Raw genomic sequence first — 576716 nt, 5'->3', positions numbered from 1 at the left:
CCATCTTTCCTTTTCCTAGGACTATGCAAAAGCAGCTGCGCTTTTGCACCTCTGTTTTGCAGCTTTAGACAGTAGCCTGCCTGGAATTTGGGACCTTGTCTGCTACTTGAGCTCATCTAAATCTTGAAGCAGAGCTAAAATATCTAATTTAAGAATATCAGTTTCCTATCCAGGTAATAGTGGGTTTCCTAATCTGAAATTAAAACCATAACTTTGAAATAGCTTTGGTTTCAAAAGAAGAAACTTCTTTTGGAATCAGAGTAATAATAATGTTGATTATTGTATAACACAGAAGATCAGAAGTTTAGGATTTCTATCTTAACGATGCAGAAGCAGCAGAGCCAATTACAACAGGATTCTAACCTTAAAAGAATGAGATGAAACAGTAATATTTTTCTTGGATGACATTGCATATACAGAACTGACTTCCAGATTTTGTGATGTGTCAGTTAAAATTGAATGTAGCATTTTAGTCTCTTGCTATGTTTTTGCCGGTTCCCAGCTGTCCTAGGGTCTTACTTATTTGGATAGACTTAACTGTGAAAAAAATCTATTAAAAGCATTCCCAGCTTGAATATGCCCTACTTTTAGCAATGACTCTGTCACCATGTCCATCTGAACCACAGCTCCTATTTGTTTTCTGTTAAGCATAGCTTTCTGGGCAATTATCTAATAATGTGAATTCCAGAACTGTAGTTTGCTGGCTAAGGAACAGCGTGGGCTAGTGAAATGAGTCAGGATTCTCTTAAAGTCATTCTGGATAGTCATGGGAGCTCAGGAGTTATTTCCCTTCCAAGTTTTCCAAGTTTGAAAAAGAACAGCAGAAATTAGATTTGAGAAAAACACGGGCTGCTGGGCTTGATTGCTGAGGTTTCCTTAATAACAAGATCAAAAATAAATGAATAAGCAGATTGGACCACTTAGGCAAATGGAAGCCAGCCTTTTTGGGGAGTTGACCAGCCTTCTCTGTAATCTTTGTTAATGAATTGAGTTATAAACCCTTGAAAAGTATAATCAATCTCTTTCTTAATCAAAAACGCTTAGTTAGAGGAAGTAGTCCAGGAAACAAAACTCCTGAAACTGAGTAAGCAAAGACACATTAGCAGTATGTGTAAATCTTGCTGTGTCAGTCCTGTAGTGGGGACTTTCTTAATATTTTGTAAACCATTTTGATCTAGAAACTCTCATCCACATAAAATCTTCATCGTCTTCATTAGTGGTTTATTCCCTCACTGCAGATGGTTACATTTTTGTTATAGGAAATTACTTCTATCGAGTACTCTGTAGAGTATACATGATACAGTGAATGTGTGGCATACAAGGATAAATTCCCTTCATAAAGCTTTAATTTACTGACTGTCAAAAAGTTGTTACATCTTGAAACTCATTTTACAAGTGAAAAAATGATATTTTTGCAGTGTGTTTGGTGCTATATTTCATTGTAACTCACAGGCAAGTGCTGACTTGTTAAGGGCAATGAAACAAGACATTGAAAATTTGTGTCATTTGTTTTTTCATCACCTGATTTATTTTGGGGAATTACCATCTAAGCAAAAAATTTTTCAGTTACAGTAAAAAATATATCCTGGCCGTGGAGAAGATTTCTGCCAGTTGTGCAAAGGAGCTTCAGTGTGAATGATGTTTAATAGCATGTTAAATATTGAAGTAATTAATTTTGGGGAAACATAGGCATGTATTGAAGCCTATCAATCTCTAGAACATGGGCCATTTATCATTGGTTTCCTATAGCTGTTTTTGGCTTTTAGCCTACTAACTTGGGCTGTATAGCCAGATTTCATAAGCCGTCCACTTAGGCCAGGCCAAAGCTTACAGGAGACATGAAAGTTTACCCAGCATTGTTCAGCCAGCTGTGAGGAACAACTCAGCCTTGACACAAACAGAACTGGAGTTTGACAGTGGTGTAAAGGGAGATAGGTTGTCTGCCGGTAGCGTTAAAATGGTAAATACTTCTTTCTTAACCTGATAGATGGTTAGGGAGCTTTCTGGGCTTTAAACAGTCTTTCTTTCCTCATGTGGCCACCCATGGTGCTGTCAAAGGCTGTCAACAAAGTAAAACAGATGAGACAAAGGATAAGGACAGATTGGAAATTAATTGTGGTTAATTGGCATTATTCAGAAACCTGCTTCTGAAAGTGATTGGAAGATATCTCTCTTGATGAAGAGCTATAATCTCATTTGCTTTGTAAGAATTTTTGTAGTGTTTTGTGATTCACAGGCTAGAAAATATCCATTTATTGTCATCAGAATAACAGGAACTTTATATATTGTATGCACACAAGCAAGCTACCGAGCTACTCTGTGCCTTCATTCCTTACCACCTATCATTTTGCTGTCTTGGTTTCATCTGTGAAACCTGGGGGAACGGATCCCTGATCCGTTCTGGAAGGAATGGCTCAGGTTGTGTTGTATCCAAGTTTTGTGACTTGCTGGGAGCTGTAGCAGTGGGATTGCATTAGTCCACATCTGGACAGGAGGAAACACCTCACTTCCAGTCTTGCACTGGTAGAGCAAGCAGCAGCTATGCAGTGTGGTACCATTTGCAAGCACAAGAGGAACTTCTGACTATTTGAGCTGCATTTGCTGTTCAAACATCATGAAAAGAACCCCACAGACTGGGTGAAAGCATCCCACAGGCTGAGCTGTGCTCTGTGGCATGGTACAAATAGCTTAGCAGAGCCCTGGTCTCACTGGGCTCTCTGTCACCTCACATAATATACATAAGGATCAGGAAGGCTCTCATAGTGTTTCCCTAACAATCCTAGTCTCATTTTACATTACATGGGCCCATTTATATCCCTGAGAGATTATATTGCTTTTCATCCCTGTCAGGTGAGGTCATTCAAAATCCTAAAATTCAGCGCTTCATTTATTTTTTGCCAATGGAGAAATCTGTTTATTACAAGTCACAGAAATGCAAACCAGGTGATCAGATCTTCAGCCCAGTGAGCCTTCCACATTTACAGACCTATATTATGCTTCTATGAGTTAATCATGCTTCTTACATTGTCATCCCTCGCGTTCCCCTCCAGTTTGGGGAAATTGTAAAGGCCATGAGCTCTACAGAAAAAGAAAAGGTTCCTTCTGATTTCCATCTATATCCGCTAAAACATCACCTTACATTGAGGTAGGCAGGTCTAAAGGTGTTTAGTGCTATCTAGTTTATCAAGGGGCACGGGTCAGTCTCTTCAGCAGAGAATTATGCTAGATCTTATGTTTTTATTACAAAGCTAATCATAAATCCACATCTATATGCCATAACTTTAAGATACATATTTTGGTGCTTTTAATGTCTTGCTTCAGAAGGGAAATGACTCCCTGTAGCATAACACACCTTCTAATGGATCCAAGAAATCAGAGTACTGTGTAGGTCTGATCTGGCTGCATGCCTAATATATGGATTGGTTTCTTACAACTTTCACGTTTTAAGCCCAGGAGGGAGCCTTAATAGAAAAACAAGGAGATGGACTGTTAAGGATGCTGTGGTAATCAGAGTTAGAATTTTCTGGATCTAGAATGGCAATTGTGCCAGCCCATGTGAAATGATGTGTACTGGTTTTACAGAGGAGACTTTGGTTCACTAGGCATCAAGATAAAATCATTATCCATTCGACATGGAATATGAGCTGGTATCTTAGAAATTTGTCAGTAACGAAAGACAGGATGTGTTTGTTACTCATGACATTTAGACTTAAAAGCAATATTCTCTGTTTTGTGTCTCTTTTACCATCAGGATTTGGAAGGGCAGTTTGATCACAGAGTGTAATGGAACATCCAGCGTGTAATGGAACAGAAGTGGTTTTAATTTTAATTCAGATTGAATCCAGCCAGGTGATCAGTATCTTACCAAACTGAATATCTGACAGTTAGAGATGGTAATTCATGTGGCAGGAATTGATGATTTAGTTAATTTTGCAATGAACTAATTTTACATAAAATAAAAGTTTAAATAATTCATTTCAGAGAAGTGAAAAAAACATGGTAAATTTGTTTTATTAACCCAAGAGAAGCTGATTTACCCTGGCTATATATATGTATGTGGGATTTAAATCAGCATGGCAAAGAAAGCCCATACCATGCTAAAGGTTTCTAGTTTTCCAGACAAATATTTAATGAAAAAAAAAATCCCGCATACTGTTTAGTGTGTTCTTAAGGAAATGAGACTTAGGCCATGGTACTGTGTGCTTACCAGGGTTTCTGTGGTAGCTTTCGAACCTATTGTGCAGTTTCTGATTCAAACTTGATGAAGGGCTGGAATTTTCCAAAATGACTGCAACACGCCACAGTAAGGAGGAGGGTTCCCTTGGTGGTTTCCTGTTGTGTTGGGAGAGCACACCTGGCTACACCTTGTCAAGTTCTCAAGCAAGGTATATGGCAGGATACAGGGACAGTCTAAGTGAAGGGTGATTTACAGAACATCAAGATCAGTTGTAGGTGCTGTGGGATGGTGTATGATCCTGTAGGGCAGGCGAAGGAGCTGGACTGAGGCAGTGCAAGCAGATGAAATTGTAGGACATGTATGTAAGGCTTCTTACGTTGTCTACTCATGCAGCAACTTATGTTGCTGTATAGGCATTTAAAAAAAATGCAAAGAAAAATCTGTCAAGTATCTTTTGCTTTATTATGCAGTTGAGTTGTTAAACAATGTGGAAACGCAAGTCAGATATAAAAAGGATATTTACTAGAAGTACACATTTTTTCCTGTCCTTTTTTTACAGGTACTTTTTCTTAATAAAGATGATAAATGTCTTAACAGTATTTCACAAATAAAAATGAAGTGCCTTTAATTTATCATGCTTTTGGAGGTTCTGTTCAGTGCCATGCACCATAAATAAAGACTAATACCCAAATAATTTATTTTTAAAATTATTTTATTGCGTACCATTTAAATAGTAGGACATTTACTCCTGAGGCTTGATACTTGTGGTAGTGGTATTTTGAATACCCTATCTGATGTTGTCAAAGAAGTAAGATAGTACCTTGAGGACTGCAGAATTATTAGTGATTTTTCTTTTCATCTTCCAGTTTGAGTTCTCAGACTGAGTTTTTTATCATCCTGTTACCTGGCAGAAAGTTTAAGGGAATTCTACTCCATTTATATCAAAATTGCTTGGTTGTTCCCAAGGAATGGGCACAATGTGCTTTCGCTTTCTTGTTTCATGAGTATAGCTAAATCTGGATCTCTTTTTAGTTCTTGAGCATACTCTGACTAGCTGAAAATCCCATCATGAAGAAGCACATCATTTGTTTAATTGTTGTTCTGCATGATAGAAACAAGAGCAGATGCAGCTCCTTGCTCTCCCCAGTAAATCCAGGCCTGTGGAACTTACCTTGAAGTTGCGACAGTTTTATGTTCTCAGGAGTATAAATGAATTACTCTTTCTAGACCAGATAAATTAAAGTTTAGAAGGTAACGCAGACTGACTCTGAAGCCCAGAAGTCAGCAATCAGTAAACTTAAATGATGTAGAAGTCATAATTTTCTGCAATTTTTCTTTCTGTTGATTCCACTGATAATTAAATCTGAACCTTTTGGCAGTTCTTGGAACATTATTATGAAATTCTGCGGTGACGGATTGAAGGTCTCCATGTCCAGAGGTGGATGAGTTTTTTATCATAACTCCACCTGAGCAGGTTGAATGTGCTTTGCTAACATTATTTGCGAGGGTAAAAGGTGATTTCTTTCTTTTACGAGCAGAAATATTTTACAGGTCTTTGACAAACCTAAACTCAGAGGCTCTTGATAAATTGTTTGAGCTTGGTCCACTCCAGCAAACCTTTTTGATTTGATGCTTTTCATTTTGGAAAATGCTTCTATTGCAGCCATTTATTTCAAACTGTCAAATTATCTTTTTGAGTAAATATAGTGCTACAATACATGAGAAGGAAAGAATCAGTAAACTTTTTTTTTCCCTACTTCCTGGTGTGTTTTGTCTGAAATGGGGAAAACACTTTTCATATCTAGCCTTAACTGAGCTAGCAATTGCTCTGCTCAGTGGTGAAAAAAATCCTTTGTAATGAATACTGGAAATACTGCCCTGACCTGCAATACTGGTACCTCACTGAAATACCACCTAATTCTTTACTGATGTACTCTTGTGATAATCTAGTATACAAGGTCTTCTCGCTTGTCTGGCTTTAAATTCATCCACGTAACCCTGAGTCATTTGGGGGTTGGGACCAAACCCAGATACAGGTAGAGTAGGGACACCCCACAAAATCCGCTGCATCTAGTGCCCAAAGTATAAGAAGAGTCAATGTGCTTTCCAAACATACTCCCTGGATCACTGAAATCCAGTAACTACTGACCTAGTTTTGTCCTTCAGTGAACAGGCAGTTTAAAGATGCTTAAGTGCCAGAAAAGTCAGGATCGAAGAAAATCACTTAGAAATGAAAGGCATAGAGGGGACTTCTTGATGTTGATTTTACTAATTCCTTCAAAATATTGGTTGCCATTTAAAAATCCCTGTCTTTTTAGAAGAGCTTATTTAATTGCCTGCCAATATGTGGGTGATGAGGGTAGCTATGAAATAGAAGATTTCCTTGGTTTTCTGGTGTTAGGTCAGTATTAAAGGAATGCAGAAATGAGGGGATTGCAGTTCTGAGTGCTGCTAACCTGTGAAGTTGCACCAGGGGAGGGTTAAACTGGATATGAAGAAAAATTTCTTCACTGAAAGGCATTGGAACAGGCTGCCCAGGGAAATGGTTAAATCACCATCCGTGCAGGTATTTAGAAGACATGTAGATGAGGCACTTAGGGATGTGGTTTAGTGGCGGACTTGGCAGTGGTAGATTAATGGTTAGACTTCATGAGTTTAAAGGTCTTTTCCAACCTGAATGATTCTATGCCATTTACTGGAATACACAGGCATTTACAAAAGACTTTTTAGTGTTTTATAGTGCTATAGAGTGTGGTAGGATGGCAAGTTATACAGGTAAAGCTTACGTTTGTTATGCAAAATGTTCAGTACAGTCCCGCAGGACATCCTTGTCTCCAAACTGGAGAGGCATAAATTTGAGGGATGTACCACTTGGTGGATAAAGAACTGGCTGGACGGCCGCACACAAAAGGTTGTGGACAATGGCTCAATGTCCAGCTGGAGACCAGTAACGAGTGGTGTCCCCCAGGGATCAGTGTTGGGACCGGTCTTGTTCAACATCTTTGTTGCTGACATGGACAGTGGGATTGAGTGTGCCCTCAGCAAGTTTGCCAATTAAACCAAGCTGTGTGGTTCAGTTGATATGCTGGAGGGAAGGGATGCCATCCAGAGGGACCTTGACGCGCTTGTGAGGTGGGCTGATGCCAACCTTATGAAGTTCAACCATGACAAGTGCAAGGTCCTACACCTGGGTCGGAGCAATCCCAGGCACAGCTACAGGTTGGGCAAATAAGAAATTCAGAGCAGCCCTGTGGAGAAGGACTTGGGGGTGCTGGTCGATGAGAAAATGAACATGAGCCGGCTTCAGTGTGCGCTCGCAGCCCAGAAAGCCAACCGTATCCTGGGCTGCATCAAAAGGAGCGTGACCAACAGGTTGAAGGAGGTGATCCTGCCCCTCTACTCTGCTCTCCTGAGACCTCACCTGCAGTATTGTGTGCAGTTCTGATGTTCTCAACATAAAAAGGACCTGGAACTGTTGGAACAAGTCCAGAGGAGGGCCACGAGGATGATCAGGGGACTGGAGCACCTCCCGTATGAAGACAGGCTGAGGAAGTTGGGGCTGTTCAGCCTGGAGAAGAGAAGGCTGCGTGGGGACCTCATAGCAGCCTTCCAGTACCTGAAGGGGACCTATAAGGTTGCTGGGGAGGGACTCTTCACTAGGGACTGTAGTGACAGGACAAGGGGTAATGGGTTATAACTTAAAGAGGGGAAGTTTAGATTGGATATAAGGAAGAAATTCTTTCCTGTTAGGGTTGTGAGGCATTGGAATGGGTTGTCCGAGGAAGTTATGAATGCTCCATCCCTGGCAGTGTTCAAGGCCAGGTTGGACATAGCCTTTGGTGAGATGTCCTAGTGTGTCACTAGTGTGAGGTGTCCCTGCCCGTGGCATGGGGGTTGGAACTAAATGATATTAAGGTCCTTTCCAGCCCTAACCATTCTATGATTCTATGTTATCACATGGTTTCTGGAATAGCACTAACAAAACCAATTTGAAAATCCTCTAGAACAAGGGGTAGTTTAATCAAAAAGAAGAAAGTTTCTGTTTGTGTCTTTGTCAAATAGCAGGCATTTTTGTTATCCCTTTTTTAAAACTTTTTTAAAAATGTATTTATATCCAGAGAATGTTATGCATACACTTATCTTGCCTCAGGCAGATCATTTTGGCCATGCTAGAATCCATTTCTCTCTCATTTAATGAATGGCTTATGAAGGATGTTTTGAACAGAATATCATCCTCTCTGATGGGTGACATCATTGCCTGATAGTGGTAAGATAGAGACTTCCTAATATATGGAAAGGATCTCCTGTTTTATTTTTTGAGTAGACAATACGATGTTCAAATGCAAATTGTGCATATTTTTTCGATAGTATTTTGATATATTGGAATTCCTCTTAGCAACGCTACAGCTAAATTAGTGATGGAACAATGATATGAATTGAATGACTTGAGGCATTATCTATGTGCTCTTCTTACAGGCTCAGTTTCTGAAGAAGGACTAAGTAAGATCCCAGTCCTGCAGGATTACTTGAATGAATAGATCCTGAAATGCATGAATAGGTCCTGATATGTAAATCTTTTCAGGATAAGAGCCTTTGTAATTTCTAAGGCAGGAACCATATCTGCCTCACTGCTTTGTGATGCACCTTCAGTATGAATGCATAAGTAATACTGCTTCATTTTAATTCCTCTTGAAAGCAGTGACTCCAGCTCTGGCCATGAGTTAAATCCAGAATAAATGTGGAGCAAGCACTGCAGAGGCTCTTAACACATTGACAGCATTCTCTTTTGCGCTGTGAAGTTGCCTTTTTTACAGCCCATGTTGGTAAAGCCTATGGAAAAGCAAGAGCTTGGATCTTGCCTTTAGATGCAAGAGGAAAGGCTTGGATCTTGCAGCTCAAATCTGCTCAAGAGATCTAGTTTCCCCTGTTTGCAGACCTCAATATCTAATCAAGCAGCCTGCAGCTAGTAGTAGATGATGATATGTTGACATGATTAACCAAAGCAATTTTAGAAATTGCTTAACCTCATAACTCAGTGGTGGCAGCTGGAAGAGGAGTTATTTCTGAGTTGCAGTAGCTCTGGTCAAGCCTGGGCTGCAGGAGGTCTGCTTCTGTTACAGGGAGAGTGGGAGCAGTGAGTGATATGTGGAGCTTAGAGTTTATTTTTAGCCTAACTAAAGTCTTCACTTTCTAATTAAAGTACAGCTGTTACATTAGTCCAGCTCCATTTTAGATAGTAATACAGTTAAGACATGCATTTGCTAGTACCTGTCCCCTTCTCTGGGTCTGCTGGCTGGTGGTGCCTGTGTTTTTCAAGGAGAATTGATGGGGCAGACTAGTGAGGTTACAATGAACCATTAGCATGCTGGTGATAGAACGAGTTTCATACTAACGGTGGGGGTCCCTTACTGCCTCCTCATAAATCCACTTGGAGCTATTTTCACAAGTTTTCTAGCACAGTTGGCCTACCTGCAGTTTCTTCATTGATTCCTAGTTCCACATTATACTTATTTTTCTGTTTGCTCTTGCTGAAACTGGTTTTACCTGACTCTCCTTTACACTGTGATTTATACTTGCAGGCCGATGCCTCTGGTGTTTTTCTATGCCTATGCTATGCTATGCTTCGGTTTTATTCTAGGGTTGTAGGCAGTTCTTTTTCCATAATCCTTGAAAATGAGAAGGAAATTTGGAATGAGAGAGTTTTATGAATATTAAGCTTACATCTGATTAACTGCTGATTTTTTTTTAATACCAGTGCAGACTTTCTTGTGAATGTGCCTGTTTTTTAAATGAATCTAAGGCTGGATTCCAGCAATTGAGCCTAGTTAGGTTAACATCACAGCTAAAGGAAAGCTGGTGTGACTTTTACAATCACCCCAGAAGGAGCTAAGCTGCATAATCTTTTTTGCAGTTTTCAAGTGGGTTTTCTTAGTGAAGGACTGGTGGGAAAGGCCATATGCACTGGAATATGAAAACAGAGACATGAAAGGTTTAGTTGAAAATACAGAGAAAGGTGTTAAGAAAAGGAGGCAAATCATCACTTACAGCTTTGACAAAAGCTACTAGAAAAATGTCAGAAGTCCTTACTGTTCTGAGTCAGAACTGAAATCTGAATGCAGTTTATGCTTTTGGAAGAGCTTGGTGTAATGGTTGGTACTCAGTTCTGTTTTAGTGTGACAAACTAGCATATTGATTTTCAATTGAACCTTAATATCTCTAGATAGGTAACAGCTTTGTATCTCTTTGGAGACTGGAAAATCTAAGTTCCTTGTCATGAACAAAAACCATTGTCTTTTTTATTTAAGCAGGACTCTGCATGCTGTATTGTCTTCCAGAAGCAATTCCCTAAAGCTTATATCCTTCATGTTAGATATACAAATGTCTTTCAGTTTGGTAAAGTTCTTACTTTCCCCATGTTTCTTTTCCATGGGTGATGTTTTGCATGACATACTCCTCCTAGAGTATCCTCTGCAATGGGTTGATATATAACAAGTATTGCAAAATAGCTTTTTCTCAGAGTGGAGGTTAATTTAGAATGACCCTTTTTTTGCCATTGCTGAGCACGTCCAGTGCCTGATGCTGAACTGATGGGTCCTTTTGATTAGCAGAGACTGAAAGTGTTTTTTTCAAGAGCTACTCATGATGGGTTAGGCATTATTGAGTTCAGCAGTAATCTTTCTACATTGCAGCACTCTCACTGTGATTGAGGCTGAAGAAGTGAATTTAGATCTGCAAAGATGATCTAAAATTCTGTAGGGTTTTCTATAAATTTTCATGTATGGAGATTCAACAAATTACTTCATTATCCTTACAGCCCACTGGGAATAGGAAAAGTGGGATAAATTTTTATATATATAACATATAAAATTTATATATATAAAAAAACTTCTGCCTATCTTCTTTATGTTATGAGCTGGAATAATCAAATCACGTTTTCATAACACCTGATGCAATATTGTCTGTTCTTACCCATGTAAAACGAATAAGTCAGGTAGCAATTCTGCCACTTTCCCAGCTGACTTCAGTAGCTTGATTCAGATACCAGTAGATATAAATAATGATGCTGCCAGTGCCATTGCTTACATATGAAGCAGGAGTATACTGTGGAGATTCCCAGGTTTGTCTGTGGAAGATGGCTTATTCTGTCACTAGGAGTGAATTCTGCTGGAGCATCTTCCTCCATCCGCTGTGCCCATGGCAAGCAGGGAGATGCTGAGCCGTGAGTCATCTGAGCAGCAGGACTTGCCACCAAGGAGCAAGGCTGGACACCCTGCAGGATGTCACTGAACTCTGGGCCTGGGTATTGCCTGGGCACATTCAGACTGCCAGTACTTGTATGGCTTGTTAAAAGGGTTTTTTTTCGTAGGTGTCAACAAATTCTCTTTCTAGAGGATAAAAGAGAGAAAAATACTCCATTTTAAAAGCCTGACTCTTTTATTTGTGGACTACAGGTCTACAGAGCTCTTTCACTTTTAGACCACTCTTCATCTGCGTCTGGTTTTACTGGTGTGTTGTTTTCTCTTTTGTTTATGTCATCTAAAGTACAGCATAGCAAGAATCCTTCATCCCAATTCCCGTTTTCTGTTCATAGGCTTCTAGTGCTCACTGCTGTGGGGGTCAATATGCTGAGCTAGAAGGAGTCCTCCTCTCACACTCTGCCTGTGTGTACTGCATTCTTCAGCAGATCAGTTTGAAAATTATTTTGGTCCTATGCTAAATGTAAAACCAAGAAAGTTTATATTCTGTTTTAAACTTGCAAGGATAAATGTATTTAATTTGTAGTTTCCTAGACTATTCTTGGTTATTTCCTCTTTTCCCCTGATTACGGCACCTTTCTAAGTACTCTAGATGTTTTAAGTCAAAACAGCACTGTTCTGTGCTTGTAGTTTTTCTGTAGTCGCTCTCTGCATTTCACACTTGGAAAATGCATTTCTAATTCCCTGATGTCTATAGTCTATCTTTTTATTTTAGCAACTGTCTCAGTTTGACAGGCCTTTCCATAATGCATAGGTTCTTAAAGGTAAAGTTAAAAGTTACAGAGGTGAAAGACGAATGATGGAATAGTAATACGCAGGGTTACTGATAAAAGGGAAGGAAGGTCTTAACAGCTAACCAAGTGTTGCCCTGTTGAGGATGAAATTAATGTCTGTTGATTTCTTTAACCTTATTTTTCTTCCTTCATTGCACAGCGGGTTGTAAGCTTTGGTTGAAAGAAATTAATGTAAAGCTATTAATAACAAGCACAGTTTGGTGTAACACAAATGGATCTTGGAAAATAATATAGAGAGAGTTATAGAAAGACTACTGTATATTAACTGTTACAGTGTTTCTGAATATAGTAGGGAATAGTTCTCAAGACTTTACTTTGAAAAATGACTGAGAGAACTTAATGAGAAATTTGCATTCTTTAAATGCTTGCCATTTCAGAAAACCATACAGAACCCTGAAACTGGTTTTTTCTGTGTTCTAGTTTATTTTCCGCCCCAACTAATAAATCATGAAGCAAACATGTAAACCTTCATATTAAGTAAGTGTTGGAAAAATGACAGAATATTTTGCATTATCCTGATGATGTAATATGCAGGTTATTACTCCAAGAACTTCCTTCTTGAGATAGATGTGTTTCTTGAAAGCAAATTTGCAGAGTTAAGACGTATGACCATGCAAATGCGTATACAGCAAGGGAGTGAAAGACTAAAATTTAGACATGACAAAATAAGTCCTTTTGTGTATGTGGCTCTATAAGATTAGTTCCAATTATTTTTGTCCACAGACTCTCAAGAGTAGTTTACAAGTAGCTAGAAATAATGGAAATGCTCTTTATAGATAGGGAATATTCTGATATTCTGTCCAGGTCAGCAGCAGCAGAATGATTAAACCCCAGTGTCTTAACATAAACATTTACTTTATAAGAGGGAGAAGGGATAAGGCTGGGAGTACAGTCATCTTTCTTCACCTCTCAGCACAGTGAAAAGACTGACATTAAACTTCTGGAGACAAGAAAGTTGTATCTCTTTACATAGAAATGCAACATGTGGAAAAAAGTAGAATTAACGTGACTTAATGAAGCCTTATGAGAAATCATTAAATTTCCAATCTTGTAAATAATCATTAAATCACTGAAGGGCAGATCTGATTTTGCACTGCAGTTAATCAGAGCAGAAGCAAAACAGAATAGTAAGCACACCTCGATTAAGCTACCTACAAAGTAGTATAGCTCTGGAGCGTGAGTGCTTGGGTCTTTCATGTCACCGATGGAATTGGCAATGGACCTTACATATCTAAAAAGTTCCTTGCCTTATATTCACATACTTAAATCATTGCCCATTTGGCTATTAATACAACTTAAAAATCCTTCGTGCAATAGCAATCAACTACAGTTGCAGAAGGAAATACAGGTATGAGATGGAAATCTGTTAGTTTATGTAGCCAACTTCTGAAGTGAGTACTGTGCATTATATGATGTGTTTGGGTTGCACTACATCTTGGAAGCATTTGAAAAATTGCAAGTACTGCCAGTGTAGCGTAGTTCCTTCCTTGGATCCACTGATCCAGACATATAGTGGATATTACACTGAAACTGCTAAGAGAGAAAATGGAGATATGGAGGTAGCTTGACAGTATCTACAGTAGTGAGTCAGAGAAGGCTTGGGAAGAAGAAATGAAAGCTGAAGTTGACTAAAGACTTTTTGAATCTTTCTGGAAGGACATGCCATGATTTGCTGGATGGAGACAAATATAAGGAGGGATCAGAAGAGAGACGATAAAGGGAATAATGTAATGTGCTAGAAAAAATAGATTTATGATGGTTAACCAGCATGTATCTGAGCAGGCATCTCAGTGTAATTTACTGCAGGAGAGAGTTCTAGGATCAAGTTTTTCTCATATGGTGTTAATGACTTTAAAAATAGCTAAATGTGCACCCAAGTGTATTTTTTTAAGGCAGTCTCTAATAGCTTGCAGATCAAATAATCAGGGAAAATAAACCCACACAAGCTCACTCTGCTTTTAAAGTTTAATTTTGGTAACATTTTATTAATAATATGTCTTTATGCAAGAAAGTGACTAACTGGAAACCCACATTTAGGAAACATCTGGGAAAAGCTGACTTGAAGAGAATGTTATGAAAGTGTACATAACAAATTCTAACAGAACTGGTAATTGAAAAACTGGGAGTTGAGCAAACAACTGAACCCTGTCTTTCTTTGATTCTAGATTCTGCCTCTGGATCTGCATTGAAACGGAGTCCACCTTATTAGAGGTTCGTGACTTTTCTCAGTTCTTACATACAGTTTTAAAATTATTACTTATTGCCATGTTTAAGTAATGAAGTGAAAAATATGAGCTTCTTAGTAGCTAATAATTAGTCCCAGTGCAATGGAAAAAGTGGTAAAAACATTGTTAAGTCAGAAATTTATGCTGAACTAATGCACAGAAACAGTGCAGTGCTTTTGGCCTCAGCAGTGCCGGTAGTTTGTAAATGTTAGCTATATCAGAATACAGCATTTTAGCATTAGGTCTACTGGCAAGGTTTTTTGATTCAAATAATTCTCTGGTTTGAGTTGATCTTTGGTATGTGTATCTATCTGTTCCTGTTCGAAGCCTGGAGTAGTCAGTACTTCTGAGACTGTATCTGCCATGACAGCCACATCAAATAAGCTTTTTATATATATAATACAGAAGCACAGGACTTGATCTGTGTTTTCTTTGACTATTCAGAAATGACTGCGGGGTTCTAAAATGTATGCATGTTTAAAGCATGGAAGGGGTACCCAGTGATCAGTTTAGAGCAGGCTAAAGCCCTTCCAGGCTTGGCTCTGTATATATGTATTGTTGGGCAATTGGAAGCCCATAGCTCAGGGATGACTGTATTCAGTATGTGAAGGTGGACTAATTTGGGGCTCCCTATAAAATCATGTTAAACTGCAATAAGCAACATCACATTACTCTGATGAGCTAGTCTGGTGAGATGGACAGTTGAAATAACAGTAGCAGCTCTGTGGGCATAATGATTTTGAATCCATCTCCTTGCCTATAGGAGTAGCCTTAGATTTTCATCAGGGGAATGCAGACTGATTTCCCCCCTCTGCCCCCCTGAATATCACTTAAAGATTGCATTAAATTCATGTATATCCCTAAGACTATTATTCAAGTAAGAACATAAACAAGAGGTGTATTAATACAATTTTGGAAGCAGTTCTCAGTATATGGTTTTAAATGCATGAAGCGAAATATATTATTCTGGTGTGTTGTAGAACAGGACCAGAGGAATTCATGGCTTCTAATAGCAAACCATGGTTCCTTGGCTTAGAGTTATTTAGTACTGACATGTTTTACTTCTGCATCTTTTATCTTCTATAACTTCATTAATTTTCTGCTTCTAAACAAGGAAAGCACCAGCTCAGAGTAGTGCTAGTTAATCCTGTAGGTACCAACCTGTAGCCAGAATCCTTCTGGGAGTTTGAACATTGTTGTCTTTGACTGATATATTGATGAACTGTTTTGTTCGATATTTGTGTAGTACTGAACCCAAGGGAGCTGTGCAATATAGGCAAATAAGAGTGATACTTCTTATACACTGTTGGGGGCTTTTGGGAGATACCTCCTTGCATTTCTATTTTATATACTGCTTCAGCTAATTTAGTGAACAAATTAATGTAGATCAGACTTCATTTTGTAGTCATCGTTAGCTGACCTGTCTGAAAATAGCTCAAAATCTCTGGTTTTGCTGTTTAATTCATTCTTATACAGTCAAATATTTATCTGTTTTGTCTGTTTCCAAATGACATTGACATGAGGTTTTGTATACTATATTGCTTAATTCTGGTGAAATGGCGTAGGTTGTAGGCATGTTTTCAGTCTTTGGACCTTGATTCATCACATAATCACTGGAGGGAGCAAACTTTTGTGTTCACCTGGTTTTATTTATGTTCTAGAAAGCTGATCTCTACAGTAATGAAGACGAAAGTGCAGCTTAGTTATCTGAAATTCCAGTTGCCTGGAAGTCAGTAGGTGTTTCTCCATTTGGATGATGAGTATGGCATAAAGCTCATTTACACCTTGCTGAGTACAGGATCCTATTGCACAGTGCTTATTAGCATTATGCCAGACTGTAATAGTTCTGGTCCTTACAGAAACTGTGCTTAGGCTCTTACTTTGATTTACTTGTATAAGCGAAGCTTCTTATCAGCCAGGTATGATGGAGTTAGCATCTGGCCTTGTGTAGCGATGCGGGAGGACAGTGTGTTTCTCAAACCTGTAGTAGTGCATGCTGCCCAAGCCAACTTTCAGGGTGGTTCTGTCCTCTGTGCTTATAAATGCATCTTAGGATATTATATCCATGGGACAAGCATTTCTTCCTGACACCTGTTTTGTACCTGAGATAAGGTCCACCAAGTCACTGTCATGCACCTTTTCTGTTTGAGAAAGATTTTATCCACCTTTGTTGCACTGCTCCTCACTCAATTTTCCATGTACCTGTCATCATACATTCCTTACCATCAAGCCTGGAATTGGCATGGCACATGCTGTTAGTCTCTTATTAAAGAACAACCTTTCCTGTGCTTATTGTACTGTACAAACAAGCTCGTGGTCCCAGGAGCAGCTTGATATACCTGGTGCTTTTTGTCTTCGTTCAAAATGGTCAGTTTCCTGCTGTTTCTAATTTATAACTGCCATCAGTAAAGATGAATATTCCATTTATTCTTTGGCTGGAAAAAAACAAAACGAAGAACAAAAGCCCTTATAGAGGAGTGGGAGGTGGAAGCACAGGAGCCAGTGCTTCCCTGCAGTGGCAAATAGCATTGCTTACTTATTCTCCTACTGGGACAGGGCACCTGCCTGTGAACCATCAGGTAGTGCTGTGGGTCTATGCAGCTGCAGCAAGCCCACAGGTCAGGAACAATGCCTTATGTGTAATTTTCCCCAGGGAAGGAAGCAGTGGGGAGCGAGCTGTCTATCTCCTGCGCGGCTCTCTCCTGAGCTCCTGGGATGTGGAAAGGGAGCAGGTCATATGCTAAGTGTAGAGCTCTGATCACCATCTTTAGACAGTGCCTGTCATGTGGAATGACAGAGAGGCTGGGAGGAGGGCAGTGCAGCTGTAATGCAACATTGCAGCCTCCCTTTTACTCTCTGACCTTATGGGATTAGACAGCTTTGTATAGGATCTGCCAGTTGTTCATGTCTCTTTCAGGACTGGAAGAGATGCTGAGCCACACTGAGCTGCAGCAGAGGAGTGCTCTCCGATAGGACTCAGCACTTAGAAGGACACAGTTTGGCTGCAGGCAAGAGACACAAGGTGCCTGTTGAGTGCCTCTCCCATGGTCTGACTCAGAAACATGATTCTGTGATATGACCAAGTACGATGCCTCTCATCTATATGAAGAGAAAGTTGAGAGGCAAGAATATAATTTGATGGGTATTCAGAAGGAGGAATAGTGTTGTGTTAATTATTGCATAAGCTGTAGCATCTCATCTAGCAAAGCTCTTTGAAGTATGCCATAAACTAATTAAATATCCAGACATCCAAAAATAATTATTTCCGTATATAATTGGTTTTCTATGATGCGATGCAGTTCCTTCCCATTAAAATTAAGCTTTTCAGTGTCCCAAAGTATGAAAGAGTTAGATCTGTGTTTGGATGTAACTGTGGTTGAGACTAAATACTTCTCAACAATCGTGCAGAATTCAATTTGAATATGTTAAAATGAGCAGAAACAGTTCAAATCGACATTGTCCTGGAAAGGCCTTCGTAGGATATATTCTTCTTCTTATACATTAATTTCTATAACTATGCAGCTGCCTTTTATATTGGAGGCATTACTTTCGAATTACTGAAGTATTTTAAGAGCAATGCTCTTGGTAAAGGCATAAACAAAGTACAAAGGCCAGTCTGTTTTCCACACAGTAGATTGTTGTGAAGAGTTTGTGCCAGCCAGTACGGAGAGTGCAATCGTGTCTTATTCCTCTCAAGAGAGATGAATTACTCAACTGCTTCAGCTCCTGCTGCTCCACATTCTTCTCCTTAAGCTGTATTGTTGGAGTGGTCTGCTCCTCTTCACAGAGCAGCCAGCCTAACTGGCAGAAATGCAAATGTATAGCACTGTCTTCTTCATGAAAGGTCTTCACCTGCGAGCTCTTTCAGATAAGCACTCTTTGGATAAGCTTTCCCAACCGTGTAGTTGTGCTGTAGATTATTATTCCTAAAAGAAAACCAACAGATTCTTTTTCAAACAACCGCATTATGCTCAGCAGTATCTATTAAAGCTGCACATCTGCAGAGGTGGTGTTATTGATTGATACACTGACATATGCTGACAGTCCAGGTGATTTGTCTTGCCTTTTCTCTGATCAGAAAATTTTGCTCAGGGTTGTATTTGCTCCGGTGGTTGACACAGTAGGGACTGTGAACAGACAAGGTGTGCCCAACTAAGATCACCAGATTCAAGTGTACTTCTGTCTTCAACTCATTTTACTGTGAATTGGGTAGCACTGTGAGCCTTCAGCAATCGGTCATTTTTTTAAAGGTTTTTGTTGGCAGCTACATACATGTTTTAATGTGGTTACCACTGCAGCTTCTTAACATGCCTCAGTACTATTACACCCCACTTGGGGTTAAAATGTGCCTGGCATACTACTGAAAAGCACCTTTGAGTGCTGCTGCCCCTTTGGCCTTGCTAGGATAATACTGAAGCATATATGTAGCTGTTAAGAAACATTAAATAGAATTATTTAAAAAATCAGCAGCAAATACTGAGGATCAAGCACAGACCTTCACTAATTGGGGGTGTGCAGAGAAGTCTTTTCTGGGTTGGCTCATGAAAGCCAGAAGCCTTGGAGCAAGTACAGAAACTGAAGTGACAGAGACTGTGTATACAAGTCCCCAGAATAACCCATAGCCTTACGTTATGCAAGGAAGTTAAGCTGGCATTTTGCTTGGAAGAAGTACTTGTTGCATACAGTGTGATTTATTGTAGATTAGGAGTGGAATCCTTGAAGATGCTCGGATTATTTCCCATGTTCATGTGTCAATGCTCTGCCCTCCCTAGGCAGGGCTAGTGGGACAAAGATGGTCCAGATGTTTTGCCAGCTACTGGTATTGATGCTGGGGTTGAGTAACCAATATCACCAATTTTTCTTGATGAAGAAAGTGTCTATGGCTGGCACTTATCACAGGTGTGTTAAAAGCTATTTAAATCAAGGTGAGATATTAAGGCACTTATTTTTATATGTTGCCAGCTTTCTTAAGTAAGAAGAGATTCATATGGATGTTGAAAGCAGTGCACCAAATGGCCTTCCAAGACTCTGACATCTTGCACGTGTGACTTGACTTTGCATCAAGAATAGTGTATGTTTTTCATTAAGAAGAGACTAACTTTGCAAAAATCTTCTTACTGGAGCTTCCAAGAATTATGCAAAGCAGTAATTTTTCACAGATCTTAAGACACAAAAGCAATCCCTAGACAATGCAAACCACAGAATCTTTCCCTGATACAGACATTAATTCGAACTGCTTGGGGTTTTTTTAAAGATGTTCCAGTAAGATGTTCCAGTTGTTGATACTTGCGCTATTAGAAGTGTTCATTAACTATAAAGGGATTAAAGTTTACACTACATTTTTACTTTAAAAATGATAGGCTGAATGAATCCCACCCTGTGTTAAAATAGATTTAAGAATAAAAAAAATTAAACATTAAACCATTATGATAGTATGAAATATGTTATTGTGTGCTGATATATGTGGAATGTGATATTTCATCTTGGCTTTCTTTTGAATAACCCAGATGGGCTGAAGTTCCTTAGGTCTTGACTGAAGCAAGTTTCGTGAATGTGGCTGTGTAACTTCTCTAGAAAATTTTCTTCAGTCTTAAACATGCTTTTGAGGTTTTGTTTCAATGACTAAATGCAGAATACCAGTATGACTTTGCTAACATCATGTGCTGTCCTAACTATACCAAATACAAAAGCATAACTTACATATTAAATCTAAGGAAAATGATGTATTCGTGTCCTAGAGGTGGTTGTTTTTTTGACTAGCAGCTGGCACAATGCTGTGTTTTGGCTTTAGTCTGAGAATAATATTCATAACACAATAGTTAGAAACTAATACATGGTTGACGGCTGGGCTTTAACAATGACAAGTAGTATGTAATTCTCCTGCTTAGCTCTTCAGGGATGGCTAAATCTTCACACTAGAAGCACACATTAGCTGGTTTCCTGGTCCTTGCTGAATTTACTTCAGAGCTCTTCGGGATACAGCTTTCCATTTTATAAATAAGGCTTCCTGCTAATTCTTTAAAATAATACCATTCTAAAATTGAAAAAGGATAATGGAAACACATTACTTTGTAACTGAGAGATGGATAAAAATTTGATCCAAATATGAATTATAAAAAATTCACAAGAGCCTACCCAATTTTGCAGATGGGGTATAACAAATCGCTGAGTTACATGTACTCTGCTAATCCTGAATCACAGTAATTTAAATAGCAGTGTTACAAACTGTTCCTTATCTCTTTTTTTCTGTCATCTGCACAGGGGTTCATGTCTATACACAAATATATTCATGCATATACATGAGTAAGGTAATTGTATTGGTCTCTTCTGGATGATGCCCATTTTAGTTAGTCTAGTGGATACAACAGGTTTGGTCCAGCATAAGCTTCTCAGAATAAGTCTCTGTAATCTCCCGTAAAGTATTTGGCTAATATGCAGAGTATGCTGGTTACTGTTCACAGAATCACAGAATTGTTAGGGTTGAAAGGGCCCTCTGGAGATCTGCCTAGACCAACCCCCCCTGTTCCAACCTTTGAAAGTTTCTCAAAACTTACTAGGATCTTACAGATGCTTATTAGCATCTCCCTTTAAGTGCAGAGCATTGCAAATGCCAGAACAACATGAGGAGTTCAGTGATTACTTCTGTAAATTAGATTAGAAAGCACTCTGCTGCTGCTGAAGTAAAACAGAAAAATCTAATATTAGGCTGAATAATGGCGTTAATGAGTTCAGCTTCTGGATGCACATCAGGTGTGGACTGCAGAGAAGCCATCTGCTGTCTGCTCTGCACTGTTCTGGTGAGAACTGTTGTGTGCAGCTGATGGGAAAGCAGAGAGTCTGTTTTCGCAGCAGCTGAGTCGGTTGTTTGTTCCACCAGGAGATCAGATTTAGGGTATTTAATGATTCAGAAAGGTGGCTTCCACAGCTGTGGGTGGGACATATACTCTTAGACTTGCCTAAAGAAAGCAATGACAACTGAAGGTATGAACTCTTCCACCACATTTGCCTCTTACACTTCTTATGGGTTTTAAGCTTTACACAAGCATGAAGCACTGATGGTGACAAGCCCATCAGCTACCCCACCTTCCTACCAGATCAGCACTGGGAAAAGGAAAAATGGCAGCAGATGCCAGCACACTGCTTTATGACCACAGATCAGGTTGCATCTTGAAAATCTTCCTTCTTCTGTTTCATGACAGAGCCTGAAAATGAAAATAGTCTTCTAAGTTAAAATATTTTTCTATAGCCACAACATGCATTGGAGTTAATAAAGAATTTAGTCTTAATTAAACAGTAATAAAAAAACAGAACAATGCTGTATGTTTTGTTTTACAGTGATTAAAGAGATTCAGCTTTATTTGTCTTTCAAATTTATTTTGAAGTTTAAACTAAGGTGGAAGCTGTGGCCTATAACTAAAGTCTGCCTCTTGCCTAGGGTATTGAACCCTACTCCATTTTATTGCTGTGTGCAGGTCTTACATGTGTTCATGTAACACATGCACTTAGGTGCTTTAGTAGACCATGTGTGACTTGTTTATGAGTATGTAACTGAGCTGCATGAGCTTGCTGTCAGTGACTTCCCTCCTGATAATCAATTCCCACAAAAATTGTTTTGAGGATCATATTTAAGGTGGGGGATGCAATCTGTGTATTTCTGAACTCTCTTCCTTGTGTTTTACAGAACAATGGAAAACTATACTTTTCAAAGTGAGTCATGTGTGTGTGGGCTGGGAATATGTCTGTGTAATTCAGTGTTGGTTCTCTGAGCAGCGTCTTTATCATGACCTCTGTTTTGACAAGAAGCTTTCATTTATCTTTGTATATCCTTTTCAGAGGAGGCATTTGTGTGTAATAGCCAAACTGCATCTGGGAAATGGTGACAGCAGCAATCACACTGTGGATGACTTTTTGGGTAAACCAAGCAGCTGGTTGCCAGCAACACTGCTCGGCTCTGAATGATGCCTCTCAGAGCAGGGCTGGGAAGGGGAATGTGGGAATTCCCCACAAGGAGCACAGAGACAAGAAGGGTGTCAGAAGGATTCTCAGTGGTTTTCCCTGACTGGAAGCCAAATGAAGAGAACAAGGAGAGTTGTGTGTCCAAAGTGCTCAAACCAAGCCCTGGACTAGTTATTCATTGGGGGTAATAAACAGTCATGTGAGTTTTAGGAAGAAAATATTTAAGCAACTCTGGGTCTTAAAGATCAGGATTACAAAGTCTTGTGATTTGGGTCAAAGCCAGTCCATCCTTGGGAAAGGCATAGAAGAACCGGCAGGAGGATGGGGGAGACACAAATCCTGTTTGGCCTTTGCTTGAAAGTAAAGAGTAAAACTGAAGCTTGTTTATAATCATGAAAAAAATTAAGAAAGAAGTCAAAGGTGTGAAGAAACTCATGGCAGAGCAGCTCTTGAGGCTGGCTTGTGGACCATACCAGCTCCTTGCTCTGCCTGGTTTAGGCAGAGTCCTGGGGCTGTGGTCAGATGAGCTGTGGTAGCACCGCTGTCAGTGGTTATTAAAACTGCCAAGCCTTGGAGGTGTGTGAGGATTGGAAGTGTCTCATCACCCATTTAAGTTGGTTTCTACTTAGATGAGGGCCTACAGTTCAACAAAAAAAATCATCAATACAATTCAAAGACTTTGGGGTTATATTCCATGCTTTATAGATAGTTACATACACATCTACACATTAAATAGAGTGGTCAGGGTACATATAAAATTCAAAATGTACATTTAAAAATATACTTTTAATGTATATTTAAGTATATTGTGCCAGTTGTTTATGTCACATACTTACTAAACTGCTGAAATTTTCACAGAGCTTGTGTTGCCACCACCACCGATGTAATGGAACTTTAATTTGATGCGACATTTTACTGTTTGCTAAGGAAACGAGGTCTGTGCAATAATTTTCTGTCAGCCCTCTGCATCAGGTTTTGAACTGCTGATCTTGCTCCTGCAACATGGAAGGAAATCTTCTGCAAGTCTTGAAGATAGAATCATAGAATAGTTAGGGCTGGAAATAATTGACTTCTTACATGTTTCACAGTATCAGTGGCTCAGTAAAGACGAAAAACCCAAATCAGTGCCCTACTGAGTGGAAAGCTGTTACATATTCTCCTTGGCAGCAATCAACGTATACATAGCTCCTGGCTAAGCACAGCAGTTGCTGTCTCCTGACCAGAAGAGATGTCAGGAAATGCATTTTGTGGAAGAGAAACTGAAATTATTTTGGTTAAGGGGTATGAGAGAAGTAGGACTCAAGTCTGTAGGAAATCTTGTTTCACAGAACAACTCATTACATATTTTTTATAATTTACCATTCATACTTCTGTTTTTCAGCAATTCACCAAATATGCAGTTTTAGAGATAAGATGACTCTGAGAGGAGAATGAGTGGGAAATTCAGAGGTTTTTTACATTATGCTTAATGCAAAAGCTATTTTTTGCTTCATGCGTTATCTTTAGAATTATTAGCTATGAAACTTTTCTTGGTTTTGTTCTCTGACACCAGTCTGACTTGCAGCTTCAGAAATCTTTTTCTCTGGTCATTGAACAGATTAGCATCAGTGCTCACTGAAATACAGTGTGCATGTCACTCCAGAAGACCATTTTAAAAAAAATGAGATTTCCATCACACTGAGTTCAAATATTTATCTATTAGTATTATTCTGAGAGCTAGTGATTTATGTTCTTATTTTCATTAACATCAATATGTTTAATTGCTGTATTGTGACAAAAGGGTTTGAGTACTATAAATAATTTCTGAAAACAAAATTATAAAATTAGTTTAGAATTCTTGCTTTTATAAAGCCTGGGATGGCCTTTGGCATCAAACTAACAGTATTCTAAAGAGCAAAGAAGAGTGGAAAACAAAAATCAAATAATGCAATAATGCACCTTCTGCAGCCTGAGTGAGTGCATAAATAATGCACCTTCCCCAGCCTTTCAGGATGCTGTAAAGTTGTTAAATGTAGCTTCTGAAAGGCAGTCAGAGATGCAGGTTCCCAGCGTGGGTAGACCTGACTGCCACTGGCCTGCTCTTGTCCTCCTTGCGTCACCGATGTGCCAGACAGCTCACAGCAAATGGCTTGTGGTAGGGCATGGGACAGAGAAAAACTGATATTACACTAAATAAGAATTACGTTTTATAAAAATAGGAGTACTTTGAAGCCAGAAGAAATAGAGCAAAGAAGATGACCTAGGAGCAAAACCAAAGGTAAATGATTTGGCAGGATAAAGGCAGTCAAACTTGAGCATTACCAAGCGGAAGGAAAGATACACTGGGACGATTACTTTTCGTAGTAGCATGTGTTGCTTTCCCTCAGTAACAATCACTGCAGAGAGCTGGGGATATGTTAGACAACTCAGGAAAGCATTTATTCAGTATAAAATAAGAAATGCTTCAGAGGTATAAAGTGTGGAACAGGTTAGACAATAGCTTCAAAAATATGAATAGGTAAATATGAATATGTAGACATTTTAGAGAAATGTTTTGACACACAGGCTAGATATTTTACAAAGTAATTAGTTGATTAAGTCAGTCCATTTTGCAGATGGAATACTTCCAAGGAAGGTATAACTGGAGAACTACAATATGGTCAACAAAAGTTGACCATCTGTGTATAAAGTTCCACTTAATCTTTCAAACACTACTAAAAAAGAAGTTGCATGGTAATAGAATTATTAAAAATAATTTAAAATTAATAAAAGGAAACATATTTTGCTTCAATTATTATTGAAGTCATCATCACAGTATATTTAAAGAGGTCAATAAAATTCCAAAGAACAGTCAACGAATATTTCCTAAGGCTAAGAGGGATACATTTTTTGTGTTTAAGGGCATAAGCTTAAAAAATGTTGAGGACAAAGCTGTTCACTAAGAAAATCCAAATATTTTTTTCTTCAGTCTCCTACTTGCTGCTCTTAGACAAGATATTGGAGTAGGTAAATAGGCAGTATGCATGCCACCTGTGGTACACCGCAAAATCCTGATCTTGGGACGTGTGCATATGCCAACAGCCCTCATCTGCTAGCCTTTTATGTTAGTGGATCGCTGTAAGTACAACACAGATTTTTTCCAACCTTAATTTGAAAGGAAACTGGTGTGCCTTGACAGGAGAGCCAGATAAGAAAAGGAAGTAAAGAGGAGTTATCATTCAGGTCTCATCTCAAATCAGGACATAGCTGGAGCACGGCATATAATGTCAGTGTAGTCATAAAATATGGAAATTCCTACATCTGATCTAGTTGCTGCAACACTTGTCTTCATAACATCTGTTACACGCTCAGTTCTTGCTAGCCCTCTCTCTATAGTTATGGTTTAAACTGTACAAGCAAGCCTTTGCAATGTCATGGCATGGAGAGGTGTGTGATATGCTCATGCCACCTGTGCAGAGGTGGGAAGCACTATTACATGAAATTGTGGTGCAGCAGCCACACCAAGTACTGCTCTTTTCCAGAAGGCTGGGCACAGCTCTACTGCTGCTTCCAGAGCGGGCTGAGCATCTCCGCACAATCCTGCACCTCGTGGCATGCAGATGAACTTTCTGATCTAGCCTGCCAGCTTATTTTTTGTCATGAAATGTTTTACCCAAATTTACCTATGTAGAAGTGAATATAATTAACAGAATGTTCTTGAGTTCTGTTGTGGGGCTTTTGCTTTTTATTCCATTTGGTTTCTGAAGCCTCTAGGATTAACCTTCAGTCTGAATGAGTCAGGCAATCCGTTTACGTTCCACTAGCAGTGCACTGTCTTTTCAGTAACTCAAATATAACTCGTTTTAATACAGTTAATGATACTTGTAATCATATTTTCTGGGGCTGAGCTACATTTAATAGAGTTGAAACGTCATGCAACATGTAATGATAAAACACCCTTTATATCTTTTCCTAGTTTCTTGACTCCTGATGACTATGTTCTTTTTTTTCTGGCTGTTTTGCATGCTTCATGTAAGCAGAGGGAGGTGGTATGACTTGATATTAAAGGTTATAAGTATGTAATGTTGAAACCCATCAACATTACTTTACGAACACTAATAATCTAAGCATAATTAGATGTTTAATAATAATAATAATTAATAATAATAATAATTAATAATAATCTAAGCATAATTAGAGGCTGAGGAAGTTGGGGCTGTTCAGCCTGGAGAAGAGAAGGCTGCGTGGGGACCTAATAGCAGCCTTCCAGTGTCTGAAGGGGGCCTATAGGGATGCTGGGGAGGGTCTCTTCATCAGGGACTGTAGTGACAGGACAAGGGGTAACCGGTTAAAACTTAAACAGGGGAAGTTTAGATTGGATATAAGGAGGAAATTCTTTCCTGTTAGGGTGACACGGGAATGGGTTGCCCAGGGAGGTTGTGAATGCTCCATCCCTGGCAGTGTTCAAGGCCAGGTTGGATGAAGCCTTGGGTGGGATGGTTTAGTGTGAGGTGTCCCTGTCCATGGCAGGGGGGTTGGAACTAGATGGTCTTGAGGTCCTTTCCAACCCTAACTATTCTATGATTCTATGATTCTATGATAAAGGTAGTTGTGAAGTCTAATTAAAAATGTGTGTTGTGTTAATGGGCAGTGGATGGAGAGATGGGAAGGAAATGGGTGTGTCTCTGAATGCTACGTTCACTGGGGTAGAACTGTAGTGTTCACTGGCTGCACAGAGAAGAGAGAAAGGAACCAATACTGAGAATTTGGTAGGCTACATTATAAAAGTATCTGGAATATGGACAGAGCATCTGAAATGCGGTTTTGTGTGAAACTCCTCCTCTTATGTTTTATTCCTCCTTGTGCTTCATTCGTTTAGAAGCAGCATAGGGCAAGTGACAGCCAAGAGCTTTTGTTATCATAGGTTTTATTATCAGATAGTGGTAATGAATTTATTGGACTCTATGCATAAAACAAAATACTTCAAATATATACATAGAGAATAATACTGGTCTGAAATACGAGCAAAAAAAAAAAAAGTAAAAGGAGAGCATGATCAGATGTTGTAGATGTTTGAGATCTCACCTGGAGTATTGTGTGCAGTTCTGGTGTCCTCAACATAAAAAGGACATGGAACTGTTGGAACAAGTCCAGAGGAAGATAGGCTGAGAAAGTTGGGTCTGTTCAGCCTGGAGAAGAGAAGGCTGCGTGGAGACCTCAGAGCAGCCTTCCAGTATCTGAAGGGGGCCTATAGGGATGCTGGGGAGGGACTCTTCGTCAGGGATTGTAGTGACAGGACAAGGGGTAATGGGTTAAAACTTAAACAGGGGAAGTTTAAATTGGATATAAGGAGGAAGTTCTTTCCTGTTAGGGTGGTGAGGCACTGGAATTGGTTGCCCAGGGAGGTTGTGAATGCTCCATCGGTGCCAGTGCTCAAGGCCAGGTTGCACATAGCCTTGGGTGACATGGTTTAGTGTGAGGTGTCCCTGCCCATGGCAGGAGGGTTGGAACTAGATGATCTTAAGGTTCTTTCCAACTCTTAACTATTCTATGATTCTATGATTCTAAAAAAGGCAGCAAATCATACTGATTGGTCTCAGAAACTTCTGAAGATGAATTTATTTGGGCTCTTCAGAATTCATTATGCTGGAGTGGAATCCAGTTTAAATTATATCACAGAAATTCAAAGGCGCTGTTCCTTGACCACTACTCTTTCCATGGTCAGTACAAAAACCAAAGGATGATACATGCTTTCAGAAAGCCCTGTCTACATTTTAGGCTGAATACCGTGATTTTTTTTTTTCTTTAAAGTTTAGTGTTCTTAAGAAAGTCTTTGGTCAAAAGAGAACAAATTTCCATAGGGGTCTCTGAAGAGGTGCACTGCTTCTTTTAAGCAGCTGAGTAGATAGTTTTGGGAAGTCTTGACAGGCTGTGACAAGCTCACAGCCTTAGAGCAGTCTCTCTGCATCAGGTTAGATAAAAAAGACTGAAGCTGGATGCAGCAGGATCCCTTCTAGAAAGATTACAGAGGTTTGGCAGTTTGTTCGTACATAACTACTGTGATTGGCTCCCACCCTCTCCAGAGGCAAACATCGCCAAGATGTTTAAAGTGTGTTCTTCCTTTTCTTCTACAAATTGAAACTGAACTCGCAGATAACCTAGTCCAAGTCTTTGTTTCTGAAGGAGCTCATGCAACTGCTCATTGAAGAATGTGACTAAAGAAGAAAACGTGTTTCAAAATCAGATGTGGAAGACCTGGTTCAAGATTTAGGTTCAGGTCAGACACTCGAATCTTTGCCTTACATACCAGATACGTATTTTGTGATCATCCAGCTATTTTATATTGGTTTTAAGTGTGCTTGTGTGCTTAACGGACTTTTCCCCCAAAATTATTTCCTATCAAAGTTCTTTATTTTACTTCATTCCTTCCCAGAAGAAAGCAGCCCCTTGGAGAATGTATGATAATGGTGTAATGATGAGGCAAAGTTCTGGCAGGATTTCATGGATTACTTTTATAATGCTTCTACTTGATTTTCCCATTATAGGCTTAACAAAGCCAAGATTATCTTAACCTAAGTGTGTCAGTCCTGTTCAAATCCAGTTGGTTATTTTCATGATGAAAATTAACATTTTTAAGTGCTTTGCTGGATCAGGGCCCAGATGATTGTTACCTCTTTCAAATGAGCATTTTAAAGCTTCCTTGATCATTATAATAAGGGAATTATACCAATAATTATTAATGAATAGTATTACTCTGTAAATTCCCCTCTGAATCTAACCGCAGACAGGAATTAGAACCTCTGTTCCAGTATTTCAGAAATGTGCCTTAAAAATCTTAATGCAATTTATTTACTTACTTGCCTACTGATACTGCATTTATTACTATTTTTGGTAGAGAGACTTCCTTTGGGATTTGGAGGTGGACTGTGATTAGATAATGAATCTTCAAAACAGCCATCATTGAGGATAACAAGACAGTCTGACTTGAGTTTTAAAAATTAGCCTTTAAAAGGCAAAAATTCTTCCTTTTCAAATCTAGGAAAAGACGGAGAAGCTAGGAACCTAACTAAGGATCTTGGAGTTTGGTCTTTGTGTCATTAAAAAGAAGAATTTGAGAATGACTTCAGTAAGTGCCAGAGTCAAGGCTGGGTCATTCTAACAAGCTTTTCCTACTTTTGTGTGAGCATTTCTACAGCTCTTAGAGGTGAATATTAAAGTGTAGCCTAACCGCATTGATCCTTCCTAGTGACTTATGCATTGTTGATTCTTACATCTCCATTGTGATGAACATGCGGGGAAGGATCTCAGTGAAGATAACGTAGGTGTCCATTTCTGTCAGTGGCAATTTAGAATGCTGAAGCAGTCCAGGACAGGTCTTACCCTGCTTGTATGAAATGCTACTTGGTAGTCTTTTGTGAGTTTGGTAGTCTTTTGTGAGTTTTAACACACTCAGGAGCATTTCTGTGAAACTGCTGGATGTCAGCACATGTCTTTTCCTCATCCAGTTGGGTGACATGGAGCTGAAGGCCTTTTTCCTAGCAGCAGCTTCCAATAAAACCCAAGTCTTGGGTGACTCAGATCTGATCACAAGCAAAGTGATGCTGTGGCTGAAAGAAAGTTGGAAAGGATGTGGAGAATGTGACTGGAGTCAGATGTGAAGTAAATGGTGTGTGTTGTAGCAACATGCAAAGGCCAAAATAAGCAATTAACTTTTCATTTCCATGAAAGTTGGAAATGCAGTGAGATCCTATCTGTTTGTCTGTCTATCTATTTTTAGTTTGTTTTGGGTTTTGTTTTGTTTTGTTTTGGGTTTTGTTGCTTGTGTTTTTTTTTTTTTTTTAAGAATGATAGGAGTCTGTTTTTTTAAAGGAGAACCCAGGAAAGTGAGCTGGTTTGGTGGAAGACCAAAGGCTGCCACAGAGTAGTGACCCAACCATTTGTACTGCTATGTTTCTACACAGGTTTTTAAAGTAGTCTTTTAAAATGAATAGTGTAGGTACTTTCCAGACACCTTGTAGCACTACAGAGAGAATCATAGAAACCATGTATTTTCTCCAGTTCTGTGGTTTTGTTCTCTAGACTTCCTGTCACTACAACTCCAGCAACAAACCCATCACTGCATGGCAGGCTACTTCTGAGTGGGTGACATCCTGGAACAGACACTCCCCTGGGAATGCAGAAGGCACAGTATGGGCCTGCTCAGCTTCGGGATCAAAGCCTGCGGAGAAGTCACGCTATTTCCCTCCCTCTGAAGGTTTTCAGTCCCAGATTCCATATGCCAGGGTGGCACAGGCAGCTGGCCCAGCTACCTCCTGCTCTCTTGTCCAAAATATACCATGCACATTGTTTTTACTGGAAACAGAATTCCTGAAGGTACACATACATTGCTGAGGAACTAGAGGTGGAGACAGAGGAGACAATAAAACCTCAGTTGTCAGAGAGTTACATAGGGTTTGTTTTTGACAAGCTGTGTCATCCTTCATGGAGGGTGTCCCTTGCACAGATTTTTGTCAGAACAGCATAGTCACTGCCCATGATGCAGGACAGCAGTCACTGCTTACTGGTGCAAACCCACCTCCTCCATCCAGCTTTAGACAGGTGTCAGTGACAAGTATTTCTGTGTCCCCTGCGGTAGCCCCAGTTAAAAGTCATGCAGTGTCTTTTCAAGCAACAGCAGTATTCACTGGTATCTCAGCTTGTTTTTATAGAGAGAGCAGATGTCTTTGTATGCTTTTGTGATAAACATCACTAATTAATAAGAAACAAACATTTCCCACACTTGAACAACCTTGCTGCTGAAGTTAATAGAAACTGCCTGTAGCCCTGTAGCAGAATTGGAGCCTATAGGTTAACCCCCCCCCCCCTTTTTAAAATCCTGTCCACAGTTCAGAAACTCACATAGGTCATTTAAATGTCACTAATTTGTGCTCCGTATTTTGTGCAGCACAGCAGCAGTTTTGTTTTTTATGCAGAAATGAGAAGAAGATTCTGGTAAGAGACATCTAGCAAGTTCAGTGCTCCTATCGCAAAAGATTGCTAGCTTTTTAAGAGGTGATAACATATCATATACCTTGGTAAGATTATAATTCAATTGTCCAGAATATTCCTGTACTCTTTTGTTGTCAGGTTATCTTAGGACATTAATCAGTCTGATAGGGATGAAACCTTTTACATGCTTTTTGGCAGAAAGCACACTGAAAACAGGGCGAAGCGATGGAATATGGCCAATTCCACTCTCAAGTTCAAGACTAACTTAATTCTTTCCTCTTTAGAGAGCACTAAATAAATTTATATTTAATTCTCTAATAGATAGATTCTGTTCTTATTTTAAAAGTTGTATGCCTGCAGTTGTCTTGTTTTAGATCACCCTGATGCTTGAACAGACTTATACTTTCTGTGTGAAATTTGGTGAAACTTCTGGTTAGTGAAACTGCTACAGAACAGGTGGGCTCTATCAATCACAATTAGTCAGATCTTAAATGCCAAATGGTGTTATTTGCAATTGTATTTTAGGATCTGATCACTGATTCATTATTTGTCAGTACCCTTAGCTTCTGCTGCTGTTGTAAGCAAAAGCTTTGTGTAAAGAATAGAATCATAGAATGGTTTGGGTTTGAGAAGGGAACATCTAGTACCAATCCCCCTGCCATGGGCAGGGACACCTCACACTAAACCATCTCACCCAAGGCTATGTCCAAGCTGGCCTTGAGCACTGCCATTGATGGAGCATTCACAACCTCCCTGGGCAACCGATTCCAGTGTCTCACCACCCTAACAGGAAAGAATTTCCTCCTTATAACCAATCTAAACTTCCCCTGTTTACGTTTTAACCCATTACCCCTTGTCCTGTCACTACAGTCCCTAGTGAAGAGTCCCTCCCCAGCATCCCTATAGGCCCCCTTCAGATACTGGAAGGCTGCTATGAGGTCTCCACGCAGCCTTCTCTTCTCCAGGCTGAACAGCCCCAACTTCCTCAGCCTGTCTTCATACGGGAGGTGCTCCAGTCCCCTGATCATCCTTGTGGCCTCCTCTGGACTTGTTCCAGCAGTTCCATGTCCTTTTTATGTTGAGGACACCAGAACTGCACACAATACTCCAGGTGAGGTCTCAGGAGAGCAGAGTAGAGGGGCAGGATCACCTCCTTCAACCTGCTCTATTGCTTTTTGTAAACCCCAAAATTATAGCCCCCAAGCACGCAATTAAGCTAGCACATAAGAACAGTATCTTCTCACATTCCTCACAAGTGAAAATCCTCACCTGAGATAACTAGAAGGCTTGGATATTTGGTATTTTGATACAGATGTACTTTTTAATAATGTTGCTGCTTTATCTTCGCGGACACATTATGGTGTATTGCTGTAGATACCCATTAAGCTATTCACCACGGATTACTTTCATTTGAAATATGCTGAGCATTTTTCTGTCAAAGAACTAGTCTCTGTTGCCTGTTAATACTTCAACTGTGAAATATATAAATAAAGAGAAAACGAACATGAGCCGGCTTCAGTGTGCGCTCGCAACCCAGAAAGCCAACCATATCCTGGGCTGCATCAAAAGGAGCGTGACCAGCACGTTGAAAGAGGTGATCCTGCCCCTCTACTCTGCTCTTGTGAGACCTCACCTGGAGTATTGTGTGCAGTTCTGGTGTCCTCAACATAAAAAGGACATGGAACTGTTGGAACTCTTCGTCAGGGACTATAGCGACAGGAGAAGGGGTAATAAGTTAAAACTTAAACAGGGGAAGTTTAGATTGGTTATAATGAGGAAGTTCTTTACTGTGAGGGTTGTGAGGCACTGGAATGGGTTGCCCAGGGAGGCTGTGAATGCTCCATTGGTGGCTGTGTTCAAAGCCAGGTTGCACATAGCCTTGGGTGACATGGTTTAGTGTGAGGTGTCCCTGCTCATGGCAGGGGTGTTGGAACTGGATGATCTTGAGGTCCTTTCCAACCCTAACTATTCTGTGATTCTAAAGAGTAACTTCTATAAACTCAGAGGCCCAAACAGTTCTTTTTCAGTTACTTGCCTGACTAGTTAGATGGGTTGCTATAAAAAGGCACTGTTGCAGCTGCTTTTCTTTTTTTGCTTTCAGTTGCTTTATCCCATAAAGCCCAGTATTTAGTCTCATATGGTGGTACTGCTCATATGGAACATTTCCTGGTTTTGTCGAGGGACTGTTGTTAGTTTGTGCAGACCTCAGTAGCTGAAAGAAGAGCTTTCTAGAAGCTTTCTTGAATTGGTCTACACAGGACCATACGCACTGCAGTGAAGTTCTGCGAGTGTCTCTGTAAGCAGTGGGAGAATGCTGCAGTCCTTCAGCCACCCCACCATCTGCCTGAAAAAGGAAAAGCTTGGTCCTGGAACTGTGGAAGAAAAAAGAATTAGCCAATGACTGGAAATACTTAATTTGCATAAAATTTCATTTTAAAAAACAACAACAAAAAATCTGTGAGATGGTTACCTTAATCCTTGTGTGTTAAAAAGTTGGTGAACGTTTACATTTGTGTACATAAGATGGCTATGTGATACTGTGTTATTCAGAACTTTTTCTGTTCGTACTATTAAAATCAAGTAATCTGTGCAACTTTAGTCATTTGTTTGGTCAGAAATAGACCTCACCCATTCAGAAGTTTCCTTCATTTTTTATTTACATAGTGTTTATTCATTTGAAAACAATATTCCTGCCTTATATCCTGTACATGACACGTTTCACTTTGGGTCTTGAAATTGAGCTCATACTTCCTCAAAAGATGACTGGGTTTTGTCCCAGTTGGGAATTTGGTTTTAGTTATATTGCTTTTATTTCTTTTAAAACAAGCTAAACAGCTGGGATTAACCTATGTAGTGTTCCCAACCTTCGTGTTTTGTAGTTCATATCATATGTTGCGTTTCTCATAAAGCACTGCCTACTATGCAGAGGTTTTAGACATTAGTCTGTTCGTTCAGGTTCCAGTGTGACTCAGTGATCTGCCTTTTGCTGAGAAAAAGAACACATAAAGCCCCCAAAGTCTGTGCAGGATTGCCATTTGGGGAGGAGGTAGTAATTCTAAAAGTCATGTAAACCGATCATTGGCATAGGCTAGAAAGTAAGAGTTAAAGGAAAAAGTTCTTCTCGTTCCCAGTTTTGAGGAACTGACAATCCTGCTTTGTTTTAGTTTTGGGTTTTCCCTCAGAGTGGTGAAATTGAGAGGTTTAATTGATTTCCCACGAATTCTCACTGATAAGCGAGAGTTTTTGACTTCCATTAGTTGCTAAGATCTTGCCCCTACAATGTGTGATGCATATTTAGAACTGCTCATTTTTATATTGTCTGTGTGTTTGCAGTTAGTAATTTCTCACTGTGAGTTAAGGAGAAGGTGGAGGATTAAAAGCGTGATAGGTCTTGGACCTGGGAATGCATGTTACTGAAAGGGAAGAGCCTTCCTAGGAGAACCTGAATGTCTGATTTGGTTTTTATTTGGAGGAACACAGTTGTTCGCAAGCTAAAAATCACTGCTTTTGCCATCTGTATTTGTAGGTTTATTTTCTCTCTGGTAAGGTGGGACTAATGGGGCGTGAGTGTGTGTGTGTGTGTGTGATGGAGCATCAGTTGATTCAGAGAGCTGTGAACACATGAAGATGACAAAGTCAAAAGCTATGCCCTGGCAAGGAGGAGAGAGGGCTGTGTGCTGGTGGTGAGTCGCAGAGGATGATTGTCACTGACAGTGCAGGCTGTTGATGGCAGGGAAGCAGGAGTCTTTCTGTTTATTTCATGTCACTTTTGCTTCTTGACTGGCAGGCTACTGATCTGAGTTGACCTGCATTTGAAAACACTGGGTGGTACTGACTGGCAAGTACGTTTGACATGAAGATGAAGATTAAATACTGGCCTCCCACCTCAGTTTTCCTGTGATTTGCATGCAGCCAAATGCTATCCCATGCATATATCCCATATATCAGGGAACATTTTCTTCATTCAAAAGTGTAGTGTGGCATGCAGAGCTAGGAGGGAATGGAGTAAAAACAAGCAAGCAAATGAATGGCGTAAAAACAAGCAAGCAAATAATGTATTTCTTCTAGCATTCAGTGTGTCGTTATGGGAGAAGGTACCCTCATTTCCTCCATTGGTACAACAGGAAGGGCAGCAGTCCACTCTGAGAAGTAGCTATGCAATATGCCCTCTCTGAGCAGTTTGCGGACCGAATAGAAAACAGATAAAAATCCAAATATGCAGATTAAAAAGTGAGCAGGAGAAAAACCCCTCTGAATATTGGGTACTTTGTTACTGGTGTTAATTTGCTGCAGGCAATGTAAGGTGGTATCTTTGTGGTTTGGCATCTAAAATACTTTTTTTCCAGGTCACCAGGTTATTTATCACCTGTGGACATATAATGTTGCAGAATTGGGACCAGGGTCTCTGGAGCTGGCTGGGTAGACTTCAGCAGAGTGGCCCTCTGTGGCAGGCAGAGAGGGACAGCAGGCTCTGCCAGTCTCTCCCTTCTGACACACGCTATGCGCCAGAGCATTTTACAGATAGAAAAAGTCACCACCACAGTCGTATGAAAACAGGAGGCAAAGAAGATAACGGTGTGTCATGCAGCACTGCTGCCTCAAATCCTTGCTCCTCACTTTAGCCTCAACCACTCTGTTCGCTCTCAGTCCATTGAGCTGCATCCAGGCTGCCATTGAGTGCCTCCCATTTTTCACCTCCACTCAGTTTTACTGCACCTGCTTCCCCATGTTTGTGTGCCCTGGCTTGTCCTTGCCTGCTCATTGGCCTTCCTCTTGCTGTTCTGCTGATGTCCTTGACGTTTTTGGTTGGTGTTCCAATTCTGCACTCTTTCCATAGCTTCTGTTCCCATAGCTCTAGACCATGCCACACGCTTGTGTATTTCTTTTTATTGCTCCCCATCTCCTGCCAGTCTTCCTGGAAAATCTCATTTTTTTTCATTCCTGCTCACAGTAGATGTCAGGCTCCTGAGAGCACCAGCAGGCTGGCAGGCTGTGTGGATCCTTCCCCTTCCATGGAGTTACCTTCCAGTGTTCAGCTCCAAATGGTGGAGCTGTATAGGCTGGGGTTAGATTTGTAGGGAAGCTGTGAGAAGCCTTCTCCCCCTTTCCGGGATCTGTTTTAGGCTGGCTTGCCTGGGACCTTGCCTGTGCTGTGTTTCAACTGCAGTTGTGTCTGGCCAAGCACGCTGCTGTCTCTATCCCTGCCCTGCCCCCTTCCCATCTTGGCAGGACCTCAGACCTGCCCCGTCACAATAACTTTGTCCAGTGCTCCCGATCCATGGCTGCCGTGGTTGCAATCAGCCCAGGCCCACACTGTGTGTTCAGGAGCCACGAGCTTGTGCTCTGGGGCGAGGGGCTGTCTGTGGCCCCCAGCTGCCTGTGCCCCTGCCCTCAACCAACAATACCCTCCCGCCCAACCCTTTTCAGAGCAACCCCATCAGCATCTTTGAATGCAGCAGTTTGTCTCTAGTTTGTATGGTAAACAGCTTGTAGTTAAAGCATTTCAGTCAACTGGAAACATTCATTGGCTTGAACTGCACACTTAAAGAGCTGGCAGCCCTGAACTTGTTGCTATGCTCTGCACAGGCACTGACCTTGAATTTCTGATCACAGTAATGGATATTCGGCTTTTTCTACTTTTCACCAAAACACATAACTCAGTTGACTCCTGTGGTGTTCCCTGAATTTTTGGATCCCTCTTTGGATGAGGATATCAGAAAGGGCAACCCAACAGGGTGTTGCTACTGGGTCAAGTATAAGAGCTTGCTTTGTTTATCCAGTGGTGTAAGTTGTTAGTGTGATGAATGAGGACCAATAAACTGAATGAAGAGAGTTCTGAACTAATGGTGGATAGAAAAATCAATTCAGAGGTCAGAAACATCATAGAGGAAGCATGCACGCTAAAGTGCAAAAACAGCGGTAATGAAGATGCAGAAAAATATAATATAAAAGAGGTTTTGCTGAGCACAAGAGCTCAAAATGCATGCAGAAATTCAGTCTGTAGTGGGCTCGGGCTTTTGGCCTGAGGAGAATGATGTGACCAGAAAACCAGGTGAAGAAAAGACCTGTAGAACAGCATTTTCCCATCAGTATTACAGACAGTCTGTAGAGGGATATACTGGAGCAAGTCATGCTGCACTTCATGCTGGTTTTGGAGCAGCAGTGATTTGAAATAAATCACTCTGGAAGTGTGGGAAAGTGTTTGGAAGGAAGTTTTGTCTGTTATCTTGAATATAGCCTTTGTTGCTGTTTGAAACCAAAGGCCTAGGAGAGCATAAACATAGTACTGTCTCCAGCTCTGTGTGTGTGGCTAGCTCTTAAAAGTCAAGTGATGTTTTGAGTAACAACTGCCTCATATTGAGGACCTGCATGGAAGGAGAAGAAAGTCTTAGATTTCATATAAAACAGTGAACATGAAAAGTGGGATTTTTCTCAGTATATACAGAATCTCTTTTACACCTGAAATATGGCAGATATATATAGTAGTCTGTAGTCTATCATAACTACTCGTTTTATATTATTTTTTATAACTATATAATATGTAGAATGATATTTAAGCCTGTGCTATATAATAAGATGCAGTATAATATACGTAGTAGGGACAACTATATTGGCATACAATCTATATAATTGTATTAAATATTTGGATTGTTTCAGAACAATTATTAAAGCATTTTCATATAATGAATTGGTATATTTGATATTTCAGAACACTGACTTAAACAGTAAAGCAAAACAAGCATTTGTTTGGTTGGGGAACATGTTTAAGTGGTCCATAGAACCACAAAGTCACATTTTCAGCTTAAACAACTGAACTGGAACCCCTGATTTCATTCAGCCTCATAAGACTCCTCAGTAGGAACTTTGGCCTGCCACAGGCTCTATTTCTGAAACGCTGGGTTCTATTAGATGACTGCTATAAGATTCCCAGTCTCCTATACTCTCTGGTACTGTTGATTAATGTTGTACTGAATAGCCACAGTCATCAACCAGTGACCCCTTTGAACAAACAAACTAAAAGGTTTGTCCCTGTCCTAGTGAGAATCACTTGTAAGTACTTATGAGTGGAAGTATAGCATAAAAGGCAAAGACAGGTGGGGAATTGCAAAGAAACAGTGAAAGAAAATCGGCCATGAGGATAGATGGTGGTCCCAGTTTTCCTGAGCAGCCTACGTGCTGTCAATTTTTTTGTAATTATGGTAGCAAAGAGTATTTAAGAAAGGATTTGGAGGAGGGCAATGCAGTGAGTTTGCAGGTGTTGCAGAGAGTTCTTCCAAAGCTTGAAGTGTAATGGGAGGAAGCACTGAAGTGCTTGACTGAAAATTGAACAAGGGGCTAATGAAAAATAAGTTAAAGACTAATTGTAAGTTGGCTGTTCAGAACCAAGTGAGAATACTAATGAGAGCAGTCCATGGAAGGGAACATGAAGTTGCTTGTATTTGAGATGCCAAGGAAGGGAGCAGAGGGATGCGAGGGGAGAGGTCACACAGTTGGAGTGATGCACCAGAAGAACAGTGCTTGCAGTAGCACTCAGATTAGATGCTGTGTTTGTCCAGGCAGGGGGCAGAATTTTGTATTAATCTATTTCTGGGATAATGAGGATCCAGACAAGGGTTTTAATTAAGCGCATATTGTGTATGAGCAATATTGTGCAGAAAGATTCCGCAAAACTTGGCCTGGATTTGATGACCTAAGGATGATGTGGGGTGGAGATAACATTCAGACAAGTATCTTAAATTTGAGGCTAGATGGTGTCACTGTACACAGTGATTTAGGAAGTTTCTGGCAGGATGGGGAGGGTTAATACAATCCCCAATTTGGCTATGTTGAGTTTAAGCTGATGCCTGAATTAACAGTATCAGAAATACCAGCTGAGATACCAATTTGAAAAGAGGTGGTCTTACTGGAGTAGAGGTGTAGCATACAAAGAGGAGATGGCAGCTGACATTGTGTTTGTAGGTGAGATTGTAGCAACGTGTTAAGAGGAAAGAAGACCAAGTAATACTCTGCAGAGCGTAGAAAAAAGCATGAAGTTTTTTCTTTGAATGACATCCAGAGCAAAGCTGGAGAGGGAGCAGAAAGTTCAGAGGTAAAAACTAACCATGAAAAACTGTTGGCATCTCAGGAAGAATGAAAAATGAGCCCTGCTCCTGAGGTCTGGATAACGACAAATGCTAAGAGATTTCAAGAGCTTCTGTTAGAGTGCAAAAGGCAAAAGCCAGGAGGAAAGGAAGAGAGGAACTTCATGTGGTAGTTTTAAAGGTCTGTAGTGTTGAAAGGCAGCAGGAAGATGTAATGGTGGCTGCAAAAGCAAGTGAGGCTAAGAGAAACACTAAGGAGGTTTTTTCTTTGTGAAAGGATAAAAACAGTGAGAATGGGAAGAGAATTAAAGCAGGCAGGGAGGGGGAAATGAGTTTCTGAAGGAAATAAGGAAACTATGTAAGACAGCTGTGGCTCTGTGGAAGGTGGAACATATAGCAGTACTGAGCACAAGCATTTTCTGTGCCTCGAGGATGGAGTATGGAAAGTGAAGGAAATAAAAATCAAGTTGTGTTGTCAGATTTCTGTTGGAGAAATAGACATGGAAAGAAAAGTAGGGATAGGAGGATTTGGGAACTGCAGTCAAGAAAGTGACAGTCATTGTGGATGTGATAAATGGTAGAATAAGATTTTTCTACCTAGAAAATGTGAAGAACAGAATTAATTTATTGTGGAATAATGGAGCTTTTGCTCAGTGTAGGAAGAGGAGCAGAAGAGAAAGGTGCTGTTGATGAGAAGTGGTGCTTCGGAACATGGTTTAGTGGTGAACTTGGTAGTGTTATTAAAGATGATCTTAAATGTCTTTTCCAACCTAAATGATTTTATGATTCTGTGAACCAAGGACAGGGTTGGACTACAGTGAGGGAGAGTAACAAAAGAATAATAGAAAGAGGTGCATGAAACAGTGGTCTTGGGTCAACCAGTTAGAGAAATAAAATGAAGATTTGTAAGACATCTACAAGAAATGGCTGCATTAAACAGCTTTGTGCTCTTGGAACGTAGAGAATATCTGCTCTATATTGATCTTGTGATTGAGACTGCCTGACAGTCTACTGTGTAGCCTATATTAAAATCTTCTAGACCCGTGAGCACTTTTGCATTTCAAATTGGGTAAAAGGTTCCCAAGCCTGGAGTTTCTGCTTTGAAGGGGTGATGTGCCAGGAGGGCTGGGAAGCTATGTATATTGTACTGAAACAGGTATTCATGATGAAGCGTAAATCTTAGTGCTTAAGCCTGTGAGGTTCCAATTTCTTACCTAGACATAGTAAGAATGCGAATGTCTGGTATGATAATTTATATTGGAATTGTGGAACCGGAGTAATAAAGCAAGGAGAGCAGGGCATTTTCATTACATGTTTTTCATCACTGGCAAATCAGTGAATGCTAAAAAATATAAATATATACACAAAGAAGGCTGATGTTCTATCAACATGGATTGTCAGATTTCTTTGGGATGTGTCTAACACAGTGAAATACATCAGCAGTACTTCAATGTGATGAAATGCACCTGTAACAAACACCCATATTTGTGTTTGCTGACACCAGTAACTTCAACAAAACACTAATTTTTCCCAGTTTCTAGACTTTACCCATACAAAGAGTAAAACCCTTCTTATCTTTGTCTTCTTCCAAAGAAAGTGGCACTAGTTTCTTTTTATTGTCTATGCTTCTTATGAAGTTCTGTAGTGGAAGGAAGACTTACTTTATTCCTCAGTGCTTCTAGTCTTCCTTTGACTAGTTGACATAGTCAATGGAGATGGGAATGATTCAACTCACCCTTAAATACATTGCAAGAGTTGGACAGCCACACAGGTTCTAGCAGTCTTCTGACAGATGATGAGCACCTTCCTTGTGTGCAAGCATGCACTGTGAGCCATCCAAATTTAGACATCTTTATCTGGAGCTTAATCCCAGCAAAGCAAGAAGTGGCAGATGTCCACTGTAGTGATAAGCATAGGATAAACTAGTCTGCAGTGCCTACATGAGCATATTTTCCCCAGTAAACTTGCTCCTTATAACTGATTAAAGACCAGAGCAAGCTCATGGGGATTGCATGACCTGGGGCACAAATCTCATCTCTGTGAGGTTTCTTTCCATTCTAATCTGATTAATTAATCAGACAGCTTTGTAACGTCATGTTTGCTGATATGATTTGTAACTTCTAGCTTAATGCTTGCCAGAGATGATTGTGACCCAGCACTCAGGGTATAATAATGGGTGAAGAATGTGATAACCTGAACTGCTGTTTCTGACGTATCACAAAGTAGAGATTAACTGCTGTTGTATTATGGCCTTGGTAACTGTTGAGAAAGGACATACCAACAACCTATATGGTAATTTCTTGGAGACACTCTTGCCAGATCACTAACTGTATCAGTGTGCCTTAGTATGAGGGAAACCCATTAGATACAGCGTATGCTGAAAAGGGATTGCTTTGGTAAGAGGCAAACCAAGCAAAATGTCTTCCTGATTTTCCTCTGAAAAAAGCCTCTATTCATTCTAGTTTCCAGACCGTATGCCAAATCCTGTCTGCTTCAGACAATTTTCCATTAACTTACTCAGGAGGTACTGGATGCATACAATTGCAGGAGAGTTGACAGTTTACCCCAGATTCAGATTTTCATCAGTATGTGGCATGTCTCTGTTCATGCTGCAGTCCCATCAAGGTTTTCTGTTTTGCCAATTGTACAGTCTTTGATCCCAGGAAGAAATAATTATTATAAGTCTTACTGGCCTCTTGAATTGATTTTCAAACAAAACCCAGTGACAGTTCTGTATTTTAGTGATGATGAGGTATTTTAGTGATAAAACCTCATACTCAAATTCCATCAAGAGTAAGGAATAATTCCATAGATTTCAGGAAACTACAGGTCTGTGCGGTTCCCATGCTGGTGACTATGCTGTTTGTCCACACCAGGGTAACTAAAGATTCTTGTTACTTTATCTTTAAATATTGCTTTGGAGTTTCATCTCAGTCATGGCTCTAGCGTTTTCCTTTTGTCTGCCTTCCCTCTCTCACGTTTTTCCTTTGAAATTGGCAGTCATGATTTTCCTGTGTGTGGAGGGAGAAGCATGTGGCAGTCAGAGGGTGGGACTGCCCAAAGGCTGCTGGAGGCTGGTTGGTAACCTGTGATGAGGCTTGTTTAAATGACAGGGGTGCAAGAAAAGGGAGTGTACTGAAAAGATGCACAGATCTGTGGGAAGAAGTAGAAGCTTTGGGACCTATTCTAATTGATCTGGCAGATACAAGTTATGTGAGTTGTGCTAGACAAAAATGATGTATACGTGCATCTCTTCAGATAGGATATAATGTATGCATTGTAATGAAAGGATTCAAGTGAGAGTGGTCTAGTTTGCTGCTACGAACAAGGTGCAGGTGTATATGGGGCAAGGACTGTCTCGTGGGGTAGAAGGGGTAGAAGATACTTATATCTGCTCTTTGCTTCTGGTGGTTCACTGTGCTGTAAATGTGAGGTTAGGAAAGCATATTTGCTTCTCATGCTGCGTAGAGTTAAAAGGAGAAACAGGCTGCAGGGAATACTGACTTCAGATAAAAGGCTCAGATAATGCAGCATTTTTAGAAGGTCAGAGAAATCCAGAGTCCAGATTAAACACTCTGCAATATGTAAATGCCACACCACATATGTTAGAGTTATGCTTGAGTGCTGCAGGGGGGATGCCTGCGCCTGCATCCCCTTTTGGATGGAATATTATGTGTTGCAGTAAAGCAATTGCCCAGCCCTGATTGTTTTAGTGATGAGCTGATCAATATCCCATTACTGGATGTAACAGTTGCTGCAGGAAGTGCACAGAAGATTTTAATGCATGAATTATGCATGCTGTGCTCATTCTTTAGTCTCAGAGCAGAGTGACAGAGATTGTAAAGATGACTGGGGTAGTTTCTTGCATAAAGTGACTGCAGTGAAATGCTTCATATTTTCATGCACACAAGCAGCATTGAGTGGGACGGCCTATTTAAGAAGATATAAATCCCCGAGCTTACAGCACGGAATGCCTGATTTGAAAGCATTGCAGCCATGTACAGAGCCGGTTTTCCTGCTGCCTAAACTGCTTTCCACTGAAGGCTGGCTGAGGGATGCTAACGGCTGTGCTTTGCTCTGAGGTCACAGTTTGAAGCCTTTTTTCTAATTTGCTTTCTGCCGCAGGAGAGGATCTGTGAAGTTTATTGCTGTAACCATCCCTGTAACATACAAACTTGGAATAGTTATTATGAACAAAAGGACAAGCTGGAATTCTCCGTCTAAGGTAAAAAAAGGGGGCATTTTTTATTTGTGGATTTGAGCGCAGAAGAGGCAGTATGCTGAGGCAGGATTATGATGATGCAGTGTGGTTGACTCAGATATCTGTGCTGGAATGCAGAGTCAGGATTCTCGGGTGGATACGGCTGCATGGATCCTACTAGTCTGATTGTTTTTAAATGGTTGTTTAAATGTTGCTGAGACCAAATTCTGTTATACTTCCTGAATCCTGCAGTTTGTTCTGGAGTCTGCATTTCTGATCAATTTTTATCTGCTATAGATGACTGCATTGTGGGGAGGGGCAGAACAGTCACCGAGATGATCAATATAATAACATGATCTATTTCATTAGCGGTCCTAACTGAATAATGACAATGAAATTCCATTAACTTTCTCCCCCCCCCCCCCCCCTCCTTCCCTCTATCTGCACATTTTCTGTAACATTTGCAGGCTACAGTAAAATGTGTGTCAGGAAAACAACTCCCAGAATCTATTGCTTGGCTGTTCTGTAAATAACTAAGATGATCAAACTGTTACATTTTGGATAGAAGTCTGGGCTGTCATTCAGGGAATAGAGAAGCCTGCCCTTATTGTCCTTCACAAAAGTATGTACTGTCAGAGATTTTACATGCAAAGGTAATTATGGAATTTGCTGGAAGAAAAGAATAAAAAATTTAAAAGCATTCTACATTCTTTTTATTTGCACATTTGACAGTTTAGGGTATACTGAATTGTCTAGCCACTGTCGGTGTACAGTGAAAATATAATCTTTTAAAAGAAGATAAGTAAAATTACATTTTTCTTGCCTGTTAAATTATTTACCACAATAAATGCTTAAAAATGTCTGTATCATTAATATTTTATGCATTTGTAGATTTTCATATTTTGGAAAACACCGTACAAATGCTTAGTTTCTGTGTTCAGTAACTTGAAGATGTACCCATACTTTTCGAGATATACTGTCACAGAGTACTGAGAAATAGCTGCTTTAATAAACCTGAAAGCTGTTTGCTGTGTGAAGGAGCAAGGTGTTGCCAGTCCATATTGCAGGCAACAGAATGCTACCATTCCTTAGGTAAATGCCTTTTTATTTTGAGTTTTCATCATTATTTTCCATTCGCATCTAGTAACCCCTGATTTGGCCAGTTTGGGATCCCTGAGTCCTTATGCCACACTGCACAGAAACGCATACAGACCCCTGCCTCAATGAGCAGTGTGTGTTTGGCTGTTAATTACCTAATAATCAGCTGGAAAATTGCTGTCCCAGAAATCAGGCTACGTTAGTATTGTTCGACTGAAAACGTGACATTTTTGAGCTCACTGTTCTGTGTGGAAGCACGTGCCTTGTTGTACAGGTTAGCCCTGGCAGGCTGCATCCTACCTGCTGTGTGAAGGTGGGCATACGCAGGGGTTTGTCCTTCCTTCCCACACTGGGGAAAGCTGACTGTCTCCGGGATAAAGACTACATTCAGCTGGTGGGGAGAGGCAGTGCTGGTTCCTGGGATCCTGCAGGCCTGCTGGGTGCTGAGTCACAGAGCAGGTCTGGGAGGAGCTCACTGGCCCCTGGCTGTAGCCACAACAGTTTTTGCAGCGAGATGAAGCCTATGCATGTATAGCGAAGAGGGGCATCTAGAGAGGAAGGAGAGAGGGAGACAGGGAAAAATCCTCCCTGGTAAACACCGCATCTCGCGCGTGGTGGTGCAAACACGCTTCTGGGCATGTGAACTCCAGGCTGGGAACCTGGGGGGCTGGCAGTGACATCAGTGAAGAGCTCACACAGTAGTAACGGGAAAGATGTGTACGATAGCTGGCTGCTTGCAAATGTGCTAGTCATTCTGCATTTGCCATGGAGGTCTGATTGTATTTTCTCGGCTTCTGACATGAAATATCACCTGAAATGCAGATTTTGCAGATTGAGCAGGCTTTCAACCATGAAAGCAGATATAAAAAAAGAGAATAGCTAACAGCAGAAAAAAAATAATCCTGAACTCCTCTCATTTGGTTAATTAGGGAATACCTAACATTGTGAATAACAGGAACTAAGTAAAATAGTGGCAACCTGTTTCTGTGAGAGAGAATGACAATGTATACAGGGAAGGGTTGCACACTCAAATACTGATTTCAGAGCATATGTGGTTTATTGAAATATGGCTCAGCTGTTTCAGTGCTTTGCCACTAAGCGTATCAGTGAATAAATACTACTTACGTTCTTTTACTGTCACAAATAAAAAGCATCACAACTACACTCACAGTGTTAATCTTATAACAACGTCCTCATTTCCCCCCCATTGAAACTGAGGTATTTAAATTACCTGTGTTAAATGAGGAAACAGATATAGTAATAAATAGTAAAGAGGTGGAAATACTAATTTTCTCCAGCAAATAACTGCTAGGATTTTCCAAGGTATTTGAGAAAGGTATCCAGGGTCCATTGAAATTCACTAGGGACTGTGATCTTTAGTCTTTTTGGCTGAGATTTTCAAAGGAGTGTATATAAATATTTCAGTCACTACAGAGAAAACAGCTTGAATAAAAGCTATTAAAACAAAGGAAGCCCAGCAACTATGTGCTGTTAACATAGGTAATTAGAGGAAGAGCAGAATTCTTTGTTGTTCTTCTCCCCAATTTCCTCAGTAATTACAGAATTTAAAATACCAAGAAATATTTCAGGATACTATACAGAGAAAAGGCGTAAGAAGGGAAGGTCTTGCAAGTATCTGATTAGTAAGGGATATTGTTCAAAAAAAAGCAGCTTATTGTGGACAGAAGTCTTCATTAATAACCTGTTGGAATATTCTCTCGTTCTGATTGTAACATCAAAGATTAAATTACAGCTCTTGGTTTTCTCAAATTGCAACTTTGCAAATTGTAATCAGCCTGGGCTTAATTCTGGGGAATTATCCTGTAATAAATACATTTGCAATCAGGGAATTGATGCCTTGTACCAGATCTTATTGATTTTGCTCTTGCTTTAGGCTGCAGAGCAGATCCATTCAGTACAGTTAATAACTGAAGGGGTGACTATTTAGGAAAATAAGAAACTTCAGGAGCTGATACTTTGGGCATTGTGTGAACTCGAATGACCACAAATCAGTTCTCACTCCCTGTTGCAGTAAAGTGACATTGTCGGACTTTTGAGTTATGCCTCTGGTAAATAAAAGGAAAGGTTTCTTCTGGTCTGTATTGGTTTTCATTTGTTACTGGAAAAGAGAGCAGAAATCATGCGTATTAATGAGAGGAATTAATAACAGGAATTAATGTGTAATAAATGATCATGCAGTTGGGATTGTACCAAAAGCAAAATAGTAGGTTAGCAATAAAGAAATATCTTTGTGTATATCTTTGCTAACAGGAGCATGCTTCTAAATTATTAATAACACAATAAAAAGTATTTCTTCCCATACATCACTGTGTTATACACTATTACTAGCCATTTATTTGTTTTTGCTTTTCCTACTGTATTGGTAAAGTGATCACTGAGAATAATCAAATTACTTTTACAAATTACAATTACTGATTGAATACATCTTCAGACAGTTAAAATTGATAATTGAATAGAATCATTTTAAGCAAGTAACCTATGAATACTTCTATGCTTATTACCAAAAAATATGTCAATATGTGTTTGTCTGTATCTAATACCTGCTTACTCAACAAATGTGTTCCCTGGGTGCTAGCTTTTCAGCAGTAACTGAGAATAGCCATGTTTTCTTTCTCTTTGCATTGCCCTGTAAATAACAGTGAAGGGACGACGGAGGTGAGTTTGGTTAAACTCATTGCTCATTGATAGCACCAAAAGCTCATTTGACTTAGCTGAGCAGCAAGAGAACTGAAACTCCTTTATCTCATTTGCTGAAGACATTATTCACAGCGCAGTGATATTTCAGTATGTTGGAAACAAGGTCTTTAATCTTTTAGGAGACATTGGTAAGAGGAGCTCATGTTTTAGGATTTCTACTGGTAGCATTTTTACTAAAGAAGAAAAAAGAAAGGCTGGCACACTAAGGATTACTTTGTAAAAACAATTATTCACCTGCCTCTTGAGCTGGAAGCTCTAAATTCATTGATTAATGTAGGTCAGTGAAACTAGAGTTTTTCAGCTGAGCTTTTTGAGCTACATCTCATTCCTTATTTTACAAATGGGTTTAGTGTCTTAAAGCCTGGATCTGGTACAGGTATTCCTGCTGCCTCCTACAGCAGTAATGCACAGGGGGCTTGTTAACTGATGGAACAGTGTGGCAGAATATAAAACGGTTGTAGACAACAAAGTGTACCCCTCAAGGTTTGTTTGAAGCAGGTAGACTACATTAAGATAATAGCACAGAAATCTGCAAACCTTTCACAGTGGAGAGGTCAAACACAGAGTTTTCCTCCGGGTGCTAGAATCTGACCTGACCACAGTGTTTGTCTGTCTTCATCCCAGCAACTGATCTCCTACCCTGAATCCTTCTTCAAAGGGAATGGGAATGATGGTCTTATTCATAAGATGCAAGTCTCTTCCCACTGCACCCTGTTGCAGGATGTAATTATCCTCAGGCTGTTTGTTTATTTCCATGTGGAGAAGCCCAGCAGACTCAAAAAGTCTCACTGGTGCTCTTGGCATCAGATGAATGCCAGCAGTTTGACATTTTTGTGTCATGAGGCTGACCGGAAAATGGTGTTAGACATGAAATACAAAATTGGACTGGATTAACTGATCGAAATGAAGAACTGTATTAATAAGTGTCCATATGTGGCTACAGTAATGATGATCGCTTTTATATCCCAGCAGACACTTTGGGAGAGCACAGGCTGTATTTCCTTATAGGAAAACACTGCCATCTGAATAAATGGAATCTTTTAACTCATCAGACCAGCAAAATAATGAGCTTACATGTTAGGGACCATAACCACAAAGTGCTTTACTGAGTGTTTCAACTTGTAGCCAGTCTGTGCCAAATTCCGGTTTACATTCTGTAAGGGAGTTTCAACTGGTTTTAGGGACCAAAGTACATAGCATTTCATGGTGGGGCTGAAAGTGGACTCTTCCTAAACATGTTCCTTATTTAAGGTCTGGAAAACTAGGCCCCTTTGAAAATGTTCTTACTGGGAAATGAGTGGGATTTCATATCTGCAGGGAGTGACTGCAGAGCGCTCACAAATTTGGCCAGGCTTTGTCCTCCTTCTGGGACAGAGCATGCTGTTCCCTTGCGCTTTTTGATAGGAAATGAGAGATGGCTCTAGGGAGAAGTCTCAGCCAAGGGCTGTGAGCTGGGAACTGGCAGACTTTCCAAATGGGACAGAGGTATCAGAAAGTTTTCTACTTGGTTTTACTTTTTTTTTTTTTTCACTTTTTTAGGAAACCTGTTTCTTAAAGTAACATAAAGTGAGTCTTCTCTACTACATTCACATGTAGTTTAATAGGAATGAAACCAGTACGGGCTTCCATTAATGTAATTTCTGCAGTGTTTTTAAGAGGGATGCAGGAGGAAGAGGGTTTATGATGGAGAAGAGGAACCCTTGTGACAAAAAGCAATAGGTTCTCCAGGATGCCTCACATCTTACCAGGGGGTGGTCTGTTTGGAGTGACTGGGGGATTATTTAGGTTGACCTAGGATTTGAAGCTCTCATAAAGAGCCTTTTTGTCATGCAATATGTGAATAGAGTAAGGCCTGTTTAGTCACAGCTTTGCCAGCTTTTTGTATTAGATTAAGATAAGGTCTTTTCCAACATAAATGATTCTGTGATTCTAAAATCACAAATGAGGTGTACATGAATTTACTGATAGCACTGATTGGGATTTGATGCTATTGATCAGGTATTTGATTATGTGGAATCACATTTATACAAATCTTGACTTCACCAAGCAGCTCAATTACATCTTACATGTTTATTATACCTCACATAAATCAGACACTTCTAAAAGGAAGCTCAATATGAATAGAAATAGTAGCATAGAAATGTAAACTCCTCTGTTTCACTGCACCGGAATTCATGGGGCTCAGTATAAACTGGCAAAGGCATCCTCAACACATCATGCTGGTTGTTTCGTCCTACAGCTAGGGTTTCAGATAACCCATCAACTACACGCCTGTAGAGGCTGGAAGCCGTGCACAGGACAGCTGTACCTGAACTGCTTATAAATTACACACAGCTCAAGATCTTCTCACTGGCTGCTACTGCCAACACTATAGCTGATAATCTCTTTTCTTGCCTGCAGTAACACCATATATTGGGAGTTACGCACTTTTTTCATGGAAGGCAAGAGAATTTCTGATGTTAACCTACGTTTTTTTTTTTTCTTAAGACCCCAAGAAATCCCCAGCTGTCTTTTTATGACATTTTGAACTACTTCATGGCAAAAAAAAAAAAAAAAGAAGGACAAATGATCCGGACTTGCAAGCCGTTATAGTGACAAATGTACTTAAGGTTTCATCTTTCTACCATTTCTGCATTTGTTGGCAGTGTCACAGAATCATGTCCACAGAAAAGCTGTTCCAAATTTGTGTTTCAGATTCCTCAATAATTTTTTTCACAATAAAAGATGTCAGGAATTCCTATTACCACATTTGTGGTGGTAACATAGCATTGTCTTAATCACAGCTGCATTTGGAGAATCCCTTCTGCACTTTGTTTTATTACTGGTTTTATAATCTGCTTGAAGCAATGAAAACCCTCCTTCCTGCCATCTTCTGCAGTGATTTAGTGGCTAACTTCAGCCCCAGTGCACCTCAAGCATTAGTGCTGGGGCATTTTTCCCTGCTTTTGCTGGGAAATGTCAACCCTTGAGCTTGGGCACTTCATCCTCTTATTAGGCAGTTTCAACACACTGAGCAAGTGTTACCCCTCCTGTCCTCTTACTGGCAGAGCTGCTCTGAAACCTATGGGAAGCTTTCCCATTGGAATAGTTAGACTTAGCTAATTAATAACTTGACACCAATGATGTATGATACTCTCCAGTGTATTTTCCCTTCTTGATTTTAATGATAAGAAGCATGAAAAAATCCAGGAAACAAAATTTATCATTCAATATATTTTTAGCCTCCCAAGGGTTTCACATTTACTCTGTGAAATTGTAGTTTATTGATTAATTCACTAAATAGGGGAGAATAGAACAGGTTCTCATCCTGATGAAAGATGCTGAAAGTATAACATTGCATATTATTGTCAGTAAAGGCAGGACTGCAGCACTTCAGAGCAAACTGCTAAAAATGCACGGTATCTTCAACCTGATAGCAGTGGCACAGGTGGCTGCAGCTCATAGTGCAGCTTCAAAATGAAGACAGATTAATTTATAAGGAAATCCATGTAAATAAAGTTTTTCTATGGAGTCTCAGATGTCCGAAAGCAAGAAAATGTAACAATTTTCTGCTCTGGGAATACTCCATTGCTAGATATTTCTGCCGGTCATGAGAACAGTACTTTTCCTTTCATGCGCAGGTCTTGTCATAGAATGTTTAGAGTTAGAAGGGACCTTCAGATCACCTAGTTCTGACTTGCCATAGTTCTGTGAGCAGGGTATCAGCTGTACCTGCAGAGGCAGGGGCAGGATCTGTCTCAAAAAATAGCAGCTCACTGCTAAATAGCAGGCACTGAGTTCAGCCTTTTCCAGCTGTGCTTCTCTTAAGTCCTTCAGATTTGCTCGGTTCCCCAACTCAGAGTGATAGCAGCAGAGCCTGGGTACATGTACATTCTGAAGTACATTTCTGGCTCTTGTGCACTGTAGCATTTTACTCCTGAATTTTACCCATATAGAGCAAATAATTCTCATTTTGTTTTTAGAATATTCTAGTGGCCATCAGCTTCCATATAGCGAGCACCAAGAAGTATGTGCTTGATTCATGGTGTATCATTTTCTGTATTCCAGTTGTTCATACCCAGTCTGATTAGTTCTTTGGTATTGATGAGAGGAGGAAGCCTGATGTGACATTGCAAGACATATGAAACAGGAATGATTTTGTTGTGAAGTGTAATACCAAGATTCTTCAAAACATATGAAATAGCATAGATGTACAGTAAGTCTTTTGCTTTGGAAAGGGATGTCTAAGCAGAGTAAGGGGAGCTCTTGTAATATTACAAAGGGTGTGCAGAATGTGAATAGGAATGACTGTGACTGTTGCTTGTAATATTTTCATTCAGACCTCCCTTGTTCTGTAATGAGAAACTATTCATGTCATAGCTGCAGAGTGTATATGTGCAAAATGTTCTTATATGGGCTGAGAAAGCGATGAGGCAAATTCGCAGAGGAGCAATCTGTCAAAGGCAGAAAGGTGCTACCTTCAATGCGGGAAGTCCCCCACATCATAGAATCGTTTAGGTTGGAAAAGATCTTTAAGATCATCAAGTCTAGCTATTGATGCTATAACCATATAGCTATATATAGCTATAACCAGCACAGCATTAGATAAGTCAGCATGTGGACAGAACCATCAACAGTGTCACATTCCCACATGGATTTTAACTACATTTCAAAGGAAAAGAGAGAAAAAGCACACTGTTCAGGACTTTGAGTGGTAAGAAGCGTGCTGTGAGTCAAAGCCACAGCACTTTCTACCTATCCCAGTTAAAAGGAATGACTCTGCCTTTAAAGGTCTTCTGCATACCACCAGGTGCAAGCAGGTAAATGCAGAATACCTGCAGTAATTGCTGGATCCCACCCAGGAGTTAATTACTGGCTTTGCAGTAGGATTTGAAGAGTTTAATTCTGGGGAGGTTGCAGAGTTACAGCATCCCATCTGGATTCTCTGGGGCACTGTCAGGGTCAGAACTGCCAGGTCCGATGTACCATGGTTGTAACCTGCATGGCTGTTCTCAGAGTTTCAGGTGAGGGTTGTGCCAGCGTTGTAGCTGGCAGCTGAGCAAGCTGCCATGTGTGGTGCTGTGGAGGCGCTGGGCAATATAGCTGTCCATATGCAGGTGATCACAGGCTGCTGGGATGCTGCCAGACCCCTCAGGACTTTTTGGGTTAAGCTATGAGCCAAGAGTGCAGCCCAAAATCAGGAGGTTACTATCTCTGGCATTGGTGATCATTTCTTCAGAGGATTCGTACCTTCTGTTGCTTATTAGTAAACTCACAATGCAGGTTCATCAACATCATTTGGGGTTTGCCTTTTGGGAATTTTTTTTTTGTTTATGTTGTTTGCTATAATTTTATAGCATAATTGATGAAAAATCCTTTTAGACATTGTGTGTTCTGCGAAATAAATGGACATGTGCTCGCATATGGAGTCAGATGAAATAAACTAGTACAAATTGGAACAGACGGAAACACACGCATGGAAATATAATGCTTACCATATACTAGAGGAGCTATAATGAAACTGTATCTAGCATTGCATGCTAAGAAGAAGGAAACACCCTCCTCCCCTTCCCCCAACATTAATTTGCACCTGAAATGCAATCAGTAATGAGCTAGCACATTAAAGCAGGAGATGACAGACAGCTGAGTACCATCCGGCAGAAAATATAAATCCCCTTTACCTGTTGTTTGTGTTGGAAAGATTTGTGTGGGCTGCAGCAAGCAGAAGTCCTGGTGGCCTTGTAACCATCCAGACCAGTGAGATCTTTTTCTTAAAGGGCTTTTGTTGAGAAAAGAAGAGAGCCTTAATTTTCCAGAGCTGGCAAAGAACCTTTTCCAAGGACTGGGTCTACGTAAGCATTTAGTAATGTTCAGAGAACTGATAACATTGGGTTATTTTGCTGCTGTGCTCCCTATAGAGCATCTGTACCTTTGTGAGAGGTCCAGGACTGGCCCATCATGTGTGATGGGTTCAGTGAAAGTGAATGCAGAGCAGAGCTGCTGGGTGACATAGTGCAAGGCCATAGGGAAGGCCGTATTGCACCAAACCTGGTCCAGCATCCTGCCTGGAGCAGCCACTAACAGCAAATACCATCCCTGCTCTACCTGTCTTTCACCCTTCAGCCGCTCGGAGAATCCCTCATCTGGAGCCAGCTGGTGGGTGTTTAATAGCCACTGATCAACCTGTCCTCCAGGAATTTGTTTAATCTCTTTTTGAACGTTTATCTCTTCAGATGCTTATAAAGGCATTTTGATGACACTCCTCTCTGTGCTTGTAATATGTTCCTGTTTTCAGCCTGATGGGAGTTTAGACAATTGTGTCAAAACTTCCTCAAACAGGGAAAGTATGAAGATAAAAGAATTTAAAACCAGCAAAATGTGTTTTCCCAGGGAAACTTCATTCACTGAACTACCACAGCACGTCTTGGATGCTGTAATGTGCTTCCTCTTTGTTCCCTACAGTGAAGATGAACACTGTCTCTCAGTACTTTTCAAGGTGACTCTTAAAAGAGTTTTTCTCTTTCACTGTATCTCTGCTGTGCCTGCAGAGGCTTTGCAGGTGACTTTGTTTTCCTGGTTCTGCTGTGCATCTTCTGCCTGCTATTTGTATTAGAGTCCAGAGAAAAAGAAAAATAAATGTGTGCTGTTCATTTCTATACCTGTCATGTTTATTTTCTCTCTTAGGCTGAAAGAAGTATGTGCAATTGAGGCCTATGTAAATATTACTATTTTGCACTAATTATTCATTTGTTAAGTTTTGTTAAACTGTGAAAGGTGAGACCTAGAAAAAGCACTAGAGTTTGTGTTTTCAGGGAAAAAAAAGGAAAATTAAATGCAGTAGCTTCCATTTGTAGTGCCCTTTTATTTTTAGCATGCTTTTTGTGTGCATCCAAAACCTTTCACTTACATTTGAATGACACTTACATTGTCCCTGCTCATTGCAAGAGATAGGACTAGATGGCATTTAAAGGTCTTCCAGCCGAAACCCTTCTGTGATTCTATGATTAAATGAAATTTCAGCCAAAACTTCTGATGGTGGAGGTACCATGAGTAATTAACAGCAGTGGTGCTTGGACTACTGGCAAAATGAGACTGCAACAGTAAGGTTGCAAAAGGTTATCTGCTGTGAAAGTAGACCCGTTGCCTGCCAGTGTCCTGATGCTGTGAATCAAGTAATTTGCTGTAGGTGCCATGTGGCTGTGCAGTGCAATGGCTCTTTCTTGAGCGAGGCTTCATCATGGGGAGGAAATACAAGGAATTAGCTCTTCTGTCAGTTGCAGTGAAGCACAAATCAAACAGGCCAAGTGTCTTGTTTTACCTCAGTTCATTATGTTTAATGTAGGAATAACAATGCTTCCTTCTTCCCATGTTTATTTGGAATAAAAATGCTCAGGGAATTTGATTATATTTTGTACCCAGAACAGCAGCTTTTGAGCCTTCACTGGGAACATGAATACTTTCTTGTAGCACAGATAACTGTGTCCTTGATTTTAATGACTTTCTCCGGCACTGGAAGTTGTCAGAAGTCTTTCTGTGAATATTCTGTGCATCTTTGTCAGTATTTCTTGCTGTGTGGAGCTCAGCAGGCAATGGCTGCATATAACCCACTCACTGTACCTAATTATTCCGAGAGATTTCTGCAGTAATGCCTGTGCTGGAACATACCTGATGGAGTATATAAACTACAGGCTAAGGTGCAGTTGTTCATGGAAACCAAAAGAACAAGAAATAAGGAAATAATTTATTTTTCCAACAGTAACTTGTAAATAAGTAAGTAGAGGGAAATTTGTGCTGTCTTTGGGGCAGCAGAGATAAGGCATTTCTAAGCTGAACTGAAAGCTTGAAAATGAAGTTTAAATTTATGGATGCGAACATTTTTGCTGTCCTCTCAGAAATAAACAGTGAGTAGTTGGATTTGAAAGAAATTCTATGGAGTCACTTCATTTTCGTCCAGTAGCCAAAGGCAAGTTTTGCAGGTTGGACACTCAGTTTGATGTCCCATGGAGTTGTAGCTGGAAAACAACTGTGCCCAGTGGTGCGTTCCATCTCAAGGGACCCTGGGAATGCCACCATTCCGGTGTTCGGAATGGCTAGAGGATCTGCAATGTAGTGGGGTTAACATTTTCTTTGTCATCAAGCCATATAACATGCTTGTGTATGACTCCTGAGAGAACAAAACCACGATCAGTCTTCAAGTTGTGTTTGTTTGATCTATGTTCCCCTGAAAATGTATCTAGAAATTCTGAAGAGTTGAGAGTGGTGTGTTGTAGAGTCCCTATCATTTTAGCAATAAATACCTTATAGGCTATTTATTACTCTGTAGGAAAGTGTGAGGCAAACTGGTTCATCTAAGACCTTCCCTTACATTCCAGTCAGAGTTTTCTGTTGGTTCATATGTATGTATAAGAGGTAAAATGCAGCCTAAGAAATACATATTTATAGATGTTTTTTCTTTGTCAATTAAAAATGGTTGAAGTCAGATAATAATTGTTTATTTTTAAACTTATCAACACTTCGATAGTTTGACATAGATTCAGAAATTTAAGAGTAGTTTTAAGGTGTTCCCTGCTAATTTCTGTAGAAAATACTCTTCCTATATGCAGCATCCATGCAATGTCGATCAGTCTCTTGATTTTTATAAGTTGTTTATGATGAGGCTGAGAACAAAATGGTGAGCATCTTTAAGGCTTTATACCATGAGAATCACAATTTGTGCTCTGTTAATTTCTTTTGATGTATAGTTAATAAAATATTAGCTAATTTCACATTCAGAAAGCTATTCACTTCCTTCTCTCCCAAAGAAGCGTGAAGGATGTGATTTATGCACTATGCTTAGACTTCCTATTCTCCAGCACTTAATTTTAAAATGATGTTTAGGTTGTAAATTTAGCTGTTTTAATTAATTTCAACATCTTAACTTTTCTTAATGAAATGTTTTGTCGGGTCCAGAAAAAAACCTCAAACAAACCAAAACTCAACACACCACCCCACAAAAAAAAACACACTGAAAAATTTCTTTAATGGTTTTGTCTAAGAAGTGGTTAACTACAAATACTATTATTTTTCTCAGCCCTCAATGTACTTTATGGAAGAGGAATAGCTGTAGATCAATTAATTAACAAATCCTGTTCATGAACCACCACTTAATTACCTTGCAGTAGTCTAGAATCCCACCTAGATAAACATTTCTGACATTATGTTAGGTTGTCCTGCACAGTTGCTATAATTAACATAATAGTTCCTTAGAAGATGTTGCAATCAATTTGCTGCGTTGATGTACTTTATACTGCACCAGCATATTGAGAAAGTAACCCAAAATATTCAGCTGAAATTAAGAATGCTTGTACCACTCTTGTATTTTAATCAGCAGGTAATCTTGATTAAGCTAAATCTTGGGGGCTTTTTTTCCAAGATATTCTTTATGCCTGCCCCTTATTAGCATACGTCAAAAGTGTGTCCTGTGGCTCCATGTGGGCTGTGCAGTCAGGATAGAGAAGCAGGAGAACAGCCACAGGAAGGACTTAAAGGAGAAATCCATGTTGATGCATAACTTTGAAATGCAGAAGAGCATTTCTGTGCCTATTTGGTTGCTCCCTGGGCCGATTCTCCCCTCCGCGATTCTCTATTAAAAGACCCAGAGGTGAACCCTGCAGACTTGCCCATGTCCTCTATTTCCCATCTTCCAGTTCCACCGCGGGAAGGCACAGTCAGATTCTCATGGTTAATCTTTCATTATGATTATTTGAAGAATGATGGCATTACATTTCATTATGGCATTAATAATTTCCTTAGGCCTCTCAAACCTTTGATGCATGGCAAGCTGATCTTAATCTAAAGCTGAACACCTCCATATAATTTTTCAAATGGCAGTAAGGATGGAATTTGATGCAGCGATCTGAAAAACAGACGGTGCCTTTCTAAGGGCTTAAGGCAGTCAAAGCCCAGAAACATAAAATGCTGCTGTATAAAAATTGTTACTTGTTTACTTTTGAATTAACTTTTTTGAACATGATATTTTCTAGTGCTTTACTAGAAATAGATTTATTTACAAATAGAGGATTGTAGACTAAGAAAAGTTTTCCTCCTGCCAGAAAGCATTGTGTTCTTTAACTTCTTCAAAAAGATGTCAACAGTTGTTGGCTCCCACTCCTTCCTTGGAAGGCTGTTCCACAATCCTCCTCCTTTGATGGCTATAAATGTCACTGTAGGCAAAACTAATTTATTTTTCTAATACTAATTCCTGAATCAAATACTTTTCTGAAGAGTTAATCTGTGAAGTCTGGTTTCTAGCAGCTGTCCCTGATCTCATCAGGTGCTTGTGCACATTTAATTGCCTTTTGTCATATGCTCAGGAGTGCAGATTTTACCACTCTACATTTTTCTTTTTGCTGCCACGATCAGAGACATGAAAAGGCAGCATACTTAGGCACCAAACCAGGTCTTTACTTCTGCCTCCTCTCTCAGACATAGTATCATTATCCTCAGGCTGTTCTGTGGCTTTGCTGTACACACATGCGGTACACACACAGTTTGAATGTGCTCTTTCTACAGTGTTGGGTTTAGTGCAATTTAGTGCAGCATGGCAAATCTGGTGACTCAGCCTTTCCTTATGTTCTTTCATTGCCCTTCTATCCTTGCTGTTTTATAAGTGCTTGGTAGCATACAGGAGAATTTATAAAGGATATTACATCTTTAAAGTTTTCAGTTAGGGGAATTCATAAGTAACCTTTCTGTCCTGCCTTTATTTGTCCAGAACTGAATTAACTTTGCTGAAGTCCTTAGCTTTATATCGGTATGAAAATAGCACCTCTTCTTGCCCTTGCATTTCATTCTCTCAGCACTTAAGCTTCATGGAGTCAGTCATTCTAAAGTGGAAGCAGGGACCACTCTGGTATTCTTTTTTGTTCTTTCTTAGTACAAGGTTGATGGGAGAGCATGTGGTGTAATGTGTCATGGTAATCCCATATCAACAAAATGTCCTCAGAACAGTGACATCAACTAGAGTATTTGTCAGATTTAATCTGAGTAAAAGTCAGTAAACCATCAAAGTTGAGGTTGCTGACTATTGTTACTATTTGTTACTGTTGAGGTTCACTTGACTGGTGATGTTAGGCATGCATCAGTGAAGAGGCTTGTGTGAACCTACCTGATGTAGGCTCTGAAAACTCATCATGCATGTATAGTGATGAATGGAAAAAACAGTCTAGTGGAGTCCTCTCTGTGGTATTTTGCTTTGACAGTTCTGGAATCCAGAACAGAAGGCACCAGAAAATGCCCCCTGGTCTCTGAGCCAGAGAAGAATTCAGTTCCTGTGGGCTACAGATTCCTCTGGAGGCTTTAAGTCTAGGACAATCTTCTTGCTCCAAGTGGCTCTGGTTTCATTCTGTCAGAACTGAGCAAGTTAGGCCATCTTTTGTAAAATGGCTCAGTTCTTTTTTTTTTTTCTATTTCAATGTGCTGACCTCAGCCTTGTGAAGATTTCTGTCTGATGTGAATGCAGTGGTGTCCTGTCCTGGTGCCCAGCTTATACAAACACCACTGTAGTTCAGTCATTAAACTAAAGAAAGTCATCATTTGATTGAACTGTTTGTTCAGTGAGGCTAACCAGTTCTTCTAAATACCTGGATTTTGCTCTTCAGCCCTCTTTAGCAAAAAAACAGTTCCAGATTTATATAGGCTCAACTCAGGCCTGGGCTTAGTGGCCTCTTTAGCTGGGCGGGTGTAAAAAGAGAGTGGGGCAAGAAAGCTGACAGCAGGAAACCTCTTGATTGCTTTTCTGTGAGATGCAGAATGATCTTCATCTGAGCCCCTTGGCAACGAGACAGGCATGATCCTTCAATAGGATTTCTCTGGTTATCAGGACTGCCAGTGTAGTCAAGATCAGCAGTAATGACTGTGTCATGGCTGCAGTGGCAAACATCATGTTTGGTACAAGCAGATGTAGCCTGTAAAAACCTAAGGAGAAAGACATGGAATTCTGCTTCAGCTTTGAGCTGCATCTTATTAGCATTTACTTAGAATAAGAGATTAGGAATATGAGAAGAAAGTGATTCAACTTCATTTTTTCTTCAATCAGGAAAGAAACAGCTGTGCAGGGACAACTCGAAGGGGTTGTAAGGAACATTGGGGAGTAAATCACAGCATGTAAGTGGAACTCATTCTGCATCTCATTTTTTTTTTTTTAATGCAGGAAAAAAGTTTAAAATTTACTTTAATACCTTTTATGGCATGCTTTTGTCATTGAAACATTTCCTTTTTGATCCTATTTCTAGCAATCCCAAATTGCAGTGGTCAGAAAGGCTTTTTGCAATAACATCCATGCCTAAGTAAACATTAATGAAATATTCATTTATGATAGTGAATTAAACTAATATACTTAACAGGCTTCAAATAAGGAGTAAGAGATGAATCAGAGAATAGGTGAAGCACTGTTGGGTTTATATTCATCTTCTAGATTTGTGGTACTGAAGTGTTTCTATGCGTATATGTGTACACACACATGGATACATGAGTTATTTAGGGGCTTTGCCTTCATTTTGCATCTTACTTCTTAACAAAGTGTTCTCAGATAGATTAGACTTCTAAAATGAACTTCCTAGAGCTATAAAATTGCCTTGCGATGTAGAATACAATAATTAGGGATTGAATTATTTGTTACACAAATCAGAGCAGTTTGCAGAAGTGCTTTTAACTACATCAGCTAAACTTAGAGGCCAAATTAAAAGAAAACAAACCCCTCCTTTGTTATGTTTTAAATCATGGGTAAAAAAAAAAAAATTAAAGACCTTTAAGAGGATTTCAGTAGGAAGCCCTACTATAGAACAAAATAACAAAGATTAATCTAGCGTTGAAAATGCTGCTTAAAATAAATCACCCTAGAATCATTGGTAAATACTGTGGTAGGCCAAATGCAGGTTGCTTCACTCAACCAGATTTATTAGTGAGGGCTTATTGTTACAAGTCACTACACACATGCAGAGTCACAAACAGTATGAAAAAAGAAATGGGTAGGGCAGGAGCAAGGAGAAGTTTCATTCAAAACAAATAAAAACACTAGAGTACAGCTGCCAGATACTTCATGCAGGAGCAGGATAAGGCCAAGGAAGAGCTTCAGGCACTTGGAACCTCCTCCAACCCATCTGTTTTCTACAAATGTTAGTTGGTGCTTAGACATTAAGTATTTAGGGCATGTCTACACCACGCATCACAAAATGGCATAGCAGTACATCCAAGTAAGCTGGCAATGCACTGTGGGCAGACTCTGTTCCTGTCTTAGGGTGCATGGTGCACTTCAGGCTCTCAACAGTCATCCATGCTCTGGCCTGCATAGTTTTCCCTAGGCTCAAGTTCAGCAGTGCCATGTCCCAGAACTGAGGAGCCTCAAATCATTGTATGCAAATAGATGTTCAGATGAGGGTGTTTTCCCTCTGATCTCAAGTTGCAAAGTGCATCAATTCCCAAAATTGCAGCATGGTTGGGCTATAAATTGCTCTAAGAGTAATTTGTGCAGATTCTTGATACTAAAACCGTGGGGAATTAAAAAAACTTATAGAACTTAAATAAAATATCCCTATTTTAAAATTGTAAGTTAGAGATTAATTTTCTATTACACACGAATCTAACAACATTGCCAAAACCACATAGTAGAGACTAGTAATTATTAAATTGCTAGACTGGAAGTGTTAAATGTAAAATGCAAGCCTTGCACTGATGGGTGTCTCTGAGATAAATGTGGGTGGATTTGCTGTGTCACCTTCAGACCTTTAGAGGTTGGGGCATTGTCTCTAAGATCGTGTTTGTATCATTTGCAGTTCAAATAAGCAAGAAACACTCCTGGGCCTCTAAAGTTAGCTTCTGAACCCCATAAATTAAATAAATGTCATCAAGCTTTCAAAAATGCTGACAAGCTAATTCCAATCAACTCCAAATACAGTAGGATGTGTAGATGCATGACATGTTTAAATGCAAACCATGTTTATTTAAAAGACCGTATTTGAATTTTAAACCCACCTTTAAGAACCCAAGTTTACAAAAACATGAGCTACAAGTCACAGCTGAGACTGGATCACATATGAGTTCTGTTCTGGCGTTGCAGGCATTCCCTCTTTGCCAGCCCCCGCTGTTTCCTCATGTTAATTATCTTCTTAAAAAATCCTTCTTAACACAAATGTTTTTGTATCTGTTCTTTGTTCAAAACTGAAACAAGTTTGTCATTATTTGATAATCAGGAGACTGAAAAAAATGTGTTTTTCTTCTTAGAAAAGTGTGAGTGATGAAACCACTGACTATAGGTGGACTGATAGATTTGAAATTCGGAAGGTATGGGCTTTTAGCAGATGAAATGACTTTCGCTGTCCTGATAAAAAAAGGTTTCATTTGATTGACATTCTAGCTTTAAAAATCACTCAAGTGAACAGTGTCATTTTTTCTCTCTCTTCCAAAAGACAAAATACGTGTCTTAGAAAGATGTTGTCAATAGAGGTCTAAGTTCATTTTAAAATGTGTACCAAAAGCCTGTCATTCATCAAGGGCTTATGTGCACCTTCATATAAACCTCACGCAGCCAAAGAGTCATTGCAGTTGCTTTAAAGTACATGGTGCTATTTGAGACACCATATGTAGCCATTATAATTCTCGTGTTGCTGCAGAAGTGATCAGAGTTCCCTGATGGAGATGTGTCCTTGTTGTCCCCAGCTTTTCTCCCTTTGCCGGAAAGCCTGTGTAATCACAGGTGTTTTAACAGGACTGAGCTCTTGAGAGCTAACTGTAGGCCACACAACTAAAGTCTGGTCACAATGCTAGCGGTTTAAGCCTATGGTGAATACTCAAGAGTGAGCTGAATTCAGTTGGCTTTGTCATTTTGGCACAAAGTGACGAGGGGGAGAGTATAAATATACTGTGTTGAAAGAAAATTGTGTCTGGAAGACAGCCTTTGAGTTGGCAGGAAGATAAGATGTATTCCAGTATGATTGTGGCTAAACCAAGAGGTCTGGTTATCCTCCCTTTGCCTGACACTGACATTTATGTGGTTTACTGTGTATAAACAGTTTTTATAGCATTTATATAATGGTACCTAACTTCTATGCAGTACTTGAGCAGTTATCTCTCCAGCTAAGGCAGCAGTGTGATATGGCAAGCAAAGTAAAATCAAAGAAGCCACCTCCAAAAAGGCGTATGTTTTGCAAGAGGAAGATGAAGGAGATGGTAACAAAAAAATACTGCTTATTTCTTCTGTATGCAAAGGGACATGCATGTAAGATTTACCAGTTCATGAAAAGTGAGAATACACATAAGCAAAACTTTGCATGCAAACAGAAATAACATAAAATTGTAAAAGTGGTCTATATGGTCTAGTATTTTCTCTCCATGAGTTTCAAATAACATATAGTAAATAAAGAGTATAAAAAGAGGGAAAAGATTGCATAATATACTCCTACAATATTCTGTCTATTCCAAGCAATTTGTTATTCAGGATTTCCCAAATCACAGCTGCCATCTTGGGCTTATCGCGTTTTAGAGATTTCTGTATTGCACGGTTGTGTAATTGCTTTTGAATTAATTAAAATAAAATATAAATCCTTACATAATTATCAGGGAGATCCACAGTGCACATGTTGTACTCACATGGAGTGATCTTTTGATGCAAATAGCCAAATTTTCCTCTTTCACTATAAAGCTTCAGGGAGGGCATGAACTGAATTTCTTCTGGTGAAACTAAAGTGGAACTTACTCTCTACATGCATGTCTGTTTTAAATGGCACCTCTCTCTTGGACACACCACATAAGCAACCTGTTCTTCAAGAGCCTTTGTAAGCTTAGGAATACAAGGTGTAATTTCTTGCTTAATACATACAATAGATAGGACTTAAAGCCACCATGTGCCACTCTCAGATTTCCATGTGACCCTGTTCCACAGCAGGCATCAGCCGCATGGGGAAACGATGAGCCTCCAATGTGGCTTGTATCATATTCAATGTTGCCAAGTTGCCATCTCCACATTCCTGTTTTTCTGGCTTTGATTTTGTTTTCTTGGGGCTTTAAACCTATAAAACCTAATGGTTTTAAATCATTACTTTCCCTCTTGAACCACCGAGCTGCTGTCTTTTACCTTCTCAACAATTACATTGCTGTCTGTACTTTTCCTTCTCTTATTTAGCGTAATTTAAGGTCACACAGTGTTACACTTTCCTAACATTTGTCATGAATAAACATACCGGAGGTTGCACAGCTTGGCTAAGCTGCAGTTTGCCCCATGGACAGCAGAGTCCCTGGGCTGCAGAGCCACTGCCAGCAAGGAGGGTTCAGTCCCAGCAACACACTAGAGCTAGGCAGAAGTGGAACACCCAAAGAGCACATCACATTGGGTATTAGGTCCACTGTGCTGGTTCTTCCTCACTGCTTCTTGTGTTGACCCAGCATCCATCACTCACTTCTGCTTACAGCGTTTTGGAGAGAAGAATGAAAATACCTGAATTGTTTTCAGTGTGTAAGCTGGGGAAATCAGGCATGTGTAAGATGGCATCCTGATGTTTTCTGGTGTGTTCTGTGTTTCTTTTGTAGTAACACTTCACAAATGTTTTTTTCACTGCTAATGAGCGATTTCACTGTTAATGAGTTGTCTTTCTTGTTGGCTCTCTCAAAGGACTCCAGCAGAGCTGGGAGGTACAGTTTCCTGCTAAAAAAAGCATACTAATCTTCACTGATATATCACACTTAACAAATTGCAAGAATATAGATGCAGTTTTGAGTTACCATTAAAAAAAAAAAAAAAGAATAATTACTGCTTTTTCTCATACATAAGTGTCTTATTTTCGTTAGAATTTTTAACAAATAAATGATACTATTACACACTGTTCAACTCCTAATAATTGATTTACTGTTACTAAAGATGTAGCATCAATGATTTCAAAAGAATATAGAATACATATGATGTATAAAAAAATGCTGTAGTTAATCTGTGCACAAAGAAATGTTACATAGAAGTATCTCTTACTATGTCTCAGCTGTCCTGAGTACCAAACGTATTACTGTGTAAATGAATATGGTTTAATGCATTTGTATTATTTTTATGGTAAATTTATTAGATAGAATGCATGCAAATGAAATACGGCGTATCAAATCAATTAGTATTCTTAATCATGACTCTCAAGTTATTTATTCTAAGCCTGCAAGCAATGCAGTAGATTCTGAGGAGTTTTTACAAAGCTACAGTGTTTTGTGGCCAAAGTTTACAAAATACTGGAGAAAGTGTCGTGGTTTAAACAAAGTCAGCCATAAACCACACAGCCCGTCCACTCACTCCCCCCCCTTCTTTCCCTCCCTCTACTCCTGGAGGGACGGAGAGGAGAATCAAAAAGAATGCAACTCCACGGGTTGATATAAGAACGGTTTAGTAACTAAGGTATAACACAAATCACTACTGCTACCACCAATGGTAATAATGATAAAGGAAATAACAAGAGGAAAGAATATAACACCTCAGCACCAGCCGACCAATAACTCGCCCCACTCCCCCCAGCCGAGCACTGACCGATACCTCCTCCAGCCCTGCAGTCCCCCAGCCCTTCCAGGGTTACTCTCTGTTACATCCTGGGCATCACGTGCTGTGGTATGGAATGCCTCTTTGGTCAGTTTGGGTCAGGTGTCCTGTCTCTGCTTCCTCCTGGCCTCCCCTCCTCCCTGGCAGAGCATGAGGCTCAGAAAGTCCTTGGTCAGACTAAAACATTTGAGCAGTAACTGAAATCATCAGTGTTATCAGTGCTGTTCCCAGGCCAAAAGTCAAAACACAGCACTGCACCAGCTACTAAGAAGAAGAAAAATAACTGCTACTGCTGAACCCAGGACAGAAAGTGATTAAAAAGTTTTAAATTAGTAATTGTAACATTATTGTAATTTAAAGAATAAAGCTTTAGTGAAAAACAATAAAACCAAATTATTATAATTTATTTTTCTTCCCCTTCTTCCTTCTGGGGCATCAGAGCAGCTGTAATTACTGTATACAAGCATTTATGTTTGCAAGGGAAAAGCTAAATACATGTAATTGATAACAACAGCTCAGTTTCTCAAGTGAGGAGAGTGCGTGCTTGTGCTTAAATCCAGTCACTGCAGCGAAGTTCCCAGTCTGCAGCAAGTGACCTTGCTGTGTCTGCAATGGAAGGTAGCTGTTCCCTTGGGAGAGCAGTAAACAGATAAATCCAAAAGAATGTGGAGTTTACAGAAATTGGAGTGACCATCTTTACATTAGGAAGCAGAAGCTAATGTTGCTATAGTCTCAATAAGAACTATCTGTTGCATGCTGGGGTTGTAGGCTCTTGTCTATATGAAAAATGGACACTCGGAAGAGTGTGAACTGGATGTAGGGAGAGGATGCCTGCATTTGTTGTCTGGCACATTCTTTCCAGTTCCTGGGAATAGCAAGACCATAGTGTATGTCTTCTGTGAAATCTCTTTTTCAGATTGCAGGCTAGCAAGAACAGATCTTGTGTTAGTTCCACTGGTTTGAGAAGGGAAGTTCAGGAAAGAGAGCCAGAGACAGGGTGCATACCCAGCATGGATCATCCTTGCACATATTTACGCAGCAGTTTTAAGGCTTTGTGGGCTGGCGGTTGCATCTGAACCATGAATTGCCATAACCACCAAGTCTAAATATCTGTTTATACCTTTGGCTTCTTCAACATTCAATGCCAACAAGCTCCCTTATTATCTATTTCTTTAAATTTCAATGTCTGATGGTGTCACTGGTTATAATGCATGTTACAGTAAATAATAGCTCTCTTCATTTTCTCTACCTCATTCACAAGATTATAGACCTCCTAATGTTATCAGTCACCACTTTCATGAAACAAGGAGAGTAGGTTTATGCAGCTCTTGTGTGGAAGATACACCATACCCCCAGTCCTCTTTCTTCTCCATCTCTGTAACAACAGAGAAAAAGACAACATAACAACATAAAAAGGACATGGAACTGTTGGAACAAGTCCAGAGGAGGGCTACAAGGATGATCAAGGGGACTGGAGCACCTCCTGTATGAAGACAGGCTGAGAAAATTGGGGCTGTTCAGCCTGGAGAAGGCTGTGTGGAGACCTCATAGCAGCCTTCCAGTATCTGAAGGGGGGGTATAGGGATGCTGGTGGGGGGGGGGACTCTTCATCAGGGACTGTAGTGACAGGAGAAGGGGTAATGGGTTAAAACTTAAACAGGGGAAGCTTAGATTGGGTATAAGGAAGAAGTTCTTTCCTGTGAGGGTGGTGAGGCACTGGAATGGGTTGCCCAGGGAGGTTGTGAGTGCTCCATCCCTGGTGGTATTCAAAGCTAGGTTGGACAGAGCCTTGGGTGAGATGGTTTAGTGTGAGGTGTCCCTGCCCATGGCAGGGGGCTTGGAACTAAATGATCTTAAGGTCCTTTCCAACCCTAACTGTTCTATGATTCTGTAATTTCTCAAATTCTACATTTTTCCTTTTGAGTAGGAGCGGCCACAGTGGTAGCTGGAGCAATAAGGTGGGCACAGGGCAGACTGTTTTTGTTTGCTGTTTGTGGAGGTGGGCACCAAGCCTTGTGTTTGCTGCCCTGCTGCGAGCTGGTTCCAGTGGCAGCTTATGTTTACGTGACGAGAGCGTGCTCCTAACGAGGAGCTTAACGAAGCTGAGGGATTGCTTGAGCAGTAGGAGCAGATGTTCGGGAAAAAAAATACATGAGGTAGGATGGCTTTTCCATGTGGGTTATCATTCTTAAATGATTTTTCTGTATAGCTTCCCTGGGAAGACTGTATGTGGCTTCTGTGGATGTGTGACAGTGTGAGGCTTCGTTTTCTATCAAAGCAAGTTTGCACATGGCATTTGGAAAGCTCATTTAAAGCTGCCCATTAAAGCTAGCAACTTTATCTGCTCAACATGGTGTAGCTGCATGACATAGTTAAGTTGCACTCAAAATTATTGTTCTCAGCTTGTAGTAAGCTCTGAAGGCTGCTTCTACTGCTAAGAGCCAAAGAAGAGTTGGAAAGTCTGAATGCTTATTAGTTTTTTCCACCCATACGAGATACCACTGGTTATGAAGTGCTAGTGGGGCTTACTGAGCAATTTCAACTTCTGAAGTACGTTGGAGAGATGCTAAAAGTGAAAAGCAAGATAAAGGGAAGTGTTAGCATGAGAGTATTTCTTAACTACTGATAATGCCATTTCCAAGCTGTGCAGCCTGATAAATGCTTGGGCAGTAGCTTTTCTTGGAAACACCAGTGACATACAGTGGTGGCATCAAGTCAGACAACCCCCAGTCTGTCAACTCAGAGATTATCAAAAGGTTTTTAAAACTCAGCCATTTGAAGTTGGCAACTCAGGATTGTTTTACTTCCTGACCCAATTCAGTTTATCTTTGTTTTATTGTTTTCATTTTGGTAGAACAGGATTTCTTTTATCGCTGCATTGACAATGAGGTTCAACGAATGCCTCCAGCTGGCGTTGCCTTTTTTGTTGCTCTGCGTGATATCCTAATAGACATAGTATTCTAGAGTCTGCTTGAGATTATGAACTGTATCCTTTAGCAAAATACTCTAGGATCATTAAGACTGCATAGTTGACTTCCTGCAATGCTTATTGGGGATGAATTCATGTTTATTTGTAGTGTTGACAACAGAAGCTGAAACCACGTATGCTTCTACTTCACGTAATAGAAATCTTAAATCTCAGCTGGTTGCAAACTGTTATTCCTATATTAAATTTCTTTTCAGGTTTGTAATGGGTTGAGCTCAATTTTGTCTCTTGGTGCTCAACATTAGCACAAGAAAAATGCCGTTAGGATGTTAATTGTCACACTTATTAGAAGATAATTCCATGGCAATAACACCTGTCTGGCATTCAGCTGCCCTCTAGATGTATTGTATCAATTAGAAGGACTGATTTGGTTTTAAATGCATGCATTTGCAAAAAATAATTTCAGCAGGTTTTGAGGTTGATATTTCCTATTAGAGAGTTAAACGAGAACAGAATTTGTTTCAGTTAAGTGCTAGATTCTTCTCTCAGTAATTTACTGTTGGGTCTGTGTAATTTCTGCAGAACTGGGAATGCTGGGTTTTTAGTAGGGATTTTCATATTAAAAAAGGCAAAAGTAGCAGCTCAAACAGAAATTACTTTTCCCCTGAGATAAAATCTAAGATATTCACGAAGAAGCCAGTTCTGGAAAGTGAGAAATCATGTCTTTATTCCCGTTTGTCAGCACTGTTGTTTTGTTGAATGCCATCTTCTTTTCCCGGAGGGAACTTAATTTAAGACTGTGTAGAGAGGTGCTAAGTGTTACAGAAGATGAAATTGAAAACCAGACCCAGTCACTAAATCAAAAATAGTTTGAACACTACACTTTTTATATGCTCTTTGGTTTACTCTTCACAGGTTTGCTTCTAAAAGGAATAGAGGATACCTGTCATTTTTAATATGGCAAGATGTTAAAAGCTGGGGAACCGGGTTCATCACATCTAACTTTATACATGTAAATGCAGCGTGTGAGCTAGGCATATGGTCTGCTTTGCCCTTCTAGGAGGGGGCAAGGGAAAGAATGCAATCAGTTATTTACTACAATTTAGTTCTTAGGTATGCTGACCTGTATTCTAGATGGGCAGATCTCTGTCGTCTGGCTATAGACAGTGTTTTGAATGACTCTGAAGTTCGTCATATCAGGACTTCAAGATGTCCTTCAGAATATTGGCCTTTGCTTCTAGATTATGCAATCATAAGAAATAATGTATTTGAAAAATCACCAATTAAAATACTATTTCCCGTTCCCAAGCATTAAATTGATTAGTTTGAAAAGAAAAAAAAAATGTTTAAAACCATTAGTTGCTTTTAATTGCATTTTCAAACCATATTTTTTTTTTTTAATAAATACTTTAATGCTTTCCACTGAGTCCATGGAGCATAAAAATAGCCACTAGAAACTACAGGACATTGCAGCTTCTATAGCAAATCTTGGGGTTTGTGCTGATAGTTTCTAGCACAATTGTAGTGTCCAGTGTCCTATATATTTTCTAGCATTTACTGTATATTTTCATTCATTCATCAAAAACTCACATTATGGTCAAACACACGTTAAAATTAAAGCAATCAAATAATGTACAGTGGCAAAGGACAATTTTAAAAGGTGCTGAGCATCTGTAATTACATCAGGTTATGAACATCTCTGGGAGTTGCTGTTTGGGAGGAATAGCAAGAGCTTAGCACTTCTCTGGTAGCTTAGTGTTAGTGAACATATCATTCTATATTGCATTATAAAAATTCAGGCTGTCTTTATGAGTAAGGAATGCAAATCTTCGCAGAGTTTTAGGGAGAAGACGTAGATTTGCAATTTGTCCCTCTTCACATTCATGCTTCTTCATCAAGAAGTGAAAGACAGCCTTATGGCACTTAAGTAATGTTCAGTGCACTACAGTTGTATAGCTTAAGTTTTTTCCACATAGATCCTTAAGGGATTTTTTATTTTGTAATAGTTAATTATTGAAATAACTTTTGCTAATCTTCATTCTCATCTTTCTTTAACATTTTCACATACTTCTCTTTAAAGAGTTACTTGCCCAACAGTTACACTGTACTGACATTACTGTTTGCACCAAAATTATTTACAAGAGCACATGAATAAGTTACTGGATGATGCTGAGTAATGGCACTAGTAGAGTCACTGAAAATCAAAGTGAACAAAGAAATGGATTCTATGCTCCATTCCTGGAACCTTTCATCCTTCAGCTTAAATGAACAAAGCTCTATTAAATTCAATTTAGCCATGACTGTGACTCAGTGTCCAAATTCAGTCTATATGATTATGCATAAGGATAACTGTAAGATGCCAATTTTGTGTAACTGTGCCAATGATAGAATAAAAGTCCAAATGTAAATAGCTATAAATAATTGAAAGGGATAAATTTGAGGCATGGAAAAATTGGCAGTGCTTTCAGTTATTTACCTAGCGAAATTTGATACCACTTACAGCAGTACATTAATCTATACCATGTAATTGGAAGAGTCCCATCTCAGAAAATACCACCGCAGTTATCTGATGTTCTTGACCACAGTGGATGGCCCGCTTTGCCGATGGTCGCTTCTTCAGGAGGTGATTTGGGCAGAATTGCCATCAGTGTTCCTGCTACTATGTATAACCCACTCAGGACTTCAGTTTCTAGTGCTGTCTAACACATTTCATAAGTGTCCTCTTCATACTTACAGTGTGTTTAAAAGCAAAATCTGCTTGTAATTTGCTTTACCAAGGTGGCATGCAGATCCACCAGATTGTAGTAGGCAGACATGGACAGACTTTCACCATTGCCTAACAACTCAGCAGAGAGTTATGGAGAAGTACGAACTTTGTGAGAGTGTTTGATTATCTTACCTTTAAGGTCCTGGAAAAAGACCATCACTATCATGTGCTATTCCTGTTTTAAAATATCCTAGGTCGCAAATAAATTCTAGAAGAAACTAAAAGCTAGGTTCTTGGAAGAATTGTGCATCTATTGCATTAGCCATGCATTCTTGTCAGACATACAAGAAGGAAATTAATTTTAAAAATGCTATTAAAGAAAAGTGATCTTTCAGGAAATACGTTGGGGGAAAGACAAAACCTTCAACTTTGCAGGATGAGTGATGAGTTGCATTGAAGTACTAAGCAATTTTCAGAGTACAGATGTTGGAAATGTGTTCCCAACACAGCCAATAGGTTTCAAGGGGAGCTGGAAGTAGATGATCTGTAAGGTCCCTTCCAACCCAAACCATTCTATGATTCTGTGATTCTATGTCTGATGTACTATCACAGCAAAGAAGTTTGCTGCAAAGGCATCATAACTGTCCTCCTCTTGAGAAGAGGTAGGTTATACTGCAACAGGGATATAAGGGACTTTTTGTTGCCTCTTCGATGGTCAGCCTCCTGGGTTTTCCTATAGAAAATGCCCTTTCATGACAACATCCTATATTGGCTTGTGACTGCCACAGTCTATTCCTGGCAGAACAGTGAGAACTGGTCTTCTGGAAGTTAAGTATTTGAGGCAGGCACAGGCCAGTCAGGGCTTGGCAGCTACAACAGGTAAGCATGGTTACTTCATTCTGGAGCTTGTTCTGGCGGTGGGCTAAGGAAATATTTCTTCTCTCTTATTGCCAGAGACCAGAACAAAACAGACAGTAGAATCTAGCTTCCATCACTAGTGTCTTTTTTGTCTTATTTGTTTGGGGTTTGTTTTGGCATCTCTAATACAGTGATCATCCTGAGCAGAATGTTAATTTATCCCTGCAAAAATTACAGCTTGCTGTTGTGAGACAATTTGTGGGTTTATGTGAATCTTTCCTTGCATTGAAGAAAGATATACATGTCCTAAGGCAATTTATCTTTGAGGAATTACACTTCATGAAACGGATAGAGTGCTGATTTAATCCTGTGATGGCCTTTTATTTTAAGTTGTAGAGATGGGCCTTTTTATTGTGCTTTTGCAAAATAAGCAGTTTCTCTTCTGAGCCATTTAAAAGGAAGTGTGTGAGGAAAACCTTCACTACAGGCTGAATGACAAAAAAACCCTAGAGGCTCAAGAGGGAACTAAAAGGCCTTGTACCGGTTTTCTATATAGAATAGGTTTCTTTTTTTTTTTTTCCTGCCTTACCACTAAATAAAGGTTCATGTTACTGTGGTTACTTTCCTAGTGAAGCAGTTGGCCAGGTATTCAGGCTTAACCTGACTGATTTGTTGTCAAAGAATGGACATAATGTTATTGGTGACACATAGGATGAGAATACAAAGAACCTTGAGATACAGAATTGTGGCTGCTGAATTTCTAGTTATTCCTAAAAAGACAGGGATGGTCATTGCTTTTCCTTATTTTTTTTCTTTTAACCTGTAAAAAACGAATAATTCTGCTGTTAGCATGAGTAAAGATAGAAAGTTTTGAACTTTTTCACTGTCAAATACAGTGACAATTTTTATAAGCAAGACTGACATGAAATAAGCATAGCACAAATATTTTTGTACCTGTTTTATTGTATATATAGCTTTGTCTCTTTTACAATAGATATACTTTTATAGTCTATTCAACTGTAGAGGTATAATACAGTGTCTTATACACTAGCAGCAGAAAACATTAAGTAATGGGCATCTCGAAAATTAACTTTTGAACAACTACCTTAGTGATGAAAATTGTCTTTACTTGGAAATGGTTGGTAGGTCAACAGAGGCTGTTAAAGATGAACCCACTGCAGAAAGCTAAGCTAGGAAATAAAGTGTGCGTGTCAGCTTTGTTTTGCTGTAACTTACTGAAACTAGGACAAACAAGCTTGGCATTAAGGCATTGGAACTGAGCAGTCCCCAACTGCTTTCATGATGTAGGAAAATTGCCACCCAACTACAAAAGCATGGATAATGCCTCAGTGATTGTCCTGGAGCTCTTCTCTGGCTCTGCAAATGGAGCTTTAAGTTTGGCTAGCAATGAACGGTAATAATCCTCTGGCTGGACAGTTACACAGAGCACAGCAAAGTTTTAAACTCTTCATTTCATTTTATTTCCTGAAGACATACTCAAAATGCAAGTGTCTCCTTGATGTGAGAAGTGGCCAGTTTTCTTCAGAAAAACGTAATTAAAAACTTAAATTAAACATACTAAACTGTTGGATACAGTAAATTCAGAGTGGTTCTCCATGACTTCATCATATCCAATACAAATCATTATGATCTATAAAAAAATGCCTATTCTGAGTCTTTTCCCTATTGTGTAGTAACTCAGCTCTTTGTTTGCCTTTAGAAGGAGATCATGCAATCTCCAGGGCCTGGAGGAGCAGGCTGCTTGGCACGGGAGGGCATGCCATGAGCCAAGGCAGGGGCAGCTTCCTCAACAACAACCCCTCCCTGCTTTGTTCTGACCACTTCCCCAGCTTGGACACACACACATGCAAACATAAGAATCCTTTTGTTTCTTATCACTTAAACCATGCTTATACTCAGATGTAGATGTACATAGACATATACCTCTCTAACTGAAGAAGAAGAGCAGAGGAGGTCCAGTGATGGATACCAGAAATCAGGCAAGAGTCCAGATTGCCAGACAGGCTGACAGTTATGAGGCAAGTCCAAGGGCAAGTCATCAAGGCAAGGTCAGTGCTGGGCATAGGTGCCTGCAGCATTGCTTTGGGAAGAGCTCAAAGTAGCCTCAGACCCAAGGAGCAATGCATGCATGAGTGGAAGCCCCAGGGGCAGCTTCTCACAGCCCTTTCCCATTACTGTGTTATGAACCCTATGAACTGTGCTTAAATATATGTGTGAAATACAGGTTAAGCACAGCAAAAAATTACTTTTACGAGGGACATTCCCACTCTCTGTGGTAAGCATCGATTTTTAGTGTGTCAGGAATTGGACTAACTCTGTGTGCCTCTGAGCAATTCTCCCTAAGCTTCTTAACAGCAAACTTGACCCAGTAGTCATCTACTGATGCTTGCATTTCATGAGGTCAGTTGAGTCCTCAACCTCCCAAATATATACTTTATAAATATAAACTTTATCACCCAAATCAGTTTTGAGGTATAACAGTGGGTATGGTTCTAGTTTTCTTCTTTTTGAACTTTTGAGATACATTGATAAAACAAGATCTTGTACCCTAATATTATAGCTGAAATCAGGTGAATTTTGGAGTGCCAAAGATATTATATTTATACAAATAATAGATGGTTGACTTTTTTCCTAGTAATCTGCAGCCATATATTTTATATTACTTATTTTTAAGTAAATACTTTGTTGTTGTTTAGTTGTACTAGACTTAGTTCCTCCTAGGATTTCCTGCAGTATAGTTATTTGTTTCTTCTTCAAAATATATACATATAATACCATGAAAGTAACACATTTAAAAATCTTTACTATTCCTCTTCTGTAATGCAGCTTATTACTGAATATCTAAAACAGTGGAAGAAATGTAATTTTGTTTAGATGGTAATTGAATTTTTTGGAAAGAGAGAATTTCTGCTGAAAACCCACGTGGCCGATGTTGTTCTACATCTAAATAATTAATTAGGATTTAAATAAAAATTAATTGATTAATGGAGAGCAAAAAAAAAAAATGAATATGTAATAAATATTGATGATAAACTAAAGTGGAGGTTTTGAGAGTAGTAAATGCAAAACAATTTCTTCTGCATAAATTTCTTGAAATTGGAGTTCTCCTAACCATCTCATCATACTAAGCAGAAAACTTCTGTAGTCTTAACTGTGGAGGGACTTCTTATATCTGGTAGTTCTCAACTATGTAATTTTTCCCAAAGCATTGGTTGCATGGTTTTACAGTGCATGGGTATGAACCTAAGGTGGGATAGGGTCCAGTACAGCAGCATGGGCAACATTTCATCATCAGATCTGTTACCCTGTGAAGCAGAATGGAGATTAGAAAACAAGTAGTTCTGTAAGCAGCGGAATTTCTGAAGCATGGTTTGCTGTGGCTTTGGGTGCTGTGTTTGCACTGTCTGATCCATACATAAGGCAGCATTTGCTGTGGGCTGAGAACAGATGTGAAACAGGGCAAAAAAAGGAAACCTGACCAAGAACCTCTGTATGTCTGTTGTGCGAAGGGCACAAGAGAGCAGGGCTTTATGTTAAATGTACCTGACATGGCAAGCAGAGGAAGTACCAAGCATACACAAAGGAAGCATTGCCATGGTACCTGGCAGGCAGAAGTCTGCTAACAATCTAATAATTTCTCTCTCTCCCCCGTTCTTTTTTGACTTGCTCTTCTGCCAGGAGGTCTTGTACAATTGGGTCTGCTTGCTTTCATTACTTACACTTTTTGGTGAGCTTGTTCAGTGCCTGCTCTTGTTGTTTATCTTTAATAATTTCCTGTGTAACCCTTCTGGAGGGCAGACAGAGCGGATATTGTTATTTCCCCCCCTGTTTTGTGACAATAACTGAGTCCCTGCCCTATGTTTCCTGTACTAATGAGTAAGGATAATGATGTAACCTTCTCGTCTTACCTGAAATTGAGGTTTAGCAGAAGCTTTTAAAATGTGCTTTGAGGTCTGATAGGGAGCAGTTTATTTTACTTCTAATGGAATATTTTGAGAAAGGACAGGTTTCTGTGTGGTGGGAAGCAGTATGCCAGGGTCAGAGCAATCCCAGGCACAGCTACAGGTTGGGCAAAGAAGAGATTCAGAGCAGCCCTGCGGAGGACTTGGGGGTGCTGGTCGATGAGAAAATGAACATGAGCCGGCTGCAGTGTGCGCTCGCAGCCCAGAAAGCCAACCGTATCCTGGGCTTCATCAAAAGGAGCGTGACCAGCAGGTCGAAGGAGGTGATCCTGCCCCCTCTACTCTGCTCTTGTGAGACCTCACCTGCAGTATTGTGTGCAGTTCTGGTGTCCTCAGCATAAAAAGGACATGGAACTGCTGGAACAAGTCCAGAGGAGGGCCACGAGGATGATCAGGGGACTGGAGCACCTCCCGTATGAAGACAAGCTGAGGAAGTTGGGGCTGTTCAGCCTGGAGAAGAGAAGGCTGTGTGGAAACCTCATAGCAGCCTTCTAGTACTTGAAGGGGGCCTATAGGGATTCTGGGGAGGGACTCTTCATCAGGGACTGTAGTGACAGGACAAGGGGTAACGGGTTCAAACTTAAACAGGGGAAGTTTAGATTGGATATAAGGAGGAAATTCTTTCCTGTTAGGGTGGTGAGGCACTGGAATGGGTTGCCCAGGGAGGTTGTGAGTGCTCCATCCCTGGCGGTGTTCAAGGCCAGGTTGGATGAAGCCTTGTGTGGGATGGTTTAGTGTGAGGTGTCCCTGCCCATGGCAGGGGGGTTGGAACTAGATGATCTTGAGGTCCTTTCCAACCCTAACTATTCTATGATTCTATGGTTCTATTCTATATGCTGGAAGCTGTGAACATTTAAAGTTGCCTGAGGATCTGGGTAGTATGAGGCAGTCTTTTCAGGTAGAAGTGTTTATGTTATGAATCCCTGGATCTGTTATTATTTACTGTCAGCTGCAAAAGCAGGAAAATCTGTGAGATATTTGAAGAGCAGGATTCAGAGGAGCTGATGAATACGTTGTCTGAGCTGCCTGTCGTTCCTTCAAGCCTTCCACAGGCCAGCCTCCAGTTGCTCCACTCTTCCCTTCCCCAAAGGACTCTGATTTTATACCCATTCCAACAAGAAGATAAGCAGCTGACAGAAAATTGATGATTTTCAGTTATGTTTCTCTCATTTTTACATATAGATCAAATCAAACGCCTTATGCTGTGAATTACAAAACCAGCAACACCATATGTATTGGCATGTTTTCTGAAGGAAATAAACATGTAGGCATTGTGTTAGGACTGCGACTCATTGCCTAGTCTGTAAGTTGTTTTGCTCTAAGCTGTTACACGAAGCAAAATTGCACCCATGGGAGAGATCTTTGTCATGTGCCCGTCATTGTTCACCCAGCTGAGGTACTTGGGGGCAATTTATGAGCAAGCTCCAGGGTAAGAGATGCCACATGCTGAGGGTCACTGTCAGGACCATGCAATAGTCAGCTTTGTACTAAAGCCATATCCTTCTACTAAAACCACGTTTATGGGATAGCAGGAAACAACTCTCTTGTTTGGCACAAGGCAGTGTAAAGCAAAGCTTGGGAAACCTTTGCAGGAAATGAACTGTGTCTAATCCAGTTTGATATAGTAGGTAGCATATTATTAAGCCAAATAACCATGTTTATCCCTTTTTTCTTTGTACCCTTGTCCCTGAGGCCAGTACCCTTTCCTCCGCCAGGCAAGTGGTGGAAGGTTTTATAATTGGAGGGATCAGTAAACCTTCCCTCTGTCCCCTTCCCTCTTCCACCCATGCTGCCTCCGAGGTCCATGCCAGTACTTACTGCTGAATAAGATGCAGCACTCCATTAAAACCCAAATCACTGAAATAATGAACTGGAATAACTTGCCAGGGGCAAAGTGTGTTTTGTTAAGATACCAGAAAAGAGACATAGACCAAGTCCACAGGGGCCTGGTCTTTACATTTACTACCATCAAATGCAAAGAAAAGAAGCAAAACCATCACAACTAAATAGGAGGCTATCTTAATTTTATTGGGGCATCTCTTACTTTCAGCATTGAATTTACTTTTCCTTTTCAACCAGTTTTGCTTTTTTTCTGTCATTTTTCTGTCATCTTCTGTCACGTTTCTACTTCCTTTCTCTTTTATTTTCTTTATTTTCTTTTCTCTTTTCTTTTCTTTTTTCTTTCTTTTCTTTCTTTTCTTTTCTTTTTCTTTTTTTTTCTTTTCTTTTTCTTTTTTTTCCTTTTATTTCTTTTCTCCTTTCCTTTCCTTTCCTTTCCTTTCCTTTCCTTTCCTTTCCTTTCCTTTCCTTTCCTTTCCTTTCCTTTCCTTTCCTTTCCTTTCCTTTCCTTTCCTTTCCTTTCCTTTCCTTTCCTTTCCCCTCCCTTTCCCTTCCCTTCCCTTCCCTTCCCTTCCCTTCCCTTCCCTTCCCTTCCCTTCCCTTCCCTTCCCTTCCTTTCCTTTCTGTTCCCCTTTCCCTTTTACCTTTTTTTGCCATTTGCCCTTTGCCCTTTCTTTCCCTTTTTCCTTTCCTTTCAAGTGGTGCTGATCAGCTGAAATGGCAATTGGCTCCCTGTCAGGCCAGCTCAAGGATTTGCAATTTATTTTTGCCTGTCACCTGTTGAAAAAGGACTGGAGATTCCTTTTCTGCCTACAGAGGAATCCATTAGTAACACAAAAGCAGCATCTGCGTCACGGCAGAGATGCACAACAGTTATATACATCCTTGCTCTTTATCTGCTTCAAGACATTAGGACAGGTTGTTGCCTTTAATTCTCTACCTGGGAAAAAAACAATTGAGTGCATATAGTGCTTAAAATCAGCTGCTCTCCGTTGTAGCTCCTGAAATGACATTTCTTATCCCACAAAACCTTCTTCAAAAATGATTTAATAACAAACAGAAGCTTGTACAGCTAGGAAATCACCCTAGCTCAGTGCAGCAGTGCTCCAGTTTTTAGGTTGTACAACCTTATCCAGAAGGTGTGGCAACACAGTGGCAAATCTGGCTGCTTTTCCAGACACTTTCAAAATACCAGATTCAGTTAGGCTGGCTGGGCTGAGAATTCAGGTTCTAATCTAGAGCCGTATGGGTCTTACTGATGCAGAAAAAGCAGCAGCAGCCAACATACTGGTCATTTCTTTCCTTACCCTTCACTTGTTACACTGCAGCCAGAAACATTGCAAGTATAAATGGTTGTGTTTCAGCTTTCATTAAAATGAAGGAAAGCTAGTAAAAATAAAAGCTGTAAGACTTAGAAGTTCATTACAGCCAAGAAATCTGAAGAATGCTGCTCTCATTTTTTTAAGCTTTTTTCCTATTATGTTCTTTTTATGCAGCATCATACTGACCTTTGGCAGGATACTCCCTATTGAGATTGTGTTTTCACGATCTGCTAGCCTTTAGTCTTTGCCAAGTTCTGATAGTGATGGGTTTTCAAACAACCTTTCCAGTGATGGAATTTCATATACCCTTTTCTTTGGTTTTACTTCTTTCAGAGAAAGTACTTTCTGTCCTGGTAACCTGGTAACATCAGCAGTGCATGCAATGCGGTATGTTGAACTAATTGCCAATTAAATAATAGGGAAGGCCGAGATCTAACAGAAAATCATTGTGCACAGTTCATTAACTGCATTTCACAGAACCAAAATTATGCCATGCCATTTTTTATAACAGGCTTAAGGAATGAAGTTTCTTCCTTAATACCGAATAGCTGCAATGCAAAGCAGAATGGAAAGGTATTCAGAGTAGCAGTTCCTGGGGTTTTCTGTTCTTCTCCTCCCCCAGACAGATATCTGTACAAATCAGTAATTTCTGTGGATTAGTTTATTTTTTCTGTGAGATGGATAGAAAAAGATATGGCAAGTCCTGGAGATAATCACTATCTTATTGTTAATATGTAAATATGCTTTCTCTGATATTCAGTTACAATAAACTAACAAATACTAAATGAGATTAAGGAAAACACTGAGAATGCCTTTCAGGAAGATTTTAAAATATCTGAGTAGCTTCACAGAAAAATCATGAGACTAATGAAAGTATCAGAAAGCCTGTCTTATGGTAAGGGGTGCATACCATAGAGTGCTTAACTTACAAGTGCTCAGCTAATACCTATACATAATGGTAATGTGCTGTAGTGCTATAAGAGAAAACTTCTGTTTAATAAAGGTATAACCAGGCTGGTTCTTGATACTGCTGGCTCCTGGTGCTAGACAGAATGGAGACAAGAAATGGAATGGATGTGTATGTGTTCATCCGAATGTGCTTGAATATAGGAAAAAGCGGCCAAAAATAAAACATAAGCCATAAGAAGTGAGCTCTGTTTGGGGAAGCGAGGGAAGTGTAGAGGGTCTGAGAGTGAGCAGCATTTCATCGAGAGCTATGGGGTTTGCAGTTGCAGTGCTGAATGCATTGCTGGGAATGGGTAAATACTTAGAAAAAGGAAAAAAGGGAGCTCCGAAAATAAGCTTTTAAAATGATATTTTTTATTATACATCAAAAAGCCAATCTTGAAAATCTTCACCTTTACTATTTGGAGTATCAAGATGAAAATGACTCAAAATAAGCTGCTTGACATATGGTCTATTGCATAAACTTAAAATTTACAATGAAGGTTGTTATTTAGAAGACAAGCAGTGACATCTAACCATAATACATTGAGATCTATTTCTAATCTTGCTGCTGATGGAATGCTGAGTGTCTGATGGTTATAAAGATATTTCTCATGCAGGTAGGGTATAGTATATTTCTGTGTGAATGTAATGTCTTTCAAGATGATTCATTACCCAGTATCATCTCAAGACCTTTTGTTATTGATGTAGCTATTATCAAGAAGATTTTTTACAATCAGTTCTTTCTGTATTCTTGATCTCTTGGTCACGGCTGTATTTGCAGTTTCCACAGCTGTTTGTAGTATTTGAACATGAAGAAGGTTGGTGGTTTTTTGCTTGATAGGAGTAATAAAAATTGCTGCTCAGTAAAAACTTATCAACTTTGATCCTCACTGCAGCCTAGCAATATAATCTGTAGTCTAACAGTGGCCTTTCCTGAAAGCACTAAATGGAGGTGCCATTAAATTGAGTAGAACTGAAGGTTCTGGCTTTGGGAATAGGTAGCAAGGCTTGCCAGTCTGAAAACAAAGGATACCACTCTGGGGAAGCACTGTGCCAGAACATTGTTGCCTGTATTCTTTCTGCAGCTCCAGTTCTTAAAAGACTGTAAGAGCTCAGAGGTAGGTCAGTAAGTTTCAACTAGCTTCCCCAGTGCTGAGTCCAGTGATTTATTGCCTTGCAAAAAAGTATTTAATAGTTACTGAAGACCTCAAGGACTGGGAATCTCCCTGGATTCTTTGCTAAAATTTCAACATACATCCTATCTAAATCACTTCAGAATCAATTTACATCTTTTCGGGTTTATTATGCCTTTTCCTAATAGACTAAATGACCCTTCTGTCTCTAGCATTTTTAGCCTATACTTATGTCATGTATCCAGGATATTCCTAAGTTGTCTCCTTGGTATGTCAGACAGGTTGAATAAGGAAAGTTCTTGCCCTAAAGCATTTTCTTACCTCCTGTTTGTATATATATATATATATATATATTAAATCTCTCTACACTCTTTTTTATTCACCCTTTATTATTTTAATAAATATAATTCAGTATCATGATTATTTAGTGTTTCAATTAGAGTCACGCTAGTTCCAAGCAAATTTGCTTATTTTCAATAACGTGATAACTGTGCTTCCTAAGTTATTTAATCTCTAAGGGTCACACAGTTCTTTTAGACACAGCATTGTCCTGGAAACCTCAGTTGAATTGCTGTCCACTGTATCCCTGAGATGCTTTTCAGAGTTGCTGGTGTCCAGAGTGCACCCATTCTGGTTTATGACCTCTGTAATTTATTCCTCTCTGCACTGAATGCTGTGGTTTTCTAAGCATTGAAGAGCACTGTGGCTGCTTTGTTCTTATTGTTAATTATGTTTTTTTTCTAAAAAAGCCCCGACTTTTTTTCATTTGCCAGTGTGTCCGGAGTGATTTTACATTTACTTCCAAAACCCAAATATTATCAAGCTGAACAGGTCAAAATCCTTCTATAAAATGTAATTTCCTTTTCCATGTCCTTCCTTTGGTGTTATTAGATGGGAAAGACCCGAGACTTCAGAGCTTTGGTTGTGGCATGCAGTTTAGTGCCTGCCTGGTAGCACAAACATCAATAAAGTTCTGAAAGGGAAGACATCAGAAAGGGAGTTTTCTGTCTCAGAATAACCCTAAAATATAATCTAAAAAAGAGACTCTTTAAAATATCTCCTTGAATTGAAGGAAATTTTTACAATGCATGCTGTAAAAGGCTTCCACCTGAGTGTGCTTTTAAGATCTGTCTTGAGTCTGCTGGTAATTAGGAAGAGCAGCGGGTTATATACCACACAGAAAATGAAAAAAGAAATCTGCAAAATTGGTAATGAAGTTTGTGATTTAAGTATTGAATCACCCTTTAGAACCATCTTCAAGATACATAATTTTTGAATACAAAGTTATAAAAAAGATCTTTAAAATATATGCAGATTTTAGTCAAATCCATTATTTTATTAATTTTTTTCTCAAGAACAGGCAGTCACTTCCACAGAGCCCTTCTTAGCATTTAAAAGAGTTGATTATTTGATGTGATGCCAATGTGAAGACTGAACTGATTTAATATTTTAAGTCTATTTTTGACACTACCTTGTTTCTGTAGCTTTGATTTGTAAATACCTTGCTTTGCTTAGTATTTTGTTTAGTATTAGTACCTGTGGATTGTTACGGTTTTTACATTTTATTTTAACTAAACGGGTTAAATTACATTTATGAGATGTAGGGTGAGTTGCATTTATTTCAGAACATAATGGAGACCCAGACCTCTTGATATCGGTCACTTAAGACTATCCCCTGAGCATTTATCTCATTTAATTCAAATGCATTTTGTTTTCATCATAGATTCACACTATGCAGGACAAATACACATTGCTAAATGCAAGCATTTTTATTAAAAATGCTAATGACATGTCAGCATATATCTTTAAATGTGCCACGAAGCATAGAATAGCGGAGGTAAAAAAGTATGAGCAATTAATAAAATCGTCTGACCCATTGTATATTATACACATAGCACTATATTATTTTGTGAATACTAATCTTGTGCATTAGTAACTGTTTTCTTCAATCTGTATACTGCAACACACGCATCAAGGCAGAGGAAGATCAAGGAAAAAACATCTGCTTACTCTGTTTTTTCTCCTCAGCCTAATCACCTTTCTTCTGATAAAACATGTGGGCAAGTATAAAGTGTATTCTCTACATAATTTACTGGAAGACTATAGCAGTGTGCCTTAATCTCCTCAACTGTAAACTCAGGTGTCAAATATGACAGCATAGATAATTTTTTGTTTTGTCTGTATCCATAAACCCATCTTGACCATGTTACAGCAGTTACAGGCAAAGGTGGTTTTGCCTATGTCAAATGGGAGAAATTGAGTATTTGTTCAATTCTTATGTACAATAAAGAGGTAAATTAATATGTATTTTTTATCATTTTATTGCTGATGCTTTGGGCTGTCATTTGATCTTTTCTGTCCACAATAAATGTCCATAGAATTTATCTTATAAATGATTGAGTAGTGTGCTCACACCAAGCAAATATGCACTGTAGTACTATAATACAGGAAAAGGGAGGAAGGAAGCCTCATTGTTAGGGTAGGTCTGAAAGCTGTCTCTGATACACGCTGTATTAGGGGAGGTGGTGCCTCCTGGAGTGAAGGTTGCTGCATGTCTTCTGAAACTCCTAACACTTTATTTCCATAGAAAACCTAACACACCTCTCAAACATTTAGCTTTCAATACTTTTTAATGTCTCGGTATCTGATCTCAATTAATTTCCACTTTAAGAATATGTAAAGCCAGAGTTAAATTTGAAAAGTAACAGCTTGGAAAAGCACACGTCAAAATGATTGCACTGAAGTTATTCCTGATTTCCCTGTGCTGAGGTCCTAAACCTAAGCCATCATATTATTTCTTTTGTTCCACTGTGCTTCTACTTAAATCCTTCAGTCCCAATACACCATACGACAGAGGACAGTATGCTCCTGTCATTCCCTATATTGTTTCTGCTTAAGAGTCCAAACAATGATCTACAAAAGTTTGGATTTCAGATTCTCTGACAGCTCATAAATACTGAAATGTTAGCTCTTCAAAATTCCCAATACATTTCTGTGATTACTATTAAAGAAGAGCCAGATTGCAGCATTAAAATAAACTACGAAATTGAGCAGTGATGTAAGAACCCATCTCTCAGTTAAGATAATACTGACTTATTGTCAAATTTCTGTACCTTAGAAAAGGAATTTTCAGTTACACAATCATCACAGAAGCTGTGTATGTGTTCTAAGGCTGCGTGGAGACCTCATAGCAGCCTTCCAGTACCTGAAGGGGGCCTGTAGGGATGCTGGGGAGGGTCTCTTCTTCAGGGACTGCAGTGACAGGACAAGGGGTAACAGGTTCAAACTTAAACAGGGGAAGTTTAGATTGGATATAAGGAGGAAATTCTTTCCTGTTAGGGTGGTGAGGCCCTGGAATGGGTTGCCCAGGGAGGTTGTGAGTGCTCCTTCGGTGGCAGTGTTCAAGGCCAGGTTGGATGAAGCCTTGGGTGGGATGGTTTAGTGTGAGGTGTCCCTGCCCATGGCAGGGGGGTTGGAACTGGATGATCTTGAGGTCCTTTCCAACCCTAACTATTCTATGATTCTATGATTCTATATATATACCAAATATTTTGCAGGCATTGCCCCCATTAGAAGATTTTTTCATATTGTCGGTACTGTAATAAGAATTAGAAAATTTTCTTATCAAAAGGAGGCCCCCCAAAGTTCTCAGAATGTTTCAGAACATAATACTACAGTGCAAGTGTTGTGCGTTTAAAAACACGTTTTACTACAATATTTTGAGAAATAGAGCAAATGACCAAATTTGTGTTGCCAGAATGATTCATTTGACAGATGCATTAGCAGACCACATATCAGTGGTCAGCATGTTTTGGAAGGTATAAATTACAGCATCTTTCACACTGCCTTTTTAAATGTAGTAATAAAGCATGCTGGACTATGTTCTCATCTCTGTCAGTATAAAAGCGCTGAGATGCCAATGAAAATAAGGATGATATTTCAATTTCTGATATTGATTACTGTGAGTAACATTTTGTCAGTTCTTCTCTTGTCATTTCAGAGGTTCTTTAGGGAGGTAGTTTAATCTTCTGGTTTCCCCCGCCCCAGGTATATTGAATGTGAAAGGTGCTCTACATGCCTCTCTAGTTAAATTAGTTCAGTTGAATATTTGAGGAACCCAAGGAAAGTTGAGCACTTTGGGAAGAGGTCAGGAAAGAAGGATGAAGGCAAGCATGGTAGAAAGTGTTTGTAAAAGTTTTCGTTAAAAACATTAATATGTGGATGTTCCAGATTTGCAGCACCTAAGATATCAGAATCATAGAATCGTAGAATATATACTGATTATTTGTCTTTTAATGGGTACAACAGTGTCTGCAGGTGATGATGTGCTTTCCCTTTCCTTACATAATGCATATATTACCCTTCAATTGTGGGGCCAGGCTATGAAAAATTGGAACAGCTAATGTTCCATGAATACTTAACAGTGCAATGTAAATGACCGACCTTGTTAGTTGAGTATTTTTGGTCATAAAAATCCCCAAATAAATCTAAATTAATTGGAAAATTAAAATATAATAATTACTCTTTTATCCAACAGCTGGCCATCAAGAATTAAGAAGCATTACTCTTTGGCCAAAGTATGATACATTTAGGACATAATAGGCGAGAATAGTAATATTTCAGTAGATTTCACAAAGTCTGATCAAGTTTTAGTAAGCAAAGACAATGGACATTGTACCATTTGAACTCTCTTTAGTACTGAAAACAGGAGTAGGAACCCGATGCTACTAGATCCTACATCTGATACTTCTGAATTAGAGATTGAATCAAAACAATTGAATCAATGCTTTACTGAGTTTCCTTATACCTGTTTTGTCAAGAGCTCCTAAACAGGGAAAGCCCCTGTGATGGAGACTGTAGGTTCCTTGGTGTGAATGTTTCGAGGTCCGTATCAAAAATGCAGTCAATATAGAATAGCTGTGTAGGACCTGCAAGCAGTTGTGAAACAGAGCCTGTAGGGACTCTTGTTTTATTGCTTGGAAGAACATGAAGTTGCTGCAAGATATTATGGCATTACTTCGCAGTCAACACCTTCTAAATGAGGTTATTTTGATTTGTTGGCTTATCACTATACTAAAATAGCATCTGTTAAAGAATATACTTGGATGTTATGTTCAAAAGAATAGTTATCAACTGAAATATTTGTAATTATTTGAAATTATTTTGTTGGAATGGAGTTACTTACTGATGTAACTTTGATAACCAAAAAGAAATGTCTTTATGGCTGACTTGTCTAAGCGGTATTTATTTACATATGAAAATGTATTTTTTGTCACAACAGTATGAAACTTGGAACAAGATAGCCAAAACACCTTTTTCTAGGCTTCAATCCTGCAAAGTGATGAGTGTTTCCTGTGATTTTTCTTTATGTGTTCATCCTGTACTTATTTGCAGACACTTCAGTAGATCAGGCCTCTAGCTGAGCATTTTTCTGTCAAAAGAACTAGTCTGTTGCCTGTTAATACTTCAACTGTGAAATATATAAATAAAGAGAAAATTAACATGAGCTGGCTTCAGTGTGCGCTCGCAGCCCAGAAAGCCAGCTGTATCCTGGGCTGCATCAAAAGGAGCGTGACCAGCAGGTCGAAGGAGGTGATCCTGCCCCTCTACTCTGCTCTTGTGAGACCTCACCTGGAGTATTGTGTGCAGTTCTGGTGTCCTCAACATAAAAAGGACATGGAACTGCTGGAACAAGTCCAGAGGAGGGCCACGAGGATGATCAGGGGACTGGAGCACCTCCCATATGAAGATAGGCTGAGGAAGTTGGGGCTGTTCAGCCTGGAGAAGAGAAGGCTGCGTGGAGACCTCATAGCAGCCTTCCAGTACCTGAAGGGGGCCTATAGGGATGCTGGGGAGGGACTCTTCGTCAGGGACTGTAGTGACGGGACAAGGGGTAACGGGTTAAAACTTAAACAGGGGAAGTTTAGATTGGATATAAGGAGGAAGTTTTTTCCTGTGAGGGTGGTGAGACACTGGAATGGGTTGCCCAGGGAGGCTGTGAGTGCTCCATCCCTGGCAGTGTTCAAGGCCAGGTTGGATGAAGCCTTAGTTTAGTGTGAGGTGTCCCTGCCCATGGCAGGGGGGTTGGAACTAGATGATCTTGAGGTCCTTTCCAACCCTAATTATTCTATGATTCTATGATTCTATATACCTTTTGGAGGTTTTCTGTAACTTTTTTCTCCTTGATATTTATGAATGAAAAGCAAAGCAGGATGATTTGGATGTATAAACTCAAGTGATTCTTTCTTTTGTCTTTATTTACAGACTTACTAATTCATAGAATCATAGAATGGTTTGGGTTGGAAGAGACCTTAAAGATCATCCAATTCCAACCTCCTGCCATGGGCAGGGACACCTTCCGCTAGACCAGGTTCCTCAAAGCTCCACGCAACCTGGCCTTGAACACTGCCAGGGATGGGTGCAGCCACAGCTTCTGTGGGCAGCCTGTGCCAGCGCCTCAGCACCCTCACAGGGAACAATTTTCTCCTAATGTCTAATCTGAAACTATCCTCTGTCAGCTTGAAGCCATAGGTGCTGTGTCCCTCTGAGGCTGTACTGGGGTTGATAGAGAATACGAGGTGAAAAGTATCAACTGATAACTAGCAGGCAATAAACTATTGCTGTAAAAAAAAAGGTTTTGTTTTTTTTTTTGTTTATTTAGCTTGGTTTGTTTTGGGTTTGTTTGGGGTTTTTTTACATTGGAAGACTACAGAAACAATGCTTTAGTTATAGCTAATGAACGCAAGAGTAATCATCATTTGTTTTTTGCAATCTTAAGAATAAAAGTAAGTCTACTTCTTAGGTATCCTTTAAAACCAGTCTTTAAAACACAGAGGCTTTTTGAAATGGTAGATGGCAGCTCAAACCTGTAAGAAATGCCCATGGATCTGACCAATATCTATTCTGAAATGTGTAAGCCTAAAACCAAAAGGCACAAATAATGTATTATTCCAAAATTCACCAGCAAATTCTAGTAAACATTGAATTGATTTTCCTTTTTTTCTTCTTTTTGCAGCTGCTAGTCTGATTCGAGCTGTTTATTCACAGGATGAAAGAGATGTTTTTAAGCATTCTCAACAGTTCCAAGTGATTGATGTAAATTTAAAAAAAGCTACTCTGATTTAAGGAGAGTTGCTAGGAAACGTGCAGTTTGAAGATGAAATCTCCCACTGAGCTTGTCTTTGGCTGTACAATAGGAAGTATGTTTTAGGGTATACTGAGTTACAGATATAATGGACAAACTGTTAAATTTTTATGTATATAAATACATCTGCTATGAACTTATTGAATACACCATTCATTCCCATACCTTCATTGATTGATGAATACCAAGGGATTACTAAATTCAAGAATATGTGAAAACCAGGTACAGAATGCCAAAAGTGTGATAAAGATTTTCATATATTTATTTTTAATTTTTCAAATTATCTTTTTTTTTCAGAAATCAATCTATTTAAGATTTAATTTCAATATTATGTACTGAATAGTCTGTTCTTTTCCTTTATAAACTCTAACAAAATTGAAACTCAACAAGATAACAGCAATTATACACGTAATTTTACTGGAGATGTTAATGGGTTTTGTCCCTTGAAATCTGTTGGCCAAAGTAACAAAAAAACCCTCTTTATCATATGAAAGAATGCCCAGTTTTAATTATGGATATTTATTTGTATTCATGTCTGATTATTTTTTTTTTTTTTCATGCTGGTCTTAGGCCCTTGGGTGTGTTTGGTTATCTTGGAGTCAAACTGATTCGGCTTTAAGACACAAATGGAGGCCACTTGTAAGTTTAGGAACAGGGCAGTGGGCTGTTGTGTGTGATGCTCAGTGCTTGGCAGGAGGCTTATTGATTTTTTTTGCTGATTTTTTTTTACTGGGCAGTCTTTAAGCAGCAAAGCAGCATGCTTTCAGAAAAGTGTGAGTAATGAGTGTGAGTTATGGCATCAGTGAGTGAGCTTTTTCTTATTTATTACCTTAGAAGAAAGAACATCCAGTTGCTGATAGAGCAAATGGTGTGAATAGGGACTTGCAGGACTGGCTGCCTGACCCTTTGCTGCTGACATGATGATTAAAAACAGTGTTTAAATACCACTAAGCAACACTTCATTATCTGAAGGTATTTCAAAACAAAATCTTTTTGCAGCTCAGTGACTCAAGGAAAGTAACAAAACTGTATTGGGCTTTTGGGAGTTGTTGGGCTTACCACATATTAGAAGATGCCTAATTTTCCTAATAAAATATGTTTATAATAGCAATACTAAATGACCCTTCATTATAGAGCTGTTGATTAACTTCAAGATGAGATAGATGTGTGACTGCTGTAAAATCCTTGTAGGGAAAAGAATTAATGTTGATTAATAATGAATCTATGGGTGAAAATAACAGAACTAAGCCATCTCATTAGTTACATGAACTATCTGAGAGGACAGAATAACAGAAAGACAAAACAAAGAGTGAAAAAAATGAAAATAGGAAGGATGATGTAGCAGGCAAGCAAGGAAAAGTCCCATAGGGCTTCTTAATTGCCTACAAAAAAAGCGAAGGTGCCTACTGAGCAACTGACTGAAGAAATAACTGACTCCTGAGGTCTGAATTTTTTGATGTGTAACTATAAAGGAAGCAGGAGAATTAAATTCACATTGTGATTAACTGTGTGTTGTCCTACTTGAAAAAATGGTGCATTTGAAAATGGCCACAGAAAGCAAACATCTTGTAATAGTAAGGTTCCCATTCAGATCCCTGGTACCTTCTGTATCTTACAGCAATCTTTTGCAAATTTTTTGATGTTTTTCTTTTCTGATACAGGTGCTATGCTTTCTTGCTTTGTAGAATATGTGCTATTGCTTTCAAGTGGAAAAAGCATGGCTCAAAACTCATCTAGAGAAGGAACTTGTTGACTTGATGCTTGATTCTTGGAAAGAAGTCACAGTTTCCAAAGAAAAGGGACAGGCAGGGGTCAAATAGGTAACTCTGGGCCATAGTATATTGCAGATCATCAGTATGCCAGGATATTAGTTCTTTAAAGCATATTGACGTGAGAGTTTAAGTGGAAAAGAAGGCACAAAAAGTGTATTTATAAATATTTGTAAAAGAACAGAAGTTTTGTATTGCACTCCAAAGCTAAGGTTTCCCATTGAAACTGGGCCAAGCCCTGTAACAACCCTAGCATCCTTATCACATCTGAGACATTGGTTCTTCATGTTTCCAAGTCAGTGTTTATTAAGCATAAATACAGAAATACAGAGCTGGTTGAATTGTCCATTAGTGGTGGAATCACTTATTAATTTAGCCTAAATTTATTGATGATCTGATTCTGGATTTTAGTTATTTGTTTATTATCACCTGTAAGCAATGGAAAAAAAGGAAAACAGTAATTGGGGTGAGGGGTGGGGCGGAATTAGACTGCTCCTTGCTCCAAGTTCAGGGTTGTTATGTTACTGCATGTTGTCCCTGAAGGGGTGAATTCTGTTCAAGAATAGTATCCTATTTATGAGCCATCAAGTTGATGGGCTTCTTAGTTGGCTTTCATTCATGTGAAATGGAGAGAGTAGCTATATTCTTCAAATATGATCATGTGGAAAATACTAGAAGCATGACTGTTGGTGAGGGACTCTTTGGACCAGTGAGCAATATTGGGATTTGAATTTTCATTTCCACTTGAACAGATCTGGCAAAAACAGAGTATAATTACAAAACCCAAAGATGATCAAAAGGAAATGAAGAGTTTTCACAAGACTTTGTGAAGGAAACTGAAGCCACTTTTGGACTCTAAATGCTAGCCAGTTAGCATCTAAAATTTTCTGTAGATGCAGCAGTGCTATACAATCAGGCCTGGCTTGAAACTTCACTTACAGTCATCCAGACCACTGCAATGAGATAAATCTGTGCAGTGGCAATGGACTTGACTGTCTTACACCTTGCCGGTAATAGGGAAGAGTAGTAAATGCTAGTGGCTAAGGTACTAGTTTTGGAAGCAAATAAGGGGGTTGTGAGTAATAGTTGAGAAGCTGGACTTTCGAATAAGATGTAGTGCCCTTTCTGATGGCATAGTCTGACACGAATTAAATATAGAAAAGGACCATGAATAATACGCAATACACATCATTATTTTTGCTACATTCAAAAGTTTCTTGGTAATTCTAAATACTGAGCAACTAATAAGATTTGTGAGAAGTTAGTTGTCATACCAAAAAACGCCAACTCTTTTAAGAAAACCAAGATGACAAGCAATTAGATGTGTACTAAAATCACTAAAAGAGCCTGAAGTAGAAACAAATACAAAACACTGATTAGGTTGAAGTATTGTGTGGCTCCTAAAAGGCTTTGATTATAACTTGCCACTCTGTTAATTATGTGAATTATTGCAATTATATATATTCATGTTTTGAGAAAGGGTGGAGAACCAGAGATTTCTTCTAGATTGTTGTATCTATTTATAGGCTAATCTGGACAGAATCTCTACCAATTCTAAAGCTTGAATGTATGTAATTATCATAATATACCAGGAAGTGAGAATCATAACAAGCATCTCGATTTACCTCTCCTAGCTAAGTGTACCAAACCAGAGCTCTTAAACTTTTTCCTTTGCCCTCTTTCTGCCCATTAAGCATATGGGGGTCCTGAGAGGAGCCCTGAGATGTCAGGGGCTGATTCAGTGATCACGCTGCTCCCACAATGAAAGCCTTGGCAAGGGTGGTTCCGGGAAGATCTTTCTGTGGAAAATGCTGATATTTATTGGCTAATCCTCATGCACCTTCATCTATCTACAGCTCCATCTCCGTCACTTTCCCTTACTCCTTGTCTTTCTAAGTGCCTTTTTGGGTTGGTTTATAGCTTCCCTTCTCCCTGCACATCACTTCCGTGTCCCAGATGACATTGCTGTCTTCTGTAATGCCAATTCTGCTTCTTTGCTTACTCTTCACCCTTTTAATATCCCCCACTGCTGCTCTGCTTTCCCTTGTCTATTCTTACCCCTTCTTGATTTCAAATTTAGTGGATTATGTAGTCTATGTAGTCTATTTGCATTGTTATTTTATCTGGTCTTTATATGATCTTTATTCAGCTGACTTCCATTACCTGCTGTTTCTGATTTCTTTTTGTGTCTACATTATGAATGCTTGATGTCCTTCCAAGATGATGATGTCATCTACATGTTTCGATTAAGTGATGGAAAACACTGGCTATTTTCATAGCTGTAAAACAAGTGGCTTTTTCTCTTCAATGAAGGCCAAAGTGTGTAGTGAAAACCTGAAGAAAGCCACATAGAATATGGAAGAAAATGTAGACATTTTCCTAAAGTGCATCTTAAGAGATTAGCAATTGGGTAGTATAGAGAGGCAGATCTACCCTTGTATCCTGGGAACATCTTTCATCCTAATGAAGCGTCATGAGACACTGAAAGCCTCTGGAAGTGTTCTGGGAGGTCCTTGTGTTCAAAATTGAACGTGCTTCCTATTCAGCAGCTGATGTCCCAGTTTTCCCCCACCTCCTTTGGGAGGATTGCACTCCAGACACCAGGAGGAGCTGTCTTGAATCTAGCTAAGGCAAAGGCCCTGTAGCAGTGACTGGCTCTTTTCGGAAACTGAACAGTCGAAAGGAACCTAAATGTGCTAATGAGCATTAGGTAGTAATTAAACTTGACACAGTTGCAGTTAAATGCCTGCTCATTTTATTACATATTTTAAAAAGGTCTTACTCATGTGCTAAATTATGGTGCTTTGTTGTGAGGGTAGTGTACTGTGCAGACTAAAAGGAGTGTGCCCAGGCTTGCAGTCACACTCTGCTTTTACAGGGGAGAAAAGCACGTCGTACTAATGACTATTCTTTTGTTCAGGAATTATTTTTACTTAGGCAGCAATATCCTCACTCTGTGAAGAAAAAAGCTTGAGAGCTGTAAAAGCAAAAGAGGCAGCAGATAATGCCACATGAGATCTGTGGCTCACAATGCCGCCTTCGGCGTGAGTGCTGCTGCCTCAAATACGCCGAGACTCCTTCTTGGGCAGCTGGGTAGTAACATCATGTACAGCCATACCACTTCAGACACACAGGCAATAACCTGCATGCTGTCTCATCTCATAGCAGGCAGTTCTGCCAAAATTCAATAGAGCAATGTGAAACAGCCTCACTTCCCATCCACAAGCTGAGATAAATCAGGAGGGATGGGTGTGCTATATATACACAGAGCCCACTCAGCCGAAACCAGTGAGAGCAAGGGCAGGATTTTAATCCTGGCAGTGTAGATATTTTTGTATCTGAATAAAAGGAGGTATTTATAGAATTTACTGACACAAATTTTATTTACTGTAATTTGAACTGGTGTTAAAACCATTTTTTTTGTCTGAGCCACCAGAAGGGGATATTTGGAGAGCTAGAGGACATTATCACTTTTCAAAACCGAACCTGAATTCTGCAAAAGAGAGGGAGGAGGGATCCTCTGTCTGTGCCTGTAATGTTGGAGGGAGACTGCAGGTTTACTCTGAACAGTTTCCTCTGTCAATTCACTTGAGCGCACTTATTATCACCATGAGTTACTGTGTAATTACTGCTGTTCCCAACAGAGTTCCTGTTTCATTGCTGTTTAATTATGTGCATTATTTCAGCCTAACTATGCAATTCAACTCATGTCACTTGGAAATAAATGTTCCAGGCAAGGCATTGTCAGAATACAAGAAGTTTCATAGCCAGGGTATGGCTGCTGGAAAAGTACACGAAGTAATTTGTTGTTGTAACGTACCACAGTCTTTTGGAGGAATTGTATAGACACAGTAGTTCATACCTTTGTTCTTTAAGGTGGATGCCTGGAATAGTTGTGAATATCCTTCGTGTGACAGAGTCTGATAAAACTTTAGTGCCAGCAGAAACAGGAGGGTAAAGCTGTTTAGGAAAATCATCCCTTGGATCCAGCCACAATAAGCATATGCACTCATTGCCAGCTTAAGAACCTTTTTTTTTCTGGGGAATATTTCTAAATAAATCTCAGTTCTGGATATCACTGTTTAGTTCTTGTCTGTGTTTTGCTGAGCACTGTTTTCTTAGAACAGCTGTGATTTTAGGGTCATGGCAACTAATGCAGTTTTGACCTTTTTGTTAAAGATCATATGTGCTAAAGAAAGGAAAAATGTGAAGAGCAACACCTGTAATTTCTGAGCTGAAATACTCTTGTGATATTTCTTGATATCTTGTGATATCTTGTGATATTTCTTGCCATTTTCCTACAATGTGAATTTTAAAAAAGACCCCATGAAGCATTCTTCTGAAGAAAGCTCACTCTTTGAGGCATGCTCAAATCAACATCTTCTTAGCATTGTTCTGAGAAAGAGGGGACAAGTGTAAACCCTGATGGCCAAGGCATTTTCTTAGCTGCCTCAAGGAGATACGAGACTTGCACTAGGACGGGCCTGTCCAGCAGGAGCTCAAACCAAAGGCTCACTGTTAATCAGAGCATCATTTATCATGAGCATACTTAGGGAGTCAGGTATGTACATGTGCTTTGAAATTCAAAACTGCCTTCGCCTTGGTGTTGGAAGTGGAAAACAAGGCTGTTTGAAAACAAGATCTTATATATTTGGGGGGAAAAAAAAAAGAAAAAAAAAATCAATCTGTTAAAAATTCTTACTTGGAAAGAGCAAGAGTCTCGATAAGTGGTAGAAGCCATGATGAGAATAATTGGTGCTTGGCATGGGAAGCCGGACAATGGTAGCATCATGACTACACACTGCAAAAAGCAACAATGCAATATTAGCATGCAACGTCCTAAAATGCATGTTACTGAAGGCTATTCAAGTATGTATAAGCATATTTTACAATGAAATACTAACAAACTGAATGAATATACTGAGAGGAATGGATGATATCAGCATGTGCCTGAGATACAACTATATTCTGTCAGTGATTAGCTGAAAGCCTTGCTTTGTGTGAAGACTGTAACTTAACCAGTACTACAGCAGAACTAATCAAGAGAACATGTATGAACAAGATATGATGGATGTAAAGGATGCACTTATATATTCATGGCAAGAAATCCATTACACAAAAAAGAGAATTGCACACTGCAAACATGATTGATGCATTGCCCTAAAGAAAAAGAAAACAGGTACCAGACAGAACAAAGAGCTAAGAAAATATTCTGATTGAAAGAAGTTGTGAATGCTCCATCCCTGGCAGTGTTCAAGGCCAGGTTGAACAGAGCCTTGGATGACATGGTGTAGTGTGAGGTGTCCCTGCCATGGCAGGGGGGTTTGGAACTAGATGGTCCTTTCCAACCCAAGCCATTCTATGATTCTATGATTCTGTGAAGTAAAAACTCTTACAAAAGTGAATTGTCCTAAAATCTTAGAATATTCACAAGAAGCTGCATGTTTCTTTAGCTTGGTTTTAAGATATATAGAGGCAGAATTTCTCGTGTAGGGAAAAGAGAAAACTTCAAATATGAGATGGCAAAAATGATTATATTCAACATTTAAAAGAAAACTCATCAAATTTAATGCTTTCTTTCCAAAGGATCAAGAATTGTATGTTGAAAGTTTAAAAGGAACTATATACTAGACAGAATACATGAATCCTGAAAGAGATTAATGTACTCCAGCTTCACTATAATTTTCTTTTTAGAGACTTCAAAATCATTAATTGCAATATAATATTTAGTGAAATGAAGTAGGATAGGATCTGGACTTTCCTTATTTTACTGCAAACTATGTAATATTTTAACATTTGTAATAATAGGAAATACACATAGAGAGAGGATCCGGTTTAGGAAGTTTGGGTTTAGAAAGATGAGTCTAAAAGAGGATGTTCAGTATTAACATTTACCCTATTAATTACTATCACTGGAAAATCAGAGTACTCTTTAAGGAGTGTGCTCTCTGAATGAATGAGATCATTAATTTGATCCAGCAAATTTGAAAATGCATTTATTATTCAAAAGACTCTATCCTATATTAACTCTTAAGTATTCAGTTTAGACAGATAATCCTGCAAGTGAAATGTGATAGGAGATAAAGCCTTGTGCCAGAATTATTCACTCCTTTTCCTTTCTCTGTAATCAGGTATTTTTAGCTGTCTGAATGATGGTATTGCAAGGCACAATTCCTTTTGAGGTAATCGCTTTACAGAAGATAACCATGTGGTTCTTCATCTATCATCTTATTACACCCGGTTTTGTCTTCTGCCTGACAGGTAAGATGACCTCCCGTGTTAATTCATTTAACTAACTGTTGTCAGTTTTATGCATTTCAAGGTAAATTATGCTGTTTGTATGGCTTTCATTTATTTGTGCCAATACAATGAATTACTAAATGTGATTGATGAAACTATAAGGAAGCGTACTTACTAGAATCGACACCATAATTAAAAGATTGCAAAAAGACAGATCTGGGCTTTAAATTTGTTTTTGTCTATTCTAATTTGGTATATGGAATTAATTCTTCCTCTATATTATAAAAACTGTATCAACCATTATTTATGTACAGATGATCAACATGACCAGAAGAATGGAAATATGCCCATTATACACTAAACATAAAATTCTATAATAGAGACACTACCTAAAATTCACAAACCCCATAAAATTCCACCAGCAGAACATAGTGGTGGTTTTCACAGTACAGTGGGCCACTGCTGAATATACTGACTTTAAATTAGAAATTGTAAACTCTTTCATAAATTGGGATGGGGCCATAAATATTAAAACATTCAGGAGTCATATTTATAATGTGAAAGTACAGAGATGTTTGCGGCTGAAATTTTGGTTCAGTCCTAAGAAAGAGAATGAGCTCTTTCTAAAGTCAAAATTCAGGGTTAAAATCTGGTTTCTATTCCAGCTGTTCCGAACAACTTTGAGATTTATAAAGCTTCTTTCAGACTTCCATGTCAATTTAAATGAATGCTGAGTGTTAGATGCTGTGATGAATTGGATTGCCATCGTAAGCAGAGCTCTCCTCAAGAAAGAAAACATTTTGCTTATGTATAGACTACATGAACTGAGATCAGAAAATTTAAAAAGCAGAATAATTAAATTGTGCATATACTGAATATTGACTGAGGTTTGAAAAGCACAGATATTGTTTACTAATATTTTGGTTATTTTCAAGGTAGGCCTTAGATCTTTCCTTACTCTGAGGGGGAAGTTACTCGCAAAACTAGTTCTACTGTGTTTCATAAAGCATTATTGTGTTCTGGGGGGTTCGTTGTGTAATTGATGAATTCCTATCTGAAGTGAGCGATTCATACTCTTGCTTAATCTAGCCTACCATTTCAGGCATTGCCTCAGTTTCACTATGATGAGCCTATATTGTTTGTGTTATTGAGTCAAAAAAATTAACATGTTAGTCCATAGCTCACTCGAGTCAAAAAAATTAACATGTTAGTCCATAGCTCACAGGAGTGTTTTCTGTATTAGTGAGAATGCTACTTTGCTTTATAAAGGGTTTTTACCCTGCTCTTTACTCCATGTCTGAGTTTGCTGAAGGATATACCAGTGCCTAGTAAAACCCGAGACCTTTAAAATGTTGTGATCTCATGCTTGTAATGTATTTATTACGTGTTTCAGGGGCATTTTCTTTGTTGACACTTGAGGGTTGCTGATAGCACCAATATTAAAACTTACTACTTTAATTCAACACTGTGCTTTTCCTGGGGGAATAAAAAAAGGGCTGTCAAGTACCATCAGTAATGTTACACATGTGATTTTGCACTGGCCATGTTGACATAAAAAAAAAAAAATCATCAGCTGCAGTAGCCAAAAAAGTGCTGGACATTGGTGGATAAAAAAGTTGAGTAGATCACTGAGAGCAAATGTTCATTTAATATCTTCATGGGCAGGACCAGATGATTAATGCTATTATTTGTGCATTATGCACATTGAAGTTGTGCCCAGAAACCAGAAATCTTGGCACCAGGATGCACCTCCTAGCAGTGCCTTAGAATGACATGGGAAGATTGTGTTGTGTGAGGGTCACAAGTGACATAGGAAGAATGAAGATGACTATGATGATATGGCATGTGGTTTGAGTGTGCATTGATGTGTTCATAGCAATGTTCATTTGATCTCTCACTTGACTGTACTTGACTGTGTTACATTTGTGCAAGAAGAATAGAAGCCATTGGTGTGAAGAGTTTTGAACAGGGGCAGGTTCTAATAGTACTGTTGCCCATTCAAAGAAAATTGCTATCTTGCCTTGTGGTGTAAAATACATACTTGCTTGCATTTTTCATCAAAAGTCAAAGATAACACCTAACACTACTTCTGAAGATATGGCACCATCCTCCAATACAGAAGAGTGGAAGTGGTATACAGTCAGATCAAGTTTGTTATTTTCAGTGTATTAGTGCAAGACTGAGTAGCGCCAACACTCTTTGCTCTTGGACCTGCTCTGCTTTGTATAAATAATTAAATATCCATTTTAGTTTAGCGAAAGCCTGTTTCTGTTTATGGCACCCATCTGGATTATATAAATCTGATTCTGCAGTTTTTGTTCTGCCCCAGCACTTGAATCTTGCTGGAGGGTTTCTCATTTCAAGTGAGTGCTAGAGCTGCTGGCAGTTAAGTCTTAGCAAATTTTCCTTTTGAATGTATTTCTTGGCAATTAAAATGTCATGGGATCCAGATAAATACATAGCTGCAGTAACCAAGATGAAATGCAAGGGGGTTGCTTGGGAGTATTCACAGTATGGTTAAAAAGTGACAGATACTGTAGAGAAGGAAGGAGCACAATTAGAGTGATCATGTCAAGTTCTAGGATGTGTTCTTTCACACATGATACTATCAAGAGAAATGCTGGCGGTGTCAACAGTAGAGAATGTGGGAATCGGGGATAGATCATGAGTTCTCATTTCAGTAACAAAACACACCAAGGCCCAGAGTGAAAAGTCAAGGTCGCTGGGAGCAGATGTTGAAACCAGAATGTTAAAAAAGTTGCTTTAGCACTTTTTGACAAAAAATGGGATTTTTTTGGAAGTATGTTTGCCTCACCTTGCCTCCTGTAGTGCTTGACCCACAGTTCTAGGTGGTTCTACCCCGTAAGTTGCCTTTGGCCAAAGTGATCTGTGACTCTGAAGCCACCAGTCAAGATTTTTTGCAATTCATGGCTCCTAAACAGACTTCCTATATTAACTGCCCTGGAGCCAAGAAACTGATAGCTTCCGGGGTCAATGTCCTTTGAGATGTATCAACATATAGACCGTCCCAAGTTCAAAGATATCAGCCAAAAGCCCTGAAAGTATCCAGAATTCATGTATTTGAGCATCAAGAGCTTTCAGACTTACTGGCTAGAAGCATTTGGGAAACAAGGAGCTAGAAAGCTGGAAAACTGAAGCTACGCTCACTGGAGATGTGCAGAATATGGCCCAAAAGGCTGACAGGTATACTGACCCTCCCTAAGGGATTTTACCTGTCTTCAAACTGATCTCTTTTCCTGCTGCAGGAAATTTAAAAAGATTTTTTCTTTCCCAAACTGAAATACACACTTTTAATTTTGTTTTGCAATTTGGAGTTGGCTTGGAATAGGCCCCCTGACTTTGAGCCAGTCTGTGGTAATCGAAGGCAGAAGTTGAGAACTGTTGCAATGATCAGCCATTTCTCATCAGTGGGGAATGTGCACATACTTGACTGAAGGGAAGCAAATAATTCATGAATCATTGCATCAGTGGTTTATAATCTGCAATGAGACAGGAGCAATGTTTTGTTTCCAGGTAAATTAGTGCTTGAAATGTAGTCTTGCAGTATAAATTGATGAAAAAGCCATAAGTAATTTGGCCTTTTGCTTACTGATAGAACAGACAGTTATAATAAGGGTTGGTTTTTGGAGTGCACTCTGAGTAGTGCAAGGCAAATGAGAGCAGTAAATCACTCCTAAGGGAGCACTGTGGTGATTTCAGTCCACTGCCAAAAAAGCTATTTCATGCCTATTACTGGTAATATTTGACTCTTCTCTTTCCCCTTACATATGGGCTCTCTCCAACATACTTTTAAATTGCCTTTGACTTCCCGTTAAATTCATATCCTGTTGCTAATTCTGAATTTTAAACTTTTCCTTTATCTAGTACATCTGAAGTGAACCAAAGAATATCTTCACCTGGTATAATAACATTGCACCAAAAGAATTAGGAGTCTTTTCCAGCAATAGGCTTGTTTTGTTTTTTCCCCCTAAAGAGCAATTAAAAGCTGCAAAGGCCCTATATTTTATGTGCTTAGTGAATACTTGATAACATTTGGCTGTAAGAGGAATCAGTAGCAAAAAATGTTACTGTATTCCTCACACATTTTTTCTGATCAAACTGTTCTACTTCTTGGGATTTCATAGTGCAGAGCCAGGCAGTACCTGAGTTTGGGTCAGATCAGACCTCAAAAAGCAGCTTGTCACTGTAGTGACAATAGTCACAGTATTCTGGGTTGGGCATATGAGGTAATGGGTAAGAACGTCAAAAGCACTTCTGCTTTTAAGTGGACCTAATGCTGTGTTTTCAAAAATCACTAGAATCCCAAGCTTCTGTGAAAGCTGGAAAAGCAAGAAAACCAGTAAGACAGAGGGCCCCTTAATGCAGGGCAGTTATTTTGATGTGTCCATGAGGATGCTATTATTCAGCATGCTGAATTGCTGGTATTCCATATGCACTTGGAAGGCTGGTGTGGGGAGATTGTTTACAATTACACTTTCACCTTCATGCCTAATATGATGAGCATTGGCTTTCCCATGAGATCAAAAAGTTAGACTTTTAAGTCACTTTTGAAGTTAACACTGAAGTTTTTAAGGAAAAATAATCTAAATGGTTTAAGTATCTAAAAGGCAAATATGAATATGTTTAAAAGTACTATAATTGGTATTGGCTGGCATTGCTTTGGCAGTCTGAGAAGACAAGCAAACTGTACTCTGCCGTTCTTAGTCATAAGTGGAGAAACTAATTTTGCCAGGGGTTGGAGCTTTTTTTACTTGATACTTGCTGTAAAAGAGAAACTAAGTAATTAACAACATGGCTCTTTGAGGACTTCACTGGCACGTATGGGATAGGAGTACTTCTGCTCTTTTTAGTCCAGAAAAGTAGATGCAGCCTTCCCAAATACAATCTAACCCTTTCATATAATATGAAGTGAGACTGCTGGAGTGTTTACTTTTTCTGTTTAAGTGCTGAATGGTTCTTAGAAACTGATGTCCCTTTAGCATCTTGATGGCTAAATCAGTGCCTCTTCTACAGCAGGATGATGGTCTCTTCTTTATAGACCATGATATGCTACATCATGAGTTTTGTGGACATCAACATGTTACTACTTCAGCACATAAGCTTCCCAGGAATGCCAACTGAAACTTTTCCCTCTTGATTATAAAAGGAGTAAAAAAAATGCAACCCTCAAACCTTAAATTATATATAGTTTGGATTTTCCCTGGAACAGTAGGTTCAAAAATACATTTTATGAACGGTGGGCCAGAATCTACACTATTTAAAGCTTTTTACCGCAACATATGCATTAGTCACAATTGCTAAAGAGAGATGCACATTTTCTTCTAAAATACAAAGTGGATGAATATACTTAATACCTGTTTGCCTTGTCTGCCATGTCTGTCCTTAGGTGTCAGAAGACCATTTCATACTACTGCAGTGTCTGACATTTGTAAATAAATAATTGTAATGTGTTTTGCCATCATAGTGCTCAGAAACATGAAGTGTCATGTTTACCTTCCTGTGAGCCCAGTAGAGATATTTTGGTTTATTCCCAGACCATCTTGTTTCCGAGCATGAGCTTCTCATGTGCTAGTAGGTCATAATTTCTGTGACATACTGAAAACAGTGCAAGAGCTACTTCTAAATATCAAATGATTTCTAGCCTTGAGATGCTGATATGGAACCTGACAAGTTGGTCGTAGTTAAGATAATGAATGAGTCCATGGCTCTCTTGTTCAGCATCTATTAGCATTCAAGGTTAATCTAGCCATGTGCTGTGTCAACAGAACTTTGTCCCTCTCTCATGTAAAAAATTGCAACAGGATACAACACCGTCAGGCAGATCAATACTGAGAAGAGTGATACCAAATGACTGTCTCTCACAGACACTTTCAGAAGTGTTAAATGCCAGGGAAACAGAGAAGTGTACAGGAAGCAGCAACAGAAAGGGAAGGCTCATTACAAAAAGAAAGATGCTAGCTGAAATATTTGTATATCAGTGCACAGTGGGAATGACAGCATCTTGAGGTTTTCCACCTGTTTTAGCTTCTTACTGACAATTGACCTTTGGAAAACCTTCCACTGTGATTTTTTATCAATATTCATGCCACAGTTTGTGGTGTTTTGAGAGTCAAGTTGATTCCTATTCAGCAGAGGGCTTGGACATGTGATTAACATCTCACTTATAGGTGGCGTGTTGATTTGGATCAATTTACATGCGTAAATTTTGTGATGGATCAGGTTCCTGAAAAAATATGAGAGGTCCTTAATGCATGTCTCAGGGATGATAGAGTGCAGGTCCACCAGTCAATCTTCTCCTCAGATTCCCAGTCTTCTCCTCAGATAGAAAATTGTTGAACTCGTGAGCTGTCTTCCACTTCACACATACCCATTTATCATATCTGATGTCATATTAAATCAGAGAACTAAATTCTGCTTCATAAATGGATTTAGGAAAGCTCTCCAGACTTTACAGTCCCATGACGTCAGATATCCAAAGAGACGTTAGTTTTACCCCCAGGATCTTCACAGATTAAACCTACACTAAGAGATATATTATATATAGAAACTACAGAATCATAGAACAGTTAGGGTTGGAAAGGACCTCAAGATCATCTAGTTCCAACTCCCCTGCCATGAGCAGGGACACCTCACACTAAACCATCTCACCCAAGGTTCTGTCCAACCTGGCCTTGAACACCGCCAGGGATGGAGCATTCACAGCTTCCCTGGGCAACCCATTCCAGTGCCTCACCTAACGCTAACAGGAAAGAATTTCTTCCTTATATCCAATCTAAACTTCCCCTCTTTAAGTTTGAACCCATTACCCCTTGTCCTATCACTACAGTCCCTGATGAAGAGTCTGTCCCCAGCATCCCTACACCACCCCTTCAGATACTGGAAGGCTGCTACGAGGTCTCAATACCTTCCTGCATAAGGTTCATGGAGAAAAAGGTATATTGCTATGACATCCACTAGAGGATATTAAAATTTGGCTAAGGAACAGGTACAATGTTACCTTTGACATATGAGGGTGTAAGGACTATATTATCTCTTCATGCCTGACCTTCTCCTTGTTCTTTGAGTGTTTGAGCCCTGCAGACCAAGTCAGAAGCAGAAAGTGCAGCTATACTTCTGGTGATTCCCTAGAGTGGAATAATTAGGGCAAAGACTGTTTTCTTAGTAGTGCCTGACCATGTGCTCCCTGGCCTTTCGCAGAGGTTTCTAGATGCTGCTGCAAAATAAGTAAAACCAAGCCTTATAATAATAGGTCCCTCATCAGGTGTAGGAGTAGGCTGTGCTCTCCCCCCTGAAACTTAGCAGTTGAGGAAATTGGGACGTAAATTGCAGTTAGTGTTCCTGTTGTTGCTAGCAGGCTCAGCTGAGAGACTACAGGTCATGTTGCACAGGTACGGGCAAGTAAATCCATACTCTCTTATGGGAAGATTTGTCACACTCTATTTTAACCATCTAGATGGTATGTGATGCAGCTGTCTTCGTGGTTGATGAAGAGAGAATGGGATATCCAAATTACTTGGTGGAAATGCTTGTCTGATCCCTCAAAAGAAAGCCATATAAGTAGTTTGGACAAAATCCCTAAGTTTTAAAATTACGTGGGATAAATCCTGCACTTTATGTCAAGAGTCTTACTTCAAATTTATTACAGTAGACTAGAAAGTAGTCATAGTAGAAAGAAAGAAGAAAGGAGTTACTATTTTTGTCACAAATTCATTTATTGAACTCTGTCATTTCATTAAGGTTTGAGATACTGCAGTACTGCAAAATCTAATTATTTATAAGACAAACCTTTAAGAGCATTTTGTGTTCCGTGATTTGCCACACACAAAACAACCCCTAAAAACATCCACAGTATGTTTGCACATCTCTGTAGCTGAGAATGAGAAAGAAAAAAATAAACAATTAGGTTTTATTTAACTTTCTATATTGGAAAAATAACCCCAAGAACTGATGCTTTTTTCCTATGTACTAAAAACAATAAATCACAGTAGTCTTTAATAATCTACATACTTTTAACTTCCCTTTCTGGTTCTAATCACACACAGAGCAGTGCCCACAATTATAAGCAGCTTCACTTCATGACATTATCCTTCATCTATGAGTAAAATCGATTTTCAAAATTAATTAGATGCATGTAAAGTCTGAATTAGATAATAGTAGAATAAATTGACTTGTCTGAAAGTGATTTGGATGACTGGTATTAAAAGAAGCAAACCAACCCTGCTGTCTCTCAACAGAGGAATTTTTTTGCTCAGCACTATAACCCACTGAAATTGATGTTTTGAGTTCAGTATTTTATGCTGTCTGTGGTAGTAACAGGTTGGCATGGCTGCTTAATACTATGTAGGATGTAAATATTATATTTATGTTTATGACTTCCATTGCATATGAAGACCAAGATGAGTGGTTGTGTGCAAATGCCCTTGGTGCAGTTTTCTCCTCATTATTTCTTGCTAAGACAAGGAAAGAACCAAGAGGCCAGTAAACTCAGATCTAATGTGAGACCTTTTCTTAAAATTAGAAAGTTCAATAAAAAGGTCTGAATGCTGAAGATCTTTAGATATTAAAATTTAGATATTAAAAAGTAAACTCTTGTAATGGGAATCATTGTTAGACATTGGAAAGGATTTGCTAAAATGAATTATGAAGTTTTACTTATTGGAGGGGTTTTAGAATCAGTTAGGAAGACACCTTTTGGGATGATTCAATGTGGTAGATCTAGTAGGATCTACCAAGATTAGGTAGGGAGAATTACCAGGTAGTCAGTCAGTCACTCTTCTTTAGTGATTTTTACTAATAAGAAACTTAACAGGTCATTTGCTGTACTTAAAATGAATTAAATCAAAAGGAATTTAAATCAGAACTGAAAAAATGGCAGGCCCATTGCCCTGAATATTAGAAGCACAGGTCTTGGACAGGCTGGGACCTGGACATGAAGTCTAGATAATTAGCAATCTGACAAAAATGCGTTGTCACAATGGGGATAATGCCAAAACAAGGAAAAGCAGTGGGTAAGGAGTTTTCTGAGCAACTAATAAAATTAGGTAGATACTAAAAAACACAGAGTGTGTGCTCAGAACAGGGTTTTTCAAGCATTGTTTAACTGGGCTGGATAGGAAAGAAGTTGGGAACACTGAAGAAGCTGAGGTCTGCTTCGTATGTTTGTGTGCAGGTGAGCCCGGTTCACCCTTTCCTAGATAGTGAATTCCTAGAATTTCCTTCACTTTTTCCCTAAGACTGTCCACATTTCTACCCAAAAATCATACCTGTGTGATGATGTCTACATTGGATTGTATTTTCCTGGCATCATGTGAATTTTCCATTGTTTCAGTTCCTGTGGTTCCCTGACCAGTTGAATCCCAAGCAGTTTTCTAGTTATGCCATCTGCTTTCTGTAGATATATCTGTTTCTTTTTGTCATGATAATGTTGAAGCAGCCCAAGATCACTCTGCCATTCCCACAGGATAGCCATAGACCTAGCACCTGCATCCTCTCTTTTTCATAGTGTCCCAAGGTTCATCCCTGGGATGTTCTTGCCACATATTTTCTTCTGATCCTCAAAGCCCAAACTGACCAAGTGACAGTACTCTTCCTCTTCCCACCCTTACTCAGCCTTCTTCCTGTCTGCAGCGAGCCAATGCAAAGGACATGTAAGGAGATCTCCTAATACTATGAACCGAATGAATCATTTTCCTAAATGTGTTTTTAATGAAGACCTGTAAGCTAATCTGGAAGGTTACAAAGTTAATGTAGGGCATTTTTAATTACAATAACTGCATTTGACAAATCAGTCCCTTCCCTTCTTTCTGCCAATGTTATGGTGACTTATAACCAGGGCAGCTATGCTCAAGTCATTCAGTTTTTAAAAATCAAGTCAGAATTTGTCTGCTATGTTGTCAAATGTATGCCAGATTTGTACCTGATATGAATAATTTAGTATCAGTGTCGTTAGAACAATACATAGAATTAACAAATGTATATAGAATTATATTATGGAAATAAATACTGAACTAAAGATATATGCTCTCTAACAACAACAGACAGTGATTAGGCTTTTGGAAGTAAGATACTAGAAGTGGACCTGTGTGGTGGCTATGTTGAAAATTGCATTACCTTTATAGATAAGCATAATTTCCTTATCAAAGAAGAGAAGGATGTGATAGGGAGAACCAGGAGCAGGGTGCATAGAGGATGCAAGGCCATTTGAATGGCCAATAGTTTGGACATGGAAGGATATGAGGTGAAGGGAGATCTACTGATTGATACAAAGGCGACTGGCTACTGATTTGTTTTTAGTTGCAGGGGGTGGGGGGATTAAAACATAAGTAATACAACAGGACTGTATATGGGCTGGAAAACCTCTGTCTCTGTTCTACATTAGTGTATACCATGTAAAATTAAGTAGTTTGAAAGCTAGTTAGTTTTTCAAAAATACATTTAAATAGAAAATTTCACATTTCCTGAATTAAATACATACAGAATCAAGATGCACTGATTAAGCCTTTTTATTGTGCCTTCCTTTTTCCTCTTCTGCTGGAGTGTGTTGAGATGCCTTGAAAAGAACTGCCTCAGATGGTTTCTGACATCCTTTAGTATCTTTTCTCTGAATGCGTTGGGTATTTTACATTATGATCTCTCATAGGCTTGTGCAGGGACATAAAGGTGTGTTAATATAATTTTGTAGCTCATCTGTAAGTAGTAGTAAGGCTTTCAGACATATGTCTTACTTAGGCAGTAGTTCTTTCAGATGGTTCAGTTAATAAGGCAACATTTTTCCACACTAAAGGTGGAAGCCTATAGCCCTGCCTCTATTCCACCCTTTGCACTGGCACAGCTCTTCATCAGTGAACGAATTAACTTCACTAAACTGGCAGAAAACTAACCCAGAAAAATGGAATTGAATAAATTTCCACTCTCTTTAGCTTTATCAGCTACCTAAGAAGTCAGACAAGCAAGAGAGGTGTTGCAGGAATGTCTAGAGGGAAAATGACACTGCCCGTCTGGAAAGTGTTGCCTGGAGAAGGGATGACAGGGCCACCTTCCAGCAGAAACGGTTCTTATACAGGATCCATGATCTCGTCAGCTGTGTAGAGATTTTCTTAACCTTTGTGAAGACTTCCTAATACATTTTGACACTGCCACGAAGTCTGAGCCTTGCTTGCAGAATTTACTGAAGAATGCCTTGAATACTCAGAATTAGGTGAGAGCCTTTAGTCCAATTCAAAATGTAAATCACAATAAATGTACACAGAAAATAGGTCAGGAACAGTATTTGAAAGGTCAGGTAGTCCATCCTCTTCCCTAACGCATGACCAGAACAGATGAAACGTGCTTTTCTTCTCATCCTTACTTTCCCTAATGCATTCATTTCCTTCTTTCTTGTCCAACTTATTTCTCCCCTTTTTCTTGTAGGCACAAATACAATAAGCTGATCTTTTTCCTTGCAGTCTTAGTCTGCACTTTTCTGTCTCTAATCTTCCTCACATAGACATGGTACTTCGCTTAAAGTGCGAACTTTCTTGCTGATCCTTTCAAAAACCCTTTCTTTTCACGTTTCTCCTCCTTACTGTTTCATATCACTGGTCCACACTCACCTTACAACTGAGAATGAAAGATTTATCAGTCGCCACACCTGACATTCAGTCTGTGTATCTTTTTCTGCTCTGCCAGGCATCTGAAACCAGATTCATGATAGATTGCAGCAGAAGTGCCATTCTAAAGTGTATTTGATACGTATGAGAAACAGACATTCACTAAGTATAATTAATAGTGCTGGCAGCATTAAAAATTTATGCCATTAAATGACTTAGTGGTCTATAATATCTATAATATTTGAGTCCTAAGGTGGAAAGAGTCAGCTGTACAGGGTACGGTTATTTGCTGCTAGGGGCCGTTGTTACTCTGTATTCATACTTAAAAATTGCACAGAAAGTGCTGTCAGGTTTGTGGCCCAGTCATTCCAGGCTTCAAGCAAATATGTGATTCTTGCCTTTTCAGGCTGAAGGTACTTCTTTTGATCTAGCAATATGTAGATTTTTACATCATATTGTGCTTTAATACATGAAAGAAAGAAGACCATTTTTCAAAACCTCTTCCTTTCTAGTGGCCTTCTTTTGCTTCTTTGAAAGACTTCTCATTACGTGAGTTGGTTCTTTAAAATGAAGTTGCCTGACCATACCTGCAGCAGCATAACACTGTCTTCTCGATCTGCTCCTGCCCTCAAGTCACAAGGTGATTTTTTTCCCCAAACTTGAACTGGAAAGGGAACTTACTTTTTATCTGTAAACAGTCTTCTGCTGGTGCTGTAATCCAGTGTCTATCTATGAATATGGAATTAAGGAACAATAAAAATGATAGCTGTGGAAAGACTGTTTTCTGTATATATGATATGTTACCATTGACAATTTGCATTCTTTAGTTATATAGATAGATCCTTTCTTCTCTTTTAGGTTTTCTAAAAACTGTTTGATTTAGAGTGTTTTATGACCAAAGGCAAGACTTTTAATGGGATAGTAAAAAATCATAATTAGGTTTAAGGACATGAATATGTTGCATTGCCATTTTATCTCTTGATCTGTGAAGGTTTTTTAAATGTAGTATTAGAAGGCGTAGTGGATTTTATAGGCAGCACAGATACTATTGCAAAATGTTAGGATTTTTCTGTCTTAAACTGTTGCTTTGGGAATTTTTTTAGATAAAATGATTCAGCCATCTCTGAAGAGATTGGGAAAGTTGTTTGGGTTTTTTTCCATTGTATTGTAAGGTCATTTTCCAGACTTCTGGCATCTCTAGGATTTGGAGCAAGGCTCTGAACTTGACTGGAAAATGAACCTGGTAGCAGTCATGTACTAGTTTGCTTTTCCTATGAGTTTGCTTACAAGCGTCCATATTGTTAGTTCAGTCTCAGTAGAGACCTCTGAGAATTAGACAGCTGTGTTGTCCGAAAATTTTACCTCCTCACTGTGCCATTCTGTGCCCGGAATGTACATTTGCCATTTTCACAGGAAAAAAAACAGGTACATCCTGGGTTTACTGAGCAGAATTTTCCCAGAGCATTCCACTATTTCTCCTAGTCTTGCTTTTACAGATGCCAGAGATCAATCTTGCATGTTTGGAGGAGATCATACAATGGTTTGGGTTGGAAGGGAACTTAAAGATCATCTAGTTCCAGCCCCAGCAAATAAAGGAGAAGGGAATGCAGCAGAGGCGTCCAGAGCCCAAGACCTTTACAGCAGCATCAGCAAATGGAGGATAAAGATGAAAAAAACATAGTTTGTTGACAAAATTGTTTGACATTTATTCACCTTTAAGTGCTTGAATTTAAAAACTTAAACTATTTTCAATGTGGGATTTTTTTATTTTTTATTTTATTTTGGAGGGGAGAAAGTTAATATATACATACACCTGAGCTTGAGAGGAAAGATAGAAGTGTGTTCTTGACACAATGTAATTCTCAGCTTTGATCTCCAACATAAGGGGGTTTTGTCTGGTGCAGTAAAGATTCTGAATATGTAAAAAACACTAGATACGATTAGGATATAAATAAGGAGCACCTAATATTTGGGTAGTTGTTTTGGATCTGGACCTGTTTGATGAGAATTTGTTGGCCTCTGAAGTTGGCTTACTGTGTTTCTAAAGGGCATAACTTCAATTCATAATTATCTCAACTACATTTGGCATAATGATAATATGATAACAGTGGAGAAGGCACAGGAATATAGTTTGAGTTACTTTAGTTCTCAGAAGGGAGGTATGAAACAGGAGTCAGTGAAGGAAGGCCAGCACTTCTGTTATCCTTACTGCTCCGGTTTTCTTGATGTATATAGAACTTGATTTTGGGGTACTCAATATTTAGCCTTTGCATTTTGAATGTGGGAGGTGTGATGTAATTTCATCTTCAGGTTGACTACTAACTAAAAAGTGATTAATTTCAAACTACTAATTTTTCAGAGGAAGGAAACAAAGGCTATGGACCTGTTTTTGAGGAGCAACCCATTGATACCATCTATCCAGAAGAATCTTCAGATGGACAAGTTTCAATGAACTGCAGAGCTCGAGCAATTCCTTTTCCTACTTACAGGTAACCTCTCTTGATTTTCAGGTCTTAGGTATTTTACTCAGTGAGGGTTTCAATTGTGAAATGATTGGCTGTCTTAACAGGTTACAAAAGGATTACAAAAGGATTACAAGTGCTACATGATACAAAGTCTTCAAGGCAGGGGAAAATGGAGAGATTTGCAATTTCTGAGTAAGAGCCAACCTTGATTTAGTTTGCCCGAATGTCTAGTCAGTGTTGAAGACAGTACATTCCTTTTGTGTTAGATGTTTTCAGCTTTTGAAAGGAATACTGATCCAGATCCAAACAAAAAAGAATTATCTCTAAAAAATAATTAAGAAACGCGTGTTTCTAGGTAAGGATGACGGACGTTTAAATCCTTGTTATTCTTGATTTGGAACAGCTTTTTTTTATTGTATTTTACTCTGAAAGAAGAATGGCTGTTGAACCTGGATATTCTACATCCTATGTTGCTTTTCATCCACTGTATTGCAGAGAGATGCTCGATAATGTGTCAGCTCTGCTACTGAAGACATTAAAAACTTTATTCCGGAAATACTTTTCAACTAGTTTAGTAGGGATTCACACATGACCTCTTTCACAGTATTTGTGGTCATGTTAGTAGCAGAGCAATTCTGCTTTATTGTGTGACCGCTGGGTATCCATATGAGTTTGTTGGCCATTATCTGCTCTATTATGTACGGGAAAATATCCTTAAGATTGTCACTATTAAGACTATGACTAATTTGCAACGAGTCATGGGCAGAAGACTGTTGTCATCATAGTAAGGGGCAGATACAATTTCTTGCCAGTAAAAGAGTTCAATTTAACTAAATTGTTCTCTGATCCTATGATCCACCTCCAGTACTCACTTAGGTGTTTTCTTAGACTTTGGCTTCTAAGACAGAGCAAGCAGTTGAGTCTGTTTCCCATTCTTTTAAATGTGTTTAAAATGTTCATCGCCTTTTTCTTTAAATATGCTTACAGATTGTCTACATGTGTAGACCCACCTGTGACTGAAGGTTTTCAGGGAGGACTCCAATACCCCTTTTAAATATGATCCCTGTCTCTAGTATATTTACAAGTTTTTCTACACTTCATTTTGCCTTGCTTATTGAGGACTGGGAATGAAGAGAGATCAGATACACATAGTTTCAGTACCCTTCTGATACTCTTCCCCATCACTTCTAGTCTGTCCAGAGACTCCCCCATCCTGTCTGCAAGACTATGTAAACATGCCATCTATAGAGCGATCATGGGCTCCACATAAATTTTAGCATTCTTCATATCTGTTGTGGGCTCTGCAAAATCTGAAGTAGCAAAGTCACTCTGGAAGAATTGCCTTGCACCTCCAGAGCTCTTCTTATTTCCTCACATTGTTATTTTAGTCTCAATATATTTTACCTCAAATATATTATTTTCATTTCTCAGCCTGCCAACAGCTCATGAGTCAAGATTTTCCTGTCTCTGAGGTAGATAAGTCCTTCCTGCCACATTCTCATTGCAGCGTAAGCTGTTCCTTTGGCAGTTATTCCTAGGTTTTTCCTAACAGAGGATCTATTATTTGTAATACAGACATGCAGTATGTCTCATAGGACTGAAGTGATGCCTCTAAAATCTTGTAAAACCCAAATGCTATTTATTGCATCTTGAAAATCCTGCCATTTCATTAATAATTTTGTATTTATTTTTTGTTAATATCACCTTTATTATTGTTTCTTTCTATCACAATTGCAATTTCAGTTTCCAGATGAGTATTCTGTGTATTTCAGTACATCTTTGATAAGGAAGGAAGGCACAGGGCATGCACTCTCATTTTCGAACATTAATGCCTATCTTTACTTTGTGACAAAAAAGTATTTACACCGAAATAATTTTATGATATTTAAATGCTTAAGGAGCATCTTCCCTGCTTGCGTTCAGGAAACGCTCAGTTTCTTTCAGAGACGGTTATGGGCTCCCCCTTGTGGACACAGTAATAAATACAGACCTAGAGATGGTTCCCCCTGCGTGTATTTTGTTTTTGTAAATCAGTAAGGGCCAGACCTAGGTGACCGAGTTTCCCTCCTAGTTTCTGAAGTGCAAGTTACAGAAACTCGGGGAGCTGGCTGTGGGCTTTTACAGTAATTAAGGTGAGAGTGTCCAGCAATTTTCTGAGTGTAGGAAGTAGGTCTTGAATCAGGCATTCCACTGTTTCTGCGCTGACTTCACTGGCACGTTAGGCTGTATGAAACATTTTCATCCCCTGCAGCAAGTTTTCAAAAGGCTGTTAAAAATTTCACTACTCCATACTTTAAAGATGCAGAGGGAGTATTTTCTTAGCTAATTTGGCCTTAAATAACTATTCTACGATACGTTTGCAATCCAGTACTTGATTGCTACCAAGCTTATTCACAGCCAGCTCAAGCATCTTTCGCTGCGTGGCCAGCAACCAGGTCTTCACCTATGTCACATCCCTGAGAAAGCTAATGCAGTCTGAAGCTGTTACATTTAAAAGATCTCTGGAGTCCAGATATGTGGCTCTGGCTGAAGAAAAGCATAAAACATATATAGAAGTATATTCCTGCCTTCCTGTATAGTTTATCACGATCCATGAGTTATTTTTCAAATCATATTTCTTACCAGGCTTGGGTTTTGGGGCCAAACCTTACATCTGGCTTTTCTTTTTTTTTTTAATAGGTGGAAACTCAACAACTGGGACATTGATTTAACAAAGGATCGCTACAGTATGGTGGGAGGCAGACTTGTTATCAATAATCCAGAGAAATCAAGGGATGCTGGAAAATATGTCTGTGTAGTATCTAATATCTTTGGAACTGTCAGAAGCAGTGAAGCCACTCTGAGTTTTGGATGTAAGTTGATATTTATGTCAAAGCATAGAAGCTTCATTGTCTTCTGCTAACATATGCTATTGCTGTATTACTCTGTAAAAACAGTATGTTTAGTAGCTTAGTCTGCAGAGATCAACACATAATAAATTTTGTAAGCATTTTATATTTTTTAGCATTCAGCTGACACATCATCCTTTGCAATGAGTTATTGTTAAATTAATAATTGAAGAGACTTATGGAACCAGATCTTGAGATAATAATGTCCAGACTCTTTTTAGATATGGTAGGAGCTGAGGAGAAATAGTCACAGAGGAAAGATGCAAGTGGGAGCATACAGTGATGAGGTGCTGCTGCAGTGCGAACACAACCGAGATGCCTGCAGGAGGAAGGCATGCACTCACTAGTAAAGCATGCTCTCTGACTCCTAGGCTGCGATGAAGACCCTGCTAGGGGACATTTCTGTCAGCTTCTGACAATCATGAACCAGTCTTGTGAATGCATGCATATGCACAGACCTGCACTCTCAACAAATGCATGCATTGGAAAAAACTGATGTACTACAAGAAGAGTAATGTAAAATTTTGCTGACTGAGCACAGTGTTTGGGATTTATATTTTATTTTGCCTTAAGATGCTTTTTTTCCTCAATGTATTTTTTCATCAGAGAACAAAAATAGGAATCCACAAAGAATTAATCCTCTCTTACCAGTGACCATTCACACAGGCCTGTGTGTCTTTTAATGCCGAGAACATCTGAAAACACTGTCTTTAGTAGAGCTGGATCTTTTTAGATCCAGTGCTTTAAAACCCATTAAAAACTTTTTCAACTTTTACACACATCCTCCTGAAGGAAGGAATTTTATCCTGCAGGATTATTTAGTGGCTTTTTGGTGTGTGCTGAGCAAAATCAGAGATGATTCACTGCTCTGTTTGCTGGGAAGCAGTTTCAGAATAGTCAAACACAGCAATTTCACAGCAGAGAGGCTGCAAGAATGACAAGGAAGAGAAATTTGCATACTCTTTAGCTATTGCTTGTATGCTTATAGGAGTAGAGTGATTATGCTAATTCATTCTAGCTAAAAATGAATTTCTTCCAATTAAGAGTTCATGGAATCACACATTATAATTATTGAGTAATAACTAAGTAGTGCTTATGCAAAGAAGATAGCAAGACCCAGTCAGAAACAGAGCATTCTGTAAGTGGGAAAAAGGTATACAGTTTCATCTCAATAATTGAATGACTTTCCTGTGCTTGGTATAGACTATTTTATTTCAGGACTAGCATAATGTTTTATGTACACAAATTGCCTGTCTGTTCCCATGTCTATAAATATGTGGTGGCCGTCCTAAATATTTAGAAGTTATTCAAGAATACTATAAACAAAATGTCTACACTTCAAAATAGCTAAAATAACTTAAAATCAATGATCGGTTTTCCTTTCATCAAACCCTACATCATGCATATGCAAAGCAGTATCAAATTAGAAACACATTTTTTGCTAATGATTGTAGTTTTTATTTTTTCCTATTGCTGCAAGAGATTTGAGGCACTAATCTGTTCCAGAGAAAGCAAAATTGAATTACTGTGACAAGTATATATGATGATCAAAAGATCTGAAACAAGAAAATTGATGTTTTAGGAAGAGATCAGTCAGTATTTTGAAGATACAAAGTAGTTGTGTAGTAAGGTCTGTGCAGGCAAGTGGAACAGGAATATACTCAAACTACTGGAGATATGGTATGAATGGAAATATTCCAGTCTGAGTGAAGAGCTTCCTTGGCTTCGAGTACAAATCCTGTCTGGTCAAATAGCTAATTCTTACTGAATCTGTATGGTAAGCTTAGTTTCTTTGTTATCAAAGATTAATATTCCAAATTAATTGGGAGCTAGCTGTGGAGAGCTGGATACATTCATTGCACCAGGGCACAAGGTAAAAATAAATAATAGTCAGAAGTCCTTAAAGAGGTCCTTAGAGTGGCCCATTACAGTGCCTGCCATTTAGGCATTGATCCAGTCAGGATCCTGTCAGTCACTGGAAAGATCTCTGTTACCTACTGGTCTGTTTGAGCAGAATAGCCATTAGTATTTCGGAAGCTGGAAGAGGCATCTTTCCCTGAACATAACTCTCCTAGAGCTCTTTTCATGCATTTGACAAAACTTAATGACATTTGCTTCTTAGATTCTTGTAATCATTCAGGTCTCACAGCTGTGGTTGGCTTTGGAGGAATCCTTCACCTGTACCATGTTTAGTAAATGTAGCCGCTGTTTCGAAGTTAAGGAATTAATTATTTTTGGATAATGCTGACTGTCTACTGGATCCGTCTAACTATACGTTGCATTTTACGGTAGTGAATAGTCTCTGTTTCCTTCTTAATATCTTCTAGCATGCAGCTCTGTCCTGAATTTTTCTTTATTGTTTCTGGCTGGCTGCTCTTGGCTTAAGTTTTAGTTAGATTTCAGACCCAGCGCTGGCAATTTAGTAGGACTGGATAGCTGCCTACCATTGAAGAAGGCTGATGTAATCTGAATGAAGTTAGCTTAGATGATTTCTGTGGTAGAATATTGCATTCAAAGTCTGCGTATGTGGCTGTCATGCATATATTGTTTGCACCACAGTAACATTTAAAGCAGGATTCCAGCTGTGATCTCTACAGCCTTGCTGTACTTAGTGACATGGAGAAGCTTCACAAGAGAAGCTTCCCTGCCTCAAGATGCAGATAGTTTAATTTCAGACTGGATACATAAAATGAGTGAAAAGGAGCAGCAAAGCGCCCTTATTGACCCTGTTGCAACTGTTGCCTTATCAGTGCAAATACCATTACTATTCTCCCATGGTCTGTGGGATGATGTGTACCTCCACGAAGGACTTGCTTCTTTATAATTTTACCCACTGTCTACCCTGCTGCATGGAAGTTGGTTTAAAGAGGGTTGGCTAAGGTTTCTCCTGGGATCTGAGTCACTTCTGTTCCAAACTTATGGCAGAAAAGGTGTGTCTGAGCTAGCTGCTTAGCAGTCCTTGGCTGCTGGGGTTATCAGGGAGGGCAGCCAGGCCATTTTAGAGAAGCCACTTTAAGTTACATTAAAGGATTAAACCTGCGTTTTTTGAGAAACCAATCGAAAAATAACCTAAAATTCTTCTCCTTTCTCTACTTGGGATTCCTTCTTCAAATGTAGCTCACTTGGCTACTCTTAGGGATACGATCTGCACAGGGGTGTTTTTCTGGCATTTTTGATTATTATGACTAAAATACTGTAAAAAATTCATTGCACTTCATAATGATGAAGTTAAAATGAGCAAAACTGGTATTATGGGTCCACAGGTATCTATCTACTATATATTGTTGTATTTCTGGGTTAATGTCTACAGGGCTGAAAATAATAATAAAGAAAAATTCTTGTATTAAAACCCCCATTTTTCCTCCCCCATTCTTTTTAAACTAGATCTGGATCCCTTTCCACCTGAGGAACGCTATGAGGTTAAAGTGCGAGAAGGTGTTGGAGCAGTGCTTCTTTGTGAGCCTCCTTACCACTACCCAGGTAATTCAGCATAAAGTGCTTCATTTTCAACTGCTTAAGAGTGGAAAAGGAATAAATATTTACTTTGGAAAGTTTCTTTTAATTTTACTAAAACAGTAACTTTCATGCAGCTTGAGAATCACTGTTTAGGTTAGGTTTCCATTTTGTATATATGCCTATAGTTGACTATATGTAAAGGATATTCAATTTGCAAATAGGTTTTGATACCTAAATTACTCAGACTAATCTGGATAATGGAGGGGAGGCTTGTTGTACCATTCAAAAGACCTGAGTACATGGCACTGTATCACTGTCATTCCAGACTTTCTGCTGCCCTTGAGCAAGGCCCAGTTTCGTTCCACCTAATGAAATTACCTCAACAGAAATGATCATGGGCTCTTGTTACAGTCATGGTACAGCAGTAGGCACCAGATGAGACTATTTATGCTCTGGAAGTGCCTTTTTCTCATCATTAGCTATTGAAGAGTTCTGCAGGGATTATGCCCCTAAACTCAAGTATCTGCAGTTCCATTCAGAGGGCTAAATTTAGGTGTTAGCATCTCTTTTATCTTGTAAAATAGGATAATGTTTTAGTTTTCATGCTCAACACATAAGTATTGCATAAGTAATACATAAGTATTGCAAGGAAATAAAGAACTGAGATATATTGCTAGTTAAAATATTCCAAGGCTTTGTCTAAATTGCAAGGCTGGTGAGGCCTTCCCAGCTTCTCAGTTGTGTGAGGTAGACCCAGCTGCCCATCTCCTCCCACTCCACTCCAGTTCCTGTGGGAAGGCTGTGCCCAAGGGGAGCTTCACACACTGTAACTGGGTACTCAGTAATCTGCACTCATGGTAGCAGTACTCCTGTGTTCAGTGTAGACAGATATTGGCTGGCTACTGAGACATGTAGGCTGAGAAAGTTGGGGCTGTTCAGCCTGGAGAAGAGAAGGCTGCATGGAGACCTCATAGCAGCCTTCCAGTACCTGAAGGGGGCCTGTAGGGATGCTGGGGAGGGACTCTTCATTAGGGACTGTAGTGATAGGACAAGGGGTAACGGGTTCAAACTTACACAGGGGAAGTTTTGGTTGGCTACAGGGAAGATGTTCTTTCCTGTGAGGGTGGTGAGGCACTGGAATGGGTTGCCCAAGGAAGCTGTGAATGCTCCATCCCTGGCAGTGTTCAAGGCCAGGTTGGAAGAAACCTTGGCTGAGATGATTTAGTGTGAGGTGTCCCTGGCCATGGCAGGGGGGTTGGAACTAGATGATCTTAAGGTCCTTTCCAACCCTAACTATTCTATGATTCTATATTATATTCTCTCCCACAAAGCTGCCTCTCCCAAAGGAAAGATCAGAGTGAAATAATTTATATTCAGACAGTATTCCATAGGTTAAGTAGTTGATAGTATCGGTTTTTAATACTGACTAGAAAATATTTTCCTCCAGATGACCTCAGTTATCGGTGGCTTCTAAACGAGTTCCCAGTATTCATTGCTTTGGACAAACGACGATTTGTGTCACAGACGAACGGCAATCTCTACATTGCGAATGTAGAAGCATCAGATAAGGGCAATTATTCGTGTTTTGTGTCCAGCCCATCGATAACAAAGAGTGTATTCAGCAAATTTATTCCACTCATCCCCCAGTCTGATCGTAAGTATTTATTGGAAAAAGTGTTCAAAATGTTTGTGGTTTAATTTTGCTCATTCATAAGTACTTTCAGCTCTGTGAGGAGAAGTACACGGCAAGTTATAATGACTACTGCACAATGTTATTTAGTTTTCCAGGTACGGAGGTTAAAAACATTCCCATCTACAGTGAAATCTCTGTGAAGGAAATCTCTCCGAATTCATTTACAAATTTCCTTTCGTACTGTCAAGAACAGAGTTCTCCCCCCCAGAGTCCCCATCTCTTTTGTGTGATAAGCCCCTGTACTCATCCCAAAACCTTTAATATTTTTTCTGACCTTGTCATTGGTTCTAAGTGATATTACTGTAAAGCAGAAACTTCATGTAAAAATTAATGAACAGCTTCAGGAATTAATTTTTTCCCAGTGAGTCCCCCATGAAAATGGAAAATGCTTTTCCCCTGCTGAAATTTCCTATCCAATGGTGGCCTAAGAGCTTTGTGTTTCATGGCCAATCCCCTAAGACACCTACGTGGCTTTGTGTTACTAGAGAATTCCCTGCCATTTCTTCATGAAAACCGCATATTTTCGAAATGGTAGCCAGGTTCCCTTTTGCCACTTCAAACTGTCAGTCACTAGAATCTCATAAGCTACTCATCAAGATTTCAGTGACCCTTTTATCTGTTAAACTTTACATATTCCAGTGAAGAACTGTAATTGAATTTGAGTAATTACAGATCAGTGATCTTTGTCCAAATTTTCCGTGGCCAATACTCATACTGTGATCTTCATCTAGAACTGCAAAAGGAGTCCTACAGGGATCATCAGTGGGTAGATTTGATTACATTTGCATCCCTGTACCCTCATTAAGATGTAGATTTGCTGGCTCTAATTCCTTCATACTCTTACTAAGATAATAATATTAAATTCATTACAATTTGGAATGTTCCATTCTGTAAAAGAATCTGTGGAAAAGAGAGACTCAGGCTTTTGTCTACCCACATGCACAGTACATCATCACACTTCAAATGCAAGTAAATGTTAAAGCACTGTGCTGCAAAAAATATTAGGCATTACCATCCAGAGAAAGATAACTAGCTGCTGAGTAAAACAATTCTGCATTACTATTAAAAGTTCAGTGCTAAATCAGACCTCATGAATGGTCAAGCTCCATGTAGATGATTTTGTCTGGAATTTTATTAACATTTTTCTTGAGCTGTATTCTTTTCTGATGTGCCTTTCCTGAAAATCTCTTTTTTCATCTTAGGTGCTAAAGTATATCCCGCTGATATCAAAGTTAAGTTCAAGGACACCTATGCTCTCCTAGGGCAAAACGTGACGCTGGAGTGTTTTGCTCTTGGGAAGTAAGTGTATTTTAAAGTTATTGTAGAGCACTATTTGCTTTCATATTTCAGGGAATGAAAAGACATGTTTCACCATCAAACGCTGTTTTGTAGTCTGCAATTTAACAGCCACTTCTTGAACATGCTGATTTGTACTTTACTGTACCTTTTCAAGTCCGGTTCCTGAACTCAGATGGAGTAAATACCTTGAACCCATGCCAGCCACTGCTGAGATAAGCATGTCTGGTGCAGTTCTTAAGATCTTTAATATTCAGTATGAAGATGAAGGACTTTATGAGTGTGAAGCTGAAAACTATAAAGGAAAAGATAAACATCAAGCAAGAGTCTATGTACAAGGTAAGTGAAACAATTTTATTCTTCACAATTTATGTTGCTTTCACTTATGTTGCAGATATCTTTGTTTCCACACTTGATGTCAGTGCTGACTCATAGCATCGTCTTGACACACTGCTGTTCAAGCTAATAGAGCAAAAGCAAAACTCATGCACTGAATGCCAGGCATAACATTTGAGTATTAATTGAACAACTACTTAATTTGTCTGGTTATGATAGCTGTGTATAGACCTTAACATAGTAGTGATATAGTAACGGAAATTAAATAAATTTAGAGTACTTGAAGTGAAAGAACTTCCAGGAAGAAAAGGAGATGATTAGGTTTGTTGCACATTCTTGTTTCCTCTTTTCATAGAATCATAGAATAGTTAGGGTTGGAAAGGACCTTAAGATCATCTAGTTCCAACCCCCCTGCCATGGGCAGGGACATCTCACACTAAACCATACCACCCAAGGCTTGGTCCAGCCTGACCTCGAACACTGTGAGGGATGGAGCATTCACAACCTCCCTGGGCAACCCATCCCAGTGCCTCACCACCCTAACAGGAAAGAATTTCTTCCTTATATCCAATCTAAACTTCCCCGTTTAAGTTTTAACCCTTTACCCCTTGTCCTGTCACTACAGTCCCAGGTGAAGAGTCTGTCCCCAGCATCCCTATAGCCCCCCTTCAGATACTGGAAGGCTGCTCTGAGGTCTCCACGCAGCCTTCTCTTCTCCAGGCTGAACAGCCCCAACTTTCTCAGCCTGTCTTCATACGGGAGGTGCTCCAGATCATCCTCGTGGCCCTCCTCTGGACTTGTTCCAGCAGTTCCATGTCCTTTTTATGTTGAGGACACCAGAACTGCACACAATACTCCAGATGAGGTCTCACAAGAGCAGAGTAGAGGGGCAGGATCACCTCCTTCGACCTGCTGGTCACGCTCCTTTTGATGCAGCCCAGGATACGGTTGGCTTTCTGGGCTGCGAGCGCACACTGCAGCTGGCTCATGTTCATTTTCTCATCGACCAGCACCCCCAAGTCCTTCTCCACAGGGCCGCTCTGAATCTCTTCTCCGCCCAACCTGTAGCTGTGCTTGGGATTGCTCCGGCCCAGGTGTAGGACCTTGCACTTGTCACGGTTGAACTTCATAAGGTTGGCATCAGCCCACCTCACAAGCGTGTCAAGGTCCCTCTGGATGGCATCCCTTCCCTCCAGCGTATGAACCAAACCACACAGCTTGGTGTTATCGGCAAACTTGCTGAGGGCGTACTCAATCCCACTGTCCATGTCACCGACTAAGATGTTGAACAAGACCAATCCCAGCACCCATCCCTGAGGGACACCACTCATTACTGTTCTCCGGCTGGACATCGAGCCATTGACCACAACTCTTTGCATGCAACCATCCAGCCAGTTCTTTATCAACTGAGTGGTCCATCCATCAAATTGATGTCTCTCCAATTTAGAGACAAAGATGTCGTGTGGGACAGTGTCGAACGCTTTGCACAAGTCCAGGTAGATGACATCAACTGCTCTACCCCTGTCCATCAGCTCTGTAGCCCCATCATAGAAGGCCACCAAATTGGTCAGGCAGGATTTCCCCTTAGTGAAGCCATGCTGGCTGTCACCAAGCACCTTGTTGTTTTTCATGTGCCTTTTGTTGGTCTTCTCTGTCTTAGTTCTCTCTCTTACTAGTTGCACTCAACTGTTTATTCCCCCAGCCTCTGTCCCTTCTCTTCAGGCATTTGTCAAAGTGAGGGAACCAAAACACTGCATCTTGCCATTCATTGTTAAATCATCCCAAGTAACCTGACTGCCTTGACTGAGACTTGTGCCACTTAACTGTGTCATGAAAAGGTCATCCGTAACATCTGAATTACCTTCAGGAGATTTCTGTCTCTTCTCTTCGACTGTACAGAAAATCTGCCAAGTTAAGATCCTTAGCTCGAGCTTCACTGGGAGAAATTCAGAATTGGCATGGGAAGGTTGTTACTGTTTGTAATAGGTAAAGCTACTAAATAGGTTCATTTCCTTAGCAAAACAAAAAATGCTGGGGCATTTTCAATATTAAGTTCTTAATTAGCTTCTCTGGACCAAAAGAATATTTTCTTGGAGATTCTTTCAGTACTCACATGGTTTTGTACAATTTCGTCATTTAACTGTCATTTTATGGTGTTATTGAGTAATTTCCACATTGTATAATCGACAGGTCTGTGTGAGTGGTAACATAACTTTGGACACTCGTGAAAAAGCAGTGGAATTAATACAACATAATGCTCAACTAAATATGTATCTGCTATATTTACAAGGCATCATGGTTTTTATCTTTCAGCTTCTCCTGAGTGGGTAGAACATATCAATGATACAGAGAAGGATATAGGCAGTGACCTCTACTGGCCTTGTGTAGCTACAGGCAAGCCTATTCCAACAATTAGGTGGTTGAAGAATGGTGTTGCGGTAAGTATATTGTCATAGATAATACAGGATTGATCGATTAACTGAGGGAAATTATTTTTTGAAGCATGCATTATTAAAAGGTTAAAAGAAAATTAATTTTAATGATACAAATATTTGCTGATCCACTTGCATTAGGCATTAAAATCTATTTTTTAAAGTTTCATCTGAGTTTTCAGTTTTCTGAGGATATGAAGAATTCAGCATTTCTTTAGGCTATTTAATATTCAGTCTGAATTATGAACGCGACTTTTGACCACATGTTGGGAGGTAGCTATCCCTTTTTCTCTAGTCCTCTTTATCTAAATGCTATTTTCTTCTCTCTGGATAAAAAAATGTCTATCAGCTTATCTTCAGAAATAATCCTTTTTACCACATTAAACATGAGTGTGTCTTTCAAAGTGTGAGACAAAATAGAGTCAGTGGAGACAAGAGAAGAAAGGGTAATTTTTAAATTGCCAATGCTCCTGTATCGTGCTTTTCCACATTTTTTCCTAGCCACAGACTATTGCAAAATTCCATTATTTTAGGCGATGTGAAGTTTAAATGAGTACCATTTGATAATTTAAATTCATTACATTGGATATTTTCTCTCCAAGCATTTCAACAATGTAATATCTATTGCTTAATATCTATTGTATGATGTGCCATTAAAGAACAAAGAGGATAGAAGGGGGCACAATGTAACACTGCATCTGTTGAGCTGTGGTGGCACTGATCTTGGCAAGCAAGCAGAAAAAGACAACGAGGCAGCATTGGTTTGGCTTTATGTTTTAAGAAAAATGTGGGAGCTTGGAGAGAGAGTAAGGGTATCACCATCTGCCATATGGAGATGGCTTAAGCCAGGAAAAACAATGCTGCTTTCTAGCTTCAGTAGTTATTACAAACAAGTAATTTAACAAATGAATTGCTTGATGGTCCCCACTCAACTTGGCTTTCACTGACAAAATCTCCATGCTGGATTGCAGAAAGCGGTGTGTAATTGTGCAGTAGTACACCAGAAGTTTATGCTGTGTGTTAATATTATGAGATGATTTCCAAATGGAAAATAGCAAAAAATATTTAAATTGCCTTGAAAATATAGCTTGTTTCTAAATCAGATAATTTTTAATTAGGTGGTTCACTTAGCAAAAAATAATTTTTTTTGGAAAATATGATTTAAACATTTTTTAAATAAAAATGCAGGATATATGTTTCCTTTAATCTTTTTCAGATAAATAGTATTCTTTTAATCTTCCACTGCTCCATGCACTCCAATTTACTCATATGCAGGGTTTAAAGCTTTTCAGCTTGATTTTGACAAGAAAACAGAACTTATTAACATGATCTTTCAAAACCAGACATCTACATGTACTTTACAAAATGCACCAGCACACATTTTGTACTTTTATACACAATTGTTTAGAAATAGATTAAGTACTTTATTTTGATTTACTGTATTTTCTTTTGATGTTAAAACAATGTAATAGAAGATAACTTATGCTACCTCTCAGAGGAATCGTCTGAAAAACTTCTGCCTCACTGGGACTTGCTTTGACCTTTTACTGTTGTAAAACAATGTATGTACAATAGAAGGTACTGAACCGTGAGTGTAGAAAAACAAAGCTTATGTACATAAAATGAATTTCATTTCTTGTTTCTTATTTCTGAATCAGTAGTGTTTACATTAGTATGGTAACAAGGGACTGAAGAATAGGTGTGTCAGGTGCCACTCAGCTAAGACTTTTCCATCTATATCAATAGACAATGAGTCTGTCTTTAAAACAAGAAGGTGAATAGATTGTCACAAAGACTGAAATGTAACATGGGTAAAATAAAATCTCACTGGTGTCTTAATGTTATGTGAGGAACTCTTTTCTGAATGCTGTCCCTAAAAAATAAAGTAGAAGATATGTGGAATGGGTATAAATTCGTCAGCATACATCGTCTATATGAATATCTTGTTGTTTTATTGATTCTGTGTTTTAGTTCCGGAAAGGTGAACTAAGAATACAAAGTCTGACCTTTGACGATGCCGGCATGTACCAATGTATAGCAGAAAACACACATGGAATTATTTATGCAAATGCTGAACTGAAGATTGTGGGTCAGTAGGATTACTTGCTCTATTTTCTATTTCAGGTTTGAGTAAGATAACAGTCATATTTGCAGGCATAGTTTGGTAACAGATTCCTGTGAGGATAAAGCCAAAAACCCTCGCTCAATCTAGGGGCTTTATTTGAGCTCTCTATCTGGGTTTTGACAACAAACTGAGGAATCAAGTTTCCAATTTGCAGGAAATATTTGCTATATTATTTCTGATGTTTGCTTGCTGGTGTTACCTCTCAAAGGAACTGATGGAGCAGAACTTACATGAAGCACATAGAGTTACTGACTACCTTCTCAAGCTTGCAAAACTTGAGGAGTATTTTCTTTTTTGCTTGTCTATGTCCTCTCCTCTGTGGGTAAAATATGCTTTTTTAAAGCCATGTTGTCAGTCAGCAAGCCTTTAAAGCTCTTCCTCTTCACTCTACCTTTTGCTTTTGCTTTCTACAGTCTGCTATGACCAGCTGCAATGGTTGCGTGCAATATAGCTGTTCCATTTGATAGCTGGATGTAGTCATTAATCTATTGTTTTCCTAAAGAGCATACTATTGAAAGTTAGACTTTCACATCCAGAGTCCTCAGGCTTAAAACAATTTCTGGCAAATGTCATTAGAGCAGGCATAATGGCTGTATGATATGGCTTTCCTAGGAGATTTCCTTGCAAAAGTTACCCTGGGTTCTTTCCATCTCATGCTTGCCTTCAGACTTTCCCAAGAGCTAAACTATTCTTGTCTTCCCCAACCCACTGCACAATACTTTGTCCATTGCTGTTCTTCCATTACTAGGTACTCACTACCAGCCTGAATTACCCAGAAATCAGCACCTGATGCTCGTTTGCAAAATTCAGTGTTTTTAAGGTGTGGATGTTTTTCAGAGGGTTTTTTTTTTTTTCAGGATGTTATCAGAGTTTTTCTCTGTACTGCTGTAATGAACTTATAGCCCTGTTTCTTTAAGCTGTGTACATTTGATGAAATGCAAAATAATTAAAAGCATTTTGGTTTTTATTTGGTTACAAGTAAAGAGAAAGTGAGTAAACAAAGATCTAACCTCAGTATGTAAGAGCGGTGCTTGTTGCACTCACATCTCATTCCTCTTGTAAATCTGAGACTGCACCTAAGGCAAGTCAGTCAAACAGAAAACTACAAAGAGGAGGAAGGGTACAACCTTAATGTTGCTAGAGGGGGGGGTTAAAATCACTGAAAAGTAAAACAAACTATTCTTTGAAAATATGATCGAATGAGCCACTTTATGCCGAAATTGATCTCCAAGAATCTAAATTTTATTAGGACTGATCAAAAGGCATCTGAAAAGGAGGAACTTTATATTGATTTTGGCGGACTTTGATCCTGTTAGATTAAACTTAGATGGAAGTCCAGAAGTCAATAGAAAGAAACTGCTAGCGTAACATAACATATAGCTACACAATGATTTTTCCTATTTTAGATCAGCATCTATTTCTCGGGACATCTTTTATCATTACTATTTTTCTTACTGATCTGAATAATGGACATATGCATACAATTCAATAGTTTAGTCCTTTACTTCATGTTGCAAGCATATTGTATTTTGCAGAAAAATCACTAACAGCAATGCTTTTGTTAATTTTTGCTTTCAGCTTCACCTCCTACTTTTGAATTGAACCCTATGAAGAAGAAAATCCTAGCAGCTAAAGGGGGTCGTGTAATCATTGAATGCAAGCCCAAAGCTGCTCCTAAGCCAAAATTCTCCTGGAGCAAAGGAACAGAACTACTTGTAAACGGGAGCCGGTTAGTATTGACTGTTAGGAGACACTGTGAGTCTTAAAAATGCTGCCTTATGTTTGTATTTATCCCGTAGGCTAGTTCTCACTTTTGCAGACTTCAGGAGCAGGAGACTGTGTAATTTTAGGAGAACAACCTGCCAGAATATTTCAGCCAATGTGGATCCAAATAGCTAGAGGGGTATCCAACTGTTCAGTGCTGTTCACATTTCAGAATTGAATGGTATCACAAAACTGTAAGAAAACTATTAGGATGACTACACATAAATGAAAGTACATTCTCTGGCTCCAGCAGAGGCACCTAATCATGCCACAGTCTAATAACAGTGTTTTCTATAACAGTGTTTATAAATGCAGTATTTAGATGTGAGCTTCCAACAGACATCTGTGGTTTGTTCTTTCACTTGCTACTATTCTACTGAAAGTACTCCTTTCTGATATAAGACCTAATTTCTCGTGATGTATTTTTTTACACTTTCAATAGCATACGTATCTGGGATGACGGGAGCCTGGAAATTATCAATATCACAAAGCTGGATGAAGGTCGCTACACTTGCTTTGCAGAAAACAACCGAGGAAAAGCTAATAGCACTGGTGTTCTGGAAATGACAGGTAAACCTGTCAAATGTTTTGGGTTTTTTTTGGGTAGAATCACTAATTTTTGTTCCAGCACTTGCAAACCATTTTCTATCTTTTTAATTTAATTGTTCATTAAATAATGATGGTTTAAAAACATATTGCTCAGTAGAAACAGAGTATGTTTGCACTAGTCCTGAGACAGTATCTCAGTTTTCAAGGTTGATTTTTCCATTAGAGATTATTAAATCTGATCTGTTAAATTGACACATTTTAATGTATTCATTAAAACTGATAGCTTAGCACTTAGACTAAGGTGTGATTCTGGGGCCATGACTCAGACAGAAATGACACTCTTACTGACATTCCTTAATTTTTCTTTTCTGTTTTTCTTGGTGGAGTAAGCAAGTTTGAGAGAGCATTTCAGTTAAAGAAGCATGAGTTAAATTGGTGCAATAGGGATACACAGCCGTATGACTGCACTACTAAATTCCCTTCTTTTACGGGCACTAAATTATCTTCTTTTACAGGTATTAGTATTTACTGGTGGAGTACTGATATCCTTAATTGTATATTTTAAACCTGATATCAAATAAATAAATAGCTGTAGAATACAGACAGGAAAGATGACATTCATGAATAGCTATGTCTGTAAGGTATCACTCATAGTAGAAGAATAATTTATCAAATACATTTTTTAATATTTGTTCCAGAAATCATGCTAGATGTGACAGCTCAATGCCACAATATTGATACTAATGTAAGAATTAATCTATATTATCAGATCATATGAAAACATTTTTCTGTTTGATTTATACCAAATTTATTGTACCAAATTAATTGTAAGACTTTTATTTTGCTTAATCAGATTTGATTAATAATTGCTGTTACTTTTTATCATCCTTTTCAGCTTTATACATCTTAATATTGCCTTCAGGCATTTAATTGTTTTGAAAGATTGTGTAAAATATCTAGCCCCTTAATAACTCTATCATACCTTCTAAAGTCATTTGCTTACTAAATTCACACAGTGAAACACAAACCGTATGTTTATAAACCTTATAAACTTAGATATGCAAAATTTTAAAGGTTTGGAGAATTCTGCTCCAATTCATCTAGAAAGACAAACCAAAAGGCTATGACATCTCCCTTGCATCACAGCAGAAACAGAAAGGGTCGGACGACGTAATTCAAATTTATTTTCACATTGTGGAGAATGATAAGAGTTGACAAAGAATGCTTTGAAGATGATATTCCTGAGAATTGTGTGGCCCATAAAACTTCTCAGACATTGTGCATGACTACAGGAGTTTTAACAGTGAAATATGAAGCTGACAGGCACTGCAAATCTGATGGGTTTTCCCACACGCTGTTTGTTCACTGCCACAGGACTGGTAGAATACTTTGTGCAAATATTTAGAACATCACTGATGGCAGAACCAAACGCTGAACATACGGGCACAGCACTAGAGTGAAGCACTTATGCTAAGCATGCATCCATAGCTAAGACTTTAAAGATCAGATCTTAAGAAGTTGCTCCAATGCACTATGAGATGCTCCATTCTGTAAAAGCCAGTAGTTGTGCCATCTTCATAGCCTCTGTATTAAGCAGGTTTTACATTACTTGCATACAGGAAAGTTTCTCTCAAAGGCAGGTTGACAAGTAACATTGGGTTTATTGAGGATTTTTTGCTGTTCTCTGTATTATGAAGTGTAGTGTGCTCCTTGGAGCGTGCTCAAACCTAGGTCTTAGCTAGTAGCAATAGCTTTTTCTTTTTCTTTTGGCTATTGTCTTCCAGGTTTTGGTACTCTATTCCCACTCTCATACTAGTGGGAAAGTTATATGTCATGGCATAAGGAAGATAATCTGAGGCTTTTTGTTTTATAATAAGAATTGAAAGAAAAGCAACAGGTCTCACTTATCCAGTGAGACCTTTCCAGAACAGTGTTGTTAATTTGCCATATGAGATTGATGAATGCACCAAGATCTCTAGCAAGTGTCATGATATCTCTGCCTTTTTGTTTTCTTGTTTCTGTATCAGTATGTAACATTGCTGGAAGATACACAAATTTTTTCCTTTTGTTGTATTATTTTCTCTTCCTTTCCACATGTAGGAATTTGCAGTTTGTTATGCATCCATTCTATTGTTTCTCAGTAGATAAATTAAGATCTCAATCCCTGCAGTACTCCAACAGAAATCTGACTCAGCCTGACAACTGAGTAGAACTTTCCATTCGTTAGACAGATTTTAAAGCATAAGAAATATTATTAAAATAAGAAACACCACACAAGTCACAGAAGATTCATCATGTGTCTTCTTTCTACCTGAGTTACAGTCAATGAGTAAAAATAGCTTTAAATAGTCAGTAATGTGATTCAGAGACTGAAACAGGCAGTTTCAAAGGACAGAAGTTAGACATTTCAGTTGTAAAAAGTTTCCTTTGTTCTCTTTATTTTGGTCCTTTGAAATGTGGCTGCATGAATAACATGTAAAGTAGACTTTGAGGGAGCGGTTGTATATATAATCAAACGACTATGGAGCTGAGCTTGCATTTGGATAAACATTTATTTATTGGAATTTTCCGTGTTTGCTGTTAACTTCACAGAAGCTACAAGGATTACTTTAGCTCCATTGAATGTTGATGTCACCGTTGGAGAGAATGCTACCATGCAGTGCATTGCATCCCATGATCCCACATTAGACCTGACATTTATTTGGTCTCTAAATGGCTTTGTAATAGATTTTGAGAAAGAGCACGAACATTATGAAAGGAATGTCATGGTAAGATACTATAGATCCTTATCTAATATGTGAAAGCCTAGGGTTTTTTATTGTGAATAGCTGTCTTTTCTGTTTTACTTTTTCTATTGTGTTGGTTCAGGTATAGAAAGATGCGGTAGGCTAAGAACATGAAATAAAATCACAGTTTAGACCTTTTACAGACATGTAGACACTTGCAGGTAGATACCTGAAATAAGGTATCTAAATTGACATAAGTATTTTGGTACCTCAGTTACATCCCAGTGAAAAAAACTGGTAAGTTGGTAGCCTTATCATAAACAGGGTACAAATTATCTTGGAAGTGTGTGCATATGCATTCACTTTTCCTTACTCATGTTTTTCTCATCAACAGTTCTGGCATTTGGCACAAAACCGGGCCAGATGGTGGGTAGGAGTCAAACAGTCTGTAAACACTGAGCAAGAAGAGTTAGTGTGAAGGCTAAACAAGTTAATACAAAGCCAATAATTTTGGCATATAGAAAGCGGAATCATAAATCTTTCATGCTTGCATGTGTGGTTATCTCTTTACAGTCTTCTATCAGGATTATTCAAAATTACTACCTTGATTAGAAAACCCTTCTTGTTACATGTATTCAAAAGCTGACTTATCTAATATTCAACAATAACCTCAGAGTGGTTACCCACATATATATGTATTTATTCTGTTATTCTGGGTTTAAATGATACAAAAATCCTCAATATAGATACTTTTGGAGTTTGTGCTACCAAGAGTAGCTGTGAAGGTGGAGAGAAAATATTGCTAATGGTACCTGTAGTGTCTGGGAACACCAGGTACCATATTCAGTTTCAGCTCTGTGTTCACAATGATGTACCGTGTAACAGTGCTTCCTGCAGAGTATTTCTCTTAAGCTGGAAATATTTAATTTTCCATGGAGATTCTTTCTCTCTTTCTTTTTCAATATCTGTTTATCTCTTTGAGATGTTTCAAGCAGAACTGGTTTAGACTGGTTTGAAGCAAACCAGTCCTTTGGGCAGTCAGCCTGCTCTGTTGATGAGTTGTAAACCTCCCTGTGAAGTCACACTGCACTCTTCCAGTGAGAGACAAGTCCTTGTCAGACAAGCCAGCAGAAGTGCACTAAGATCAGCTGAAAAACATTGAAACCTAAAGACATAAATCACTTTGTGCCATAAATTTCTCCAAAGTTTATGTCCAAACTCAGCAGCAGGGTACTAAGCAGTTTACAGTGTTGTGTTGTTTCAGGAATTACAAAATCTATAGATCTTCACTAATACACTGGGATCTTTCAAAACATTTTCTGCAAGTGGCTGTTAAGCTGCACTTTTGATAGGTTTATATCTGCCCTTTGGTACTAATCAATGCATAAGACTTTCTTGAAAAAGCTTGACTCGTGTCCTAATGGCATTAGTTTGTCCTTAGATAAGGGACTTTCTCTGTCACAAATTGAACAAAAGTTTTTATATCACTGACATACACTTTTGGGTCTTCCTCTTAATAATGAAAATAAAAATGAAATTGGATTTTTTTCTTTTAGGGGAAATTAATTCTGAAACGTAATACCAATTTTATGGCACTATCAAAGCACTTCAAATGACCAAATATGGGCCAAATAAGGGCCTTAGCAAGTGTGCAAGGTGTCATTTTCTGTGAAGATTGACTTAATACTTAGTTTCCTGGCCACTTGTTTCATCTCCCAGATAGCCAGTGGTCCTAGATCTCTTGGCCCCAAATTCTGATTAACTCCACAATATTTTAGACACCTTATTGGACTGCTTTGTTTCAAAACCAAATTAGTCTAGCTTTGCCTGGTCTCTACAGACCTTCCATAGTCTGCAGTGGGAGAGAAAGAGGTGGTTTACTTCATGTGGGTGTTGAATCTCAGGCTGGATGATTTCTTCTTTCAAAAGATTCTAGATTCCATAGGATGCAGAAGTAGCTGAAGAGGTACTAACTCTTAATTCACTTAGACAGTTAAAGTTAAGTAGGTTAGATCCAAACACCAAGTAATCGTTGTGTAACTCTGTCTTCATACACGTATTTCTTAATTTGGTGTGTTCCTTTTGCACTTGATCGGTAGCAGTAGAAGTTATTTTAGTAGGGGCAGATTCCTGTTTTGCATTCCTAAGCCTGATTTTGGGGCTTTCAAATGCAAAGCAAGTACAGATCATCTCTGTTTCTTCTCCACAGGCAGCTCAGTCTTTCTCAGCCAGGAGAAAAGGGACAGTAGGACTGCATGTGAGGTCTAGAATTGCTATTTGTAGTTATTTGTGGATTCAGCACTGAAGTAATAACAAATGCAGAATTTTTAAACAGCTTCAACAAATACAATAAAAATGTTCATGTAGGATGTAATCAAGAGGAATATGCATTTCCAGTATTTCTGTTTCATTGATTTAGTATTGTATTATTTTAGTATTGTATTATTTTAGTATTGTATTATCTTGCATTAAGGGTTTTCCTCCTTCACATGCTAGCAAAGGGATTTTCTCCTGCCTACCCTTTCTCTCTGGTAGTTCTGAGCTCAAGTCACTGGGTGGCAGGTTTGCTCAGGCTTTCTTGGGCGCAAAGTGGTAAGCTGTTGTGCATTCGACAGCAGCAGCCCCAGCTCCTGTGCTGAAGCAGTGCAGTCCCATGCTGCTACCCAAGCCTTCTCAAACAGAAAAGACAAAAATTACTCCATCATGAACTCCATCATGAGTTACTGTTGTGTGTGCGCTCTGTGCTATAATTTCCTGTTGGTGAGGGATCCTTGTCTGTCTTCCTGATAATATCACTATTAATTTTGACAGCGTAGATCAACATGCTGAAAATTGAAACAGCCACAGTATTTAGTTCTCAAAATAATACTAATATTGTTGTCACATACACATAATGGAATGCTAATGAAATTCAGGTAAATACCTGCGTAAGTCTTCTTTCTTTAAACGGAAGCTTTTGTATCTCCATCATTGCTGAAGGCAAAACTAATTTGCATTACATTAGTACTAAAACTCATTCATCAAAAGAACATTTGTCAGTGCCATTTTTGTTTCCTGTGACAGTGATATTTAAAATGAAAAATATATGTATGAATTGGTTAGCTTTCAAAAAGTTAAATTGAGTCTTCAAAATCTGACTATTAAAATTGATTGCTTTTGATTTATGTGTGGTTGTTCCTGTAATTTTTTGATTGAGGAACTAAACATTAACACATCCTTTCAAGCCTTGTAGAGATACAGCATTTCAAGTAATCTAGAAAAGCTCTAATGTTTGGTCATTTGTTATTTATAGATCTGCTTTTTGTCATGTATATTTAAAGATTGAAAAGCAGACTTTTAATATATTTTTTTAAAAAATATACACTATCCAACTAAGTATTTTCTTTTACGTTTATTACAAAAAATATCTTTAAAATGTGAAGGGGTGATTTTTTTAATATACTTTTTGAGCTCTGCAAGTCCATTTATATGGATAGTCAGGAAGCGAAACTCCATAATTTAACAGGCTCAGATCAGAAACTTGTACATAAGCTTAGGAAGAGTACAAATGTAGGTTCTAATAGTCTTAGTCACATATAGACATGCATACGCTTTAAAATGCTTTCCATACCATCAATATTCCTGTGTTTGCTGCACTATTTATTAGTTGTCTTAAACAGTATCAGTGAACCTGAAAACCTGATATTTTTCTCACCACTTTAATAAGTTAAATTAAATTGCCATATAATGGTTCTGGAACTTGCCTAATTGCAAATAACTTTCTTTTATATGAATTAAAGAAAGAGGAAGTTTTGGTGGAAAAATACAATAAGGCTGGAGGTTGAGTTTTGTCATGGAGACAATTGACTTGCTGCTTGCTCACATTTTCTCATACTAGTAATGACATTATCAAGAAAACTTGATGAAAAACTGGTTTTGGGTGCCCAAGACTCATTCACACCTGACAAAATTCAGGCCTGTATTACCCTATCATGTAATTTCTGGATCATTTAAAGCATCTCACTGGAGTGGTTTGAAAGTCCTGTTCTTGGCATCTAGTGCTGTTTTTACACCCCACAGAAGGTAATATCCTTATTTTTACATCAGATAGCTTTGACGCTTAGTGCTGTTTCGAGATCATAGTTTATCAGAAAAAGTATTCCATGGAGCCCCACTCGATATGTTGAGTTCCCCTCTCCTCTGCAGAAAGAAAATAAAGCCAGCAAAATGCAGAGTTCCAAAATGGTAGGCACAAAATTGAAGTGACCAAGACTATTTCTAGGAGAAACTTACAGCTCGATCCTTTCTTAACATTTTAATTTTGGGGGTTTTTTTTAATGGTGAGAATTTTGGAGTTTCTTAAGATTTTTTGCATGTCAAAGATTCTTGGTTTCTATTGTTTAGTACTTGAGATTTGTTATGAAATTTACATCTTACATATTAAGATATTGAAAAGTAGAAAGCACTAATTCTGTTCCTATTATAAAAGAAGAAGAATCAAGTATCCAAGATACTGAACAGAACTGGCCCCAGTAGTGAGCCCTGGGGAGCTGCAGTTGTGACTGGCCACCAGCTGGATTTAATCCATTCACTACCATTCTTTGGTCATGGCCTTCCAGCAGGTTTTTGACCCAGTGAGCAGTATGCCCATCCAAGCCATAAGCAGCCAGTTTCTCCAGGAGGATGATGTGGGAAACAGTGTCAAAGTCTTTACTAAAGTCTAGGTAGACAAAAAAAAGAGTCCCAGGACTCTTTAAAGCCACTGTCTCAATATGTTTTTTCCAGTGCCTTGATGTATTAGGAAGACACTTCAGACATGAGTGAATTAGAAGTCACATGTTTGGCCAGGCTTGGGTAAAATTTGGAGGCAAGGTCCTAATAATAACGTGGTGAGCATGGAATGAGAAGGCTGGAGTCAGTGGTTAAGAGCAAGGAGGGGAAGGAAAGCAGAAGGCATAGCACTGAGGGTGAAACCAACAAACGGATAGCTCTGACAGAAGCCCTTGAAGAAATCTGTTATTAATCCAGTGCTATTTCCAGCACAAAGAAATGTAGAGGATCAAGATATGCCGACTGGCAGTGTTCAAGGCCAGGTTGGATGAAGCCTTGTGTGGGATGGTTTAGTGTGAGGCGTCCCTGCCCATGGCAGGGGGGTTGGAACTAGATGATCTTGAGGTCCTTTCCAACCCTAACTATTCTATGATTCTATGATTCTGTGACTTCTGTGCAAGAATTAAAAAAATACACTGAAAAACCAGTTGATTGTACATTTATGTGCTTGTGCAACTTCACAAACTCCCAAATCCAAGTACCATCGCTAGTTAGCTAATAGGAGCTGAGAAAAACAGCTCTGAGCAGTGCTCAGAGAAATGTAGTTTACAGTGTATTGTGATTTTTTGTTATCAGCTTTAAAGTTGTAATCCATGAGTATAAGTGAACAAATACCTAGGCTTTTCTGCTGTTGGAAATAACAGGGCAAATTCCCACAGGGGTGCTGGTACAAAGCACAGTGTCCTCAGGCATTCTCAGTGGTATGCTGAATGGAGATGAATAATATGTTTGTTGGAAACATTTCCCAGTCTGCATTTCAGGGGTAGAATTAGCACTGTACTTCCTTTACATATAAATATAGTTCACTGAAGGAAGAGATTCTTCAGTGGGAAGGACTGTGTCATCATTATCCTGCTGGGGTTTTTATTTACCCATAACTTTTATGCCAGCTATGGTTTATAAAATAGTGAGGTAAGCTTTCCTGTGAATAAGATTGAGACAATAGAGCTGCACTGGTGGTGTCGTCCCCATGTCATCTCTGATGTCAATATCAAGAAAACAGCTATAATTCCATTTACATTACCATTTGTAAACAGCTATTGGGTTATCTGTTCCAGTTGGTTCTACCACATAACAGATCCTCTACTGGCAAGAACAAAACAACTCACATGAACTCAGTAAAGAGTTAAACAATTTTTAGGTACAGGTAATAGAAAAAGATGTTTTAAGTTATTGCTAGCTTTGAATAAGCTGGTCTCATCACCAAGAATCCCATCTCTTCCACATTACTTCTTACTATTTCTCTTATGATCTTACCTCTACTGTGTATAAACATCTCCGAAGCTGAGACATTAATTTTCAAATCTGAATTTAAAAAAAAAAAAGACTATCTCTGCTTACCAGGTTCTATTTCTGCCAAGTTAATTTCATTATTATAAAGAACTTGTTAGCTTCATACTAACATGAGTTCCTTTATTGTTGCTGAGATCCCAAAAGACGCGGATACTGCTTTTAGTCAGAAGTCTGTATTCATGTAAATTATTTTTGATCACACAGGGGCATATTCTGATGGTTTTCAATAATTTAGTGCACTGGCAAAGGTGATAGTCAAAAGAGAGCAATGAATCTCAGAAACAGGTCATACAATTCTATTTTTTACATCAGTATTAAAGCGTAAATATAGGGCTCATATGATGAAAGTCTTTGCTTGAAACTTTGTAAATAACTGGGTGGTGAACCACAGATAGATACCCTTGGAACATCCCTGAGTATTGCTATCACTATTTCCAGTCTGTGATTCAGTTTTCTCTGAGTTAAGGAAGGCATTTTTAAACTTTGGCAAGCTGAGGTTTTTGAATGAAAACATACAGTGCATTCATATCTAATTTGTGGACAGAACTTGCTGATGCCCATGTTCTTTATTTGCTTTGTCAGCTCTTCTTTTGCCACCAAGAACTTAGGCTTCTTCTGAGTTATGGAAAGCTTCATCACCAACTGCATAAAACCTTGCTCCAGGAGAGCTTCTTAGCCAACAAGATACAGTACCATATTTGTGGGTTGATGATTTTTAAATTATGTTACATTTTTCCATCTGTTTTGCATCATTTAGATTTTCAAGACCAGCTTCCCGTAAGGAAATAAATGTTAGAGCACATATATGAGCTCATCATTAATAAATAAAGTATTTTAATTAGAGTGCTAACATAGGGATTAATGAGTACTAAGTCTATTAAAAATTTGTAATCGTTTGTTATTGAATTAATAATGTGATTATGAGAATTCCAAGTTTATGTAGTTTTTCTAAACCCTATTGCTTTACCCAGCGTTTGCTTACATTTATTTGCAGATGAAAGTGCAAGCGATGATCAGAGATTCACAGGCAGTGTGTTCTTTCTAGGATGACATTTACTGTTAATGAACTAAAGCTTTATACAGCAGTCAAATAGAATCATAGAATAGTTAGGGTTGGAAAGGACCTTAAGATCATCTAGTTACAACCCCCCCTGCCATGGGCAGGGACACCTCACACTAAACCATGTCACCCAAGGCTCTGTCCAACCTGCCCTTGAACACTGCCACCGATGGAGCATTCACAACCCCCCTGGGCAACCCATTCCAGTGCCTCACCATCCTAACAGGAAAGAATTTCCTCCTTATATCCAATCTAAACTTCCCCTGTTTAAGTTTTAACCCTTTACCCCTTGTCCTATCACTACAGTCCCTGATGAAGAGTCCCTCCCCAGCATCCCTATAGCCCCCCTTCAGGTACTGGAAGGCTGCTATGAGGTCTCCACGCAGCCTTCTCTTCTCCAGGCTGAACAGCCCCAACTTCCTCAGCCTGTCTTCATATGGGAGGTGCTCCAGTCCCCTGATCATCCTCGTGGCCTCCTCTGGACTTGTTCCAACAGTTCCATGTTCTTTTTATGTTGAGGACACCAGAACTGCACACAATAGTCCAAGTGAGGTCTCACAAATAGAAAACTCTTTGTCTTTTTTATTAAAACCAAAACCTAAAAGAAAAAAAAAAAAACAAATTGAAAAACCCCCACAGGAACTGAAAACTCAAGGAGTTTCAACTTCTGCAGTTTCTTTATCGTAATTTTTCAGAGGGTAGATGAGCAGGTAGGCGTCCTCTCTGCTCCTGTAGAAGTATTGACGCTCACACTGATTTTTCTTCCTGAAAGCCATTGACAGCAAAAGGCAGCACAGTAGAGAAAAAAGGCTTGTATGTGGTTAGTCAGGCAGCCAGTCACTGTTCCCTTATGCAGTAATCCCTACTGATTTTCAAAGGATGCTGTCCTTGAAGGCAGTCCCCCTGAGGTTCCATGAATAAACTGAGGGACACCTGCACAGAAATGCCTCTGCTGCAGACTCACCTCATCTCTGCATCCTGCCTGCACTTTGGCAAATTAGATAAAAGCCCTGACATGTGACAGTCTTGAGTGTGAAGTTTGAATATATATGTGTGTGTATATATATATATACATGAGCATAGTTTAATAATGTCTAATAGAGAAATGTTCAGAAATACATCAAGAGTAGTGGATTGTTCACTGATCCAACTAATCTGATCATTGCTAATAACACTTGTGTCACTCAAAAATTGAAAAGGTACAGGGTAACCTGCATTTCTGTCTGACCCTATTAAGGAAATTGGCTGAAGTATTGCTAGACAGAATTACATAGTTTCTTTCACATGTGCTTCATTCTCCTTTTATCCAATCACCGGTTTACCTCAGGAATTTCGTAAAGATTTGGATTCTTATGTTAACAAAAAAAAAAAAAAAAGTAAAAATTGGTGTTATCATATTTCAGTTTATGATGAAATTTTGTGCCAGCAGAATTTGAAGCTGGCATCCAAAATCCTTGCTGGAGCTTGGAAAGGAAAAGGATAGTTTTATCTGGTTATTTTCATCTCCCCTAAATATAGAGTCTCAACTGGCATTCTAGTTTCAGAACATTTGGAAAAGATATAACCTTACTTCCTCACCTCCCCCCCCTGCCCCGCACCTTCCAATCAGGGTACATAAACTGTATGACATAGCTTTATTTCATTTCTCCATAATGTCTAAATGCAGAGACACTAATTTCAGCCCATAATGTTTGAGATTGTATTGAAGGTCTTTGTTGTTACCTAGAAACTTTCATGATGGTAGCACTAGTTCTTACACAGATACTTGGCAATTTCCATTTTGCATCTGAATTCCTTTTGTTCCTGTGAAGGTTTCTCAGTGTTTGGGTTGTTTGGGTTTTTCTTAATTGTATTTCTGAACAATCTGCAGTGAATTAGGGAATCTGAATGTTGCCCCTTTTGGTATAGTGGGGTATACATCCATCTGTTAATCTTTTGTAGCATTTTGACTTATTTGAAAGTATTTGTCTGCAATAAAATCCAGGCTAGATAAGCAAAAACTTTCAAGTGCATTATTTTTAAACATTTTTATAAATGTCTTAATATAAAATGTGGTTTTCATTGAGAATAGCTGTGGCATATGTAATGCTCTCTGCTCTACTCCTTGTTTTACAGGTGTATACCTAGTTAATCGGTGGGTTCACAGAAGTGTCATAGGGCAGAAATATTTTATTCAGTTTGCTTATCTGTACAACCACAGGTAGAATCATAGAATCATAGAACAGTTAGGGTTGGAAAGGACCTCAAGATCATCTAGTTCCAACCCCCCTGCCATCGGCAGGGACACCTCACACTAAACCATCCAGGTAGCAGCAGATAGTACACCATCTGCAAACACAGCTATATATTTTCCTAGTAGTCCAGCATTATTGAAAAGTGTTGAGGAAGAATTAGGGTCTGTGATGGTGATGGTGATGAGTGTATGAGCCTAACTGAACAGTAAATTGCTTCCCTGAAGGTCCTGCTTCCATTTGCCAGGAAGCAGGTAGAGCTGAACCAGGGAAAAAGCATGACCTTCAGGGCAGGGGCCTCACCAGCAAGGTTAGCTATCCACACAGCAGGTCAGGACTGAGTGTGCCATGATGGGAGCTGTAGCTCTGGTGGGCCCTGCAAGGAAGCATTTCAGCTCCACAGCAGCTCCGCAGTGAGGATCGGCCCTCCCTGAGGCTTAACTTCAGTGCCGTCTGTGTGCACCTATCTCAGGTCACCAAAGGAAGGGGCCACCCTGGACTATGCTGTCTCAGCGCTGGCCCAGAGCCCCTGCAGCCCACCCTCCCAACATGGGGCTACAGCTGCTGTCATCAATCTGTGCATTACCAGCAGGGATGGTCTTTCCTCTAAGGAGCTGTGGCATGTGTTGAACATTATTGTTTGTTCACAGTTGCTGCATTTTAGTATCTCTGGTGCACGTTTATTTAGGCTGTGATTTTAGCCTCTCTGTGATAAAAACTTTCGTACTGGCTTAATGCTTGTAAAGGAGGAGCCAAACAGTATCCTGCTCTGTTAATAGGACTCCATGACATTATCGTACAAACATGCATAAAAAGGCAAGTAATGGTGCAGAAAATTCATCTGGCTGCTCTTTATGAAAAAATTCTTAATTAAATTTAATGTTCAGATATGGGCTTCACAAAGGAAAAGGGAGGAGTTGGCTTGTAAAAAAACGTTTACTAAGACATCTGGGTTTTGTCATGTTCGGTAAAGAACACAGCTCCTTGGGAAACAGGGTAATTTCAACAGCTGTTGTACAAATCAGGTGTATCTTTGAGGGTGATCTGTTCTCCAGGTAAGCACTTGCTTTTTGGAAATAGCAGCCAGTGTATTATCAGCTGGGAGGAATGTGTAGACAGGTATCACACTGGTGTACAGAGATGTTTACCAGCCTCACTAAGTGCTTTTTTTGTGACAGATTAAATCCAATGGTGAGCTGCTCATTAAAAATGTTCAGCTGCGGCATGCAGGGAGGTACACGTGCACTGCTCAGACCATTGTGGACAACTCCTCAGCTTCAGCTGACCTTGTGGTAAGAGGTAAGGTTCTCCAGGTAGCACAGAAATGTGGCTGGTTTTCACCGGGACAGGCAGTGCTTCTGGTTGTTTAGAATGTTGTTTCTCACCATAAAATGAAAAATTAAAATGGGGAGTGCATGAACATGCAAAATCCTTGAAGTCTACTCTGGGCACTGATTCTATTCCAGATGTTTAGAGGTCTGACTGAACACGTTTTCCTGAAAAGCAATACATATTTTTTATTATTAATATTTCCCTTATGTTGCAGTAATTTTTAGACAGTTTAATTTGATCTTCATTATTAGAAAATTATTTTAAGTATCATTTCAATGTATCCACTCTATAATATTTTTAAGAAGTCACTTCTTTTTTCCCATAAAGCTTTATGGATTAAATTATTGTGTATAATGGTAGACCTACATTAAAAGGATTCCTAGTTTTGAAATGACAGAAACCAGGACATTTGGGGTTAAGGTTACCACTCCATTATTAACTAATTCACATTTGTTAAGTGTTAATGTGGTCTCAAAACACTGTGCTTGTACATAGGGTATGTCCTGCACATCTGTTATGATTCGTGGTTTCAACAGCATGAGTTAATTCATGTCCTTTGGGTATTTTACTCTGTTTTGTGCCTCCAGGTACAGCAGGTTCTGAAGTGCTAATGCACTCTAATGCTGACAATTCAAAGCAGACATAGCTTGTACTTGGAGCCATGTTGTTGTCATGTTTTGCCCCATGTTTTGGTAATACCAAAGAGCTGTACAGCAGAATCAAGGCACAAGTGTAGCTTGTGCCTTGATTCTGAATCTGTCATCTGAGGATGTTGTGGATTTTCTGTATTTAATTTTTGCTGGGTCTTAACAGACAGTGAAATGTCATCAGTTTTGGATGAAATGTCAAAACAAATATGGAAGTGGTGATACTGGGAATACATCTACAAAGAAAAAGAGAAGGGCCTGTTCATGTGCCTTAGTATTATGTAAGCAATTCCTTTCAAAATAAAAAGAGAGATGAGATGTTATCAAGCTTCTGGTTCTTCCCCCAACCTGGTAATTATAATTAGAATCATTGTTCTGAGGTTATGTTTGAAGAAATTAACATTCATTTTATGCTCAACATTTGGATTTTAATACAATGAACACTGTTCTGCTTAACGCCGAGTAATTCTCACTGCCATTTTTGTCAGTGGAAGACTCAGCTCCTTACAAGGCAAACTTAAATATCTGATGAAATATGATAAAAGTTGCCATTATAGTTTCTCTGCATTTTTTGCAAGAAGCAACAGCAAAATATGAAAACACAGAGCATCTTGTCAATGAAGTATTAAAGGATAGCCAATGTTCATACAGGCACATGATGATACTTTGTCCACAAAACTATTTGTGTGACCTTAGAGTATTAACATTGCTCCTGTGTCCAGGAGACTTGCTAGTGATATTAGTACACTGAAGACTCTCAGGCCCCCAAGTGCCCCACCCAGCCTTAATGGCCATGGCCAGCCTCACCAGGACAACCATCCACACAGCTACCCATAGGCCCATGAGCCCAGTTAAGCTGAGCCCTGGACCTTCAGCCCTGGCTGGAGCTATGTTACAGACATGCCTGCTTCTAGCTCTGTCTCTGGAATGCTTCCTGGATGGGCTTCAGACCTATGTAGTAGGTAGCTTGTCTCCTGGATGGACGACTTGGGTATATGCATGTTTGTCACCTGAATGCATGTGATTCATTGCTTTCAGTACCTAGCACTGCCATATCAACACACAGCCCTCCTCACTGTATTCAGATCCTGCAGGACTGTGCCCCACTGTTGAAGGAACTGCCAATCCTGGCATTACTTATGGGTCCTGAATCAGTTTTCCTGAGGGAACAGCTGGCCCTTGGTGTTTCCTGACACATGACATTTTCAGAAACATCGATAGTGAGGTGGGAAGCTGTAAGAGATACCTCCTAAAAAAGGAGGAAAAAAGGGCCCTGGCACTGATAAACCTTTTCGTATCTTCCATCTTGAGGGCTTTTGAAATGAACAGTCTTGCAGGAGAGCACATCTGTCAGGCCATACCTACCTAACTCCTAAGAGCTGGGCTAGTGAATAGGCTCATTACCAGGGAGGAGTTGACTAAAGACCCTCATCTTAAAAATCAGCTTTTTGCAACAACTTCTACTTTGTGCATCCTCAGTGAAGAGTAAGAGGCAGTTTCCCATTGCATGCATTATGTAGTAGTACATGCATACAATGTAGGTGTATGTAGTCCTTGCCTTGAAAGGGAGGTCTGAGGACAGCTAATTAGTATATTAGTTTTCAATGCCAATATTTAAATTTTAATGGAAATTGGTTATGAGCAATCCAGTAGTCAACTGAAGTGTATTTTTCAAGGATACTATATGGGAACTCTTCTTGGATCTTAGAAGAAACAATCAGGAATTTGAATGTCAAAGTCATAAGCTATATCCAAACAGATTATATAGAGTGGCCATGCTCATTTTATTTTTAACTAATGGCATATATATTCTTTTAAGAACCAGTCTAAATTTCAATACTTTTGGAATCAGGAATGGAATCACTTGGTCGTTAGAAGGATAAATTAATTGAATGCAAGGAACAACAATATATGGTAGTATGTTGTGGGGTTTTTTTTTAATTCAGTTAGTTTTATTCCATTTGCTCAGATTTATAGAGAAAATAAAGAGCTCAAGAGCTGAAGATAAGTTTGGCACACTTTGTGTTTAGATCTGATGTAGAAATCTCATTCCATTCTTTTTGTTGTGGTTTTTTTTTTTTTGTTTTTGTTTTCTGTGGTTTCTCTGTAAGTACTGCAGGGAAATATATCCCATTATTGTTTGGTTTTTAAATATGTTCTGGGACTCGTTCAATCAGATTGTTGGATAATTACCTGAATCATGTTGGCATATTATTATCTCTGAATGTGGAATCAGAAAATACTTCTCAATAGTTCTAATGCATTGCCTCTGCTTTTACACATTTGATATATATCACATAACTGTGTACCATATAAAACAGAAGCATAATAACAAAACCAGAAGAGTTAATGTTAAAAGAATGATCTGAAAATATCTATAGGCCAAGTTTGCTAGTAGGTACTAAGCTTTGGGTTACAGAAATACTGTAAGTTTGAGGGGTTTTAGTACAATTTGCTGAACATTGTGGTGTCTTTTGCAGCTAAAGATTCCTATACTCACATATGTATGCACCTGCATCACTCTCTTCTTAGCTTTCTAGTCCATGAAAATAATCACCTGTGCCTGTTGATCTACATATTTTAACCTGTATTTGGGGACCAAGTCACAGCACAGCAACAATGAAAATGTTACCCGCACAAAACAGAGGAGCGGGAACAGTAGTAATTAGAAGGAAATCTTTAACATTTAAAAAATGCACCAAGAAAAATGCAAGCATTCACTTCAGCAGTTTTTCTCTGTTATTATTGTTCAGAAATAAAACAGATGAGCTTTGGTGACGAGATGTAATGCCATTTATTAGGTTTAGTGATACACCTGGAAAAAACAGGCAAGTTTTGAGAACAGAGGCAAATCTCTCCAGATCTGAAGTACAACAAGCAAACTTAAAGCTAAGTATGGATTGAGAATAAATGCTGTTATTTTAACATATCTATTTTAAGTAGGCGGTTTCAGACGAAATAGTGTTTGATATTTGAAAAGCATAGAGATGAGACTGTGAGCTAGTTTAAGACAAGCAACTTCTACCTATAATGATTTAGCTGGGTGCTGGGAGCATAGTAATGTGCCATCAGGCCAACATCAGTATTTAGTTCATGACTTTTTATATTCACAAGAGCCGTGAAATTTGAAAATAATCTTTGCAAGTATCTGTCTTTTGAAGAAAAAGAAATACTCTTTAGAAATTATTTTATAGGTTCTTCTTGATGGTCAAGACTGAAAGGGCAGATGTGGAATGGCTACTTTGTGGAAAATGTTTTCCTTTGGTGCTTCTGTTCCTTGGTCTTTGTGCGGCGATTCTGGAGCACGGTGGTTGTTTGATTTCACCCATGTAGTTCGCAAGATTGCTTTTAGTTCAGTGGGTGTAGTGGATTCCACATTTTAGCATGGATTTCTGAAATTCTCAGTATTACTACTTAGGCCAGAGTCATGGAAGTTTCATTTGGTATTCATTAGATGCAAGAGCATTTATCCTCGGAATCACTCTGTAGAGTATTAAAATGCATATATTTTTTTCAACCTGTTCTTAAGTAGAAAGTGAGACTCAAAAGCTTTGTATCTTAGAAGTACAAGTATGAAATTTAATGAATGTTCATTTTCAGAATATTTAATTTGTTAATTGAACTGCCATTGTTGGTTTCTTTTTTTCTCAGGTCCTCCTGGCCCTCCCGGAGGTATAAGAGTAGAAGAAATTAGAGACACTGCTGTAGCACTTACCTGGAGTCGTGGAACAGACAATCATAGCCCAATTTCTAAATACACTATCCAGTCAAAAACTTTTCTATCTGAAGAGTGGAAAGATGCCAAAACAGGTAAGAGCAATGCCAGTAGTAAGGCCAATAGGTTTTTAAGTGTTTGATTGATTGTTAGAAAACTTGTCTAATCAGAAAATAATCATAATAAAAAGAAAACAGGGATGCTATTGATGTCTGCTGCAGGGTTTGGGAGCAGGTACCATCCTGTCAGTAAGTTGTCAGTAGGTTTGTACCTAGCATTTTGAAGGCCTGAACTGAATATCAAGAAATACAGAAAAGAACAGCACAGAGTTTTTACCTGGTTTTTGCCTCTTTCCTTGTTGCTTGAAACATTCCACATCAGCTGCTAGAACCATTAAAGATTTATTTACAGGATAATTTTGATGACAAACAGGTGTCTTCATTTCTATATTTCTTATGCAGAAAGTTGGTTAAAATTGCCTGTTTTTTCCTGGGAACAGGCTAAGTTCCAGTTGCATTAAAACTGGCATCCCTAGAGAAAACATAGCTAAGATTATCCTTCTAACCACTGGATGTCATTGTTGTGCCACATAATTGCAGTTGAGGAGGCACCTACCTGAGCACAGGGCATGCTAATGTATAGGTTTTTCCAAGGTTTAACATAAACACATAAATTATTAAAATATTTTTAAACTAGTAGTATCTTTGAATACTTTCTGACGGACAGAATTGCCACAAGCAATACAGAGTTGTCCTATCAATATGATTATTATGCCACTGTAATAAATTATAACTGAAGTGCAATTCTGCAGAATTAAGGCATCACATAGTCAGCATTCCTAAATACTAAGACTATAAGTAGTTTCAGCTACTGCCTTTCATTTAAGTTGCCCCTTGAAACTACAGAGGTAGATGTCAAAGAAATAGACTGACGTATTGGCCTGAAAATTTGCTACATTCTTAGAGTAAAAAGTTAAAAATACTAGGCCTACTGCCTTAAATCATATTTTTCTCCTAGAATATGTAGTATATGTAGCTGTATTGTATATAGTTACCTCCAGCAGCCAGCACCAGTACATAACATGTTAAAGTACTTTGGAAAATAGTACTAGAAAGTTCCCAGTCCCTTTCTATCTTATATCTTATTGAATAACTTCTGTAGAAGAGAATTCTTTGAACTTTAAAAATAAAATAACAAAATTATTGTAGAAATTAGAGCTGTTCTAATAACTGGTGATTTACTTCAGTAACAATATATGCAGGAGGGAGGATCCTTTTAGACCAGCCTCTACTTTTCTCAGAATAAATTATAAACAGGGATGGCAGCTCTGATCTTGCTTCCTTTTGTGTTGTGTGTTACTGGAACTAGAAATGCGGGTAGGAGATACAAGTGTTGGATTCAGATCTTTGCTTTGGTTCAAAGCAGACACCTGAACCTACCTCTCTCACTTCTCAGGAAGATTCCCTATTTGCAGTGTTATACACATGATAGGATGCACTTCTCTGTACCTCTGAAATTCTACCGCTTTACAGAATTAATGAGATAGTCACTGAGACATGTAGTCAGACTTTGAGTTATCCTGTAGCATGTTGAGTGGGATTCACATAGTGAGTTGGACACGTAGGAATCTAGATTGTTGAATAACTTTTTTAAGAAGCTAGCAGTTGAAAAGTTGAAATTAATTATTCTGGTGTTTTCAAAATCATTGCTTTTCATTTGAACTGCATTGAGTAATTCTGATTAATAGATGACTCCCTCAAAAAATAGGTAAAATCACCATAGTAACCATCACTGGCACCACTGCCAGCTTTTACTTAATTTCTTGGCTCCTCCCAGCTTGGCTCAGTGTTCACATTAATATGAAAGTCACATGATGAACAGTCCAAATTGATCTGTCATCAGTGTTTAGGCTATCATTTAATGCTGCTAATTTTCAATGTGTGGAACAAAAAAATATACTTTGGCATTGCACTTTGGAATTATTGTTGTTATTATTGCTGCTACCATTATTCCCAACCCAAATCATTCATCTCAGGTTGCATAATGTCGAGTATGTTTCATGAAAGAAGTGTATTCTACTTCACAATATGGAAATATGTCTGAATGGGTTACATAACAAGTTGTTTACAGCTGTGTTGCTCTTCCCAGTTCAGGAAATCAGATTCTCATTGTGTTGAGTGTTCATAATTATTCTGGGAATTTGTGGCACATTATGATTAAATGAAGAGATTGAATGTGGGCCATGAAAAGGAATGACAAATTTATATCATGGCTTGGATGCCGCAGGAGGTTTGCAATGGCTCTACTGACTGGACATAAAAATAATTTGAGTAAGGATGAGGGAGGCTGGTGGGCAGGAGGAAAGAAAATGGAAAGTGGTTTTCTTTCTCCTACAGGGCTTCACTTCGGAATGAAAAATTTAAAGATCATTAGGTAGAGGAACATTGTGTCACCATCCAGCACTTACACCACCATGCCTGGGTTTTTTTGCAGTCATCGCATTTATACTCTAATTCCAAATCAACTTCCCAGTGTGGAATCTCGCATTTCTCATCTCCCTCTGAATCCAAGACTAATTTGACAAACCACTCTTCACCCACACAATAAATGAAAATAATCTGTCTTTCTATAGCTGCAGACAGCTATAGAAACAACCCCTGTTGTCTGTGAACTGGAGACAGTCATGAGTTACTTATGGTAAAGAAGTCTTTACCCTTGTTGGATCTGAACTAGGCAGCAAGTTGTAACGTGCTCTCTAATAAGGTACACCAAATAGGACTACAATTTATAAATCACTCTTTATCAGCTGATCGAACCTTACATTTGCATGTCTATATCCATGTCTATGTCATGAATTTTTATTTTACTGGTTTTGCATTCCAGATTTCTCACTTCATTTGTAGGTAAAATGAAATTCTGCAACTACAATATGTGATTAGTAAGTATAATTCATAACTACATCTACTGTGTTTGCTGGTTCACACCCAGTTAAAACATACAGGTCTCTAGGGGTTTATACTATATAGTGTCATAGTTTCCAAATTCCTAGTTACTGCCATGAGTACTTCTTGTAAAATGTGGTATTCCCAACATACAACATCAAGTTTCTTTCAGTTGGCTCTGTGTGACTGCAAAATAGTGGTAGTTTTGCTGAAATCAGCCACATTGTTGGCTGGTCCTAGTGTAAAAATGCAGTTTTCTAAAGCAAATTCTTATTTTTTTCAGAACCAGCAGATATTGAAGGAAATATGGAATCTGCTACTGTAATTGATTTAATTCCATGGATGGAGTATGAGTTCCGGATAATAGCAACAAACACTTTGGGAACAGGAGAACCTAGTATGCCATCGCAGAGAATTAGAACTGAAGGCGCTCGTACGTAAACAGAATTTTCACAATTTTATTAATCAATTTTGTAATTTTGGTTTTCATTAAAAAAAAACACAACAGCAAATTATAAGATGCAAGTCCAGAGAATAAATTTTCAGCCACCCACTACTGTAGATTTTAGCCAAAAAATACCAGACTCTCCAGATGTGATAGTATCGAAGCAGACAAGAAAGAAACACCATGATACAAACACCAAATTTGCCTCCATTGCTGAAACAGAAATATACTATATCTTTCAGAGACCCCTCACTGTATCTATGTCAGGTTGTTTATGTATGAATGCATGCACATTCTTGGGACCAGGGTACAGGACTTGGGAAAAAACATTCGTATTGGACAAGGAAAATGCACATTTGCTGTTTGGTTTGTATTCTAACTGAAGAATACATGACAGGATGTGTGTTATACTGGATAATGCCATTTTTCTGAGTCTGAAGGTTTGGAATTGTGTTTTCTCACTCCACATCAAAGATGTGACATTATCTGACTCAACATATGGTCTTATCAGTCTAATTACTCAGTATTAAAATCTCAGAGCATATTTAAGGATATCCTTTAGGCTCAAACACGTCCTTTTTAAAATGAATTTTCAAAAATGAGGAATTAGATGTTGTTATTCAAGATAATACATTTTGGTTGACTGTATAAAGGAGATAGCAGTGCCCTAGGAGGTGATCTATCACTGCAAAAAGACTGTATACCAGTATATCCTCTTTAACACATATTAGCACTCATGCGCAACCTAAATATATTTACAATTGTTGTTCCACAGCTTGAGATTTGAAACTAAAATCTCAAAATAAAGTGTTAAAATTTATTGTAATGAAGCCTGCTAGGTCATTACTTTGATTAGACCGCATTTTCAAAATAAAATGTACTTTCATTGCAAATTTCAAGATATTTAATAAAAAAGACCTGCATCTGGTCCAGTAAAAATTTTGTTGCTTAGGGAGAAAGGAAATAGAAATTGGCTAAATTAATATAGACAGGGAGGGAAAAGCCACAGAACTTTAACACTGAAGTAGAAGGAAATTGCCTGTAAAATTGGCTACTAATATCAAACGCTTTATGACTTAACATCTGTATTTGAAGGCCCAGGAATCTAAGTGAGAAATCTACACATGCTTCCTGGATTGCTTGGTGCACAGTAGACATTTTTGAAATGTCAGAAAAGAAGGAGAAGGGGAGGGGGAAATAATGTTCACATGTCAAATAGTGGTAAGTGTCCTTCAGTTCGCAGTGTGCCGCAGTGTTCATGGTATTTGTTGTAACCTCCCCCAAAAAATCCAGGTTTGTAACAGGGTGCACAGGATGCAGTGCTTTTGCAAGAGGTAGTCTGTTTAGTTTGTTGTCTGATTCCCCATGCACAGCAACATTGTCATCTCACAGCAAGACTTTTTTGATGAAACAAAGCAAAATATTAATGTAGTCTTTCTAGTCATCAGCCAGCACTTCTGGCCATGCCAAAGTAGGGTATAAATTAGTATAAGTTTGCAGATGTACTTTTGTGCCAAAGTGCATTTTCTGCCAGGAGGTGGAATTTGTTATAAAAAGCAATAACAGGATTTGGGTTGGACTGTCAGCTTTCATGGTACTACAGAACCAGCACTGCATGTGCATTTTCATGTAAATCTGAAGAAGGTAAATACTTTATTGCACAAACAACCCGTATCCACACACTGTAGTTATTTTAAACATTTGTTAATCAGTGCTGCTTCTTTGTTGTACACTATGGGTGGCAAATAATGTGTGTTAAACTCAAATGTTATCAGTCTTCTTCAGTTTTGAAGTCCCTCTTTTAGATAACTGTAATTTCAGTAACTTTTATTAGCATGTTAAGAATGTGTGCTATAATTTTTCTTTTTAATGAAATCTGCTTGCTTCATCAATAACACATTTCACAATGATTTCTTGTAATTCAGTGGTTCAAAGTCTGCTCTTATATATTTTAGCTTCTGGATGCATTAGAGTAATTGCCTAAGTATAGCTGTATGAATAAGTAACCTGGTTTTAATGGAGAGAGAAACCTGGGTTTAATGGCTGAGAGAATGAGGGAGATCCTCTTGAAAAGGGTGATTTCTCGGACATTAGACAGTCCTTTTTCTCTTCTCCAGCAGCCTGTGTAACTTCTTTGACTACTTAAGCACTAAAGTTATATGATTATAACGGATAATGTGACTGATGTGTACTTCAGTAATAACTAAAGGTAGAGTAATAAGTTCAAGCTTCCTCTGGCATTGTCAAGATATGTATATTTAGTCTCGTTCTCTCATAATTTTTTTTCTGGAAAGCCAGAAATAAATAGCACAAACCATGCACTGAATGCTGATTTCAATTTCTAATGTATTCTTACATATTCTTATCCTTACTGATTTTATCCTTAACCTAATTTTTCTCTGCTTTGTGTTTCTCCTCAGCTGACCCTCAAAGCAGGCCTCAGCAAATATCTTACTTAAATAGTGTGAGAGCACTTAGGAACTATCCCCTTACTATCTTGTGACATTCACTCATTAGTGGAGAAAATACCTGATCATATAAGAATTTTTAGCACAAAGAACACGTTCATGTAGATAGGGCATATAGTTAATGCATCTACCCATTCTGAACATGCCAATCAATAAGACATATGCCGCTAATCTACAGTAGGGTTAGGTTGCCAGATGCTCCAAAGATATATCCATAGGTTTAATCTTACACACTGCGAGTAAATCCATTGAAGTAGATGGAGCTGATCACAGTCTGTTAAGGTAAATACATGTGTAAGTCCTGAGTGCTTAAGCTCTTGGCATACCAACATCTGAGGAAGCACAAGAACAATGTGCAGTGCTTCTCCGAGGACCTATGAGGAGTATTGAGTTTCTAAATATTCAATTAAATATTTGTAGAGAATATAGTTAAAAACAAAAATGATTGCTGGCTATGCTTAGAACTGGAATGTTTCCTGCAGCAGTAGCTATATATTAGACTTGTAAAGACCACAGGTTCTGATAGCTGGTACAGACTATCATTTTAATTGTGTGTGCCATGAGTGCTCATTGGGTACGGTAAAAAGAAATGTAAATAGTGATATTTTACTGACTGCATACTTTTTTTCTAGCACCTAATGTGGCTCCTTCTGATGTTGGAGGAGGGGGTGGAAGCAATCGAGAGCTGACAATAACATGGATGGTAGGTACTGCGCTAAGATGCACAAAACCTCTGCTTACTTGTATCTGATCTTGCTCCTTTTGATACCCATGGAAGGTTTGTCACTGGCACCTGTGAGAGCAGGATTTGTACAGAGTGTATAAGTTTTCAGATTTTTCTCATAAAAATATGTAAAAAAGGAATGAAGAAGACAATAGTTTAGATGTTTATGCATTGGACATTTCTAAAATACAATCTAAAACATTCTCTGAGTATGCTTCAAAGTGTTTGAAATAATGCATTGATTTAACCACATTTGAAAATTGTTTATATTGTATCTTACTTTGAGGCTTATTGTAAGTTATAACTTAATAGCATGCAGATTTCCTTACTACAACTAAAAGTAGAATGCCTTATGACTTTAATGTTCTGTGCACATATTTACAGGCTTTATTAAAAAAAATACATTACCATTTTATAAACTAGCCTGTTATAATTATTAACTTCAGTCTTAAGGGAATTCTTATATAGACACATTTTATGAGGTTTAGTTTATGCTAATGTGACTGGTAACACAAAAAAGTGTTGCCCCATACCACAATTTACTTAGTATCCATGTACTGATGATGATGTGTTTTTTTCTCCAAGCCATTAATTTTTCTTTAATGACGATTACATTTTAAGCAAAATAAGGAAAGGGGAAAGGTATAGAGATAAAATGTTAACTACAAAAATAACGGAATGCAAAGTTCAAAAAATTAGAGTGTTACCAAAAAAGCTTTTCAGTAAGCAAAGCTTTGAAAATCTCATCTCTCTCATGAACTATAGGTATTCAGTTCATGATTTTTTGTTCTTTAAAAGTCTTGCAAATAGTTATATATATATATATATAATGTACGTAAATGCTGTCTTTATATAAATGGTGTTCTGGTATTGAAGCAATGGTTTTTAAAATTTACCTGTACTGCGGAGAAGAAAAAAAAACAACCCAGGGAAGAAGGGAAAGCGACAGGAAGTTGGGAAGAAAGTAAAGCCCAGAATAAGAGAGGATAAAGTTTTATAAGCAAACTAGTTCTGTAGGCAAAAGTTGCATGGAAAAAGAGAGTAAAGTCTTTTGAATGGTGCTTGGGAAAACTAAGGAGGTAAAATAGAGTGAAAAAAAAATGCCTGTCTAATTCATTCCAGAGCCTATCAGTATCCAGCAAAAACAGAGTTACAGAAGCATTACCTCTGGCAAAGAAAGGTGATTAAATGTTATGTTTGAAAAAAAAAACGACTGAGTTTATCTTGCTACTGACCTCTCTGTTTGCCTTCATAAGGCTATGGGGCACATAAGGCACATTATGCCGTTTATGTTGTTTGAGGATTAGTTTCAGATGTAGCAACTTATTTACCTCTATGAAGAGGGCTCTTTTTATTTTTATTTTTTTTTTTTTTTGAAATATCATAGTTCCAACAGCAACTTTGTCATTGTTGTATAGGGATCCTCCTTGAAAATGTACCAATTTTAATTCCCACTGTCTCCCACAGCATCCTCATAGATAAGCTAAGGAAGTGTGGGCTTGACGATCAAGTAGTGAGGTGGATCGAGAACTGGTTGAAAGGAAGAAGGCAGAGAGTTGTGGTCAATGGCGCAGAATCTAGCTGGAGGTCTGTGACTAGTGGAGTTCCTCAGGGGTCGGTGCTGGGACCGGTGCTGTTTAATATTTTCATCAATGACCTGGATGAGGGAACTGAGTGCACCCTCAGCAAGTTTGCTGATGACACAAAACTGGGAGGAGTGGCTGACACACCAGAGGACTGTGCTGCCATTCAGCGAGACCTGGACAGGCTGGAGAGTTGGGCGGGGAGAAACTTGATGAAATTTAACAAGGGCAAGTGTAGAGTCTTGCATCTGGGGAAGAACAACCCCATGTACCAGTACAGGTTGGGGGTTGACCTGCTGGAAAGTAGTGAAGGGGAAAGGGACCTGGGGGTCCTGGTGGATAGGAGGATGACCATGAGCCAGCAATGTGCTCTTGTGGCCAAGAAGGCAAATGGCATCTTAGGGTGCATTAGAAAGGGAGTGGTTAGTAGGTCAAGAGAGGTTCTCCTCCCCCTCTACTCAGCCTTGGTGAGGCCGCATCTGGAATATTGTGTCCAGTTCTGGGCCCCTCAATTCAAGAAGGACAGGGAATTGCTTGAAGGAGTCCAGCGCAGAGCCACAAAGATGATTAAGGGAGTGGAACATCTCCCTTATGAGGAGAGGCTGAGGGAGCTGGGTCTCTTTAGCTTGGAGAAGAGGAGACTGAGGGGTGACCTCATCAATGTTTACAAATATGTAAAGGGTAGGTGTCAGGATGATGGAGCTAGGCTTTTTTCAGTGATATCCAGTGATAGGACAAGGGGCAATGGGTGTAAACTGGAGCATAGGAAGTTCCACGTTAACATCAGGAAGAACTTCTTTACTGTAAGAGTGACAGAGCACTGGAACAGGTTGCCCAGGGGGGTTGTGGAGTCTCCTACACTGGAGATATTCAAGGCCCGCCTGGACAAGTTCCTGTGTGATGTACTGTAGGTTACCCTGCTCTTGCAGGGGGGTTGGACTAGATGATCTTTTTAGGTCCCTTCCAACCCTTGGGATTCTGTGATTCTGTGATTCTGTGATTCCCATGCATAATTCCTTATTTTTGTACTTAAGGTTGATTATACCTATTTGGAGAAATTCTCAAGTATGACACAGAAAGTCAGCCATATCTTTGCGCTAAAAGATTTGGACTTTCCTGGTTTGTTTTGTTTGTTTGGTTGTTTTTTTTAATTCAGTTCAAAATATTTATTCAGTCTTCTTAAGTATTCTTGGAATCAATTTACCTAAAGAAAAATATCTATATTTCTGAAAAAGGAAGATCCACATTTCTGTTAAAATACACTGAAAAGGTTATTTCTTAGTTCCACTACAAATAGGTTTGGAAGTAGATGAGTCCTAACTGGTTTGATTCTGATCTGTATTTATTTTTGAAGAGCAGAAGTCAGAGTAGAGCACATGCAATGGTCAGTTGCAGAAGACCTAGATTATTTTACTGTTTCTTCACAAGTGCTGTGTTATAAAAGCTTTAACAAACAACAAAGCTACTTCTTGCAGTGCTTGTTGAAAACCCATACTTGGGGCATTTTCAGTACAGTGAAAATTTGGCTGTGACTCAACTACAAAAAAAGAAAAATATAACCAGGACAATAGTGAGTAATGCAAGATCTGAAGTAGAAGATAACTTCAGTCTTTCCTATATTCATATTCCAATTATTTTGCTTATCTAATATCATGCTTTTTACATCAGTCCTGTAATGAGTAACTCAGACAAATTAAGCATGGCTTCAAATATGTAATTCCCAAGAATCTTCCAAACTATGTCTAGCAAGTGTTTTTGAACAGAAGCATTGTATTTACAGAATCTGTCTGACAGACAACAATATATCTATCTGTAAGGCTAAGATAAAGGCGTATTTTGGTTCCACCAAATGTGCTGACATTTGCATATGCAACTCAAAATATCCTTAATTAAGAAGAGCAGAACAAAATGTATGGCAGGTTCACATGTTACTGCCAACCCCCTTTCAGTTTTTGTTATGATTCATAAGTCTGAGTTGAATGAGACAGCCAGAGATATAATCAAAGCTCTTCTAAGTCTTGTTTTGAAAGAAGAACTGAGAAAGAAAGCTAGGAGTGGCATGCCCATTCTTCCTCATTTTCCCCCATTTGTCTTTCCCTCTTCTGTTTTGTTTTTCAAAGTTTTTAATAGATACTATAAGCTATTCAGCTACTTACACCTACTTATTATGTGTACCCATCGGAGAGCAAGCTGCTTTCAACATTTTATATAAGACCTCCCAGAACATATTTTTTAAGTTCTAGTTCTGGTTTTCCAAAGTTTTCTCTGGCTGAAAATCATTCTGAAACTAGGGCCATATCCAGGCTGCTTACTTTGGCATATGAGATAGGATTCTGGTTTAATTTAAGGAGCAACATACAATGATAGATTCAGAAGAAGAGCTATAGAAGGTGACCCAGTCCAGGAAATCTTTTACTTTTTGAATTGCAAGGTTGCTTTAATTTTCTTCTTGTTGTGTTATGTATACTGGTGTTCTAATCCATGTGTTATGTTTCTGAAGACAAAACTTACGTATTTCTATTGTTCCAGAAATTTAGTGAGTTTTCATCAGAATTTTCTTTCTTAGAGAATCTTTGGGGTTTCATTCGAGATTCCATCAAATATGAACATTGAAATTTATGAGCTAGGTGGGGGGTTTTTTGGTGTGTTCCAATAATAACATCTAAGTTTCATGAATCCTCACTCGGAATATCTCCACACATGTTGGCTGAAAGGCTACAGAAGAGGGCAGAAAAGGAGAAGATTCTCTGCTGTACTGCTCCAGGCCCTTTGCCTTTGCTGTTAAATCTCTGTGGGGTTTACAGTATGGGAAAAGGTGATGCAGGAAATTTATTTTCAAAGGATGCTTTTGGTTAGCCTTCTGGTGCACTGATGAATGACATGATTTTGGCCTGTTGAGTAGACTGTCTAATAGTTGTGGTAGAGGCTCCGTGAACTGAGGAGGGGTCACTGAATGTACAACTTTGGTAAATTAAGCCAAATTCATTATAGCAGATCATCTTCCATAATTTTGTATTTCCCAGCATTACTGGGCATTGGAAATTGACTATAGTTTAAAGAAATATTTTGATACCTTTAATTCTTATGATAAAAGTAGGAGTAATTTCTTTTAAACTTGTACCAATTAGAAACTAGGTAGGTAGTCTAAACCAGCAACTGGACCCCCTCTATCATCAATGAAAAGTGGTAGGGTAAATGATTCTTTGACTGTGTCCATCTCTTTTCATCAGCGGTGCAAGTTGCCTAGGTGAACAGTTTTAGGTAAATGAATATGATTTGGGCCAGCCACATAAGTTTTCTCTCTCTGTTTCACAAGAATATCTGTCTCCACACATGCACATAGATCCATGGTGTGTCTGTGTTACATACCTACTATCACTCCTTAAGACAGCCTTTTTTGCTAGCTACAGCTGACAGTAGTTTTAGTAAACAGTCATTGTTGTTTCTTTCTGTAGGAGATAACGTGATGTGTCTTGCACTGAGTTTGGGGGAGGAAAAGGATCTTAAAATGTTTTAGTAGCAGATATGCTGGTACTGCAGATCTGCATAATGAAGATGGCATATTTTTAAAGAGGGTGGGAGCAAACTGTAGAAGCAAACCAGGAGAAAATGCAACTTCAGCATTTTTACATTGTGAATATCAATGCTTTCTGTATTATTTTTTTTTTTTTTTATTAGAGATCTATTTGTTTATTTGGCTATACAAAATAATGTTTTATCTTTTGCCTCTTTAGCCTTTGTCAAGAGAATACCACTATGGCAATAACTTTGGTTATATAGTGGCTTTCAAGCCATTTGGTGAGAAAGAATGGAGGAGAGTCACAGTTACTAATCCTGAGATTGGCCGGTATGTCCACAAGGATGAATCAATGCCACCTTCAACTCAGTATCAAGTAAAAGTGAAAGCTTTTAACAACAAAGGGGATGGACCTTTCAGTCTCACAGCTGTCATTTATTCAGCACAAGACGGTGAGTAAAAGTTTCCGATAAGTTTCACACTGAGGGTCTAGATCAGCACTGCCAACATCAATAGGGAGAAACTGGTCCTTGACACCGATTTGTATAGAATATACAACTTCAGCAAGGAGAGTGTATATTGCTCACACAAAACGCTTGCATTTGTTCTGAATAAAAAGCTTTAGGCTCTGCTTTCTATGTGATGTAGAGCACTTGGTTGTATTTGCTGTCAATGAGCACTACACAGAAGTATTCAAGATTCTTCACACCGCTTGTTGAAAGATTTAAGAATTTAAAAGAAGAAATTCTGATCTTCATATTAGTTGCCTAAAATGCTAACATCATTATCCAGCTATGTCTCTGTGATGTGTTAATACATGTGTTTGACATGTGTAATTTTTTTCTTCTTAACAGACCACACTAAATCCTATTATTCAAGTAGATCAGTATCAGAATTTATCCCCAAATTGTGAAAGAATGATACTTCAGTTGTATCCAGTTCTATTTCCAGCATGTTTAGAGTCTAATATAAATTATCCCAACCACATTCTTTATTCTGGTTTGGATGTTAGAGCTATCAAGTGAATAATTTAATGAAAACCTGTTTGACATTCCACTAAAATCTTTTTTTTTTTTTTTTTTAATTTTTGGTGGAATTATTTCACATGCTGTGATCTTTAGGATTGAAGTTTAAATGACATTTCCAAACTTAAAGGGAAAGAAAAGTACTAGAAGAAGGTTTACTTTAAATCAGAAGAAATATATACAACATCCTAATTGCAATATAATCACTCAAGCCTGTTTTAAAAGAATGTGGTTTATTAATTCCTGCCAGAAATCCTGAAAATTGCTCATATTTTTCTTTCCATAAAGCAGAATCTCTTTCACAAAGTCAACAGATCCAGACCAAAGAGCCAAGAGGAGGGATATGATAACAAGGTCACATTCTCACACTTCCGACTGTTCTTTACTCTGTGTACTTTATGGGAGATTTATGTCCATGAGTCCCATTAGTACTAATGGGAACTTTGCACACAAATCGCCCACACAGAGAGAAAAGATAAAATAGTCCTTTCGTTTCTATCAATCAATAATTCGGGATTCAAGATAGCAATACTTGGCTATCTATAGAGGTTAATGCTAATCCTTTTTCTCAGAAAAATGTACCTTCAACAGCTGCTGCAGCAACAGAACAATTGTTTTTCCAACTGTATAAATGAATTAGTAAATAGTTATGGTGTAATAAAAGTCATATCTGCCAAATAGCATTTCAGTATCCATCCTTTCTCAGACACATTATGTACAGCTGACTGATAAGCTCCCAAGTGTTTGTATTAGGATAATGCTAACCATGTCAGGGATGGCAGTGTGTTTGGATAGCTCTCTTAAGTTCAGAGGCATAGCAGAGTCTACTAGCTCCAAGAGACAGAGGAAAAGCAAATGTGCAGTGGTGCCACCTTCCAGATACAGAAGTCACTTCAGTGGCTGCTGGTGTTCTGACATAAACTTCAGCAAATTCCAGACACTTGATAGAAACACTTGCAGTTAAATTACACCAGATGCCGGCAGCAAAAGGAATAGAAGCTCAGTGAACCTGCTTCTTTTCTCTGATTTCAAGCACATGGGTCACCAGAACAGTCAGATACATGGTGATCCAAACCTTCCCAGTAGTGCTCACAGCTCCTGTGCAGAGCTATGACGTTGACTACTGACCAGATGGATCCGGGAACTTCAGGACGGGTTAGAAGGAACTTTTCCAATAGATGTAGCAGAATTTATTCCAAAGAGCATTCTGCAGAGTTTTCTCCTGGCATTCAGACTTGTACAGTCACCTCCATACCTTGTAGCATGCTTACTGGCTCCCAGCCTTAACTTTATATGTTTACACTTAGAAGATAATTATGTGATGACCGCTATGTTTTCAGCGAAGAGAACAGATTGTGAGGCCCACGTGATTGCTGCTTTTCTGGTAGAATTATTGAATTAGAAGGGTGGAGAAAAGCAGCTGATGTAATCTTTCTGGCTCAGGAGACACTGTAAAATATTTATAGAAATTTAATGCCAAATAGGGATATAAATTGTTTGGAGCTCATAAACAAGCATAAGCAGATAAAATTGTTTAGAGTATTGTATCAACAAAATTCCTGGCAGTTGGCACTATTCAATATGAAATATTTTGGCAAATTCTGTAATTGATACCATAGAGGAGAGTCTGACAGTTATTTGGGTAGAGGTAAAATGATTGCATCTATTTTAGCTGTACTTTTATACATCTGAATCAGCAAGTGGTATTACTACCATCAGACAATGCAACTTCTCAAAGGTATTACTAAGATTTTAAAGCAATATGGTCATGCAATATTCCATATGGATATGTATAAATATACGTACATAAATAAATATAATTATGGCATTTCTACTAAGTTGTAAATGTGGGCATCTTCATTCACTTTAGTAACTGGGGAATTTCTGTGTTCTCATCTTTTTTAAGCCAAGTTCCATATCTGACAGCTACTAGTCATACCTGCCGTTGCTAGTAATGAGTAAGGATTGCTAGTAATGAGTGCACAGGCCTCTTGCTTATCTAAATTGCTGTCATTATGAAAACAATTTTGCAATAATGTATCATTTTTTTAATTATACATTTGCATTATTAACAGCCATTGAAAGACAATTACAAAAGGAAACTTTGCATATAAGATTATTTTGTTACCTGGGATACTTTTCATGAGAGATGTAACTGATTTTTTTCTTAACAGTGGCTGTTTTGATGTATAGTTGACTGGATGCCCAGTTGGAAGATTAAGTATATGAAAGCTTTCCTCAGCTCAGGCTGCCATGCCTGTCTGTTGCAACTTGTTTCAAAAGGTTCGCGACAGAGAACTGTTCTCAGCTTGGAAAGCTTTATCTTTTATAGGCATTGCTAAGTTTATGCCTTTTTAAATTCCTTACCTCACTTAAAGTGCAAGCAGCAGTGAAATTAACAGATTCTCATAATGAAACTAGAACTTAATATTCTAAGCCCTGAATAAAAGCGTATCACATGATCAGGGTCTGTATTCTGCTTTGGCTGATGTTCAGAACTAAGAACACAAACAAAATCAACTGTCTGATTTATGCTTGATAGAAAGGTACTCTTGGATAATTTCATACCTATGTTAAAGTTTATATATGCCACTGGCCAGCACTGTATCGAATGTCTGGTCTATAAAAACTTTGCATCGTCATGACTAAGTGATATACATATGATTATTTGTGTGTAACTAGCTTAAAAATATCTGATGTGCATCACCTGTGAGCTGCTGCCCAATTTTCATAAAGGATCACTGTATACTTCATTCTATTTATCAAAGCCCGGTTTCAATTTACACACATTTCAGCACAGAATCTGTTGAAGCATAAAAATACATGGTCTGAGCCAAGTAATAGGATCATTGCTTTGTTTCTATAGAGTCATTTTCCATACAGATCATCACTGAATTTAAAGTTTATTCAAGTGAAACCAGATTGAAGATTAACATGCTTGGCTCCTTGATAGCAATAAAATAATAGAAAATATTGGAGTGAGAAGAACCCCTATGAGTGAGTATATCTGGATCACTGGATGAGATTGAATGATTAGCATGTGTTTTATCTTCCAGCTCCAACTGAAATACCTACAGATGTGAGTGTAAAAGTTTTGTCATCTTCGGAAATGTCTGTTTCTTGGCACCATGTTTCTGATAAATCTGTGGAAGGTTACCAGGTGAGTTTAGAGGTGACACTGTCTAGCTTCTTATTCATTTAATTTCAGTATTTAAATTCAAGAATAATTCCTACTCTAGCATTCTCTCTCATAAGTTTCACTTCTGTTTAGTTGGTATTTGCTGTACAGCTTTCACATCCTGAGGAACAGGTTATTTTTGGTGCTATGTACTTTGTTACTAAAACATATTAACAAATGTACGTGCTCATTATTTCATGAAAGAATCTTGTCTGTGTTAAGTAGCTGAATGCCTATCTCTGTCTTCTGAAAACACACTGAAATTAAGTATTGAGTGTAATTGTCAACACAGACATGAAATTGTAACTAACTTATGGCCCAATTAAATTATCAGCAGTTATTAATATCACTAACCCCAAAATTCTGTAGTGAGACTACATGACAAATGCCCAGAATCCAGTATAACAGAGACTTGCTATTGTGCAAGACAATGATGTTTTGTTTGTGGTTTCTATTCTCCACATGAAAAAGAGCTTCAGACTATATTCATCTTGTCCAAGACTAAGTGGTACTACCAGTAAAAATTGTTCTTGTCCTTGTACAAAGATGACAACAGCCACAGGGTGGGTGCAACCAGAAATGGCTATGTAGTACTCCAGAAGGGAAGTCTTAATATCATCCATTCACAGTGGATGCTGACAAACTGCAATGTGCAGCCGGCTTACTTTGGCTGCACTCCAGAATAGGGATTTGGGCTTTAGTTGTTAGTGACTTGCTTTGTAATTTAAGTTGTCAGTTGCTTGATGGTAGCCTCTGTGTTCCAAAATAAGCACATACGAATGTGAAGAAACCTCACAGAATGTATTTTTATAGCTGAAATCTATGAATAAATGTTCTTTTAATTAAAAGTACTTGTTTCTATATTTTCCAATCTCTGTTTCTGTCTCCATGAGATTTATGTAATACTTTCGGGATACTGAAATAACATCATAGCAGAGATCTCAATAAGAACTAGCATAATGCCCCATATAAAGTTTGATTCTACACAGTACACACATCATAAAGTTTTAAAATTATAAGCAAAGGACACTGGAGCTTGAAATTAAAACAGTGACATCCATGGCAACTCCTAATTTACTAAGGCACTCCACTGGTTTGGTGTTTTCATAGGGATTTTGCAGCTTGAACAGGATAGGCAAATTCATGGTCATGACTGAGAGCTGGGTGGAGTGCCCAGATCTGTGAGCTGGAGGCAGCCAGCCCTGTAGTTGTGTTGCACCCCTGAGCTGGGCAGTCTGTGCAGAAACTGGGCATGAAGCCTGCACACCCTGCATAACCAGAACAGATGCTTGGCAGGCCCACACCGGGGGACTGGTGCGGATGTGGGGAGAGCAGCAACGAGGAGTGCTGGGAGATGTTGGGATTGCAGTAGTGATAGAGCATGACAATGGATGTTGAGAGTTGTAACAGGGAATAGGGTAGGAAGGTTGGAGGGGTGAGAATAACTGGACAAAGAACATGGTGGGAGAACATTCCCATAGCTTTTGGTCATTTTTATAATTTTACTTCATTTTACAGAAAGCTGTCTGAGTTGCTGTAGGGTACAGCAAGGGAAGAAGGGGAGGGAGAGAATTCAGCAGGCAAGAACAGGATACATGGAACAGTCAATAGAAAAGGAAAAAAGTTGGGAAGAAGCGTAGAGGATCTTTGGGCTGGAAAGAGAATTAATCCTGTTCTGAGGCCAGGTGAGGTACCCTGGGAATGGGCGGAGAGCTCTGTTACACACACTGTAGATATGTGGGGTGTGGTCTTATTTTGATAGCTGGAGTATAACTTCATCCACTCATTCCTAGAGAAGTACTACACTTCCACGAATCCAGTGTGTACTGGGTGGCTTGCACATGTACAGTGAGAAGGGCATTAAAATATGAATTTCTTCTCTTTTTTTTATTTTTCTAAAGTAATCTAGTTTTCAGGACTGTGGAAAAACATTCCCAGGCTGATAGGCATGAATTACTGCCCCAGGGAGCTTGATAAGGTGTTAATTATGAGGTCATTTTCTCTAGAGCAATCATCAGCCTCATTCTAGTAGAGGGGACAGGAGCAAAGGGCAAGCTTGTGCTTCTGTGCTGTGTGCAGGAAGAAAGTCTTGTGCTCTTGACGATCGGCTCTCCCATCAGTCCTGAAGGAGCCATAGGACAGGGCAAAAATAGGGAGGGCTCTCTTCTGGAAGATCAAGGCTGCAGACAGTTACAACTGAAGTTGTGAGAGGAGGAGCACTCAAACTACATTATAAAACTCCAGTGGACATGCCCGGAAGGCTCTGTCTCTATTGGCATCAAGAAATACTCCAATGTTTATTTTTTAATTACTCTGCTGTAACACAGGTTAGCAAAATCCCTCATTCACCAGAACACCTTCTCAGTTTCATTTTGGTCTTTATTATTACCTGAAAACTATATGATTGACCTTGTAAATGCTGGAGTTTAAAAGGTGGGAGTACCCAGAGCAAAGTACCTGAAGGTATTTCACCTACGACACAATGAGTTTCACACCAGGAGGAGTCAGATTTTCTTGACACTAATGCATAGTGTCAGGATGATTGCCCTCATGGTGATGAGTGTGAGCTGATACATTTTGCCATTACAGAAGGGTATCCTCAACTCACACTTAAAGGAGAGATAAAGTATGAAACCTGTCTCCATTCATATAGAGAATTTAAGATTTATGAGTCCTTACAATAGCCTCCTTGTATCACTGCTCACCACCATTGTCCCTCATTTACTGAAATATGCTATCAAACATTCTTTCTTAACTTGAATAAAGTATCCCTTTTATGTTTCTCCCTTGTAAAACTTTCATGACTATGAGAGCTGTTGTTTCATGTTTAATATGCAGAACCAACTTCTGGTGTATTTCTGTATATTAAAATTTGAGCAGAGGAGAGGACCTTGAAAGAGTATTTTTCTCTGATTTCAGCACAGAGGGCTGCACTCATTCGTGATAGATAAACTATTCTTTCCTACAGATCACTGTTAGCTTATCTCCTACAACAAACTCTAGAGCTGCAGTAAAATACCATCCTTTGTCCCCTGGGATTCATGACCAATAGATTAACTAGGTAAATGCAGAGCACCAGGAAGAAACAGACTGTCCAAGGTTATTATCCAGGCTCCTTAAGTAAAAGATAGAGTGGCTACTGAGCAAAATGGGAAATGTGGCTTCCTGAAGAAATGGGGCATTTAATTCTAGGTATCTGCAGAGGTTAAAGAGGGAAAGAAATTTCCGATTTAGTTCAAGAGTCTTTTAAATTACTTACATAATAAGTAAGTGAGAAGAGAAATGTAGAAATAAAGAAGACAGTACTTTTTCTTAGCCCTCAAGAGAGTCATCTAACTTCAATTTTTTTCTTTTCCAAGAATAGTTACAATGACCCAAATATGTAGATGTATTTTAAATGAAAAGGCAAAGATCACACACAGCTCACACACTCTAGGAGTAGTCAAGTCTACAACACTGCAGCCAAGAACAATAGTATTTGGGATTTAAATTTATTTTAATTTTTAAGTTATATTACTTCTGTCTGAAGTGTAATATGCTCTCAGTGAAGTAATTTACATTTTCTTTCATTGTTCTCACTTGTCTTGTTTTATGCTGTAGGTTACTTGTTATATTACACCCTTAGCATCACTGTAGTGCAAATGAACAGTAGGATTGTAGAAAGTTTTGCAAGTCAGAAGTATTCAAAGGCTTCCAGCATATGCCCCATGATTAACAAAAGCTTCACATAAAGTATGTTTGCTTTAGGTAAAACAGCTACTTAATGAACATAGTGCAACATACTAAAACTGAATTAGTCTTCAATAGCCAGTTAATATCAACAGCAAAAATACCATTGGTATTGTCATAGCTAATAAACTTTCAGACACCTAGAACTTCACAGACATCCCTTTGCTGTAGACTAGAAACTTGTTTGGACTTAGGGGCAGACAACCTCTAGTTCCTGACTTACATGCCCTCTCACTTTTGTGTTAGACGCTTATGGTTCACAGCTTATGGTATACAGCTGGCTGCATTCAACAGCAACAGCTTATCTACAACAGTTTGCTAATCACAGAAAAGAAAATTCTTATTCGAAGATGACAGTCAGACCTTCAGCTGAAATGACCATGCCAGTTTCAGATTCATCGAGCAGAGGTTACCACCTTGCTACAGAAGCCTGCACAATGGATAGGGTGCACATTCCTCACTCTCTTTGGGGTAAAGGCTGTTGACTCAGTAAAATAGCCACATTGATAAGTGTGAATTTCATGAGTGTGAGTGCCTAAATTACAGTAAACTGATGTTTAGGATGCATGAACACTGTTCAGGACATATATTCATATAACTAAAAATTACCTGTTTGTGCCTGCTGAAAGGCAGGTATGCATACTGTATTTAAAATCAGAGCCAGTTTGGCTGCAGGTAAAATGTGATTATCTCTACACCAGGAAAGACTGAGAAAAGCCATGGAGATATTGTCACATTTATAGTAATCAGAGTATGAGTAATCTCTGACACTGATGGATAAGACTGAGGCAACAAATATTAACAGGAGACTTCAGTATTTAAATGAGAGTAACCTCTGCATACAAAGACATTTGAAACAGATGGAAAGAAATCCTCTACCACACTTCTCATTCGGCCAGAGTATGTGCCTTATAAATATTTTTATAAAACATTTTAATTTTAATGTGAAAAAGAGATAACAAAACCTTGCCAAGCAAGGGTTGTACCCAAGGTTTGTAAAGAGGAGAACTGCAATATGAGCACCTTGACAAACTATCTGCTTTGCTAGCCTATAATTTAAATGAAGTTTCAAGGAAAACTAATGTCAGCAGAACAGATACTAAAGCAGTTGCTATTTAAAAGATAAAATAACAGGATACCTGATGTCACCAGTCAAATCTTACAGAGCAAGATTTATTCCTGGAGCCTGAAATTGCCAAGAACGTTAGCCTCTTCCTAAAAAAAATTAAAAGCTCCTCATTTATCATAGCCTAGAATCATTACAAAGACAGGCAAAAGCTGAGGGGAGGTGTTGGGAGTAAAAAGTAAAAACACTCAAAACCAAACCGTAATGGGCATGGCTTTCCACGTTTTCAGGTTAGTGCAGTAATTTAGTCTTATGCAAATGGCTATAAACCAGACAAAACCTAGAGACTGACAGTGTTTTACTCTCAATTGCATCTCACAAAGCCATGCAGACTAGAACCCTATGGGATGGCATCTCTCCATAGGAATTACTCCTCTTTAAACTGGAGCTTTGTAATGTGTAAGGAGTTAAAGTAGAATGGAGCCATTTCCTGGGGAAAAAAAAAAAAAAACACAACACAATTTCTGTGTACAGTTAATTGACTTTGGACTGTAAGATGCTTCAACTGATGCCTTTCCCATTGTTTAAGAATTTTCAGGTTCTTTCTCATTTACTTTGACAAATGTCTTATTGTACTATGAAACCTGATTGATTTAGCCAAAGAACTTCAGAAAATAGTTAGGTAACAGGTACCAGACCTGCACGTATGGATAACACAGTGAGTACTTCTCATTCCCTAGACAGAAGTACAAAAGGATTAAATTTGTAAGACATTTTAAACAAAATATTGTGGAAATATTAGTAGAGTTTAGTCTACACTGTAGTGTAGGAAAACAATAATAACGTTCAGAATAAAATGCTCAAATAAAAGAGCAAGAAGAAAATAGTCTTGTTCTCTGAAGGCATTATCCATCTCCCAGACTTTTAATGACTTAGCTGAGAACAAGTTAAACCACTGTGAGTGTAAAATCTGAGTTTATTTCTATTTGTTTAAGAACTTGGTTAAAATCAGACTGTAGAAGGAATTTTATGCCATTGCTGTTAGATTTCTTTTAACTTGCTTACTACCCAAAGTATGGAAATATGCAGCAAAATATTTTCTTATAAAATTTATTAATAAATTTGTGAAGTTTAATCCTTACATTTTCTTGCTCACAGATTCGTTACTGGGCTGCTCATGATAAAGAAGCAGCTGCACAGCGGGTACAAGTGAGCAATCAAGAATACTCAACCAAACTGGAAAACCTGAAGCCTAATACTCGCTACCATGTAGATGTTTCTGCCTTTAATAGCGCAGGCTATGGACCTCCCAGCAGAACCATTGATGTCATTACCAGGAAAGCACGTAAGTAAATGGGGCATTAGGTAAAGTATAAAGTCATGCACTTTACTATTGGATGTCGCATCATGTTTTCAAATGTGGCTTCTCATTCATATACCAGCTGTTCTCCCTTTATGTGGTATTGGTTCTTTGTGTGAAAATGTCTACTAGACTCTCCTTCCTCTCTTTTCCTACCACGGACAATGTGGATATTTTACAGAAGGCTGTAAAGAGACTGAAGATTGTAGTCTCATAGGAGGGTCAGCTGCAAACTCAGGTCAGGTTGCTCAGGGCTTTATCCAGTTGGATCTTGAAAATCCCCAAGGACAGAGAGTGCACAACCTCTCTGGGAAACCTGTTCCATTACCTGACTTTTTTCTGTGCATTTAGTATAAGCCTATTTTAATCAAATTTGTGCCTTTTGTCACTCCTCCACTTGCCAGACCACTTTGAAGAGCCTGGATCCTTCTTCTTGATAACCTCCCTGTAAAAACAGCAACAGTCTCTTAGGTCCCCTCCAAATCAGTCTCTTCTCCAGAGTTAAAAGCCTATCTGCCTCACCCTCCCTTCACAGGGTGAGTGCTCCAGCCCCCCACCAATTTGATGGCACTCTGCTGAACTCACTCAAGATTTCCAGTGTCTTTCCAGTACTGAGGGGCCCTAACCTGGACATGATATGTCCAGCTTAGGGACCCTTCATCAGGGACTGTATCAATAGGAGAAAGGATAATGGGTTTAAACTTTAACGGGGGAAGTTCAGGTCAGATATAAGGAAGAAGTTCTTTACCGTGAGGGTGGTGAGGCACTGGAACAGGTTGCCCAAAGAAGCGGTAAATGCTCCATCCCTGACAGTGTTCAAGGCCAGGTTGAACAGAGCCTTGGGCGACATGGTCTAGAGTGAGGCATCCCTGCCCATGGCAGGGGGGTTGTAACTTGGTGATCTTAAGGTCCTTTCCAGCTCTAACCATTCTATGACTGTATATGACAAATGATGAACAATTCAGACCAGCTATTACTTAGGCAGCTATAAGCTGTCTGTCTGTTATAAGCAACAGTGAGTGATTCTGGCAATTAAAGTGTGACCGATGCCATTTTCATTAACAGAGGATCAAGCAGCCTTGAAAAGTGGGTGTCTGAATCACACCGTTGAACTTTCATGCCATAATAAGTTTCTGAATATAGCTCCTGACTTAATGAGGATACCTAGCACTAACATATGCTAGGCAATTCAATTAAGGAATATGTGTTGTGTATTTAAAACACACTTATATGGGCTAAAAATATGTACAACTCATTTGAGGATTTCTGTCAGTAAATAGTGGATTGTGCAACTTGCACCTGCAGGGTTCATTTTGGTTGAATAAGACTTCATTTTATAAGCTTACTGTGAGAAATGCAATTAATGGTTTCTGCAGTGGGGTACTCCAATTTCTACTGAGTTAAATGCATAGAAATGCTTTTAAATGGTTAATTAAATATTTAATCTCAATGAATAAATATTACTTAAGCCACATTTCTGGGAGGTTCCGAACATAGTCACATGCCAGCAAACGCACATGGTCAGCAACATATTGAAGGGTAATGTTGGCCACTTCCATTCTGGCAACACAGAAATGCAAACCCACAAAGCAGCCCCTGTGCAAGCCGTCCAAAATTGCCTGGCTGGAGCTGTAGCAGTTCTTTCCAAGAAGGAGACTATCTGTTAATCATTTAAAGATCAGCCTAATTTCCCTTTTAATATTTTTACATGTCTTAGTAGAAACATCATTGAATGTTTATAAGAATCTCATTTATGTGCATATTATGCATATGTCGCTTTTCAGCTCCAAGCCAGCGTCCAAGAATCATCAGTTCTGTGAGATCTGGCTCAAGGTACATCATCACCTGGGATCATGTGAAGGCTATGTCAAATGAATCTGCAGTTGAAGGATACAAGGTATGAAAATATCTTTTTGCATCCTACATGAGCTGTATTTTATAGGCAGTGTTGAATTTTTATACCTAACTTAAGCATAGTTGCATGCTAAAGAGATCGCAGACATCAAGTAGGCTTAGGGCAAAGCCAGTGGGCTTAGTCAATATGACAAGAAAACACTGGGGCACCGAAACTCATTTGGGTGGTAAGCCATATTCTGGGAAAGGTTAGTTCAGTGACTGCAGCAACCAAATTTCCCTTATGCATACATTTATAGTCTATTGGCTAAAAATAATGCTTCAAAAATTATACACTTTACAGTTTTTCCTTATAATAGTATGTATTGTTCCAGCTTTCTTTTCACATCTCATGGGGAACTACGGTTTCTGGAACAAGAGTTCTTTAAAGCCTGGGAACGTAGAGGAAGGAAGGAAGGAACAATTAACATCATTAGATGCAATTACTGTAGAACTAGAGCAAGTGTATATACTAAGTATAGGGTGTATAGGAAGTTTCAAAAATTAATTCCTGTTTAACTTTGCTGCTTGCTTGGCAGTAAGAAAATGGGTATTGTGTCCTACATGTACAAATTTTGCTTGAGGAGTTGAACTGCTTCCTGGGAATTGCTGACAATGTTTCACAGAGATGATTCCAAAAGGGACTGCGATATTTCCTAAAGGTCCCACAAGACATATACCATCACATTTGCAATAGTTGAACATTGGTAGAGTTAATAAAAAAATTAATAATTGTTTCATTTATTAAAATAATAATAAAATTTATTTAGGAAAGCCCAGTTGAGTTCTTAAGATTTTTGTTTGATGCTCTTTGCCACATGCATTAGTATCTTAGAATCACAGAATCATCATAGAACCTTCCATCATTTAATTACTTGTTTCAAATGTAAGGGATGAAATTATTTTTCAAAGGTAGCATAATTTTGTAACAGATAAAATAATGAGGAAATATCCTGTCCAGATTCACCCTATGTAAAAATGGAAAAAGTAGTATCAGCCACTGAGTTTTGGTATTTATACATATAGGCGTCATATAGAAATAAAAACTTAATACTTTTTCTTTGACACATTGTATGTACATAACTGTGTTTTCATGGAAATATACCTTTTCAATAACTATGCTTACTTTGTCTCTACCAGGTACTTTATAGACCAGATGGACAACATGAAGGCAAGTTGTTTTCAACTGGAAAGCACACAATAGAGGTCCCAGTCCCCAGTGATGGTGAATATGTTGTTGAGGTCCGAGCACACAGTGAAGGAGGAGATGGAGAAGTAGCTCAAATAAAAATTTCAGGTAAGCACATAACTTCCTTTCTTCTTTCCCACACCCCTTGGAAATTCTGAACTGAATATTTTCCTCTTGCATACTATCCAGAAATGGGTGCTTCATTCCCATCAAAACTTCCAAGAGGCAGCTCTTCAACATTGACTACATTGAGAATAAGGGTTTATCTTAGAAAATTTCTGAAGACTCAGCAGTCTAGCCCAATCCTGGAGGCACTGCTAATCTTCCAAATATGAGTTCGTTTCTACTGGTGCCTCCAGTTAGGCTGCCACTTCTAGTATGTGTCCTACAAGCTTAACTACATGGTGCAGGTCTCAGGCTCAAGGTGTCAGCTTCCAATAAGCCTTTAGTTCCTTGTACCTGCTGCCTCTTACCTCATTCTTTTGTCAGCTGCCACTAAGGAAAGTAACTGAGAAAAGTTAGTGGTCCTGTGTGATGCACAGACCAATTGATAGGGAAGTTCCACTTTTCAGGGAAGAGGAAAGCTGTGACATGGAGGGATAAATAAGCAACGAGAAATGCGACATACTCTAGAGTGGGCGGGATGATTGGTAAAGAGGAGAAAGGAGCATGCCTCAGGCTGATTTAACTTGTGCTCAATATTGACTTTTAATACAAGCTCAGACATAGTCTGCACATCTCTTTCCTGTTAGTTTTGTAATTTAAGTAGTGCCTTAGCACACAGTTTGTGAAGTAGAATATCTGAATAAACATCAAGGACTTGGACAGTGTCTTTGCAAGGTTATAATTTAAACACTTGCATTTTATTTGTCTCTTTTAATTTAAAAATGGACTTGGGGAATAGTAAGGATTAGACATCAACAATATTCTTGTCACACAATGCAACCATTATTATATCTTCAAAAAAGCAATGCCTATGCTATATTATCTGTGTACTTTGAGAGGAGCTTCCCACTCCTAAAGGAGTGGACCTCCAATCTGTTGTTTTTCCATAATATGTACAGTTTATATAATCTAGTCTGAACCCGTAGGTATCACCATTTTTGTTTGCGTGAAGCATCTATTCCACTCTTGATCAAATGGAATCTAGAGGTGGAGAATCCATCATTTGCCATATACTTTGTTCTCTTGATTAATCACCTGACATGTTTTTGCCTAAGTTCTTATCTATATTAATCTGGTTTGGGGGTCTGGCCATTGTTTCCTTTAATAGCTTTTGTCTAGATTAAAAAATCTTTTTTGATATGTTCTCCCCATTAAGAAATGTATGTATATCTGCCAAGTGACTGATCAAATGCTAAACAGACTGAGCACCTTGAATTTCTCCATGATAACATTTTCTTTAGGTCATTAATAATTTCAGCAGCTCTTCTCTTCCCTCTCCAACTTCTGAGAATTTCTTTAGGACCGTAGACACTATATGCAGTTTCAACTCTGTGGAGATATTGTCACCTGCCTACCCTTGCTACTCACATCATTATTCATGAGATATTTTCATCAGTCAGTTATTTTCCTGCATTTGGCTATAAAATGGTGTTCATCATGTTTGTCCAACACCAGCTCTAAATCCTTCCTGGAATCCTTGCTTTCCAGCATACAATGTCCCATCCTGATCTGTGTGACATGTCTCTTTTTAACTTGATGTATAATTTTTCATGTGGCCATGATGAAGCACAGTTGTTTTGAATGGCTTAAGTTTCCATGCTTTCCATGTGAATGGGTTTTTGGCATCACTCTCTACTACTTTGCCATTTTAGTTCATGTACACAATTCCTTAACTCTTTACTTCTGGTTTTGATGGAAATGACTGGGTTGCATTTGGTCTACTACTGTTCATTGTGGCATTACACTAGAAATTCAATGACCATTCTTCAATAATTGTGTTTTGAAATCTGACAGTGACTGAATTATTAATCCCTTTAACATGCACTCTGTTAATTCTGTGTACCATTTTCTAAGAGAATGTCTTGGGGTACGAGTCAACCACTCTACAAATGATGTAATGTGTTGTATCATAGTCTGAGGGAATCACTATTAACATATATTACGAGCTGCAAAAAAGTTGGAGCAACCTCTATCCTTAGGACATGTCCTAGGTCATCTTTCTATCATATGTGTGTAATTATCTATCATCAGTGGGGTGCAAAAGCCCTTTAGATAGCAGCAGATTACTTCCCAGACTGGAAGCAGAACCATCATTTCAGTACAATGTTGAGCCCAAGCTGATCAATCTTGCCAGTAAGACCTGTCCCAAGCATGCCCGTACAGAGTTAGCACCTCTGGGAGAGTTAGCATTCTACAGATGCTAGTTTGCAGATTTTTTTGTTACTCCTCTTCCACACTACAAACAAGTTTTTAGCCACAACTTCTATCATAGCCCAGCTAGACAGAGAGGGACTATTCCTTTGGTGGCCTAGATAAAATAGCGTTCTGCGGACTCAGTTTAGGAAAGATTCAAAAAGGGACAAATAGCAGGGTAGTCTTTTTGGAATGTGCAGTATACAGAGAACTGTGCAAGCATTTCAGGCTATTTCTGGGCTCAAACCATGCTTTTTTCCAAAAAGCATAATGAAGCATAGTTTCAACACCTAGTTTTTGGTCTTAAGGAGATCTACCAGTAGTGCGACAGGGTTTAGAATAATTGCCCCAGAACGATGATGACTGGTGGTAAGCTATTAAGTAATGATGATTTTTCCCAGAGACTTGCAGAGAATAGAAGATTTAGTTTGATAGGAATGTGTGTTATGGTGGTCAACTGGCCAAAATGGAACTTAGATGTTTACAAAGAGATGTAAACAATTGCTAAGGCAAAACAGAATGCATCTTATCAAGCCATTGCCTTACTTGACCTTTAGGCATCTGATGCCAGAGTTTGCAAACCAAATTAATTTCCTGCATAAGTGAGTGGGGAGAATTAAGCAACTAAGACAGAGGTTCAGAACAGCCTGGATGCTGACCAGGAATGACCAGATCTTAGGCCAACCAGAAGGCTGCACCAAAAGGAGAGGAATGTCTAGAAAACCTATGTGTCTTCCAGACTGGTGTTTTCCTGACATTCACTGGCTATCAAATCCAAAATCATCTATATAACACATCTGATGTCTAAGCTCCCATTATAATCAGTTGTCATATGGGGTGTAATTCAGAAGCTTAACCCAAACCTGAGATGCCCCAGGAAATCCACACAATGCTGGGAGGCATGACATGATCTGCAGAGGACCTGAGGTCTTCTTGATCAGCAGCTGGAGCCAGACAGGACACCAGAAGTCATCTTTTAACCTATATTTCAGGCATATGCATTACACACTTTTGCAAACCAAAACTGTTTCCTTGATTTTTGTGACTGCTGTTGCTGTGCTAGGCTACCATGTTGTCAGCCTGTTGTAGATGTACTCTGAGCAATTCTTAGCACTTGCTGAATTAGGTGTGAATTAGGTTTAAGTAGAAGAACATCTAGTTCAGGAAACCTAACTGGCCTTCAGGTCTTTACTTGGGTATTAAAAGCACAGCACATTTTAACTAATAATTGCATTTGAAAGTCACATGCAAAACAAACTAGAAATATTTGTTATTTCTAGCTCAACCCCTTTTCTAAGGGAGAGTCCTTCATTTAAGTTTTCTTCATCCTCTACCTTCTCACAGAAAACCCAGTCACATGCTGACGAGGGAGGCAAACATCCTGCAGCAACTTTACTCCCATATAACCAGTCAGCTTCCTACAGGATGCGTTGTTTTAGTTGAGAATGATACAAAGGAAGTTTATCAAACACATGAATCTCACATGCAGCACTTTTTATGGAATATCTTGAAATATACGTGCTCACAATATCCCTTTCTCTCTATATATGCTGAGCTGCCTTTCAGTATACAGCTATAATCAGTGTAAAATACAGTCATGAACTTCCGTATTTTACTGGCCAGTGCCTGTTGTACAGTTAGAGGTTTGGGGGTATTTTTGAAGCCCATGATAGTAAATTAATGAGCTACACAATTTAAAATTCATTCTTGAAATACCACAACCAGCTGAAGGCTGGAACTCCTTGTTTAACCAATGGAGTCTGTTTCAATGGCTAATAATAGGCTTATCTGTTTGCTTTGAAATATATTAAAGGCTCAGATTCCTTTTTTTTTTGTCTCTTGCATGTTTTTTGGATTGCCGTGCTTTGTAATCATGCTAATATTAATGTAATCAAAGCAGCCTTGCAATCATTAGGAACCAAAACCATATGGCGCTTGGTTTTTTCTCACTTCCCTTCTGTAACTTCGCTGGCCTCAGTGTAATTAATTTATGCCACAGTAAGGACAAATAGAATCAAGCTCTCAAATTTTAATGCAGGATGAGGAAGAGTGAAGGATAACTTCTGATATGGGAAAATATTGGGAAAAAAACAAGATGCTCCTTCACCTTCAAATCTGAAATAAGGTTAATATCTGCTTACATAAAGACATGGACAAAGAAAATAATTTATGTGTTGTATATGCTTATAGCTGGAGAACAAAATTACAGCTTCTTTGTGTTCAGTGCACTTATATATATACACATATGAATTCCATTTGCCAAAGGCATGTTTTAGGATCCTGAAAAACCATTCACTTTGAAGTATAGCTTTTTCAAAGGAAAATGCAAAATTTTTGGCCACAGTAACTCATACAAACATTTTATTTTATCTTTTGTTTTCCTTTTGTTTATTATTATTTAAAGGGGACATTGATAGTTATTGCACATATTAGTATCAAGTAAATCATGTGATCATTCACTTTTCAGAATATTTGATCATAATTTGGAAATGTCCATATGTTGCAAATATAGTTGTAGTAATAAGAAAAGAGGAGAACACAGGTAAAAAGCGTAAGTAATGCTGATGAAAGCAGTCCTCTAACTGCCATGGCACTCCTGTGTTACTGGTCTTGGAATTTATTATGCATATGTGACAGGAACGTAGCAAAAAGCTTCTAAACTAAAAATACATGGAAATGTATTTCAAAAGAGCTTTTCTCTAAAAGAACGGTATTGTTCACAATCCATTTTCTGTGTCTCATGACTCAGAAATTAAGTAGAAAATACTCAGAATAGCCTCCAACCTGGTGCATAAATCTGCCTAAAACAACATATTCAGTTCTCTGGTATTCCTCTTGATTTTCCTTCATCACCACATTTCATTTCATCACAGTTCTAATTTATTTGTACTGCTTCCTTCCAGTACCACAGGTTTGACAATTCCATGCATTACAACATATTTAGTGCTAGAGCAAGCATTTCCTTGAAAAGCCGTATTCTCCTTAATTTTGATTTCTTCTCTTTCATGTATTCAGACTTAACAGTAGGACAGACTGCAGAAATGTTTTCATATCTATTTACATTTTCTTAGTTAGCATTATCCTATGATGATCCTGACGTTGTTTTGTCATTTATGTTTATTTATAAGAGAAAGCCTGGATACACACAAAGTGGGAACACAACAAAATTTCATTTTTAGCCATAAGGCTCATAACTAAGCTGTGCTGTAATGGCTGACAGGCTTTATAGCTACAAATTGGGTGTGTGTGTGTGTGGATTTAGAGCACAAGAGAGGTTTAAGAGAACAGTATCACAGAAGACAGATCAGGATAGGTTACTTGTTATCAGAGAATACTGACAGGACAGGAATCCGTAGCTGCTATACCTCAGAAAAAAATGTCCACTGCCTTGAAAGGGACCATGTAACTTCCTCCTGCTTTTATCTTCAGTCTGGCTTTCCACCTGCCTGTTTGTGCGAGCTTCGGAACTGCCTGCGAAATCCGCAGACGGCTATTGCACAGTCATGTGAAGGCATGAGAACTCTGCAGTGCCTTCAAAATGAACAGAAGCTACAAAGTAGCTCAGGACCTACTTTGTCACAAGTGAGAAAGAATCTAAGAGGAAAGTCATATTCTGAATGCCATTGGTTTGGGGTTTTTTGACATTCTGTGCATCTGTTACAGACCGTGGTCCTCACTAAAGCTGGCCCTACACTCCCAGCTTCAGGAAGCTACTAAGAAATGCCTGAACAATGTTTACTTGATGCACAAAGGATTAGTCCTTCTTCCAAGACCCTTAAGTACTTTCTTTTCTGTTTTCAGCAATTTGGATGCTATCTACCAGACAGTGACTGACTTTTAAAATGTTTAAGGGGAAGGAGAAGAAATGCTGGTGAACTGTAAAGTCAGAAAAAACTCTTTTAATATTCAGCAAGCTTTTCATTTCCACTGTTTCAGTAGGACCATCCATTCATCAATGAATTAAAGGTCTGACATTCAAGTTCAGTTTGGCTGAACTATACTTCCTCATTAATTTATCCAGTCATTGAGATATATCACACAGGTACTTTCAGGGTTTTTATTACACCAACATAGGAACACTATACTCCTTCCCTTTTATGAAACAAAATGCTTGGTATTTTATATACATTGTACTCTACCATTAGAAGAAGATGGAAAAAAATCAGAAGATATTTATTTAATTCTCTTATGCTAAGTGTAGCAACAAGGCAAAAAACAACATTACAGAAAAACTCACATAGCTCAGAGTGAATACCAAGATTAGTACTTTGCTTTAATAGTGTAGTTCCTTTGATGTTTAATGTTTTAATTTAATACAAATGCATATTGTGTTTACACCTCTTGGTAGGACATTTAGCTATTGAACTATATTTAACAGTATTTTTAATTGCTTTGAGGAATCAAAGCCAGCCAAGTAGTGTTTAGAGTGAGTTAAAATAATCTTTGGAAGACACATCTCATTAATTTTTTCCCCTTACTAATCTAGACATGAAGAAGGGAATACTTTCTAGTCATGACAATTCTTATGTGTTTTAATTTTCAGTGGCAAGACGTGGAACTGCCTTATTCAAATCCTTACGGTATTTTTCAGTTTAGTGGTTAACAATCTCTCTTACTTTTATGGATGCCTGGAGTGGTGGTGTACTCACACTTCTGAGTTTTATGCATCTAACCTAGCCAGACTCCTTAGCAAGGAGGGTGATTCAGAAGACCTAAGTTAGACGTCTGCTGTAAGACACTTTTTGATGAAACCTCTCTTAAGAGAACAAAGCCCAGCGATTCTCTGACAAAGGCAGCAGTGATAGTTTTCTAGTTACTTCAGTGGCAAAGTCCAAGGAACTTCAGAAACACTCTTTGGTAGTAAGGAAGGTGCACAGCTCCTTAGTATAGTATTAAGGGAGTATCACAGAATTTAGTTCCTTTAATAGACAGCAAGGTTTGGCGTGGTGCAGAGGGACAAGCTAACAGAAGCACATAACTGTAGAAAGAGCAGTTACAAAGATGATGGATCTGAAATCTTGGTAATGGCAGATGATACAGTATAGGGCAGTGGCCAGAAATTGCAATCTGGGAGGTTCAGGCCGGACATTAGGAATAACATCCTCAGAGGGCAATGCAGCATTGGAGCAGGTTACTCAGAGGCTGTGAGGTTTTCATCTGTGGAGATTCCTGGGACTCAGCTAGGCAAAGCTGTGGCTGACGACATCCAGTGTTGGCGGCTGTCATGATGTGAGTGGGAGGGCAGACTAGACAGCCCCAGAGGTACAACCAGATACAACCAGGCATGTTGTACTCCTGTGAACAGTGCAGTTTGTATTGTGATTATTTGTCAGTCTTTTATTCCCATACAAATAGATTTAGATGCTACAGATAAAAAGAGCAGATAAAATCACATATTTACTAGTCTGAGCTAGCTTAAAGTGCCAGTGACCATATCGAATACTTGAATTCTTGCTGTCTATATATATTAAATGGTGCATATTGTTACGTACTGAAATGCTCTGTCCCTTTTTCAAAATACTTGAAGAACTTTGATGTAGAAATTTTCTTGCCTTTAAAGACTAGTGCCATATATTTTACTTTCACTGTAAAATATAAGTGATCCTGAAACTCACAAAAGTTCATGTGAAGTACAACTGCAACTGTTGCCTGGGTCACAGGAGGACCTCCAAAGGTGTTGTTGCTGTTATTTCTTTAGTACACTGCTTTAAAAGAGTGCATTTCAAAAGTATTACCTGTGGTCTTCTATATAGCTCTCCATGTTTACAAATGTGTAATGGACATTCATATCTGTGAAGGGGAAGAGGAGTCAGGACAAAGGAGGAGTTTGCTTTGGTAGATGAGGATTGGGTTAGGGATCAGCTATGCAAACTGGACATCTGTAAATCGATGGGTCCGGATGGAATGCACCCACGGGTGCTGAGGGAGCTGGCGGAGGTCATTGCTAGGCCACTTTCCATCATCTTTGGTAAGTCGTGGGAAACGGGCGAGGTGCCTGAGGATTGGCGGATGGCAAAGGTCACACCAATCTATAAGAAGGGCAAGAAGGAGGACCCGGGTAATTATAGACCGGTCAGCCTTACCTCCATCCCTGGAAAGATGATGGAACAACTTATTCTTGACTCCATCACTAGGCATATCAAGGATGAGGGGGTCATTAAGAACAGCCAACATGGTTTTATGAGGGGGAAGTCATGTATGACCAACCTTATAGCCTTCTATGAGGAAGTGACTAGGTGGAGGGATGATGGTAGAGCGGTAGATGTAGTTTTTCTTGATTTCAGTAAGGCATTTGATACTGTCTCCCACAGCATCCTCATAGATAAGCTAAGGAAGTGTGGGCTTGACGATCAAGTAGTGAGGTGGATCGAGAACTGGTTGAAAGGAAGAAGGCAGAGAGTTGTGGTCAGTGGCGCAGAATCTAGCTGGAGGTCTGTGACTAGTGGAGTTCCTCAGGGGTCGGTGCTGGGACCGGTGCTGTTTAATATTTTCATCAATGACCTGGATGAGGGAACTGAGTGCACCCTCAGCAAGTTTGCTGATGACACAAAACTGGGAGGAGTGGCTGACACACCAGAGGACTGTGCTGCCATTCAGCGAGACCTGGACAGGCTGGAGAGTTGGGCGGGGAGAAACTTGATGAAATTTAACAAGGGCAAGTGTAGAGTCTTGCATCTGGGGAAGAACAACCCCATGTACCAGTACAGGTTGGGGGTTGACCTGCTGGAAAGTAGTGAAGGGGAAAGGGACCTGGGGGTCCTGGTGGATAGGAGGATGACCATGAGCCAGCAATGTGCTCTTGTGGCCAAGAAGGCAAATGGCATCTTAGGGTGCATTAGAAAGGGAGTGGTTAGTAGGTCAAGAGAGGTTCTCCTCCCCCTCTACTCAGCCTTGGTGAGGCCGCATCTGGAATATTGCGTCCAGTTCTGGGCCCCTCTGTTCAAGAAGGACAGGGAATTGCTTGAAGGAGTCCAGCGCAGAGCCACAAAGATGATTAAGGGAGTGGAACATCTCCCTTATGAGGAGAGGCTGAGGGAGCTGGGTCTCTTTAGCTTGCAAAAGAGGAGACTGAGGGGTGACCTCATCAATGTTTACAAATATGTGAAGGGTAGGTGTCAGGATGATGGAGCTAGGCTTTTTTCAGTGATATCCAGTGGCAGGACAAGGGGCAATGGGTGTAAACTGGAACATAGGAAGTTCCACGTTAACATCAGGAAGAACTTCTTTACTGTAAGAGTGACAGAGCACTGGAACAGGTTGCCCAGGGGGGTTGTGGAGTCTCCTACATTGGAGATATTCAAGGCCCGCCTGGACAAGTTCCTGTGTGATGTACTGTAGGTTACCCTGCTCTTGCAGGGGGGTTGGACTATATGATCTTTTTAGGTCCCTTCCAACCCTTGGGATTTATTACAGTTAAATAATAACCCCACCAGCTGAAAACTGTCTCATTTTCCTCAGAATCCAAGGCACCTGTTCATTTTGTCAGTGCAGTTCTGTAACAAGGCTAGAGTCAATGGAAGAAGCCCCTGTTGCTGCCTGACCACACTGCCAACACATCAGGTGCCATTGTGAGAACAAACCAAGCAGTTTACTTGGCTCTGGCAAATGGATTTCCAAGGAGGAGAAGAGAGATAAGCACCATGGGGTGGACAAACCACCCAGGCCATCAGCAGCACTTCAAATACGTGTTTAATGTTCTTTCTCATTTTCTTATAATAGTTTTAAAGCTGTTCTGCAGATGCACAGCAAACCTTAACACGGCGCAAAGTATGGGCAGATGCATAGGCAGCATTATTTGCATCTCATACATCTACTCTGCTGCAAAACAGTAATTCACAAGGTTGTGAATTACTCCATCGCGCCCTTCTTGAAAGGTTTATGGCACAGGCAAGAGGAAAATTTCCTCATGCCCAAACAAAGGTATTCCTAGACAAGGGAAAGTTGGACCCATAACGTAACAATGGTGCCACTGATGCAAGATAAGCATATTCTAAATAGTTCAGTTATTTTCCATTTACCATGAATAAGGATAGCAGAATTTGAATCATGTCAGCTGATACTACCTATTTCTTTTGCAGTAGTCTTTCATGAAGACAGTATTTCCAGCTGGGATAGATGGAATTTATTTTCAGAAGCCAGTTGACAGAACTACAAAGCCACCCACTTCTTTAATACAGTTTAGTTTAACCTGATGAAATTACATTTCCTCCCTTCCTGCTTTTCTTTCTTATGTGGGTAAATATGAAAACACTCAGAAAACAAATATTAATGAAGCCTAATAGATGCTAAATAAACAAACAAATAGAACAGGCAAAAATCTTTTTTTTTTTTATTCAGGTGGCCTATTTTTTTCCCTAGAGAAGTGGACAATCTTAGAAGCAAAGAGAAAGAAAATATGAGAAGACTTTGCATTTACCTTTCTTAAAGTAAAAAAGAGAGGTATAAAACCAGACAGCCTTGATGAAAGATCAGTCCTTGGATCCTGGACCAAAAGGAGAATATTATTTATGGGAAAATATGTAGGAATTTGCCCATTCTTTCAGAAAAAAGGGAATCTATTTTGGAAAACAGACAAAAAGACTCATTTTCTAACAAAATTTACTTTACAAACTTAAACCCTTTATGACTCATATAAAATACCAGTCTTAGTAAGAAAAACTTCTCTTTTCCTTCCTCTTATGAAATGTATGTACTTGTATCATGCAGTATATAATTGCAGTGACTGTATCATGCAGATAGCTAGTCTGCATCTTCCTGAACAGTTTGTGCAGCACAAGAGGAGTGGATCTGTAGAGGGAAACAGCAGCATTGAGGATCCATCACCCCACTGTATGCTCATGTCAGGTTTTACTTATCACTGCCTCTAATTCAGTCCTGCACAGGGTATCCAAGACAGCTCTACAGTGCAAAATAAACCCCAATAAAGGGGACAGCTGAGATACTCACTTTAAAACCACACTCCTCGTCAAACTAGAACAGTCATGTAGACATCCCCCTTGCTGTTCAGTGCCCGGAAATTAAGAAAACTGATGTAATTTAATACAAATCAATTGTTGAACTATCTTTTCTGACAACAAAAGCAGAGAAAGTGTTTTATCACAATAGGATAAGTTCATGATTAGCAGAGGAATAGATTGTAGTTTATGTATGTTGGCAAAGAAAACACTTCCACTGAAAAAGAGAAGTTATTTGCGTAAGACAGCTTCACAGGTGACCAGTAACTAATTTCCTGGTTCACAGATCTGATGAAAGTAAGATTTCTAAACAGGCCTCTATAGACTTTTTTTTTTTTCCTTAAATCCAGTATAAAAACATACTGATGTTGGGAAAAGGGCCAAAAATGTCATATCTCAAAGACAGGTAATGTTTAAAGAAAATAATGATGTAAGAAATTGTTACAAAGGCTTGGGAAATACATCAAAGTCTGAACTGTTTTAATGCCCGTTTCATTTAGGCATTAAATTGATTTCATTTCTTTTGAGTATGATTGGAAGACTGTTGCACACTGTTCAAGATGTCAGTAAAACCTACTATCACCATTCAGAAGTGAAAGATTTCATCCTAGACTTTACATGATTGAGGTGGCAACACAGAATTTAAAATAAAAATAGAAAGCTGTGGATTAGTGGGACTTTACCAGGAGTTCCTGTGATATGTAAAGATCTTGGTGAAGGAAAACCCGTCCAGCAGTTGTTCTCTTTATTTATGCAGATAAACAACCACTTGTGAGAAAGGCTCCTGAGAACAAGAGACAGGTAAAAAGTTAGGTTAACTGCTTGCATCCCATACAAACGGCATTTTATTTTAAGCTACATTCTGGGTATATTTTTCTGTAGATAGCTTAGTCCTAGGCTTAAAAACATCAACTACAGGAACTCTACAGCAGACAGTAGTGAAGGTCTCCATGGGAATACTGCAAGGTTTCACAACTTTTGCTCGGGGCTGTTCTAAAAAACAAAACAACCAACTTCAAGGTGTTTTTCATTATTTATTTGAAAGAAATAAGGACTCTTGATATGAAGTCTACTTATGGTGTGTTAGAGTGAATGGTAGTTAGGTCATGTCATACTGATTTGGTTTTGGCCTTGACTTTTATGACTGCAGTTTGTAATTGCATGCACATGAATACACAAGATGCTGGTTGAAGAGAGAATGAATCTTTAGGTGCTAAATATATCCATCTCATACCTGGCCAGACTTCAGAAGGAGCTTAATAATCCTTCTGTTTTAATTTATGTCCACATGTTTATTTGTACATATTCATTAAGACTTTATCTGGCATTTCTCTAGTTTTTAAAGATGGTTAAAACTGACAGAACACTGCACAGAATTAAATCTTGTAGTCTGTACTCAGGCAAAACTTACATTAATTTCCATTTATGAGCTGCAGGAGTGTACTGGCTGTCATGCACTGGGGAATGGTGTTTCCAATCAAGTATGGTTCCTGACATGGTAATCTAACAAGGAGGTGGGTAATCTAACAAGAAAAAAGGAGATGATATATTTAAGGTGCATTTATCCTCCTAATGTTGTTAATGTGCTGTCTAAAGGTAGGATTTGCTTCATTGCAGAAAGCAGTTATACATATTCTGCAACAGTGCTTATACCTTGTAAGGAACTTCTGTAAAGGGCTGAATTGCTAACTACTAATTCTGGAGCCAGCAAGCACATTTCAGGAGAAGATTTATTATGCCTTTCTCTTTGTAGAATAGTTACATGCAAATAGAAATGTCCTCATACTTGCTCATCACTCAACTTCACTCAGCAAACTTTTTTTTCATGTTTTCCTTCATTAGAGACATTCAAAATATAAATTTAGTTATGCCTTTCTGACTGCATTATCCTGGTCTGACAAAGGCAGAATACATTTTCTGTAGGTATTCTTAGTTATGAAATCTACCTCGTTGTTGTTTTTCTTTTCTTGTGGCTATTATTCATTGACTTAGAACCACTACTTTGATATTTAGGGATAGAGACTACAGAAAATATTCACGTGTTTTATAAAACACTAAAAAGTACAGATAAATATACCCCCATACTTTCACAGTTCCCAAGATGTGCAGTTGTTAGGTATGAGAAAATATTTGAACATACATTCGTGTTCATCTTAAGCATCAAATTCCTCTGTTTATGGATATGTACCATAGTAATCATTCAATATTTTCCTCAATTTTAGCTTTCACTGAGGTGGATATACTGCTTCCTATGGAAAAATGTACTATTCACAGCAGTGTACTTTTTACAGCTTAATTTAGCTGATGAAGAAGGATTGGTCGGTCTCTTGCCTTGTTTCTACACGTGCTTGGATATCAGAAAGAGCTTAGGAAGAAATCTGGACTCAGAAAGCATCCCTACAGCAGTAGGGGAAAAGATGGGAATGGGAGCGGAGAAGAGACAATCAGAAACAAGAGAAAAGGGGTGGAGCTTAGTGTGGGAGACAGGGCAAAGAGTGGAGCCACAAAGGCACTTGATTTGGGCAACAACCAGTCTGGAGGAGTAGGCTGGTGGACCTAGAAAGAAGGGGGAGAATAAGAGGAATATGACTGAAATCAAAAATAAATTCTGTGAAAAGCTCTAAAATTCTGGCTTCATGGCAGATGTCGTGGACTTTCTCCCTGGTGAGAAACCAGGAGCATGTAAAAATGTTTTATTTTAACTTTCTGTGGTAGAAACAGGAAAGGGAATAGTTGTCTCTGCCTTGGAGGCTGCCTTCTGAATATATCCCTGATGAGTTCTGCATAGATGTCAATTCATGAATTAGGAGACAGTGCCTTTCAGATCTGCTGCTGCTGAAATCTGTGCCGTTTGTTTAGTGTGTTGCATTTTCAGTATGTTTCTTTCTCATTCAGAAGAACATTTGCTGGAGAGGTGTCCAGTGGGATGGTTCCAGTAGCTCCTTGGGACTGTCATCACTAGGTACAAGCACTTCTGTCCTTAGCCTGGGTTCAGCAGCAAGACAAGCAGTAAGCTGGGTCCCATGCTGCCCATCCACATGCTACCATCCTGACCTAGATGAGCCTGTCTGGGGTGAAAGAATAGCCTGTTCTCCAGCTCCTTTGGCCTGTCTCCCAGACCAGCATCGAGGCACAGTCTGGCTGGGTTATTTTCTCATGTAGACATTTCTTAACAGGGAGCTGGACCATGGCAACACAAGCCATTTAACATAATGTCAGTCCTTACGTCTGTTTGCCAGAAAGAGTTGTGTAAACTTGGTAAGCTGTTGATTAATATTTTTTGTCCTAAAATATCGGTTTAAGAAAGACCTTTGTGGCTTTAGCAGATGTAAATGCCACGCTGCTAGAAGTCAGCCATCTGGACTTTGCAATCTGGCAGGTAAACAAATGGACCAAGCTCTTTGACATCTTTCAGATTATTGCTGATCATATGAACATTAACATTTCCAAAGGTGTCTCTTTGCTTCATCACATTTCAAAGACTCCATTAATTTTGTTTTCAGATGTTTAAATATTTATTTTGACCTTTTACCTCCTCCTATAACCTCCTGGCTTTTTGGACCAGCAAAATCAAAATACACTGGTGTGTTCTGAATGGCCTTGGGGCTTGTTTAAACATGCTGCATAAACAGCTGTTGCAGAACAAAAGAGTGACTCCTCCACTGTACTCTAGCAAGCCTCTTTGACCATTCCAGATTATCCATGCAGGTAGGGGCTGTGCTGAGATACACCAGCTGGTTTTCCAGTCTTCGAACCTGGTGTTCTTCTCTCATCCAGGGTTGTTCCTCCACCAAGTAATGCTGAAGTAAGACCAACACCATGTTGTTATCTGTTCAATGTGCAGGTGCCGCTACTGGAGTGCCAACTCTGCTCCTGGTCCTGGTGGTGCCTACCCTGGGTGTCCTCGCCTGCTCGGGATTCTGAATGTAGCTGGATTTACCTTGTCCTCCACCTAACACAAAGGACTCCCTTTGAAGATGAGGACCATGACTTTTTGATTCCTGTGGCACCATCCTAAGCCAAATAAATTACACTTTAAAATAAATTACCCTACCAATTTCCTATGAACTTTAAGAGGACTGAGGCATCCAGGAACTCCTTCACGAAGTAAATCAACTTTTGAAAGGCTAAGAAATCTTTTTAACTTGTTCCAATATGCCTTATAAAACACTTATGCTGATCTGTGACAGTTGCATGATTTGGTCAAATGGGGCAAGTTACAATGTTAAAACCCAATAACATAGGCTGTACAGTGAAAGTAAAATCACCATACGTAGGTGCTTTAACTTGAATAACAAATTGTGAAATATAATAGAGATTGAAATGTTGATTGTATGTGATAAATGTAAGAGTACTACGTCTGTCTGTACTATCCTATATGTTTTGTGTGCTGCATATTTTTGAATGGCCCCATCATCATTTATTGGGATTACTGGTTTTTTGAGAGGCAGTCAAAGCAAAAACATTTCATTTTTTTAGAGCTGTATTTCTTGAGGCTGTTGGATAGAATTTGAAGAATGAAATAAAAGTCAGTGACAAGGAATTTTTTATTTTAAATATCTTCAGAAGACCCAAGACGTGCACAGCATGTTCAGCTTAAAGGAATTTGCATGTGCTTCACTGACACAGGTTTTACCATATTCTTTTCTTAAAACAAACCTGTTGAAAAATTCCATTATGGTCATTATTGCTGATTTTAGGAGTCAAATGCCAGCTTTCAGGGAAGCAGCGCAATGTATTGGGTTTGATTTAATATTATTACTAGTATTATTAACATAGCAATATAACACTTTGGAGACAGAGTCCATGTTAAGATCAGCCAAGTGGACCATGAAATGTTAGGAAACTTATGTTATTTTTTAAAGTGAAAAGATTTAAAATATAAAAAAAAAAGAGAAAGATATACAATAAATGGCAAAAACAGAGTAGCACAGTAAAAAAAACCATAAATTATATTTACATTTTTATGCTGCAGACACCAGGTGTTACCTTCCTGTAATGAAGGCGGACATTTGGGAGAATTATGTGCTTTTTCACTTGATATTATTCTAATGTTCATAGCGTTGTAAATAAGAGTTTTAAAGTTCTGAGACCGTTTCCCTATTTGATAGAGTACTGAATGATCCAACTGTGTGTTAGTACATGAAAGTCAGATCCGAACTGTTAGTTGAAGTTAAATGTTTACTATGGCCTTTGTAAAATGGGAACTCTTAGAGACAGCGAATGTTTTTGTTCTGACTGTGTCTAGAGTGTTTCAGTGTTGGGTTTTTCATTGGTTTGTTTGGGTTTTTTTAAGTTGTTAAAGAAATGCACATTCCTTTCATTTTCCATGGTGTGCTGGGAATTAGTTCGAGTGTGGATGTTGAAGAAACACGATGATATTGAATCAGCTGGCTCAAGTAATAGTGCAATGTCTGATGCTTCAAGAATTATAAGCTTTGAATCATATTTTATTAGCACAACCTTGCTAGCTACTTAGAAATAGATTTTATCTTTTTAGAACTGATGCTGTAGAGGTCCGTAATAATATTTACATGAAGCAAGAATAGGTCTATTAATAATTTACACCCCCTTCTTTAATTTGTATAATTTTGTACTATATATTTACATGTAAAAGTGTAGAGTCTTCATTAAGAAATATCAATAATACTGTTTTAGTTTAATTTTAACTATTTGTTACAAGATGAAAATTTTTTAAATAGGTGAAAGTGATAACTTCCCTATAGAGGAATGTCAAAGTGTCAAACACTACTGAGTTTCATAAATTGTATAATTGTTTGAAAGAGCAATGAGCTGTCTTCATACGTAAGAAACTAATACGCTGTAAGCCTTCTGTACAAAAAAAATGTGGTTTATTGTGTTTCATTTGGTTTGGTTCTTTTGCAGTGTGACTCATTTTTATATAATCTACAACCACAACTAAATCTTTTGCCAAATGCATGATTGCCTTTTACTTTTCTACTACATGGTGTAAAAAGCAAAACTGTTCAGTTTCTGCATGGAAATGACCTGGGACGGAAAGCCACTTCTTTTTTTAAGTCAGCAACACAGATGAGGTAGGTCTCACGTACTGATCAGATAGTTGGAGATTTTTCTGTTTTACATAATTCTGCAGACTTGACTGGGACCTTCAGTTTCAAATGGTTGTCAAGGAAAACTAACTAATGTATCATCTGCTTTAAAACGCAAGGTTCTTAATTAAAGTTTATATAGATAGACATATTTGTTGTTTCTTTATATTTCAGGAAAATTGATATTACTATTATTTGATACTGATGAATATTGAACTGGTTTTTTAGTTACTTTTTATCTTTTTTTTTTCAAATGAGTAGAGCAGGACCGTGCTTTGTCCTTTTTATGAATGAAAAGTAAATTACAATTAAATAAATGTATTAATGTTACTCAAAATATAATAACTGTCTTTTGAATTGGAGCTTTCTAATTTCATTACAGTCAATGTGGTAGTCTGTGACAGTAAAGGCATGGATGGGGTGAGGTCCTGTGTATTCCTGCCCTGCCTTCTTGTGAATTTTGCTGCAGTTAAAGAACTTCTGTGTGGTAAGGGTAGCTTACCCTTTGCTTTGATTATTGGTAATATAGAGAGAAAGATTTTCTGAACATCAGTGACAGAGAGTGCCCTGAGAGCTTTTCAGCATTTTTGGAAGCAAGAGTTAACCAAGCAGAGTACTTTTGGGGGTAATATTTTCTGCTCCGGCAGATACCTGTCATGGTTTAGCCCCAGGTGGCAGCTAAACCCCACACAGCCACTCACTTACTCCTCCCACAGTGGAATGAGGGAGAGAATCGGAAGTGTAATAATTTTAAGAGGTGAGTTCAAGTACAACTGAGATAGTGCCTGCCTTTGAGGGTCACATTCAGGCCCTAAAGTGCACAAAATGTGGCACATAAGAAGTTGGTGAAGCTGACAGCTGTATTGCAGAACTTGGTTTCATTTGTCTTCAGACATACCAGATAAGAAAAGTCAATGAGAGTTTTCCTTGTGCCCTGCACCTGAAAGACTGTTGACTCAGCTGGAGCCAGGCTTAGTCCTGGGCAGGAGGAGATGGTCACTACTTTGATTAGGTATGTTTTGTATTTTTATCTTGACCTCTGAGAGAAATAAGGGCTTGAGTCTGTCTGCCAGTTCTCTGCTAATGATTTCAGACCTGTTGGGAGATGGCAGACAATCTCAACAGCTCTTATACTGAAGAACATCATAGTCTGAGTAGAAGGTAGAGATTTCAATTAGGAATTTGCACGGAAGGTGACTGCAACATGGTCACTGGTCTTACCTGTTCTGTTTGACCTGCCAGATACCCAACCAGCAAGCGCCACAAAGCCAGGTACAGCTTGCCTTGCTCCTGCCTTATCCAGGGGCTGGACAGCATGGAAGAAGGATTGGCTGGAGGAGGCTTGAGCACATGGCATTGCAGGAAACAGAATCTGAGATCTTTGCAGTAACAGGGGAAGAATGTGGCACAGAATATAAACCTGCAGGAGAAAATGTTCACCATTTCTCAAAGAACAGCTTGGTTTTGATTGTGAGACTTCTTTGTTTCCAGACTTCAGAGCCTCTAGCTACAGAAGACAATAAAAAATATGCCTTTAAATGTTAGATATCTGCATGAAGACCAGATCTTCCAGTCTTGATCTGCCTCACTTTGCATTAAGCTACACTTCCTACGGGAATTAAAATTAAAATAGCAGAAATCAGGTAATACCCAAATACATTCCAGGAAGGGTTCCAAATGCTATTGTTTGGAGATTTTGTTAACATAAATACATCATGGAAATGGCTATCTTTCAGGTTACGACAATATGAGCAAAGGATATTCCTTTGGCAGAAGAATGAATTTTAGTAACTTCTAGCACTTTTACATGCTCCGTCCTTACACAGGTCATCTAGCAGGATCTTTTCACAGTATTAAGGCATTGGCACTATAGAGGAGCCACCTGCCTTCTGCACAGGACAGTGGGGTCTTGCAAGGCAAGATTGCCCCTGTCTGTTTCTTCTAGAGATGATACTTTTTTAGCTTTTCTACCACTAATTCCTTGTGCTTTCTCATTTTAACATTATTTTTATTTCCAGAAACAGAAGAAAGAACAGAAAGCATTAAAGTTCACATGAATGGGAAATAATGCCCACACCTCAAACAGAAGTAGCACTGTCTTGTCTTTTCTTGACAGGCTAACATGTTTTTCTTTTACCTGGGTGCCAATTAACTAAGTTTGCTCTAAAGAGTGTAATGAATAGACACATGAAAATTGTTTTCTTCACTTTAATTGATCTTGACTCTGGTATATTCTCTTGATTAATATGGATGACACTGGAAATTACGCCAATTTTCATTTCCCAAACACTTAGAAAACTCATGATTTAGCTGGTAACTTAAACAGGCAACCCCCAGTGCACACTGATGAGTGAATTTTACTGGTCTATATTTATATATTTAAGGAGTCTAATCGTCTCTTTAAAACTTGATGATTTTGGCCTTTAGTATGTTGTCACAGCCACTATCTGCTTCACTGAAAGGTACCAGATTGTTTCTTTCTCTCCCACAGAAGACAGCAGACATATCAGCCACTGGTAAAAAGGCAAATCCAAACAGAATACAACGATACTGACTCGGCATCACCTCCTCTAGATGGCTGTCATGGTGCAGCTACTTACACGTCACCTCCCTACTTCACACCTGCTGAAAGCAGCGCACAGCAAAGTGTTCCTTTGGCACTGAGATGGTCCAGCACCAGCCCACCTGTTCTCCACTGGCTGCTCCCAGGCAAATTCAGACCCTCAATGGTGTTCCAAGTGGGCACTCAGCTCTGGGTGGGCATATGCCACAGTCAGCAGAGATGGACAGAACAAAGAGGACTTAACTGGCTGCAGGCCAGTGTTCAAGTCATTAGAAAATACCAGGTTGGCATGGCCCCAAGGCAGTGGAGGGCACCCAGGCAAGTGGGGTGGTTGTCCCCAAAGCACCAAGCCCCTGGCTAGCCATAGGAATGGCACCATGGGCTCAGAAATGGTGCATTCAGCACAAGATACTGAATTTTCCTTGCACCCCAATTAAAGGAGAGAAGCAAATATTTTCTGTAATTAAGGCCTACATCATGTGAATGGGGAGGATTTCAACAGCCAGCAGCTGAGCTGAGCAGGCAGCATTCCCCTCACTGGCAAGCCCTGAAGTGAGCAGGTTTTGGGAGCACACGGTATTGGCACCTTGGGCCCCCATGCCAATAACCAGGTTAGCTGCATGGTGATGTTCATTTCTGATTCTCACAGGGAGAAAGATATGAAAGCACAAAGTTTCCAGAGGCATTTAGCTCAGGGGATTTATCCTGTCCAGGCAGCTCCCTGTGAGCAGCCACTCTGCGGCACCTGCAGCACAGTAGCAGTCATGGAACACAGTGGCTGATTTCTACTGATGGAACCAAAAGGTGTTTCCATGCTTCTAAAACCTCGCACTATCCACACCAGGGCTGTTGTATGCAAACCACCCATTAGACTGTCTCTGGACAGCAATTCTCCCAGGACAGGTTTTCAGCTGATGCACCCCCAACCACGCCACGGCCCCTTGCAACCACTTGGCAGCAGAGATGTCTGTGTCCCAGGGCTGGTGCTAGCCGGAGGTTGGGTTTTTTGGTTTCCCTTTCACAGTCTTTAGGGTTACTGTAGGCTCTACAAAAGCTCAGCTCCTACTACTAACTTAACTTGCCTGTATCTGTGATTCAAAGCGGGATGGGGATGTGCACAGGGCTGTAGGACAAAGCTGTGTGTGGTGAGGCTTTTGCTGATCCACCTTTTATACCTCATCATTAAACTGCTATTTGTATTGTGAATCCATGTTTAGCAAATAATATTTATGAAATCATACATCATTCTCTCTGTTGAGATTTTTATCTATAGATGTCGATACATATGCCTCAGTCAGACTCCTCTATAACAGCACTCTGAAGCAGTCAATTACCAATCTTAATTTATTTGTATTCTGGCAGAATGCTATAATGTATAGCAGACTCCCTATGGATCAGCCTGTAGTTCAAGGAGATGCCTTTCCATAAAGTGCCACAGTGCCTGCCCTGTCAGAGCACCACAGTACCACTGTCAGCCTCTGAAACATGTGCTGAGGCCAGGATGATGTCTCTTCTGGCATCAAATCCCAAGATTCATAATTTGATCTCCACTAACAGTACGTGATGAACTGATACAAAAGGGTTTATAGGAAGTGGGTGTGTTTATATGGATGAGCCTTCTACAAGTAGGTTAAAGCGTGCATTAGGACTGTGACAGAATCTGACAAAAATAATACCTTAAGAAAAACAAACAAACAAGCAAACAATTGAAGCCAGAGATGAGTTTTGCAGTTTTTGTGGCAGCTTTTATACAGACAGTTTAAACTTTGTGCTCCCAGAACCAAGAAAGAGCAGAATGACTCCACTGGGTTCTGCTCAGCAGAGTTTTCTATCATTAACTGGCACTGGCTTCTCTGTGATGTTGTAGGCATGATGATTTAGGCAGTGGTACAGGACAAATGAGGGGAAAATAATTCTTATTAAACAAGGAAGGAATCAGTAATTCAAACTCTGAAGGCTGAGCCAAACATTTACTAATAAAATGACCTAGAAGACAGCATAAATTTTCACTGCTGGTCACTATATGTTGGTGTACAGCACAATAACCCACTCCTTTGGGGTTTGCTGATTCCAGGATGTAGGACAATGGGATTTTTTGTATAGAAACAGCATGATTGCTAACTCAGTACTAATCAGTACTGAGCAAGCTAGAAGCCTTCACCCTGTTAGGAACACAGGATCTTGAACTTAGTTAACACAGTTTATTTCCCTACCTTGCTTCTTCCAGAATATTCTTGCTGTGATGTGATAACCTGGTGAGTTCCGGCCAGAGCTCTCCCTGTGCTCAGACTTCCAGCAAACATAAATTAGAACGAGTATTTCCATGGTCAAAAATACTTACCCCGTCTTTATTTGTCTTGCTTGTTTGCTTGCTTTATTGCTTTCTTGTTTTCTTGCATTTTCTTTCTCTCTCTTCACACCCCAACTCCCTTTTTCCTCCTTTTCTCAAAATAAAACTGAATTAGGAACTCTCACACTGGTAATATAAAGCCATCAGCAAAGAACAACATCTCTGCTCAGCCTCTGAAGCGAAGCAAAGCAAAGTCCCTTAAGGACTAGCCACGTATGCAAGAGATTTTGCAAGCACTCAGTTTCCCAGACAGTTCTGATACAAGAAAGAAGCAAAACCAGCGTGACTTTTACTTCTGTCAAGCCCTGCGTAGTCTTCTCCCTAAAGCTCTGAACCAGATTTGGAGGATCAAGAATATATCCCAGTGATTTAAAAAGACTTGGCATCAGAGCCGTGGATATCTTAAAGGATTTGAAGACATGTGCTCTGAAAGTTAAGCAAAAATGTATGTGTTGTGCATTACCTGGTGACTAACACGTAATTTCTCATATAATTTCATAATCTAACTAATGGACTGTGGGATGCCAACATTTATTCCAACATACAGCATCGCAGAACTGGGGGGAAAATTACATACATCTGGATTTACATTGGATGGCAGGGTATTTTCATCAAGGGAGTATTTACTCCCAACACACAACTTTTTGCAGGGAGATCTTGAAATGCTGGAAAACTTAGATTAATCATCAGTGACATACTTGAACATTATTGTACCACAAGTAAAATCCTGTGGGATGTTTGCTCAAGAGAAATTGAATTTGTACCACCTTAACACAGATCAAACTCTGGACAAGTGAAGTGAAGGAATTAGTTCTGTGAAATAACAAATAGAGAAGTAAAAAGATTATTTCTAATGATATCATTAAAATCAAAGTGGCTTTGACAGTATTAGCTTCTCAGGAATTAATTAACTAGAACCTACTGTGAGAATAATTGCATGTAAATGATAATAATATTGATGTTATGCCAGAAGCTGTGATGTCTATTGAGAATTAATGTGCAAAATCAAAACTCAAAGGAAGTCAATTCCATTTATGACCTTTAAAAATGCAATTAAACACAGGATGCACAAAATCTCACCAGAAAGCACATTTGTAAAACTACAATGTAAACCCTTGCATCTAAAAGGTCCTTTTCTAAACTCACAAATATATGATCAGTATTTGAAGCATTTCCCTTTGTGTTTATTTCAGGAAAACAAGTGTGGTTTTTAATTTCTATATTCCTAGTCTACTAACTTAATTTTTCATTGGGCTATTGTTCTCTCCTCATTTCTTTGGATAAATATGAAAAAACAACCTACATCCTTTTGCAGCTCTTCATCCCATGAGCAGATGTTCCACGAACACGTCGGCAAAGGAGAGATAAACAGACCAGGACAGCCCTTGCCCCAACAGTGCTGCAGCAGTGTTGGTCTCCAGTCCTCTGCGGGTCTGACCTGACACGGGCCCTGCTGACCCCGGTGCACCTGCAGGTCCATGTCCCTTTCCATCTCCATCCCATCCCTGTCCAGTCCCTGTCCCCAGGGAGGTGCCTGATGCCTGAGGCTGGGACTGTCCCCAGCTGCCCTGCTCCTTGCATGGCCCATGGGTCACCAGCCTCGCCATGCTCTGCCATTGCTGGTGATATTTCCTATACCAATGTGAGGAACTATTCAAGGAATTCAAACAACTAATGTAGTGAAGCTGCTAAATTTGGCAGATTGGCTATAGAGAGCCTTAAAAATCCACGTGGTTCTGAAATCAAGTAAAATATACATTTGGTAACAGCATTATTGTGCCTCACATGTAACAGTGACACAGAATGGCAGATTGAGAGTGGATCCATGGAAATAATATCTGTCCAGCTGACTGGTAGCTGGGCTTTTTAGTTTGGGGTTTTTTTTTAATTATTATTATTATTGTATATAGATTTAACTGAGCAGGAGGCTTTGAAAGAACAATAGATGGGAAAGAAAGAGTGTGTCTCAAGAGAGTCAACTCTCAGCAAATTCTGCAGACCTGCTCAGCAAACTTGCTAGATCTGCTTACAATAAATGAATGAATAAAAATTGCCACTATTGGTACCAACATCTATCACATACCTCATTCTCAAACAGGGCTGCAAGGTTTGGCCAGGAGTTCTGTTCCACAAAGACGCAGCCAGTGCTAGATGGCCATGCACACTCTTCATCTGGCCTGTATGGCTATCACAAACAGTGTGATTAGCCATGTGTTCATGGCAACAATTTCCCATTTCTCTGCCTCTTTCCCAGTTCCCTGCCTCTTTCCCAGTTCCCTGCCTCTTGTCTCTAGTTCCTGATCCTGATCTCCTATGAGACATACTGACAGGACCTGTAAGTTATTTGTTTGTCCAATCTGCTGAAGGAACTGGGTAAAGGGATTAAACAGTAGTTCTATCATAGAATCATAGAATACTTTGGTTTGGAAAGGACCTTAAGGTCACTTAGGTTCAGAGACCCTGCCACAGGCAGGAGCACCTCACACTAAATCATGTCACCCAAGGCTCTGGCCTTGAATACAACCTGGGATGGAGCATTTACTACTTCTTTGGGCAATCTGTTCCAGTGTCTCACCACCCTCACAGTAAAGAGCTTCTTCCTTATATATAATCTGAATTGCTCCTTGTGCTTTCCCTACAGTCCCTGATGAAGAGTCCCTCCCCAGTATCCCTATAGGACCCCTTCAGATACTGGCAGGCTGCTATGAGGTCTCCACGCAGCCTTCTCTTCTCCAGGCTGAGCAGACCCAACTTTCTCAGCCTGTCTTCATACGGGAGGTGCTGCAGTCCCCTGATGATCCTCACGGCCCTCCTCTGGACTTGTTCCAGCAGTTCCATGTCCTTTTTATGTTGAGGACACCAGAACTGCACACAATACTCCAGGTGAGGTCTCACAAGAGCAGAGTAGAGGGGCAGGATCACCTCCTTCGACCTGCTGGTCACGCTCCTTTTGATGCAGCCCAGGATACAGTTGGCTTTCTGGGCTGCGAGCGCACACTGAAGCCAGCTCATGTTCATTTTCTCATCGACCAGCACCCCCAAGTCCTCTGCAGGGGTGCTGTGAATATCAGATATGCAATCACCCAGATTCTCTGTAGTATAACTGCAGGCAGGATCTAGACAATGCAGATGCACTCTTGATTAAGGCCACATGAAAAATCATTGTGTAGATTTGTGAAGATACTCATTAAGGTATCCATCTGTTCGGGTTTTTTGCTTCCTTTGGCTCATAACAGGAAGTCTACATTAATTTCCTTTATAAAGTGTGTGCTCAACAAGAAATTAAAAGTAATCACATAAAAAAAGTGAAAACAAGTAATATATGTAGAATGAAGATGTTTGGGAAAAATTCCTTCAATTATAGATGTTAATGTTTGTGTCCATTTAGCATCAAAAAGTAATTTTCTGGAATTGATGTATTGAAATTACTTGCAAGCTGATGACTGCCAGATGTTAATAAACTGTTCCTAAATGCTTATCATTAGGTATAATAATGACTAAACTTACAAAGTCTTTTGTGATTATGTGCCTGTAAACCACAGCATGAAGAGCAATGGCTATATACTGTTTCTTTAAACAACAATGTGTGATTTAAAACACAGTTGCTTTCTACCAGAGAATAAGAGAAAAAAACCACACTTCAGCCCAGAGTAGTCTAAGAGCTACCATGGAAGCTACCACTGCATTTTGTGGTCAGTGTTCCACCTACAGGTACATTCATTTCTTGGCTAAACCTACATCCACTATTTACTTAGTCAATCCCCATAAGCTAGATCAACCTCTGTAATGATTTGGCTGAAGGGGAAAAGAGTTCAACAGTGCATGTATATTCTTTTCTTCGTATTATGCATCAAAAAGGCCTCCCTAGAAGGCCAACACAAAACCTGATCCCACCCAGAGGCATCCATGGCAGGTGTTGCCTATAATGCCTTTTCGTAGTGCAGACTTGGGCTGAGAAGGCTGCTTCTGGAGGATGCCTATAGCAGAGGTACAGAAGAATTGTTTTTCTCTCCAAAATGGTTATTTTCTAAATGTTGTGCTTTTTTTATATATCTCCTGCCATTTTTTTTTTTTTTGCTAGTTACAGTAATGTCCCAATCTGTGCACTCCAAGCATTCGCTGTATTAACTTTAAAAGCCACAAAGTTGCTGCTAAATTTCTGCCATTTACTCCTCAGCAATATGGAGGGATAGGAGACGCTCTGAACTAACTTCCCTCCAGTAATGTGTGTTAGGGGAGTTCATTTGTCAGATCTTAGTCTATTTAACATTGCACTGAACTTAGTAGAGCTGGCTTTCATTCCAGCTTGATTAAATCTAGCTAAGAGCTAAGGGAGTGGTGATCCCAGCCAAAATCTCACAGAGCCTGACCTGCAGGGTTGGGGATGCCTTAGCCCTCCCAGGTAGAGCTGAGATTTGCTGCGTAATTCTTCTGTGCCTCCGTGTCTACAGTTTTGTATGAAGGGAGAGGCTATGGCTGCACAACAGGGAAGAAGACAAGACTGAGGCACTGAGTTGCAATTGCTACTGGGAGAGAATGGGGCTGGTTTGGCATGTGTTCATACAGGCAGGGAGGGGCACAGCTTTCCTGGGAAAGGTCTGCATCCCCCATGCTGGGAAATCTTGTTCTCAAGGAGCAGCAGGCTCACTTCATGGGACTGTGCCAGCAGAAGAGCCCAAAAGAGAGCTCTGTACTTTCAGTGGGAGGAGAAACAAGCACTGGGGCCTGCTTCTTGCACGCTGAAGCTGCTACCCCACAACACATGCACCAGAGACAGCTCTGCACATCCACAAGGACACTGACCTCGAGGAACAACTTTCACCAGCTCAAAATCTCCCTATCTTTGTGGCTCAGTGCTTTTCAGTTGTGCTCAGGGGTCTTCGCTTTTCTCTTGTGTGATTCATGAGATTTAGCAGCTACACACTGTTATGGAAAGCATTAGAGCACATATGGAAAATCTAATTTTCTGTACCACTTTGATTGGTTTGCAGTGTCTCAAATCAGCTAACAGAGTAAGTGAGGTTTTCGCTGGAATAATTTCTTAAACCACTGCATTCATTTCAATATTGTATTTTCTGTTTACTCTTATCCTGCCGTGTAAAATTTCTCTCCTTATTCTTTCTTTGGATGAAGTACAACTGGCTGAGCTTAGCACGTATGTTAAAGACCTGAACAACTTGACTGACTTGTTTGAATCCAGTCCTCAAAATCTAAAAGTCTCAACACTCTAAAAGCATCACTCTTCCTTCAGAGAAATATGGGAAAGTATCATCAAAATGTGGATGTATCTCCCTATAGCTGTCCCTTTTGTATAGCCTCTGGGATTTACTCAGTGCTCTCAGGTCCCCAGGTCCCTCTGGAAGGATGGGCAGGGGGCTCTGAGCCCACCTCTGAGCTGTAGACACTGAATGTCAAGCTGCCCCACATACCATCCTCAAAGCAGTAACTGGAAAGGAGGGTGGGGACATAGAATTTTTCTTACTGCCCAGTTGGTAAACGTACCCCAAACCTGTCACAAGGACAAGTATGTTTGTTTTGTTTAACTGCCCTGGGGAGTTTCAGACCACAGCTCTAGCTCCCTGAGGGACTCAGCAGGGCACTGACAGGACTGTTGCTGCTGTCGTGAGGACTTTAGTATTGATGAGGATCATCAGCTTTCCCTCTTGGAAAGTCAGCAGCACCAGGAGAAGTGGAGGGCTACAGGCGCTCATAGCAGGAGAAGAGACAGTGAGTGAAAAGACAGAGCCTTTGGGCACTGCTGGGCTGCCATGGGGAGGCTGGCACTGCCAGGGGACATGGCTGCCATGGGGCATAGAGCCCTGACCGAGGGGATGGTTTAGTGTGAGGTGTCCCTGCCTGTGGCAGGGGCGTTGGAACTAGATGATCTTGAAGTCCTTTCCAACCCTAACTATTCTATGATTCTATGATTCCCTGCATGGTCCTTTCCCTGCCCACTGTCCTCTCTCTGAGAGTACTGTAATTCTGTGCTACCTAATTGAATGTCAGTATTGAATTAGTAGTCCAGGTAAGTGATGGATTGGAAAAAACACCCCAGCTGAGAAAGGACGGTCAGGAGCCAAAGTCCTTGCAAAAAGGCAGTGCTTTCCCTGGCCAAAAATGCTTGTTTTCCTCTAGCTAGGCAGGCACATTCTCTGCGCCTCCACCCAGGGTCCCCTGAGCTGAGTTTGTTCAGCCATGACTCGGTGGGGACCCAGGAGTTTGAACTTGAATAAGGCCTCAAACTGGCTCATTAGTTTGGGGGGTGACGTCAGCAGCCCCTGTTTATGCCTGCTGACAGAAATCAGACACCTCCTGACTGAAGTAACAGCTGAGCAATGGTTTTCTGAAGATACCCGTGGCGCCTACCTGGTGGGATCAGGCACCTCTGTACCTTTGAGGTACTTGGCCAAGGAGATTAAGTGACTTGCCCACGGTCACAAGGGGAATCTATGGCAGAGCCAAGTACTGAAACCAACTTTCAAATTACTTAACCACAAGATTATCATTCTTCCATGTATTAAATTATTAATTCTGATGCTTGTCAGGAGGCCTGAGGCACAGGATGGGTGCTTATTAATTGGAGCCAGACACACAAACATGCACATTGATTTATGCATTCATATATTTAAAACTGGATGAAAGAACTATCTGGTATCTCATTTGGATCTTGCTTTAGTCACTCTCCTCCTGGTTTACATAGAGTTGAGGATGTGCTGGAAGGCGACCAGTTTTCTCCCATATAGGGAACATTTGCTTATGGGTCTATACATGTAGTCGGATTCATTAGAAGTTAGGAAGGTTGGTTTCACCATGTATCATCCCAGTCCATCTTTCAGATTTAGACATTGTTGTCACACATTCCTGGCCAGGGCTTGTTTCTCTATTAAGCAAGTGTGGCAACAGTATATTTTCTCTAGTCTGGGTTTAGTTCAATTGCTCGTAACACCTGCGGTCCTTTCATTATTCTTTGTTCCTTTGAGAAATGAAAAAAGAAAATACCCAGGGAAGATGGAGGACAGTAACACTGCCAAGGTTTAGGCAGTGAACTGGGATGCCTATGTTAGGAAATGAGTCCCCCTCTCCTTTTGGAGCCAATGGACAAAAGTAACTTCTCTGGGGTGACTCAGAGAGGAGCCTCAGCTGTATGCTCTGACTTGCCCGCTGGGGGAGACGCTTTGTCTGCACTGACTGTCAAGGGAGGCCAGGGAGGTAAGGCTGGCAAACACAGGCATTTAAATGTATGCGCTTTGAATATGTTCCTCCGACCTTGCACACCACCTATTTACGCTTGAGGTACTGTGATGAGGACCATGGAAATAATGAACTTTTTTTTCAGATACTGTATTCTGAACTGATATGTAGCTAGAGAGAGGATAAACCAGCAAGATTAAACTCGTCTGTAATGATGTTAATGTGAATAACCATAGGTACATTCTGATGTCAAGAAAAGGTCAAGGCCTTTGTGGCATCTAACCAGAGCCTTCACACTCAGCTGCCAGCAAGCGAACTGAATATCAGCTATTTCCCGGGCAGGGGAACGAGGTGGTACCAGGGCCATCACCAAGACAGGAAGTTTTAAGAAAAGCAAACTGCAGAAGTGGTGGGACCAGAGCTGAATTTACACCTTAGACTACAGCAACCATAAACCCCCATCAGCAGCATTTCGCTGAGTGACATGCACCCCATCTGCTCCATAGCTGTGCCCTAATCACATGGACAACTTCCTACCAGCCACCAGGAGTTGTATGTGGTCTCTAGGTAACATCAGCCACCGATCTTAAAATATCCCAGGGCAAAATATTTTGGGGTTAAGTTGCATTTTCATCAGATTATAATAATCAGATAAGTAGGTTTTGTAAGCAAGGTTGGTGACTTTCAACTTACGTAACTTGGTAACCAGCTACATATCTGGGTATTTGCAATTAGCGTTTTACTGTTCTAAAACATTATGGGAGCACTCCACTGTGTAGTGTATTTTAGCCTGCAACAATTCAGTAATGTAAGGAATTCATATTATTACTTCTCATAGATAAGGGCCTGAAAGACTTAAATGCAACCAAATAAAAGCATGCGAGTTGTTAGTGAAAGGTAGAGATTGTTCCTTGTTCTCCCCTACTCAAAAGGATAAGCTATGAAGTACCTCCTATATATACATAGCATACAGTATCTCTTCCTTCTGCAGCTTGCCAACAAAATGCAAGCAGCTTGAGGTTCAGCATTTGGATTATTTGAATAACACTATGTGCTTTAGCATGGCAAACACAAGCATGATATGGAGAAGACGTGAGTAATGGGTAGACACAGTGGCAAGTAACATCAAATACTGAGTGAGGGAAATGTACTTTATCAGCTTTCCCATTGAAAGCCAGTGTAATCTTACCTTTTCTGTGTCTGTCTCTCTTACTGGAGTTTGTACCGTATACAGTCACAGTCAAGTAATAATGTTATAGGTCTCAGTGGAATTTACGGGGTTCTTGGACCTTCTGAAATTTAGGCTACTTAGCCAGCATCCTAGCTTTTGGTTTCTCTTATAGACATATCTTCATCTAGCTGTTCTGTGATAATAGTGGGTATTTTCAGATAGAAAATCTGCATATAGATACCAAATCTTAATTTTGGGCATCTGCTCACACATATTTGGGTGCTACTTAGACAGGTGTCTTTAAAAATCTTTTTTTTCCTCAAAAAGTTGCTCAACTTTAGCAAGTTTTCCCTATTTCTCAAGCAGGGCAATGTCTGCACCTAAGTAAGGTTATAAGCCCAAACGAGCTGACATTGGCAGTGTGCAATCTGCAGATCCTTGAGCACAGAGGCAGCCTCTCTACAACCACCACTTTTGGAGAAGTTTCTATGTGAACTCTTTGGAATGGTGTGGCCCAGCATAGCCAAGTTATTTTAGCCAGGCCTATACACACAGGCACAGACAAAACTGGCTTTGGTTTGGGCTGAGAGCTCTCCTCACAGCTGCCTCTCAGCATGAGCACACTGCCATGCTATCACAGCCTTGTAGCACTGGCCTTCGTGTTGGGTCAACTTGGACAGCAGAGCCCACTTCTGCCCGCGCTGCTGGGTGGGCATGCCTTGCATGTCCTGAGTCCCTTCAGAAAACTCATTCCAAATGCTCAGTCACCACACACTTGTTTCTAAATACCCTCCTCACTAGATCTCCTGGTATCGCTGTAAAATCCTTTGGCTTTTCTCTGTGTGTGGTTGGGGGGGGGGGGCAGCGGGAGAAGAGGTGTTTCTTTCCTTCCTCCATTTCTTCTGTTTCCCCTGTAAGCATAAGCATCAACTGTGTTTATCCTTGCTTGGCTGCTGCCCAGAATGCTGCCATCAAAACACATCTGTACAGTAAGTGGTGAGTGTTTTAAAGGAATGTAAACAGCCAATAAGTTGTTATGGGTTTTGCCCACAGAATCCATGCAGCTTTGACTGTTGGCACTTGCTTTATTTTGTTTAATTTGTTGTTGGGGATGCCTTGGCTTTGTTTGTTTGTGCCAGATAACTGCTGTGAGCCCCACAGAATGAGTCTGACAACGTGCAAGGCAGTTTTGAGTTACTTTGGGAAAAACTTCAGGGCTGCTGAGAGGCTCCTGAAGGCAGCAAACAGGTTAAGGCAGGCTGACCTCTTCTCTTGGCTTCATTATAGGTGCCCACAGAAATGTCATAGCAGATTCAGGCATGTGGATCAAATAAGAAATCTTGTGGTTTCTTCTACATGGATTTCCATAAACTTGGGCAATCTGCTGCCCCTAGTATACTAGTGCTACTGACGGGGAGAACAGGTTGCTTACTCGAAGGCAGTGGTGGCTGATGCAAAAGGGTGACTGCCGGTTCCTGGTGAGAAGAGGAACAGAAGGTAAAGGAGGGAAGCAGAAGACACTGTGGGGACTTTGTCCACAACCTCCTACTTAGTCCAAAGGAGTCATTTGTTCAGCCTCAGCTGTCACAGGTTGATTCAGCTTCCAGAAATACACCAAGACAAGTGCATCACCTCCTGTAATATTTAAGCTGTAAGCGATGCTGTAAGGTCTGTGCACTGTGGCATGGTACATGACCAAACCTTTGCACTGGACTTGTGCCACAGGCTGTCCACATTTGATCATTTGATCACTGGACCTGCAACAGTAAATTATGTGGTCACCTAGGCGGAAGAGTCAAAGAGAAGTGGCCAAAGGCTAACCACATCGTTCACAGTATGCCAGTGGCTTCAGAAAATACTTCATTAACCACAGTGGTGTGAAGACTGGGCGGCACTTTGACTCTGATGCCATGACTGACAGCACCCTACCAGTCCTGTGCTGAGTACCCTCTGCATATGCAGAGTAATTTACCCACCAGCTATGGCCAGGAGCTTTCATGTGTTCTCTATGATATGTACTTGCTTGGCTAATTTAAAACATTTTTTGCATGAGAATCAAACAAGAAGCAAATCTGTGGGAAACTGATTTCTTTTATCTTAATAATGCTGCTTGTAGGGCTTGGAAAAGTTGATGACTATGGAGAAAAGGGCAGCAGTATGTCTTTTCTCAGAGACACTTATGGTAGGAGTGGGAATATGTGCCCACAGAGAACACTTGATTAGAAAACTATGGTAAGAATCTTGTTCTGCTCTCACTTCAGCCATACCCTTTTAGGAGAAGAGCCAATTGCTTAAATTTCTGTTGACAAGTTGAGGAAATTTAGACATGTAATTGAGTGCTTTGGGTAATATGTTGAAATGTAAGAGACGTGGTGAAAAGACCTATTCAGAACATGCACAAAGGTCGAATTTTTGCCACCCCTTACTCTGCTATGCATTTCCTGTTCCTAACTGGATGCATACCTGTGGAACATGAAAAAAGGGGAGACGTGTGAGGCTCACCGCTGCTGCCCTGCTATAGGCCTCTGTTCTTCACCTGACAAGAAATAATGATGCGTTAGGAATATGTTTGTTTCGAATCAGTTGTTGACATATAACTTGATTATTATTTTACTTTTGCTGGTGCCTAAAGGCAAGACAGAGATTGCAACACACAAAGCAGATAGCTAAAACAGACAGTGACTAAGGAAAGAGGTATCTGGCAGGAACGTATAGACCACCTAAGTGAGGCACTTAGATTTTCTACTTAAGGAGAGATTTCTGACTTTAAACATTGATCCAGAAAGCTTTGTATGTCAATCAGGGATCAGGACAGAACAAACCATCAGGACATGGTAGGCAAAGGGGGACACCTGAATCTCTGCCACCCTTTGGCCCTGCAGCGCCTATTTCAGGGCTATGTTCAGTTCCTTTGTTCACAGAACACAGAGACCTTCAGGTTCATGACAGTGGTAATGGTGTCCTATGAGGGCAGAAGTGCCAAGCCTGACTTCATACGGATGGTACCGGGTTCTTTCTTGGACAGGATGTGAGGTGCAGCCCCCCTTAGAAGGAGGATTTGGATAATCTCTGTCTCCCAAGGGATTATAATCCCTATATTTAACCACTAGCATTCACATAGGAGGCATGGGGAACAGACATGTCCCCATCCTCTTGTTAGACACAGCTCCTGCTGACAGGTCATGGGGCAGAAAAAGAGCAAGTTAAATGGAGCCCAACCCCATAGCTAGCAAGGTGCAGGGGGCAGCCTGCTGTCCATTGGCCACCCTCCAGATGAGAGGCAAGCAGTGGGACTCCTCTTGGAGCAATCTCCTTCCACAGCCGAGTTGCGGGCAGGCACCCAGCTGGCAGTGGACATGGTTTCATAGCTCCTTTCTGCAGGAGCTGTACGTGAGGGAACTGGCAGCAAAAGCCCACTTCTCCTGGCCCAAGGCTCGAAGTGGTAATTACAGAGTGGAAAGAGCTGCTCTTCACACGTGGCCAGTGCCAAGCCTATTTCCTATTACATCAAGGAGCTCCCCAAGAGAGACCTGTGCTCTCCTCCACACCCAGCCAAACCCAGATCATTGAGAAATTTTCCATGCAACCAGAGAGCATCCGCATAGCTGCATGAGCCCTCCTGGGAAGCGGATTCACCTGGATTGGGTCCGATAGAGAGGCCAGGCCAGGACAGAGGTGAGTCTGACAAAGGGGTCGTAAGTGATGGCTTTGAGTGTGCTGTCCTTTTGTCCCTAAGGAACAGCAGTGCTGTCGTGGGATGGCCTCTGAACACTTTCTGATCTTTGCTTGCAGATGAGCTATCAGAACCCTTTTAGGGGTGAGTGACATAGCTCAGGGCATGTGCGGGGTCATGCACAATCCTGCAATCCTGCTTTTGTCCTAGCTGGGGCAGAAGGGAGAGGCAGGTGTGGAGTGATGGGTCTGGGCAGCAGAAGGAATGTTTTGCAGAATATCACCTGCTGCAGGGCCAGCATGGGGGCTTTGGGATGTGGCTGGTAAGGCAGCAGCTGCAGCTCCACAATGCTTCCTGGGCATCCTTGTGTGCTTGAGCATAGCGCAGACCTTCAGGGTGCCCTGGGCCTCCCTGATGCTGTCACAGGCACTGCAGCAACTGCACCGCTTCACTGATGATACAATCTGGAAAGACGTGTTTCAGCTTAAGGCTGCAAAATTTATCAGAACTATGTTTTCCTTGTCCAGCATTTGAGTATCTGGAATTTCTGTCTCAAAGTCATGGCTCTCTCAGCTGCTTGGTGTGCATGCCTACTGTCTTAAACAGGAAGGAAGAGACTGCTTAAAGAAGAGATTTAATTTATCAGTGCTATATATCTAGTGCTCTGCATTATTTACTAGTTTCTCTCTTACTTACAAGTCTGCCTGGAAAGATCTCAGACAGGGCACAGGACTTGTAAAGAGGTGTGCCTCCTCCAGCAGTACATCCAATGGTTAAAGTGAAACAAATGAAACACACTGGTTTTGATAGTGAGTTTAAAGGGTAGCAGCAATCTAACAACTCCCCCTCCTGGGGTCCAACTCACCTGGAAATACTCAGAAATACTCTGGTTTATTTAATCTGCACCCGAGTGGTGTGTTCAGCTTCAGATTTGGCTCTGATGTCATTTGAGCTCCAGGGTCACTATTTTTCTCTTTAAATACTTCAGTAAGAGTTCTACCAAAAATTATACCAAGTGAAGTCCTGTACAGGCTAATGAGTCTGCATATTCACTTCGGGAATACCACTGCCTTACTGCTGATTATTTGTCCTGGTAGGTTGGGCCCACAGGCATTACAGCAATGTAGTTTATTCAGCTAAATGGTGTCCTTCAGACATATTTATGAGGACCATCCATCTTGCAAGTATTTTCAGCACTACATTTAGTTTCCAATTGGTCATATGAAAAAATGTGAAATCTAATTTTTCTAAGCCATTCCTCATTTTCATTCTTGTGGTTTCAGGATCTATGTATAATATGACACTTGTTACTGTGATTTATGGCTTTAGGTGAACAATATGCTGTATGTGGTGTTAATTGCACTGGATGGAATCCAGAGGCATTAAAATGCTCATCTTCCCTCTGTGCTAATGAGCTTTGATCTCTAAGCTGTCAGCAGGGATTATTTATTAGAGCATCATGTTTGTGATTCTCCACAGCAGCTCGAGTGTCAACACTGTCATCCAAGCACCCTCCATTCCCTCCTCCTCAACATAGTTTTGACACGAGAATAAAACTGGTTTGTGCTGAGACTTGGCTTTGGCAGTGTCTGAACACACCATTTGGGCAGTAAGGGTATAATGGGAGTAAATAAGGGAGTTCAAGAACAGCTACTAAGAGAGGAACTGGTCAGGTTTGAGAAAACTACACCTTATAATGACCAGAGAATATGTTCCCTGATCTCTCCCGATCAGAGAATGAGTTATGAAGTATTTTATTTGAAGTGGATGGAGTCATTTTGTCTATAGGTTTGAGCAGGTGGTGAGAAATGCAGAACTCCTGATAGCTAATAATAGCTCTGAGAGACTTTCCTTCTATGGTTTTATGGTAGTCATTTAATCTGCCTATTTAGGTTTCCCACTTCCCAAACAGGGCTAAATGCTTTTTACTTCTCTCAGATAAGAATAGGTTAATTGGTTAACATCCACAGAAGAGATGTACTGGATAAAGCTAAGTACTGGCTTTCTGAGAAGTCTGACCAGTTCAGGCATTACCTTACGTGAATCTATCTAATGCTTGACAGCATTTCTATCAAACATTTCAATCAAAGAGCAAAACAAGTGCACATACTCTGTGAGAAAAGCCTAAAATCTTACATTAACATGTCAATGTGGTAACACTTCAAAAATGAAATGATAAGCAGAAAGGACCCATAGGAAAGAAAATGTAACAGCTGTGCTGTGAAGTGTTTCTTACAATATGCACTTGATATTATCAAACGTAATATGTTCTGCTGCAGATTTTAACTGGAAAAACAGGAATTAAATACATGTATAACCAAGGCAGCTGCTTCAGTGTTACATCTGGTTCCTTATATTGTAGTTGATGTAAAAGTTTAGAACTTTACTTTTAATTACCTGGTTAATCTGGTAAGTCTTTCCCATGCTTTTTTTTGAAGACAGAATGTTTATGTTTCCTCCATGTTTTCTTTTTTTGAACCTTGTATTTATAATGTTGTATTGATATAGATTTTTTATTTAATTGCCATGTTTATTTTGAATTCAAACCAACCTGTCTGCACTTAATAACATGAACAATTATTCTCAGCAAGATTCTCACTGTGCCAGCTGAGTGTCCTCAGAAGATTTTTTTTTTTTAATTGCTTTATATGTTCCTTTTAATTACATTCCTTTCCCAAGCGATTATATCCTCATATAGGCCCCATTCCTGCAAGCTATCCTGGCACAGAAACAGAGAGTTAAAGGCAGAAGAGTGCTGGGAAGGACTACCAGGGGAAAAAAGGCATTTTGGTCAAAACAGAGGGATGCCAGGAAAGTTGTAAGCCTTGCAAAGGCTTCTCTCTGGTGGAAAAAAACCCAAAGAAAAAGTCAAATTGTTTTGGAGGTCCAAGGGACCAGAGCTGTAGTTATCCACCCGGACAGTCTCATAGAGGACCAGAAGGAGGTATGAAGTACAGGAAAGGTCTTCCTTTGGGGGGAAAAATGTACAGTGTGCCTGTGGCTCAGCCCTCTGAACTTTTAGGACTGAAGGGTTAGGGCTCATCTGGTGCGTGAGAAGAGAGGTGCAAACGTGGAATGGTGTTCCCAGGGGAGACTTTGCATAGAGGAGCTGTGGTGTCCAGACAGAGCCAGCACACACCATCCGCTCCAAGGCTATGACTTGGAGAGGAAGCAAAGCTGGCAGGGAAAAGTCCACCCTGATCACCAAGATTTTTCCTTAGGAAGGAAGAAAAGTGCTGGGGGAATATATTTACCATCATAAAGGTTAAAATGCCTGTTACACTTATACTGGAAAAAGGGCATTTGCCAACTTTCAGCAACTGCAGTGAATTGTGCAGAGGCCAAGTCCCAATCCATCCCAGAACTACAAGTGTTGTGGATCTTTGCAGACTTGGTTTAGCAGAAAGAAAAAAAGCGTTCAGGAGTTCTGGCCTCAAGTGTGTCTCAAGTAGGTCTCAAGTTCTGTCTTTCAGAAATACCAGCCAGTTATAGTGGTTTGATTCACAACAAAACCTTTCAGGTTAAACGAGCTGGGAGACAGAAACAACAGTAGCAATAGCTGACAACTGGCAATATTAGAATCATAGGATAATTAGGGTTGGAAAGGACCTTAAGGTCATCCAGTTCCAACCCCCCTGCCATGGGCAGGGACACCTCCCACTAAACCATGCCACCCAAGGCTCTGTCCAACCTGGCCTTGAACACCGCCAGGGATAGAGCCTTCACAACCTCCCTGGGCAACCCATTCCAATATTGATTATATAATCAATATTGATTGATTACCAGCTAACAAGGATGGTGAATGTCTGTTATCCCACTAACTGGAGCCAAGGAACCAAATATGGACAGTTCTAAAATTTTAGAGCTAGGTGGGACTATTTACATAGATGAGCTAAACCACTTTAGCATGCCTTTCCTTCACTAGTCTTCATTTCTTCAGCTCAGACTGAAGATTGAAACATCTTTGATGATAAAACTGTGCCTCTTACTTTATATTTGAAAATGTCTTAATTTTATCTACTCCATATCGTTATATTTTCTAAAATTAAAATGGTTCTATTGTCTTTACCTGGTGTATCCCAGGCACATGGCAGGTCCCAGCATGGTGAGATTTAATTAAACAAAACCAGGGTTCATGTTTTCAGATTCTGTTCCCCTAAAAATCTGAACTAAAAAACAACATTTTGTGGAGGTTTTTTTCATTTTTAATGCAAGTTGCATTTCTGACATGATTGCATGATCCTGGGAGGCCAAGCAATGGTAATTGACTATAAAAAATATTGTTTAAAGCAATGTATCATTTATAAAGAATGCTCCATCCCTGGCGGTGTTCAAGGCCAAATTGGACAGAGCCTTGCACAACATGGTTTAGTGTGAGGTGTCCCTGCCTATGGCAGGGGGGTTGGAACTAGATGATCTTAAGGTCTTTTCCAAACCAAACCATTCTATGATTCTATGATTCTCACCCATACTTGCCTTGCAGTTGGAGTTTCTACTTATTCAGACCTTGGCAACTGAAAGAGTTAATTTCATATTCTGCACAAATGCAGTGGTGGAATCATGATCAGCCTTCATTAGGAATGCATGATTAGCTGCCTGGTAATGATGACCCTTAAATCCTTAATTTGGTTATTGATTTCCAAAATACAGCCACCCTTCTATAACAGTAACCTACACTCTTGATGTCAAGGTTAATGACATTACATTAACTGTATTCAAGTGCATATTGTTCAAATGAACTCAGCTTATCATCCAATCCAGATTGCTCCCAAGTGTCACCTCTTTATTTAACAGCTAGCAGTCATAATTAATTTTTTGTAATATTTTTAAAGCAAAGCTGCCTCATAACTACTAATGAGCTTGGCTGAGTATGTGTATGAGAGAACACAAGGAAGGAAATTATGCAAATTTTAGTTCTGACTTTCTTAAATTCTTCTTTTGACTTTTAAAAGATGAAAAATAGCTTTCACCAGGTGAGATGCTGTTGCCTTTATGGAAACAGCTCTTGGAGGACTTCTTTGTCATAATTTGTCCACTTCATCAAGTTTTACGGGGAGTGCAGCCAGTGTTGTGATCTCCACCTCAGGTCTAGTGTCTAGAAGGTAAAAAAGAAACAGAAATGAGCTGTGTTTTCTCTGTCTACACTGGTTTTCTCCCCACAAAGTGGCTCCCAGTCATGTCACTTCAGTGAAGAGGCTGATGTTTGGCAGCTTTTGATTTCTTCAAGGACTCAATGCATCTGCTTGAGAAAAGATTAACAAAAGTAAGAGCAGAGATGCTGTGCAATATTAGAAATGGGGAAACAAATTTCATTTCTTTTAGTTACTTACCGTGAGAAAGGGAAGCTGTAGCACACGAATGTAGGTGTGTACACAGGGCCCTCTGTGCAATCCAGCTCTGAAAACTGGGGCAATTGCACTTCTTTTTATAACTAAAGGTGCAGGAGAGCTCAGGTCCACATTCTGGGAGTGGGATGTGAAGGCCAAGGCTGTTTTTTCTTGTAAAAGCTTTCTGGAGGAGTGAAACCCAGCAAACTGGGGCAATAGAGAATTGTCTTTATGAAAAAATGTCTTATGGGAAGAATGTAAAGTCTGTCTTTTCCATACATGTTGCTGTATTAGCAACACAAGAATGCACTGCTTTTTCTTTCTTAAGATGCACTAAGACAGCTTTAAACCAAATTTCTTGAGTGGACACAGATGAAGAGCATTGGTACCTATGTATCTATATTTTGCAATAGTAGCATACATGTATCTACAAAAAATCATGCTATCTATCTTGTTTTGCCATTCTTTTTACCTTTCCTTCATTAGATATATGTGCTGTACACAGCAGTAAGAGGAGAACAGCAGCTGAGTCATTGCACCCAGCAGGTTTTGTACTGCTGTAAGCCCAAAAAAGATAACAAAAGCGCAATAATACTGCATAGAAGCAGCAGAAGCATGGAAGCCAGTTTGTGCTAAAAATAAGACAATGAATACTAATTCAGGGAGTAAGTTAAGTTTCTGTGTCAAGTCATGTATTTAGCATATATTAATGTTAAAGGAGCCAAAGCAAGGAAAAGCAAGTCCACCTGCATGCAACCGTATATGAATTGTTTTTGTGATCTGCTGAATACAGATGTCCTTTAGCCACATAAAAAATTGGGATGGGAGATCTTAGGTTTACAGCCTTTGCACCATGGAGTAGTCGAGATTTTTAATTTTCCTTATTTGACTATGATTCCCAGACTGAAAAATTTTCCCCTCATAAGTAATTCAGGTTCTCTTCCTGTGACTGTAACACAAGCCTGCTTTTCTACCTGCCAGTGCTTATGTTTACAGCATGGTATGTAAAAGAGTGGCCAAACGAAAAGATTTATTACTATTGCTATGAGAAACTTAAAATGCCGTGGGTACCATTTCTTTGTTGCAAATGATCTTAGAATCATAGAATCATAGAATAGCTAGGGTTGGAAAGGACCTCAAGATCATCTAGTTCCAATGCCCCTGCCATGGGCAGGGACACCTCACACTAAACCATCTTCCATAGCTTCGTTTTGAAGGCAATTATCTTCCAATACAAGTCACCCATGAGACTGCCAAGAGACGCTAACTGGCACTCTCACACTCTGCTCCTAGCTATCTGGTTTTATTCAAAGATAAAATGAATGCATCCCAAGAGTGGAGACCCCAGGAAAGGGCATTCGGCAGTGGAGGTGCAGAAGGTTGCATGCCACTTTGTGGAAGCGGTGGGGTGCCCTGAGAGATACCCATTAGTGCACCCAGTGTAGGTACTCATGGCTCCCCTTGGCTGTGTTGCCAGCCCTCTGCTCTTGCACGTGGATGAGGGGACAGAAGGCACTGCCATGGGGACCCGGCAGTGTGAAAGCTGCAGCCTCCACATCAAACTTGAAAAGCACTTGAAGTTTGTCAGTAACATGATCAAAATCACAGGTAGGAACTCTTTCCAAGGACCTGCTGGACAGCAAGGAGAGGTGATGGGACAGTTTAGGTCTTGAGTGGGAGTCTTTTTACTACTTTTCACTTAATATACATAAAACTGTAATGTATGGGTTGGTATCTAATAACCTGTGAACAACAGACATATCTCCAAAGTGCCACACAGAGAGACAGCCTTTCTTTACTGTAAAATAGGCAACTCCAATCCCAGCTTCTAATGCCTTCTCCTTGTGGAAGGAACCAGTCCTGCAGGCCATAAATCTTCAGCAGACAGAAGTGCTGCAGGGGTGCTGTGAGCACCATGAGGTGGAGAGCAATGGGTGGCTGCAGTGGGGATGCAGCAGCAGTAGGCTTCAAAGCAGTAGTGTTGCAGGGCTGGATAGTAGGTGATGAAGCAGCAGCAGAGCAGTGGTTTGGTGGTGACAAATTGCTGGATTGGACTGAAGCCAAGAAGAGTATTTCAAAGACAGAGCTATTGTGTGGGTCTTCTATCTATAAAGAGCGCTGTGAATGTTTAGCTGAAAGAGGAAACAGACCTCATATATTTCATATCCTTTGAGAAAGGATATTGCTAATCCTCCAAGCCTAGGCAGTGAACTGTGAGTGATGTATAAGCAGGTAGCATCTAGCTGTCATCTCACCCCGCTGAAAGAGGCGTTTCAGGACTATTGCCAACACATACTGGAACAGCATTAGTTTAATCTAGTGATAGTTATCTAGATTTTTTAAGCTGATTTTTAAACTATTATTCTTCCCCAACTCTCTTCTTCTTCTCCCCAAAAAAGGAAAAGGAACTATTTACTCAAACTCTTTTTTTTTTTTTTTAAATAATTTTTTGCCACCCAGGAAATATTGATCACTTGTTAGCCCCCTGTGATTAGTTTTGATTGAGTTTCCTATATTTGAGCAGTGTGAGGAAACACATTGGTGTTTCCAATAAGAGTATCTAGAAAAATGAACCTGGCACATATGCTCCCTAACACTGTCTGGCGTACATTTAGGAGCAAGAATACAAAAGCTTTTATCCTAGTGCTTATAAAAGTAGACCTCGGTCCTATATCTGAGCAGACACTGGGATTTGCCCACATGCAGTTACTGGAAAAAAGTGGGGCATACATGCTAACAGATTTCTGACAAGACCTCCAGTGCTGATGTTAATTGAATGTTTTTTTCCAAGATCTATTTTCCATGTTGTTTCTCTCTGCTTGTCCAACTTGTATACTCCTGAGAATGGGGAGATGACAGGAATTAATGCCTGTTTCCATTAACCCAAACTTTATTGTCACTTAATTAACCATGATTAATGTCAGGAGGCAAAGGAGAAGCATCAAGCTATTTTCAACAACTCTGTACTGATGAGTTCAGAAAAAACAAGTAGTGGCATTGCAATGTTGATTACAATAAACTTCAGCCAAAAGATGCATTGTTTTGAAGGCAAGGTTTATTCTTCAGCCTCTGACAACATCCTGGTAAATTGCCAGTGACTGTAACCCTTAGAAACCTCACTTAAGAAGCATGAATGAAAACCACACAGGTTCTCCTCAAAATTAAAATCAAACGAGAAAATATTACCCAAAATTACTCGATAGCCATGAAACTGTGTAAACTGCATTTGGGTAATATATTCTCAGTGATTTCAGGGAAACAGAACAGCCCAGTTTTATTGGCATTATTCCTTATAGATCTTTTAAGTTTAATGCAGTCCTGATCCACTGCCAAATATAAATCTATAGGTGATACCAGCTAGGTCTCACTAAGTACACCAGACGGCAGTCGGCTAGTGGGAAAAGCAATAGATGTGGCACGCCTGGCATTTTAACTAAGTCGCTAGAAACATCTAAGCTCTCCAACAGGCTGTTTTTTTCTTTTAAGCCACTGCAAGAGGAAAACTGAAATAAATGAAAATCAGCCTAAGACTGATATTATAACTTTCCTGAGTTCTTCACTGGGAAACCTGGGACTCGCAATGGCAGGGTGAGTTGCCGGTGGCTGCCTGTGCCAGGTGATGAATTACTCTGAAGAATTAGGGTAAAGGGAGTGATTTGAAAATAGAAAACTGATTAATTATTTTCTCCAATGGATGTGACTATATAAACTTTCTGTATGTTCAAGGGAAAGCATGCACATCTGTTCTGATGCTAGAAGGGAATACTTCTCTCTCTTGATGGCCTTGTGTTCTGGGAGCTCCATGAGCGATCTCTTTACTCCCTTTTCCTCACATACTTAGCGAGTGGGGGCAGAAGGGGAAATGAAGTGAGAATTTCTAAACAAAAAGCTCTTTAATGGAACCAGCAAAGGCAATGTGGGACTTCTCCTACATTCCCCTCTTTCCCACTTCTCCTACTTTTCCCTCTTTGTCTTTGTATGTGCTCCTGTTCCTAGTTTCTCCTGTGGCAGGGAGGAGATCTTAGCACACAGCTCCTCACTAGCAAAGAAGGACTGGAAAATATGACATAAAATGAAGGAGTTACAGATGAAAAAGCGGAGTGATAAAGAGCTGGGGAGTGGAAGACTGGAACAAGGACAGTAGGGGACTAGTATACAGGAAGGCAAAACAATTACAGAAAAAAGTAAATCAAACCAAGAAGTAAAGATGAGAAAATGGAAGAGGAATCAAAAAATTTTGAGTGAGTAAAGGAAAGCAGAGATCTGTAGATATCATAGGATTTGTGCTTCTATTCTGCATAGGTATATATTCTGTATATATATATAGTATTATATAGTAGATTAATTGTTTGGACATTGGAAATTTCCATTTGTTTTTGTTGTGGTTTTAACCTTGCCTTTTGAGGGCTCTCTAGGTGGTCTTGTAGTAGTGCATTGAGAACTGACTGTTCAAAATTAATTTTAGTTTATGGAGTAGACATTTTTACACACACATTGTAGAGATGTATTTGTATTTTAGCATGGAATAAGGAGCATAAGCACAGAAAAACTAATCAAGAAGGCTGATCTAGTCCAGCCAGTGAAACCAGCATTTTTTGCTCTCCCTTCATCTCTATTTGGCTAAATTATTTCATATACAGAGGAAAATTATTCTGCTGAAGACCCCTACTAAGAACAATAATCCTGCTATGAATATGACCTTCGAGGAATTTTCTTGTTTAGTCAAGGAGTTAGAGCTCTAGTTTTAAAAAAGCTTTCCCCTGCGTATTCATTTCAATTGGTGTTTACTGCAAGGAAAGAAAACCTTTTCTGTTACAGTTGAAGCAATAGGAAATGGCTGAAGGAATAAAACTGTCATGGATGACCACTAACTGATGTCACTCTCCTCAAGCATTCAGCAGAGCAATCATTTAGGAAGGAACAATTTACAAGTAGCACCATGTTTTCACTGGAATACAGCCTTGCCATTTGTAATATCTAGCTATGGTCTTTGGTTGTGAGGTCTAGTGCCCTTGGTGGGTTTTAGTGGAGTCCATTAGGCTAGTTACATAGGCTGTAAGAGCATTTCAATCTTAGCCACATAATTATAACGTGCTTTGTCATCTGGCCAGCCTGGGGAGAGTAGTTAGTGTGAGTCATGTGAATTAGAACTTGATATTTCATAATAGCATTGGTGGTTTTCAAACAATCTTTCTTTCTCTCTCTCCTTGAATACACTGTCAACTGGTTTCTGTTTTCCTGAAGTGAAGGAGATAAAGCAGTCTGTTGTCCCCCTTTCTGTCCCCAGTCTGCATGTAGAAATGATTGCACAACATGGTAGCGGAGTCAAGAGGCATCATCTAAGTGTCTGTTGTGTCTTCATGCAATGGCTAAATACAATAGGACATTTATTCCTTATTCAGCATTTATTTAACTATTTCTAAAATTATATCCTTGGTCAAATGATTTCTGATTTAATAGCAGGAATGATCTTGTAAAATTTGGACCCCTCATTCTAAATAATTATGCTGCTGTAAACGTGTCATTTTTCTCCAGTAAAAAAAAAAAAAATAAAATAAATGAAATGCTGTGCATGCAAGAGTCTGGAATAGCAAAATAAGATACTTAAAATTTTGCTTTAGACAACAAATACAAATATTTCCAACAGTAATTTTAATCTGCAGAGCAAAGCTTTTTCCTCAAAGGTTTTCACAGCCTCATTTTTCTCTCCAAAATAAAGCAAACCCTATTCTCAAGAAACTCAGACCCATCTGGCCAGTCAGATGCAGGACTGCTCAACACAGAAACCAGGCTGGATCTAATTCAGGACTAATAAACATTGTCAAAGTGTAGTGCTAGTTCTATGTTGTAATGTGTCTGCATCTAAACCCACCTAAAATGTGACATACTGAATAGGAGAAAAACCACTAAGATTTCCTTTTCCACCTTCCTTATACACTTCCATATGTGAACTACACTGACAAAGGTAGAGTATTTATTTTAGTCTACTGCTGAGGCAGACCTGTCATGAGGGTTCCCAAGGCAGTTATTATGAAGGATAAGGAAGAACAGTTGTGGACGGGAGTTGAGCTGACCACTGGTTGACAGCATAGATACCTAAATATGAAAGATGAGACTGCATATCAGTGCCTGGGCAAAGCAATCCTTTGATCCAGTGTACTTAAGGTTTGTTTTTTTTACTGTGGCAATTAAATTTAATTTTTTTTTTTTTTTGGTACCAGTTTATCTTAAAGTGACTGCAAGTTTATCTAAAACATAACTTATGGTATTTCTGGGCTGAGATAACCAACTAGGTGTGAAATAAGGCCTAGCGTGTGTTTTCTTCCCAGCTACAGGTTTTACAATATCAACAACGCCTTGAATAACATCTGGTAATTATGAAAGTATTTGTTTTCCAGAAGTTTTTGCAAATGTGTTGTGTTTGCAAATGTAATTTTTGTCATATGTATTTCCTGTTTTTTACTGCATGCCCATAGTCACTGTTCCCTTCTAGCCTGTGAAAGTAGCTTGCTTGTGCATCACAAATGATGTGCGGTTTTTAAAAGGCAGAGGTAAAAGAAGACATAATTGCAGAAACCTGAAGAAGAAAGACTATAGGCAAATTTCATTTTTAAATATTAATAATGTTCTATTTTAGTCATTCATGTTTGTTTCTGAAGACATAAGTCATGGTTCATGTCCTTCAGAAAATGTTCCTCACAAACGGTAGGTTGGGGAGCACCACTTTGCTCCAAGAAGCCTTGACCCCATAACGACACATTCTTGAGTAGCCATGTATATTCATTAATAAGGGTTTTCTTTGGTATCCACGTGCAAATACAGGACGTTATTTGCTATTCACCACTTATAAATGGCCAGGTCCTTGAAGAGGCTTAATTGACTCTAAAGTTAGGTGGCTACCTTCTGATGAATGGGCTTCAGCTGTGCTGGAAGCATAATGGAGAGCTGGCCAGGTGATCCCAGGAAAGGACAGAGAAATTATAAACCCTTAGATTAGAGAAAACCAACTGAAATACAAAACATGGTCCAAACGCCAAACACGATAGATGTATTGTTGCCTGCAGGGCTCATCTTGGATGTATAACCTAGATCCTGATTTATTTTTTTCAATTCTGATTCCTATTTTTTTTCTAGCTCAAACTTCCTTAAATGCAAATCAGTCAACTGGATTTAATGTGAGTGAATGCAATTACTATACTTGTTCCTCTGTATGAATACTATTTATTTCTGCTTTGTGATCTACTCTGCATAGCTACCCCACAATGTCTTTGATTCAGACTGATCCTTTATCAAATGTTTCTGCCACATAAAAATGTTGCTCTTTTTGGGCCTCATCCAAAGGCTACTGAAGTCAATGGGTTCATGAAAGGTTCAGAGCCAAATACCATTCGCACTACTTTCAACCATGTTCTTTTCAGGTAGCATGTTCTGCTTTTATCGTGCTGTTCTCTTTCAGCACTATTAAAACAAAGCCTCCATCACAATGCAATGTGATCTATTTAATATTCATATTTTGATTTTCCTTTTTATAAGTAACCCTTTTTTTCATAGCATTCCTTATCTTGCTGGGGTGGCATGTGAATTCAGTGAGCCTAATGATAAATTGCTGAGCATAAATGGAACTTTAGTTCTCTATGTCAATGAGTAATGTTTTGCTGCTTAAATAAATATTACTGTGAAATGTACCCTTGATTTACTGTGTCTGTGCTAAAATAGATGAGTAACGTTGTCCTGACAGCATAAAAAAAATGGCCAATCCGTTCTCCTGCATTGCATGTGGGAAGTTGGCATTCGGAATGAATATTTAAGAATGTTTGGTTCATCCTCATCAACGGGCTTCATTTTTTTGAAACAGAATTGTAAAACATTGATTCAACTTCATTAAGTCAGTAAAGTGAATTCTCCCATGCGAGATATTTTCCTTCTTTATTCTTTGCATCTAAGCCTCAGAACATAATCTAGTGAATGTCTTGCTGTTGAAGCTCCCTATTCATTTTTGCACTCTTCAGCTCCCATCTGTAACAAGCCATCATTCAAATCATTCCGTGCTTAATAAATTAAACAAATGAACTATACTTCCCTCTGCTTCATTTGCACGAAAGAGGCCAAAGAAACCTATCTCCTGAATAGCCCTTCAGGCTTATCCACATTACTGATACTCCACAACAGCTTAAAATTTTACGGGACATAGGGGGACAAAGAAAGAATAACTGTATGTCACAACACCAGACAGATCCCAGGGGGATGCCAGTACTGCAGCACGTCCCATTGGCTGCTGTGAGCAAGACTAATGCCAGCAACAGAAAGCATCTCTCAGAGGACCTCAAAGAGCCTGACTGTGCCCAGAGACCTGGGATCTCCCCACACTGAACTTGGATTTGCCTGTAGATCCTTGGGCTCCCATTAAACTCTTCCCTTTCTAAACAACCATCAGTTCAAAGCTGTGGCATTTTAAAAACTTTCATCCTTTTTCTGTAGACGAGGCATCAAACCCCCAAACATTTTAATCTGCTTACTAGCCTTTAATTACACTAGCTGCCAATAGGTTCTATTACTCATCCAAAGAAAATACTGGCTGTTCTGTATTTTTTAACTGTGATTGATGAAGCATTTTTGTGTAACATTAGGTCAGATTTGTCAGAGTTTAACTTCTTGGTTGGCAACTACACCATTAATTAGCAATATTGCTGATAACCTCTATTTTATATAACCAGCAAGCTGTTTTTCTGTCCAAACTGGCAGTGGAAAACAAGAAAATGGTATTTCCATGGTGCCACAAGTCTGGAGTAGGAATAATCAGAAATACACACTGAAACATTCTTTTGGATTATTATCTGTAAAACTTGCTTTGTTTCTTGACAGGCATTATTTTCTTAGGTATTGTTACTGTGGCTTCCTTCCTTTTCAGTCTTACAGTACACATCTTTTAATGTTATGTCTCTATTTCGGATGCTCTCTGAGTCCACAGTCAGGCCAGTAGCATATTCTTGAGGTTGTGCATTTCCTGTTGTAATACCCTGCTTCCAGCTTCTCACAACTCTTCCAAACTTTCCCTTTTGGAATGAAATTTTCTACCTAACCACTTTTTGTATTTTATTTTTTTTTCCTCCCCAAAGAATATTACAGCTAAAGCTGTACTGCTGGTTTTGAGCATGAGCTATGCGATAAAGAATGCATTTCTACCTGTCTCAAAACTGCACAGAATCTTTTACTTTAAATCTCGTGGTGTCTTCTAACATTTGGAGCTGGGATACGGAGTTTCACAAGAAGATAAACCTTATATCAGGAGCTTACCTTTTACTGTCTCTATGAAAATTCACCTTTGGCCACGTGACATCCCTTTGAAACACCATGGTTCAAAACCTCTCAGTAGAAAGTAGTTGAAGTCTTCCGAGATGAGACCTCTCCCTGTCCAAGCTCCCCGAGCATACTCAAGGACCTTGCAGCCCTAAGTGTGCATACGCTGTTTGACTCGACATTAGTCATTCTGCACCGCATTTCCAAATCTGAAACATGGGAAAAATACAAAGTCTGTGTCTCAGAGGAGCTTTGTGAAACTAGGTCACGAATGACAGCAAAGCATGTACACACTGCAGTGAAAGGCACTGTTAAGAGCTCTTGAGGATGTGCACAATCTACTTTTACACCACAGCTTGGGCCATGCACTGAACAATGAAGAGAAATAAAATCATGTGTTGTTACTCACTGAGGACAGTCAGCTTTTTGCACTAGGAAAGGACCTGTGGGAAGGTAAAGGGACATGAGCATGTGATGAAAGATGGCATCTGAGGGCAGATGTACTGCCTTGTTTAAAAGCTGTGTGAGTGTTAGATCATGCATTTTTTAACTCCTCAGCTCTTAATAATGGTCCTTTAACCTAATCTCTGTTACCTGTCTCACAACTGATATGTAAAGAAGAATGCCTTTTTAATTAAAGCGATGACATGGGACCTGAGGACAGCAGGCCCCTGTCTGGATTCTACCACATACATTTTTTGAGGAAATTAACTGTATAAAATGTATATTTTTTAAAAAATGCAGTTTATTTGCCCATTGTCGATCACATCCATGTAATGGTTTTTGTTTCAAAACATTTTGGGAAGTTCTTGTTGCTTATGCAGTATTCGTGAGTCTCAGCTGAGGCATCTAATTGTCATTTTAAGGGCAATAATGGCTCGGTGAGCTCTGTACAACGCTCACTGAAACTAAACAAAGCTTTTCCAATGAATACAGTGGCATTTGTGATGGCTGTGGGAACTTCTCTCTAAGTAAACTCCTAAGCACCTCATCTCAGTGCTCAGAAGGGCTAAAAAACACATGAAGGTAAGAAGCTGGTCTTTTTATGCTGAGATGTGTTTAAGAGGTTTGAAGCAAACTAGATGTGCAGTCGTCAGTGGATGGATTACTTCTCCCAAAAGGCAAAGTATGTTCAGGACATCTGAAAAGGAGCTGCCAGGTTTGTCTATGAGTACTCGGGAATCTGCATTCCATGGTGTGAAAGACAGGTGTGCTGCCTGTACACTGGAATAGGCTGTCCAGAGAGGTGGTAGATGTGCCACCACTGGAGACATTCAAGGCCAGGCTGGATGTGGTTCTGATCAACCTGATCTAGTTGAAGAAGTTCCTGATCATTGCAGGAGGGTTGGACTAGATGACCTTTAGAGGTCACTTCCAACCCAAACTATTCTATGATTCTGTGGTAGGATGTGCAAGTGGCACTAGGGGCCTATGTTCAGGCAGCTGGATGGAGTTCTGTGCTTCAAAGATAGGACTGAAAGCATTTAATATGGAACATTTTGTGTATTTTTGATGTACTAATGTAAAATCTGCAGTGGCTTTGTGGTATAACAGTAAGCATAGCCTTAAAACTTCGTCCTAAGGTATAACTCTTTGTACAAGTGCAAAACTCTTTAGGCAGTGAAAAACCAATATGGTCCCAGAGGAAAAAAAATGGGTTATTATACCTCTTGAGTTTAATGCTGTAGCCCTAAATGAAGTAAAAGTTTCTTCCGATTTAATGAGTATTTTTCTGATGTTTACTAAAAGCCTCCCTTCAAAATCCCAACTTCAGTAATTCTAGTTATGAGAACTAGAGCAAAGTGCAGAAAAAGAGAGGTGTGAACAAGGCAAAAACGGTTATGCAGAGATCCATATTACACTGTCTGACTTTAAACAGAATTCCTCATTAACTTCAATTTGTGCTTAAAAATCAAGCCTCTGACAGGTACACCAGAAAGGCATTCTTGTAACCAGCAGCATGGTCGTACTTTGGAGAACGTTTTGTACCCAACAACAACGGTATTAAATAACTGAGCTAAGAGAAGAAGCTGTTTCGATTAGGTACACAGCCCTCCTCTAACAGATTTCAAGACCTGCACTGTAGGAGATGGCATCACGACAGACACAATTATATTTCTTAGGTTGCCTGAGGAATTTTGTGCCCTTGTTTTTTGCTGCATGACATTTTCATGAACTACTATTTGTTTTCTTTGTCTTGGGCTTTTGCTTAACTCCTTTTACAAGCTGCTCTTTATTCTTCCTCAGGTGCACTGTTTGTGCAAGAAGCAGGGCTGGGAAGCCACCACCAGCTTTCCTGGGCAGGTAGAGGTAGAGCACACTGCGGTTGGTGTCGTAGGCACCACGCCGTGCAGAAGCACTGCTGAAGTGTATGGCACAGCCACTGCTGCCCAGGTCTGAGCTCCTCCAGCCTCAGCCCTCAAACTGAGCCCTGCACTGTGTGACTTCAAACAGGCATTTCAGCATGCTCTGCTCGCTGTGCCTGTATGTTCACAATGATGGGGAAGTGCCTGTGAAGAGCTGACTCCTTAGGGTCCTCTGGTCTTGCTCAATGTTCTTTGAACTTTAAGAGAAAGATTCTGAGACCATACTGGGGAGAATGCCATCTCCATCGCTCACTGTTTGATTTTTTTTTTAGCGACTAATCCACGTTTAAGATTCAGTTGGTGCCCAGAAGGCCTTTGATTGATCCCTACAAATGGTAAAGAGATGTAACTGGTGTGACCCCCTTTTAAAAGTAGTACACCCTTTTCAAAATGTTGAGAGCGTGGAAGTGCTAAAATATGCCTATAGCAAGGAAAGCTGATAGATGCAAAGCTTCTCCGTGATTTGTAATATAAGCAAAAAAGGGAAGTTCAGCCTGAGGTTCCAGTACAGACGAATCTACTTCCAAGAAAATAATGTCATTATTTTTATTACAGAAGTATTTTTTATTACAATTTTATTGTAAACATGCTTTTTTTTTTTTTTTGTAAATAAATCCATCTGAAACAGGAGACCTTTTTTCAGGAGGTGTACAGCACAAAAAAGAGAATGATTCATAAGAAGAAAGAAAGAGATAAAACAGCCAGTCTTGGTGCATCTGTCACACACAATATTCAAACATTCCCTTGCATGGCAATCACAGCAGCACCGTGAGTTACAGGACAAAGAAATAGTACGTCATAACCTTATCCTTGAATTTTAGTATACAGTTCAGCATTGATGTCAGGAGTTATCTTTTCTTAAATAGATGAGCTAATAAAAATATATGTCTTCGTATTCATGGATTATATATTGCAGCAGCAATATAGTGTAATTCATTGATAAGAAGAAAAAGTCTCTGATGAGACAAATTCCTCTGTTGCTTCCTTTGGAAAGAGCAGCAGGAGAATGACACTGGATGCACAGTCTTGTTGACTCCAGCACGGCATGGCTCACACCTCTGCGTCAAACCATTTTCTGTCGTGAGTTGATGGTGCTGAGACATCTCTTGTAAACCCTTCTGAGGTCTTCTTATCCTATAATCCTTCACCCACACCTCCTCCTGCACACCCTCTCTCCTGTATGTAAGCAGCTTTTTGTAGGAACAACAGGGGCACAAAGGAGGAGGTATGCCATCACAGAGCAGCATGTCTTTCATCTTTTGGGGCACAGCCTTGTCAGAGGGCAGTGTGGAGGCGCACTTTCCCAGGAGAACCACCAGTGGGATTATGTTTTGGGAAGAAATCACGACTTTGTACTTCCCCGATGTGAAGGGATGGCATACAGGTTCCCTTTCCCTTGATCCTGGGGGCAGCCCAGCCTGCCTGCTTCCTGCAATGCACAGCTGATTCTCCACTTGCCCATCTGCCCTGAGGGCATGCTGAGGAACCCGCCCTAAGTCTGCCAAGGCTTCTGATGGGGAGGACACAAAGGGCTCTTTTCCCATCCACCTCCACCCAAACGCAGCAGCATGTCGGGCTGGTGTTTCAGAATACCTCATTGAAATCCTGTTTTAAATCTCCTAGAAACTAAGAAGCCCAGACTTGCTTCTAACAAATTCAATGGCAAATCCCTACGGATGATAAAAGGGAAAAGAGCAACCCCTAAACAGGTGTCCATTTTCGTTTCTCAAGTGAAACGAAAGGTGCAAACTGCATTTGACAGTTTTTCAACTAAAACTAATACTCACTTCTGCTTATGTCTGAATTATTTAAAATGTGATAACATTCCTTTGCCCTATTGTTTTCAGACATTCAGGATCCCTGCAAAATATTTGTTTTGGATAGTCCCTATATCCAATTCCTCTTTTTATCAATAGAACAATATTTATGGAGGTCAGGCTGCCAACTTTACCAGACAGACGCCCTTTGCATTCAAAAGAAAACATGATTCATCAGAGGATAGGGATTTCAGCTGCAAATTAAAATCTTCTTTGATAGGCTGGAAGTTACAAGTCAATAAAGGAAAATTCTTGATAGCTGGAAAGGAATGTCTTCTTTGAGACTGCCAATGTTCAGTTCTGATCACTAATGTCTTAACTGATGGAAGACTGTTTCTTTTTTTTCCTTTATCTAATTATATCCCAGAGGCAGTGTTTAAAAGAAATGGAAAGATGGTTATAACCAATTGTGCTGTGTAAAGGTTGGCTTGTTTTTGTTATCTGAGACCATGAATGTCTTGTAATGTATTTGTGCAGCACACAGGATAAAAGTGCTCTGACCCAAACCTAGGGCTCTCTACATAATGCATATAACGAGCATTAAGCATAGTGAGAACAATAACAGCAATGACAAAAGTAGAGATAAACTTACAGACTTGTGGCTTGTTATCTTTCAGTACATAAGCCTAGCACACATACAGAAATAGACTTACTCTAATAGCCACAGAGTCCAACACAGTAGGAAAAATAAGCTCTTTGCTGAAAGAAAAACCAGAAGGTTTAGTAATCCTCATTTTTCAGAGCTGTTACTCCTGGTCTTCACTACAGATATCCCACAAAGTTATTTCTCATCTCTGTCTAAGTATTACCATTGAAAATACGTAATGCATTTTTCATCATGTACCCTTTCAATGATAATTAAATATCACAACCCTACCTTTCAATTAATTGCAATGGCCTTGTTATTTTTGGTTTTGCCTGACTATGATTTCAAACTAATGATCATTAGTAACAATAATAGTCTACCCTTTTATCATGCCTTACATCTGCACGACTCTATGTTAAGCATTACTACGTGCATTACACCAGTGCTTACACTGAGTCACAGAGGTTAATTAACTTATTAAAGATCTCAAAGCACGTCAGTGGCAGAATGGAATAACGACAGGCAGCCCTCAGCTCTGCTCTCCATGGCCTTGATGCTCCGACAGCTCTTGCTAAAGGGTTTGCCAGACTTTGCAAAACGCTATTAATCACTAAAAGCTGGACTTCTTTAGGAATGGATTATTTGTGTAGGAAGGGAGGAGGGAGTAATTTCATTGCTAAAATGAAGCCGAAAGCGGGACTAATGGAAACAAAAGCTCCTACTTGTCTGAATCACACTGCTTGAAGGCACTGGGTGTTGCAGAAGGTTGGTAGTATTTGTTAAGGAATCTTGGGATGTTGCGTTTGCAAAATCAGCCTGAAAGGTGATATACTGAAATTCGAAGCTTGCAAACAGTACAAAATCAGATCCAATGACATTTTGCAAATCTCACTGATGTCCTCTATGGAGAACCTGAGAATAGGGTACTATTAATATGCAGGCTGCCATATTCATATGTTCATCTAACTTTTGCCTCAGAGGAGATTGCCACTTTTGGACCTTGTCCTAGTCAGCAGTGAAAGACTGATTGCTCGAACACACAGCTGGATAAATTCTGATGTTGCAGAGACAAAGAAAACTTTAAAGTCTGATTACTACATAAAAAGGTATTTCTCCATCTCTCCTTTTCCCTGCCACCATGATGCTTTATTTTAATACAAGAGCCTTTGACAAAAGCTGTTAATACTACTTCAGATTCTCATGGGATGGAGGCTGGCACCAGTGAATTTAAAGTGGCATTTTATGCTGATGGTATATTAATATGTATGATCTAGCAGGGACTTCAGCTTTTATTACAGTTTGAATCATTAGTAATTTTGGCAAATTTTCTGGCTTTAAAACGAGCTGTAATAAATTTGAAGCCATGCTTCTGCGTATACCAGATAACACACCTGCCATCTAGATTTTTCCATTTAAGCTGAAATACTGAGTTTTCCCAAACCTCAGCTGTTGTACTGCGTTTCTATTTAAAAGAGAAAACAGTGATAGCAAAATACTGAATTAATATAAAGCATTTTGCTTTGCCTTAGTCCATTTTGAAACATAACCAAGAACCAAATCTGGCTTATGTTAGGTAGGTGGAGAGCCTCTTAGAAGCTAATAGCAGACTCCTGTACTAAATTATATGTTATTGATCTGAATCTTCTATGATACAAGCATAACCTGATGCAGCTCCAATACAGCTAGAGGGTGAAAGGAGGCAACGCCATAAACAACATCTGAGTGGGCTGAGCAGGACAATACTAATAGGTATGAAGAAAAAGCACATTCATCCTTTCTAAAGCACACCTCATTTTGACCAGCTTTATCTTCTGCTGATGTCACTGAAGCATCTGGCTACTCAGCACTTCTAAAACTCATGCTTCTTTCTGGAAAACCCACATAGGGTAAAAAAAAAGTGATGAGGTAATACAGCAGGTAGGAGCTGCATTAGCACTTTGACAGAACACCCCATAACAAGACTATCAGGCTGTACACGTCAATCCTCAGTGCAGAAGTAGGTAGTCATTAGAAGGTTGCGTTAGTACACCAGAATTAGCGTTCATGAATCCGTGATGATAGGCAGCTTAGGAACAATGCAGATTTAACTTGTCTAAATATGCTTTAATGGTGACATCGCTGATCTTTCAGGTCCGAGTCTCTCACAAAGAGATGAGTAGAAATGGTTGGTCAAATTCAAAACATTAACAAAAAAAAAAGTTTCAGGCATCAGAAAGTTAATTCTCTCTTTTCCATTTCTGGCCTCATTAGGATGAGAGCTATTAAACCATGAAGTATAAAATTGCCAATTCAGCACTTGACATTTCCAGAAACAGAAGAGATTAACATCTTTTGTGAGCATTTTCTCAGGAGACATCCAGCTAAACTGTACTTCCTCAAGTACTGAGATAGACAGCCACAGTATCTTTACTGTGGTTTCACCTGCACAAATGTTGCAGTTGTATTGCACTTACTTCTTAGTTTGGTCTCTTGAGAAAAGGAGACATGGCATTCGCCTTCTCTGTGTGTACACATGCCTGCTTCGGTTCCCTCCTTAATTCCACTTGAACTCCTTGTTTCTCTCAATTAAATCTGGCAAATGTGTAGGAGTCAGAAAGATCCTAAAGTTTTATGAAACCTGGCAAATTGCTGGAGGAGAGACCCCTTCCTCTGGCTCTTCTCACTGAAGGATACTGCAGCATGATCCCCACTGTTACTGACACCAGAAAACCCAGCCAGCATCCACAACTCTCAGGAAAAAACATATTCATTAGCTCTGCCTCTAGAGAACCTGGGTATGTACTGCACCCACAAGGGTTCTGGGAGGCTGCCTCTTTCCCCTGAAAGCCCTCAAGCAGCTCAGTTTCTGGCTTATGGGTGGCCCTCTGCCTGCCTTGGGACATGAGTGAGGGTAGCGGACAGAAAGTGTGGAAGCATCAATACTGGAGATTGATCCCAGCTCCCTGCAGTCCCTTTAGTGCTGTCCCCTTGAGAGTGTTACCCAAAATACTGTAAAAAGCCACTGTTTCTCAGAGGTCACAGTTTCCAGCCTCACCAAGGCCGGTCAAGAAGGACCCTTGTGAAGTAACAGTGAACCTCATTAAAATCACAAACTGTCTGCTTTTAGGGGGGATGGTGAATGAGGGATGCTGATAGAAAGAATAATGCCCTAAATGTGTTTTTAGCGTAACTAGCCAAGGTGGTCTTCCACACAAGACAAGTAAAATAAATCCTAATTACAAGTAGAATAAAATACAAGCCATTCAGATGGTTTACTTGTGGAATAAGCGATTGTATGTATTTTAATTTAGACTCAATAAGTAATTTGTGAAAGTGTAGCTTTAGGAAAATAGGACTCAGAGGAAAACTAAGGTTAAACAGATCAAGAGCTGGAAAAATTACAAACTCCAAAAGTATACTTTCTCACTGCTCGTAATACTTGCTTCCATATTTTACTGAGATTTTAAGGATTTACTACTGTAAATCATTACTCTGTATTATTTCTGCTATCAAATGCAAACACACATTTTAATGTTTTAAGTCTCTAATGGAGGTGAAGGATATTTAGGAATCGTGTTTGCTAGAGCACTGAAATACTTCATTATATGAGGAATTTTTTCTTTTTTAGCATGGCCTTATTTGTGTTAATGTGAGCTGGGTCTCGAAGGGACTGGCCTTGGGGTCAATTAAATATTTGGAATATCACAGCTTTCGTATGTGAGGAACACCAACAGAGTAAAGTGCTCCTTGGCCATTTTTGTTTAACGTGTTTTGTACATAGAGGCAACAGGCATGGGGTTGAAATGCACTCAAGTGCATAAATTATAGTACGTGTCATGTACAAATACATTGCATGAAAGAAACAAAAGCATATTCTTATATGCTCAAGGTCCAAGTGAACACCAAGATATTAATTTTTCATTTCCCTTTTGTGTCTATTGCCTCTATATTTCTAACCTGGGTTGTTTGGGGTATTTTTTTGCACTAAATCTGGTAAGAGGCTGTAACACTGAAACTGCACGGATTGCTGTATTCCCATGCACTGACTGTAATTGTATTTTACCTATTATTTTAAAATGGTTTCTTTCATTTTTGTCTCATTTTCATTGACTTACTAATAGCTTCTTCCAGTCTGTGTCACGTTAAAGTGAATGAAGTAATCAGAATCTCTGCACACATTTCTCAGGCTGTTCACCTGGCTTAGACTAAGGCCAGCCACATTAGGGTGTCAACGATGTTTAAATTTAATTTCAAAGGCTTAAATTCATGGATTTACATAAGAGTTCTGAAAATCCTACTGCAAAATTCCCTCATTTTTTCTTTTTAGTTTGTCATATTTCACTCTGGGCTTTTCATAAATGTTTTTGAACACGGCTTTCTTCCTTACCAGTAGATGTGCAAGTTAATACTACAAAACGTATAGGTGAAGGCAGTTTTCTAAATTCTGTGCAACGTAACACTGCCAAAAGACATGCCAGAAAAAGACAGGGTAACACCCTGAAGCATTTCTACTAATCTGAGGAGCTATCAAAGCCTTCACCGAGATCTGCTGAATTTAGAAACTGAAGTTCTGGCTCTGTCTCAGTTTGTGGTGTGCCTGTATGTTGCTGACATTGGACAAGGTGACTCTTTTTCCATCTTTGGTTTTTAAGTAATTTTACTGTCTGAAAAGGAAGCCCCAGGAACTGCCACTGTGCGCTTGCTGGTTGATCAAGTATTGCAAGGGCAGGAGGGCTCTGGAAGGACTGTCACCAGCAATGAATGAGGTGATCCCTTTCCAAACCAGTTTGGGCTCTGTCATTTCAAATGAGCCTGGCAACAGTGAGTGGCTCTGCTCAGTGAGAGCAGCTGCTGAGCTTTCATAATGTGAAAAATCATCCCCTTAGATTTTTTTCCCTTGAGCTAATGGATGCTAAAATAGATGGAAAGCTTTAGCTATCTGCATACCCATAGGGAGCAGCTCTGTGCTGAGAGGAGGTGTCTGCAGCAGGTGAGTGCATTGTATGTGGACTGGCTCTGCAAGGACAAATTTAGAAACTGGGACATCTGGGGGGTTGCAACAGTTGGGTTGGGAAAGGGAAATGAGACAGAAACACCAAAGGCAAGGCTCCCATGTGCCTTTACATGTATCCCCACTGCTAGAGCCTTCTGCCTAGGCTGCAGCTGGACCCACGGCTCTGGCCATGGTGTGACCAGCAGCGAGGGCAGCACAGCCTGAAGTGAGCTTGTTACCAGACAGCTGAGCACAGGCCTGACAAGTGTGAGATGTTAATAAACTGCAGACCTGCCTTCTCTTAGCCTGGGTCTCACCTTCTCCCACCCCTTCTTTCTTGCCATGTTAAAATGCAGCTTCCCTTTAATACCAGACAAGAAAAATAAAGGGGATGGAATTCAGAAAAAGCACTGTCTCAGCCCTAGAACAAGTGTATTGATCTGTTTTGTCCTATGGGTCAAGTGCACGGTCTTCCCCTGCCTTTCCTAATGCAGTTTGCCATTAGAGATTTAAAGAAACACACATCCCCATGTATTCCTGCAGTCCAGACACCTGCATTCATTCCTGTACTCTACCCACCCCTGGAGTAAGAACACTGCTCTCAGCTTTCCTTTTGCTCTCCTCACTTGAGCATGGCCTCACTACTTGCTTTCCTAACTATCAGAAACTTTTTGGTGAAGTCCAGGTGCATCACACAGACTGGATTTCCAGTTTAGCAGAAGACCTTACCTTGTCCATAGTCTCCTAAAAAGGAGGGTAGTCCCAGTTCCCTGCTCTGACATGCACCTCCAGTTTATGTGAACCATTTTGACCCAGAACATGAAGAATTTTAGTTATCTACCTCCTCTTCTGCAAAACAGAGGTAACAGCACTTTCCTCTGTCACAACTGATTACTGTTAAAACAATTCTACTAAAAGGTGTGGAAAAGCAACCTTACAGTGCTTGTATCTACTTACAGGCTTTGTAGCACAGGACTCTGAGTAGAAATTTACCACTGAAAAATACAGCTGTTCAGCTGCTGGAGGTGTCCAAAGTCAACAGCATCCTATATTTCTAACAGCTAAGCTCCCAAAAGGCTTGACAGGTGCACTCAGGAGCGTTTAGCTTTTATAGCACTGGGCAGCTTGACAATCTCACCGCCCCTTTTCTTCCTCTCTCTAGAGGGGTCAGTCTTCGGGGTTGATCTCAGAGCACACCTCCCAGGTCAGACTTCACAGCACATACTGGAGATGCTTTTACCCACCTCTCATGTTGGAAGGTACTGATGTCTCTTGACTGCCCTAAGGACTACTTAATGTGGCGGTTTTGCTAGTGGCAGGCACTGTATAGGGACTTCAGATGAGTGCTGCGGATTCTCCTGGGTAGCATTAGCTGAATTACATTTAGAAAGTGAAGTGAAAAATGAAATGAAGTTATAGGTAAGGCCATTCAGTGGATGAGAGAGGCAGGTCCAAAATCCAGACCTCCTACATACTGCTTTTTAAGACCCGTTCTCATTTTTCTAGTAGTCAAAGTTGATCATTGACACATTTGATGTCAAACGTAATTAAACAGAGACCATATAGTGTCTTTGTGCTGATAGACAATATAGATCATAAATGTTTTCTGTAGGTAAACTTCTTCATTGAATGTCTGCATTTTTTTATTTCGAGGTTTCTTTCCTTAACTGATGACTGCAACTACTTGTTCAAGTTTCAGCAAATAACCAGGAGCTTTCAGACTTTTTTTACTGTTCCATCTCAGAGACACTTTCTCAAACTCTCTTAACATGCCATAATGCTAAACTGTGCTGCAGAAAAAGTACTTGCTGACTTGAAAATAAAAGCAAAAATACCCCTTCTGAGGTGATTCTCCTCAATGAAACAGGAGTTATCTGGGTTAACTTTATGTTTATAATCTTTCCTTTGCCAGAATGCCATGGCATTCATTCTTTCCAGACTTCTGGTGATAACAGGTTTTAATAGCAAATGCTTAGGTCTAAATTCTGCTCTCAGAGTGAAGCTGCAAAGTCCTCCTGGCTCTAAATTAGTTACAGGGTTTTACAAGTGTGACTGGGAAAAGAACCTTCCTTTGAAATCCTACGGATGCATAATAGGGCAAAATGATTATGAAAATGAGGGGAAAAATGCAAAAATACACATATGAGTTGAAAGTTCATTGGATTTTCCCCATTGACATCAGTGGAGCCAGGAGTCTTTCAGTTACCTTCAGGATTTCAGAGCACTAATTCTTACCTTGGGATTCTTTCATCAGATTTGGGAACAGCTGTATAGCTCAGAATTTAAACTGCAAATCCTCTTAGGATGAGATATGAGCTATAAGCAGAAATAACCCTTGATTTTATACTTGAAATAGCTCTTCCTCCCATCTCTGATGCCCAGGAGCGGCAAGCTTTCTGTGCTGATCAAGAACTCCCTCAGCAGCAGTTACCCCATCAAATCCTACCTCAAATTGTGACTGTGTGCATGTATATGTCTCTAGGTACGTGTGACTAAAAAAGCAAGTGCTTTCCTATTCAGATTACTTTTGCTGCTTTACCAGGTAGAGCAAAAAGGAATATGGTAGAAACTGCTGAAGAGATGGACTGTCCTGGAAACAAGCCACCACACATTTATTTGATCCATGACTGGTGCAGTCCTGGTGTAAGTGGTGGGGCTGCACAGAGCTGCAGCGGTGGGCAATGTTCCTGAGGGCACTGCTGTACCTGTGCTACTCAGCATCTTCCCATCTCACCAAGTCTGCATTTTCCTCTTTGACTGTTGCAGTGAAGCCATAGCTGGAGTGGCTGTATGAAACCTAGCGCTGTAGGTGCTGAGACCTCACATGAGCAAACAAAGTTATAATTATGTTGTCTCTTTATGCACAGTTGAGGAAAGTACAAGGATTGTGTTTTCCATTACCTGATTACATCAGAACTAATAGAACTAATAGGAATATTCCCATGTAAACACATTGGTAATGTTTGCATGCATTTATTCATGTGAACCCACTTCTGTGGAGGTCTGGTATTCTGACAGCTGTTACCTTTAGATCAGTTTTGTACCTTTGTCTGTATTAAAGGTTCCTGCACTGGAAAATTACTTTTGATATAAACCCAGTTGCCTGTGCTGCCATCCGTATCAACATCTCGACGAAGAAAGATAGTTTCTTACTCCAGCATGAACAGAGGAAGGGCATAACTACTTGGAACAATTTTGCCAGTGCACTGACATTTCACACAAAGTGGGCCAGAAAGGACAGGTGTTTGTTTTTAAAGTATGCCTACCATGGGATTCCCAAACCTTCATTTAGTTAATCACTTAAACTAAAAGAAGCCTAAAAGCTCTGAGATGCAAACCTGGCTCTATCCTTCCTTTGGCTGCATTTGTGCCAGGGACCCCAGAAGGACTCACAACCTCACCCCCAAGCTGTTGTCCCTGAAGCAGGATGGTCACCTCAAGCTATCTCCTGGGCCCAGCCCTGCAGCCCTTGTGTTGTGCCTGAGTGTGGTTTGGCATCAGTCAAAACCATGCCAAGCACCACACCAACAGATTAACATAGGTAATATCAGTTTAACAGATCATGTCCCAGTATCAGGGCCTGCTCTTTGCCCATGTTAGTGTAAATGTTACAGCTAGTGTTCAGGCTTGAGATTCTGGGACGTGTATAAGTAGGTAAAGAATATACACTGGGACAGAAGAGATGGTATAAACAAATAATGAGGGCAGCTGAATAGCCAAATTCAAAGAAGGATGAGATGAATACCATTTTTCAATAATTTTCTGTAACATTCAGAATGACACTGATACTAACCCTATGAGCAAAGCAATTAAAACCAATGGATATACTAGATAATAAAAAAACAGTCTGGGTACCCTAATTAGTTACTCAGGGTGTCTGATTTCTTTTTTTGCGGGAGAGAATGTGATTTTGATCTGCAATGAAATAATGTATTACAGTGCATTGTCTCCAAGCTGTGAGACTATTTGATGGTGCAGTTCACGTGTTTATTTATTTTATGGCCATGGTAATCCAACTAAAACTGTGTGTTTCTGTGTGGCAAGTCAGAAATGGTAGGTTGCGGGTGCTTCTCAGTAACATTTGTGTCTGTAGATGTTCTGTGAGGCTTTGCCAATCATTTATGGTTTAAATTGCTGGCTTAAAATTGCAGAGAATCTTTTGTTAAGGACATTATGGGTGGACTTCACTGGGATCTGTGGTCCCATGTACAGTTCTAGGGGCGGGTACGTGATGAGTTTTGCTTCTCACTTTCAGAAAAAGGGGTATGTATTTGCCTCTGCTGCATTGCCCCTGTGTTGTCTTCTTAGTCATGGAAAAGAACCACTCATTAGTGGGTCTCAAGATCCCTGACGGCTTTCCCAGAGGGATGCTCTTGGGATTCAGAGTTTGAGGTGAGAATTGCAGAACTGATGAGGGCACACCCCAGCTGTGCCTCAGGAGTCCTCAGTCCAGAAAATACCCTGTGATCTGGGCCTAGGCAGCCCAAACCTGATGTCTTTCCCAGAAGTCGTGGTGTCTGACCCACATGTGAAGGAGCCCACTAAAGAAACCCCCTGGTGGGCTCCATCCTGCTCCACTCCGGGAGGTTTTCCACAGTGCTGGGGGGCAGCAAGCTGGCCCTGTGTTTTCAATAGTGAAGTTATGTGGGGAATGTGTTGGGGGTTTCATGTTTCAGTGTATGTTGTGGGTTGTGCAGCACTGAAGGGGCAGAATCCAGGCTGGTTATTGATCCTAACTATGCGTTTCCAAATTTTGCTGTGTTTTAGCTTTTCTTAAAATGAAAGTGTTGTTTATACATATGTTGTTGTTTAAGAGAGCTCAACAAGCAATTTTCTTATCCTGTATTGTTTTGTTTGATGTGGCAACAAAGCCTTAGTACTAGCGACTTCAGCTTGCTGTGCCCTGACAGCTCAAACAGGAGCACAAGAGGTGCGAGCCTTTTGGAGAGAACTGGAGAGGACATCCTCACACACGTGTGTTAGTCGCCAGCACGTAAAGATCCTGAGCGACTCGCTGCTTTGCAGCCTGTGGACTTCCTACCCCCAGCCTTAACCCAGCCTCGAGCGATCCGCCGGACACCGCTCGGCCGCTGGGACGGTGCCCGCAGGTAGGAAGGCAGCGGCGGATCCTTCGCCCCGCCGCGCAGCGAGGATGCCCCGGGAGGCCGGAGGTGGTGCCAGGGCTGAGCGCGGGGCGGTAGCGCCGGGGAGAGGGAGTTAATGCGCGAGGGTGGGGGGAAGCCGCTGGCAACTGCGGCTCGGCGCTGCCGCCCGCCTTCCCTGGCGCGGCCCCGCTCCTCCGCCCACCCCTCGCCGCCGCCCGCCCGCCCGCCCGCCCCGCCGGGAGCGGCTCCAGCGCCGCCGGGGCCGGGCCGGGGCCGCGGCGCCGAAAGTTTCGCGGTCCCTGGACTCGCCATGGGCTTCGACCCTTCGCGCTTCGCGGCGCCGGTGGCGGCGGAGCTGCAGTGCAAGCTGTGCGGGCGGGTGCTGGAGGAGCCGCTGTCCACGCCGTGCGGGCACGTCTTCTGCGCCGGCTGCCTGCTGCCCTGGGCGGCGCGGCGCCGCCGCTGCCCGCTGCGCTGCCGGCCGCTGGCGGCCGCCGAGCTGCGCCCCGTGCTGCCCCTCCGCAGCCTCGTCCAGAAGCTGGAGGTCAAGTGCGACTACAGCCCGCGGGGCTGCGGCCGCACCGTGCGGCTGCGGGAGCTGCCCGCCCACCTCGCGGCGTGCCGCTACGGGCCGCCGCCGGGCCCCGCCGAGCCGCAGCCGCTGGGCGGGACGCCCCCGAGCCGCTCGGGGGGCTGCTCCGCGGGGCAGCCGCGGCCAACCGCCCCGGGGGAGCCCCCGCGGCCACGGGCGGGGGTCGGGCACCGCTGCCTGCGGGTGCTGCGCGGCGGGGGCAGCAGCAGCCGCCCGGAGCCGCGTCCCGAGCTGAAGAGGGAGGCCGAGCGCTGGAGCAGGAGGGAGAAGTCGCTGCTGGCGCAGCTCTCGGCGCTGCAGAGCGAGGTGCAGCTGACGGCGCGGCGGTACCAGGCGAAGTTCGGCCAGTACGTGAGCCACATCAGCAGCATCACCCGGGACCTGGCGGGCGGCCAGCCCGGCAAGGTGAGCGCGACGGCAGGGACCCGCGGCGCAGCACGCCCCGGTCGGCCCCCTCCAGACATGCTCTCTCCGGGACGGCTTTGGTCGTGCACAACTTGTGATTACCGGCCGAGGTAGCGGTGTGCCCGGGGGCCGGCAGTCATCCCAAGGTCCGCTCCGGGACACAGCCCGATACCTCTCCATCTTTGCGCGCATCCCCCCGGGTGGCGCAAGCCGCTTCTGCCCGTTCCCGGGGAGATGGGACCACCGGCCCCAACTGAGAACACGCTTCATGTCGGTCCTTGCGACCGAAAACCGGGGCGGTGGCGAGACCAGCGGTGCCTGGGAGCGGCGGTGGCCGAGCGCGGCTCGTCGCTTGCTTAGCCGGAGGAGGTGGGAAGCGGGCGGGATGGGAGAGGGTCTCGCTCGTCGGCTGCTCCCGGTGCCTCCGGTCAGGGTGTCCGCATCGGGTCACCACGCCTCTCAGGGCTCCTGCTGCTCAGTTTGCCCCAGCTGGGACGGGCAGAAGCTTGGGCAGAGGGGCACGGAGCTTGGCTTTTATTTGGGCAGCCGAGAAGTTGTCTTAAAAATCTGGGGTATAAAGTGATTGTAAACTCTGAAAGGTTAAAGGACAGGAAAATCTCGTTTGATAGGATGGAGTAGCAGTTGATGCTTGATAGCAGATATGAGTGCAGTGTTTCTCTCTTTTCTCAGGACTGATAACGTTGCTGAGACAGCGGCTCGCTTCCTTTAGTCTAAATAAGCGATCTCAGAGTACTGGTGAGCTGGCTTAACTCCCTCTAAGGGAGCTGATTTTTTATTTCGAGCATTAACTCCTGGCTGGAAGATCGCTATGTAGTAAGCGCTGGCCCTGCTGGTTGCAGCCGTGAGGAGGAGTGTTTCAGTGCAAGTAATTTCTCTTTTTACCCAAATTTTCATGGACCCTTGGGAAGCAAAATCCCCGGTGGAAAAGTTCTGAGCAGCTAAAGTCACTCCTGAAGCAATGTAGCATGCTAGGCATCTGACTGCAGCATGGGAAGCGGAAAGGAAATATCGTCCACAGGACACCTGAGGGCCTGGAAACATGGGGATTCATGGCGTTGGGAAACTTTGTATTTGGGAACTTGAATATTTAATGTTTTTCTCTTTCCTTTGGTTAGCTAATTCATGAAGGTTAGGTTGCTGGCTCTGGGAGGTGTGCTAAAACATCTGCTTCATCTTCTGGCAGATGGGATAAGCTCATGTGAAGTGTGAAGCTCGTGTGAAGCTCATGTGAAGTCATGAAGCAGCAGTGAGGTGTGCGAGAAAGCGGTGGCTGTAGGAGGGAGGGGAAAGACCTGGATTTTGAGTGAGGAATTGGCAGGAGGTGTGGGGGTAGGCGGGAGGCGCCGCTGCCTCTGGGCGCCTGCGGGGCATCTGTCATGTCTTAGCAGTGCCGGTAGGTGCTGCTGTATGTACTGCCGCGCCGAAAGCTCTTCTGCAGATGAGGCCGGGGTGATGAATAAAACAGGCATTTGGAAGAAAAACTATCAATAAAGTAAAACTGTACTTCATTAACATCACATGGAGCATGCGGCAGTAACGCATTTCACTGTCACAGAATAAAATATGGGCTTCAGTTTTAAGTATTATAATTCGACTGTTTTGTAAGGTATACCTGATTTAGGTGTCAAATTCATATTATCGACTCATTTATAAAGACTGACAAACACAAACACCTAACAGTGCTGGGTGATTTTTTTTTTCTGTGGGAAATATAGCTCATGAAATTTAACTATTATGGTGTGTGAAGGAGGTAAAAAGAGCTCACTTGCTGTGCTAAAGCCTCCAAATATTTTGTTTCTTTTTTAATTATTGATTTTATCTTACCATTCTTTAGCTGTTCCACTGAAGGAAGATGTTTCTTTCTCTTTTTAACTTTTATCTTTTACTCCATCACTGGTTTTGATAGATAACTCTTGTTATCTTTTCATCCTATTTTTCCTTTAAGCCTTATCTAAAAGCCTCAGCTAAAAATCTTCTGTAAGTTAGTATTTTCACTTAAAATTGTCTTATTGAGACTGTATTATTTAACAGTATTTCACCTCTTGCTTCTTAGGGAGGAGAACCCAAACCGTTAACAATCATGCTACACCGAGAAAATGATACGTTGGGATTCAATATTATAGGAGGACGACCCAATCAGGTAACAACAAAAGTAACTGTAGGGTATTTTGACCTACTTTCTGTTACTATGTACATGTTAGTAATAAAAGAATTACTTTCCATGACAGTACGTATGGAATCAGCTCCAGAGATAGAAGAACTGCGTATTATCAGGTGTAACTGGAGTCACTGGTTTAAAGTCATACTCTTTTGAGAACTGAATTATCACTTTTAGGAAAGGTGTTCCCATTGTTTTTGCTTTAAAACTTTAGGCTGATCTGCACTCAGTCCCCATGTGAGTAATCTGTATCCATGCAAACTGTTCAATGGAAATCTCTGGGGCTACTTATAAAAGTCATTGTAGCAGGATTAAGCCATTGGAATGTTTGGAAATGGCTTGTGTTTTTTTATGTGTTTAAAGAAGGGATGAAAGTTTGCTTCTGTAACTCAAGTAGTTTAAGCACATGTCCTGCTCTCACATCCCTGCTTTCATTTTTTCCTTGTTTGTGAACTGAAACAGTTTTTGTTGACCTTGTATCTTCAGTCAGTCTAGTCTCATCAGTCTAGGTTTAGAAACTTCATTGGAAACCACAGAATATGCATGAGGATCACTAACCCCCCCTACAATATGCATAAGAATATGCTTTATTTTTTTCTTCATCCTTCCAAAAGCATTAATCAGGATTGTCATTGCATATGAAGGGTAAAGAAACCTGTTAAACCGGAAAATTAATAGTTGATTAAAAAGGCTTGGTAATAATTATGCACTGATCAGGTTCTTGTTAAGCGGGAGAATTGTAGCCTCCTACTATTACTGAGAAGGGGAATGGGACCCTGTGCGTTAGTTTGGCAATCTTCTGTTCTGAAGCTATATTTAGTGGTGCCAAAGAGTCTGTTCCCATTAGCCTAAGAAGTTCGCTGTCTTCACGGCTGAATTATTTATTGTTCCCTGTGGGTAAATATGAAGACCAGCAGTTATCAGATGTTGGTGCTATAAATCCAAAGCAAGAGTTTCTTAGGTTTCCTAATGGAAGGATGAGACAACAGGTGGCTCTAAGATAAAATACATGAGCTTTGATTATATCCATATTTTGAGTATACCAGTAACAAAGTCCAGACTATCTTTAGACTGGATTGCAGTAACTGTTGCTGTTACTTACAGCTGTAGGAAAACTGCAGGGGAAAGGGAGCGTGGTGTTCATCTTTCTTGGGACGGCAGCTGAGCCTCTCTGAAGTACTTAAATGCTGACAGCGCATAGTGGAACAGACTTTTTATATTACAGACTGTTAGGGTTTTTGAATGAATATTCAGGAAGTTTAAGGAGTAAAGGATAAATATCTAAAGGTTCATAGCACTGTTTGTAGAGAGACCTGCTGGCTGGAGAGAAGGAAGTGGTCATGGTTTTCCATTAATGCTGGTAGTTGGAGATGGAGAAGTTAGTGAAGCTGTGAGGCAGAGCTGGGTCTTGGTGGGTTTTGAAGTTTACTTTGTAAATTCTCTTTCGTTTTGTTCTCTTAGTGATACATGTGAATACCACAGATGTTTGATTGGCAGTTCCCAGGTATCGGTATAGGGTCTCACTCAACATATATCAGACAAAGGATGTAACAGGAGAAAAGGATTGAGTTGGCTCAAATAATGACAATAAAAAACTCTGCTCAAAAAATTAAATGCTGGAGCAGGAATCATTTGGTAACACAATGAAAAAGAGTTCATGAAAGTGATCTGTACATTCAGCTTGTTCAGGGAAAAAGTACCTTTGGGTGAAGAGCTGGGTCTTACAGCAGAAGAGCAGAACAGTGATGCTATTATATTAGTCACCTATGTGGGAATGCATTCCTTCACCACTTATTATTTGTCTTTTATAAATACAGTGCAGGTTTTTCTCATTGGAAAGCAGGTGACTCTTGGTGACTTGGGTAATATGTTCCGTTGGCTGTGTTTCCTTTCAACCCATAATAGGCTTCCCCACTGTTCTTCACCTTCTACCTGCAGGGAGGAGGAGAGCAAAGACTCACCACAAGCTCATCTTTTATTTCATCAGGAAAGAACTCACATCACTAAGTGTGTGTTTCTGGGAGGTGAATCATTATTTTAATGGAGCACGGCTGCTTTGATCCCCACTTTTGTCCTGGGCCCCAGCTCTGGCTGGGTGGGAGGACTGTTCTGTGTAGCAGGCTGTGGTGTGGAGGCTGTTCCACCCAGGACACGATGGCAAAGCCAGGCTGGAGGGAGCGGTGGGCATGGCCTGGGGCTCCTGCTGCCACTCACAGACTCAGCTAAGGGTTGAGTGAACTGATTGTCTCCATAGCATCCCTACTACACAGCTGGTGGGCTCTGTGACAGGGTGCAAGAGCTCAGTATGCAGCATTCTGCGTTTCTGTATCAGGAGTGCTGGGTACCAGCGTGCCAGACTGAAATACCCTTTTTCTTACTGGGTCATACATTGCTCTTGAAAAAGCCAGTGTAATCTCTTTTGGAAAAAAGAAAAAAAATGCAGTTTTATGTAGGCAAAGGTACTGTGATCTAGCCTTTTGTTTTCTCAAGGAAAAAAACATCCATGCACCTCCTGCATTTCACTAATGGCTGTTATGCTTCTTTTATCAGAGTTTCATTTCCCTGTTCATCATTTCAAAATATTGCTGGAGCTGTTAATAAGTTTCCCTTTTGCTTATTACCTGACACCTATAAGTCTCTGTGACAAAGGGGGGAAAATAAGGAGTTTATGAAATCATAGTCTGTCTAGCACAGTGTTGAATCAAATATTTGTTAACCTGCAATCTACCTGGGTTGAGTCTCCGTAAGACAATTGCCACATATTGTAAAGCATGTTTTATAGTGGTTCCATTTTTTTGTTATGCCTTTGTCATTTTCTTAGTAGGAAAACTTATAAAACATTTTCCCCATGAGTGCGTAGGACCTAGACCTAGAAACCTGTGCACATATGAATTGTGCTGTTGGTCAGGGATTCACCAGCCACAGAAGGGAGATAAGCATCATATAAACTGTTATCCAAAACATATAGCATCTGGAAAGAGATGCCTTCATTTACTGCTATCTAGGTTAATATTTGTATGAACTTAAAAATACTTTAAGTGGGCAGTGTCTGCTTGGCCTTATTTCATTATTAATAATGATTTTGAACTATTTTAAATGATCATGATGAAATGAAGTAATTTCAGCATGTGCAACAACATCAGGTGTATCATTCCAGCTGTGGTAGATAACTGTGTTAAATTTGACCTTCATGAAAGTTGTACTTCTCAATGTGTAGAGATCAACTGGAAGTGGGGTTTTCTTTTGTCTGTATGGATTTCACAGTTGAGCAAGTTCTCAGTCTCCCATGTGAATAGGATTTATGAGGTTAACCAGTTCCATCCAAATCCTATCACTGTTACATGCCAGTGAGCTAATGTCACTTTGTTCCCTGGAGCTTTATTTTCAAATGCAGAAAAAAAATGTACAAGCAGAAGTAGTGCAGGTGCCCTTTCCCTCCTGCGAGAAACATTTGTGCATCCATTTACATGAGTATCTTCCCCTGTACTAGTCACTATCTGCAGTGAAGTTTGAGATCTGCTTTAAATATTTTAGCTGGGATCTGATTACCACTGCACCCTGTGTCTCATTTAGACTAAAATAACCAGAAGTAAATGGATAATCTTATAAAAAATGCTGGAATAGTTCATTCATTCTGTCCTTTTGATTAATGCCTAGTTTGTGTTAAGCAAGTTTAAAGAAAAAAGGAAATCCCAAGGAGCTTAATTCTTAGCTTGGAAAGTGAGCTGCGTGTTTCAGGTGGATTTGCATTTTTCATTGCTGCTGATTTTAGTACCATCTTATTTCTTGTACTAATGTGGTCCTTTTTGCAACTTCCCTATCACCTGGTACAGAACAAGCAGGAGGAATCTGCTGAGGGGATTTATGTGTCAAAGATTTTGGAAAATGGACCTGCAGACAAAGCAGAAGGCCTGCAAATTCATGACAAGATTATTGAGGTAAGAAAAAGCCCCACAACCCACCAGTGGATTAGGCTGTTATATTATCAGATTAATCAAGGATTTGATGGCTTTTACACCAAGCATGTTGTAATTTTCCTCTTTTGCTGTGTCTAAACATGACTATACACTGAACTGCTCAAACATTTCTCAGATATGAAGACAAATGATAGATTTTTCCAACAGCTAGCACATGTATTGGTCTTGGGATTAAGCTGATTTAAGTGAGGCAAAGGTGTAGATGCTGAAATAGTAAGCAAGAGAGGTATTTTGTATTTCTTTTCATTGACTTCAGAAAGAAGGCAAGTGATTCTACGGAAATTCACAGGTTTATAACATTGATTTTGCCCTGTAGGTGTTACTGTAGTGACTGGGGCCTTGTGGAGAAGCTGTGCTGGTAAGCAGTGATGTGAAGCTTCTTAAGCAATTAAAGAAAGTACTTTCTGCTATATGATCACAAGTAGATCATCTGTTCTTACCAGGACCAATATAGCTCTTTCCCAGGCATGTAATATGCTGGCATGGAAATGTTGAAGTCTTTTCCTGTGTGGTATGCAGGTTTTTTCCCATAAAATAACTATAATTGAAAAGAAAAAATACCAGAAACTCAGTCTGAAGAATAGGTTGCTGCCTAGCCTACATTTGTAACTGTAATTAGCCCTCTAAAAGGTCTCGAAGGAACAGTTTCAATCACTGAAATAGACTCCTTAGAGTGCTGTCAAAACGGCGTTTCACATCACAGCTCTAATACACCTCTCTGAATGGCAGCATATACCAGTAGCTGCTGGGTTTGTTTAGGATACATCACTCCAGCCTTGGGTTTAGGGGAGGCTAAGAAACATTGCACGCACTTGCCAGTTGGACGGGGTTTTGAACAAAGACACATGAAACGAATGGAGTGGAAGACAAATGCAGAGTGCTGCCGCTGCTGGCTTCTTGCATTATTTTGCTGTTAAGGACTAGAAACATAAGCCAAGAGTGTTTGAATGCTGGCACTGCTCTCAATATTGGGAGCCTAGAGCAGTGTGTGAAACCAAATTAATGTATTTTCTTGGAAAAATAAAACTCATGCTCTTAGCTGGCAGATACACTAACCTCTGGTAGAAACCAAGCTGAGCAGAACCGAACTTGCAGCATAACTTATCTCCCCAAGATACACAAAAAGCTTTTGCATCCAATTGTTTTTGTAACAGCAGCCCTATGCTGGAAAAACCTATGCTCTTCTGACATTAGTATTTCACTTACCATGTTGTATTTTCTACAGGCTGACCAGCTATATAGTTTTATGCATTTACTCAACACTTCCTGCTTTATTATTTTCTTTTGTAGTACCTTGATTGTTAAGACAAAACAGCATGGTTTTGGAGGAAGAAATACGTCACAAAAAAAGTCTGATTTATTAAACCTGAGGTCATTTAATAAAATGCCACCAGAATTGATGCTTGATTTTTATTTGCTGAAAAATTCTAGCTGCATAAAATCGTACTGATAGTTAAAGTGCTACTAGGAACATACAGATTTCAATTTTATGTGAACCTATAGATCCAGTCTAGCATAAGTATTCATACATCTCTGAATGGAGCACCGTTTTTTAACATATTAATATACAACAGCTTTGGATGTATTTTTCTTGTGTTCAGGCAAGCATCTAAAAATGTTCAGGGTTAGGCTAAAATTTCTACTAGATGTTTCAGTGTTTCAAAATTTGTTAGATTAAGTAAAAAAAGGTAACATTAAAACTTTCTAAATGAAATGCAAGTGAGTATTTATTCTTTCATGCTAGACAAAGGAAGCAGGTGGAGTCAAAAGGTTGAATTTTAACTTGCCCATGCATGGCTATTGATGTCTTCTTGTAGTAGGATGCCCTGCCAGCACTGCTGGTTTGTTGTAAAAGAGCAATATGAAAGCTTTTGCTGTGAGGAAATAAGTTAGATGGCGTATCTGTTTCAAAAGTGTTGGCAGATACACAGAATATGAGCATTGGTGAAAAGTTGATAGGAAGTGGGACTTCTTATTGCTTGCTTTTCACTCATTTGGTGATCTTATCTAATGGGTAAAATGTTATGAGACCATTTTTCAGTAATCAAGAGCAGAAGGAAGCAATGTTGTTTGAAGAGCCTTTAATGGCTTCAGTCAGTTGTTTGGCAATGTGATGCCCGGGGTGTTTCTAGCAATGCGTAGCTAATAGGATAATGGACAGAGCCATCCCATTAAATCAGGAGAAAATCTGTTCTCAAGGCGTGTTGCTAAGTAAAGAAGGTAATTTGTTTCAGTGCTTTATCAGATGTTTAACAAATGTTAACTGCACTTGGTTGAGTACAGTGAGTTGACTACAGTGGCTGACTACAGTGAGTTGTGTACATTTCAGATGACCATCTTGTGGGTAATCTAGTTCAGCAAATGGATTTTACAGTTGTATGGCATCAGCAACTGGAATTGTGAGTCAATGCTGGCAAACATAAGTAGTGCCTTCTACTTTATATACGTCTATCTATGGCAGCAACTTTGCCAAGTAATTATTATGGTAATTGAAAGGGTGCCAAGGGGGAATCAGATTTCTTTCTTAAGGTATTTTTTCTAAGTGTAAAAAAAATTACTTGAGTTCCTGGAAGGTTTTGAGATCAATGTGCCCAGAATGTGGGCCATAAAGCCTCTTTGACACTTTCATCTGAAAAAGGTTGATGTTTATTTGGGGTTTACCCTCAGGTAAGCATTATTTTGTGCTTGAGGACCTGAAACAGATGCCTGTGGGCTGGCAGGGTGGTGGTGAGTGAGTGTGACAGGTAGAGGATGCCAGCCTCATGTACCCTGTATTGAGGGGCTGCAGCTCTTCACAGGATATGGTCACAGGACCCTCACTGATCAGTTTCACTGTTCTGCTGAGGAACTGAAGATTTTGGGCACACGTTTACCCTCTTTATTCACGATTAACTTCTTTATGCAGTGTAAAACTGGCCTGGGACAGTGATGTGCACAAGCAACATTTCGGCAATGTGTACATTCAGGAATCTCAGTACAAGCCAAAAATGATCATTATTTGTTTATCAAGGAGAAACTCTTCCTCATTAATTACTTCTATGTAGCTGGTTTCTCCAGATGTCACAGTCTTATGCAGCTTTCAGAAGTTATTATCCAAAAATCCAGCTCCCGAAATTAACACAGCACAGTATGTGTCTAGGCTAAACACTGATCACACAGTATAAAAAGCAAAACTAGGTGCAGCATTGATATCTGTGACTCCCAGCATGAATGCCTTGGATATGGGCAGTGGTATAAAACCACCAGACCTCTAACTTTCAGATCTCTATCATCTTCCTTTCCACCTTGCCTGTGAGTCCTGAGAGGAGGAGATGAGCCTCAAGCCATGCACAGGACTGTCTATTAGTTTGTGCTGGCTCAAAGAATTTTAATTGTTGTTGGGAGAAAATACAAAGCATGTTTAGAATGGTTCACGCTTCTGTAGCTATGCATCATTTCATCTCCCCCTCGCTTCATGCATATCTTTTCTGCTGAATAAGCTCACTGCTCGTCTTTGCCAATAGCCTCCTCAAGGCAGCATAAACCCGCTTGATCCTTGGCAATGTTGCCGATACACAGAAGTGTATTACCTGTTGCTTTTTTTATACACATTCATAGTTCTGAGCAGTAAAATCAGCTCTTTCTGTATGGAGGAAAATTTTACTCTCTCAGTTTGCAGTAAGTGCCCATAAGAATGGCTCCACCTTGGCTAGAGCTCCAAGCACACTAATGCCTAGTTAACAAGCCACTCAGAACTAATTCTTTATACGTGTTTTTTCTTTGTATAAGATTACATTTTTACAGAAATTGGTACATCATATCCTCTGGTTTTGAGCCCAACTTCAGGAAAAAGCAGTGATAGATTTTCTCAACTCCTCTTTCAGTCTGTAAGTCACAGTGTCTTGCAAAACACCGTTGTATTGCTAAAGTGGGATATGCTGATTTTGCCTTTTTACTTCAGTGTTGTACATAAAATACATGACCAAGACTGAATTTGCAACCCAGATGTAGTTCCTAAATTATTTTTTTCCTTAAGAAGAACGGTATTTCATCAACTTGAGGAAAAAGAGCTACATTGCCTGGGAGACAAAGCCCTATAGTCACAGCTGAACCTTCTGTTGTAGGTTTGCCAAATAACAAACCAGCAGTGAAAAACCTTGTGTGCAAGTAAAAGGGGCTTGGGCTGAAGACCAAAATATTCATATGAGGAACAGTAAGCACATCATGGTCTGGAAGGCTCAAGTGCTTTTCTTTTCCTTGCACTGCAAGGCAAAGGCTTCTGTTCTTTTACTCTCAAATGAAATTAGAATATTGGCCCTTCTGCACTGTAGTCAGTTGCTTCTCATTAACTCCATGGCTAAGAAGCAGGCATGATGGAGAAGAGGGGAAAGAAAAACATTTTTAGTCTGGGATCTTTAAGTCTTTTTGAAAAATGAGATGGATGCCCATATATCATAATTCGGTATTCTGTTTATGCAGCCTGAGCTCCATAAGTACATAATAAATATGGCTTCATCCCTCTTCCATGTTTCCCTTTGTTCTTTTCACTTTTTTTTGGAGAGTGCACACACAATGGCTTTCAAGCGCATGTCAGCAAAGCCAGTTTCAATAAAGATGAAGTCTTGAGGCTTATCCTGGCAGAAGTAACCTACATCTGCAAAGCGCCTACAGAAACTTTTTAACTATTGCCAGACTGCTGACTGTGCCGTGTGTCAGCCTTGTGATGTTTTATCTTCTGCATGTTTCTGTCATTACACTCACTATGTTGCTCAAGCAGAATCTTTGATACTAGTTGTATTTATTTGGCTAAGAATCTCCACTGTCAGATTATGTCTGTAGAAGTAGTGAGCTTAAAAAATGTCTTGCTGGGATCAGAGCTAGAAGATTTGGGATGGCTTTGAACCAAAGCTGCACATGATGTGGCCCGCAAGATCTGGGTGGTAGCTGAAGAAACTTTTATATAGCTAATTTTAGTGGTGTGGATTTCGGTGTATCTAAATATGCCCCAAGTAGCCTTAGGTATCTTAAGTTCTCTTCAGTTCTTAACAAATTCATGTTACATTGCATGTAGCCAGGTCTGGCACCTGCATTAATTAGATAACTCATAATTAGTCAGAAAGATCCCTGGGATAATAAATCAGTTATACCATAGACTTAGAAATGTCTGTAGCCTCTTTTCACCTCTCCCTCATCTGTGGAGATACAGGTTTTGGGACACCTGACTTCTTTCATCTATCTGAAGAAACTTGTTAAAAGTCAGGTGGGACCAGGTCTGTACATAACTTCATTTGAATAGGAGCTACTGCCCCCACTGGCTTTTTTTACTTAACAGAAAATCAGAGTGCTTCTTCAAGAAGTGAGAGATCTAGCTTGCTGTCTATGCCCTTCCTGCAAAGGACTGAGTTTACCTACCCAGGCCCTCATTACTAGAGCAGAGGCCAGCCTCCACTCATCCTCCTCACATGGAGATGGCTGCCAGCAGGTGTTTGGGAGTCAGAATTATTCAGTGATAATCTGCTGTGAAAGAGATGCTGGTTCCAGGGACTGTATCTGAAATACTGGTCCTGCCCTTTTCTAGGTAAGCACTTGTGCCCATAAATGAGACCTTCTCTCTTTCTTGTACAGTTTTGCATCTTATATGACACTTCTTTGATACTTGCATTTCTGACTTCGTAGTCCTTGACTTTGAGATGCTGTTAAAACAGAATATCCTCTAGCTAGGACACTTTCCTAGATGTGAAAGATGGGGCTCCCTGGCTGAATAAATACCAGTAGCTGGGGTTCTCCTCCTAGTCTTTGCTATAGATGCTGTGTTATCTAAAAGGTGGCTACTGCTGCTGATGCCCACTGTCAGAAGGCTGTGCAGGCTGGGTCTCATGTAAGTGGAGTAGGTTAGTGTTCAGTGTGTTGTCTGTGCTAGAAGCTGACATCTCACTGTAGGCTTCCTGGCTTGTCTGAATTTTGTACTTTCCTGAGTTTCCAACATCAGTAGCCTAAATTTGACTGGACTTGCTCTAGGTGTTTAGAAGTACTTGCATTCCTCTCTGTTCAGTGAACTATAATGGAAATGTTACGTTCACGAAAACAAGCTATGTTCTATCTAAAAAGCACTTAACATTTCAGTAATTTATTGTCTGTGTTTTAAAAACAGAACATAAGTCTTCTGTCTTTATGCAACCTGAAATTTCTATATGTTTTCTGGTGAAATATGTTAGGGAGCGGACTACTGAAATAATTACACTCCCATATGTAATGCTTTCTTGCAAGTCTTAGTACGACTTCAAAAAATGGTTTCTGAACTGAAAGAAAGGGAGAAATAAAGTAAAACTATATTAAAGAAGTGGAGAACTTGGTGTTAATAGGGTAATAGTGAATAATGACTTAAGGGTTTGTGATCAGAAACTCAGTATTTGATCCTTTAGTTGATTGCATTGAGTCTAACATTCATAAACATACAAAAATATTACTTTGATACTTGTGTAAAGCAGCATCATGAAAAACTGTAAAATGTCTTGGCTTATAAGAGGTGACTGGTTTTAATTATTTTTGTTTTCTGAGGTATAATCTGAGAGGTTTCTATCCACTGAGGACTTGCAGTGGGCCCAGCTCTAGAGGCACAAGCCTGTGGGAGGGTTTCCCAGGTGTGTTTGTTTAGACTTGTTCTCACAGACCAACCAGGCAAGTGTGCAGGTATAATGCTACATCGGTATTGTGGGAAAACAATGCTCACAGTGCTTTTAACTAAAAGGAAAAAAGTGGGAATGCCAAACATAGTTGGAATAGGGCCACAAGATGAACTCTCCAAGTAGTTTATTTGCAGAATAAGGCAATATTGTCCTTTTCAGCAAGTCTCTTCAGCTTGCGAGTCATAACTTCTTTGAGATGCAGCTAGCTGGGGTACTGCACCTTTGCATGTGCCTGGATGCATCTCTGCAAGGGACACCCAGAAGGCAAAGCAAAAGAAATACTAGGGCAGCTGGAACAGAGGACAAGGGGCAGAACAAGCAGTATGGGAGTATTTCTGAAATGTGACCCAACATGGAAGAAGAGAGCAAGCTAAATGGAAGTGGTGAAAATAATCTTTTACAATGGTCTTTTATGCTACTTCTACCATGTCAGGTCTTTATCTAGGTGGTTTAGGTTAAGCATAATAGATATTGCATGGACATGAGTGTGCATAACCCCCTCTCTCCAATTAGATAATTCTGTTTTGTTCTGACTGTGGTAGATCTCTGAAGCAGCTGGTTCACTGTAGGAGCATAAAGGGAAGAGTGAAGGAGAATATGCAAGGAGGAAGAAAAACAGGGGAAAGTGAGCTTTACAGTTAAAGAATGCAAAGCACCAACCTTACGTTTCCTCAGGAGTGCTTGCCCATAAATAGGAAGTGTGGGAGAAATGGAAGTGATGAAGGAATAGGGATAACTGAATTGTGGAATAGAATAATCTATACACATTGCCATAAACTCTGATAGGGGAATAAAGTGAAGCAGTACTGGAGCAGAGGTGTGATAGTTGTACTGTGTCTGCAGAGAGGGGCAGTACCCAAATTGGCAAGTCAGTAGAGCTGTTGGGTGGGAAGGATTCTGGTTAACCTATGGAAGAGCTGACTAACATAAGAACCTGCAAGATTCCACAAATGGTGTTGCTGCCATGCACCACAGATCCCTAGGCACTGTGTGAAGGCCTGATCACACCCATCTCTTCATAATGTGTCTAATCTCACCCCTAAGGGATAACGTGTCAGAAACTTGGCAAGTTGAAACTAAGCTTCTTCCTAGATTCCCTGTTGCAGCTTGTCTTTGCTGCACGTCATCTTTCTCTTCCTCCCCAAGGTTTTGGGGTTTTTTTAAGCTATAAGGTAAACCTTGCAAAATAATGGAATTTTAGCACACTTCCATCTCCACCTCATCCAGCAGCAGGAGCAATGCAGTTTTATGTGCAGCTGAGGTAGTAGGTTTGGAGGAAATTTTTGTTTATGTGAGGTTTTAGAGGTGTTCATAAGCACTTTCAGGAATGCATTAAACGACTTGACTAATGATGCTTTCATCCCTTTCCCGGGAGGAGAAGGGCATGTGCAGGGGAGTGTTTTGTTTAGGGATTTTTCAAATAATTGCATAGATGCATATTTACATCTTGGTGTTGTTTATATTAGGGAAAACAAGGTCATAGAAATGTATGTTCAAATTCGTTGCTGAAGGTGGTAAAGTTTTGTGATGAAGACCTTTGCACTTTGGTCCTTGCTCTTGGGTCAGCCCTGAAGAAAGCGCTCTCTCTTCTATTGATGAGCTGAATTTCCATGATGGTTGGGCTATAGGTGAGATTGTTTGCCACTGCCTTGGTCTTGGGCCAAGTCTTTCTTACAGATATCTGAAGGGGGGCTATAGTGATGCTGGGGATGGACTATTTGTTGGGAACTGTAGTGATAGGACAAGGGGTAACGGGTTAAAACTTAAACAGGGGAAGTTTAGATTGGATATAAGGAGGAAGTTCTTTCCTGTTAGGGTGGTGAGGCACTGGAATGGGTTGCCCAGGGAGGCTGTGAATGCTTCATCCCTGGCAGTGTTCAAGGCCAGTTTGGACAGAGCCTTGGGTTGGATGGTTTAGTGTGAGGTGTCCCTGCCCATGGCAGGGGGGTTGGAACTGGATGATCTTAAGGTCCTTTCCAACCCTAACTATTCTATGATTCTATGATTCTATATGGTGTTTTTGATGGTCAGTATGGAACTGAAGTACCCTAACTTGGTACACTCCAGAAGGTTTGAGAGGAGGAAAGGCATTTTCTCATGACTTTCTTGAATCTTGTCAACTATGTAGTGAATAGAAAGAGCCAGAAGCTTCAGAGGGCACTTAAGGATGGATCAGGGGGAGCTAACTCTTTGAGGCTTATATGATGAAGACTAGTAGGAAAGGAAGCCTAGTCCCGCTATGGAAAGCTCTTATGAAGTCTGATACCATGCTGGGTTTGTTGCTTAGAACTGAGGGATGTATGAGGAAGCTGTGCCTCCTGCAGCACATGTTGCTGGCACCCCAGAAGCTCTTGGCATTTTCAGAAAGTGAAAAGAGCCTTCTTCAGCCTTTCGCGAAGGCTGTTCTTTATTGTGGTTGAGACAAACTCACAGCTAGAGGAGATGACAGCTTACATATGTTGTGTGAATGCAGTGTTTTATCCTCTTAAGTCACTGAACTGATTGTTGCAATCCAAGAATATATGCTTCAGGAGCTTTGATCTCTTCTACGCTTTTTCTTAATCAGCTAATTATATTTGTAAGGAGTAGCTAATCACTGTTCCCTGTAATTGGAGGTTGAGTGAAAAAAGCCATTAGTGTCTGCCAATGCAGAAAAGCTCCAAATGAAGTCATTATTCATGGCTTTGCTTAAAATATTAATAGCCTAATTTTTAAGAAGCTCTGAAATGCAGCAGTGTGAACAGGAGAATGCTCCTCCTTACAACTTGTGAATAGGAGTATCCAGAAGCATGTACAGCATTGTGCTTTTGAAATGCTTTGAAAATGGAAGTGTTAATGTAGAAGAAGTTGTTTGGGAACTTCATGGCAAAATGCAGAATTCTGCAGAATTTAAAACCATGCTGTAATGGAAAAATCAATTTTCAAATTTTCAGGAGCAGATGTGGTCTCTTCAAACCACTATCAAAGATTATGCTAGGTAGAATGGGGTATACTAAGCTAAAGCACATTTGTTACTAATACACAGACATTTTAGTAAATGTGTCTTGTTTGGAATTGCAAAGCTAATATAATGTTATAACTTTACATGTCGACCCAACTTAATTGAATCACTGATGCTTCAGGAAGGGAGTGCAGAATGACTCAACACTCTTTTTTCATTCAAATAATTTTAGAAGGCATTTTTCTTTATGAAATACTGGTTTTGGCTGCTGTGTTTATTTACATAGTAAGTTTATGTATGTTATTTACAGGGTATTATTTACATAAAATTTCTTTGAGGAATGTATCTTTTCAAGTAGCAAGACTGGGATGGGGGAAATTATGAAAAGATTTAATTCATAACTTGACATCCTGCTGTTTTCTACTTGTGCAAATAAGGTTTTCATACTTTAAAAGAAAAAAAAAAAATCACTGTATTCCACACACCTATCAAAAAGCTTAGCTTTAAAATTAGAGAAATTATGAATCCCTGTGTCTGGAAGTGGTTATCTAACGTAGGAGATGGTCCAACAAAGGTTGATACAGAACATGAGTGTTTTTTTCCCTTCATCTGTTTTATTGACCATATAGAACGTAGAATCATAGAATAGTTGGGGTTGGAGAGGACCTTAAGATCATCTACTTCAAAACCCCCTGCCATGTCTAACATTTGAGGGACTCAGTGGCTCAGATATTGCCCATCTGTTTCTAAGTAGAGTCTTTCAATCTTGCATTTGTTTCTTTAAGCATGCTGATTGAGTGGGTTAATATCTGAAGTCCTTCCAGCATCTCGCAGGAAGAAGGCACGCTATTTTAAACGGAAGGGATTTGCTGTCTTGTATGAATTAAAACATCTGGATCCCTACACTTCTCTGTTACAGTTTGAGCTGGGCTAGGCTTTGGCATGTGGCAAGCATGGAGCCATATGGTCCTCATGCTGTCAGCAAGCCTTTTCAGCGCATACCTTTGCCTACCCCCCAGCCTTCTTTGAATGGTAGCTGCTACTGTGGCCTGAAAGATAAATGTTCCAGGATCTTTCAAGCTGTAGTGCCCTTCTTGAATGGATTAATTGCATTTTTGAGTGGTACAACATCCAGCAGTCCAGAGCAGAGAGCTGAATCCTTTAATTCCCCGGCAATGCTTGGGGCCCCAGTCCAGATTGGACACCTTGTGTTAGTGCCACATGTGTAGCAGTGCTTTCTGACTTTGCATCTTGTTTTCTTAATGTCTCCATGAAATCTCCAAGTGCTCAGCACAACTGATTTTTACCTATAAACATGTGATTAAATGTAATACTGACTGTATTGAGAAATTTCTTAAGGGAAATTTACTTTGTACTGACCAAAAGAATGGTATTAAAGGCATACTACACTTCCTAACATCTCTCTTAATATTATCACTTTCTTATGAGAATTAGTATATTTTCTAAAAATACAGGGATTCTTTCTTGTTTTCAAATATTCAAAATACTTTAAAATTTATTTTTTATATATGTGTCTAATATTTTTAATGATTTCTCTATTTTTCATTTTTATTTTAAAAAAGAGTAGGAAGAACATTTCTATTTTTTTAAGAAGCAAAAGTAGGGGAAGTTTAGATTGGATATGAGGAGGAAATTCTTTCCTGTTAGGGTGGTGAGACACTGGAATGGGTTGCCCAGGGAGGTAGTGAGTGCTCCATCCCTGGCGGTGTTCAAGGCCAGGTTGGATGAGGCCTTGTGTGGGATGGTTTAGTGTGAGGTGTCCCTGCCCATGGCAGGGGGGTTGGAACTAGATGATCTTGAGGTCCTTTCCAACCCTAAGTATTCTATGATTCTGTATATTTTTTGTTTGTTTTGTAAAACAATCTTGCTATTTCTAATTTAATTGAATTTCTCATTAAATAAATATATACCACTGTTTTCAGTCTTGTTTTGTGTTACTTAAGTTCTGTACCCTTGTACTAAGCATGGGGCTTTTGTATTGTTTTCCCTCCTCCCTTCTATGAGGTAATGGAAATCTAAAGAATTAGTATTCATCAGTTAATCCAGAGGCTTTATCTTTTAATTAACACAAACCATAGACAATATTATAAAGATTAAAGAACACATTGACATTTCGGAACACAAATCAGAGAGTGAACTGTTCAGAAAGTGCTCTTAATGTCCTAATTTAGCAGAGCGATTTAAGAACAAGGTTTTAATCTGATTGCTTAAACTTGTGTCTTACATTAGTCAGAGTCCCGCAGTCCATTACAGCCCTTCTGCTGATGTCATTAACTGCGTGTGTACATTAGTGACTTCTTCCTATGTGTATTGCTTTGCATTTATCTCTTTCTCTTTCATGTTGTGTTTGCTGTGATTTTTAAGTTCCGTAGTTCGAGGAGCTACCTTCATGTGTATGTATACTTCAAAGCATATATCATATAGGAAACAACTTATACTAGCCATCAATGTTATTAATTTGAAAACTAGCATGTTACTTAGCATGGTTAGTTTAACTGCCCTGCTTTGGATTCTCAAATATGCTTGGCCATTGTTATCAGTTTCCTTTTTAATTTCAGAATTTGGGGAAAACTGGTTGGACTCAGCCCAGATTACCTCAGTTCCACCTGGAGCGTTTGGGCCACCGTTTCCAACTGACTGGCTTTGCAGTGGGCTTGTAGTCCTTCCCAGATGAGGTTGTTCGAATGGCAGCTTTCAGGTTTTCTTGTAGTAAAGATTTACAGTTACTTTTGCAATTAAAGAAATGGAAGAAAATAATTGAATTGACAGCGAGCCTTAAAGAGTTTTTTCAAGGAGAGGAACATTGGTGAAATCTAAGCCATTAAGTTACTTGGAAATTGGTGTATATTTTCACTTAAATCTTTTATCAGAAAAAAAAGGTTAGTTCTATCCCTTGTTTTCTAAACAAATAACAGTGTTAAATCCCTATGCTTCATCTGGTTACCCAGGTCTCTTAATCAATGGGGACGGAGGCACAGGCAGAGGGCAATTTGAGTTATTTTAGCCACTCTGTGCCTTTTCAGCTGAAGTTTCTTGTCCATCTTATTTATATACTTTAAAAACAAAAAATGCCCCCCTCTACTTTCTTAACCAGAAATGTTATTAGTGTACAAATACCAGCATCATAATTATTTGTCATCTCAAAGTAGTACTTGTTGCCTGGCTATGTTACCTCGAGTTACTAAAGATCTGTTCTGGGAGAAGAAGCAGAAACTCCATACCCAGTTGCTAAGTTTTTTCTCTGATTCAGCCACTTTGAGATGAAATGAAACCTTAGAGGCTAATGGAGTGTACAGGGCAATGTGTGCTAGGCTACCACAAAATAGTGGAGTTCAATTATAAATTGCATGAGCCATCATTGATGGTGCTGTCTCTCATTTTAAGTGAGCTGACTTTTCCCCAAGTTCATATATTGTACATTTTATCTTTAAGCGACTGGCCAAACCATGATGAATCCGTGTTATTAAATAAGAGAACAGTAACAAGTGATGGTAACGGGCCTGTGCCAAGTCACCTGCCTGATGTTTACGTTTTTGAGTACTGATCAACAGTGTATGAAGTCCTGAAAAAAAGAATGCCAATCTAAAAATAGTGTCAGAGAATGTAGAGCACACAGGACACTTAAGGGGAGATTCATCTTGCTTAATGCTAAATATCTTAATGTTTTCTCATTCTGTAAGTATTAAAGATGAGTTAGGTGCCTATTTCTAGCAAAGATGATTAGTTCAGCCTGAAATATTTAACTTAGCGACATCTGAGTTAGGATGAGATTCCTCTGGCCCCTTGACGAAAATGATAGTGATACTTAAAGTCTTTGAACATTTCATATGAACTGCCTTTTTTTTTAGTGCTTTTGAGGTTAGGCTGTTGGGATAAAAGGCCTCTTCTTACAGAGTTCTTCACTGTAAAGACAGAACAAAGCTTTACAGCTTCACTGTAAAGCTAAAACAAAGCTTACTGAATCTTGTGTCATCCAAGAATGAATAAAATTTAAGAGGCAAGAATGTAACTTGTTTTATTCACTTCCTTGCATCACATTCCTTATAGGTCTGATATCCCACTCTTCTAGAATTACCTATTTCACTCATTTAAATGGCAGCTTGAATGTACAATGAATCAGTTTCCATGTTCATAATCTGTAAAATACCAGCTTTAGTACAAAATGAGAAATTCAGGTACAAAACTGAGCTTGGACTCCACCTACCGTGTTGTGATTATCCTAGTTAAGATGACCTCCTCCAACTCCATAGTCTTAATGACTTTTTGTGTTACATTTTTCATTAAACAAACAAACAAAAATAGGCATACAACAAGATTAAGCCTTATTCCATGTCCCAGATATTTCAGTTGCTAAATTTTGAATATTGTTAATTAAAATCTGAAATTAGCATGAGAAAAGGTGGAACTTGAAATGCTCCGGTAAGTGCTGCCTATTTAGAGACTAGCTTTGAAATCATTTAACATATGGTTTCATGTCATATCCAGTCTCTTTAATCTCTATATCTGTGCGATTGGAATAAACTAAACCCAAGTGTTAGAAGGCAATCTGTATCCCCTAGGAGGATGGTCAATGTACCACTGTTTTAGCTGACTCTGCTGTAGTGGAAGAAATGATGTGAACAGCTGTGTCAGCTGAGAGTGCTTCATAGATCTCAGCTTTGACTGTCCTCTGTGCCTTTTTAGGAGTCAGCAAACTCTGATTTTGGCAGTTTCAAGAGGTATTTGAGTAGCTGTTTGTGGAACCTTGGTGATGGGTTTAGCGAATGAAGATGCAGACGTGTGTGTGAAATGGTACAGAGCGCCAGCTATCCAAGCAGTGGAACCATGCTTTGGTTTTTGGCAGTGTTCAGAGAGATGGAGTTTGTTCAGAGAAACAGACCGTGCAAAGATTGAGAGACTGGTGACATTCTTTTGGCAAGAGAATACAAATTATCTCATTGCTCAAAGTAAGAAATTTTAATCATCACTTTTGTTGCCTTTGGGTTTTTCAGTGTTTTGGATGGACGTATACAAAGGCAGGAAGACAGTATCTTTTATTGAACTAAGACAGTTGTAAAAGATGAGCAGGCTTTTGGGTGAAAGGTGCTTTCTTCAAATCCAGCATAGAAGGATTTATCATAGATATCTTCAATTAAAATTAATAAAAGTGGGATTCTGTGGGGTTTTGGGGTTTTTTGGGTCTGTTTCTTTGTTGTTTTTGTTGTGTGGGGTTTTTTTTAAGAAACTAGGACTTGGAAATTCAGAGATATGGGTGGTGTTTCCTGCGAAATGTTCTTTACCTGTTCCTAGTTGACCTTATTGGTATGTCTGTGAGTTTATTCTGATGCTTCAATGGTTGGGTGTTTCCACTGAGTTTCAACAAGCATAGTTGTGCATGGATGAGCATATCAGGTTTTAGGATGCACATATGTGGGATGCATTGATTCTGAGTATACCTCTGTGGGGAGGCATTAAACTATGGTTGGAAGGATATGTTGGCTGTAGAAATACTTTTTAAGGTTTTAGGGTTTCGTGGGAGGGGGGAAGGAATGGGTTAGAGGGATTTTGCTTTGGGGTTTGTCTCTGTTTTTTAGTCTCCATTTTGTGTTTATTGGTCTGTGGCACACTTGTGTCTGGTTCTGAATTTGGTGAAATTTGGGAGGTGGAGTGTTGTTCAAATGCTACAGGGGGGCCTTTTCAGAGTTTTGTATGTAAGTAGTTGGCTAGCTCTTAGAGAGCTGTTGTACTTTTTCCTACATCAGATGAGTGCAGAAAAATGCTTCTGTCAAGAAAAAAACAAACCCCACAAACCCCCAGAAACTGCAAACCCCCCAAAACCACCCCAAATGTAAAAACCTCACTCCTGTCCCAGTATGCTGTGTGTGGATATAGTCTGTATATGAAAATACAAATACAGAATTACAAAAAAAAAAAAAGGAAAATAGAATGGTCCTGTATCCCTGCTGTGTAGGCCTGAATTGGTCAACAGTGGTGAACTGGCATTGGCAGGCTGCAGACAAAACAGGGAACACTTGCGAGAGATGCAGGAACAACAAACGGAATTTATAATCCTCATGAATTAACTAAATTAATCAGTTGGACTAAAAGACAGTGACAAACATTTAATGTACAAAATGGTGGTTTTCAAAAGCCTGTTTAATCCCAGATTTATTCAAATACTCTTTAGTGGAAAGGTTTGTAACATTTTATTTGATACGGTGAAGATATTAATGGGCTGGGAGGTAAGGTACAGAGGGATAGTATAAAAGGAACATCTGAAGTTTTATCTGTTAAACAGATTTTTCCACTCTGTGGTGGTGGGTTGTGTTCTTGGTTTTGTTCTGGTCTTTTTTTTTTTTTTATTATTTATTAGCATGGCTTTGCAAGTGTGCATTCTGGATATCATATAACTTTCCCTTGAACAGTGTTCCAATTTCAGCTATTACATGCTTTTGAGATGAGACTTAAAATTTCTCTTTTATAATTTGTGAGCTGCAGCTTCCTGTGTCTGGAAGGCAACTACCCTGGTTTCTCAAACTACTGCTTTATGTGTGACGATTTGGAAGTGATTAAGCTACAGAAGTTGCTGTGAGTAAGAAACTAGAGTCTCTTTTCTCATGGGCTGAAATGGTAATTGCTTCAGAGATATTTTTTAAAATACAAATTGTTTCTATGAATACCATAGTAAAGCTTGCAATCTCCAACAAAGGTGCTGTGAAGTATGTTTGTAGCAAGAAGGATCATTCATCAAGGTGAAGAAAGTGAATGATGTCTGCTTTTTCCTCCCTTCTGTGTCTTGCAGTTCAGAGCAATAATGTTAAGGAATGGTGGTGGTGTTGGGGAAGTATTCAGACTTGTGTGTATGTACTGATTCCTTCCTCCATCAGCACTCCAAGAAGTTGTGAGCTTTATAAACTGATTTGTAAAATTCTGGTAAATCAAATTTCATGTCTTCTTACTGAATACAGAGATAGCAGTGTGATGGTTAGTTCTTTTTGTGAATAACCAAGGGACTGGTTCTGGAAGGGCAGTCATTATTGTCCACACTGGCTGACTAGTGAACACAGATTATTCTTTATTTTTGTACAGCTGGCTCAGCCAGCATCTAGAAGAGATGCTAACAGTAAATTCAAAGGCATTAAATTTGATTCTACTCTCCTCTCATGAGACCTCACTTGGAGTATTGTGTGCAGTTCTGGTGTCCTCAACATAAAAAGGACATGGAACTGCTGGAACAAGTCCAGAGGAGGGCCACGAGGATGATCAGGGGACTGGAGCACCTCCCATATGAAGATAGGCTGAGGAAGTTGGAGCTGTTCAGCCTGGAGAAGAGAAGGCTGCGTGGGGACCTAATAGCAGCCTTCCAGTATCTGAAGGGGGCCTATAGGGATGCTGGGGATGGACACTTCATCAGGGACTGTAGTGACAGGACAAGGGGTAATGGGTTAAAATTTAAACTGGGGAGGTTTAGATTGGATATAAGGAGGAAATTCTTTCCTGTTAGGGTGGTGAGGCACTGGAATGGGTTGCCCAGGGAGGCTGTGAGTGCTCCATCCCTGGGAGTGTTCAAGGCCATGTTGGACGAAGCCTTGGGTGGGATGGTTTAGTGTGAGGTGTCCCTGCCCATGGCAGGAGGGTTGTAACTGGATGATCTTGAGGTCCTTTCCAACCTTAACTATTCTATGATTCTATGATAAGACATGACTGTAATACCAGCTCTGTATTTAGGTTCTGAGGTGGTTTGCTGCTTTTTTTGTAGAGCTGGGGTGTGCTGGGGCAAATAGGACTCAGTATTCCACAAAAATCTACAGCTTCAGAATATCTAACAATGTGCTTCTAACTCAGGTATTAACAGTCTCAATTATGGTTGTGAAAGATGGAAATTTACCGATGTACAGGAATGCATCAAAACATGTCTAAAAGTGAACCTTGAAAACCAGTTTAATGCAATAACTTCCAAAAAAGCTGGTTTTGGAAACTACTTCAGTGCCCTGAGTTCTTCTGCCGCACTTTTCCCCCGCTTATTCCCCATTCTGAAGTTCTGTTAGCATTATCTACCCTCTCCAGAATACCCCAGCTTCTCCCATTTCAAAACCCTACTTCTCCCACCACTTCTCCTCAATTGCCCCCTACCCACTGCAGTGTCCAGTGCCTCAAGTTCATTTTGCTCTTATAGAATCATAGAATAGTTAGGGTTGGAAAGGACCTCAAGATCATCTAGTTCCAACCCCCTGCCATGGGCAGGGACACCTCACACTAAACCATCCCACCCAGGGCTTCATCCAACCTGGCCTTGAACACTGCCAGGGATGGAGCACTCACAACCTCCCTGGGCAACCGATTCCAGTGTCTCACCACCCTAACAGGAAAGAATTTCCTCCTTATATCCAATCTAAACTTCCCCTGTTTAAGTTTTAACCCGTTACTCCTTGTCCTGTCACTACAGTCCCTGACGAAGAGTCCCTCCCCAGCATCCCTATAGGCCCCCTTCAGATACTGGAAGGCTGCTCTGAGGTCTCCACGCAGCCTTCTTTTCTCCAGGCTGAACAGCCCCAACTTTCTCAGCCTGTCTTCATACGGGAGGTGCTCCAGTCCCCTGATCATCCTCGTGGCCCTCCTCTGGACTTGTTCCAGCAGTTCATAGAATCATAGAATAGTTAGGGTTGGAAAGGACCTCAAGATCATCTAGTTCCAACTCCCCTGCCATGGGCAGGGACACCTTACACTAAACCATCCCACACAAGGCTTCATCCAACCTGGCCTTGAACACCGCCAGGGATCCACCACCTTCCCCTTTGCTGCTGAGGCCAGTGGGGTGTCTTGTCCAGAACTCGCCCCAGGTCTCTGCTGAGGCAGGTGGCAGCAAAAGAGCCAGACATGGCCTCAAATAAGTCAACAGAATTCTAAGGGCAGAAAAGGTTTGCATCCTGAAAAATGTAATAGTCTTGAGCTACATTTGGCATGGTAAAGACGCAACATACTGAAACAACATGATTTTTATGCAGTTTACAAGTGCTATCCCACTTTGCTCCCAGTTTACAGCTATGATTACTGGTATGCCAGGGAGGGCAGTATATTCTTGACACTTAACTGTTTGGAAGGATAATTGTATCTGTGGAAGGGGAATATGGTAGAAATCACTGTCAGTCATCTAAACTGAATTTCTTGGATAAACACCACTAAAATCAGTAGGGGACACAAGTATTTCTTTTTGCTTTGTTTTCTGATGACATAGTTTTATTCTCAGATGTAGAAGATACTTCCCAGTTGTGACTCAAGTCATTCAGCTGCAGTAATATCTGTCTGAATCAACACACAAGTTTAGTCTTTGCATTTGCTCAAGGCTTTTAATTAGTACAGTTCATCTATAGGATCTGTATTTGCAGAGAAGTATGCTGTATATTTTGTCCCTTTCCATGTGCTCACAATTTGCAGGAGGAAAAAAGATATAGGCTTTCCTGACTGTCAGAGAAGGAGGGTACTGCTGAGGAAATAAGTTCTTTTGGCCACTGAAATATAAAAAAGTTGTAAAAATGTAGGGTTTTTTGGGGTGTGGTGTGTTCTTTTTTTTTGTGGTTGGGGTTTTTTTTCCTTTTTTATCTGTCTTTATTTTAACCAAGCAAAAAATGTGCTTGCTTAGTTGTTTTAATTTGTCATTATAAGGTGCAAATGATCTCATGCATGAGAGAAATCAGCAACCTCAGTTTCAGAGAAGTGACTCAAGGCATTGTTAAGAGCTCTCAAGCACGTTATACTGCATAAGGAGCTCAGTTCATTGCCTACAGTTGTACCAAAATGATGACTGGTTGTAGTCACAATCGAGTGGTTGGCAGACCAGACACTGGCTCTGCAGGTCTTGTCAGAATCTGAGTATCTTGGGACAATGGTTGGCAAAGCCAATAAATTGATCAATTCAATGAGAACTAAAGCAAATAGGCCAGAACTCTAGACAGAACATCTTTCCTTTGTATTTCATACTTTTATCTGAAATCTTACTTTAGGAAGTATTTCTTACTTGATTTTGAGAATAGAGAAAATGGTTTCAGTCTTGCCCTGTAAAATCCTGCTGAAAATATTTGGAAAACATTGCTTACTTCTTGCACATCTGTAATCACTTCTGGTTTTCACATAATGCTCATATATTACGTGCTAATGGCAGTTAGTTGAACTAAAGAAACTGATGCTTTTATTGTATCTCCCCTTATCTCATGGAAATTGACGATTTCTCTGCTACCCTCCTCAAGCATCTTGCACCTTTTCTTATGTTCTTGGTGCAGAAGATTTTTGGCTGCAATCATCTGAAAACAATCAGTCTTTTCTGTTCTTACTGAGCATGTGTTTTGTGCTGCTATTTGATAATGCTGTTCAAGAAGATATTACAAGTCAAGGACGAGGTGTCTGAAGCCATGAGTTGCTGTCAGTAACAACAGGAAGGTGGCAGCAGGGGCTGTGCTGGGTGGATTGGAGAAGAGTCAGGCACTCTCCAATTCTGCTGTGTTTTTTATGTGGTTAATTAATGAGTTTAATTCTTGTTATCCGCTTATCTTCTGTGAACTTAATTGCTTGGCAAACATTTTGTTTTACTGTGTATTAATTGCTGTGAGGATTTTGCATCCAGAACATGACATTTATTAATGTTTTACATTACTGTTTGTGATCTCATAAGCTTCAGTTGAAGCACAAAAAATGAAAAAGGCTTTGCAGCGAGGCAAAGGAGGGGTCTTGGTTACCTCCTGATAACATTTAAATCACACTGTTAGTATAGAGTCAGGTTGGAGAGCACCTGGTAGAGTCTGTATCCTGTAACCTAATTCAGAGATGATTCCTCTGAGGGAATCCCAACTGACAGGGAACTGTGCCCTAACAGAGATGAAATGTGGTGCTTTTTTCCATGCTGACTTTAAAATAGTAAGTGTCCAGCTTATCCAGTAAAATAAATCTAAGGAATACTTATTAACATTGCAAACACCTGTACCTTCATGATGACAATCATATGGTAAGTTCTCACTAATTAGAATCATAATTTAAAATATGCAAAAAAGGACCAAAATATTATGGCTTAAACTGGTTTTGTGCTCTCTCTTGTGCTCTCCCATCCAACACAGTGAAGATGGAATCACAGCTCAGGGTACTTAATAGCACTTTCAGGTCATTGTGGCCCTTACGAATGCAAGAGTTGCTATTTCCCAGTTTATAAAGCTGGGAAATGCTGACATGTAATAAGCTGGAGCTGAGATGGAAGTTATCCAACATGCAGGAGCTGGCATGTGTGAAGCTGAGGTCTGCCTTCATGTATGTGGGACTGAACATCCTGCCATCCTTTGACCCCTCTGTGACTTCAGACCCTCATGGTAGAGGTTTTCATATCATCTCTGTCAGCTATTAATAGGTCTATTAGTTTTCAGTTATATACTGTTGTGTGCTCTAATACAAGGAGAGAAGCCTGCCCAGGGGGGTTGTGGAGTCTCCTACACTGGAGATATTCAAGGCCCGCCTGGACAAGTTCCTGTGTGATGTACTGTAGGTTACCCTGCTCTTGCAGGGGGGTTGGACTAGATGATCTTTTTAGGTCCCTTCCAACCCTTGGGATTCTGTGATTCTGTGATTCTGTGATTCTGTATGTTGGTTTGTTAGCCAGGAAAAACTCGCTGTAATAGAGACCAACTCAAACCACTGTCATGTAGTTTGCTTTGGCTCCCGGAGTAGGAGCCTTGTCTTACAGCAAGACTTCCTTGATTTTCTTACTGGACTGGATCAATGGATAATAAAATAACAAGACAAGAGCTACAGCTACTGCCCAGGCAAGCTGGGTATTTTATTGGTGATTCTGTCCACAGAATGCTAGCTGTTGAAAACAGATACACACCTCCTTGTGATACCTGAACAGATGCATTAAGAAGCAAGACATCAACAACATAAGGACTGTTGGTTAGTTGCAGGCGCTGCCTCATTTTATCTCAATGCTGTGTTGCACAATGCTGCTTAAAGCAACAGTATGTTGTATGCTCAGAAGCTACTGCTTATACAAATATTTGCAGTAGTGGTGAAAATGATTCCATAAAAATTGTTCTTGGCTGGTTGCAGACTCCAGAATTTGAGCTGCAAATAGTGCCTTTTTCTGGGGCAGGCTTGACAGTGTGTTGGGAGGGACTGATTCTGCTTGAGAAATGAGGCTTGATGTGTAATTTTTGTCATCTTCCTTGGAGTTCAAATGACTGAGAAGCTGCTCTGCAATATGGAGGTCATAATGGGGCTCACAGCAGTGTTGGGAGAGCAAAGACTGGAGCTAGTAGTGCATAACTTGAAGTCCACGGGTAGGAAATAAATTGAAATATGGAGATGATACATTTCATGGAGGGTAAGAGTGTTTCTGACTAATTCTGCAGCTTAGTGCCTTCATACTGCGACCTTGTACAGTGACTACAGATATTTTATATAGTTTTTACCATGTATAAAACTTGTAAAAAGACTTTAAAGATTCAAAATACTGTCTTCTTGTTCTAATGAAAAAATAAATCACTTAAGAGTGATTATTACACAAAGTGTTAGTTAGCTTATGATAAAAAGCTAAATGGCTATAGTAGTGCATTTGATTTATTCTCTTTTCCTCACCCTGAATGATTAAATACTTTATTATTGATGAATGAATTTGCCCTTTCAGTAGGAGCCATTTATACTATGAATAATTTTATTGCCATTAGAGAAAGGAAATATATCTGCAGACATTACTGTTGGTTTTTATTTTTCTATAAATATGAAATATGACTTGTATATTTTTTATTGTGGCTTTGTTGAATTCAGAGACTTGTTTTGAAAATAAAAAATGTGAAAAAAACCATGATAACTTTCTCCTTTGGAAAAACAGTATTCATGACTATTTGGATGCATGTTTTTATATTCGTATATGCTTTATCATGTACCTTAGTCTTTCATACCTGACTTTCATGTAGACTAGCCTGCTCAGTGGGCAGTCTGCTGGGGACTATGTGATTTCACAGGAGGTGCTGGGTGTTGCAGCTAACTGACCTATATGTTTTGCCTGTAGGTGTAAAGTATCCCATGTAGTGATTGTGATGGTGTAAAAAGCTTCCAGGAACAGCTGTCACCATACTCTGGGACAGCACCCAATGCCATCAGCAGCATTGCCTTTAGTGTCCATCTGTGGTTGCTCTCAGGGGACTCACATGTGTGCAGAGAGAAAATTGGTGTACAGGACCATGGCTTTACATAGGTAGGTAATGAAAACAAGAAAAGGAAGGGTGAGGAACAGCATGATAAAACTAGTCTAAAAGCAGATGTGAGACTGATAAAAGGATGTAAAAATGGAGAAACTTGGCTAACGCACGATGAAATACTGTTTAAATTGTAGTGACCTCATGAATAGTGTCCTTTGATTTCATGTGCTGTGCAGCAGCTGTGAGAGCCAAATGATGACAGCTCTTTCCTCTGGCCTCCCCTGCCCAGGTGTAGAGTACAGCTCGCCTGCTAAATCTGCTTGGGACACAGTGCTATAACTTATGTTATACTACAGCTATGCTACTGATTAAGTATTGCTGATCTTTGTGTCAGAGCAGAGCACAGCTTTCCCTCCATTCCTTAAAAATATGTGTCCACTTTTCAGCAGCAAGATCTACAGGCCATGCTACATGACTAATTCATCAAGATGATGACTTGCCCATCATGTAGACATGCCTCCCTACCTCCTCTTTTTCGATTTACTTCATTCAATAATGCTAGCTGCTGGTGATGTTTAATGATGTTTAATTACTGTTTGTTGATTCTGTCAGGAAGTTTCCTTGGGCTGGTGCAGACATTGCTAATCCAACTGTTTAACATTGGCTCATGGCTGATTATAATTTTGAAAATATCATAAGAGAATGGGAAATCCAGATAATAACACTTAATAATAGTTTTACTGCTTAATCAAGCTGAGCATTTTCATTTACATACATGACCTGAAAAGCAATGCAGGCCAGCACTGATTGCCACTGTCAAGGGTTAGTTTCAGGTCTTATGAGTCCTTTGAAAATCATGGAACAATTGACTTCTCTGGGTGTGGACATCCAAAAATCTGGGAGGCAAAGCTGTGCTTTTGAGTTACTCAGTGAATCAGATTTACCTGTTGATAAGAAATGGGTTAATGAATGCATTTTTACAAAAAGAACCTTCTGGAGAGCAAGGTGGGAGAACGAATGTTGGTGAGGCAGTTCCCTGTTGACTTCAGCTGCCTCCGCTCCCTCTCTGTCAGCATGTCATGACTGAACCCTTCATCTGGTTTCCTGAGGCAGTACTCGCAGCCTCTAACCTGTATGGTTTGCCTGCAGTTACTCTTCATTTACAGATTGTTGTACAAGGTAGGAGAGTCCCACTGGCTGGGGGCTTATCTGTTCCTCATGGAAAGGGCTATCAGTTGTTGTGACACAGCAATTTTTCCCACCTTCAAATAGTTACTGTTGTTTTTCAGAGGAGGCCTTAGAGTGCTCATCTCCAAGGCTGTGCAGTCAGTTACTGCCTGATGCCCTTTGCCTTGCCTGTGGTAGAGGCACGTGGTGGTTTTGGACTTGGACAAATGCTGTAAGAATTCCCAAGATCCATGTCAGTGTATGGCCACCGACAGAAGACATCTTGAATGGTTTTTGTTTCTTTTTACAAAGCAAACCAAAAACTTTCAGGAGTCCATGTTTTCATTACTAGTGCTGCAAAATACGGTAAGAATGCTGTTGGGTGCCTCCAGACTTGCTTATCCTAGCTATAACTGGTACAGGTGCATTGCCTCTATGCTTTGCAATATAGCTATCATGTTCACGTTAACACCAATTTTAAAACTTAGGTAGCCTTAACAGATAGGCTTCCTAACTTTCACAGCTCATACATGAAAGAAAACATGTTTAGGCCTCAATAATTATCTGGTGATTCACCAGCCAAAACTAACAAAGCTGCTGTTCCAGTCATCAGTTCTGTAGATGAATACACATGTATATATGCAATATACAGTATATGTATGAGGTACACATATGGGTATGTTACATAGAATCATAGAATAGTTTGGGTTCAAAGAGACCTTTAAAGGCCATCTACTCCAGCATCCTTGCAATGAGGAGGGACATCTTCAACTAGGTCAGGTTGCTCAGAGCCCTGTCCAGCCTGACCTTAAGTGTTTCCAGGGATGGGGCATCTACCACCTTTCTGAGCAATCTGTTCAGTGTCTCACCACCCTTATCATGAGGAAGAGATTTTTTACATCTAGTCTAAATCTACCCTCTTTTAGTTTAAAACCATTACCCCTTTTCCTGTCGCTTCAGGCCCTGCAAAAAAGTCTGTGCCAATCTTTCTTGTAGACCCCCTTTAAGTACCGGAAGGCTGCTGTAGGGTCTCCCCTGAGTCGTCTTTTCTCCAGGCTGAGCAACCCCAACTTTCTCAGCTTGTCCTCATAGGAGGGATGCTCCATTCCTGTAGTTGTTTCTGTGGGCCTCTTCTGGACCTGCTTCAATAGGTCTCTGCCTTTCCTGTGATGAGAACTCTGGAGCTGCACGCAGTCCTCCAAGTGAGGTCTCACCAGAGTAGAGGGGGAGAATCACGGAACTGCTGGAACAAGTCCAGAGGAGGGCCACGAGGATGATCAGGGGACTGGAGCACCTCCCGTATGAAGACAGGCTGAGAAAGTTGGGGCTGTTCAGCCTGGAGAAAAGAAGGCTGCGTGGAGACCTCAGAGCAGCCTTCCAGTATCTGAAGGGGGCCTATAGGGATGCTGGGGAGGGACTCTTCGTCAGGGACTGTAGTGACAGGACAAGGGGTAATGGGTTCAAACTTAAACAGGGGAAGTTTAGATTGGATATGAGGAGGAAATTCTTTCCTGTTAGGGTGGTGAGACACTGGAATCGGTTGCCCAGGGAGGTTGTGAGTGCTCCATCCCTGGCAGTGTTCAAGGCCAGGTTGGATGAAGCCTTGTGTTGGGTGGTTTAGTGTGAGGTGTCCCTGTCCATGGCAGGGGGGTTGGAACTAGATGATCTTGAGGTCCTTTCCAACCCTAACTATTCTATGATTCTATGATTCTATGACCTGCTGGTCACACACCTATTGATGCAGCCCAGGATACAGTTGGCTTCTGGGCTGTGGGCGCACGCTGCTGTATCATGTTGACCTTCTTATCAGCCAACACCCCCAGTTCCTTCTCCTCAGGGCTGCTCTCAATCGTTTCATCCCCCAGCCTTGATACCAGGAGTATTGATACCAGGAGTCACTCACACCCCAGTGTGGGACCTTGCACTTGGCCTTGTTGAACCTCATGAGGTTCACATAGGCCCACTTCTCAAGCTTGTCCAGGCCCTTCTGGATGGCATCCCTTCCCTCAGGAGTATCAACCACACTACTCATCTTGTTGTCATCTGCAAATCTGCTGAGGGTGCATTTGATCCCCATGTCTATGTGACTGATGAGGATATTAAATAGTACTGGTCCCAACACAGACCCCTGAGGGTGTCCATATGTACATATAGTATATTATAAAATATGTGAATTTACATTCATGGATCTCATAAAATCACTGTGAAAGTCATGCAGCAAAGACATCTCATTGTTTATTGGTTAAATTGTGGCATGCAAATGAGAGCAAGAGTTTTGACACTGCACTACGACTTTGTGCTTAGTATCCTGTTTGTTGTTATACCTCTAATCTTGTACATACACAGAGCTTTTAAAACCAGGTAAGTGTAATTACAGTATTAGGACATGAACAATCTCAGTGTTGAACATTTCATTAAGGTTTTCTTTATTTCAAAATTGGGGCCCCAAGCATTTTTACAAATGATCTTGTAATGATACACTGCTTTGAAGGTAGAAAGATGAAGGTTAAGAAGAAGGAAAAACATGGGATTAGTCGTCCATTGCTTTTAGTAGATTTATAATGAAGTAAAAGCTTCCATTCATAGGCAAGCATATCTGTTCTTTCCATTTGGGAACAGCAACGTGTAATCCTTTCTTATGTGTATTGGAAGACTGGAAGCATTGTAGACTTTCTCCAGTTTTCACTTGAAGTCTATGTTTTTATAACCTGTACCTTTTCTTCTTGGTCAGCTTATCCAGAATTTGAGCTAAGTGGATATTAAAAAAAAAAATAGTAACGATTTCTGGAAGATCAAAGAATGCACAACCAAACCAAACCAAACCACCCCTTCAGTAACTGAAGCTAAATACGTTATATCTTCATAGTTGTTTCTAAAGGTCCTTGACCAAAACAGGTCAGAAAAGAGTAGGTCTATCTAGGGTACAGGAACCCAGAAAATAACAGTACATAGAAAAACCTTTTCAGAGCCTCTTTACATAACAAAGAAAGAATACATGCAATTCTTTATTTTTAATATGATGTTTACAAGTTTCAATTGTAACTAATTTTTATAAACTTCTACTTATTGTGATTAAGCCCTACCTTTCTCTATTAACCATTATAGTCAGACAAACAATTTTTATTAAAATACTTGAAAACCAAGTTGGTATCAACCTGGTATTTGTATGTACCATTCATAACGTATTTGTTGACTTTTAAAATTGCAACTTAGTTAAATGATTTATAATGTTGTGAACCATTCAGAAGGCTGTTAATGACACTTTCATTTTGTAAAATGTGCCAAAAATCATATGTCTGAAACTTGTTATTTTATAAATGTCATGAGAACAGACAATAGACTGTACTGAAGCAACAATATGGCATGGAACCAGAGTGAATCCTGTGTTTGAGGGCAATATGAAAGGTTATTATCCACCCTTTCCTTAATCTTTCTGTAGCAAAGAGCAGAGATAAGACATTTGCAAGCTTTCTTCAATCCATTGAACAGTGGCAGCCATTCATCAGGATGTTGCCATTTACTTGTCATGATAATGATCTTACAATACAGTGAGGAAATTCATAGTTTGGTGCTTTTGCTTTTGGGTTAACTTTAATTAACTGTGGAAGACCGCTGGGTCAAAAGTTTGACTGACTGACTGCATGCTTTTTTTATAAACATTTGAAAACCTAAGATAACACACACACAAAAAAAAAAAAAAACAAAACCGAAAAATAACAAAACAAAAAAAAAAAACCCAAACCCAAAAAGAACAGATCAGAATGGCATAATCTGAATAGCTTGATAAATTTTCTGATAATGCAACAAAGTGAATATGCTGGAATCTTTTATGTGAAGTGGCATCTTGTAGCTGTCTGCACATAGGAATGTGGTTTGAGTTAAGTTCCTAATTAACACGAGAAAGAAGTTATTTGGGTTTCCTCATGAAATATCTTTGGTTTCATACAAATATGTGTGAGAGCTGCCTTTATCTATTGCATGAGTTTCCATTTCATGACTTATTTGTAAGGATAAACCCTTGTAGTCAGCAAGGAAACCCAAAAACTTTGCAACTATTAGAGTGTTTATGTTTACAAATATGTAAAGGGTAGGTGTCAGGATGATGGAGCTAGGCTTTTTTCAGTTGATATCCAGTGATAGGACAAGGGGCAATGGGTGTAAACTGGAACATAGGAAGTTCCACGTTAACATCAGGAAGAACTTCTTTACTGTAAGAGTGACAGAGCACTGGAACAGGTTGCCCAGGGGGGTTGTGGAGTCTCCTACACTGGAGATATTCAAGGCCCGCCTGGACAAGTTCCTGTGTGATGTACTGTAGGTTACCCTGCTCTTGCAGGGGGGTTGGACTAGATGATCTTTTTAGGTCCCTTCCAACCCTTGGGATTCTGTGATTCTGTGATTCTGTTTCTCAGTCTCAAGTCAAAGAAAATAAGCTTTCACTGTGCATCCCTTGAACTGTGCATTTGGAGTAGTTAGTGATGTATTTCAGACTGAAATAATTGTGGCTAGAGCTGATACCTCAGAAGTTTGTTTTCTTGTATTGGAATGGACAAAGGATCTAAAGTCACTACAAATCTCTGAAAATTAATTTGCTTGAGGGAAGAAAAAAAGCAAAAATAAACAAACAAACAAAAAAAAAACACTAAACCAAACAAAAAAATCTGCACCCCAAAAAAGTAAACAAAAGGAGCTCAACCAACAAACAAACAAACAAAACCCCAAAACCACACCGAAAGCAACTATCGTCAATTGACAGACCATTATATTGAAATTGATGGATGTGACTAACCAGTATGAAAGAGGGAAGTGGATTACTCCTGTTTGTCAGTGGTGGTTGGATTCTTGTTTTGAAATGCAAAATTTAGTCAGTGGTGCACCTCTGTGTTTTGAGGAAAAGAATATTTTTCCTTGAGGAAAATTTTGAATCTGTGTAGTAAGTAATATGAAATACTTCTCAGTAATCCTGGAGTTAAATGAAGGAGGATGTTTAAGCAAGAAAAGCTGATGGAGAGTTTGCATTTTCTTTTGCTGTGTATGCAGTATGAAACACTACCTAGGAAGTTACAGCTGGCATTTTCTGTCCCTGAAGTTGCAAATCAGAATCTCTGATTCTCTCTTTGTCACTATCCCCTGTCTATTTTTCACCTCCAGCATTTTTGGAGAAAGAAAGCTACAATGAGCACTCCTGCCTGGCCCAAGATAACTTTGTCATGAATGGATAGGAAGTGTTCTACAGTTCTCTGCCTAAAAGTCAAATGATTTATCTGTCTGCCAGAGTCTGCTTCCGTTGGAAAAGATGGCAGTATTTCCTCTGGGTTTTGCCTTTGATCAGTGGTTTTAGGGGAGCATTTTTTTGGTAGGTTAGATAAATTTTCTTCAAACTCAATATTAAACTAGTGGTTCTAGTCTGATTCCAACATTCTTGGAAACCACCCTTTATAGGTGAAAACTAACTCATAAGGGTTAGTCACAATTGGATCCAAATTCTAATTGGATTGGACAAAGCTGGGTTTTGTTTGCATTTACCTGCACTAGGGTAACAAACTCTTCCCACTTACCCCACACGACATTGCTGTGTTGAGCCATTTAATCTGTTGTGTGAGGAAGATTTTGAAGTTCCAGTCTGAACTGTAAAATTTTAAAATACAAATGTCAAAGGCTTTGGCTAGAATGAAGCCAAAATTTAATCCCAGAATTTTTAAAAACTATCATTGGAAATTATTTAGTACATTTAATTTCACTTGCTATAAATGAAAAACAAATCAACACATGAATGGAATAGGACACCCTCAATGACTGTAAACTCCACTGTGAGCCTCTTCCCAGTAGAGTGTAGTGGGGAAGCTACATGTTTGCTCTGCTCTGACCTTCCTCCCTTAGTTCTGGATACTTCTTGGCTGCAGAAAGGACCTTGAGCTTAATGGACCTTTCAGTCAGTGCACTTCTTATGGGAGCATTTTGCATTTGGTGAGGTTTTTGTTAAATCGCACTCATAGCAGTCAACATCCCACTGCTGCCCATGGCGTATCTACACAGAGAGCCTGACGTTCTACTGCAGCAGTTGGGCTTCCTGCTCCAGCTCTGCCTCGGCTGTGTGAGCATATTCAACCCCAAGTGTATGTTTTCATTTTGTAACCCTCTGATAACCTTGAAACAAATGTTTTTTTTCTGTAGGCCACTGCTTTCAGTGCCAAAGAATTAAATTTTCCCGGTTAACCTTACAGGATGTCTAGGTGGGTGTTCTTTTTGTTTTAAGATGGGTTAAAACAAAATTCCATTTTCTCTACTGGGGTGTTGCCACAATTATTAAGATAATGTTTCTGTGTGCTTTCCTTACCTGGCATGTTTGAAGTGTCTGCTTTTTAAGACTTGCTGATGAAGATTATAATCCTCTTCTGAGTTTTGTTTTGTTCTTTTTCTGGATGAGGTTCCTGTTTTGTGTGGTGTCTGTTTTGTGTTATGTTTTGGTCGTGTACAATACCTATTTCAGATAGACCAGTCACAGTGACTTCTTTCAGTTGGGTAGGCTACACACAAGTTATACTTTACACTGTGCTGAGCACAGTGTGCCTGTACAAAATGTTTTAAAATGTAATTGCTCTTTAATTTACTCCTAAACTTGACCATAGATAGTGGTATTAAAGTAGACTGTTTCGTCAGTATATAAGGGAATTTTGCCTGGTTATAACTGGAGAATGATAAGCAGAGTCAAAGATTTTTATTATATATATAGCATAGCCACTCTTATGTTGACTTATGGGGAGTGATAACAGAAGAGTAATGACACTGATTAGCAATGAGGCTGATGTTACTTAGTGTATAACTTATCCTTCAATGCAAAAATCCTGGAAAGCAGTTTGTGAATTGTGCCCTTAAATTAGTTGAAAGCGTCATCTTTCTCTGCTCCAAAAACCTCAAGTTCATATGTGTTATTCTCCAAGTTTATGGTTAAAAATTGTATGTATATGCTTTAGTGAAATGTGAGCATCAAGATGTCTTTATTACAAAACTAAGAGCATCAGTGTCTGTACTGGAGTATCTGAGCTGTAATGTCAGTTAATTAATGTTTGAAAAGTTGGACTGATGAGGAAAGTGCAAAGCAAGTAGAAACATTAAAATATAATTAAAAGAGACAGGCAAGTGTATGGTTTTAGGGGTACATATCCTAGCTCACCAGACTGCACAGAGAACACCTGTTAGAGAGCATTGCCTTCTGTAGGCTTTCAGAGTGGCTCAGTAGCCAAACACATTACCATATTTAGAAGGTTTTCTGAAGTTAGAAAACAATACATTGCCGTATCTTAAGCAATAATGAATAATAATCTATATAATTTAAAGCCTTCTTTGTCTTTCTTTTCCTAGTATGACATTTTGTGACTATATGTTTCTAAAAAGCAGAAGAGAACACTTACTGTGTGCAACTATCATGATGATAAATGTAAGTCTGCTTCTACCTCCATTGAAACTCCTGCTAAATTCTACTTGCCTTCAGTTTGGAAGGGACCAGGGGTTTTATTTTTTTAATTTTTTTAATTTTTTTTTTTAAAGACCTCTTGAAAATCTTGATTGGTTCAGGGCATTACTTTGCAGTTCACAGAATATCCTGGAATCAGAGATGGTTATTTAACCCTGTGACAGATGGAGCCAGGATGTCTGTATCATCAAAGAGAGGAAAAATGAAATGTGAGTGAGCACAGAAGTCAGTAAATATGAGAGTAATTGGAGCAGGCATGCTGAGAGGGTAAGGAAGGATACATTGCTGTCACTTTTTTTCAGCTATCAGCTTTGAAGCCAGCTGCTGGTCTGTGTAAGTGACCTCTCCAGCCTAAGCTGAAAGAGGTTAGAGGGTTACATAAACGCACAGTTCTATATAAACCTTTCAGGAACACCTATCCAGGGTGTTTTTCATGACGTCAGGACAGATGTGGTTCTTGCAGAGGATGAACTAGATGGTCTGAATTTCTCTTTGCTTCTGGAGGCATTTTGAAGCTTGACCTTGGTTGTGAGCTGGTGTTTTCAGTATACTTTGAGGTTTTCCTTCGGATTCTGTTATTAAGTAATATCAGCTGGTAAAAAAAAAAAAAAAAAAAAAGTCTTGATTAAATATATCATTAAATTCTGCATCTTTGAGATGCTGAATGTTACTTATTATTGGAAACATGAGGCAGTTAAGACAGCAATGGACTGGACTCATGTCCTGGGTTCAGCAGTAGCAGTCATTTTTCTCGTTCTTAGTAGCTGGTGCAGTGCTGTGTTTTTGACTTTCAGCCTGAGAACAACGCTGATAACACCGATGGTTTTAGTTGTTGCTCAGTAATGTTTAGTCTGACCAAGGACTTTCTGAGTCTCATGCTCTGCCAGGGAGGAGGGGAAGCAGGAGGAAGCAGAGACAGGACACCTGACCCAAACTAACCAAAGAGGTATTCCATACCACAGCACGTCATGCCCAGTATATAAACTGGAGGGAGTTACCCGGAAGGGCAAGATCACTTCTCGGGTCGGGCTGGGTATCGGTTGGCAGGTGGTGAGTTTTTGTATTCTCTTCCCTTGTTATTTCCCTTATCATTACTACTATTGGTGGTAGCAGTAGTGGTTTGTGTTATACCTTAGTTACTGGACTGTTCTTATCTCAACCCATGGGAGTTACATTCTTTCCATTCTCCTCCCCATCCCTCTGGGAGCAGGGGAAGGAAGGGGGGGAGTGAGCAAGCGACTGCATGGTTCTGGGTTGTCAGCTGGGTTTAAACCACGGCAGCTCAGGCTGTAAGGTTATGATACCTTTTTAACTATTGGAGATGGAGCTTAAAACTAGTTACCTTGTCTGTAATATTCCCAACACAGAGCTGTTCCAGAACCTTGTTTGTGTGGTAGTCGTAGATGATCTATGAGTTTCCAAAGTGATTTTTTAGCCATTATTGTCTGCATTAGTCTTTAGCTTAAATGACTCCAAATCTTTCTAGGGTTTGTTGCTGTGAAGTGTTTTTTAACCCTCAGAGCTTTTGTTTTGTTAGGTACATCAAACAAGGCAAGTTATTTTGTTTTTCTCACAAAATTGAGAATTGGGTTTCAGTCTGTCTAGGGAAGGAAATTGGGCTAAGATAAAGTATAATGATGTACTACTGGGAACTGTCTTGTGGGTAGTTAGCAAAGGATCTTGTGTCATCTATGCAGCCTCCCTCTTTTCTGATGTTTGGAATAGGCAGAAGATTGTGCTTCCGTTACATGGATGTCAATAATTATCTGTGAAACTTCCTGGTAAAGTGCATTTCTTTTACCCTGCTGCTAATTCTATGGAGCTCAAAAACCTCCAGTTGGCCTCAGCTAGACTTAGTGCAAAATAATTAGCCTGATGAATCTGAAAATCACTGTTGATGGCCCCTGTGACGTGTGTGATACCAGATGGTGGAATTTGGAGTTCAAACTCTTTATCAGCTTTTAGGATAGGAATTTTATGCATTGATTATTCTAAGAAAAGCAGGAGAGGATGTTGAAAACTCAAGTGGCCAGGAGTTAGGGAAATGTCAGACTTCTAAGTTTTGTGCATGATCACATAGTATAATTTAGCCTTCAGTTATAGGACTACAGCTGTGGGATTTGGGAGGAAAGGTGGTGTCTTTTTTTCTCTCTTTTCAAATGGTAGTGGTTTGCTGAGTTGGACAGAATATGCTAGATCTTTTTCCTTTAATATTAGAGGGCTACTGAATTGGAGTCTTGGTGCATATTTTGCCCTGTGAATATTTGTTTGTAGGCTTGTACCACATCTTGAGATGGTATACAATAGATCTTGAGAAGCATAAGAAGGTAGTTGACATAATAAATTCCCACAGCTGATATTTGATGAATTGCATCTTAACCGGGCTTTCCAGTTTATCCATTTGTCGGCTTCCAGGCAGCATCTTCAGTTTGTTGGGGAATTGGTTTAATGTTGCTTTGGAGAGCACAAGGGATCTGGGGAATGCTGGTCACAGGTGTAGGTGTGGTGTACACTGTTAACAGGTGTTGGAGAGCCTCCAGCAGCCATGCTTTAAAGTTGGCTACACCTATTCTATCACAGCAAGTTAGCTGTTTTGCCTGCCTTTGTGTACAACAGCTGTGCGAATAGGTGGCTATGGTTGTAAAGAAGGAGTAGGCAAATTGCCCAAAAGAGATCTAGCAAAGGAGGAAGGAGATTCTGGCAGCAGGTGAGAGGCTGGGTTACCTGGAAAAGGTTTTTTCTCTCCCTATCCTGTCATGTTAAAAACAGGTATTGGTTGTATACCATGCCTCTTCAAATCCTCTGTCCCTAATGCATAAGCATGCATTTAGAAAAATGGGACCCCTCCCAGGCCTCTGCCCTCCTGGTTTGAGGGCTAGAGCTGCCAGTCAGGCTCTTGGTCCAGTAGAGCTGTATTTCAGACACCCATTTGTGCTTGTGTGACTGTTGCTAAGTGTCTCCAATAGCACCTGAACGTTGCTTAAAATCACAGCTTCCACATTTAATTAAAATTGACTACTGAGTCAAGAGCTGGCTAATAAAAGAAGGAGGGGGGGAAATGGAAGGTTTGGCTGAACTACATGACTTTCATATAGACAGCTTTGCTCATGATAAGCTGAAAAAAATAGTTTGCCTTAAGGTATGGCTTGATGGTTTTATTTTTCTTTTCAACTGTTAGTCGTGAACCTTTAAAGTTAGCCTGAAAGAATGTGTTTATTTTCCTTGTAGAACTTGAAATCTCCTGTACTAAACAAACATAGTGAACTCGAAGCTGCTTACATAGTGAACTTTTTGAATTATCAGCAAAGCATTATGAAAGTTCTCCATTCCTGTCCTGATAGCAGTGATAGATGTGAGAAGCCCTAAAGAAATGCCCTTTATTTATTTTCCTGTTGTGTCAAAGAGACAGAGTGCCCCAGGTCAGTCCTGGAAGTTAAAAACACAGAAAAAAGCAATTAACTATTCATTACTTCTGCTTGAAAAAATAGTTTGCCTTTTTTTTGGCAGAAGAAAACAATGCTCAGAAAATGAGACCCGTTGCTGTGTCTTATATTTACTGTTTTGAGTGAGGGAACTGAAGGGGAATATAAACTTGTTTGTGTTTTTTCTGCATGTCTGCATGAGTATTGTTATTTCACAGAAAGATTTATTGTTGTGTATTCTCCCATGAATCATCATAGGTTTGTAAAAGTAAAATTAAATAAGCAAGGAGGTTTGACTGCCAGAAAAGCAGTGAAGTTAGGACCTGGCTATTGAATTAATTACTGCTTGTATTGGGAGATTTATTAAGGAGTTTCTAGTGAGTCTTTTAAGCTCTGCAAAGTTGTTGGTTTTATCCCCACAATAACATTTTGCAAAAGGCAAAAATTCCAGCCAACTGATGCTTAAGATAACAATGTGTTTATGCAGTGGTAGCACTACTGAACTCTTTTAATGAGTTTTCCTCTAGCCTTATCATGACATAAGTCACTTCTTGCTTTTTGGTGTTCAGTATAACTGCAGAATTTATTCCCAACATCCATTTTATTTCCATTTCAAGTAAGAGGTTTTGAACACTGAAGAAAAAGTAGTAGCATCTGTTTAAGCTCATTCATAATATAATTTCTGTTTCATGCAAGTCTCAAAGGATCAGAAGGACAGGAAAGCAAAAATTATATTAAGACCAATCAAATAACACATAGCTGTGCCGAACTTAAAAAGCCAGAGTGCTTGTAAAGGAAATGTACCCTTGAAGTGATTTGCTACTGTCTGGTATATATATTTAACTCTCGCCCCTTTCAAGATCATTTCTTTGTCTCTGTTAAATAGATTTTATCACAGCTAACCACTACCAAAAAAAAAAAAATGAGGGTTTTATGAAAATGAGACAGGATATCTGGCTTTCAAGGATCAGGTGAGACCACACCTTCTGAATTTAAAGAACGAGTAACTTACATAGGGATACACTGATAGAGGGCAAGCATGCAAAGACATGTTTAGGTCTAAGGGTATGATGGTATTTGAACTCCAAACATTTCCCACCACCTGAGCTGGGTACAGCCTCTAGTCAGTCAAAATCTTGTAAAGACTAAAGGTGGCCCAAATTAGCTAATTCTACTTCATGTTTCAACCCAGCAGACAGATTCTGCATCTCAGCCTGGCTGCAGTTACCTGACTGCACCCGTGTAAGGGCATGAATAAATCCAGTGTAAATGATCCATGTGTTTTAGAGACCTTAGCTTCCTGATAGAGACCTTTAGTAGGCTTATCTTCAGCTGTTACCTGGCAGGTTTAGTTGGCTATTGTAATGGCAATCTCTTATTTCCCTCCTCCATTCCCCTTGTTTGCACCTTCTACAATCCTCTTTATGATAATCTTGAAGGCCAGACTTCTGTTGTTAGATAGAGGAGCTCAACTGGAGCTACTCTCAGATGCAGGTAAAAACATCAGTGTTACTCTGGTCCTACAAGGCTGCACTTATTCTTTCCAGTGTTGGAAGAGATCTCCTTTGGGAGGCCCTTGTTGATTAGTGCTATGGATCTGCCCTCAAAAAGGAGAGAGGCTATGTGTCTTGCAGTGTTTGAAGGTGCTTTGCCAGACGTTCAGGCAGTGTAGTTTTACAGTCCCTACTAATACGTATTTATTTCACATTTGGTTACTGTAAGAGGAGAAGAAAGCATCCTGGGCTCATAAAGATTCAATAGCTTTAGCAGTACAAAAAAGTCAGAAGAATTCAACTTCCTGAAACACTACTACTTCTTGTGAAGCTCTGCCCTTGTAGTAAAGATTACTCTGTCAGGGAATCCTGGATATTACATTCACAGATCTTTAAGTCAGTGCTGCAGCTGTGTCTAAGGATCTCATTCTGAAAGTGAAATTAAGTCCTTTTTTGTTTTAGGTATATCATAGAAATCTGTCATTCTCATTTCCCAGAGACTTGCAAGAACAACTTTCCCTGCTGACACAAAATTTTTTGCTTCCTAGAGCTTTCATTCTTTTGAGGGGTAGCTGGATGAGAAACCTTGTGCCTGTAATAGTCTTGCTGAGTAGTGGCTGCCCAGGAAGGGAGAGCAGCTTCCCCAGGTGCAATGTGCTGTAGAGGACACCTTCGTACACCTTTAGCACATTGCAAACTGTAGTTGCAACCAACAGATAGATCTCTCGGATACTGTTGTGGCATGCACAGCATTACATAAATACACCACTAATATACTGGGTGTGGGAGTAAGAGTTGGGGAGAATGCATTTCTGATTTCAAGGGGAGGGAGGAGGCACAAGTATGGGTTATTTAACATAGAACCAATGTGCTAAAAATCTTCATAAGCTATACCCCCTCTTTCTACTAGAAAATTCATGCCTGTGGCAGTAATTTGAGGAACCCTGGGTTCTTAGCCTGAAAGTGAGCTGCCTTTTCCTGTTCTCTCACTGCTGACTGTATTTATGTGTCCTTTGCCATGAGAGGGGTGAGGTGTCCTGCTATGTCTTGGCTCTTTGCTTCATATTTGAATGTTTTCAAAGTGTTTTCCTACTTTTGCAACTTTTTCATAAATCAGAGGCTAGTTCCTCTTTAGTTGTACTTGTATGGGTAATCAGTTTCTTAATACACCCATAGAAAAGGCTGAGTTTATATCTTTTGGAGTTGATGGCTGACCCCTTTTTTTCTCTAGGAGTAATCCAGTTCTTTAATGAGTTGCCAGAGGATGTTTTACGCACTCATTGTGCCAATTTCTAATAACACCATGTTCTTTACTTGCAAGAGCAAGTATGCCTATCTTTATTAGTCATGAAAAAGTTACAAGCATCCTAGCAATTAATTCCTACTAATACGCATCCTGCCTCTCCACCTTGTTGCAGCACACTGACTGTGCATGTTCAGCCTAAAATACCGTAGAAGCTGTAAAAAGACACCAAGACATTGATAATGTAGTAGCATAGTTATTGACAAAACCTGTCTAGAAATATGAGGAGGGTGTTTTAGCATCGTTAACATAACAAAAATAACATGACAGTGTTTAACATTAGTAGAGGTTTAGTTATCTTGTTCCCTACAGCCTCCTGTGCTGTTTTTTCCTATATTGCCCTGGTATTCCTCCATGAACTAGATGAGAGGCAAACAAAAGATTTATCTGTCAAGAAAGGAAGGAGCTTACACATTTGTATCTCTGCTCCACTTGAACAATAATGCAACATGAGATGCAAAGTGGAATTTATTCATGATTCTATCTGCCAGTATTATCCAGTCGCAAGTCTATTGATTTATTTTCATTTTCAAATAATACGTTGAAAAATACTTTTGTCATTACTACAAATAAGACACAGTCTTATCTTTTCAAAGGGGTTTGGGGTTCAAACAAAATTTCTTGCTTTATTGCTGATTGGAAGAGGAGTTGAAGCTCAAAATATTGGGTGTGAATTGTAGCAGTCAAAAATGAAGAGTTTCTGCACTGTAGTTAGGAGCTTAAAGCTTAGTTTTTAGGTACCACAGTGCAGAGGAGTAAAGGTTTGTATCACAGGCTAGATCGATGGGCTGTGGCCAGTGGTATGTTCTGTTCTCTTTGCTCTGTTTCAGTTGCAGAAATTCCTAGGCTAGTTTTTCTTACTGAACTACTGCTAGTGACTTGTAATGCAGCCTACTCATATTTCATCCTTGCTTTGAATTTTTCTGTGCTGTAAAAATTTCCAGGTAAAAACAACAGCATTTTGTCCTTCTACAGCCACAGAAAGTGCTTTGCAACTTGGGATTAAAGTTGGTATACATAACTTGCTTTTACTCTTGAAAATTAAGAGGTCTTGGTAGGTGCTTGAACAGTCTCCTGCAGCAGGAGCTTTAGCAGAGTATCCACTGGGACTTTGACCGTGCCCTGCACCCACACCCCACTCCTGTGGCTTCATTTAATACCTGTTACTTCACACTCTCTTCTAAAATGCCAGTACTGTAATGCTATTTTATGTAGTTTTCTGACCTCATACTGGAAAAATCTATTAATCTTCTGCTTATTATTATACCCTGCCAGCTGCTAACTCACTGCAATTTAGTCTATTGCTAAACCCTGCTGCTTTACACTCCCTCTGGACTCTTTTGTCTTGTTGTTGACCACTTTGTCTAAAGGTGCTGGCTTCTTTCCCACTCCTCCCTATTTGAGCAGCCTCTCATCAATCCTCATTATTCTTATTGCTATCAGCATAGGTGTATTTTGACTTTTTAAAAAGAACATTTGCTTCTCTTACATTGGAAGTTAATATTTAAAAATCTGTAGAGTATCTGTTGTCCATGTAATGCATTTGTGTTGATTTTGTGATTCACTTTCTGCTGTGATGTGATGGGGATTCCGTGGCTGGGTGCATAAAGCAGTGTTTCTGCCAGTTCATCATCAAGGAACCTTTTTCTTTCTATAATCAAGGTCTTCCTGACAGTTTTTCAACACCCACTAATTAAACTCCACTAATTAATTTGTGTGCAGTTCTGGTGTCCTCAACATAAAAAGGATATGGAACTGCTGGAACAAGTCCAGAGGAGGGCCACGAGGATGATCAGGGGACTGGAGCACCTCCCGTATGAAGACAGGCTGAGGAAGTTGGGGCTGTTCAGCCTGGAGAAGAGAAGGCTGCGTGGGGACCTAATAGCAGCCTTCCAGTATCTGAAGCGGGGCCTATAGGGATGCTGGGGAGGGACTCTTCGTCAGGGACTGTATTGACAGGACAAGGGGTAATGGGTTCAAACTTAAACAGGGGAAGTTTAGATTGGATATAAGGAGGAAATTCTTTCCTGTTAGGGTGGTGAGGCACTGGAATGGGTTGCCCAGGGAGGTTGTGAGTGCTCCATCCGTGGCCGTGTTCAAGGCCAGGTTGGATGAAGCCTTGTGTGGGATGGTTTAGTGTGAGGTGTCCCTGCCCATGGCAGGGGGGTTGGAACTAGATGATCTTGAGGTCCTTTCCAACCCTAACTATTCTATGATTCTATGATTCTATAAACATCTAAACTTTTACTGACCATTGTAGGGGAATGATGAAAGAGTACCCCAAGGTGTGGACAAAGAAAGAGGAGTTCCTGAAGCTGTGGGAACAGTTTCACTGTCTTGGCCTCTTTAAGGTCTGCAGTTTGATTGCATGTGCTGGTGAAATCCAGCATGTGAGGCCAGCTGGGATATGGCTCCTCATGGTACCCTCCTTCTGGCACAAAAATGTTTGATCCTATTTTTCTTTCTCTCTCTGTGGGAGCAGGGACATGCCTGTCTTCCAGCCACTTGCTGGGGTTTTCTGCTTTTTGTTAGTTTGTTGTGTGGGGGCTTTTTTAACACAAAGGTGCCCAACTAATGCCAATTGCTTTGGGCAAGGTATGGCATTTTTAGTGTCAGAGGGGGACACCACAGAAGAAACACCCTCTTGGTATACATTATGTCACCCGCAGTGAAGACTTGATTTTCTTTTCCCAGGCATTTTCAGCTATCTTTGACTATGTGTGCAGGGGCAACTTCAGGGGGGATTAATAAAGCCCTTCGTACAGGTGCGTATACATAGGCACCACATCAGTACTGTGTGTGAGAGCCAGTCATGGCAACAGCCCCTTTCCTTGTGAGGCTGAGGTCAAGATGACCATCAGGCAGGTGTCACACCACTGAAGGAATGGCGTCTTCTGTGACTGTGTCCAGTGGACCTGATGCTTGATGAGTGGGAAGGGCTGGAGCTGGGCTTCTCATCATGGAATCACTTGGGCAGTTTGTGAGCAGCCCTGGGGAGAACTGCAGGCAGGGCTGTGGGGATGTGTTTCCTTGGGGTAGATGCCTCTGTCTATTCTGCACACAATATTAGAGCTGTTTCCATACAGCACAGGACTCAAAATAGTTTTGGAAATAACTTTTCATGGTGAAATAATTCATATGGCCGCAGGAGCATGTCAGATATTTTTTCTCTTCCATGTGCCACTCTGATCTGTGGCTGCATTTTGGATACTGATGGCTGGGGGGTGGAAGACTTGCCCTCAGCCCAGACTGGGATGTGGCAGGAGTGTTTGGTCAGGATCTGCCCTCTGTCCCTTGACTGGTGGTGTCTGTATGTGCACTTTCTAACTTTGGGTAAATAAATGCATGCAGTGGCCTGAGGCATGGAGCGTTGGAGACCCTTCTGCTTTTGCTTTTTTTAAGGTTTTCAGACTAGTCCTTGGGTGTAATGCTGCTCAGATACTTTAGAAGGAAATCCTACATGGAAATCTCTGATTTTTCTCATGGCTTCTATGACCTCTCATGTTATTTTATCTTGAACTAGTCCCCCATCTTCTGTGGGTTTCCTCATCCACCCCCGTTATTTTCCATTGCTTAGTGCTAACCCTACTCCCTATCTGTCTTCCTTCTCACACTCTCACAAACAGTTCAATGAATTCTGGAAAAAGCAAGAATTTCTTAAACACGCATGACTCATTTTTTTCCTTTAAAGCCTTTTGAAGTGATCATACAAAGTTCTTTTTACTCACAGCAATCTGCTTTTTCCCAGCTCTTACTAAACCACGCAAATATTATTCCCCAGAACAATACAGCAATAAATCTCTGAGTTTGGAACCTACCAGGCGAAAACCTCATTGTACTTGAATGGAATAACAAAAGTCCCTGCGTGACAGGTCAGTGGTTTTCTCCTGGCAGAAGCTGGAAGCAGGCAAACAGGAAGCAGGGCTCTCTTTCTTTGGCAGTACAAAATAAAGCAGTTGGGCTGCTCATGAGAGTAAAGGTTGTCTCACAAGTTTCATTCTTCCTTGGCAGCCTTCTGAGGAGCATTGCTGATTCCATTAGGGGATACCTGCTGACTGAGGATGAGGAAAAGGCTAAGGTACTTAGTGCTGCCTTTGCCTCAGTTTTCAATAGTCATGTGCCGTTCTGGTGTTCTCAACATAAAAAGGACATGGAACTGTTGGAACAAGTGCAGAGGAGGGCCACGAGGATGATCAGGGGACTGGAGCACCTCCCGTATGAAGACAGGCTGAGGAAGTTGGGGCTGTTCAGCCTGGAGAAGAGAAGGCTGCGTGGAGACCTAATAGCAGCCTTCCAGTATCTGAAGGGGGCCTATAGGGATGCTGGGGAGGGACTCTTTGTCAGGGACTGTATTGACAGGACAAGGGGTAACGGGTTAAAACTTAAACAGGGGAAGTTTAAATTGGATATAAGGAGGAAATTCTTTCCTGTTAGGGTGGTGAGGCACTGGAATGGGTTGCCCAGGGAGGTTGTGAGTGCTCCATCCCTGGGAGTGTTCAAGGCCACGTTGGACGAAGCCTTGAGTGACATGGTTTAGTGTGAGGTGTCCCTGCCCATGGCAGGGAGGTTGTAACTAGATGATCTTGAGGTCCTTTCCAACCCTAACCATTCTATACCAGCTGTCCTCAGGTTACTCAGTTCCCTGAGCTGGATGGCAGAGATGGACAGCTGATTGAAGTCCTCATAATTCAGGAAGAAATGATTAATGACCTCCTGCTCCACTTAGACATATACAAGTCTGTGGGGCTGGATGGGTTGCACCCAAGAGTGCTGAAGGAGCTAGCAGAGCAGCTTGCTAAGCCAATCTCCATCATCTGTCAGCAGCCCTGGTCTAGCGGGCAGGTCCCAGAACACTGGAGGTTGGCCATCGTGATGCCTCTCTACAAAAGGGGCAGGAAGGCAGACCTCAGAAACTACAGTCCTGTCAGCCTGACCCCAGTGCCAGGGAAGGTCATGGAGCAGATGAACCTAAGTGAGATCATAAAGCACTTGCGGGAGCACAGAGGCATGGGGCTCAGTCAGCATGGGTTCATGAAGGACAGGTCCTGCTTGACCAACCGGATCTCCTTCTATGATAAGGTGACCTGCCTGGCTGATGAAGTAAAGGCTGTGAGCAATGTTTATTTGGACTTAAGTAAAGAATCTCACACTGTCTCCCACAGTGTTCTCCTGGAGAAACTGGTTACTTATGGCCTGGATAGGTGGATTCTTCACTGGGTTGGAAACTGGCTGGATGTCCGAGCCCAAAGAGTAGGTGGTAAATAGTATCACATCTAATTGGTGACTAGTCACTAGTGGTGTCCCGCGGGGCTTGGTGTTAGATCATAGAATAGTTAGGGTTGGAAAGGACCTCAAGATCATCTAGTCCCAACCCCCCTGCCATGGGCAGGGACACCTCACACTAAACCATGTCACTCAAGGCTTCATCCAACCTGGCCTTGAACACTGCCACCGATGGAGCACTCACAGCCTCCCTGGGCAACCGATTCCAGTGCCTCACCACCCTCACAGGAAAGAATTTCCTCCTTATATCCAATCTAAACTTTCCCTGTTTAAGTTTTAACCCGTTACCCCTTGTCCTGTCACTACAGTCCCTGACGAAGAGTCCCTCCCCAGCATCCCTATAGGCCCCCTTCAGATACTGGAAGGCTGCTATGAGGTCTCCACGCAGCCTTCTCTTCTCCAGGCTGAACAGCCCCAACTTCCTCAGCCTGTCTTCATACGGGAGGTGCTCCAGTCCCCTGATCATCCTCGTGGCCCTCCTCTGCACTTGTTCCAGCAGTTCCATGTCCTTTTTATGTTGAGGACACCAGAACTGCACACAATACTCCAGGTGAGGTCTCACAAGAGCAGAGTAGAGGGGCAGGATCACCTCCTTCGACCTGCTGGTCACGCTCCTTTTGATGCAGCCCAGGATACGGTTGGCTTTCTGGGCTGCGAGCGCACACTGAAGCTGGCTCATGTTCATTTTCTCATTGACCAGCACCCCCAAGTCCTTCTCCACAGGGCCGCTCTGAATCTCTTCTTTGCCAGTGTTGTTTAATATCTTCATTGATGATCTGGATGAGGGGATTGAATGCGCACTCAATAAATTTGCAGATGACATCTAATTGGCTGGGAGAGTTGATCTGCTGAAGGATAGAAAGGCTCTGCAGAGGGGTCTGGACAGGCTGGATCAATGGGCTGTGGCCAGCGGTATGATGGGCAACAAGGCAAAGTGCCAGGTCCTGCGTCTGGACCACAACAACCCCATGCACTGCTACAGGGCTGGGCAAGAATGGTTGGAAAGCTGCTTGTTGGAAAGGGACCTGGGGGTGCTGATTGACAGAGCTGAACATGAGCCAGCTTGTGCCCAGGCAGCCAAGAAGGCCAATGGCATCCTGGCCTGTATTGGAAGTCGCATAACAAGCAGGGCCAGGGCAGTGATCATCCCCCTGTACTGAGCACTGGTGACGCTGTACCTCGAATCCTGTGTTCAGTTCTGGGCCTCTCCCTGCAAGAAAGACACTGAGGTGCTGGAGTGGGGCCAGAGAAGGGCAACAAAGCTGGTGAAGGGTCTGGAGCCCAAGTGTGAAGAGGAACAGCTGAGGGACTTGGGGTTGTTTAGTCTGGGGAAGAGAAGTCTCAGAGGGGACCTTATCGCTCCCTACAACTATCTGAAAGGATGCTGTAGTGATGAGGGAGTCAGTCTGTTCTCCCAAGTAACGAGTGATAGGACGAGAGGTAACGGCCTCAAGCTGTGCCAGGGGTGGTTTAGACTGGATATTGGAAAAACCCTCTTCACCGAAAGGGTGATCAGGCATTGGAACAGGCTTCCCAGGAAAGTGGTGAATTGCCGCCCCTTGAAGTGTTCCAAAACTGTGTAGATGAGGCCATCAGTGATATGGGTTAGTCGTGGTCTTGGCAGTCCCAGGGTAATGATCGGACTTGATGATCTTAAAGGTCTTTTCCAACCTAGCTGATTCTATGATTCTAGCTGGGGACATGGAGGGTCCACAGCTCCAGGCTGTGACTGAGGAGTGTCCCCATTGAGTTGCATGTCTCCAACCAAAATGGCCTTTTCTCTACACCTATGAAGGGCAGCTGGTTGTCCTCCATGAGCTGGTCATGGCAAGGGAAGGGAGACAAACTGATACGCTGTATGGCAGAAATGCACTTCACTCAAACTGCATGTACTTGGAACAAATAAGGGGGTGTGTTGGGCTTTGTGTAACCAAGGTCACGTCATCTGGCAAGTAAACAGCTGAGCTGAACATTCAGGTTTTCTGCAACTCAGTCCTGTGCTTTAATTGCTGTTCATCACTGTTCCTTTCATTACTGGCCAAATCTGTAGCTTAATTCCGTGTTGCAGTATTTCTAGCTCAATTTTAAGAACTTTATGTTCCCCTGTGAGTGTGAATCAATGGCCTAGTAGAGGCTTTGAGGCTTTTGCCAGAGTCGTCTTAAAGCTTGACTGTTATCCTTGCTGCTACAGCTAGATATGTTTTTAATCATATATTGAGCAATGTGCCTGAGTCCTCCACATAATGTGCTAAGTCCTATATGTGATACAATGCTGCTCCCCCTAGTAACTCCAGAACAGCTGTGTGCTAACTCTAGGACATTGGATGTCTGAGCCCTGGTGACAACCTTTGGAAAACAGTAGGTTTAGGAGCATGTCTCCTCCATCTTCTCACCCTTGGCTTGCTAGCAGTACTGTGGCTTCTGCTGAGTATCCTTTGGAGTATTGAAACCTCGATGTTTTCTGAAGTTTCTGGATCTTTCCTTCATTGATGAGATAATTAACAAAGATAAATCTGCAAATAAGATCTGATTAAGAACACGGCTTGCTGCTGATTTATTTAATAGAAGTTTTTAAGGAGCAGGGACTATTACAATAACTTGCTTTTTTTTTTTTAAGAAAACTGTGTGTATCAAGAGTTTTGCTCGTTGAAAATGTAATTTCAGTGATTAACTCTGAGCGTTAAGCTTAGTGTAATTAAAATGTATTGTTGTTTTTTTTTAATCCAAAGTCATTTTGCAGTTAATAGCATTGACCTATACATATATGTGCCGGTTAGAGGGAGGAGAAGAATGCCGTAACCAGTGTAATGAAATTGAAAAGAAGCATGGATTGTGTAGAGGGAGAAACAGTAATTTGTGCTTGCAGAAATTCACTGGAAAGTGCTTGTTTTGCAGCCCACAGCAGAAGGCAAGGCTGCAGCTCTCAGGGTTAGAGAGCTTGTGTAGTCACTGGGTATTTCAGCCGCATGAGGGGCTGGCACTGATCCATGTGCTGAAAGATTTTACAGATGTGAGCTAGGCAGGGCTGTTGTTTTAGGCAGCCAGTGTGAAGCAGGAAATGACCTGCATGGAGCAGGCTATTAATGAAGAAAGATGCAAGTGACTTGCACCTCTCTGGGATGGCTGAAGGGCTGTCGTTCTGAAAGTTAACCTTATATTACTCAAGTTTAGCAGATATTAACATCTGGTGTTCACATATGATACAGCTAAAGTGCTTTGAAAATTGTCCTAAGTGTAACTTCAAGCTGGCTAAGAAAGGCTGGATGATGTTATAGCGTTTTGATGGCACAGAAGTCTTTCTGCAGAGGCGGAGGTGCAATGTATCATGCTGTACTAATGGTGTAGTGAAAGTTGCACTGTGATACTACTAGTCATTGACTAGATTTGGCACAACTTCTACAAACTGAAAATATTGTTCTGTATGTTTGTATAAATGCTTCAGGATGGAACAAGGTGAATACAATTTTCATGTGTAGCAATTTATATAGAATGGGTTAAACCAGCCCTAAGCAAGGGTAGATCTAATATTAATCACTTCCACTTTAGACGTTCTTATTTACTGTTTTATACTGTCAAGTACCCAGAGGTGGTGGAGGTAAGTTGCGTTAATGACTGGGTGCAACGTATACTTTTTTAATGACTGAAGGGCTATTACACATTTTATAAGCAGTAAGTAGCTAAAGATGCCAACAGATGGAAGAAAGTCTGTATTCTGTCAGAAAGGCAGAGCATAAACTAAGCAGAGACCACCTTGTTTACTGCAGGGGAGGAGTGTGTCTATCCAGAGTAAACAAAGAATTCTCTTCATTGAGGACTGTATTGGTAGGACAAGGGGTAATGGCTTCAAAGTCAAACAGGGGAGATTTAGCTTAGTCATAAGGAAGAATTCTTTACTGCAAGGGTGGTGAGTCACTGGGACGGGTTGCCGAAGGAAGTTGTGAATGCTCCATCCCTGTCAGTGTTCAAGGCCAAGTTGGACAGAGCCTTGAGCAACTTGATCTAGTGGAAAGCAATGGCAGGAAGGTTGGAACTAGATGATCTTTAAAGTCTTTTCCAGCCGAAACCATTCTTTGATTAGATTTGGGGGAAATATAGTGTGATTAATATAGCATAAAACGATCCTCTGCAAGATGACTTATATTGTGTCAGAGGTAACCCTAAACTGGCTTTCATGCTGATGTTCATTGGATAATGGTAAGGAAGCATTTATATGTCTCAGTTTAAATACAAAATGTGTGTTATACTCATGTACTTTCTGTGAATGTTTTGAAACATTTGTTTTAAGTCATGTTGAAGTTAAAGTGACGTTTTGCTGTAGGCTTATTTACTGTTTTGCTTTTTCATCTTAGATGGTGAATCTTTCTTTGGTCACTTAAAACCAGTATAAGTTCACTTGACACCAATAGAAGAGGTCAGCTCCAGAAGACTGGATGGGATGACAGAATCTTATCATTGTCATATTTAGAATGCAACACGGGCAGATCTTAACCTCCGTTCATCAACAAAGCTACTAGAAGTGAGAGCATCAAGGCCATAAAAACTTTTATCTTGCATGAAGTCTGTAAAGCGATGTCAGTTGCTTTAACTGACAGTTTTGCTGAGTTTGGTGGTCTGACAATCTTTGGTGTGATCTGTTCACAGACTCCCATGTTGCAGCATTTAAGCTGAACTAGCCATGCAATTTTCATATCAATTTTGTTTGCCTTTTTATTTTCTTACTTTTTTTTTTTTTTTTTAATTTCTTACAGGGAAGAGAGAAGTGATCTAAGTTAAAATTCCTATTTAAAATCTATTCAAAATTTGAGAATACTCATTTGCAAAATGAAATGGCAAACTAAATGATTTCCTGTTGAGCAGGTAGAAGGCTTTATGCCTTTTGATTCAGTAATCCAAAGTAAACAAGGTACATGCTGCTTCACCAGCATGACTCGAATGGATTTAGCAAATGTTCCATCAACAGTCATCCACACTGTCTCTATACCAGCCTTATGGATGCTCCCAAATTTCAGTAACTGCCTTTTTAGACAATGTCACATTCTGCTTGCTCCTGTTTCACTTGGCTGGAGTGTGTCTGTCTGATCAGTAGCTGTGTGTACCAGTTAGTTTTTTGTTGCTGGGCCTTTCTTACTGAATTTAGTTCGTTTCCCTCGATGTAAGGCCCCACAAAGTCAGGACCTGCACACCAAGATGGCAGCTGCCAGAGCCTGGCTTATTGTCAGTGCTCTTGCTTACATTGTATTTTCAGAATAATGGCAGTCGATTAGGTTTAGGTATGTCCTGTTAAGTAGCTTAAGGAAAGGCGTCCTGTGTGGCTTAAACTCAGAAACCGTAATTACAGGTTTTCTCTTTTATGAGCATTTTAGAAGTATGCAGTGGAGACAGCAATAAATTAAGCTTTGATAGCTTACAATTCACTTTTCTTAGTCATTCATTTTTATTAACTTAGTTTTTATTAACTTATTTTATGCATTTACTGTGGTGGAAAATGCTGTGGTCCAAGTGCAATTCCAACAGTATTGTTAGTCCAGAATTGTTAAGCAGTCTGAATTCATTAAGATCCTTTCTTGGCTGAAATGTGTGGTTGGCTTGGGTTTTCTCAGGGTTTTTTATTTATTTATTTTCCTTTCTCTCTGCACATTTTCAGATGAAACTTGCTCTTAATTCTCAAAAGTGATTGGAGCCTACGGTAGCAATTTTTTTCCAACTGTATGAAAGAAATAGCAGCACACTTGTGTCTTCTCTATCTTATGGAATTCTATCCACATCAAGGGGCCTGTTTGTCACCATAGTTTCATATCTCTGCAGTTCAAAGGCAAATGCAGTTAATCAGATCCTAGACCCCTGACTTAGATCTGCTGTGTTTGATTTCCATCAGTATCCATGGTTATGTCATTTCAGTGGCATAGTGTTTCTTACAGCTACTGAGTATTTTTCCCCAATATTCAGTAACCACAGTGCCAGTGAAGGTCAGCAGATGTGCTTTCACTTTTGTTCCCTAGATTGGGAAAACAAATAAGAGAAAGGGTTCCTTTCCCAGGAACTGAAACTTGCAAGACTTATATTGAATTAATGACACCTTATTTTATAGCCTTAATTATGGAATTTGTCTCTTGTTAATTGTTATTGAGACATCCATGGTTGTGGTTTTTGTAAATACAGACAACGTGATTTAAGAGACCAGAAGGCAGTGCCTTCTTGGGCAGAAAGCCTTATGGCCCCATGGCTGTGTTGCAAGAGCTGCACTTAGCTGTCAGACAAAATTTAAATGACTGACTCCCTGCGTATTTTCAGTTCTCTTTCAAATGTTATAGAAGGTTCTTACAATTATAAAATGATGCAAAATCCAACATAAGCATGTTTAAAAAGGGTTGCTGAGCTTCAAAAATTTAATACTCAAGCATACATGGAAGTACTTTTTTTCACTCTTGATTCAAAAATCAGTTCCCTGTGTTTGCAGTATTATAGACCACATACACATTTACTGGTTTTAATCATGTGTGTGTTTGTGTCTGGAGTGATGGTTTTGTGCTCAGAAACTTCCAATTCAGTCACTTTAAAAATTTGAAGGTTTTTTTTCCTGTCTGGATTTACTTCTACCGTGTCTTTCCACATATGCATAACAGCACATCTGAAATTCCTGGAGAGACTGGAGGGTTAAGCCATGGCCCACATAAACAAACATGCTGCCTCTTCAGTCTTGTGGCTATAAGTCATTTTGTCAGTTGTCTTATCTGTCATCTGAACTCACTTGCTCTTTATAGTGTATGTTACTAGAACAAGGACTGATACTCATGGCCAGATATTAAAGCTGACAGTTTGTAAAGAAGCAGCAACACAAACCAGGATAAGGCGCTGTAATTTGCCGTGTTTGTCAATCCTGCATTTGAAAGAAATATTTTGCAGCCTGATGACATGGATGATAAATGACTGTTTGCTGCATTGTGCCACATAATCTTGATGAACTGACACATCGCTGGGAATTTGTAACCTCGGGGCAAGCTGCTAAGGAAAACAAAGTTGTTGGATGAAAGTGCTGTAGACAGTCAAGACAGTCAAGTCTTTTCATATGTAATTTGAAGGTGTATTAAAAGTGCTGACAAAACCAAAATGATAAAGTGGCTGCTGTGTCTCAGTATTTGCATTCGATGGGCGTGTCTAGAAAGAGTTATTTCCACGAGTGTCTGAAGGTGGGACTAATTAGTGCTGTTATGCTGACTGATTTCATCATGGAAAAGCTAATGATAGAAATTCAAAGCCAAGTCATTTCAAGTCATTAATGCAAACAGGACATAGCCTATGTTAAGAAGCTGCAAAGAGTAATGAATGGTACAGTGCTGTTGGAACCCAGCAACAGGGCCACCTGATTTTCCGGCTCCTCTTTAGCAATAAGACATACTTGATGTAAGGTTGCTTTTGTTGGCAAGTGTTAGCAGGCTTTTTTCCCCAGTCCATCAATTTTGTCCATGAAATATTTTTTATGTTTTACTAATATTGTCAGAATTATTGTAATTCTGGTATAGCAGCCCAGCTTGGTTTATTGAGTGACTTCCTCAATGTTGAGCAGAACAAGTTTTCTTGAGTTACAGTGGATTGCAAGCTCAGATGTACACAGCAACTTGAAAATTCTCTACCAATGCTCAGACAATATTAGTAGACAGGTATTTTGGAGAAAACTGATGTGGTGTTCCTCAGAGGAGGAGAGGAAGTATATCATCTGCATTGGATACCTGTTCTGAAGGTTAAGCTGAGGTACTGCCAAGTTGTTCAAGTTTAAAGTTTGTGTTGACCATATGATGCTTTATGAAGCAGGCCTTTCTCTGTTGTAGGGAATATTTTCTGTAAACTTTATAACTAAATAAAAACTTTGAAAAAATGTTAATTGCATGAGGGAATTTGAAAGTTTTCTTTTCCTGCCTTCTGATTTAGTAGAAGTGTAAGAGTTTTGACTAGAGATTTTTAGGCAAATCCCTAGGTGATTAGCTCTTCAAATCATAAGGTCAAAACCTGCCTGCAGCTAGATTTTGCTTTGTGGTTTTGTTGTTTTAGTTTGGGGTTTTTCCCCCTTATTTTCAATGGCTCAAGCAGCACTTCAGAACATGAAGAACACATTACAAAAAAATCACCTTCTTTCTAATGACTGGTCAGGTAATAATTGAACCTGTGCATCTTTGTTTCATGAGAATACCCAGCACCTTCTCTTCTCAGAAGAGACAGACCCTAAATCTATCATGTCGAACACTTACCAGAAAAAAAAACATTAATAGAAAGCTGATGTTTTTACTGTAGGAAATACTGGAGCATACAGACCTTGACTAATGTTAGCACTTTCAGGGATAATAAATATATTAACACTTCTTCATTGTCAATAACAAAACATACCTGCTCAGGCACATCACAGCTTGTGAGCCCTAGAGCACCTTTCCTGGGAGGATTAAGTATACCGTCTGTGGAGAGACTTAACATTGGTAGCCACTATATTTTCCATCAAATGTATGGATCTGCTTTCTCTTTCTTCATTCACATTTCATTGGGATAAAGACCAAAAGAAAAAAGAAAAGTGCATGTTTGTGTTACTTATTGTATATCTGAGAACTGTCTGAATACTACTTCATCAGAGAGTCTTTGCTCATTGTGGCATATACTTGTTGACACTTCCAAAGGTGTGAGAGTTTATCCTCATGCAGACTGGCTTTGAGGCAGCAAAACCTTTGTGTTTATGCTTTTAAATATTAAAGCTCAGAAGGTGTGTTAAGTTTAAAATTTTGCAGCTTCGGAACCAAAAGTTTCAATTTAAAAACAGAGACCTGCCTAGAAAACACTTCTCTCAAAGCTGCGTTGTTGCCAGCAGCTTCCACCACTTCCCCCCACCTCACAAATACACAGATTTTAATACTTTTTTTAATTACCTGATGACTCTTCACAGGTATATATACCTTCTGTTGGCTCTCTCTTCTTTTCCCATCATTTATCTCTCATCACCTGGTGGTGTAGGTTTGCATGTTTGACTGAGACCTGCAAGAATCATTGCCAGAGTCGTAAGTTGCTCCTTCCTGTTCAGATCCGTTTCCTAGCTCCTAGGAATTGCATGACTGGAATATAATTGGTGATGCCTAACATTCACATGTCCTGTAAAGTCTCTCCAGGCTCATCAGCTGATTGAAAAGATAGTCCTTTCCCTTCTCCAGTCAGAAGATGGTGGCTGAAATGAAACCAAATCAGGGCCTTGCTCCCAACCAGAGTAAGCATTTGTACTGAAACACCCTCTTAGGTCATGACCAGGTTTATGTACAGGGATGCTAAAGCAACCCATGAGGTCAGGCTGGTTGGGTTGGTTTTTGTTTGGTTTTTGGTTGTTTTTTTTTTTCCTTGGTAGCACCATTAGATATGGATCTAGAAATGACGTGGAAGAAGTGGAGGAATGCATTTCTAACAGGAGAAAATGAATGCAACCTGAACAGAATCTCAGAGATGGTATCTCCCTCCCACAGATGGTACAATTAGTAGTCTATTTGAGCACCTAGTTATTCTGCGGAGTAATTGCTTTTTCTGATAGATCTTGGTGAGGAGAAGTGTGAATTGCTAGTCATGCGATCAGATTAATTTTCTTGCTTTTTTTCTGAGTTACAGTTTCCATCCTTAAGGCGTTAGAGTGCCTGTGACAAAACATCCTGTCCTTTCCTGTTCTTCTTGTTAATACTTGGGAAATCTCTTTGCCTTGCTGTAAGCTGAAGTTATCTATATATGTGCAGGGATTTATTTAATTATTTATTTATTCATTAATGTCAGAGAACACTAAACATGCAATAACTTTAAACCTGGTGTGCAACAAGAGCTTTCAGTGGGCTTAATTCTGTCAGATTAACTGGGCACATTCAAAGTTGGATTTGTGTGAGTTTATGGATGTGGGGTCAGTAGAACGATGATGTGGTCGGTTCTCACTGAGAGGTTGTTTAATTGTGTTGGTTGCCTTCACAAGAGATGTGGAGGTGAAGTACTACTTTTCGTCTTCAATGAGAATTAACAGCTCTTTGGGATTTTCTGGTTCTGCTGGAGCCAGTTGTTTGGGTGAACCATCCCATGCGTGGGCCTCAGCTCCTGCTGCGTCACACCAGATCTCAGCAAGGATCTTCACCCCTGTTTTCCTGGTGTTAAGGAATTGGAATTTGTTCAGAGATGCTAATGATTTGCCTGTTGTATTTTATTTAATCCCAACAGTTTATTTTGGAGGAGAAAACTTATCCAAGACTTAATTCAACCTTTACATAAACAAAAATGTGATTTTTTTTTTCATCCCAAACCTGAACCAGATTCCATAGTGATCCATAATGATTTCAAAAGTTCTCCCTTTAGTTTGAAAGCAACTTAAAGTATCATGAAAGAGGAATAGTCTACTGCTTAGAAATAAAAGGGGTTACAGCCAAAAGAGGATAGAGGAAAAATACTCTCTTGATCCATTTATGTTACTTGCCAGTACTTTTAATTTAATGTTTCACCATTTCCTCTGGAGTCAGACAGCTTCCTCTACTGTTCGCAGAACAAACATTTCTGCTTCCTATTGATCTGTGAAAGACCTATGCAATCCCCCCCCTTTTTCTTCTTTTAAACAATAACAAGAAAGCTGTGAGACAGAAGCAGCATCTGAAGCCGCTCTTGACCCAAAAGCCTCTGCAGAATCCTTTTTGATTACTAATCCTTTAAAAATAAGACTTATTCTGAAACAAAGATAAGACTTATTCTGAGACTTGTGTAACAACTAAAAGCATCAGAGCTATGTATTTTTCTAAATTGTTTTGAAACTTCTCTTTTACTTTCTAGTGGCAGTTGTTAGAGACTTTTTTGCAGCCATTCTAGCAGCTTTCCCTGCTTGTTTTGCTCTTTTTGTCATAACCACAAGATTACAAAGTTTGGCGTTGCTATGCTTTTGCCTTCTCTTTTTTTATACTCCCCCACCCTCTCCGGAGTTTGTATCAGCTAATATATTTGCTATATTAACAGCTCTCCCTTCGTATTTCCAGTTGATTGTAAGCAATCGATCTTGAGGTTTTACACAGGATTTCAAAAATTTCACCTTAAAAGCTGACTGAGTGTCATGCTTCTGTAGAGTTCCCCCTTTCCTACTGAGTTTGCTGTTCTCAGACTCAAGCACACTTTGAAGATAACCTTGTGGAACTGGAAGTCAGCATTTATAATCCCTTCTTCACACAAATTGGTCTTCTGTGCTTGACAACATTTTCTTCCAGCCTTTGAATATCCCTGAATAGAGATACGTGTTACCCAGTGAAGTTTTGTGGCTTCATTAGTTCATTTTCAATCCTCCTAATTTTTCTTAAGTCGAATGATGTTTTTTATCTCTGTTTTCTTTTTGTGTAGTGTTTTTTTTTTTAATGCTTTTCACCATAACCTGATTTGTATTAGTAGGCTGTCTTACTTAGTTTAATGTTCATCATTTAGAAACTATTCCAGTAGTTTTTTGTCTAAACTAGAACTTTCAGAGAAGGACAAAGGAAGAAGTATTGTTCCTGAAATGCACTTTTCTTTGAGTAAGTGTATTATTTTTGAGTACTTGAATATGAAAATACACATAATCTTCAATACTTTAGAGTTTGTTTCTGCTCTAATCAAGATACTGGGTGGTCTGGATGTAAAAATCACTTCTTTTTCTTAATGCAAGTGCCAGAAGTTGTTATATTCGGGAGCATAAGTTAGGCCCAGTTTCACGGGTAAAAATGTCATAGAGAGTTTAGTGGAATTTTTTCTCTTTTCATTTTAGTTTATTTTAAATATAATAGCTCAAATCTTAGTTCAACCAGAACAGGACGAGAATTGTTACTTGAAAGGTCGTATTTTTTTCTGGAGACATTTAACCTTTGTAAACTTTAGAGAACAAATCCCAAAGTGGGCTGTTAGGGCTTTAGCTAGAAAACTCTGATCCATGATATATTGGTTGGATATCAGAAAGGCTTGTTTGTTTTGTTGTGTTTTGGGTTTTTTTTTGGGGTTTTGTTGTTGGGCTTTTTTTTCCATATCTGTCTTTTCAGGCTTAATTAACTTGCACCTCATTGTAAGAACAAATGAACAAAATGTAATTTTCTTGGATACCAAAATCAAATAACTTTTCCAGCAAAGGAAACATAATTACTCAGATGTCTTTAATCTATAGTTTTTGCTGCAACTTGTTTTAGCTTCATGGTAGATCTAAGCAGGTCTCTTGTTCTTCCACTGTTGGATGCTGACACTTGTCTGTATTTTGCTTATACTTAATGAATTTAGTAATCCAGAAATGCCTTTTGTCTCTTTTTTCCTTGAATCCCCTTGAATCCTGCTACTCCCAGGAACAAAAGCTTTGCTTGTACAGTAATATTCAGAGGTTCAAGTCTCCATTTTCATGTTCACTAGATCTTATGGCTCATACTTTAAAGATAAATGGTTTTAATTTACAGATGTTGATTCTGGTAGTTTTAAGGCTAAAGCTAGGCAGCTACAGGATGATAGATGCTGTGTTTAAACTTGTGCACTCTTGCCCCTTTAATATGTTAAAAATTGCATTAAGTTGAAATTTATTGGTTTTTTTTATTAGCAAAATACCTAATGGATATTTAGTGTTTTGAAAATGAAGATAGTATCACTGGAAGAGCATTAAAATGTCTAAAAAGCAAATAACAGAAAAACCCTCCTTGTCTTTTAACTGAAGAAGCACATGTATTTTAGAGTTGAGGGGCTTTGGAACACCTGTATTTATATATTATTAGGTATAAAGTTGGCAGAGAAGTACTAGCAGTGTGTGCCACCGTAATCGTGGACACTGTTTTTGTGGCCACTACTGTGTGGTCTCCAAAGGCTGACTTATGCAGGGTTGGGTTTTATCTTTAAAGGTACCAAATCAGTCCTCAGCACTGATGTGGACTTGCCAAGATTCAGGGAAGGAGATTGCCTGTCTTCACTTATCTGAACTTCATGAAGCTCTCTGCAGCTTCTCTGTGCACAGGAAGGCTGCTCATCTACATCCACTGGAAGATCTGTGGATAATATGGAGTGAGGAAAGTACCTAGTGAAGGAAATCTTTGGTTTATATTTGTGTAACACAAGCCTCTCAGTGCTCTGGAGGATGGGATACCTCTGAAGTGGTAGTTCCTTCTTATTTCTGAGAAGGCTGCACTGTGGCTTAGGGGAGTGCGTGTGCATTTGCTTATTCAAACGCACAAAGATTTTTTTTTTTGAGCCAGGCTACAGTATTTTAGATTGGGTGTTTAGGCTGGAAATAATGAAATCTTCTATTCTATTATTTTATAAGCTCTTAGAATATCTTTGAATAGATATGTAATGTATATTTATATTTCCTTTGTTTACTTTGCATACTGCATTTAGATACATCTAGATCTCTTCTACAAAGTCAACTTTGCTGGAAAATGTAGTTATTTCCCATCTGGAAGAGATAGGCACTTTAATTTTGGGGAAGGAAAAAGGCAGAAAGGCAGGTGGTTAAGCTGGCTGTCATCTTGCTGACAAAGGAGGACAGTGATGGAGTCTGCAAGTTTAGTGTAGATTCTGGATAGTGAATTGGGTGCACAAGTTGAGTTGGAGTCTCTGATGAAATTTTCTTTAGAAATCCTTTGCTGGCTCAGCTTCTATTTTAATATTTTATAAGCCATTTTCTGACTCCAGGTTCCGAATTAAGTTTGCAGTCCGACATTATTTTAACACCTGAACATGCAGCACATGTTACTCCCTTTTGCAGCCAAATGGAATGAAATGAATAGGTTTACAATTAAAGTCTTGCAGAGTTTAATTGAAACCTAAAAAGAGCAGAAACAAAACTATTTCTTACAGATTTTTTAACATGATTGTGCAGTTGTGCAGGTAATCCATTAGAGGGCAATCTAATATTGCTGTGTTTGGAAGCAAATCATCGAGGAGACTTAGAAGGCAATCGAGAACAGGTTTGAGTTCTACAAGGTTGAACTTTCTATTTGAAATTCAGCTGGTTTAATTCCAAAATGTATGTCAGGTCAGCAGCAGAGCAAGCAAAATAATTCATTGTTCTTATGACATAAAACGTAATGACTTGTGTGTTGTAATAGAGCATCCTTAAAATCTGCCTAGTTTAGAGAAGTGGCAGAAGGATTTGGAAAAGCACATGCAATCTTCTCCATCTAAAGATTACTTACCATTTAGTTATGGGCAAATGACTCGGGCAAGAATTCTGTAACCTTTTTGAGGAAAAGCTAAGCATGTTAATTCTCTTTAAATAAAGTAACAAGGCAAAAAATTTTATTGAAATTTCAGCTCTTGTGTTTTTAAGAACTCAGAAATTTACTACGTTTATTCGATCAGATTTTTAGAAAGGTAGTTAATCATAAAACCTCAGAATGATGTTTCTAATTTTAACACTTAAACAAAATATTATCCCATAAACATACTGCTCTAAATGTAGTGTCAGTGCCTGCATTGTGGTAGGAAATGGTTTGTAAACTTCATACATCTTGATCTTTCTGCAATCTCCTGATAACTGCTGGAAGTGTAAGAAGGTGTGCCAGTAAAAACACTGTTTTCTATTTCCTCTGTTTCTTAAGCATGTGTTTGCAACCAGTGCTGAAAAGAGAACACTTACTTGGATCAGGTTTTGGTTTGATGTGATCTGGTGGCTTTTGTGCTGAGATGGGCAAACTTTATGTTTCATATTTTATTAGAGGTCTATATTTTTGTTCCTTGACAAATATGAAAGCATTTTACTTAATTGAAGTCAGTGGATAGGGAGGGTTTCTGTATGGGTTCAAAAGTGCAGATGTAATTACCAGGCTTCAAAGGCAGTTTTGGAGAAGTTTTAGGTTGATAAATTTCCCAAGTGTGAATGTGAATATTTAAAGAGATTTGCAAGGCATCTATGATGGAGCAGGCCAGGGAGAAAATATGGCCCTCACAGTGGTGTACCAATCAATGGTAATTGTATCATTTCATATTTCATAAAAAATATGTGGCAAATTAATAAAGATAGTAAATTTATTCTGTATGCTTAAATGCATCGGTTTCCATTTGGAAGTTCAGCAAAAATAATCTAACTATGCCTACAAATTTAAACCCTTTTTATTATTAAATTTTCCTTTGCAAATCTGAAACAAACTGCTAGTAGTTATTAATATTACTGTAAGATGATATGTAAGGTAATATGTTCATTTCTGCAGCAAGCAGTGCTTATTCCCTGCGGAGTGAGACTGCGGAGCTGCCTTATTTTGCTCTGAAGTACTGAAATGGAACTAGGGCATCCATCCAAAACCCATGCTTGAATGATCCAGTCTTTATTAATTGTACACAGATGAGGAACTCTGACTTTCCTCTTTTTTTTTTTTTCCCTTTAAGAACCTTTTCTTTCCAGAGCTGCACAGAGCCAGCATATATTATATAAATAGTCCTAAAGCTATTCACTTTCTCATTAGTGCTATTTTTATCAGTGGCCTCTGTCTAGTGCTGGTTCCATTATAAAGGTGTTTGCATGTGTCTACACACTTTGGAAAGGCACGTGCAGCTGTAGTGTGTTGCCCTGTAAATAATGGCTAAATATCATACTTAAAGGGAAAAGGTACTTTTATTCTTAATCCCCCTCCCCACTTTGCAGGACTGGGAGGTTTAGATTATTAGACATTAGGAAATAAATCTTCAATGGCACAGGCTGCCCCATCTCTGGCAGTGTTCAAGGCCAGGTTGGATGGGGCTTTGAGCAACCTGATCTAGAGGAAGGTGTTTCCTTTTAGGAAGGGGGGTTGGAACTGGATGAGCTTTAAGTCCCTTCCAACCTAAACCATTTTACGATTCTATGATGACTGATGTACAGGAATGCTTTCTCTGATGATGTTGTAAGTTTCCCAGTGAGCAGCAAGGTTTGGTGCAACGTGCTCTAAATTGCAGATGGAACTGCTGTGTCCAACAGCATCACACCTTTGCTTCCTGGAGGTTCAGAGGAGGAGCTGGTCCCTTCAGAGTTCAGAGCACAGATGGGAGAACAGAGCTCTGATTCTCAAGCTGGAGGGTCCCCTGCAGAGGGTGGGGAGAAAAAAAAATCTGCTTTGAACATTTGGTTGACTGTTCATGAAACATCCATATAAAGGAGAATTTTGCCTTAGATTTTCATTTACCAAGAGGCTTTTTACAAGGTGTGACTAGTTGTCTTTTGTGTGATGCACAGGATCTCATCTTAACAAAATAAACATGAATAACCTACTCAGGTTTTACAGTGGAAAATGCTATCGCTGGTAAGCTGTCAAGGGTTTCTAATATGATTGATGAGCCAGGTTTAAGCAACTGAAAGTTAAAAATCTACTTTATAAAACATGTCAGCCATTTTTATTTATTTCTTTTATGACCCCTTTTCCTTTTTCATGAGCCCAGCTAATACCAAGTTGTGGGCAATATTTAAAGGCTGCTGGCGACGTTGAACTTGGAACACAAGGCTGATCCCACTGCTGCCTGCCTTACGTGAGGCTCCAGCACTTTCTTCTGATACAAATCAGAGCAAAGAACAGAATGAGTAACCCAGAAACTGGAGTTAGCTCTTTTTCACTGTAATTTAGTAAGTAGTGATTACCCCATGAGGGTGATGATACTGTGAGATATCAAGAAGAAACTATGTATTCATTGCATATCATATTACCTGTGCCATATGTTCTGCTCTGAAATAGTTCAAAGTGGGTGGCCTCCTTGGCGTGCTACTGCAGCCACCCCTGGGAATGGTTTTCCCAGCTGATGAGGAACTGAGGGTGGGGAGGGGAAATCAGTGGGTGAACGACTGGCTCAGGCTCCGACTGGATTGGCTGTACTGGCATAGATGGTTATCATGTTTCATGGTTTTAGATAGGTGGTAATTGTTGCTTACAAATCTTGGAAAGAGAAATAATTATAAAATATAGAATCAAAGGTGTCTCATACAGGAAACCACTGAGTTCTCACAGGAGAACACCTCCAGCTGAGTATTTAAAGCAAGAAAAATGGGCAACACATACAGAAGACTTTTTTCTTTTTCCCTTTTTTATTCAATTATTGCCTTCTTCCCCACCCGTTTTCCTAGAAACAGCTATGGGGTGCAGGGGGAGGCAGTTCTTGTGAAATGCTGTCAAATGCTTTCATGCTTGCTAAGTTAGGCAAGTCTGATTTTCCACCTCCTCCCCTCTCCTGGGGATTATGGAGTGGAAAAATGCAAATTTGGCAACTGTGTAGTTTCTATAAAGAGTTCCCTGTTTACACTATTGCTTTGCTTGGAAGTCTCCACCGATGCTATAATTGGAAAATGCATGGGGAAAGGTTCAGTTGTTCAGGTTCCTGGCTTCCTGGTCTACAGTAAAACAAATAGAGTGTGGAACAAATAGTGACAATCTAGCTGAAAGGTTAGTCACTACCTAAGACTGTAGAGACTTTTTTGGTATAGTAGGAGGCAGAAGTTGCGCTTCTCTAAATACAGAGACACCAATTTCATAGGTGTGCTTTTTTCCTCCTTCTAGATGGTTAATGGCTTAGGGTAATGTTTTAAGGCTACTAACTGTTCATTATTAGACCCCTTGGGTAATCTGTTGATGTGAAAATTTACCTCCCTGGTCACATTAGTAAGGTGGCTACTTAATCTAAAATTTAAAATGATTACAAACAGTTCATTAGGATTTGAAGCAGAGCTACTGCATACTCACAGCTACAACAATAAAAGGAGGCTGTTGCTGCCAAATTATGTTGCTATACATGTTGTCTTCTGCAAGACAGAGGATAGTTGCAAGATCAAGGTGTCCAGCTTTTGGACATCTGAAAATCATACAGCTTAGAAGCATAGAATAGTTAGGGTTGGAAAGAACCTTAAGATCATCTAGTTCCAACCCCCCTGCCATGGGCAGGGACACCTCACACTAAACCATGTCACCCAAGGCTCTGTTCAACCTGGCCTTGAACACTGCCAAGGATGAAGCATTCACAACTTCCCTGGGCAACCCATTCCAGTGTCTCACCACCCTAACAGGAAAGAATTTCCTCCTTATATCCAATCTAAACTTCCCCTGTTTAAGTTTGAACCCGTTACCCCTTGTCGTGTCACTACAGTCCCTGATGAAGAGTCCCTCCCCATCATTCTTATAGCCCCCCTTCAGATACTGGAAGGCTGCTATGTCTCCATGCAGCCTTCTCTTCTCCAGGCTGAACAGCCCCAACTTTCTCAGCCTGTCTTCATACGGGAGGTGCTCCAGTCCCCTGATCATCCAGCTTAAACATCACAAGTTAATAATGTTAATGCTGTCTGTGTGGTGTCTGTGTCAAGTTTCATTAGCATTTCCAGTGTATTTCAAAGACACACACAGAAATTGTTTTTTGCCTTTTGTGAATGTCTTCTTGGGGGAGTGTGCTACTCAAATGGTTTCTTCTTGAAAGACGTGCAGCTGAGATTCTGGGTTGGTGGCAGTTGTAGCTCAGGGCAGCCTGATCTGTGCTCCTGAGCATTCTCTGTCTTCTGATGGATGTCCTGCTAAATGGGTATATGTGAGATTCTGCATGCCCCTTGGGAAGTCTGGTCTTTTAGTGCACCTCTCCTCCTGTGAAACCTCAGAGCTCAGTAATGCCCATCCTAAAAGGTCTATTTCTAAAATCATCTGTATATTTGACAACTGAAGGAAGAAAGAGAATGACTTGGGTGTCTTTTTCTTCTTGTTTTGAAGTCTACTGAATTCAGGCTTTTTGTTCTTGTTTCTGTAGCTCTGCACTTATGGCCATACTTTCTTACATAGGTCACATGTGGGAATGGAATGAATGCAGCTCATCATCATCGGGCTTATACACATCTTTGAAAAGGCATTTTTTTGGTCATTACGATGTGCTGCTGGGGAACAGTAAGCAGGGCAGAGAAAGAAATACATAAATATGTCTACATAGCTGACTAGATAACTGAATACCAAGATTCTGTAAGAGTTTTTTGTCCTTTTTTATTCTTCAGAGGTTTATTTTGTTTGTTTTTCTGCCCCTTGAATAGTTTAAAAGGCTTACAGTTTTTCCACTATTCTGTGCTTCTGTTTATTTTTTGGAGACATTTGCTTGTGTTTTGAGCCTGCTTGGTAAAATGTAATGACATAAAGACTTTTCTAAAACTGACTTTTTACAGTTTCTCAAGTCAGTATCATTTAGTCATTAGGTTGTCTTATAAATAATTCATTCATGTTAAAATTCAGCTCTGTACAGCAGTATGTTAATTCCTATATCATTTACATCCGCATATCCACATGATGGCAAGATGCAGATTAAAACAGAGGATTCCAAACATATATTATAGTCTGGGTTGACACAAGTTATTAACTGCATTATTAAGAGCAATGCAGCAGTACTGATGGAGGTTACCCAGCATTACTTTGCCATTTCCAATGAAATTCTAGGTCACCCTATCCTCTGGGTGCTGCAGGGAAAAGCATACAGTGTTTAGGCAGACCAAGCCAGTGGAGAGTGGACTATATGAAAAATATATAACAGGTCTTTTCTCAACAGTGGTGGGAGAAATGCCAGGCTCCTAGGCGGTTTACATTGTGGCTTGTATTTTAGTTTTGTCAGTTGAATAAATTCATGACTGGTCAGCATTTTCCTCAAACATACTTCTGTCATTCTGATTGGTCTTGTATCTTACAGAGCCAAAGAGAATGTTTGTGATCCGTAAGTCTGTAGAATTTAGTAATTACCATTACTGAGTAGCATTGAAGACCTTTTTTATGAGATACGTTGAATGTCATCCTTCTCTGCTTCCATGGTAACAAATAGACACTATACTGAATCTTTTAAATCTTTGCTTCAGCCAACGCTTACAATTCAATAATAATTCAATTTAAAAAACAGGGAAGTCTGGCAATCCTGCAGTAACATCTACTTAATTGGCTCTTGGGTACAGCCACCTCTTGAAGGCTGGAATTTTGTAGATGACTTCACCACGCTTCTAAATAGTTGGTTTCCCCTCTCTCTCAAAAATGTAAAGCCTTTTCAACCTGTCTGTCTGGCTAATCTATGCTATTCGCTACCCCACTGGCCTTTCACTGGCCTTTTGCTTCCTTTTCCTCCTTCCGAACCAGGTTCTGGTTTTTTCACATTCTCCTAGTCTGATTCCAAATGCCAATCCTGCTCACACACTGCAGCCTGGAACCCAGCTCTGTGCTCACATGCATTTGTTTTGCAATTAATGAACATAAATCAGGGATGACACGCTCATGGTTGCAGCTGGAATGTAGGTTGTGACTGAAGATGCAGAAGGGTAAGTTTTGCTGTCTCTTCCCCAGTTGCACTGTAAACAAATGGAGAGAAAACCTACATTGAACCAATTTTTGCAGCCTAATCCATCGGATGGGTCTATTTAAAGCACTAACGTTCATCAGTTTGTATTGCTAAGAAGAAATAGAAGTATGTTTGAAAGGTTGTTTTAGGAACTTGATCAGCCGTTTTTCCGTTTTTGCTGGGGACTGTGGAAGGTTGGAGGTTAAATAAGTTCTGTTCAAATATTGGTGTATATAATGGCAGGAAGAATTGTGGAATATAATCTGGCTTCTTCTTAAGAAGGGCTCCACAGGGCTTACTTTTCCTCTCGTGACTGATATTAAACAGGGATTGATGGAATACTTATGGCAACATTGTTCCAGGGTTTTGTAGCTGAAGGTCGTCTTAGATTAAAGACTATATGCATTGTGATTTTTACAGCTGAGCTTTGTGTGGCTCTTCTAGCTAAGAATTTAAGCTCATTATTTTGCAGTAAGGTTTTTTTGCTTCCTGACACTGTAACCTGATTTACAACGAATGCTTTTAGTAGTCTATTCTTTCTTAATGAATATAATGAGGCTGAAAACACATGAAACACAATTGACGAATTCCATGTATTGATTTTAAGCCTGACCTGATTGACATACTAGAAGAATAACTAACTTGCCAATAATAGGCTATTTGTCTAGCAAAATAAGTGTGAAATCTTGGCAACTATTTGAAAGTGCTTTAAGGGGTCACTGCTCTAAGTGCCTCTTAAAGCAGATCACTTACAAAAATCTATGCATCCCCTTATCGCTCATATGCACATCTGCAAACATATAAAAGAACCATTATAATACATGGAATGAGAACAAGCGTAGAAGAGAGCATATGTCCATCATAAAACCAGGAAGTACCACTGCGTGCTGACACCATCCTCTTGGAAATCTTGTTTTGCTTTCAATATTAAAAATTCTTTTGATACAAAAAGGTTTCTAAGTTAGGTTAATATCAGATGAGATTTTTCTTCAAATTACATTTCTTTAATATCTGAAAGACTGTTTTTATGGGAAATTAATTTTATACATTCTTTTTTAGTTCTTTTTATTTGTTTTGTTTGTTGGATTTTTTTTCTTTTCCCATTTTACATCAGTAGCTATCATTAGTTGCATCTAAATTTGGAAGCATATTGAAAAAGAGCAATGACACTTACAGAGTGCAAAGGTTCTGCTGCAGCTCCTACTCATGATGATGTCTCTCATAGCTGATTTGGGGTTTTCTGCAGTTGTTTCTGTGATGGTAGTCTGTGCTTTGCCTATGAAAGGGTTAATTAATCTGGGGTCTTCTTCAGGAGCCCGGGGCAGAGGGCTGCCCAAAGGGCCATGGGCAGGAACTGATGCCCTGGGCTGGGCTGAAATGCGGTTGGCCCATGAACAGGATGGGGGATCCCCCAAGGATGGGAGTCAGGGCTGGTCAGACCCTTTAGTGCCCTCAGGCCCTGGACACAAGAGGAGCCAAAGCCCACAGTGCCTGTGGAGAGATACATTTACTGCCTGTAACTGTTTGAATGAATCTTGTCGTACACTGGAAGCTCACATACAGTCAATATATTAAATAGTCTGTGGGACTGTTGTGCACAATGGTTCTTGTTTTAATTATTTCTGACTAATCATAAAGGGTCCTGCTTGCAATTCAAAGGGCAGGAAATTCAATAATTTAACAGCAGTCACTCAGTGGAAGTGTGGTACTCTCTTGTTTTAGTTTCAGGAATGAATTGTGTTCAGCTTGTCTTGAGTGGCATGGGCCACTCAAGTGAGTCAAGTTAAAATTATTTCCTGGTCTGTTTTTATACTGACTGTGTTTCTTCATCGCTTTGAGCTTTACCTGTAAAGTTGCTCTCTTTTATCTACGATGTATTTTTGGGGTAACCTGTTGTTGTCTGCTTGCTGGTGGTACTTTAAAGTGTACTTTGAATTAATGCTCACACAAACAAGCAGGAACTTGGAACTCGCACAACTTCAACATACTCCTTTTGAAATACATTTAAACTGCTGTCTTACATTTATGGATTTGTCTAATGTGTAAGCTTGGTGTTTAAGCAGTCCATTTCCTTTAAGCCAGGAAGTGGGAGGGAAGCACTCTGTGGTTAGATGTGTCACTTCTTACATTAAATATAAAACTGAACGTGGGACCCTGGTGGTGATTAGATCAGCAGCTTTCTCTGAACCAGATGCATCATCCTCCATGTCCTGACCAGATTCCAACTCAAGTGGTTGCACTCTGCTGAGCTACTGATTTCCACTGGCTCCAATATTTGAGTCTGCTTTGCTTTTTACACTGTTACTGTGTTACTCCCCTGTGCAGCTAAACCTTTTTTTTCCCCTTTAGTTGGCAGCATTTCTGAGTGGATATAAAGTAATTGCTATGAATAAATCTGTTTATAGTAGATTTGTTAAGTGGCTGGGGTTCCTTGGTAGTCAGATTATTTGTAACACATTATATGTACTCATACTATTTCCTCTCAGGTTTCAGTAGGAGTATGCATATTTACAGGCATGGTCCATAATATGTAATGGTGCATTTTTCTGAATAGACTCTAGTGTTCTAAGAAATATTAGAAATAACAGGACTGTTTTGACATCATGCCTTTGCTGGTGGAGGCATAAAGATTTGAGTGCCTTTTGGAAGTTTTTACTGAGTTATAAAGAACCTGTGTATACTCAGGGAGTCAGCTGGAGATTCCGGCGTCACCTCGTTCTTTAAATGACATGTTGCGTTCTTCATTGATTAGAAATTGTACTGTTGCTGCTGCAGTGGGGAAAAGTGTGTTTGTTGTCGTTTGTTTGTTTTAATCTTAAACTGTTTTTGTAATTAGGAAAGTGCTAAGCCAGCAGTTTTTAACAGATTGGCGTGCATAGATAGTGGTTTTTTTTCCATGCTGCAGTTTTATCAAGTTACCTTTCTTTGTGCTCCTCTCTGCCTCTCCCAGCCAACTCTCTGATTGCAAAATACTTCTGGATAAGTATTTTGCATATTGGTGTGCTTCTTCCTCTGAGGGTGATGCACCTTGCTCCTCATCCTCAGCAATTTTTAGGGCACTAAGGCAGGCTTATCTACACAGAGGAGCAGGTACTACCCTACTGCAGTGACCACAGTGCTACTGTAACATCCCTGGATATCCCAGAGCTTTCTCCATGTGGTTGTCTTAGGGTGGCATGTTTGTTGTCTCACCAGCTAAATAGTTACAGCTGTCTTCAGTGCAGCCGGGAAGCATCTATTCTGAACTGGATTGCAGATGTGCAGCACTGAATGAATGTCTCAGTCATTCACACCTCTAGCTTGGCATCTGGTTGGAATGTGCTATAGTGGCCCTCTGCTGTCGGTGTCAGCTTTGGAAGGTCATGAGCTAGAAACAGCTATTTGAGATTATGGGTTAAAACTTAAACAGGGGAAGTTTAGGCTGGATATAAGGTGGAAGTTCTTTACTGTTAGGGTGGTGAGGCACTGGAATGGGTTGCCCGGGAAAGTTGTGAATGCTCCATCCCTGGCAGTGTTCGAGTCCAGGTTGGACAGAGCCTTGGGTGGGATGGTTTAGTGTGAGGTGTCCCTGCCTGTGGCAGGGGGGTTGGAACTGGATCATCTTAAGGTCCTTTCCAACCCTAACTATTCTATGATTCTATGATTCTATTGTTACAATGCTCTTAAAGATTTTGCAACCTGCCTGGTGTGGAGTTAGGTAGCTGTAGAGAAGTTGCTTCATTTCTGACAGTAGAGGTCATCCAAATTTACGGTCTTCAAACACATAAGGGTATTTCCTAGCTATTTTTCTTTCTTTTTTTGGTCCCCTCATTTCTTTTGTGTAAAGTTTTCTTAAATTTGTTTACCTGAAATTTTCTTGGAAAGCATGAAAAGGCTTAGATTCTAGTGAAATCACCTGAATCCAGCAGCTGGGGTATTAACTGAAACAAACCCCACCTCTTGACCCCCCCCAATACCAAAAGACTTGGAATAAGATTCTAAAAATAAGAAAACTGGTGAAAGTTACAAAGTGGCAGTTTATCACCGAATCTTTCTAGAAGACTGTCATATTGAAATGTTTCTTTTATCATTCAAATAAAGAAAAAAATAAATTATGCAGGAATTAACATGCCTGATAAAATTTACAGTGTTAATACTATTAGAAGAAATTACGATGGTATCATACAAAATGTTGCATACACGAGGGGAGGACCTGGCAAACAAACATGCCTTCAAAGTTTGTGAAATACTATGTATTTCACAAAAGACCTGTGATGTGCAGAATGATTTGTGTGTTATTCATAACTTTATTTGGTGCCCTTAGATTTTAAAAGAAAGTGATTGCGTATCTATGTGGTGATGGAGGGGCTGCAGAGGTGCAGTAAGCTGCCTGTTTCCAGCAGATGGCAGGAGATCCTTGTCTATCCCAACTAGTCGCATTATTGGGTGCAGCCCAGGATGCCTTGTGTGCAATGATGCTTTTGATATGTTATCTGATTAACGCAGTATACTCCACACATAGGCAGGCACCTTTAAGGCTATGGAGTGCTACTGCATGTTGCTTTTATGAAACTTTTATTAAGATTGACCTTGCTTGGGATTATTCCGAGTCAGAAACCTTTGTACCCGGGTGAGGTGAGGCATTTGGGAGCAGATGGTGGAGGAAGGGTGCTCTGTGCAGGCAGGTGGCAGTAGGTTTGCCAGGCCTGTCTCAGCTGTGCCAAGTAGCACAGCATGGTTGTGGGATGGAAGAGATCCCGCTGCTCAAGATGCTGCTGAGACTTTCAAAGAAACTAAGGTCATACTGCAGCTGAGTTGTGGCAGGGCTGCATCCATGCTCAGTGCTGGGCAGGCAGCACTCATTAAAGGAAATCAATTTCCCCTTTAACGATTTAAGCAACTCACTGAGTGCCAGGTACAAATTCCTCTTCATGCAGGGAGAGCGCATGTTATTTTTAGAAAGACCATTGGCTGAAAGGTGGATATTAGCTATTTTTGTCAGGTACTAGAATTTTAAGGCAAACAACCCTTCATCTGCTCCAGAGCCAATTATGTTAATGGTCTCATAGATCTAAAAGCTGTGGCCGTATGTCAGGCATAGGCCTCTCACACAGAATCTCTGTGTGCAGATAAAAGAATGCCTTATGTAAGATATGTGCACACCACAGATTAAAGCAACATACTTTCTATCGGGTTTGTACTGTGATCTTTCAGTAAATATCAGTAATGTATTTTAATGAGTAAAAATGCAGTAGCAGGGAACTGGCTTGTGTTTTGTATTGATAGTAGTTGTTTCAAGTTAAAACCAAAACGGAATAGGATAAAGTACAGGGAATACTAAAGATTTAAACCTTCCAAAAGAGAGCATGGTTTATGAACTGCAGAGTTTGGGGTTTTTTGAGAGCTGGTATGTTTTAAGCTAATAGTTTAGATGATTGTGCTCATCTGTGTGTTATAGTATTAACCAGTTGTGGTAGAATAAAACCAGAGCTGTGAGGATACCACAGTATCTATAGGGCTATCCCTGTTAACTACATTCTATGGAAGGCACTAGAACTGCAAACATCAGGTCAAGACTCATGTAAACCAGTTTAATAATAGGCAAATAGTTCAGCTTATATCTGCCTATCAATAGACATGATGCTTTTGTGAGTAATTGAAAAGGTTTGAAGGCAGGGTGTTGTGTTTTCTTTTTTGGGGGAGGGGGGGTAATATTGTTAGCGAGATGAGTTTAATCAGGGCTGAGGAGCAGTGGCGGAGGGGGGCCTCTGTGCTTAAGTGCTACTGTAAACTCCAGCTGAGAGGGGAAGAAGTAGACCACAGCGAGACAGAGAAGCTGAAATAACCCTAATTTCCTTTCAGCCCCCCAGCAATCATAGCTGTGTTACTCAGCAGCACCTATATCAGCTCCTATAAGGTGAGAAATTAACTCACCTCAATCTAGGAAATGAAATTAATCTTGGGGAGCCACTCTGCTAGCATAAATCTACCTTTGAAGAGAAAATTGTGACTACTGCTTGCTACCTTTGGCTGGTTTTATCCTTCATACCATTTCATCCTCTGGCACTACCTGGTAGCACTGCCTATTTTCATAGCCTCCTCTGAGTACTAAACCACGAAAAATTAAGTGATGAAAGTGGAATGATAGCTGTGAGTGAGAAAGATTTCTGCAGCCCTTTTGTTTCACTTCTGTTGAGGTGAACATGTCAACAGCTGTCAGCAATAATGCTTATTCCTCTTACAGCAACATGACGGATCGATATGTGTACCAAAATATGTTAGAAATTGAAATAAAATATGCATTTTTTCATAATTTATCAGCATTACGATGGCACAGAAAAGGCAGTCTTATGAATAATACAGAGCTCTGCAGCGGGCATTATGTACTGTAGGTAATAAATGCAACGTCTCTCCTAGACTACCAGGAGAGTTGTAAAGCAGAATGCATTAGTTCTGCTTTGTGATAATAAATCATTTTAGTTTGTCAGAAGGCTCTGGCTAACTTTTACTCCTGAGGTATGAAAGAATGCAGTGCCATACGGCTCTGGATGGTTTCTGAAGTGTTTAGGCTGGCTCTGAATCTCCTGGGTAATGTTTTGAGTGAGCGATATGGTTAGATAACAAGTGGCAGTATTTCTCAGGTATCGATGTTGTGATGCCTCCTGTTGTTTTATTGCCTAGAGTGGCTGATTTCATCCTAACTGGAACTGTAGCTCTTCTCTGATGTTTTGTGTTCTATTTGCAATATGGCTCCGTGTCTCTCTGAAGAGCTGCGTGAGAATGCAGAGTGACAAGCTGTGCTGCTGCTTGGGCATCTTTGGAGGGGGCAAAGAATTCAATTACACTTTAGTTTTCATTTTACACACCTAAGCACTGGTTTAGGCAGTTGTTGTAAAAAGCTGCCTTTCCCTAAGCTTCTGTGTATATCAGCTGATCATCGCTGCAGACAGCCCAGATGATGGCAACACAGAGTAGGTAGAAGCAGACCTGGGCTGATTATCCAAGATTAGAGAAAAAAGTACTTGTGTACTTTTACTTGTGTAAACTTCACTAAAATACGTGAGTTATCTCAAGTTCATTAATTTCAGTTTAATTTTCAGAGCATTATGTGTTGTGGTGTTCTTACGAAAGATAGTTGGATCTCTAATCCTGCTGTCCTAATTTGCACAATTCGTTATTTAGATTTAAAAAGATGGGGTCTTCCCACTTTCTAGCCAGGATTTAACAGCACAAAGTATAGTGAAATGTCATTAATAAGTTTTATCATCTGTACAAAATATGCTACAGTATATATGCAGCATATTGCAAAGCATTATCAGAAAAAAAATTAACTACATCTATTTAACTGCCTAATATTATGTGGAGGGTTACTGTAGCCTCTCTTATTTTTTATGTTTCCTACTGGAAGAAACCTTTATGAAGTTTTAATGGACTTTAATATCCGAAGTGATTAGAAGACCAGTCCTGTGTTTCTGGCTGTAGCTTGCAGTGTTTTTGTAGGGGTTGATACATATGCGGATCTTGAGATCCCTAATAAGGTTCACATTGTGTAGGAGCAGCCTACCAGGTGTTGCAGGTGCTCCCTTCTGCCTTTGGCACTCTGACCACAACCTTCTTTCCCTTTTCTTGTCTTTGGCAAGGTCTTCCATCTGCAGACTGTAGTGTGCTTTGGCAATGGCAAACACTGGGTTTCCAGAGTTGCTTGTTCAATTTTTCCTCGTCTGTGGACTTGTCTTTTCATGGAATATGATTCTCCACTGCAGAGCTTTCTTTTAAGTCGTTGGTACCAAATGGGTTTACACACCATTGCTGCTGCTGCATGCCTGGGATGTTGCTGGAGGGGGGCAGTGGCACTTCAGGGGGAACTAGTGCCAAACAGGCACTATCACTGCTCAGTTGTCAATGGAGACAACAGGGAGCTTCTGCATAGAGCATCAGATCTTTCTGCTGTCTGTAGAAAAGCAGGAGTGGGGAGCTCCCAGTGTTTACATGGAGGCTTTGTGACTCCTTTTGCCTTGCCCTTTGTATTTTGCCCGTCATACTCCAGGTGCTTCCCTCACCTAGGGTGTATCTCTATACTTGGTGTACTCCTCAACATGTGTGATCTGTGCAACAGAGTGCATAGGAATAGCTTGGCTCTGTATGTTTTCCATGAAGAACAGCAGCTCCTAGGTTTTTTATTGTGGGTTGGTACACACAGTGCTCTTGTATTCTGGCCTGTCTACTGAAATTACATTGCCCAGACCTCAGCTGAAGTTTTCCCTGTAAGATTTTGTGGCTCTTGAGTTACATCTCTTTAGAATAATTGCTCTCTCCTTACAGAGCTCTGGATGGTGTGATTAGTCTCATATTTATGGTAGCTGTAAGCCTTCCAGCTTCAAGTAATTTAGTGGTATTTTACTCTGGAATTGTTCATGGAAAGTATTGTGTACTTTAAAGAATGGCAATAACTTTAAAAGGATTTTCTTGCAAATTGAAGTTTTAATGTGATTACTCAATATTGTGACTAATGGTCTTTCTCTTGTTTAGCAGTTAAATAATAATAAGCAGTTTCATTAGTGTATTTAACAAAAAAAAGTGTACTTTTTCTTGTGGAAAAGCAAACACAGTTGTTCGGGGAAGGGTGTTTTAAGGCAGTAGTGTGCTGTAACTTGTACCTTGCCTTTACCCATTTTCAGTTCTGGCAGCGTGTTCTTATTCATGTATTTTTCTCACCCTACCCTAGTCACTATATTGCAATTTTATTTGTACTTTAGTAGCCATGTGCCTAAACTGAAAATTAGTTCTCAAAGTTCTGTGTGATTTTGAGAGGAGAATCTGATGGAATCAAGGAAATGTAGTCCATCTTGTCTGATAACAGGAAATAAAGAATTTGCAGAACAAGCTTTCTTAGTTTTTGGTGCATGGAACTTCTTCTGAAAATAAAGGGAAGCTGATGCACAGAAAAATTAAACATCATTGCAAATCTTAGTGGTTCTATCAATAACTGTCAATCATCATTTCCCTATACTTGGAAAAATATCCCTAAAGCTTCAAGACTCTCTGAAGATTCCTCTCTTACTTTTTGAATTATCTTCAATCCAAATAAGCACCAATTTCCTTGTTAGTGAAAACGGGAAAAAAGCTGTATTTGGGTTGGTTAAAAGAACTGCTGGGGCCAAGGCTGTCTCTTCCATGCTGCAGTCTGGTGTGCTCAGTCCAGCGTGCAAAGGCTCTTGTTGGCAGAGCCCATATGTCTCACCTACACCTACAGGTCCCGCCTGCGCCTGCTAGCTCACTGCATGATCACAGTGTTACTGAGCTGACTTTCAAGCATTCATTCCCTTCATTAGAAACTTTTGCCACAGTATTTTGCTTGACAGTTTCTGATTTTCCTTTTCAGGATACCTTTTAATGGCTTCTGTATAGCTAACACATTTTGAGTCCTGGTTATTGCTTTGGGCTTGTGGTGAAACAAGAATTGATCTTTTAAATCAGGCTGACTTTATCATAACACATTACAAAATGTAAGAAATGCTTCATCCCTGACAGAAAGAAGTTGCTTTGGAAATTACAGGAGAATGTGACATAGACTATTTGATGTAATAGCTGAATGTGCTTTCAACAAAACATGATGTAGACTCTGTTCTTTGATCTCATTTGTTCTCTTAAAACTCATTTCTTGACTGTTTCATGTCTGTCTGATCATTTTCTGTGTCACTCAGAGTAAAGCAGTGCTGCAAAAAAAGAAGGCAGTGATATAAGTTTTAATGCTGAAAACTGAAGCTTCAGAGTGTTATCGCACGTGAACAGCTTCATCACAGACAAACCTGTTCTTACAGGTGCTCTTTAGAGCTGTTACAGAGAGTAAAACACCTGGAATCTTCAGACTGGAGTTTGAAGAGTTTGGCACTTGGGCACATTTGGGTTTTCCTAATGTGTGTTTTCCATTTCAGCTTGCCTGTCAGACTGTAAATAGTCTGTTTGCTATGTATAGTCTTCACAATAAAATGCAGTGCGAGAGGGAAGGTATAAGCACAATGGAAACAGGGTTTTTCCATATGTGTCCGTAAGACATAAAGCATATTTGTTGTCACCAATGAGTTTTTTGATACCAGGAACTGCATTGATGCATTAACCTGCAGAACCTCCCTTGAAAGTGGAAAAAATAACACCTCCTCAAATTTAAGAATATCATAATGTTAGGATAAGTGCTGCCTGATGGAAAATTGAGGAGAGGGGTTCAAAGCAAGACATCCAGATACATGCTAAGCTTTTATGAATATATGACAGGATGTAAATGGGAGAAGTAACTAAAATCACCTGATGGCTTATGGCTGATAGTTAAAAGAAGGTCAACCTATAGCAAAAACATTATCCCATGCCCAAATACAAGTTGGCCAGAGACTGGATTGAGAGCAGCCCTGGTTAGAAGGACTTAGAATCATAGAATAGTTAGGGTTGGAAAGGACCTCGAGATCATCTAGTTCCAACCCCCCTGCCATGGACAGGGACACCTCACACTAAACCATCCCACACAAGACTTGAGAGTGTTGGTTGACGAAAAGGTCAACATGAGCAGGCAGTGTGTGCTTGCAGGTCATAAACCAACCGTATCCTGGGCTGCATCACCAGCAGTGTGACCAACAGGTCGAGGGAGGTGATTCTCCCCCTCTAGCCCACTCTTATGAGAATCCACCTGCAGTGCTGCATTCAGCTCTGGGGTCTTCAACACAAGAGGGATGTGGACCTGCTCAAGCAAATCCAGAGGAAGACCATGAAGACGATCAAAGGGCTGAAACACATCTCCTATGAAGGCAGGCTGAGAGACCTGGGCTTGTTCAGCCTGGAGAAGAGAGAGAAGGCTCATGGGCGATCTTGCAGTAGCCTTGCAGTACCTAAAGGAGGCCTACAAGGAATCTGAAGAGGGTATCTTTAAAAGAACGTGTAGTGACAGGACAAGGGGGAATGGCTTTAAACTGACAGAGGATAGATTCAGGAAAATTCTTCACTAAGAGGTTGGTGAGACACTAGTGCAGGTTGCCCAGAGAAGCTGTGTCTGCCACATCCCTGCAAGTGTTTAAGGCCAGGCTGGATGGGGCCTGGTTGATGAACAGGTTGATAGGGCCAAGTTGGATGAACAACTTGATCTAGTGGAAGGTAACCCTACAATTCTGTGGTTCAAGTCAATTTTGGCTTTGAGTTTTCTGGATTCAAAAGCAAATGGAGCTTTATGGGGGGAAAAAAGAAAAAAAGAATAAAGGCAAAAAAAACCCCAAACCAACAAATCAAACACCCAAAACCAAACCAAACTCTATATGTTTTCAACTACAGCTCATTCTTGACATGTTGCTTAACATTTCTTGTAAAGAGTCTTTAATTATCCCCAGTACTCTTTTCAAAAATCTGAGTTGAAAACCTCTGTTCTTCCATCTCTTTTGGTAAAGCTACTTCTAAAGTCTTCAGAAATGCTGCAAGATCTCTAAATGTATCCTAGCACGAAGAAGAAGCTTAGGCTATATCTTTGTAATTAATTTCTGCAGTCAGTTGTTTTTTAACTTTTTTCTGCTAGTTCCTGTTTCTCTGCATTCTCTTGCTCTGAATTCTCCAAACTCCTACAGCACTGCCTTTGTGAAAGCAAAGTGACCCAACAGAGTCATAGCTAGTATTGTACGTAAGTAGGGGGTAATGGGAGTTTCTTAAAGGTTTTGATAATGTGAGACCCTTAGTGAAGAAGCATCATCTGTAAAATGTATTTTGTGTTTTGATAATAGAACTTTCTTTTGCTAAAAAAAACAGAGTATTTTGACCTAAATTTCTGTGCAAGTATGTTTAAACTTCGTGTCCAAGGGATTCATTCTTTGTAGTTTACACAGTGTGGAGATTTGGAAATGAAGAATGGCAGAAAGCAATGTTAGGAAAAGAACAGTTTTCCACTTAAGACATGAGACAAATACAGACTGGACTTGGTTTCGTTTCCTGTACCCATCAAAACATAATGTATCACTTAACTTGTTTATATTCAGAGAAATGCACTGTTCTATAAAGTGCCTTTTCACCTAAGACTTTAATACTCTTTATATTTTCACGAGAAAAAATGCTATACTGTAACACTTACTATAAGTGTAAGAACTATTTATTGCTTATCGTTTGGTTCTATCTGATCATAGCTCTGGACATAGGCTGCTGCAAGGGTTCAACTGGCTTTTCTATCTAAACTTCCCCTTGTCCTGTTGTCTAACCTGCTCTTCTCTTAGGAGCATGTTTGAGCTCCCATAATACTTCAGTATCTGCTAGGCCTGCAGCTGTGGAAGTTGGACTAGTAATGGCAGAGTTAAAAGTTAGAGAATTAATTTTGTAGCAAAAAAATAATTGAACAGAGCTCAGCATAGACAGGAAGTTGTCTTTCAGTGGATCTATTACTAATGCCCACAGAAGTATGTAGACATTTCTGCTTCGCCTAGTCCAGCACAATCAGTTCAGTTCAAATGGTACAATTCTGCAAGGTAGCCAGAACATTAAGTGCACATGTCTTCTGTGCAGAGGTGGGGCCACGTTCTTGAAAGATCTTGGGAGGAGAAGCTCTGCGCACCCAAGTTTCAGCTCCAAAGTATTAAACCGGATAACCACACAGAAGATTTTTGGGCATGTAATGAATAAAAGAGAATACATAAGTTTGGAGGTCCTGGTGTCTGGCATTTACTTATTTATTTTATTAAACCGATACCTGTTATCAGTATTTGTCTGATTATTTGTTGTTCTGTTGAATTTGCAACTCAACCATGTGTAAGGTCAGCAGCGTTTATTGTTAAAGGCCATTTAAAAGCTGTTATTTACTGACATTCTGTATAATTTATATTTTCCATCTTCAGGTAGTAATAACACAATGTGATAGTATTGGTTTGTAATGATGTACAGAATGGGGAAACTCTGCAGAGCAATGGGTTTGATATTATGTTAATAAGTGTAATGATTTGATATGTATCTTCCTTTAATTGTTTAGCTGTTTGTTGTCACCTACCACTGACTACTTTAAGAACAATTTCCCTTTCATATACATACCGTTAACTCCCCTAATACCTTTCCTAGGGAATTATGCCACATGTGGGCAGTGTCCATGCCAAGCAGATGAATGAATAGTGACATGACCTGTTTCAGTAGTTTCCAAAAACGGCAATCAGTTTCTAGTGATGTTTTTACAACTGAAGTGGTTTTGCAACTGCAATAGCTCTATAAAACCTCTAATTAAAATTAAAATTAAAATCTATTATACACACCTTGTTATATGCAGCATTTGACTTAGGGAAAACACCAATAGGTTTTCAATTTTCACAGTGATCATTATGGTTTCTTTGAACATGACCCCATAGAAAGATTCCTTTAAGCCAGGTGCCATATTAAGAATATGGGGATTTGGAGGAGTGGTAAAAGCCAATAAGAAAACCCCAGGGCCTGTGAAGAGTCCCTGAGAGCCCATACCTTTCTTTCAGAAGATATTTGCAGAAATCTCTATAGTGGCCATTAAAAAACTTTGCATTGGATATGTTATGTCTCAGATACTTAGTGAAATTCTCACCATCCACATTAGTAGTCCTGTTGACTGATGCTATTTTGAACTATTGTTTCTTGCTTATCTTCCATAACCTTTCTTAGAAAATCTTGAAGAAGAATGGAGATATGTTCTCCAGACAGAACATTCAAAATGGTTTGGCAATCAGTAATTTTTGAAGTGCCTGAAGGACTGCAGTATTTGGACTATTTTGTGCCTGCCTGTAAATGTTGGCTTTCTGCTCACGCATGAAGCAGATGAATCTTGAAAACGTTTCCTCTCTTCCTATTTCTGATGGAAAAATGAAATTCAGAAGGAAATGGCTGTTGTGGCATTTCCTGTTCTGAAATCTCCTGTCAAAGCTGGGAGAGAAAAGCACTGCATATATCTCACGCATTCATGTCCTGCTGCTCCAGTATCAGTATTTCTGTAGGTCAGGAAGAGTAATGACAAAGCCACACACATTCAAAAAGCAGTAACAGTCTTAGGTGTAGCATGATTCTTATTTCTTTGGTATTAGGTCATTTTTAATGGCCACTGCAGCATCTGACTAGGGTCCTGCATGCTGGAATACCTCCAATTAGTTGACATGTTTGCAATGTGTCCTGCTGCTTTTTGTTTGCCTTGTGTTCATTTTTACAACATTAAGTGTACAGTTACAACTTGTGGCAAGGTGTAAAAATGCCATTTTTTTCCTTTCTAGTCTTCTACAGCCAGCTGTTTGTGTGTGGATTTTGTTTGCACAGTTCTTGTCCATGCCTACCCAACCAGAATTTGGTGGACAGGATGGGGAAAACTGGCTGCCAACTGACTAACTGCTGACCAAATGATGCCCCTTTTCCCCCCAAGATCCAGGAAGGATAAAACACAGGATGCTGAATATGGATTTACAGTGGTTTAGGCTGAGCTAATTTATTTAAACAGGTAAAAATTTGTGTGTAGGTAAAGCCTTCCTAAAATGGAGCATCTTTGTATTTGAGCAGTTTGCTTTTCCATCTGCTCTTATTTAATTTGAAAACTGGTCCCTGGTACATTGAGAAATCATTATGTGATTATGTGCTTTCAGTTTATACTGTGTGTGTTTCACTGATGGTGACATTAGGCAGATAAAACTGACACTTTTCCTTTTATGTGCTGGTGGCTGGCTAGATGGATGTTTTCACTTTTGTGTGCTATGCAGATTTTTGCACCAAGCCATTTGCAACTGACTTGAAGGAGGTTGCTCATATTTTCATGAGAAGTAGGATTTACTGGCCGCTACAAGGCCAAATCTACTGCTATACAGTGAGAGTGCAGCTTCAGTTCTTCTATTTTTCTGTTCTTTATTCTGTTTTTTCATTTCTGTCCTTATAGAAGTTCTGTATTAGTACTAAAACTTAGTAATAAAACTAATGTGGTGTATAAAATACTGTATATTAGCCTGGTTAAAACCAAAATATGAACAACCCCTAAATCTTGCCGTTGTTTAACTGAAGTGTTTTAAAACTCCACTCTCAGTTAAGTCATACCTTTTGGTTGTCAGCATAGCATTACATACAGAAGAATGTTAATACCCTTGTACAATTTCATCATAAAACATTAAAGCAATCATAATGGTGAGTGTGAAGAGAATACAGAAGAAAAGTGCAATTATCCTCTCCTGTGCATTTCTTTCATGAAGTAAATCTGACCTTGAGGATTGATCCATGTCTTTACTCTGCAAATTCTGTCTGATAACTTCGAGCAAAGGTGGCCAGTGACTACTGAGTGTGTGAATCAAATTGTTTCAAGATCGTAGCAGCCTTCTGAAGCCACAGGCTTGTTTGACATTGTTTTGTGTGTCATGTCACTTGTATATGCTGTCTGCATTTCTTCAGTTGTGCTAATTGTCTAATCTGAAACTCAGAAGTTACTCGTGTCCATGGAAATGTTGGCCACCCTTTCTCTGGAATGAAGCTGTGGATTACTGTAAATTCAGATTGGTGGCTTAATAGAAACTTCGCTCTTTTTTTAAGGCCGGGATTCATTTTTTAAGGGTTTGAGTTTGATTTCCAAATATTATAAAGCCATGGTGCATTGCAGAGAATGATCAAAATTACCCGTATAATTGCTCCTTCATATCTTACAGCTAATGAATTACTTTCATCACACCTGTCAGTGCACTTAGAGCAAAAACCTTCATTTCTTAATCAGAGTTTATTTTCTGTATTGTTAATGGGTTTTTTTGCTACTGTTTTGCTATCTTTAATATTCTCTACTAAGACCGCAGACGGCTGATTTTTGGTTTTGCCAGGTCTCTACTTCTACTTTTCTGTTACTATGACCTCAAATGAAAGCTTTCAGACTCTGCCTTGACTAAAGCAGCTGGAGCTTGAATTGAGTCCAACTTTTGCTAATACCCTGCCAAGTACTTAACCAAGTCAATCTAGAGATTGCTTGATAAATCATATCGTAATCTTGAGAAGGTATGGAACAGAAAAGACATGTCTATGCTCATGGCTATAACTATACATGGAGCAACATCATGAATCTTTGTTAGATCTAGATTATCTTTGGGGGATATTATCAAATATATTATGAGGTTGGATCAGGCCAAGTTATGGTCAAAGTTTAACAAAAAATTAAAGTGAAGATAGCATTACACTGCAAATGCACATATTTAAAGGTATGTGTAAACATGGCAGAGGCTCAGCTGGATTTTAAGTACCTGAGCTGTCTGTACTGTGCTGAACTATATTCTTATTCTTAAACTGCATTTCACTCTTTATGAAGATAATTTTATTTGATATTGACCTTGGAATGTAATTTTGAAATGCTATGGCACACATTCAAAATGTAAATCTAAAATTTACCTATCTGCTTAAAGCACTGAAGGATGTGATGGGACAGCAGAACTGCACAGGATCGCTTTGAGTAGTCGTGTTTAAAATGTTAACCTGATCAGTTCTTCAGCAGCCAGCCCATGAAATTATATGACAAAACCACTTAAAACACTGAAAGAGAATGAACTGCACTTTCAAAATACAATACAATTATTTATTTTTTTTACTTCTGTAGGAAAGGAGTTCAGGGATTTTTGCAACGACCTCAATTTCAGAATACAAAGTGTCTGGTTTGATGGATGAATCATGTGGGTGCAGAGATCTGCTCATAAAATGTATGTTGAAAGGAGGACCTCGCTGAGCTGCAACGATGAACAGCATTACTTTCTGTACTATAATCTCTCCAATGAAAGTCAGTATTACTTCAAATTTGAAAATAGTGCCCCAAAATAATATTGATACGACTGAAAACAGAAGCAGCTGAAGAGAGGGACAAAGGCAGTTTGTCTGGATGAAAACTTTCCCAATTTTGCACATAGATTTGAAACATATTTCATGGGGGAAAAAGAAAATAAACCTCAAACGTGTGCCATTAAAGCTCCAGAGAAGTGCCCCTAAAAATCACCTTTTAAATTATGCTTCATCATATTTCACTGAAGGTAACAATCAGCTAGAGGTTTATTGATTTATTGTCCAATTTCAGCTAAGTCAGAAAATAGTGGGATATTGTGGCAGCTGTCATAAATGCATGAAATCCTTTCCCTTAGTTCCTTGTTCTTCAGCATGTATCGATATTCCATTTTAAAACTACCCTGATGCCCTCTCCCCACTTCCCTGTAAAGAAGGTTTCTCTGGCAGGTGAGCTCCTGCTCTTCACATGTGGCTAGCACAGGATCAGTCTTCCTAGCTGTTTGTTCAGAGTACGTTTTGTATCCATCACAGAACAGATAAACTCCCTAATGTTTTCACTGTATACATATTTATTATTATAAATGCAGGAATTTAACACAGATATTTTCATCTGAAAAAAAACCACAACAAACCAACAGTGTAACGTGTGAACATTTCACCATAAGCTTTCACATAAATTTCACTGAAGAGTTCCTCTAGAAGCTCCAATCTGGTACCCATAAACCGAAAGCCTTTTGTTTAAGTGTAAGGTGAATAAAGAAATACTGCAAGCTTCATTTAATTTCCTTGCTGACTTTATACTTATTCGCTGTCAGAGGATTTTTGTGTATTTTCTTTGATCTTGCAGTCAAGTATATTCATTAATTCTTAATGCAGACCAAACCCACAACTCACTTTGTTTTCCAGCTAAATTTAACAAGTTACCACTGTGCTTTATGATATACTCCTGTACCTACACAGTGACCCTCTGCAGCTAAAATGGAATACTGAGTTAGTGGTGGTTTGAAAATGCACATATAAATGTGACTTCTGTTATCTCACTTGTTTTTCACTGGCTTGCCGTTGGGAGAAAAAGGAAAGAAAGAAATTAAGATGATGATGATGATGACACATACACAGCCTAAGTGAAAGCCCAATCTAAGAAGAGCCATAGGTGCATAGTGCTGTTTTTACTTTCATGAGGCATTAGGATATGAAAGCCCAGAAGAGTCCTCAAGAGTTTATCTCATTCAAGGTTGCAAGGTAGGGATGAGACACATCACCATCTCTGACATACACTAAGCAGTCTGGAAAACCTCCTGTGATGAGATTCTTCCCAATCTCACTAGAGTAAAAAGCATTGGAAAGAGTTATCACACCTGTGGCAGGGTTGTTTTGTTGGTTTTGTTTTTTTTTTTTTTTTTTTTTGTAGGGAAGTTGTTGTTTTGTTTGGTTTAGGTTTTTTCCTTAGTCCCCTCTCACAGATTACAGATTAAAATGATACCAGCTTGTCCTATGATCAGTGAACACAGAAAACAATTCATAGTAACCTGTCTCTAACAACTTCCCGTACTGGAAGGCTATTATTGTCCCTCTTCTTTTTCTGGTAAAATGCCATCGCCCCAGACTTTCTGTGGTATTGGTGTCTAGCAAGTTGTTCCCAATATATTTGTGTGCTTGTGCATTTGTCCAGTTCATCAAGGTTGCTCTGATTTTTGAAGCTGTTCCTAGAATTACATAAAATTGTGTCAACTGAGGAACATCTGCAGGTTTTATACACATACAACTACTCTGTCATCCAAGCCATTCATGACAATGTCAGATTTTCCAGGCCCTGAGACAAATCTTTTTGCAGGTTGATGCAGAACAGCTAACTATCCTTTAAACTGTGTGCAGCTCAGTTATGACCGTATTTCCTTCTTCTCCTTCTAGGAGTGTCATGTGTGATAGCATCGACAGCTTTAGTGAATTCAGGCTATATCACATTTAATGTCTGCCTTATCCATTAGTCAGTTGGTCTTTAAAGAGAGGGAAATGAGATTGGCCTGACTGATTTCTTCTTGGAAAATCCGTGTTGTCTGTTCCTCACCATGTTGCTATCCTTAAAGTCTTTAAAAATCGAATGTTTATGAATTTGTTTCAGTACCTTTCCAGTTGCTGAAAGTAGAGTGACTGCTTTTCATTCCTTTCCAACTGCTGTTTTCCATTTGTAAGGTCAGGTGCTGTGTGTGCCCTCTTGTCTCAAAGCTCTCCATTCTCTCTAAATCCTCAATGAACTTCAGTTACTTCATTATATACTGTACAATGGCCACCACCAGGCCTGGTCAACCTGGGAACATCCAACTTACTAACACAGTTTTGTCTACCTTTTTTTTTCCTCATGGCTGTACAATATCTGTGCAGGTTTGTTCTCTTCTTTTGTGCTGGTGATCTGCTTCCTATTTTGAAGGGGGGTGTGTGTGTTGTAAAGAGATTGCATTATGGTCTGTTAGAACTGTTACATTGAAGATACTTTACTTGGATGCACTGTGAATTGCTACTGAGATAAAAGTAAACCTCACTGTAAATCAGGCTTTCAAAAAAGTTTAAGTTTTGTTGAACCATGGTTTCTTTTGCATGGTTTCACAAACCGAATTGAGGCATTGTTTTGAAACGTGTTTAAGCTAGGCTGCCTGTAAATGTCTCTAAGGCAACAGCCATCTCTGCTAGTGCACTGTAGTTGAGGTAAACATGAAATAATCTCCACAGATGCCTTTCTCTCTCCACAGACTAGCTGTGAATTCTAGATGAGTACATTGCTTGTTTAGGCATCTAAAAGATAAAGGTTAGACTGGAGGAATGCAGGTGTTTAAGATAGGCGTTGAATCATGCTTTCTCACTGAGAGATGCAGATAGGTGCATCTGTGATGCCTGTTTATTTATTTATGTGTCAAAGGAATTTAAAGCTATGTCTGTTAGATTTCTGTGACCCCCACTATGACTGCATTAGTGAAGAAAATATGGCTATGGCCTGAGCACTGTGCCATGATTGTGCATGCCATTTATCTGTTGACTGTCCTTCACTGTTACAAGGCACAGTTTTGGCCTGTGCCAACTAGCATTCTAGCAGACAGTCTCACTTATTAAACAGGCATTGTTCCAAGTGGGCATGGTGAATGAACCCACTAACCCACTGTTTTGGGGATGAAGAGAGTGCAGTTGTTTAGTTGTAAGCTGAGCCATCCATGCCTCTTGCAATAAGGAGGAAAAGCGAGTCTGGTTATGGGTTGTTTTATTTGGATTTTGGGTTTGTGGGGTTTTTTTGTGGTTTTGTTTTGGGATGGCTGGGTTGGTTTTTTTTTTATTTCTATTTTTTTATTATTTTTTGGGGGGGTGGGGGAGGTTGAGTGTGTTTTAGATCTGGACAGCGAGGTTGGGTCTTAGGTCTGTCTGCTGTTCATGCACATGTAAACGCTACCCTTTGTCATGATGTTGTACAACTAAGTACCTATGTGATATTATTTGTATCCTTGTTATACAGACTGGCTGGACTGCTGTGTAAAATAGGTCTATATAAGAATCCTAACCTGTATAACATACTAACAGTATGGAACATGGTCATTTACTAATTACTAGCTATTTTCTTAAAGCAAAGTAATATAAAGAAGGAAATACATGAAAGATGTTTATTACTTTGCCTTTCTCCACAGAAAATCAGTTTAAACATTATTGTCAATTGAGAAAACAAAATAGAAAAAAAAAGAGACGTGGCATTGGCAGTATTTAATGTAGCACAAAAAATCAGTGGTCAGGGAAACCTCTTTGTAACTTGCTCTTTCTAAACATATCTATTCAATTTTTACCAGGCCTTCCAGCCTTGCAGAGAAGTGTTGGGCTGGAAGGAAATGTTGCTCCATTTGAAACAGCTACAGAGTGTAAGTACATTATAACTGCATTGATAGTTCCATTATCACAGCGTGACTCTATCAAACTCAGTGAGGTTGCAAAGTAATCAGTCAATTGCTATCTTTTCTTAAGAAGTGGGGTTCTGAAAAATAAAAGGAATGCAGTATGGAAAAGTATTGCTTTTGGTGTTTATTTCCAGTGGTGGAAACTTATGTTAGTAAGATACTGGCATATTTTATTCAAAGATGGAGCTGCATGGCAAATCCACACTTGCAATACTGATGTTTTAATGTGAAGCTCTGCCATACTGAATAGCACTAATGTACAAGGTCACTTCGAGATGCAAGAGAAAAATGGATAAGAAGGAAATACAGATGCAAATCTGGTGGGCATGAGAGAATGATATCTATCACATTTGAAACAGGTCATCTGTAGCAATAAACTGCTAGTTTCGAAACTTACACCCTTACAGATATAATGATGGTACAGAAAATAACCGCCATATCAGACAGGAGTCAGATTGCCTATTACAGCAACAGCGGGATCACCTTTGCAATTGCCTGTTGCAAGATGCCATTAAAAAGATTAGTTGAATCATTGGGCAATCTGAACACCAATGCCAACATGCGAAAAATCCAGTCTAGAGCCATTTATTTCCCCTGAAATATATCTGGCCTTAATATTGCCAGATGTTTGCTGTTTGGAAGCTTGGCTTTCACATCTGTCCGGTAAATCTTAATTTCAGAAGTTTTTAATGGAAATTTTTAAGTATTCTTTTGTGAAGAACTTGTTCATTGAATCTGAAGGCAACAAAAACACCTGGTAAATCTATTAGGCTTACTCTTACTGCCTTAATTCCATCTACACAAGTACATGGACTGAAAGAGCTAACCTAGTGTGAGGAAAAACAATCCAGAAATAAAATAATTGACATAGAAAAAGCTTTGAGAGATATGATTTAGAATACTGGCTGATCCAGCTGATAGAACATCTTTAAAATAACATGAACTTTTTATCTGGTTATATAGACTCTTCTGGGAAGCCCTAAGCTACACTTGCTTATGGAACAAAGTACTTATGAAACAAAAGAATGAAGATGGGATGAAGATTTCTGTAGCCATGATCTGCTAAGATATTTTTGACCCTCTTCATTCTGTGGTCTTTCCAAGCTATAGTGATATCTATTCATATTACATATTTACATTGGATATTCACTAAGTGAGATTGATCATCATAGTTTCCCTCTACAGTGAATAGATTGAGAGCAGCTCCTCTAGAACAGGCATCGGAGCCATTAAGTTTGGCTCCTTCTCACTGACCTTTTTAGGGAGCCCTAGGAGGCACATCCTCTAGAAGCAAATCTGCAGAGGCATGTTCTGTCTCCATCGGAGTAGTGAGTGCTTGATGTCGTTTGGTTCTGAGTAAAAAGAAAGCTGTATTTGACTTTTCAGAAATTATGGATAATCCTACAATGTGTTACAGGAACAGGTTCTTTGGGAATGGACCTGTTTTTAATCTAAGTGTGGACTTTTGAAGCAGAACTGTAATTCAGATTTTGGATTCAGAAATGCAATATTGACATAACTGGCAGTGAGAACCCTGTTTTGAGTGGACTTGGTGCATCTTTATTGAGACGGGTGTGTGGACAGCTCTGCCTTTCCTTCTCTGACTACAAGTAACCTCATAACCCCAGTCCTGTGCCCTTGTAAGGAAACAGTGACAGGAGATACAGTTGTTGAACACTGACAAGTTGAGGGTATGGTGTAGCACCATGTACACATTTTGTGCAAAGAAGTTCCTGGAGAATCCAAGGTAATTCTGAATCTTGAGCTGCGTCCCATAGGCCAAGCACGGACTTGTTAAGAACATGAGTGTTGTAGTAAATGTGCTTTTTAGAGTGAATGGCATCTGTATTTGTGCATTTATTAACTCTTTTGGATCTGATGGCATATGTTGGAACTTGTATGGAGAACACTGAATTAAGAAAAAGCCAGTTGTGTGATCTCTCCAAGTATCTCTGCAAGGAAACTTAAGTGCCTCATATCCTTAGAAAAACACCAAATTAATCACAGTACTAAACAAAAATTGAAGCCCATATAAAATTTACTACTTTCTTCAAGGATAAGAAAAAATAAAAATGAAACATCAGTGTGCATTATTGATAGCAGTAGCTTTTGTTTTCACATGTGGTCTAAGTTAATAGTGTATATCTATTTTTAATACAGCTCCACTATAGTGTTTACTGCTTTAAAAATAAAGGGGGAAAAAAAGAGGAAATTAAAAATCGCTGCAGGAATCCGTAAAGATAAATGCTGCAATATGGTACAATTTTCAGGGGAGGTGAGTATAAGGATCAACGTTTATATCCATTTAAGAGTTGAGGAGAAATATGCATATCAGACAACATTGTTATTACTGCTACATAAAATTTGGCAGAGATCCTGACGCATGTTTCTTGTATAACAACCGTTCACTGCCATGCAGTTCAGTTCATTTGGCTGTTGCATACGAAGTGCTTGTAAAATAAGAGAGGGTTCAGAACGGTTGCCTTCTTTATATTTTATTTGCATCTTTGGTTAGAATCAAGTTGTACATGTGTGAAAAGAGGGTTTGGGGGGGATGATATCACTTTTAAATTCATTAATAAATAACGTTGCATTGATATTTTATGAATAATGTTTACCAGCAAATTTTCAGGATGGTATAGGGGAATTGCATACTCAAGTGTATAATTTTTAGGCAAGAGATCTAGCAGCCTCCATTTATGTTGGCTTAAAGATTTGTCGTTCTGAGCTTTTTATTTTTTTGGTAGCAGATGCTGTAAGTTCTAATAGTTTACAGCCATATGGTAAAGAAGTGAACAAAATGTACCACAACTTTCTATTCATGTTCAGCAGCTGTCTCATAGTGTTTTAATATCAAGTAAGCCTCAAACCTAGAAGAGGTGTTTTTCCTCATTATTGGTTATGATAAAAATGGCCTCAGAATGTCAATCCTCCACCCTTGTGGACTCAAATACTCTGAATGTAAATATGTATGTTATTTCCTTGTAGATTGTTATTTTGAACTCTGTCTGTCCTTGTTCTCACCGGTTTATATTATCACAATGAGAGAATCCTGTGCTAGACAACTTACAGAAATTATTTTTTCTACTTCCATGGCCACAACAGGGAAATAAGCAAACTGACATTTGCATTTCTCATTTGCTGCATTATGAAGTTTTGATCCACCCTGAAGGCATCTGCCCTTCAGGTTGGGATAAAGACATTTCAAGAATCTGTTATAAAGCATAGACTTACAGGAGTCTTGCAATGACTCATAGAGGCTTCAGTTTCCTGTCTGAATGACAGGGAATTTCACAATTTATTGTCAGTTTTTCTAATTGTATTGAAAATGCAATTATACACAATAATACAGGACACATTAAAATACACTGGTTTTTGTAAAGTTGAATCCTAAAAAATACAAAGGCGCCTTCATCCATGGGTAAAATTTTCTGTGGCTCCATTGCTAGTACTGGTGAGTGTTTTGAGGAATTTTGCATGATTTAAAACCCAGGCAGATGAAAAGAATAATGAATGAGTTAGAGAAGGTAGGCCAGGGAATTTTGGTTTTCTTGTCTTATAATAAGAAAGCAAAGGAAGATCAGAAGGTAGGAAATTCAAGATGAAGTTAGGAATCTTTTTTCATGCAGTGTATATTTTAGCTCTGTGACTTGTTCCTTAGGAAATTGTGAAAACCAGGAGTTTAACAAGATTTGATGCTTGATTTGTTACTTAAGTCACTATCCAAAATTTCTAAGTTTGCTGCTAATTTTAACAGTATACACTTGTATATATTTATATATATATATACACAAGATATATTTAAACTGCGTGATACGTTCTTTACTCCAACTTTTGGCATGTGCTGGAATAAGACCAGATGTGGCAATGACTTATCAGCCATACTCTGATGCTCTTAAAATATCTAGTACTGTCCCCTAGTAGAGAGGGAGAGCAAATTTAGGAGGATGATGAGGTTGCTCCACGTGACAGTCCTTATTTCGTTTGTGGGTGAATAGGCAATTGCAAACCTGCATAAGATAATGAAACTGTTACTCCAAATCCATTCTGAAATTATTTTTTACTAATAATGTCAACAAAAATGCTACTGCAAATGATTGTCTTGTGTGATGTATATAGACTTAGAAACTCATTTGCTAAATATGATCAACTATATGTGATTTAGAGCTGAGTATGACCACCTGCCTACTGAGAGACTTTTCTAGTTCTCTAAGCCAGTATGTTTCCTATAATTAGTTGTAAAGGATAGGGAACCATGTTTGTCTTGTCATGTTATATGTACTTAAAAAAAAAAATACATAAATAATACATGGTATATAAATGAAATATACTGGATTTAGGCTATACCTATATGATTTAGCATGGGTAGAGATTTTTTTAAAAGGCTTAGTAATTTAATTCAGAGGAGGACAGAGGTGGAGTCTTAAATTCAATGGGACTTCCAATTCTTACCACCTCTGCAGCAAAAAAGCAACCTAGTTCTAATTTTAGATTTATGCATAGTAATGATAGAAACTCTGTATGTACCCTTTCAGTGGATAGGTGCCATGCGCATGTTGAGTAAAGCACATGTAAAAAGCATGTAAAAAGAGATGAAAGGCGTGGCCAGTAATCTTAGCTGGAAGGCATTTTTAACGCTGCATGGGTTCATTTCCTTTACTGTTGCTGTCTTGCAGGTACTTAGCGTTTATAGACATCATACCCTTGTAACTGAACTTGCATGAATCATTTATTTACTACTCTGCACTTACGGGTAATATATGTCAAGGGAATTAATTTTTTATTACAGCTGATGTAGCCATTATGATGTAATAATATATACAAGGCTAGAGATATAGCTTGAGTAGAACTTCTGTGTCTTAAATCTGTGAAAGTCAGCACTGTTTACGTTTTATTTTGGAAGCAGAAGTGCAAGACTTAGTGCTATAGTATCTTGCCAGCCCTTGACAACGGCTTTCTGGTCAGGATAAAGGAATATTTTATCCTAGATATGGCAGCGATAATATCTACACTTAGTTCAGAATTTTTTGTATTTTCAAAAAGACAAATTGTGGAAATTTGACAAGTAAGAGTAACATGCTGTTTTCTCATAAGAATTTAAATGAAAGCATCTATCTTTTAAGGTTCAATTCTAAGAACTGCCTGTAAGGAAAAATATAACAATATACGCATAATGTTTGTTAGGGTAACTGAGCTGAATTGCCTGATTTCAAGGGCAGTCTTTTGTTTTCATTGGGAATATCACAAAATGTCTCATTGCTGCGCCTGCTTCCAAGCTGGCTGCTCTGACAGGTCTGGGCAGAGTAAGCAAGCGGTACACAATGCCTGCTGAAGGCTTCCCACGCTGAGCTACCCCTAATTCTTGGCACCTTCATGTCCTGGAAAGTCTAGTGACTGAGTGAAGGAAGGGGATGAGTGAGTTCCTCTGCACTGTGATATGAGTGGGAAGTTGTTTGCTATAGACAAAAAGCAGATTGTTGGTCAAGTTTAAGGAAGTGAAAACTGTTCAAGACATCACCTCTATGCTTTCATCTCTTATGCTACTATCAAGCAAATACTATGATATGTAATTAGAAGTACAGTGGACACTTTAGAAACTGTGCACACTTGAGAAAATGAATAGTGGACACTTGAGAAAGTAAAGAGCTTTGTCAGACTGTATATATAGCTAGAACAGTTCAAATATAATTTTGTGGACATAAAGATTTAGCTATGTATTTAAAAGCAGAACACCGAAGTGACTTTTTAGAAAGAAGCATGCAATGGTGTTTTAGAGATAATAATGGGCTTTTGAATGCGCACTGTCTTCTGTTGCTTTCTACAGTCAAGGAGGGATGGGCTCATGCAGGAGAAGTGAAATGTTTGGTGTCTGATAAAAATATATTTGTTAGCCAAGTCTTCAAAGAAGCATTTCCTTAAATACATCACATAAATCTCTGTGAAGGCTTTTGAGAAGCTTATTTCTGAGTTGTAATACCTCTGGTAAGAATGCCCTTTTTCTGAGTCGCCCAGTGCTATTTTAATTGCTTAGTCAGATGCATCCTTTCATCAGTCAGACTAAATTACCAGCAAAAAACCTGTCTGATTTCCATTAGGCTTTGTCTTGTGGAGAACTGGATTTCCCAAGTTAGTGTTTGATGACTAAAATTTCAAAACATTTTTCTAGACATACAAGGAAATGTAAATAATAACCATCATAAAATAATTTGAATAATCGTAGCTTAGAGCTCCATTTTATAGGAGAAAGCTTGCTGCTCTGTTTAGCTGTTTATGTGATAGTCTATATTTCAGTAAAATTTCAGGCTCATTAGAAGCAACCCTTCAATTTAAAACAGAGAGAGAGGGGCTGTACCTGTGATCACATCAGTGTAGAGGGTGTCTATCCTGTGTGTTGTTACACAGATATAATGACTATTTCAATAGGCTTATAGTGATAGCATCTTAATATTTGTTGTAAGCCTATAGTTGTCTAACTTCTATTTTTATAAACCCTATATGCTTGCTACTAAATAGTGGCAAAACTATTCAGTATACATTAACAGAGTTGTGGAGCAAGTCTAATAGCTGAGTCACCTGAACACTGCTTGTGTTGAATACGCTGCATTCCAGAAATGCATCTTGTCAGGCTTTGAACCAGAAACTTAAGGCAGAAAACCCTTTGGGAAAGTTTAGAAGTTTTGCAAAATTTTAAGTTCCTGGACACAATCTAATGAGGAAAAAAAACCAAAACCAAACCCAACAAAACCAAGAAAGTGAGAAAACCTTAGATTTGGAAGAAATTCCTAGGACTTGCACTTACATATTATGGGTATTTCCAGAGCTTAACCCCAACTTAAATCTGAAATAAAAGAAAGATTTTTTAGTGTGATTTTAAAAGTGAAATATCTGAAGAATCTTTCAGCCTTGCTTTTTTTTCAGTGACATGTTAGTTAACCTACTAGGTACAATAATAATTTATGAGGAAGGGATTAATACGTCATTCGAGAAGCTCAGGTCAAGTATGTGCTTATTTGATTTCTGTAGCAATCAAATCGGGTAGATTGGATATAAGGAGGAAATTCTTTCCTGTTAGGGTGGTGAGGCACTGGAATCGGTTGCCCAGGGGGGTTGTGAGTGCTCCATCCCTGGCGGTGTTCAAGGCCAGGTTGGACAGAGCCTTGGGTGGGATGGTTTAGTGTGAGGTGTCCCTGTCCATGGCAGGGGGGTTGGAACTAGATGATCTTGAGGTCCTTTCCAACCTAACTATTCTATGATTCTATAAGGTACTTTATAAGCATTATTTAGTTCCCAGTTCTGATTTGATGTATTTTTCACTTCTATCTGTGGCATGAACTATGCTAAAGTTCCACTGCCAATGTGTCTAAAGGGGGGGGGGGGGGGGAGGAAGGGCAGTTTTTCTCCAGAGGAGGGCTAAACCCCATCTAAACTGAAAACAGGTCAACCAGGTGGTTCATATATAAATAGATACCATCTTCTGTAGTGCTGCATGTGACCTGAGGCCTTGGGAAGCATGAGCTCACTCTGAAGTAGACAGACAAAGCACATTTGAGTTATATTCTTTTTTTAAAAGCAAAGATTGCTTTCTAATTTATTAAGGCAAGACATATTTAATTCTTGGTTTCAATACAGGGAACCAAAGGATTAGATTCCATGTTTCCATTCCTAAAATAAGGCTTAAACCTAGAAGTTGATTAAGCAAGGAGGTGTGATCATTAGACTTACACTCAAAAGTTCATGGAGAAATCTCTCTGCAGATGGTCTCTAACTCTCCTGTTACAACAGATAAAATAATAATAATAAGAATCTCTTCTACCACTTTTGTTCCACCCTCCAGGGAGAAAGCAGGAGCACGATTTTTCTTTTTTTTTCCTACCTTTCAGTCTTCTTACAGGGAACTGCAATCTTTTAGGTGATAATACTGCCAAACTGTGTTTCCACGTAGCTGAAGATCTTGACTACAAAACAGTGCAGTTCTTATGGCTGTGAACCTCACATTTTTCCTTTCATCTTTCTTATCTTTTTGAGTGCATCAATGCCATTGCATACCAGGTTTCTGCGATGATATGTTTTATCAGCTTAATGGGGTAGATTGTGGTACAGGCCCTCTGAATATCCAGCCTAAAGGTAATTCTCTTCCTCCTGCTGCGTCCTTTTCTGTGAGGTAAGAATATATGGAGGTTGCTTCTTATTTGTCAGAACAACTATCAGATCTGTATTAACCAAGCAGTTCTTATTTTACTTTTAGAAGCTTAAAAAGAGCATGCTATTATAACCTTTTGGAGAATTTGGTCTCACAGGAAGGCCTTCATGACTGTAGATTTTCTTTATGCAACACTGGTTGCATGTTTCTGTGTTGTCTGTATTCCATTTCTATGGAATAACTGGATGAGGGACAAAACAGGATTCAGGTTAAAAATCAAGGTCAGTAATTCTGGGAAGTCATTTGTAACTGTGCTAGAAATACCTAAAACAGTAAATTGTGTGTTGCAAATGGACCCGGATTAGTTGTGCTTTGTTTCTCTGAGATCATGTTGATGTGGAGTTTGGGAATAATAATGTGCCCACAAATTTCTCTCTCTCTCCGAATGGGTAACTGGGTGGTTGATAGATAATCTGAAAAAAACTTATGCAAAATCTTATTGTTTCACTCTAGTTTGAAAGGTTTCTTCAAATAATTTGGATAGCCTGGATAGTTTAACATGATTCTGAATTGAGCTTTCTGTGTAGGAACTGAAATTTCATCAGACTTGTGCATGTTAAGTGCATGTAGATTCTCCTCCCTCTCCCCCATTTTTAATTAAGCATCCAATCTTGTTTTCAGCAGTCAATTCTCTGTGTAGTTTATGGTAGTAAATTATATCAGTAGTCATTGTTTTGTTGTGCAATAAGCTATTGCTAATTGGCATTTCCTCTTTAATAGACTCTGTTAAGAATTATGTTAAAATAATTGCTGCCAGAAAGCACACTACAGAACTCTTAATTACTGGCTAACAGTTCTGTCCTTCAGATCCTTCCTCCAAGCTATGCTTTCGTTGAGCATGTGCTTTTAATTTGAATTCAGCTCCGTAAAGCTCAGGAGATTCTATTGTCTATCAAAGCCAAACTCATAATAACAAAGGATTTGTCACAGCAGATCAGACCTCACGTCTCTGTAGTCTGGTGCCATGCCTCTGGCATTGGCTATTTCTTGATATTTTAAAAGAAGGTAAATCTCTTCCCAAATTGCTAATGCATCTTATCCATTTGTTTGACACCACATTTCTTTATAAACCTTGCAGTTCATTGTCTTATACCCTGAAGCATGAGATTTGATTACCCTTATTACCTTAGCTTGCATAGCTACCAATGTTATTAGTAGTCATAAAATTATTCAGTTCTTTTTAAAAATGTAGCTATAGCTTTTATCTCAGTGACCTGATCTTACAGCCAGTTCCATTTGCTATGTAAAAGACATATTTCTTTATATTGTTTCTGCCTTTACTGTTCTTCTATTTACAACTTTTTTCACATGGTGGTGAAAAGAGTGGAACCTGACCATATTTTACTAAATCCTATCTCATTATGAATATCTGTATGAAAGTCCCTTTAAGTTGGATAACATTTTGGGTGCTCTAAACTTCTGAACTTTGTTCTTTGTTTTATTGCCCAGGGAAGTTGTGAATGCTCCATCCTTGGGGGTGTTCAAGGCCAGGTTGGATGAAGCCTTGGATGGCATGGTTTAATGTGAGGTGTCCCTGTCCATGGCAGGGGGGTTGGAACTAGATGATCTTGAGGTCCTTTCCAACCATAACTATTCTACGATTCTACGATTTATTGGTTCAGCCTTAGAACCAATCAATTATTCTTCTGTGTTGGTGTTCCTCCTCATTTAACATACATTTTTTAACTGGACACACCAACAGAGATTAAAATTTACTTTTTGTATAATCTGAGGCTAATTTTTTTTTAAATTCTGTATCCCTCTGCATGTTTTCATAGCCAAAATGTTTTTGTCATTTTTCCCCATGGTGCAAAGAAATTGAGTAGAAAAAAAAGAATATGTTGTCTGTCTTCTCAGAATTTTATTTCTCAGTTAATGACTGCAGAGTAATTATAAATTTAAAATTACTGAAACTGATGGTCTTTCAGTCTTTTCAACACATCTTTTCTGTCTGGTAATCAGTATGTGATACACTGTGGGAATTATGTAGACTGTTCATGGAGGGTGTTTTTTTCCTAATTTGCATCACCTTATGTCTGTTTAAGCTAAATTTAGTCAGTCATTTTGACAGATGCTTTCTCTTACATGTTTACTAGAAAACAAAAATGGCTAGTTGCTGTATTTGGTATATCCAGAGGCAAATGGAATGATGGCTTGTTATATATCATATCTGCAATAAGCTTGTTCACTTTCCAGTTTTCCCTTTGAAAAAGACCTACTTCACAGTGCCATAGTGTACACTGAGATCTGTTTCCTCATATTTGGCCCCATTTTTTGAAGTGAAATTTCATTTTGCTACTTTTAGTACCAGCTATTTGAAGATAGTAATTGTTAAACTGAAGTATTTACTTAAACCCAAAACAAAAAAAAAAAAACAAAACAAAACAAAAAAAATCCCAAACCAAGTAAAAATAGTAAACTTGCACTGCCAGAGTTCCTAACTTGCTGTGCAGTTCATTTTCAAAGTCATTAATAAATTGTGCTCATCTCGACACAAGCCGCAAGAGCATTCACTCTTACATTTTCTTCAGTTTGAGGGGCAGCCATTTCCCATTACTCGTTGTTTCCTATCACTTAATTTTTGGATCAATTCCAGGACTCTGTCACTTGCCCCACAGTTACTTATTTTCCTTAGTAGCCTGTGATGGAGGGAATTTATGGAAGACTCATAGAAATTAAGTAGTTTGTGTAGCTTAAGCTTCTATTTCAGCAACAGTTTCAAAACGACCTCGTGTTTAGGGTGCTTACACCCAGTGATTGCCCTTGGGCTGGTGGCCAGCGTGTGGCCCTGTCCGGGGCACGGGGTCTGCCGGGAGCCCGGCGCTGTCCGTGGTGCTGAACGGCTACGTTCTGCGAGCAGAGCAGGTACCTGCATGTTCTTTCAACTTGCATGGGGGCTGTGGTCATGGCTAGCAGTCGTCAGTCCTGCTCAACGTTTCCTGCAGCCTTAGTGAAGAGAAATATGCACGCTTAGTGCTCAGGCTGATGGAAAGTTCGGTTAATAGCAGAGGGCTACTTCAAGTTCAGCAAACGTGCCCATCAGCAGCAATGAAGTTACAAATGAGGTGAGGTTGAGATGAGGGTTGTTACCAGACAGTTACTCATGGAAATAGTAACTCGTGGGGATGCAAATACTCAACACAGAATAATTCTGCCTTTGATCAGATTCTGACTCTTAAGAAATTCTGTATATTTAAGTTACTCATTTTAAAAACATGGCTCTGGGTCTTATTAAAACAAAATCAACTTGGTGGGTGCCTTTATAAATGCTGATTAACTGATGACTTGCTGATATTTTTCTATGCAGAACTCCAGCATCATTGCTGTCTTATCTTTAAATCAGTCTTACTGCCAAAACTGATGGCTGGAACAATAGAGATCACTCTGGAGCAGGAACTTTTCTCAGAACCCAGGTCTTATCGCAGCTTTAACTGGCAAACACTGCTATTCATACTGTCACTCACTGATGCTAGATAATGGATGGTGTCTGCCTTGCACACCATAGATAACTCACCAGATTAGGAGTTGGATTTAATTGCACACATTCAGCTGACCCCCAAACCACCCACCATCCCCAAACAAAACAAAAACAAAAAAAAAAAAAAAAACCTAACAAGAGCAATAGATAAATCATTGGTGATTTAGGATATCTGAATGTGTGGCTCACTTTTTCACGTCTGTTGTCATTGGGATTGTTGACATATCCGCTTTTGATTAAGGCTGTTAAACAGTGTTTCCCCATAGAAGTTACAGAAATGTAATCTTATCTGTAATTTTCCCATGTGCAAGTGGCATACAAAACCACAATCTGTATGCACTTGCAGGGATTACTTTTTATTCACGTGAAATAATTATTCCTTATTTTATTCCCTTCATATGTGTGAAACATGCCAGAAATTAACAAAATAGATGTACATATTCACTGCCAATAGTGCATGATATTTAATGATTTATGATTTTCCATGAGTAAGCCTGTAGAAGGAGTCCTAACATGGTATCGGCAGTACAATGTGCTTTACATGTTACTGATAGAGAAAGCTATACTGACAATAATAGCTGCCACTCAGTCACCATCATAGTTTTTCGAAATGTTGTTGCTTAGCTGAGGAAAGATATGCATAAAGTGAATAACAGGGTTCTTTTCTTGGTTTTTACCTTTAAATAAATAATAAATAATTTTCCCTTTAATAATCCTTTTCTATAAAAGGATTGAAACAATGTAGGACATGTAAGGAGAGGAAGTCCTTCAGTATGTGATTCAGAGCTTACTTCTGAATCACTGGTATTTATCTCATTTTTTTTCATCAGGAACCAAATTGCAAAATTGCTCCAGGGACACTATTTTGTAAGACAAAGGAGACAGAATCTTCCCAGTCTTTTTTCTTGTCCTGGGAATTGAAATGTGGGTTGAGAGAGGCTGCGTATAGCTGCTCTTCTAGCTGGGCAAAGAAGAAGGGGCCCTGTTGTGATATCCACCCTTTATTTCCTCAACCTACCAGCTAGAAGAAAAGGAAAATACACTAGTGTTCTTTAGTTGGAGTAATTACTTCCTTCCTCCATCACAGAAATCAAAGAATTGTATGTCTTGAGTAAAAGGGAATTATCTTCTCCATTAATTTAGATTGGAGCTGTAGGATTTACTTCCTCCGTCAATAATAAAAGTGTGTCTGTACCTTACCTAACTAAAGGGTTAATACTCCATATGTATAAAAATGATCAAAACTGGTTATGTGACATACAAATGGTAAAGGACCATTTCAGGTGCATGTTTAATAGCTCCCCATTGATCTTGTCAAGTAAGTAATTGCTCCACTGCTAAGTAATACAAATTATTCTTTTTCTTCTCAGTGTTCAATTTAACCAGTGTTTAATTTAACCAGTGCCGTGACGTCCTGCTTGGTCAGAATGCTGTGTGGTTATTCCTGTACACACTTTTTTTTTTTAGTTTTGATAAATGCACAGTTTATCTACAGGATTTTAAACTAAATTGCACTTGCAATTAGTTCCAGTTTCTCTTGTCAACAAGAGCACAAACCTCAGCCTTTTACCGGGGTTACACTGAAGCCTGCTGGGAGAGGATGGCTGCAGCTCATCCTTTCTGTGCTAAAAATCAAAGAGTTGTTTTCCTTGTACACTACTTCAGGCAGCCATGGCTCCCCCTCAGCTCCTCTGTTGCTTTGACAAAGGCAGCTGGAATTCTGCTTTCTGTTTCAGGCCACTTGCACTATCTCCCAGTGTTATATTACAGCTTTTTTCTTTTTCTTTTTTTTTTTTTCCCAAAATATCACATCATAGTATTTCCACAAAACTGTCCTGATTAGAAGCACTAGGCCACAGTTTGCTCTTTCCTGTTGTTTCCTTAGGGTCATGGTTAGAGACCCTGGCTTAGAGACAGGGTCATGGCAGTGCAGGGCTTGTTTGTCAAAGACGATCGTATGGTCTTAAACTTGCCTTGAACTCGCAGTTTTTAACTTTTTTTTTTTCATGTTAGTTGAGACCTGTGCCTAGCAGTGTATGCAGTAAAAGATGGGTGAAATAACAAGCCATTCAGACTGGATGACAGCACACCCTTCACCTTTGAAAGCCTATGGTTTGATCTAAGAGGCATTCTGGACGTCTATAAGGCTATCATACACTAAAGGCAGCAAAATATTTAACAGACTAAGAACATAAATTGGTAGTGGTGAGGCTGAAAAGAGAGGGCTTTGGTAATGACTTGCAAGAACTTCTTATTTTTTGGCATGTCTGACTTGTGAAGGGCTGTCTTCTTCCTTGTTATCAATACCAGATAAAATATCCTCATTGCTTCACTGCAGCCTTCACAGTTTGGGAGTGCTTGAAGATCAAATATTCTGGGCATCTTGTGCTGGAGCAATCAATCAGTATGCAGAATTCAATGAACCTTTTAATTGTAAATGGTATATTCATTTTCATCTTCAAAATAAAGGTCTGTCTTCTCCTAAATTCTTTATTAGTTTTTTTGCCTTCTTCTTTGGGATTCTCTGGTCTTTCTAAACAAAAACTTTCCATGATAAATCTTTTTTATAGAGAATTAGTTCTTTCCAGTGGTGACAGTGCAGTAAGTTGCCCAGTGCACCCACTAATGGTTCCAGGTGATCCCAGACTAGATGCATTTTTAATCGGCAGTGATTTTCTTATTTTTCTTTAAATGTCAAAAATATATTTACTTTTTTGTGTGTTTTGAAAACAATGGGAGGTTGTTACTATACAAACAGTAAATGAGGTTGTTACTATACAAACAGTAAATGTCCTCATTAAAGGAAAGTGAGTGGATGTGTTTTTCAAATTGTGACTATATTTAATGTGAAAATATTCAAATGCATGTTTCAGTGTCTTCTGTTAAAGTGATCAGCAAATGAAGGAGAGGGAAAAGTACCTCTTCTGGATATTAAGCTGCTTTCAAGTATTCTTTATTTTTATACAAACTAAAATTGTAAGAAAATGAGCTCACTACATCATTAAAAACATCTACTGGAGAAAAGGTAGAACAATTCAGAGAGAATTAAAAGTAAAGGACTATTCAACCGGGACCTGTACAATCGACTGAACATATTTCTAAGTACCAGGCATTACTTGTAAAAATAACTACATTTATTCTAAGCTTTTTCTGAAACCATGTTACATGTTTGTGTTTATGTGTGTGTATATACAGACGGAAGGAGAAATGCGCACATACACACACACACATGCACCATGATTAGTCTCCCAAGGTTCTTTCTTGCTTTGAAGATGGGAGTTGCATTAAAATAAAAATTCCATTTGGGTTATTATCTCCCCAGCTGTCTGTACAGGCCATGGGGTTGGCCTGAGAATATTCTCATTACATGTGCTGAAGCAGTTAGTCAGTGATTGATGCTATATTAATTCACACCACAGACGCTTTGCCTTTGTTACTGAACATTAGACAAATTAGTTCTTACAAATTCACATCCCACCCCCACTGCATCCAGGCTTGCCACTCTGGCTGGTTAGTATTGCTAATAACCTTCACTCAGAGCCAACCGAAGCATTAGGAAGGAGGAGTTTATTAAAGAAAGGGGCAGAAACTGGGCAGCAGCCACTGGGGTCTGACAATACGTTGCAGGGCTCTAGTCATTTGCCAGCACAGCTCAGCACAGTAATGACAAATGATCTTTTCATTGTTAGATCCCCCAAATTAATTTTCCCTCCCACTTTTCATGAGGCCACATTCATCATGTAGATTGTGTTAAACGTACTTCTGACAGGACAGAGAAAGATGAGTAGTAAAATAATTTGATTCTAGTAGCTTCTTATCTGGGGAAGTAAACCAATAAGATGATACCTGTAAATGTAAATATTTCTGTAAATGTTCCTAAGATAAATCTGCATTAAGATTTTTTACAACATCTGGGCATAAGGTGAAGCACAAATGAATGAGTGAGAAAGCAGTGGAAGGAAGAAGGAGGAATATCTTCAGCTGTTCCTACGACCTGGGAGTTAAGTCCCGCTTTCTACAGAGAGCATGGTTGCTGAGATAGAGTTTGTACAATTTATGTTTGTAATATTATGCAGAGAATAATATTGCAATTTTTTTATTATCTTCACTGTAGTTCATTAGTCAGAGATGATTTTCAAGTGTTCGTTTATAACTCCTCATTAAGTTTTTGCTGTACATTGTCTCTTTTTGGCTGTTCAGAAAGATGTAGAAAATTGTGTTGTGTGGAGGATAACCAAGAGATTTGTCAAGGTCAGCAGAAGCGCTAGAGCACAAGGAGGCAGGGGAATCCCAGCACAATCTAGCTGTCTGAAATATTCTGCTTATGGCTGGGTTAAGTCACATTAATTGAGCATAAAAGCAGAGCATTTAGTGCTTAGAGTGCGACTGGAGATGATGTAAAGATTCTTGTGCAGCAAAATGCAGAAAGTGTGCTCTACTGCAAAGTTGTTTCTAATATTTTCAGTATGTGATTGTCCCTCTGTATTTTGCTTGTGTTTCTTTAAAAAAGCCTTAATGAACTGCACTGAAAACTATAGGTGTCTGGCCACAGGTTGTATTCAACACAAGGTGCCTTAGTGCTAGTCTGTGTTCTGCACAGATCTAAGATTACCTGGCTTCTCTTCGTTCCCACCAGCACTGGCCTTTGTTGAAGACATGTAAAATGCCTTCCATATTTCATTGGCACTTCCTTGATCCATGTGGTCCAGATGTCTACAAACACTTTCACATTTTTCTGTTGGTTTCCTGATCCATTGCTGACATCCTGTGTAGTGGAGCTGATTTTATGCTCTCAGAATCCTGCCATTCATTTTTTGCTAGAGTCTGGTGCTGATTGCACATGAGCCACACAGAGCTTCAGCTGTGGTGCAGATGTGAATTAAATATACAGATGCACTTTTCTTCAGGCAAGTATCATTCCCAGGTTGCACTGTTTCACTCATCTCTAACCACTTCTGCTTCTGTACCTGAATGTATCATTTTGGAATGCTTTGGTGTTTAACATAATGAATTGGATATAATGTACTTTAATTTTTTTTAATTATATATAGTCATACTTTAGTAATTTACACTGAAAACAACTTCACACTGAATGTTATTAACACTTGTAGCCAGGCTTTGTGTCTCTGGTAAATCTTCCATGCTTCTTTTCAATAATGGCATCTGTGTTGCAAGGGAGATGGAAAAAGGTGAGTAGAAAAGTTCCCATTATCTGTACAGGTTGACTTTTAATCAGTGGATTGCTTAGAAAACAAAATATTTTAATGTTATAGAAATAGCTTCTAATCTTTGTTCAGGTATGTTTGGAAGGATTGTATTAGTTATAAAGACAATTTAATGCATCATTTAAAAAGTATGCTTATTAAATTACATACTTATGATACAGATCAAAACCAGGTTTTGTTCTCTATATCATCCTTCAGAGTTACAGGAAAAAAAAACCTGTTATAATGTCATAGAACAAGTATTTTAGCATTTATTTACGTATTGCATTAATCTTTTGTTGGTGACAACTACATAATACTGCATTAGTGAATGCAAAATATACCTTTATGCATAGCCATGGAATTAAGCAATAAGGCTGTGAAGCCAAGGAAATGGAAATTAAAATGGCTTCCAGGAAAAAATTAATAAAAGGGTGACAGACTTAGAGTGAGTTTCTCACTTGCTTCAAAGGTCGTTGGCCATCTTCTTGCCAGAAAAGATATAGTGCAGAAGTGATCACTGTGAAACTTGTCTGGTTTACTTTTCTTTTACTGCAGGAGGAGATGTGTGAGGGTGTGTGTTGGAGTTTTTTTGAGGTGGGAGGAAGCATTCTGAAGTCTGTCTTGGAGTTTTCCTGTTCACCTTTTTATGTAATTAGGCAGACCAGATTGGTATTTAGTCTTGTTCTGACAACAGTAAATTAGGCTTAACTCTTTAATTACAATGAGAAGGAAATCACCTTTCTGATATCCTTCAATTAGCTCAAACAGCTGTTAAGTTATAATTAAAATTTCACATGGATCATTTGAGTTTTTGGAATGTTTCCATTTAATATAAAAAAACATTTGCATATATGCATTCGCTTTTCAACAACCTTTTCTAATCTGTTGGTGCTATACCAGGAATACTGATACTATATTAAGCAATATTATTCTGGCTTTATGAATAGACAGCTGGTTCTAGGAAAATGAAAAATGGAAATAGAAGAAGGCAAACAGAAAATGTCAAAGCTGGAAGGTGCACTGGAGCTAGCTCAAAAATAAACTTCCTTTTTTCTCCATCTTCTCTCTCTTTTCTCATGCTCTTTGAAAGTCTAATATACTCTTTAAAACAGGGAGCAATATTGTTTAGAGATGAGCAGTAACATAAATACATATAGCTGTTCTTCTATTGTGGCCTCTTGCACCTTTTAGGGACTCAGACCTGTAGGTATTTTGATTTAAAAAACTGTGAAGACATATTTCACATCCTAAAGAGAATTGTATTCTCATCTATAACAACAAATTTTACAATACCAAGTTTTTTCTCAATGGATAAAAGTTTGCTTTTGTAGTAGCTCTTGCTGCTGTCAACATCTACATATGAGAAAAATAGAACTAACTTCTCACGTTAGGTTTTTGTGATTCAACTTTTTTCTCCTCTCCAGTCTCAGTGCTTCACTGGTGGTCTGGTATATTGTGCCTTGAAGATACTTTACCCCATTGTGAATTTGGACTTGTGGTGGATTGACCCTGGCTGGACGCCAGCTGCCCACCAAAGCTGCTTCATCATTCCCTCAAACAGTCAGGGGAGAGAGAATACAATGAAAGGCTGATGGGTCAAGTAAGAACAGGGAGAGATCAGTCATCGGTTACTGTTACAGGCAAAACAGATTCAAATTTGGGGAAAAAAAAAATTAGAGTAGGATAGTGAGAAATAAAACCAAATCTTAGAAACGCCTTCCCCTCAGCACTCCCTTCTTCCCAGGCTCAACTCTACTCCCAGTTTTCTCTAGCTTCTCTCCCTCAGCAGCACAGGGGGGAGAGGGAGTGGGGGTTATGGTCAGTTCATCACACATTGTCTCTGATGCTCCTTCCTACTTCCTCTGGTGAGAACTCCGCAGGCTCTTCCATGCTGCAGCGTGGGTTCCCTCCCAGAGGAGGCAGTCCTCCATGAACTTCTCCAGTGTGAGTCCTTCCCATGGCTGCACTTCTTCATGAACTGCTCCAGCGTGGGTCCCTTCCAGGGCTCTACAGGGTCCTCATACTCAATGACTAATTGCCTTCTGCTTTCTAAATAAGAAGGTGTTCACTATTTCATATTATATCTGTTTGGCTGCATGCACATTGACAAGGTAAAAGCACACACAAGTCTCAAAGGATGGATTTACCATAACATTTGTTCCTTCAGTCAGTCTCATCTTTCTTCTTCATTACTTTCTTTTCTTGTAGCTAATGCTGAGATTCTTTCTGTCTTAATTTTCTTTGAAGTATTATTGTACCGTAGGGTGCTATGAACTATTATATAGTAAAAATATATTGATGGCTTTGGCCAAGTCACGCATCATCAAGAACTTCCACTTTACCAGAGACAACGAAATTGTCACAATCCCTTCCTCCCTCCCAGTTGCCCTTGAATAACAGGTATGAGGTCTTGGAAATTCAGGGCCAGGTGAATGGAGATGGTGAGGCAAATCTATCTAGTGAGTCACCCAGGGCTAGTCACTCACCCACATACCTCAGAACTTCCCCAACCAAGAAGAAAAGAAGAGTAATTGTGGTGGGTGACTCCCTTCTGAGGGGAACAGAAGGGCCCATTTGTCGACCGGATCCACCCCACAGGGAGGTCTGCTGCCTGCCTGGGGCTCGGATTAGAGATGTTAAAAAGAAGCTCTCTGAACTGGTGCAGCCGTCTGACTACTACCCACTGCTGGTTTTTCAGGTTGGCAGTGACGAAATTATTACGAGGAACGTAAGGGCGATGAAGAGAGACTACAGGGCCCTGGGACGGCTGGTTAAAGGGTCTGGAGCGCAAGTGGTGTTTGCCTCCATACCTGTTGCAAGCGAGGGTGAAGGGATATATAAGAAGACTCTGCAGGTTAATGTATGGCTACGTGACTGGTGCCAAAGGCAGGGGTTTGGGTTTTTCAGTCACGGGCTGCTGTATGGGACACCTGGTTTGCTGGTGACAGGCGGGATACACCAGTCCCAGAGAAGAAAAAGGGTTTTGGGGCAGGAGTTAGCAGGGCTTATTGACAGGGCTTTAAACTAGTTATGAAGGGGGGAGGGGATTTAACTGGGCCTGTTGGGGACAAGCCCAAGAGGAACATGCTAGGGATTGAAGGATGGCGGGCTAAGGAGGACTATCAATCTCTTGTTTCACTTGTGGGAAAGGATAGCTCTTTAGACCCTGTCCCGCAGGGGAAAAAGGGTACTAGGACTGGCTCCCTGAAATGCCTGTACACCAATGCACGCAGCATGGGGAATAAACAGGAGGAGTTAGAAGTCTGTGTGCGGGCTAAAGGTTATGATCTAGTGGCGATTACAGAGACATGGTGGGACAGTTCACATGACTGGAATGTGGTCATGGATGGCTATGTCCTTTTTAGGAAAGATAGGTCAGCAAAGCGAGGTGGTGGAGTTGCTCTTTACGTGAGAGAGCAACTAGAATGTATTGAGTTCTGTCCGGGGTCGGATGAGGAGCAAGTGGAATGTCTGTGGGTACGAATCAAGGGGCTGACTGGCACGGGTGATACAGTTGTGGGGGTCTATTACAGACCTCCTGATCAGGACGAAGGAGTTGATGAGGCTTTCTACAGGCAACTGGAAGTAGCCTCGCGACTACATGCCTTAGTCGTCGTGGGGGACTTTAACTACCCCGATATTTGCTGGAAGACTCACACAGCCAGTCATTCACAGTCTAGGAGGTTCCTCGAGTGCATTGATGATAATTTCTTAATGCAAATGGTGGACGTACCAACTAGGAGAGCAGCGCTGCTAGATTTAGTACTCGCCAACAAGGAGGGTTTGGTCGAAGTTGTGACGGTCAATGGCAGCCTTGGCTGCAGTGACCATGAGATGGTGGAGTTTAGGATCCTGTGTGGGAGGAATAGAATACCTAGCAAAGCCACAGTTCTGGATTTCCGAAGGGCCAACTTTGGCCTCTTCAGTCAACTGCTAAGGGAAGTCTCATAGGAAAGTGTACTAGGCGGTAAAGGGGCTCAAGATAGTTGGTTAGCATTCAAGGACCGCTTCTTCCAAGCTCAGGATCGGAGCGTCCCAATGAGTAGGAAGTCAAGTAAGGGATCTAGGAGACCGGCGTGGTTAAACAAGGAGCTGCTGGGCAAACTCAAGTGGAAAAGGAGAATCTATGGATTATGGAAGGAGGGGCTGGCCGCTTGGGAGGAATATAGGACAGTTGTTAGAGGATGTAGGGAGGCAATTAGGACAGCTAAGGCCTCCTTGGAACTCAATCTTGCTAGTCGGGTTAAAGACAATAGAAAGGGCTTCTTCAAATACATAGCAAATAAAACTAAAACAAGAGGCAATATAGGCCCACTGCTGAACGAAGTGGGTACCCTGGAGACAGAGGATATAAAGAAGGCAGAGGTGCTGAATGCCTTCTTTGCCTCTGTCTTTACTCCTGCAGACTCTCCCCGAGGGCCCCGGATTTCTATAGCCCCAGAAGGAGTCAGGACAAAGGAGGAGTTTGCTTTGGTAGATGAGGATTGGGTTAGGGATCAGCTATGCAAACTGGACATCTGTAAATCGATGGGTCCGGATGGAATGCACCCGCGGGTGCTGAGGTAGCTGGCGGAGGTCATTGCTGGGCCACTTTCCATCATCTTTGGTAAGTCGTGGGAAATGGGCGAGGTGCCTGAGGATTGGCGGATGGCAAAGGTCACACCAATCTATAAGAAGGGCAAGAAGGAGGACCCGGGTAATTATAGACCGGTCAGCCTTACCTCCATCCCTGGAAAGATGATGGAACAACTTATTCTTGACTCCATCACTAGGCATATCAAGGATGAGGGGGTCATTAAGAACAGCCAACATGGTTTTATGAGGGGGAAGTCATGTATGACCAACCTTATAGCCTTCTATGAGGAAGTGACTAGGTGGAGGGATGATGGTAGAGCGGTAGATGTAGTTTTTCTTGATTTCAGTAAGGCATTTGATACTGTCTCCCACAGCATCCTCATAGATAAGCTAAGGAAGTGTGGGCTTGACGATCAAGTAGTGAGGTGGATCGAGAACTGGTTGAAAGGAAGAAGGCAGAGAGTTGTGGTCAATGGCGCAGAATCTAGCTGGAGGTCTGTGACTAGTGGAGTTCCTCAGGGGTCGGTGCTGGGACCGGTGCTGTTTAATATTTTCATCAATGACCTGGATGAGGGAACTGAGTGCACCCTCAGCAAGTTCGCTGATGACACAAAACTGGGAGGAGTGGCTGACACACCAGAGGACTGTGCTGCCATTCAGCGAGACCTGGACAGGCTGGAGAGTTGGGCGGGGAGAAACTTGATGAAATTTAACAAGGGCAAGTGTAGAGTCTTGCATCTGGGGAAGAACAACCCCATGTACCAGTACAGGTTGGGGGTTGACCTGCTGGAAAGTAGTGAAGGGGAAAGGGACCTGGGGGTCCTGGTGGATAGGAGGATGACCATGAGCCAGCAGTGTGCTCTTGTGGCCAAGAAGGCAAATGGCATCTTGGGGTGCATTAGAAAGGGAGTGGTTAGTAGGTCAAGAGAGGTTCTCCTCCCCCTCTACTCAGCCTTGGTGAGGCCGCATCTGGAATATTGCGTCCAGTTCTGGGCCCCTCTGTTCAAGAAGGACAGGGAATTGCTTGAAGGAGTCCAGCGCAGAGCCACAAAGATGATTAAGGGAGTGGAACATCTCCCTTATGAGGAGAGGCTGAGGGAGCTGGGTCTCTTTAGCTTGCAAAAGAGGAGACTGAGGGGTGACCTCATCAATGTTTACAAATATGTGAAGGGTAGGTGTCAGGATGATGGAGCTAGGCTTTTTTCAGTGATATCCAGTGATAGGACAAGGGGCAATGGGTGTAAACTGGAACATAGGAAGTTCCACGTTAACATCAGGAAGAACTTCTTTACTGTAAGAGTGACAGAGCACTGGAACAGGTTGCCTAGGGGGGTTGTGGAGTCTCCTACACTGGAGATATTCAAGGCCCGCCTGGACAAGTTCCTGTGTGATGTACTGTAGGTTACCCTGCTCTTGCAGGGGGGTTGGACTAGATGATCTTTTTAGGTCCCTTCCAACCCTTGGGATTCTGTGATTCTGTCTTCCTTCTAGAAATTGTGCAGTGTGATTTCAAATTAATATTTTATCAAGCTTAAAAACTAGTTGAGTCATCAGATCAATGGCTTTTTAATCTTCAAATTTTTTAAATGGGAGGATGATGGTCTGTCTTTCTGTGTCTCTGGTGCACTTCTATTTGCATTATAGCATTTGTGTCTTCTTGAGAAGGCCACATTTAGCCAATGTCATTTTCTGCTGCTATTAGAAAACTCACAGGTTTACTTTTTAAAACCTGTTATTTCTGTTATTTTAAGAGCATTTGTCTCTTGAAATACATTACCTTGATACTTTTTCTTCAAGACTGTATATCAGGATTTAAAGTAAATGTATATATGTAAGGTTTTCTTAAAGTCCTGGAGGAGAAGTTGGGAGAGACCTGAAATGTGTGCAGGTCTGCAGAGTTGTATGTTTAAGTGTGTAAATCACTCTCTTAAACTGACTAGGGGTAGCTGTAGTACAATTTTGGGGAGAGCAGAGGAAGTGTGTGAATGGTGTCCAATGGCATTTTCACCTTATGGGAGGATATCTGTCACCTTTACTGATGTTGAGAATTCTTGCTCTGTTTTTTTTACGTGTTTTTTTTTTTTTGGTTTGACTTGTTTATTTCAGAGCTGTTGTCAATTTGTCATTTGGAGTGACTGTTTTTATGAGCTTTTGCAATTCATTTTCAAACTTGTACATAGGCTACTGTGTGTTACTCTACACAGTGAAGGAGTGAAGCTGAACTTGGGTGTAATTCCAGGTGACTTATCTTCAAAGGCAGAGTTTCTTTTGTATGAGTTGTAAAGAGCACACCTGAATTATAAATGGGCACATTGTGATGTGGTTGCCAGCTGCTATTATTCAGGGAGGAAAAAACACCAAACAAGAATCAAGGCCAAGAGAACAAACATTTATGCAATGAGGCATGAAGCCTTGGCACTCATTCTTTCATTTCATTTATCTGTAGTTCAGTGAGTTTAGATATGGGCAGACATAGCAAGTGCCATAAAAATTTTGGTTGGGTTTTCTTTGGTGGTTTTTTTTCACCCTGGGAGCAGTGATATTTTACATGAACTGCAAGGATTGCATTGCTAAGTTTAGACATACGCTTTCTTAAGTATTCCTTAGAAACTTTGATTTAGCTCTTTAAAGTTTTGTTTTGTTTTGTTTTTTTTTTTTTTCTGTATTGAACAGTAGAGTTTTATGTCACCTGGGTGTTTCTCCAGAGTTTGTACCACAAAAGTTCTTGTGGAAGAGTATGTTGCTGTCATTTGGTCTAAATCATCTTAATAGAGCAGTGTTGTTGCAGATGTGCAGGCTGGTGTGTAGGCAAAGCCTTCTCTTATCATTAACTGCTTAACAGAAAGCAACAATGTGCTATTTTGCATGTAGAAAAATCATATCCTATTATTTTCTGTGATGTAGATTTTTGATGTAGGTGCATAATATTTGAATACTTGCATATCATCAGTTTTATCATAGAGTAACACCATTATGACAAATGGCATAAAGCTAGAATAACACAGTGGAAAGTCAAATGTATTATGTTTAGGCTTATTTAGTAGAAAACATGAGTGTTTAAAAATACATTTATCGCTGTAATTAAGTGGCATGCACAGGGACTTTGACTTAAATCCTAACAAGAGATAGTTAAAAATGGTCTGCATGTATATTGTGTGATTAAATATTTTTAAATAGACTTTGATTGCATCTCAAACCCAGTAAAGATCACAAGTGAGTGCAGAACTGCGTATCTTCATTTTCCAGTGGCTACATTGCATTGATTAGCAATACCATTTGCAATGTGCCACACTAACTGATGCTGCTAAATTGACGGAAAGGAGAAAACAGCATTAGCTAGTATCTTGCTGTGTTCCACCAGACAAGCTTTTACATTTCTGATGTCCAAAGACTTAAAATATTTTAATAGAACCCTGGCTTGTAATAAAATTTGATAGTCAGGCATAAGTAATTATGTCTTATATTTACGTTAAGTCATTGAAAATGCTAATAAAATGTGTTTGTGGGTTTTCCCTTTAATGAATATAACAATAAAACAAAATCATTGCACGAGTCCCCCACTAGCTTTAAAACCCTAAAAGAGGAGGTTCATCAGTTTCTTGATATCAAGCTTGTTTGTTGTGAATTATGGACTTTTTTTTTTTTTGCGATAAAATTTAGTTTGGTGGAAGAAATGAATGTGCAAGCCTGTGTTTTATTAGTGTGACTAAATATTGTGGAACTAAACCAAGGAGGTTCTTGCATACTGTCACAATTTGGGGCCATATGGATCATAAACTCCACATATTTCACTCGCAGACTTCAAATGGCATTATCTCATCACAGAGAGGGGAACAAGGAATACACTTAACTTAAATTCAGAAATTGTTCTCATTATTGAATGTCAGATAAATGCAAAGCTTTTAAACAGGAGTCTCCCTGATTTACTACCTTTAATGTGCACAGGAAGGGATGTGCAAAACACATCATTAGTGTGACAAGGTGAAAGGGGCAACATGTTTCTTCTGTTACAATGGAAAGAGGATGAATTTGGCACAGCTCTGATGTCAGAACCTCCATCACCTTTCTCACAGATGATGTAGATTTTAATTGTACTCTGGGCTGATTCACATCGCACGAGCTCCTACGTGACATTGAGATAGATGAAGCCATTTGTTGGCATTATCAGAGCCAGCTGTGTGCTTGGCTGCAGCTACAGTAGGCATTATATCTCATGCATAATCCTCTCATTGAGAGAGGATCACAAGCATCTGAACCATATGGCAAATAATTTTATGATGATCAAAAAAAGGACTCTTGAAGCTAGTTAAACAGAAGAGTCCTCGAAATTCAATCAGAAGAGGTTTTTATTTTCATGTAGCATTATCATCTTAAATTAATTTTTAGCTCTGCCATCATCAGTGAAACTCAGGAACTTTATTTTTCCCCAAAAGTAAGGAATTAATGTTGTAATTACAAGAAACAGCAAGCGGAATTGCAGAGCTTGAGGGGTTTTTTTCCCTTTTTTTTTTTTTTTAATGCCTGGAGGGTGCCTTGTGAGTGTTAATGTCTTTTTTCACTAATTACACACTTGGATCTCTCAGAAGGCGACGTAAGAAGGAAGTGCCTGAAATTAAAAAAGCTGGGGGAGAGAACTGCACACACTGAGCTATGGGACTGCTGTATTGATGTCTTAATGCCTCACTTCCTGAGGGCTGTTACCATTTCCTAGGGATGAAAACACACAGGCATAGTAAGAGCCCACAAGCCATTGTTTTTTACATTGGAAAGAAAATAACAAATCGTGTTTTAATTAAGTCAATGCGAATGGGTGATGAGGAAGAAGAGGGAGGCTTCTACTCCATGCAGAATTACTGCTGGGAAGCCGGGAGAGAATGGTGGCATCAGAGACAACAGCAACCAGACTTTTTAGCCTAGGAGTGAGTGTTAGCAACTCTCAGCAGAACAAAGGTATTCCTCAGGAGCCTGGTCCTATTTCCTTTTAAGTGTAGAAAGCAAAAATTTTACTGATATCTCTGGCCATCCCTGGACACACCAGCCATCAAACCGAGAGGCAGCCAGAGCAGGTACTAGCTCAGAACACGGGTCCATGGCTGCTGAAGGATGCTGCATTAATGAGAGGGCAGTGTCTTCTCTTTCAGAGCTGCAGAGGCAGAAAGCGATAACACAACTCACACAGTGTGTGAATAGACTGTTTGCCTACTGGAAAAGACGTGAGGTATTTAGGACTTGGCCCTGGGGACACAAGCAGTTTCCATGGGGCATCTGGTAATAATGCACTTGGCCTATCAGCAACTTTCATGCTGCAAACTTATGGAACATAAATAAAGGCTTGCTAGAGCCAAATGGGAACAGCTGCCTTATCTGGAGGATACCTTTTTTATTTGGTACTTTATTGACAAATAATAAAGCCTTTAATTGTGCTGCAGGAGGGATATAGCCATGTAATTTACAGGACCTTTAATTTTCTAGTGCTGCATGCCTGAAACAGATTGGGATTGTTATTGCAGCCTCGTGAGTCAAGCAGAGGTCCTGGCTGAACTGCTGAAGTGCTGTGAAACGTGCATCTTTATTCTTGCATTTAAAAAGTGCTTGTGTGCATCCTGGGGGAAGAAGAGTAACAAAGGGAGGAACCCTTGTTTCTTCTGCAGTGAAGTGGTGACTAGGAATTAGTGACTCCAGTTACCAAAATGAGAGTCAGCAAAAAATCCCCAGCCCAGCTATTGCTCTGGAGGCTTCCCCTGCAGACCGCCCATCACTCTCAGCAGGTTACAAGCAGAGCTCTGCTTGCTGAGCGGGCTAACAGGGAAGGATTGCCTTTGCTGCAGCAGCTGCTGAACTGAGACTTTCTGGATCATGAAAGTATGTAAATATGTCCAACTGTTTGCCCTTCACACATCTTTGGCAAGTTTAGAGTAAAAAATATTGCATTGCTCCATTAGTTTGCTTGCCTATTACCACAGCAGATGCTGTTAAGAGCACTGAGATGTGTTTCTAGGCAAGTCCTCCAGCCTAAAATAGGATAAAGAAATAAAGGCTAGAGGGGCCCCAGACAGCATCCTGAAATGTGTATAAAGGAAGCTTTGGCAGAGGGCATACCACAGTGTCCGCTGCAAAGACATGGGGGCGGATAACTCTTCAGTTCATTAGGCAAGGCAGAAAATGGTTGTGGTTTCTGTGTGTTTGTTCCTTTCTGAACTCTCACTGCAGCAGAATAACAGCTATTTTGGAGAGATTGTACAGGTTTGATTCCTGCCTATATCTGCTGAGTGGCTAAACCAGCTGCATTTGAATGCCAAGCTATACTTCATAGGAATTTCACTGGCAATGAAGGTTGTGTATAAATAATGGATGAAGAAGGGTGACAGGACCTGAACACTTGGGGCTTGACAGATTATCTTGTGATGTATTACAATTAGATATGCTTCAGTGTCACTTCATTTATTCAACTAGTAAGGATGCGTAACTCTTGGATCCATTTGGAAGTGGATTTATTAAGAGCCTTAGTCATGTCTTCTTGAAGTTTGGAATTGATTTTTGAACATCCTTAGCAGCTTTCTAAATCATGTCGCTCTTAACATGTATGTGATTTTTTTTCCTCTTTTTTTAAGTACTTGGGATTTCATTAGCACATAAAATAGATGAGTTTGTTTATATTTTGAAATCTCCGGGTTGTTTTCTTTGCTCAAGGCAGGCGGTTGCTAGATGAGAGACCACTTTGTCAATTAGCTGGTCAGCAGATCAAATTGGCCTTTGGGAAGGAGTTGTCTGGGCTCGTGTAAGAAGCTGGTACGTAATAAGCCCCAGCCACCTTATACTAAATGCTATTTCCTAGAATTGGGACATCTAATGAATAGGAAATAAGACTGGCAAAAATGTATGCCCTTTTACTTTTTAAATAGCAGCAACAAAAAAGCCTGGTACAGAAAAATGCAGAATGACTTTCTAACCTACCTGAACTATTTAAATCTGTTTTTCTCCCAGCTGTGTTTCTATCATAAATGCAGATGTAGAACAGTTTGCCTCAAATACCAATGGCTTGGGTATGCCCAGCCTTCCCAGGCCGCTTTAGGTAGGACCTTTCTTACTTTGTTGTCATCTTTTATAAAACAAACCGTATTTGTCTGCTTTGAGTATTTCTTGGCAAAGGGAGCTGGTGTAGGACAGCAGGTGGCCACAGAACCCAGCGGAATCCTCCAGACAACAACCCCCCCCCACACACACACACACCCCCGCTGCCCCCAGCCCCAGCACTTGCCAGCCAACAAACATGTTACTCACTCCATAGCAACCTCCTTGTTCTTCATACAGGAACTTAACGTGGTTTGGGGATAAATTATGCTCATAGCAAAGCTGATCCAAGCCAACAAGATTTCAGCGCATTTGCTCATTCTTGTAAGAGCTGATGATAATTGATGGATGACCAGCTTGCAGGACCCTGACAGGCTGGTTGCCTGCCCTTTGCACTCTGCCAGTTCAAGCCTTACAAGTGTGAAATAGCCAATTACTGGAATACCTATTGAAAGTAATAGGCCAATGAGCAAATTGCTACTGTGGGACGCAGTGGCAGTGTAGGTGGAAGAACGCCAAGATAAAGTTCTGCTCTGAGCAGCTGCTCCCAGCACAGCTTGGTAATGCTATTGGATGACCAAGTGGTGAGAGATAGGTATTTCCCCGTTTGAACTGCAAGTGTCCTGCCTTGTATTGACTTAAAGTTTATGATGCATGATACCATCTTGATACCCAGATCCTAATTTGCAGAGATAAATCCTCCTTTTAAAAGGTAGTTAAATAGGTAATAGGGATAGTCACGGCCATAGATTTTGTGCAAAAGCATTAAATACAATTTTTGCTTGGAATGAAAAGTCATACAGTGTGCAGAGTGTTAATACTTGCCAGCCATTTGCTATTGACAGAACAATTTATCTTGATAAAGGACAGTGAAAAATTCCAATCTATTCACTGACATCACATTATCAGCAGTAATATATGACTGCATCTGAATATAAGGTTCAGATCTGCTACAGCTCAGGGGTTCCTGGTAATTTTCCTGTAAATATATTGTGTACTGAACAATGAAAAAATGTCGCTTTTATCATGTAATTGAATGACCTATTTTTATGTGAGATTTAAAGTTTTACTGTGTTTAATGGGATAGACCATAATGTTTCCTTTTTGGGTAACATGTTTCTTTTTATAAGACTTTAGCAATAAAATGCATATTACCGGGTTTGACAGAGCAGAAATAGCAGACAAAGCAGGATAGAAGCTTAAATATTAGTCTGGTGAAGGAAAGTTTCTGTGACTACAGAAACTTGACAACAGGGAAAAAAAAACACCTATCTGACAATATTGTCATGAAAATGTCTGCTGTCAGTAGTTAGCTTAATGTAGGTAGTCTTTTTGCCACAACAGGAATGCTTATTGGTAACTTTTAGGCATGTGCTTTTTAGCTTTCTTAGCAAAAAGATGTGATTCATAATTTCAAATTGTATTAAGAGCCTGGCTTATTTAATTCAAAATATATGAGAAAGAAGAGTGGCAAGTGGCTTTGGGGGAAGAATTTCAGACGTGGATGGAAAATTATTTTATGCAGTCCGTAGTTCTGTAATCAGAAAGCATCCATTGTGTAAAGGCCAGAAGTTTAAATGAAGCCAGTGCCAGTGCTCTGTATAATCTATTTTTTCAGTTGCCAGTCACTTGTTTGGTGCTGAAAGGAGAAATGACAAATGACATCTTGCTGTTTGCTTTGAATCTCCTATTAACAATTACCAAGTCCATTTTAGGTGGAAAGAATAGAAGATTGATTCATTTGATACTAAAAGGAGATCAACCTCAAAAATAAGATTCTCATTTCAATCAGGGCAAAGTATAAAATAAGTATAAGCTAAAGACACAAGCATTTTGATCGTGATTGCTTTATTACCTTGAAATACATGGCACTCTTTTTCCACTGTCCTTAAAACTCTGAGAGGAATGCTATTATCCATTCGTATTTTTCACACCGTGTTTTCTCCTGAGCATATCTGATTGTAAAACCCCTTTGTGTGTGTCTGTATGAGGAAGAGAGCTTCTCTGCTTATCTCCTAAAAAGATAATAGATATAACTCACCTTGTGCAGATTTCCACCAGGGGCATTTGCACTGTCCTGAGGCTTGGAAAAAATTCTTTGGTGAAAAAGCGTGCTAAGGAAGACTGAATCTGAATGATTTGTTTCCATTTTAAGGAATAGGATGGGTGCAGGAGTTTCTGTTAAGTTTTCATTTGTGGACTCTCTTCATACCTGAAGATTTCATATACTTTTGCATAATTGGGATAGTTGGCCCCACCATGGTTCCTAGGAGAGATGGAAAATGTTATTATTTTCTCCTTCCTCTATTTCTTCAACCATACAGGGTCTAATATTTTGCTTTCCAAATACTCTCCTGCCCTGGCGGGAGAGACAGTCTGGTATTATACCCCATATCATTTGTCCTTTCCCCATGGCTGTGCCTGCTAAGTGCGGTTTTATTGAGCAAGGCTGATATCCCCAAATTAGAGCAATTCTTCTGCCATTCCCTGGTTTATTAACTCCTCTCTGTTGCTTCTCTGAGAAGTTATGAGGAGGAGCAGAGGTGTTATGCTTGCCTGGCTGCAGATCCAGTGGTGAATGGAAGCTCACATTTGGAAGGTTGTCTACCCAACTGTGAGAGCAGGGTTTGCTGTCACTAAGGGCATCTATTCCTCAGGGATTGATAGCCTAGCTTTCAGAAGAAAGGGCTTCCCGTTCCCCTCTGACAAATAAGTAGTTGGAGTATGCTGGGGATTTAAGGGCCTCTGCTATATATCTTCCTGCTTCTCCATTTGTTAAAACTGTGTGGCAGTTCAGTGTCAATGACATGACATTCAAGGAAGGGAATAAAGGCTGATCCATCTTAGTAGTAGTGTTTGGTGTTAAGGGCAACAAGAGAGGATCTCATGAATTGTTCCAGCTGCTCGAGATCTTTTTGTTGGGGACCATGTAATTAGTTTGCTTGGGGTTTTTTATCTTAACACAGACAGGAAACACAGGCTGTGTATCCCTCAGATGAGTGTCCAGGTGTGACAAAGCAGGGGAAGCTCCTTTTTCCTGGTAATACTCTGTGTCACTGTCAATGAAAAAACTTTTATGTCTGTCAGGGTGTGAGTTCTGCTATAAATGTATCTGAGGAAACTGTGAAGAACAGACAAAAAGCTGCAACCAATCCTGCAGGAAAAAAAAGGTGAAGAATTCACCTGTGGAATATCCAGAGTTGTGCATTTGTGTGCCTATAAAGACTTAATCCTGAAGTGATACTGTGCTTTTTCCTGTCATGTCCTGTGCTGGTTTCCCCTGCCATACTATACCATTGTCTCTCCTCCTTTTCCTGGGATTGTATACATTTTTTATACATTTCATCCAACTTTGACTTGTGCAAGACAATTGTAGTTGAAAAATGAAAATACCACAAAAGGTAGAAGCAGATATGTCATCACTGTATCCCTATTTCTTCATCTTTCACCAAAACTGTCTGTTTAATTTTGTAGCCTGTGAAACTGCAGCGTTGCAGTGAAGTTTAGGCAATGTGGTCTAGGAGAATTTCCCCTGTTGGTCAAAGGTGCGAGGAAATGGAGAGAGCAGAAGTGTGAGCGCAATATGCTTTACTTGGTTTGCACTGGAGTCCAAGCAGTGACTAGGGCACGTGGCTGCCTCTGCTGCTGAAAAGGGAACTGTGCCATCAGGCTGCCTTGCATCTATGCTGTCAGCAGCATGAAGAGCCTCTGTGACTTTGGGAGAAAATAAGTTGCTTTCCGTCAAGGAAACAGATTTAAACTGGGATGCTTACGACGCTGATTCGGATTGCTTTTCTCTTCCAGTGGTTCACCGAACAAGCCCACTAATGAAAGGTGGTGTTGATGATTTTTGGTATTGGGGGAATATTCTATTCAAACCTATTTCAGCTGTCTGGTAGGCTAGTTAAAAAAACACCTCAACCCAAACCCCAACATTTAGTTTATGGTAATTAGTGATACTGTGCTCAAATAAATTATTATTTCTCATTTCCCCTTTTAACGGTGGATTTCTTGTACTAGGAGAATTTGTCAGCTACTGCATGTTGGTTGATGGAACCAGTTGAATAGAAAGAGGAGGAATAATTTGAGGTGCTACTGCCAAATTGCTGTCTGCCTTAATTTTTTCTTTAAGCTACCAGAAATATGAATAGCACCATGAAATAAATTAAAAAAGGGGGGGGGGGGGGGGAAGGGGGTAGGAAAATAGCCTGAAAAAACTGTAAATGCTTGTGAATTTTACAGTCTCATTCCAGACATGATGTAATGAAGTAGTTGAGCCCATGAATAATGAAGTAGTGGAGATACTTGGATGGAGGACATGAGGATTTGGTCCTAGCCAAACAAAAAGCTACTTCAGATCTCTATTGATCTAAACCTTTGTAGATTAAGTGAAACAGTAACAAATACAAGCTATATTTGTATCTGCCTTTCACCCTGATGGCTTACAAAACTCCTGTGTCGGTGAACTGATCACTCTTAAATTACTGCTTTAAATTACTAGGGGTCTTGGGTTTCATATTTTGGGAGGAGAAAGGAAGCTGATCAGCTTTATTCAAAAACCAGAGGCAATTTTTCAGTGAAATACAAAGGTATGAGTTTATTAAAAAGAAGTGATAGTTGCTGTGGTGTGAATGTGCCCCAATCATTCACTAAAGGTGACAAAAGTGGATTTTTGCGTTTCCATATAAAAAGCATGCCCAATTAAGTGCTCCCACTCACCATTGCTTCATTTGCAACACTCGGTTTTAACTTATGTGTCAGAAGTGTCTCACACACTTCTATTCATTTGGCTCTTTCAGCCACACTTAGTTTGACCATATCTGCATTTACTCTCATTCTGTATTTCGCCCATATTTTTCATTTTATTCAGTTCCCTTGCAATTTTGTAGGTTTGGGTTTTTTCCTCTTCATGGCATTTGGGACTTTTCCTGGTGTAATACTGCCTACTCACAACATTTACAGGGAGTTTCATTCCTTTTTCCAACAGTAATAAACGTGTCACTTTAAAATGCGGATAAAATCCCAGGATACTTGCACTTATTCTATCGCTTGCTTTCTGTTGGTTTCCTGTCTTTTTGCCTTCACCTAGTTTTTTCATTGCATGGTGTTCAGGCCAATTTCAAAATATTTCCCAGCCTTTATGTCAGCATGTCCTCAAATCCTGCAATGAGGCTCCCCTAGATAAGCAAGAATGGCAAAACGATTAGGCTTTGTGCTGTATATAGAATTAGAGCAGGTGTTCATCGGTTGTGCCGTGGCTGACAGGCTGATGTGTCTTTGAATAGAAACTCTGTCTCTGTTTGCAAATATTTGTTAATTTTTAATGAAATTAATTGCAGTCACTTGATACAGGACGATACAATTTCGTATTAGTTTGCGTGTGCATTCAGGTATGTGTTACCCCTTACGTCAGTACTTGGCTACTGCCATCTTTTAAGGAAAAAAATGCTCTTCTACAAGGTTTTTCAAAGAAAGATGAAACCCAAAAGAAATATTCCATTTGCCTATGATGAAATACTGTCCCAGTTAGGTAAAGCACCATTTTCATTAAAAGAGTGTCTAACTATGGCAATTAACTTGGGAAATCTTTGCACACAAAAAGTTTACATTTGTTAAGCATTTCTGGATGAAATAAAGCCGAAGTCTGCATTCAGTAGCCTGAACCTAAACGTGGCCTTTCGGAAAAGATAATGCCAACTGCAGCTGATTGTGCCATTAATGGGGTTGGTCTGACTGCCTCTAGGACTGAAGTGACCTTTTCGGAAACTTTCAAGCAAGTATGTGAGTGCCTCTCCTAACTCCAGCAGAGTGTTCATGTACGCCATAGTTATCTTTACCTTTAAAAACTTGGTGGAAGCTTAGGCACATCTCACCTAAGCAAAAGAAAGTGGCTCAAGTGCTAATACAGATACCAGAGGTTTGGTTCCTTCTGCAAAGGGAGAAAAGCGGCTTGCAGTATGACTTGCAGAGGGAGGAAAATTAATCTGTTGAAAGGTTGAACAGGTCTTTTCTTTTAACAGAGCCCTTTATTTGGGAGAGCAGGGCATGATCAATCATTGAAGTACAGCAGAAGGTACCAAGTAATAAAGAATTGAAAAAGATTGAAGAAATCCAATAATTCAGCAGTTTGCAAGTAAGTTACAAAATAGGGGCAGTAAATGTTGAAAGGGTGAGTGACATTGAAAGCCCTCTTTATGATCCAAGGTTAATTTGAGTAACATTAAGTTGCAGTTGACAAATTGTGTCTTTTTTAGTGTTGGTAATCCTTTTTCATGTTGGTAATCCAACCATTTATTAAATTGTAAAAGCAATGCTAATTAAGTATTACTGTCCAGCAGTGCTAGTATGGTTAGTCACAGTGGGGACAGGTGTGGAATAACTTGCCTTTACAATGTTAGGGAGAAGGCAAATGTTATCTCTCCTAGGGAGGAAGGCAGGAAAGGCATGGTGCTGCTCCATGGTCATAGCCAGCTACAGCATCTTCTTCCTTTTCCTTTGTACACTGAATACTTATGCAGTAGAGTGAGAGAGAGGTGCAGGGGGAACAGGGGAACAGGGTGGGTGCTCTATCTTTTGCCTGCTCTGGAATAGAACATAACAAGAGCTGCCAACTCTGCTGACTCCCTTTCGTACCTCTGCTGCCAAAGCAGGGAGCTCTCTCTCTAGTCATCCTCCCTTGGGTCTTCATTCAGCCAGCATTCAAAGGAGTTCAGAAACGAAGTGCAAGGGACACTTGCTTCCCTCCACTATGCTACCACCCCAAATTATGTCAGCCTCTGGTACGTGGCATCCCTAGCTGTGGAGGCACAGTCTCACACAGACATGCCCCACTACCCTTCTTACACAAACAATGGTGCAGCCTCCTGGCAGTGCATAGCCCTGCCTTCCTGTGAATTCAGTTTCCTTGTGAAAATGAAGTATTTGGAGCACAGCTGCAGAGTGAAACCTCCTGGGGCTGGAGGAAGGGGGAGGTAAAGAGGGGTATTTGTGGACACATGAGCCTGTTGAAGGAGCTGCTGTGCCAGGATGCTGCTTGCCACATGGGGAGCATGCGTTGTCTGAGCTGGCAACACTGCTAATGTGTCTTCTCACCAAAATACTTGGGTTTAGCACTGTGTTACTTGAGATGGCACTGAACCAGAGCCACAGAACTCACTTTTTTCATGAGAATTTCTCAGAAGTGTTTTTTTATGATGAGTTGTGTCTTTCTGGGTATGAATTCCTTTCTGGAGGAGTTTCAGGGCTTGGCTGAACACACAGGGAGTCCTGCACTTGGGGACCTCCTTGCACCTCCCGCACACTGCAGCATCTCTGCCAGACACTGTGCCTGGGGGAAACGAACATTTGTTTTGCTATCAACAAGCATACCAGCAGGAATGACCTTCTGCTTATTTATGAGGACTCTTGTTCACCGAGCTGCTTTGTGTGACCCCAAGCATGATTCCTCAAATAGAAATAAAAATTCTGATGTCAACCTCGGTAGCAAAGAAAGTTTTGTAACTGGCATTTGTGTCTTCTCCTAACAATTACCCATGGGCTTAATGTGCAGTTTAAAGTGTCAGGGATCAGTATTGTAATTTCCATCCCTTTCATGTTAGCGCAGAAGTCCCTGTCTCTCATTAAAATTCTCTGCTTGTCTGCTGCATATTTCTTATACCTCCACCTGTTATGTCACCCAGACTTCTGATAGAAACTTATTTGGATAATGTCTGCAAGCAAAGAATTTTTCCCTGAAAAGGTTGAAGATGGAGACACTCTGTCAGGACCTGACAGGTGTAAATTTCTTAATGTATGAGGGGTATATGAAAATACAAATCATCACTGAGAGCCAGCCTGAAGCAGACTGAAAAGCTGTCATAAGCAATTTTCAAAAAGTATGAGTTATTTGGTTCCCTTCCAGAAGGAACAACTCCACAGGCATAAATTCGTGAATGGTACTTGACAATCTTAACGATTCCTCCTCTCCCAGCGCTGAGCCTGTGACAGAGATGCGATAGGGACTGTGTGCTCTCCTCTCTTCTCCAGCTGTGGAGGAGCTGATGTGATAATCAGGGGGTGAATCCTGCTTTCCTGAACATGAGGCATTCCTCCACTGACACAGATTTCAAGGAACTGATTAATCTGACAGTTAGACTGTGTTGGAGCTGATTATTTGCCAAAAGACATTTTAGAGAGCCTCTTTTTACCATTTAATGAGAAGAATGATAGGAAAGAAAACAGCAGATGCCTTGTGGCAGCCACCTTTGCTATTTTGTATGGTCCTCCATTTTTTACATTCTTACTTTGGGCATGTGGAAAGATGATTGCTAACTGGATGGGCATATTCAGTGGTGTATGGAAATGGACTTTAAGAAGCATTGTGCATGAATGGCAAATCAGTTCTAATTGAATAAATGTCAAGGTCAAAACAAACAAGTGATGAAGATGAGAAAGCCCTGGAGTGGTATCTGCTTCAAATCATATTAAAGGCCGTTTGGTAGCAAAGTGCTTCAGAGGGACTAACCAGAATTAAAGAGCAGTGAAGTTGCCACTCAGTTTTAAGCCAGATACTCATTTCCTCAGCTGAAATTGAAAGCTGGTGCTTAGGAAATGTCCTGGCGGAGGTGGCAAAATTAATTTCTCTCTTGCATGTGAGTGGACTAGAGCAGATGGGGTGACAGGTTTCTGACAGGTAGGAGGGCATGTGGCACTCCCCTGCTTGGCATTCTGCACTGGGGGATAGTGGAATGCCACCGTGGCTTTGTGTCCCTTGTACCTATCGCAAAGAACTGGATACCATTGACATAATGAACATCTTATCATGGTGGTTGTGGACATATATCTAATAACAAGAGCTATTTCCAAAATTATACAGAACTACAGTCCTGAATCTTAAAAAAAATCTTATGTGAGGATCTGGATTTTTTTTTTTCCTCAGTCATTGTGAAACGTCCATGTAAATAGTCTACAGGAGATATATAAGTTTTTTCTGATTCTCTTACCTCCTCATTAATTTTCACTGCTGACTGAGACTCCCTTGTAAACTAGAAATGTAGATGAGTATAAAGTTATATGATGCAGAGCCCAGCGAAACTCCTTTTGTCAGTAACTTGCTTTAAATTAGGTGTCGTGTGCCACAGTATGTCAATAAGTGCAGAATGCGTGTTTTTCAACGTCAAGTCTAAATATTATAAAATATCGATACAGCAGCTGCCTTAAGTCATTGCAGAAAGGGGACAAGAGAGAACACTGATTTGTCTCAGGTAGAATATCAGTTGTCAGTACAAAGAAGTACTGTAATGTTGTTAACTGAGATACAGTTTTATTTTTTAAGTGACTAATTGTGGTCTGATTTCAAAGTTGTTTAGGTGCTGGGAGATATGTTTAAAGCTCAGCAGGATCTGGGCATGTACTTAAGAAACTGAAGAATACGTTTCTGAACCTAAGCGCCTGAAGTTCTTGCAAAGATTAGTTTTCTGGTATCCAAAGGGAGCTTATTTTTTCATGCCTCTCTTCTCCAGGTTTTGGTTTGCATTCTGGGGGATGTCATCTACGTCACAATAAGTCGCAATACCAAGATGAAACTATTTAAGCCTGAAAAATATCAGCCAAAAAGTGTCTCATTAGTGGTTGATGTTGACAATAAACCATGCTGCTGTCTTTGGAGCTTTTCTAGCCAGAGTAGAAGAGCTACTTTATATATACTTATAATTTTGTTGCAAAGGTGGCAAGTACATGAGAAGATCCATCTGCTTCATGTGAATGAGAACAGCCATAAATCTGGTTTCTTGAGGTAGTGAGGTGACCAGTTCAGTCTTGACTTGATTGTTTTTATTTTATTTATCTGAAGCTAGTTAATCATTTGGGTACCCGTGTCCGTATAAGAAAATGAGATGAGTTTTTAGGCATCTGATGATCTGGCTTTAGGATTCTGTTTGACGTTATTTTTATCTTTGCACAAAATGTTGAAAATTAAATGTCATTGCTAATTTCTGTTTGGCTGTCAAGGGCAGGTGTGCTGCCACGAAAGTAGAAGTATCAGTTGTTATAGAAGTATTGAATGCTTTAAATGATTACTGGGAAATGCAGATGCCTACACAACTGTGTAGTCATCCAGAATGTAAGAAGCAAAACAGATGTAGGTGATCTGTTTTAAGGTATTTTTGCTGTGTACACTCCTATGTCCTAGTGCACTGAATGCAGACTGCCCCGGGATGCCTTCTGAACCATGTAAGCAGCTCCGTACCCACTTGTGAAAGATTAGTAGGATTTATCATTCTCGTGTAGCATTTGCCATTGCACACTGTAATGAGTTTAGTTTCAGAAAATGTACCTGATGACAGGTGAAGCCTTGATTTTGAGAATCTTCACATCAGCACTCCTGCATGGCATCATAGCATGGTGAGGGAAAACTGCTTGCGCAAGTAATGGTTTGTGAGATTGGTCTCCTTTCTCACAGCAATATTTGCCTTCATTAGTCGTAGTCTACTAGCATGATGTGGAGAAAAGATTGCCAGGTCTTAATAGTTTTGATTTTATTATTCTTCAAAGTAGTTTATATTTTACAAGCTAGCTGTAAGCTGTTGCACCTATCTCGTTCCTGTTTTCTGATATTTTTGTGCCTAATTTGGTCATAAAGGAAAGCTTTGTTTATCAAATGTGTGAAAATGACTGCTGATCCTACTATATCTTTTGAAGGTAATTTTTACCACTGTAACAAGCCAGAATCAAAATGACTAATCAGTTATAAGCCAGTCCTCATTAACTTGCACTAAATTATTTTCATTTGGCAGATAAAATAGCCACTTTTCCACCCTTAATTAGAATTTGGTCTAATAGGATTGACAAGTCAAGCTGGGGGGGAAATGCCCTTCTTAATTGCTTTTAGACTGGAGTAATTTTTTTAACAGCATATTGAATTTGCTATTTGTGTTATAGGAAAAATCTGCCTGGTGAGCAAATGTATTCTTTGTATTTTTAAAGCTTACTGGGATTGCCCATAGCAAAATAAGCTTAACTAATGTTATCTTTAAACGAGCGTGCTTGTACAATATTGCACTGTACTAAGGCTGTAATCAGGATTGTAAAATGGAACGGTTTGAGGGAAGTAGCCTTTCACTTTCTTCATTTGCTTTTCAGTGTCATCATCAAATGAGATCACTTCGTGCGACTTTCAGTGAAGCAGAAAAGGGATATTCCTTAGCACTTGTTTTCCCAACATGCAGTGTAATTTTTTTTCCACTTCTCTCTTTTGAAAGCTGTTCTCAATACAGTTTTTCTCTGCTAACTTGGCCAGGCATAACCAAATTACTGTTTTTTTCTACATCTTTTAAAATAGTTCTAAAAGCTTTGCCAAGTGGGGATAGTTAGTGCATATCCATCCAGCTCCAGTAACATCCTTCATGCTTCCGTTGGCCCATGAGTAGCTGAACCCGAAAGTGCTCATCAGGACAGAAGCAGCATACTCCCTGCTACATGAACTCACAGCGCGAATGTCACAGAGTCTGTAACTATTTGGAAGGGGTTTCCAGAAAACTAGCTTGCCCATGGTTCTGTTTAATTGTAGCTAAAAATACTGGAGCTGATTCCCGGCTTTCTGGGACACTGACTTTGATGTGCCTGCACTGATTGTGGTTAAAGCTAGTAGTCAGGTCGATTCATTATGTTAAGTTTTGTTTCAGTGCTGTACTCTTTCAGACATTTTTTGTAGCATAAATCAATAAAGTAATGATTGCTTCTCTGGAGATCCCACAAATAAGAAATATGCTTATACCAAGTCTTCACAGTTGTTGCTCTTTTCCATTCCTTTTTTCTTTAACCACATTATGAGTCCTTTATTTTGCAAACAATATATACAGTACAAAACAAAACCAAAAAACAACACAAAACAAAACAATTCCCCCCTTTCCCCAAGAAAAGTGATCTTTCAATTCTTTATAGGAACTTGCTTCCACCTTGATGTACTTCAGATATTCTTTTCGTTATATGAGAATTCATATGAAACAAGAAATTCTTAAGGAGAATTGAAATCTCCAAAGAACAATTGGCTCAAATGCTTATGGTAAGGTGAAGAACTCCTGTTTGTTGGGTTTTTTATTGTCTAGAACAAGTTTAGTGAAGTCAGTGATAGCTCATGTTTCTGTGTTACTCATTACTCTACATCAATCCTAAAGTAGCCAAAGCTCTTGATTCTTATTCAGGAGTACATATACGATCCCACATCCACTCTGCCCTTGGCCTCTTTGCTGATACTGCCAACAAGGTTGTTGAATGAAGTGTGATTTTAATGATGCAAACACCTGCCTAGTAGGAACTGGACTGAAACTAGCAGCTTGTTTCAGATAGACCATTGAACAGCTGTCTCAGCATAGTAATGCTCAGTTACTACCAGCTGGGGTTGAATTCAAACCTGTGACCTGCAGGTGGAGGGCTTTGTAGCCATTACCTGTGCCTCGAACCATCAAGCCACTTAGATATCTTCAGAAGTGACATGTTTTGAAAATCTGGTTGGGAAGAGAGAAGGGGAGAGGATTTTGCCAAAAACTTGTCTTTTCTGCCCATTGAAAATTGCATGTGTTCAATGCTGGGTTTGTATTTGCATGAAAAATTTGAGGAAGGCCAGATGATATCAGTTACACCTATGGGCCATGCAAGTCCTCAGTTATGTCACAGTGGTGCTCAAAGGTGGGGCACTAATATGCCGTTAGATGCATCCTTTTCAGCTTGGTCTTCACATCCTTGAATGTTTCTCCATTTAAAAAGAAGAGTGTATTGACATAATGTCTTTGTTTTGTATAGATCCTGAATCTGCAGTTTTGTAGCAGCTTTCCAGTCCCTGTTGTGCATTTAACTTAGATTTGTCAGAAACCACAGAATGGTTTTGTAATGGGTATTATCTGTGCTCCTGAAATGCCTTTTAGATGGGCAAATATCAGCAAAATTTTAGTGGGTAGTCAGGGAATTATATCGAAAACCTGTAATTGGACTCCATGAGAAATTGTTGACTAATACCCTTCTGATGGTAACGTAGTATCATCTATGGCTGAGTAATCTGTGTAAAGTGATTTGCATTGCAGCCGAGTTAGTGTCAAGGGTGTACTTTGGACAGAAGGCACACTTTAGAAATTAGGATCTCCTTTTAATTTTTTGTGAAAATACACCACATATGCTTGCTGTTTTTCTCAGGGACTGTCATACAGCCCTAAAACATTTACAGCTTTGCTAGAAGGAGGGGATGAGTGGAGAGGAAATATGGCAATGGGGGCTGGTGGCAGCGTGAGACTGCAGCTCTCCATGTGCTTTCAGTGCCTTGCTTACTGCTCATGCAGCACAGCCTAGAAGAGGCTCATCAAGAGCCAACTCTAATTGAAGCTGTCTTATAAAAGTGCTGTTATGAGCAGATGTGGCTGTACCAGGAATATTTTTTTTAATGCACTTGAATATATTTTAAGACCTAAAGTATATAACGGCCAGAAACAAGATACTTGGCACAGACCAACAATTTCAGCTCCATTGCAGAAAACTAATCTCAATTTTCTCACTCCATTCTTAGTCCTCAATTTCTTTGCTTTCATTGTTTGTCCCCATTAATGCTGTGTGCTTTAAAAGGTTTTATTTTCCCACTTGACATTAGCCACACCTTTTGGGATAGATTTTTATTGGAGATTGGAGGAAAAAAGCCTCTCATTTGGTAACAGTATCAGGGAATATTTGAGCACATTTCAAGCATACATTTTCACAATGAGACCTGCTTCCAGCTTTCCCAGGTGTACTTTTTCACCTTCAGCCGGGATAACTTAATTCCTGTTGAAAATACTGCTACGTTTCATAACCCTTTTCCCACGCACACATAAAAACTCAAACTCACCTCCACTCAGCATGGGAGCAAAGTACAGCAAAATTCATGATGGCCTGTGCAGGGTGAAAACAGGGGGTAACTGCATGCAGAGTTGGTAACTACCGACTTGGGCAGCAAAACTCAGCCACATGAACCTTCCTGGCTGTGTCTTTGTGGTACCTCTTTGCAAGAAGCCTGAGCTTCTTGGGCTGTCCTTCAGTAATTCCTTCTCCTGTCATTATCTTTCTGGAAAACTACCAGGGAATTAAAATGTGGGCAATTCAGTTTAAGTGAAATAACTTGTTATTGCCCGTAATTTTATATCCACATAGAATTCTCTTTTTTTTTTTTTTTTATTAAAGTAGCTTTCTTTGGGAGTCAGAAGCTCCAAATAGAGGTATTTTATAATTAGAAGAGTTGAGCAAATGTGATGGCACTTGGAGAAGGTGAGCATCTGTGCTTTGTTCTAAGCTATTAATGCAATGTCCTGATAGCAAAAAAAGAACTTAGAAAACAAAGAAGAGTCATGACTTGAAGGTAAAGGACTAATTGAAAGAAAAGCTTAAGCAGGTATTCCAGAGGTGTAACTCTTTCCTGTGCTTTGCTTTTTGTTTGATCTAAGCCTTTGCAACATCCCTGCTGTGTTGTTTGATGTGGAGTTGTGGTTCTGTGCTGCTTAGAGAGCATTGCTTTGTGCATTCCTCCCTGACAATAAAGATGCCATGGTACAGGGGCATGTGTGCTGCTCTGGGGAAAGGGGGAGTGCCTGTGCTTTGGACCATGTAGCTGCACGTGAATAAAGAAACCATTCTGTACTAAACTCCAAGTTATTACAATTAAGAAAAAAAACTCACAAAAAGCCAAAAAAAGAAAAATCATAAAGAAGTTCACTGTATCTCTGCAAAAAAAGTGACAGATTGGCAAGAAATTATTTAACCTTTTGCTGTGCAAGGTGGTGGCTGATGTGTGAATATGGTTCCTCTTAGGCTTTCAGTTGTGTGTCCTGATGCAGAGCTTGTGTTCCCCATGGATCTGGCACTGTCAGATCTATTACTTTGTCTTATGGAGATAAACATTATCTTGGGCAAAAATGTCATACCCTGCCACAGGCAGGGTGCTGTCTTTGAGGGCTGATGGTTGGTGGCGGTGCTATACCGTGATTGAGGTTGAAGCTGAAGGCATGGGCTGGGGAGGTGTTGAGGAGGTGCTAGATACAGCCAGGAAGGATAAGGTAGGAAGCAAGGAGCTATTTTGTAGCTGAATTCTGAGCAAAGACTTCTTTGTCATAAGCGCTGTCAAACAGCCTCGTTACCATGGCAACGCCAGCTAGATAACCCATTTGGGAAAATACTTGTAGGACCTAACACTCTATCATCTGTCATTCAATAATTTCATGTTCATAATAACTAGGAAATCAATGGCCATCCTCCGAGACAGTTTGCTGAAAGGGTAAGCACGCTGCTGCCACTGTCTCAGCTCGCTGGGAGGCTCACGCCAGCCATGGAGTGTGGGGCACTGCTCGCTTGCATGGACCTACTCAAAGATTAAAGACAGGTTGAGGTTCATGATCAAATTAAACTGTGCGGTTGACACCTGTAAGACAGAGAAGCAAATGGCATATAAAGCAGTTGTTACAGTATGAGGAAACAAAGGTTTAGGTAGAATTAGCATTTCATATTTTAAAATACCAAGGGAAACTATGTGCTCAAGTTATTGTATGGCCAGCACGAAGGAACTCAGTAACTTAAAGGCATTTCTTTCTTATCTTGGCTTTCTAATTAAACTGCTTATCATCATAAAGGCTGTGTTACCTGCATGTTAGGAATTGAATATAAAGCAATCATGGAAGAGTAATTAAAATTCTTAAACGTGCACCCGTTGACTTTACATACAATTAGTTTACTGCACTGTGTCATTTATTAATAGCATGAGTTGGCTATGCAGGGAAAGATCTGTTTAGCAATTACTTTGGCAGTGTTTATCTGTTTTGAAAAAATGCGCTAATATATATCTCTGTAAAGTAATACTATAAATAAAAAGCATGCTAAATGGAGGGTTGGGGAGAGGGGAAGAGTCCTTGCTGATTGGGGTATTACAGACATGAAGAAATGGTAATTCTTCAAACTGAATGGTATTATCAATAAGTGAAAGATGCTCATTCTCATGATTCAAACAGGAGTTTCTTTATCCTTTTAAAAATTCTTTTGGAGGACAAAGACAAGGTGGCTCTTTTCCAGCTGACTGTTTCAGCATGTTTTAGGTCCAATTAGCAGACAGTGCAGGGCCAAAGGGTTGGAAACAGACTTCTTGTTTCTGCTGGGGAATGTGGTGAATACTAAGGTCAGTTTTATGATGAAATGCCTTTTGAAGGGAAATTCGTGGCTCATGCTGCAGATGTAGTAGTTAGTAGTCGTGAAGTGATACTTAGGTCATGGGAAATGAGAATGTATTGCAATCCTTCTTGGTTTGTACACAAAGGTCAAACTGAGAGCCTCCAGGGTGGTGACTTCAAGCTCTTTGTTATTTGATGCCCTGCTGTGGTGTCTTGAGTTAAGTGTTTGCTTCTGCAGCTTTTGAAAACTTTGATTACAGCAGATCCAATTACAGGCTCAGTGTGTGCTTTCCGCATAAAATGTTTTCAGTTGTTTAAATCAGCAGAAGTACTTGCAGGTCCTAATTCCTGGCTCTGAGCTGTGTTAGTTAAGTCCCAAGAACAAGGGTGTATTTTATTCATCCACTTGCACTTTAATTTTAAAGTGCCTTGGATTCCTGTATTATGTCACATTTGGAAGAATAGTTTCCTGGAATAGAAACGAATAAAAACTTTGTTTTCTGTTTGAAAATGGGAGAAGAAAACTCCTCTTTTGATGTTCTCCAACATACTGGGTTCAGAGAAGAAGGCAAAAGTTAAGGAGGGTGCCAGATTTGAAGATGTCACAGCCTAGCTGTGGAGAAACCTAGAACTCAGTTCATGCAGAAGAAAAGTTGCAATTTCATTGTGAGACACCTGGTGAAGAAGGACTCCCTGAAGGAAATCGATTTAAGATCTGTGAATAGAATCCCAGAAGAAGTTTGACATAGAAGAAATAGCATAGCTATCCCCAAATTATAGAGCTTTGTAAATAGCAGTAGAGAGGTGAAAGTGTAAGAATTAATTTGGACATGTTAAAAAAGTGCTGTGGGAACAGGGACAGATAAGAGTTTAATATCTGAGTCTCTGGTGGCCACCTTGAGTGGGAAGTGATTAAAAATATGTTATCTTGGCAAAACTACTCAAAATGGAAATATTCAGTTTACAGAAGGCAGGATTGACAATAGTCAAACTGTGATGTGGCTTAACCTTTCAGGGGGATTTTTTGATTCCATATGGAAAAACAATGTGGATGATTTGGAGAAAGCAGCAAAGGGATTAGCAATAGACTCACCATTGAAGAGAACTGAGAAACTGTCCTCAAAAGAACTCCATCAAGATAACAAACTAAGAAGGAATGAGAGCAGATGACTGGAGAGGGAACAAGTGGCACAAGTTCCCCTCCAGTTACCTCCCTTCACACCAGGGCAGCAAGGGACAGGCTGTCAGTGTGGGTGAATGAACATGTTCTGCTGCATTATTAGCCAGCAGCTTTTATTCAGATTCTTAAAGAAATGTGGGGAAGCAATACAAAAGTTCATTTATTTGCCTTTATGAATGGAACTGGCAGCTTCCATAACTTCCTATGGGGATTCTCATACTTTGTGTGGACTTGAAGGAAGGAGGTGTAGAGATATGGATGCATTTATTATTTATTGGTGAGGTCTTATGCTTTCCCCAGCATTTGTCAGTAACTGCTATTTTCTGTCACCCACTGGAAGATGGAAAGGATGAGAATTTGCAAGAGCGCCGAGGGAGCACGAACTGTGACTGCCTCTTCCATACTTAATGCGAGTGGATAAATACACAACATCAGTTCCCAGTGCCAGTGCTCGCTTCAGCTGTGCGAGTCCTCGTTCCCGCTCCTCCTTCCCTGCCTCTCCTAATAGAAGAGGAAAGCCAGGAGGAAGTTGTAACGTGACATTCCCTCTGTGTTGCAGGGGATAAATATTGCCTCCCCTGGTGCGGCTTTGATGAATCTGTTTTTAGTGATGGCTTAGATCAGTAAAGCTTGCACTGGAGAGTGTGAAATAGCATTGATCAGACTAACTTCTGAGGCAGGTTGAAAGACAAGAAAAATCAATTAAACCTGTGACCCAGGCATCCTGGTTTATTTTGCTCTGTGCAGGAAAGCAGGCACGGAGTTGTTGCTTGCTTTAATACCTGAGCTGGGACTGTCCTGGGGAGCAGCCATGCTGAGCGTGGCTGAGCCCAGCCTGCTTCGGAGGCTTTGGCAGGTCTTCTCCATAGCCCTCTGCCCAGCGAGAGGGGTTATTTTAGAGTTCAGCTCTTGGGAGGATGCACAGGAGGGAGAACACTGTGGAAATTCTGAAGACAAAGGTGAAGTGAAATAAGGTAGTGAAGAGCTGGGAAGGAGCAGGGCATGATGGACAAAGCAGTGCACAGCAGCAGGGGCCTGTTTGGAATACTGAATGTATGAATGTGGAAATATGCACATATTCACATATGCAGAGTTGTGGCAGGGCACAGGAAACAAGAAAATAAGGAGCAGGATATGCTGAAGTAGAATCTCACCATGTAGTAAAGGAAGGAGAGGAGAAAATGAGTTAAAACTGTATAGTTTTGTATTGCTGGCTGGAAACTAGTGCCAATTTTGTTGTGTGTTTTCTCCGCAGTGTAGTGTAAGAACCACCATCAGAGAGTTTTTTATTGGAAATTGGATTTAATATCGTACCATATTTTGTTCCTTTGCAAGGTATACAAAGGTCTTGACACGTTTTTATTATCTCAAATAGTTGCTGAAATTCATTAGATGCCATCCTCTGGTGTGTTACTGCTCTGCCATCACCTGCTTGGGGCCATATAGCTCCATCACCACAGAGCTTCTTGGTGCTTTCTATGCTGGTACTGAATTTTGTCATATTTCAGTATTATGCGTTGATAGATTTCGGTGTTATTCACACAGCTTGTAAAATGGTGACATCACCTGACCTTGTGAGGTACTTTGATATCTCTGGATGAAAAATTCTGTGTGACTCTTGACTTCTGTTGTTATGTAAATAGTTTACTGACACATAGATATTTTTGTACAAGTTAAATTTAATGGTTTTAAAATAACTGTTTTGCTTGGTCAGAATTGTTTGCTCTTCAGCTTGTCCCTGAGGGAATAAAAAGTATCTTCAGACAGAGGATATACCTTTATATAAATTGGTCTTCCCCTCACCAGCAGTACAGAGAGGGTTTAGACAAGCTAGGTGAGGTTGACAGTTTTTCAAGATCTTTGCTTCTAATCCTTATTTTATCACTTCACTTGCCATTAGGATGGCATGTGTTCTGAAAACACGAAAATGATTAATTTCATCAGTTGAATTGTGACCTTTTGCGAAATGTTTATGTGATGAACTACAGTAGGAAGCAGAAAGATGACAGAAGCGCCTTCTGCAGTCCTTCTTAGACACAGGGAAACCTGAATGTTTCGCATGGTGATTCTGATGTGGTCATAGCTTGTGTCTGCACACCGTCACCTGGTGATCAATATTCATATCTGGTATAACAAGAAAGAAAACGCCGTAATCAGAGGAATTAATAGCTCAGTAAGAGTTTGTGGTCAGCTGCTGCCCCCTTTGAGGTCAGTGAGAACACAGCTCTGTTTATGAGTTTTGCTGAGAAAACCAGAAGAAACTAATTTAATTTGAATTTCTGACAGGTTTCCAGGAGTAGCCAGTGAAGTTGTCAGGATTACTGTATAAGACTTGTGTATTTTCTGCAGCAAGGAAGAGCCCATCCAGATTTAGATTCTGAACGCCTTGCATCAGGAATGTACCTACACCTTTTATTCTCTCTAGTTTTGGTCTTTGCGCAGGAGAGCTCTTGGGTTCATGCTTACGTCTTGTTGACAGAAATAACTGTTAAGGATGCTTTACTAAATTCTCTCTGGGGTTTGCTCCTTTTCTTTTGCTCTTTTTCTGCCTTAGAAGTTCTAAATACTATTTTGGATGAAAAGTATGCTGAAATCATGAGTATTTCCCCATGATTTTTATTCCAACCAAAAGTGGTAATATTACTTATGAAGCCTCTGTTCCTATATGATAACCCAGTTATGAAGTTGTCGTGAGGGATGTGTAGAATCCTAACTAGCTAAAATACTTAAATTTTTAGTTCACATTTCTAGCTAAGTCAGTACTCTCTCTTGTTTTCCGTTAGCTGACAGTGCTGCTGCTTACTGCAGGATAAAGTACATTTCCTAATTTATCTGACCATCACTATTTGGATCCCTGAAGCATTACAGTAAATCCCTAACACATCTGCTGAAGGGGAAGACAACAACCTTACAGCTTCTGGCTAGTTGCTGTAGTGACATGGCGAGGTTACTCTTGAGAGCAGTAACTTTTGAAGAAGACCACAGTGGGACAGAGAAATATGTCTTGTTACATGCAGGGAGTGTTTAAGCATAGAAAATTTGTTGCCTTTTGATAGAAGTCAGTGACTTTCAGAAAACTTGTGATTCAGGAGCTGAGGGAAGAAAGGCATTGTTTGCCATAGCAACCTTAACAACCCCTTACAGTATGTCTGTCAGTTGTACCAGGACTAATTTATCATGTAAAGTGTATGCTACGTATGTCACATTTTAGTGTCTGTTCATTTGTTTTGATAATCAAGATCTTGACAGATTTGTCCCACATGGTAGGATTTATGGTAAGGATTTTCTTATCACTGAATTAAGTTGATACACATAATCCTAGTGTCCTGCACAAGAACTGAATAGAAATGAGAGATTCAGACTAGATGCAAAGGTCTTGCAGAAAAAAAAAACCATACACACACAAGCTGTTTTTCTCCTTGATTTTTTCTTTTTTCCCTTGTGATTTCTTTCATATCTCTACAGGGGCAATCGCAGAGAAGAGAGTAAGCATTGACTTTGAGAAGGTTAAATATTTTGCCTCTCATTAAAAGATCTTTCTGTTTTATAAGGTGAGAAGTGTAATCCTGTAAAAATGAAACGTAAGTGAGTTTTGGAAATGTGCTGCTTTTCCCTCCAGTGTACGCGCTGACATGCATACCCCCTGCAGTTTGAAGCCTGATAAATAAATTCATTTTTCACAGATGTCACTTCCTCCCCTGTGGTAAATGAGAGTCTCTTACTCTCATAAGACAATGAGTTGAAAATGTGAGGGCTAACGTCTTATGGACAGGTAGAAACGTGGACAGGAGATACCTGTGTGGCCTGTAGCCCATCGTTTTCCTTTTGAGGTTAGATGATTTGGTAGTACTGAAATTATCTTTGGAGTATATGAGATCAGGTTTATCATTTTTGTATTATAGCAGAATACTTTGGTCTGAGTGAGCAAGCTGATGAGTGGATGCAGGGGTACAGGGAAGGTATGTGTTTGTCTGTGACCATCTTTAGACTCTTACAAATATAAGTGCAGGATCTGGCTTCCTGGAGGAGTTGACAAAGGTTGTGCAATTGTCCTTGAACTTTTTGAGATGGAGAACTCCAAACAGTATCTCCTGAAGAATTATTCCTACAAGGATGTACTTTTATTTTACATTATTTTTAAGAGAAAACATTGTTTGCTTTTGGTAAAGTATAAAAGTACAAAGGACACTCACTACACTGTTGGACAGAGCAAGGTGGACATTTCCTAGTATGTAAATACGTTCAGATAGATCAGAATCACAGAATGCTTTGGGTAGGAAGAAGCGTTTCAAGACCATCCTCTTCCCAGCCCTCAGACTGGAGAATGACAAAGCAAAGATTCTTTGAGCAGGAGATTTCTGTTTAATTTCTGATCATATTTCTCTGTTTTAGAGTCTGCTTTATATTTATTTATGACTGATATTGACAACCAAAATACGCTAGGGAGCTTGGGACTGTATTCAAGAGGAGCGTATTTTGAAATCCAAAATACAAAACCTCAGGGAGGTTGTGTTTTACCTGTGTCAAAGTTTAACTGAGAAGGATTTTCATCCCAGATGAATTGGACTGGTCTTGGTACTATTTCAGTGACTGAATGCATGACTCTACTATTCTGTTCTTCAGAACACACTGTGTTTTTTAACTGCTCCAACCTTGGTAAAGTAAACGAGACACATACCTCTGCAATTCCTGCTTCCCACATGAAGGTTTCCTTTAAGTGATTTTGGTGCTTGTAGGGTTCAGATGTTTTTTGTGCCAAATATTAGTTAAACATTTCACTTTAATTTGCACCATTCTTTGACTGTAATGTGACTGGACGCTTTTCCTCTGGTGTATGTTGTCCTTTGGCTGTTTTAGGTAGCTATATTCAGAATTGTTTTTAATGCCCCTGGCTAGAGGACTCAGACAAACCAGAAGCCCTGGTATGCTGCAATAGTGCTGAAGTGGAGCACAGGGGACGCAGCAGCTGAGCAAAGGCTGTGTGGCGGAGGTGTCCCTGTGGTTAGGCAGCAAGGGCCATGCAGGCATCCCCACCTTGGAAACCACTGACGTGTGACAAATCTGCCTTCTGAAGCTGACAAGCTTTTGGGTTTGACTTTTTATTCCAGAGGAAAAAGCAGATTTAGACTAAGGATCTGAAATTTCGGTCGGAGATAAGGCAGGATTTGCTATGCTGATTTCTTTTGCATGGGACATCAAAATGGAAGAAAAAGACATTGTTAATTGGATTTCATTTGTCTCTATCCATGTGGCTCTGCAGGAGTTTTATTGCTCTTTCTGTCATTTTTCTGTCCAACTCCTTATACCTGAGTTCAGACCTGATGTTTCTGTTTCATGATGGGCTGGGGGAGAGTTGCAGGGAGCTGAGTTTTTGGGTGGAGCACCCCCCCCAAAACCCAGCTGCTGGCGAGGCTAAGGTCTGATGAGCTGCAGGGGTTTACAGTGCCCCAACGCTGGTGGAGCAGCTGGCACGGGGTCCCAGAGGCACCGGTGTGGGGTCCAGGACCAGGCTTTGCCCAGGCAGCCATCCGGGTCAGCATCCGACAGACCCACCACATCCCAGACAGCTGGCACTGTAACCAAACACCAGCAATTTTCAGAGAAAAACACATCTAATAACATTAATTTTCTTCTAGAGCAGACGGTAAGGTAACCAAAGCCAGGTCAATTTGGCTTCGCTGGGATTTTTACCTAATGATCTTCCAGAAAGCAGGTGCACTGGCAGTAATTTTAAGCTTTAGAAAGCCCAAACAGTGTACAAAGTAAACCTTTGGTGCTGTGAGGATTTTATAGGAGGGAGAGCCGCATTAGTTTTAGATCATTACAAAGCATTTGCTGACTACAACCAAATTAATGGTGCTTTTATGGCTGTCAGTTAATGGCTGTCAACAAACAGGGTTGATTTCAGTTCAAGTTGTGATTTTAAATCAAACTAGCCAGCTGTCAGACATGGGAGTGGTGTGGATGGTTCCTCCTGTAGCATCATGTGGTGCCACTCCTGCATCCATCATTCTATCAGGTGTGCGTTGAGAGCCAGGTTTGAGATTCATTCACATACACCACCTAATACTAATTTTAGGGTGATGAAGTCACGATTAGTTACACAAAAACAGCTCACGTCTGCCTCGCTGCTCCTTTTTACTATAGTAACATGAACTTCTGACAGTTTTATTACAACATCCTTGTGCTTTGGTAAAGGAGGAAAGCAGGTGCTTTTATGGTCTGATTCAGTAAAGTCTCCTTTTGAGCTTCAATACCATGAAAATCCATTCATGGCAATGAAAACTTCCCTAATCCCAGGGTGTTTTTCTAGGGCACAGTAGGCCATTTATAAGGGGCAAGCAGAACAATCTATTATACTGCATCTATCCTTCAACAGTTCTTCCGGATTATCAATTGTATGAGTTTTGAGAGTGAACAGTGAAGTGCCTGTATTGGTAAATATGTCTCTATAATGATGGTGCATTATTCATGACAAGCTACTCTTCTCAGCATCTTTACCTCACTTTTGAAATACTCGTATCTGCCATAGCTGTTCTTGCAGACGTATCCAACTAACGGTACTTAAACTGACAGGCAACTGAAAAGGAAATAGTTCAGTCTACCTCTAGCTCATATGTTTTAGCCACTCTGGGATAAAGACACATTCAACCATCACCCTGGCCTTAGTATGTCTCTCATTTAGTTTTTCTAATCCCTCAAGTCACTGTGATTGTCATTTTTAGGAAGGGACTTCCTCAAGTCATGAATAATTCTTTTCTTTTATACTTTTATACTGATTAGCACACCATGAGTATTACTTAAAATTTTTAATTTAGAAACCACACAAGATGTTTTAATTACACTTGAGTGCTGGAGACTGTGAGGGTGGCCTCAGCAGAAGAACTTGGATGGATGTAACAGCTCTCCATAGTGCATTCTTTTAAAAGCTCTGGAAAGTCTTAAAAGGTTCAATGAATTAATGCTCTCGCAAGAGAGGTGTTACATACTTTATAAGAATATAAAAAAGAAGAGGTTTTCCAATGCTGCAGATATCAGAGGAAAGAACAGAGCCAAGGAGTCTTCACTGCTCTCATCCTCTGAACCCGTTCCTCCTGCTTCAGCATTTGAATTAGTTTTGTAGTTGGGCTCAGTTTCTTGTTGAGGCGTTTCATTGATACTTCCCTTTGCTTGGTCTCTGCCTGAGCTTGGTGTGTGATATCTCAGTTCCAGACGGTCTTTCTTTCCCACACAGATGTAAGAAAGCCTTTCAGGTTCAATCTGCAGGTGTGGGGGAAAATTCTGATCATTTTTTTAACAGCTGTAGCTTGGAAAGCTTTGAAACCAATGAGTACAATAATAAAATGTACTTCTATAAACATGTTTGAAGTCCTGAATGCAGTCATTAATAAAGCCTTGTAATGCAGTTGGACTATATAGTGTATTACCAGCTAACATTAGCTAAGAAGCTTTCAGCTTAGTAAGTATTCTAGCTTTTTGTGCAAGAACTGGTAAATCTGGAGCTTTAGAATTGAGTTCGTAAAGGTATCATAGTGCCAATATTGGATTTGTGAAGAGGCCAACAATAAAACACAGGCAAGCTATCAGCAAGGGGATGCATAGAGAGAAATCTTGCTGCTGTGCTGTCTCGCATAGCTCCCAGGAATAGGTGAATTACTGGTTTCCTAAGCAGGCAGTTGACTACTGAAAATTGGCTGTCATAAAGTTGTCTTACACCTTTTTGAACCCTTTTCTGCTTTTTACTTCCAGTGAGTTTTGTTAATGAGTTCAACAGTCAAATTACTTGGGGAAAAAATCCAGACTTCCTTATATTGTCTGATTATTTCATTGTGTAATGTGAGAAGAAATGGCTTCTGTATGAGGGAAAAAATTATAGACTAAGATGAAAGATGCAGGAAAAGTGAACTAGCAAAGACCTGTGTTTGTCATCTATTCTTCATAACTTTCCCATTTCCATTAAATGGTGCAGAGATGGAAAGACCAGGACTGCAGGCTGTATTCAGATGTGAGTATTGCTGGGGTTTGTGCAGTTTCGTGATAATAGTTTCTGCTCTGTTGTCAGTCTTGTCCTAAAATTCCACACATTCTGCTTGGCTTCTGACTGTGGTTAAAGATTGAGCCTGTAATTCAAGGAAACTACTCACATCTCTAGATCTATTTTCTGAGTAGACATAAGTATTTTAGAGAGCATGACTCTGGACATTTTACCAGTGTTCCCTAACTGCATTGTGTAATGCTTATTTACATGGTTTATTGACATATTTATTTATAATCAGAGTTTTTTTCCACAACTCTTTTCAGCCGCTTTAGGTTTTGATGTTTCTTTGAAATCCTTTCAGACCTCTTTATGAGTAATTCTACTCATTCTGCACTCCATAGTAATTCTACACTCCCTAGTGTTGAAACTCTCTGGTGCAGTAAAGACCTATCAGTCTGGTTTCACATGATTGTATGGTTAAGAAAAGTAAAGATGTGTCAGACAATTCCCTTATAATTAACTGATGAGGTAGAGAAAGTCAAGAGAAAGTCCAACTTCTTTTAGAATTTGTTAACGAAGACCTTAATTTAAAGAAGGCTCGTAGGGCTTAATTTAACCCAAACTGTCCACTTGATGTCTTTATGTATTTTTATGTATTTATGTACACTTTATGTATTCCTAAGGCCTTAAAGTTCAGTATAGGCATAATTTGGTGTTTTGCAACACTTCTGTAATTGATAATGGCAGTAGTTTAAGAAACAATAAAGAAGACACTCTGAGTGAAAACCTCAGAAGAGTATCCTGGTTGAAACTTTGAGAAAGAGGCAAAAATAAAAAGGTATCTCAGCAGTCTGAAGTTTGGGCAGCAGACCTGATAAGGAATGGTACTTTTGCAAAGAAAGCTAGCCAGCCCATTCACACGAGACTGGTAGATAAATGGGGGTTCATTTGATGATTTGGGGATTTTTCTCCTCTGTAGAACAAAAGGGACAAGTCCTCTTGTCTTCTAAGCAATTATGGCAGGGAAGGTTCCTCATGTGCTTGTTTTCCATTTCTCTCTATATGTGTATGTACATTTGGGGCCAGAAATTCCATAGTTCTGTGTCAATTTAACCATGGAGGGGGAGGGGGGGGTGGGGAGGTGAGGGAGAGGAGGATTCAATAGACTGGACTTTTATCATAGGATGTTGTAGGTGCTTCCTACCTTCCAGGAGCCATCTGAGCCTAATGGAAGATTCCACTTACGGAGGCCTTTTCATTTACAGTTAGGTGGAGCTGGGTAGTCTTCAGATAACTTACAATCTTGGAAAATACAGAATGTGGAAATTCGATGTCCTGTCTTTTCTCCTACCACCCTTGTTCTTGCTGTGACTTTGATCAGCGCATGACATGTCAGTGGCTGTGCTAAAGGATGTGAGTTTAAATAAGTGTCTTTCCTATGAACGTAAATTAATGTTCATGCAAATATTGCATTTATTGTAGATACACAATCTTTTTTTTAATCACACATTTTGTGCATTCTGATATCTGTGGAAAGCGTATAGTGCATTTTTACCTTGAATTAGATTTTCATGTATATAAAATTTAAATCTGTCCTCTTTCAGTTTAAAGCTATTTCCGCTTGTCCTGTCACTGCATGTCTTTGTGGAAAGTCCCTCTCCAGCTTTCTTGTAGGCTCTCTTTAGACACTGTAAGCTGCAATAAGATCTCTCCTGAGCCTTCTCTTCTCCAGGCTGAACAAGCCCAGCTCCTTCAACCTGCCTTTGTAGGAGAGGTTCTCCAGCCCTCTGATCACCTTCATGATCACTCCTCTGGACTTGCTCCAAAAGGTCCATCACAGTTAACTAAAAGATCTGGCTAGAATGAGGTCAAGCCGTATAAGTTCAAGCCTTTGTTTAGGACAGTGAGGATAAGCAAATGTTTTCTCCAACTCCTTTTTTTCTCTTTCTTCTTTTTTTTTTTTTTTTTTTTTTTTGTTCTACATGTCTGCAGCCATAAGACTATAAAATGCATTGCCATCTAGTCTCTGAGCTGCGTTTCTGGGAACTCTTAAGTAGGGTAAATCCAGTGGGGTTGGTAAATTCAGGAGAAGAGTGGGAATTCAAGGGAATGCAAAGGAAATTGGAATTCCACATTTTCCTCTGAGCTGTTGAGTTTCATCACTGAGTTTGGACCAAAAACTTCACTATCCTCGCATAAAATGAATGCTATGTTTTATTCTGTATCTTTTACCTGTGTGATAAAGATATAAAGCAGTCAGTGGCCTTTTATTTGCAGGGTCATTGCCTTGAGTTTTTTTGCAATGTTAAACTTTCAAATCTGGGTGCTTAGAAATCCATTTCTATACCTCAATGACAAAACTATATACCAAATATGTGAGTTGTATAGACACTTAAAATGAATTACGGGACCTAAACAAGGGCACCTTGTTTGAAAATGTTAACAGAAATTTTGCTGTAACTCACTTGAAATTAAATTCTATCCCTTTGCATTATTGCATTCCTGGTTTGACTATAAATTATGATTTTAGTCTTTATGGTAACATTAAATTGTAGGTGATGAACATGGAAAACTCCACAATCAAGGAAAGCGTTGAATTATTCAAATATCTTTGAATTTCATGTAGAATAAAAATTACTTGATTATGTTTTAGTACCTTTTTGGTCCTTTTAGCTAGAAATTTGATGTGGGGGTGGAATTAGGAGATGGGAGAGAAGGAAGGGAAGAAAGAGATTGCTTTCTCCCCAACCTCAAATTCAACTTGAACAATGCACATGGTATTTTAGTCATTAGTTTAATCAAATTTTTCCTTCAATGTCATTCTGTGCTGCACAGTTTGCTATTTTCATCGCACATAAAATCAAAGCAGTATATTAAGATGGAGCTGAAGAACCTGGAAGTACACCTTTCCTTCTCAAATAAATCTATTCAGTCCTGCAGACTGTGCCCATTAGTGGCTGCAGAAGCGAAAGACAGAACCCTTTTACTCTCTGTATGGGCAGAGGGCGGCAGGCACTTGATAGATGAATGGAGAAGCCTATGTCAGCTTCAGAGAAGGAAACAAAAGAACCAGAGGAAGAGCAATGAGAAAAGAGACTGTCAGGGAAACTGCTGAAAAATTAACTGTAGTTTTCCATTGCTTACTTCATCTGTTGTTTTGTTGTTCTTGTTTGTTTGTTTGTTTTACCAATACAACTGAATTCCTGTAGTAATACATCCTTTTCCCTCCTTTTTTTAAGAACTAATTTTAAAGGACTATCAAAAATATACCCTGGCAAATCATGTCTCCTTTTATGAATGTAGTTTAGCTTTCAGACTATGTATGTGTCAAAGGAAGAAGTTGTGTCAGTAGAAACAGAGAACACTTTCATCGAAAGATGGCATGGCTCTCCTTGCATGACTGTTGTCTAGTTCATTGATCTGACTTTTTTAAGTTCAGAATTTACACATCTGAGAATCCTTCTGCACCTCACAATATAGAAACCTTCAAAGACTAAGTTGATATTTGCTTCGTGGGTTTAAACCTCTCAGCATGAGCAGCATTTCATGGGAGTGTGGAGGAGAACAGAGACTCATTCTTTCTAACAGTGATGAACCTGCATCTGTGGTTCAGCCTTGACTTTTGGTCTTTGAGAAAGTTCAGAACCAAATCTGCCTGCTCAGGTTCTTCCACCAAATAAAAATTAATGCTGTGTTTCAGAACAGTGCTGGAAGCTGATACAAGAAGAGCTTGCTCTGTTAATGGTCATTATTCAGTTCTTCCTGACTCCGTTCATTTATTAAAGGAGATGTAATTTGATGGAGATTCAGTCTCAACCTAGCTGTAATTTACATAGAGGTTCTAGCAAACTTTACTAATATGCAGAGTTCTCAATAATGGTCCATTTTTTCCTGTAGGTTTCTCTGCTTGGCTTTCATCCCAGCAGTTAGGTAAAATTAAGGCCCAGAAAATCGGATTATTACATCCCAAGAGGCTGGACTGATAAGCAGCACATGATTGTTGATCTGCTTGCTACCCGGTGTTGGTAGTGTTTGAGGTGCTGCTAGATGCAAAGCCAATTTGTTAACAATTAGTGCTCATTAGAATCATTTCCTGTTATCAATTTTAAATGTTTGACAAAGCACTTTTAGGAAATTGCACCCAAAAAAAGAGAAAAATTAGTAGCTGTACATCACTGCTTAGTAATTACAACTCTTCAGGGCCTAGTGTCAATCTTAACTAACTGGTTTCATTGGTTTCCAAGTAATTATTTCTGCTTTGGATCCCACCTGCTATCCCCTCCAGATTAAAGATGCTTTGGAACAAGGACATAGTTCTTGCTTAGCAGAGTTGCTGAGAAAGGAATGATAGAACAAAAGCAACTTTTTTATTTTCTATCTTGGTTTGTCATGGCTTGGGCTTTGTATCTTGCATAATTACCAATGGATTTACATGATATACAATATAGGAATTAATGTCAGCCTGGAATTAAGTGTGATTTCCATTGGCCTTAATATTTAACATGTGGGTTTAATTTTAAATTCATCCTTTCCTTTACACACACTGAGAATTGTTGAGCCATTAAAATCAAATTTATAAATGGTAAAATTAGATATAGTGGCATATTATAATAAAAGCTTTGATATCTAGGAGTTGAAGAGGATATCTTTTGAGTTTCTTAGGAATTTGGGCTATAATTACTATTAATCTGTTTTACATGCCAGAAGATATTTGAATGAAAGATTATTTAATAAAGAGCACTATATGTGTGTGTGTATATATATATGTATATATATAAAAAGCACCAGGTCAGGCACACCTGCATTTCCACATACACTGGATACGTATGATGAGTTGTTATAGACTTATGCCTTTTATGAGTACACTGGAATTTTGGCTAAATTTGGCAGTGTCAAAGGTGAAGCTAGCAATATAGCCATTTGGGTTCATTTTCTCTCCTTCTCTCTTTGCTTTGAATTTTTAGCAATATCAGCTTAGGTTTCACAAGCACACTCCTAAAATGCTTGCAAACATTTAAAATGTATTCTGTGATCCCTGTTGCACAAGGTGGAGACCTAACATAAGACTTGACTTGTGCCTTTCCCACCCCCATTCATGAATTAGTCTCACGATTACTGTAAAAATTAAGGCGAGCGTGGGTGAAATATGTGAGGCTAAGTCCCTCTAACCTTAATAAACAGAGATGGTATTGACATAAGTGAATTTTGTTTAACCACAGTACATTTGCTTCTTAATTAGTGAATATTCATCTGTCATCATCAGCAGCTATGACACCCCTCCCCGCTAACACGTTCTGTCATAAATAATCAATGAGAGGCTATTAATATTCATGAGTGAGAATCTGTGTAGTCATGTGCACTGATGCAGAGACAGGGGGAGTGTTGCCATGAACTGAGTCGAAACTCTGTGTGTGTATACGTGAGTGTAAGATAGTTAGGGAAAGGGAAGAAGAGCATGCTGCTACACACTGCCCTGCCTTGTGCTTCCAGCTAACAGTGGTGTGCCTGTGTTTCGGAGTGGAGTGACTAATGAAAAACAGTAGTCAAGTCTGGAGGGTGATTCCCTGTCAGTGCATTTGCCTTTCAGTGCTGGGGAAATTAGAGGCTTTACTCTTGTGTTGCTTATTAGGATGGGCTGCAATCTGTGCACTTTTCAGAAGAGAGAGGAGCACTACAAACTGCTCTATGAAGTTTCACAGGTGAGTGCAGAGGATATTACCAGCATCTCCTGGGTAAAAATGTGTGTTCTTTACAGAGAGTAAGTAGAAATGCTTTTGTTTTGCTTTGCCTTTTTTCTTTCCCTTTGCAGAATTGCTAGCTAAGTTGTTGTTGGGGGGTTTGGTAATTATTAGTATTTTGGGTGCCTGTTGTTTCTGCTCGTTTGCCACTCCCCCTTCAGATGACTTCCTGTGGGATTCTTTTAACATTTTTGTGCATCTTCTGCCAAGATGTCAGTCATATAGCAACAGTCTCACTGAACCGTATCAGTGATGTTTTAAGGGAGCTCTTGGCTTTGGTAGCAAGACTGATTTCAGATAAGTTACCCTGCTGCCTCTGAAAGCATTAAGTCTGTGATCTCAGGTATTTCTAAGTTAAGGAACAAAGTTTTTATGGAATGTCTGTGCTGGTCAAGAAGCATGTTAAATTTTTAGATTAATTAATTAAAACTGAAATTATGCTGAAATGTGCTTGTCATGTTTAAACAGGTGCTGAGTAAAACAGGGTTTCCATGGGTGAGGTGTGCTGCCTGTTCTTTCACTGTGTGTCTGTTATTCCTGTTTACTACTAGACAAAGATCTTAATCCCATCTAGATATTTTGGTGTCTCTTTCAGCATCATAACAGTGTGAGTAGCAGTGTAGCAGTGTGCTGCTGATGTGCTCCCAGCTCCTTCAGTATAAGATGAGAAAAGACAAAACAGGCACTTACCATAATAGCCCATAATTTTTGTTCAGATCCTATTGAATCAGTATTTGATTTGCAGCTTTTTGTTTGTTTTTTCCTCTTGGCACAGCAGACCCTCACATACTAAAGTTTAGTGCCTTTCAGCATCTGTTCTCTCCCTCTCTGTAATTTGTCCTGGCTTTGACACATTGCCGTTGACGGAGGATGAACGCTTGCAGTTTTGGACTGCGCTGCTGCTGACAGGCAGCACGGAGGAGAGAAAACAGTTTACGGTGTTGGTGGTCTATTGGCACAGCAGCAGCTAAGTGCCCATTGCCGACTGGTTCCCTCCGAGTTCCTCCTGACGTGATTCATTTCACAGTGGGCTAATTACAAAGTGGATTCTCTACACATGAAGCAGCCTCCTCAGTTGTGGTGTTAATGCACATTTTCATGGTAATGTGATCAGAGCCTCATTAGCCAGTTTCCAAAATGATCCTCTGCATTAATTAAATATAAAAATGACACTTTTTATCACCATAGAGAGGAAGAAGAAGATTAACATTGTTAATTACTACTGGGGGCAATACCTCTGCATCATTTCTTACCACAGAACAGCAGGCATATTCAGTCCTAACAGAGTGTCCGTCTGCAGGTAACCTTCCCATTGCCTTGACTGGTGAAGATGGTCTCTAGGTGGAACACTTCCCTGTAGTTCAATATTTAGTTGTAATCCCATCATCATGTTTTCTTACAGCAATAGCACAGGGAAAAGCATAGCACAGATTTCCTTCTCCTCCCTTTCCCCCTCCCCAGCTCTGGATTGCCAAACTGATCTGAAACTGTAAAATGGAGAGAGCGGAGTAGATCGGTGTCTGCTTTTCTGTGCCAGGGAATAAGAAATGCAGGTTGTGCTATGAAAGGGATTAGACATTTCTTAAAGGGCTGCATGTGTGTAGTGAAAAAAGAGGCTGTGCCTGGTTTAGAGTGAATGCGTTTTCAAGATATTCCTTGCAGTACTGTTGCATAGTAATAAATGCTATTGAAATGATCAGCACACCCAAAGGTGGGGGTTTTAGGAGGTTCTAGAGAAATTCTTCCCTTTATCTGTTATCTTCTCTGCTGTTGAGTTGGAGTGTCTGTGGATGTGAACAACCAAAATGAACCAATGCTTTCACTTTTTTACTCTGGTGCTTGCCAGATAAAGTGTAATCCTTGGGAGGATCTGAGAGAGCTTCCTTGGGGAGTTGAAATGCAGTGAGCCTGGTGCTGCATCTTGTGCTGTTCGGGAAATGTCACTGATAAGGTGCAGAAGGAGAGCAGAGAAATGACTTAGTGTGCTCACCGCCAAATCCTGTGTTCATCTGTAAACTCATTCCTATCTTTGTTTCAGTGTATGCAGGTCAGAACCCAAAGGACACTAAGCATATTTTTAACCAGGTGCTGCAGTAGAGATCAGGTAGTATCTCACACCATAACTGCTTCTGTGTATAACACTTGCTGCCATGGGGGGAAGCAGCAACAGAAGATGATAAATTAAATTAAGCCAAGGCAGGCATTGCTACTTGATTTGCAAATCCCTTTTTAACTTGCCAGTCCTGTAATTCCTACACCACAGCCTTGGCTCTTTCATCTGCATGATTTCTGGAGAGCTTGGGACAAGTTAGCCTGTCAGGGACATGAACTGACTGAGGATGAGCTGTGGCTCACTAGCATATGTGGATCAGATAGATTAATTTATATTCATATGAAGAAGCAATCCTAGCCTCATTGCTCACCTTTCCTGTGCTAGGCTACCTGATACTGTGGGTGGTCTGTGCACTCCTGTACTTAAGGACAGTAAACAAAGGAAAGTGTGTTTGCAGAGGAAAACCATGCAAGTGCGTACAGCAAGGCACGTTTTCTGCTACTGTTTGTAGTAAAGTTAGATGAAGCAGCAGAGAGCTTTTTATTATAGAGCTGCTGGGAAATGAAAACATCGTTAAAATACGTATAATTGCTCGCTCTTTCCCCCACCCTCTTCCTCCAGGCTGATTTGCCTTTCACTGAGATGGTTCAGAGACCATGGAGGCCCTTTCGAGAACCAGCATTTGCCTGGGTGATGGAGACTTTTGTTTGGATAACATGTGCAGGTTGGGGTTAAAACAAGAAATAACGTAGTCATGTTTTAAGAATGAAAGCTTTTGAGATACCACTACACACTGGTGAAGGACCCTTATGCTTCCAAGTACCTCTTCAGCTGTCTTCAGGACGTGAGGATGGCTCAGCTTTTTGACTTCACCATAAGAAGGTATCAGGAGTAGGACCCCCCCTCCCCTTAAGTCCTCTTCTTCCTCTTACCAGTAGAGAAATGGAAGATGTCTCAATTTGAAATTTATGGCCCTACATGCTACTTCGTGGGCACTTTATGATTATTATTATTTCCTGTGTGCTGAATAAGCAGGATTGAGCTAATGAGTGTGCATCCAGGAAGTCTGTCAAATCACTTAAAGGAGATAGGACATGGTGTATGCTCATGTCCATTAGGAGCAGACCTCTGCTGTTCTTAGCTGATTTTCTCTTGCACTGCTGGGGTAAAAGGAGTGAGTTTAAGTGATTTGTTAGCTGTGTGATAAGAACTCTTCCCATTTAGGGAAAAGGGTAAGAGAAATATGGCAAGTATTGGAGGGAATGAAGCTGAAACACTATCTGATCAATCATCAGCAGTGAACTTCAATGGCTTTTTGTGAGATTCAAGGAAATTATTTTTTTTCACAGAATTCTATGGATATCATGTGGAACTTACTCCTGTTTACTAGATTTTTTATGTTTTGTTTTAAAAATACGCTGTTAACCCAGGGAAAAAGAGGGGAAGGAGAGAGAGAACACAGTACTTTTGGAGATCAACCAAATACCAGTGTGAGCTTCTTTTTGAGTTACAAGTTAAGAACCAGTCCTGATTAAGGTGACCTTAGAGTTTAAAGGAGAAAGGAGAAAAGCTAGAAGGAAAAACAGAGGCAATCTGGGGTGGCTCACAAAGACAGTGGTGGAGCTGGGATTAAAATTTGAAGGTTTCGTATTTATATTTTACATTTGACCTGAGATGATAGTAGAGCCTGCTTGCAGCATTTTTAAATCCTCTGAAGACTGATTATGCAGTTTGCTTCTCATGTTGGTTTCCATAATTAGCATGAAGCTCAAATTTTCACCAGTTTAGAGTTCTGATTTTATGTTCATTTTGATATCCCTTGGGCTACTTGAAGTACTGAGTTTTAGTGGTACATCTCCTCAAATTCGGAGATTTTCACGAGAGAGACATCAAGCTTGCCCACTGAAACAGCAGAAGTACTTCTATATTTTTCAGGAGATGCTGATATAGCTGGCATTAGAAGAAGGAAAGAAGACTGGGGAGCAAACAGTGTTTCTTGTCACTGGGACCTACCTCCTCTGATCTTGGTGAAGTTTGGGTTTATTCATAGGATTGAAAAGTCTAGAGTATATCATCCTTATTTTCCTTCTGAGCCAACCTCCAGCCAGTTGTATTCATTTTTGTACTTGTGACCTGTGAGATATTTATATTACAACTCCTCAGTGTGGTGCTTGGTGCTATCAGTCTTCTGGAGATACTTGCTGGCAGCTTTTGTGTCCCATTTGCTCCTCATGAATTTCAGCAACAATGGGAAAGTACTGTCTTGTGCTGCATCAACACAAAAACATTTTTTGGGTCCATTTATACTTAAGCTCTGTTTTAGTAGAAATTCTGTAGCAGAACACTTTTCTCGCTAGAGAATATGAAAGGAGAAAATTTGAAATGTAATTGTCTGGAAATAATCAAATTATCTGACTTGAATGAAATCAGTAGCAAAAGTAGATCTGGTTTGATCTTACCGCATTTTCTAACTTTTCCTTCTTGCTCTTCTCTAAATTTTTAAACAAAGCAGTTGAATCCCCACTGATTCTTATTTCTCTAGGCAACTCTTCTGAATACTGATCTCTCTGTTTAAGAAGTTCAAAACTAAATTTTGAGGTGCTGAAGGATTCAGCAACCTTGTAGGAGTTCTGTTTCTTCACAGCTTAACTGAACAATTTTAGAGCTTTACTTTATGCAATTCTCCTCAAAGCTGCACTGTCTCATATTAGTACACCAATGTATTTATGGTGAAAATGTAATCAAGTAAAGTTTGTCATATGTTTCTATCCATGTCCTACAAACTTGCTTGGAATTTCCTTAAAGAACCTTTGCTGAACTGAAAAGACTTTAAAAACTGGGTTCATAGAAGTTGACTTCTCCTACAGATCATAGAATCATAGAATCATAGAATAGTTAGGGTTGGAAAGGTCCTCAAGATCATCTAGTTCCAACCCCCCTGCCATGGACAGGGACATCTCACACTAAACCATCCCACACAAGGCTTCATCCAACCTGGCCTTGAACACCGCCAGGGATGGAGCACTCACAACCCCCCTGGGCAACCCATTCCAGTGCCTCACCACCCTAACAGGAAAGAATTTCCTCCTTATATCCAATTTAAACTTCCCCTGTTTAAGTTTTAACCCATTACCCCTTGTCCTGTCACTACAGTCCCTGACGAAGAGTCCCTCCCCAGCATCCCTATAGGCCCCCTTCAGGTACTGGAAGGCTGCTATGAGGTCTCCAAGCAGCCTTCTCTTCTCCAGGCTGAACAGCCCCAACTTCCTCAGCCTGTCTTCATACGGGAGGTGCTCCAGTCCCCTGATCATCCTCGTGGCCCTCCTCTGGACTTGTTCCAGCAGTTGCATGTCCTTTTTATGTTGAGGACACCAGAACTGCACACAATACTCCAGGTGAGGTCTCAGGAGAGCAGAGTAGAGGGGCAGGATCACCTCCTTCGACCTGCTGGTCACGCTCCTTTTGATGCAGCCCAGGATACGGTTGGCTTTCTGGGCTGCGAGCGCACTCTCCCGGCTCATGTTCATTTTCTCTTTGACCAACACCCCCAAGTCCTCCTCTGCAGGGCTGCTCTGAATCTCTTCTTTGCCCAACCTGTAGCTGTGCCTCCATCTGCTCAGACTGGGGTGTAGGACCTTGCACTTGTCATGGCTGAACTTCATAAGGTTGGCATCAGCTCACCTCACAAGCGTGTCAAGGTCCCTCTGGATGGCATCCCTTCCCTCCAGCATATCAAGCGGACCACACAGCTTGGTGTCTTAGATAAGAGATGCTCTTTGTGGTTAGCAGGTGCAGATATACTGTTTCTTCTGTTTCCTTGCTTATTTGCTTTACACTGATAACTGAGCAGCATTCATCTGAGTAACTAGTCCCATTGCCATGTTTGTACAGGCTGTACTTAAAAGAGATACTAATGTTGTGGCACTGCTAACAACTGAGCTCTTGCTCCTGGTGGAGAAGCTCACCGTTCCACACTGAGTATTGGTCCATGGAACTAGGGAGTGTTCACTGGCCAGCATCAACTGTCCCCAGAGCCCTGGGCATCTATGCCTCAGCGCTGTGCTTTGAGTCACCACATGCCAATTGCTTGCAACAGAAGATACATCTAAAATGCAACCTCATGTCTGGATTTAGGCTCTCTTTAGAGAGCTGTGTTTAGGTGTAAAGGCTCCTTGAGGAGTTCTGGCAGACTGTGCCATGGGGATTTGGGTCTGGGGACATGTGTGCTGCTTAAAATAACCAGTGCTGACCACCTGGATGGATGGTGTCTGTTGAGAAGACACCCATGCATACAACTAGACATGTAAGGGAGTTGTCATCTGATTTCCCAGAAACCTAAGCATGTTAAGCAGGATTTCTGGGATTGTTCTTTTGAACGTGACACCTAAATTATATGCTAAGCACCTACATGCTGTTTTGGATCTCACACCAACTACCTTTAATAAAAAACTTATTTTTTCCGAGAAAATTCAGGAAACTGAAGTGTTGCCACTGACTTCAGAGGGGCCAGGCTTTCATTTTCTGTCCTTGTTTACTGTCTTGTAAAAGGCATATAGATCCTGCACATACCTCAAGAGGGAAGATAAAGAAAGAGTCCTGAGATAAGAAAGCAGACAATAGTATGTGAGATAAAAATTCAGGGAAGTGGGTACAACAAAGGCAGCTATAAAAAGCCATACTGAGATTATATCAATAATCTTCAGTGATATGCAATGCCGTGAAAAATATAACAATAAAAAAGAGGTGGTTGAGGTACTGAATAGCACGATTTGCTGTGTCGTTTTGCTGTTTCTTGCATCTTGAATTTAACAATGGGGATTAAGGATTCTTCTAATGATCAGATTTTTAGACAGTTTTTACAGAGCTATCCTTTCTTGAGGCTTGCTTCTTGGTGGGATTTTGTATGGATATAATCCTCAGGCCTAAGGCAAAACATATCTGTGTAGAGTCTTATGCATCAGCAATGTGAAGAAGCCAATTTTGCTACCTTGAGCATTCACAGAATAACTGCCAAAGAAGCATATTTTAGGTGTTTAGTAGTTTTCTTTTGTGGTTCATTGAAAGGGAGGGACATTAAAATGTCAGCCAAACACTCTGCCAAGTTAAGGGTTAACTGACAGTAAATTGTTTCACAAGTTCTCTCTCAAGAGCTAAGAGCTTAATGAAGACAGGTATAGCAGGGCTTGGTGATAACCAGCGCTTCTTCCACCCCTAGGGTTTTGATGAGGTCTCATAAGCATAATTAAAAAAAAAAAAAGGTGAAAGATACTGGGATCTTTTAAGGCTGTTTAACTTCGGAGTTTGTTTGACCTGTTATTTTAAAGGATATGAGCTGTTTGTAATAGTACTTGCTTTTTTTGTCTAGCCCATAACTTTGAACCCACTGGCTGGTTTCATCCACAAAGGCTTTTCTCATCTTCCAGGTTCGCGCAAAGTTTTGATGATAGTGTTAGATTTTCTTTTCCCAAGTACAAGAGGATTTCACAGTTTGCAAGCATCACTTCAAAACATGAAAGAATTTAAAAATCTGGATGCAGGTTATTCTTTAATACACTTTGTGGTTTTCAGTGGTATCAGTGAAGACAAGTTAGTTGCTATTTTGCGTTTAATAGGCTTGTCATTTGTTTTGCTTTGCTCAATAATTGCAAGAAAAATGAGTCTGTTAAGAGAGGATATTAGATCAGTAACTGTTCAAATGTTATCTATATTTTCTTTATGCTGAAGTATTTCACAAATACTTTTATGCCATGGACTGAACTTGGAAATGGAATTGCGGAGCCTTTATGTAATGCACTGCAAACTCTCTCTTACAGTTTTTTGTATTTTGTATTTTAGTTTAAAATACTGGTGTGGACAGGCAGAGGACAATACGGATATTTGGCCATTTTCACATAACAATATGATGGAAACTTGCATGATCCCCACTGTTGCAGTTTTTATTGTTTCACTTTGAGGAAGTTAGGAAATTCTACCTATCCTTCTCAGGTGATAAAAATAATTCATTCCTTTTCCTCCAGGATGAAGGTTGGCTTTTTTGTTTTGTTTTTAACCAACAGAAGCAAACCCTGATAATCAGCAAAGTGAAGCAAAACAGGCATTTGTTTTCCTTTGTTTTGTGGTCTGATTGTGTACAATAGCAGTTTATTCCCCGGAGGTTTTGGCCATTAAGTTTGATCTCTGAAACAATATAGGCACAGCAGAATGAGTAATCTTCCAAACGACCACATCATATATAGAATTCCTGTGCTTTATGTTTATTAATGTCAGAGTTGAACCTGAGAGGACTCAATTTGGAAAAGTCTACAAATGCCTTTAATTTGTATAAATACAACTTAGGTTTTTTGTTCTTCACCCAGATGGAGATTCTTTTTCTGTTTTGTTTCACATCTCTTAGTACTTTTGGAGGTAGTTGTTTGAGGTTTTTTCCTAGTTTCTGGAATCATACTGATTTGAAAAAAAAAAAAAAAAATCATTAAAAGTAGCCTCACTTATGATCAGTGAGAAAAGTTTGCAAATATCAATCAGGTTTAGTTTACAGTTAAGAAAGTCTGAAGGGAATTGGGATGAACTTGAAAGATCGTGTTTAGAAACAGTCTAAATTCTTGAGGGTTTTGTATTCTTCCCATGTCTAGAGCAGGCATCATTGCTTGAGACATGAGGCTGAGACCCACCCATGTGGAGTTAGCAGCTGTGCATGGCCCTAAGGAGGAAGAAGTGTTTGGCTTGGGATTTCAGGGTTTGTCCACAGCCACCAGTGCCAACAAGAGCCAGCCATGGCTATGTCAGCATGTCAAGGCACGCCTGAGACCCTGATTGGATTCTGGGTAGGACTGCAGGTTCTGCCCCTGCATATGTAGACATGACTTCAAGGTCCTGCTTGCAAGTGTCAGTGCAGCTTCTGTGTCCATGTGCAAGCAAACTGGTGAGGCTCCTGGGAAAGAACCATAAGCTTACTAGGTGTTCAGTTGCTCTCTAATGTCAGAAAGATAATGAACTGCAGTGCCAGGACCCATGTCCTGAGGACCAAGAGGAGCATGGGGATAGGTAAACTTTGCTAAATCCTCATGAGGACTGAACAATTGAAATAATTAGAGAAAAGGATTATCTTTGGTTACCTGTGATATAACAGAACAGTTGACTGACCCATTTAATATGTTTGATTGTATTTGTAATGTGCTTTTTTGCATATTATAGTGATGGATTTGCAGGGAAAGCTGTTCAGGGAATAATCATTATTCAGGCCTTTGACTTCCTCATGGCTAGAGTGTGAAATACTCAAATTATTCATGATATACATGAGCATATGAACTGCCAGCTCAAAACAAGTTTTAATGGCAAGAAAAGATGGAAGAAGGGGTCAATTATTAGTTAAAGTTCAGCATTTGGAATGCTTTCTCAGAGGTCAGGATTACTAAAAGTGGGGGTGGCATCTCTCATTGCAATATGGTTTTATGCATTTTCTTTAATTTAATTTGTCATGTACCCTGCTATTACAGTCAGGAAAGACACAGACCCGTAAGTTTATAAATGGGGAATTTCAGCAAGTGTGTGTGGTGTCTACATTGTTTTTCACTGAGGAGTATAGTTCCCTCAAAATGCTTCATAGAAAATATAAATGTTTCATGAAAGCATGGTCTTAGAGGAAAAATATGGGAAAGAGATTTCCAGAAATGTCTGAATATTATTTATGTATCATCATAGCAAGATATTTAGGTTGATTGTCTTTTGAAACATACTTGGTAGTTTTTAAAACGGTGTGTTACTTAATATAGTGTGAAATTTGGAAGTCAAAAGTGAGCCAAGTGTTCTTTTACCTTGAAATATTTTGCTCTTTCCAGTGTTGGGTGTACTGTTTGTGAAATATCAAACCTGCTCCTGACGTGGAATTCCTACCCTCAGAATTTCCCATTCTGAGATGTGTGGTTAACTCCTCCTATGTATATTCTTTACCAGCACACACTTGTGGAGATTTTGTTAGAGAGCGATCTCATACCTTGTGGGAGAAAAGGAAAGTGTATATAGTATGCAACATAATACATATGTTTATGTAAACAGCTTCCAACATTGTACTTGCTAGAAAAAGAATACATCTCCTTTACAGTGTATGTTATGTTACCAGAGAGATACCCTGTTTAAGAGAATTTGCCAAAAGCTGGCTTTTTGCTTTCTGGATATCTCATGCCTCTGGTTGAGTGACTGTGGCGTATCAAGGCATGGGGCATTTAGTATGGCAGCGGGTCTTGAAGGTCTGGCTCTAATTCCTTCTCTCATGAGTGTATTTTTCAGAGGTAATGGTTTCTCTTTTCCCTTTCTGGTATAAAGTTCTGTATTATTTAAAGCTTTAAAGATTAACTGCAGAGATCTCAGCAAATAGCAAATGAAGAAACTGGAATAGTATTATCTAATAATGATGATGGTGATAACAATAAACATCTTAAAATGCTAGATCGATCCACTTAGCAATTACTGGTAAAGTTATAATGCAAGTGGATCGTTGCAGTAGAGTGTAGACCTGCCTGCATTTCTGAAGAGCTCTGGGGTCCCACGCTTCCTCAAGTCCAGAAAGGGTTTGGTTCAGTTTGTTAGATTACTGTTTTTACCTTCGCTATGCACTAAAGGTCAGTTTTGACAGGATTTTTCTTTGCAATTTCCTCAGAACCTTTTCTCAGATAACTAATGGGACACGTTGCTTTTTAATTAATGTATTTTAGTCTATTGTGCAAAATAGAGGCTTTTTAGTATGGAACAATTCTAAATACTAATTTATTGGTGTTGCTTTCTTCAGGTAAGAATAAAAATAGGGGATTTTTGCCACTTGTTCATCAGTAGTGGAGTCCCGTTGCTGTCAGTAAGTTCAGCACAGGTATGAAGTCTCCTCAGTCCTTTGAGCATAATAGATTTCAAATCTCAGGTGTGAATCTTACTAAACCATTTAAAACCTCCTCAATTAAGTAGTTTGAAGTTCTTAATGCAGGAGATTGTTCCCATTTGTCTCCAAATGACCTCTTTGTCCCCAGATTTACATATTTTCTTGAATTAAAAATGTCATTTGGTCATGTTCAGTAGGAGAATGTCTTTGAAAGTCTGACCTGTGGGAACATGATGAATAGTGACAGGAGAAGGATTTTTCCCAATGAGAATACCAAATCATGTAGCACTGTAGTTTCACTTACTAAATATTGTCCAGACTCTATTGTTGAACCCTAAGCTGCCAGTGTCACTTTGTCAGGATGTTTTCTGTCCTGTGACTAGTAGCTTCAAATGTACTCATCCATCTTCTTGTCCCATTACATTTCATGTGACTGATGTTCTGCACCCATTAAAATTGATGGGAAAGAACAAAGAGAAGAAAAATGTGCCCTTCAACTGATTATGCCTTTGAAAGAGCAAATGAGACTCTACTGCTATACAGAGTAAATTGAACAGTTATTTCTGGTTTTAACTATGTCACTTAACTTTTATTAATCCTTATTAGCAGTAGATCCATTATTTTATTATTCTGATATTATATTGAGAGCAGTAAGTTTATGTCAGTATTTTCTCCTTTAATCTTGTGACAATAAATGAATTATACAGACTCTCTTAGATGTATCAGCTGCCTCTGTAATCTTGCCCATGAGATATTGCTAGCATGCCTGAATACCCTCTAAGGTGTGGATAGAAGCCTGTTTGACGAGCCCAGGCCTTTCCTCTGTGGAAGGACCCACAAGGTTTTGATTGCCCACAGTTCCTGTGAGGTGGGAGAGCTCTTCTGTGGGATGTCACAAAGTTCTGCTTGATGATAAGTGCTTGCTCACCTTACACTGAAATCTTCAGGGCAATTAAGTGGAGAATAGAAATACAGGAGCCTTTGTAGTATTGACATTATCTTTATTTCATGGATAAAGATGGCTTCCCAAGGCACTAGTCCAATGTTTCAGAGTTAGACAAGGGCCGTTACCCAGTTGACTGGAAAGGATAGATGTCATATTCACTGACAATCAAAGACAAAACATAGAGGAAAATCAAAAGGGAAGGTTCTTGAGTGATTGGTAAGTCTGATTATTTATAGCTTCTATGACAGCCTTCTCAATGCAGCCAACCATTCTTTCCCATTTGTGCATAGTAATGAGTCTGTAATTTCTTCTTTTTCAAATCTGGGCTTTGACCATGGGCACTTGCTGCTCCCAAAATGCAACATAATGGGCCCCTTTAGGCTCCCTGATGTAGAGACTTCAGCAAGTGTTGAATGCAGCTGTTCACTTTCCAGTTGGTACTAGTATGCATTAAAGTTCATTTCCATGCAAAGTTCAAATATGTTCTGGATTTGTAAAACTCTGTGTGGGGAATTTGGGTTTCTTAGACTTTGTCTTGAAGTTAATGCTTTGTCTTAGTAATTCAGGCTTTGTTGGTGCTCTGCCCAAAGTTCCCAAAGTGTGTTTGGCTTGGGGCCTGGGAGATGCTGCAGAGAGCTGTAAGTCTTGAAAGACTGTTTCCTACACCGTTATCTGTAATTATTTGAGATTGCTGATAGGCTTCAAGGCCTGTTTCTTTTGTGCAACATTTTTGTCAAGCTGGAGAGTGTACTGTGAAGTGGATAATATTCTTATGTTGGCAGTGCATTCACTTGGGTAATTATTTATCCATATTTTAAAGACAATTGTTCACATCTATAATTTGTGAAGAGGAGCTTGATTAAGGCTAAAATAGGCAAATAAGACTTTAAGAACGTTAATTTAGTAATTTCTGTATGAGCTCTCCTGCTCTCTTTAGTTGCTTACTTGACCTCCAGCTGAGAATGGATTCATTATTGTAAAGGAACATTCTTACAGATAATTAACTCCTGAAATGAGTGGAAGTTAGGTAAAAATGCAATGAACCGGAACCTTTAGCCAGGCCCTACTTATGCAGGTCAGCTCTGGACTATTCAAGCACAGTGTCGCCCTTAATATCAGAGGCACTTGAACAAGTAACCCCACTGTAACCAGGGGCAGGGATATATTGCTGCTCTTTTACCCTGGGCTTAATGACTCAGGGGGAAAAGGCAGTGGTGGCAGAAGGCACCAGGACAAATGTATGCAAGGAGAGAGCTGATGCTTTCCCATGCATTTGTCTTCAGTGGTCTATGAAGAATGTGGGAAGTGGGATAGAAAACCTGGCTTAGCATGCTTGGTTGCAGTGACTACAGCAGCTGCTGGAAATAGGTCCAAATGAATACATTCTGTTGCAAAGAAAACCACTTCTTAGCACACTATGCAGAAAGGTCGTCATTCAAATAATAGTGCTGTTAATTTCTAGCATGACTTGAGAAGCTATGGATCTCAACCTCCCAACTACCCAGACCTCAGGAGACTTTTGTTGGAAGCTACTCTGGGCCTTGGGTCACAGAATTTCAGAAAAGCTGTTGTTCCCATGATTCGGATTTGGAATTCATTGAGAATTACCTAGCTTTTTGTTATAGTGAGGAAAATCTGAATGCAAGAAGAGGAATAAGAAATTTGGATTTCATTTTATTGCAGAGGTATACTGTACAGCACTGACAGAATATGTACTCCTCTCTCTTTCATCTGATTTGATTCTCTGGCTACCATATCAATCTTCGTTCATTGGTGAAACAAAATTATATAGTATCATAGGTGTTGCTGCTTGTACTTCAGCAACAGCTAAAAGATGGGAAGAATGGAAGATTTGAACTATTCTATAAGATTTATGTGCAGGTTGTCCACAGTAAAATGTGCCAAGGGTACAAAGTACTGTGAGATGACTTTTGAAGCTGTTTCAACCAAAAGGTCTTTTATGGTTTCTATTTTGCTTCCTCAGTATATATGGTATGGCTGCGTTCAGTAGAAGAAAGTATTGAATTCTGACTGGCTAGCTTTGTTTCCATTCCACAGCACTATGTATCATCATTTGAAAAACACAAATCGAACGAGCATTACTAATATGTACAGCAATGTGGAGTAAAACTTCACTGTCCGCAGTTAAAATACTGCAATTATTCTTCGAGTGGTAGGCTGGGTTTTTTTCTAGTGGATGGTTGTGTCTTGTACCTTGCTATTAATGAAGCAAATAAAGTGTTGCTGCACCAGGGAACTTCACCTGGCTACCCTGTACTGGCATCGTTTTTGTTTAGCCCATGCAAAAGGAAGAGAGGACTGCCCTGCACTCTGATGAGCAGGATATGCCTCTAGTTACAGTAATGTCAGGGAGCTCTCAGATTATTCCTTACAGGACCTGAGGATGATCCATAAGCAAGCTAGTCTCATGGTTGCATTTGTGTGAATAGGGCTGTTTTGGTCATCGCTTTCCAGGTAGGTAACTTTCAGGTTCTGTAAGTTTCTGCTTGTTATTTCAGGGATCTGTAAAAGTGTGCTTACAGAGAGCAATATTCAGAATTAAACCTTTCAATAAGGACATTTCTATACTTTTAAGTGCAGAGGAGGTTTGCAATTACAGCAGGAAAAAGTGTTAGATTGACATTACATTGGGGCCAATTGGAGAATAGAGGCCAAATTCAACTCTGGAGAATGAATCATCTTTTCCTAGCATGCTGCTGGAAATACAAGGTACTATGTGTTTCCTATTCTTAGAAACAGGCCTGTAGTTTTTAATCTATTTGGCATTCACAGAGCACCTGACACACTAAGATCTTTGTTAAGTGCATTATGGGCTGTGTAAATAAATTAGGAAGACAATAATGCATTAGGGATAATCCACTGACTAAAATTACAGGGCGGCATTTTTGCTAGGACCTCTGTAAAAGTAAATTAATGTGAAATACTTCAAACCTTTCTATGAGAAGAGCCCTAATTTATATTTCATTCACAAACAGCTTCTAGAAGATACTATGTGATGCAGATAAAGTCGTCAGAACAAGATGATGCTAAAAATTCATAAATATGTTTACACTTGCAAGTGGCAAATGTTACAGCTTTCAGAGCTGAGAGTATATTCAGGAATATTGTCCATATGCCTCTATTGGCTGATAAAGTAATGCAGCTTGTGTTACTCTAAATGAACATTCAGAGGTTGGAAACTTGCCGTTGTTTGAGAATTTAGACCTTACTTGCACCTGTCTATAAAGTATAAACTTCTGATTATCCTTTACAAATGTTCTAGCTCTAAGAAGCGTTTTCTTAAATTACAGACACTTAGCTGTTTACACATTTGCAACTAAATAGTTGCAGTAGCTTGCATAGAATGGGTGTAACAAGGTTAGATTTTTGCTCGTTTTTGTGAACCGTTATAAAGAAACCCAATGTAGAGATGTGGATATTTATCTAAGAGTATAAATAATTTTACAGAGCAGGAGACTTCAATTAAATACTACTTTTTATGCTTTGCTATCTGTAACTGATTGATACTGGCAAACTGAGAAAGCAAAGTCCTCCATCACCTATATTCAGGAATGTGGAGAGAAAACTCATTAAATTAACATTAGCTTAAGAAAAATGAAACTTCCGAGCCAATTACAGTTTACAGTTTAGGCTGAAACAAAAAAAAAAAAAATAAAGCGAAAGAAAATATGACCTTTGTGACAGAATATGTGACTTGAACAGGCAGTTTCGTATAAAATTGAGAAGGTGCAAATGTCCTGCACTTGAGTAATGGTGTGCATGTGATCTTAGTTCTGCTTCATTAGCCCCTAGTGAATGAGTGGTAAATTTTTCCTATTTATACATCTTCTGTCAGGGGATCATAAACACAGCCTGACTACTGCATGTTTTCACTGCTGCAATTTCATTTATTTTTTTTTTTTCAGTTTTGATGAATAGGTTATATTCCACTTGAATAAATTTTTCTTCTTTTCAAATATTCAGATAGGTATTAGCAGTGGTTAATTATGCACTCAGTACCTTTTGTAATAGAACTATCTGTCATTATGGCAAGCTTTTATGTTGTATTTGAGGGATTCAGTCTTCTCAGTAAAATATTGCTTTTGCAGTATGCATGGGAATGATCAATTTTATTTTCTGCTGATTTGATAATTTTCAACTAAAATTTAATCTTCTGTGCTATGGATTTTGTGGCCAGTTGAAAGACTTTTCCCTCTGCTAATAGAATATCTAATGCTTCAGCTTTTTACTTCCCATTTCTGTAAGTATGCCTTTAGATTTTTCTGCACTATGATACATTTGCATCTCCTTTTAAGGGTAAGAAATTGCAGCTAGGTTATGTTTTCTGTGATACTCATTAATTCAGCGTATCTGGTATATAAACAGCATTTCCTTTTTCCTGGATGTTGCACCAGTGGTGGTGTTTTTTGTAGAATGTTGGGTAAGCCACTGGACATACTACAGATACGATGAATATCACATAGGTTGATGAATAGTTTGTTCTACACTGTCTTTCTTACGCATATTCAAATCATGTTGCTGGGCTTGAATAGATTAAGTTTTATGTGATTCTGTACCTCTATATTTCTGCTTTTCCTGCTTTCGTATTTTTTGTCCAGGATTTTCCAAGGCCTTATTGAGGGTTAGATACTTGTCACAACTGAATTTCAAGCAGTTTGAGCAATTTCCTTAGTATTCTATAGACCCTTCATTCTTAAACCCTGTTAAAGGAGCAACCCAAATTTAAGTGGAAAGTGGTTATCTCTGAGATGCACCTGAGCAAGCTTTCCCAAAATGCTCTGCCAGTCCTATTGCACCACATTAGCCTGTGGGATGAAGCATGTTACATCTCTAGCTTCTGGCAAAGGCTTATTCTCCAGACCTTTCACCAGCTTTCTTGCCCTTCTTTGCACCCATTCCAACACCTCAGTGTCTTTCTTGTAGTGAGGGGCCCAGAACTGGATGCAGGATTGAAGGTCCAGCCTCACCAGTGCCTAGTACAGGGGGACAGTCACTTCCTTGGCCCTGCTGGCCACACTATTTCTGATACAGACCAGGATGCTGCTGGCCTTATTGGCTACTTGGGCACAAGCTGGTCCTTTTCCACCAAGCAGCTTTCCAGCCACTCTTCCCCAAGCCTGTAGCATTGTATGGGGTTGGGTGGCCCAAATGCAGGACCCAGCACTTTTCCTTGTTGAACCTCATACCATTGGCCACAGCCCATTGATCCAGCCTGCCCAGATCCCCCTGAAAAGACTTCTCACAGTCAAGCAGATCAACACTCCCAGCCAGCTTGGTGTCATATGCAAATCTACTGAAGGCACACTCAATCCCCTCATCCACATCGTCAGTGAAGATATTGAAACAGAACTGTCCCCAATACTGAGCCCTGAGAGACACCACTCCGACCAGCCACCACTCTTTGGTCCTGGCCATCTAGCCAAGGTTTACCCAGCAAAAACTGACCCATCCAAACCGTGACCACGCAGGTCATGGTCAGGAGAATGCTGCAGGAAATGGTGTCAAAGTAGACAATATCCACTGCCTTTTCCTCATCGATTAAAGCAGGTCACCTTGTGAAGGAGATCAGGTTAGTCAAGCAAACCTGCCATTCATAAATCCATTGTGGACTGGGCCTGATCACCTCATCATCCCGTACATGACATGTGATGGCACTCAGGATGATCTGCTTCATAGCCTTCTCCAGCACCAAGGTCAGAGTGACAGGCCTGTAGTTCTCCAGATCCTCCTTCCAGCCCTTCTTGTAGATGGGGTCACGTTTGCTAATTTCCAGTCACTGGGACTTCCCTGGTTAGCCAGGACTGCTGATAAGTGATGGAAAGTGGCTCAGTGAGCACTTCCACCAGCTCCTTCAGTACCCTTGGGTGGATTCCATCTGGACCCATAGACTTTTGTGTGACTCAGTAGTATAGCAGGTCACTGACCATTTCCCCTTGGATTATGGGGGCTTCATTCAGCTCCCCGTCCCTGTCTTCCAGCTCAGGGGGCTGAGTACCTGGAGAACAAATGTTTTTACTATTACAGACTGAGGCAAAGAAAGCATTAAGTACTTCAGCCTTTTCCCCAGCCTTTGTCACTATGTTTCCCCCTGAAATTCACCCTTGTGAAGAATGAGAGGGATGGAGAGCTGCATCTAAATATTTTTTCTGACGTAGCAGAACTTTCCACCATCTTGGCCATGCAAGTCCCATGGCTTGCTCACGAGGTGGCTTCTGTTCCTCTTTTAGCCTCTGACTTCTACAGATCTTTCCATTCAAAAAAAAAAAAAAAAAAAAGAGATTTCAAGGAACCTTGCGCTCACTTTGTACGTATCTATAGGTACATTGCACAGGGTGTATAATAGTGCTGCTCTAGGCCTATTACCCTAACTATATAATATCAAAGCACCTCCCAGTGTAATAAAATAATCTTGATCTGAGACAAAGAAGTAAAGGAGAGAAAGGTGTACAAAAAAGTTTTGATCAAAGTCACATGGATTGCGCAGAACATTAAATTAGGGCTTCCACCCAATTCAGCACCACCCTCTCTCCCCCCTAAAAAAAAAAAAAAAAAAAAAAACAAAAAACCCAAACCCACCAAAACAAAAAAAAAAAAAAAAACCCAAACAAAACAAACTTCTGATGGAGATAAACAGAAAAAATACAATTGGAGTGGTTTGGCGATTATGCCTCGTGATGTTACAGAAGTTCTTCAGGTAGAGAAAATGGCTCTTGCTCGTGTTTTCATGGAAGGGTAGGTACATGTGTAAAAATAATTATGCTTGGATCAGCATATTTGCAGGTTAACAATCAACTGCTGATTATCTGCTGATTCTTGCAAAACAGAAAATTTGTTCTTATACAAACATTAATTATGGAATATCTGACAGAATCATTCCAAACTGGTTTAATTATACACAGGATTTATACCCTGTTTAATTGCATTTTACACTGAAGAAAGATCCAGACCAGACCTCTTACTAAAGCTCATTTTATATCTTTACATTTGCTTTGGAGGTTAAACTGACTGGATCATCCTGGATGCTTCGCTGTTGTGGTAGACAGTTTTTTTTAGTAGCTCCCCAACCTCTGTTAATTACCATATTGGGATGAGGCTTCTGTGTCACATCAATGTATTGCATCTATTACATCCAATAAAACTGGTGTGTGGTGGTTATTGATGGGGCCTCAACCATCGCAGTTTTATTAAGACCATTTTTACACCTAGGTTACAAGCTAACAGTGCCATTATCTCTCCCCAAAATCCCTTGGCAGTTAGTACCGCCAGCAGCAGTAGAAATTACAGAGGGATTAATCTCTGGCTCCAGTCCCCAAAAGCTTTTCTCCAGAGGTACAGAATGATATGTTGAACTGTGTTAAGCAGTGAAAGATTTAATGAAAAAAAAGCCCCGAGTGCCTGCCTATATCAGAGTCGGCGTCTGTCCCTTTCCAAACTTGTCAATACCATTTTCTGTCCGTGCAGGCCCGCTGAGCTGCTGAGACATGCACCATGGCATGGGCTGTTTTGTTGCAGTCATTGCTTTTAAAAGCCTGACCCTGCAGAAGGTTTGTCGGCGGTCGATTTCAGAGGAAAATGAGGATATGGGGTAGAAGGAGGAGAGAATTACAGATCTCTTGAGAGTCCTTTTCATTCTTTAAGCTTATGGGAGAGTGTCTGGCATGGTGAGCAGAGCAGGGGGAGACAGATCCTGTGGATGAGGACAAAGACTGACACTGGGCACAAAAGGGTGAGGGAGAGGCGAGGGGATGCGGTGACTTGCCAGGTCACTCCCACAGCACACTGGTCTGCCTGATAAGGGTGGGTTTTACAGTGGGGATGCTGCTGTGGACACACCTCTGTGCACAGTGCAGAGGCACTGGGCTTGAGGAAGGAACGATAAGGAACACAATGAATAACTAACAAAGCTCATTTAATGAATGCAGTCATTTGCATTACAGTGCCAAATAGCTTTGCTCCTGGTGGCTGAGCGTCATATCCAGCTACAAATATTATTAGTATCATTTCAATGACATCTAAGGCTGACAGCAGACTGTATGGAGAGGTTAGGAGGTTTCAGATATTGCAGAAGAGGAAGCCAAGAGAATAGCCAGCTGAGCATCCCTCGCTTTCGCTTGGGGTAGGCAAGTTATGGCAGGATTGCTAAAATAGGCTGCTTTGAGTTCTGGAGGGTTTATACAAGTAAAGGAAAATTACAAGACAGAACTGACATCATGGTATATACATCGTGCTTTCTTTACATTTTATTACTAACTTTTTTCAAATGCCAAAGAAAATGCATGGTAATTGGAGATTTGGAGATAGCTTCTATGCATAGGTGATGCCTATAGGCACAGCATCTGCACATCAGCAGAGCAATCCTTATGACATTCTTGAAGATGCAGTATAAAACATTACTGCAAATCAGGGATTTCCTTGTGTACATTTTTTGCATTGTTTTCACTTTCATTCACAATGTTTTCCAGTGAAATATAAGTGGATGCATTTTGTGCCATGTTTTGTTCTTCATGCCTCATTCCCTAGGGAAAAAAAAATAAATCATTACTTTTAATGACAGTGAGATATCATACAGGTAAAGTATATTTCAATCTTTGGCCTAGCACAAAGAATATAAAAACCCATGACCCAGAGACAACTGCAGGCTTCAGCGTCAACTCAAGTTACAATCTACCACCAGATCCCTGACTTGCATCATCTGTTTCTTCAATGCAAAAAAACAAAGGACAGACAAGACTTGTACAATATGTCTGAATGTTAGTTGCAGAATTAACATCCATTTACAACAAATGCATGGTCTTGATCCTCAGACACAGAAGCCAAGAACATTCTTGATTTAATAAATAACCTTTTATTCTTTAGTGTCGTTTTTCGTTCCTAGTGTTTATTTCCCTGGTCATTTTTCTTTAGACATTAAGTGGTCTGAACTCGGGCATATTGAACCTTTTATGTGTATATAGTTCATACATGTTTATATGCTCTCTATTTCCACTAGCTAGTAATAGCTAGTGGTAATATGGAAAATGGATGTGCTAAGTGTCAGAAGGTGGAAAGGTGGTAAATATTGCAAAGCACCTGTGTAACTCTTACAAGAGAGCTTTAATCTCTTGTTCCCTTTGGGGTACTTCCTTGCTGGAATACTTCTGAGAAGTTAGAAGGAGAGTCCGTGGAAGTTGAGAGACAAATGAACGATACTTGAAGAGAGCTAAAAAGCATTAAGAGCCTCAGACCTTCAGAAGTTTGGGGGCTTCATCATCCCTAAGAAAGCCAGTGATTGTGGATGATTCCCAGCAGCATTTAAGGCAGGAAAATGTTTGCACAGCCTGATTAAGCCTGACTACATTAACAAGGGCCGCATCAGACTGTGGACAACCTACAGCAATGACCAATCCTTCACTGACTTGGGCATCAACATAACAATTTCTGATTTTCTGGTTTTCCTGTTGTATGAATGATCATGTTTTGTTATTGCTGCTGCTGCTATGGAAATTTGTTAATAATCTCTACTTTTGCTGTTGTGAAATAAAGATACAGAAAAGCCAAGGAGGATGGGGTTTTGGTTTTTTTTTTTCATTTTGTCAATAAGATTATGTTTTGGATGTTCAGTTCATGTGTGTAATATATGATCTGAACCCAATCTAAATCAGCTTTGATGCTTGATAGGTGTTTGATCAGCCTACAGAAATTCTTCAGTGAGGTAATTGCTGTAGAATTTCATTATCCTCTGTAAGAAAGTAGAATATACCTTAAGCCAGTGTTCTGTGATACCGTTATGTCTTCAGATTTTTGCAAGTGTATACCGCAAATACTTTCATTCCAGTGAGTCTCTCAGTCCCAGCTGGCAGCACAGTAAGAAAATAAGAACAAACTAACCAGAAAAACAGAGCTATCCCAATCTTTTAAGAAACTTTTTGGCTTTGACATAATTCAGCTAAAAGCTCATTTATTAGTAGTAAACATTTCAGTTAAAAACCTGACTACACAATTAACCTGACTACTACAAAATCTACTTCTGTTTCCAGAAGTAATAAAAGGAACTTCCTAATTGACAAAACATTTCCCCCACTGAGATACTGACTTTCCAATCCATCATGGTGTCAGAGGGTTATTGGCTGCAGTCTGAGGAGCCTGACTTCCAGTTGCCATTATTCATGTGAGCTGCAACATGTTGTATGCTCTCTGCCTTTAAAAGCCTGTAGTGTGAGTAGATTTATTTCCAATTAAATAAATACGATTATGCATGATTTCTGAAAGTGTGTTCTGAAAGTTTGCCCTCAAAGAGGAAGGAATATTTATTTAAAGCATTAATGGCTAGATGGGATCAACTCATTTATCTGAAGAGGCTTAACCTGCTAGTAAGCTGCCTGGGAGGAAATCCCAGGTGTATACTGGCTCAGTGCAATGGGGCTGTGATTCCTGACAGGGCCTCCTGCTGGCTCCAGTATATGAACATAACTATAACAACATAAAAAAGCTGTGAGATTATATCAGAACAGCACGTCACCTCTTTCCTTTCACTGCTGTAACTTACTTACAGGCTTTACTGGGACTCTTTTAGAGCTTAAAATGCTCGATGCATAGAGGCAGTTTTTCATTTTGGAGCTTTGTTGAGCAATAACAGTCTTACAGTATTTTTGCAAATAAAACATCATTCTTACAGTTTTCCAAGGTCCTCTACTACTGGAGGGTAATCCATTGTCACTACCTTCCGTTTTCATTCTCACCTCTGTGTGAATGTCCCTTTGTAGTTTAGTCTATTGCCAGTGTCAAACCAAAATTGAGACATTCTTGCTTATTAATATATCATGAATGCACTACACCGCCAGCAGAGCTTAATCTGTCACACTGACTCCTAGTCATCTTTCAGAAGTGTACAGAAAGTGAAAATGGGCCACTTGAAACATTTTAACCTGATTGGAAACAATCTTTTTTTAATCCTTATCCTTGCAGCTCCCTGGTTAAAATTGTGTAGACTGCTGAGCTGAATATGGAAGCACAAAGTGTTCTTCAGGTGACCACCCGTCACTTTGTGCTTATTGATAGGCTTCAAAGGAGAGTGCTGTGTGACTGACAGATGCAAAGGAGCACATGCTCTGCTTTAAATTTGGCATTGTCAAAATAGTGAAGTACTCTTGGCGAAAGCACTTTATTGCTAAGGATATGCAGCATGGCTCAATGTGTAGAGCTTCATAATATATGTGAGGGGGGAAAAAGGGGAAGGAAAAAGAAATAAATATGCAAGTAACAGAATTACAGGGCTGAAGTTACACCTAAGGGTTGGCATGAAAGTGAAGCTCAAGAGGTTTGTTATCGTTAGGATGAGAAAGGTCTGGTTTTTTAAAGGTACCAATGAGAGTATCTCTTCTCCATGCCTGTGAAGGGTGAGACAATAAATAATGTGATTAAACTGCAACAATATAGGTTTGGGTTTGAGCCCAAGAAAAAAGCCTTACAAGAGTAAAAAGGATGGCTTGGAGTGCTAGTAGGCATCTGTTAGTAGCAGGTTTTGAGAACAGATTAAATAAACTCCTCTGAGATAAATCCTTGAGACGGGGTGGATTAGGTGATCGCCTGAGGTCTGTCTAGGCCTATTTTTCAATGATTTTACATTGTGTGTGTGTGCTGTGCTCACGTGTATGCATGAGGAAGGAGAAAAAAGGAGAGATGATGATTTTTACTTAGTAGGGAAGTTGCAAATCATCCCTCCGTTCTCTGATCCTTTTTGCAATAGCATATATTATAAGAGCGAAGGGAAAATTTGACATTTTTTAACATTTTAATTGAAGTTTTATCTTTATTTGGTGTTCTGTAGACCAAGAATAGAAACATGATATGGAAAAGTGCAGTGTAGCATCACCTGGAGGTAAAAGGGGAATTAGAAAGTACTAAATATATGGCCTTACATGATTATGCTTATTCAAGCTGAGCAGCAAATTCTTCTGATAGAGCAGAACCTGAGGACTCTGGCTTTTGTCTGACCAAATTGCTCATGGCCTCGAGTCAGTGATAGGCAAGGGGGTGACCAAACTCCCAGACTCAAAGGCAGCCCTGTGATTTCCAGTCCAGCTGCAGCCAGATGTGTCAGTGAGCTCGTGGGTCAGGGACCCAGTGTGGATGCAGTGTGCTATGGCTGCCCTTCTCCCTGCACACCACTGGGGCAGGGAGCAAACATGTTAGCATCTACGTGACCTTACAGAAGAGACTCCATACATTTCCTATCTGAAGCTTAACTAAGAGCATCTCAGCCCCAGGATTTTGTGGGGTTTTTCATGTCAGGATGATTGTACTCATTGAACCATGAGCAGCATGTCGTGGAAGAGTCGATTTGTCAGAAAAGTGGAGTCTTGGTTAATCATTTTATAGTCATCATAGTCCATTGGTGGTCTGTATTACCTTAGAGATAGAATCCATTAAAAAGGTTGCACATTAAGTAGGACTCTTCTTTCTGCTGGTGCACCATTGCTATGAAGTTTCTGTGATCAATGTGCAGCTGGAAGATACTATTTGTATGTAGCAGCTGACTGAGACTTCTCTTGCAACTGTTTTATGTGAATGGGTCTTCTTTTAGCAAAGTATTTTCTATATGGTAGTTTTGTTCCCATCTGCTGGGTATCATTTATTCCTTTGCACAAGTGAGTACATTAGTGCTGTGGTTTGAAAGGAAGACAGCAGTTTAATTGCTTGTCTTATTTAGTCCGCTGGAAATAATGAAATACTATAGCATTGAATTGTCATTTAGCTGCCATAGCCCTGGATGTACATAGAACATGGCATAGCAGAGTTAAATCCTTTATTAACTCCTTAACAACATATATTTAATCAGTTTTCTGGTGCTTCAGACCTTGCAATCAATAAATGCCTTTTACTTCCTTGCCTTTAATTAGTGTATGTTTGTCAAATTGGCTTACTTGTAAGCTGCAAATGGTACAAAGTAGTGAATTCTTTACATCATTAAATGGGACAGTTCTGAATTTTTGCCAGGATACTCTTGTAAGAGAAAACAAAATGAATCTCAGTGCTTGACATGAATCCAGTGAGTTTGTTGTTGGTTTGGGAGATTTTTTTTTTCCTAAAACTATGAGTGAATTATTAAGACTAAAACTTGCAAAGGAAAAATGTCTTGTAACAAGGCAGATTTCACAGTTATCATTGTAGTTTTGTTTCTCCATGCTTGTAATTATAAACCTGGTGTATTGGTACAGTCTTCCATTCATACAGAAGGCTCTGTACAGGTGTAGAGTTTCTTACGGTAGTGCCCATGTTTGGATCAGAAATTATGCCCACTGAGGTCTAAGAGCTGGTTCCTTTTTTGGATTAGGCAAGAGCATTTAATAAAACAAACACGTGAGCAGATGGATCTCTTACCAAGATCTAATAATGCAGTTTTAGTCAAATCTGAAACAGATGCCCTTCTGCTTACCTATTGTTGAAGCCATTTGCTACCACTCTAATATTACACTGACACCAGGCAGGAAGGTCCTTTGTATTCCCCCCTGAATCAGACTCCTTGGCTGCTAATTTAATAACTTCACAGTCCCAGGAACCAAAGGCAAGTTTGCAGCACGCATGTATGCACCTTTCCCTATGAGGTGAGCTGGCTGCCATGAGGAAGAAGATGCATTTGTTTGTGTCAGCGGTATATGAGAGGGGAGTTGACAAGCAGGAGCACCTTAATGGCTTCAAACTACCTGTTAATGATTGTGGTGCTGGTGCCTGCCTGGCAGCCTCAGTCTTCAATTAAGCATCTGCTGGAGCTGGAAGCAGCGCTCTTAATTGGAAAGAAGCAGATTCAGAACGGGTTGCATTTTCTGCCAAGACAGATTTATCAGCAAAGCCATGGCTTAATCCATTGTATCTCCTTTCCTTCCCCCACCTGGCTTTTCTCTCAGTGCTCCCCACTGCTGCAGGCACAGCCCTCGTGCAGGGCAGGTAGCAGATGGATGCTCAGCACCTTAGGGAGGTTTGGTTCTCCCCTAACCTTTCACTGACCTGGGGCCCCGTGATGAATGCCGCCCTAATTGCTGACTTTTCTTCCCCCAGACCCTCCACAGCACGCGTGCGCCCATTAAGATATATTGTCCAGTACACATTCAGGAGATCTGTTTGCAGCTATCTTTTACATAGAACTGATTGTTTAATTGCAGATTAAAGATTAATGCAAGTATAATGATTCCATGAGGACACTTCAGACAAAAGCATCCTGCATCAGGCAGCCTGCATCCATTTTTCAATTTGGCCATAAATTTGGCTGGGAATTAAATAGTAAGTAGCCGTGATTGCAACACTGGTCTCTGAAGGCACTCACGGGAATGAAAATAAATGAACAAGCTCTCACACAAAGCATGTTTCATTATGGTCATTAGTGGACAGATCCTCAGCAGGGACTGGAGGTGAAATTGTCTACAAGAAGTGTTGGCACATGTCTGATGAAACAAATAGTAAGGAAGTGGGTATAAAAACGTTCAGGTCACAGAGCCTATGGATGACAAACTTGTTTTTCTGTGCCTGTGCCTGTAAGCTGCAGGAGTTGCAGACATGGAGAGACCCCTCGTATGGATTCCAGCATAGCTGTATCTTATCTTTTCAAGAGTATGAGCATGGTGGGGAAAATGTTTACAGTGTCATGAATGCATAAATGTGTATGTTATTTATGTACCACGAGTTACTACAATTCATTACCCTGGGGATTTTGATGAATTATTAAGGTTTTGTTTTCTATTATGTTTTTCAGGTAAGGGTCTTTTTGTTTTCCTTAAAATGCCCAGCTGGATGGTAAGTTTTTTCTTTATCTTAATTTCTCTTCCCTTGTGTGATTTGCTGTGAACAGAATCATAGACTATTTAGGTTGGAGGGGACGGCTAGAGGCTGTCTATTCCAGTGCCTTCCCAGAGCAGGGCTAGTTTTTATGCACGTTGCTTAAGGCCTTCTCTGAGGATGGAGACTGCACAGCCTCACCAAGGAAACTGTCTCGGTGTCTTACTACGCTTGTGACAAAGCATTTTTACTGATGTCCAAGTGGGGTGTCCCTTGTTTTGTCTTGTGTTCACTGGCTTCTGCTCCTGTGCATCAGTGGCAAGAGCCTAGCCCTGTCCTCTCTGTACCTCACCTCAATGTTGTTGGTGGCCTCAGTAAGATCTCCCTTAGCCTTCTCAAGGTGCTGGAACCTCTCTTGTGAGATGGATCTGAGTTTCAGGCTTCTGAAGCACTGAAGTTACAAATGATTTCAGCTCAGTTTGGTTGAAACAGCTTTCTGGGGACTCCCCAGTGTCTTGTGTAGCTTTTTGAAATATTCGCAGCCACTAATTATGAGTGATAAAACCTCCTATTTCTTCTGTGTAACTAGCATTTTCAGTATAATTGATGCTATTTTGAGACTGACTAGCAATCCTAAAGTTAAAACTATTCTTCTGAAAAAGCATTATATTATGACAAAGTACTTCCTTTTTGTCAAGTAACTGAAGGAATTCACTTGGGGTTTCCTGAAATGTAACTAAAGCAATTCATTGGGGATTACTGAAGTGTGTTTGACTCAGCTTGCCAGACTTTCAGTGTGATTAGAATAAAAGTGATGACATCTTTAAAGTACTCAGTGTTTTGGAGTTTGTTTGTTTTCCATTAATTGAAGAGTCAGAAGCATTGCTTAAAACTAAGGTCCCATTTGCTCCAGTGTCTAGCAGCTTTTTTGCCTTTTGTTACATCCTTGAAGTTGTACTTGTTTCTGTAACTTGTTAAAGGGGCACTAATTATAGTCTCAAAGACAGATATGATTTAACATCCACAGGAAGTTATGGAATGAGATGATGACATAAATAATATACTGATAAAGCTAATTTCGTGGTCTTACTGTCCATCTGTGATCCTCCTTTTGTTCTGTTTTTTCCTGTTTGGTGTTTTTTTTGTTCATCTACTGACCTGAAAATTCTTCTAGGCACAGATTGTTGGTTTTGCATTCATATGAAGACAGGACAGCAGTTTCCCCATAAATCCACTACATTTTATATCTGTTAACATGATAGTGCATTTAATAAAGCTAATCATTTTTTCCTTCTGAACGTTGGTGGAAATCTACCTGCACATGCACGTGTTCCTCTGTGTGTAGGAGAAAGCAGATACTCTGGGGCAGTAGTGTTTTGCTGTGTTCCCTGAGAATAGCATTAAAAAGTAGCTGCCCACTGTTATCTTACCAGCTGTAGCATCAAGAGAGAAGCCTGTTTTATTCCTCCTCTAACCCATTTCACAGTTTTTGGTAGGGATCTCCTTACTGAGCCCTGTCTGACTGCCTAACCATGTGCCTTGTTGGCAGACCTCCACTTATCCTGCTCTTAGCAGACTGCTCTGCTCCTGCCTGCAGGATGCTCCACTCTACAAATTCTTCCATTTCAAGAGTCAAAACTGCCACTGGGTTCAAGCTGCATGTACTTAACCAGCCCATACAGATCAACTTGGTAGTTCTGGTATTTACCAACTCACTCGCAGTCAACCAGGTTAAAGATTTATAACTGGAAAGTAGAAAGCCAGCTACTTCATCTGGAGTATTAGCCTTTTTCTTTGATGTCCTACACATTCCCTTTCCTATATACAGATGACGATAAAACTTTAGGGACCATCTAAGCCTATCCCAAATTTGGTTTCTTATTCAGTGGCTACAAATTTGCTTACTCTTCAGTAGAGCAATGTAAAGCAGCAGGCAAAGAAAAGTCTCTTGTAACACATGGAGAAGTAATGTCCTGTGGCTTGAGGGATAGGGCCAAGATCCAGCAAACTGTTTAGGATCTTGAGTATTTTTTAAACTGTGCCTTTTCCATTTCTTTAAGGAATTGGGAGCCTTTGAACCAGAATCCAAGTGTTTTCCTTCTGGGGAAGGAATAAGCAGGCTGTTTGCTAAATAAGCTACAATGAAATGTTGGAAGTCCTTGCAAAAACAGAAGCAGATGAATGTTGAAATATAACTCAGTAAAGCTATGTTTTCTTAGGTGCTGTGTGAACTACCTTACCTGATCAATAAAGTTTACTTCTTTTTATTATTCAATTGTCTTTGCTATGTTAGGGCACTGTGATGTGTATTACTAGATAACACCCCTGCATTTTTCAAGGATTCTGTGTTTATCAAAGTTGCTGTAGTAAAATGCTTTGAAGGGAGCAAAAGACAATATCTCTGGCAATACTTAGATTTTTTTTCTTCAGAGATGTAAGTATTTTGTAGGTTAAACTTATTGGAAGTCTTCATTTTAGCAGCTGAGATAATAGTACATGAGGAGGTGCTCTTTTTGCTTCAAAAGACCAACCAGGTCCTTGAATATATTGCCCTTTTGTTTTTTAGAAGGTAGCTTTACTGTAAATGAGTGCCACACTTCTGATGGTGAATTCAGAAAGAGGAAGAAAGAAAGAAGATTATTCACTTTAGACATGTTTTATTCATCTACGTGATTTATTATGAAGTTTTAACGATTCATAGTTGTTAGTAATCTGTTTGTAATTGTTCAATAATTCAAGTAGCATAGGGCACAGGCTGTTCCAGTAAGTGTCCATGCCTTTACAACAATCACCTTGTATAGATGTGCAAATACAACTCTGATAAGGGCTGTTTGCATGGAAGTGCTAGTACTTCAAGTACAGTGATGTTGCACTTTGCGATAACTCTGGTGATGCATACACAGGGAGAGTGGTTTGTGCTCTGGGCAGGCGGAAGAAGGCACCTTATCGCATTTCATACAGAACACAATATTCACTCACTGAAATAGTTTCAGAAATATCCGTACTCTTTGCCATCCTGTTGTTTCTTCAACAAGCTGGTTTGAATATCGGGGATAAGCTTTCTGTCATTAGCAGCATATTGCTTTTGTACTGAGCCAACAGTGAGATTTTTATAGAGAGCGCCATCAATCATAGTCCAACATTGCTTCAAGACAATTTACATAGGATGGATTATTAAAGAAAGATTAAGGATGTGTAAAGGAGTTTATATTAATAACACACCTGAAAGATGTGTGGTCTTTCCAAGGTGCTCCCATAGGCTATTCATAAGAAACAAATGAACTTTATGTTGTACATCCCTTACAATTCAATGTCTGGAGGTACAGAATTCATGGAGGGAGTTCCTTGGGCAAGAGACAGTCTGTTAGCTGTAGAGAAGAGTGAGTTAGGACACAAAGATGCATAAAAGGAAATAAGGAAAAGGTGTGAAACAGAATCAGTTGTTCTGATTCTTGGAATCAGTGTGGAATGGGAAATCAATTGAAGAGAGACATTTTATTTCTGCAGCAGGCCACACATTAGGTGTCCTGCTCTGCATAGACTGTGCTGGATGGGAGAGAGTGAGAACAGCGTAGCCCAACAATGTGCTCACTTTGCCTGTTGATCAAATCTTTCCAAGCAGGCTGTTCTCTTGTCAACAGCCTTCATGGTCTGCAGGAACTGAAGAAGATCCTTGTTGTTCCTTTGGTGGCATTAAGAATGTATTGATGAGTGAGGAGTCATGGAATGGGTAAGAGTAGCTGAAAAATTAGCTGTCCAGGAGACTCTGCCAGGGTATCAAAATGTAAACATTTAAATGGGATGTTTTTCACTGTTTATCTAGAATGTGTTTTAGCAGTGGTTTTCTCACAGATACATGTCTTCCTTATTGCTCTAAATCAGTTCCTTAAGGTACAAGAAGGAGGACATGATTCTAGTCTGGAATTGGTGCTGCTCAGGGGCTGCTGAGAGCCAACTCCTCCTTCACACACAACTTTCCTGTGACCTCTCAGGCCAGCAAATTCCCCTTGTTATGCATGTGATCTCAGAGAGAGACCAGGAAAATGGGTTACCCACTCATGGAACACCTTTGTGAGACTTCTGACAGTTTTTAATTCGTCATGTGCTACATGTAATCAAAACAGAAATTGCTCAGATGCTGAAAGATTGGTACCTGATGAAATTGTGACAGGAAATACTTCTAGCTCTGATCTGGTGTTTGCAATGTGTGAGGAAGAGAAATCTGTTCTTGTGAGGTCTTTTATTCACTCTGCTTTCAAGAGCTGGAACAATCTGTCTCTGTGCTTATTTAATTAATGTGATGTCAACAGTGATAATGTGTTAAATAATATAGAATGAGTCGTAAACAAAGCAGGATTTGAATCTTCCAAATACACCACAAGCAAAATTAATTGGCCAACCTCAGGGGAAATTGTAGTGCTGAACCTTCTTCTCGGGCTTTGTTTCCTTTTTTATGAGCAGTGAATTAGTTTCAGGTTTGAAGCGTGCTGAAATATTACCAGTTTGGCTGTCTCATTTTGAGAAATAGCTCACGCTCTCTCTCAAAAAAGAAAGGGAGGAGAGGGAAGAAAAAAACCCTAAACTCCCATGGCTGTTAGAGGCATAAAACCAGGTCCTGAACTCAGCATCAGTCTGAAGTGAGACTGGAAGAGGTCCTGTGTCAACAGTGACAGGATGCAAATTAAGCCATTAAAACAGTGGATGGTGATTTTAGTTAGGAAGCTTCTGCATCTGATTAGCCAAATGTAGTGAAAATAAGACTGCCTGAACAAAAACTCCTGGTGGCTTGTTAGTTAAGATATTTTTATTTTATTGTACTCTTCATGGATATTTTTTCTTGTATATTTTCCTTTCCATGGGGGTTGATGCCCAGTTACCCATAGTTGAAATCGTATCTCACTGTGGTTGCAGCCAAGCTGTCAAGAAATGAATGAAGCTTGAGTGGGATTCATGTGCCCTACTTCAGCCATGTGCCTGGATTTGAAAAAATAGGGTAAGAAAGAGGCACCATCAGAGAGCAACTGGCCTCTTCCTTAATAGAGATAAAATGGATCAGATTGGCTTGAATCTATCCTCTTCCCCACTTGGGGTTCAAAGGAAGCACATAGCCACTAGACATATAGCTTTGGATATCTAAAAGGCAGGTGAGGTGGATGCTATCTCATGTTTGCATGGTAGTGTAAGTCTATGGTAGAATAAACCTCCCAGGCAGGATGTTTACAGTGGGCAGACGGAACCTCCTTCCTCTCCGTGCCTCTCCTATGCTTATTTATTTGACCTAAATCCTGCTGTTGCCTTAATTATGAGCACCAAGACCTGGCCTCGTATTGCAATATTCATCTGCTTTTCTGCTTGCACAAGCACATTTAGCCCCTGTTTTTTTTCTGCCATGTTTCTGTTTTGCTGCTCTTAAGCGACTGCAGGGAAGAAAGAAGGGAGAAATCCAGTTTCTGTTGTATTTTACATTAATCTAAGGGTTTATCCATCCTATCATTGGAGCAAAGAAATGATCTTACCTGCTAGAACTCCTGAAGTCTTCAGAGGAAGAAAGAAGGCACCCTTTGCTTTGAATTGTTTTCCTTGTATTTTAAATGAATGGTGACTTTTTACCATGGAATAGTATGCAATCTGTAAGATTACTCCAAAAGGCAAACCAGACTTCAAACAAAAGAAATATGAAAGACCTCTGTGGGTTGTGTTTTTGTGTGTGTGTTGGTTGGGTTTTTTTGTTCACATTCCTGCTTGCAAAAGAGTGCAGAAACATTAACACCTCACTTTCTTTGATAACAGTGGAGGCAAAAAAAAAGCCTTTTTTTTTTTTCTTTTAGGAGTTCAGGGGTAATACATAGAACTGATGTATGACATGCTGTTCCTTTGTAAAAGTACCGAGAATATTAAAATACTGCCATTATCAGTGCTTAGCCTCAAGCTTCCTTTAATGATCCTACCACGTCTTGTAAGAACTAGAACTAAATTGAGTATGTGACTTCAGAAGGTAGCTACACAGTAACAATTAATGGTTCTTGTCAAAGTCCTGTGCAATCAGTAGCCATGAATTATGACATCTAACCACTAGCCCTTTTAATCTCCACTAAAGGGTTTCGGGTTCCTTATTAAAGCATCAATCTGTGGCTCTGATGTGTCCCCTCAAAAGAAAAAATAAACAACTAATCAACTAGACAGTGTTCTTTGTGGTTTAATTCAAAGGCGGCTGTTGTACATACATTGCATTTATATGCTAATATCAGTTCATCAGACATTTAGACGTGTACTCTTTTCATCTATATTTTGAGTCCTTGTTATTATGTCAGTCTGCTGTTGAACTTTCCCCTGCTCTCCATTCAGCAAAAGTAGCTAATACAGTCAGCTAAGCAGATGAAAGAGTTATAGAGATAGGAGTTGGATCCTACTGGTCTTGTTTTACTCACCAATAAAAGTTGTGCAACTTTAAAAAAAAAATAAAGTAAAATAACTCTTAACAACGATGTGAGCAGCAAAAGAGCTTGTAAGTGGTCCATAATTAGAATGAACAAGCTTTGCCTTTCTCTACAGGGTTTCTTTTTTAATGTGCTGTATCTAATCCTGGTGCCTTATCTAATTTAGAGAATAACTATAGATGTGCTTGAAACTTGTGAAAGCTAAGAGCTGAGACACATTTGTTCCCAGATTTGGTTTGGAAGCAAGGGTAGCAGGTCATTTCTCCTTGCTCTCCATCCCTCTGCCTCGTGAGTAGCTGGTAATTTTTCTGTGATGTATAATTTTTCTCCCTTTTAGCTGGTGGTCCTGCCATTTTCCATCTAAATGTTACCATCTAGTCCAGTTCACATCAGCCAACCTTCTGGCTTACAGCACTGAGCCATGGGATTCAGTACAATATGCCAGCCAGGCCACTGCTATCAGGATGGGCGGTGGCAAGGACTGGAAGTAGATCTTCCTCTAACATGTTGCGTGCCCTGTATTTTGGGTATTAATTTGTCTCAATCAAAGGCCTGTTGTGACTGGTTTGAAGTTTGGAATATTTGGTGTGGTTTTGCACAGTGACACATTCTAAGAAAAAGATGCATCAAATTCCTTGCCTCTTCTTGACTGAAAGATGGGTTCACTGTGGCCCTGGGAGGGGCAGGTGAAATTGAGTTGAAACCTTTTTCTCCAGTGCATGGCTGTTGTGAAGTCACAACAGATACTCTGGTTGTTTTAATCTCTTTCTTTTCTGTTTTCACCTTCATCCTCTAGCAACATGATGGTACTTCTAGCCTCGACTCGCTCACATTACTGGCTCTTCTGGTAATTAATTCTGGAGGTTTTCAAGGCCTAGGTTATTCATTACTTTATTATTTTGGGATATTTTTGTTTTGTTTTTGTTTGTTTGTTTGGGGTTTTTGGTGTTTGGTTTTTCTTAAGAGCAGCAAAAGATTCATTATGCCCAGTAGTTTCAATGGTGAGCTTCTGTCTTTGTTAGAGGATGTTTGGGTGTGGGACACAGGCTTCCATGTGCAAGACTTCTGCATAGAAGCCAGTGCTAAAAAGCTAACATTTCCCAAGTAGAAAATCTCTAAAGGGTTTGACCTTCAAACATATCTTAAAAAGCTTTAAATTCCTTGTGACTTCAGGAAGCTCAGTTCAGGGCTAAATCCACAAGATCCAAAGGACCTTTGTTGTACATCTGCTTGTCCAGTATTATGTGAGTGGGTACATTCCTAAAGTAAGACAGGAAATTTCTCAGAATTCTCAGAATGTGATTTACAGTCCTAGTCATACACCAATGGAAAAAGAATGCATTGATACACAAGAATGGAAAGGAATTAATAATTTCTTAAAAAGTAAAAGATGGAAACTCTTTTGCATAGATAAGTGCAGATGAAAGCATTTCACCCTTCAATTCCTGAACTAATTTTAGCATCCTAATTAGAGGATTAATTATCTTTGTATACTTCATTCAAGTCTTGCAGTTATTTTCCCCGTTCTTAATTGGTGATGTGGTTTGACATTACCTTGTGCCAATGTAGTCAATAGTATTTTAGAATTAGTTAAATACAGCCTTAATTGGTATTGTTCTGTAATAGCAACAGATTGATTCTGATTTTATTTTTTTTCCCATTTCTTTTTGATAGAAACTCCTCTTCTGGAGTCTTAGAGAAACAATATCTATTTTTTGATCCATTTTAATGATGGATCTAATCTCCACCAATCAATAAGAAACATTTACTGTGATAACTTATTCTGCAAATGAATTAAATTCTATTGTATAACTGGACCTGCAAAACAGGAAGTTCTGCTTTTCAGGGAGAAATGTCACTCATATCCAAAATCATGAAGTAGAGGCATTTGGGCATATTACATTATTTTCTTATAATCTACTCCTGAATAAGGTAATCTTCACTATTACAAGCTGCTGAGTCCTTGTTCTTCTTTCTTTCTGGGTTTTTACTCTTTGCTTACACCATCTCTTGCTCTACATGTGTTAACTACCCTTTTGTTAGCCTTTGTATAATTAATACAGCTCAGTTCAATTCAGAGCAACTGCTGCAGTCCTCATTTCATTTAAAGTTGCTGTGTCTGGTTTGGATGAGAAGAAAGGCTTGCCTAAATTCCATATATATTCACCAGCTCTCTTGGGCTGTCATTCAGTGATGCAGTAAATGCAGCTCTACGGTTCATAAATACAAGACAGCAAGTTCTGTGACTGTACTGCACTTACCATTGGTTGGGTTAAAATTCATCTTCCAGTTTTGTTGCAAAAGTGTTGGTTGGCTAATTTCCTACCAGCAGGCTTATGCTTAATACCAAATCAGATACCATCTGTCTGCACTGTTCTAACTTTATGCTGGTTCAACAATTGTCTATTCTCCCTCAGTGTCATGTCATTGGCATTGCACCATAAACTTGCTATCATGCACTCTGGCAATGCATCAGAAGTGTGATTACAATGCAGGGTGATACAACTGTACATATATTTAGGATCAGCAAATTGTGGAACTGCTGCATGACCTTTTCTTGCGTGAGATGTATTATCGTGTTCTATGTACTTTACTCTGATGTCTTTAGATAATAGTAGCAATAACACCATGACTAACTCTGTGTTGTATGGCATTGAAACAGAGAAGTTCTCTATTATTAGATCATTTTTTGAAAACAGTGAAGATGAAATCAAGTCCAACTCCATCTCTTACAGTAGAAATGAAACACATTGAATATTCTGATGTTTTCAAAGCCTCCTGTTTTGTTGTGTTGTGTTTTTTTTTTAACATTCAGTTGCTTGGGTACCTTCTTAAAACAGATCCTGAAGGTGTGAAAGTATGCATCAGCACTAGGATATATGAAGCAGCATTGTGATCCTTTTTGGCCATCAATCAGATTGCCATTATTACTGTTTTGATGCACTTATATTTTCACTGAATTTGAGGTAGAGAATCTACTTGGGTCAGAATAGATGGATTATTTGTGCTGTGATAGTGCCTGTGGAAACAACAGCAATCCAGACTTTTAATAGCTCCATTTATTAAACACCTCTTTCCAGTCTCCTTCCCCATGAAATATGCAGTGGCAAGCAATTGTGTAAAAGAATAGCCAACAAAGCTCAAGGACATATATAGTAAGTATTACGGATATGAAGATTTCTACCATTTTGGAATGTGGAATGTGAAATGTTATTGATACCATGTGTAGATGAACATACTGCCTCATCTGTCTTTATTGCTCTTCTTATGTGCATAGTTGTTGATCACTACAGCTAATTTTGACTACTTTAAAATATCATCTTTAACTTCTGATCAGTGCTGCCTGAGATACTGTGCAGTGGCTTGCTGTGGAAGACATACAGGTAAAATGAAGTGGTTTATACCTCAAATTCCATGGTTACAATTTGATGGATTCTCCTCTGACATCTGTCTTTGCTGTAGAGAAGTTTCGATCTTTACTGTTTATAGAACAAAATGTTTGAGTAAGGCTAACGCGCACATAGGGTGACATCTTCTGAAAACAGGGCTGGGTAGAAAATACTAGAGAAGTCTGTCATAAAGATTAAGCCCAAACACAAACTGTTGACTTGTGTTTTCTTCTTGTGCACATAACTGACATATATATTTATGTCTTTATTCCAAAGGTATCCACTATCATATAATTGGAGAATGGCTTGAAAAATAGTGATGCTATTGACCTCGTGCTCACCAATAGGGAAGGGCTGGTTGGAAATGTGATGCTTCAGGGCAGTCTTGATTGCAGCAATCATGAGATGATTGAGTTTGAGATCCTCAGGACACTGAGAAAAGTGTGCAGCAAGCTCACTGCCCTGGACTTCAAGACTTTGGCCTCTTCAGGAACCTGCTTAGTAAGGTTCCATGGGGTATAGCCCTAGAGGGCAGGGGGGCCCAAGACTTTTGTTTGATAATCAATGATCACCTGCTACAAGCTCAGGAGTGTTGAGTCCCAGCTAGAAGGAAGTGCAGCAGGAGGGCCAGGAGACCTCCTTGGATGGACAAGGAGCTGTTGAGGAAAATTCAAAGGAAAAAAGAGGCTTATAAAAAATGGAAGCAAGGACAGGCGGCCTGGGAAGAATACAGGGATGTTGTCCAGAAAGCCAGGGACTAGGTTAGGAAAGCTACGGGCCAGTTAGAATTAAACTTGGCCAGGGATGTTAAGGATAATAGGAAGGGACTCTGTATTTACACTGAAAATAAAAGACAGACTAAGGACAACGTGGGCCCCCTCCGGAAGCTCTCGGGAGAACTGGCTACACAGGATTTGGAGAAGGCTGAGGTTCTGAATGAGTTCTTCGCCTCAGTCTTCACTGGAAAATGCTCTGACCGCACCACCCAAGTCTTGGAAGGCAGACGCAGGGACTGTGAGAATGAAGACCTTGGGCCCACTGTGGGAGACGATCTGGTTCAAGACCATCTTAAGAACCTGAACATGCACAAGTCCATGGGACCTGATGAAATCCATCCACGGGTCCTGAAGGAGCTGGCGAATGAAGTTGCTAAGCCACTGGCCATCGTATTTGAAAAATCATGGCAGTCAGGTGAAGTTCCCAACATCTGGAAAAAGGGAAATATAACCCCCATTTTCAAGAAGGGGAAAATGGAAGACCCGGGGAATTACAGACCAGTCAGTCTCACCTCTGTGCCTGGCAAAATCTTGGAGCAGATTCTCCTGGAAGGCATGCTAAGGCACATGAAAAACAACAAGGTGCTTGGTGACAGCCAGCATGGCTTCACTAAGGGGAAATCCTGCCTGACCAATTTGGTGGCCTTCTATGATAGGGCTATGGAACTGATGGACAGGGGTAAAGCAGTTGATGTCATCTACCTGGACTTGTTCAAAGCGTTCAACAGGGTCCCACACGACATCCTTGTCTCTAAACTGGAGAGACATCAATTTGATAGGTGGACCACTCAGTAGATAAAGAACTGGCTGGATGGCAGCGCGCAAATGGCTCAATATCCAGCTGGAGACCAGTAACGAGTGGTGTCCCTCAGGGATCGGTGTTGGGACCAAACTTGTTCAACATCTTCATCGCTGGCATGGACAGTGGGATTGAGTGCGCCCTCAGCAAGTTTGCCAATGACACCAAGCTGTGTGGTTTGGTTGATATGCTAGAGGGAAGGGATGCCATCCAGAAGGACCTTGACAGGCTTGTAAGGTGGGCTGATGCCAACCTTATGGAGTTCAGCCATGACAAGTGCATGGTCCTACATCTGGGTCAGAGCAATCCCAGGCACAGCTACAGATTGGGCAAAGAAGAGATTCAGAGCGGCCCTGCAGAGAAGGACTTGGGGGTGCTGGTCGATGAGAAAATGAACATGGGCCGGCTGCAGTGTGCGCTCGCAGCCCAGAAAGCCAACCGTATCCTGGGCTGCATCAAAAGGAGAGTGACCAGCAGGTCGAAGGAGGTGATCCTGCCCCTCTACTCTGCTCTCGTGAGACCTCACCTGCAGTATTGTGTGCAGTTCTGGTGTCCTCAACATAAAAAGGACATGGAACTGCTGGAACAAGTCCAGAGGAGGCCACGAGGATGATCAGGGGACTGGAGCACCTCCCGTATGAAGACAGGCTGAGAAAGTTGGGGCTGTTCAGCCTGGAGAAGAGAAGGCTGCGTGGAGACCTCATAGCAGCCTTCTAGTATCTGAAGGGGGCTTATAGGGATGCCGGGGTTACCCTTCTGGCTTATAGGGATGCTGGGGATACTCTTCGTCAGGGACTGTAGTGACAGGACAAGGGGTAACAGGTTAAAGCTTAAACAGGGAAAGTTCAGATTGGATATAAGGAGAAAGTTCTTTCCTGTGAGGGTGGTGAGGCACTGGAATGGGTTGCCCAGGGAAGTTGTAAGTGCTCCATCCCTGGCATTGTTCGAGGCCAGGTTGGATAAATCCTTGGGTGACATGGTTTAGTGTGAGGTGTCCCTGCCCATGTCAGGGGGGTTGGAGCTAAATGATCTTAAGGTCCTTTCCAACCCTAACTGTTCTATGATTCTATGATTCTTTATGTTGGGCAATGGAAGGTGTGCCGAATGAAGTGCAACAACAGTGAGATCCAACAGAATGAAGTACCATGTGGCTGAACACTGAGAATGGTTTGCTATTAGGGAATGCTAGTTACGGAGTAAATATGCAGAGTAAGCCCCTTTGAATTAGAGTAATTTGCAGAATTCTGTTCCAGGGACATTTTTCATGGGCAAGAGCAAAGACGATGGACTAGCTGAGTATGGTTAGGACCTGTTTTCTATGGAGAAGGGCCTAGATATGACTCTTGGAAGGCAATGGGAGAATTGTATAGTTAAATGTATTCTCCACTTTTCCTGAAAAGCAAAAATCATGTAAATGCTATGCCTTTGCCAGACAAGGTACAGCTGAGACATAAAGATGACTTCAGAACCATCTTTCAGCTCTTTGACTAGAGTGCTGAATTTTTTCATGCCGTGTTCAAAGAGCAGGCTATGAAAATGAGGTCCTTGGGAAAGGCTTCCAGAAATCTGTCCACTGCCAGTTTACAACTTTAAATCTATGCAGTGTGCTGAAGAAGATAGTATTTGCATCTGTATCAGGAAGAGCAGGTTTTGATTCCTAGATACAAAAAGGAGGGAATATACTTGTAATAGATGAGCAGAAAGTAGAAGAGAAGACAGCAAAAAAACCTGTAGTGTTAGGTTTTCCTACAGAAAAATGCTTACAGCTAGTCTAGCCTGTAATGTTACAAAACATATGCAGATCACCTATACTTATGTGTTCAAAGAAAAGCAAGGATCTATAAATTTACCGTAGTCTAATCAGAGGTCTAGTGTGTGCATATGCATGTAATATATATTATAAATGAAGCATCCATTTCCATTTCAACACTAATTCCCAATAAGCTGGTATTCATCAATATATGTTTGCTAGCAGATCAATATCTAATCTGTTTGCCAATTTAATTGTATCAGGAGGGTGCATCAGACATAATTTTCAAGTCAATCTATATCCTGTGTTAACTGAAGAAAAAAAAGGCTAAGAAAGTATTTTTGCAGTTGGAAATGGATGAAATATTTCAATGCAGATAAAATGCTTTGCATTTTCATCTAACTAAGATAGCAAAGACTCAAAGCTGTTATTTATATTACCACATTAGATACTTTGGGAGCAGAAGATGCATTGTGTTAGATTAATGTAGCTATTTTATTTATATTTGCATCTACCCAGTAAAGGAGTGGAGATAATTCAGTGTGGGACCACATGAAAAACATGTTACAGCAGCACAACTGGGAATTTGTGTCATATGAATGAAAGGAAGTCTCTAGTAGAAAAGATGCTGTAGCAGCTCTTGGCTTTCACTGTATGAGTAGATGGATGAGTGTGTTTGTGGCCCCTGAAGCTGGAAGATTTATGCTGCATTAATGGGAGTGTTTTTATCTGGTTGCATGGATCAAATCCAGCATTTGGCCATGATGGCTAGAGTTGGAAATCTGCCAGCTGTTATACTCCACTATTTAGAAACAAAATGAAAAGGCTTTAGTTTTTCCAGGTTCTCTGTGTAGCTGATGTTTTTAAAAGATGATCTGTAAAATTATCTGAGCTCCTGGGAAGGTCCATGGGAATGGAATGCCAAAAGTAGTTGGCCTTGCTTGCTGACTCTTAATAGCATTTTCTATTGCCATTGCTGGAAGCAGGCTACCTGAATCGAGGTGGTTGGTCTGAGCTGGTGAGATGTTTCTTGTATTCTCTCTATGGTTCACTGGAAAAGTCAGACTCATTCAAACCTATAGTCACTTTAGATTATTTTTCCTCTTTCGGAGGAATCCAAGGCAGTTTGGGGCTTCTTTTTCAGAATTCATTGTTACGACATGACATTTAAAGCTGATTTTTAAATAGTCCTACATATTTAAAAGGAAAACAATCTGGTCTCTGAAAGTTGGGATTGGAATGATCTCTTTTCAGCATGTATCTTCTGTACATATAATTCTGCAAATTATGTATTCTGTTTCACAGGATTACTATGTTTATTACGAGAGGAAAATAGATTATTAATTACAGCCAAAGGCTGCTTTGATTAAATATACAAGTAATTAGCTATGCAAAGCCCATCCCAAAGCTCCTAATATTTTCAGCTAGATGGTTTTTCTAGCACTTTTAATTAAAATTGTTCTAAAAAGCCACAAGTTAGCTTCATGTGCACTTAAACTGAAGTTAGCTCTTCAGTGTTTTGCTGTTTTCTGTATGCCATCTAATTAATCTGTAGTGATTAAATGTACATAAAATCATCTGAAATACAAGGTAATTTGTGCAGATATGGAACAGTGGAGAGCTTTTACTGGTCCTTAGCATAATTGTTTTATCTTTGGAAAATAGTTTCAAAAAGCCACAGATTATAGTTGTTTTGATGAAGCAGATGTGGAAAACAGCATACATTTGGGTTTTTCATTCTGTTTTAAACAGCAACAGAGACTTGGTTACAGAGGTGGAGGTGTTTGCTTTTCAGTGTGCAGCTTGTCTTTGTTTCTGGAGGTGCAGGCTCCATGTCAGCTGTCCTCAAAAGTTTGGGAATCTCACCTAAATTCCTCTGTACTGTCTGGCAGTTTACTTCCCACTCCTGTTTTGATGAACTGACTGTTGTGTGGCTAGGAGGTGGCTTAGAGCTATGTTTTCCTTCATGATTTATGAATAAAGTTAGGGTTGAGTTTTCCGATGGGACCAAGAAAGCAAAGAGCTCCTACAAAAATCCACAGCTTTTGTTTTTCTGCATGCATTCAGTACTTTTGAAATTTCTCATTCCTGCTGAACTTGTTTCAGCAGAGATCTCAGAAATTAGTTGGGAGATAGTGAAACTTTCCTTAAAGGGGACACGATGTTTGTCTTTTGGAGCCCAAATACCTGGGATTTTTGGCAGCTCCATCCGTGTGTGTCGGCATCCATGGGGGTAGCAGACCCTTAATGTCACTCTAGTGAAAAACTGAAGAAATAAAGACTTTAGTTGGGTCAGGGGTGCATTGTCACTGGCTGGAACACATGTCATTCCAAAGACTGTAAAGGCAGCCCTACAGGTCACAACAGCGAGCAAGGAAGGGATTAGAGCACACATGTCCAAGAGCACTTTGCTCAAGGAGGTGCCTCGTCTTGCATCCCCTATCAGCCATTTCTGCATTTTTCCATTTCCTCTAGTGGCAGCAGAGCTACCCAGAACACACTAGCTTACGGCCCCATGGTTAAAGCAAAATCCCATACAGGTTTGGGCCCTCCAGACTGGTGGACACTCCATCTGTGATGCTGTCATCAGCCCTCTGAGTCTCAAGTGGTGTGGTCACTTGGCACATGGTGTGTGATCACACGGTAACATTCTGTTGCTTTTGAGCAAGAGGGGCAAAGTTGCAAGTGAGTTTTTAGTGGTAAATTATTTATTAGCAAAAAGGTCAGAGACTACAGGGGAAGGAGGCAGAGCCAGCATGGAAGGAAATTTGATTTTGTAACTGAAGTTAGAGACAAGCAGTATAAAGATAATATCCAGTGTCCTCTGATGGAGCTTAAGTTTACAATTGCACCATTCTGGAATATAAGATGCTTTTCTACCTTATTTCCTTCTCTGTCTGAAGGCAGCAAAATTCCTCTGGATGGCTTTGTTGAAGTTGCTGCAGACTAAGGAATATAATATCTAGCATAAGAAAGAGCTGCACATTATGACAAAATGATCATAGAATCATAGAATAGTTAGGGTTGGAAAGGACCTTAAGATCATCTAGTTCCAACCCCCCTGCCATGGGCAGGGACATCTCACACTAAACCATGTCACCCAAAGCTTCATCCAGCCTGGCCTTGAACACTGCCAGGGACGGAGCATTCACAACCTCCATGGGCAACCCATTCCAGTGCCTCACCACCCTCACAGGAAAGAATTTCTTCCTTATATCCAATCTAAACTTCCCCTGTTTAAGTTTTAACCCGTTACCCTTTGTCCTGTCACTACAGTCCCTGATGAAGAGTCCCTCCCCAGCATTCCTATAGGCCCCCTTCAGATACTGGAAGGCTGCTATGAGGTCTCCACACAGCCTTCTCTTCTCCAGGCTGAACAGCCCCAACTTCCTCAGCCTGTCTTCATACGGGAGGTGCTCCAGTCCCCTGATCATCCTCGTGGCCCTCCTCTGCACTTGTTCCAGCAGTTCCATGTCCTTTTTATGTTGAGGACACCAGAACTGCACACAATACTGCAGGTGAGGTCTCACGAGAGCAGAGTAGAGGGGCAGGATCACCTCCTTCGACCTGCTGGTCACGCTCCTTTTGATGCAGCCCAAGATACGGTTGGCTTTCTGGGCTGCGAGCACACTGCAGCCAGCTCATGTTCATTTTCTCATCGACCAACACCCATGATATATACTGTCTCCAGTAATACTGCCTTATGTCTCGTTAGTCTTCATACCTTTTGGCTGGTTTTTACCCATTGTTAAAATCTGTTAGCAAAAAGAAAGCACACCTTTGTTTGGAGTAATGTTAGTGTTCAGAAAGCTCATCCTAAATATACCACAGAGAAGTAGCAACTTGATGTTCAAGTTCCTAGCTGGATGCTGGAACATCCCCATCATGTCTCTGCACAGATAGTTTGTCATAGCACAGTCTGTGTCCTAATCTCATGTTTTTTATGTATATGAGCTGCCAGCTTTTAATGGTACATTAGCTTAATTTGTAGTTGGCAAAAACAGTGTTCCAGTTTTGCACATCTTGGTCTATAAACATCTTTCTACTTCAGGCAGCAATAATCTAGCCTCCCATCAAATATGCCTCTAACATTTTTCATATGAGTTTTTTTTAATTAAGATTAATTTTATGTGTCACAAGCCTTGTTTTACATGTGCATTCCAGAGGGCTAGTTAGTGTATACAACATATATTCTAGCTTTTTCTGTTTACCCTGATGACTTCTCCAGTCCATTCTTTTGGCAAAGAAGGGAATTTCTGAATGTGTCGAATGTCCTGTCATTGGTGGTTAAAAAGCCTTTCTCATGCCTCGTGACAAAGAACAGACTCCAAGAGCGGGTATATGTTATGTGTCACAAGTTAAAAGCAAACCAATGTAGTGGTCTCCTGACCTAGCTGTATCCATGTACTACAGCGTGCAAGTATGCAAAGAACCCAGTTTTGTGGTTCACTCTGCCTGTATCCACTGTGTTACTGAGAATCAGAAACCAGAGGGCAGAGCCATTTCTGGTGCCAGCCTGCTGCGGGGGGAACATGCTAGTAGCAGAGCCGGACGGAGCCGTGTGGAGTGTTCCCGGCTAGGACTTGTTCTTTGCAGCCCTCATATTTTCCAGGAGCTGTACCTGCAAGCCATTTCTATCTGCATATGCCAACTGGTGTCCAGACTTTAAACAGAGTCCTTCAGACGGCAGATAGATTGGAAATGCAGATACTCTGCACAAAACGTGTCCTGTGTCTGCTAACTCTGTTCTGTGATCCAATATCAGTCTTAAAAATTGGTGTCATTTGGAAATGCATGAATGAGGGTCAAATGTCAGCCATTACTTTTGTCTGTTATTGCTTTGTGCTGTTGCTGCAGCTTTTATCAAACTTCAGCATCTGTCCTTATTACAGTTTGCTTTGTGAGTGTGCTCTTTGAGATTCAGAAGTGCTTTGCAAACATGAACTCAGCTGCACAGTGTTTCTGAGGTATCGTGTAACAGGCATGCATCTTGCTTGGAGATGATACTCTCTATATATAGCAAAAAAAAAAAAATCTTACATTATATATTTAAAAAAATCAATAGTTTATTATTTAAGTCAGAACTCTACTATTTTACCTTCAGCGTAACATCAGGCAGGGGAAAATGTCAAAATAGAGTCAAGTTAAGTGACTGGGCAAAGATGACAAAGCCAAGCCAGTGCTAAACGCAAACCTCGGACTTTCTTAGTCCTGTGCTGCCCAATTCACAGCTCTGCTTCCATTTTTTGTAGCATACTTTGAAATGAAAAAACGCTCACTGTCTGAGTGCAAGAGCTGGCACAGTACACATGTATCTCCATCATAGCTGTTCTGGGCTTTAGGATAAATACCTCACACCTTTAAAGCCTCTTTCAAACCCAGCTCATTATGATCTTTTGTGTAAATCCCTCTAAATTCACACATAATTGACAAGACTGGCTCTGAGGGGCTTACAGCCAGCTATGTTAGAGAAGCTGCTTTAGGAAGTCCGAGTGCTGAGAAGCCTAATATATTGTGGGAGAAGAATAACTGATTGCCAATGCACAGCAACAGCTATACTCAATGAAATACCTCAGTTATTTTCTATTTTATTAAAAAAAAATACCCAAAGGCAATAATCCACTTTCTGGATTAACAACCTGTAAAATGTTACTCTAAAAAAAAAAAGAGAAAACCATCTTTGAGCTAACAGAAGGCATCAAGAAGCAGTGGAGTCTCCACTGTGTTGTGCTTGTATAACTTGAAATCATGCTGAGCGAATGCTTTTTTCTGCTTTTATAAGACATGGAAAGAATAATTTCCATCCAAGACTATAAATCAGACCTCATCCTGGGAAGTATGTTTACAGCACCCTTGAATACTGCTATCTATTAATAGAGATGTTCTCCTTGGATTACCAAAAGCCATAATAAAATACAGCTTTTCAGCATTTAAAAAATCTGTTCTCTTCTTGTCTTCTCCCATTTTATTTTAATGCCTGATATTTTTCTCTAAATTCTCCAAAGCTGAGGTCATACCATTTGATGGATTAAAACAATGTTCACAAACCATCCAAGGTGCTGGAATTTATAACCAGCTCATTTCTCTAGACTCCCCATTGTCTTTGGAGAGAGATGGCCATTTGCAGATGGTGATTTAGCTTACTCACAGCTAGGGTACATCTCTGACTCTCCCTCTCCTCCCATCTCTTGTCTTTAACTGTATGTAGAAAGAGAACAGTTGGTTAGATTAGGTGTCTACATTTGGTGGTCTGAATATCTTCTCCTATACTTTATATTTCAAATTAAAACAGGTTTTTTTCCTGCAGAAATTATGTGAGTAATTGTACTTGTGCAGTATCTATCTCAAGACCCACATATTTTGGCTTGGATAAGTGTTTGCAGCTATGCACCTAGATAACTCTATCATCTACTCTCTGTGTATAGAAAAATCCCAGTTTTTATGTCTTCTAGCATTTGCAAAGAGGCAGATGTACCAATGCTTCCCTTTTCTTCTAGACAACCTTTTTTGGATTTAAGTGGATAAGATTTGAGTGGATTTGGATTTGAGTGGATAAGATTGGTGTCCCAGAGGGAAAGTCAACACAGTCAGCAGCTGGCTGGGCAAACAGTTTGTCCACTTTCTCTGTAATTTGGTCTAGGTGATAAACACTTAAGTTACCTGAAGGCTGATCTTCCCTAAATCTTACAAAAATTACTAGGTTAATGGTACTGCTAATTTCATCCTTTTACAGCAGCATCCATACCTTCAGATGAACATGGAGAAAATTAATCGTAAGAATAGGTAGCCATGGCCTTTGTGTGAAAGTTAGATGATATAAGGGGAATACAGATTTTTCTTCAGCTTGTGTCAGAATTGATTGTAGAATCTAGTGGGCTACTGAAGCATGTTACTGGCAGTATTATAGATGAAACTGAGATGAAAGTGAACACTGGCGGCTGGATTCTTATTCTGTCACCAATACCTTGTGATACCTTTTGTCCAAAGTGTATCATAGAATCATAGAATCATAGAATAGTTAGGGTTGGAAAGGACCTCAAGATCATTTAGTTCCAACCCCCCTGCCATGGGCAGGGACACCTCACACTAAACCATCCCACACAAGGCTTCATCCAGCCTGGCCTTGAACACCGCCAGGGATGGAGCACTCACAACCTCCCTGGGCAACCGATTCCAGTGCCTCACCACCCTTACAGGAAAGAATTTCCTCCTTATATCCAATCTAAACTTCCCCTGTTTAAGTTTTAACCCGTTACCCCTTGTCCTGTCACTACAGTCCCTGACAAAGAGTCCCTCCCCAGCATCCCTATAGGTGTAGTCCTTGTTGATTTTGCTATGGTGAACCACAAGTCTCTCTATTCTTAAGATTGGTTGTGTTTAAATGGAAACTCTTAAGGATTCTGAAATTCAGTTTGAATTTTCCTGATAGTTGGAGTGCCTCATAGGAGATCGTTTGAGGGTTAGTGACCCAAATTGGAGATCACTTGAGGCTTCTGAAGTGTATTTGCCCAGATAGATAAGTTTTCTTAAAACTGAAAGGTCAAATTACATTTTTTTTCTGTGTTCAGAAATCAGAGCTCAGTTCTGATTGTGTTACAGATGCTTCATCCACTCTATGCCCCATCTTACGTAGGACATGCCTACTACTTGGTGGCAAAATTGAAAATAGCATAAATAGTTATCCTTGCAGTATGAACTTGAGCCTAATGTAGGACTGCATTGGAGAAGTTTGACTGCAAATGCGAGGTGTTTAGTAGTAAAGAACGATTGCTGTCTTCCTCTGATTGCTCTGATTGCTCTGCTGTACAGATTGTGCCTTAGGTAGTTTCATGAGATACAACCTATGGAGAGTAGTCATTTTATCACAGCATGCCCCTTTTTAAGAAGATTTTCTTCTTTTTGAGGAGATAAGATCTGCATCAAGTAGAAAAGTCTAAAAACCTCTTCAGATGATTTGCACAGCTACGTGTTTCGCTTGGAGGGGAAAAGCACCTGAAGAATGAAGAGATAGGAGAACACAGGCAACATAGAGGGAGTGAATATCCCTAACATTTTAATAAAGATGATGCACAGCCCCCTACTGTAACGGTACTTATGCTGTGAGGCAAGGGGCTACCAGTGTTTTGAGAATTAACAGCCAGGTTGAATAGGGAGATTTGTTAAACTAGTCTAGCATGCAGGAAATGCTGGAATAAAGTTAAACGGTGTGCCTATGCTTAGGATCATTGTGGGATTTGCAAGCCTTCAAGTTCAGCAGACACAGTGTGGTAGATGTTAAAGTACAGTTTGAAGAAAAGGATGTTACACATGAGGGAGGCAAAGGGTAAGTGGGATGTAATGAGTTGCAGACTAAGCAGGGGTAGATGGTTACAAAGCCAGGCTAACCTGACAGGCTTTTAGATTAGCAAATTCCTTATCTTGACAAAGAATATGTGGTAGGCCTTCTTTATCTGGACTTCAGATAAACAAAAATATCTGACGTGATATTATAAGGGAAAATACTAAATAAAGTGGAAAAGAAGTAGTTAGATAAGCAGTTATAAGGAAGATACGGAGTTGACTCTGGAGGAGTATCTACATGTAGTGTTAAAGAGGAAAGCGAAAGACTTTACGGAGGTTACTGCTGGAGCTCCAGAATGGTTTGTCTTTGCAGTGATTTTGTTTAATACTTTTATTAGTGACCTTTGCCGAAATATCAGCAAACTTCACCTGACAATTCCTAATGACTTGTCTAATGTCTTGTAAAATACCACTGGCTTCAGCAGGACTGGGGAGTTTACCTGGGAACCCTGAGGGAGAAAGAAGGAGGGGAGGAGAGAAGACTAAATATTGAAGCAATAAGATGGAGGAAAAAAAGAGAAATTCTGTAATGAGCCATGGTTTAGGAAATGCAAGTAATCAGAATATAAGGAAATGTAAGTAATCAGAATGTAAGAATGAGAAGAGAGCCAGAAATCGAGACTAGAGCTGTTGTGTCTGAACATAGCTGTTGTACCTATTTGCCTGGGATGGAGAGGGTGTTTCAGAAGAGTAGCCTTAATCTACCCACAGAAGCTCCCTAACTCCAGCCCTATTTACTAGCTGGTTAGTTGATGTTTAATTACTTCGAATTATAGCTTCAGAAAGCAATGTATAATTTTTTGCGTTCCAAAATGTCCAGTAACCTGATGGAAAGACTCCCTCGCAGAGTGAAAGACATGATTTCATACTCAGTTATGCTGAGTTCAGCTTTCCCAGTTTCTAGGCAAAAGACTTATTCAGCTGCTGTGTCAATCTGCAGCTGCGACTGCCCCCAAACATTACTGTCCTCCTTTTTTTAAGGGAAAGTCATGTATTCCACTGATTTCCTTACTTTTAAACAAGCCTGGCTGACTGTCCGGGGCCTGGAGAAAAATGTAAGACCTGGTGGGGAGATGGAGCTGCTTAACTGCAAGGCTTCGATGGCAGCTCCAGAAGCTCCTTTTGAGTTTCTTTCCAGCCTGTTGTGCACGATGGCTCTTTGCTTGCCCCACAGACCATGTGCATCTCCTGCCTAACAGCATCTGAGGGGCTCTGTGCTTCTTCCTGCCCAAATGACAGAGGGTAAAATGAAGATGCTGAATCCCTTTTGGTACTCGTGCAGCTCACCTGCTAATCATGTATGAGGCTGTCAGGTGGGACAGCATTGCCCTCTCTGAGGTCTCACAGTATCACAAGCTGCTCCAAGTAATCCCTCTCTCACTTAATAGAGCTATGCAATGTACTGGACGTGATGGCTTGCCTGCAGCTCGTTTCCACTAACTGTGACAGGCATCAGGGGAATGTGGAGATTAAAATTGTACCGCTGGGTACCTGACCTTGCCATTTCTGGGTTTTCCTAAGGCTGAGTTTTGGAGGAGCAGGTGGATCAAAAACACATTTTCTGAACATGTGTTTGATAGTACTGGCTACCTTAACTGTGTTTTAGTGAGACTTCTGCACTGACAACGGAGCATGATGGCATTTCTGTTAGGTATTAATGAAAACACTCGAGGCTAGTGTGCGAATTCTTTCTCACAAAAATCTCCTTCTCGGAGAATCTCCATTAAGAGCAGATTTGTCTCCTATGTATGTAAATATTGAATTTTCACAGAATTCAAAACCTCAGTCCCTGTTCTGAGCCGTTTTCCTGGTTTAACAGAATATCAAGAATTAACTGCGAAGTAGTTACAGTGAGAAACAGAACCATGAATATTAACTTGGCAGGTTTATTTTTAAATTGGCTGCCTGAAAAGCTACCTGTGCCATTCCTGTCTGGAATCTCACTCCGTATTTCCCATCTTTTGTGCAAATAGTAATCCAAGAATTTTCTTCATCCTGTGATCTTGGAGGCAGACCTAAAAGACAGCAGACAAAATGGCTTATGCTTGGAACAAAGAACAGTGCTACGAGAGTTGAAGACCTGCAGTCGGGTGGTTCACTCTCAGATGTGGAAGCTGGCCAAATTTCCCCAGTGGCTTGGCCTTTCCGCCACGGTTCCATGTCAGCGACCGAGCCCAACAAGTGTCAGGACGAATTCAAATAGTAGAATTGATTGCCGGGAATGATTTATGCGTGTCTGCCTCTCCTCGGGTGCGGAAGGTTTGTTTAAATTTTGCCCTGCCATTTTGAACTGGCTTCAGACATTTCTCAATTTATTGGAAGTCTGCTTTTCAGCTGCAGTTCTTTTCAGTATTAACTTCATGCGATGACATTTTACTTGACTGGTTTGTAAAACCAGCTTACCATGAAAGTTGAAAGGAACCTGGCTTTCTTGAGGAATATATCTACCAGCAGTAACCTGAAAACTACTCTCAAGACCTACAAGATGTGGATTTTGAAACAGGAGCCTATTTGATTCTAAATTTAAGGGGAAAGATGTTTTCCTCAAAAGGGACCTACAACAATGATCTAGGCCAACTACCAGGTTGGACCAGGGCACATCACTGACTCACACTAAACCTGCTGTAAGCCAGCACCCCCAGATCCCTCTCTGCAGGGCCACTTTCCAGCCGCATCCTCTCCCAGTTTATATTTGTACCCAGTGCAGAAATGTTATGTTTTGTCACAGTTTCTTGCCTCCCACTAAAGAAGGTTGCAGAAGCTGGTGTAAAAAACACTACAAGGCAGAAGTCATGGTAATATGGCAAATAGGGCGCCTAATTCTGTCTGTGAGTTTTAATTAAGAAGTTCATTTGAGAACTGTTACCTTTGACTTCATTTGCTCTGGAACTTTGTGCTTTCAAACACTGTGTGATTTTTAAAGTTTATTAAAAGCATTCCTAGATAGCAAGCTGTTACTCAACTATTCCTTTATAAGCACTTATATCTCCCTTCATAAGATAACCCTGTGTATGTAATCTGTATATTGCCAGCAGGAGTTTATGTGCGCCTAACACTTCCTTTTGATATATAATGTAAAAAATCAAGTGCCTTATTTCTTCTTCCACTGATACCCACCTTTTTCTTTTGTGAAATGTCATGTCTATTAAAAAAAAAAAAAAAAGAAAAAGCTATTTTTTAAAGGGCTTTTTATTCCTGACACAGAAGGAAGATAACATGGCCCTTGTCTCAACATCCCACAGTGTTCCATGGCTGAAGTATTTTCATTGTCTAGACCATAAACTTTATTTTCAAACGTGTTTGTTTTAATTCATGAGCCCTTATAATTCATTGTCTAAATTATCAGCACAGATGTATAATCATTATTTTTACTGCAGCAATGTCTAGAAGTCCCTGCTTACTTTAGGGCTTGGTGGTGCCCCACAATTGAAAGCAAGAACTGCCCACAGGTATCCAAAGGCCATTTTTTCCCCTTTGAACAGTAGAAACAGAGATTCTTCAAAATCTGCTTGGATTTCAGTGGTATTTATAGTACTGCAATACAGTGGTACAAGCCTAATTCATGCAGCATATTCAGTGGCCAGTTGACTGCACAGCCTTGCCTGCCAGCCGTGTGTAAGCTCCCTGCCATATTTTTCATCCATTTGGTCCTTAATAGCCTTGCTGTGCCTTGAAGAGCTGGAACAGGAGCTCTGACAGTCTTGCCATACACCCAGCATTGCCTGGGAAAAGAAAACTGATGAGCATTGTGTGGTCTTTATCAGTAACCGCCTTTTGCTGATTTTTTGAGATGAACCAGCTATTTAATTCTCTTCTGAAGCCACTATGGAGGAGCTTCATGTGTAGACTTCATGCAGGTGAAGGTTCCCTTTGCAGGTGATGTATACTAAAGCTGCGCAGGAGTGGCTGATGATGATAATGCTGCAGAGACCAGACCTGAGAAAATAAAGGAAGTCAAAGGAGAAAGATAAGGAAGGGAAGCCAAAGAGGCAAACGGAACAAGAGGAAGGAAGTGGTGAGGGAAGGCAGAGGTACAGAGAGAGCAAGGAGAGACACACAAGAAGGAAGAACAGACATAGAAACAGTGGAACAGAAATAGCATCTGTAATTTATTTTCAGCCGGGAAGGAGCTGCAGCTCTTACTACTGAAGACGTGTACACAGCCATGGTGCTGTATAAATAAGATATAATTAAGCAGGTCCTGATATTCACTTACCATTATCCCTTAGCTTTTTTACTGCTAAGAAGGAATGAAGCAATTAAACTTTATAAACAAACATTGTCAAATACCTGTGTCACTGCAGTAAGCCATCACTTGGTAGAAAAAAATAAAGTAATCCTACATGATTCAATAGTGTTTAAAAGAGGATTGAAACAAGAGAGAGAGAAGTAAAAGTGAAGAAACACACACATATGTTTCATTAGATCCCTTTCTATGCATCTGTATGTAGTTTCCTTTGTGTTCATTGTGTGTAACTAAATGTGTGCAAGCACGCTATTGGTAATATTACCTGCTCTCTTGATGTTCAAATAAAAACTATGGCTAAGCTTTACCAAAAGCTACTGGGAACTTCCTGGTACAAAAGCATCTGATGGACTTTTGAATGGCAGGTAAGGCTGCATTGCTTGCTTCATTTTATCAGATCAGTGAATTCATTTTCTTCTTCTTTGAAAAAGAGCTGAAGGAAGTTGCCATATGTCGTGTTCCAGAGGCAGGATGAAGTTAAACTTCATTGTAATCTGTTGCTGTGTCAGTCCCCACGGCTGAGTGAATCTAAATACATGTGAGCTTGACAAAAGTATTTTTTAAATGTTTAGTCCTGTAAAAATTGGAAGGAATTTTTGCAAGTACTACTATGCCAAAAAAAAGTTGCCAATATGCTTCTTCTGGAGCAAAGCCATGAAAATCAATGGAGAACAACAATGTCAAATTAGTGTCTAGGCAGCATGAGAGAAGAATGGAAAAATAATGAAAGGGAACCTCCAAGTTTAATTTTAAGAGAGGAGGAGCCTTTTCTATTCCTTTAAGATACAAATTAAAGCAGATACGCAGTAAGAAATGCATGTTAAAGTACAGCAAGTCTGTTGTATGTTCAGTAAAGAAAAGCAAGCACAGGTGCTTTTTTGAAGCACACTAACCTTAGCACCCCAGCAGGACACTGGGTTGGGATACATGTGTGGCAGCATCTGGGACTTGGCCAAGGTTTTGGTCAGGCCTGGGAGCAAGCTCAGCGCTCTGGTGTTGGGTATAACATCACTGCTGTTTTGCTGTGTGAAATGCTGGCACGTGGATCACCCTCTTGGCCAACGCAAAACTATTTACCAGAGAGGCTGGAAGCAATGTGCTGTCAGCTGCTCTTCTCTGCAGTTTGTAAGAGCCAGACCAGTGTGCTGGTGCTTGCTGGTGGACATGCTGGCAGAGAAGTGCTGCCTTGCTGGGGCGAGGATTGCTGTGACCGGGGAAGCTGGCTTGCTGGGAGAGCTCTGTCTCCTGCTGTGCTACCTTAAATTGAGGTTAAAAATAAAAAATAAAGTCTGCCTCGTGCTTAACTGCATGCCTTAAATGGGGAATTTTAATAATATGCCAACAGCAGCAGTTTGGAGTGTCTTACTGGGGAAAAGGTCACTGTGCCCATAAGTTATCCTAGCATTTGATCAGTGGACTCCTTTCCAAAGACTTTAAGTCTCATTATTCACTGCTTATAAAGTCACTTGAGATATAAAAAGTCTTTTTATAGTAATGAAAGAACTCCCACAATTAGCCAGAAGGCAGCCATCCATCTTTTTAAACTCCTCAGTTCAGAGGAGACCAGGAGTTTCAGGCGTCTGAAGGTGGATGAATTGTTATGACAGTGATAAGTGTACCATTCATGTGGTGATGCTAGCCGTGGCTGAGTTCATGGAAGGCTGGGGGGGCGGGGGTAGAGGTGAAAGAGATATTTTTTGTGTTAGTGAAATGTAGAATGTGATTCTCTGAAAAGGAGAAAAGCAACTACATGTTATTTACAGAGTCCTGAAATATGTTATTTACAGAGTCCTGAAATATGTTATTTACAGAGTCCTGAAACATGCCATTCAGCCTCTTCCATTATTCTTTGGGGATTGCAGATGATTAAAGAATGTCATTAATTTGATTTCCTAAAACTTGTAATAGCAACTGCCTTTGGAAGTGCCTCTTCCCTGAGAAAAATGCATACCCTGGAAGATGAATTGCAGAGTGAGCTTGTGGTAGAGCAGAGACACCATGAAGTTCACAGGAGAACGCAGCATTCAGTGCAGGGGCTTAGAGATAAAAATGATTTGTTCTGAGCACACACAGTGGCCCTTGATTATATTTTTCTCTGCCATTAAAGGGTTGCTGTATGTGGTAGATCTTGTGAGACATTTATAACCTCCTATCCACAAATATAAAAAGTTTGCAATGATTAATGTAATAATTGATGGTCTAATTATATCAAGAAGTAACTCAACATTTTTTATGCATGCCACAGCTAGTTTGGTCTTTATTGCCCTCAGGCAGAATTCTAATATCATTAGAAAAACTGTTTGTCAATATTAAAACAATTTACATAGTAAACACACTCCAGCCTTGTTACACCACCATCTGGGTTAGCTGAGCATTTGTGTTGGTACCAGGAGGTGCTGGTGAAGGCAGACCTCATGAGTGTTCAGGCTGTCCAGCTGTCAGCATGGGAGGATGACAAGTGCCAGCATTCACATCCCATGGGTAGGGGACAGGTTCTTTGAGAGGCAATGGGAGGTCTTAGTAGAGAAGGGTACAGGAAAAGAAGGATGGAGGACGCTGGAATTGGCAGGCATGAGAGAAAGGAGACCCCTGGGGTACAAAAAATGGTTTGCGCTTAAAGAAGAGGGAGACCAGAGGTAGCAAAGCGAGGGCAAGGAGAATGAGACTGGGAATATCAGCTGGAAGGAGATGCAAGAAAGATGACCGCATCAACTAGTAACAGGTCTGCTAGGCAGATTGAGGGAGTCAGAAAAGGACTGCTCACAAATACGTCTCTGGGCAGCTCACTATGAAACTAGTGCATTGATTCTTAAGTTTAATTTGATGTTTTCATTTCATTCACAAACCAAGAGAACTGCAGATAGCACAAACCATGAGAAGTGCAGATAATAGTACGTTCTCTCTTTCAAAACTCAAGTGAATCTTTTCTGAGCTGTTGCTGTTTGTTCTGAGCTGTGCTTTCTGAGCTGAGCTTTCTGAGTTGTTCTGATGTTGCAAAACAACATCAGCACCAAAGGACTTGAAAGGATTTATAGGAGATATAAATTGGTCTAAAGCACAGTGAGGAAGAGGTGGAAGGAGTATTCTCCAGTTACACAGACTGTCAAGACTCATGTTGTGAGGTGCAGGAATTCAGGTCGCATTTTGGCCATGTATTGGAACTACTAACTCAGCAGTGCTTTTAAACTTGTTGGAGCGGGCGCAGTTATCCTGGAGGTGTGAGCTTCCTGAGCTGTAGCATCCAAGTCGGGTTTTTTTGAAATATGTCTAATGTGAGGGCCTAGATCCACAAAGAGATTTAGGCATGGAAATGTCAAGGTGTCTCCCAGGGTGGACTTTTCCATACACAGCTAGAGGAGATTGAAATGATCAAAGGCATTTGTGGTGAATGATGATTGTGCCTAACCACAGCTGGAAGCATATTATAGGTGAGCTTCCAAAACACCATCCTTTTTCTATACTCAATGCCTTAAATGCAATTGAGTAGTCACTAAATTTGGAATTTAAAATCCCAAACCTCCTCCTAAAGGTAGTGTTGCCCATTCAATATCGTTGAAACAGCCACACAAGCCCTGCTCACTAGTTTGCTGTAGTTTACTGCAGTTGTGATGAGAACTCCATTCCCTGTACATCTACCTGGGGCACTTTCTCCAGTTTAAAAATCTGCTGAATTCCCTAGGATAGCTTATTAGACAATACTTTTCAGCCAGTGTCCAGCTCTTTGCAGGGGTCTTTTGAGGATGTGTCATGTCCTTCGCAGAGAGGTGTTGCAGCTGTCAGACCTGCCCATAGATGCACTGATTGTGGTGGACAACTCAGGCAAAATGAAGCATCGTCTTGAGGTCACTTGAAAGAAGAGTTCATTTTTTCTCACAGCTGCTGTTTAGATAATTAAAATTGCCAAGAAGTCACTGGGTTATCTCCCCCCAGAAGGAACCTTTGCAGACTAGAAGTGGGTATATTTCTGTTTTCCTACTTTTTGTAACATTTCTTTTGTCTCGCTTAGATTAAAACTTTAACTATAGGCTTTTCAGCCACAGTAGATTTCTGCTAAATACTGGGAAATGGAAGTGGGAAGATGCACAGAAGGCTGCAAGTACTGAGCGTTGCCTATTCAGTACTGTTGAGCCAGCTACGCAAACTATCCAACAGGATAGACTTCAGCTCTGCAGGTAATGGAGATGTAATTCTCATTGCAAGCCTGTGGTTCATATCTTAGGGAAGCAGCCAGACCCTGCATGTTCAGCAGCTTGTGTTAACTTTTAGGAGGGATGACAAGATTTCGCAGTCAGGGCAACAAAGGATCAATTAGGAACAAGTGTCACTTCTTTCTTCTGGCTAAGGAAGAGGAAATGTCATTAACCAGCATAATAAAAGTTGTCCTTTTACTGAACTTCCATGAACCCTGACTGAGATAGTGATACTGGGTAATGGCTGAATTAGCTACCTTTCAGATTAACTTGCTGAAGAAATGCAGCTTAGTAGGGAACTGTAACCTAGAAGGTCAGCATGTCAACTGCCCTTTCTGTAGATGAGCTATCACATTTGCGTTAACAGAAGAGTTGCGGTGTCCTCTGCAGCACGCATGTTGCTGGTAGCTTACATGTCCTGTGCCCTCCTGTCCTGCCTAGACAGCATTGTAGCTGGTGGCCCTCCGCAGTGGAAGTTTTGTAGAGCCTGTATGTGCTAGAAGCTGTAAGTCTGGGAGGAAGGTGGTTTTCGTTTTGTTCTTTTTCTGTGTCTTGCAGTTAGGGAGGGCTCAAATTCCTGTCCTAAAGAAAGACTGGTCAAACTAAGGGAGAGTGTTTGATCCTTTCTGCCAGTTTGCTATGCAGGGGTGTACCCAGGGTGTTGTAGCCTGGATACATTGAGGGCGAAGTATTGGAGGTGAAGAGACTGCTGTGATGAGAGCAGATTTAGCACCTGTCAGGTCAGAGACGTCTTTCGCATGGGTGTTGAAATCTCCTAGGACAGTGAGCCTTGTATGAACTCTGTCATCATGTCAGACAGCATCTCTTGTCATTTTGCTGGGAAACCCTTATGTCTGGACACCTCTGCTCTAGCAGAGCCCTCTGGTCTCTCTGGTTATCCTTTCCTTTGTCTTTGCTGATTAAATTAAGGGTCTCCAAGGATTCTACTCCAGCAGATCTCATCTTAGATTGCAACTTGCCTATGCTGGGGTTTTGCTGAGGATAGATTATCTCATGATCTGCTAATGTGGCACCATTTGTGATGGTTGCATTCACATGACTACACATCTTTTTTTCCTATTTTCCCCTTTTTCCTCTTATTATGGAGCAATCAAAGACTATAGGAAAAATTCTGGGCAATGTTAGAAGGAATTACCAAGAACAAAAAAGTGTTAGAAGACAGGTCTATTTCATTCAGTCACAGGCACTTAACACTTAAATCCTGGAAGCAGTCTTCTCAAAGAACTGATTTTTCTTTTCTTTTTGGTAGAACCCAAAGGATAACCTAACAACCATTCACCTACTTTTTTTTTTTTTCACAGTCACTGTTTTGTTATTTAGTCCTATCCTTTTTTCCTTCTCTGCTGTCCACCTCTGCGTGAGTGGGAATAAGCCCAGTGGCGCTGGCATTAAAAGTGGCAGTTGGCCAATGTCAGTTGATTTGCGCATGAAAGACAAATTTGTTTGCTGGTTTATTTTCTGATAATGATGAGGGTTTGCATGTGGTTGGGTTTAGAGCAGGAATCCAAAGGGAGTTGCCAAGACCCAGGCTGTGGCCACCAGTCACTCTGGGGGAGACGTTGAAAAGTAGCCCAGACTTTGCAGTGTGTCCAAAATCAAGGGGAGAGTGTTCATTAAACAGAAGCTTAATCAAACAGGGCAGGAGGATGGTTTACATGAGAAAAGATATATTCTTTACTTAACATTCACAACTTGCTTGTGGATTAATTAGCCCATCTGCTACAACAAATGTATTCCCATGTCTTTGTGTTGACTGTTAAAAGTGACTGATTTCTCTATCCACTTAAAACAGTACCCTGGATTCCACTGAAAGTAACCTTTCCGAGGCAAGAAATTTATTTAATCATCCACTAAGAACCTGTAAGTGGCTTGCTGTAAATAAGTGCTCAGCTGTCTATGGCTCCCAGGATAACTATACGTGAGTGTGAAGTTGGGGGATAATGCAGGAGGCAGAAAGCCCTTAAAAAGCTATGTGAAGAGAGCTTCTAACCCCATCTGTAGTATTTGCTTTAGGTTTTAAAATAAATTCTCTCTTCCGAGCCCCAAAGTGGGCAGGACAGCTGCCAGCATAGAGTAATTCAGCTATAGATTTTCTTTTGAGAAAGGTGGCATTCATGAATTAGGTGACCTTTATGCAGATTGCCAAAGTGTGTTGATGAACTTCAAGTGACAATTTAAACAAGTATTGGGTTTCCAAAGTGGTTGTGTTTCATCAGAAGCCAACATAAAGGATGGGATGCTTTTAAAGTCTTCAAATTAAATAGACATTTAGATGAAAACAGAGGGCAGCCATAGGTTCCCAGGATAAATAACAATTTGTAACTTTTGTGATTTTTCACACTCTTGCGATTTTAAAATATTATAATTCTTTGGAAGAACAATTTGCATGTAAATGGCATGGTTGTGAATTTATGTCTATTTCCTCAGAAAAAGTGCTAAGTATTGACAGATGTGAATAAACAGAGCTTCTGGTTTTCAAAAAAACCCCTCATAATGTATTCAGTATGCTATCCAAATATCTTTTTGCTTTGCTGATGTGGATCTCTGATTAAATGGTCAGCTTGTGCCGAAACCAATGTGGTTCAACTGGGATAGAGAAGGGAAAAAATTGATACAGTGCTATGTGGTATTTATTCCCAAGCATTTGCTTTTAGAAGAAACACCTTATAGTTATACAAAACTTATCCGAAGTGTTAAAAGGGTTTGGGAAGTAATTTTCCTGTTCCTAGGGCCTTAGAAATGAGAGGCCTTATAGCCTTCTTTTGTTATAAAAACTGTGGAAACTGTGGAAAATTGTGTCCTTGATAGGATCTCAGAAGCAACAATGAAGCAAGGGCTGAACTGAAAACTGACTAGAAGATCCGGGCTGGAAGCTTTATCTCTAATTGCCTCTATTATACGGGGTTAAGTTTAAACACCCTAGCAGTATAACTTGTGCTATTGGGGAAGGTGTGCAGAAGCTCACTCCTTGGAGAAATTTGATTTATTTTCTTATAACAGAACTTGTTCTTTGACTGCTCTGTCCCTTCCTCTTCTATACCACTGATATTTTCCCATGGAACTTAGATTGACGTAACCCAAGGTTATAATTTGATGGATGATAATTTAAATGATAAAATCTTAACATGAAGTCTTCACATTTTTTACTTCAGTCATTAGAGAAACTATAATATGCATTAAACTTAGATGACCAAGATAGCTGCTATTCATATTACTTGATCACAGTGTAGGCTGCAGTAGTATGGAACTTCCAGTGGTCCCAGGCATTCAGCCTAGGGAATTTTGAGTTTTTTTATGTATAGAAACCTGTTCACATAATTTCTAGACTTCTCATCACCACATACAGTATCAGGGTTTGCTAGAAAGATCTGCTGACCTTTGCATTGGTAGCTATGCCATGGTGTGGTTATTTTTCATGTCCTTGTTAGTAACATAGCCATGAAAACACTGCTGCTTTGGATCCTGTGTCAGAGAAAAGCTGGTTCTACCTTGTACTCGAGCGTGTACTCTGGGAAAGTATTGAGTTGATATAGACATGTAATTAATGGTCAACAGTATCATAGCCATCCGCATACATGGACAGAACTCTGGTTACACGTGTTGCTTCAAATATGACATTTTTAATTGCAAATACTTCTGACTGGCTTAAAAATGTTACTGAAGGTGTCTGAAAAGCAATTTTGAGTTTGCTGGCGTTGTTCTCTTTCATATGTGTTCCCTTTATGACAAGAAAGTTCCAAGAATTTCTTGAATGTAAGAGTGATGTGGCAAAGAAATTTTGAGTCCAACCAGTTTTGGAGAAAAGTCAGCTGTGGTGTCTGTCCCATTTCTGGGGAGGGTTTAGATTTTGTTCATTACACAGAAATTTCATTACTTCATTTTCTATACAACAAAGTTAATTTGGGCATGAACTTGCAGTCAAATCCTACTTCTGATTTGCTGCCAGAGTAGAGATTTTCCAAGGGATATAAATTTGAATCAGATTTTGGTACCCTTCAGCTACTCACAGTCCTTACTAGAAAACTCTGCCTTTATACCCCAGCACAAGGTCATCTCATCTCCACAGTAGCTCATGACAGTTAGGACTTGTCCAGCAGTCAACAGCAGTCCCATTACTTTGGAAACAGCAGAATAGTATTTTCTGTCTAAGGATGTTGCCTATGTCCACAAGCTTAGCTGCTGACTGCCATTGACTGCCATAGCCTCACATTTTGTAGTGGACTCAATTTTGCCCTAAACATGAGAATTCATATGAGCTTATGCTAGGGCCTCATCTAGTCTGGTTTGCCTTGCTGCTTTGCCTGTACCAGAGAGAAACCTCACCACAGTCTTTCAGTTTTGCAAAGCTATGCTGCATTTGCAGCATGATTTTCTCTGGTTTATTTGCCTATTCATAGCAAATTGTTTCTTCAGTTTGTTTGATTTAGATTTCTCAGCAGCTGACTGTGTTAGTCAAATCTTCCTATCTTTGGTCTTAATGACTGTATAATGGCCACAGCAGATAAGTGACAAAACATTGAAAATTGGCCTTGTTTCTTTTTAGACATCAACGACATGTTTATTGACATCTGCATTAATAACAATGCTGTGCCAGAAATCCTTTAAAACAGTTACATGGCACAGAAAATGCTGAAATTGAAAATTAAAGGCACCCCTCTGGTTTTATTTGTATTTTCTGAGGTGAATAAAATAGCATGAGAGACGTAATTTCCAGTGACTTTTCTAAATACTGTCGTTTCTTTGCTGTGTTCATATTCTATAGGGACAGTTATGGAAGAGTTCAAACTATTTTTAATTTCTAGCAAAGGTTAAAGAATTTCTTTTACCTCCCAGCTTTATCTTCCTTCTTGCATGGATGCCAAAGTACAGGCCAGTCAGCATGTGGCTTGATGTAGTACACAAATCGTTCATCTCCCTGTATTTTACACCCATATTATTATACTGTCTTCTGCGAGTAACCTTTGGTGTATTTTTGTTTTTCTCTAGGTCAATGGGAAGGACCTCTCCAAGGCCACCCATGAAGAGGCAGTGGAAGCTTTTCGCAATGCCAAGGAGCCAATTGTCGTTCAGGTTTTACGACGAGCCCCAATCAGCAAAGCTCATGGTAGCTCTCAGGATGTTCGGCTTGTGGATGCCAGCACTCAGACTGACATCACTTTTGAGCACATTATGGCTCTGGCCAAGCTAAGGCCTTCCACACCACCAGTTCCTGATATCTGCCCTTTTCTACTCTCAGACAGGTATGGTTTATCTTCTGCTGTTTGCCTGAAGGACTGGGGCTTTGCAGGGGTACGCTTGTAGCCTTCTCTAGAGAAAGCATCAGGAGCACTTTAAATAATTTCTAAATGTTGATAATCACTGTCCTAGTCAGGCTTCAGTGACAGTTTTCCTAAACTCTGTTCATGGATTAGAGCTACAGGAAGGAATTTTGGCCGTGTTTACTTTGCGTTCATATGTTTGATCATCCAAACAGCTAAGCCCTAGTCAAGAAGGAAAACACTTCTGTGTTCCAAAATACCAGAAAGGCTTCTTCAGGTTTAGAAAGAGCTGTCTTGTTGCTTTCTGTTCTTCCAAATATCTTACTACAAAATCAAAGAAACAGATTATTTAATTTAAAGGTCCTCTTATCAAAAGCAAAACAATTAAAAAATACAGAGATCAAAAGCACAATTTCACCTGTCATACAGCAAATGATATGAATTATATTATCCCTCAGTTGAGTTCCTTGAAACTGAATTGAATGCAAACACCAACAGGCGGTGCTTATACAGAAATAGGGTGTAGGCTTTTTCCTCCTTGGACTCCACCTCACAAGCAGCATCTAGTGGTTGACCCTTGCCCTCTGTCTGTAGCCAGCAAAACTGTGATAGGCCTAGAGCTTTTCCACTGATTTTCTGGCATGCCGTGCATCTCGTGCATCTCATGCATCTCTGCAGAACTGATGCTAATAGAGAACATCCCACTTTTGACTTTGATGCAGCTCCATTTGTAGAAGTTCTGGTAAAGTTTGGTAGACTGTCTCAGAGAGGACTTGTCAGCCAAATGCTGGATTGAGTTTACCACTTAACAGCTGCGCAGCTAGAATCACAGAATCACAGAATCCCAAGGGTTGGAAGGGACCTAAAAAGATCATCTAGTCCAACCCCCCTGCAAGAGCAGGGTAACCTACAGTACATCACACAGGAACTTGTCCAGGTGGGCCTTGAATATCTCCAGTGTAGGAGACTCCACAACCCCCCTGGGCAACCTGTTCCAGTGCTCTGTCACTCTTACAGTAAAGAAGTTCTTCCTGATGTTAACGTGGAACTTCCTATGCTCCAGTTTACACCCATTGCCCCTTGTCCTATCACTGGATATCACTGAAAAAAGCCTAGCTCCATCATCCTGACACCTACCCTTTACATATTTGTAAACATTGATGAGGTCACCCCTCAGTCTCCTCTTCTCCAAGCTAAAGAGACCCAGCTCCCTCAGCCTCTCCTCATAAGGGAGATGAAGCATGATACATGTTTACTTTTGAGCTGTTACTGGGTATTACTAAACTCTATGCTACTGTGATTGAAGTTCCAATATCCTCTGCATAGGGAAACTTTCCTAGCTGTACTAAGATAAATGCACACTGGGTGCTGCATGGTTGGGATCCAGCCTTGGTTCTAAGTCTGTACCTAAGTGCACATTGTAAAGATTTTATTCTTTGTGCTCCAAGCCCATTTAAAAGTGCAGTTTACTGACATTTTTAAGTGTGCATCTACTCAAATGCATTTCACCACCCTGTTATCACTGTAACAGAATAGGATAATGCGAGTTGGTTTATGCTAGTTCTTTAGCAATTTGTGAGCCTGGTGTGGGTTGTAGAGTGTGGATGTTCAAGGCTTTATAATCAGATAATTAGTGAGTTGCCCTTGGCCATGACGCAGCACATGAATCTGGAGTTAGGTACTTTTATGAGCATAAGGAATCCCATATTGTCATAATTAAGTAGTTTGGCCCAAACAGACCCTTAAATCTGACAAAAGACAAGCCCAGCAAAATTAACTCAGCTGGAGTATGAGCCTTTGGAAAGAAAACAGTCTGTGCTGCTTCTTCATATTGTTTCTTTCAGGCTGTCAGGCCACTCTGAGTAGCATTCCAGAGATGAGAAAACTACAGAGAAGTGGGGGTTTCTTGTAACTTTTTAATTTAAAAAAACCCTATTGTCTCATCTATTGTTGTTGTAATGCTTTGTTCCACACAGCTGCCATTCTCTTCACCCAGTGGAGCATGAATTTTATGAAGGTAATGAGTATCTTTCCAGCCTGCCTGCTGATGCAGATAGAGCAGAGGACTTTGAGTATGAGGTAAGATCACTGGCACACTTCAGCCTTTATTTCCGTTATTATAGATATGATATTTGCACAGCTGACAGCACGCTCCTCAGGAAAATGAGAGTGGGAATACTTCTTAAAAAATTGGCACCAAAGACTATTTTATTTTATACCTGTGTAATGTCACAGGCTTTACTGGGGTTAGGCTACACACGTGAAATGTGAAAGCAGACTTCTGCAGTGGGTGGCTACTTAAAAGTCCAGGGGGCTTATTAAACATATTCTCTCTTTGTGCAGTGGAGACTAACTCAGATGCTTTGCTTTTGCAGTTTTAACATGCTAAAGCAAGCCTTTCCAAAATTACAATTGTAACTGGAAGCTTAATTGCTTTTTTCCCCCCCTAATTTTAAGAATCAGTTGGCCTTATGTCTCATGCCTTACAGATCAGTCTCCCAGTTATTTTGGTGTGTACTTCAGTGTTTGCAAGATCAGGCAACAACTTTGAAAATTAATATAGTTTTTATTACTTGCTCTTTGATATTTGTCATTGTAAGTATTGCAATTATAGGAAACTGTGCTCTGTATCACAAATGTCCCTTTGCTGTTAAAGTACTGTACTCTCCAGTGACAAGGGTGGATGTGTTTCAGAGTCACTGGAAAATCATTATGTAAGGCCTCCCAAAATTATAACGTGATTGGTGATGTTGCTCTTCGTTAGATTTTCATTTCAATCTCTAAATAGTCTTCTTGTCTGCCATTCATTAGCTTTTCATACTTTGTCACCCTGTAATAAAACGTTTATAGGGACAGGCTTAGAAGCAGATGGTTATTTTTAGTATTAAATAGTGCTGAGTCTTTGCATAAGTTCAAGTTACTGTATTTTAAATTAGTGATTATAAATAATTAAATATCTTTAATACAAGATTTTAAATATCCTATCATCTTGTTTGCTCTCCCTTAAGGAACCTTTTTAAAGGTTTCATATAACTGGTTGACATTTGGAAATGAAATTAATGGCAAAAGCTTTGGCAAATATGCCGTGTGTTCACTTCTGTCGTGTCTTTAGCGGCTAAAATGCTCTACTGCAAGTTCAGCTTATTGTTCTTTTCTTCTGGCAGCCTGGGGACTATGAAGTTCTTCCCCTAGGAAGCAGAAAAATCAAATAATATCTACTTAGTGAATCTCAATCAGAACAAGGAAACTTTTATTTGAACTCCTCAAAAAATCATTGCTAGGGATTACTGAAATCATTATTTCTTCCCAGTTGGGTTTTGGTGTGGTATCTCACAGCACAAAGGTCTCAGAGCTTAAGTTCTGGTTTAACTCTCCATGTGTAATAGAATAGTAAATTTCTCTGTCAAGTGTGTTTGCTTATGTTACTTCTTCCTTAAATGTAAATAGGGACTATTTTTCTAGTAATTATTAAATAAATTAGTAAGGTAAGCATCTAGGGAAAGTATCTTCCAAAATGGTTAGATAAAAATAATTTTCACTGTTTAATCAGAATTGACATATTCAAATACTAACAGTTTTAAAGAGTCTGCCTGGAATCAGGTCCTCTTTATGACCATTATTAATCCATAATAATAGCTGGCATAAGTATTGTGACAATGGAAATGCTTGGGCAGGTTCTCAGTTGCCTGTAATCTCTGCTAATCACACCATCGTAGCCATTAATTTGCTGTCAGCTGTGGTTCAGTTGCCCAAGGCAAATTCGCTGAGTGACTGAAATAAAGTGTTTCATGTGAAATTTATATAGGGGGGGAACTGTCTGGTTTCCTTTGAGAAGCAGCTTTCTACTAAATACGAAGGTTTTGAAAGAGAAACAAAAACATCTTGGATCCTTTAACTAGTAGATCTCTAGACATGAAAGACATTCCCAAAATTTAAGCCTGTATAGTAATACTATGATTTAGGTTACTCACTGGTTTTGTTATCTGTTATTTCAGGTCCTTATAAGATATTATTAAGCTCCCTTGCTGTAGCTAGGGAGCTGGAAAAAGTGATAGCATTGTCCCCAAAGATAAATATCTACAATGAAAAAAAGAAAAGTCTCATAAAGGGCAGAGTCAAAAGGGATTTATCAGCTGATGTTACCAATCCAGGGGAGAAGCAGCAGGACAGTGAGTGGAGCAGAGGCTATGGTCCAATGTCAGGGTCTCTACCGCAGTTTTGACTTAGTGGTCACCCTGCTGTGACCACTCAGTCCCACCCTTGCCCTTGTGTTTTCTGACCCCTCAGTTATGCCAGCGTTTCCTTTTGTGAGTCAGATGTGAGAAGTAATCCAATATTAAAACCAAAAACCCAAACCCAGAAACAGAGTTTTAGAAGGGTTGTTTTTAACCTAGCCCATCTGCTGATCTGGTTTCCAGTAGAGCTCCCCAAATTGCTGTGATGGTGGCAGCAGCATCAGGGAAGGAAAAATGTTCGAGTACTTGGGAAGACAGCAACTTGTAAAATCAGCATTATCCATCCACCATCTAAGGGTGCAAGTAGCAAGAAGAGAGGGTACAGAAGCTCTGCTCATGGCACTCTGCGGGCTGCGGGCTGCAGGCTGGATGGTAGAAGCACAGAGAATTCTCTGTCTCCCACCATCTGAGTTCTCCTGTGTTAGGGGAAAGAGGCTTATTGTTAATACTATGTTTCCTGTTGAAGGAAAATTGTATCAGTGCTCCATGATTTTATCACTGTTTTTGTCTTCACAACAATTTTCTGCTGTGAACTTAACTAATCACACACAGCAAGAAACCTGTCTGGTGTCTGAAGCATGGTGCAGTTGCATTCCCGTTGTTCTGTACAGCTCACAGGTCTCCATGGCAAACTTAATAATTTTTTTAGTGGATCCAAAGCCAAAAGTGAGGATTTCAGAAAGGAGTTGAAAGAAGATAGTGAGTAGAAAAGGAACTAGGGCAACACCTCGTTATTTCCTAGAAATGGTTTGTAAGTGTATGAGTTCTGAGACACATATGTGAAATACTCAGCCAAATGAAGTAAGGAAATCAGATGGCTAGCAACTGAGGTGCTATAAGCAAGAATGTTTTCCAAGAAAGGGAATGTCCTGGAAAGCTTTGATCAGCTTGGAACTTGCTTACAGATATATTGTGGTGTTTAAGTACCTGAGTTATCATCTGCATGTAGGAGGATCACATATGATAGCCAGCACTGGGGGTGTGGACTTACACTTGCCAGTGGATTTGGTAGGCTTAGACACTTATAAGACTCTTCCATTCCATTTTTAAGCTAGAAAACCCCAGTGGGTTCTTCTCAGATTGTCAGAGTGCAATGAAGTCAAGTATGAGCCAATTGTCTTGGAAGGATGAACTCCCTGGGAGGCTCATTAGGCTCCATACAGTACCATACTGTAAACAAATGGCTGGGAACATGACGAAGCTGGAGGGCTGCTGATAGCCAACTTGAGCATCCTTATGTTGCTGCTGCAGAACTTGTCCTAAAAGGAATCCGAATTGCTGGTAGATATTAAGACAGTGGAGCTAGCATCAGTCAGTGTTGGCAGAAAGAGATCAAAAGATTTGCAATTCTGGCATAGCCAGATACCCATGAGGACTTTTAAGATAAAGCAGGAATTGACCAATTTGTTAATGCTCAGTTGGACTTGCAGTCAATATCACTGAAAGGAAGCCAAAGATATTCAGGGCAAGCCCACCCAGTCTGTCTGTGAGTGGTTGTTGTGCTGCTGGAATTGCATCATGTGATGTTAGAGTACACCTCACACCCTCTGGTACCAATGAGGGCTAAAAGTGTTACAGCCAGTAAATCTCTGTTAAACATGGCTCTAAAATTTGCCCTTGTAAGAACAACGGAAGATACTGGTGCTAGAGAAGAGTAAATAAGCTAATGGGCATGCATTTCTTTAACAATATTTCTGAATCTACTATCCAGGAGAAAGAAACATCATATACTTGGTTTGGAACATTGGCAGTAATACAGAAATTAATGGCACTTAAATGGTGGAATAGTTAAAAAAAATAGGTAAAAAAAAACCCTGAAGAATATTGTAAAGGCAAAGCTGGACATAAGAAAGTGTCATTGATGTCTGGTGCTATTCAGTCTGAGGAGACTGCCTTTCAATAAGAGGGGCAGAAGAAAATATGACGTTACAAGCAGGCACAAGCAGGTAGTGTTGTTCAGTCAACAGGTCCTTATCCAAGGGCAGAGACCTTTGTACTACCTATGTACTGAAATAGCTTTTGAGCAAAAGCAAACCAGGAGGTTTTCTGCTGTGAGAGCCAGTATCTCTAGAGAATTACAACCTCTAAAATCTCCTGTATCTGAGATAGGAAAAGATTCTTATTTCTACCTGAATGCTTCTTACAAACAGCAAAAGTAGACATACTTGAGAAGGAATAGCAGTGGGCTGAGGTAACTGTTGTTGCATATAAGAGGAAGAGTAGGCTGAAGTTTGCTCTCAGAATTGAGGGAGGGGTTTTGGAGGGATATTGGGTGTTAGTTGATGTGAATGTGCTATGAAGACCAGCATAATTGTCTAAAAGACTTTCCAGCTCTGGTTGTTCTCATTTTTAGGCACAGGCACAAGTGACTGCACCAGTACAGTAGCATAGCTTGCAGGAGCCTGGAAAACCACATCAACCATACCAGGATTAGCATTTTCAGAGTGAAAAAGGCAGAATGGCAGCCATTGCATTAGCCTGCTTGTGTCTGATGACTCGAGTTTTAACGCATGCAAATGCCAATGTTGACAGGTTAAGTCATTAATCAGTATTAAGCAGTATTAAGACCAGTATCTGGGAGAAATTGCTAAGGGTTGAGTTGACCCTATATGAAATTACAGGGTTCTCTGATGCTCTCACTTAAGGTGTTAGAAACCACTGAGCTTCTTATTTTATGTTTTTATTCAGGAAGTTAATGCATGTCACTAGATCAACAGACAACCACATGAGGCATGCGCAGGTGAAATCTCTGTGCTCAGTTTTTATGAAGCCTTTTGCGTCCAGACAATGAAAGGATCAGAGGTCCTGCAGGAAACAGCAGCCACAAAAGAGCATAGTATTTTGAGAAAAAGCCATGTGAAAAGGCATTTTTCCCACCCGATTCCTCTGTGAAACTTGGAGCATAAGCTAGAAACTACACACATGCTGTTTTGATTCCTCCTATGCTCTGGAAAACAGGACTTAGAAGGTTCAGAAGAAACAGAAATTCGAAGATTCATATGAAAGTTGCTTTACTCCATCATCAGTATCTCCTCTAAAGCGGAGAGACCCATAGTGTTCTCAGGGTTGGTTAACACCTCAGGGCAAAACTGAATATTTGTAAGTTCATGCTCTGCTTTGTAGATCCGAGGGAGAGATTTTCAGTTGGAATAGGGAAAAAAATGTGTGTGTGTGCGTGCTGAATGTAAGTGCTAATTTATGGGTTTGCACAGCCGTTCATTTAAATGTTTTGGTAAGGATTTGCACTCATAAATCTGTTAACTGTAAATGTAGATTAGTCCTTTAAGTTTACCACTAGCCTCATCTATACTCACTGAAATTGCTAAGGTTTCCTATTGACCTGAGCATTTCTGGATCAGATACTTTTGGCTGTTTTCACAAATTACTAAAAATGGTCTTTGAAGAGTGAAAACCTAGAAAACCTTGCGAATTGGTCATGAGTAAGGTTTTGTGTAGACCGCACTGAACACTTAAAACTTCCATAGGTGTGAATTTTATCCTGTTCTCTTCCTTTCTCTGACACATGTCTGAGCATTGCAGCAGGTACAGTGCAGTGGTAATACATTCATTTATTCTTCCATTAACACTCATCCCATCGTGATGGGGGAAGGTGTTTGAGGCACAAATTCACATTTCCCGTTTCTGTGATGTAAGGCTTTTGAAGTTACTGATTTTATTGGTATTTTTTCCTTAAAGCAAAAGAAGAAGCAGATTTGTTCAGTTTAGCAGCCTGAGTGAGGCCATTTTTCTGAGTAAAGTTACTTGAACACATAAGCATTTGTGGGTTGAGGCCCTCATGGACCACTAAAACATGGTCTCTGCTGACTTTGTGAAAGACCCACCACTGCTGCGATAGGCCAACAGAGACCTGCCTGCCCTGCAAATTCATATTAAAGGTCCTTTCAACGCTTGGATTATTTAACCACTAAACCTAACAGATCTGTCTATCTTGTAAATACATATTTAGGGCCTTTTTAACATGAGGATTACTGAGCTGATAGCCTGTAACAGCTCCCTCCAGAGCTGTGATAGCCTGCAAACACCCCTGTGTGAGCATTACAGGCACTTGCCGCAGTGCAATTGGAGCTCCTGCTTCAATTGCTAACACCTGAATAAACAGTTTTTTATGGAAACAGCTTCTGTGCACACACTGCCAGCATTTCCTATCTCTGCAGTCAGGCTCTTTTGTTTTGTCATCCAATGAGTGTTTCTGTACAAGGAAGCTGACCCAGAAGGTGGATGTGTAACCATCAGAATGGAAAACATTTCTTAGATGGCAGTTTTCTAGAAATTCCTTACATGTAGTATGGAATTTCTCTGCATAGCTATTTAATTCGTGGTTTTTATTTAATAGCATAAATGGGTGAGAGAGAGAGAGAGAGAGAAACCTTGTTTGTCAGGGATCGCTCAAACCAAATTCCAGCCATATTCAGGTTGGATGACAGGGGTAGAACCACTCTGATACCTCTGTGACTTGCTATGAGATTGTGCTTGTTTCTTCTGTATTTCCTGCTGAAATTGGATTCTTTCTTCCCTGAACTTTTTAAAACTTGGGATGAATCACGAAAAAAAAAGCCCTTAGCAAATAAAAGGCAGGGTTTTAATTCAGCAGCCACCAGATGTAATTTAAAAGACAAGGCTTCGGGAAATAAGGACCATGATAGAGACATGGGTGTTGCATCGTAGAAGAGCTGAAATGGTGGACATTGTGTCTTCCCATTGTCATCAGAACTGACTGGTGTGGTAAGGGGGTCGTGAAAAGGCTTGTTGGCAAGTGTGGTATAGATTTCCATCGGAAAAGCAGATACTTCTCACCACTTGCCTTATCTTATGCAGCTGCTGTTATGGTGAAGGGACTGATCTGACAGCTCAGAGTGAGCTGAGGTAGACTGGGACTTCATGTATTATGTTTATTTTCTGACCGTCAGTTCATAATTGCCTAGCAGTTATGGCTGAATTGTGGATGCTGCATGGTATAGGGACATTTCACTGACACCATTATACTGATCTCCTGTGTCAATTCTTAGTATTATATAGCATCTGCTGTTAAGAAGTATTGTGAAGGAAGGGAACAAGTATGTGTGTGCCTATGATCTGTGGTCTTGATTGCTTAGGAAAGACCTGGTTTGTGAGATCTGTGTTGTGGGGGTGTTTCCATTCCTACCTGTTGTATTATACATATCCAAAGGGGAAAAAATGTTCTGTATTCTAATGCTATTAATTGCAAAGCATGTGGGGAAGTCTCCTGGACAAGTGGATTATTAGGGTTCTTTCAGTTGCACCTGAGAAAACACTACAGTGATCAGGTTCTAAAACCCTTCCTTGAGACTTTTTCCTTTTATCTCAGAGGGAGTTCTGAGCTGTTAACACCTGGCCTGTGATCCAGCTGACTGTCACCATGGACTAAGAATGGAAAAGGTCACGGTGCAAATGGAGAAGTGTCACTGAAATATTTTTTTTGCTGTAATTCTTTGGATAACACTGTGCAAGAAGACTCTTCAGCACGCCTTTGGTGCACTACAGCACAAGATTATGTATTTCACTGGCAATTTTATTTCTAAAATGCCTGGGGATTTAAGTCAGCATAATTTACACCTAGACAACAATAAATATGTAATTTCTCCCTAACTGTGGCCATTGCACACTGCAAATGAGCAAAGGAGTGGCAAAAGGAGCAGTCTTTCCTTTTACATTTTCATCTGTCTTTTAAGAATTGAAGTCACTTTTCAAGTATAAGTTAATTAAACTTAACACCATTCCACTGAGGTTCTTCAGTCTTACTATGTCATGTATTGCTGCAGGAATTCACAAGGAGGTGAACTAAGGACAGGCTTATTGAAAGACTTGCCAAGTCAGTAACAGAACTGGCAGTAAAACCCAAGAGCCTTTACTTGTAATGCATCTCTTTTTTGGCCATTAAATCGCTCTTCTTTGCTAGTCATTGGACCATTTAGATGGAAGAGGATGTTAGGGTATTTTTTGCCGCAGTTGTTTGTTAATTTGGAGTGTGTTACTGGATGTCATCACAAAATTCTGACATTCAAAGCAGATGAAGTTGATGCCATCTCACCTCCCCTAAGTAATGAATATCCCAATGTAAGGATTTGAATTGTGTCCACAACTACAGAGGATCATGAGACAGTGGGGAAAAAAAGACACAAAACTGACATGGGCAAATTTATCAAAGTTATTACCATTTATTGTGTTTTTAAAACAGGATGAAAATATATCAAGTCAGTGATATTCATTTTGTTTGATTTCATAAAACAAACACAGGATTACTCCTCACTTCACCTGAAAGCTAATAAAAATTTTTCCTTGTTGTCAGAGCTTATGTTTTTCCAGGAAAATGAAGAAAAGTGAGCTTAGTTCAGCAGCACTTTATTGTTGGGCAACATTACAACATATATTATGTGTTTTTTCTCTCAGCAAAGGAAGAAAAAGGAGCTGGCAATATCTTCATATTTATGGTAATCTGTGGATTATAAATCTTCTGGTTTGGAGAAATGCTTTGTTCAGACAGTTTTTATATTATAATACCACATACCCCTACATATGCTTTACAGTGAAAATGTTTGTAACTATTTTATTAATGCTATTTTTCATATGTGTTCTGCTTGAAAGTTTGCGTAGTCTATCTTGGAAACATGGAATCTAGCCACGCAGAGGAAAGATGGGAGAAAATAATTTATTTTACATATTCTTTTAAAAATAACAGAAGTCACATTGACCAGCTATAATGATGGCACTATTTTAAAGCTTAGGAAATCAAATCCTAGGAAATTCAAGAGCACAGGAAGGAAGGGCCGAATCCCGCTAACAAGAGAGAACCTTTTACAAGAAAATGTACTTTAAACAGGGTTTCAATATTATGCGTGCTGGGCCTTCAGAGGAGAAATCATAAAAGCAGGAGAGGTCTTTTCTCTGGAAGTTTGCTTTTTTTATTTAATGAGGGAGCTCTTCAAAGAGAATGTGAGAGTCATTCCTGGAGGGCATGGTTTGGTGAGCAGGAATACAGGTGAAACTGTATTGCGCATCAAAAAAACAGATGATGAGTTTGCTTTGTATTTCATTTCATGATTTCATCAATCTATCCAAGTACGTGTTTGGGGGTGGAGGACATTTCCATGTGCAACAGAAGTTTGAACAGCTGAAACTCAGCATGGATATGTGCCCATAGACCTCACTTTGGTGCCAGGAAAATAAAAATGCATTTTGAAAGTCATTGCCTATCGCTTCATGTGCTAGATTTATAGGCACATGTATGTGATTAAAATTTGCATATTTCAGCTATACATATCTTAACACATATATGTCTCAAACTAAACGAGTATGGATGGGGTGGAATTTTAGAATTATGTTTTCTAAGAATTTCTAATTTTACAAGCTCAACTTTAAATTTAGCCTTTTCATAGTATTTTGCCTTTACTGCTTCTGAAAGGCATAAACGGAATTACAGGAAGGTATATTTCTCATAGCTGTCTACAACTGAAAAATTATATTTTCAATTTGATTTTAATTAATATTCCAAAATATCCTTCACGCAGTTGTAGATCAAGGCTGTCCAAACGTGTGGCATTGTAACTGGTTAGGAGTTTGAATCTACAGCTATGTGTTCTGCTGTCCAGATAAATGCTCGCTGCAGCAGATGTTGGCACATCTGTTATACCTCCCCATTTCGATTGGCTGCCTGGGTGTTTAGAAAGTGCTGATGAGGCAGATAAATCTTCTGACACGTTTCAGGCACAAAGCAGGCAGGCAGCGGTAATAATGATGTTTACAGAGCCAAGTGCTGGGCAGTAACATTTTGAAATACAGCAAAAATAAAGTACGATTTTACCTGCAGTAGGTGAAATTTATTGTGAAAAGTGAAAGCTAATTACACCAAGTGATTCTTGGCTGATTTGAACTGCAGCTGTGACAGCCTGTAAACCTCTGGACTTTGTTGGCTAGGAAAAGGCTCTTGCTACAGTCTAGAAAGAGCTCTGGGCTCAGAAGGGGCTTTTTGATAAACTTAGGAGACTTGGCAATCGGGTTTAGAAACAGCTGTAGCACACGTGGTTTTGGAAGGGAAATAGCAATCTTCTGGGAACTTGAAGTTCCTGATGTTACCAGAATTCTTCTAACAGGTTTTCCTTTACCCTTTGAAGCATGTCATATTTGAGTTGGTTTATACCATTAGAGTCTGGAACACTCCACACGTTGGGGTCTTCTCCTGAGAAGGTTAATGGTGTATCAGAGAGGTCATTCATGGACAGAGAAGGATAGATCTGACAGTCTCGTGTGAAGACTGGTTTCCAAGTACCTAGAGCTTTTGGAGGTGTTGGATCCCTTCCAGACCATAATCTCCAACTCAGTGAATGGCAAACAGAAAAGTAGAAGTCACTATAAAGATCTTAGCACTGATGTCATGTGCTAACATCATCACATTCCCTTTAGTAGATGCCACCATTAAATTTTCCAAGCTGCTTTCAAGTACCGTGATTTGAGGCAAGTCCAGAAATTACAAAAACAGCATACCATAAAGGAGCAAAGAAATGGATGCTGATTATATAGCTGATACAGTTATAGCTGGCTATGTTTTATAGTATACAGTCTACAAGGTCTCTGGACAACTGTTCCAGTGTTTGACTACCCTCATGGTAAGAAGCACTTCCCTAAATATCTACTTGGAATTTCCTGAGTAGCAACTCATGTCTGTTGTCTTGTGTGGCTGTCACAGTGCACATCCAGGAAGAGTCTGGTTCTGACTTCTGTAGACCCTAGCATTTGGTACTGGAAGAAAGCAGTAAGATCTTATTAAGAAGATAACTTCTCTTCAAAAGGCTAACCAAATGCACTGCTCCCAGCCTCTCCTCGGAGATGTTCTCCAGCCCCCTAATTAGTTAATGGACTTCTAGACAGACATGGAGCACTGATAACCAAGAGAAGGTTCATTCTAACATTTTATTTCAAAGCCATTTTCATTGGAAAACAGGTTGGGGAACAAGTTCTGAAAAGCCCCCAGACCAGAAGAATTGGACTTGTAAAGTTTAAGGGTTTCCCCCCTCCTTAAATGGCTCAGACCAGTGATTCTTTAGCTGTATCTCTTATTTTTCGATGTTGATAGCCAAAGAGTTTCAATATTGCGGTCAGGATAGGCGCTTTAATGAAAAGTCAGATTTTTTTTTCTTCAAATAGGAGTAATATTACTTTCTCCTTTTTTTTTTTTTTTCAGTCAAAATTGTCCAAACGTGAAGGATTCTTTAGCAATATAGAGGCTGCGAGCCAATGTGACAGTTCAGTATATTAACACACACTGCACAATGGAATAGTTTCTACTCCAGTCTGCTTATCTCATTTTAACATAAGGTTCAGTTTCTGTCTTGTCTGTGCTATTCCCACCTACTTTGTTTAATGAGAAGAAAGTGAGAATGTAGAATCTAGGTTTAGTGAAAAGGAAACCCTTCACTGCATATTATCAGCTAGTTAATTATACTTTAAACTCTTCTCGTATCCTTGCAACTTCACACTTCTATTGAGTGAAAGACCAAAAGTGAGGACCAAAGCTGACTGCTGAGAAATACTATATATAAGCAGTTCATCATGGATCTCTCTGCTCAGAAAGCAAGAATTCTTGGTTTCTCAAGTGCAGAACCTACCAGAAGGGGTGTTGGGTCTCAAGCAGGTGAAAACATAAATGCATATATAACATAGGAAAATATGTGTATACAGTTAAGTACTTCTAATAAATTAACATTCATACTGCACCATGGGCAAAGAACAGAAATAAGGAAAATGAATAGAGAGGTGGAAGAATTAGGGAGAAAAATAAGACCATGGTTTGTTTGAAATAACAGTGTGCTGAGGACATTTTACTTTCCAGTGTGATCATCCAGACAATAGGGGGGAAAATGGGATTTAATAGTGTTTAGAATATGTCATGTTTAATACTTCAGATAAGGGTTGATTTTTGGATTTCTCTGTTTGACAAAATCTGGAGACTTGTTATTATGCATGCTAGCTAAGGGGAAGACTCAGGTTCAAGCGGATGTTTGTGACTTTGTGGAGGATGTACTGTTGGCTGTTGAGCCTTTTGCAGCCATGGAGCTGTAAACAGTTTCTCTCTTTGACTTCGTTATGAGATACAATCTCTGTGAAGTCCATCATTTGTCTTTAAGCTCAAGGCTTAAAATATTGTTTAAAAGAGGCCAGAAAGGCCACACCAAACCTGGGGGCCCATAGAATTAAATGCTGTGTTTATCTTATCCCTACATGATTAAACCCTTCCTCCCACTGCAACGCTAAATTTGTTCATAGCACAGTGATCAAAGGTTTCTCACATTTGTAGTCCAGCACCACCGTTCATACAGCCCAACCCGTTCCCCCATCTGCTCCACGACTGCTATCCACCCCTCATCCTCACCCGTTGGGACTCTCAGCTGACATTTGTGTGTCTTCCTCTTCCCACACAGAGCCATCAGACTGTTACTGATCATCACGCATCAGACTGCTGAATATGCACTGGCAGGCTTGCCATGCCTTAAGTTAGTCTATTGTTTGATTTCAAACATAGAAATGTAGTGGGCACTGAAAATATCCTCTCCAGAGCTGCAGGGACAGAGTGAATTTCCATATCTGTTGGAGTTTCTTTATTATCAAAGGATCCATCAGCTACAAGGCCAAATTCTGCTCCTACAGTTCCAAGGTGCTATTTTATTAATAGGTGCCTATATGTCAGCATATTAATTCTGGGTTTTTTTCTGCTACTGCTTTTCTTTCTCTCTCTTTTTTTTTTTTTTTTATAACATTGGTATCATTGTCTATAGTATCCTGCTGTCCCAGAGCATTCTTTGTCTGAACACAAAGCACCATGTGGCTCCAAGTGTAGCTACAAAGCAGGGATCAGCACGAAAGTGATTTTGTTTTTAAATATTTCTCATTCTGCGTTGTATTAGGTTTTGGAGTATGCATTTGAGAAATGCTTGCTGATATTTTTCCTTTCTGCTTTGAAGTAAACAAATCTTGTGTCAGAGATTCTTAAATCTAAACCAGACTTGAAAAAATGAGGATTAAATGAGACTTTAGCCTATAAGGTAGAGCCCCCACCCCTTGAACAGAGCATTGTTTTTCCCCACCATGTGGAATGGAGATAACCCTCTGTTTCTTTGTGGTAAGCTACCAACCAAATCCATCCTGGTAAATCTGACACCCAATGTGATTTGTCCTTTTCGATGCAGTTTATGAGAAGTCAGGACAGTCTTCTGTCAAAATTGATAAGTGAGAAGACAGTGGGGAATGCAATTTTATTTGTAACAGCACAGCTGCCAGCAGTTCCAGCTTGTTTACATCTAGGCTGACTCTGTCTTGCTCCATAGCTTTTCTATTTCCATCCAAATAGCCCCCAAGTACATTGTGGATGTGCCTGTCTATGTAAAATATGCATAATAGAACATACTGGGAGTGTTAGAAAGGGGAAAAAAGAACTTATTTCTTTAGGTTGTTTTCACAACTTGAGAGTGTTTTAAAAGTGAAAACTTGAACTCTACTCCACAAGCATGTACAGAATGGGTTCTAAACCTGAACCATAATCTGCTAAGATCCTGCAATACTTGTTACCTTCCATGGTAAAGGTACCAGAGGAGTTAAGAGCTTTGCCTTTATGATTGGAAGCATTCTTTTTCCTGTGAAGGTGGCCAGTGTTTGTAAATTAAATCCACCACATTTAAATACAAGCCTATTCACTGTGAAAAGAAGACAGTGGGACCCTGCAGTGACCTGTGAAGGGGGCGGGGAGGCAGTTTCATTGCACCCTGTTTCACGCTGAATACTTCCACTACATAGCCTCCAATTAGACATTAATGTATTTCCTAGAAAATCCTTTAGACAAGAAACCATAGCTGTTGATGGCGTTAGGGTAGCTCTCAGGTCTAGGAAGTCTATTTGCCTGTAGTATGACTTGCATTTGACCTGTCAGTCCCAGAATCCCACCAGAATCCCAGGTGGTTTTGATCTTTTTTTGTTGGTACACTTAAAGCTGCAGTGATGGGTGTTTCCTCTTTATAGTCACTCCTGTGAGCTGTTACTTTACAGTATCCCACATGCAGTTATCATGGAGGTAAAGTAAAAGAGGTGTTTCATGTCTGAATGATCTAGCTTATGACAGAGGAGCTTTTCTAGCATTCTTTACAGTATCCCACATGCAGTTATCATGGAGGTAAAGTAAAAGAGGGGTTTCATGTTTGACTGATATAGCTTATGACAGACGAGCTTTTCTAGCAAACTAAAAGTTCTTGCTTCCTTTTTTCCATTTCTCTTTTTGTAATAACTAATGAATAATTAGTCTTCTACATGGTTTGTCATGAAAAGATAGAGTCCAGAGATGGCTGTAAATGTCACTGCTTTGGTTCTGTGAATACTGGATGTCATCTGACACTTTTGCTTTCTCATTGTGTGTTTTCAAGAGTTGCAGTCATGCTCTTGCATGAATTGTTTTGTCATTGCCAGGGGAGACTCTCTGCAGTGTAACTGACCTGCTGGGTACACCCTTACACACAGATATATGCACACTTTATGTACCTATATACTCATATACATAAATTTACACACATATACTACCTCCCCTCTGCACACACAAATTTGAGCACACAAGTAAACAATTAAATATTTAACACCCAACCCAAGCCTGAAAACAAAATATCTACTTTAGTATGAAACTACTTTGTAAATGTACATTGGAGGTACCATAGACTCTCTTCATCTAAGCAGAGATAGGCAGCCCATAGGGAAAAACTAATTCATCATATTTAAAATAGATTAGTGTTAAGACTTCTACTGGTGCTTGGATTTACACATCTTTTTTTCTGAGTTTCCTCAGTTTACTTCTTGTTGTTAAAGACATAACTGCTCAACAAAGCCTAGGTGAGAGAGTTGGAAACATGGTGTGGGTAAGGTGAAATGTGATGCTTCTCTGAAACACCAAGCATCTCTTTTAAGTCTCTAGTCTTACCCATTGTATATGCCTTGATCATTTGTAAGTGGCAGTCACAACTCCAACTGCATGGTACAAATTCCGAAGTGAAATAAGTGGTGTTTTAAAGGGAAGTCTAAAGAACATCATTTATTCTGCTGATGATGCTTTTTTGTTGCAAACGGAGGCTGTTGTTCCCTCTGTTTTACACCCACACTCGTCTGACATGGTCTTATATGTAACATGTAACGCCATTCTCATCACATCTGAATGTGAGATGAATTTTTCTTTTTAGTAGCTCCACTGTTAGCTCTCTACCCTCCTAGGACTTCATTAGGTTGAACTGTTCCTGTAAGAAAAGTGAGGGATGGCTCACTTTTTTTATTTTGTAAGCAGAATTACTTGCCAGTGATGACAAGCGTGTGGCATTATGAAGATTAAATATTATAGAAGGTGATTTGGCAGCCTGGAAAAGGTATATCCTTTCAGTCATATGAAGGAAGAGACCAGAAAAGTGAAAGTGATTAGCAAGATCCTGTCAGGATGCTCGGCTGTTTGGAACTCTACCTGATAATGATACAGATGCTTACCTCACTCCCAGAGATTAGATAAGAACTGCAGAGTTGGGATTACTAGACCCAATTATGAGGTTGAGGGCGAGTTTTAGCTTGATTTCCATAGTTTACAGACACCACTGGCAAGAAGCTGATAAAATTGATCTGACTTTGCAGGACAACCTTCTTATAGTAACCTTGACAGAAAGTGTAAAAAGCAGCCAAAATTCAGTTGTGAGTATAATCTGGAGGTTGATCTCGCCCATAAAGATACAGAATAAAGACAATACTGAAGAGTGAATCTTAATTTTAAGGTGTGTGTAATCCCTGTGATCCCTGCGTGCTTCTGTTTGAAGAAGAATGACAGTAGCTCTCAGATGGATGAGGATTTTTTTTTCAGTATAACCAGTTTATTAAAATAAGTCAGACCTTAATGTACTTTCTCAGTTAATTCTTCATTGCGCTATTCTGTAAGTACTCTGTTCTTGGCCTTTTGTTCTTCATTCATTCAGTTAATCATTCTGTCAATTATAACATTAGCAAGATGAACATTAAACAGCTTCTCAGCTATTACAGCAGGTAAAAACGAAAAGCAAAGATAAAATAACTACTGTTTTCTTATTTTGCTTTATTTATTTTTGGGGTTTTATTCATTTGCTTTTTTTGTTTTGTTTTTCTTAAAATTTATGGTAAAGACTATACTTCTACTTCAGTCATCAGACATTGGGTCCGCTCATTGAATGCAATAAGCCTTGATTTCTTCCAAAAGTGCAGTAAAGGCTACAACGCAATAAACTAGCCTGGCACAGGGATAGAACCTAAAGGTGTTTCAGCTGACACCTAGGGTTATTTCAGTGTATCCACATGACCCATTATTTAGTGATGGGCAGTAATTCAGTAGCTGGTGATAACCATGTTGTTCTGTGTGGCTATGAAGATAACATTTTCTTTTTTCGTATTTTTTTTTCCTTGATTTTGCAATAATAGCAACTAGTAACAATTTGTAATCTGGTTTTGATCCAAGAGGTACGAGTAATTATCCTATGGTAAAGAAAAATTGCTGAATCCAGAGACCTCCATAGACTGCCTTTCTCAGTATTCTTTTGCCTTAGAATACATTACATTACTGTGGGCTTTATAGATGGAATTTGTCAGCCTTAGAGGCATGAGCCAAGATACAGTTCTTTCATGCATTTTGGGATGAAGATAAAGCATATCTGAATTGCACTGTTGGTTTCACCACACAAGGACTTTCCCAGCCTGGTAGCTTTTTAGCTTTCTTCTGGTGAGTAGGAATCCTTCTCCAGTACACTGTGGTGACTTCCTTTTCTAAAAGCTGTACTGGTGAGTTGGCTCCTAATTCAAAACCTGGCAATTTAGTACTTGTAAATAGCGAAACTTCCTTCCCCCTTTCTGTCAGTATTTTTTTCCTTGTTCAGGAGAGTTGTTGAAAGGGGAGAGAGAAGAAAGCACAGTGTTTTGATTTTACAGGCTGGACTATACTGATATGTAACCAGCAGGAGAAACTGACATTCTTTTCCTCTAAAGATAATGCAGTCAAATGGGAGAAGGTAGATGCTAGTTAATACTAAGAAGTTAAAAGCTGACTGTATTGTAAGCAGAACATGTTTAGGATCCTCTATCCTACCATGTCACAAAAATTCAAACCCTGAACGATGAATCACAGGTTCTGTTACACCAGAGAATAACACTAAAACTAATTTGGTATTTGACTATGTCTCAACGATGAGATGATTTTCTCATTGTAATGAGGACTTAAATGTTAACTGAAATGATCACACATTGCCCATTTAGGAAAAATACTGTTGTGCTTTGATTCCATGCTCTCCCTTCTAATGGTGTTACCAGAGTTCATGGGACCCATTACCCTGATATACAGTATGGATGAAGGGAACTCAATAGCTATGGCGATTTTGATAGTCTCTCTTGGTCCTTTTAGTGGTGCGCAGCAATTGCTATAAAGGCAGACAGGCAATATTGGAAGAATGTAGTATATTTATAGTATTTCCACAGTGCCTTTCAAACACTCTGTAATCATTTATTCTTTTACGTCCTTCTACTCTGGCAGTGTTTGCATTGTTTTCTTCTTATAGATAAGGAAAACAAGTCACAAAAAGTTCCATGAGGTGACTGCACCAAAGCAATTATAATTGAACAGGGAACAGAGACTTAAAGGGCAGAAAAGTTCTGGAAACCAGCTAAAAAGCTGTCTTATGAGGCAAGATCTTACTAATGTCTTTTCAAAGTTATGATGACTTTGAGAAGGTAGGGAAATTTCCCTTCCTCGGTATAGAGCGTGAACCTCAAACATATGCCCAGTAGTCTAAGATACGCCCAGTGATTTTTCAGAAATTTTACATTTCCTGATCTTGCAACTGGTATCAATAAGTTTACCTTCTGTCATTTGTGATGGCAACCTTTTTTGAGATTTCCATATTAAAGGTTTCCATTCTAGAAATGGGTCAGTGTGTTTCTGTACACAAATAGACTGCAAAGGGAATCAGCAAGTTTCCTTGTCAGCAGAGAAACTGGAGACTCCCAGTCCTTCATATTTGGGCATGAGGTAGCCAACTGTAGAGTTCACCTTTGTCATGATACAGAATTCTGTTAAATAGTTGACTAACTTTTGTTAACTATTGGTCTACAGTACATACAGTAAATTAGTCTTACTGCATTTCACAACCAGTAAGTCATGACTGGACAAAATGAAAAATGGACATAGAACGAGATGAGGTAGTATTATAGTGTCCAGGAACTGGACTCTAAACCCATTAGAGCTGGGGCAGTGGTTTTCTTCTTAAACCTCCATTGCACTAGAGCAGCCCAAGTGTTACCCTTCCATTGAAAGAATTTAATGTGTTCACTAGTTCTGTAAATATAGGAGGTCAAACTCAACAAAAATTATCACAGGAAGCATAAGGGATTCCCTGAATGCACTCATTCCCCAGCAGTTTGTGGGCATCAGATCTCAAGTTTGTTCTGAGTTTCAATGTCACCCAGAGGCCTTCAAACACTGGAAGTTCTTGTATGGGATTTGGACTATGAGTCTCCTACCCTGGGGATAGGGTAGCTTACTTTTCATCACAACCAATTTGTGTTGGGCTCTGATTTCTTGTTTGCCTAATTTCCTACCCATAGAAAAATTTCTTCTCATCACACAGACGTGTGAGAAGGCAAGACGAAGAAACATCCAGAGGATGAGAGTGAGGAAGAAGAGTAAAGGGGCAGTAATGATAGGTTGGTTTTGGTAGTGCCCAGCTGTATGCATGATTCATATGTAGTGAAGCAGTCACTTTAGTAGATGGGACTTCCTGCTCACCAGACAGTAGTTTCTTTATGGATTTCTATAGAAGAGATGACAGGATAGGTTATAAGGTGAAAGTAAAAGGTAGGTGATGCAGGGGCTGTGTGGGCATGGGCACTAACTGGCAATAGACATTTCTATAAATGTCTGGGGGAACATGAGAGAAAAGGGTGAGTGAGGCTGCTGTCTGTGAATATGAGTGAGGAGTTGCTTAGTGAATTGAGAAGGGTTTTGAAAATGAGGACAGAAGGATTGTGTTGGAGAGGGGTGCCAGGGTGGGATGGTTCAGATGGAGGTGAGAGAGGCTGACAGGCTGTGATGAGACTGGGCATAGCTCAGCCATATTGTAAATGAGTTCAACGGGGAGTAGCTAATCCTAACAGAAAGTGGTGGAAAGATTCAAAGGTGAGCATGGCTTAGTGCAGACTATTGCCAGAGTGGTCAGCAAATCAAAATAAGGCAGAATAGGATTCCATGTGTGCAGTTATTCCAGCACAGGGTTATCGGATTAATAACTCTTGTAAACATCTTCAACATTCAACTTTATCAGCTTCTCTCTTAAGCTATAGTCTGTTTTCCAGGGTGTGGAGTTAAAACGTGAAGCTCTTTTTGCCCCAAAAAGACTGTTTAAGAATGGTCATGGCAGGGTTCATGGTCTGTTTTCTAACAGACTGTGAGGTTTACTCTTTGAAATTCAGCTTTTAGTAGAAAAGCTATTACTGCAAACAGATGCAAAGTTTACAAGTTCTCCTTTAATAGCTCTTAACCTCTTCCCAGCGATTCTAGAAAGCCAACAGCCCAGTTGATGACATTTATAATCTACTTCTCTACTACTTGAGAGAAATAGCAGTATTAACCTAGGCTTCCCTCCCCAAAGAGGTGACAGCTCCTTGTTTGGTCTTATGTCTCCTGAGGCTGGCTGGTTTTCCATCACTGAAGCAAGTGATGGCCTTTAACTGGGAGCCAGAGGCTACAGTCACTACTCCATCACTTCAGAGGATGAGCAGTATAACCGATTTTCAGTCCTTCAGGAGCATGACCTGCACCTCTTCCCTGTCTTTTTGTATGTCTGAAGAAATGAGCCACCTTGGAAATTTGTATCCCTATCTTTCAAGACAGGATATTCCTTATTCTAATTTCCATGTCTTTGTTTTAACCAAATAATTAACAGCTAAACACTTTAAACTATTGTCTTCACTGTGGCAATGCACTGAGTTATTGTTCTGCCTGCACAGAGAAAAAAGAAGCAAGTCAAAGATATCAGCAATTTGGCATTGATTTCTGTTACTTGGCAGCAGAATACTCTTTGTGTTGAGAGGCAGCTGCCCCCAGAGTGCCCAAAAGAGGAGGAGGCTGTCATCTCCTGAGCTCTCTCCTCAGCCCCTCTCCTCCCACCATCTGTCTGTCAGCGCACTTTGTGAATCTCCAAATATTGTTTCTCACCTATTTTTAAAATGAATTTCAAAGACTTTCGGTTCAATCCCTATGTGAACCCAAAGAGAAAGCTACTATGTGTGTGTGTGTGTTTGTGTGCATGTATCGAACGGGATTCCAGAAAAGGAAATTACATTCTTATAAATTAGTCACTGCTTCCAAACTTGTTGCTTCTTCTGTTAAATACCAGTTGGGGGAAAAAAAACACTGAAAGGCATCTGTCACAAAATGCAATGTCAAATGCATTTGACCATGATGGTCCAGGCTCTCTAGCATCTCAGTTGCTGCTCATCTGTTGAAGTTGTCTTGGATGTGCTTGCTATATAAAGACAGGACTTGTGGGCTGTTGCTCTGAGAAATTATTTAATATTTTACACAAAGTGTTTAAAAACACTTTAAATTAAAAAAAATTCCAAAGATGTTTTGTCAGCTCTGATTAGTTTGAATGTGACCAGGATGTAAAAAAGAAGATACCGTGAGGTTAGCAGTGCAGCTGTCCAGTGGGAAAAAGGCAGTTACCTGGAATGACTTCCAATGCAAAGCAAGAGACCTTATCCAACTTCTCCCTCGTGCCTGAATAAGACATTACTTGAGTACATGCTTGAGTTTTAGACTGAAAAACATCAGACCTTTTTTGGCCTTTAGTACTAAATACCAGTATCTCAGTCATGAGAATCTACAGCTTCTAAGCGGACACAGCCATGCTTAATCATCGGACTGCATCCATACACTCATTTACAAAAGTGGTAGTTCCAAGACGACCAAGTACAAATCTCCGCTCTAAGCTGTATTCCTGAGCAGAGAAACAAAAACTGTGGCAACTCAAGCACTGTGCGCAGCCAGGGCTGGTGCAGGATATTAATCACTGATAGTGGTCATCAGCTGGTTCCCAGAGATCAAACCTCCTAGACTCCCAGGATGGAGCCTCTAAGGCCGTCCTCATTTTTATTTGCTCTTTCGTGCCCTGAAAGGTTAAATTCTTCCGCTCATTGAGCCATCACACGGAAAGGATTCAGTTTGTTTGCAGCCTGAAACATTGGTACAGCGTTGCAGTAACATTTTGAGACAAATCATCCACTAGAACTTCAAGGTCATTCTTCACCAAAGAAATTACGTTCAGAGCAGTCCTTGGGGCCCCTGTCCAGCCTCAGTGCAGGGAGACGGGAGGTTGTGCCAGCAGGACAATGAAAGTCAATGGATTTCAGTTTGTGCACAGCTTCTCATTTGCCTTGATTTAGAGGTCCCAGTCTCAGTCCTTTATGGTGTATTTAGGCTTCCTTATAGGCCTCCAAGGGACTGCAAGCTTCTTTATTCCTTAAAAGTATACCTTGTTGCTGTAATTGAAGCCGTTTTGTTACTGTAATTTCTCCCTAATATTACAGTTCTAGTCAAGTGTTCTTTCCCCCTGGAGGCATCAATTATTACAGGTTTTGAATAGGCCTCCCTCCCAGTACACATATTTACGCTTCCAATGCCAAAATCAGGTCACTGCAATTCTCTTCCCTAATAAAACACAGGCCCATGTTTCCTCTTTCAAACTCGATGTATGATATGTTTACTGGAGACTATTTCTACTTCTTACCACCATATTTAAAACTCCTGCCATATTTAAGAAAAATTAAAGAAAAATACTGGTTTCATTGTATTTTCTACATTTTCTTAGTTTTCATCAGAACACTGAATGTCCAAAGTCCAGAGATAAGTTTATAGGGTTTATGCAGGTATTGAACCCATGCAGATGTGTACGTTGGTTGGCAGTGGAATGAGCCATAGCAGTGACAAACGTCCAGCTGAAATCAATGAAGTTTTTCTGTAAGCTGTGATATTTCAGGACTTGGTCCCTGTAACTGAATGGGACTCAGTAGTGAGTCCTCACTGCTGTTATGTCTGGTGCCTGTTTATGGATTAATCTGCAGGATACCTCTGGGGATGGGAACAAACAAGCTCTACCACAGACTGAGAACTGAAGTGTGGGTTTGTCTCTCTTCTTTTTTTGCACAGCCATGAGAAGCAAAAGCTAAGTTCCAAATGTCACCTGCAAATTCTCCTCAAATACATATATCACCTAAAGTTTCCCATTTGCAGCCAAACTAATACTCTGTGCTATTGGATTCATTGTGCTTTATTACAATTATTTGTTCACAGTGCTTGCATTTTTGTGAACGATTCCCCCATGAAACAACGTGATGCTCAATTCAGACGGGTGTATGTAGTAGTTATCACTGCACCATCTGCCCTAAAAACTTTCACTTTTCATGAGATGCCACTGCTGGGACATCTGGCACTAAAAATATGTTTTCTGCATCATCTCACATTTGAGAAAGATGCCACGGCTGTTCAGCTCCACGGGAGATTCCTTGAAGCATCCTTCTGTTACCTAACAGCTTCGGCAATGAAGCTATGACACTAAACTGGCCAGGGAAGGAATTATGTACGCTATTAATGCATAGATACGCTATAATGCTTTATGGCTTGGATTGCTGTTAGAAGGGACTGGCATTTGTGTGATAGATTGATGTGTAGCCAGCCTGTCTTACATCCTATAAATCAATAGTTGGTGTGATAGAACTAAAATGACTATGTAGTATACTGTAAGTCAGCTTCTATTATCCAAAAGCAAAAAAACTGCTAAATCCATGCACAGCAGTATTTGTCAGAAAGTTCAACATGTCTTACTGAACTGTTTCTGTATGGCTTGAACCTGCAGTGTACTGAGATTGCCTTCTTTATTCACTGAGTATTTTACTGGTTAAAGATGCACACAAAATACCGTTTCTCAAGACTGGGCAATATGAGTAGATCATACAGAATGAGTATGTCCTACAGTCTGTCACCCGCCTCGTGCTCACTTGTGCTACACAATGTTTTCCACCCTTGGCAAAAGCCACCATACAAGCCTGTGTGTTTTCTTGTAGGAGGTGGAGCTGTGCCGCATTAGCAGCCAGGAGAAGCTGGGGCTGACTGTCTGTTACAGAACAGATGATGAAGAGGACACAGGGATCTATGTCAGTGAGGTAAGGACGTGGCAATGGGGAGGAGCATGGGAGATGCTTATGGTGGAGGGCTGAATGTGCCGGGTGATGTAAGAGCAAGTGCTCCGGGTGCAGAAGTGTCAGCCATCAGCACGTGCCACTTTCAATTCATTTAGATTATCACTTTAAATTATGCTCCCCAAGTAGAATAATTATTACTAGTGAGCTTCTTTAATGTGTATGCTTTTAACTGCATCGTAGTTAGGGAAGTACAAAGCAGTCTGTGCATGGTCTGAATTTTGAATGGAATCTGTCCTTATGATGGAAATCAGGAGGAGTTTTTAAGGAGAAAAGCACATTCTCCAGCCCCTGCTTGCTTTCTCCCCTTGCTATGGCCTCGGTAATTGTAAGAGTGGATAATCATTGTTTTGTTATTTGTGTTATTGTTACAGTTGTGGTACACACGAACATGCCATAGGTGGGTGGAGAAAGTAGCTTGGGAGAGGAATATGTCAGAAAGACTTTGCCAGACAAAAAAATAAAGTACTGGATACCTAGATGGGATGAACCCTCAGGTTTTCATTGGCTTCACCAGGAAAACATGGCATCTAGTACGTATCACAGGGTGTAAGTGTTTCACACAGCCAGTCTACAAGACTCCCAGGAATGCTAGCTCCCTTTGAGCCTCCAGCCATTCAAAAAGGGTTGTTTTTGTGGATAAAGTGGAACTCTTGTGAGTCCAAAATCACTGGTGAGTCCAAGCTCGGTGGTGATTGTCCTAAGTGAAGTGTGCTCCCAATTTGTCACTTTCGTGACAGGTTGAACCAAATTTGGTCATTAGGAAAATGTTCTTCACTGAGAGGGTGGTTGGTCACTAGAAGCAGCTCCCCAGGGAAGTGGTGACAGCCCTAAGCCTCTCAGAGTTCAAGGAGCGTCTGCACGATGCTCTTAGTCATATAGTTTAGTTTTAGGTAGTCTTGTGAGGAACAGGGAGTTGAATTTTATGATCCTTATGGGACCCTTCCAAGTTGAGATTTTCTACCATTCTGTGATTCTAAATTCTGAGTGAAGTTCATGAACAGAGAGGAGCAATAAAGAGAGTTCTCCTGTATATCAGTGAGCATGTATGATGGCAAGATTGCACATTTTCAGGCCAGCACCAGTGTTAAAGAAGTTGAAAAGCATAGCCTTGGAACAAGAATGAGGAATTAATGTAAAACTACCCAAGAATAAGTCTTCCACCACTTGTATAAGTGCTGCTGTTAAAATCTGTTTTACTTTATGAGGACAAAGAAAATGCAGGAAGCTCTTATTACACTCCAGGATTATAGCTGCAAGGTGCTGTTTTTCCTACACGGTAGAAATTTCTCCGACCTTCTAAAGTGAATGCAATTATATTGTCTGTTGTACTTGGTTAAGCTCTTCAAAATGATTTTTTTTTTTCTATGACAGTGCACAAGAAGAAAATAATATCTAACAGCTGTAGAGGTGCTACCTCAAAACCAAGTGCTCAACTCAGATGTTTGGTTTGAAAAAAGATCTTATGGCATGACGAGGCAAAATAAATGATTTAAGATAGCCATCAAGTGAAAGGTGATAGATCGAATTGCCCTGCAATGAACAGTAGGTCATTGCTCAGGGATAAGCTATAGTGACTTTGATAAACTGTTAATGGAGCTCTAAGCATATATTTAGGTTAAACTAACTTAAAATTAACTGACTCAGACCAGAAACAGTATACAGGATCTGTGAGTGATCTATACAATATAGATCTTTCAGGGTGGCTTTTTTCTGTTTCTCCACGAGCTGCAAAGTTCCAGAGGAAATAACAGATTGATAACCAAGATAATCACTTAATAGTAAATGTTTTCATGAAAGAATAATAAATGTACCCTTTTCCCAAAGACGAGCCCATTTGTATAGAGTCAACTGCTGCAAAAGCACCTTACTCCACAGTGGACTTTCAGACTCTGCTCTGATAGCTGAAAGCTAAGTCCTGATGGTGGCATAAGAAAACATTAATCTGAATCCCAACCCTTTCTGTTCTTTTTTCTTATATGAAGCTGTGAATGCTCCATCCCTGGTGCTGTTCAAGGCCAGGTTGGACAGAGCCTTGGGTGACATGGTTTAGTGTGAGGTGTCCCTATCCATGGCAGGGGGGTTGGAACTGGATGACCTGGAGTATTGTGTGCAGTTCTGGTGTCCTCAACATAAAAAGGACATGGAACTGCTGGAACAAGTCCAGAGGAGGGCCACGAGGATGATCAGGGGACTGGAGCACCTCCTTATGAAGACAGGCTGAGGAAGTTGGGGCTGTTCAGCCTGGAGAAGAGAAGGCTGTGTGGGGACCTCATAGCAGCCTTCCAGTATCTGAAGGGGGCCTATAGGGATGCTGGGGAGGGACTCTTCGTCAGGGAATGTAGTGACAGGACAAGGGATAACCAGTTAAAACTTAAACAGGGGAAGTTTAGGTTGGATATAAGGAGGAAATTCTTTCCTGTTAGGGTGGTGAGGCACTGGAATGGGTTGCCCAGGGAGGTTGTGAGTGCTCCATCCCTGGCGGTGTTCAAGGCCAGGTTGGACAGAGCCTTGTGTGGGATGGTTTAGTGTGAGGTGTCCCTGTCCATGGCAGGGGGGTTGGAACTAGATGATCTTGAGGTCCTTTCCAACCCTAACTATTCTATGATTCTATGATTCTATCTTAAGGTCCTTTCTAACCCTAACTGTTCTATGATTCTATGAAACAAGCTTATACAATTATTTAAAGAAGTGTTGTTTTCATATGACTGTAAAGGAAACTTCAGATTGCCTCTGTGCAAAATAAAAATGGTACTTTTTCAACTTGTGCAATCATACAGCTGTTATAATTTCCAGTAAAAATCTTTCTATGATCAGTTACTGGATAATGTCCTGTGCAGGTTGATCCAAACAGCATTGCTGCCAGAGATGGACGGATCCGTGAAGGAGACCGCATTTTGCAAGTATGTGACAATAGAGTCTTCCTTAAACTCTTTCTTCTGACAAACACACAGTGCTGTCTTTTCTGTGGACTGTTAATGAGGGAAGGTAGTTCTCTTTGTTACTGTGATCGATGAGAAAATCCATGTCTGTCTGTTTTTAACACAATAGCCAGGAGCTAGAGTGCGCGCACTGAAAAATGGGACTGACAAACTCGCTCTGCCTCATGCCTTTTTGTCCCGTGTCGTTTTTTCCCATATTTATTAGCAAATCTCATTTCCACTATGTTCATCTCAGTGTCAAATTCTAAACAGGGGTCTTGCAGACTTAAATAGGGGTGTCAGAGACTCGCTGATAATTCACTGATTGCATAAATTTGGGTAAAACTCACTTGTGCTGAGCATAGATGGTAAGAGTTTTCATATTAAAAATGTGCTGTTAGTGAAGGATTATCTTGAGCATGAGAAGTGTACTTATTATGCTTTTGTTAATATTTTCTTTCCTCCACCAATAAAATAAGGCTTTTCTGTGTTCTTTTCTGATCTACCATCTTGGCTTTTTTTTCCACCTTTATTTCTATCAATTAACTCATTAAAGAGCTGCCCCAGAGACAGGTTTGTGTGATGCAGCATAGCTGCTGTGGATGAGAGTGGCCAGCTGCTGGCCCTGGAGGAGGGTACAGAGAGGGAAGTACCTATAATGGCAGTGGGTTTTTGTTTCCAGCTGGCAGTGAATAGTATATCTTTTACCCTAGTAATAAAGTCACAAAGCAGCTACCAAAAAATTCAGTTGATTGGAAACCCTTTGCTGTACAGTAGCATTTTAGTTCTGGTTCCCTGTTGATTTCCTGTGTGTTTTGACCTTTTTTCACTGAAGTCCCAGAAGTATCGTCCTGGTGATGGCAGTCTGCTTTTCTGTAGGCTGCTCCATCACTGCCCTTCATTAATATAGGCGCATGAACTTTCAGGTTGTTGCAAGATCAACCTGTCCCTTCACTGCAGTCTTCATTTCTTCAGGAAATGTCTTTGCTTGAACCTGAACCAGTATCTCTTACCCTGATTTGGCTTTTGCAATCTAGCTAACACAACTGGGTCTACAAGCTGGTTTACCCAAGTTATCCATTTTTTGGAGTGGAAACAACAAATTACATTTTAATGTCAGGGCTCACTCAGGGGCTCCTGGTTTATTCTCTGTGTGGTTGGGAATGTGAAAGCATTCACAGGACGGTGTTCCCCCCAAAGACACAGATAGCACAGTGCGAGAGCAGTGAGCCCCTCATAAGGGCTTAGGGTAATCACATCATGGGGTTCAGCTAGGAGAGAAAAAGTAGGTTCACTGCCCTCTGTGTCTTTTTATAATATACCTACTGAAGAAAGCAACAGGATATAATGGTATTTTTAACTTTCAAAAATAAGGAAAAAAACTGTGTTTATTGACCGAGTGGAAACAAATTTCATTCCTATTCTCTGTGTTTCAGAATAAAAGAGCAGGTCTGTTTTCTGCTCCTTTCATTGCTTTGTAGAATTTCTGGGTGAATTGAAGAGTCAACAGCAGATCAGGCAAATGTTCACCAGTTCCTAATGAAATTCATTTCGATTGTGAGTAAAGACTCTGGGGGTGAGAGAAGAGCATAGGTAATTCTGCCATCCTTTTGTAGACTGGAGCATTACTTTAATGTCAGTGCTGATATATAGCTATGAGTTTTATCATTAAAGTTAACACCCAGAGAGTTATGTGGGGTTTACTTTCATATCTGAAAACACATTGACCCTCTATCTACTCTTATTGATGAGATAACTCAGGGAAATAGAAGGTGACAGTGCCATTACAGGGGGATTACACTGAGGCTGGGAGAGAGCCAGATCCTTGGGCATGGGGGCATTTTCTGAGGGTGGCAGAGAGCACAGGTTAAAGCTATGGGAGGATGCTCTGTTTTCTGTATTCCTCACAAAATTACAGCAGTTTTCCTCTTGTTTCTGAGGCTGAAACTGCCCCCTTCTCATTTTCACAAACCTCACACCTCTCCTGTCACCTTCACAGTCTCCTTAAGCATCAGAGAAGAGCCTGAGTATTTTAGATTAAATGTTATAACATCGAGGAAAAGGTTTTAGAAGGACAGTCCTAGTGAGAATTGCCTAAATTTCTGCTGGTTTTAGCTGTGAACCTCCAGGCTGACAAGTGCTGTCCACGGGGGTAAGGATGCTGCGTGGCAGGTTGAAGTCTTGCTCGTCCCCCATGATGATGGACATGGGGTGGGGTGGTCACCTCCGGGCTTGTGGAGACAGCAGGGCCACTGCCTCCAAGGTTGGCTGATAGGAGTTGCCGAAGCAGCCACTGTGGCTGGAGGTGTTTTCCACAAGTTGGAGATCCGCTCCTGGACCTCTGTGGCTGCATCTCTGCTTTTCATGTTAGGTCACCTCTACATTACCAAACAGCTGTCTGGTCTCCCACAGACCACAGGAATCCTTTCATGCAAGCTTTGAAGGGTCTCTGACATTTCACTCATTGCCAGTTTGGTGATCACAGTGCACTGCAGTTTTCTTTCATCTAAATGTGATTTTGAGTCAGGGCTTTCAGGTCAAACATACAAGCAGAAATGCATCTTTCTGTTTACTTTTCAAATGGGATGTTCCTGCTACTTTTAAATCAAAACCTTAAAAGTTTTTATTTCCCCCATATATGCAGATGCTTCTGTCTTCCAGTTTTGTTTTCACCAGCTTTCAAATAGACCGGTTTTTGGTTGTTTTTTTTTTTTTTTGGTTTGGTTTCTTTTTTGTTACCACAATGAGAATAATCCACTTCTTGTGCTGTGAATTGGACAAAAAAAATACGTACGGAAAACAAGATTTTTTCTGATTCCCTCAATAAAAGGTTTTGGACAATGCAAAATGTGTTTGTTACCATGTAGTCATGGATGTGTCTGTTTTAATGAGGTGACAGAATAGGAGAAAGGTAACAACAAAAGCACTTTCTCATTGGACAACCACTTTTATTTTGATTATCCCCTTGTTAGGGGGATACATATGTTTTGTGTGGTTCTGGATACTAAGGTGTCCGCACAAATATGAAATGATTAAATGGAGCAGCAGTAAGCGGTAGCCTGTAAGTATTGCCTGGTGAGAGATAATACTGTAGCTCTCTAATTGGCTCTCTACCAGCATACAGTGTGACTGATTTCAGCTGTAGCATTACCAGTCTTGCTTCCACCAGCACTATTATCTCAGAATGACACTTCCATTACTCTGAACGGAGAAAGATGAACGTCACCTGTCAGGGGCTGGTTAATTGTGTTGCTAGATGTATGTTACCAGGGCGCAGGTTGGACATTTATGAACATAACTGCTTCCTCTGATGTCCACCATCCTTCAACGATCGATACAGCTCTTACAGTAAGCGCATAATTGAGTGAAGGCACTTACCACTGAGGGGCTGAAGATGAGCCCGTTGTGCGAGTTTCATTGTCCATACATTCAGCACAAATGAGCTGATATCTGCCCTTTATTGTGTGTTGCTTTGTGGAAATGGAAACTAATGTGTCACTTTCATTTGTTTCCTAGATAAATGGCCAAGATGTCCAGAATCGGGAAGAGGCAGTGGCATTGCTTTCCAGTGAAGAATGCAAGAAAATCGTACTGCTGGTCGCAAGACCAGAGATGCAGGTTAGACTAAATAGATGCACTGAGCCAGAACCTGGGTTATACCATGCATTCACTGTCACTGTAAGTAATGAACTGCTGAGAAATAGGAGTGCCAAAGGTTCTGACAAAAGGAAATAGATAATTCCAGATCTTTGCCCCTGTTTAGCCAACAAAGAAAATAACATGGTCTTACTAGGGCTTGCTTTCCCCAGACTGAGGAATCCCTTTCCGGCAAAGTAAGTGGGTATGCAAATAAAGCTGGCAGCACTAATATGATATTAGTAAAACATAAAGTAGAACTCAAAAACTATGTATTACTTGTTATGTGATTCTTATTTGTTCTGGGAATACATTTTCCATACTTACCTCAGTCATTTATATAAACTTACACAGAGCTGTAGTGGGTCATTGGTGATGTCTCTTTTTATTCCATGCACTTATAAGCAGACATACAAACTATTCATTTATGTGCCAATTATGGGACTTTCACTACAGTACCACTCAGTAAACCTGGATCTGATTGTTTCCAAATGCACCCTGTTCACAAAAACATGCTTGTATCTCAAGAGGTGCATTTTCAAAAGCTTTTAGAAATACTTCTATGGTTTTAAACATGAAACTATGCCAATGACAAGAATGTTGTCATGCCAAGAATGTTCTATATCACTGCAGAGGGCAGATGTTAGGTTGATCATCAGACCAAAGGAGAGGTGGAGTGGAAGAAGAGTAATATTTTGCTTCCCATTATATTCTGCTTATAGGCCACTGCAAAGCAAAAAGACGCTATATTGTCACTGTTCTCTCCATCTGCCACCAGTTCAGAGCTGGTTATGTTGCCATTTATTTCTCATGCTATTGATCTGATAGTCTCAGTCTTGCTAGCTGCATATTCCGTATAAATTGAATAAAGTAAGTGTAATTCAGTGCCACTTGGAATCTCTACTTGAATCCAGTAGTTATAAGAAGAGTCACAATTGCAGCATTTATTTCCTTTATGTTTTCAGGAACCTAAACAATTCCCATAAAACTGGTGACATAGTACAACAAAAAAAGCTGTGCCTCAGTTTTTATTGCAAAATTGTAGCCTTCACCAGAACTTGCAGAAGTTTTGACAGAGTTATTTCAATATTATTATTAATATGTTTCACTAGATTTTTTCTTTCTGTAGGAAACAGAAATCCACCTGCTTATAAAATAGATACCCAGGAAAGGTTCATTCTCTGTATTTGTTCAGACTAGAAAACATGAAAAAGTTACATCAATATGAGATAAGGAATTACTTGGCTGTACCAATATAGTTTCCCATATAGATGCTCATTTCAAATTATGAAAAGTGTATTTCAGTTTAGGTTTGGGGCTTTGCTATTGAGTTTTCTCGTTTAATTTATGTGTTTTAAGAATGTGTTTAAACAAAATTGAAGAAAAAGCTGTAGTGTGTCAGTAATCAGGCTGACCATAAACTGATTTATGTTAGTTGTGTTGTTTTGACTCTGGTAAAAACAGGATTAATCAGGCTTTTACTTCTAGATGATAGAAAATGGTAATTTGCAATCTTGAAGGGTGACTGCTGAGCACATTCATTCAGTAACAGGGAAGCAAACCTTATCTGACCATTTCTTTGCACAGTGAATACCAATGAATAATTAAATTTTGAAACAGAACACCCGAGGAGTGCAAAGTCTGTTTAATAGGTATACAAATGGCACTGGCATGTGTGCATGTGTATGTATGTGCACACAGTGTATGTAGTGCACATGTATACTAAGCCATATATTATTTTTATTCTAAAAGCTGTAACATAAGTATTCACATTAGTTAGGTACTGGGCCTGCCCCAATCAAAGCAACAAATTTGTCCAAGTGAGATTCATGTTTCATGCTCCAGATTTGTTAATCTCTGCAGTTTCCTCAATTGAGGAACGCTGTGTTCATGCTTTTCTTGGGGGAAAATGGCAAACAAGTAGACAAAACTAGTGGCCAGTACCAGATGTTTCAGAGAATAGCTTGGAACATAAGGGACAAACATAAAATTACATGTCCTCAAGAAAAAAGCCTCCTTCTAATCCTGAACTGTTAAAGTCTGGCTTTGCCAAGGGAAATGGTGAAAGGTTTATGTTCTTTATAAGAGGAAACAGTTCACTGGCATTAGCAAAAACACATCAGAGCTTTTGAGGGAAACAGCAGTTTTATGCCAGTACTCAGTTAGAAGTACCACACAGCATCAGTCACTCCTTGTGTAGCTTTGAACTAGTACTTGCTGGTTTGGTGTAACTTTTCTGACTGGCACCTCTGGCCAGAGCTCTCCTGGCTTTGAGGCAGTGGTGCTTCTTTGACTGTAGGTGTTGGCTGGTGTTACATTGTTCTTGCTGTCCTGGGACATGAACAGTTGGTACTCGTAATTGTCTAGTGCTGAGATTTTACCTTTTAGCATCCTTTTGTTACCTCCTCCTTCTGGTTCCTTCACCAGCAACAAAATAAATGTTTCCTTCTGCTACAGTCTCATCAGGAGCACCACTGACCCATATTTTCGTTTTTGACAGTGTGCCATCTGGCAACGGATTACAGATACAAATGGATGTGTGCCACGTGCACATGTGAACAATGAACAAAATGGGAAGAAAAAGAGTTTAGGCTAGGGGTGCCTGTTTTCATCAGTTTAGAAATATGTGAAGGGTGCAAAGTGGGTGCAGGAAAAGGATATAGTCACTTGACGGAAAACATAGCATCCCCTGCCTGTCCTTCAGCAACACTGTCTTCACCAAATGCTAAAGTACTATTCTCCACTTGGCGAAAAAAACAAATGGATAAGCCTTGCTTCTAGGCACACAGCGAGAACAAAAATAACTTCCCTTCAAGTCTCCACATCTTTCTGTCACCCTCCTCTGTTTGTTTACCTGGAAGATCAATGGGAAAACGGTGACAGAAACGCAACATAAGGTTTCTATTGAGGTGGCGGCAGCAGGGCACAGCACTGAGGCAGAGGTTGTTAGAGGAAAGAGCCCGGTTGCCTCCTGGCCCTATTAGTAACGTTGCCACTCTTTCAGTGCGGGGGCTTTCGGCAGTAATGAACATGACAGCTTCAGGATTTTGCACTGCGCCTTTCATACCTTTTGAAAGGAAATAATGTGTGTGCTGTGCAGTCTCCTTCATTATGAGAGAAAATCAGTCATACTGTTTCAAGAAAGGATAAAAGGCATGAGAGTCCCATTTTTTTTTTTTTATCCTTCTTTTTCTTCTTCCCTTTTTGAGATGTGAACTCCTACTGCCTGCCTTTCTGAAGAGAATCGTTAGGATAAAAAGAACAAGTCAAGCATTGCCATTTGGGTTTACTCTGTTTTAGCATGTGTCCATGCTAACATAATATAATGTACTAATGTATTCTTTGCAGCTGGAGGAAGGGTGGCTGGATGATGAAAGGAATGAATTCTTGGAGGAGTTAAACTTGGAAATGTTGGAAGAGCAGCATAATGAAGCAATGCACTACACAGCCAATGAGGTGGAACAGGTAGGACTGCTACTAAATGTATCCGTTGAAATTTTGCTAGGTATACTTTTTTAGTAACAAATAATTAAATGGTACACTGCGAAATGTAGTCAAAGGCTTTGATAGAATTGTCTCCAAGATGCTGTGAACTCCTTTATGCCGTAGGTGAGGTAAAGGAGAACAATAGATTCTTAGGCCCAGTATGACGAGTCTGGAAACAATTCAGGAGGCTGCGATAAATGCAGATTTCTCATTTTCTCTGAACTTTCAGAATAATATTGTTTTCCTTCCCTAATTCTGAAGTATTTGGGGTTTATGTTGTTATATTTTATGTCAAGTTGGGTTTTTTTAATTAATTGTATCAATGTAGCAGCTACAGCTCTGAGCTGGGATAGGTGCCCATCTTCTTGTATGCATGCAAGGTATGAGCCAGCACTTGCACCAGAGAGCTTGCAAAACAAGATGGAAGAGGTGTTTCAAATAAACAACAGGTGTTTTGGTAATACAAGTGTGTTTTTCTCATACTGACAGAGCACAGCTCGGCGTTTGTTCTGTTAATGGAGACAAATAAGCATATTGTTAGCATAATCTCAGCTTGCTGCTATCCTGACTTTTACCTGCCCATATGTGCTGTAAAGCAGTGTGACAGTGGCAAAGATGCATGTGCGCCCCCAGTCATACAGCTTCATCAAGGGGTGGGTGTTCTCAGTTGTACTTTATTGTAGAAGGCAGAAGTGACCATATCCACTCCCAGATCAGATGACCTGTCCCCATGCATACCTATGCCAAAGAAATAAAATCCAACTTCATCTCCCACCTTCTGCACGTATGCAGCTAGGGAGGAACTGTTTTTCCACCCAGTCGCTTTGTGACTTAGAATTTTTTCCCCATCCTGAATTGCTCAAAAGTAGAGCCTGAGGTATTTTTGTTTGAAGTGAATTGAGGGAGAAAGACTGTGAGAGCCTTCTTCCTCTGGAAACTGGGGAGCTTCCAATTGAAGGAAGCTTCACCGCCTGGTCCACACTAGGGGCCTGAATGTGCATCCAGCCTGTTTCCTCCGCACATCCCCTCCAGCATTGACACTGGGCTATTGATTAGGTGATAGCTCCTATTAAAGCCATTCACTGTACATAAATTAAATATTCATTGGGACAGACACAGAATAATTAAGTCTGTATTATTATCTGTGGTATTGTAGATCTACATAGTAGATGTAAGATTACAAATCCTTGATCTTATGAGCATTTAGCCATTTACACAAAGCAGAATAACTCCAAGGTCAGTGGTGAAGGCAGCCTTGGAACAAGATTTATAGTGGCCTTTTAGGTATGACCCTTTTTTCGAGGCGGTGAGCCAAGCCTCAGTTTCCCAGGTTAAATGTGCTAACTACTGCACTGCTAGCTACTTTGAACTGACATTTGGAAACTTGTTTATTTTTCTAACCACAAATGTTGTCTAGGATAGCGAGAGATTTCCCGTCAGAAAGAACACTTGTTCTTTGCAAAGCAATTTCCTTTGCTCAGTGACATTTTCACAGAAACCCCCAATTCTGGAATGAATCCTTAAGCAGGTCTACCTACAAACCCCTACTAGCACCTTACATGGCATGTTGGGACCTCTGAAATCAATTCACAGTTGGGACCTCCCACTTCCAAGTTCTGGTCAAGCTTTGGCTTTTTCACTGAAATTGGGTTGCAGATAGTGTTAATTATTGAACAGTGGTGTTCTGTGAAGTGGTTTCACTGAACCCACTTGAGGCTGTTTATTTTCCATTGGGATGTAATGCCAAGGATAAATCCTTCCCTCCCTCACTCACCTTGAGATTTTATATTGCTGTAGAAGAGAGCTACACTGGAAAAAATTACAGTCACGTGTGCTTTTTTGGTGTCTGACGTTGGGCTGCTTGAAGTAATTCTAGGATAGCCAGACATTTCTTTGCCCTTCTAATGAGTAATCGAATCAACCAAATGCAGCTTGGTGTGTAATGGGGCATCAGTAATTTGTGACAGCTGCTGTCTCTCTAGACTCTATGTAAGTGACTCAGCAAGTCAGAAAACTGGTTCTTTACTCCTTGTTAGGCTGGGAAACCTAGCAGTTTCCTGAGGTGAATCACATAATCCATCGGAGCAATGAAAGTGCTATTGCTGCAGCTGCCAGTGGCCAAGCTGAGTGTCTTCAAGCTCCCCAGCTGACCATGGAAATATTGCTCCAATGCCAGCCTTGATTTTTGTGAACCGAACTCTGGCTTCATAATCATGAATCTTGCAAACTGCAGGAAAGAATACATGCTGTAGCAGAATATCCTTCCAAATACAAGTCTGTTTTACAGAATGCCATTTTAATATTAAGTGCCATTTGACATTTCGTGTGAGCTATCACAGAGAAATTTGGTAGTTTATAATAGAAGAATCAAGTAGAAAGCCCTGTCTTTCCTGAATGTTTTTGAGGCACTCTATAGATTTCAATCAAGAATTGTATCTTTTCTGTATAGAATAGTCCAACAAACCTTGAGGAAAGATGTAATTTCCCATTTTTTTTATAACTCACTGTATTCCTTCCCCTTTACAACATCGTGGTTCATTGTGCAGCAGAGATAACTTTCAGAAGAATACCATACATTTGCTGTGCAGAAATTCTTATCAGTGTCGTGGAATATATCAAAACCTATTGAGAAAGAATTGGATAAAAAAATCATTCTAGTTCATTCAAAGCTGAAATACACTGAAAATATCTGGGGGAAATTCTTTTTTGAAGAATATTAAAAGAACAGCATTGTTTGCAGAAGAACATTTTCCTTTCTAGGGCACCACTGAAATCAATCCAAATCTTCCCTCATGGCTGGAGCACCTCTTGGTTAGGCTGACACTGAAGAGGACTCTCACTGTGGTCAGTCTCACTCTCCCTGTCAGAGACTGACTGGAGACCGCAGCAGCTACATTTGACTGAATCTTATCACCTTCAAATTTCAGTAGCCGTCTGAGTTTTGAATCCCAATATACATCATAAGTTGTAAAATGAGAAAAGAACAGTGAATTCCTGCAAGATTAGCTATTTTATAGGCATGAATGCTTGCTGGAGCTGAAATGAAGAATCTTCTGAGGTTCATTTATTGCTCTATTGTACGCACCGCCAGGTTTGCCTTCTCATTATCTGAGTTCTCACTGCAAAGATGAAGCCTAAGGAGCCCTTTGGTATTTCAAACAGAAGTAATTGTATGAGAGATTGACAACGTACGTTAGAAAACAAACACTTTGTTTGGAATAGATTATAGATAACACTGACAAAAGCAAGGCACTGACAATTGGATCCTACCTCTTGTTTTTCAGAAGGGACCTAACCTGGCGTTAGGCTTGCTGCTTTTCAAAATAAAATTATCTCATGTTGTAAAAGACTGCTTGGCCTGGGCATGTTTAGGAGCTCTGTCAAGCATGACAAGTCCGGGATAGAAATGCCAGGGGCTACCTTACTTGAGTCAAAGTAAAGCATATATCTAAAAAATACACAGTAGAATAAATATCTGTATTACTTTACATTTTTATAATTGAACTAGCTGCAAGTATCCACATACTGGGGAAAGATTAATCGTGCTATGGATGTCTGCTTTACGTTGAGAAGAATCTGATTGTACAGGCACTTGTTTCTTCCTGACAGGGAGGGGAACCCAAAGTGACTACCTGACATTCAAGTGCCTGAACTACAGACACTTACATTTGGTCGAATCGATCCCACCCATCTGATTTCTCCTAGACTGGAAAGATGGGGTTTGCTTTGTTTACATCTTTTGTGTGTGTGTTAATTACGGATAGCGTGACTTGAATAGATGGCAAAGTATTATATTCACTTAGTCTAAAACAAGTGGAAGTTGAAGGAGCAAAGTTTAAATTGTTGCTAAAAGTGCCGTGGAAAAGAAATTCTGAAAGTGCTGATTGTGTGGGCCCAAACTGTGAAGTCTGTTTCCAACACCTATACAAATAGATACATTAAGAGATTTTTTTCAGAAGTGCTCAGATACATGCTTGGTGTGGCACCATGCTGGAGACACTACGGGGAGGATCGTGGAGCTCAGCTTCTGTAAGCTGTGCACCTGTTCACGTTACAGATAAGCCACTTTCTTTAGAGGGTTAAGATGGGTTTGGTCATACGGATGCAAGGTGTGCTATGTAACTCACTCTTAGGGTCACAGAGTGGATCCTGGCCTTCCTACTTTGCTAATGTGAATGGAGATGTGCATTTGGGACAGGCTATTCTGCAGCACAGCCCTCGCAGTGTCTGGTGGAGCTGTTCTCCCTCATGTCAGTAGTTAAGTATTTTCCAGCGTAGTGAGAAATACGGGTGGCACAGTGCAGAGGCCAAGGTGCAGTGTAGGTGACCCAGACTGGAGTCACTACTGAGTCACTTCTCTGCTGAAAGGTCTGGGGGCACCGAAAGTCAATACGAGCTGGAGCAGCTCCAAAGCAGGTGAGAGAAGGGACCAGAACTCACCTGCAGGAGGGAAATCAGAATAACATGAAATTTAACGTAAATCTCCAGCATTTCTTGTGAATACCCTCGCCACTTGGCTGCTTGGGGTACTTTTATTTCTGGTTACTCTTGGTTTTCGTGAAGAATTCTCTAGCTCTTGGGGTTTTTTCTCTGTAAAATATGACATTTTGGAATTCGTAAAAACCCATAGACATGGAAAAACATTGCATTACCACCAGTTGTCCAGCTACTCCTGAAAATGGAACTAATCTTTTTCAGCCTCTTTGGAAAAATATAACAAGAGCCATAATAAAATAATCTTCCAATATACTTTATGCACCTTCACAGCAATGAATAAACCAAGGAGAGAATGAATATATAAATGGTAATTTTAGAAAAATTCTACAATATCTAATTATTTAGTTATTGCTACTGCTGTTCATGTTGCTTCTTCCTGTGACAAGATGCCCTTGTTTTTTAAGAGGATAAGTAGAAAGATCTGAGAGGATCTCAGATGGGAAAAGTATGTCCCGCTGAATTTTAAATCTTGAAGTCTTAAATAACACGGAATATATTCTGTCCCATGAGGTTTAAATTCAAGGGGAGAGATTCTCCCCATTTGGGGAGAATGAAAAATAGTAATTGGCTGATAGTAATTACCCATGGTGGTAATTAATTAATTAATGGCTGATAAGTAATTACCATTGGCTGATAGTAATTACCCATGTGGCTGCTCGAGCTATGGGAGAATTGTGCACTTACTGTGCATTTTGTTATAAACTACACATTGTATATACAGAAGGATAAGAAGCAAGATTTTCTTTGCTGGTCCTCTCTGATAGTAAATTGCTAAAACATCTTTCCCGAAATTTTTAACTGGTCTGTCACAGACACTGATTTCTCCTGGTGTCGCGTTTCTTTTGTTCATTTTATTCCGTTATTACCTTTTATTTGGGGGTGGAGGTTATTTTAGGGTTTTTCTGACACTAGGCCATTAGTTTTTCCTAACAACTGAAGAAGGGAAACCAGATGAATTGTGTGTGATCGCAAGGTGCACATGAAGAGAGGAGAAAGGATGAGATAGGAGACGCATTTTCATCCTGCTTTGCTATCTGTCAAAGTAGAGAAAAAGGGGAATTATGACAGTGACTTCTTTGTGTTTGTTTCATTTCAGTGGGTGCACTGTACTGGGTTTTTTTCCTTCGTTATTACTACCATTATGCATAATTATGCAATTATGTAATAGAAACAGTGTTTGGTTGGTGCTGTGTACACTTAGATGTTTGGCATGTGGGCCATATAAATTGCACTCTGTGTGATCCTTTGATTATCCAGTTTGAAAAATGAAAAGTGTCTGTCTCCTCAGAGAGAGGAGCTCGTAGTCTTTGAGAATACAAATAGGTTGAGAATATGAATAGGTTAGGTACAGTGAGGGAGTGTGAATTAAAAAATAACAGCCTAAAAACTTGACATTATGCCCACAGTGAGCACTCAGTGTTGTTCTACACTTAATGGTAAAAGGCTGATTTTATGTCTAAGGAACATAAGGTCTAGCTAGGGAACAGAAATGGTCTCCAGGGATGCAACAGAGAGAGGCCTACCTGAGCAAAATCCTAGAATTCAAAATGAAGAGTCTTTCAGAAGAAAACTGCTGAAAACAAGAAGTGTGAGAAGTGAGGGTGTAGTGAAGCTGGCTAACCCCCTTCAGGCTTCAACCCTGCCTGTCACCATGGAGCAAACAAGGAGTTCAGTGGTCAAAAACAAAGCAATACCCTTTTTGCACCCTCTTAGGTTGTACCACTCCTAGTTTGATTGGGTACTTGCTCTAGGTTTTTGAAGTGATACCAGTAGTGAAGCTTTTTCCTAAGTTTACAAAGATTTCAGCTCCACCAGTCTCTGGCCATAATCCAGAATCAAAAACAGTGCACCATCTGGTGATCATTATCTTTAAGCACTGCAAAGAGATGGCTTAGCTGGAGAGGGAAATATTTCTCTCCGGACTTTAGGAGATATGTCACCAGTGCTGCAATTCATCTACTTCAGTCGATACGGCCACCACAGCATGACTCTCAGAAATATTTAAAAGCTGTGAGTGGTAGGGCTGCTTTTTAGTGATCTGTTTTAATTCAGCCTAAATAAGATTCCAGCTGTTCAAGCAAATCAGAGCTGGAAAATATTCTTATTTAATACAGTCTGCATTTGGTAATCCTTTTGGTCTGCTCATTTTTTTAGCCAAAGAAACATGAAGAGGAGGATGGCACTACAGACACTGCAACCTCATCATCCAACAATCATGAGAAGGACAGTGGGGTGGGACCTACAGATGAAAGTCTGCGAAATGATGAGAGCTCGGAGCAAGAAAATGCACCTGAGGAGCAGAACAGTGCTACCCTGCAGAGCAAACGGGAGCTGGGCCACAGCCAAGATACATTAGGAAGTGTTGAGCTTCAGTGCAATGAAAGCTTTGTGTCTGGGGAGTATATTGAATCTGATTTCATAGGAAACCCAGAGGAGGAATGTGAAAGGTTTCGGCAGCTGTTGGAACTGAAGTGCAAGATTCGAAACCACGGGGAGTATGACCTGTATTACTCTAGCAGCATGATAGAGTGCAACAGAAGAGAGCAAGATGGAGTGGAGCATGAGCTGCAGCTACTCAATGAGGAACTGAGGAACATTGAACTCGAATGTCAGAATATTATGCAGGCTCACCGGCTCCAAAAGGTGAGGGATCAGTATGGAGACATTTGGGCTTTGCATGATGAAGGATTCAGGAATTATAACACCAGCATAGATGTACAAAGAGGCAAACTGGATGATATCATGGAGCACCCTGAGAAGTCTGACAAGGACAGTTCCAGCGCCTACAACACAGCCGAAAGTTGCAGGAGCACTCCGCTGACAGTGGAGCGATCGCCCGATAACTCTCTCCAGAGGATGATCAGCATAACCAACAGGAAAAACTTGAGGAGCACAATCGTGGCTAATCAGTCATCCTCAGGACAAACCAACAGGGAGACAACCTCAGCCAAAACCAAACCCATTGAGCAAAAGAGTGCTGCTGAGAATTCAATGCTGGCATCAGAAAGCAGCAAATTCACAGACCAGGAAAAGCAGAGCAGCGAACACATTCCCTACCTGTCTCCATATCACAGCTCTTCTTACAGGTATGGGAATATACCTGCTCATGCAAAGCATTATCAAAGCTATATGCAACTGATCCAGCAGAAATCTGCTGTGGAGTATGCCCAAAGCCAGCTAAGCCTGGTGAGCATGTGCAAAGACTCGCAGAAGTGTGCAGAGCCCAAGATGGAATGGAAAGTGAAAATAAGGAGTGATGGGACAAGGTACATCACAAAGAGACCAGTTCGAGACAGAATCCTGAAGGAACGTGCCTTAAAAATTAAAGAGGAGCGCAGTGGAATGACAACAGACGATGATACAATGAGTGAGATGAAGATGGGTCGTTACTGGAGCAAAGAAGAGCGGAAGCAGCATTTGGTGCGAGCTAAGGAGCAGAGAAGACGGCGGGAGTTCATGATGAGGAGCAGGCTGGAGTGTCTTAAGGAAAGTCCGCAGAGTGGCAGCGAGGGCAAAAAGGAAATTAACATTATTGAACTGAGTCACAAAAAGATGATGAAAAAGAGAAACAAGAAAATCTTGGACAACTGGATGACAATCCAAGAACTGATGACACACGGTGCTAAATCTCCAGATGGCACAAGAGTGCACAATGCCTTTTTATCAGTTACTACTGTATGAACGCAACTTCTCTCAGAGTATACTACCAGTTTAGGTAGAGTACGATTGCCTCGTTCAATGTGGCATTTTTATATATTTTGTGACTGTTTATAGTTTGACCTTTTTTGTAAGCAAAATTTCCTGGTAATTTTCCATTTGTTTTTCATATAACGGTATCTTCTTTACCTGGCGGTCTTTCTTTATCCTGCAATATATTCATATTACTCATTTGTAGAAAAAAAAAAAAGAAACGCAAAACAAAAAAAAAAGTGGAGAAGCCAATTAATTTCTTAAACTAATACATATCCTGAAATTTTAGGTGTGGGTTTATTTCTCTAGTTTTCTTTTTTCTACTTTAGTAACAATACAATACCAAACCAAAATGCTTTATACTGTATCCTGGGCTTAACAAGTTTTAAAGTTTTACATCTTAGATTGCATCTGTTTATAAATCTATATGCAACATCCCATCGTATAGGTAAGAATGACATTTTTCCAACTACACATTGTACAGTACATTTAATCTGTAAATTGCAATTGTATTTGTCCAAGTAAAGTGTAGGTGGGCGATTCTCCTGTGTATGTAGTGGCATTGGTCATGTAGCTGGGCAGTATGTGATAATTGTGAAGATGAAAGAGAAATAAATTATTGCTTATCTTTAAGAAAAAAAAAGTCAAGAATTCTTTGATTTAAAGTGAGCATTTGCCTTTAAAAGATGAGTCATTTCATTATGCATATTTACAGCATATAGAGATTTCAAGAACATAGGACACAATTCCATAGGCTAGTACTTATGAATTATCTTTTCATTTTGCAGAACACATAGGGGTGAGTGGGTCTTTCTGTCTTTTTCTTACCTCCTATTATTAGCTGATCGAATGATTCATTGATATATTACTGCACTGTATGCTGTTAGTAACTACTGTGGGTCCTTTCCCTGGCTGAGATTGCTATTTGTTCTACATGTACAAAACATAAACAGAGCATATGCCTAACTTTGAGCCAAATCTCAAGCAAGAAAAACTAACAGTGGCTGTCACTGACATTTTCATACAAGGTGAGCCAAGGCAAAATAGAGAATGAAAAGAATAAAGGGTTTAAATTTACTGTTGAGGATCATCAAAGTCTTTTAGAAGAGCCCCAGTGGGAGCTGGCTCGGGCTCAGGAGCAAGGGGCAACTTGTTGTCTGGGTGCCTGATGGAGTCCTTGTTTCCCCATGCCGCAGAGACACCTCAGCTGCCACTGGGGCATCTTCTGAGCTGCTGCTCCTGGCGGCTCAGTGAGTTACAGCAAGCTGAGATGACTAGTTATTGCCAGTCAGCAAGGATAAATTTGCCTGATAACCCCATTTTCATTGTCCCTGTGTATAACTCAGAACAGCTTCCAACTGATGGAAGTGCTTCTGATATCAGCATTAGGTGCTGAAGTCACTTGGCATCAGACTTTAAAAGACGTGCTTAAAGATGCAGAAAGGCATATTACGCTATTTCCAAATTATCTAATTCTGGAAAACAGTCATTTGTTTTCTAACTACTTTTGGCACCAGTGGGCATTGGCAGTGCTCTCTGCATCTCCAGGCGTGTAAATACCGTAAGAACACTGCTCTCCAAGTGCTTAGGAAAATTATGCCACTGACAGTTCACAGTTTGATAATCAGAAAATTCTCCCTACCAGGCTGAGGGAAACATCATGCTAAATCCTCACTAAGCATACAGCTGTTCATGCACAATGCAAAATGCTTCCATTGTTTCCCAATAAAATAGAAAAAGTGGAGAATCCAGGACCAGAAAGGATCACAGGGTGATACAGTATTGCTTTGAACATTGTCCCTCCATCTGAGCCATGGAATTTGTCTTTGACCAACCCGGGTCATCTAGAAAGGAACACATTCTTCTTGAGACATCAAAGCACAAAGATTTGGCTGTTTCCCTCGTTGCATTGCAGTTATCCCACTCATAAAAATCCTAATCAGAGTTTAGCTGCCATCAGCTCCAGATAATGGCTACTGCTATGCATTTCCCTTAGGCACAGCACTTACTATTTTCTTCCTGTTATTAAATCATAATTCAGAGCTCCTTTCAAGCTATTAACACCAAAATTCAGAGAACAACATGAGTCTTCAGAAAATGTGATTTCATCACTGAGAAATAAAAGTAGGAAAATCCATGTCTAATTAGAGAAAAGACATAACTGGATGCAGGGGGATAATAGAGAATACTTGGAGAAACAATATTTATATTGACAATATAGTAATAGGCTGTAAATGGAAATGCATGCAAATTTGACATCTGTCAAAATCTAGGGAGAAATGAAGACTGAAAGGTGAAACAGTAGTACTGCTGATGGCACACCATGACATGGTTTCTAGCTTGGCACATGCCTGTCAGAGCCCAGATACCTTCTTCCTCCTTCACCTGCTGGAACTGGCATGTCCCTGCCCAATCCTTAATCCGGGGATCTCCAGCAGCCCATGGTTTTCTCTCTTTTTTCCTTAACTACAGTTATTAAGTGACACTTGCTTTCTCCCCTAAGCAGTCTTTGGGAGAAAAATGTTGTGTTCTTCCCTATTGAAATGCCTCAATCATGCCTGCTGGCATGCTAGCAGGGCTGTGAGGCTCTCCAGGGTGGTGATGCAGAGGGGCTGAGCGGCAGGTGAGTGTTTTGCTTGTTTTACTCACTGCTCCCAGCTGGTTTCATGTAGGGCTTCATGTGCTCCTTCATCCCAGCAGCTCTTTATCAGTGAAATCCAAGGCTAACATTCCACATGCAGTTTACTCCTGCAAATACTTTTTCCCAGATGTCGTAACTTTTAATGATGAAAATATCATTTTAGCATTGAGGTAAATTAAAAAAGAAGAAAGAAAATCTACTTCGTGTTGTCACAAATCTGTAAAGAAAAAAGGCTTGTCTGTTGTGAGAGCTACTTTTTTTTTCTCACTTGAAGGAAAATAAAAACAAGAATACTTTCTAAGCGGAACAAGACTTGCTTAAGAGTGTTGCTTGCAGCTCTGGGATAAAGAACAAAAGGCAGGGAAGAGGAGTGGCATAAGTGTGTTGCTATGGTCACATTAGTGCTGGGGCAGAAGTTAATGTCCCACTCATCGTTCCCCCAGTCCTGATACTCAGCTGAAACCACTAGGAGGTTATTTTTCCTATGAAGCCAGCAAGATGGACTTGTGTCGCTTGACAACCATATTGCAAGCTGATTTAGGAGCATTGCTCACCATATGAAAGGTTAAAATCTAGGGGATCCCTGGATCTTCTCCTCCAATGCAAGTATCCTTAAATGGAATATGGTATTTTTAGTATGATTTTGACAATCAACTAATCCTACTGCATCAGATTTTGGTTTTTAGTTTTTTTCAAAAGAAACTAAATGCTATCTGAAAAATAAATTATAATACTATCTGAATTGAATGAGAGGATTTGGAGGTGAAATAATTTGTGCTTAGTGCATTACCCTGTAAGAGGGCTGCAGGAATCTCAGAAGAGATGAGACAGCAACTTCAGTATTACACTTTCTGAGCTAGTGGGGATTGAATTATTCATTAATATCATGATGCCTCACTTTTCCCTTTTTTTATTTAACTGATGTTCATTTTTAACCCCCATTTCTTAGTACAAATTCTGGAACAGCACCCTTGGTGCATGACCTGGTTTCAGTGCTAAAATATTTCCTGACTCAAGGCTTTAACTACTCCAGGATTTGTTTTACTTGGGTTCTTAACCTTAAAGCTTCTAATCAAAACCAGAATGTGCTAAGTGTTCTATTAATATCCATTTTATGGACCTACTGTTTTTTTTCAGAACATTAAATGCTTTTGAGGAGCCAGGATAAAATGAATGTGATGACAGTATTTGGCTGAAGCAGAACAGAGGAGCTGTCATAAACCTGGTGGTGTTACTCTCTGAAAGAGTCAAGTTGGCTAATGACTACTGAGAAAGCAAGGATATTCTAGGGGGATCATGAGTAGGGGTTTCTTTCTTTAAATGCCATTGCTTTGACGTACATTTCATTGTTAAAGAAGCACATTCACCTTGAATGGCTATTGCTCCGTTTGGGAAGCGAAGCACTTTGCTCCAGTTTTTAGTTACAGATAACTGCAACATGTATAGATTTTGCCCAGGTTTTCAGATGTCGTAAATCTTGCCCTAATGTCAACTCCTACATAGACAATTCGCTGGCTTTAGGTGACACCTCTGAGACAAGGCATAACCTCCTTTCCTCCCTTTTTTTCCTTCCTTTCTTTCCCTCTTTCTTCCTTTTCTTCTTTCCTTCTCTTCCTTCTCTTCCTTCTCTTCCTTCCTTCTCTTCCTTCTCTCTCTCTTTTCCTCTTTCTTTTAGAAGCAAGACTTTTCTGAAGTTGAAAGGTAATAAATATTGGAAGAGGGATTTCACTAAAAAGAAACATTTTGTTTTTTCTCATAGATCAGCTTATCAGTGCAAATGGAAACCCTTGTTTGTAACTGTAGGTTTCCATCTCTAATCAGTTTTAGGTGATTTGGTTCATTTGGTACATTTCCTATGCCACTTGAAGCTCATTCTGCTGAAGTGCTGCAAATGTCTTTGGTGATGTCTTTGTACGGGATGCATTTTTTAGCCTTGGAGCAAAGGAAGACCTTTTAAAATATATGTTCTGTTGTTTGTGAGACGCTGTAACATCCAAATGCCTATCAACCCAAATGCTTTTATAATGCAGATACTTGCTACAAACAGTAAATTGTGTTAATCTGTGGATGTACACACAAAGGAAGATTTAACTTTCTGTTGATTTCTAAGGACCTCCATTGCCCAAACCTCAGCTTGAGAAGACATTGGTTCTACTCTTTCATATATTTTCAACAATTCAGTTCCTAATTTTTCTGCTCTTAGACTGATGCAAAAGCAGGTTAGGAAAGTATTTTGGCCTGAAAACGAAACCATGAACTTCTAATACTGCAATAATGCCTTATGGAAGTCGTTTCTGAGATCTCATAGCTTTAATTCCTTGGTTTTCTTCACTTGGAAACATCTGCACTGCAATAAGCATTGAACGTCCTGTGGTATTTGTTCTTCCAATACAAATAAAAATGTTTAGCTAATTGCTAAGCACTATAGGAGTGAATCAAGTCTGACATCTGGCTCCAGTGACAAAAAAAAAAAGTGAGAGGACAGCGAATTGTAAGTATGAAGTGAATATAGGAAACTCATCTTGACAGTGGATGAGAAGTCAAAAGAAGAAAATTAAAATTGCATGATGAAAGATGAAAGGGTTGAAGTCACTGTTTTGACTACTGGACCTTGCAGGAAAGATATTTGAAGAAAAAATGAAATAGAAAGTTAAGCAGGTGAATATCACATAAAATTTACCACAAATCAAAATACGACTTCTTTTGCACATCAAAGGCAACCCTCTTATTTTCATAGGTTATTGGGATTGCCCACTGGCAATCTCTGCAATGCATAAATATTTTTGATGGCATGCAAAGTGTCTTCTTAATGGTGTATAGACACTATATAGTGAGCAGGCTGAGCAGTATAAATATTCATCTCATCAGAGATGCTGTCAAAATCCTAGCTTGATATAAAAAAAATATAACTAGCATGTTCTGTTTTGTCACCTTCTTTTTCTCCCCGAGTTTGGGACCTGCCTGTGTGGTCAGGGTAAAGAAATGCAACTGAAAGACTGTGTTTTGGTTCAGGTGCAGGGAATTCAAATGAAAGCTCCTCAAACTCGACAGTTTAATTTACTTCTCTTAAGCTCTTTAATACCAAACTTATCAGTTCTCTCTGTTAGGCATTAACTTGTTAAATGAGTCTTAATTATACATAAGCAGATGGAGATTTGAATTAAAATTACCTTACACTCGAGTGGCTTTAGTTCATTATAACATATCTTCCTTTTAATCATTTAGGCAGTCTCATCATCTTTCATATAGAAAGTTATTAAAGTATTCCAATTTCCATATTTCTTCAGATACATCCACTATTAAATGGCACATAATACACATTAGTTGGTGACTTATACTGTGCAATAGTTAGTGAATTATTCATGTCAGTAACAATTTTTATACTTTTATGTCATCTGTATCATTTTATTTTAAAGGGTTTATATTTACAGAATGGCTCATATTTTACCTTATCTCAGTTTTCAGTGCAAGGTTGAAAGCCTCACTGTTTTTGCTGGTGTGGAAAGGGATAATGTCCACTCTGGTTTTTGCAGACCCATTAAGCAAGGAATGGAAGTGGATCTAAGTGGGGCCCAATCGCAAACAAGTGGGCATTCACTGAGAGCTTTGGAAGAGTTTTAGGGAAAAGATAAAATTTCTAAAGGAAATTACATTTATTTTTATTTTATTTTGCTTTGGCACTATTAGCATCTCTGGACTCTCCAAAACCAAGAAGTTGCTCCTCAGGATTTGCCTGCCCTCCAAAATTGAAACAAGGTTTTGCCTAAAGTGCAAAAATTATTGAAAGGTTTTGCAGGCTTCAGTGGGCATCACCTCACTTACCTCTAATGACCTCAAAACTGGGATACCAGTTAAATTAGTCATCTAGGTTAAGAGTTTAAGTCAAGTCAGCTCAAGGAATAGAGAGGAGACATCTCCAAAAGACCAGCTGATTTCCCTCTTTAGGAAGGGCGTCCTCACTTGTTCAGGTAATTCATACTCTGCCTCTAACTTTTACATAGCTTTAGCAGGGCAAAAAAGTCTGTCTTAAAAGTATGTTAATGCATTTCAAGAAAGGGATACACAACAGGTATCTGGGTAGGAAAAACTTTCCCTGTCACTGTTTTTCAAGACTCCTGAATGCATATGCTGAGAGAGTCATGTGTCTCTTTTAGACAGAAAGCAACACCAAGCAATTTAATCAACTGCTGCTATGTACCTCCTGAGTAAAATCAAGAAAGAATTGGATAAAAAGTGGCATTTTAGTTCCAGTAAGCAATTTACAGCCATTCACACAGGAAAGACCAGTGGGACTTCTCAAAGACAAAAGCATCCAATATTCCTTGCTAAAGGTGGCAAACTATTCTCAGCATCCCTTTAGCTAATATATTAGCCAGGTATTTTTAGTGTTGAACAATGGGTCTATAATATAGAAGTAACTGTGTTAGCTGGATGATGGAGAATGACAGCTTAGCCAAATGGCTGAGTCTGCACTGGAAAACACTGCAGCCATAACCAAGGAAAGAGGCAGGTCTACAAGAGGCTTTTGCAGAAATCGAATACTGCCATTTACCTGACAGTGTTCAGGAAATGGGACTCACGGCATCCTAGAAGCCTTAGCAAAGACACTTGGGCCACACAGCTATTCCAATTCTCACCTGTGGTGGTGCCTCCTTCCCCCCATCCTCTACGATTTAAGAAATTCCCATGAGGCCTTTGTGTAATGAGTTGGGTGGTGAAGCATCTCTTGACTGTACCAGGAACGTTTACATAGCTAAGGAGGGAGGCAATGATTGTACCAGGGACTCCCATTACCTGGCTAAGATTGTAAGAGAGAATAGGGATAATCAGTCATTCCCTGACAGTCTCAGAACATTCCTTCCCTTGATCGTAGCCGAAGTGGAGTGGTACCATCGTCAATGAAGTTTTGAAAATTCTCCAGTAATTACCGACCCGTGTTGCAGCCGGGAGGGAAATCTACTGATGACTAAAGCAAATCATCTTAGGACCCCATAAATAGTGGCCCTAAATGAGGCCTTTTTGAGCCTCTCCTCTAAAAGACCTGATGCACTCTTAGGATGTGGATTTATTATGGCTAGTCTGAATGAATTTCAATTCTGCTTCCTTTAAAAAAAGAGAAAGCTGCAGCTCAACTTGCAGGAGATTTATGACAAAAAGCACCAAAGAAAGCCCTGATGAGTTGTGGGATCTTGTCTAAGGGCAATCTGTGAATTCAGTGTGAGGAGTATCCTGCCCTTGTCATTAAAGACTGCAAAACCTGGCTTGACTATGCAGCTTACTTGAATTTTCTGTTTTCTTCACATCCTTGCAAGAGCTCTAAGGATTAGTAGTTTAAAGGTGATCAGAAAAGCTCAAGTGAGTTGTGAAATTAAATGTTCCTCCACTGAGATCTAAGTGCTCTAAATAACAAGCCAAAAGTGACCTGAGTCCTCATTTGAAAAATCACCTGGAATGAGCCTGTCATTCTCCTCTAAAGGTCTTTCAGAAAATTCCATGGAAAAAAGGAACTGGAAAGTTGCAAAAGGGCCAGGTTAGCTCACCGAAAGAGCAGTGTGTGTCTGTGTTTGTGTGCATGTGAACGCACGTTGTGTGTATATGGGGTAGGGTTGTAATCAGGTGCAAGGACCTGTGTAGGGTCCTGGATTGGGCTCAATAGAGCAGTGTAGTCAGCATCCAGGCAGGGAGAGCTCGACTAGATTTGCAGCTCTAATACAGTGATAAGAGACAGATGATTTCTTTAGGCAGTCTTTTCCCCTCATGCTCAGTTTAACCTCGTCATCCATAGCCTGGCCAATGTGGCGGAGTGCACCCTCGGCAAGTCTGAAATGATACACCACTGAGAAGAGTGGCTGACATACCTGGTTGTGCTGCCGTTCAGGGGGACCTGGACAGGCTGGAGAAATGGGCCAGCAGATATCTCCTGAAGGTCATGAATTGCCAAGCCCTGTCCTGGGGAAGGAATAGTCCCATGCATCAGGATAAACTTGGGGCCAACTTGCTGGAATACAGCTTTGCTGAAAAGCACCTGTGTTTTCTGGTGGTCATCAAGATGAACATGAGCCAGCAACATGCCCTGACCACATTAGCAGAGGCTGCTATGTCCAGTTCTGGGCTCCCCCACGCAAGGCAGACATGGATATACTGGACTGGGTCTAGTGAAGGGCCACAAACACGATTAAGGGACTGGAGCACTTGTTGTAAGAGAGAGAGGCTGAGACCGCTGTGACTGTTCAGCCTGGGAAAAGAATGGTCAGGGGGTTCCAATCAATGTGTATAAATACCTGATGAGGGGGGTAAAGAAGATGGAGCCAGAACCTTCTCACTGGGGTTCAGTAACAAAATAACAGTGACCAAAAATTAAATTACACAAAAATCTGTTTAAAAGAGAGAAAACAAGGCTTCTTATGGTGTGAGTGGTCAGACGCTGGCACAGGTTGCCCAGGGAGGCTGGGGAGTCTCCAACCTTGGAGATATTCAAAACATGACTGAATACATCCCTGAGCGCCCTGCTCTAGCTGACCCTGCTTTGAGCAGGGTGTTGGATGAGGCCATCTCGAAGTGCCTTCCAGCCTCAGCAATTCTGTGATCAATGATGAATTACAAGCACAAAGCCTGTGAGTGCAGGGGAAGCCAATGAGAGCTGATCAGTCCTGTGGGCTGTACAAGTCATCAAGTGCTTTGGCTCCTGACTGCAGCTCACAGACACAGAGCTCTTGGCACATTTTATGTATGAAATCAAGCCCATTCCTTTCAAATAATGAAATCGAGCAGTATCCCAAAGGATATCAGCAGCACCATTCCAGTCCATGTGACCTCATCGGCAAGCAAAGCCCATCTTCTCCCAGACCACATCTACACAAAGGTGGTTGGATTAAGTGCCCAAATCCACCTTCCTGGGGTTTCTGAAACAAAACAATGTTTTTCAGTTGGGCTTTTTTTCCCCTACAGGCAACCTGCAACCAGTATGTGAATATGTTAACTTCTAATTGCATATCAGAAATTTGACATTGCACCTTACTAATGCTTGTTTTTTCCAGGATATAGTGTAGAAATATAATCACATTAACACTGAAAGCAAACACAGAGATGGTATAAATTGTTAATGCAATCTTCTTTTAAGCAGCTTGTTTGAACAGTGCATTGGTGTGTGAGAATATGCCAGCCTTTCAGTCTTTCCAAATAGTGCAGTGCTTGCAGTCCACTGCAGAATGAACATATACATTCTGTTTAAGGTAACAGATGTTCATTTGCTGTCTGTTCCCATAGGCATCCAATCTTTTGCCTGCATTCTGGTAACATTTGTCTGAGACCCACCTGTGAGCCAGCGCAGCAGTTTCTTAGACATGAGGTTGCCCCACTGACATGTCATTTATAAACATGGTGGGGTTTGTTGATGCATAAACCTTGAAGTCTTTCTTGGTTTTTCCTTTCTATGAATGGGACCATTGATTCTTCTGACTTGCATCATCAGACTGAAAATAGCAGCCTCCGCTCAGAAATGCTGCAAAGGTGTTCAGGTTCTTCAGACTCTGAAGATCAGCCTTTAAACCAACTAATTAAGTTTTCTGCTTGCTGCCATTGAAAACCTCAGTCAGCTATAATTAAAACTGAGCAGTAGATGACAGCGGTGGCATTTGTCAGAATCATCCAGTGGTTCAAATACCAGTTCTGACAGAAATGTCAGACTGATAACACTCCCATCTTCCCCGTGCTTTCCAGGGAAAGCAGGAAGAACTTTTATTATAATTGTCTGACTGATAACATTTACGAATCCCAGAACACCAAATGCAACACACAATATTTCATTATCCTGTAAGGGGGTGCTCATTTCCCTGCAGTTCTCCAGGCTTCCTCATAGTGCCTGTGCCTTCTGGGACACCCTTTCAAAAATTCAAAGAGGAAAAAAGCCCTGATCCTAAAGTATGGCTGATTCCAGGCTCGCAGACAGCTAAGCTGGAAGAGATTCCTTGGACAGTTAATGAGCTGAAACCAAATCAACATATTCCTCATCTAGAAAGGGCAAAGCCGTAACACGGCCATGTAAGCTATCCTTGAGCTGTACAGAAAGGTGAGAAGACAGACTCCTTTCTGTACAGAGTTTAAATTGAACTGTTATTGCTAAAGATCACAGAACAGCAGAGTAAACAACAGAGACAACCGAGAACAAATGAATAGGGAAAAAATTACTTTTGGAAACATTTTGAGATTACATTTGCTGAAGCTTCATGTGCAGCTTTTGCCTATTTTGTCTCATCAGTTTTGCCAGCACATTTATTATATGCTCTTCCTGCCATTCTGTCTTTCTTGCTTGAGAGGTTGGGCATTTTCTTTTTTTTATGTGTGGTTTTTGCTTTTTTGTTTGCCCTGGGTTCAGCAGTAGCAGTCATTTTTCTCCTTCTTAGTAGCTGGTGCAGCACTGTGATTTGACTTTCGGCCTGGAAACTGCGCTGATAACACCAATGGTTTTAGTTACTGCTCAAATGTTTGGTCTGGCCAAGGATTTTCTGAGCCTCATGCTCTGCCAGGGAGGAGGGGAAGCTGAGAGGAAGCAGAGAGAGGACACCTGACCCAAACTAGCCAAAGAAGTATTCCATACCACAGCATGTCATACCCACTATATAAACTGGGGGCAGTTACCTGAAAGGGTGAGATCACTGCTCGGGTCAGGCTGGGTATCAGTCGGCAGGTGGTGAGCGGTTGTATTCTCTTCCCTTGTTATTTTCCCTTATCATTACTATTATTGGTGGTAGCAGTACTGATTTGTGTTATACCTTAGTTACTGGACTGCTCTTATCTCAACCCATAGGAGTTACATTCTTTCCATTCTCCTCCCTATCCCTCCAGGAGCAGGGGAAGGAATAGGGGGGGGGTAGTGAGCGAGTGGCCACATGGTTCTGAGTTACTGGCTGGGCTTAAACCACACCATTGTTTTAACTAAACGGAGAGCAAACAGGAGAGCATGTTGGAAAGGGAAACAGTGGCACTTTGAAGCAGCAAGAGCATTGCCAATGTTGTCTCAAAGTCCCTTAACTCTGCTCTTGCCTGTAGCAATTGCATGTTGTCTTCATGTTGGCCAGAAAGCAGCACTCATCACAGTAAACCCAAGGTGAGGGGATGTGCCAGTTGTGCCTTTAAGGCAGTCCCCAGGGAAAGACACATACAGTGGGTAGCTTGGTGTCTCAGCATCAGGGTGCTGAGCTAGGGCAGTGGGGTGAGTAAGGTGCAGCACCATTGCTTATGATTCAGCTGGACTGAGGCAGGCCCTTACAGCTTGAGCTGGCTGCAGTGGAAGAATAGCTTCGAAGCGGACTTGCATATTGTGAATGCCTGAGTAGTCTACTTACTAAGGATTTGGACTTACTATAACTGAGCCGGAAAGACATGACAAACCATTAGAAATAAGTTTGGCTGCTGCTATTGAGCACTTATTATATTATGGTTAAAAAAGAAACCACCAGCTCTAATATACTTTTTTTAATGGTGTGTTTGTAGAGATGAACCTGATGGTTTACTCTTCCACTTCACTTGTCTTATCGGGAAAGTCTTATCTTCTGGCCATAGTCAGACCTGAGGCTGAGTTTTGCCCTAACTAACCTAGGAGATTTACCTTCTGGGAATGTGCAAATATTTCTATTATATTGCTTTTTAATTTGGCTGGTGAGCAGGTTCTGATCCCATCTACCTGCAGGGTACTTGTGTTCTGTTATTACCTTAGCTCTGCAGTAGTTTTGCGGATGATGGTCTGTGATCTGCTCAGGAGCAGTGAATCTCTTTTGCTCTCAGTCTCAGCAGACCACATCATGCTGTATTGTGCACTGAATGCAAGGGCACCATCTTCTGTCTGAGCTCTTTCCTTTGTAGTAAGTAATCAAAGAACATTTACACTTTCCTTTCTTTTGACCTTTATTAGATAGGTAGGCACCTTAATCAGGATGTTTTGAGATGAGAGCAAAGTCCAGAAGGATTCTATTCTGGAATGTGAAGATCTCAGGGATCACCCTTAGTATTTGTGGCAAAACTGCATTGAAATTAACATATTACAACAGATTGTGTCAGGCTGGATTGCAAACTTTTCTGAAGGAGGGTGAGCAGAAAGGTCACATTCCTCATCAGCTCATACATCAGGCTTCATGAGGGTATCCAAAGAGGTTAAATTCTTCTTCCAGGAAATAAAATCAGTTTCCCATTTTCAGATCCCAGCTGTGCCTCTGACTTCCCATTTACTTTGAGCAAGGCAGCTATCTACATGACATAGGCATATTATTTTGGCTCCAGAAAGGATCACTGTTTAAATTATAACATGCCATTAGCAAAGGTCCTTTTGTGGTGACTGAAGTTAATACAGAGCTTTTTTCATCTTGCTCACCTACACAAAAGTGCATATTGTGCCCTTTGTATCCTGTCAACCAGAGGACCTGCTGAATGATCTTCTGCCCCCAAAATTGATTTAACACCTTTTGCTATTATGCAAATAAAACAGGAAAAATAGTTTCCTGATTTCTTTTGATGGGCTGAAGCTGGCAGCTCAGGACTGCTTACTCAGGTCACAGCGTATAATGGGAAATGCCTACACATTGGTGTCTGTCAAGCTGAACAATAGGAGAGCAGCCGAGCACTGCAGCAGCTGTCCCTATTCAGAGCCAGGATAATGGCATTGCAGCTCAAGTGGAAGGATGAGCTTGCCCCGGCTTCATGCTTCAGCGTGCTATCGAAGTGACAGGCTATTTTCCATTGGTGGCTGAAAGTCTTTTTATTTTATTAATCCTCTCATCAAGGAACAAAACTGGAGGTTTCTCTCCTGTTAACTACAGCTGCAAAATCTCCCAGTGGCTTTGTTTGGGCCCACACTGCCTTTGGGCAAGCCCGTTAAATACATGAGCTCTGCTTCCCTTTGCCTGCCTTCACTTCTTTGTGCCTGGGCCAGTGAGCAGGGTCAGAAAGCTGAAAATGTCAGGCCCCTGTTTGGGAGATGCAGCCTACTCTTGCGGAAAGAGAGGAGGCCAGCTTAACTCATGCAGGGGACACGCATGAACATCTGCCATGCTTCATGGCATAGTAAGCAATGCAAGGTTATCACCAAAAACCCCATGAATTCTTTTCAGAAGGTATCTTCTCCCCGGGACATGTCCCACAGAACTACAGCTCAATCCTAGATAAAATACTGCATTTTAATATTTTGTTTCCTTTTCAGTTCATTTTGTTTCTATCCGTTTTTTCTTCTTTTTATATATTTTTTTTTTTTTACGAAAGCATGCTGTCTTTCAATTAACATAGTAATGACCTATTGTCACCTGTTACCATGCTAATCCTGAGCTGGTGTGAAATTACTTTATAATAAACACTATGCAGTTCTGACTTTCAATTAATTTTTCACATGCTGTGCTAAATCAGATTAACTGTACCCCACCCCTTTTGACCACAGACATAATTCCTTCCTTATAATGAAATTGGGGATTAATTTATATGAAGCATATCTATACACAGTTGCAAATAAATGTAAAGATAGACTGTACCATATTTGCGTTGCTCACTGTGTCAGGTTGAATACGGACTTTCTGAGATTATTAAAATTTGTGTTCACTGGGGTGGTGAAGGATATTTCGGGGGGTTTTATTATTATTATTTTCACTAAATGTCTATAACTAAGAATGGGTAAAGAAATGGAGTACAAAGAGATTGGTACATAAGGAATTTCCACAGGGAATTATGTATAATGCTGTATTGCATTATGATGAACCAAAAAAAAAAGAGTAAACACTGCAAAATTAACCATATTGCCATTAATTTATTAAATTGCCTGTCATCCGTCTTAGATGTACATATTTACAACCTGACCAAATATAATCAATGCAGCTGTTTGGGCTTTCTAATAGTCATTAGCATTATGAAGGTGGTCGATGGCTTCAGCAAAGTCTTTCAAGCACTGTATGGGGAAACTGTATACGGCACGTTTTTTAAAACAACTTTATCTTCAGCACAGACAAACTTCTGTCATTTTGTAATCAAAATGTAATACAAAGATGGAGCCGATCCTTGCTGTTTCTCCATGCACTCTTTCTCTATATAGCTGAATTCTGAATCCCAAAGGTGCAGAATCATTGCAGATACGAACTTTCTCTTTGGAAAAGTAATAAAGATGAAAATGGAGTATTTCTGCAAGCTCATGGATGCTTATATCTGTCTGTGCTAGTTGTTCCCTTGATTTAATTCAGCGTGCTTACCTGGTCCAAAATCTGACGGTTTTTACCCAGTTACTTGAAGAAATTCAGCTGCTTAAGAATCCTATGAGGAAACTGTCTAGCCAAATCATATTCCAACCAATTGGGTTTGGGTTTGGTTTGGTTTTTTTAGCTTGTTGAACTAAACTAGGCAGTTCAGAGCTAGGCTGGAGCACACCCCAAGCACATGGACCACTCTGCACAGACTTGCTGGCTCTTCATGTCCAACCTGATGCACCAGGTTATGCCAAAGCTTCAGATTTACCTACCACCCACAAGTCTTCATTTCTGGAGCAGCCTATGGACCACCTTTTGCCAATCCAGGACAAAGTCAGGTGCACCCTATGCATTAGCAAGGGTGAATTTACTAACCAGTGATGTACCTGTGAGACAGCAAGTGATTGATTTCAGGCAGACAAGACAATTACCAGAGAGTCTTCCCAGGAAAGGTCCCAACCTTTCCTACCACAGGAGCAGATGGGTTTTATAGATTGCTCAAAGTGTGTTTGAAAAAGATGGCCACTGGGAAAGAAAGCACAGCCTTGCCGTTTACCTTCTGCAGCCAGGCTCAACAGCCATGAGTCCTGCCCAGGAGAACGAACTTTGGCTATTAGGCTGTTACTTAAGAAACGTATATTCTTTGGAACAGGAACTGATTCAAATGTGAACGATGCTTTTTCAGCACATTTTAGATTTATAAGAATAGGACTACCTGAGTTTGAAGACACTTTTCATTTGTCTTTACTACTGCTTTTTTGAAATAATGGCATTGCTGTACACAAGAAAGAAGTTATTGCATATTCAGTGTTTATTGGCTTAATGCTGAAATTTCAGTACACTCTTTTTTATTGCTTCTCATACTATTTGTGAAGTCCTAGTATACAATAATAAACTAGAAAGCCATAAGCCTTCCTAAAAGGATAAGAAAGAGAAAAAATGACCCACAGGTTGCGAGAGATGGGTATCCTTGTCACCGTGGTGCAGGTTGTATCAATAAAGCAAATATACTGGAATTAGCATATGGAGAAATTCATTCCAGGAACAACAAAGTGGGCTAAACCTGGTTAGATCAGGTCAAACACACACAATCTCCACAAGGGGATTAAGGTGGTTGGAAGAGACATCAAATTATATTTTCTTTTTCCTTAGGACTTTCTATTGTACATCTGTAATGAAAAGTCTTATCTCTGCCTTTTATTATGTAGCTTTTTAACTGTACGTATGATCTGACTTGGACTGATTCCAGCTTTGTTATTGAAAATCTGCTTTCAAATGCAAAAACAAAACCACCAAAGTAATAGTTGTTACTTGTATGGGATCACAGTACTAAATGAATGAATCATTAATAGCTTTTTTCATTTTGTTATTTCAAAACATTTTACCAAATGTCCATAAAAAACTTCACCATTACCACCACTTCCACACAACTGCAACTAGCATATCACTGCATATATAAACTGATTACAAGCCTTAGCCACATTACTATAATCTGTCACACACACATATTTCTTTCAACCACCTTCTTTGCTTTGAAGGGAGCAGAGAGAGGAAGCATCATAAAAAATGCTCCTGTTGTTATTGCCTGGAAAGGAGAAATGTCTTCAGTTATTCAGTTATGGTATTCCAGTCAGGAAAGCTCACTCCAGTTTCTCCATCAGATCTTAAAGAATTAACAGCTCCTATTTACTTATGTACTGCAATGCAATCAACATGTCCAAAAAGCAAACTGGGATATAACAGTAGTCCTCTCGCCATGTAAAACAGGTCACCAGCTCTCTTCTCTCACTATATTGCCCTTCTGCTTTAGTAGAAATAGGACATTAATGAAGGTGTGACAGGGAAGTCAAAGTAACAGACTGCCTTTTACTTTGAAGGGATTGGTGAGTGCTGGTGATCTTCCTTTCTACTTGCCTGCTTTCTACATCTTTGATCATGTGGTGTGGTATGGTGTGATGAAGGGTGGTGATCTGGGCATTACACTGCTCAACACCAGGCAGAAGCAATGAGGAGCAGCAAGGTCTGAGTTCCACCATGCAATGTTCAGCTGCCGTAAGGGCAGGGGAAATACCTAACACATAAGGGGCCATTTTCACCAACTAGGGAATGTCACCAAGTCACCTTCTCCACCAGAGTCTGCTGCATATTTATATTTGCTGAGGTTCCTGCACCTGCCTGGCTCTGGGTTCTGCTCTGTCCCTTTTAGAAACAAGCTTCATGCAGTGGGGTGAGGGCATGTAACAGGGGACCCATCTTCTAGCCATACAGCACCAAGAGGAGAAGGTAAAAAAGCACAGCTGCTGTGGACAAAGGAGAAAAGAAAGGGTATGGGGGACAAACCCCGAGGCTGAGTAAGAGAGGTTAAAAAAACAAGGGACATCTGTAATTTAGCTAGAGTGTTGGGGGAAAAACAGAGAAAGAATTCTGCTTTCAAAGAGGATGGGGGTCATGAGCTTTGCTGAAGATGAATGAAGACAAGTCTCTGAGTTTCAAATGTCATACAGTGCTGCTCTGGGCAATAGGGTAATGTGAAGCATCACTAAAGCTCACACAGAAATGTCCAAAGTAATCTAAAAATAACCTTTAAATAGTAAGAGAATAGGAAGCATCTTCTGGAATAGTTCTTAACTGCAGTTCATAAAATCCATGAAAAAGGAGAAAGATACCATTGAACAGTCTCCTGGTGGGTGTTGTATTGCTGGAACAAATCAAATTTTCACTGGGAATATGCAAGTGAAGAAAGAACATGCTGAACACAGGCTCCTTTCACAGTTATACACAGGTAAGTGCGTTTGTCGTTAATGAATGCCAATGAATACAAAAACATCCTCCCAAACCAGGAGTTGCTGTCAGATGATGTGCCTCAACAACTGGAGAATCAGTTCATTACAAGCTGTAGAAAATGAATGTGTTTTCTCCTCTCCAGCTGAACACCCAGGACAGACATAAATCAACTGGCAATTTTTGTGCTCAGGATGTTTGAATATAAATGCAGCTATTCCACTGACACCATCGATGAAGAAGAGCGCAGGGGAACAGGCATCTTAAATGAGTTCAAGAAGTAGGTCATTAACAAGAAAGTTATGATGATAGAATTGGTTTCTGCAACAACAGATGGAAGCACAGGTATAGCTGGATCCAAAGCTTCATTGCTCATAATCATCAGCGAGCACTCTGTGGAAACATGAATGACTTTGAACATTATGGGAGCAGTAGCAAAAAAAAACCTAACCAACTCTGTTAACTCCATTTGAATCAGAGGCCTTTGTGTTTCAAAGGCTGCTCGATTAAGATGCTGCAGCTTGTAGTGATCTAATTTTGCACACTGAGATGAATGAGATGCAAGCGAAAAGGTTTGGTTTTCTTGTGGCTTTTCCTATGTTTAAGATCAGAAGTCTTCAAATTAGGAAATGAGAACTCCCCTATGAGCCTTCTGAAAAGATGAGTTTACTCTTCATTTCTCATTTCTGAGTGACTTAGCTACAAGGCAAATAAACATAAAAGTTGCCAGAAAATGGGAGACTATTACTGAGATGCTTCTTGCAGTGATTTCATTCCAAACTGGCTGAATAAGTAACTCGAAAGAAAGTATACCAGCATTTCATGGCCATGTGAGGAACCTTGAAAGACCGTGAAGGCAAAAGCAAAGGGAAATGCCAAGAGGAATCGTAACTGTTTCACATATACTGGTAGGACAGCCCTGTCTCTAGCTCCCCTTGAGGTTAACCATGATGTGGACAGCTTTGCAAGAGCAGAAGGGCTAGAAAAGCAGAAAGCAAACAAGAACCTCACTCAGTCCTACAGACAAGGGCTCGTGCTTTGTAACACCAGAGCTGCACTGTATTGTGGCAGAGCTCAGGTGGCAGCAGATGGCTTCAGGCTGCAAGCCTCTGTCTCAGATGTCTAACTGAGGTCTGCAAGACATTATCAGTGCTTCAAGGGGCAACGTTTGCAGAAAGGCTGCCTGCTCAGCATTTTCCGGTGATGTACTGAGTGCCGCTCAGTGTCATGGCCACCATGAACTGTGTAAACTATCCAACACATCCCATTCAATGAAGAGGGAGATTATGTGAGGTGTCCCTGCCCATGGCAGGGGGGCTGGAACTAGATGATCTTGGGGTCCTTTCCAACCCTAACCCTATGATTCTGATTCTATGTGCCTGGCCTATCCCCGTGGCTTTGGAGATCTGTGCCTTGGGTTTTATGCTCTGAACATTTCTGTGCTGTGATACCTAAGGCATTCCTCAGGTGAGCCCCACCTAGAGGCAAGGAGCTTCATTTCTATAGGAGACACACTAGTGACATCTGTGGTAGAGCTTTTCCAAGGCCCAGAGTGCTCCAGAGACCCTGCCGCACTGTGTTTTCCCAAGACTCATGATCTCAGCTGAGGTTTTTGAGTAATTGCAATAATGAATTGCATATCCAAGAACAAGGGAATCTTTGTCAGGACCATATCAGAAAGAGGATGCTGTCCTTGCCCTTCAAAGGCTGAAGAAGTCTAGGTGATCAACTCAAGTGGCTCATAGTGCAATGTTACCACCTGACGTATTGGCAGGTTTTGAGCTTCTGCCTCATGAAAAGATAAAATGCTCTGATTTAGGTTCAACAGGGAAGACGAGGTGGAAGGTTAAGAAGTGTGGGGCAGGTGTCATTATGGGATGGAGAACAGACCTCTATAACTCAGTAGAGTCTTGTGTTTTGCTTTCCTGTAGAGGCCAAAAAGGCTCTGGGAAGTCAGTTTGCCTGAGGTGCAGCTTTGCTATAAACAAATCTGCTGGTCTTTATGGCAAGATAATCTGCTGCAGATGGAGGCACAGCAACAAGCCCTTCCTTCTCCAGCTGTACCTTCTGCATTGATTTCCTGCCTCTTGCTTCACTCTTCTGCATTTAGAGTTACTTTTCAACAGGAATGTTTTCCCCTGAGAAAACCTTTTGGGGAATAACAGCATTTTTCAACCAAGTTGAGGTTACCCATTTTGCATTGCTATCTTTCTCCTGTAAATACCTTCTTAACTGCTCTGCTTTTCAATTTCTTACTTCTGGGAGATGGTGAATTCTTAAAATACGGCTGCTCTGTACAGAAGTAATATTTAAAACAGTATGCATGATACATCTAAAATGATGATGTGCAATTTGAAAGAATTTTTCCTATCTATCTTTGCTGCTTTGGTATGCTGTATTGCATGCAGTGGTCCAGTGTTTCCTGGGAGAAAAACTGTATTTGTCCACTTCTTGCACCTTCCATATGAAGATAGGCTGTTCAGCCTGGAGAAGAGAAGGCTGCGTGGAGACCTCATGGCAGCCTTCCAGTATCTGAAGAGGGGCTATAGGGTTGCTGGGGATGGACTCTTCATTAGGGACTGTAGTGATAGAACAAGGGGTAACGGGTTCAAACTTAAACAGGGGAAGTTTAGATTGGATATAAGGAGGAAATTCTTTACTGTAAGGGTGGTGAGGCACTGGAATGGGTTGCCCAAGGAAGCTGTGAATGCTCCATCCCTGGTGGTGTTCAAGGCCAGATTGGGCAGAACCTTGGGTGAGATGGTTTAGTGTGAGGTGTCCCTGCCCATGTCAGGGGGGTTGGAACTAGATGACCTCAAGGTCCTTCCCAACCCTAACTATTCTATGATTCTGTGATTCTAGAACTCACAAGTAAAGAAAGAACCTGGATCAGTTCTTCTCTGTGTGCTGTTGAAAACTGGAAAGCTACATAATTACTGTAACAAAAAATAATCTAACAAGCAAACTAACCATTTTTAATTTGATGGAAGCATTTACATCTGCTAATGTGCCATTTAATGTGCTGTGTAACACAATTCTGAATTCCTAATTGAAGCAAACCTTACTTGCGCTGTATCAAATGTCTCATTGGTTGCATTTCAGACATCTCCCTGAGTCTTTAATTATATTCCTGTGCCAGGGGAAAATAAAAAAAATTGAAAAAAAAATAGAAAGAAAGAAGAAAAAGAGCAAAATAAATTAGTACTAATTCCTGTTAAGCTGTCTAAAGTGAAATAACCCTGACCGTAGGCATGATCTGAAACTCACAGAACTTGAAAGAAAAGCTCCTGCTGAGTTCAGTGGGCATTGGCTCAGATCTTGTGTAAACAGTATTGCAACCATACCTGCACTCCACAAGCATTGTACAGACAGGTGGAGGGAGTCCAGCATATTTTGGAATGCATTGGCCTGAGGACTTTATTACAAATGCTGTAAACATCTGATATTCCCTTCATAGATGTTTCTGGCCTTGTGACAAATGAACTCAGCCTTTGAGCAAGCAGGGAGAAGAAATATAGACAGCATGCTTACAAAACATATTAAGGCTGTTTATGTGAAAAACTCAAATAACTGAGCTGCTTGTAGCTGTGAGCAAGATGATTGGATGCTGTCAGTTTTAGCAGGAATTTTTTCTTAGGGTTTTTCTAGCATGCAGCCTTCTCAGCTGAATGGCTCTCAAGCAGTAAGGTTCTCAAAAGGCTTATGCTGAATGCAGTGTGATGCATTTTGACTTTGAAACAGATTGTATTTGTTTATATAGATTTGCCTTTGCAAAATCTATATAAGCTAATGCTGGGTTTAATGGTGCACTGAGATATTTCATGTTTGTTGAAAGTGGGTAGGAATCCTTTGTCTGTTCCTATGTGGCGTATTGTTACTGCTAACGCCTTACAAATCTCTTTCATACTGGACATTAGAATAGACTCTTAAGATGGTATGAATATTATCAAAATATAGTTCCTTTTTCCTATATTAGGAAGCATCCAAATAGGCAAAGCTTATGGAGATATTTATTTCTAAAAAAAGAGATACCCATGTCCAAGTCAACCTTGATTTCACACAGTATGGTCGCTTGCAGGAATTCTAACCTGAAATTAGGAATTTCTTTCCTTGTGGGCAGTTTTGCTGAAGTAGAGATCCTACACGGTGTGACCTGCAATATGCAAGCCCTCCTCTTCCTTTGACCTTCAGTGGCAGGAAGTTTGCCATCTGTAGAAGCTGTATCTCCTATTTATCTCCAAACCCCGTGATTTTAAATCAGCTATTTGCCCAAATGATGCTCTTCTCTTTGAAGAAAGAAGAGCAGCTTCTATATACTGAAAACAAATGCATTTTGGCAGCATAAATATGGAACATTTTGCCAGTGGATTTGGTACATTTTTGGGTGGAATGTGTTACGTCTTCTGCTAAAGAATGAGTCTCATTGTCTGTAAACAGAAACCATTCCAAGGAAGGGATGAAAATTAATGGTGGTTAAATTCTGAGAGGGAAGCTGTAACCTTCACAAAGGCTTTCTTTCCAGCTGTGTTCAAAGGCACTGTAATGACTTCAGAGAACTGCAGTGACTCATTTTAGATGATGACTACATAACTATTCATTTACCCTTAATGAGTTTATTCCACCAGGTATAGGACAAATTCTAAACAAATAATGCCACCAAATCATACACATCAATAAATTTGAGCACTAAACTGATTCTGGGTAACAAAGGTAATGATAAAGAGAGAGGAAGAAAAGCTGTCTCCAATTAACGAAAATGCCCTTTGTATTTTCTAATAGCCCAAACATTAATTTGAAAATGGCTTTCTCTGCAATAATTTACAGACAAGCACTTCATAATGGGGAAACAATTCAAATTTATGTGCACTGGAACGGCGATGATCTGATTAACTTATTAAATTCTTGTTGATTCTACAGTCCAGATGAAGTGTACCATTCTTCATGGGTTTCATACCTTGCAGTTTTAAGTTCTCACATTGTCAGACTTCAGGCTTCAGTTGCTACTGAAGGTCTTTTCTCTGGGATGTCTTTTGGTGCAGAGTAGATAGAACCAAGATACCAGGGATTGATTTCATTTGTCTCTTTCTATTAATTCCGAAGATTTCTTCCACCTTGGAGGAGCAGTTGATTAAATTTAGCACTAGAATTCGCATAGTCCTCAGCTGCTGTGGAGTATAATTGAAACAGTGTGAAAGATTAGAGACACACAATTCAAGTTAAAGCTGATTCAGTCAGGGGATAGCCATGCTGGATTTAAGTTCAAGAAGCTTAGCTTGAACCCTGTCAAGCTTACTGTCCTTCAAAGGAAGCGAGTTAGCTTTTGAAGCAAGAGATAAAAATTATCCATAGGAAAAGACAAAAGAACACAGTCAAATCAGTCTGCCAAACATAGTGTCCAGTGGCTTTAAACAATGGGCAGTAATACCAATTTATCTGTAATGTAATTGTCAGCTAGATCTACCCCAGCTTTAATCACCATCCCCTTGTATTTTTCGTGAACCCTAGCTAATTCCACGGACAGTAAAAAATTGTTCAGACCCTCAGATGTTTTGTAGAAAAGACTGCTGAGATACCACAGACATAAATTATTAGCATACATTATTGTAATATAAATGTGGCTATCTATCGCCAGCATCCCTTCCACAATAAAAGAGAGGCTCCCTGTGGTTATGCAGTGTGTCTCATTCATTAGTGCAACCTAGTGTAACTGATATTGGGTAAACATGAACCCTAAACCAACTAGCCCCTCATTTACTGCTCTGCTTCATGGCTAACTTTACCACTTACTCCCTGTCCTGTTTCAACTTTAAGCTGCTCTAACCTCTCAGGGTGGTATCAGTGGAGTCCACCCTTGTTCAGTCAGGAGATGGGCTTGAAGCTTTTTATAGGCTTGAAGCTTATATATTTTCAGGGGTGACTCAGGTGTCATGACTCTTCTCTGCATACCCCCCTGGAGCTGTAATTCCTGGCAAACACTCTGTTTCAAGAAAGAGATGATTCTTTAGAAGCATCCAAATATTTTAGCTTGCCATAGTCAAAACTTAAACTTCTTACCCAGAACAGCCTAAGTCTTATCCAGTATTTACAAATTCTGAATAAACCTGAATTGTTTAATGAAATACAACGTAAATCTTTCTCTTTCATTGAACACTTATCTTGCTTTTATTCAGTGCAACACTCCAGCTTTTTCTATTTCTAATCATTCTTACAGCCAGTGACCCAGAGACTCTAGGACTTCTCCCCACCTCACCCCCCTAGAAAAAACCTTCTCATTCTGGAGACCAGGATCTGAAGTCTGGATGAGTCCTTCCTTAAAATCTAGTTGAAACTTTGCTTAGGTAGAAAGTTTGAGTCTTTATCTGAGTATAGTTTCAATAAATAGAAGCATCAGTTTGACAGAAGCACCTGCAGAGATCCAGCTTAATTTACAAAAGCAGAGTCATTAGCTGCATTCACCTGGGATCATCTGCACAAGGACACCCAGAGGAGATTAGGTGTTGGTTTGGATTAAATTTGTAAAGTCAGCACATATAAGTTTAGTATCTTCTAGGATTAAGCCACAACCAGTTAAGGACATTTTTTATTTCACTCAGAAATAAACCGTCCTTACCTGGTTGTGGCTTAATCCTAGAAGATACCCAACGTATATAAAGTTCAGGATGAATATACCTGATTTACTGTCCCCACCATTAAAGTTCTTCCTATCATAGAATCACAGAATCATCCTTAGACCCAGTTAACTATGGCTCAGTTTTTATTCCAGTGCTTACTGTCACAAAGAAAGGCAGACACCTTTCTTCAGTGACTGCATGCATTCATACTCCTCTGTATTCCCCTGCACTGATAGGAACTCTTTCTTGCTCAAAGGTAGTTCAGGAAAATCTTGTCCCGGTCGGTATACTACATTCACACTTTCCACATGTAGAACTTCAAAAACCCCCAACTACTTGGGATAAGAAGTCTTAATTTGGTCAAATGAGTCTGCTTCTTGGCTCAATCCTTTTAATACAGGTTGCAGCCCAAAGCACATTTTTACAACCACATTACAGTGTTAAAAAAGATCCCGTGGCCTCTGAAAAATACAGTAGCTATGACAGAAGTGCTGTCACAGTCTTAACTAAAGCAGTATAAATGCATAAATAGAAAGGACAAGGTGGAGGCCTTCAGGGCATTCCCCTAAAATAGTAACAGATCTCTAACTAGATATTTAAAGTGAATTTTCCTCTACTGGGAAACTGTATAGCCAAAAGTAGTTGCCATTCCAGCCAGGCTAAAAAAGAGCACTATTCCCTCACTTTCTGATCGAAATTATCGCACATTACAAAAGCCTATTTCCTTTTTTCAATCCAGGTTGCAGGCATAAATCTCTGCTTTCCCAGAAAACTTTCCATAGAAACCTCTTTTCTGCTTCTTTCCTCGGCGGTCCCTGATGAGTTTCATTTCTGGTGGTTAGTGCTGGGCACACTCCATGCATACACCAAATGCAACACAGCAGCATGGGGCTACTTGTGAGCCTGGGACAGATGTCAGTGGTCGATAAAGCCATATAACACTTTTGCATGGCTAAATGCAGGCCACCAACCTTGCCCTAGTGACTGTAGCAGGTAATTATTAAAAGAATTGCTGTAAATATGATTTACAAACCTGGGCAATGCTACAGGCCCCTAATTATCATTAAAACACTCCACTATCCCATTCATTTTAGTGCCCTGATCAGATTTTGATTAGGCAGATTGCTAAGCCTCCATTATCCGGTAGTGCCGAGGTCTGAGGACCTACCTCTCTCACAACGGAAGGTGTCACCTGCACAAAGCCTGGGCATCATCGGGAGCTAGGGTTGCATCTGCAGGCTATAAATTTACTGTTGCAGTGGCCTGAATCACTTATTTAGTACTTCAGGAGCCATATGTCAATGTATATCAAAATAGCAATTTATCAACAACCGTCTGAGGCAAAGGACATGAGATAAAAAAGAAAATGGGATAATTTTCTAAACAAAGATAAGGATTGGGTCACTATCAGGTTGCTGGTGATTAGCTTCAGAAGCCATTTTTTATAAGCCAGCATTTGCAAAACTCAGCCCTGGCCACCCTGTTGGCAAGGGGAGAGAGAAGGACTGATGGACCTGGGTGCAGCACAGAGACCGCTCAGCTCCAGCAGCTTGAGCTAGCCCTTGGTTTGGCCTTGTGCCATGTCATTGAGAGGTAATTAGTTCAGGGTCATTTAAAATGCGCTCATTTGATCAAATGCAGCACATACCTCATCAAAATAAGGGGGATTTACATCAGCCTTACCATTTGTATTGAGGTTGACTCCAGCTGTAATGGAAGCTATATATTTATAGCCACCCCCAGAAAGGTTTGCTCTGTCATGTACTGCCTGATAAACAATAGAATGAGATTTTGATACCACATGAAATAGAGAAAGAGGGAAAAGAGATGAGGAATGTCACTTGATGGACACTGATAGGTATTTATTCACCATGACCTAATTCACTGCTAGTTTCTGGAGCCCAGGGCAATGAATAACATATTAAGTGATATTAATGTGAAATATGGTTTCTGCTCCAACAGCAATCTTAGGAAATAAACTGCCATTATATGTAAAAAAACATACAGAACCTTTCCCTTTTTCCCAGAACCCTTTTCTCAGTTGCAGACTGTAGCAATATGGTTAGTTACATTAATGCTGGTATTATAACCACCCCCAAAGCCCAGGGCTTTTCTAGTTACCCTTCCAAGCAACTATTCCTCTAATCCCATTTCCTTCTGTTCCTGACTACCTTTCAGACCCTTTTAATGTATGAATGAAGTAGGAGTGCAGTTCCCATTTTTATGTCTATCAGCACTTTTAAGGACATTAACCAAAGCCATTTATACTCTCTCCCTGTAGCAAAGCAGAAGCTTGGAAAAATCTCTTTATTTTCTAAAATCCAGGAGTGCATGTTCACGGGTGTATTTGATGTAATATTTTATATCAACATGATCATTTCTTTCCTGAGGAAAGCAGTAAGTAGATGAAACTAGGAAGCACTAGTAAGAAGAAGCAAAAATATACTCATGAAATATGATACAAAATTGCAGTAATAGTATTTATGTTCTTTTATGTACATTCTCATAGAGTATAAATCAGGGCAAAACTGAGATTATACTCCTGCCTCTCTTTAGAGGAAGAAGAAATGCAAATATTCTATACATTAAAATTCATTTCTGGGCACTCTTCAAAACACATGCATCATACATAGGATTTTTTTATGATACAACTGGCTTTTATTTTGTAGATGGAACTAAAAACATCTGTACTAAAATAAGGGAAAATGTGTGCATTAACAGAGGGAAACCTCCCAGTCTGTACAAATAAACAAACTAACTAACAAACAAATGAATAAATCCTAGCAGTTTAATGCCTGTTAAAATGAAGGTCACGTTCATTGCAGTTTGCCAAGATGTGTACCTGAGCTGTGAAAAGGTTATAAAACATCAGCATTTTTAATAAAATATCACTACGTTTCTAAATTTCTGTGTATTTTTAACCAGACTTTATTAATCTGACAGACCAAGTTATACCTGATTGTATTCTGTATCAGCCTATCTAAAGAGTGGTAAGCAGCACTCACCTGGCTTTGTTTAAAGATTGTCTGAATTCATCTCACCCACCTGTAAGGTTTTTAGGATAGGAGCCTGCTTACCCAAAAGTCCCTGTAATCTCAGTGTAGAAAGAAGAGCCTTTCCCAAGGGTGAATCGTGTCCTCTCCATTTACTGTGTGGTCTACGCTGGGAACCTGTTCCCCTGTGGCACAGCTGGGCAAGATCCCACTGGCAGCTGAGGAGTGACCTGGAGGAATGACTGTAGTCTCTCCCCAGGCCCTAGCTTTCCCTGGAGGAAATTTTGGATGCATGGGAAGGAAGAGAGCTACACCACACTCCAAGATAGCTTGTGTGAATTGCGGGGTGCACTGCAAAGCTCATCTGTTCTGCCCTGTGGATCCAGACTGAAGATGAGGTGCTTGGATGCAGTTTGTTAAAATCAAAGTAAGGATACATAAGACGTGTTATAGCTCTAGACCTATGCCTGACCATCTACATGCCCTTACGGCAGCTCCATTTGCAAAGTGTGTTCCTGCTCATCATCATAAAGTTCTCAGGACACAGAACTATGAGCACGTTGCATTGACACCTGCACAGGAGATTTGTCCCATCACTGTTCAGGCAAAATGCTGTGGCGGTGGCATTTGTCCTTTTCACAGTGGCTTAGTGAGTGGAAAGACGAACATCACCCTAGGCATAAAGACACTGATTATGGTCATGACAGTGCTCCAACACAGGCTACAAAACTGTGCTCAAAACTGTGGAATATAAAGAGAAGTAACTGAAGTACTTGATAGCATATAAAAATGAGAAACATGAAAAAGACTTACTTTTGAGGTTTGAAAAAGTAACCATGCTAAAAGTAAATCAGTTTAGAATAGTAATTTTTACAGAGACAGAAAATACAAAGAACCTTTGCAAATAATTAAACACTACAATTTGTCGATGAATTTTACTTCATAAAGAGAAAGGTTACACACTTCCAGAGCTTTACAATGCTTCTGTCAATATGTTGCAATTGATTGGAATTTTTCCACTTGGGGATTATTTGCCTCTTCTCCATATGATTATATCGTTCCGGCTCACACATCAAAATTACCTATCAGCAAAAGTTAATAATTTCTTTTACAGACAAAGTTTTCTTCTGTGTTCTGGTGCTCAGACACTGGTCTTCGTTAACTTTGTTTTATAAGTTATAGAAGATGTCTGTTTAAAGTCTAAAATTTACCCAGTTTATGTATTGCTTACCAAAGGTTAAGGGCTTAATCCATTTTAGAGTCACCCAAAACCCCTGAAATTAGAAAACTAAAAATTCCTTCCTTTCTCAGGAAAAGTATCATCGTTCTAAGACTACAAGAGGTCTCTCTTTGGCTAGAAGCTAAAAGGCAGAAGTAAGATCTCTGTCCCTAGATAACTCTAAAAATCTGAACTTCGTGTTCGGATTTGGAATCAGCTGAAATCCACATGCCACCATAGCCTCAAGAACTGGCATTCATCCTTACTCTGGTCACAAAGAGAGCAAGACCTCAGCTGTGCTGGATCCTGATACAAATTCTCCTGACACGCATTATGGATCTGGGGGGTTTCCATTCAAATGTATATTTAAACAGCAAAGTGATAATAAAGTCATAAGTGGAAATATGCAAAAGATAGTAAAGATAGCACGGTATTGTGATATGGAGTGATGCAGTACAGGGGAAGATGTGGAAATAGCTTTCATTTTTTATATCTTCCCAGTATAACATATTTTTCTAATATATTTTCGTGTTTTCTTTTTGACAATAACTGAATATGCATCATCTGGCTATAGGAGTGCATAAGCTGGTTGGAATTACGAGATCCCTTCTAGTTTCTGTGTGGGACATGACCAAAAGTGTCCATTAGTGATCCTTCTCCAAGTGAGATCGAGAAACCTTCACAGTAACAAAGTCTGTCTTTCCTCCAAAGACTGTACGAAAACTGGAGTGCTTTCTCCCATACTGTGCCAAGTGCAGTAGAAATTACTGTGCCACCACTGAGGCTGGACTTAATAGCCTAATGTACTAGTTTACCAGCCAACTGAATTGGCATTTGGATGTATAATATCATGGACTGACCCTGCTTGCACTCTGAGTTACTCAGGTTTCCAGCTCAGATTTCAGAGCTGCTTTCATAGCATACGACTGTATTTTAAATAATTAATCTTGAAGTGGAGAGGGTCTTAGCTGTGCAATTGTTTTCATATCACCATACAGTGGTATCCTTGCAAAATGAGCTTCTCACAGTTAGTTAGATGTCTGGCTCCCAAATCAATGAAAGGTACCTTTGAAAATAGCTTCAAGATGCGAAAGCAGCAAAGGGCATAACTTCAGTAGTCAGGTTTCTCAGAGTAAGAATTCCAAAACACTTAAATATCAACAGCTTTTCCTTCATTCCAGTATTTTAGCTCAAAGTCTGTGTATATATATGTGTGCATGTAACATGTATAGTGTAGATTTTTAATTACATTGTATTTAAAATGAAAATCATTACATGCCAGTTTTCAATGGCAAATACAAGACTCCTACAGTCACACAGAAAGCGACCACCTCTACGTTTGCCTGAGAATAGGGTTACCTTTGTTGTCCTGTATTTCATTATGCCCCATTGCTTTTGTGCTTGTTAGCATAATACAAACCTATAGATGTTCGTGTGCTTGCCAACTGGTGGCCAGCCTTGAGAGCTGATTTAAGCAGTTAGCGAAATCTCCCATCTGGTATCTGGACTTCCAATGTATGTCCTGCACATTAGCACAGCTGAGGCTCCAGCTGAGACCCTCACGGCATTTTCACCAGGTGAGCCAAAATATTAAGCCAAGATGAGCTTTACTAAACTTGTCTCAGCTGGAAGCTGGTTTCTGCAATATTTTTCAGTGTTATTAAATTAGCTCATTCCATTCATAGAATCAGATGCTATTTTAGAACACTTTTAATCTTTTCCCCAGGCAACCTGGTTTTTATGATGAGAAATTTTTATATGGATCTTGCTCTGCAGATTCCTTGGAAGGAGGAAAAATGGTCTCTGAGGTTAAGGGGTTCTCTGTGCCATTCACTGATTTATGAAGTAAATTTGGCTTCACGAGTTTTTTCTCTTGCTCAAATCTATTGTTTCTCTCTGAAAGCTTCATTAAAAAGATCAATGCCCAGGGATCACAGCACCTGTATTCTTTATGGAGTACATTGTGTGGTTAAAGACTTTTTTTTAGTATGCTCATTTTTTCCAGAAATTATGTTATTTGCTCTCAACTCTTTTCCCTGGCTGAAGAGGGATGGCATTGATATCTATCATGAACATCTAAAATGGCTCTTTGGGTCATCAGACCATTTCCAGTCTCATCTCTTTATTCTCAATCCAGTCTATAGCTACATGCTCCTGTTATGTTTGGGCCTAATTCCTCCCACTTGTTTTTAGAAACATAAGTGTAGTTTTAGAGTCTAATTTAAAAGGATTGTCAATGGGAAGGGATAAACACCCTCATTTAAGTTTGGGCTTTCTTTGTTAGCTCCTTTCCAATTTTTTTTGAACCCACTGCCAGTTTTGAGCCAGGTCAAGGGACAATTACATGCCAGAGAGATGTGAGCTGATGACAGTGTAGAGGAAAGGACCTTATTAAGCCACTCACTGAGAGAAGATGGAGGGAGTTCAAACCTGATGGATATATTTAGTCTGCCTTGCAGCGAAAAGGCTGGCCCTTTTCCATGCACATGGCCAATCACACCCTGGGCAGAGATGCAGTGCATTCCATCCTCTGCCTGACCAACAAGAAAAGCACATTTGCTAGAAGACATGGGAGATGGCAGCCTCTGCATGCAGGTGAAAGGCATGTAGATTTGGTGTTAAGGATACTCAGAGCAGGTTAATGTGGTATGGCTCAGAGCTGGACATACTAGGGAACATACTGGGGTCACAGAACAAAGACAGGTATTGCACAGTGAACTCCACTTAATAAAAAACGTTTTTACTGTGAGGGTGGTCAAACACGAGCACAGGTTGCCCAGAGTGGCTGTGGACTCTCCATCCATGGAGGTATTAAAAATCCAACTGGACACGGCCCTGAGCAACCTCTTCTAATTGACTTTGCTTAGGCAGGGTTGTTGGACTGGAGACAGCCAAAGCTCCTTCCACACTGCAGTTCTGTAACTCTGTGAAGTATACAGCGCATAGGAGCAAGCACAACTTATTCAAGTGGCAATGCCAGGAACATGGAACATACTGGAGGGTATTGCTGAAGGGTATAAGGCACATGGAAGGTAACTGGGGAAATGTGGGAGGCTGATGTCAGGGGGTTATTAGAGTGCTGTGGGGCTGTAAGTGAATTAGTGGGATGATAAGAATACCATGGGATTGCAGCGAGGATGGGACTTGAAATACTGCAAAGGGGACAGAGCAGATGTTGGCAGTGTGATTTGCAAGAAGCTGCAGAGATGGATTTATTAGTGGAGAAGATAAGGACTATAGGGAAAATGTGCCTTGATGATGGCTCCTAAGAGGCTTGCTCTGCTTCATCATGTTTTCAGTTCTTCAGACGCTTTCAATTCTTTTATGCAGAATCTCGGCTGCTGTTTTGGAGGGACGGTGTTGTTTTTATTCTCCTTAATTTTTGCTTTAATGTCATGTATGTTAGTGAGACCATTTTTCACTTTCTTGAGTTAATTGTAGGCAAGAGGTGGAACCTGCTTACCATGTGTCGCTTTATTATGTATTCTTTCTTTCTGTGCGCTACTCTTTGATACGAATTACTTTGTTGGGCTCTTTTATTGTGGTTACAGGGTGCTAATGCACTTCTAGCATGCCATAGGAGTCATTTAAATCAGAAGAGTTTTGCTTTGATCATGCTTTTCCTGTTATCCCTGTTGATTACCACTATTTGCATATTACTTGATTCCCCAGGTTTGTGATCTGTCATTTGGTCTGGTTCCATCCTCTCACGTCTCTCCAGGTTCCTTGTTTGCTTTGCTTTTCTGCTTTCCTCTGCTTTGGTGTTAGAGATGTTTTGAAATTACTTAATTTCAAAGGCAAAGGTTTGTTTTACACATTTGCTTTTTTAAGTTTTGGCAGTTTTAACTTATTTCATTACAAATGAGACTTTGATATTCACCGTAGATCATGTGGTGTATTGTTTCCTATTAAATGCTTAGCTGAAATAGGAAGTATAATAAAAAAACAGTGCTTCTAAGAATCAGTTCTGAGAAAATCAGGAAAGAAGTTACTTCAGCATTAAGAATTGGGCAGGGCCAAGTGTGCTGCCATGTGTTTTCAGGACAAAGGTCATACTTCTCTCTGTATGAAAGTTTGTGGTCAGCTTTCTAAGCTCATACAGTTATGGTGTTTGGGACAGTGAAATCCATTTCAATTATCTGCCAGTGTCTCCTCTGTAAAGACACATATTCACTACTCTGTTTTGTAATTTTCATGATGCTTATTTTGTCAACTGCCTATGAACCTGCACATTGGGTAGAGAAGGTGTTGATACATAGGCAGTAAAGGCATATCCAGGTATTAATATGTAACTGTGCAAATTCTTTGGGGGTTGTCATCTTCCTCTAGCTTACTCCTTACTGCTGAGTGGATCCTCCATTTGGCTGTGTTAAATATTCTCAAACTTACTCCTCACTCCACTGCATCTGCATGCTCTCAGTCTCATACCTCCTTCTCTTTGATGTTTCACCTTGCGTTGGCTGCCATAAACCCCACATCAAACTCAGTGTCTCCAGAACTTAATTTTCAAGGCTGTCTCTGAAGCGCTCTCTGCTCCCCTCACCTCCAGCACTGTCAGTGACAAGACTTTCTACTCCCTGGGAGACAACTTATTAGCCTCTCTAGTGTTTATTCTTGCAGATCAGCCAAAATGTCACTGTCATGACTTCCTGTTGCCTCACCTCTGGGTCTCTTCCTTGGATCCCAAGAGTATAGCAAATTCAAAATCCATATATAAAGTTTCCACTTTTATTGTTGCCCACATCTTTCACTATCCTTTTTCTCCTTCTAGTGATATTTCTCAATGTGATTATTCCTGTAACGTATAGTTGAATTTGTTTAGTGGCAGGAGGTGGATTAGGTTTTCTACAATTTATTTGCTTATGTTCAGCTATGGCCATGACTATTCAGTGAGTGAAGAGTAAGGTGGGCATAAGCACAGCACCAGCCATGACCTACACACTTTTTCTTTACCTTGTGAAATAGTATTTCAGCTGCTGTCTCAACTCAAATCATCTCTATGATGTTTTATGAGTTAGTGAAACGGAGGCAGTCTGATTGAGAAGCCCACAGGTGTTCAGGCTCTGCCCTTCCAGTAAGTCATAGGCTGGAGTCCGTATGTCCCATTATAGATTTAGATATAACCTGTGCAGATGGTGGGCAAACGAGGGTCATGTCACAACTCCCTCTCCTTATTTTCCTCCAGAGTTCTTTTTATTATGATCTTTGCAAAACTGGTTTCTCAGTCCTTGGCATTCATCCTACTCAGGCTGTTCCTTCAAGTTTACATCCAGAGCAGTAAATACTGAAAATACATATTCTTATTAACTGAAGATGCATTTAAACTTTTGTACTACCAGTTGGCTGAAGTTAAACCAGTCTGTAATGTGGGTTGTTCCTCTCCCTTCCTGGGCATCCTCCCCGTCCTGCAGATCTACAAGGTCTTCCCAGGCAATCAGTGTAGTGGTGCCCATTTTTTTCTCTGTGGCTGATTGAAAGATTTTACATAATCTCCCATGTTATTAAATCTCTTGAATCAGCCATTACCAGTGCCAGACCACAAATCCTACTGCCTTCTATATATCATTGGTGGAGCTAATGAGAGCACTGAATCAGCTTTCATTTGCCAGGCACACTTTGTGCATGCACATATTCTCCCCTTTTTTGTGACTGATCACCATTTTAAATACAAGGTATACAAAAGCGGGAGTTGCACATAGGTTTCTAGCTCTGTGACTTTACAAGAAAAAGAGACAATACTCAGTACATTCCTCAAAACTAGGAGTGGGAAGAACTTAAATATCTATGAATGCATATACATATGGATAATATAGCATATATATGTAGTATGTGTATATATAGTGTATACGTATAGCAAATATATATTTATACATGTGTACATACACAAACACACACAGAGGCACAAAGGCCAAGAAGCCTTTAAATAATCCCATATTATGGATGCAAAGTGATGCTTTGAAGCACAAAATGCCAGTTTACTTGCTTACAAAAGTCCTCACACAGAATCAAACATAGAGCCATAAATCCTATTATTAGAAAGCTTCATTCTGCTTTTGTTATTTCTGTAATTTTGGAGGCTTTCTCCTGAGCCAGCGGGATATCATTTCTTAACGATACAATAATATCTTTCCTCAAGCGTGAAATACCCTGTGTCCATTTTTGCAGCTTTATTTCTGCTGGAATCAGGTGAAATAAGGAACCTGGTGCCTTTCTCTTTAGAAAACACGGTGCACACAATGAAGCTTAGCATTTTTGGAAGCAATGAGAAATCTCTCAATCTATGTAGGCATTCTCACTCCTGATGTGGCAGTTTAACGTTCTTGTGAGAAACAAAGATAGCCTTTTTCTGAACCCAGAGACTAGACTTGAAGTGTAATCTCAGTACCAAGCCAAGCTGAACAAGTGATTTACACCTTTTGACTCACTTATGTTACTAGCACCTGAATCAAACATGCCTGATAATTTCTGAAATGGAAGGCCTCCCTGCACATTGTTCACAAGTTGCATGACTTCTAGATATCATCAAATATTCAAAAACAAAAGCAAAATAGGGTTTTTAGATGTTAAATGTTTTACATAAGTAGTTACTTACTGTAATTGAGATGTGGTCTTAAAAGTGAAACAAAATTATCAAAATAATTTACTGGCTTGCAAGAAATATTTGCTAGCAATATGAGCTGAGAATTTTCCATGCACAATGAATTTAAATCCTTTTCAGAGCAGCTTTGCAGTGTAAATTTTGAAGTTACAAATATCAAATGTGCTAACATGAGCCTGCACCTTTTCAATGAGAATTAGATGCACATATTTCTTTGAGAAGCTGGGCTCTCCATCTTCTCCTTTGCAGAACAGAGTTTCGCTGAGGCCAGCGAAAAAATTTGGAGGAATCATGACAAAATGGGGAAAAAAGAAAAAAAGAAAAAGGTGTTTGGCATGGGCCAGATTAAGGAAAGGCCATTGACTGGGGGCTTCAATTTGTAATGCAAAGTTTGCATTTTCAGAGAAAACTTATTAACCTCATCCCCATATTTAAACAGATTGAAAAATTGTGTTTTCTGGTCCTAAGTTTTAACCATAATGTGGTATTGTGCAACTAAAACAGCCACTGCCTTCATGGTCACCATCCCAGGTTTTTGGGGAAATCCGCGCCATCGGCACTTTGCCAGCCTTGGTCATGAGATGTGAAAATTGTTGCTTCATTTTAACAATTTTACTACCTTTTTATATAATCCAATAGTGTGTAATAGCCGTAGCATTCCCTGTTGAGTAAGCACAAAAGTTTGCCGTTTGCCTGTTTCCATATTTTTCTGTACCTGGCAAGCAAGCAAAATTCATGAATTTTACTAGTTCTTAATAAATACTCAGCAGTGATATGAAGCAGCAGGGGAGATGCAAAGGGAATAATAATTCCATTAAATGAAAAAGAGTAGGATTAAGCCAGTTCATTTATGTTCAGGAAGGAGAAGGAATATGCTTACATAAGATAAAAATAAACTGATGAAATTTCTAATATTTATAGAATATGTCTGCAAAGTAATTTTGATGTGAATAACAATTTGCCTTTAATCTTCCCATCTGAGCCAGGCTTACCTTCAAGTCTGCACTCTCACCCAATTTCTTGAGACCTCCCCCAGGTTTCTGCAGGGAGAGAAGGCAGGAAACTGGGGGTTTTCCCACCCTTGTTGCTGGAAAGGAGTCAATAGAAACTACTCACTTCCCTGTCTAATTCATTATATTTCTGGAGTTATATGGAAGCATTTTGTATAAAAATTCTTCTTTAAGGGAGAGCCTTCAAAAGGCTTTGAAAAGTCATGGCAATCAGGAGAGGCGCCTGAGGACTGGAAGAAGGCAAATGTCACCCCAGTCTTCAATAAGGGCAAGAAGCTGAACCCTGGGAGCTACAGGCCAGTCAGCCTCACCTCAATTCCTGGTAAGGTGATGGAACGGCTCATCCTGGAGGCCATCTCTATGCATGTGGAAGACAGGAAGATGATCAGGAGCAGTCAGCATGGATTTACCAAAGGAAAGTAATGCTTATATTGCCTTCTACAGTGGGACAACTGGCTGGATAAATTAGGGGAGAGCAGGGAATGTTGTCTACCTAGACTTCAGAAAGGATTTCAACACTCTCTCCTATGACATCTGCCCAGACAAGCACAGAAAGTGCTGGCTGGATGAGTGGATGGTAAAGAGGATGAGAACCAGCTGAATGGCAGGACTCAGAGTTGCCATCAGTGGCACAGAGTCTAGTTCAGATCTATAACTAGTGGTGTTCCCCATGGGTCAATAGAGGATCCAGTCTTGCCCAACTTACTCATCAATGGATGAAGGGATAGAGCTTCCTCATCACGTCTGCCGATAATATGAAGCTGGGAGGAGCGTTTGATACCCAAGAGTGCTGCGCTGTCATTCAGAAGGATCTGGACAGGCTGGAGAGATAGGCAGAGAGGAACCTTTTGAAATTCAACAAATGCAAGTGCAGGGTTCTGGCCCTGGGGAGAAAAAACCCCAGGCACCAGTACAGGCTGGGAGCTGACCTGATGGAAAGCAGCTCTGCAGAGAAGGACCTGGGGGTCCTGGTGCACATGAGCTAGCCATGTGCCCCTGTGGCCAAGAAGGGGTTGGCCACGTCAGTTGGGCTGCATGAGGAAGAGCACTGCCAGCAGGTCGAGGGGGATAATCCTCCCTCTACTCATCCATGGTGAGGAATATTGTGTCCAGTTTGGGGGTTCCCCTGTGACAAAAGAGACATGGAGCTCCAGGAGTAAGTCCAGTGAAGGACTAGGGGAATGATTAAGAGTCTGGAGCACCTCTCGTATGAACAGGCTGAGGGAGCTGAGCCTGTTCAGCCTAGAGATAAGACTCAGGGGACCAGCCGCTTGGGAGGAATATAGGACAGTTGTTAGAGGATGTAGGGAGGCAATTAGGACAGCTAAGGCCTCCTTGGAACTCAATCTTGCTAGTCGGGTTAAAGACAATAGAAAGGGCTTCTTCAAATACATAGCAAATAAAACTAACACAAGAGGCAATATAGGCCCACTGCTGAACGAAGTGGGTACCCTGGAGACAGAGGATATAAAGAAGGCAGAGGTGCTGAATGCCTTCTTTGCCTCTGTCTTTACTCCTGCAGACTCTCCCCGAGGGCCCCGGATTTCTATAGCCCCAGAAGGAGTCAGGACAAAGGAGGAGTTTGCCTTGGTAGATGAGGATTGGGTTAGGGATCAGCTATGCAATCTGGACATCTGTAAATCGATGGGTCCGGATGGAATGCACCCACGGGTGCTGAGGGAGCTGGCGGAGGTCATTGCTAGGCCACTTTCCATCATCTTTGGTAAGTCGTGGGAAACGGGCGAGGTGCCTGAGGATTGGCGGAGGTCACACCAATCTATAAGAAGGGCAAGAAGGAGGACCCGGGTAATTATAGACCGGTCAGCCTTACCTCCATCCCTGGAAAGGTGATGGAACAACTTATTCTTGACTCCATCACTAGGCATATCAAGGATGAGGGGGTCATTAAGAACAGCCAACATGGTTTTATGAGGGGGAAGTCATGTATGACCAACCTTATAGCCTTCTATGAGGAAGTGACTAGGTGGAGGGATGATGGTAGAGCGGTAGATGTAGTTTTTCTTGATTTCAGTAAGGCATTTGATACTGTCTCCCACAGCATCCTCATAGATAAGCTAAGGAAGTGTGGGCTTGACGATCAAGTAGTGAGGTGGATCGAGAACTGGTTGAAAGGAAGAAGGCAGAGAGTTGTGGTCAATGGCGCAGAATCTAGCTGGAGGTCTGTGACTAGTGGAGTTCCTCAGGGGTCGGTGCTGGGACCGGTGCTGTTTAATATTTTCATCAATGACCTGGATGAGGGAACTGAGTGCACCCTCAGCAAGTTTGCTGATGACACAAAACTGGGAGGAGTGGCTGACACACCAGAGGACTGTGCTGCCATTCAGCGAGACCTGGACAGGCTGGAGAGTTGGGCGGGGAGAAACTTGATGAAATTTAACAAGGGCAAGTGTAGAGTCTTGCATCTGGGGAAGAACAACCCCATGTACCAGTACAGGTTGGGGGTTGACCTGCTGGAAAGTAGTGAAGGGGAAAGGGACCTGGGGGTCCTGGTGGATAGGAGGATGACCATGAGCCAGCAATGTGCTCTTGTGGCCAAGAAGGCAAATGGCATCTTAGGGTGCATTAGAAAGGGAGTGGTTAGTAGGTCAAGAGAGGTTCTCCTCCCCCTCTACTCAGCCTTGGTGAGGCCGCATCTGGAATATTGTGTCCAGTTCTGGGCCCCTCAATTCAAGAAGGACAGGGAATTGCTTGAAGGAGTCCAGCGCAGAGCCACAAAGATGATTAAGGGAGTGGAACATCTCCCTTATGAGGAGAGGCTGAGGGAGCTGGGTCTCTTTAGCTTGGAGAAGAGGAGACTGAGGGGTGACCTCATCAATGTTTACAAATATGTAAAGGGTAGGTGTCAGGATGATGGAGCTAGGCTTTTTTCAGTGATATCCAGTGATAGGACAAGGGGCAATGGGTGTAAACTGGAGCATAGGAAGTTCCACGTTAACATCAGGAAGAACTTCTTTACTGTAAGAGTGACAGAGCACTGGAACAGGTTGCCCAGGGGGGTTGTGGAGTCTCCTACACTGGAGATATTCAAGGCCCGCCTGGACAAGTTCCTGTGTGATGTACTGTAGGTTACCCTGCTCTTGCAGGGGGGTTGGACTAGATGATCTTTTAGGTCCCTTCCAACCCTTGGGATTCTGTGATTCTGTGATTCTGTGATTCTGTGTGTGTGAAGGGAGGGTGTCAAGAAGATAAGGCCATACTTCTCTTGGTGGTGCCAAGTGATAGAATGAGAGGCAATGGGCATAAACTAGACCCCAGGAAGTTCCATCTGAGCACGAAGAACTTCTTTACTGAGCATTGGAGTAGATTGCCCAGACAGGTTGTGGAATCTCCTTCCCGGGGGATATTCAAGAGCCATCTGGACACAGTCCTGAGCAGTGTGCTCTAGGTGACCCCACCTGAGCAGGGGGTGTGCACTATATGTCTCCCGGTGGTCTCGTCCAACCTCAACAAGTCTGTAAGTCAGTGAGAGCTGCAAGCTGCCAGCATGACCCTAAACAGTCCTATGGACCAGACAGCAAATGCCTCTCTCAAGCAATTGCTCACCTGCAGAGCTTTACATGGCTGTACCAAAAAAAAAAAACCACTAGGCACAGAGAGAAGATTTACATTTTGTCCACAGTTTAACATTAAAGAAGAATATCCCACTCCCTGTCAAGCAGAACCAGTCACCGGTTATTTCAATACCAGCACTGTTGTTGCTGGGTTACTTCTGGGAAGCCAGAAGCATGTAGTTCAGTGCAGTGATCCAGTCCACAGTGATTGTTAGGACCAGTGGAGCACTGCAGCAAACCTGTATGAAGAGGCTGGATATTCTGGATCCACAGCTCTCATCATAGCCATTCACTTCTCTTTTGCCACTATTTCAGATGCTGATGGTTGGCTAACACCTATCCCCCTCTGTAGACAGCATAGAAATTTGATATTGTGCACTAAGTTTTCCTCCAAAATGTTCATCTCCTGTTCCACTCATCAACATAGTTGTTATTTCAGTAGGAAAATTACTTTCTGTAGGCACTTGGCCACATTTCAGCTCCAGTTTTGTCATTTGGTTTTAGCTAAAAAGCATTTCAGTGCTGACTGGGAGGCAAATGCTCAGCAGGAGGAGCTGTTTTCTGCCCTGGCACCAGTTGGCCTGGCCATACTACTCCCCTTTTCACCATGCCCAGCTCACGCTTGTGCAAGTTCATGTCCATCTCTATCCCACCAACTTTTCTTTGTTATGTCTTTTCTGTTATAACAGTCTCGGTACATGCAAAACCTAGTCTTGTCTGACATATTAGGAGACTGCCTAATCCCTCTTTTAACAGTTTTAATTGTGTTTGCATGTTGGCCAAGATCGTGGAGCAGTTGTCATCATCACATGTCCCCACTTAAGCCCATGGACTGTCAAGGTGATGATCAGAGCTGTTATTTCAACACCAGTGCACACACAAAGCTGGGCTGGGATGGAGACAAACCTCCATAGGGGAGTAGGCACTACCACAGGGAAGAAAAACAAAACAAAGGAAGAGTTGGAGACTGGAATGGCGAAGGAAGAAAAGAAAATTGCAGTTACACCTAGGTTTGGTGCAGCTTATAAGGCAATTGGTGTCACAGCCACTTCTCCCATTACAAAACATGTCTGTGGATGGTGACAGAGCACCTCTACTCTTAGGTAAACCTGGTCCATGGAGTTACAAGGAGATCAACTTCCAGCTCACATCTTTGCAAACATTCTTCAATGATGTAAAGGAAATCTGGACAGTATTTTGTAGGATTATGTTGCAGTTTATAAAACAGAAATATTGTTTGGCTTCCAGGGAATCACACTAATGACGCTGGAGCTGCATGTAATTCTATAACATGGGACCAAACTCCACAGCTGGCTACCCAAGCAAAACTTCACTGTCATCACAGAGGAGATATTGATATGCCCAACTAAAGCATACAGAAACAGATTCCACTGCAAATTAACATAATAAGTTAAAGGCAAAATCTTGGAGCACATTCTCCTCGAAGGCATGCTAAGGCATATGAGAAACAACAAGGTGCTTGGTGACAGCCAGCATGGCTTCACTAAGGGGAAATCCTACCTGACCAATTTGGTGGCCTTCTGTGGTGGGGCTACGGGACTGATGGACAGGGGTAGAGCCGTTGATGTCATCTACCTGGACTTGTGCAAAATGTTTGACACTGTCCCACACGACATCCTTGTCTCTAAACTGGAGAGACATCAATTTGATAGGTGGACCACTCGATGGATAAAGAACTGGCTGGATGGCCGCACACAAAGAGTTGTAGTCAATGGCTCAATGTCCGGCTGGAGACCAGTAATGAGTGGTGTCCCTCAGAGATCGGTGTTGGGACCGGTCTTGTTTAACATCTTCATCGCTGACATGGACAGTGGGATTGAGTGTGCCCTCAGCAAGTTTGCAGATGACACCAAGCTGTGTGGTTCGGTTGATACGCTGGAGGGAAGGGATGCCATCCAGAGGGACCTTGACATGCTTGTAATGTGAGCTGATGCCAACCTTATGACGTTTAACCATGACAAGTGCAAGGTCCTACACCTGGGTCGGAGCAATCCCAGGCACAGCTACAGACAGGGCAAAGAAGAGATTCAGAGCGGCCCTGCAGAGAAGGACTTGGGGGTGCTGGTCGATGAGAAAATGAACATGAGTCAGCTTCAGTGTACGCTCGCAGCCCAGAAAGCCAACTGTATCCTGGGCTGCATCAAAAGGAGCGTGACCAACAGGTCGAAGGAGGTGATCCTGCCCCTCTACTCTGCTCTTGTGAGACCTCACCTGCAGTGTTGTGTGCAGTTCTGGTGTCCTCAACATCAAAAGGACATGGAACTGCTGGAACAAGTCCAGAGGAGGGCCACGAGGATGATCAGGGGACTGGAGCACCTCCCGTATGAAGATAGGGTGAGAAAGTTGGGGCTGTTCAGCCTGGAGAAGAGAAGGCTGCGTGGAGACCTCATAGCAGCCTTCCAGTATCTGAAGGGGGCCTATAGGGATGCTAGGGAGGGACTCTTCATTAGGGACTGTAGTGACAGGACAAGGGGTAATGGGTTAAAACTTAAACAGGGGAAGTTTAGATTGGATATAAGGAAGAAATTCTTTCCTGTTAGGGTGGTGAGACACTGGAATGGGTTGCCCAGGGAGGTTGTGAGTGCTCCATTGATTCGGAGAAAACTCCAGGAACAAACTTGCCAACAAAGTTTTCAAGCTGACAAGCAGGTATACTTTATAGCGGCGCCGAGAGACACGGGGGATAGCTCCACCTAACGTGTGTCTCTCTAGTTGCCACACATGCCGTCCTTTTATAGTCTCTGGGCATACATACATATTCATGAGGCTACGTATTGATTACATCATTTTCCAGAAAGCTCCCCGCATGCGTACAGAATTGTGGTGGTGGTCTCTGAGGGTCGTTTACTTCTTCCAACAATCTTCATCACTTCTGGCAGCCTTTGAAGCATGCGCAGTAGATGTTTATCCCAGTTTAATTGGTTCGTTAGCACCAGAGACTCCCATCCTCCTACTTATCAGTTAATTTAGCTGTAGCCCATCCTGGACACCTGCCGTTCCCAGATACTCCTTATCCCTATGTCCTGTTTTTCTGGACTGTTTTTCTTAGAACTATGTCAACTACAACGATTTATCTTGTGAGAGAATTCTCAGTGTGTTCTCTAGTTGTACTCTGTTTTTTCTCTATGTATCTTGCACCTCAGTAATTTTCCACTGCTACTGTTACAAAGCCATTAAACTTAACAATACTCAAAACTAATTCTAAAGGTTTATATATATTCCATTTTGTGATTTTGTGCCCCCCTTGTCTCACCATCCCTGGCAGTGTGTCGTGGTTTAAACCCAACCACACAGCCCGTCCACTCACTCCCCCCCCCCCCCCTTCTTGCCCTTCCCTTGCTCCTGGAGGGACGGAGAGGAGAATCAAAGAGAATGCAACTCCCACAGGTTGAGATAAGAACAGTTTAGTAACTAAGGTATAACACAAATCACTACTGCTACCACCAATAATAATAATGCTAAAGGAAATAACAAGGGAAGAGAATACAACACCTCAGCACCAGCCGACCAGTAACTCGCCCCACTTCCTCCAGCCGAGCACCGACCTATACCTCCTCCAACCCTGCAGTCCCCCAGCCCTTCTGGGTAACTCTCAGTTACATCCCGAGCATGACGTGCTGTGGTATGGAATACTTCTTTGGTCAGTTTGGGTCAGGTGTCCTGTCTGTGCTTCCTCCCAGCTTCCCCTCCTCCCTGGCAGAGCATGAGGCTCAGAAAGTCCTTGGCCAGACCAAACATTTGAGCAGCAACTAAAAACATCAGCATTATCAGCTCTGTTCCCAGGCCAAAAATCAAACCACAGCACTGCACTAGCTACTAAGAAGGAGAAAAATGACTGCTACTGCTGAACCCAGGACACAGTGTTCAAGGCCAGGTTGGACAGATCCTTGCGTGGCATGGTTTAGTGTGAGGTGTCCCTGCCCATTTTCAGCGGGGTTGGAACTAGATGATCTTAAGGTCCTTTCCAACCTTAACTATTCTATGATTGTATGATTCTTAACTGGACTTTCAGTATCAGGCTAATACTCTCCCAAGCAGCTGATTCACTGATATCCCTTTGCTCTAGCAGGTACTGCACACTCAGCTCACTGCTGCTTTCCATATCTTAATGCCTCACTTCAGCTCTCTTAGTGTTACATCACTGTTGGTCTCTTCAAGAAATGAAAGGATGAGAATTAGTAATTTTTCTGTTAAATTACCTAAGAAGCAAGAGAAATATCTGTGCTGAAACCTGAAAATTGTCCATTTATATACAGTTATGTTCAGGACCTATCACTGGTTACATTTAGATGGTTAGTTTGCATCTCTCCTCTAATTTCACTTTTTTAATTGCTTCACCTTCTGTCACCAGTCTCTCATGGCTCATCATTTGCACATTTCCATGCTGCATTCCCACATTCTGCAAATAGCTAGCTAAATGGAAGGGTACAGTTCCAGCACCCTGCCGGGCTCTTCTAGTGCTGACACCTGAAATTGCCAGGGCTGAGCTCTTGGGATGCTGTGCAACTATCCTCCTGCTCTGCCTTCAGGTAGGCAGGAGTTACATCAAACAGGCAGGAGATCCGCCTGGACTGTGCTTGCCAGCTGTCCAAAACTCCTTCCAGTTGGGCTGTCTTGCTAACTTACAACACTGAACAAGGTGTGGGAATATATAGGGGTGACCCGTGGCAAGGGCAGTTACCTCTTTCAGTCTGAGATGCGGAAGACAAAATGCAAGAGTGTGTATACGCGGCATGCTGTATATATACACTCCTAGAATATATAATTTGTCAAAATCATGTTCCCTTTAACGCCTGATTAGGCTTTCTTGCCTGCCTGAGGCACCAGTAGTTCTTATGGCTAATCAGGACCCCTGGTGCCAGAATAACTTCTCCTGTCCAGAAACCCTTCTTCCCCACTGAAATGAGGAGTGGAAAAAACATCCTGATTTTAAGTCAGATATTTTTACAGGATATCCCTCCTGCGTTCTGGAAGTGTGAAATACTGAATGTGTTGTGCTGTGATTTTAGAGACTATTTAAACATCCTATGGAGATGCCTTATAGAAAAATCTATGCCAGTAGCTAGGCAAATAATGTATAGCCAGCAGATACAAATTTAGGTTGAAGTATGTGAAAAGAAGAGTTGGAAAAGAGGGTGAAGCAACGCAAAACAACTCTGGTTTAATCTTCTGCAGTCAAACAAAAGCACAACTTTTATATCCACATTCAGTAATTTAAATCTGCTGACCTTTAATTCTCACTTTGAGTCTATAAAACAATGTGAAATCCATATTTCAGGTAAATATGTGACCTTGTGCCAGAGTCAACTCGATAAGCTAGAGACTGAGAGGATGTGGCAAGGGATAGTCTGTTAAATAAAGGTATGGTATGAAGGATATTTCTTTAACACAAATATTTCACCTCTTGATATTTACTGTGCAGGCTGTGGCTGTGAAATCCTTCCCTTTGTGCATGGACTTTTTTTGCTGTTCACATTTTCATTTTTCTGTGTGCTCCTATTAAAATTCACATCACGCCGTGGTTCGGTTCTATTGAAAAAAAAGAAAAAGAATCCCGTGGTATTCTTTCTCTGATACATTCCTGTGTGCATTTTTGGTAGCGCTTATCTCACCTCCATTGATATTGTTAAAGTTTCATACCAAGCCTTCACACTGTTCTGCTTTTGTGTAATCTTTATAGTAATAGGGCTAATTCAATAATATTCACGCTGCCAAGTGAAGAAGCCCACAATGTAAAACTCAATTACCTTTTCTATTCCTTTTCTCAGTTGCTCTTCTGCTCTGCTTAGTCTTTTATCTTTTTCACTGTAAACAGGTAGCTTATTTAAATTTAATAGACACCACTGCTTTCTTCGTTTCCTTTTTTTCCTTTGAACCTTCTAGACACTCTCATGAGATGTTCATTCACCTTTGTATAATACCATAGTAATAGCAATACAGAAAAAAAATGTAATGATTGCATGCAAGCTAAAGTCCTAATGAACACTGTTTATGAAGAATGTCACTCGGATTCCTAACTGCACTTCGGTAATTTATACAAATTAAATATTCATTACTTTGTACTTCATTAGTTCACATTTGGAATACTTTTTCTTCATTATGGTAGCCTGGGGTAAAGAGATTTTTTAATATGGTTTATTCTGTTATTTTTCAGAAAATCTTTAGTTATAATGTTAGAGGAAAGTTGTATTTATTCCACAACAACCCAGAACATCCACATATTCCAGAGAGTATTTTCTCTCAAGAATATTATGTAGGTTCAGTAATTGTTCAACAGTCTTATTTCAATAACAAAAGTAACTAAATATTTAACCTGATATTCACAGTAAGTTTACTTACTGATTTAATCCCAACTTCTAGTGAATTGTAATTTCATTAGCATGAGCAATATCTGACAAATGGTAAAGCATAAAGTATATGCTCTGCACTGTTGCCTTGCGTTGCTCACTCTTAGCGCTGATTGCCATACCCTCGAGCAGGTTTATTTGGTGTAGGAGGCAGATGCTACTTGCCAACCTTGAGAACGTGGAAGGAGTTACAAGAGTGGTGGTGGCTGGGGGTCCAGTTGCCGTGGTCCCCTCACAAGGGAAGGTGACCATGGGATTGCCTCTGCCCCACAAGACCCTGTCCAGCACACAGAACTTCTTCCTGCTGTTATTTGAAACATCAGAAGGACGTTGACAGAGTGAAATCCCTTGAAAGGTTTAGTGCCTTTGATTTGCTTTCCTTACATGTTCCTTCATCCTCAGACACAGTATCTGCAGATACAGTCCATCTCCAGACAGATATAGAAAGCCTCCTCACAAGCTGTGCAGCACTTTAAAGCAGAAAAGCATTTTCTGATGTGTATGGGTGATAAGCCATGTCAAACCTTGTTGTTCATACTTGAAACTAGGAAAGCTTGCAATTTCAACAGAATTTTGGGCACACCACAGGTGGGAAATTCATTAAAATATAATCTCAAAAGAGTTTGGGTTTATCTTGTTGCTTTTCAGTGAACACGCAATGTACGCATGTAAAGAAGAGATCCCTGATCTGGTGATCTGGTTATTAGTAACTAAACAAAGAGAAATACCTTGCTCTGTAAGTCAACTGTTGTGTTGCCCCTTGCCACAATAAATAGTCTTTCGATTCTCTTTCCAAGTAGCCTTCAGCAGTAGGACGTGTTTGTACGAGTGGTGGGATCGGGGATATGTGCTGGTCTATCCACACTCAATCAGTGAGGCTGGGGAGTGCTGAGCTGTGTGTGTTGGATGCTTAAGATACAGTGTAGGATCAAGTAGGTATAAAGCAGAGCTGGTAGTGGTTTGGGAAGACCTTCATGAATCCAGGGTTGAAAATTGTTGTCCATGTAACTTCATCAAGGTTACATAGGGAACCCATAGAGGAGTCTTGAAGAATTAGCTTGTTGTGATTTCTTGTTCTACATCAATAACACATTTTGTCCACTACAATATGTTAAAATCAAGTTTGATGCTTTTAGTTGCTGCTATAGGATGCAATAATATACCTGTGCTTAAACAAGGCTGTGCTTTAGGTCCTCATCCTTCCCCAGCCAGTGGGTACTATGTACATTTTGGCAAGCCAGCTATTCTCATTGTGCCTCTGGCAGAGCAAGTGGAAAACTGGGGAGAGAATAGCACTTTACTGAAAAGAAACAGGTGCATCTGTACTGGGCTAATAAATCAGAAACAGGGAAACACTGAATCTGAACAGGGTCCAGCTCTCTGTTGGCCTGCATTTTGCTGCATACTAATTGTCTCTTTTGTAGGAACCACATCAAACACAGACCAAGTCCTACCTCAGAGACTGCATGAAAATCAAATCACTTGTGGATGTTGCTTTATTTGCTGAGAGCAGACATCTCCAAACCATGTTTAGAGCTTCAAGGGGATGTGATGGAAGAAGTACAAATCAAGGTGAGAAACATTATTAACAGTCACTGTTTCTTGTACAAGTAGTTGTATTAAAAGCAATAAATAAGCACCATTTGAAAAGCTTAAGTCAATAGCCAAGTATGGATCAGAAAAGCTGCATGCTTGGTCTTTGCATATTTTATTAAGCAGCTATGTGGGCCATCATATAGTTATTTCCAGTTTAGCTGCTGCCCAGATTGCTTTGTTAGGACCCAGCCCACTAGATCCATGTAGTCCAAAGCTTCTTCAGTTTCTTGCAAACGGCTTCATTTAAATCTACGTTAACATATTGTTGACCTCCTTTCTCATTGTACAACACACATGTAGACCTGCAGCTTAGGAAGAGCTCCCTCACCAGTCGGGAAATTCAATTCTTCATCTCCTGTGTCCTACGCCTTAATGGAGTGTAGCACTGTTTTGTTCCTGGTTTCCTCTTCCTTGATCTTTTGCCCTGAGGATCAGTGCTTATTGTCTCATTCACTCAGTAACTTCAGTGCAACTCTATCCAGAATATGTCCGTATTAGTCCCCAGTTAAATGCTGTGCATTGGCTTGCATTCACACACATCTGTGTGTGCTTATTGGGGTGAGGACTCTGGCACACGTTATCTTCTGATGTGTGTCCAAGTTTGCCTCCCAACAGACCTAAATAGTTTTTTTGTGATAGGCTGTGGATTAATTTCCAGGCACACAGTGCAATAACTGACAGGTTCTGATCCCTTCAGTGGAAGCAACAAGTTTGACCACATGAGCGTACTCCAGGTTCACAGATCTTTACTTCAGGAAGATATGACCAAAGCAACATGGGCACACACACACATCTACACACAGAATTTGCCCAGGCCTTCAAAATGTGCTTCTTCTCAACTGAGCTCTTTTCACAGTTACTGGAGGGCACAACTTCTCTCTTGTTTCAACCACCCCCTCCACATGAGGTCTCTCATCTGATAAGTCCTGCAGAATCCTGGCCATTTTCATTGGGGAGGACATCTGCCTGAAGTGAGCATGTTGCTCGCTTTACCTCCACTGGTGCCACAGAGCTCATCCATCAACATCACAGTATGTTGAACACTGACAGATTTCCCCAGCAAAGCAGTGGCTAGTTCTGAACTTTGAATAAATGTGACCGAATATCACTCATGGAGATGGGTTCACTATTGGAAGTAAGAGGATTGCATGTTTAATGCAAGAAACACATAGAAATTATGCTTCTAAGCAGCGTTTGCAAATTAGCAGGGTCCCAATGTGTAAATAAGAACATCTGAAGACACAAACATTAACATATGAAATTAATATCTTCTGCAAGGCACTTACACAGCTTGAGGCAAAACTCAGGATGGTTAACGAACCCCCTTGTGTGTATTATCCAACAAGAAGACCTGTGTCATCAAATATTTTTATTATTAGCTGACACTGCCTACGCTCTAGAATGCAACCGTAATTGAGAGCTGCAGTTATGATTCCTAGTGCAAGCTCTACAAATAAAACAAAACCCTAAAACAAAGCAGCATTTTTGATAGAGTAAATCATACACCTGACAGATCTAATAATACAGTTATAGCTTATCCCAGTCATGCACAGCAATATGAATTCTGTGCTTACTTCACTATGCTTTTAACACATTTGAAAATGATGTGGCCTAGGATAAACCTTGTATTTCATCATGAGCATTCAGGGGAGATAGGAATCGTTTGTAAGTAGCACACACAATGCTACGAAGATAGCATGGTACCGTGAGCTGGAAGGGTTTCGCTGTATTTGTTATTAAATGTCCTTGCATTGCTAACCATCAAATAAATAAATAGATAAACAGCTAAATAGATAAATAAATACCATCAATAGCGCAGAGACATTTGAGGGTGCAACAGCATACAAATACAGTGCTGCTGTTTATAGCCATCTCACTGGTGGCAGGTCATTTTACTGAAACAGAGCAGAGCATCCCAGATTCATGCATATAGCTAGTCCTTGAAGAATGTTAATGGTTTCTCGTTCAGTTATGGGTAGTTTTGAGACCCCAGTAACAGTCAGCTTTGTCACTCTATGTCATAAATTGGAAGGAGATAGGAGAGAAGAAATTCACCTACCCAAACACCTCGGGCAGATGTTATTCAGGAAAGTAAAAAGGCTGGGGGAGGAGAATGGTGTGAAAAAGTAGCCCATGATTAACTAGTCTAAAAATGACCTGTGGTATTTGGTGTTGGGTGATGCAGGAAGATAAAATGGCAACAGAAGGGTAGAGACCCAAAAGGACCTAGGAGTGGCAGCAAGTCAAGTTCCAGCCTCCAGGGTATGTTCCCACTTGCTGCTGACAATTCTCACCTCTCCACAGGTGACCAGCAACATGTGTCTGAGTCTTTCTGGCATTCATGAAGTCTAAAACAGTGTGGGGACTTGCCTAACTTAGCCAATAGGTGTGCAAGAGACCTGGGTGCCTCTTAGCCCTGACCTTCTCTGAGTTGGAAGTGCTTTGGAGTAGACATCAGGGAAGTGTCTCTGGGGCTCTACTGAGCCTTCTGCTCGAGCATGCAACTATAGGCAAAGGAAGTTGTCACCTTTCCTTATGCAGTAAGTCTGGTCTGAACTCATAGAGAAGAAAAGTGTGAGTGCAATTTCTCTGCTGCCCAAAGCCATGTGCTAATCACCTGCAGTGGGAGATGTAGCCAGGGTACCCCATCTCAGGGAGAAGGACACCTGAGCTCAAGGTCAATGTCTGTAGGGCCTTACAAGACCTTGTATGTGGTAGATAAGGAGCAGCCATGGGAGGTAGGTGGTGTGGCTGCCCTTCCACTTCTGCCACCACTGGAGGCCTGAGCATGCCATGTTGAAAGAACAGCCCCAAAACCAACAGTGGGCATTTCCCGCTGTTGTAGAATCATAGAATGGTTTGGGTTGGAAGGGACTTTAGAGATCATCTAGTTCCAACCCCCCATACTCACAACATTAGCAGCAAATGTGTGAGGTTCTGAACATACAAATTGCATGAATCACTTATAAATAAATAGTGTAAGGAACTGAATACATGGTTATGTATTCGTTCTCATGATAGTATACAGCTCTCTAACAAATTTTAAAAGGAAATGCAGCTACAAATCTGCTAAGTTGTAAATATTGTACTGCAATTACTATGCCTTTCTGCAGTCATAGATCTCCTGAAAAGATCTCAGGGCTTTTTATGTTGAATTTTACTTGTTTCCTGAGCCTATGACAGCTGCTTGTAATACCAAGTAAAATAACACTTCACTTACTATTTCAGACACAGAACAAATAAAACATAGTACTTATTCCTTTGTTTTTGCAAGACTTTCTGACTGGGATTCTTGTGATGATGGATCTCCCAATTTTTTAATTTCTCTTCACTCTTGAAAAAACCTTTCAAAGGCATAAATTAGATAAGGCCAGGGACAGATTTGTAATATCTCATCTTTTCCTGGAAACAGTAAGAAATCAGATAAGTCCTCAAGCAGAGTGCATTAAAGGTGACAGAACAGAGATCTTGCAGAGACCTCATCAAACACAGACAATATTCAGCATTAATTCAGTGTCCGTTTTGATTCGTTGCAGTAGGATGCAAAATGAGGCTTGAGTGACAACTTTATTTAGTAAGTCATAGGCTGTTGAAAATTTTATGAAATGATGCAACATACATGCAAAAGAGTGGGTCTTCTTATTAGAAATGCTTGATAAGATACAGTGAAAATGTGAGTAATTTTCATTAGCTATTTGTCAATAAAAGGCATGGAAAATAAATTAGATGAAACCCCTGCTCTGCATAATGCTGCCTTTGTGTTTGCAGAAGAAACCTTATCGCAATACCTTTTAATAATGTGGAGCATCTATGGCAGCGTTTGCTGTTTTACCCCATTATGCCAGGAATACTAATTGTTCACTTCATCTTGCCTACAGCCAAAGCTCCCATTTGTAATTTGGAGCATTATCCTTTCTGATACTGTTACATCAGTGGTGCTTATGAAACATCTGGCAGTTTCATTGCTGTGGACACACTATCTTAACCAAAGGTGTATTTTCAGATGCAGACTCCCAACTTTTCTCAGAAAAACCAATGTATGTGCAATGGCTTGTGTCCTGCGCAAGGACAATTGTATTGTACCTCACGCTGAATTAAAACCCTCAGAGAGAGTCAGAGATAAAAAGGTGACGGGAGTGCACAGCCCCAGGGCACTATAATGAATATCATTCTCATGGAAGGTGTCATTACTGCTGGCATTTGAGATTGAAAATAGGAAAAGTTATATTAAACCTCTCTCATAGTAATAGTAATAGCTATCCTTTAGAATAATTTTTAAATTAACCTTATTAGTAAACTCATCTAGGTTTAGCTCTTTCCCTGATTCCCAGCAGAGGAATTCTTCAGCAGGCTAATGCCAGCTATGTGTTTCCCCCTCTTCTGACAGCTTTCCTTGAACTCTACATAGAAATCAATTTACCTCCTCATTCTTCATACAGGCAGCAGCTTCTACATAGAAATAGTCCTTTAAAAAGAAGCCAATTAAGGGGCTGGCAAACTGTTTTCAGAAATGAAAGCTGCCTGTTCCAAAGCACTGAACACCAGAGCCAAGTACAGAGCAAAAAAAAAAAAACCAATTTGCTTTTTGCAATTTAAAAGCAAACCTATCCTGGCACAAGATACTTCTAAGTGACATGGGGCAAAAGGAAGACAACATAGTTAAATATAGAAGAATAATAATTTTCCTTGGCTCTCTGTAGTAGCACACAAATATCTGTGAGTAATGCCCCAATGCTACCAGTGAGCAGGGCACTTAATAAACCCCAAACAACTGTCACACACAGGTTATAAGGTCATTTCTCACATGTAAGATAAGCTGGAAATCCATCCAAAGGATGGAATCCGAGGAAGTGTTATGAAGTTTACTGGAAAATAAAAAATGGTTTTCACATGTTATTTTGTTTCTCAAGGGCATTTTGATAAACAGATGCATAGACTGTCAGTGCTTGCCCACAAGAAATGAAAGAAATCAGTTCATGAGGATTTAAAACAATAAGTGTCGTTAGTGGCACGTTATATTGTTGTCAGTTATATAAATACAATAAAAATGTACAATTATGCAATGATGAAGTTCATGATGCATTTCAGAGCTTTTTCCTGATTATATTTGAAATACTGTAGGTAAATTTTATTGTTGCCTTTTGGTAAAAAGGTAAAACTGAAAAACATAGTTCAAGGTCAAAGGCCATACTGATTTAACTCTAAATGAAGCACCAAAATCCAAGCCCAGTGCTGTAAGTAGGTAGCTGGGCACAGTGTTTCGGAAGCTCACCTGTGGTTGCTGCCCTTTGATAGCGGAGGCTGCAGCTGAAAATCAAAATCTCCTGATTCACCCTTCAGGCAAATCAAATTCAAGCCTCTTGCTTCAAATGAGACTCTTAAAATTTACTGTGGAGGGCGGTTGAATGAGTCAGGAGCAGCAAGCCTGCTGCTTTAACCACTGACCAGAGGGCACGCAGACCAGCCTCTGTGCTGAAGGTCCTTTGGTATGCGTTTTCCCAAGTGGTGCCTTTGACTTCCAGTGACCCAGATTGTAATGGAACTGCCCTGCTGGTAGCTGCCACCATCCAGCTGAACATATGAAGTCTATTTTTCACCAAACACTTTGGCTTCCTATTTACTCTTGGCCGCTGTGGGAAGTGTTGCCTCTATTTATGATAAAGGAAAGTGTAGCTTGCGGTCTGGCTGCCTAGGATCCCACCTTCCACCTCATGATCTTCCATGGCAACTGGGGTCATGTGGAGTGCTGGTATTAGCTACCCTCATATTTCAGTGGCTCTTCTGCAGCAAGAGGCCCCCGTGCATTTGGATACAACCTGAATTCAGGCGCCTTTCCAGCGTGTGGGATGTGGGAAGTTTCTTTTCTCTGAGACAGGGAAAGGGAGCTGGCAGGGATCTCTATTCCAATAATCTTTCTGTCTTTTGCCTTTGAAAAGAGGCAGATACGTGTGCATGTTGTTAAACTGCACCAAGATGGGCCAGTAGAGCAACTTTTGTGAATGTAAAAATAGATAAAATAAAAAATGCTTTTGAGAAGGCTACTAGAACTCCAGGCAGGCATAGATCTGGACCTAGATAAAATCTGGAATGAATTTATGCGGCAGTGATTTGAATCTTCTTTGAGGTCGGTTAAGGGAGGGAGACCGTCTTCACACATCTCACTCATCCTGCAGTCCCATGTAAGCAGGCTGCTACTGACAGAGGTCTGATGGGCTCTCCTCCCCATGTTCCCAGCTGAGGGTCACAACAATCCCTGCTGCTGTATCACTCTCCACCTTAACACGTGGTCCTGACTATGCAGTGCCGAATTCAATAAAGCACAAGATTCTGTTGGAGAAAGTCTAATAATCCCACCAGAAACTAAAAATAGGAAATTATGTAGGAGGGAAGAGCCGAAAGCTTCACTGTCCACAAGCTCCCGTTTATCCAGCTGCAAATGGAAGACAGATGTCCACAGGAAAGCAAATCTTCTCATAGGATGAGAAAGCACAATGTGTCAAAACTTCCCAAGCATTGCTTCAGTGTGTAATGTACGGCTTCAGGAGTGCAAGCAAGCAAGAGAGAGGTGGGAAAAAATGGGAACAGAAGCGTGAAGAAATAGAGACCTGCCTCTGCAATGTCCTTGGCCCCACAACTTGCCACAGCTGCTCTGTGCCCCACACCACTGATACCTGTAAAACCCTGGGCCGGAAATCAAAGAATGAGTAATCAGGGTTTTTTCAGCACCATACTATTTCAGACACCTGCGTATAATGCACATTGTGAATGATTGCCTGGATCAGTGAAGAGATCTCACCATGGTCTCCACAACCAACAGGACAGAACGGGAACTTCCTGCATGCTTGGGAGCTCCCGCTTTGATTAAACATCTGAGAAAATTCCCCAAAGACCATTATGCTCAATCAATACGACATTGCTTCAGCTAACGAAATTCTTTTAACATCCAAGATCCTTTGAATCACGGATTAGAGAGGGCAGGTTAGTTCAGGTTCTGAACTACATTTAAAATGACATAATTATCTAGTAACCTCACTGTATATATTAGAACATTTATTTTCAATTGAAAACCCCAGTGTCCTTCAAATTCTATTTTAAAAACTGTAAGAAGTGATTGTATTAATATTTTGAAATATTTTGAAAGCTTGAACAAGCTTTCAGACTTGTTAATATCACTCAAAATCAACTGGATATTCTTTAACATAGGAAAAGAAATGAATACATCATGTAATTATTGCTGACATCTAGTAATTGTGAAGTTAAGACAGTCAAAAGCATAACTACTTAGATGACTGTATTTATTGCTGGGTTGTGGGTATTTCATTGTCAGTAAAATATTTTTCTACTATAAAAACCAGATGTATTTCACTATATAAAGCACATTTCTGAATGAGATTTGATGGAAGCAAATTAGTTAATAAATTATCTGGTCTTGATTTTCCTTGTTTATGTTAAAAATAAAAAAATCTTACCTGGGGTTTTGTTGCCATACTGCCTGTGCACATATTTAAGATTTTATTCCTTGTGCCACAATTATAAAGTTATGGCTTGTTGGAAAGTGTTAAATGTTATACTAATACAACACTGCCAACATTTTCACAGAAAGCCTCATGCAGAACTCTAATATATGAAATACTTTTTCAGTTCTAGCCTACCAAGTTATACTTAAATATTCTTTTTAGTCCAAGATCCCCACAAATAATCTTCAAAACTATTAAGTTATGTCCTCGACTGTGGTACTATTTTCCTACTTCACTAACTGAAATATTCAGGACTAACTGTTTTGGAATAAAAGGTCTCAAGGTTATGGGATTGTTTTGTTGTTGGTTGGTTTGGGTTTTATTGGTTGGTTTTTGTTTCTTGTTGCTGTTGTTGTTGTTGGGGGCTATTCTTAAAAGAGGAAAACCAGCAGAGAGATGACAATGAAACTGAGCCCGGTTTTGCAGGTATGGTGGATATGGGCATAGGAAGGCCATTTGCCATCCCAGTTTTCATACTGTCTCACTGTTTCCTCACTATCCCTTTTTCACCCATTATAGCCACCTGCCCCGTGTTCACTAACACCTCCTAACTGCTCACTGCTTCTTTCGAGCATGCACTATAATTCATATTGGGGACTGTAGTATAGGACAAGGGGTAATGGGTTTAAACTTAAACAGGGGAAGTTCAGGTTAGATAGAAGGAAGAAATTCTTTACTATGAGGGTGGTGAGGCACCGGAACAGGCTGTCCGAAGAACTTACCAGGGGTGGTAAATGCTCCATCCCTGGCAGTGCTCAAGGCCAGGCTGGACAGAGCCTTGGGTGAGATGGTTTAGTGTGAGGTGTCCCTGCCCATGGCAGGGGGGTTGGAACTGAATGATTTTAATGTCCTTTCCAACCCAAACCATTCTATGATTCTATAATACTTTTTATAAAAACACATTCACTAAGCTCCCATGAATGCAACCAAAATTCTTACATTGTCAAATGAAAAATACAAATGTGGTATTATTTTTAAGTGCCTAACCTTTCTGGTTGTAGATACAGCAAATGCTGTTGTTTGTTATATGTATTATGCTGATAGGTAATGAGACTGCCCAAAATCATGATGACTGTGCTTAAATTTCAGGAACTTTTGAGATATGGCTAAGAACACTGAATATTTGGTGTTATGCCCTACTTTTCAGCTGTGTGCATTCAGTAAAGTAGGTTTTATTTCTCTTTTATATATATATATATATATAAATATATATATAAAATCTGTATTTTAGAAAGTAACAAAAAAAACGTATTTTCCATTTCTATATTACATGGTGTAACTCATGGACTCCCAGCATTTCGTATTACAGCTTCAGCCTATAAACATGTTCTGAGATGAAATATAGGACACAAATCAGATTGGAATCCAGATTTTCTTTACATATCTGGTAGAACTGTAAAGAAGATGCCAGGTACTGAAGGGCTGATCCTATAACTCTTTTGGGGAAGCTCCCTGAGGTGCAGAAAAAGGAAGAGGAAAACTATTAGATGTCTAAATCAAAGGGATTTTGCTGCCTGAGAAAAAAGCAAATGAGTATTTTAATGAATTAAAATTATTAGAATATCCAATACAAGCAGGCTTGACTTAATCATGATATCATTGAATTAAAACCTTTTGGCCCTTACATCAGGTGAACCACAAAGAAGACACAGGCCCTTTTCCCTGTTTATAATTGCATCTTGATCACAATTTTTTGTAGGACATTGTTAGTTATAAATTACGACACACAAAAAAAAAAATCAGGAATGCATTCTCTAAAAAAGTAATGCAAGTCTGTATCAGGGAACTGCAGAAATCACAACTTGGCTGTCAGCCTAGACAAAATCTATAGATATATCCAATACTTTTCATAGGAAATTATTTTATGTCATGTCAGATTTTGGCTGTCCTCATACAAGGATGGAAGTACAATGCAGGAAGCACTGTATTTCAAATCTTATTTCTTTCACTGAGCTAGGGCAAAGATTAGTTCTCCAGTAAACCATTCTTCCCGTCTCTCTTGGAGCCTATAAGACCTAACAACATTGGTTTTGTTTTGCACGAAGTTCTTGCTCGACTTTCTGTTAGAGCAGTGTCTTTTCAAGTCCTTGAAAACTGCAGTAGGCATGAAACATGAATGTTTGTTTTAACAAGAAAATAATTACTTGCTCCATTTTTATATACTGTATGAATCCGGGGAGGGGAGATGAAGGAAGGAAGAACAAAAGAATCACCAGAACAGTAAGGTGATGAAAACACGATAAAATTGGTAAAAAAATGCAAATAGGAGACAGGCAAATTCTCACCACAAACTTTTTCAGCAAAGTCAGTACTGAGATGATCTGCCTACCACAAGAACACAGTTATAAAGCCTTTGTGTAGGACACTCACCCAGCTGAAATTCAGGGCACATCTCATTGTTGGTTCAGCTTTATAACACAAACCTTGCTATCACTATGAAAGGCCCCTACACTGTACAAACACACTTATGCACGTGCACACAAATACACCCCCTCCTTCCATTCATCCAAATTGCCAGTGTCCAAGGCCAAAGTCACTTCTCTGTAGACCGTAACTAAGGGGTATTTGAGAAATGTCATATGCAGGATGGAGCCGACACAGCGGATGATACACAAAGTCTCAAAAATCTCAGAACTTTTGCAGCTTTTTCTTTTAAAAAGCAGTATCACATTAATTCTGATTATTTCCCTTTCTTGTACATGTTCCCCTTCAGTGCTCTTTCCTCCAACAATGGAGTTAGAAACTGTGAAGAATAGGAAAAGTCCTGAGATACTAAGCATAACCAAAGACATCTATTTCTCACTATTGACTGATGCAAGAGGAATGTAAGCATGGAGCTGATATACTTTCACGCAGGTGGCAGCAGGCATGAAGGAAACCAAACAGGAATATAAGGTAATAATATCCTGCTTTACTGCTTAGCTGGGTAAACACTGTCCTGATTAAAACAGATTTCCCCTTATAACACTGCAGTTTTTCATTATAAAACAAATTCCTCAGTGACTCAGTTTCCCCAAATGTCATATCAAGACTTTCAGTTTGCATGTCAAACATGGCTAGTAAGTACACCCAAGGAAAAAAAGCATCCCTGGAGTCCTCAATAGGCTATCAGGTTGTCATTATGCTTAATTATCACTTGTTCTTTCTCCTTTTCAAAATTTCACTTTAAAAGTTTTTATCAGATCATCAGAATTTTTTCTTCAGTATAATCAATTTATTTAATGTTTATCATCATTAAGGCTCTTAGTGGAATCATTTTAAAATAGGCTTTCAGGGTCACTTCGACTCTATTAAGCTTTTAAAATAGATTAAATCCAGGGTCTCTGCTTTCTGAATACAAAAGCAGATCTTGCCTGTAAAGCCAAAAACAATTTAAAACATATGAAATGCAGTAGAATTAATCTGTCCAGAACTAACAGGAAGACTGTATTTATAGCAGCTGATTTATTTGTTTGATATACAGTATGTGCTCTGGTTTATAATTTTTAAGGTGTGTGAAAAGGGTCACATTATATATTACAAAAATAGCAAGCCAATGATTTACAAGGCTTCACATTGTGCCTATTGACCTTCTCAATAAGAAAGGTTGGTGGCTGTAACAGCACTGAAAAATTAAACCCATGGGAGTCAATTTAATGTAGTTTAAACTCTTTAACAACCAGCAAAATAGCCATATCAGCTGTTCCATCTGCAGATTATGTTTCAGTTGTAAAACCCAGTTTTTAATAAAAAGTGCACAAGCTTTCTTTATTCTACAAAGCATGTGTTTCCTCCTCCGTGGAAGCAGCTGCTCCGTAGCTTTCATGTAGCAAGAATGGAAGTATTGTGTTGTAACTGGTCCTCTCAGTGGGATAAGGAAAAAAAAGGAAGAAAGAAACTTCTTAGTAGCAATACAAGTCATTTTGTCCAGTTTCCTTATGAAAATTAATCTCTGAGCTCCAAAGAAAAAATGTACATCTGTTTGTTTGTCCTTTGTTGTGGATAAATACACTAGTCTACCCACAAGGAACACAATATTAGCCTGTGTACAGCTTGAAATAATCAATACCTAGACTTAACAATAGGGTAATGCTTCATGTTAACACACTCACTCTGAAAATGAGAGGTTAAGGGCAAGATATCTCTTTTAATTATCAGAGCCATGTGTCATGGACGTTCCAGAAATAATGCTATCTGAACACATCTAAAGCACTGTCAGGTAAATGAAAGGCAAAAAACATTCAAACTGTGATCTTACTTATGATTTATCTCTTTTTTAGCAGGATTATCTGGCTGCCCAAGTAACTTGCACAGATGGAAGCTGGCAAGTGAGATAGTGTCTTCTTGTATCTTTTGTTTATCATCCCTAAGATGCTCAACTCATCCACTTTTTGCAAGGAATTGGACAAAAATAGCCTGGAGATACATAGAGATTCTAAAGCTATGCATTAATTGCCACTATCCTCTAAAACAAAACAAAACCTAACAATAAAACAATGCAGCTAAGACATCAGGTATTCTGATTTTGGGTTACAACTTAGGGGTACCTTCCAGAAAGAAAGTTAATGGGAGGCACACAACACTGGAGATTTAACTATCCCATTTTGTCTGTCTTGGTTTTCTTGACAAAGAGATATTTTTTTATAACTACTACTGTAATGATTCGGTGAAACGTGGAAGCTCACTGAAGGCTCATGCTTCACACTAGAATTTCTCTTCCTGACTAAGGAAGCAAATAACAAGACAGCTGAAGGCAAGAAGATTGGTGTTTGTGCAGAAGCACATGAGAGATGTGAATTAGATTAGAATAATGCACAGTGGTGGAAGTTCTTTTCCAAGTCAGCAAATCTACGTGGAAAGTTCATTATGAGATTTCCTTTATAACTTTGGTCTCCTCCAGGATAGCAGAATATGGTGCAGCAGTAGATACCTTTTTTTATGTCTTCCTGTGAAAGACCACTATATACCATGTCTGTAATTCTCATTCCAGTTACATACTGTATATGAAAAGGTCTCTTCAGTATCTGTTCTAAGTCATAGTTTGATGAGCTGCGTGCTGTAGCGATCTCCACATACACATTTTAAATCCTACTCAATCTGTTAATTAAAGTACCCTGGAGAGACAAAGTGGGTTAACATTTCAGCACTGTGCTTGTTGACGGTTACCAATTTCACTGGAACATGATATTCCCATATTGATAGCAGATGAGCTGAAGGAACAGGGTTGATTGTATTAGCTTGTCAAAAAAAGATATAGACACAGTTACTGAAGCTTTGAAAATGGTTACAATTAAGGAAGTACCATAAAATAATAGACGTCTCTTGTGCTGCTCATGATCCTAAGATATTTTTTGGTTCTGAGAAGACTTCATAAAAGGCAGGTGAAACCATCTGTTACAGCTAGCCAGTGTTAGCAGCAGGAGAGCAGGCTGCCCTGTTGTGCTGCTGGAACACGAGGAAAGCAAATCTAGATGAAAAAATTTCCCACTTACTGAGGCTGTTTTGAAAAAACACACATATGCTTGTCCTCCAAGGCTTCTGCTTTGCTTTATTATGAAACCCAAGCAAAGCAAACTGAAGTTAAAATGCTACGAAGGTGGACAGTGGGTTCAGCATCAGCTTTGGAGAGGTGCACATGGCCAGAGAAAAGCTGACAAAAAGCAGATTCTCGTATTCTTCGCTGCATTATCATATAGTATTGTAAGACATGCTTGTGGAAGAGGCATTTTTCTTCCACCTTCCCTATTGTTTGCTCAGAATTTTCAAAGAAGCATTCAAGGAATATCTGAATCTTTGTAAAACAGAATCAGTCAGTGAGTCAGTAACACTGTCTGGAGATGGCAATAAAAAAGATCTTATTTCTTATTTGATTTGAAAGAAGTGTCTGAATGTGTCCAATATGCCCAGCGTAGGTTTATAACCTTTTGTACCCAAGTTCCCCAGGTTGCAAGCACTTGAACATAACTCCCCAAAATCTATCAGAAAAGCATTCCAAGTATTCAGTCTGACCTGCATAGGTCAAAGATTAAAAAGAAAAAACAGGGCAAAGGCAATTCCAGAAGAGTCATATTAAGGTTCCCTGTATTGCCTACCATATGGCTTGTGGAGATACAGCATTTCTAATCATTTAGTGTCCTGTCACCACAGGAAGCTCATTCTGGACCTTCTGAAGTATCACAAACCACTGCAGACTAATAATCTTCTGGAAGGTCATGTAAGAAAAGTTCAATAATAAAGTAACTGGGACAGAACCTTGACATTTGTGATAATAAACATTGTCAACAGGATCAGCTAGAGTTCAGAGAAACACCTGAATTTCACACGTCAAAATTGCTAGTGAGAAGTATTGGGAAATCGTTTAGACTGACATTTTCCTGGGAGAGGCGATCAGCTGTAGGAATCCTTGTGCCTCAGGCACATTTCAATATTGTCTGTATCCTTTGTCTCCTTGATGACAGAAATCAGAGCTGGAGAAGACTCCCATGTCACCAGACTGGTATACATTTTGAAGCCTTTCCCAGCTCATTCAGTGAGAGAAAGTCCATGCAATGAAACTTGTATCATTTATTTCAGAAGAACATTTCTCATCTTTAAGGAGGGGGAGAAAATCTTTCTTGCATGATTCTTCAATAACTCCGAAGAGCCATGTCTGGTAATGTAAAGTCTGTACTGAAAGCAGAAAGGAAATTACATCTGCTTTACAATTTCCACTGGTGTAACTTAAATGCACATAGTGCAGAGTGATGTAGAATCTGGCCCCTAGGATTTCACTTAAGAAAAGTGCTGTAGCAGTTAAATATCCCCATGCTTTTACTTTCTCTTTTTACTTCTGTTTCAGATCCTGTTCTATCTGTGAAGTCTAAAGCCCATGCAGGAGCTGTAATCATCAGCCATTGTGCAAAGGGAGAAGAGACTCGAGCCTGAGTAGTCCAAGATATTTCCAAGAGCATTGCACTGGTCTCTTCAAGGACTTTACAAATCAATAAATATAAGCTATAAATACAGGAATGGAAAGTCAAATAGAAAAATCACTTCAAATCTCTTAATAGCCATCTCCCAGGTTATAGCAGCAAACCTCCTACTATGGCCGAGATAAAGAAACCAAAACAAAAAAAAAAAAAAGAAAAAGAAAAAAGCTGATGCTTGACATTGTAGCCCATACACTGAGTGGAGATTGACCTCAATAAACAATATATTTGTGTTCTCCAGCCTCTGCTATATTGCCCATGTCGCTGGATCCAGACAGAATTCAGGTTATGGACATGGAAATCCTATTCAAACTTACCAAAGTTTAAGTTCAAAGCCTACTTCTTTCTTAAGGTTTTTGATCATAAGAAAGCTGAACCAAGCTGAACTATATACCAGATATGGGCAGATGATCAAAGTGATTGAGTTTCCATAGCTAGTTTCTATAGGCTGCAATTTGTCATTAAGCTGCAGTGGCTGGCTATATGTGTATATGACACCTAATACATAGGTGGAACAAAAAAGCATTAGCTTACATCATTGCAAAGGTCACAGTTGCCATTTTGTGTAAGTAGCATTGAGATGAGGCTCAGCAAAGTAAAATATTTACTTCTAATTCACACCACCTTCATCATTTCAGCTAACACATTTTACTTCTCACTTGCAACAGACAAGCAGCATTCATGCAATTAGGCAGCATAGCTTATCTGCCAGCTGGTAAGTCCTTATGCCTTCAGTAGTTGGGTTGCAAGCAATTGTCCTGTTATATCCATAGTCTGGAAGGAGCAGGAGGCAGACTTCAACAGACTGAATGCTATGAAACCTTCCCAAGAAGAGAGCATTTCTTACTCCTCTTTACTCTTACAGATCTTCCCAGCACAGTACTCCCACAAAAGTTCTTGACTCATACCCCAGCATGGCTTGCTGTCATGTAGCTTTACACCATTTACCTTAAGGCATATCAGGTTTATTTATTTATACATCAGTGAAGGTATCTTAGGTAAGTAATAGGAGCCAAATAAAACCCTGCTGGTTTTACAAATCAGGATTACTGGCTAAAACTTTCTAATGTCACCTTTAAACAGCGAGGCAGGTCCCAGGATAGCATTAGTGATAATTACCGAGCTATAATACAAGCTGTCAAATCTGTTATAATCAGGGGTTAAAATAATACATACTCTGTACAAAATAATTGCTATAAATGCCCTGAGGTGTAAAAATATTGTTTGAGATGTTGTAAGTAATGCAGCTGGATTTAACTGCAATTTGATATGTCTGTTCTGGTTTTTTCACATAGCCTGGCCCCAAGTGTCTTTTCAGTTCTGCTCTTTAGTCAATGTTAGCCACAAAAGTAATAGTACTTCCATGCACAGTACACAAACATCTGGGTCAGTCTGAGGTCAAAGCTCAACTAAAAGGAGGCAGCATGCAATAAATATAAATGAAGTATATTACTATGATAAATAAAAGCGGTTTACATTAATGCGAACAAGCTTGACTGATAGTGAGTACATTTCTAAGACACAGGGTCAAGCTTGGTGCATCAGAGAGGCTGAAGGGCTGAATGAGATACATTGCTGCAAGCAATTCTGCAACAAAAATCCCTAAATAGGCTATGATCTCAGAGAGCAGACTTATCAATTATGGTAATAAAGTCATCGTGACAGTAGACTTTCTATTGCTATTTTCAGATTTTTACTGTTACTGCCTAAGGAAGTTCTGTTTCTTTCCTGTTACAATTTTTGTTCCAAAAAGTCTAGAATTTGTGCTATTTGTTTAGTTTCATCACTGAGGTTTGCTCTCCCATTTGATTCTTTCCTCTCTGCAACTTCTACTGTCAAGTAAATGTTCTTTAAAAAAATGTGATTTTTCTTTATCTAGAATATACCAATATTTGAAATTTTTATTTAGAAGACACATTCTCTGGGAAAATATGGCAGCAGACCTTCCTGATGGGACCTTGACTTTTTATGTTTGTATGTAGTTTGTATGCAGTGGTGACCTGAGTTCTGACAATGACTAACTCCATATAGCGTAACCCTACACATACCATTCATCTATGAGCCTGCCTGCCAGGTAGGTTTTCAGTGAGGCTCCCTGGAGTACTGTGAAAACAGAGCTTCTGCCTAAAAAGCCCAGTTTGTACTCAAGTACTCAGGATCTCAGTACAGGACTCGGCACTAAGCTGAGTAGCCAGACTTGCTCTCTGGGGGATTAAGGTGCAGAGAAACACAGTGGGAAAAACTTCTTTATTGGACAAAGACTAGAAAATTAAAATAACATAAAACAAAAACAAACAAGCAAACAAAAACAACATCAAAAAAAAAAAACCAGGGCAGTCAAGTGATTCTGGATAAAGTGCTACAGAAAGGAATGGGAGGCATAACTCGTGCCATATCTGATTTCTTTTCCCATCATTTAATAGAGGTCTGGAGAATGAGGAAAGTGTGATGAAATGGTAAACAGCAACACACAAGTCTTCTGTATTTGGAGTGCAAATGACTAGTGACATAGGATGTTCCATTAAATGATGTCCATGAAAAGCAAGCACATAGTGAATCATCCATTCACATGGGCTTGCAATAAGAATGTTGCAGAACTCATCTCTGGGCTGATATTGCTGCTATTTAATGTAGTTTCTAGCAAGACATTTATCATATTTATAGCTACATCTAATCCTTTTTACTATGTTCTTTTTTCATGAGTTCTCCTAGAGAAAGGCTATTCCACAGCTTTATGAAGCTATGAACTGGAGAATAAAGCATGACCTAAAGCAAATGGAGGTGAATGATGCCCACATTATATTGGTTATCCAGATCTGTCAAAGAACCGCCAATACATCAAGCACTGTTGACCAACTTTGCCATGCCTATAGTTTCCAGAACAGGTCACAAAATAGAATATAAGGCGTGCTTCAGAAGCTCTCATTATGTTATCCTGCATCAAGATTTGCAGCAAATCTGAATATTTGCTTCACTTTTTGAAAACAGAAGTTTTATCCTCCTCTGTGCACTACAAATTCCTGGTTTTTCAGAAACAGAATAGGAGCAGCGCCTAACCCTTCTGAATAACCGTTTCCCCTGAGACTGCACGTTAAAGAAAATATGCAGAGCTTATTAAAAATATAGTTGGCTTTCAGACTACTTAGTGTCCTCCAATAATTTGGATTGTTGAAAGAATACAAACACTAAGTAGCAGCTGCTGGACCACACATCATGTGAAAGAAAGAAAACCTTGTTTCTATTGAGAGGTTTCTGAGAACCTTCATACCATGCAAATCCTTCTGCTTCAGCTAAATCCCTGGAGTATGGAGTGTGCTGATACAGTTAAACTCTTCTTGGATCATTTACTTCCCAAGAAGCTTACTTTGCTGCATGCTTGGTGTGCAATTATTTGCAGAGAAAGCCCTGCCCTTTTGCAAAGCGGAAAACAGCTCATAGTAACTCAGCTGACGCTTGGTCTGCCTTTTTTTCTTTTCAGAAGTTAAATTCATTGCCATATCACATCGATTCTCTAAGAAGGTACAAACAAAACAAAAACTCAAGAATGATTCTACTGGATCAGACCAAGTGTTAGTATTCCCCAATATCCTGGATAAGCAAGGGAATATGAGAGCAAGGGAAGAATATAGTGGTGCTTCCTCATGTTCTTGAATTTCCTGAGCCTGAGCCATATCTCTGTGGTTAATTAATAGTCTTTCTTTCATTAACGTCTTCAGTTGCTTTTAGAATCCATTGATATTTTTGCATCTGCTACATTTTGTGGCAATTAATTTTAGCAAACAAATGAGCATCTTCAGTTCTTAATGACTTCATGACTGAAAACTTAGAGAAAACTCAAACTTTTCTGGATTGGATCCTTGAGCTTCCTGTGATATTATTTTCCTCTTCTTCAACATTTAGATATTGATACTTACTCGTCTGTCTCACTGGCATGAGTCATTCTACCAGTTATTTTACTAACATTTGTTAGTAAGACCTGTTGATTCAATAACATGTGTTAATCTGCACTGACGACATTTAGGCAAGGTGTTATTCATTTCTTGATTTTCTTTTTAATTAAAGCTTGTTCAAGACAGCTAAATTTGTGCAAAATACTAATACATGTAACTTCATATGAAACATTTCTTCATGCTGGCCAGTTTCCAGATTTTAATTCAATTTATGAGTCCTAGATATCAGTGGAGAGAAAGAATTAGCGGAAGATCATTTCTTTAAGTTATTATATAAACTATATTTTGTTATAGAAGTTAAGCTTGTTCAAACACTATTTTATCACCTATTTCTGATATTTTATGTTGAAACATTACCACCTACCACTTTTCTGAGTTTCTGATCTTTGTTCAACATACTGTTAATATTAGAGACTTGCAAGTGTTGTGTTCATTATACCTCTCATCTAAATTTTGTAGATGCATGTGATTCATACAGCTTAGTCAAAGATCCCACTGGAATCAAAAATGCAATCATGAAATATATTCTGAAAGGTGAACTGACAAATAATGGAAGGAAATAAGGGGATTACGAGAACACACTGAGAAAGAGAAAATTGTAGTTCATTTCTCCCCAAGAAACTGATAACAGAACTAAAACAAGAAAGCTGCTTCTTACTACTTTATCTCTCCCCATGTTTTTGCACCATCTGAAGATTAGGTTGGATTGTGCTAACTGCAAAGCTGCTTCTTTGAGTTTACCAGAACATCCAAAGGAGTTTTTTCTTCCTACAGTCCCATAACAACATGCCCTGATTTAGGCCACAGGGTAGTGGTCAGGACTAAGTACTAAAAAGAGTTAATTTTGTCCACAGAGCTGCCTAGAACCAGCCAGTGGGAAAATGCTGAAAGCAATACAGGGCAGAATTTGGCTTGTATTAGGTAGTGTTGTAGGCAAAAATATGGCTTAAATGGTGAATGTGGACAGAAGACACATGAGTGTGTGTGAGTGAATGCCCAAAACTGAATTTCTGGCCTTTAAGGCAGAAGCTTACTACTTGCTAGGTATAGGTAGTAAGGGCTAGCTGTACATTTTAATAACAGATGGACTAAGAAGACATGGCATGTTTTGAATGCCACTATTTTTGAAGAGACGTGAGACAGGACCACTGGTTAGGGGGCTAATTATACATTCTGCTCCTGCACATAGACTGTCTTAGCTCTGGGAAAGTAAAAGTGATCTCAGAATGGGGATGAAGACCTTGGCTGGATGAAAGATCCCGGAAGTAAATGAAGATCCTGCAGATCAGGGAGATGGATGGGCACGAATGCCAGGGGCATCCAGAGACCTTTGTGGTTAATGCCCATGAAGAGTGACACAACTGGGACTTACCCAACCTTTCTGGGCCAGCTATGACCACACTGTGGGAATGGAAACTCAAGACAAAGTGAGTGTAATGCTGAGGGAAGCAAGTGATGGTGAGACAGTCAGGTGGGGTAAAAGCTTAATCTTGCTGCTTCTTAAATAAGCCACACTATCCAGATCCACCATCAGCTGCTGTTTAATATGTCTTGCCTGTGACAGGTCACCAGAGCACACCCAGGTAAATGGAGAGCCCATGCATAGTCAGGTCAGCCGGCAATTAACTGGCAGTTTGGTAGTGCAACACCCTGTCAAATTAGTTCAAGAACTCTATATTGTTATATACAGTATAATATTATTGCTGTTGCTGAGGTGAGTAGCTCGAGAGAGGACGCCTTCAACACCGGAGCGGGGGAGAGATCAGCGTCCAGGAGCCTCAGCTCAGAGCGGCCAGAGCTACCGAGGGAGCTTCAAGTTCTCGACAGGACCTGCCCAGGAGCCGGCAGCTCCGCGGACGCGAGCAGGGACTCACAGGGGGCGGGGCCAGGAGGGGCGGCACCAGCCCTGAGTGGGTAAAAACCTGCCCCGGGGAGCGCGGCGAGGCAGTTTGTGCGGGATGGTGAGCGCCCGCCGCATGGGCAGGGCCCGCGCTGGGAGATCTGCTCTGGCTGCCCCGGCGGTGCCCAGCGCAGGCACCCAGACCGTAGAGCCGGTGAGAGGGGAGGCTGCAGTGCAGAGCTCAGAGTGCAGAGGGTGCCTGCACTGGGCTTGTGAGGGGAAGGAGCACGACGGGCAGGGCTGCATTCGGTGCTCCCTGGTGGAGGTCCTCCTGCAGCAGGGGCTGAGCTGCGGAATGCTATTAGCGGGCTTCAAGATGTCAGGGTAGCTGAGAGGAAGCAGGGCTGCTTGCTCCACGCCCAAACTGTGAAGGAGCCTCAGGCTTTCGTCTAGCTCATGAAGGAAAGAAGGAGGCCGTTACCTCGGGAAGCTGGGAATTAGTGACAAAAAAAAAGTTCAAAAAAAGGAGGAAAAAGACAATGAAAAGCAAGGGGCTTCCTCCTAAATCTGTTTTCCCCACGCAGAACCGCTTTGCTGTCCTGCAGGACGCTAACGAGGAAACACACTTGCACCACAAACAGCCGGATTATACATGGGTAAAGATCTCTATTGGCGCTGCCAGGAAAAAGCAGCGGGTCGTAGTAATAGGGGGCTCTGCTTTGAAAGGGACGGAAGCACTCGTCTGTCGGCCTGACCCCGTCTCGAGGGAGGTGTGCTGCCTACCAGGGGCAGAGATCAGGGATGTTACAGAGAGGCTGCCTGCTCTAGTAAGTCCCACGGACTATTACCCGCTCCTGGTGATCCATGTGGGTGCTAGGGATATAGATAATAGTAGCCTGGGGAACATAAAGAAAGACTACAGAGCCTACAGCACTCTTGTGAGGTGGGCTGATGCCAACCTTATGAAGTTCAACCATGACAAGTGCAAGGTCCTACACCTGGGTCGGAGCAATCCCAGGCACAGCTACAGGTTGGGCAGAGAAGAGATTCAGAGCGGCCCTGCGGAGAAGGAATTGGGGGTGCTGGTCGATGAGAAAATGAACATGAGCCGGCTTCAGTGTGCGCTCGCAGCCCAGAAAGCCAACCGTATCCTGGGCTGCATCAAAAGGAGCGTGACCAGCAGGTCGAAGGAGGTGATCCTGCCCCTCTACTCTGCTCTTGTGAGACCTCACCTGGAGTATTGTGTGCAGTTCTGATGTCCTCAACATAAAAAGGACATGGAACTGCTGGAACAAGTCCAGAGGAGGCCACGAGGATGATCAGGGGACTGGAGCACCTCCCATATGAAGACAGGCTGAGGAAGTTGGGGCTGTTCAGCCTGGAGAAGAGAAGGCTGCGTGGAGACCTCATAGCAGCCTTCCAGTATCTGAAGGGGGCCTATAGGGATGCTGGGGAGGGACTCTTCATCAGGGACTGTAGTGACAGGACAAAGGGTAACGGGTTAAAACTTAAACAGGGGAAGTTTAGATTGGATATAAGGAGGAAATTCTTTCCTGTTAGGGTGGTGAGGCACCGGAATAGGTTGCCCAGGGAAGTTGTGAGTGCTCCATCCCTGGCGGTGTTCAAGGCCAGGCTGGATGAAAACTTGGGTGGGATGGTTTAGTGTGTGGTGTCCCTGCCCATGTCAGGGGGGTTGGAAATAGATGATCTTGAGGTCCTTTCCAACCCTAACTATTCTATGATTCTGTGATTCATAACTTCATATTTGCTGTATTACACCTCAGTTTGTTTGGGGAAGTCAGCCTAATTTTTATATTGGTCAACATTTTATCAGTGGTGGCACTTCTGTTTGTTTCTGTGCCATTGAATAACACAAGATTCTGTAAAACACCTCAGGAAACAACTACATTAGCAGACAGTTATTTGTCCCAACTTTCACAGATCTGTCTATCAGACCAGCAGTAATCCGTTTGATGCACACTTCACTGATGCTGTGTGATGGCATTAATTGTGCCTGGCAGTAATAAGGCAAGCACCTTACAACAGCCTGATTCACCAGAATAGATGTATCAACCAAATTGATAATTCCCGTGTATGTAATTGAGATTATTGCAGAATCATATTTGTTGTAATAATTAACTGGACTCTGTCTTGGTTTAGTACTGTTTTGTCTGGGACTGATTGCCTAGAGACTTGTTCTAGAGACATCTGGATAACCTCACAACTCTTTTAAGATCGGCTTGCTTCCAGCCTCCCAGGACATTGTTGGTGCTCTGGGCAGAAATCTCTTCAAGTAATTCTTTGTAATCTTTAGATGTAAGTTCTCCAGGCCTTCTGATTTGAAACAATTTATCCTTTGTACAAGGGCTGTAGTTTTTTAATATGTTTCTTGGCTCTTAACTGAGTACTTCATCATCTTCGTGTGAAAGAAGCACTTCCTCTTGTTTCATTTTGAAAACAGAACAGGGGTTTATTTATGGTACACTCTTGCATTTCCCGTCTTATTATTAATGGCATTATCATCTCTAGTAACGGGCGTGCATTATTGCAGGGATTTCATTTGTTCCTAATATACTTTTAGAAAGCTCCTTATTTTATGTTGCCCAGAGACAAATCCATGATGTTATTAGCCTCTCATCAATTATGTTCACTTCACAAATTATATTGATTATTATCCATTTCTTTCTTTTCTCTTGTGTTACATTTTTTGGATTTCCCCCGTTTGTGACAGCTTCTTTCACTTCACCCCTGCAATAAAAGGATCTAGGGACAAAGCTGCTTCTCTTTTGGCTGTGGACTCACAGCTTTCTTACTGTATAACAAACCTTCTTAAAGACATATACATTGCATTTTGCAGCAATGTTTTTTCTTCCAGTTCATTCTGCTTTCTTTGACTCCTTCAGAAATACCCAAAACATATATTCCAAACTGGCCACAATAAATGTAATCATCACAATTTTGGACTCTATACAAACACAGTCTTCCAGTCCTGTGATTATTTCACCTTACCGTCATAATAAAGCTGGGAATAAATTCACTTTGCAGTGGCTTCTGAATTAGAGTATTTTTAATTTTGATTTTTTTAGGAGCTTTAATGATCCTTGTACTACTGCTTGAAGGAGGCCCTTAGAGCACACGTCCGCACACTAAGGGTCTCTACTGTGTACTAGCCTTCCCTATTATTCTGCCTTAGTTTAGTGCTCTCCTGGCTGTGCCATCTTGTCTTTATGCAAAAAAAAAAACTATTCCCTTACAGGTGTAAGATTCATATTATTCCATTCTTGGACAGTGATAGCAAACGTGTGGTGTAGATGGAGGAATGAGCAATGCCACTGTAGCAGTAACGCAGTGCCTTTTCCTCTAGCCCCTTTCCTTACCCATCTCTGCTCCTCAGAGGGGAGTGAGGTGCAAAGCCATTTCTGAGGGGTGTAGTGGAAGGGTATCGTGGTTTAAACCCAACCACACAGCCCGTCCACTCACTCCCCACCCCCCTTCTTGCCCTCCCCCTGCTCCCGGAGGGACGGAGAGGAGAATCGAAAAGAATGCAACTCCCATGGGCTGAGATAAGAACAGTTTAGTAACTAAGGTATAACACAAATCACTACTGCTACCACCAATAATAATAATGATAAAGGAAATAACAAGAGGAAAGAATACAACACCTCAACACCAGCCGACCAATAACTCGCCCCACTCCCCCCAGTCAAGCACTGACTGATACCTCCTCCAACCCTGCAGTCCCCCAGCCCTTCCAGGTAACTCCCTGTTACATCCTGGGCATGACGTGCTGTGGTATGGAATACCTCTTTGGCTAGCTTGTGTCAGGTGTCCTGTCTGTGCTTCCTCCCAGCTTCCCCTCCTCCCTGGCAGAGCATGAGGCTCAGAAAGTCCTTGGCCAGACCAAACATTTGAGCAGCAACTGAAAACATCGGCGTTATCAGCACTGCTCCCAGGCCAAAAATCAAAAACACAGAGTTGCACCAGCCACTAAGAAGGAGAATTACTGCTACTGCTAAACCCAGGACAAAGGGAAAGGGAATTATTCTCTCTAAGCTTGTGTGCACACAGAATCATGATCTTCATAAATATCAAGCACTCCTAATTAGTAAATAATGCAATTATCCTAAAAGCATTTTAAAATTAAAAGGCCTTAGCTCTTGCAAGACCTGTGAACTCAGTTATGTATGGCTGGTCCACCTTTAGCTGAGGTCACTTCACAAGAAAGCTGTAGAAGTTTTTCTAATGTCAAGATAATGTAAAGTTTCCTTTTAAAAGGGTGAGGGTTTATTTGTTGCATATAATGAGGAAATGCCAGTCTGGCATATTTATTTTCTTTATAGCAGACCTTTGAGCAAAAGCTATTAGCAATTTCGAACCAAATCTTCTTTGTCTTTGGCTTGAAGAAGGAGAACGTGATGATCATGAAGCCCAAAATTACATTACTGTCATATAGATCAGAATGTGGATAATGGTGTGTAAACAAACTGTAATATGTAAGTTACAATCAGCATGTGACAGTACTGGCAGTGCCATGGGAACATAGCCCGTCCATTTTCCCCTATAGCACCATTGCTTAAAAAAAATCCACACTGAGGCACAGCTGGCTTTAGTATTGGATTTTTAAGAGCTGCATGTTGTTAGAAACAGTTTCATTTGGAAGCACAGAGATCAGGATCACATTCCTGTAGGAGCAGAAAAACAAAAGCCATTCAGCCTTTGTTGTTTTAGCAGCTATTCATGAATACTGGACCCCAGCTACAACAAGCGGAGAGCAGGCACGGTTTTTGTATGCTTTGTACTAGCTGCTGACCCAAATACTACAGTATTAATGAAAATATTTCTGTAAATCTCAGTGGCTTTAGGTCGATCATATGGTCATACTGTTTGAGTCAAACCTTTCATCCCTTTTCTACCTGTGGCAAAATGTCAGAAGATTATTGTCTTAAACTGAGCAATAGTCTATAATTGTTACCCCAGCTAAATCTATCTCACATGATGATATTATACCAAAGCAAATAAAAGATGGTATTTTGTAGTAGCCGTGAGCAAAGAAGAGAGTGATACAGGTCTCTAGTGCTGATTCTTGAAGGATTCTTTTCTGCTCTCTCTTCACAATGTAACCTCAAAAGCCCTCTCATCTCTATCAATAGCATTTGCCTTTGTAACCTTTTGGTATTGCACTAATTACCATGTTGCATTAATTATCACTTTAACCATGAGCCTTCTCTTATATCCATATATGCATAAAATGTAATTGTCTGCTGGCTTCTGGAAATAGCCAGCACTGAATAAAACTGATCCATTAACTCATCATAATTTCAGTCCCTAAACCAGGCTTGTGGGATGCAGATTACTTTAAGAGATATTCACTAACACTGAAAGATGCATGTAAAATTAAGTGTCTTCTTTATTCAATGGCTGTCTTCTTTTGTATGGAATATAGCCTATTATCATTTATATGGGTATTTTATGAGGCTATGCAGTTAGATGGAAGTCTTCTTGCCCAGACTGTCTGTGATGTCCCTGGTTTAAAGTATTTTTGAATGCTAATTAGGTTTGCACTGCCCCTGTCCTTAGTGTCTGTTAGAAGGCAGCTCCCATCCAGTAACCACCTTGAAGTTACCATAGATCTTGCTAGTTATCTGTTTCCCCATAATTCCAATAGATAAGACCCTGTGCAATCTGTGACAAACGGGGCCTAAATTATGCAGTAAGTGCCCCTGGATTCCCTGACTTTCTAGCACAATAAACTGGAAATACTACAACTTCAGGTAAATGTTAAGAATTGAGATCATTATTGGATTCAATATAAGATGAAAAATCCATGAAATAAATTCCTTTCATTATCTGGCATAGTAAATTAAACTTGTTTTACCTTACACATGTATTTCTCATCTTACGAGATGTATGTGAAATGAAGAAATGAAGGGCAAAAAACGATCAGGGGCAACTGACAGCAGCTACACTGGCTACAAGATAGTTTGGGATTTGGGGGCACTAAAGAAGCCTTGGGAAATTATCTGACTCAGGATTCAGAACTCAGTGTGAATGTTTCTGCTTTAAAGACTAGCTTGTAAAACGCCTAGCTGGTTAACATGTTAAATGGCATGAGAGAAGTGCAATTTCAGTCTGTCTGCATGTGGGAAAACAGTGCTGAGCTGCTCACAGCTGTGCTAAAGAATATTTGGCAAAATGTCACTGTGCAGAAAGCAACAGTTTTATGACTAGATCCAAGCAAAGACCTTAAATGTTGCACTGCCTAAATGTTAGGATGGAAGGGTGTGTCGTGATGAGTCAAGAGTTAAAACTGAGGAGAGTGTATGTCTTAAAGATGACTCTTCTCTTTACAGCAGCACACGGTCAGGGAAAGGACAAGACACCCGCTGACTCCCAGGGTCAGTGGTGCCTTTGCCGGGGGGACGTTGGTTCCCACCTCAGCTGATGGAAAAGTTACTGCTTCTGTCACCATGCTGGCAACATCCCCAGGACAGGAGAGAGGAAGAAATACTGTGCCTTGCATGTACTCGGTGGCCAAAGGAAACAGGCTGCCAACTCCCATCATGAAACTGGAATGTCCTCTGTTTTCAACCAACAGCAAATCATTCTGTAGCTCAAACTGGCAGCCCAACACCCTTGCTGCCGGATGACATGAAATGCCTCTCGCACTTCAGGTCTCCTCTTCCCACCATAAATCCTTGATTAATTTAGGTAAAGTCTAAGGATGAGCACATGCACAGCCCACCTGCAGCACAGAAAGCTGTGCACCCTTGCCATTAAACTGTTGTTGGAGCCATGTGAGAGATGTGGCTCCAGGCTCTGCTTGAAAATAGGAGCAGCAGTGCCCAGGGAATGTATCTACTACTACAGAGCTCTTCATTCGAGGCAATGCTGCTTCATTGTCTGCTTGGTTTTGGAGAGTCTGTCTAATTGGTGAGCTCATGAGCCCACTGGGTCAGACTGCAGGCGTGAGACAAGCTGTCCTCCGCACATGATTATTTTGTAGCTCCAGATGGGCAAAGGGACACAAAAAGGGTCCCTTGCTGTTGAGTCCCCTCCAGGCAGTTTGCTGCCTTATTTAGGAAAACTTCTGCTAGGCAGCACACCACCTGAGATTTTTGACGACTGAAACTTTAAAAGGCTTCAGGGCATCCCTTTGTGAGACTATCTCTTAGACCTTGACTCTAATCCTAATCTGTGTGTGTACAGAGCCTGTACAAACTAATTGCTAGCAATGTCTGAATCCAGTTTCAACTGGAGGAGAGGGAGCTCATCGCTTTCTTTCTTGAGTATGATTCTGCAGTGCAGATTGCCAGGGGTACAGACATTAAACTATTGATTTATTATGTAAAGTGCAGGATATTCTGGTACAGATGGTAAAAGGTTTTGATATGAGATCTGCAGCTTTGCTGTCACCTCTGTGATTCACTGGTGTCTGCAGGGTGAGTTGTTCTCGACCACTTCTCCTGTTTGACCCTCACTTCAGGGGCTCTGGGTGGGACCAGAATATGTAGAATAGACTTTATTGCTTTTTTTGTACCACTATAAAGATCCAGACCAATGACAAGGCTCTAGCTTGAAAAGGGAAGTTTTATAGACCTTTCACTACAACTGCCTGTCAGATATCCCACAAATGATGTGCCAGACATCATCCATAGGTGAGAAGCATATTTAACTGCTTCCAGACACAAAGATGGCATGGCTCCCTAAACACATGTATCTCTTTGCAATTTAAAGCAGGCTAGATATTTTTAAGCTGATTTTTCCCCTATGTTAGGAAGATAGTTTGCCCAAACTGGTGTGCCACTTCCCCAGCTCCTCAGCGGAAAAGACAGACCTGTATGGGAGTCCACAGGTATTTCCACCTACTACCTCTGAACAAGTGTTTTGTCAGGTATCTACACCGTTGTAGGGAGTGGTGGACTCACATATTCATGGGGTATTGTTATCCGCAGCAAAAAGTCTGGTGGGCAGCCAGAATCCCTGGGAAACATCATGACGTCTTATGATAGGCTACCCCTGGCTGGCTGTCACCCCCATTTCACAAACAGCTGCCTCTTCCCTGGCCCCCATCCTCGCAGCAAGCTGGCTGCCTGGACAGTTTGGATCTATGTCCATATGCCTGACAGATTGCAGGAGAGCATGTTGCATTTTAGAGATACAATGGTGTCTCTGCTTGAAAAACATTCCTCTGTTTCCAAAATAAAAACATTAAAGATTTTTTGCTTCCACTAGGAATCTTAAATTTTGGTGGGTCTTTTTTTTTTTTTTTCTAGTCTTGATTACAGGCAAAATACTCCAACCATTTCCATTCTAGTTTTTGTCCTGCCCTCCAGGACTCGCTGGGAAGATGTTTAGAGCCCAGTTACATCCATAGCTTACTTACACCCTACTGGCATTGACTACATAAATAAAAGAATGATTGTTTTGTTTCAGACTGTCTTCTAATGCTGTTGGGGCACTAGCTGGTGCAGAAACAGATGTGTAGATCACTTGGGCTGTGTACCCATCTACTGCGGGCTTTTTCAAAGGGATGTGTTCTGATCAAGCTGCACTCACAGTTGGTGAGGATTAACACTCCAAACACCTCTTGTTCTCCTCAGTTATGACCTACATTAAATATTTAAATTGAGGATGACTGACTCCTCTGCTTAAATGATATCTAAAATGGAGAACTACAACTCCTGTCCAAGTGAATAAAGAAAGACAGTGGAAGTGTCTGAAGTAATACAGTGAGAAGATTCACTTTTGCCATTCTAGCCATTCATAGTGTTACAGGCTTGTTCCTTTGTATTAAATCTTTTTCCATTTTTTTCTACCACAAAAATGTGTTTTGCATCATGTCTTTTTCCTGGGAAGGAGGTGCTAGAAACTTCTCAGGAGCCGATTAGAATTTTTCTAAATGGGTTCACATTTGTCTTGTAATGATTTGCGAATAGCTTGACTTGCTTGAAATATTAATGCTAGAAGTTTGGTTTAATTGACTAAGCCCTGTATCTTCCATAAACTTCACAAATTCTTTACTAATTTCTTGCATTACAATGGCCTACACAAGAAGTGGATCAGAAATCATCATTAAAATGTCATTTATATTCTGTGTGACTTCATTCTCCAAACCTCCTATATTTTCTACCTGCAAGATGGAATTTATGTGATAATTTCTGCAAAAGTGACAGGACTATTGCAAAGGAAGAATATGCTGAAGATACAAAGAGCAGTGGTTAACTTTGACTCCAGCCAAAAGGGTTTTATAGTGGAACCATACCTATTGATCTAATACTTGTGATGTTTTCCCATTATCTGTGCAATCCAGGACTCCTCTCTAAATCACTTAATTCAGCTCCTTCTAAGAATTCCTTTGCATCACAGGACAATAGCATACCTTTCATACTCTTGCACCTTGTCATAGATTATCTGCTAATTAAGGCCCCATTTTCTCTGGTTTCTGCTAACTAACCAGGCAGCAGAGTCCAATCTATTAGCCAGCACACTGGTGAATATCTCAACATCAGTACAGAACAAGTAGACAGGCCCATGAGAGGCAAAATCAAATTTCTCTTTTTTAGGTTTCAAGTCAATTAAAGATTGTCTTGGACTGATGTTCAAATCTGCTGAGATGCCAGGAAAACAACTCACCAGGGTTGTGAGCCAAATCTTTACACTATTTAATGCCTCGGTAATGCTTTTCTTCCTGCTCTTCTTAGTCTCCTACCATTTCCTCACTTATTCCTTCACATTTATTTCTGTTAAGCTTTCCTGGCTGATTTTTTACCCAGGATCTGAATTACAGTGTTGTCAGCTGTTAACCTTGGTGTGTAGTCTAAGCTTTTAAAACGTCTTTATCCATCCTATCAGTTTTGCCTAAATGGGAATAATCACTTGCAAATAAAACACACTTTGTGATTACACCACTGAAGTATACCCTGCTAAACACACCTCAAAATACCCTTCTAAATCTAAGAAATGGTGATTCCTTCTGTTTTGTTGAAGACACAAAGTGGTAATGGAACCATTCGGATCAAGGAAGGATTTTAAGCTCCCAAAGCTTAAGTTCTTCCTAGACTTGGGAAGAATGTATTCAAAATGATGCAAAGCTGCAATTCTAGTATCATAAAATCATAGAATCATAGAATAGTTAGGGTTGGAAAGGACCTCAAGATCATCTAGTTCCAGCCCCCCTGCCATGGACAGGGACCCCTCACACTAAACCATCCCACACAAGGCTTCATCCAACCTGGCCTTGAACACCACCAGGGATGGAGCACTCACAACCTCCCTGGGCAACCCATTCCAGTGCCTCACCAACCTAACAGGAAAGAATTTCCTCCTTATATCCAATTTAAACTTCCCCTGTTTAAGTTTGAACCCGTTACCCCTTGTCCTGTCACTACAGTCCCTGATGAAGAGTCCCTCCCCAGCATCCCTATAGGCCCCCTTCAGGTACTGGAAGGCTGCTATGAGGTCTCCACGCAGCCTTCTCTTCTCCAGGCTGAACAGCCCCAACTTCCTCAGCCTGTCTTCATACGGGAGGTGCTCCAGTCCCCTGATCATCCTCGTGGCCTCCTCTGGACTTGTTCCAGCAGTTCCATGTCCTTTTTATGTTGAGGACACCAGAACTGCACACAATATTCCAGGTGAGGTCTCACAGGAGCAGAGTAGAGGGACAGGATCACCTCCTTCGACCTGTTGATCACACTCCTTTTGATGCAGTCCAGGATACGGTTGGCTTTCTGGGCTGCGAGCACACACTGAAGCCAGCTCATGTTCATTTTCTCATCGACCAGCACCCCCAATTCCTTCTCCGCAGGGCCGCTCTGAATCTCTTCTTTGCCCTGTCTGTAGCTGTGCCTGGGATTGCTCCGACCCAGGTGTAGGACCTTGCACTTGTCGTGGTTGAACTTCATAAGGTTGGCATCAGCCCACCTCACAAGCGTGTCGAGGTCTCTCTGGATGGCATCCCTTCCCTCCAGCATATCAACCGGACCACACAGCTTGGTGTCATCGGCAAACTTGCTGAGGGCGCACTCAATCCCACTGTCCATGTCAGCGATGAAGATGTTGAACAAGACCGGTCCCAACACCAATCCCTGAGGAACACCACTCGCTACCGGTCTCCAGTCGGACATCGAGCCAGTGACCACAACTCTTTGTGTGCAGCCATCCAGCCAGTTCTTTATCCACCGAGTGGTCCATCCATCAAATTGATATCTCTCCAATTTAGAGAGAAGGATGTCGTGTGGGACAGTGTCAAACGCTTTGCACAAGTCCAGGTAGATGACGTCAACTGCTTTACCCTTATCCATCAATTCTGTAGCCCCATCATAGAAGGCCACCAAATTGTGCCGTGCAGTGCCATCGTTCCAACAGATGTCAGGGTGGTTGAAATCCCCCATGAGAACAAGGGCCTGCGAGCGTGAGGCTTTTCCTATCTGTCTGTAGAGTGCTTCATCCACAGGTTCTCCTTGATCAGACGGCCTGTAACAGATTCCTACAGTAATGTCTCCCACAGCTGTTTTCCCTTTAACCCTGACCCACAAACTCTCTGTAAACTGCTCACCTGCCCCCAGGCAGAGTTCCATACTCTCCAGCCTATCCCTAACATAAAGGGCAACTCCCCCTCCCCGCCTGCCAGGCCTGTCCTTTCTAAAGAGCCTGTACCATTCCAACACTCCAGTCATAGGAGCCATCCCATCATGTTTCTGTGATGCCTATTATATCATACCCCTGTAGATGTGCACACATCTCTAATTCCTCTTGTTTGTTCCCCATGCTACGGGCGTTTGTATAGAGGCATCTGAGACGAGCTCCAATTGAAGCCGGCTTGTTGGCTGGAGCAGCTGGAATATATCTACATTGTTCCAAGCATCTATTACAGGTGCTGGCAACTGACTGGGTGTGTTGGGATGGAATGATGCCCCCCTCCCCCAACACATCTAGTTTAAAGCCTCCTTGACCAGTCTGGCAAGCCTCCTACCAAAACTGTTCTTCCCCTTCTTTACCAGAGCAGCTCCACCAGCCCCCAGTAGATCTGGCCTACTAACTTCAGTCTTATGTTCAAGACACCCAAACCCCTGACTATGACACCACCCTTTTAACCATCTATTGACCTGGCCAATCCTCCTAGCTTTTTCTTGGTCCTCCCCTGTGTCCTGGAGAGTTGACGAAAAGACTATCTGAGCACCGGAGCCCCTAACCACCTCTCCCAGGGCTCTGTAGTCTTTCTTTATGGTCCCCAGTCTACTACTACCTATATCCCTAGCACCCACATGGATCACCAGGAGTGGGTAATAGTCCGTGGGACTTACTAGAGCAGGCAGCCTCTCTGTAACATCCCTGATCTCTGCCCCTGGTAGGCAGCACACCTCCCTCGAGACGGGGTCAGGCCGACAGACGAGTGCTTCCGTCCCTTTCAAAGTAGAGTCCCCTATTACTACGACCCGCCGCATTTTCTTTGTAGCGCCAGTAGAGATCTTTACCCGTGCATAATCCGGCTGTTTGTGATGCAAGTGCGTTTCCTCGTTAGTCTCCTGCAGGACAGCAAAGCAGTTCTGCGTGGGGACAACAGATTTAGGAGGAAGCTCCTTGCTTTTAATTGTCCTTTTCCTCCTTCTTTTGTTATTTTTCTTTGTCACCAATTCCCAACTTCCCGGGTTGGTGGCCTCCTTCTTTTCTTCGTGAGCTGGAGGGGAAGCTTGAGGCCCCCGCACATTATGGGGCTGGAGCAAGCAGCCCTGCTTCCTCTCACCTACCCTGACATCTTGAAGCCCGCTAATAGCATTCCGCAGCTCAGCCCCTGCTGCAGGAGGGCCTCCACCAGGGAGCATCGAGCGCAGCCCTGCCCGTCGTGCTCCTTCCCCTCACAAGCCCAGCGCAGGCACCCTCTGCACTCCGAGCTCTGCCCTGCAGCCTCCCCTCTCATCCGCTCTGTCTGGGTGCCTACGCTGGGCACCGCCGGGGCAGCCAGAGCAGAGCTCCCAGGCCAGGCCCTGCCCATACGACGGGTGATCACCATCCCGCTCAGCAGTGAGCTTGCTACACGCTCTTCTCACTGTCTTGGGGATCTCAAATTCGACCATCTCGTGATCGCTGCATCCAAGGCTGCCCTGGAGTACCACATTCTCAACAAGCCCTTCCCTGTTGGTGAGCACAAGGTCAAGCATGGCACCTCTCCTTGTCGGCTCCTCTATTACTTGCAGAAGGAAGTTGTCGTCCACACAATCAAGGAACCTCCTGGATTGCTTGTGCCGTGCAGTGCCATCGTTCCAGCAGATGTCAGGGTGGTTGAAATCCCCCATGAGAACAAGGGCCTGCGAGCGTGAGGCTTTTCCTATCTGTCTGTAGAGTGCTTCATCCACAGGTTCTCCTTGATCAGGCGGCCTGTAATCAAGGAGAACCTGTGGATGAAGCACTGTACAGACAATGCTTCCCCTCTTATTGTGCTGATCTCCACACTCATTTCTCATAGAAACTAAGTGGGATATATGTTTTTTCACAATTTAATGATTCCTGCTGTGTCCTCATTTTCCTTTCACTGGTACACTCTGGTACACAGCATAGTGGAAAAGCCATGGATGCTAGAGTGAAAGCCCATAGCTGTCTGCAACATGTATGAAGTGCCCCACCTACGTATACCCAGGGAGTTCTCTCCCCCTTTGTCAAGAGTTCCTTTTGTGGGAATTTAACACTTTTTTGAAGAGTTCCTCCTTTATGTCAGTCTGGTCCGGGATTTCTTTCAATCCAGTCTTATTTCTTCTCTCTCAATTCTCCAAATTATCTATTTTTTACATCCTTGCTTTCAAGCTCCTGAAGTCTCTTATCTGTATCAGTAACTGTATCTGAATGCTTGTTTAAGCCTGCCTCAACTTCAGTCACTCTACCTTTTATTGTAATTCCCTGAATGAGGCTTGCATCAAAGCTTCCATTGATGTTAGCTCAGACAGTAATTCTCTAATGTCTGCCAATCTTCCTCTGTTGCACTTTCTTTGCAGTGCAATGTTAGGCCTTCGGGACCTTCTGGGGTCTCAGTGCTTCTCTCTGGCTGCTTGCAAAGGCATTGGTAATATCAGAAGTGCACCGCTGTACAAGTGTGCTGGCATCAGGGATCACCAAATATGTTTAGGTGGGGCTTTGTGATATTTTGCATTCTCTAAAAATCATTCAAAATGGCATGCTGATGGCCTATTTGAATAACTACTACAGCCTTCAAGACATACCCATTGCACTGAATAACCTCCCTATCCATTTTTTCTTCTAGATTTCTGAACCTTTCAGGCTTTAATGGGGGGTTAGTTCAGCCTCTCTGGTCCAGTCTGGGACTCATCACTCACAGCTGCACCCGCATGCCACTTCTATATGCTGACAATACAGAATTACCGAGGAAGAGGTATTGCCAGACCCACTTATCACGTAAAGGTGGTCACCCAACCCCAGGTGTGCAGGATCAAGTGTCTCCTTTTGCCAAGAAGCAAATTCCCATGATTAAGCTTATTTCTTATTTGCGTCTTTGCTGCCTTATGAATATGGAAGAATGTCTAGCCCTGCTTCCTACATTTGTTTGAAAATGGTTTGTGCCTTCATCCTTCCTTCTTGTTCTCATGCTTCTAATACAAAGTAAGAAAAACACCTTCTTTTCATTCACCTGCCCTTTCTTCACTGCCTTCTACCATTGCAAAAGTTATTTGTTAGCTCCTTGAAGCAGTTTTAATCAGTCTGAAATTTTTCTCACCTAAGCTTCTTTTACCAGTACCTGCTCAGATTGAAAGCAAGTGCCCCATCCAGGAATAAAGCTGCCTGATGTGTTTTCCCTGGTAGAGAAAAAGTATATATGTATATACATACATATGTATATATATATGTATATATATCTAATGCTGCAGTGCTCAGGAATTATGAAATTCTGAGGAGAGAGGTGAATCTTAAATCCCATCTTCCTCTGGATTTTGCAGGTCTCTGTGAGCTACACAAAGTTTACAGAGTACTAAGTTCCCAAAACACTCATCTGGTGATAAATATTCACAGTCGCCAAGAGCCCACCACAGAGCCTGCTGTGCCAAACAATATCACAGTTGTCATCTGCTATAAATTTGCTCTCTGGTGAACTGAAGCAACTTCTTGCACTGATGCAACTCTGACAGCAAGCACAGAAAGCTCAGGAGGGCTCCCTTGTAGGGTAGAGAAGCTCGTAACGAGGAGCAACCCACACTGTCTCAGCTCACATTGTATTTTGGATGGTTTGGTAGCTCAGCTGTGCACGTTAGAAACACAGAAAAGCAGGCAGCTATTGAAACAGCATCTGCTGTAGCAGTCCATTTTGACCTGGTGGAAATACCATGTGTTTCATACTAGCCCTGATGTTTATTGCTGCAAAGGCCCTTGCTTTCCCCTGAGCTTGTGTTTATAGCAGTACTGCAACAAACCTCACAGGTCCCATACTCCCCATCACAGGAACTGTAGAGACAGCCTAAAAGAGACAATTCTGCACAGGTGATATTATGGCCCTCGAAATTAAAACGTGGAAACTCCTGTCACCTTCTCTGGAGATGAAGAAATCAATCAGCATTGCTTGCCCTCCAAGAACAGAAATGTTTGAAACTGTTTCCTTTGCTTTAATCTACAAGGAAAACTGTATATCCCACTCTTACTCTTTTTGTTCAGTTCTCCCCTTACCCAAGATCTCATAACCCTGATTTAAGTGCTAATATGCTGCAGTGATTTCCCATCCCCAGGCAGCTTCATCATCTCCAAGCTGTGCAGGCTTAAACTCTTAACCTGTCATAATACTGTGATTAAGACCCATCATACATTTGAACAGTTTGAAAGCCCATCTCTGCTTCACCACTGGACACTCTCACTCACTCAGTGAAAGGCAAAATCAATTGCCCCCCACATGAAACAGGGGGAAGCCAAGTGGGCAGTTTCCATGGCATTTTGCCGTGCTATAGCCCAGCTCCCTGGCCGTGTTTATTCTGTACTTCTGCTGTTCACAGCCTTGATGGTCTTTGTGGATAAAACAGTAATTTCCTTTTTCTCCTTCAAGCTGCTGATAATTTGAAGTGACTTCAAATGCCATAAACTTAGAGTGTAGTATTACCCATGTCCTTATGACTTTTACATCACAGTGCGGCACTTGGTATTACTAATGTTAAAATCCATAAATCATAGGTCTTCCCAATACATTATTTGTCATTTCGGTGTTCCTATGATAGTCCCATTTCTAGCAGTAATCATAAGGTTTGAATAAACAAATAGTGACAAATCTACAAAGGCATACCTTGGTGAGGCCAGGAAAGCTCACTAGGAATGTTGCAGGTAGCACAGGACCTGCTCACAGAAAGGATTTCTTGCTTTGTGCTGTGCAGTCTCAGAGAGAGCATACATGTGTCTGCTAGTTATCTCCTACTTCCTTGTACAGTAGAATAAAAGCAGTTGAAAGGTAGCCTGGATGTTCACTGCCAGACAAAAGCTTAAATCAAATTAAAAGAGGAAAGCTGTGGTTCTGCACTGAGGACAGACGGTAGATATGCTAAATCAGAGTATTTACAGGAGCCAAACAAAAATAACTGCATATGTAAAAAGCCTCTCCTTTCTTGCAGCTCATATCAGTCCGATTTCTATCTTACCTTCAGTGATCAGGAATAAAAGAGCTCCCATTGCTTAGTGACATTTCCGAATATTTATAGTTCTCTAGTAGTAACCTTTTGTTTGGTAGATAGTGCAGTTTGCACAGCATGCTGAGTGTGTCATTAAATATTTGCCTGAAGATCCGAGTGTTGGTATCAATGACAGAGTTTCCTAAACATGTCACATTTTCTTTGGCTGTCATGAAAAATTATAGCTACTGTGACTCACACTTTAATAGCAGCTATTTGTGATATTCTAACCTAATGTACAGCCCCAGAGGAGAAACAACAGACACAATAAAGCATCTGCCAGTGACTTGCTGGAACGAAGGGACTCCGAGCATTATTAGGATGCCAAATTAAAGAGAAAAGGCTCTTGTGTCAAATGGCAAAGGGTCTCGGTGTTTGTTAACTTCACTGTAATTTATGTCTTATCTCTGAAAGCATACAAAGAGAAAGAAAAAAATATTCCCTTCCTCTCTATTGTCTCTCTCTTTGCTTAGCTGCATAGTTCTTGTAATAGGAAGGGTTAAATACTTTTTAAAAACCTCATGATGAATCATTACACTTTTTATTTTTAGCAACTAAAATACTTAATGGGAAAGATTAGCTTCTAGTGTATCTTAGTAATGTTATTTTCTTTACAACGTAGATTTAACCAAGTAACACAAAAATTAAATGATATGGGTGTTTTGGATGCCGTGTGCAAAAAAAGACATTTGTGTTACATTTCTTCGTCTCTTCTCTTAATCATCTTGCTATTTTCTGTAAAAGAAAGCAAAACATGAATATTCCAGGTGTCGGTAACAGGAAAACTGTTCTTTTCCTGTTTGCATGGATTCTTTCCCTGTTTTTGCCAAAACTTCTTGCACCACCCTTACATACATCAGGAAACTTATCCATGTCCTAAACTGGCCATCTGTAAAATGAGAATAGAAGCACTTGCCTCTTTCCTAGTTAAATTCAGCCTTGTTTGTAAGTGTTTTGAGAACTTGGAGGGAAGATGAAATAGTTGCATAAATTATATGTTCTTGATTTATATAAATGCAGAGATTTACCCCATATGATTAGGATGACAATGCCAAAAGCTAAGCTCCAAACAGAACACAAATAACTGCCACTGATAGAAGCCAGTTAACAGATTTTCCTGTGATGGAGCTCTTGAAGTCTATTTTAAAAGCACAAATGAATGCATCATTCTGCAACAATATCATCAGCCACCTAGAACTCTTTGCCTTGGAGTGAATGAGCCACTGTAGGCTTTATAACAAAGGACCAAACCCTGCAGTCCCATGTGTGGCTCCACTGTATATCATTTCCTTTAAAGGATTTGTTTCCCCACGGGAATAAAAAGAAAATCCATGAAATGTGATGTTGTTTTTGCTTGTCTTCATGGACATTCAGTAAATCAGGACACATTACAGCAGCTATGTTCACATTTCAACATAAAACTGTGATATCACCTAAGCAGCGTTGTGAAATATGTTCTCAATAAACAGCACTGAAAAGTGAAGTTGCTATCTGAGTTAAAGAACAAAATCTTAAGGAAACTTAGATTCTCTTTTCAGACCTTATCATCCAGTATATTGTACCTGTTAGGCTGACACCTGCAAGTTCATAAGATTTTATTGGAAATTTGTTGATTGCACTCTTAGGTGCACACAGGGCACCTAAGCAAGATTTGCAGGAAAGAAAAAGCCTAGCTGAGATCATCTTCCTAATTGTCCACAGACTGCATTTGCTATTTTCATTGACTACATTCACCTCTCTGAAATAAATCTCACATTTCTATCAGATGTGTTAGCACAAGTACATCCATCACTATGTGCCTTACCTTTGGATTGTAATGCAGCTCCTGATCCTTCTTCTCAGGAACAGCAACGTGCATTTCTACCTGATAATGGTATATTTGAATGAGCACTATCATAAACTGCTTTTTGTAAGGGGATTATGAAGACAGAGCTGAAGGTTTTTGTTATAGTTTGATCTCAAGAACATGTGTGAATGCTGCAATTGTCTCCTCAAAATTTAAATGGAATTAGTTACTAGAACTGAAGGGCTGCAGCTGTCGTGTTTTTATAAGATCATTCAGAGACAGAGCTAAGACTTGGAATCCTACTAAGATTATACTTTCAAAGAAAGTAAAAAGTGCAATCTCAGGGCAAGTCTCTTCAAAACAGGAGAGACTGTTTCAAGACTCAGTAAAAGGATGAAGAACAGGAATTTTTCCCCTAAATCTAATGGACACAAAAATAAAAATACAAGAAAGAAGCTGTCCTTGTGTAGAACCCCACTTTTTGTCTCAGTCCCATCACAAATCATGTTAGCAATTATATCAGCAATGCAATCTCTCACTGATTATGGCTTGGGCTAGGATGATCTCCATGTGAAAGACTACAAATGATCTTCAGAAGACACAGCAGGATGGCCTTACACTCACATAGCAGTACAGATTCACTGGGATTCAGACAGTTTACAATTAAGTTCATCTTGCTCTAGTTCATAGCTCAGAAGCAAAGTATAAATTCAATGTGAGTTCTTATTGATCCAAAACTTTCTGTGAGTTCGACATTTCCCTGTCTAGAATGAAAAGAGAGGCAACACCCCCTTCTATAAACTGTGCTTTTACGTTTATAAAGTTATATACGGAGGTAAGCTGAGTTGCCAGTGAAGGACAGAGAAAGGGGGAGAAGGAGGGAGGGAGGCTACAGAAGGAAAAGCAATCTACAGCAAGGTGGAAGAAAGCATAAACCATCCTGATTTATACTTTTTCTCCACCCCTTCTGTTGATTGCTTTTCCTTCTAGAGAGACATCTTTTCTGTTCTTCTACAAACTGTGATGTGAACTGATTTACACTGCCTTTGCAGCAGAT

At 40.2% G+C, this 576716-nt stretch overlaps 2 protein-coding genes across 2 annotated transcripts in view; both read left to right on the top strand.

Moving 5' to 3' along the window:
- Positions 1-186914, top strand: part of CNTN1 (contactin 1) — a 250194-nt gene extending 63280 nt beyond the window's left edge. Inside the window, exons 3-26 of the mRNA XM_065692968.1 lie at positions 14393-14438; positions 43561-43660; positions 95731-95860; positions 109808-109937; positions 112593-112765; positions 116186-116281; positions 117705-117911; positions 119153-119249; positions 119404-119585; positions 121896-122020; positions 123986-124103; positions 125718-125868; positions 126346-126473; positions 129045-129220; positions 139750-139870; positions 144202-144360; positions 147491-147640; positions 150753-150823; positions 156162-156396; positions 160026-160129; positions 166101-166287; positions 168087-168199; positions 169336-169492; positions 184541-186914. Coding sequence (XP_065549040.1) covers positions 95749-95860; positions 109808-109937; positions 112593-112765; positions 116186-116281; positions 117705-117911; positions 119153-119249; positions 119404-119585; positions 121896-122020; positions 123986-124103; positions 125718-125868; positions 126346-126473; positions 129045-129220; positions 139750-139870; positions 144202-144360; positions 147491-147640; positions 150753-150823; positions 156162-156396; positions 160026-160129; positions 166101-166287; positions 168087-168199; positions 169336-169492; positions 184541-184620 — 3072 coding nt within the window. The 5' untranslated portion in view covers positions 14393-14438; positions 43561-43660; positions 95731-95748 and the 3' untranslated portion in view covers positions 184621-186914. The remainder of the gene's footprint in view (positions 1-14392; positions 14439-43560; positions 43661-95730; positions 95861-109807; positions 109938-112592; positions 112766-116185; positions 116282-117704; positions 117912-119152; positions 119250-119403; positions 119586-121895; positions 122021-123985; positions 124104-125717; positions 125869-126345; positions 126474-129044; positions 129221-139749; positions 139871-144201; positions 144361-147490; positions 147641-150752; positions 150824-156161; positions 156397-160025; positions 160130-166100; positions 166288-168086; positions 168200-169335; positions 169493-184540) is intronic.
- A 46540-nt stretch (positions 186915-233454) lies between these two features.
- PDZRN4 (PDZ domain containing ring finger 4) lies at positions 233455-489969 on the top strand. The gene is made up of 10 exons (XM_065664959.1): positions 233455-234182; positions 236257-236343; positions 240195-240299; positions 445321-445574; positions 447569-447671; positions 471005-471103; positions 473980-474042; positions 477577-477678; positions 481045-481161; positions 487834-489969. The coding sequence occupies exons 1-10, from the start codon at positions 233496-233498 to the stop codon at positions 489358-489360; spliced, it is 3144 nt and encodes a 1047-aa protein (XP_065521031.1). The 5' UTR covers positions 233455-233495; the 3' UTR covers positions 489361-489969.
- The last annotated feature ends 86747 nt before the right edge of the window (positions 489970-576716 follow it).

Source organism: Lathamus discolor, chromosome 1 (assembly GCF_037157495.1).
Source record: "Lathamus discolor isolate bLatDis1 chromosome 1, bLatDis1.hap1, whole genome shotgun sequence".
In the NCBI taxonomy this organism is placed as follows: domain Eukaryota; kingdom Metazoa; phylum Chordata; class Aves; order Psittaciformes; family Psittacidae; genus Lathamus; species Lathamus discolor.
The sequence above is the reverse complement of the archived record's forward strand: the minus strand, read 5'-3'. Positions and strand labels throughout refer to the sequence as shown.

What these genes read in the sequence shown, in the direction of transcription:
- PDZRN4 (XM_065664959.1), top strand. Translation starts at nt 233,496, where the DNA reads ATGGGCTTCGACCCTTCGCGCTTCGCGGCGCCGGTGGCGGCGGAGCTG. An exon ending in TTCATGACAAGATTATTGAG is followed by an intron (nt 240,300 to 445,320) that starts GTAAGAAAAAGC and finishes GTTTTTCTCTAG; the next exon opens with GTCAATGGGAAGGACCTCTC. An exon ending in AAGGAGACCGCATTTTGCAA is followed by an intron (nt 474,043 to 477,576) that starts GTATGTGACAAT and finishes TTTGTTTCCTAG; the next exon opens with ATAAATGGCCAAGATGTCCA.